General features: G+C 41.1%; 10 protein-coding genes across 16 annotated transcripts; 2 read left to right on the forward strand and 8 right to left on the reverse strand.

Moving 5' to 3' along the window:
* Window positions 1-55,234: 55,234 nt before the first annotated feature.
* On the reverse strand, window positions 55,235-220,259 carry LOC128307076 (uncharacterized). The gene is made up of 6 exons (XM_053044796.1): window positions 220,124-220,259; window positions 218,700-218,901; window positions 85,340-85,469; window positions 70,742-70,856; window positions 58,759-58,919; window positions 55,235-58,691 (listed from the first exon to the last, which is right to left on the reverse strand). Exons 2-6 carry the CDS (start codon window positions 218,772-218,774, stop codon window positions 56,611-56,613), a joined length of 2,562 nt encoding a protein of 853 aa, XP_052900756.1. The 5' UTR covers window positions 218,775-218,901; window positions 220,124-220,259; the 3' UTR covers window positions 55,235-56,610.
* An 868-nt stretch (window positions 220,260-221,127) lies between these two features.
* LOC128306473 (heat shock protein beta-1) lies at window positions 221,128-226,460 on the reverse strand. Of its 3 annotated transcripts, XM_053044001.1 has the most exons (4): window positions 225,781-226,460; window positions 224,106-224,132; window positions 222,472-222,553; window positions 221,128-222,408 (listed from the first exon to the last, which is right to left on the reverse strand). In XM_053044001.1, exons 1-4 carry the CDS (start codon window positions 225,963-225,965, stop codon window positions 222,112-222,114), a joined length of 591 nt encoding a protein of 196 aa, XP_052899961.1. In that variant the 5' UTR covers window positions 225,966-226,460; the 3' UTR covers window positions 221,128-222,111. The 3 variants fall into 3 exon arrangements, with proteins under 3 accessions (XP_052899961.1, XP_052899960.1, XP_052899963.1); XM_053044000.1 differs by lacking the exon at window positions 224,106-224,132 and having other exon boundaries at window positions 225,781-226,456; XM_053044003.1 differs by lacking the exon at window positions 224,106-224,132 and having other exon boundaries at window positions 222,472-222,660; window positions 225,781-225,899.
* Window positions 226,461-226,974: 514 nt separating this feature from the next.
* On the forward strand, window positions 226,975-228,563 carry LOC128306905 (mitochondrial coenzyme A diphosphatase NUDT8). The gene is made up of 3 exons (XM_053044562.1): window positions 226,975-227,077; window positions 227,745-228,000; window positions 228,061-228,563. The coding sequence occupies exons 2-3, from the start codon at window positions 227,766-227,768 to the stop codon at window positions 228,495-228,497; spliced, it is 672 nt and encodes a 223-aa protein (XP_052900522.1). The 5' UTR covers window positions 226,975-227,077; window positions 227,745-227,765; the 3' UTR covers window positions 228,498-228,563.
* Window positions 228,564-228,832: 269 nt separating this feature from the next.
* LOC128306904 (chloride intracellular channel exc-4) lies at window positions 228,833-239,875 on the reverse strand. 3 transcript variants are annotated; one of them, XM_053044561.1, is made up of 8 exons: window positions 239,733-239,875; window positions 238,301-238,506; window positions 233,778-233,879; window positions 231,407-231,571; window positions 231,088-231,330; window positions 230,881-230,991; window positions 230,406-230,423; window positions 228,833-229,795 (listed from the first exon to the last, which is right to left on the reverse strand). In XM_053044561.1, the coding sequence occupies exons 2-8, from the start codon at window positions 238,370-238,372 to the stop codon at window positions 229,715-229,717; spliced, it is 792 nt and encodes a 263-aa protein (XP_052900521.1). In that variant the 5' UTR covers window positions 238,373-238,506; window positions 239,733-239,875; the 3' UTR covers window positions 228,833-229,714. The 3 variants fall into 3 exon arrangements, with proteins under 3 accessions (XP_052900521.1, XP_052900519.1, XP_052900520.1); XM_053044559.1 differs by having other exon boundaries at window positions 239,834-239,869; XM_053044560.1 differs by lacking the exon at window positions 230,406-230,423 and having other exon boundaries at window positions 239,834-239,869.
* Window positions 239,876-240,799: 924 nt separating this feature from the next.
* LOC128307113 (2-(3-amino-3-carboxypropyl)histidine synthase subunit 2) lies at window positions 240,800-242,492 on the reverse strand. The gene is made up of 2 exons (XM_053044842.1): window positions 242,303-242,492; window positions 240,800-242,223 (listed from the first exon to the last, which is right to left on the reverse strand). Exons 1-2 carry the CDS (start codon window positions 242,447-242,449, stop codon window positions 240,919-240,921), a joined length of 1,452 nt encoding a protein of 483 aa, XP_052900802.1. The 5' UTR covers window positions 242,450-242,492; the 3' UTR covers window positions 240,800-240,918.
* A 445-nt stretch (window positions 242,493-242,937) lies between these two features.
* LOC128307150 (ubiquitin-like-conjugating enzyme ATG10) lies at window positions 242,938-244,568 on the reverse strand. 2 transcript variants are annotated; one of them, XM_053044886.1, is made up of 3 exons: window positions 244,430-244,568; window positions 243,674-244,174; window positions 242,938-243,616 (listed from the first exon to the last, which is right to left on the reverse strand). In XM_053044886.1, the coding sequence occupies exons 2-3, from the start codon at window positions 243,993-243,995 to the stop codon at window positions 243,321-243,323; spliced, it is 618 nt and encodes a 205-aa protein (XP_052900846.1). In that variant the 5' UTR covers window positions 243,996-244,174; window positions 244,430-244,568; the 3' UTR covers window positions 242,938-243,320. The 2 variants fall into 2 exon arrangements, with proteins under 2 accessions (XP_052900846.1, XP_052900847.1); XM_053044887.1 differs by having other exon boundaries at window positions 244,268-244,510.
* A 2,682-nt stretch (window positions 244,569-247,250) lies between these two features.
* On the forward strand, window positions 247,251-319,184 carry LOC128306354 (guanine nucleotide-releasing factor 2-like). 2 transcript variants are annotated; one of them, XM_053043830.1, is made up of 14 exons: window positions 247,251-247,447; window positions 305,160-305,496; window positions 308,258-308,505; window positions 308,607-310,182; window positions 310,250-310,419; window positions 312,024-312,177; window positions 312,241-313,141; window positions 313,988-314,156; window positions 316,373-316,541; window positions 316,613-316,975; window positions 317,052-317,204; window positions 317,275-317,400; window positions 317,493-317,624; window positions 317,696-319,184. In XM_053043830.1, the coding sequence occupies exons 1-14, from the start codon at window positions 247,393-247,395 to the stop codon at window positions 317,829-317,831; spliced, it is 4,689 nt and encodes a 1,562-aa protein (XP_052899790.1). In that variant the 5' UTR covers window positions 247,251-247,392; the 3' UTR covers window positions 317,832-319,184. The 2 variants fall into 2 exon arrangements, with proteins under 2 accessions (XP_052899790.1, XP_052899791.1); XM_053043831.1 differs by having other exon boundaries at window positions 312,241-312,571.
* Window positions 319,185-376,227: 57,043 nt separating this feature from the next.
* LOC128306682 (uncharacterized protein K02A2.6-like) lies at window positions 376,228-377,385 on the reverse strand. Its single transcript, XM_053044267.1, has one exon. The coding sequence runs from the start codon at window positions 377,383-377,385 to the stop codon at window positions 376,228-376,230; it is 1,158 nt and encodes a 385-aa protein (XP_052900227.1).
* Window positions 377,386-377,561: 176 nt separating this feature from the next.
* LOC128306683 (uncharacterized) lies at window positions 377,562-378,581 on the reverse strand. The gene has a single exon (XM_053044268.1). It carries the CDS (start codon window positions 378,579-378,581, stop codon window positions 377,562-377,564), a length of 1,020 nt encoding a protein of 339 aa, XP_052900228.1.
* Window positions 378,582-490,814: 112,233 nt separating this feature from the next.
* On the reverse strand, window positions 490,815-494,640 carry LOC128306688 (uncharacterized). Its single transcript, XM_053044275.1, has 2 exons — window positions 491,773-494,640; window positions 490,815-490,865 (listed from the first exon to the last, which is right to left on the reverse strand). Exons 1-2 carry the CDS (start codon window positions 494,638-494,640, stop codon window positions 490,815-490,817), a joined length of 2,919 nt encoding a protein of 972 aa, XP_052900235.1.
* Window positions 494,641-576,716: the final 82,076 nt, after the last annotated feature.

Here is a 576,716-nt window from a genome sequence, read left to right on the forward strand (position 1 = left end):
AAATGCAGGCGTTATGCAGCAAGAAGGAAATTTCAAACAAAAGCAGCATTCGATCGTTGATGCCGTTCATCGACGAATTTGGAGTATTAAGATCACTAGGACGGTTAGAAAATGCAACGCAACTGCCATCTAATGCACGAACACCAATTTTATTACCACAAAAGGTACGCATCGTGAAATTACTCGTTCGAAGTTATCACGAGAAATACTTACACCAAGGAGATAATGCAGTCATCGCAGTGCTAAGACAAACGTTTTGGATCGTAAATTTGCGAAATGTATTACGAAACATCAAAAGCTGCTGCCAAAAATGCATTCTGAATACAGCAGCTCCGAAAGCACCATTAATGGCACCTTTACCTTCCTTTCGTACTCATCCGTATAATCCACCATTCATGCATACGGGAGTAGATTATTTCGGACCAATTGATGTCACTGTGAAGAGATCAACTGAGAAACGCTGGGGAGCGATATTTACATGTATGAACACGAGAGCGGTACATTTAGAATTGGCAGAGAAATTGGATACTGATAGCTTTATGGTATGTTTAAAGAATTTTCTTCATCGGCGCGGAAAGATTACGCATTTATATAGTGACAATGGAACAAATTTCGTGGGAGCCGAAAAAGAATTGAAGAAAATTGTTCAAGATATAGACCAGCGAATGGGGCGCGAAGCAGCAATACATTACAACATTGAATGGAAGTTTAACCCGCCAGCTTCACCGCACTTCGGAGGTTCCTGGGAGCGTCTAATTCAAATAATTAAAAAAGCACTAAGACATATGGTAGCAGAATGGAAATTACGAAACCCAACGCCAGAAACGCTCAGGTCAACGCTCATTCAAATAGAATCCTTAATCAATTCGCGACCTTTAACACATATACCATTAACTTCAGAAGATAAAGAAATACTAACACCATTCCATTTCCTTATCGGAAGAGGTGTAAATTGTTTGCCGTCCCCGGAAGATTCCTCACCTATTTCCCGTCAGCAATATAAATTAATCGAACACAACGCCAAAGTATTCTGGGATCGATGGAAAAAAGAATATCTGCCTACATTATTAAAAAGAAACAAATGGACTTGCAAAATAGAACCAATCAAGATCGGCGATATCGTGGTGGTCAGTAATGACAATGCTCCACCTGGAAAATGGTTAAAGGGGAAGGTAGTGGAAACAGCAATAGCCCCGGATGGACAGGTACGATCGGTTATTGTAAAAACTATACAAGGATTGATAAAAAGACCAGCTACAAAGGTTGCAGTCATAGATGTCACGCCGAAAGAGCATCTTCTAGTAGTGAACAAATTTTCGAAGAAACCTGGCAAAAGAGATCAATCGGATAATGCGAGCAGCCCAATGAAGAAGAAATACAAGATCGAATCGCGCAATTAAGAATCAAGGAAATTGAAACAAAATCACAACGCTGAAGATATTATATTGCATAATTCACCGGGTTGAATTATGGAGGGGAGAATGTTGCGATTTGGAATTTTTTGGATCGAAGTAACCATAGGAAAAAGTAATATTGTAAGCCGCATGAAAAATAGTTTAAGGAAGCTATGATTTTTTGTTAAAATGGGTATATAAGCGGGAGCAATTGTTGAATAAAGCAGTTTTCGTTAATCGGTTGAAGTAGAAACAGCGAAGAGTGAAGGTTTCTTTTATCAGAGCTCTGGTTTTCGGCACCTTACCCCCTTCTGTCTGAATAGGCTCCCCAAGCATTGGATAAGGAGCAACTAGCGGGAAGGTCTGGTAAGCGGGACGAATAATCACCTCTGCTTCACCGGGAAAACTCCGTTACCGTCGTACTGAGTCTTCAGCAAAAGGATCAGTCCTTCGCGTGGTCTGCCGAAGAAGCTCGGCGTGTAACAATTACAGAAAGTTTATACCAAACTTTGCAAAGATAGCAAAACCATTAAATGATTTATTAAAGAAAGGTACATTATTTGAATGGAATAAGGAGCAAGAAAAAGCATTTGATTCATTAAAGGAGCATTTGTTATCTCCAACAATTCTTAAGTACCCAGATTTCAGTAAAGAGTTTATAATTACAACAGACGCATCAAATTTTGCGAGCGGAGCAGTAATCTCCCAAATCACAAATGGACAAGATTTCCCAATAGCTTTCGCCAGTAAAACTTTCACTAAGGGCGAAAAAAATAAAAGTAGAAAAGGAATTAACAGCTATACAATGGGCAGTAAACCATTTCAAACCATACGTTTATGGTCGAAAATTTATAATCAGAACGGACCATAGACCACTAGTTTATCTTTTTGGAATGAAAAATCCAACGTCAAAATTAACAAGAATAAGGTTAGATTTTGAAGAATTCGATTTTGCAATACAATTCGTAGCAGGAAAAAGCAATGTTGCAGCAGATGCATTATCAAGAGTAATTTACAATTCAGATGAATTAAAGGAGTTAATCCCTAAAGTTAAAGATGAGGACATCAAAAATATAAAGAAGAAATCAATTTTGGCAGTGAATACTAGATCAATGAAAAAGGTTCAAAACAAGACGATAGATAAAGCATTAAATGAAAGTAAGGAGAAGGAAAGTAAACAAATATTTTGGAAAACAGATAGACCGTCAGAAGTCAATAAGATTTTGAAGATAAAATCAGAGGTTAATAATCAAAGAATTGAAATCAAAATATGTAGTCACAACTATAACAAACAACTTGGTAAAAGGATTATCCCGCTTAACAATTCTAAAGGTAACAATGGAAGTCAAGAAATAGAAATTGCTCTTCTAGAAATATGCCAAATTGCTAAGAAATTTAATCGAGACAAGTTAGCGATATCAGTTGATGACGTACTATTCAACTATTATTCTCAGTCAACCATAAAGGAAATAGCAGACACCGCAATTTTCGGTTTTGAGATTATTATGTTTGATACACCAAAATGGATTACAAGTGAAAAGGAAAAATTAAAGATTTTGGAAGAATATCATGCCATACCCACAGGAGGTCATATAGGGCAATACAGATTATATTTAAAGATTCGAGAAAGATTTAAATGGAATAATATGAAGGAAGATATTAAAACATACGTACAGAAGTGTGAGATATGCAAAATCAGTAAAGTAAATCGACATACAAAAGGGAAGTCAATAATAACATCTACACCAGCCAAACCATTTACAATAATATCAATTGACACAGTTGGACCATTACCCAAAACAGTTAATAACAACAGATATGCAGTTACAATACAATGCGACCTATCAAAATACGTAGTAATCATACCAATTAAAAACAAAGAAGCAAACACAATTGCAAAAGCATTAGTTGAAAATTTCATCTTAACATACGGAAGCTTTTTAGAGCTTAGGTCAGATCAAGGTTTGGAATACAATAATGAAGTTTTTAGTAAAATAGCCGAAATTTTGAAAATTAAACAAACATTGGCAACACCATATCATCCACAAACAATTGGAGCTCTAGAACGAAATCATAGAAGCTTAAATGAATACTTAAGAGCATTTACTAATGAACATCATGATAATTGGGATGATTGGATAAAATTTTATGAATTTGTATACAATACAACTCCACATACGGATACAAAATATACTCCTTTTGAATTAGTTTTTGGTAGAACAGCAAACCTACCACAAGAGATTTATAAACATAAAATAGATCCGATATATAACATAGAACAATATTATAACGAAATGAAATTTAAACTACAAAAATCCAATGAAGTTGCACGTAAAAACTTAATAAAAGAAAAAGAAAAGAGACAAATAGAATTAAATCAGCATATAAATCCCATAGACATAAGCATAGGAGATTTAGTTTACTTGAAAAATGAAAACAGAAAGAAGTTAGATCCTTTATACATAGGACCATTTATAGTTACAGAGATAGAAGATCCAAACTGTACGATCAGAAATAAGCAAACGCAGAAAAAAACAACAGTACACAAGAACAGATTAATTAAGAAATAATTGAATAACGCAATTCTTTCATTCACATACATTCACTCAATCTTTACGTTATTCACAAAAACGGGGGAGGTGTAACATGCAGGTTTGACACCTTTGACTAATAACGCAAAAACAATTTAAAGTAGCTAAGACACAATGATTAGTAAACGTCTTACGCAATAAAGCCACATGAATTTTAGATCATCCTAGACACAAACCGCTTAGGATCAAAGTGAATTAAAGCAGTCAGAAATTAGAACAAGATAGCTAATGAGATAGCATGAGAAGTGGCGTCCTCAATACATACACATGAAGATATTTTTCTGTCAATTAAAACTAAGATCAAAAGTGATTATAACATTGAATACCTCCAAAAGTAGCATAGGAATTTTAGTCATAACAGGGTAATATTTTTATAGCACATGCGATAAGGTAAACTATGTAAATTAGAGCGAGTTCATCCAATTGCATCCAATGTAAAACGCACCTGTGAAAAATCACGTACGCATAATGCACGCGTTACAAAGAGAAAGTTAAATATGTTCTCGCATTACAGAGCTAGAGGGCTAAATACGCCCATAAGAACAATATAATTATTTTATATAAAAGGGAGGCTGGCGCGGAGCCAAAAGCAGTCGCAAATCAGTTAGTCAGACGAAATCATTTTTTACGCATCTGTTCTATCCGCAGTAGTAACGCGCATTTATACTAAATCGAAAGTAAATAAAATAAAAGGTGAAACCAACAAAGTAAATAAAGTAAAGAGGTGCAAGTAAACTTATAATTGGGATGACCACGGAGGCTACGGAGTTACACCCTTATTACTATCAAAAAATGGTACCGATTCTAAAACAGAATAGCCAAATAGATCTTTATATGTTGCAAAACGATAAATAATAATAGGTTAAGATTAGCTAGGATTAGAACTATGAATAGGATTAGACTTAGGCTTTGTTTTTGTTTCTGTTCAGGATTCAAAAAAAATGTGAAATTATAAAGCGCCATCTAGGTGTCAGCGTTGGCACCTCGGTAACATTTGTAAGTTCTAAATGTACTAGTAAGTACCTTTCAGGTAGTTTTACGGGAAAAATATTCAGTGTATCGCTATTAAAGTACCGCCATGGTCAGTGGGTAGACCATGGCGTGGAATAAAACATCAAGATAATAGAAGAGATTCGGAGATTGAATTTGTTATTAATTCTACATCCTTCAATCGCTTAGTGTGTAAATCTGCCAGAAGTCCGTAACTGGTAGCAACTTGCAGACACTTACGCACGTTCCCCGGCGTATTGAATTCGATTCTAGTCTTTGGTTCCTCCCTCCTCCCTCCTGCGGCTTGGTCAGTTCGGCTTGTCCAACGGCCAATCCATTTCCCTTCCCCTCCCCACGGTTTGGTTAGTTCGGCGCGTCCAACAACCACTCTCGTATCCCTTGTTCCCCTTCCCTCTTGCTGTGGTTCGGTCAGTTCGGCGTGTCCAACGGCCAACCTCAATCCCTTCCCAGGACGGTCAGTTCGGCGTGTCCAACGACCGTTCTTCTACCTTTCCTATCCTTTTCTCCCTATCCCTCCAAAACCAAAGACATCTTCGGAGTAGGCCGTACCCTACAGTTTCTTTATTATTATTTTTTTCCTTACATTTCCTTTAACCTAATGCGGGTTTTTACATTAAAATTTTTTCCCCGCACAACTCCCGTCACAACGCCTAAACAGGTAACTAAAATCAACAACGACAAGTTTAAAGATTTGTTACAAATAACGAGGAAAGACAGATTCGAACTCGTTACAAAATTATTAAATAATGTGTACACTACTGTACTTCAGCGCCTAAAGGGTAGCTGGACGGCGTGAGAACGGGATCCGGCAGTGTTGCAGAACATCGTAGCAGAGCTGTTTCCAGAGCATCCACCGGTGGAATGGCCGGAGCTAGGTCCAGATGAAGCTGATGCGCCGGTCCGTCCAGTGTCGAAGGAGGAGCTGAAGGTGATTGCCAGCAATTTGAACCCGCGCAAGGCTCCTGGGTTGGATGGTTTGCCTAACGCGGCTTTAACGGCAGCCATCAGGAAGTACCCAGAGACGTTCCAGGCGTTGTACCAGAAATGCTTGGATGATGGTTATTTCCCGCAAGAAAGGAAAAAACAGAAGCTTGTACTGTTGCCTAAACCGGGAAAGCCACCGGGCGACCCGTCGTCCTCTCGACCGGTATGCCTGATGAATAACCCCGGTAAGGCTTTTGAGAGATTGTTGCTGGACCGGCTTAATGAGACGCTGGAAGATCCTACATCTCCGCAACTTGCTCCGAATCAGTTCGGATTCCATAAGGGCCGGTCTTCCATCCAGGCGATTCAGATGGTGGTAAATGCAGGACGACAAGCCATGTCGTTCGGACGCACCAACTGTCGAGACAAGCGCTGCCTTCTGGTAGTTGCGTTGGACGTCCGCAACACATTTAACACCGCCAGCTGGCAGGCGATTGCGGAGGCGCTCAAGGATCGGGCCGTGCCGGTGAAACTTCAGCGAGTCCTGCAGGACTATTTCACTGACAGGGAGCTCGTGTACGAGACCAGCGACGGGCCGAAGACACGTCGCGTGAGTGCTGGCGTTCCACAGGGGTCAATTCTTGGCCCCACGTTATGGAACGTCATGTATGATGGCGTACTTCGTGTCCAGCTTCCTGAAGGTGCTAGCATCGTGGGGTTTGCTGATGATATTGCGGTGTTGGCCCAGGGCTGTAATCCCGAGGAAGCAGTTGCCGTAGCTGAACAAGCAGTGCAAGCGGTCGAAGAATGGCTGAGCACACATCATCTAACGCTCGCCGCTTACAAAACTGAGGCTGTCTTGATATCGAGTCTCCGCCGAGGACGATTGGAGATCCCGTTGCGTGTCGGAGACACCGTGTGCAAAACTATGCAGTCGATTCGCTATCTGGGGGTGCAGATTCACGACCACCTTTCGTGGAAACCGCACGTGGAAGCGGCAACGTCCAAGGCCCTCCGTGTGGTGGCAGTAGTAACTTCAGTGATGCAGAATCACAGTGGCCCCCAAGTGGCGAAACGAAGGCTGCTTGATGGAGTTGCAGAATCAGTGATCCGTTATGCTGCGCCGGTTTGGGTCGAAGCGACGAACTTCCAGTGGTATAGGCGGAAGTTAGCGCAGATGCAGAAGCCACTAGCCAAAGGGGTGACGTGCTGTTTTCGCTCCGTTGCGTATGAGGTGATAGTGGTGTTGGCGAAGATTCTGCCGCTTCGTCTGGTGATAGATGAGGATGCCCGATGTCATCAGAGGCTCCTAAATTCTTCTTCTGGCGAATCGAAGAAGGAAATCAGATGCTCAGAACGTTTTGCAACGATCCAGAGATGGCAGCAGTCATGGGATAGCGCAGCCTGGAGTCCGAGGGCCAGTCGGTATGTACGGTGGGCACACAGGATGATTCCCGACCTGCACCAATGGACGGGACGGAAACATGGGGAGGTGGACTTCCACCTCTCCCAAATACTCACGGGACACGGTTTTTTCCGTGAGTATCTGCATGTCTGCGGCTTCGCAACGTCCGCCGAGTGCCCACGGTGTCCAGGAACGGTTGAGTCGGTGGCCCACGTACTGGTAGCGATCCGATACACCCTGACAATCTCGGAGCGAAGATGTTGGAGAGTCCGGATTGGTGGCGGTCCATTCAACAAGCCACAAAGCAAATTACATCAGTTTTGCAGCAGCTCTGGCGAGAGGACCAGGTACTCCTGAACGCTCGAGCGAATCCTGCGTCGGTTGACGCAGTTGAGGAGGTGGCAGCTGATGCAGCGCATCTAGTGGAGCTATGCCGCGAGAACCAAGTGAGGGCGTCGATGAATCAGCGACGTCGTCGAAGGGCGGAAGCAAGAGCCAACGTGACGTTGGCGGCAGAGGTGGCAACAGCAGAAAGAGCTCGTGAGGAGGAAATCCTGCAGGCAGAAATCGAAGCTGAGGAGGTTGGAACGGTACCGCCTCATGTACCGTCTACCAGTAGAGGGCAACCGCCCTCTGAAGCGACTCTGCGGCTGCGGCATGAAAGGCGGCTCTATATGCAGAGGCTTTGGAGAAACCGCACGAGGGGAGGAACACTTCCACCAGCCCCTCCTGGCAGGGCACGTCACAGACGGGCTCCACCTTCGGAAGCGGAAGTTATTCGAAGACGTCGCAGACGCAGGGAGATGGAACGGTTACGGAGGTCTGCCGTACAGAACAGAAATGTCCCACGTGGGGAAATAGGTGGGTTGTCTCCAGAGGAGATGGCAGCGGCCACTCAGCAAGCAACGTCCGGACGTTAAATGAACGTTAAAACGTAAAAGGAGGGCAGAAAGGGCCAATCAGAGAGTGTTAGGAGTGTTTTCAGAGAGTGTTTTCGTTTAACAATAAAGAACATGAAAAAAAAGGAAGTGAGGGGAAGCACAGATAGAAAATATTGATGCAATACCCGTAAAAGCGGAGCGATTTTTTTTCAAATGTATGGGGATAATCCCTTGCGGGGAAGCCCAGGGAGGGCAGGGTTTCGGAAAATTCATGTAAAATTGAAATGAAGAAATAAAACCTGCAATTGGTAACAAAAAAAAAAAAAAAATGTGTACACTGTACTAATTAATGTTGCAATCAAATATATTATTCTACTACTACTGCTACTACTACAGGGGTCCAAGGGATTGCTATGGAGTGAAAATCTACAGGTTTAATTTTCCGCTGGATTGTGCTGTCCTGCATGTTTCGTTTGTACGGAAACACTATTGCTTTCATTTTTGATGCATTGACCTAGATATCCCAATCGTTTAGATTGACGCGCTTTCGGTGTGTTCACAATTAAAGTTCTTTATTCTCGGGTGTGTCACCTTAGCTCGCGATTAATGTCCGGCCTCGTTGGCGGTTGAAAAGCGTCTATTATTATCGTCCTGCCTCGATGGCAGTTCTAGAGCCTCTATTATTATCGTCCTGCCTCGATGGCAGTTCTAGAGCGTCTGGTTTTTTAACGAGCGGCGGTGGATCGCTCGACGATCGCGGTGCTTTCGATTTTCGATTTCGGTGGTATTGGTGCCTCGCGTTTCGGTAGTGATGGGCGAACCGGATCACTACAGGACTCCCCCCCAGTGACGGAGTCGCGAAATTTTCAAACGCGTTTAGTGGATGTACAGTGGATGTAGGACTAGGATTATATCGGCAGGATTATAATTTGAAACGAACGTGTCGACAAGGCTTCGGCTCTGGGGTCTCTGTTTCGTATGCCGGTTTAAGTCGGTCTATTGAAACCGATTCGTTTTTCCCTTTAATATTGACTACATAAAATTTCCTGCACCGTCGTATGATCTCGTACGGACCTTCATAAGGCGCTTGAAGTCCCGTTTTTACCCGGTCAATACGTACGAAAACTTTACTGCAATTTTCCAAAAGGTTTGGTACAAAAACGTTTTGGCTGCTTGTTGATCTTGTGGGAGTAGGTTTTACGGATTGGAACGCTTTCTTCAGTCTCACGATGAAGTCTTGTACATCCTCGGTGGGACTCTGAGAAGATGGTACGAATACTTCGGAAGGAAGTCGTAGGGTCTGACCGCAAACCATCTCTGCTGCGGAACCCTTAAGGTCACCCTTGAAGGCCACCCGAATACCCAAAAGAATTAGCGGTAGATATGACATCCAATGAGTCGGATTGTCGCATGCTTTGAGGGAACTTTTCAAATGGCGATGGAATCGTTCCACCATGCCATTTGCTTGCGGGTGGTAAGCAGTTGTCTTAATGTGGTGAGTCCCTAGCAGTTTTGTTAGTTCGGCAAAAAGTCTAGATTCGAACTGTCTACCTCTATCGGTGGTGATAACTAAGGGACAACCAAACCGCGAAATGTATTGGTTGACAAAGGTTTTCGCTATGGTGTCTGCAGAGATGTCTTTGATCGGAAAACATTCCGGCCAACGTGTGAATCGATCAACTACAGTGAGCAGGTAGGTATGGTTTTCAGAGGTTGGTAGCGGACCCACAATATCCATGTGAATATGGTCGAAACGACCCTGAGGAACCGGAATATTATGTATAAGAGAATGTGTATGATGGTATGAGAATGGTTGATTTTTGCTCGTTGGCATCCAAAGCAAGATCGTGTCCAATTTGCCACATCCTGGTTCATGGATGGCCAGAAAAATCTTTCCGATACTAGTTTTCGCGATGCACGAATTCCTGGGTGAGCTAGACTATGGACGTTTTCAAAAATTTGTTTTCTGAAACAAGGTGGAACGTATAGCCTGTTTGTACCGGTTGAAGATTCGAAGACTAAAATATTGTTATCTAATGTTAGACGTTCTAACTTTAATTTTGAATCAGGTTTGGTTGAATTATTCAAAAGTTGCTCTAACTGTTTGTCGGTATGTTGGTGTTTTGAAATGGTTTCTTATGAAAGATGCGTGATCGCTTCGGTTTCACCAATTCTCGATAAAGCGTCTGCTACTGTGTTACTGTCTCCTGCTATGTATTGGATATCTGATGTGAATTGTGAAATAAATTCAAGATGTCGGTTTTGGCGTGGAGACTTTTCTGCTTTCGAGGTAAGTGCAGCAGTTAGTGGCTTGTGATCGGTGAAAACGGTGAAGGATCTGCCTTCAAGGAAATGTCGGAAGTGCTTGATGCCGAGGACAATGGCAAGCAACTCCCGGTCGAAGGTGGAATACCTTTGTTCCGTTGGCGTCATTGTTTTTGAGAAAAACGCCAAAGGTTCCCAGCTTCCTTGATTATATTGTTGCAGAACGGCTCCTACTGCAAAACTGGATGCGTCTGTTGTCAATGAGTAGATCGCATTTGGTATAGGATGCGCCAGTATTGCGGCGTTGGAAAGTTGGTCTTTTACTTGTTTTAAGGTTTGCTCACACTTCTCAGACCAAATGAATTCCTTTTTAGTTTTTCTATTGCCGTGTTCTGCTATAAGTTCATACAATGGTTTAAGTAGGTTAGAGATTTGTGGTAAAAATCGATGGTAGTAATTAACCATGCCAACAATGCGTTGTAACTGTTTTACCGATGTTGGCGAAGGAAAATTTTTGATTGCTTCAACCTTATCAGCCTTTGGAATGATGCCTTTGGATGAAATGGTATGGCTCAGAAAATCAATGGTTGGTACACCAAATACACATTTCGATGGTTTTATTTTTACGTCGTGCTCAGTCAATCGTTTTAGAACTTCGTGCAAATGCTTGGAGTGTTGTTCCTTCGTCGAGCTTGCAATGAGTATGTCATCGATGTATACGAAAACGAAGCTAAGATCACGGAAAATGCTGTTCATGTATCTTTGGAATGTTTGACTGGCGTTTCTCAGGCCAAATGGCATCCTGAGAAATTCAAACAAACCAAAAGGTGTTGTGATCGCTGTCTTTGGAATATCTTCCTCAGCCATGGGAATAAGGTGGTAAGCACGAATGATGTCTAATTTAGAAAATATCGTGCACCCTTGTAAATTCAAGGTGAAGTCCTGAATATGCGGTACAGGATAGCGATCTGGCACCGTGGTTGCGTTGAGTCTCCTGTAGTCGCCACAAGGACGTCAATCCCGATCTGCTTTTTGAACCATATGTAATGGTGACGAAACTGGTGATGAGGACACGCGGCAGATTCCCAAGTCCAGCATGTGCTGGAATTCTGCCTGTGCAATTTTGTGTTTTCCGGGATCGAGTCGCCTTGGTTTGGAAAAAGGTAGTGGACCTTTGGTCTGTATGTAGTGGCGAATGGGATGACGAACAGGTGCATTGTAATTCGGCGGTTCCGTAAGGGAAGGAAATTGTTTGACAATGTCACCGAAAATGTTTTTCTCCATGACAAAATGTTTGGGTGTTGGCGTGTTTACAATCGCTATTGTAGCCTTTGAGGTTTGGTTGGTCACTGGGTCAATCAAGCGACGAGATTTTACATCGACTAATAATCCGTGTTTCTTGAGAAAGTCCGCGCCAATGATGGGGCGGTCAACGGAGGCTATATAAAAAGGATGTGTAAACACGCGTCTCAGACCAAGGCTAACCCTGAGCAGCTTTGTGCCATAAATGTGTATGACTGTACCGTTAGCTGCTGACAGCACTTGGTCAGTAGGTTGAGCAAATTTTCCGACTAATGAAGAAGGAATGACGGACACATCCGCTCCTGTATCAATGAGAAACAAAAATCGACTGATTTCATCGTCGATGAAAAGTCTAGGAGAGGAACTTATGATAGCTCGTTGGGCGTCCGCCGGGACCGCTGAGCATGTTAGTTTTTTTGTTGTGCGTCATTGTTCATGGAGAATTGAGGTCGATCAAACTGGCAAGGCTGAATGCATTTCCTTGCGTTGATTTCGTAACGTTGATGAAACCAACAAAACGATTGTTGTCGCCCAGATGATGGCGTACGGGAACGAGTATCCCTGTTGTAACGAGTTCGACTTCGTTGTCGCCCTCGGGAGTTTTCTTCAGCCTGCAACGCAAGTTTCTTAACCATTTGTTTTAATTCCCCGATTTCTTGTTTAAGTAATTCTGCGCTATCGGGGGAGTTCGCTTTTGCTGCTGTGGTGGTATTATATTCAAGCATAGTTACATGTCCTGCTTGAGTAACCTCCCACAATCTGTCCGCGATTTTGAGAAGTTCGTTTATGTCCCTTGTGCCTATTGCTATGAGGGAAACTTCGATTGTTTTGGGTAAACGGGATAGCCAGAGTTTACGTATGAGCTCAACAGACAGATTCTCAGAGTTGCCCGCTAAATGCACCATATGACGATAGAAATCAGATGGATTTCTATCACCCATGTCCACATGGTACAATAGCTGAGAAAGGCGTTGTTCTTCGCTTATCGAAAGTCGTTCCAATAGCTGAGTTTTTAAAAAGGAATATGGTTCATCGCGATGTGGCGTGGTGATGATGTCTATCACCTTTCGCAGAACTTCTTTTGGAAGGGAGCTAACGAGGTAAGAATAACGGGTTCGCTGTTTTGTTATTCCCGAAATTTCGAATTCCGCCTCCGCCGCGGCGAACCATGCGGCGGGTGAGTCTTCCCAGAACGACGGAAGCTTTATCGACACTTTTTCGATGGTAGAGGAAGGGACCGGAGGAATGGAGGATTGCATGGATTTTTCCGAGAAGGTAGTAGGAGGGTCCGTTTGACCCGACGCTCGGGTCTTGACACCGCTAGTAGCGGTGTTCTTACTTCCTTCGTCTTTCGACATTATTCCTACTGTCTTCTATTCGTTTTTACAGTGTAGGTTTACAAAAAAAAATTACAAAAAATGATGGAACGAGCTCACCGGTGCTGATGTTGCGTACGCGATGAAATGGTATGATGGTCCTCTCGATGCTCCACTGGATTCAGAGCGGGCTTAATCGTCCTTTTAGATGAGCCGCTGGAGGAAATGCGATGACCGGATACACGGCACGCACGGCTGCGTTAGCGGGAAGCGGGAGACCAATGCGTCTCGGCTGCGTAAGCGGGAAACAGGAGAAGAAAGCCGCACAACTGCGTAAGCAGGTCACCACCGCTGGATGGCTGCGTTAGCTGGACACGCTCTGAGTACGACTGCGTTAGCAGGATGCGTTTACTGCACGGCTGCGATAGCGAGGCAGCTTTACGATACGGCTGCGTTAACGAGCACTGTTACAGAAGCGGGTGTCGTTACGGAGGCGGGTGCCGTTCCAGGAACGGATACCGTTGTAGAACGGTATCACTGCACAACGATGCGGTGACAGCAGGAGAGGTGCTGTGATAACGGAAATATCGCGCTGTGTTAGCGCACGATAGTGCACGGTGCTGTATTAACGTGCGTTTCACTAGAATTCTCTGCGCACAATGAAGCGTTGTGAATGTTCACGTAATCGTACGGAGTTTAACGTTGACTTGCCAAACGTGTAGGTCTTTAAATCACTTAAACATTTGTATATTTGAAAATGTTTTTTTTAACTTAGCGATTTTCACACGTTTTTAACTTGCACGCACGATCACGCTATGATGCGCACACTGTCACGTTGGGACACACCTTATCACGTCGGGGTCACCAATTGACGCGCTTTCGGTGTGTTCACAATTAAAGTTCTTTATTCTCGGGTGGGTCACCTTAGCTCGCGATTAATGTCCGGCCTCGTTGGCGGTTGAAAAGCGTCTATTATTATCGTCCTGCCTCGATGGCAGTTCTAGAGCGTCTGGTTTTTTAACGAGCGGCGGTGGATCGCTCGACGATCGCGGTGCTTTCGATTTTCGATTTCGGTGGTATTGGTGCCTCGCGTTTCGGTAGTGATGGGCGAACCGGATCACTACAAGATGCTTGAAGTAAATCACCACCAGAAAGTTAATGATTTTGTCGTGCGGTATGCAGTACCGTGCTGTGTCATGTGCGTACAACGAGATGTGGGTGTTGTTTAGTGTTGGATAATTCAGATCCAGATTCATAAATCAGAATGAATCTTCGATCTGAATAAATGAATCTGAATCTCTATTCCGACGATTCTTGAATCCTCGAGCGTCATGAATCCTCGAGATTTATAAATCTCTTCAGGAAACATAATTGGCGTGTTTTTATGTTTTTCGCGACTTTATTAAGAATTATTTTACAGTTGTAGTTATTATTAGCACTGCTAGCATTCTTATAGCTAGATTGCTTAAACCCAATCGGGCTGAATTATATTCTAGTGATCGAACTCAAATACTTTGTGATATTAACACAACCAATTTCAACGCTATATTTTTTCCATTTGTTCACTTTAATGAAATTTAACGATCATTGTTTAAAACTATATTTTTTAAATACATTTTTCTAAAACGTACATCATTTCTTCAATACTGTTGGCTATTCGTACGCTCTACGAGTATTTTTGTAATACAACTATATATCTTAAAAAAACAATATCCTAATTTTATGTTACCAAACATGCGAATTCTAATTTATTAAACAAAGCTACAGATTTAGGATATTTTTCGTTAAAATATTTTTTCTTTCTTATTTTTGTATGAAATTTTTCTCTTCCAGATCCTTAGTGAAGTGTTCAAATTTTAAATGGAATTCTGTACGATTTTGTTGTACTACGAGTTTTGTATAGACCGTGGAATAGTATAGGGTTGCGTCGCGCGGTATTTTAACTGTAAATTTTATGGAACAAACGATTACATCGATACACGCAAAATAATCAGAGATTATATTTTAGCTGGTCGCGACTCTAGAATAGTTTTCTTTGGTTTACTGTTTTTGGAAATGTATAACACTCGGATTGTTGTGTTGTAAAGAAGAGTAACTTTTATTATTTAAGATCGTTGAATGGATTTTTAATTCATCATAATAATACGTATGATTACCCGTCCGTATATGTTACAATTAACAACACTTACATTTTATTCGAATTTACGTAACAAAAAGTTACTCATATAATAAAGTAAATATGCTGTTATTTGTCATAATTATACTGTATATACATAATTTTCTGCAGTCGCTTTGGTGCGAGTCTATTTCTTTTATCAGTATATATGTTCCCTGCTTTAGAGAATATCCGCTCGCACGGAACTGATGTGGCTGGTATGCCGAAACGTCGTTGAAATCATTTGAATAATTTTGGAAAATTACTTTCTTCTTTTTTCCACCAGTCAATTGGGTTTTCACTAAAGCGTAAGTTATTTGTTGAATTAGATATGAATCTAATTCTCGTTCTGCAGCTAACTTAGGGCTAAAACTTTCATCTTGTAGTTCATATTGGATACAAAATCATAAAAAAATCGAATTTGGAGTAACATTGTTGCTTTTCGGGTTATCATTTTCCGTTTGAATCTCAAACAAAGTCGTTAGTTCTTCAATTAAAGCTTCGCAAGATGATTTATAAATATCTAGCTCATTCTCTAGAGAGCTTTTTCTGGGAAGTCTGGAATCCAGTATCATGGACTGGGTGACATACAAATCTTTTCATAGTGGTTGGAATCTTGTGGACATACCATAGATTATTATCGAAAAATTGTAAATTTGCTACAGGTTGTACTATTATATCACAATCTTCATTTTTTATGTTGCAATCTAATTTTAATGACAATCTATTTTTAATACAAACTCCCAACGCAATTCTATTTTTATAATCTCTCCAACATAAGGTACGGCGAATTCCAAAGCGTAGGGACATTTTTTTTGTTTCGTTAGAACGGCCTGGCCCGTATCGACTAATTTTACCACGTAGCCGGATAGTCAGTCCTTGCTACGGGGGATTGGTCCGGATGGGAATTTGGTCCGGTCCGTTCGTGTGAAGACCGGCTCCGCTACCATCATGCCGCTCGTAGCGAAGCGTAGGGACATCTTGCTTTAATTTCAGATTCGCCATATTTAAATTGAGTTGAACTTCGGTTAGTTTTAGCGTAGCTACACTACTTTTTCTAAAATGCATTACAACTTTTTTATTTTTTCTACCGTATGACTTATACTCATGTTGATAGCCTTTTTAACTACTGAATGCAATGAATGTGCGAAGCACGGGAAATGTTTAAAATCTAAAATCGAAGCAGTCACTCGCATTGAAGAGCGTCCCGATATCACTCTAGAGCAAATATCGGCGGAATGCAACCGCATTGCTAACTTGAAACGTGAAAATGCTATGATCGCTGGTGCGACGGAAGAGCGTGTGCTTGCATTACAAGATGGCGGCCGAAACCATTTTAAGGGCTCGGATAAAGGATCGCGCTCGCATTGCACGTTTCGCGATAACCGATCAGGGAGTGAAAAACCGAGAAACGCTTGCTGGCTATGCGTTGGTTGAAATTGGGTGAAGGATTGTCCGAAATCGATCTAAAAGTGCAAAGAGTGCGGTGAATCAGGTCTTCGGGAGGAGCGTTGTCGCAAGCGGAAGCGTCACGCCGATCGCAGAAGCCACCGACCGCTACGGTCTGTTAGAACTGTTAGGGTGTGTAGTGTAAGAGCCAGCCGTAAATTTGTGCAGGTTTCCATCAATGGAACGAGTATCCGATTGCAGTTGGATACGGGCTCGGACATATCGGTCATAGGTCAGACCGCATGGGAAAAACTAGGGAAGCCATCATTGGTAAAGCCTACCGTTTGTGCAAAAACTGCTTCTAATGAAAAATTAAAGCTGCTAGGCGAGTTTGAAGCAAGGGTGACAATATGCAACGCCACCAAGCCGGCGATCATCCGTGTGGCTCAGGTCGATCTGCTCTTGCTGGGAGCAGATTTGGTGGATTCTTTTGCCCTTGGCTCCGTCCCAATGGACATGTTTTGTGCGAACATTTCAACGGATACGCACGTTCCAAAAGTGTTGCATGCAAGCTTTCCCGGAGTGTTTCGAGGTACAGGGCTTTGTACAAAGGCGCAGATCAAGCTGCAGCTAAGGGAAAATTGCAGTCCAGTTTTCCGTCCAAAGCGGCCCGTGGCTTATGCCATGCAAGCCACTGTTGAAAAAGAGCTTGACCGATTGGTAGAAATGAACGTGATCACTCCCATTGATTACTCTGAATGGGCAGCCCCAATCGTGGTCGTGCGTAAGAGCAACGGCAGTATTCGAATTTGCGGCGATTATTCCACTGGGCTGAATGCTGCGCTGCAGCCGCACGAGTATCCTTTGCCGTTGCCGGATGACATTTTTGCGAAGCTTGCTCACTGTAAGATCTTCCGCAAAATAGATTTGTCGGACGCATTTTTGCAAGTAGAGATCGAGGAGAGCTGCAGGACTCTTCTCGCGATAAACACGCATCGGTGTCTATACCTCAATAATCGTTTACCTCCAGGATTAAAGATAGCACCAGCCGCATTTCAGCAGATTATAGATGCGATGCTTGCCGGATTACATGACACATCTGGTTATATGGACGATGTTGTTGACGGAAAGAGAGCACGATGAGAACGTCAGAAACTGTTGGGATACAATGTCTGTAACCTTATTGTGAAACCCTGTATATTTTTACGTTGTCGTTGTCAGTTTGGCAACTCTGTTTTTGGTGGCATACGAAGTCATCTTATGTCAGTCGTTCTTGATCCTTCGACCAATAAACATTGTGAAGTCAGTTCTCGGAAGTCGTGTCCACTTTATTCCTTTAATTTATTAGATTATGGGCCCAGAACGTTTGTGTTGGGTACGTACGCAGCCAGGCACTCATGTGCGCTCTCCACGAGAAGTCTCTCGCTGGATGAGAAGCACGAGTGGCCCTTGAAGCACAAGGAGCAACTAGGACGATCGGGATCGTGGCCTCGATCCCGATCAAGCTGCGGAGGTCGGGTTTGAGCAGCGGGTCGATAAAGTCGAGAACTATGTGACACTGCACGTCTTTTAACCTTTAATATAGTATATGTGTTTACCCTGTAACCAAACAGTTCTTTTTATTGCGTTTGTGTTGTTTTTAAGTGTAAAATATCACCAATGTAAAAGTGGCGACGAGGATGGGATATTTATTTTAAACTGTTTGTTAAGTTTTAACGTGTGCAAGTGTAAGTGTCACAAACATTGTTCCACCGTGTCGTAAGCGTCGCAGGATGGAGCAAACCGACGCAAATAGTGTGGACTTCCTCGGGGACGCTGACCTGCGCCGATTATCTCAGAATCGTGCCTACCTCCCAGGCGTTCCCGTGCAAAATCTCGGGCATCGAGAAAGAGCGTCAGTTTTACCACCGACGCACATCCAGCCACCATCGCAGATTACTTCGACGCCATCGCTGCTCAACGCGTCTCCGGCCATGATTAGCAGCGCGGACAGTGCCACAATGCTACAAATGATGAATTTGCTTCAAGGGCAAATGGCGCATCAGCAGCAAATACTCAACGAGTTGCTACATTCGCGAGTTAACCATCATATGTGTGAGTCTGCATCACGCAGATCTTTTTATCTCATCTCTATCACCCATACATTTATAAGTTTAGATTATAGTTAGGCTAGGTATTGATAGAATAATAAATAGGAGAGTAGTCATAATACTGTACTCGAGGTGTCTACATCTACTTCGTTGTATCCGAAATATATTAACTCGCGCATCCAAAATCAAAGCGCAACACCCTCTACTTTCCAGTCTGAACAAATTATTGATTCTCTGTCTCATCATATTTCAGAGTTTCAATACGACAAAGAGGCTGGTATAACCTTCAAAAATTGGTTTTCACGATATCTCGACCTGTTCCAGAAGGACGCTGCTAGGATTGACGACGCCGCCAAAGTGCGATTGTTGCTTCGGAAGCTGGGACCATCCGAGCACGATCGCTATTTGAGTTTTATCATGCCGAGTCGACCGCCTGATTTTTCACTGGAGCAGACGGTGGAAAAGTTAACATGCCTGTTCGACACCCAGGAATCCCTGCTGAGCAAACGGTTCAAGTGTTTGCAAATCGTGAAAAGGCGGACAGAGGATCACCTGAGTTATGCATGCCGGATCAACAAGGCGAGTGTCGAGTTCGAACTCGGCAAGCTGAACGAGGAGGAGTTTAAGTGCTTGCTGTACGTGTGTGGTTTGAAGGACGAAATCGACGCAGACATCAGGACGCGGCTACTAGCCCGCATCGAGGACAAGGTCTGCGCAACCTTGGAACAGCTATCGTCAGAATGCCATCGCCTGATCAATTAGAAAAGAGATAGTGCATTGATCGAGGCACCAGCACCAGAGCGTGTGCTTACAGTAAACGCTAAGGCACATCGCGTACAACGACAGTTCCAGCCCAAACGTGAAGCTCCGAAAAGTCCGTGTTGGTCATGCGGAGAGCTTCACTGGAGCCGCGATTGCCCGTATCGAACGCATCGATGCGACACCTGTTTCAAAACAGGCCACAAAGAGGGCTTTTGCAAACGCATGAAGTCGCATAAGCCAGGCAAACGCCTCTGGTAGCAGCAAGGAACGCACTTGAAAATGGTGACAGTCATCGTCCGGAGCGTTCAGCAACGTCGCAGATTTGTTTCATTAACGATGAATGGTACACCAATTCGCCTGCAGTTGGACACAGCTTCCGATATTACCGATATCGATCATAAAACTTGGAAACTCATCGGAAGTCCGCGATTAGTGTCACCATCCGTGATCGCCAGAACCGCATCAGGTCAATGAACGTTGGGGCTACGTGCGGAAGTACCGTTTGTGCAGGACATGTTTGCGGAGACATCCCGGACGTTGTAACGTATCGTCATCATGCGGAGTAAACGGTTGTTCTTCGTACCACCATAGTTCGCTGCATGGCCAACCCTCTGCAAGCACATCGAACCCAATCGCCGTACTAAGTCATAGTGCCAAAAACCAGTCGTCCTTGTTACGATACGTGCCAGTGTCACTGTACGGAAATGTACGGAAATTCTTACCAAAGTAAGCACATTCGCACTGTTGGATGAAGGATCATCAGTAACCCTTATGGATCACGCCCTACTGAAAGAGCTGAAGCTAAAAGGAACGCCTGATCCAATCTGCCTTAGCAGGACCGGTGATCAACGGAGAGAAGAACATCATTCCCACTCGGTTGCAATCCAAATTTCAGGTATAGATGGTGCAACTAAAATGTATGTAATTCCAAAGGTGCATACTGTAGCTGATTTAGCGTTGCCTGCGCAAACGTTGCCACTGTCTCATCTCGTTAAAAAATACCACCACCTAGAAAACGCTAAGGCAATAAGTCAAGCGGTCCCTAGAATCTTGGTCGGGATTAATAACTTCCACCTTACTCGTCCCCTTAAGACAATAGAAGGAGCTGTAGGAGAACCAATAGCCACGAACACACGCCTAGGTTGGGTAATCTGCGGACCATACGTATCCTGTGGTACACCTACACTAAATCCGAGAGAAGTACACTTGTGTACCTGTAGCGATGTTGATGCGAAGTTAGATGAAATTCTACGAAAGTATTTCGCAGCCGATATTAATCCATACGGCGACCGCGCCAACATTCTCTCCAAGGAAGACGAACGATCCCTTCAAATGCTAGAATCGACAACCAGGCTCGTAGATAACCGTTTTGAAACCGGATTGTTATGGCGTACAGAGGAGGTTAGTCTACCAGACAATCGACGAATGGCTCTGAACAGGCTAGAATGTTTGGAGAAACGTCTACGGCGGGACGATGGCCTGATGGAGGTGGTTAACGCAAAACTGAAGGAATATCTTTCCAAGGGGTATGTACGAAAACTGTCGAACGAGGAACTAATCGCTACTAAAAATCATCGTAGGAAATGGTATTTGCCGATATTTCCCGTGACGAACCCTAACAAGCCGGGAAAAGTACGCTTGGTTTGGGATGCGGCGGCCGCTGTACGAGGAGTATCCTTGAACACAACCTTATTAGCAGGTCCGGATCTATTGACACCTGTTGCTGCGGGAACAAAGTTCGGACTGCTGGGTCCGCCGCCGTAGGTAGACCACGCGAAGATTGGCCTACCATGAAACTCTCGCGCCAGTTTCGGACCGTCGTAGCCAAATCGGACGTTAGGCTTGGCTCTGGAATTCTGGAGCTAGTTTCTAACGGTGGACCTTGCTAGTCGGAAAACCGTAGAAGTGAAGGCGCTCGGAATTGTTCGGGTCGGACAGTTAGGCTTTTGTTCTGATAAATCAGAATAAATTCCTAATGTGGACCTCCATACAACTCGATTGCCAACCCAGCGACTCGAAAAGCACCGGTTGAGGTTTAAAGTACAAGTCTCGTTTATTAACAATTTCTCCTGCTTATATACTAACAATCTGTCTTAGGACTTGAAAGAGAAAGCGAGATGAACGATAGAATCGTTCTCCTTACGTTAGCATATATTGTATTTGAAGGATCGAATTATTCTTCTTATGCTGGCAAATCTATTGGTGTCGGGTGTACACGCCCGTTGACAGTCGTATTGCGTCTGCTTATTTGCAATAATTGTCGTATAGTCGATTGTATTTGTTTACAGTATCAACGGTGAGGGCTCTTATTGTTTATACGCTTTTCGAACGAGTCTCCGGACGTTGTTTACTTATGACCTCACGTATCTTTCAATTGTTATGTTTTTGTTCCCCCTTTGAGCGCTGGCACGCTCATTCATGAATTTTGTTCGCTTATTTTGCCTTGCGACCGATTTCGCGGATTTCTTGATTGTTATGATTATTCCTCTTTTGGGTGCTAGCATGTTCCTTCATGAATTCTTTTCGCGTTCGTAACAACACCCCTGCCATCAGTCCTGTATCGTTTTCGCGAGTATCGATTCGCATTCGCAGCTGATATTCGTGAAATGTACCACCAGGTGATGATACGAAAGGAGGATCAGCATAGTCAACGCTTCCTTTGGAGATGGGGCAATTCAAATCGTGATCCAGAAGAATATGTAATGACGAGGATGACCTTCGGTGCCACATGTTGACCTAGTAGCGCGCAATACGTTAAAAATCTAAACGCCGATCGCTTTGCCGCACAATTCCCGCGAGCTACACGTTGCATAAAGGACCAGCATTACATCGATGATTTGCTGGCCAGCACTGAACGTGAAGAAGATGCCGTAAAGCTAGCTGAAGAGGTACGAAACATTCACGCACAAGGCGGTTTCCTGCTTCACAATTGGTTGTCAAATTCGAATCGGATTGGGGAAAATCTGCCAGGAAATGCAGAAGATCAGCGAGAATTCAACTCAGACACGGTAGTTTGTGCCCAAAAGATACTCGGAATGTGGTGGAACAGACAATCGGACACGTTTAGTTTCAAGCTAATACCCAAAAAAGACCACGACATTCTAGAAGGGCATTGTATACCAACCAAACGACAAATACTGCGCGTTCTTATGAGCATTTACGATCCCCTAGGACTGTTAGCCGGATTTCTCTTTTATTTGAAGGTAATTTTACAAGATGTTTGGCGCAACAATACTGGTTGGGACGAGCAAATACCTTATGAACTTGTGCAAAAATGGAAGCAATGGCTAGATGGTCTATCCCATGTGCAAAACATTACCATTCCTCGTTGTTACCGGCTACACATGAAGCTCGAAGGGGTCGAAACTCAACTACACGTGTTTGTTGACGCCGGTCGAAATGGATACGCAGCCGTGTCTTATCTTCGTTTCCAGTGTGGAGAGCACGTCGAAGTGTCTCTGGTTGGTGGCAAAGCAAAGGTGGCGCCCCTGAAGTACATCTCAATTCCGCGCATGGAACTACAAGCGGCGGTTATAGGATCACGGCTCGCAACGACCATCCAACAGACGCATGACCAACGAATAGACCAGCGCTTTCTGTGGACCGACTCCCGGGATGTTATGTGTTGGTTACGATCCAACCATAGAAAATACAGTATCTACGTCGGACACCGGGTAGGCGAAATTTTAAAATTCCACAATTAACGAATGGCGTTGGGTACCAACTAAATTAAACGTGACGGATGAAGCTACAACATGGATCAACCTACAACAACACTTGGATTCGAGTCGCTGGTTCACCGGACCGGAGTTTTTAAGGGAGTCAATGACAAATTGGCCACCCGTAGAGTTTCATGCCAAGGAAACGGAAGAAGAAGCTCGACAAACCGTGATGATACACCAAGAAGTTGTACCAATATTTTCCTTTGAGCGCTTTTTGAAATGGAGACGGCTGCTGCGTTCTGTTGGTTACATGTGGCGATTTGTCTACAATATGAGAAATCCGGGAAAGCATCTTGTAGGTGCACTAACGGCACAAGAACTACAAAAAGCCGAGAGATCGATTATACGAGAGGTTCAACAAAAAGCCTATCCCCTGGAATATTTCATTCTTAGTGAACAACCAGAAGGAAACATGAACCAGCTTATTCGAACTAAGCGAAGTAGCCCGTTGTACAAGCGCAGCCCGTACATGGATGCTGACGGAATCATAAGAGTGAAAGGTAGAATCGACGCTTGTGACTTGGTAGATCCAACCACCAAAAGGCCGATCATTCTTCCGAAATCCAGCGTGGTAACAGATCTACTAGTAGATGATTTTCATTGACGTTTCCGACACGCAAACCACGAAACGGTTATAAATGAAGTTAGGACAAAATACGACATTCCAGCCTTACGCAACGTTTGCCGACGCGTTCGAAAACATTGTACTTGTGGCGAAGACGTGTAAACTCCTCTTCATACGTCTTACGCACACACACATCGTACGCACGCACCGCGCGTGTTACAACAGCACTAACAGTTGTAAGCACTAACTACCACTAACGATTAATCGTAACGTAATAAAACAAGTCAGTATGCAAGTGACCATTAAGCGAACAACAGCTATCCTTCGACTCTGATATTCCAATACCGAAAAGAGACAAAGTAGTACCCCATAACTGGTGACCCCGACTGAACAAGCTCCCGACTGAACAAGCTCCCGACTGAACAATACGCAATACGCAAACAAAAATCGTGAAATTGTGATTTTACAGTGATCGCGTACCAAAAGCTTCTTGCTCAGCGAGAGAAAGTCCTATCACCGACCACGTGCGAAACAAAATGCCTACCGAAACCGCTGAAGAACAAAATGGTGCTACCGCCGTGAAATGCGAGGCAAGTGACGCTACAGTGATTGCCAAAATAAGCTACCCCGTTTTAGACCCAGACGATATTGAAACATGGTTTATGTGCCTCGAAGCCTCTTTTAGCGTGAACAGTTTCAAACTGGACAAAGTTAAATTCAACACAGTAATCGTCGCACTTGGCTCACGAGCGAAATACGTACATTCAGTTATTACACAGTGCCAAAATAGTAGCTACAGCAACAAGTACGAAACTCTTAAAGCCGCCGTTATCGCTCATTTCCAACCATCGGAAACACAGCGCCTGTCCAGTTTGCTGTCCGGAATGTCCTTGGGAGATCAGAAACCAAGCATTCTACTGTCCGAGATGCGCCGCTTAGGAGGAGCAGGTTGTACCGACAACGTACTGACGAACCTTTGGCTACGAGCCCTGCCCAACACAACACGTGCTATTATTGCTGCTATGCCGACCGCTACGTTGGATGACCAGGCAAAAGTCGCTGACAAAATCCTAGAAGCCCCACGTGAACAGATTGCATCAGTTCAACATCGCGAAGAAGCATCATCTATTAATTCGCTGGAACAACGTATCGAAGCCCTCACACAACGCTTGGAAGAAGCATTATCAGGTAACCCTCGCAGAAGACGTTTTAGTAATACACGCTCTCGTTCTTGCAGCCGACGGGATGGAACACCAGCCAGAAACAAGCGTGGCTGGATCTACTGGTTTCACTTCCGACATGGTGCTCAGGCTCGCAAGTGTGAGAAACAAAAGGCGGACAACCCAAACGTACCGTGTATTTTTTTCGACGGGAAGATCGAGACGTACTCTCGACCACGACCGATATAAACGCAGTCCCTCCGTCAGTGTACAACCATCCAGTTACCAGAAACCCTGCATCCGACACGGATAATAACAGCAGCAGCAATAATCATCTACAACGCATACACATTCACGACTCGAGAACATCGAATCGATTTCTAATCGACACCGGAGCGGACGTTTCTGTGGTACCACCAACCGTAAAGGAGCGTAACTCACCAAAACATGCACATCAACTTTTCGCCGCGAACGGTACTCCAATACGCACGTACGGTACCAAGCGTATCACTGTCGATCTCGGCCTACGACGATCTTTTGTGTGGTGTTTTATCATCGCCGATGTGAGTTCGCCCATCATAGGTGCCGATTTTCTGAAGCATTATGATCTCCTCGTCGACCTCCGCAGAAGCAAGCTCATCGACAACACGACACGTTTAGAAATCGACAACATTAACGCAGTAAACGAACCTGCAATTACAACTTTTGACGTAAACTCGCCGTTTTCTGCAATCCTTAACGAATACAAGGACATCACTGTTTTAAACATGAAGCACAAGCCAACCAAGACGAACACCGTCCACCAAATCATTACCAACGGGCCACCCGTATTTTGTCGACCTCGCCGATTGCCTATCGATAAGCTCAAAGAAGCGAAAGCTGAGTTCCAATTTTTGATGGAACAGGGAATTTGCAAACCCTCTAAAAGTAACTGGGCCAGCCCGTTACATCTAGTAAAGAAGTCAAATGGGAAGTGGCGACCTTGCGGAGACTATCGGAACCTAAATGCCATCACCGTTCCTGACCGATACCCTGTACCGCACATCCAAGATTTCTCAAACATTCTACACGGAAAAACAATATTCTCGAGCATAGACTTGCAAAGAGCTTACCATCAGATTCCTGTATCACCAGAAGATGTCCCAAAGACGGCCATAACCACGCCATTCGGACTCTTCGAATTCAATTACATGACATTCGGTTTGAGAAATGCAGGACAAACCCTTCAAAGGCATTTGCACGCCATCCTAGGCGACCTTGATTACGTATTTCCATATGTAGACGACCTATGCATAGCTTCTGAAAACATTGAGCTACATAAACAGCACCTCCGTGAAGTTTTCAAACGATTGAAGGAAAACAGTCTCGTCATCAACGCTGCAAAATGCCAAATTGGTCAAAAATCGGTTGATTTTCTAGGACACCAAGTCACAGCAGACGGAATACAACCGAAACCAAACAAGGTGCAAGCCATTCTAGATATGCCTAGACCAATAAATGCCAAGCAGATGAAGAGATTTTTGGGTGCCATCAATTTCTATCGTCGTTTCATCCCGCGCGCAGCAGAAAATCAGCGCATCCTTCAAGCTATGATCTCGGGCAACATAAAAAATGATATTACAGTCCTAGAGTGGAACGACACTACCAACGAAGCATTTCAAAGCTGCAAACAAGGTTTAGCTAATGCTACTATGCTTGCGCATCCTTCACCTGAAGGAACACTCTCCCTCGATGTGGATGCTTCAAACACATGTATTGGTGCCGTTCTTCACCAGATCACCATAAAAGGACCACAGCCACTCGCATTTTTTTCCCGCAAGCTGAATGAAAGCCAACAAAAACTGAGTACATACGATCGAGAACTAATCGCAATGTATGAAGCAGTTAAGCACTTCAAAGATACTTTACAAGCACGAGAATTCTGTATATACACAGACCACAGGCCTCTTACCACAGCTTTCCAACAGCGTCCAGAAAAAGCAACTCCAACACAGCAACGCAGACTTAGCTACATTAGCGAATTCACCACCGATATTCGACATGTAGCGGGCGAGGCGAATAAAGTGGCCGACATGCTTAGTCGTATCAACACCATCACCGATATCGAAACGATCGACTACAACCGCATGACTGAGTTACAGAAATCTGATTCCGATACATACACGTAGATACACGTAGATATCATAGGACCATTACCACCAGCGGATGGTAACGCAAATTGCCTTACGATCATCGATAAGTTTACCAGATGGCCTGAGGTTTATCCCTTACCAAACATAACTGCACACACCGTGGCACGCGCATTCATCAACGGCTGGATAGCGCGCTTTGGTGTACCAACGATCATTACCACCGATTGTGGCAGACAGTTCGAGTCAGAGCTGTTTCGCGCACTTACAAGCGTGCTTGGCATAACACACTTACGCACAACTCCGTACCATCCACAAGCCAATGGACAAATCGAGCGCGTACATCGTCAGCTTAAAGCAGCAATAATGTGCCACCAGAACTCCAAGTGGACAGAAGTTTTGCCTTTCGTCCTCTTAGGTATGCGGTCTTCTTTGAAAGAAGACGTCCAGGCCACAGCTGCTGAACTCATTTACGGCGTACCACTCCGACTACCTGGTGAATTCTTCGTGCAGACCGAAGATGGAAAAGCTACACCAGAATTCGCAACCCAGCTGAAACGAATGATGTCAACAGTGATACCGAAACCAACCAGCAACCACAACACTCGTGAATCTCCATTCACGCAAAAGGAACTGCATTCATGTACGCACGTTTTCGTTAGAGTTGGAGCCATTAAGCCACCTCTCACGCAACCGTATGATGGGCCATACCGAGTAGTCCGTCGGAAGAAAAAAGTTTTCATCGTAGAAGTTAAAGGCAAGAACATCCCAATTTCGGTCGATCGTCTTAAAGCAGCATTTACCCAAGAAGACACTACCGCAAATCACACACCCGAATCAACCGTTACCGACCCTCCATATAAAACGCGATCAGGAGGTAGAGTTATAATTCCTAATCGGTATTAAAATCTAAGGGGGAAGTACTGTGGCGAAGACGTGTAAACTCCTCTTCATACGTCTTACGCACACACACATCGTACGCACGCACCGCGCGTGTTACAACAGCACTAACAGTTGTAAGCACTAACTACCACTAACGATTAATCGTAACGTAATAAAACAAGTCAGTATGCAAGTGACCATTAAGCGAACAACAGCTATCCTTCGACTCTGATATTCCAATACCGAAAAGAGACAAAGTAGTACCCCATATACTTTCTGTAAAATCAGAGAGACCATACCACGTTCTCCGATTATGAGCCAGCTTCCCCCTTCCCGACTAGCTGCCTACCTTAAGCCGTTTTCGTTCACCGGGATCGACTATTTCGGTCCTATATCCGTTTCAATGGGTCGCGGAAGAGCAGAAAAACGATGGGGCGTGCTTTTCATCTGCATGACTGTTCGTGCGATTCACATAGAAGTCACATAGCCGCAAAAAACATCGATCCACAAAGGCTCATTGATGAAATCAACTGCCCTGACACGATTTGGACCTTTAATCCGCCAGCCGCACCTCACTTTGGTGGCTCCTGGGAAAGGATGATACGTACGGTGAAAAGAACGCTGGAAAGGATGCCATTCCGTCGTATTACGACCGATGCAGTGTTAAACTCTATGCTCATCGAAACGGAAAACATAATCAACTCACGACCTCTAACGCATGTGCCAGTAGATCGAGACGAAGATGGACCATTCACCCCTAATCATTTTCTTCAAGGATCGTCGTCCGGCGTAAAACCCCTGCTCCCATTCGACGACTCTTCAGCGACGCTACGAAACACATGGCAAACATCGCAGGTATACGCAAACATGCTTTGGAAGAAGTGGTTGAAGAGCTACCTGCCGACACTCACGAAGAGAACGAAGTGGTTCGAGCCGTCACGTCCAGTTATGAAAATCATCCTAGAAACTGTTGACCACGAGGCAGGGTAGTTGAAGCCATACCATCGCGAGATGGTACCGTGCGACGAGTAACCATTCAAACCGCAAAAGGAAAGCGATTAGAACGACCAGTAGTAAAGATAGTAGTATTAGATGTTGGACAAGAATAGTACAACAGCCACGGAGCCATTGCACGGGGCGGAGTGTCGACGGTAACGCCGTTACCGTCGATTGTTGTCCAATGATCGATGGTTCGCGTTGGGTGTGCGTGACGGTACCTTCGTTAAAAACCAGGAAACCCTTTATACTCTACACAGCGGCGAGAGAGAGAGTAGAGAAAGGACATAACCGTATCGTTGAGTGCGTCTGATACGACGCAGTCTAAGTCAGATAGAGCAAGGAACGGTACGGTTTTTTGAGCGAAGCTGGAGCCACCGTTAACACCTGGCTGTGTCTGTACAAATAAAAAAAAGATTGTACAAATAAAAATCCCGCCTGTTCGCGCAGCTGCGAACACCCTGTAACCAAACAGTTTTTATTTGCGTTGTGCTGTTTTTAGGTGTAAAATATCACCAACGTAAAAGTTTGTGATACAAAATGGATAAAGAACTGGAAATTGTTCGTGTGCCGTTGTTTGATGATTCCAATTTCGCATCTTGGAAGATCCGTATTCAAGTAGTGCTCGAAGAGCATGATTTGTGTGAATGCATTCAAAATGAGACGGAGGAAGTGGTGGAATTGCAAATTAAAACGGAGGACACAGACACTGTTCGCCAGGCGAAAGAAAAACTGAAAGAGAAACGTCGGAAGAAAGATCGGCGATGTAAATCGGTATTGGTTTCGCGGATCCATGATAGTATGCTGGAATACGTTTAGGATAAGGTGACGCCGAGAGCAATTTGGCTTGCTTTGGAAAAGGTGTTTGAAAGACACAGCATAGCAAACCGGCTTCATCTAAAGAAGAGCCTAATGTTGTTTAGCCATAAAGGGGGCAGCCTGCAGGATCATTTCTTAGAATTTGATCGGTTGGTGCGTCAAAATAAAGCTGCTGGAGCTTTGATGGACGACATAGATTTTGCATGTCAGCTGCTTTTGACCATGGGGCCAAAATATGCGACAGTAGTAACAGCAATAGAGACTATGTCCGCAGAAAATTTGACGCCCGAATTTGTAAAAGGTCGCCTTTTTGATGACGAAATCAAATGCATTGTGGAAGCTGTTTCTTCGAAATGTGTTTCGGCTGCTTTTGAAGGTGTACGCTTTCGCACTGAGGGCCGGTTCGGATCCGTTATAATCGCAACTCACTAACTCGACTTAGGTTCTTTTTGTGACCTGTTCAACTTCGAGCTTTATTCACACACTAATTGTAATTCGCTACTATTTCTGTAATTCTACCTCTCTAGGAGCGTGGAGCGTAACCGCGCTCACCAATACTCGTGTCGTACCGGTTCTTCCGACACTGTAGCGGGAATTGCCTATCGTAAGGCGCAACATTCCGGCCACCTAAAATGAATATTTTAAGTTCCTATTTGCCTCCTAACACCTAAGGGTTTTGTGTTACCTTTGGTAGTATGTATATCTTGGAAACTGGCCGCACAACATTTTTCGCATTCGCCGTTCGCAACGTTACCACCCTGACTACTCCGTCCTTTCCGGTATGGACTTCCAATACGCGACCCCTAGGCCATCGAGTTGGAGGGGTATTATCTTCTTTTACTAACACCATCGTTCCTGGTTCAATAGCTGTAGCTGGATTAGAGATGGGAAAATATGAACGAACCTGGTGGAACGGTTCCGCTCCATCACTGGAGTGAACGACACCAGGTTCAAAACATTTTGCTCCTCAGTTCCAAAATTCACTCCTTGGAACGGCTCAAAAATTCACTCCTTGGAACGGCTCCGAAATTTCACTCCTACGAACAGTTCCACAGTTCACTCCTACGAACAGTTCCATAGTTCACTCCTAGGAACGGCTCTAAATTTCACTCCTAGGAACGGAACCAAATTTCGCTCCTTGGAACGGAACCAAATTTCACTCCTATGAACGGCTCCAAAATTCACTCCTAGGAACGGATCGAAATTTCACTCCTAGGAAAGGATCGAAATTTCTCTCCTCGGAACGGCTTGAAATTTCACTCCAAGGAACGGTACCAAAATTCACTTCTAGGAACGGCTTGAAATTTCTCTCCTAGGAACGGTATCAAATTTTAATCCTAGGAACGGATCCAAATTTCAGTCGTTATCGTTTATAAGCTAGCCCGTGCATTTTGTTGTTGTGAAATTTATCACTCGTGGGTTTTGTTGTGAAATTTATCTTCGTGTTAATTTGTTAATTTGTTAGAACGTTGTATGAAGATTATGAATGCATACGAGTTTAATTGGTATGCATCCAATGTTAATGTTATGTTAAATAAATTTAATGCATCCAAGTAATGTTAAATTATTATAAATGTAAGATAAATGAAATGTATAAATATATGAATAATAGTGATATAATATTATGCACTTGTTTTGCGATTATCCCTTTTTCTAAGGTCCAACAACATTATCCTTTGTATTTTTTTCCAATTGCTGGATGGTCTGATTTGCGCAGTTCATGGGTCCTTTCCGTATCGGTGGTGTCATGCAAAATTTCGCAACATTTTTGTCTTACCTACTTCTTCCTTGAAAACTTTATAACAATTCGTATCAGTGGCGGATCTAATGGTGGGCGGAGTAGGCGGCCGCCAGGGGCCTCGTCGAATGGGGGGGGGGGGGGGGGGGGGGGGTGCTTTTTAGTAGAAAAAGGTGTATAGAATGTATGTCAGAAAGCGAAGAATAGAGGGGCCCCGAGGAGTACAACAAGGGACCCCGCGAAAAAAATTGTTCGCGACCACCCCCCCCCCCCCCCCCAGGCATTTTTAATTTGAGGCCCCGACTATCATTCCGCCTAGGGCCTCCAAGGGGATTGATCCGCCACTGATTCATATGCATTGTTTACCACGTTGAGCGGCACGTCGTTCACATGGGCCCGAGCCCGACAGAAAATCATTCTTTGTCACGCTTGCACTTCCACTTTGCGAAGTTCTAGGAACTGTTTTTGACTATGTCAATGCGGTTACGCCCAGGGGGAATGGTAGGGAGCTGCGCTAGGACAACACGATTTTAGGAAGTGTTCTCGGCTGCGCGGATGGATTGGCCGAGTTTTCTTTTGAAAGGATTTTTTTTATGTAGATCGAGCGTTCGAGCAACGAAATCAACACTTTGTTGACGGGGGACGGACATGTCCGTCCTCGCTCAGCCGAACATTGTTGACGGGTGACGGACATGTTCGTTCTCGCTTAGCCTAACGTGGTTGACGGGGAACGGACATGTCCGTCCTGAAGACCGGCGCATCGATGAAAGACACGCGCGCACATGCATGCACACGGGCTATTTCTGATTGTGTAGTTGTTTTCTGTGTTGTGTTCTTTTCTGGATTATTTTCTGGACGTTCTAAGCTAATGATGAAAGATTTCAGGTAATGAATGACATCGTGCGACGCTAAGCTCTCCAGCGCCTAAGACAACAAATGTTTGCGGCGATACCAGCACGTTCTGGCTAAAAATCGCCCGTCAACAAAGTGTTCAGAATTTATTTCGAAATGATTTTGTATGGTTGATTCTTTGCGAAAATTGGTGCGGTTAATGAATTACATATATACGTCGTCAAGCTGGTATGGCGATCAATTGCGATCTATCATCTGTCACGGCAACATCGTTCGATAGCTCTGTTGTTGCGAACGCGAACAAAACTCATGAATGAGCATGCTAGAATCCGAAGGGGGTTAATCATAACAATTGAGAAAACCGCGAAATCAGTCGAAATGTTAAGAACGCGAACAGAACTCATGAATGAGCATGCTAGCACCCAAGGTGAGGGCGTAAATCATAACAGTTGACATAAACGCGAGCTCGTAAGTAAACAACGTCCGGAGACCCGTTCGAAAAGCGCATAAACAATAAGAGCCCTCACCGTTGATACTGTAAACAAATACAATCGACTATACGACAATTATCGGAAATAAGCAGACGCAATGCGACCGTCAACGGGCGTGTACACCCGACACCAATAGATTTGCCAACATAAGAAGAATAATTCGATCCTCACAATGCAAGATATGCTAAAGTAAGAACAATGATTCGATCTTTCAACATAAGATTGCTAACGTAAGGAGAATGATTATATCGTTCATCTCGTTTTCACTTTCAAATCTCGAGACACATTGTTAGTATATAAGCAGGAGACATTGCCAATAAACTTCACTTGTACTTTAAACCCTAACACGGTGCTTTCAAGTCAATTCTACGGCCCTTTCAGTGAAAGTAAAGATCCACGTTAGAAACTCGCCCTGGGAATCCAGCTACAAAGCCTAACGTCTGATCCGAACTGATCTGAAAGGTGAACGAGACTTGCGCGAGAGTCTCAGGGTAGGCCAACCTTCGCGTGGTCAACCTACGGCGGCGGACCCAGCAGTCCGAACTTTGTTCCCGCAGCAACATCTGTCGTTGTTCAAGAAGTCATATTTAAGCGTGTTAAAAGTGGTGCAAATTGATGTGATGAAGTGATGTAATCTACTTTCTATTAATGTGGCGTAGATGAGACGAGCAACAGAAGACATTTGTTTGTCTTGAGTGCATAAGAGTTATGTGATAAAGCACAGAATTATTTTCAAATGAAAGATGAACGTGAATTGACACTTGCATTAATATAGTGCACGGACCCTTGCGCATCCAAATGTGATTTTCGTAAAACAAAAACACTATCAACAGTGCTAATTACATAAAAAGTACAAGTGGAATTCAGTATTGATGCAAAATTTTATCCTAAGTACAAGGGAGTGATAACTGATAAAGCGGACATTACGTTCAACTGAACGAGTATCGATCTATGTGGTGTGAACTGTCCCTTTGTCACGTGCTCATTTAATGACTAATTTCGTTGAACAAAAGCAGCATCATGGTTAAAACGTAGACGCAAATCTCAACGAACTACATTTGAAATTGCAAGTTTTTATAACAATTATTCTCATCATCATCCTCAACAAATATCAAAAAGGTAAGTGATTTTTTAATAATTTAGGTAGTGTTTTTAAAAGCGATTATATTTCACGAATATATATGAGCCCAAGACAGCAATACGGCCTGGCCGTTCCTGAGTAAATAAATGTGGCAGCGTAGCCTTTTTCGTGTACGTCACTGTACCGCGCTACACACTAAACCTACTAATCCGTATCCGTTAGTATGCGTATGTACTAACACGAGCGTGCGAACACGAGCACTAACGATAACGTCACAGCGAACGACTAACGATAAAATAAACCGAGAGATAGTTCTCATTCTAGTCATACATTTCGACCCAACCGCTTCTAATTACGTCCTACGGAAAGAAATATTACAACGCGCTAAAGTGGTGACCCCGACGTGATTGCTATAATCAGTCTTTAGCGTAACAGTTTTAAGTGCGTGATTTTCTTTCTTTTCGCGAATATAAGTGTACGCAGCAAGCATGGAGGAGGATAAAGTTGTAACTACCCAGCCCATTGTACCTGGCCCAATCGGGCCTAGCCCATTTGTACTCAGCGCAAATTTAACTAGCCCCGCGGCTCAACCGGCTGCCGTTGAAGCAATCCATGCGCCGCGTCTCAATCCACCAAGCATGGCGGATACCAATATAGAGACGTATTTCATGTCCCTTGAATTTTGGTTTGCTGCTTCGGGCATAGGCGCATTGCACGATACGCGAAAATACAACATTGTGATGGCACAGGTCCCGCCGAATAAACTCACCGAGCTAAGGGCAATCATCGACGGCACACCAGCGGTTGAAAAATATGCGTACATCAAAGCGAAGCTGATCGGTTATTTTGCCGATAGTCAGCAGAGGCGCTTGCAGCGCGTCTTGTCCGATATGCCGCTTGGTGACAGAAAACCGAGCCAGCTTCTTAACGAAATGAAGCGCGTCGCTGGCAACTCCCTTAGTGAACCTGTGCTGATCGATTTGTGGGCATCAAGGCTGCCACCACATGCGCAAGCTGCAGTGATCGCTTCTAGTGGTGACGCCGCGGATAAAACCACCATCGCTGACGCCATTGTTGAGTCAATGAGCCCTAGAAGCATTAACGCCGTTGAACGTAGCAACCCAGCGATGGCGTCTGGCCACGTGTCTGATGCCGCAATGTCAACGACCGCAAATCCAGCCAGTGATCCTATATCGGACCTTCGGAAAGAGATTGCCGAATTATCAAGGCGGCTCGAAAACGTGCTTCCTAACAAAAGTCGAGGACGATCGGTTTCCCGCAGCAGATTAACACGTAGACGCAGTTTAAGTCGCGGAAGCGATTTTTCGACCGGCCCCTGTTGGTACCACCGCAAATTCGGTAGCGAGGCTAGGAAATGCCGAAAACCATGCACCGGCCCAGGAACAACATCTGCACAATAGTGTCGCTCTGCAGATGCTGCGGTGGAGACTGGCGAACTCACCACTACAGCCGCAATCTTTCGTTTACGAATTGCTGATTCAACTACGTCAACGCAATTTTTAATCGACACCGGCGCCGATGTGTCTGTGGTTCCGAAAGATATGCTTACTGCGAGAGTAAAACCATCCCCGATAAAACTGTTCGCCGCGAACGGATCGCCTATTAATGTGTACGGTGAAGTATTGTTAAAGGTAAATCTCGGCCTTCGTCGTGAGTTCCTGTGGTCGTTCCTGATAGCCGACGTAAGTTCGGGTATAATTGGTGCGGATTTTTTAACCAATTTCGATTTGCTGGTAGATATGAAACGGAAGCGCCTCATCGATAATACCACCCATCTTGAGTCCGTTGGGTTACTAGCGAAGAGTGAGCAGTGTTCGGTTAAAACTTTTAGTACAGAGTCGCCTTACGCCGAGTTGTTAGCCGAGTTTCCGAATATCACTCGCCTGGCGCCACCGGGTACGATTAGCGATGCATCGATTCACCATAGAATCGAAACGACAGGGCAACCTGTTTACGCACGCCCACGACGTCTGTCCCCGGACAAGCTTCAAGCAGCGAAGACCGAATTTGAGCATCTAATGAAGCTTGGCATATGCCGACCATCCAGCAGCAGTTGGGCGAGCCCACTCCACATGGTTAAGAAAGCAGACGGTTCTTGGCGGCCGTGTGGAGACTACCGAGCACTCAACGCGCAAACCATCCCGGATCGCTACCCTATACCGTACCTGCAGGACTTCTCTACTATATTGCAAGGTAAAACTATATTTACTAAAATTGACTTGCAAAAAGCCTTCCATCAGGTACCGATCCATCCCGCTGATATTGCAAAAACTGCCATCACGACGCCGTTCGGACTGTTCGAGTTTTCGTTTATGACCTTTGGATTGCGGAACGCAGCGCAAACGTTTCAACGGCTTATCCACGAGGTCGTCCGAGGGTTGGATTTTGTATTTCCGTACATCGACGACCTATTCATCGCTTCATCATCACCCGAAGAACACCGAGAACATTTGCGGCAATTGTTTACAAGGCTGAAACAGCATAATTTGGCGATTAATATAGCCAAATGCGAATTCGGCCGCGACACACTCGATTTTCTAGGCCATTCTGTCTCTAGAGATAGTATCCGTCCCTTACCTGATCGCGTTCGAGCTATTGAGGAATACAAGCTTCCTGCTACAACGAAGGAGTTAAAAAGCTTTTTGGCAATGCTTAATTTCTATCGTAGGTTCTTGCCAAATGCGATCGAGCACCAGATTCCACTCCTTGCCATGATTCGTGGCAACAAACGCAATGATCGTTCCCCGCTGACATGGAGTAGTGCGACCACCGCGAGCTTCGAACGCTGTAAGCAACAACTCGCAAAAGCTACTCTGTTATCGCATCCCGCCAAAACAGCCGAGCTGTCCCTTTGGGTCGACGCATCTGACATCGCCGCAGGAGCAGTCCTTCATCAAATCGTTGATGGAAACCCCCAACCGCTCGGATTTTTCTCAAAAAAATTCGACAAGGCGCAACTGCGATACAGCACTTACGATCGCGAACTAACCGCAATCTATCTTGCGGTACGGCATTTTAAATATATGCTTGAAGGACGAAACTGCCACATCTATACAGACCACAAGCCCATAACTTTTGCCTTTCGCCAAAAGCTTGACAAAGCCTCGGACCGTCAAGCTCGCCAATTGGACGTGATTGGGCAAATAACAACGGACATCCGTCACGTTGTGGGAAAGGACAACATCGTAGCTGACTTGCTCTCCCGCATTAATGCTATACAATCAGCGTCATCACTGGATTATGAAGCACTTGCGGAAGACCAAAAAGACGACCAACAGCTCCAGGACATCGCACAAGGTAAAATAAAAAGTTCGCTCAATCTAAAGTATTTTACCATTCCAGGCAGTATCAAACAACTTTTATGTGACTGCACTGGAGATCGCATCCGCCCTTACATAACGAAACGGTTTCGGCACGCTGCGTTACAGGCAACGCACCAGCTGTCTCATCCTGGCACCCGTGCAACGGCCAAGTTAATGACAGAACGATTTGTTTGGCCAAGCATCCGCAAGGACAGCATTGCTTTCGCTAGGAACTGCCTACCGTGCCAACGTTCGAAGGTGCTGCGACACACACAATCACCTATATCTCGATATTCGGCACCGGACAGCCGGTTTTCTCATATCAACATTGACATCGTGGGGCCCTTCCCTCCAAGTAGGGGAAACCGCTATTGTTTAACGGTCATTGACAGGTTCACGCGTTGGCCTGAAGCGTTTCCAATGCCTGATATGACCGCGTTAACAGTTGCCGAAGCTCTTGTTTGCGGATGGATAGCCCGGTTTGGTGTTCCATTTTTCATCACGTCTGACCAAGGACGTCAATTCGAATCATCGCTTTTCGATGAACTTACTCGCTTGATCGGATCCAGCCACCTGCGTACGACTGCATACCACCCTCAGTCAAATGGCATTATCGAACGATGGCATAGGACCCTAAAAGCATCTATTCTGTGCCATGATCCCGAGCACTGGAGCGAGTACCTACCGATGATCCTACTCGGGCTGCGGGCAGCCTACAAGGAAGACCTTAAATCATCGCCTGCCGAGATGGTATATGGAACAACTCTCCGATTACCGTCTGAGTTTTTCACAAACAACTTAGACAACCCGAACGAAGCTGAATTTGTCGCCAAACTCCGTACAACTATGCGACAAATTCGCCCCCGAGAGACTGCCAGGCATGGAAATCACAGTGTTTTCATACACCAGGACTTAAAGACGTGTAAGAACGTCTTCGTGCGCAACGACTCGGTCCGACCCTCGCTATCGCCACCGTATGAAGGACCATTCAAGGTGATGAACCGAGCCGAAAAATTCTTCAAGTTGAACATACGAGGCCGCACAGTCAACGTTTCGGTCGATCGCCTGAAGCCAGCGTATTCACTAGAAGATCAGCAAACCACAAGTGACAAGGTACCTGCATGCACAACTGATCCTAATATTTTTCCGACTAGAGTCACTCGTTCCGGTCGACGAGTTGTAATCCCTTCGAGGTATCGGTAAAGGGAAATCTAGTCTAGGAGGGGAGTACTGTGGCAGCGTAGCCTTTTTCGTGTACGTCACTGTACCGCGCTACACACTAAACCTACTAATCCGTATCCGTTAGTATGCGTATGTACTAACACGAGCGTGCGAACACGAGCACTAACGATAACGTCACAGCGAACGACTAACGATAAAATAAACCGAGAGATAGTTCTCATTCTAGTCATACATTTCGACCCAACCGCTTCTAATTACGTCCTACGGAAAGAAATATTACAACGCGCTAAATAAATAAAAAAAAAATATGAGCCCAAGACATGAAACCAGAAAATAAACTTTAAAAAAATTGCACGGTTCTTGAATATGTTAATACAAATTCGTTCGTACAAAAAAACCTGTCTTGTTTTACAAAATATCTTTTATACATGAAATTCGTATTACTTCTTTAAATTAATTGAATAATTAGGATTAGGTGAATGTGAAAAAACTTTTACTATTTTACTTTTTTTTAACAAACGTAAATCACTATTATTCTCAGCGCTGTCAACAGATTTTTTTGGTTTGTTTATTACAGAAAAATGGCACAAAGAAATAATTTGAAATCAAACATTTGGCAACATTTTGAACGGCAGGAGAAGAGTTATGAAGCAAAATGTCGTTATTGCCACAAATTATTAACCTTCACTTCAGGATCATCATCCAACTTGAAAAGGCATCTATCTCGAAAACATCCTACGGTACCTCTTACAACAAGGACAACTGAAAACTTACAAGAATAGTTCTACACCTGCTTCTTCTTCAAATGTAACATCCATTACCCCAGGAACTTCAAGCGGCTCTTCTATGACTTCTGTACCAATTTCATTACCAAATACGTTAGATAGATATATAAAAAAACCTTTACCTGTAAATACGAAACGAGAAATAGATAAAAAATTAACCGCAATGATCTTTTCTGGATATCATCCCTTTTCAATAGTTGAAGAGCCAGGTTTTCAGGATTTTATCAAAACGTTAAACACAAGCTACGATTTGCCCGATAGAAAAACAGTTTCTCATGCTTTAATTCCTAGCATGAACTTAGAAACTTTAAGCAAAGTAAAATCTAAAATTTCTTCTGCAAAATCTGTTTCTTTAACTATGGACGGATGGACGAATATCAACAACACTAGCTTCTATGCTGTTACATCACATTTCATCGATGATGATGAACATTTATGTTCATTTCTATTAGAATGCTCGGAATTTTCGATTAGCCACACAGGTCAAAATATTGCACAATGGTTAGAAACCGTTCTGTCGAATTTTGGGATACAAGATAAAATTATTGCAATAGTAACAGACAATGCATCGAATATGAAATCAACAGCCGATTCTGCCAAAATTAGTCATATTCCTTGTTTTGCACATTGTCTCAATCTTATTGTGCAGGAAGGAATCGAAAAGTCAATAAAACCCAATGTTGACGAAGTCAAGTCCATTGTTAGACCTTTTAAAAAAAGTTCTAAGGCCCAAAAAAACTTGAGGAAATGCAGAAAAATCTCAAGTGTCAAGTTCTGAAACTAAAGCAAGATGTTCCAACTCGGTGGAATTCCACAAACGACATGCTTGCTAGATTTTTAAAAAATAAAGAACCATTACTTTCTTGTTTGGCAATATTAAATATTCATAGCAAGTTGCAAGAAAAAGATTGGGTTATTATGGAACAAGCAATTATGGTACTAGAGCTGTTTAATTTGGCAACTACTGAAGTATCTGCGGAGAAAACAGTTACTCTTTCAAAAATGGGTGTAATATGTCGAATTTTAATTGCAGAGTTAAGGAAAACACAAAATGACCCAAATTTAATTGAAGAAGTGCGAATTTTGGTTCAAACGTTGTTAAAAAAACCTTGGAGAGGCTAAGACATTTAAAAGATAATTATATTGTGGTGGAAGCGATATTTTTGGATCCTAGATATAAGCAGGAAGGTTTCATGGAAGATGCAGAATTATTTAAAAAAACGTACGAAAGAATAATACAAATAATCATTGACGACCAAACCCAAAACCAACCCCAATGCGTACAAATAAGTTCTGCAAACACTGCTGAACCTGGTCAAGAAAAAGTTAATCGCTTGTGGGCCAATTACGATTCAAAATTAGGCAATAGGGAAACAACGTTGCATCCTGAAGCCAGTGTAACCCGCGAGGTAGAAAATTTTATGAAAGATATTTATTTCACCAGAAATGCCGATCCTCTTAACTGGTGGAAGCAAAATAAAATATTTTATCCTAACTTACATAATCTCATGCTGAAACGGTTGTGTGTTCCAGCTACATCTGTTCCATGCGAGAGAATTTTCTCTAAAACAGGGCAAATTTCCACCGAGCGTAGAAATAGATTAAAGTCCAAAAAAATAGAAGAATTGATTTTTCTGATTTACAATTACGGTAGGTAAGAGTTTGGCAAAAAATCAAAAAGGAATTAAAAGTGATGTAATTTTTTTAATGTTACATGTAAAACAACTTAAACGGTATATTATATTATATTTCTTGACAACATGACGTCCGAAAGCAATATTGACCCCCCCCCCCCACCGGTCTGCAGGGCATACATCAGGCTCATACATTTTTTTTTGTAGGACCAGGTTCAAAAACCTGTTGGAGTGATTCCGCTCCTTTCCAGGAGTGAACGTTTTCAAACCGCTCCTTTTTTTTGGAACTTTTCCCATCACTAAGCTGGATCCAACCACTTTGCTCTGGCTTGTAGCTGTTGGAAATACTCCGTGTGCCAACGCTTCCAAAACTGCTGCATTAGTTGCTGAACACTGCGCCAATGACTGAGTCGATTTGCTGGTATTTCTTGCAAATCGATTGCCGGGATTTGATGCATGTGTGAACCAGTTAGAAAATGCCCGGGTGTCAGTACTTCCTGATCTAGTGGATCATCCGTCATGGGGGTGATAGGTCGTGAATTGAGACAAGACTCAATCTCGATCAGCAACGTTGCCAGATCCTCGAATGCCAACGACGACGTACCTAAAACTCTAAGCAAATGATGCTTTAGTGACTTTACGGCCGCCTCCCACAAACCATCGAAGTGAGGGGCGCGAGGTGGAATAAATTTCCATTGAATTCCTTGATTGGCAGTCCACAGCTGAACTGCCTCTTGATGGTTTTTCGACTTTAACAACTTGAATAATTCCTGCAGCTCATTTGAAGCACCTCTAAAATTTGTACCGTTATCTGAGTACATCTCCGCCACCAAACCTCGCCGTCCGACAAATCTCCTTAGTGCCGCTAAAAACGCTTCAGTGCTTAAATCTGACACTAACTCTACATGTACTGCACGCGTTACAAAACATACGAATATTGCAACATAGGTTTTCGTTGGAACTGCGCGACGGTGTTTGCCCTTTACATACACTGGACCACAATAATCGACTCCACATATGGCGAATGGTCTATCTTGGGTGACACGACTTGCTGGTAACTCTGCCATCGGCTGTACAACCGATGTTGGCTTACATCGGAAACAAGTGAAGCACTCATGGACTATCTGTCTTACTAGATTGCGGCCGCCAACAATCCAGTAATGTTGTCTGATCGTACTTAACACCTCAACTTGTGTAACACCGCATGTAACATCTGTTCATGGTAATACTTCACTATTATTCGAGCCAATGTGTGCTGTCCAGGGATGATGATTGGATGCTTCGCATTGTGTGGCTCTATCGAGTTCCCCAGTCTACCTCCAACACGAGTTAAACCATCTTCACTCAATATTGGTTTAAACCACTTCATCAGCGACTTCTGTGATACTTGCTGCTCATGCTTTAACGCCTTGAGTTCGTCGCTAAAACTATCTCTCTGTGCTATTCTGCACAACGCTCTATCCGCTGCACGTAAGTTTTCACTTGAAAGCCATTTACTGCTTGTGTCACCATCTCTCGTCAAAATACTAAAATATCGCATCCAAACTGCGATGATTCTTCTAAGTTTTGACCATGATGAATACCGAGAGAACAATTCGTGTTCTTCCTGTTGCTTCTCTGTCATGACAAGGACTACGGCCTTTTGTTCTGGTACATTCTCACACTTGCCAAAACAAACATCAACTGGCCAATTATCTTGACCTTTTCTCAACCATTCTCGCTGCATTTCTTCTGGAAGAACCATATCCCATCTCCAGACATTACCATCTGACGTCTTTAACGTCCATATTCTTTGCATGAAAATCCTTGCCTTCACTTTCACTGGGTCCAAGATGCCTAATGGGTCATAGATTCTCGCAATATCCGACAACACAGAACATTTCGTATACGGGTTACGCGAGCCAACTGATCGTACCTTTAACTGATCCAATATAGGATCCCAATACAATCCCAATGTACTGATCGGATTTAAACTATTTGCTAGTTCACAATCATTTGTTGTCGCTCGTGCCTCGTTCGGTAGTTCGCTTATCACCGTTAGTTTGTTTGATGCCCATTTTCTGAGGGTAAATCCTCCTTTCTTAAGCATGGATTCCAACTGACTTCTTGTTTCCCTCGCTGCTGCTTCAGTAGCTGCTCCCGAAATTAAATCATCGACGTAGAAGTCATGCTTGCATAACGCTGCCAAAGGATATTCTTCACTATAGTCTACACACGTTTGATTCAGCGTTCGAATCGCCAAATATGGTGCGGACGATGTACCATATGTTACCGTATTCAACTCATACGCTTGAAGCGGTTCATTAGGATTGGTTCTCCATAATATTCTTTGCCACTTGCGATCGTCTTGGTGTAAGTGAACTTGACGTTACATCTTTTCTATATCTCCTACAAGTGCCACTGCATATGTACGGAATCTCATCAATATAGAAATCAAATCATCCTGAATCGTAGGGCCTATTTTAAGAATATCATTCAGCGATGCACCTGACGATGTCTTACAAGATGCATCAAACACGACGCGACATTTTGTGGTCGTGCTTTCCAACTTCATAACAGGATGATGAGGAAGGTAATAAGCAAGTTCCTCATTCACTACATCTGCCTTGGTCATGTGACCTAAATCTTCATATTCTTTCAAGAAACTCACGTAAACTTCCTTCATCTGCGCATTCTGATTCATTCTCTTCTCAAGCGCCATGAATCGTCGCTTCGCTGGATCCAGAGAATTCCCAAGCGCATCAGCAGGCAACTTCTTAAAAGGAAACCGAACAACATAGTTCCCTTCCGAATCTCGAGTAGTCGTTTCACTGTAGAATTCTTCACATTCTTGTTCTTCCTTACTTAATAGTGGTTCTCCAGTTATTTCTTCAACCTTGAAGAAAGATTCCATTAACGACTTGATATTCTCGCTTTCATCTACTTGCACGGTTGTACATACGCTCTTCCCAGGTTAGGAGTAGCAAGCTCCGCTAAAAATCCAACCTAATTTCGTGTTTCTCAGGGTTAGACCTGTATGTGGCTGTACTGCATACGAGCCTTCTAAGAGCAAATCCAGAAACACCTCTGCTCCTATCAGGAAATCAATCCCTCCGACTTCGTTGAACTTGGGATCGGCTAGTTGAACATACGATGGAAGTCTCCACTTAGATACATCCACCGTTGCCGACGGTAGATCTATTGTTACCCTCTTTAGAATTAGAAAATCTAAAGACCATGTTGCATTAGAACTTGTCGACTGTATTGTTGCCTTCATACGATGACGTACTCTTGTGGCAGCTTCTCCAATGCCATGAATCGGTACATTAGCAGCGCTACGTCGTAATCCCAAATATTGCGCTAATCTCTCTGACATAAAATTCGCTTGAGATCCGCTATCTATCAACGCACGTGCAGGTATCAACTCTCCTCTTCGATCTACCACATTGATCATCGCTGTCGACAAAAACACCACCTTTGATTCTTGAATTCCAACTATGTCATTGAAACTACCTTCCTTAGCTGGATACGAGGCTGTTGTTGTAACTTCTGCTTGGCTATCAGCTCCTTTGCGCGATGAGTCACTCTCGTTGCACAACAATGAATGATGCCGTCTCTTACATACTCTACACGACACTTTCGAGTGACATGTAAATGCTCCGTGTCCAGGAGTTAAACAGTTGAAGCATAACCTATGCTTCATTGCCTGGTCTCTACGTTCTTGCACCGACATATTCTCTAGCACTGGACATGTGCGACACGTGTGATGGGCTCCGCAAATCAAACAAGAAATGGCTGACGTACCTGTGTTGCAAGTGGGCTTGCTTACGACTGTTGCTTGAGTTTTTGTCACCGGATTGATTCCTCTGCGACGTCCTGTTCCGGCCACCTTGGCTTTATCACCGGTCACCTTGACTGGAAACAGGCTGGACGATTTTAGGATCTGTATCCGCTCCTCTGCAAACAACATCAGCCGTTCATACGTGTATTTCTCATCTTGCGACGCGAACTTCTCCCATGCAAGACGTGTAGCTTCGTCAACCTTCAATAAAAAGAGATTTATCAACGGCGTATCCCACTTCTCTGTTGGCTCACCCAATCTTCTAAGACCCTTGACAAGCCGAACAACTCATCGACTAAACGGGATAGCTCCTCTACTCGTCCTGACTGCATCGATGCCAGATGGTGCAGCGCCATGTAGTAATCACGAACCAATTGCTTGGTATTGTCGTACCGCTTCAGCAGGGTGCTCCAGGTGATGGCATAATTATCAGCGGTTACCTCCGTGTGTTCAAATATAGCTGCAGCTTCTCCTTTCAACGAGGACAGCAGATACTGCAATTTCATCACTGCAGGAATTTCCGTAGATCCATGTATCATCGAATTGAATCGATCACGGAATGCCAACCAACGCGTCACGTCACCGTCGAAAGATGGTAGCTCCACCTTAGGTAAACGCAGATGCACACTGCCACCAAAACCACCACTGCATATGGTCGTAGCCAACGCTGAACTGTTCATCATAGGTGAATCATTGGACATCTGATGAAGCAAGAATCCTTTTAGCTTACAAAAACGTGCATAAAACTTAGTTTGCTCTTGCATGTGCTCCTCATTGTTCGTTTTCGTCTCATCTAGCTCCTCTATTTTTGCCATTATCTCATCAAAATCACTCTTGCACTGATCAAGCAACTGAATTCGTACCGGAATTTCTAATGTGTCAACGGACGCATTGAAAGAATCGCGAAAAGCTTCAACGTTAGACAACATATTTAATATAGATTGCCTTTTTCGCACGCATGCGGCGATTTTCTTGTCCGTGGTTGCCATTTCGGAACAAATCACTCAGTACAATGGCGATGCCTCGTGGTTTCACTAAACTTTGCAATGGCGGTACTACGTGGCGTCACTTAACTTCACGATGGAGGTCCCTTGTGGCGTCACTGAAGAGTTAGCAATGGCGATACCGCGTGGTGTCTCTCAATTTTTAGCGATGGCGGTACCTCGTGGTCACTAAAGTTCGCAATCTTTCACTAGCGTTATTTCGCAACTCACGCTATACTTTCTGCGATGCCTTTACGCGTCACGCACTGTACACACGATCCTTCACCAAACGGTAATCGTTATCACTCGCTTACGATCAATGTTCTATCACTCGTGCGTACATCAAACGCATGCACGCATACAATCCATACACACTTAAAGCGTCGTTCGCTTTACCAACGATAACTGTTACTCTCAACAACGATACCGATAATCTCAACAACGTTCAGGATAATTATTGAACTTTCAATAATTATTTCTACAAACGAATCCGCTATCCGGTTCGAAGGACCAAATGTACGCTTTCGCACTGAGGGCCGGTTCGGATCCGTTATAATCGCAACTCACTAACTCGACTTAGGTTCTTTTTGTAACCTGTTCAACTTCGAGCTTTATTCACACACTAATTGTAATTCCCTATTTCACAACTATTTCTGTAATTCTACCTCTCTTGGAGTGTGGAGCGTACCCGCACTCACCAATACTCGTGTCGTACCGGTTCTTCCGACACTGTAGCGGGAATTGCCTATCGTAAGGCGCAACAGTAACCATGCAGGTACGATCACGTATCTGTCTCGCGCTATGGTTTTTATAATAAATTGGAGTATAGGTTTTAAAATGTGAATAGTTTACGTCCTGTGTGTGCGAGTGTGAAAGCGTCCGAAACCGTTCCCCGCACGCGGATGTAACACCATTGAATCACTAAAATCATTTCCGATTCATTTCAGAGAAGTTGCTACAGCTACGAGAAACGATGCACTACTACGATAAGTGTACCGGTACGTCCTCAGGGCGTGGCTAACGCAGAGGATTTAGTCCGCTTTCAACACCGAAGAGATGCGCTGACATCCGTGGATGGATGCATTCTTTTCGAGGAGAGGGTGGTAGTACCCGCTGTTCTACAAAAAAGATGCCTAAACCAGCTTCATCGTGGACATCCAGGCATCCAGCGGATGAAGGCGATTGCACGCAGTTTCGTTTACTGGCCATCACTGGACAACGACATCGCCGATTGCGTCGCCACCTGTGGGCCGTGGCAGGCCGCAGCTAAATCCCCTCAAGCAGTGGCCCCATCATTATGGCCAAAACCATCCGGTCCTTGGCATCGCGTACACATCGACTACGCCGGTCCAGTGGAAGGAGAGTATGTCCTGGTCGTCGTAGATGCCTTCTCTAAGTTGCCTGAGATCGTACAAACGGCGAGTATTACGCATCCGCTACAATTTCCATCTTGCGACGTATATTTGCTAGGTTTGGACCACCGATAACATTGGTCAGCGATAATGGCACCCAATTCACCAGCGAAGTCTTCAGGGAGTTCTGCGAGTGGAACTGTTGAAATATATGCAAAGCATCACCTTAATTATATCAACCTTGAGCAAAGTTGTAATCGGTCACATAGGATGAAATAAAGCAGTTAGTTGTGTTACGACCATCTACGAGTACGGATCGGTGTTTTACTTTTGATATCACAACAGGTTATGGGCCCAGACACCCAACACTTTGAAAGTGTATAGAAGGACTCTTGTATTGTGAAATTCGCAGTAATTCGTTTTGAAACGTGTGCAGTTCGAATAGACTCAGAATGGAAGAAAAATATGGTGTTATAAAGCTCAACAATAATAATTGGCATGCATGGAAGGTCCGTGCTCAAATGGTGCTGATAAAGGAGGATCTATGGAGCACTGTAGAAGACAATATCCCTAAAGAAAAAGAAAAGACCCCAGAGCGGAAAAAGAATGATTGCAAAGCAAAGGCCACACTAATCCTACTAGTGGATGATGATCAATTACGTGTGATCAAAAATTGTCATCACGCCAAAGAGATATTTCATACGCTCAAAGCACACCACGAAAAGACAACACGATCGATGCGTGTGTCTTATCTAAAAAAGGTCTGTTCAACAAATTTTTCAAGTGGCGACATTAGTGAGCACATAAAGCATTTCGAAGAATACTTCGAAAAATTAGACGCTTCTGGCACCAAGCTGGACGAGGAGCTTAAAATCTGCATGATTCTTCGAAGTCTACCACAATCATTCGACGGATTGGTAACAGCTCTAGACAGTGTTCCAGAAAACTCAATTTCCTTGGAAACAGTTAAGACAAGAATTGTGGATGAGCACAATAGGCTCAAGGAGCGGGACGACACATCCAGTAATATGGACAGAGCGCTACAAACACAGACGTCCAATCTATTGCAACTATTGCAAGAAGCCCGGTCACATAAAGCGCAACTGTCGCTTGCTACAGGAACGAAATTCTAAGGAATCGGAAAGCAAAGCAAATGCAAATACTGTCGCGCTTGTTAGCTGCCAGAACAATGATGATTGGTTTATGGACAGTGGAGCTACAGATCACATGGTAAGAAATAAAAACCTTTTTATTTCACTTCAAGAAATGGTCAACCCGATAACAATTGGAACAGCCAAGTATGGTTCTAATTTGATGGCTAAGCAAAAAGGGACAATATTAGCATACAGTGGAAATAATAAGTTTGAGATTCATGATGTGTTATACGTTCCAGAACTTTCTATCAATTTAATGTCGTTGCAAAAATTGGACTTATCAGGGCTCGAAGTGATTTTTAGAAATGGTGAATTAAAAGTGTGTAACTAAAAAGGTGACATAGTGATGACCGGTAATAAAATCAACAAATTATACAAGATAGATTTAAAGGTACCATCAAATTGTGCGCAAGCGTCAACGGTTATAAAGGACTATGAGTTATGGCACTGTAGATATGGACATATTGGTCAGAAAAATTTACACGCGAAAAAGGGATTGACGCAATCTGCTTGGTGCGATCAGTCGGTGTGCGCGCGCGAGTCCGAGTCCTTAAGTAGTTTAAATATATGTAGCAACGTGACCTATATGTTATTCAAATGTTACTTTTAGAATAATATCACGACCATAGGACCTAAACATAAAAAAAACTCACGGGTTGCTTTCCTACCGTCCTACGAAGCACACATCCATTCCGAGGACATCCTACGAAGCAGGAAGAAGCCAGCCCTCCTAATTCCAACGCGTGGCACACAGGACAACGCCGGAGCCACATCGTGATCTGCCGAGTTAAACACCGCGTGAAGCAGCCATCGCCATCTTCGATGTGACAAACCACGTGAAGCAGCCATCGCGATCTTCAATTTGATAAACCACGTGGAGCAGCCATCGTGATTTTCTGTGCTATAAACAACGTGGAGCTATCGCGCACCAGCAATAGCGCGTGGCCGTGTGGTGTACAACGACGACATCATACCATCGTGGATGACGTGTGAAATTTTTCATCGGAGCAGCCATTACGGATGATGTCTTGTTTTTTTTTCGTCGGTAGCATCGTCTCAACTGCTTAAATTACAACGCCACAGCCGCCATCGAAAACAACGGGTTCAAAACCTCGTTGTAACCAGCTGATGCTGACGCAATATCGCTAAGCTCGTTCCTTTATTTTCTTATTTTGTTTCCTCGCAATTCAATATTATATTCCCGCACTCATATTACCTGCGTTACATTTTTATTTGCCTATCTCATATACATTCCTTTAAAATTGTTACGCTACACGTCGTAAACATTGAAATCAATTTAATTGTTATTATACACAGTCTTTTTTATTCAAAAAAAATAATGATAGTATGAAAGCATTGTAGAGATAAGTTAGTACAATTTTTTTTAGGAAGGTGAAAATTTGTGAACCCAAATATGTCAAAGAACGAAAGTGATGATAAGAACGCTAGTACCAGTGCAAAAGAAACAAAAGGCACAAAAGAAACCAGGATGATGGAACAAGAAAATTCTCGGTTAGTTATTGAAAAAATTACAACAAAGTTGCCTAGTTTTTGGGAAGACGCTCCAACCGCATGGTTTGTGGCAGCGGAAGCTGAGTTCGACGTTTCAAACGTTACAAGGGAACGCTCAAAATACTCACATGTTCTAAGCGTGCTCCCTAAAAACGTTTTGCCGAAAATAATGGACATAATAACGACGCCATTACCAAACAACCCGTACTCATATTTAAAGAACCAACTGCTAGAAAGGCTCAATGTTAGCGAAGAACAACGAATCACTCAGTTGTTGTATCATGTACAAATGGGTGATCGTAGTCCGTCTGATTTTTACAGACACATGGTTCAGCTGGCCGGTGATTCTGCAAACCTCACTGCCGAGCTTATTCGTAAGCTTTGGTTGTCAAAATTACCAAAAACAATAGAAGTAGCGCTCATTGCCGTCGGCAGCCGAGAAATCAATGAGCTGATTAGAATTGCAGACAGGGTTTGAGAAGCAACCCAAGCCGGGGCGGTATCATCAATCGTAGGCGTTTCTTCTAGTGAAAGCTCGGGAAGAAATCCCTTGAACGAAACGTCATTGTTAAGACAGGAAATTGCTGAACTGCGTAATACGCTAAGAAGTTTTTCCCTCAAAACAGGAAATAATAGAGGACGACAGCGAGAGAGGTCTCAAAGCTGAAATCGTGGTAGAACGCCATCACAAGTGCAAAAGCACCCCATGTGCTATTACCATTTTCGTGTTGGTGAATACGCGCGAAGGTGTCAAAAACCATGCAACTTTACACAACAAAAAACTAATTTGCTTAACGGCGACGGCGGGCAACCCGAGAGCATTATTAGGGCTCATTCAATTATTACGTTACGTAAAAATTTTCAATTTTTGACCACCTACCCCCCCCCCCCCCCACCCTACCCCCCCCCCCCCCACCCTTTTTTAACAAATCGTAACACTGGACGCAACCCCCGTCCATTAATTACGTAACATTTGGATGACCCCTCTCCCTCTTGTTTAAAAAAAATGAAAATATCTTAAGTTATCTATGTAATTCTATCGTATTTCGTGTAATGCAAAAAGAAACAAACATACTGCCTAATAAATTTACTACTCACGCCAGGCTGACTTGATCGGTGCTAATAATTTGAAGCGGTTTTAGAACCTTCTTTAATCTATACAGCTACGATTACTTCATAAACCATGACTTTGTCCAAAACTGACGAAACCCTCTTAGCCGCGTTTGAGAGGATGATGCTCAGAAGGTTTTTTGGCCCCGTATGCGTGGAAGGACAATGGAACCACTACAATGATGAGTTCTATGAGTTGTACGGCGAATTAGACCGGTGGGCTGGTCAGGTCATGAGAATGACACCGGACAACCCTGTCCAAAAAGCCATTTTAGGTCGTCCTCATGGGCAGAAGAGGCTTGGTAGGTCCAAATTAAATTAAAGGGATGCTGTTGATGCGTCCACCAGACAGACCGGGATTATGGATTGACTAACGACGGCGCTCGACCGTAGGTGGTTTAGAGGACTCTTGAAGTAGGCCAAGACCACGAAGCGCCGGAAAACTGAAACCCATTGTTGTCATTTAACACCCAATTGAACATCATTGATTTAGAAAGTCATGAGTTCAAACACGGCCATACAAACACCGAACACGATGTTGCACGTTCTAGTTGGCAAAAGTTATTTATTGTACCGTGAATGAGCTTCCTAGCACTAAATAATATTGAATAATTTACTGATGTATGGTTAATAATTTATGTATGATTGTATGAAGTTCTTTAAGATAGTAGATATGTTGGATGCATCTTTCTGAGTCTGTTTAGAGCTCTTCAAGCTCAATGTTTAGTCTTGAAGTTTTAGGAGTCGACGATGCTTGCTCTGTGACAATGGATGCAAACTGGATCCACTACAACACACAGGAATGCAAAATCACCATCTGACGCATGTACTAGATGCATGTAAAGGTCGTCTACCAGCAGAAGTTAAACAAATTATTCCTCAAAACAAAACGTTCCTAGAAGTCATTCTTGGAGGTCTAACCAGTCAGCTGCAACCACTGCCGTTAAAAGGTTTAATAAGAGACGAATAGAGTAAGTAGATTCTGACTCCTTCAGGAAGAATAAGAGAAACCCACCATTCCAGATATAGGTCAATGGGTCCTTACTGCATGGAGACGTGTCAGTGAAGCGATTGTCATTAAATCCTTTAAAAAATGCAGACTCAGTAGCAATCTTGATGGCACTGAGGATGATGCAATTTATGAAGATTGTGATGATGACAATAAAAATGTGTATGAAAACACCAGTGAGGAAGATATGAAAGAGTACTATAAGTCGTAATGTTCAAAATTAATTGTATCAATAAAATTGTTGCAATTGTTTAAAAAAAAAAGAAAATAATCTTTTTTCCATAAATCTTGGATAATTCAGCTGGGGGGTCGTTATACACGCTAAAATACGGTAGATAGATAACATGGAATTTGTATAAAAATCCCTTAAATAAGTTAATTTTTCATACATAGACTGTAAAGCGGGAATCAAAGTATAATCTTCTTTTATGTTACGTAACAAAAAGTTAAACTCCCCCTCCCCCCTCCCCTATCAACGTTACGTAATAATTGAATGAGCCCTTATGCTCCTATCGTTTTTCCAATGACGATGAAAAAACCAAATTCACCTTCCTTGTGGATACGAGAGCCGACGTGTCCGTCTTACCATTCAATATTTTTGGTTTAGTTACTAGACAAGTGGAAAATTTATTAGTAACAGCTAATGGTAGCCCTATTCCTACCTATGGAATCAAGCCTTGGTCTCAGACGAGTGTTTACGCACTGTTTCATACTTGCTGAGGTAAACCGCCCAATCATAGGGGCTGATTTTTTAGCGAAACACGATTTGTGGGTCGATTTAAAAAGAAAAAGGTTGATCGATTACTTTACAGGACAAGAAACGATCGCAACCATCGCTTTGGTGGATACACCAACCCCCAAAATCTGGATGATTGAATCAAGCGAATTTGGAGACATTTTCAAACAGTACCCAACATTAATGGATCCACCAGATTACAAAAAAACAGTTAAACATTCGATAGTACATCATATCGAAACCAAAGAAAGCTTACCATTTGCGAAACCACGCCGTCTGGATCCAATGAAGCTCAAGATTGCTCAAGCAGAATTTCAACACATGTTGGATCTGGGAATCTGCAGAGTATCCTCGTCACTAGCTTCGTCCCCGCTACACATGGTACCCAAACCTGATTCAGACTGGAGACCTTGTGGCGATTACAGACGTTTAAAAGCCATCGCAATACCTGATCGTTATCCTATCCCTTACGTGCAGGACTTTACGATGAATTTGGATGGTTGCAAATTCTTTTCTAAGTTGGATATCATACGGGCGTACCATATCATACCTGTTGCCGAGAAAGACATCCATAAAAGGGCGGTAACCACGCCATTCGGATGCCCTTCGGCCTTAAAAATGCAAGCCAATGTTTTCAACGACTCATGAATAATATTTTTCATGATTTAGATTTCGTATTTGTGTACATAGATGACATTCTGATAACTAGTTCATCGCGTAAATCCCATTTAGAACATTTGTATATTTTTCTAAAACGTTTAACGGATTACTACTTAAAACTCAAACCGTCAAAATGCATTCTTGGTGTGAATCAAATAGAATTCCTGAGCCATAACATTTCTGCAAAAGGAATAACAGCATCGCCGGAGAAAATACAGGCAATTCGAAACTTTCCTTCCCCATGTTCGGTGAAACAGCTTCAAAGAGTTTTGGGAATGGTGAATTATTATCATCGTTTCATTCCCAACATCTCGGATAAGCTAAGAGTGCCACACCAATTAGTAAAAGACCACAGCAAAAATAGAAAAAATAAATTTGAATGGTCCAATACTAGTGAGCAAGCATTAAACCAAATAAAAAACGAACTTTCAAACGCTACCATGCTCGTGCATCCTAAAAGTTTTTAGGATGTTTTTTAGGATCAAGTATTCCCCCCATTACTGTTTTCATTATTTATTAACGACGTTACTTCTGTGATCATTGACTCTAACTGCCTACTCTACGCTGACGATGTATGACTGTTTCTCCCTGTCCGGTGCTTGTCTGATTGTCTCTGTTTGCAAAAATCTATTAACTCTGCAACTGACTGGTGACCCTCTGCTTGCTGTTAATATTTGCGTGCCTATGTCCTTCTTCAGATCAGTTCGTCCTTTAGTCTTTAGCTACGCTATATTAGGGATGCCACTGCAACAGAGTGCCACTATCAGGGATCTACTAGTTATTGTTGATCGTAAGCTTAACTTTCATCAGCATTATTGTGATATCCCAGATAAGACAAACAAAATGTTACGATTTATTAGGAAGCAGTCGAGTGAATTCTCCGCTCCCACAGTTTAATCACCTTACAAAAATAGCAAGTGCATTCTGTACTTGAAAACAGTTCGGTTGCTTGGTGTCCATAGGCCGTTGTGTGGTGCAATAAGTTAATGGCTGTACAGACAAAGTATACAACTTGTCTTAGATTTACACTTGGGCGTAATGTAGCTTCTTATCCTTCATATTACACTCGTTGCTTGTTGTTTATTTTAGTTTAGTTGCAGTCCCTCGCTACCAGACGTGTTAATGTCCAATGTTGGTTTATGTGCAAACTGCATATTGGAGAGATAAACTCGTCGGAACAGTTAGCCCTTATAAATGCCACTGTGCCACCTAGAATGTTTCGAAACTACAGACTACTTAAAAATGATCAAACAAGACGAACATACAGCAAGAACGAACCTATGACTACGATGACATTTAAATTCAGTCTATGTTATGATGTTTTCCATTGACACCTTACGACGAATTTTTAACGCTCTAACTTGTGCCATTGTTACTTCTTATACTAATCTTGAAGTGATAAGACCATTATGCTAGGAAAATCACCATTAAAATAATTCAAATACAAAAACAGAATATAGCAAGATCACAAACCCTGCCATTTTTATAGAAATATTTAAAAAGATTTTGCTAAATAAAAGATAATAGAGTGGAGCAAAGTCCGACGAACCTAGACCGGTATAGGTGCGCTGCGTTCCAAAACTTCTCACATCTCACATCTCAACCTGTTATTTTTATATCACGGTCCAAGAATACTAAGTTCCAGTAATACTATTCGTTAAAAAAATAAATAGATAACAAGGAACTTACTGACCATTAAATTGTCCTGTTTTTATTAGCTTGTGCTCTTTTAAGTCGTCTAACCCGCTGGTCTATTTGCGTCTAACCCGAAAAGTGTTTGCCAAACAAAAGTTTGTTAAAGGTGTGCCATAACTGATATTGTGAACCACCATGTGTTTTTTGTGTTCCTACAGTTATTTTAGGATTGTTTTTTTAATTTTTTTTCATATAATAGTATTATTAGAATGCTCAACAATGTATTTTTGGATGCAGTGTTTAATGACCAGGCAAATACGTTAAACCAATAATGGTAACATATATGAAAGTGAATTTTAAAGGGCATGTGATGCAACAGACAAATACTTAACACAAATTTGAGTTTAAAACTTTATTTGTAATAAAAATTCCTTTGCCAGCTTAGTTCAAACTATCCGGAACTAGCTGCATTATTTTTATTTTTGTTTCTTAAAATGCGAGCTGTACGTTAGTGACGGTGTATTCGGATGCAGAACGCTATCAAGGTAAAGTAAACAGCTCTCGTAAGTGCTGATATGATCTGCTCTAGTTATAGTTAGTTTGGAAGGATCATTATCATCATTGTCCCGAGAATCAGATTTGTCTGTGAATTCACCTTCAAGAATGCAGCTAGCTTGTAGATTGTTTTTCAAACAAAATTCAGTGTCTTAGGTAACCCTCGTGATGTTGGCTAAGTAGGAATAGTTCTTATGATCCGGCTTATGAATGTTCACGAATAGCTTTCTGAATATATCGTATTTCTTTTTTATATTTAAAACAATGTAAGTTTTCTTACACTTAGTACAAACATTTAAAAGTAGCAATACATTTTCCTTTTAAACGAAGCAACGATGTTTAACATATTGACCACAAACCAGACGAGAGAGTGAAAGATTCTCTCATTTGGTTCCTGGCAAACTCTAATTTTGATGTTGCTTATGTTCAGCGACCGTAAGTTGGTTGAACCACGTCACTTAAGTTAATCCTAACTTTCAACTCCGTTCTGTTTTCATACTGTCTGAATCATTGTACACATTTTCGCACAAACTGCATCCGAACGATACCTTCAACTGCTCTTAAGACACCTAGTCGTAGCTGTCTATTTTCTTCGTGCTCTTGGTTTTACAAAACTTTTAGTTCAAATGTCCAAAAATGTTTAGTATAGTGCGTGTTGAAGTAAAGAATTTTTCCTAACAAAAGCTAAGGATCTGCATTTGGTGTGTTGTCTAATTAATAGAAATTACTGAACGAATTATTACCGTTGTCGTAATTTCGCGAATGATTGCTGACTATTCTTTGTGCTTTATAATTGTCGGTTGGTAAATATGTTGACGATCTCCTTCGGTACGATTTTAATCTAGTTATCGAACTACTACTACGTTATACTTGACATTTACCTTTTATTATCTTGTGTGATAGAGATGAAATAGTCAATGTAGAGCGTGAACTTAATGCAGGTATTATTGATAGTTAAGCTAATCTTTTCTCAAAAGGTAACTCATGAGAAATATTTGCCGCTGTAAAGTTCCATGTCACGGTCAATCGTTCTCTTTATAACTGAAATCCATTACTCCCAGCTACTTCTTTCTCTCGGTTGTTCATTTGCTTTCAAAACTATCCTTAGCAATATTTCAAATTGTTTTGAAAACCTTATTTGTTCTGTGCTCCCTTTATGTTAACGTCATTACCATAATGGGCGAAGAAGCCAGACTCAAGGGCTAACCTTTAAGATTCAACAAGACACAGAAACCCATCCTTAACCGAGGATTTTCTTAATGTATGCCCCATGGTTGTTTTGTACCTCTGATTTGGTAAGCAGGCGATGACGGTTCGGTTTGTAGGGCTGATAATTTTCTACGTTAGAAAAACTGTTGTGCAATTCAGAATGCTTTTGCTCGTCGTACTCTTCATGCTCTTCCTCAGCATGGATATCGTGGGTTTCTTCGAAGGTTTTATGTTCATTCGCGTTTATAGGCTTTTGATTCAATGAAGAATTTTCTGAATTTAAGCCGGTTTCTTCAGAAATTTCAATTTTCGTGTTGTTGGGCGACATTATAGTATGTTTATTGTGCGATGTATTCTGTTCCGTGGTCAATGTTGGTAAATTTGCACTTGTTTTACTGCTATCGTTTGCTTCAGTTTCCGAAGCGTTTGTAATATAGCCAACCTCCTCTATAATCGTAGTAATCGGGACACTAGTTGATACCTCAGGTGATTCAGATGAGTGCACGGTAGTATCTTGTTCCGGTGCTATGGTTGTTGTGATATAATCTGAATACTGTGTCAACTGGATAGCAGATACCAACGCAGCGGCTTGAAGTGGATTAATATTATAATATGGAAGTGCAAGATGCGTGGGCGTTGTCACAGCCGTCTGTAACGGTCGTGTGGTGGTGGCAAATGTTTCGGGATGCTCGGAATGTTCAGAATGATTTTGTTCGAAAACAACATGTTCTGCCTGATGGACATCCGTCGTGTTGGGAGCAATTGATGTCGCAGATAATACCTCATCCTGCAAAACATCGCTAACACCTTCGCTCAAAGTCGATTCTACAACCAATAATGGATCACTCTTTTCATGATCTCCCGATGGATTTGCTTCTGATGTTGAAGGTGCAGGTGCAGGAGAATCAGTTACGCCAGATTCCACTGGAATGTTAGTGGACGATGCCGTTGGAAGTAACGTGGTTGGTGTGGTTGGAGGCGACTCTGTTTGAGGACGAGCGGATATGAAGCGTGCCTTTACGAGTAACATCGGCGGTATGAAGTGATCCCCGGTAATAACTTCTTTTTTTGGTGTCGTTGGTAATATGTGACTAGACGCAGTTGTTCTTGTGGTTAACAGCAGCGTTTTGGGCGAAACAGTGGAGAGTATCGATGAAGTAGAAATCGTCGTCGTAAAAGTTGTTGTTTCTGTTATATCAGGCATAATGGTAATGGGTACTGGTTCTGTTGATTTAACAGTTGTTCTCTCATCTCTGTCCGAATCAGTTCCACGACGCAAGCGTGAATCCGGTGTAGTCACGATCTCCGTTGATTTCACATTGATATAGTCGTTGCCACACAATCCATCTTTATTACATTTCTCATTGACCATCTTCACTCCATTTCCTACACCAATTGGATCAGCATAATCTCCATCTGCCGTTGGTTTTACGGCTTGTTGAATTATATCAATCGGTTGGGTTTCGGTTTCGTCCTGCATTGGTTGATCACCCAGCATCGGTTCATCGTCTTCATCCTCTTCATCGCCACTATCGTTTCGATCCGATCTGTTGGAGTTCTTTTTCGTGTAGTGATTTTTCTTTACGTACAGCGGTGAATATTTCTTGATGTAAGCAGATTTACGTTGACTCTCCGTATTGTGCATCACACCGTCCAGTTCTTCGCTATGTACAGCTACATGCTCACTGCGCATTAGATCTTGTAGGTTGAACTTGTTGATGACGTTCTTTACAGTGTCTTCGATTTGATTTGGATTGACCTCGATCTTGTTGTTGCTCTCCTCAACGTTGCTGGATACAACTGTCAATATATCGTGTTCTAAAATTGACTGCTGTTGTGGTCGCCGAGTAGAGCTTGCTGATGCCACACTGTTAGCGCCAAGCATCAATTGATTGGTTTTATCTATGGTTAATACCGATGCCAAGTCCTCTTCGTCGCTGCACTGCAATTGCTCGATGATGCTGTCTCGGTCTTGTTTACCCTGGCAGGTAATATGCTTCGTGCCGGATTCTCCGCAATCCCGTGAGAGCTGCACAGTACCACTGTCCGACATATACTGTACCGTTAGTGATGGAATTGACGTGATGGTGCAATCTACCGCCCACGTTGGTACTAAAAAAGTAATGGTGATATGTTTTAAATAAAATACACACCGAAAAGCAATAAGCAGTAAACTTACCAGGAAGTTCGCATAGGAATGCGGCAGTTTCAGGGCCACCGCATCGAAAAGCATGCCAACGGAAATCTCTAACCGGATCTACTACGGCACATAGTGGTTGTTCCATTGCTGGAATAGTTTCTGCCCAATAACCACTTGCTGGATCCAGTGTCTTGGAGCTTCTGCATAAATAAATCAAGAATTTAATTTTAATTTAATTCATTAATCATATGTATCCTATATCCAATTTGACGAAAGGGTACAAGACATAAGGCGGTAGCAAATTTGGTTTTCGTATGATAGGGCTGTTAGAATTAAAGGAAGACACCAGCATTTGCTTCTATGGCTTGCCTTTTACGACTGCACAATTTCAGCGTGCCAGCCTTGCTTTTATTTGACATAAGCTTATTGATCGATGATTGAGGTTTACATATACAAGGTGGTGAATTGTCAAATTTCAAACACTCCTCCTCAATTTACACCTTGAGATATCTTTTGTGAACATCTTATCAGTTAATATTAAAGTTCAACGAAATAGCCATTACTCTATGCTTTGTTATTCCTAACGGCTTTGTTAATATATCCGCTTTCATGTTGTTGGTTGGACAATAGTTCAAAATAATCTCCTTGTTTATACATAAGTCTCGGATATAATTTTCTCTTGTATCTATGTGTTTTGAGCGTTTTGTCCTTTTACCTGTTTCCGAAAAATTAATGCAACTTTGATTGTCTTCATATACATGTGCTATTGTTTCTTTTTCATCGAGATCTTTTAGAAGACTTTTAAGCCATTTAATTTCCTGACATGTTTCGCTTAACGCAACGTATTCTGCTTCCATGGAAGAAAGAGTTACACAATGTTGCTGACGACTTATCCAATTGATGGCTCCTCCTGAATAGAATATTATTAAACCAGTTACAGATTTTCTGGTGTTTCTATCTTCAGCCCAATCAGCGTCTGAATATGCCTCTATTCCCTTCTTAGGTTCACCGCCTAATTTTAACTTAAATTCAATGGTACCTTTCAAATATCGTACTATTCTTTTTGTCGCTATCCATTCTTTCTGTGTAGGTGCATTGAATTTTCTTGCAAGAATAGCTACGCTTGCTGCAATATCCGGTCTTGCTGTATTCGCTATGTACATTAATGTTCCTATTGCGCTTCTATACATTGTGATATTTTCAAATATCTCAGTTTCAGTTGCATCTTTCATACAGGGTTTGGCAATAGATAGGATACGGCGTGCCCAACTTATGGAATCGCGCAAACGAATAAGATAAAGCGTACCATTGATAGGGAAACGCGAAACAGTTTAAGGTATCGCGTGATATAAATAGGGAATCGCGTGCACAATTTAGTGAATGCCAAATTTGCCGACCGGTATTAGAGCTGGGTATATATTACCCCGGTTGAAGAGTTGAAATTTAAAAACAAACATTTCAAATTAATTTTGCATGAAATATCGAATTTTGGAGGTACAAAAAAGGGATGTAAAATATTTTTTGATAACAATAGAGCATAAAATAATTGATTTTCACCGACAAGCAATAACATTTAATAACATATACAACTAAAGCATTCAAAAATTTGAATTGGATCTTTCAAACATTGTATGTATACACAGGATTTCAAAACACGGGCATATGCTGTCGTTAGGTAAATTCACGGGTATTGAAAATATTTAAAATTGGTCTAGCAAGCGAAGCGTCTAAAATTCTCCAGTTTAATCCAAGTGTGCAAAACAATAACTTGTATCCTGCGTTCAGTTTTCGATTTAACACAAATCGTGCGTTTAATTTTGGTGTCGGTTAACATAAAACACAAACATTCGTAAAGGTACGTATTTGCGCACAGCGATTAAAACGATGCGAAATTTTAAAACGCTCTTGCATTATTGTGTGTTTCAGGCGCTAGGGTACAACAGGTATCATTTCCTACTCGCTTAAATGTTGTGACTAGCAAACTGCAAGCGGATAAAGTAAGTTAAAATAGAGCTACAGACCGCAGCAACCGAACTCTGACTTACAAGTGCAAGTGCAAAATGCAGGCAATTCGATACAAACGCCCCGACGACGAAAAACCACGAAGATAGAGAGCGTGTGGTAAAGGCGTATGAGAACGGAGCAACGCTTGCAAATATTAGCTAAAAGCTAATCATAAAACTTCAGGCAGTACATGGGATAAACCAAAAGTACCAAACAACATAGCAGATCGACGCCAAGAAACGTGGTGGCAACAGGCAGAAAGTGTTGTCGCAAAAAGCTATAAGCGATGTTCGGAGCTGGATCAACGACGAATGTACGGTGACGCTGAAAACACTCGTCGAAAAAGTATTGGAAAACCACGGTGTGCAAGTTTTCACTACTTACTATTGCGAGGGAAATAAAAGGCTTCAACTACTCCTTGAAGATGGTTAAGCTGATCCTAGAACGGCGCAACACACTGCCAACAATCGAAGATCGGAAATTATATGCTACGCAGTTTTACGAAATAGCTCGGAAAGTTCCGGACAATGGCCTAATCTACCAGGATGAAGTGGGATTCAACGTCAGCATGCGCACGCTTAAAGGATGATCAGCGAGAGGAGCGGCGGCCACCATCACCGTCCCAAAGCAAAGGACTCGGAACATATCCATCATATGTGCCATGTTGTGAGTTGGTTCTTCAAAAATAATATTTATTTGTTGTGTTGTGCACACCTGAAGCCGAGCGCAGGGCACTCATCAATAACCCGCCGTTATCGGTAAATGAGTAGCCTCGGTTTGGCGATCATTCGGATGGCTACGCGAGGACACTCTCATTAATCACATTAATGATTAGGTAATATTATGGTTACCACCATAGGAAAGGAATCACCACGGTCAGGGAACTGCCCGATTCGCAGGACTAACAACTCCTCAAGCCTCAGAACCTATGCCTGATGGCCCGTTAGGACATTTACGTCAGCGAGGATATGTGCTGATGTTACAACAAGCCTAAAGCATAAAATCAACACATTTTGTCTCTTTAAAAGAGCCGTTAGTTTATTTACTAAATTATTTACACATTAAATCTAGCATCTTATTACCTAAACAATTGTCTAAAACTTAATCTAAAATTTCTTCTCTTCTCAAACACCGGGACATGTATTGCCACATGTTCGAGATGTAGCCTTCGCAATCCTGTGCGCTTATTAGGTTGGAGTCATTCCTGATCGCTTCCATCAATTGATCTTCATTTTCAGGACTTTTTCTTTTCACAAAGTTTTCCATTGACTGAAAAGATTTTCGATTGGGTTAAGAAAACGTGAGTAGGGTGGTAAATATAGAGGTTTGTCTTCATCATTTCCGATAGCGGTTCTTACGGTAGCTGTTTTATGGAAAGCCACGATATCCATCACCAGATAGGTTCTGTGGGTACCTTTCGAACGCAGTGTGTGCTTTAGTTTTTCAATGAACTGTACGAATAGGTCTCTATTCACGGACCGCGTTCGACGAGTGTTTTCAGCGTCACCGTACATTCGTCGTTGATCCAGCTCCGAACATCGCTTATGGCTTTTTGCGACAACACTTTCTGCATGTTGCCACCACGTTTCTTGGCGTCGATCTGCTATGTTGTTTGGTACTTTTGGTTTATCCCATGTACTGCCTGAAGTTTTATGATTAGCTTTTAGCTAATATTTGCAAGCGTTGCTCCGTTCTCATACGCCTTTACCACACGCTCTCTATCTTCGTGGTTTTTCGTCGTCGGGGCGTTTGTATCGAATTGCCTGCATTTTGCACTTGCACTTGTAAGTCAGAGTTCGGTTGCTGCGGTCTGTAGCTCTATTTTAACTTACTTTATCCGCTTGCAGTTTGCTAGTCACAACATTTAAGCGAGTAGGAAATGATACCTGTTGTACCCTAGCGCCTGAAACACACAATAATGCAAGAGCGTTTTAAAATTTCGCATCGTTTTAATCGCTGTGCGCAAATACGTACCTTTACGAATGTTTGTGTTTTATGTTAACCGACACCAAAATTAAACGCACGATTTGTGTTAAATCGAAAACTGAACGCAGGATACAAGTTATTGTTTTGCACACTTGGATTTAACTGGATAATTTTAGACGCTTCGCTTGCTAGACCAATTTTAAATATTTTCAATACCCGTGAATTTACCTAACGACAGCATATGCCCGTGTTTTGAAATCCTGTGTATACATACAATGTTTGAAAGATCCAATTCAAATTTTTGAATGCTTTAGTTGTATATGTTATTAAATGTTATTGCTTGTCGGTGAAAATCAATTATTTTATGCTCTATTGTTATCAAAAAATATTTTACATCCCTTTTTTGTACCTCCAAAATTCGATATTTCATGCAACATTAATTTGAAATGTTTGTTTTTAAATTTCAACTCTTCAACCGGGGTAATATATACCCAGCTCTAATACCGGTCGGCAAATTTGGCATTCACTAAATTGTGCACGCGATTCCCTATTTATATCACGCGATACCTTAAACTGTTTCGCGTTTCCCTATCAATGGTACGCTTTATCTTATTCGTTTGCGCGATTCCATAAGTTGGGCACGCCGTATCCTATCTATTGCCAAACCCTGTAAAGCCTTGATCCATAGGGCTTTTGGTCACGTTAGCTTGTTCAAGTCCTAACTTTGTTATTAAATTCTGAATATGCCCTTTGACGCTCATGTTATAGATTCCAGATGTATCCCTTTGTATTTCAATTCCTAAGAAATATTTTACATCTCCTAACCAATTTATAACAAAATGTCTTTTGAGTTCATCGTATACTTTTCTTATGTCTGTTTCCTTAGCGCCTGCAATCAATTCATCCGTACTACTTTTCCTGAAGCCAAGAGTTTTCAATACATTGGTTAATTTCAAATTCCAGCATCTTGCGGATTGCTTTAATCCATATATGCTTCTTTGCAAATGGCAAACTTTTCCTTCTTTTCCTGGAACTTCGTATCCTTTTGGTTGAGCCATGTAAATTTCTTCATCAATTTCACTATTTAAATACGCAGTTTTAACATCGAGATGTTTCAAAAACAAATTATCTCTCCCTGCTATTGTCATGAGTGTTCTAATGGTTGCATATCTAGTGACAGGAGCATATGTTTCATCAAAATCTATACCGGGTATTTGAGCATAACCCTGAGCAACTATACGTGCTTTGTATCTCTTGATTTCTCCAGTTTCGTCCTGCTTAACTTTAAACACCCACTTACATCCTATTGCTCGTTTACCAGCTGGTAAATACACAAGCTTCCATGTACCGATATCAATGTGAGCTTTAATTTCTTCGTCCATAGCCGCTCTCCATGATTCGCATTCCGGGGATTCAATAGCTTCTTGCATTGATGTAGGCTCATTTGCCACCATTACCGACGTGCCTAAAAAATAATCCAAAAATCGTTGTGGTTTAGTTTTATTTGATCTCACCGGTCTGGCACTAGTTTCTGGAGTAGTTGGAGTAGTTTCTTGGGGTTCATCTTCTAATTCTGATTCATCGTCCATCTCATGTGATGAACTGCTTTCCGAAGATTTTTCGTTGTTCATTTCAGTCTCTGAACTATGTTCCACTATTTCGTCTGATGTTTGTTCATTGCACGTTTCATCGTTCATATCATGTACCAAATAGTGTTTCTTGTACATTTCCCCTTTCTCGAGAAGCTTTATAGGTTGTGCACATTCTTTATCCTCAGTTTCATAGAATATGACGTCACGTGCAATCATCACTTTTATTCCATTCCAAACACGATATCCGTTTGTGGCATAACCGATGAATACATTTTCCACTGAAACTCTGTCCAACTTTTGCCTTTGTTGATGTGGTACTCTTACAAAACACTTTGCACCAAAAACTCATAAATTGTTTACGTTTGGCTTTTTGCCAGTCCACATTTCTATTGGTGTTTTATTTCCTTGTATTGCTACGGTTGGACTTCTATTCAGCAAGTATGCCGCCGTTTCAATCGCTTCCCCCCATAGTTTCTTTGGAACCGATTTTCCAAGAAGCATCGCTCTTGTCTTGTCCATTAGCGTTCTATTTAGGCGTTCGCTCACGCCGTTCTGTTGAGGCGTATATGCTACCGTGTATTCGATTTGAATACCCTTTTTGGCACAGAATTCACTGAATTTTTTGTTCTTATATTCTCCGCCATTATCACACCTAATTCTCGATATGGGTTTTTCAAAATGTGCCGTTGCCATCGCTTCGTATTGTTGAAAAAAACTTGTAACATCCGATTTATTACGCATTAAATAAATTTTTGTGACATGTGTAAAATCATCCGTAAAGGAGACAAAATATTTCATTCCGTTCCACGTTTCCGGTGAAATTGGTCCGCACACGTCAGAATGCACAAGTTCTAGTGGTCTGGACGATCTCATTTTCTTCACTTTGTCGAAAGGCTTACGTGTATGTTTGGCACTAACACATGTTTCACACAATTTGTCCATATGGTGTTTCACGTTAACCGATTCCATACCTTGAACCATATTGTTTTTAATCAATGTTTCTAGATATTCACTTCCAATGTGCCCGTATCGTTGATGCCAAAGATTTATGTCGTTCGATACATTAGCATACACCATGTTACTTGCAACCTGTAGATCTAGCCTGTAAAGCGCCCCGCACTTTCTGCCTGTTGCGATAACATTTCCAGAACACTCGCGGATCACAACCTTGTCATTTTTGAACAAAATTTCTTTTCCTGTGCTCATTATTTTTGATACGGATAACAGATTGATCAACAAATCTTCTACGAATAACACATCTGTTATTTCAACGCTTTTATTTTTCCAAAACGTTTTTATTGTTCCTATTTCGGTCGCACTTAAGGAAATTCCGTTTTTCGCCGTATGTATTTTCCTCGGTTCTTCTAAAAGTTTTAGCGTCGTAAATAAAGCTTTGTTGTTCGCTAAATGTTCAGTTGCACCGCTGTCCAGATAAAAATCACAGCTATTATGTGTCGTTCCTGCGAACGTCAATAATGTAGCATTAGTGTATGTCGATTTTTTGAGAAAACGGCACTCGGGCTTTTTGTGTCCTATTTTTCCACAATGGAAACACTTCACTTGCTTAAATTTCTTCTGCGACTTTCCAACAAACACGGCACTTTCTTTTACATCTTCATTAGAGGATTTTTGTTTTAATTCTTCGTCGAGCAACCGGCCTTTAACGAAAGGCATTGTTAGATGTTCTTCTGGTAAGGATTCCAAAGTAGTCACTATTGTTGCATACTGCGGTCCGATACTCAACAATAAACCATTTACCACGTCGATTTGTGCCAATTGTGCCCCTAATTGTTTGTACTCAAACACTAATTTATCATATTTGATAAAAAAATCGTGAAGGTTTTCTTTTCCTTGCTTGAGTGATTTCAGCTCTCTAGCCACATGCAAACGTTTTGCCACACTTTTTCTGTCGTACACTGATGCGAGTGTCGACCATATTTCATATGCCGTCTTGCAAAATTGCGTATTCTCAACTTGCTCGTCGGACATACTTTTAAGCAACAACGTTTTGCACTTTTTGTCCTTCTTCACTCTTGCCACTTTTAATTTGTCACCAGACTTCAGCACTGATTCTTCGAGACTGGTTTCCTCTTCATTTGGAGATTCTTCCGTGATGCACTCTATGAGATCTTGCTCATCCAAGATCGCCAACACACGAATCTTCCACGCAGCGTAATTTGTGCCATCAAACACCGGCACCAAAAAATTATTTTTTAATAATCCTGCCATTTTGTGGATTTGAAAATAACCACTGCTCTAGCTGGGTACTGGGCCCATAACCTGTTAGAATTAAAGGAAGACACCAGCATTTGCTTCTATGGCTTGCCTTTTACGACTGCACAATTTCAGCGTGCCAGCCTTGCTTTTATTTGACATAAGCTTATTGATCGATGATTGAGGTTTACATATACAAGGTGGTGAATTGTCAAATTTCAAACAAGGGCTAGCATAAAATTTCCTCCGATCGGTTCGCACGTACGCCAGGCTTACTATTCAGTAAAAGATAAATTGTGTTTTCGCTACACGAAAAAAACGTTCCATGACTACAGTAAAGGCAGACCAAAATCTCTTTTTTTTGTTTCGTTAGAACGGCCTGGCCCGTATCGACTTATTTTACCACGTAGCCGGATAGTCAAGTCCCTTCTACGGATTGCTCCGGATGGGATTTGGTCCGGTCCGTTCGTGTGAAGACCGGCTCCGCTACCATCATGCCACCGGGCCGCTCCAAACCAAAACCTCTTGAAGGGTGCCACAATAAAAGAAGAAACTACCCGCTCCTCCGCGAAAGATTTTCGCTTCATATAGTCTATGTATCAAAAATTAACTTATTAAAGGGATTTTCTTACAAATTATATGTTGTATATCTATCGACTAGTCGATTGTTTAAAGGTCAAGCTTCTTGCTATCTTATGATACCCATTGATAATTTCTGATGTCTACTCAGATTATGGTCCTTTAAATCTGTGTTTTATAAAAAAAATAGTCGAAAAGGCGAATGAATAATGAGAATTAAGAGAAAACAACTACGCAAAAGAAAGGTTGCTAGATAAATAAGAAAGGAATAGTACTGATAATACGTATGAATTAATTAATTAATACGTATAATACGTATGAATTAATTAACGTAATAATTTACGTATGAATTCTTTTTCGTAATAGATTACATCGATTCGTCAAGGTACTATGTAATGTAAACTGTAATGTAAACTCACAATCGAGCTTCTTTAGCTTTTTTAAGTGAACGCGAATGAATAATGGTCCTATGTTTGGGATCTGTGGTGCTTGAGGATTTGTATATGCAGCGTCTTCCGGAAATTAATATCTTAATAATATTGAACAAAATTTGTAAAAAGTGTTCCTAGGTCTAGGACCAAATAAACTGATCTTAACCGCACAAATCGTTTTTAAACTTTCTGAAAATAGCTGCCACAGTTTAATGCTACTAACAAACAGTTTAATATCTTTATCCAGCACCATTCCAGCCTTAGTTTAGATAACTTGGTACATTCCAATGATATCAATTACATTCATAAAAGATACGGACAACCTGAAAACAAACATTGTTTATGAAGTATCGTATGCAGAATCGTAGCTGTGTGGATTAAAGAAGGTTCTAAAACCACTTCAAATTATTAGCAGCGATTAAGCAAGTCAACCTGGAGTGAGTAGTAAATTTGCAATTTTGCATTTGTCGAAATACGTTGGTTAGTTAGTTAGTTAAAGTATATCTTTATTGTTTATAAATTCTATAGCGTATGCTTTTCTGCTTTTCTATAGCGTAACCGGTGTTGAATTTTTATACTGGTCGTTGGAGTTAATGATGTGAGAAAAATTATTTAAAAAAAAACTCACGTGTAGAACAAAAAAACTAACTATCTTACATCTAGAGAAACACCTAATCTACCTAAATTAAATTATCTACTAAATTACCTAGATCATCCAGCTAGTTGCTGTACAAATGAATTTGCACTCATTTGGCATTTGTTGTAATATTTTCGCGCAATCAGATCGATATAATATATTGTAATGAGATGGGAGTTTGTTCTTTTGTGCAGATCAATAGTGCGGTACCATGGTGGAACATTTTAGATGATTTTTAGTAATTTATTTTGACAAATTTGCAATTTCTTTAAGTTAGTTTTGGCGCAACTCTTCCATACAAGAGCAGCGTACTCCTGCCATAGAGGCCTGAGGCAAGCGTTGTAAAGATGCAATTTATTTTGTAGATTCAGTTTTGAATTCCTATTTACTAGAAAGTAAAGACATTTCAATGTTTTTTTCAGTTTTACTTACAGAATTTTCTAAATGTGATTTAAATGCGTTGATCCGAGGTAATTCCTGGGTATTTTACATGATTTTCCCATGGAATGTCTGTGTTATTTATTTTTAAACAACGTTGGGGAAGTTTTCGTTTACTGGTGTATTTAGTAAAGAAAATAGCTTCTTATTTATTTTCGTTTACTTTCAGTTTCCATTTGTTGCAAAATTTACTATACTTTTTTAACGCGTTGTTTAGCGATTTTATTATTGCTTTTGGTTGTTTTAATGACGATGTGATGGCAAAGTCGTCAGCGTATAGGTATTGTTTACAATTCTTCATAGGTGGTAGATCTGATATATAAATGTTGAATAGCATATAAATATGAATATAAATTTTGAAGATTTTATTATTTTTTTTAACCAAATATGAGGGGTAGTTATACGTAATAAGTTTGTATACCATACCTTGGTGTCATATGGTATCAAATGCTTTTTCCCCATCCAACAGTACAAGGCCGGTTGATTGTCAAATTCTTCGGTTATTTAGTATGGTATTTTTCTACTTACTACTTTATTACTTTTTCGCAATAATAATTTCGTAATAATTTTTCGTGGTAATCACTACTTTTTCGAGCCATTTGTGAATTTCACACAAATGTCAAGTTTTTTCGTTGCATCGATTTATAGAAAAGATGGTATATAAGAATGAAGATGGCCAGGAATATATATCGTAACAAAAATAAAGATGTAAAGATGTATGTAAGTATATTAGTGCGACAAGCGACTCGTAAGGTCGATCGTAATGCGTGTTGACCGCGAAGTGTTGACCCTGTTGACCGTGTCGACCAAAGGCCGCGCAAACGAACACTATACACTAAACATAATAAAGAAACACCCTAAGACACACCCTAAACAACGGTTTTTTGAAGGGTGTCGCATAGTTATGTTACATGGAGTGTTTCTCGACCTCACAAAAAATGTAATTGTTTGCAAATATGCGCGCCCCATAGAAAACCGTACTTTTTATTCTCTACTACTTTGCACAACATTGTTTGATACATCTCTTCAAGTTATGTTGTTATTCTCAAAGAACTAGTTGTTGTGTACTTTTGTTGTACGGGCTGTATGAATTGATGATGATGATGATTTAAGTCATCAGCCAAATAAGCACCGTCTTTTCTTGTAATCAATTTTACGAGCTTGGTTTGTGTTTTGTTCAAACAACACAACAAGCCATGACTTGAACACAAGTTAGATTGTGTAGATAAAAATAAACCATTGATGCAAAAAGTCGGGTTCCTATTTGTGGTGGGTCATACGATTCATTTTACGACCCGACCCGGAGTCGGGTGCGAGCCCATTGGAATCGATTCCGACCCGTGGGTGCAACGGGTTCACTAGGTCGGAGTTCGACCCGTGGGTGTAAGCAGCTAGAAGCGACTCCGATCCGTGGGTGCAGCGAGTTCGAGTCGGAATCGAGTCCAAGTAGGTTCAGTAGGTGCAACGATTCCGGTAGGTGCAAGCAAGCATAAGCGATTCCGACCCGAACTCGCTGCACCCACGGGTCGGAGTCGCTTATGGGCGCTTGCATCTACCGGAAGCGTTGCACCTACTTGTACCTACGGATCGACCCGAACGGGTTCGGGTCACTTTTGGAGCGCTCCGACCCGGTAGGTTCGGGTCGACCCGCACATCACTAGTTCCTATACAAAATGAATTTTCGAGTCGGCCACTTGGTTTAACGAGCTTTCTTTTTACCAAGCCTTTTTTATGGTCACGCATGAACTCGATTGCATTAACTTCGTAATTTTGATTTTGTACAGTTTGTTTTTTGTTCTCTCTTGGAACCTTCGAACATGCTACCTTCTATTAATTGCAACAACCCGCGGCTAGTCGCAAATATCCACTTATCAACTCTCTATGGTAACTTATCGGTGCCGTATAGAATCTTAATTTACTATGCTATTCTCCTTGTTTATAATATCTATTGTAAATTATTTTTGCCTAGACGATTCGATAGTGTATTTGGTACACAGGACCAGCACCGAGTAAATTTATAAAAAAAAAATCAGGCTTAGACCTCTTGAGATTGTTGTACGAGCAAGAAACAAAGAGAAGAAAAAAGTTTTTTTTTGTGGTAGCATGTGTAGTTATATTCTATGGTTATGGTAGCATGTGCAGCAGACTTCGCGAAAACGTATGCAACAGTAAAAAAGTTATATGCTATACATTCTACTTACGTCCAAATGAAGCGCGCAGAGTTTTCGGGACGCATCAGACCGATCCATACTGCGCTAGTTACGTCAAGCTCCTTGAGAAAGGCACGGGTCGCATCAAACTGCATTCCATTGTCAACTGTAGTGAGGCATCAAACAAGAGAAAAAATATATTCCACATCATATTTGCGTGATTGATTGATTGGTCAGCTATGCAGTGAAGTAAAGATATAAAGTAAAGACACCACCAAAAATTTCCAATGAAAAACAAAAACAAATACTTCATTTCACTACGACTCCAGCTTATTTCAACTTGACTTCCTAAACGCCAATTTAGTATTTTTTGGTTTTTTGAAGAGGTTTTTTTTTAGGTTCTATAAAGAGGTAAGTGGTTTGTGATCCGTTATCAAAGTGAATTTTTGTCCTTAGAGATAAGGATTGAACTTTTTAACAGCCCAAATTATTGCGAAGGCCTTCTTCTCAGTTGCAGGATAATTTTACCCAGTACTAGGTTCTACCAGCAAATGCAATAGGTCTTTCATAATTGTCTTGAATTTGTGACAAAACTGCTCTCAATGCAAAATTGCTAGCGTCAGTAGTCAATAGAAAGGGTAATTCAAAGGAGAAACAAGAACTTGATGAGAAGCAATTATTTGTTGAAGTTGTGTGAAGGCCTTCTCGTAATCATTATCTACCTGTAATATTTATTTGCTCCTTGTTTTAAGTATTTTGAAAGTGGTTTTGTTACTTCATAATCTTCAACAAATCTACGATAGTAGCCAGTTAGGCCGAGAAACCGTTTAATTTCTTTTTGATTTGAAGGCAATTTCCACTCAAGGGTTTTTTTTTTAATTTTTTCGTAATTAGGCTCAATACCATGCTGATTTGTTATATGCCCTAAGAATTCAGTTTCTCGTTTGAGGAATTCACACTTGGCTACTTGGATTTTTAGATTGAATACTGCTATTTTTTTTTTAAACTTTATCTAAATGATCCAAATGCGAAGTTAAGTTAGAACTAATTACAATTATATCATCCAAGTAGACAAAACAAATTGAACCGATGTATCCTACTTATACGTGGTTCATAGCACGTTGAAACGTTGCAAGCGCGTTTTTCAACACAAACGGCATTCTCGTGAACTAAAAGTGTCCTTGGGATGTCGAGAAGACCGTTTTTTCTGATTTATGGGATTCATTTTTATCTGGTGGAATCCAGATTTTAGATTAAGCGTCGTACAATTTTCAGATTTTCCCAAACAATCTAAGATTTCCTTTATTCGAGGAATAGGAAACTTAAAGTTGATAGTTTTCTCGTTTAATTTGCAATAATCGATCACAACAAGAATTTTTCGCAATTGTGACGCGTCAGATTTTTTCGGTACATCTGGCGTGCTATTAGTGTTTTGCTTGTTATAACTTGTGTATTTGCAAGTGTATTTGAATAAATTGGCAAATGCTCGACAATTTGATTTCGACAATTTTGGGTTTGATTTTTTCAATACATCCCAAAGGAGTATGGACTGTTGGAAGGTACAATTATACCATTATCGAGTAACTCCTTAATCTGTTCTTAAACGTCTTTTTTGAAATGGTACGGTATGAATGAAATTACGGTAGTTGTGAGAAATCTCACTTAATGTTGTATCCGCGCCCTGTATCTTTCGCAAAAAATGTTTCTATAACCGAACCCCTAAAAACGTTTCTTACAATCTCCGTGTTCTGTTTGCTACTGTGTATTCATTTGTATTTGTCATCCTTTTCTTATTCTAAAATTCATTATTTATCTAGGCAAGATTATCTAGGGCAATTATTCTTTCGTCAAGTGCGTGAAACCTTTCATTAAACCTTTCATGCAAAATAATTCCAACAGTAGTTGAAGAAAATTTTTCATTGTGTTTGAGAAGGACTTATTGTATCGAAATTGTTAACTTACAGATGAATGGTGTTGCGTCACGCAACAGGCTCTTTTCGGATTCTTTGCAAAAGTTCTACTTCCAAACACACACGTTGATTTAACACGTTATATTTCCACGAGTTAAAAAATTTACATGTGTTATACCTTGCGAAAAAGAGGCCCTAATGCGCGCTGACACGTGCTTATATCTACGGTCGTCAACCCAGCCTCTCCGGTCATCGCTCCAACGATGCTTCGTGCTACTTCGGGTTCTACAAGACGACGGCAGCGCCCTCTCTTTGCAAACGCCGTAATCACGACCAGTTTGTTATACACCTTGGTCGGACTGTTTACATTTGTCAACACTCCCCCCCAGTGTTTTCATCCGTGGAGACACTCCTTGTTTGTCCGACATCTATGACAGCTAATTTGACGACCGGCCGTTCCAGCACTTTTCCGGATGTTATTTGTACATGTGCTCGGCGTACTTCTCCGTCCTTCGACTTCACGGTGCTTATGACGCGACCCTTTGGCCAGTAACCGCGAGGCAGGTTTTCATCTATTAGTAGTACCAGGTCTCCATTACGTAGTGGCTTCGTTTGCTGGAACCATTTGGTGCGCTTGGTGAGAGTTGGTAAATATGTAGAAATCCATCGCCGCCAGAAAACGTCCGCATAGTGTTGGGAAGTTTTCCAGGAGTTTTGTAGTGCTCCTGTCGCGGCATCGAATTGGACCGTTGGTTTTGCTCCAGATGACGAGCCCAGCAGGAAATGGTTCGGCGTCAACGGAGCATCCTCCTCACGATCAACAGGTACGTCTGTCAACGGACGGCAGTTGAGAATATGTTCCACTTCGATCAACCAACTTTGAAAGATTGCGTCCGTGGGATACCTGGTGAAACGTACATAATCCAGAGATGATTTAATGGATCGTACTAACCTTTCCCATGCTCCTCCGAAGTGCGGCGCTGCGGGCGGGTTGAAGGTCCACTTCGTTCCGGTAAGGTTTACCTCTTCTATCACCTGGTTCATGTTCACTTCTTTTAGGGCTTCACGCAGCTCACGGCTCGCCCCGACGAAATTCGTTCCTTGATCGGATACTATCTCATTTGGTGTACCTCGACGTGCAATGAAGTTCCTTAGCGCTAACAGACACGATCCGGTGGTCATGGAATGAGCAACCTCGATATGCACAGCGCGTACTGTCAGGCAAGTAAATAGTACTCCCCACCGTTTTTCGGTCTTCCTACCGTTGACTACCACAAATGGACCGAAGTAATCGATCCCAGTGAATGTAAAGGGTCTTGTGAAGGCGGATAAGCGACATGCAGGGAGATCGCTCATTAATGGTAGGATCGGCTTTGCATTTTTTACTCGGCAGAGCTGGCATTTTTTTCTTATTCTGCTACAAGTGGCCCTCAGCGCGGGGATCTCGTACTTTTGTCGCACCTCGTTTATAACGATACTATGGTTCAGGTGCCGGTATCGACGATGGTAATCATCAACGATGAGGTCGGTGACTGTTGCTGATTTTGGAAGAATAATAGGCCTTTTCGTGCTATCTTCGACGAATGAGCACGCATCAATTCTACCTTTCACGCGCAGGAGGCCTTTTTCGTCCATGTATGGACTACGTTTAAAAAGCGCACTTTGCCGGTTGAGCTGCATAGTTTGGTTAGGGTTGTCTCGAGCCTCGCGTAGTATGCGATATTCTTCGTTGAATGATTGCTGCTGCAATTCGCGAAGGATGGTGGATTCTGCGTCTTGCAGCTCGGCTTGTGATAACGGCCCTTTTTGTCGTACGTTTGGCGTTCGAGCATTGGTAATGAAGCGCAATACATAAGCTATTGCCCTTTGCATCCTCGTCCATCGAGAAAATCGCGTGGGATCGAACAGCGGCGACTGCTTGCAATGAGCGTTGACACATTTTCGTTCCTCTTCGTGCGTTTCATTGTTTTCTAATTTTTCTGATGGCCACTCTGATGTAGGACGGCTGAGAAAATCTGGTCCTTCGAACCATCTGCTGGAGCTGAAGTGTCGGTGTAGTTGTGACCATTTTGTCCCTTCATCAGCAACATTAGACTTGGTCGATATCCACGACCATTCCTTAATCTCGGTAGTCTCCATGATTTCGCCCACTCGGTGTGCCACAAATGTGCTGTATCTTCGGTGGTCCGAGTTAATCCAGCAGATGACGTCTCTTGAATCGGTCCAGAAGTATCGTTGGTGTATTTGCTGTCGATGAGCGTTCGCTATTGCGGTGGCTAGTCTTGCACCTAAAACTGCACACTGAAGCTCGAGTCGTGGGACGGAGATGTATCTCAAAGGTGCTACTCGAGTTTTTGCTGACACTAAAGCTACCTCGATGGTTCCTTGTCTTTCATATCGGAAGTACGCAACCGCTGCAAAGCCGTCCTTACCAGCATCTACGAAAACGTGTAGCTGCAATACACACCCGTCTAAAGGCAACGATCGTCTGTAGCAACGTGGAATTGAGACCTTCTCCAGATGAGGCAATCCTGCTAACCATTGTTTCCATCTTAATTCTTGCTCGAACGGTATAGGATCGTCCCATCCGACACCACTTCTCCAAACCTCCTGCAGCAAGACCTTCAAATATAATAACAAACCAGCAATTAAACCTAGGGGGTCATATATTGTCATTAAAACCTGTAGCAGTTGGCGCTTAGTTGGTGTCACATCGTCTTGAAGTATCTCTTGCCTTCGTGTTGGTATTTTAAAGCGGAACGTATCGGTACTCGTTTCCCACCACATGCCTAGTACCTTTTGCGTCGATGGCGTGGAGGCAATGTTAAGATCCTTCTCGCCGAATGTCTCACCACCCACCTTGCGAAGCACTTCTTGCGAGTTGGAGAGCCAATTGTGTAGCAGAAATCCGCCTTCTGCGTGAATACGCGTAACATCACGAGCTATCTCAATCGTTTCTGCCGTAGTTTCGGTGCTGGTGAGCATATCATCGACGTAATGCTCGCTTTTTATGCAATCGACTGCGCGGGGATGTGTGTCGATAAACCTGTCGGCGTTCAGATTCTTAACAAACTGGGCGCAGCTGGGCGAACAGCATGCCCCAAATGTCATCCTCAGCATAACGTATTCATCAGGGTCACGTTGAGTATTGCTCCAGCGCCATAGAAACCGTTGACTGTTCTGATCCTCTTTGTTCATATGCACTTGATGATACATTTCGCGTATATCCGCGGAAACTGCCACTCGATATTCCCTAAATTTCTGTAACACATTCGGAAGAGGTGTTAACAGATCTGGCCCAGTTACTAGCATCGAGTTCAACGATACTCCTCGATATGATGCCGCCGCATCCCACACCATTCTAACCTTGCCTGGCTTGTTAGGGTTAACGACAGGAAAAACCGGAAGGTACCACGTTCTTGGATGTTCTATCGACCTTTCTTCTGCTGACAGCTCACGAATGTACCCTTTGCGAAGATATTCTTTTATTTTCTCGTTCATTATTTCCTGCAGTCGTGGCTCTTTCTTCATTCGACGATCTAGACACTCTAGCCTTTTCAACGCCATGGAGCGGTTGTTTGGCATACGTACTTCATCGTAACGCCACAATAATCTCGTTTCATACCTATCACCGATCTTGTGGGTATGATTTGTTAAAAGGTCGAGTGCGCGTTCGTTTTCTCTCGATTGGAAAGCCTTTGCGTTTGACGATCTTATATCTTCCAGGGCAAAGCTCCCTTTTAACGCTGCATCTATTCTATCTTCGATGTTTTGACATTCACATACGGTTATGCCATGGGTGAACACTCGTTCGTTGGCCCCGTGACCATCTGGGCGGCAGCAACCGGATACTACCCATCCGAGCCGAGTTTTGGTTGCAACTGGCTCGTTTAGCGTACCCTCTATGGTTTTGAGTGGTCGCGTAAGGTGGTAGTTGTCGATGCCAATTAATATACGCGGCACTGCTGACTTGAAGGAAAGAATCGGAAGCGCGTTTAGGTATCCGTACCTTTCTCCAAGCATCTTGGCGCTGACCGTCTGTGGTGGGAGCCCCAGGGATCGTACTGTACGCACTGCGGACATCTCGTACTGTTGATCACTATCTCGTGCGCCCGAAATGTAGATATTCGTCTGTACAGAATCGTTTTCTTCGCGTATCTGTCCACCGGTCCAGCTAAGACAGAGCGGCTTGGTAGAACCCTCCAGTCCTAATTCCTTCATCAATCGATGCTCCATTAGGGTGACCGTAGAGCCCTCATCGAGTAGCGCAACTGTGTATATCCTTTTGCCGCGTCCGTGCAGCGTAACAGGCACGTACCGCAATAGTACGTCCGGATGCGAACCTGAGAAATGCGAAAGATTAGCTTGATACTTGCTGTTTTCGGCCTCTGGCATCGCCGATTTGTCGTGCAGTAGGGGGTGATGCTTCCTTGCGCAGCCATTTTTTCCGCATGTCCTCTTGTCTCGACACTCGTCCCGGTGACGTCTCAAGCACGCACTGCAGAAATGGTTCTGACGCATGTGCTTCCAGCGGTCGTCAGCCTTCATCTGTAGGAACGCCTCACAGCAGTCCAGTTGTCGGCATCGGTCGTCGCAAGCGCAGGTCGTTGTCGAGGGTTGAATATTACGCACTGGGGTGTGAACGTTAACTTGCTTCACAATTTTCTTGTCGTCCCGTTTGGAAGAAGGAGGAATGACTAGTAAAGCAGCCTCCTTAATATTCCGCATCCACTTCCCGAAATCTGCCAAGGTTGCCGTCGGATTTTCTACACAATGCATTCCCCATTGCAGCTTTACCATTCCGGGGAGTCTGCTCACTAGCTCTTGCAGGAGCGGTCCATCGAAACGGTTTTCCGAACAGCTCATTCGGACTGTGGCACATATCTCTTCCACCTCTATGCTGTAGTCAACCAGGGACTCCAAATTTTCTGTTTTGGGCAGCGGTGTACGCCTGACCTGCTCCAGTAATGTGTTTATCACTATTTCGGGACGCCCAAATCTCGCTTTTAACGCCTCCATCACTTCTGGCAGGTTATCCGCATGACGTAAGCGGCACTGCACTTCTTTCAGTGCTTTCCCTTTTAGTGCAAGCTGAAGGCGCAGGATATTTTCACCGTCCGTGTACCCGCAGAGACGGGTTGTTGCTTCATAGCTTGCCATGAACATAGACCACTGACCAGGATCGCCAGAAAACTGTGGTAGCTTTCCGGTTACCGCTTGCCTCGCGGAGCGTTGGACCCTGGTCAATTCGTTGCCTTCTTCCGTCGATGTTTGACCCCACGCCGTCGAAGAACCAGGCGGTGCACCATACGAAGCACGTGGACTCGACGCCATTATGTTTTCCTCCATTTTCCGTTCCATGGCATTGAGCCTGGCTAAAACAGCGTTCATAGGGCTCTGCGTTTCCATCCTTTCTAATTTACAAAAGGCGCATAACCACTCGTTGCGTTCTGCCCCGGATTCGCGCATGGGCAGGCACATAACGTGCGTTTGTCTATTGCAATTTCTACAAGCGATCATCTCGTTCGTTTCGGTTCCGTTACATGCGTAGCAAATTCGCACGGAACGTGACGGTCCTGGCGCATCGCTTTTCTGATCGATGCACGCCTTTATTTCCTCAAAGAGGCGACTAATCTCCCGCATGGCTTCTCCCTGCTGGTTCTTCGGTGACGACGACCTTGGTTCGGTCGTTTTTGCGATACACGGCGGGCAAAACCATTCTCGATTAAGCACAGAATCATCTACGTTAACGCAATCAAAATGATACGGTGCCTGACACGCGTCACACAAAACGCACTTTTCACCTCCCGGTTGGGAGCACACGCCACACGACAGCTTTTCACTCTCAGCTCCCATAATTTGCGTTTGGTCGACCGACATTGCCCGATTTCCTCAGGGCTCGATGAACGTATATCCGATTTCCTCAGGATCACACTTCACGACACTATCCGGTTACCACTAACGCAATTCCGAATTACTCAGGATTAGTAATGTTCGAGTAAAACACGCGCGAATCCGACTTTCTCAGGATTAACCACTCGTATCGCGAATACACACACGAACCCGACTTTCTCAGGGTAAAACGCGCGCGATCCCGAGTACTGAATGTGCGATTTTTACACGAATTAAAGGAGAATGTAAATTTTTTAAAATGTTGCGTCACGCAACAGGCTCTTTTCGGATTCTTTGCAAAAGTTCTACTTCCAAACACACACGTTGATTTAACACGTTATATTTCCACGAGTTAAAAAATTTACATGTGTTATACCTTGCGAAAAAGAGGCCCTAATGCGCGCTGACACGTGCTTATATCTACGGTCGTCAACCCAGCCTCTCCGGTCATCGCTCCAACGATGCTTCGTGCTACTTCGGGTTCTACAAGACGACGGCAGCGCCCTCTCTTTGCAAACGCCGTAATCACGACCAGTTTGTTATACACCTTGGTCGGACTGTTTACATTTGTCAACAGAATGGTCTGTATTAATTTTGGACTGATTCGGGATTGGCTTAATTTATTGACCGTAGACTTATTTCCATTTGAATTGTAAAGCCCTGGTTCAATTATGATATTATCAAAAAGTTTTGAATAAGAAGGAATAAACCAATCACCATTTTCTAACGTGTTAATAGAGACAACCTGGTGAAAATATTTTGGAGTAGGAAAATATTTTACGAATAGAGCAATTCTATCTCCAAAGTAAATTATTTCGTTACCATAATCAATCAATGCTCTACATTTAACTAAATATTCAGATCGGATAATTCAATCAAAAACTTAATGGAATTTCAATTGGTAATAGAGCTGTTCAGGAAGATTTTATTCTAATCAAATTAATAATTCCTTTTTGAGTTACGTTATGGCTTACATCTAAATTTTTTAAAACAGTATTAGTTGGTTGCATTGAAGAAAGAATAAAGCTTCATAGAATATTTTTGTTAGCACCAGTGTCTATCAACAATTTAAATTGAATTCTGGTATCAGAATGCGTCCCTATTATGTATGGTAGTAAGCTTATGGTCCAATTGAATCGAAAGTTTCATTCGAATTGAACCCTTTTCTGTTCAATGTTAGTTTAGTTATGCTTAGCTCAGTTTCCAAAGGAACAGGATAATTAGAGGATAAAGGTGGCGTGCTATAAGTGTTTTGCTTGTTATAACTTGACCTCGGCGAATGGTTCATCTCTTTGCGAAGTGTATTTTCGAGTTTCTTGTCTGATACCTCATCACCTGATGATCTCGTCTCTGCATTCAACCTTGTTTTACGAACAAGTTACTAAAAGTGCTGTTCTTCGTTAGGTTCCTCGTCGTGGACCTTCATGGTTCAATCATCAGTTACGTGAATTGAAAAAGAAACAACGAATGTCTACCGCATTTTTAAAGGAACGAGAACACAAAATTCCAAAATGTATTTTGTTCTAGCTAACAACATATACCGAACTCACAACCGTTTTCTCAAATGGCGCTATACAAAGCAAATTCAAATGCAATTGAAAAAGAACCCATGATACTTCTAGGCGTAATTTCATCATCAGAAAAATGCGAACATCTGCGCTAGTTTGCTTTACTTGATGAGCTCCGTGATGCTGTTGATTTACAGATTACTGACATCTCTTCGTCGTTGGAAATCATTGAAACCGCGATAAATAAACTTAAATCTTCATACTCCCCTGGCCCGGATGGCATCCCGCCAGTGTTTAAATAGCGCTGAGGTCTTTTCAAAGACCCACTTTTGTATATTTTCAAAGCCTGCACATTTCCGGAAGAATCGATATCATCCGTTGTGTTTCCTTTATTTAAAAAGGGTGATAACTCGATTGTCTAAAACTACCGTGGCATTGCAACTATGTGTGTTGGAGCAAAAATATTTGAAATCACTGTGCAACTGGCTCTTGTATACAAATGCAGCTCTTATATATCACCGAACCAGCATGGTTTTGTAACACGTCGCACCATAACAATGAATCTGCTTTTGTATTGTATTGTATTGTACGTATTTATTGTCTGCTTTAAGCTGCACAATGTTGCTTAACCTAACTTAATTGCTAATAGGAGTTTAAGTGAGAGGAGTGGCTGACGATCGAAGACGATCACGGAAAGAAGCTAAGGAGATGGAGAAGTCGAACAGCTCTGCGGAAGAATTAAAACTTCGAATTGCCCTGAGCAGCGGGTCATTCGCGCCTACAACAGTTCGCCGTGTTGCAGTCGCCAGGGGAGGACGAGGGCGAAGACGATGGGAAGGAACATAAAAATTGATTGAGGAGAGCAGAGAAGGAACGTCGAGGTTGTTAAGAAGGAGGGAGGCAATGAAGGATGATTGGGCGCGTGTGCGACGAGTATCAAGAGTCTCCAGGCTCAGCAGCTGACAACGTGTAGGATACGGAGGCATTGCAGAGTCTGTGGTACCATAAACATTGTAGATGGCAAAGCGAGTGAAAACCCTCTGTACTCGTTCCACACGAGCGATCGCAGCATTACTGGTCGGAGACCAAATAATGGAGGCATACTCCAGCGTGGATCGCACCAGAGAACAGTATAGCATCCTCAAGCAGCCTAGCTCTCTGAATTCGGATGCCAAACGGCGCAGCATACCAAGGACTCTGCTGGCTCTCGACACCACATCATCAATTTGATTGACGAATGTGAGTCTCGAGTCCAGGAGAACACCTAGGTCTTTGACGCAAGATACCCGGGTCAACGGTAAGCCGCAAAGGTTTTAATTATAAAGTAAGGAGCTGCGGGATTTACAGAAAGAAATAATTTGACACTTATTTGGGGACAAAATGAGAGAGTTAGACGAGCACAAGTTAGAAAAAAACATGAAGATAGTTTTGGAGGGATATACAATCGGGAAGGGATTTAATCGGACGGAAGATCTTAATATCATCCGCATAGCAAAGGAATGCGTCCGAAGGAAGGACAGAGGCAACATCATTGACAAAGAGTACAAATAACAGTGGGCTAAGTACACTGCCTTGTGGGACACCAGTGGAGGGATCTGACAAATTTTGTCCCACTTTAACACGGTAGCATCGGTTTAGCAGGAAGGAGCTGAGCCAGACTAAAACAGATCTGCCCACGCCAGAGGATTCCAATTTTTTAAGAAGCAAACCGTGCGGTAGCCGATCGAATGCCGCTTTGAAATCAGTATAAATTGTGTCAACTTGATGACCAGCATCAAGCAAAGCGGAGACCCGAGACGTGAAACATAAAAGATTCGTTACTGTTGATCTCTTTGGTGTAAAACCGTGCTGTTCAGGGATAATGGAGTTAAGGGCACATGAAAGGATTGAACATTGAACAGTAGAGCACATAGCACTACACTTTGGTGAGAGCACATAGTATGGCAATACCTCGGTAGTTAGTAACATCGTTACGTGTACCTTTTTTGAAAATAGGTATTAACCATGACTGTTTCCAAAGTGAAGGGAACGAGGACGTACGTAAAGATAGACAAAACAGTTTGCACAAAATAGGAGCTAAGACATCGCTACAATTTTTAAGGATAGATGCGGGGATACCGTCTGGTCCGGGCGAGAAAGATAATTTTAGCTTGCGTAACGCAGCACAAACAATAGGTGTGCTCATCGGTATGCTATGGCAGTCGAAGGCATTCGCGTGAGAGCATGAGTCACCAGGAGCCGAAGCAACTAAGGCGCTCACAGGAGCATCGAACACACTGGAGAAATGCTTGGCGAAAAGGGCAACGACATCTGAAGGGGAGGAGGCAGTTAATGAATCCAGAGTCATAGAGGAGGGAATATTGTGAGAATTGCGGCGACTATTAACAAAGTTCCAAAACGACGAGGGATTAGAGCAGAAGCGCGATTGCAGCAAGGAGACATACGAATTGTAGCGTGCCCGGTTATATGTTCGGTAGGCATTAGCGGCGTACTTATAAATGCGTAAGTTGTGAAGAGTTGGTTGGCGTCGATACCTACGAAGTGACCTTTTGAAGTCACTCCTCATATTCCGCAGAGATCTGTTTGACCATGCCGGACGGGGAGAGGAACGAAGGAAAGGACAACATAGTGGAAAAGCGGATGTAAGGATAGAATTAAACCTAGCAACTGCAGTGTCGATGGAGGTTTCCCGATCAAGAAATGACCAGTCAGATATCTGTAATACCAGATTTTGATATCTTTAATACTGAAATTGCTACATATTGGATTCTCTCGAGATATAACAACCTGGATCAAGTCGTACTTATCTAATAGGCGATACAGAGTTAGGATTGAAAATAGTTCTTCTAAGAAGTTCGTTCCTGGTGTCCCACAAGGTAGTAATGTAGGACCGTTATTGTTAATTTTATTTGTTAATGATTTAATTTAGTACGTCCTGATACGTGTTTAATGTCCATCAACGTACTTCATAACTATTCTTACATGTAAAAATGTATGACGACTGCAATATGTTACAACAATTAATTGATAAGTGTTGGGAGCACCCTGTGCTGGGATAATTCTGGGCTAGGCGCAGACGTCAAGCACTTCCTTTTGACATTCGGCGTCAAAGGCAGAGATGCTAAACTCTCTCTTTTGCTCCCGACCGGCGTTAGGAACGGACGTGTGATCTGTTGAGTTTTTATCTGTTCAATTTTTAATTTGTATTGTATTGTTAATTTTAGATAATAAACCACCTCATTTGTTAACAACACAAAAATAAGTTTAGTTCTTGGTGTTCTGTGAACAATCTGAACGTTTCATAGACTTAAGAATTCTTCATATGTCCAGTACTCTTTGTCAGGCAATATGTTAGCTCGACGAGATGAATTCTGTGATCTTGGTGTGACCTTGGGTTTTGGTTTATTTAGACCATAGTTTAATTTACCGTTTGCATATTGACAATGTTATAAGTGAGACATTTAAGTTATTAGGATCTATTTATCGTAACACTCGTGAATGTGACGACCCTTTGTGTCTGAAATCGTGTTTTACGTGTCTTGTACGTTCCTGTATGGAGTATTGCTCGGTAATTTTGTTTCCATATTACGCGTTATTAACAAACAGGCTAGAAAAAGTTTAACGCAAATTTACTAAGCTCGAACAGGCAACAGACACTCTAACATAGATTTATAGCAAATCAGTGTAAATTCGTTACAAAAAAAGGAAATGATGTACTTGTTACATTACAAAAATTCAATATGTAGCTTCGTCACATCAATTTATCAAGTGGATTGACTTCTTTGATTTGTACTTCATGACTGAAGCGTTGAAAAGAAATTTTTTGCCTTTACTTGGGATTTTAACTTTGTGATACCAGACCGAACAGCGCTAGGAATTTAGTCCGGGTGATTAGCGTTTAGGATATAGATCATTTTGGCTTTTAGGCATAAGTTATTTTTGTCTCAGCCTTTTCTGCGCAGGACAATTACTGTAATGAATAAATAAATAAATAAATAAAAAGATAAATAAATAAATATAAACAACAACTGAACAAATAAATTTAAAAAAATCATCAAAGCCATATTATTGATCAAAATGTTGTATACATAACATACACATAATTCTATTTCCGTATAACCTAACAACAAATACGTCATAACTATAACTACAACATAACTTTTGTCGTTACTTCCTCGTTGTAGTTGCTCCTTATGGCCTTAAGACTTTCGATACCCTTGCGACTGATCGCTCTTTTGTCCTTCCTTGATGGTCGGATGAACTTCATACAATGGAACTGTAGAATTTTGTTGATAACACTTTTTCTTCTTTATCAGTACACCTACCTCAAGAGGTCTAGGACTTTCATTTCTGACTTTCTTTAACTGTATTTACCCAATCAGATAGTTAATCCTGCTTACGGATTAGCTCGGATGGGAATTTGGATCGGTCCGACCGTGTGAAAACAACCGGGCACCGCCCGCCACCTCAGTATATTAATCTTAAGTACAATTCACATTAGTTTGGAGATAATTCTTTCTCCGAACATTGAAGGGGCACTTTATCCCTGGTGTGCTTGGCCAATAGCCAGAAATAAAAATAGAAGAGAAATGAAAAATCTTAAAAGAGGATTTTAAACATTTTGTAGAGGTGGTGCCTGGGCCACTTTTGATGCTGTTAGATATTAACTCCCTTGAGAAGAATGGAGGGGTGGTAAGAAACATAGAAGTACAGTCATTTCCCGAGTTACGTAAATAATCGTAAGCTTAAGTCGAATTCCCTTTATTATATCGTTTATATTTAGTATTCAGAGATCAAATACTTCTTTTCACGTTACGAAGCAAATCCATGATTATTATTTCTACAATTATTTCAATAATTGAGCAAAATTTCACCAAAAGAAGTTTTAATAATAGTAAAATATAAAATGATATTTAAAAAAAATAAATTTGGTGAATAAAAAATTGAATTCCGCATACACATTTATACGAACTGTCAACATTTTTTTTTTAAAAACCGCGTATCTTGAATTCGCGTAATTCTAGTTTCACGTAACTCAGAAAATGACTATACAAGAATGTTATCTACACAGACAAATTGGATATCACCAGAACTCATTGTGATATAATGATATAATGGAGAATTTTTCTGTAGCCTTTCTAGGTTCCTCGGTATAGCCACTAAAACAAATACAGCTTTGAAAATCAAAACCTTTCTGCTTAACAAAATAGCATAAGGCTTTCCGTTTAATTCCGTTAGTTAAATCATAAGCTTAAATATTGGATGCTGTGGTTAGTCGTTGTCTTTTTATTTTTTTCATGAAGAATGACCAAACAAACAACGAGACTTTTGTTACTTACCGGTGACTAGATTAGCATGATGAAACTGACAAACGGCATCCGCCTCGAACCAGGAGATTTTATCGCGAAAGTAGCGGTAGAAAACAGAAAATCCCTCCTGAGGCAGCGTCCAAGTGTTGCTGATGTTTACCTGTTTGGACGAAACGTTAACGATATAAATAGTAAGACGCGATTGTTCCAGTCAGGTTTCTACATTTCAATTTTCGCAAGTGCAACAGTATTCTTATAAACTTAATTAATTAATAAGCTATTGGGTGTTGGTTGATCCACATTTTGAACAATTGTGAAACTAAGACAGTAAATGTTTAACGGTAATCGATAAGCCATGATTGTAATTGACATCGGCTGTAATACAGCTCAAAAAGCACTATAAAAAACCGAAGCCGTATGAGCATCCAAGAGCAAGAGACCAAAAATGTTTTTTTTTTTCGTTAGAACGGCCTGGCCGTATCGACTTATTTTACCACGTAGCCGGGAGCCGGATAGTCAGTCCTAGTTACGGGGGATTGGTCCGGATGAGATTTTGGACCGGTCCGTTCGTGTGAAGACCGGCTCCGCTACCATCATGCCACCGGGCCGCCCCTATCAACGTTATATTAATAAGATAGGGCATCTGTCTCAGACCGTGGTGGTCTCCCCATCATTTAACCTGAAACGTGTCAACTTTGAGCACCTGCTATCTCGACTGGAAGCCGTTGACTGGTCTTTTATTGACACTGCCTGCAATGTGAATGATGCTGTCAACATGTTCAATGAAATTCTGCTGAAACACATGTATGAATGCTGTCCTATTTCTAGAACACATACTGGCCCTCCGTGGGCAGATGCTCAATTGCAACGCCTAAAAAAGGCTAGAAACAAAGCACATCGCAAATTTCGCAAAAATCGCACACCGTTCCACAATCGAAGCTACCTAGTTGCAGTAATTGCATTCCGCAGACACAACTACTTATTATACAGAAGATATGTGCAGAAATCTCAAGCCAAATTAAAACGCGATCCCAAAGGATTTTGGAAGTACGTTAACAGTAAGCGAGGAAAGACGACCTCACTACCAACAACAATGACCTTCGATAGTTCTGTGTCATCGGATCACCAAGAAATTTGCGAACTTTTTGTTCAGTTTCTGGGACGCAAATTCAACTCACCTAATGATCCTGATGATGAGCAACTTAATGCTGCTCTTTACAATGTGCCCAGCGATGTGACGTCTGCAGCACTATCCGACGTCGACGTTTCGTGTGCATCAGTGGATAAAGCTATACTACGTCTGAAACCATCATACATCATACCGCCGATCGTGCTGAAAAAGTGTCATTCCGTCCTTGTCCCACCACTGTCTCGGCTGTTCTCTCAATATTGACAGCCACTTTTCCCGATGCATGGAAGTTTTCGTGGCTTACACCGGTCCACAAGGACAAATCTCGAAACTGCATCGAAAATTACCGTGGGATCACTTCGCTATGTGCTCCTGCTAAGGTTCTCGAAATGATAATATACAACATGATGCTATATCGATGCGGTTCGCTCATCACTCAACGTCAGCATGGATTTTTCCCTGGAAGGTCGGTCGCAACAAATCTGACGGAATTCGTGTCGCACTGCTCTCATGCAATGGACGACGGTTTACAAGCCGATGCAGTATATACGGATATTAAAGCGGCCTTTGATAAAGTGAATCACCGGTTACTCTTAACTAAACTGGGAAAATTAGGTCTCACATCTCTGGCTCAGGTCGTATATTTGCGGATGCAAGTATAGAGTTAAGCTGTGTCACTCGATTTCCTCAGTAATCCATAGTGAATCAGGCGTACCACAGGGTAGTAACCTTGGTCCTCTATTGTTTTCATTGTACCTTAATGACCTAAGCTATGTTCTCCCTGACGGCTCATATTTATTTTATGCTGACGACGTTAGAATATTTTCAACTATACGGAATAACGATGACTGCTATAAGCTGCAAAAGGTTCTAGATACTTTCTGTGAGTGGTGTTTGTACAATAATATGGAATTATCTTTAAATAAGTGTTGTATAATGTCGTTCCATCGTCTAAAGATACCACGTACATACAATTATAATCTTCGAGGAAACGTGTTGCAACGTAAAACGCTCATAAAAGACCTTGGTATCGAATTAGACGACAAGCTCACCTTCAGGACGCACATTGAGAGCATTATTGACAGAGCGAACAGGATGTTAGGTTTTATCACTCGACAATCTGTAGAATTCAGAAGTCCTCTATGTTTGAAATCTTTGTATGTCTGTTTAGTACGATCAATTCTCGAGTTTAGCTGTGTAGTGTGGTGTCCCCAAACTGCTGTGTGGTGTATGAAGCTTGAATCTGTTCAACGACGATTCACTAAGGTCGCGGTTCGGTGTCTCCCTTGGAGAGGGAACTTCAGCATGCTCGACTATCGCACACGATGTCTGTTGCTAGGCCTGCAATCACTCGAGCACCGGCGAAAAACCCTGCAAAGTGTGTTCATCGCTAAACTGCTTAGACATGAAATTGACGCACCTGAGTTGCTAAAAAATGTAAACGTATACGCACCAGCTAGAAATTACAGACAAAGAGCTTTTCTGCACAATGATTATAGAAGAACGGTAGCATCGTACAACGATCCTTTGTTGACAATGTGTAGGCAGTTTAACACACATTTTGAACTATTCGACTTCAACATAAGTACTCAGTGTTTTAAGGTTAGGATCTTAGATTCGTACGCCCTCGACAATAGAGAAAACTGAGCTTATACCTAATTTAAGTATACAAGGGTCAAGGTCCATGTCGTACCAGACCCATTAATTGTTAGTGAAAAATAATTATTACTTTATTTACCTAGTTGTAATATTTGGATTACCAGTAACACTGAAGGTAAGGGTAGCTTTATTGCCAGTGAGCAGTAGCAAAACATCTGCATCCCCACCACCACCGCTTAAAGATTTTTCTAACCCTTTTAAGAGAGTTTTGTGTGTTGTCGGACCGATGTCGGGAAAGGTTCGAAGGAAAAGGATAACATAAGAAGCGTTCCAATTTACACCCTAAAATCCTACGCGAATGAGACGCCGAGAGACGCGGATTCAATGTCTAAACCAACTTTCAATCACACAAACTGAAACACGCATCTACTACAAACTGGTGATAATTTTGAAACCCCCAAAAAAGCGTATAATAGTAATATCCATTATGAGAGTTGTTGTATCAGAAACTAAAAAAAATCTTAGAATTGCGCCTAGCGCACGGCTTACGGTAGCAAGCGCAACATCTTTGATACCAGAGCGTTAGATGCTGTCCGCGAGTGATCCGCTTGCACCCGAAAAGGGGGTGTAAAGAAGGGATCCTTCGCGTTTTATAGTCAGTTATTAGTGAACTCGTCATCATGTTAGACTTTGAAAAAGCTTTCGACAATTTCTGCTGCCAGCGACACCATATGATCACCATGTGTCTTCACATCCTACTCGTGCGCATCGTGCGCAGTTACCTGCTGCAGCGAACTTTCCGTGTTCATCTGGGAAAAATATCATCCGACGGTGTTAACATCCCGGCCGGTGTCCCTCAAGGTAGTATACTAGGCCCCCTGTTACTTACCATCTTCTTGGCAGACATACCATCCCTGCTTTGTGTCTGCGATCTCTTTCTTTTTGCTGATGATACAGCTATAGCTGTTAAAGGAAGAACGCCTATCGAAATCAGGAACAGGGCCCAGCAATGCTTAGATATAGTTTTCTCTTACATCAATGATTGAAAATTAAAGCTATATGAGAGTAAAACTCAGGTGATCATCTTCCTCCATAAAAGGAAAAAATCACTCCTTAACCCATCTGGCTTCGGAGTTAAGATAGGAACTACTACAGTTAACCGGTCAAAAACAGGTAAATACTTGGGAGTCATTTTCGATCAAAAACTTCTTTTCCGTGGCCAAATTAACTCGCTAGTACTTAAAAACATAGTTCTTATAAAAAGTCTCTACCCGCTTATTAATAGAAGATCTAAGCTCTCAATTAATAACCAAATAACGGTTTTTAAAGCCATTATCTTTCCTGCCATTACCTACGGAATAACCATCTGGTGGAACTGTGCATCGGTACATTGCAAAAAGTTACAAATTAGCATAAATCGTACCTTACGACTGATTTTAAATAAGCCTTGTGATACAAGAAGAGCGCATCTCTATAAGCTAGCGAAAACAATGTCACTCGATGACTATGCGTAAAAATGTGAAACGACACTGAAAAACAATTGCAATATCTCGAAAATATTGCTTATCCGCCAACTATTCATTGTATGAATATAAACCTTTGTAAATATGTAGTTTATGAATTGGAGGCATGAGCCAACATGTTTGCTGACGAGAAAAATGCAAAGAATACGAGTGCACCAGTCGTGGAATTGAGTGGTCGTTCATACCCCCAAGGAGCCCCCATTTTGGAGGAATTTGGTAAGTTGGAGTTAAACAAGTAAAACACCATCTTACACGAATTGTAGGAGGCCATCGATTAACATATGAGGAACTGAATACGACTCTTACACAGATGTGTATGTGCAGTGTTGAATTCGAGACCGTTAGTCCCGTGCTTTAATGATTCTTGTGACTTAACCGCCTTAACACCTGCACATTTCTTGATCGGTCGTGAAATACAAACCTTAGCTGAACCATCAAATTTAGATTTGAAATTTTCCGGACTATCTAGATGGCAGTTAGTGCAAACAATGGTACAACAATTTTGGAAGAGATGGACTAGCGAATACCTTCCAGAGCTTCAGAATAGAGTAAAATGGAACGAAAGGATTCGAATCAATGAAGGAGAAATAGTGTTGATTAAGGAACAGAACTGCCCTCCCTTCCAATGGCCTTTAGGTAGAATCGTACAAGTACATCCTGGGCAAGATGGACTGACCAGGGTGTGTTGAATGTAAGGAACAATGAATAAAGATCGAAATCAAATAAAAAAGGAGAGCAGGGCAGCGTGTATGAACAGACAGTCAGCTGACGTGGACATAAGAGAATATATTTTCAGATCATCAGCACATAGAAGAACGTACGTTTATGTACGAAGGGGAAAACGGATATGGTTATTTTAAAGCTAATACCAACATAATAAGTATTAAGGAGGTAAAATTATGCATATTGCATAATAAATGCTCATGAAACAGGTTAAGAAACATAAAAGTTTCGGAACAAAAAATTAACATAATTGGAAGAGTTGTCATTACAGTTGTTTTCATGTCCCCTGGCTTGTAAACACTTTGTCTTTATCCACTGCATTCTTCCACAACCTGTGTCGTCTACAAATAAACTCGTTTACAAACTAATTTTGAATTGTAAATAGGATTCCTGTTTGGAGAGCTGCCAGTGTCGATAGCTGAAATTAGGTCGAATGCAAAGTCCACAGATCGAAGTACCTAAAGATCGTCGGTCCGACTCCGATGAATCGATGGTTATCGAGTTGCAAAAACCATGATATGACAAATAGACATTCACTCAACACTGGCCTATGTTCATCTGAACATTTTGGGATTCTGTACAGCTCCGTATTGCTTAAGCATACAAAGTGTAATCAACGTCCGGTCGAGGATGGCGTTGCACAGTGTCGACTTGATTTACAATAAAACTAGCGAAGCGCAAGGTATGGTATAAATATTGACTATCCATTAAACTGATTGCACCACTGCTACATTGCAGCATCGCATCGTATTTTTTTCTCAATAGCTGCTGGTTAACGTGACTTCACTACAGTTTTCATCGATCGATGCAATCGATTAACAATTATTTGTTCGCTGCATAAGTAGTTTCGTAGTCTAGAAATCTTGGATAGCAATGATTTTATTGAAAATTGTGCCCCTCTATTATAGGTCTAACCTGTCTATGTTAGCGTTAATTCTGAATGATTCTGGCAACGAAGTGAATTCGTATGCGTTGATTAGTGAAAATGGCATTAGAATCATGTTTGCTGAGTTGGAGCAAGACACTATGCGATTTGACAGCCATATCGTTCAAATGCGGCTTATCAAAGTGTTCTTGCCTATTAAGGTCTTCTTACATATGAGTAAATTAAATTAAAGATTCTCAAATCAGATAATGTATAGAAGATATAACCATTCGGAAATTTTGTTTTTATTCCAAACTGAATGCGCAGGTCCCATCTATTCGGTAATTCTAAACTATTTATTACCTTTCGAAAACGCCTCAAAGAATTAACCTTATTTATTTAACTGGTTTTTTTTCTTAATCATAAGTTTAAGAATGATCTATGTATATTAAAATTACTCCAAGTATTTCGGTCATTCTGTAATGACAAATGTTTTAAATGTAATAATAGACATATAATATAGTAATATTATCAAAGGAAATGAAAAGTTTAGTAAAATCCTGTATAAAATCTGGAGTAAAGAAAGAATAAAGCAGTTTATGTAACTCTTACCTCATTCTGTTTTTCCAAGGCTTTCCAAGCAATCAATAAGGAGCAATTAATGCGAAAGTTTGGTAAGCGGATCAATTTCAAATACTCTGTTTCATCCAACGAGAAATGCTGTTACCGTCTTCAGAATGCAGACCAGTCTCGAGGAATCATGAATTTCTGAGGATTCGTGAATCTCAGTAATTAATAAATGTCTAGATTAATACATCTTTGGAGTAGAGATTCAGATTCATTCATTCAGTGCAAAGATTCATTCAGATTCATGAATCTGAATTAGCCAACACTAAATAATAAATCGATCAACACGGATTTTGTTTGACTTCGCCAAAGAGATCGGAATCACCCTATGATTCCCTCCAATTCCCCATCCTGTAGGTAATACGCACTATCCTTTGTTCCTTTTTGTTTAGTCCTTGTTGCAGATATTTGTTCCTCGTTTCTGTTTTCATTACTGTTATATGTTCTATTGCTGTTGTCGAGGATACATTGGGGAGGCTTTGACAGTCGCACCTATATAGGTTGGGACAGACGCTACCATGACGCAGTCTGGCACGCCAATAACAAATACAAGTAGTATTTATCTGGGACATCAGCCCACACGGACGTCAACGAATAAAAGTAAAGCCCACCGAATAAGGAGGACAAGAGGTACTCCAAAATGATGCAGCTACTCCTACTGAGTTCACCCGGGATAAGGTGCATCGCAATGGTGAGAGAAGGAAATGTTCCACCCCGTATTGGTGAGCTACTAGATATTAAGCGTAGTCTATAAGATATACGGCCTGGCCGTGCTAACGATAACTTAAAAAAAAATAATAATCATCAATCGAGGCGGCTTGGTGGCATGATGATAGCGAAGCCGGTCTTCACATGAACGGACCGGACCACAATCCCATCCGGACCAAACCCCCGTAGCAAAGACTGACTCTCCGGTTATGTGGTGAAATAAGTCGATACGGACCTGATCGTTCTATCGGAACAAAAAATTAATCAATAGGAATAGCAATATCGATAGGAATAGTAATATAACCGCTTACTGCTAATTAGATTAGACAATTATCGCCCTGCTCTACGGCATACGATCTCTTTGTCAAATCGTCTTCTCTCTTCTGCTAACAACAACGTGAGACGAGAAATTAGCTTTCGTAAGTTTTCAAGGAAGTTCAAGTTTTCGTAGTTCATTTTCAAGGAATCTAGCGTTTTGAATGCCTCTGATTGGTCTTTCTTAAACTCTTCTCTATCTATAAACGAGGCAACTAATCACTTTTCCAATATTATTAATGCGTCTATCCCTCTTTGTTGCCCTCTCTCTACTCCTCCTCGTTCACCCCCATGGACGGGTTCCGATCTTCGTTCCTTACAACAGAACTGTTCCCAAGCTCTACGATGATTACGGCGACTTGCATCACGTTGAAATCGTATCATATTCAAATCAGGGTAGATATTCCTTACCGCATATACAATCAGGGTAGATATTCCCGTTACATGTATATATTATTCAATCCCGTCTCCCATCACACCCTTGATACTTTTAAGCTTTCGTTAAACAACGGCGTAAGTCCTCCTCCATTCTTTCAGTTATTTCCCTCGGCAATTTCACGGCAGCTAATAATACTGAGATATATATAGTATTTCCCTGGCAATTTCTCTGTTCCGGCAAATGGTCAGCCTTCCCCTACTACAGTCAGCTTACACACTATGGAGAATTCGCACATTTATTTTATTTATTTCATCAATCCGCACATTTTCTCTTCCTCTCTAATTACTACCGATACATTTCGTCTTACAATCGATCGACCTTCCTTTGCTCCCGATGGTCATCCTGAAAACTGTAGCTATGTGTTTACCCCATTACTGCTGAAGTTGTTGAAACAAGCTAGGGTTATCCCTATCCTCAAGAAGGTAAATTCTTCTATTGCTTCAAACTAACATGATATCTCACGTTCATGTCACGTTTGCCAAGGTGTTTGAATATCTTGTTTATTCCGCCGTCCTAATTTTTTCCTCTAGACTCATTATTCCTCAACAACATGGTATTGTTCCTCTTTGTTATTTGTTGTGTGGTTCTTGTAAATGAACGGTTTTAGTAGTGTCATTTGCAAACCGTTGAGGAAACAGTCGTCTTTGAGGACAGCACCAAAGCCGCAAAAGTGAAGCAGCCTAGACAGGTTCGGTTTTGTCCAGTCTGTATCTATTTGTTGTCTGTTGTTGTCTGTTCTGGCCAGAGCCCGATCAACGATCGCGATCGAAATCAAATTGCCACCGGGAAGCAATGGGACTAGCAAGGAACACACCAATAAACATAACAATAGAACCAAATCCAAAAAGCCAAGTTAATGAAACACCGTCACGGACGATCCATAGCAAACAATAGAACATCTACAACATCTACACTTTCACCAACAATGACCGTCGACCGTCTGGTGTGCTCCTAGATTGTGTGTTTCTTCAAGGTATCCTCAATCGTTTTTCTTCTTGCTATGTTAATCACACACTCTCTGTCTCAATAAGTGCCAACAACATTAGTGCCAAATAACATAATTTACTCGTTCCATCATTCCTCTGTCCTATTCACATGTACCAGATCATGTCTTGGTTAATCGTGTTTCACTGGTCAAGGACTTAGATGTATGGCTTGATAGTGGCCTCACCTTAAAATCACATATAGACTATAATGTTCAGGGCTTGGAAAAATCTTGCTATTATATATACTGGTACTTCTCTGACGCAATGTGTTTTAAAGAGCTGTTCTGTTAGTTGGTCAGATCTTTGCTAGAGTATTGTTCAGTAATCTGGTTTTCTTCGGCTTGAGTCCTCCGCATCGAGCGAGCACATTCTCGAGTCGATTCCTTTTTATATGCTCAACCGTACCCTTTGATGCCCCTTTGATGACCCCCCGTCCTTTGATGCGTTTATGTTCATTTAATTCCTCTTCCCACTTGTTTGTTTTGTTTTTTTTTTTGCTTTCAGACTCTGTATTCCGTTCCTTCATACGATTCTCTCGTCATTTCCTAGGTCCGTCCAATAGTGTTTTCTTTTAGCTATTATCCTAATTTTAAATGGATTATAAATCTAAGTATAACATAAGTGCTTCATCATTTTATTTTTGGTTTACACTCGACACTCGAATTATGCGAATTCGAGATACACGAATCTTACAATTTTGAAAGTTCGTGTAATTTGGTATACGGAATTTAATTTTTCATTTATGAAATTTTAAATTTTCCCAAAAATACGTAATATTATAAGCATACATTTTGTCGATAAGGCTAGACCGTTCTAACGAAACAAAAAAAAAAGCATAACTTTTGGCAAAAATGTTCTCTAATTGTCGAAACATTCTTTAAAATATCTATTACCAATATGCTTCATAACGCGAAAAGAAGAAATCGGTCACTGAATATGAAATATAAACGATATTATCAAGGGAATTCGAATTACGCGAGTTTTTCTGGCACGCATGATTTGTGTAACTTTTTACTTTCGAAAAAAACCGTCCAATCTTCTTTACGAACGCAGATCGTTCAAATGAGATTCACGAGTCTGATTCTTTTGGCACAACTCTACTTATGACGTTACGAAGGATGGCTTACACGTATTCATTTCTTTTTAGTATAAATATTAAAGATATTCTAAAATTTCTTTCTTTCACGTAATAATATAATAAATACCTTAAATTTTTTTTTCTACAGTTTCATTTCATTCTTTGATCAGTGGACAATACAACGATTGGCATTGACATCGCTGCTAGCGATTCGCTGGGTAAGCAAGTTGTGTCAGAAAAGTCTCTCGTTTTTATCAAGAATGCAAATTGAGCCTTAGAAGTGGCGCAACAACTTCGACAGGTCTAGGCCTGCCATTTCTGGCTTCCTTTCACTTTATTTACCCGTGGCGATAGTGTTAGCAGTACATCAACAGCATATTTGCGCGCTTGGAATTGATGTGTTCGTACTGAACGAAACCCCACCCGAACACACTCACATAAAAATCAAATGCAATTCTAACAAATGGCAAACAAGAGAAGACCATAGCAAACACTTTTCAAACAAAAACATAAAAACGCCATTTCACCAGTACTGCTAACACCAGGAAAACACAGCAGATAAAAAAAGAATATTTATGTTTGCTTTTGTAAACGGCGAATCGTGCCGGTAGTCCGTTTGAAATTATTTGTGGAATAAGTTTTCATTTTTAGTGATTGAAAATAATCCATCGTTTCTGATAGAGGTCACGGCTTACAAACCCAGTTTTAGGGATTTATCCAAGTGTATGATATGAATTCATTTGAATTTGTATTTGTTTGTTTGTTTGTTTCCTTATAAATTGCTGTACTTGCTTTAGTTGCGGCAAGGGTTTGGATGCTTTGGTATAGCAGGCTAGTATACATATTCAAACTTTGTTAATTTTCATGTTTATTCGTTCGTTGGTCACGATGTTTCACTTTATTGGCTGGCTTTGCTCACTGTACTATCCATATTGGGTAGAATCGGAAGGCTGCTGGCGTGTTGCAACGTATGGAATTGAAAAAGAAATAAAATGTACCAATTTTTTTGTTATTATACGGCCACCAAACGTCCGTTCTACCTGAAGGCTAGCCATGAAAATTTGGAACTTCCATCAGTATGTTAATGGCATGAATGGCCACAAAAAGTGCAAGAACCTTGATCTATGGCTTATTCCAAACACCTGCTCCATCCGAGTATAAAACAATCCACCATCGTGGTCCACCTCATGTCGGACGGGTGCGGCCACGGAAACATATACAAAATTCTGAGACTTTAGAAGAAGGGGGAGTCCATTGTGTGCCTATTGGAATCACAGAAGCTAAAACGGTAGACGCGGAAGGCAATTCGGTCACTTCTTTCCGTGTGATGGTTCAGAAAGTCGGTGCAGCAAGCCAAAAGGTCAAGAAACATATGACCAAAATGAATATCCATATGAGGAAGATTTAGTCTAGGATGAGTTTGTTGGAGAACCAACCTGTAACCCAGAAATAAAAGCTCAAAGCTATTTTTCCCATAGTGGTCTCCGTGGTTCCAAACGAAAGTGGTGGCCATTATATATGACTATTTCCGAAGTTCGTTGTCAATTTAAAGTGGAAAATATGTATAAATAGATTCTTGGGGTATAGAATGATTGATTATTGATCTAAACATTAAGCTTCGGACCTTTTTTCGATACTGTGTCCCGACTATATGTCCCAGAGGCTGGATAGCTTTTGTTAAGTTAAATATTTCTGTACGAATTCTGTACTGCAATATATGTCATCTTATTCAGTGGCACTACAGCCCCAAGAGGTCTAGCTGTGTCTTTTGTTAGCCCTGTTTTTGTGGTAAAAATGACAATAAATATGTTGCCTTAGCTATGGCTTTGACAAAGGTTATGGCTTTGTATTTTTAAACAAAACAAACATATTCATTGTGTGGCATAACGAAATGTTTCATAATGCAATTTTTATTGACTGTTTTCGTATTTGCGAGTTATTTATTTCTTTGCATTACATATGAAAACATTGCAAACAACTGAATTGCATTATTATTGCATCGGAAATATCTAGGGATGGAGACGCCCGGTGAATCATATATGAATATGAATATGAGAAGTACAGGCAGTTCCCAAGATACGCGGTTCCTCTTATACGTGGATTCGGAGATACGCGATTTTTGAAAATTTGACAGATGAGCTAGTTTTTAGCACAAAATCTAAGCAAAAAGATGAAAATTGGTCGAAAATACCTTTTTTTGTCACATAAAACATTTCTTTCAACCTTATTTTAATATAATCTTTCTAAAAATCGCCTGATTCGGCGAATAAATTAAGTGCCGAGAAAAAAGTCGACTCTGTGACTTTGAAGTAAAAACGAAATTGCACCCGGATTCGACTTACGCGGAAATTCGAGTTACGCGGATTTTTCCCGGGTTATAGCGGTCCGCTATAATAGCGTATCTCGGGGACTGCCTGTATCAACTATGTGTTAAAATGTACTAATATTAACAATAGGAACCATAATTATTCCATTAAAATATTTTGTTTGTCGTATTGTGAATTAAAAGCTCTGAATACATTATTGGGAGGTCTTTTTGGTAATTTTTTGAGCTAGGTTATGTTGCGCATTATTGGTTTAGTGTATACATTATTATAACGAAGCCGGATGCCCCAAATAAGGACGCAGTCGGGAGGAGAATTGGTAGCGATCCTGTCGTGCCGTGAATAAACGACGCCGATACCATTAGCCCAACGGGACTAAACTCTACAGCCTCGCCTTCTTACTTCTAGAGACTATTTAACTAATCTAAAAATAGTTTCAATGTCCAATTTTTCGACAACCCCAAATATCTAAAGCTCCACAAATCCTATGTGGTGAAATAACATTTACAACGTTATTCGATAACGTTTAGCTGCTAAAAGTCGTAGACGAACGTTACAGCAAGCCTACCGGAAAGATAATACAATTTCCATCCCTACCTATTCTGAATACCGAGCAACATGCTAATGCTTTCGAAGGCAAACTGTTTACTCCTAAAAGCAATATCACCTTCATCGTATGTTTCCATGTACAATCCAAGGACATTTTCGACTGAAACGGGCGTGAACAGCGAATGGAGCAACATAAAACCTAAGCCCAAAAGTGCCCTGAGCAGTCTTGGGAAAGCACTTCGCCGCACTCGCCCAAAATGCCTCAATGAAACCTAATTTTGTCATGCTGACTCCCACACTATCGTTGAGCTCCGTTCATTATTATGTCGCAGCTGTGTGAGTTGTCAGCGATACTATATTTAAACAGAGAATGTTTGCTATCGCAATTACATAAATAGTATGCGAAATGATGGTACCGAAATGGTGTATAAGAAAGTTGAGAATTTCGGAGATGATAATGTTTGGCTGGGTTATGCACTGAGGGACTACAAACAAAATTCGGTTGAAAAAATTAGGACAAATTGCGGTTTAATTTGTTTTGCAATTTTATTCGAAAGAATGGTCAATAATACTAAAGTATTTACATAAGCTATTTATGTTAAATGCGGAGTTTTTTATGAAATATATCAATCAAATATATTACAAAAGCTTACTATTCTTCATAGCTAATTAATAGGCATTTTTAACCTGATTGCGTAGAGACATGATTTTTTTTTATTAGTTTTAAACATCCAGTTCATAGCGGCCTACTTTTACCACGAAGCCGGATGGTCAGTCCTGGCTACGGAGGTTTGATCCGAATGGGATTTTCCGGTTCCGGTCTTTACACCGGCGACGTTACCAATACATCACCAGACCGCGGCGCATGACACTATTTTCAGGCTGAAAACAAACGGCCCATCCCAATTTGAACCTACCTTGCCTCCTCTGTTTATGTGGAAACCCTGATCGATCCTGTATCATACCCATGACATGGACAGCCCACCACAAACTAGCGAGTCTTATTTGCTACTGTCGAACACTTTTGTATTAGACTCGCCAGGTTTTTGGTGGGCTGGCCATGTCATATCATAGTCATGACATGGCCAGTCCACCAGAGCCTGGCGAGTCTAATCTGCTGTATGGCAGTATATCATACAGATCGTAAAGCTGGTCATAGTGCCGGCTCCTCCATTGTCCTGCCATAAAAACGGGGCAAAAAATCCTTCAGTTTTGGTAAAAATCCATATATTAGACATGTATGTAGGTCCATAATTATATTATTTATATGTATATATTGTTTGCCGCATATCCGATTCCACGGTATCGCTGAGCAGAGCAAAACACCGCTTAGAAAATCCGTAGATACTGTTAAGAAACGCTTAGAAATTGATTTGTATAGCGATGTGTATATCACTAGTACTATTATGTGAGAGTAAATTTAGTATTTGTTGGCTGATTTTATTTAGTATCAATTAACTTTTGTGCACCAAAACAATAGCCCAGTATCCTCTCCAAAATCACCAAATGTCACATCGACATCATCAACACCCCCACCATCATCTCTACCATAAACGAGTCCCGCCATCATCATCGCCTCCACAACTAACAGGTGGGCTGATAATTGTTTGGCCTAACACATATATCGCGCTAGAAGATTTATATCCATATCATATTTCGATTGTACCAACCTTCAAACGAATTCTGTCCAAATTTTACAGCACTCGAGCCGTAACCTAATGAGCTAGAGTACTTTGTATGACGCAACTTTTGTGTTTTGAGTAATCATGGAAAAGAAGGAATTTCGCGTGATGATAAAATATTAGTTTTTGAAGGGGAAACATATAATTAAAGCCAAAAATTGGCTTGATGAAGAGTCTTTGGACACTGCTCTACCAAAATCAACCATCAGATATTGGTATGCTAAATTTAAAAGTGGTAAAACGAACACTGAGGACGGTGAACACAGTGGACGCCCAAAAGAGGTGGTTACTGAGGGAAACAATTAAAAAATCACAAAATTATTAAGAACACCCATAATGTGAAGCTGATCGAGAAAGCTGACACCCTAAAGATGTCTAAGGAACGTGTTGGACATATCGTTCACGAGTATTTGGATATGCGATAGCTTTGTGCAAAATGGCTGCCGCGCGAGCTCACATTTGAACAAAAACAACAACGATTTGACGATTCGGAGCAGTGTTTGGAGCTGTTTAAGCGAAATAAATCCGAGTTTTTGCGTCAATATGTTACCATGGATGAGTCTTGGCTTCTCCACTTCACTCCAAAGTCCAATAGACAGTCATCCGAGTGGACTGGACGCGATGAACTTGCTCCAAAGCGGGGGAAAACGCAACAATCAGCTGGCAAGGTTATGGCGTCAATTTTTTGGGATTCGCAAGGAATAATCTTCATCGATTATCTTGAGAAAGAAAAAACCATTAACAGCGACTATTACATCAAATTTTTGGAGCGATTGAAGGACGAAAACGCCAAAAAACGGCCGCATTTGAAGAAAAAAAAGTTTTGTTTCGTCAAGACAATGCACCGTGCAACAAATCAGTGAAAACAATGGCAAAAACTCATGAAATAGGCCACGAAATTCTTCGCCACCCACCGTATTTCGTAGATCTGGCTCTCAGTGACTAACTCCATTTCTCAGATCCCAAAAGGATGTCCTCTGAGAAGAAATTTTCGTCGGATAAAGAGGTGATCGCCGAAACAAAGATGTTTTTTGAGGCAAGGTGCAAATATTACTATAAAAATGGTATCGAAAAATTGAAAGACCGCTATAATTGGTGAATCATCCTTGAAGGGACGTATGTTGAATACAAAAAAAAAAATTTAGCCAAAAAATAGTGTTTTACTGTCATAGGCCAAACAATTATCAGCCCACCTGTTATTGCTTCAACCATCCACACCACCATCACACCACTACCTATCAAATTTTCTCTGCTCTGTTAGATCCATGCTCTATATTAAAGGATCCACATGAAATAACTGTAGTGATTCAGTAAATTCACGTGAGCCATGTACTGTTCTCATGTCCCCGAATCGCCCAAATACAGCACAAAATGTAACAGCGAAGTCGAACGCGGCTCACCATGGAGAACCTTGTGGCAGAGATGTGCGCCGACAAGGACACTTAGGACGCAGTACGCACGGCCGCCCGGGGTCATCTTCAAGACACTGCAACAGATGTGAAATGAAGTGACGGCACGACGAAGACAACGACAACGACGGCGATAACCTCGCAAAAAATTGTAGATGCTATTTGTCGATGCAGCTTCCAAACAACTCTTAATCTCTATTTTATTACCATTGAAGAAACAAACACATCGAAGCAGTAGCAGAAGCAGCGACGGTAGCAGCAAAAGATCGATGACGCATCTTAGCGCATCGGCAGGGTTGGATCAGGTCGAGGAGTGGTTAAGCGAGGTCGCGCCAGGACGCTAATTCCTTTCCCCCGGTTTTTTGAAGATTCCCTCCCCGTAACAAAAGGTCTAGGGCAATTGTGAATATTGAATATAGAGGGTGTTTCACGTAGAAGTAACCGAAATATTTACTTTAAATAATCCCTAATCAAATGAATCATCAGCTTGATTGTTTCTATTTTGCAATACATGTATGGAATATGATTTACTGTAAAGTTGTTGTGACGATAGGATGCTATTTGCACTTCGTTATGTGTTGTTAGTGAAATACTCTATCGAAAACTTGCTACGCAGTCTTGTGTTTGCTGGTTGACTTAATTCAATAAATATTAACTGAAGGATTGAACGGATTCATGTTAAATATCTGTTAAAATTCTACCTATTTTATGTTATTAAAAAAACCGCTGATTGTAATACCACCAATATTTTATAAATTATTTTGCATGCTACTGTTGCATTGAACTTAAAACTGCGTAGCAAATTTCCGATGGAGTATTTCAGTAACAACACATAACAAAGAGAATACCGTCCTACCCCATGGTAATTTTTATTCTAACAGTGCAATTCAAGGTTATACAAAGAATGAGAAGAGAAAACTCCGGAAACAAATGCTTTCCGTTTTTGTGTCCTCCTTCACCCATTTCTCACCCATCATCGTTATATCAGCATTCCGCATAACGGGTGGAAACAGTTTCCAGCATGAAACGCTATTACCATAGCTGTAAACGCTAATTAAAAAGGGATGCTTTCTTGTAATAACTCGTTTCCCGTCAAGGCAGCGAAGCATGGTGTTGATTATTTTCGCTTAATTTTGCTTTCCTCTGTTTAGCTGTTATGTGGCTCCCGCGTGGTCTTCCGCAGTATGTTTACCATGGTACCGCGCCCGTCGATGAGTACCTTTTCCAAATTATGCTTAAGGTTGTATTGCAAGGGTAGGAGAATTGGAGGTGGAGTGAGTGGTAAGCAAGGTCTAGAAGATAACAAGATGGCGCTCAAGAACGAGATTACTCTACCGTAATTAATTCATCAAATGTACTTTGCAGCACCGTCGCTGTTCCTCGCATCCATTAACTGAAAGTCTTGTACACTACCCACACCCGCACCATTGGCTCATTGTTTTTACATAAATTTAAATAGGACGGAAAGTGTTGAATACTTTTAGAAATGGACCCTCAACGGCACCAGCACCGTTATCATCATCATAGTCAGCGTTCGTCAGTGCGATATTGTTGTCGTTAATGACTAGCAAATGGTAATGTGCGAGAAAGGTGCAGTATGATAGCGTTAAACATGCCGGTAACCTTACAACTTACTCACAAAGTACGTTACCTAGCGAATTACACAAACCCTGGGAACGGAAACGAAAGTACCCACGATTTTGGTTTGCGGGTTGTTCCATCCGGCGGCATCTATCCTAAAACCAAACCAACACTGCGCGAAAATTCGTCTTATGCTTATTTTTGACGGTGTAATATTACTTTTGTTTACTTTCAATGTTTGTTGTTCGTTTCTCAAACAACATACTCGTCAACCAGACTAGATAAAGGATAGAATTACAAAGTTTTTTTCTGATCCAGCCTAGACCTTTTAAAAAAGCATTGGATATTGTTAAGGAACGAATTACAAGGCATAAACGTATCCTAATTTATAGCAAACCGCAAAGGGCAATGTATGCGTATGAAGATAAAATAAAGTGTCAGTCGCAATCAGAAATCCAAACGGTTTACACTATTTCTAACGCATTTTTCGTACAGATATTCTTCAATAATTTCACATATGCAAGCCTATAGCAAAATTTTCAATATTTTATCAATTTAAAACTGCAATATCCATAATGCTACAAAACGAAATAACCGAACCGAGAGGCACTTTCTATCATTTTTTCATATTATAGACTGACAGGACAATAAAAGCGTACCTTATATTATCAGAAATCAGGGTAATGACCTCGTTGACCTGCTTAAACTTAAAGAAGTCAAATAAGTAAAGAAAATATTAAATCATAGGATCTGTGAAGATGGTCAAGAGTGAAAGACCAAATAGGAATTTAAAGTTACCATCAAACCGGGTACATCCAGTTTCTGTCAGCTCGCAATTTCAAAATGTTATCCGAAAGTGTCAACAATCATTTTTTTAAGTAGTAAATTCAAGTAGTAAAAGAGAACCACCTGATTACATAATAATCTTATTTTCATCGACACATGCTAATTTTAGTCAGCTGTCTACTAAATATTCAAAGTGAGGCTATCATTGTGTTACATCATTTTTAAGTTTTTTTTTATTCCTACGGATTTTCAGCTATATTATGAAAAACGATGAAAAGGATTGCTTAAATCCATGCCGGATAGAAAACAAACAGGATGAGACCATTTTAGGATCAGTGTATAAGGGCACATTCAATTACAGGGTATCCTACAATTTTTTGACAGTTTCCCATGGTTTTTTGACTGCGTCCCAAATATTTTTGAATCCGTCCCGAGGTTTTTTGACTGTGTCCCATCAGTTTTTGAATGCGTCCCACAATCTTTCGACTGCGTCCCACCAATTTTTGAATTCGTCCCAAGGTTTCTTGACGGTTTCCCATATATTTTTGAATTCGTTCCAAGGTTTTTTGACGGTTTCCCAAATAGTTTTGAATTTGTTCCGAGATTTTTTGACGGTTTCCTGAATAGATTTGAATGCTACTTTATGGAGCGTACTTCTTACTAAGTCGATAATAAGGAATAATGTTCTATGAGTTTAGTTTCGAACATTGACGAGACCTTGATCTAGAAAGTGAATAAAGGTTTCAATAATAGGAACAATAGGTTCTTATAGCTAGTGTAGGTCCTACGGTTCGTGGTGGTGTTCATGTATGGTTTAAGGTGGTTTCTTAATCATGACGGCTTGGTGCGATGTCTCTTAATTGCCCCCTCGAAAAATGTGTTGGAGATGGGGCTTTTGTGGGTTGGTAATTTGATACGACGTTAATAATAATGTAATGATAGTATTTACTTTTTGGAACTATTTATCAGTACAGGCAGTCCCCGAGATTGGCTGCCTTCTTTCTGCGGAGGAGGAACCCTCTTACACACGGATTCATCTTTACAGTAAGTATCAAAATGCAAATACGTTTTTTTTAAATTAGGAACTCAGTAATACATCATAAAGTTTCCTCCTACTATCTTATTCATAACTATCACTTTTAATTCAATGGACTAATTTATGTAACGTACCGTCAAGTTTCTTGTTCCATTAGAAAGAAAAACGAAAACAGGCTAATGTGGGTCAGCACTGCTTAAGTGAGCTAAATATTTTAATTTAATTATTACGTTCAATTGCTTTGAAAATTATTTCACTAACAGTTTACTTAATTTTTTAGGTACGAGTAACATACTTTCAATAATTTTATGTATAATTTTGCATCTAACCCATAATATATCTTACTAACTAAACGTTACTAATTTGATAAATAATGAAAAATAATAACATTTTTTGCGTACAGCGTTACTTAGCTTATATTGAAGATAAAGATAAGATATAAGGTGAAAAAAAGAACAATTTTATCACTTAATTTATATAACTTATTTGACTAATAACACTGCTCTTGTATAATTTCTGAATTGACAGATCGCGATAAGTAACCAAAAATATTTCGAAAATAATTTTCGCAGTCGTTTTGCGAAATTAACGAACTGCCATTTTCTATAATTGCATTTAACAATTCTTCATTTATGGGATTTCCTCGTTTAACTACATTCTTCCACTTACTGAACATATTCTCTATAGGGTTTAAGAATGGAGAATATGGCGGCAAAAATAATATTTTGAAATTAGAATTTCTTTCGCACGAAATTAGCACTTTTGCTTTCACTGGCCTAGCGTGATGAAATCTTACATTATCCATTACCAATGTTCCCTCTATTATGTTTTTTTTTCGCGTAGATCATTAAATAGTTTTTCCAGAAAAGCTACAAATGATACCGTGTTATAAGGAAATCTTTGTGACGCATAGCTCAATATTTCATTTTTTATTTTCAAATTGAATTGAATTCAACTTGAAATTCAAATTGAAATATTTCTTCTCACTCTTGGTACTCTCATTATTGCGGGTGTGCCCATCAGGGAACGTCCGTATCCTGTTCGCATGGATACATTATACCCAACCTCGTCAATGAATATGATATTTGCTTCGGAATTTGATTCACTTAAGATATTCAAAAATTGTAAAGCATACTCTTTTCGTTTGTCTATAGTTGCCTGACAATTTCGGCTTTCTGGCACAACTGATGTTCTCTTGAAACTAAAATTAAACCCCTTGATGGCCCTATCTACGGTGGATTTTCCAACGTCTAACGAAAATTCAGTACTGATTCTATGTTTAATTTGCATTAATGTTAAACTACACTCTTCGCCTAGCCATTCGTGTATTTTTTCGCACATTTCAGGAGTTATTTTTGAACGGCCGAGGAGGTCCGATTTTTTTCTTAAAAATTCGGCCATAAGCTTCATAAAGTTTAACTATTTGGTGAATAGTAGTGCGCTTTATGCCCATGATATCGGATATTTCTTTTTGTGATTTCCCACTATCTAACAAAGAGCACACACGTTGACGATCCTGATTTGTCGTCGTTAAATTTTTCCTGCGCTCCATAATGTTCTTGTTGTTTTTAGGTGTCTACGACATGTAGCTTACTGATTAGAAACAAAATAGAATAAAGATCATGTAAATCACAACGGGACAATTAAAAACACATATTTTGTTTAAACTCACCTGCGATAACCTGAGTATTCTTGTCTAAAAAAGCACAGTCTCAAATGCTATCGCCAAACAGTTTTATCGTCGCACACAATATTTAACTTAAAAAAATAACAAAGCTACGTTAATTACAACAACGCAATTCAAAAAAAATAATTTCCTTAAACTCACCTGCTAATTATTTCAGTCCCAAACCCTAAGCTCAAATTCTTTTAGCACTATGCGCACAAAACGAATAACTTAAAAAAGTTATACAGGAAATGCGTCTTCAGTTCTTTCCTAATCGTACTATCACTACGTAAACCACAGAGTACTTTACCCTTAGAAAGTCCAAGCTCAAATGCCGGCAATCGATTCTGTTTGTGGGCTATTAATTACACACTAAATAAATTCACTAACATTGCACTACAGATGCATATTCCAATCTAAATCTTATGGTATTTAAAAAATACTTATGTCAGTAAAAAAAGTTCAATGCCATTAGAACAAATGCGTATCTCTTTTATTCTGAAAACCACAAGTGTACTACTACATTCCATGGTCCAGTACTCACTTACACTTTTGCCGTTCTCATCGCAAAAAATGAGCCAGCTCAAGAAGACTGATAATAAATTGTAATACCAGCACACTTAACATTTAATACTTAAAAAATATTTGTAATGGTTACACCTGGAGCTACCGTTGCAATCAAACTACACACACCGTTGCCATCTGGTTCAATCTGCCCACTCCCCCTGTCCTTCCTCCTCCTTCTTCCTTCTCAACCAAATACCTCTCTTCTCCTTATTATCACACTAATTGGGTAGCACCTAGCCAGCTATTTAACATGCGTACTGACGCTTGTGTAAGACGTTTCTGGCGAGCTTAACCCATATATGTGTACATTTTCTCTTCGTGGTGTATGTCTAACAGTCTAGGACTTTGCGCACAAAATTGCTACTCTATGTCTTTTGCACACAAACTACTATGCACTACCCAACTTAACCATACAACGAATGCCTCTTATAAAAGACTTCGGTGTTCGACTTGATGAATCATTGACTTTTAAGGAGCATATAAATATTGTTGTGACACAAGCTCGTAAAGTTCTGGGACTTATTTGTCCCTTATGTGATGTATGTCTTTCAACGGATGTTCGAGACCCTCTCTGTCTAAATGCACTGTATTGCTGGGTGGGTTAGATCTTCAATAGTATATTCCCATGTGATCTGGAATCTGGCAGCTGTCACCGCACTCCAACGAATAGTTAACATTGAAAAATAATTCACTCAGGATGCCTCTGCTGCTCAGGATGGATGCCTCAGGATGAGACAGGATGCCTCCTTACTCTATCCGTTGTAGAACACATAGAGTTGTAGATATTAAATCACATCTCTCGTATGCACAAGTTATTTTCATCGCTAAGATTCTTCTCAACAATGTTTTTTTTTGGTAATTACATATCGTTAGAATTTACTAAACTGCCTTCTTTAAATTGCCACAAGAGCAAAAATCGCAGCAAGTGAACGTGGCGGTCGTAATTAATTTCATTAACTATCTCGCAACAATTTGTCGTACGCTGCCGCCAAACGCAAATGACACCTAGGAGCGTCATTGCCCGTGAACTCGATTTACATTTCACTGTCGGTAAATCCGGTTTTTTTTTATTGGAGCGGTCCACTGATGTATAGGTATTGGCGCCGGTCTTCACACGACAGGACCAGTCCAAAATCCCATCCTGATCCATTTTCTGTACACAGGACAGATTATCCGGCTACGGATAAATAGAGACAAAGAAAGCCAGAAATAATAGGCCTAAGCCTCTTGAGGTTGTTGTGCCGATACACAAGAAAAAAAGATGTTGAAGGTAGATCAAGCATTGGTGATGAGCTTGACGGTAAAATCTCTGTGGATAGTTAGCACGTTAACCAAACAGCTCATCCGCAACGGTCGATTTTCTCTAAACTTTTTTCACCTCAAAGATGACATACGGAGGCCAACAGTTTTCTTTGAATGCATCTGAACCTGTGACCTTCTCTCCCTTATCTGTGGTTCAATACAATTGCAGGAAACCGTGGTTAAGCGAAAGACAATTTATTTAAAGTAGCATTCAAAACTATTTGGGAAACCGTCAAAAAACCTTGGAACGAATTCAAAAATATATGGGAAACCGTCAAAAAACCTCGGGACGCATTCAAAAATTGGTGGGACGCAGTCAAAAAATTGTGTTGTTCAGCTGCGCAGTATGAGCCAAAGTGTCAATCTCAGGCCAATTTTATTTTTGTTGATGGAATCGCCAACAACGGGCCTTTTCAGCTTAGCGGTGTAAAAAACCATTTGGGGACTTAATTTTTCCTAACTTGACAGATACTTTGGCAACCACGACTGTAATACGTTCCGAACCAGCAATCCTCTCATCTGACTGTCACCATCCGGCCCTTGAATAGTTAATTTCATTTAAAACGCATGAATCACCTACTGTAATTGACACTGCACCGCGATTGAATTTTGCTAAGGCTAATTCCGATGAGATTGAAACCCGTATCACGGTTTTGCCGTCGAATTTGACTGCTTAAATTATTGCTCGATTGATGACGCAGTCTGTGTATTTATTGATTTACTGCTCCATCAGTGTACGGCGTTCGCGATCTAAGAGGACTCCCATTTGGGGGGATAAACATCTCAGGAAGCTGAAAATAACTAGATTAGTGATGCTTCGTATTCATCGACGAGCAAGAACTACATGTACAAGGGTCTGTTTTGATTTTGCATCGCATATGTATCGTCGATACAATCGCATATACTACGCTGCATATACAGCTTCGATCGAACGCAATATTTCGTCCAATCCTCTCAGTTTTTGGAAGTTTATCAAAACTAAAACCAAAACTAATTCGATCCCCCAATGTGGTATCTCTTGATGCGACCGACGGAACTTCCCCTGATTCTATCAATGGTATATTTGCACGCAGGTTTGAAAGCCAATACGTCAGTTTACCATCAGATCCCACCAATTTAAAATCACCTTTGTTTAACAATCTATTTTCGATTATGGTATTTTTCATCGGTATATCTGATGGGTAGTACTGTGAGAAGGTTGAACACCAAACTGTGACTCGGAAATAACATTGTTATTATCAACATGCAATCGAATTCTGGTGGCAATTAGTTTTTCCAGAAGTTTACCCTTTTTACCAGCCAGCTATTTTTTAGCATCTTTATGGGGAGAATCCGATAATGTATTTGGTATCGGCGCTGGCATACGATAGGATCGGTACAAAATGCCATATTGACCGTTTTTCTGAAACAAGAACTTCCAAGGATTCGGTTTGGTGGTAAAATAAGCCTGAATAATATACTAAAAGATGTACGTAGCTAGTTAAATTTAAAACAAGAATAAGTTATGCTATCTTTAAAAATAAAATGCTAGACGTTTATCAAAATAATAGTTACAAAAATAATAATATAAATAAATTATATTAACCTCGGCCTGCGTCCAGTGTGGCAACGGTGGACTCATGCAAAAGTTTACTCGATATTGTTGTGATGTAAGGTTTAAAAAACCACAGCACTTGCAAATTTCTAACGATAAACCAGTATAAGCCGGTTTATAGTAAACTCTCGGGTGTGATTAAAATTAATGTTTAATGAGCAAGGCGTAGGCGTGTTCACGCCTACGGACAAGACCGAGTAGTCGAAACAACGTTTAATCTGCACAAAATTCTGACATCAAACGGGCCTTGGAACGGAAATTTACACATACATCCATACACACATTACAGTTCATTCATACTGGCCATCTGTAGCTTGAATGTAGCGCACTAAGATATTAACACACCAGGTTTACCAAAACTGGCACGCTATGATTCCGGTATAAACACTGAAATATGTATCATCGTTGAGGGTATGGGAAGAAAGAAGTTGTCGACATCTTTCGACAAAATATCGACCATTATATGATTATGTTGCATCAAAATGCAAATAAGTAATAAGTAATAAATAAACCACTGCATCGCATCACCAGCCATTTGCGTTGGTAACTCATTAATTTATTTAACTATATCACGAATTGATTATTGTTGTTACAATATATTATAAATTACTTCTTTTCACAATTCATTTTATTCTTTAAGTAAAACAATTATTTTTAACCGTAATAATCTAAAGTTCAACTAATAACATTGAAATTACTTAACTATTTGATAAGTTAATATTAAGTAACAAAACACATCTAGCATTATTTTTTTTTTAATTTAACGAAAGGACGGCCGGGCCTTACCTCTCACACTTCTTTTTAAAATTCGCATCCGCAAAGAGCATTCGGATGTGGTATGTCTGCTAAAAAATCGTAAACAAATCAAAATCTGTTACTGATGTATTTCATCCTACGCTTCCTTATTGCGCAGTTAGAACTAAGATTGCAATAACCAGGTAACGCATATAGCATAAATCAAAATTCAGACCAACAAAGGCATCCGATATCGGAAAACTCGGAAAGTAGAATCCTGGAATTTACCAATAAGTATTATTAGCACCATCTATTCCCAGAATTTAATTCCAGTATGCTCTTGACTGTCAAGTCGGGTTTTTTTATCACCAAGAGTACGTATTATACGGGAAAAAACTTTCAAACTGCTAAACCACGCTAGAGTACGTATTATAGCGAAAAACAAAACCAAACTATGGCGACATCGAGAGTTAGGCGCATAAGGGAAAAAACATTCAAACTGCTTAACGAGGGAATAACGAAACGGCCTTCCCTAGTGGAGATGATTGATTTTTCAGTGGACACACTGAAAGCCGGCGAGATAGTTACGCATGTACAAATGTGCATGTCAACAGCCGTGGTGTACGTCGAAACGAAGACACTTGAGCAGGCACAAAAAACTGGTGCAGGATCACCAAAGCAAAAGCACTCCATGCAGATTAACGAGACAGCCTACTCGTTGCCGATTATTCTGGATGACGGTGAATCGGAGATGCGTTTGCACGAGCCGTCCCCGTATGTCACCGAAGCCGAAATTTGAACATCGCTGGCATGTTTTGGCGAAGTGATATCGGTAACGGAGGCCCGAAAGCAATGTGTCGGGAACAAAGACGGGTATTTACCTTGTCAAAATCATTCACGTGGCACCAACACTGCAAATCGAACCAACTATTACAGTGGCAAATGAGCGCACCACCGTTACAACAACGCCACAACAACAGCAGCAGTACCAACATCAGTAAAGCTTTGCACTGAATTCGTGCGCACTCTCTGCGCACGCTTTCAAGGTTCCTTGTGTTCCTTCTCCCACCTTAACTTCCTTAAGCCTGACCCTGACCACAAAGGTAAGCGAAAAAACGAGGACAAAACAGATAGCGCTGCGTCAACCGTGTCGATCGGAGGAACAGTTAGGCGCAAGTCTGGCCGTCCGCTGAAAAATCCGAAGATATTTGCAATAACACACACAGACATAATTTTCTTACAAGAAGTTTACGACAGGAACATTTCACATCCTGGATACAATATGATAACGAATGTGAATAATGATAAACAAGAAAGAGCGATACGAGAACGCCTAAAATTGTCTCAAGCCCAGCATAGTTCAGACTAGAGATGTGCATGCTGAATAAGAGTGAGTGATTTAAAACCTTCGAAAGAGCGAATGAGTATAAATCAGCACGAAGAGTTTTTATGACTCCTTTAACCACTCTTTTGCGCCTATACTCACTCTCACTCTCTGTGCCGACTAGAAACTCACACAGGAGTGAGTATAACTGTTTTATCACTCTTTGGATTACAATCACTCTGCAAGAGTGAGTAAAAGAGCATTATCACTCTTTTGAGATTGTTAACACTGATGATGAGTGAGCAAACGTGTTTTGTCACACTCACCGTTCCGTTAGATCCACATGCTGTTTGTCCGCTATCTGAATCCTCTTATCACCAGAAGGTCAGAAGGTATTTGTTGCGATCAGGACGACCTGATCAACGTTTATGCTGACGACATTACCGACTGCCCAAAATGGAGCAAGTGAAAGCAGCAATTGAAGCGTTTTGCAGATCCACTGGGCTAGGCTGAACGTGGAAAAACAATAGCTCTGGACACTGGACATTAAACATCAGACACCCGCGCAGATGTTCCATGGCTCCGAACTGCAGAGCGTCTGAGGCTGCTCGGTATATTGTTCACCAATAATATACGGGAGGCAATGGGGCCCAACTAGGAAAATGAATTCAACTTATTCGTCACCTGATCCGGTTACATCGTGTTAGAGACCTTAACCTAGTGCAACAGGTGATTCTTCTAAATAACTTTCTTCTGCCTTAGCTATGGGTTTGTTGCGTCGGTTTGTGGCGCCTGGTCTATAGACATAGCCTTAGTCTCTAGCACCATACGATCATTCCTATTCGACGGTTCTGGAGGATTCCGAATTCTGTTGCAACAACTGGTGTTACGAAGAAATCGTGGTCGACTAAACTTGCACATTCCCGCCATTAACACGGTGGCACTTTTGGTAAATCGGTACGTTGCAAAACATGTCTAAGGATCGGAACGGAACACATTTTTTGTGCTGGTAACCGTCCGAACATACCTACCTACTAGCTACTTGCCTGAACAACTGGCAACAACTGGCTTCGCATACCAACATTAGCACCAAAACCCTTCGACGATTCATGGTTGACAGACTTCCAGATGCGAAGGTAGCCGTGAAGTCACCTGCCGTAAATTGGCGATGGATTTGGAAAAATGTTAGCTACCACCAACTATCATTGGCCAAAAGGTTCACATTGTACTTGTTGGTGAAAAACAAAATTCACACGGCGTACTGATGCAGAGGATGAATCAGGCATCCTCGGCCTGATCTCCTAGATAGACCGTGAAGCATAAATTCACAACGTGCTCTAGCGTATCATTTGCTTGGAGTATACTGTTGCTGGAAATAGCAGTTATTGTTCCTGAACATTCCCTAAACTTCCTTTCCCTCTTCTCACCTGTACTAACTAACGTTAGAACAAGTAAGAGGATTCCAATCCTACGTTTGATTGCAAATTATAACATCCACATTGTTGAAAAAAAAAAAATGCTGTGATTAATGTAACAGTCCTTAAATGTACTTTGTAATCTCTGTAGAACAATCTTGCATGTGTGCCATGCAATTAGTAAACTAGTCTGTAAGTTGTGTTCTCAATAAACAGTTTTATAAAAAAAATACCAATAAATATTTATCGTGCTATACACCATTCCATAGTCCATAGTACACCAATATGATACACACCATATCATTATACGACCATTGATACGACCAAACCGAAAGATATACATGCACACTCGAAATCTGGAGTTCACACAGGCAAATTCGTCTCCTATTTCTTTCAAGAGCATCGAGAGTCTCCCTACCCAAGGTAAGGCCTCCATGTCTCCGATGAATAACTAAATATAATATAAGTTGATGGCCAGTTAGTGTGCAGTGACGATATTCGGAACTAGTACGAATCTTTGGTTCCTGATTTGAACTCCAACGAGAATAAAAAGTAGTGAACGAAACATTTTGTTACACCCCATCCGGACCGTTTCCCCGTGCCTTGGTAAGATAAATCATACTATCGAAAAAAATAAACTCGATAAGCTTACGAAAATTATGTCATGGGACGAAGAAACTTAATTTGGTTGCTTTAAAAATGTTTACGAATTTGGAATTGTTTACCACTCTAATAAGAAACATTATAATTAGTGGATAAAATAAGATTTCGAACGTTTGCTTAGTTTCTTAGCGCAGTGCACGTAATACGCAATCTCGAAAAGCAGTTACGAAAAGTGACATCATTGGATATAAACTCTCATCACTCTTGGCTGTGCTCTATTGTCTGCGCACAACCGACGATAAAAGAAACACGCTTAGCCATAATAAAACCGTACGAAATTCACTGCTAAAAGCAGATATCCTTGTATGCGAACTATTCTAACGGAAGCCCAAAACATGGTGTAACATGAATAAATCAATTCAATTTCTACTCTCAGAGAATCTTAACGATACCCGTTCCTATAGCATAAAAAATCCTAACGATGTCAATTTTCCTGCCATTTTGCCAATGACAAACATTTCATGACATATTTTCTCCTCGGCATCCGTTTCTTACTCCTACACCCGTAGCACAGTAAAGGTGGAAATGGATAGTTACATTTTCGTTCTCGGTGGATTACCCAGACATAAGTTGCCTCATCAGCGCTAGTCTCTAGGAGTGAGAACTTCCGCTGGTGATGGAATTGTTCACGCTTCCGGGTTTTTTACGTTCTTTCTTACCTGATGCGGTACGATACCCCTTAGGGTGAACCGTGGAAAACCACAGAATGTTAAAACATGTCTCTTTATCTCTTTTTCATTACCTGCAGCATTGCGGAATACAGACAGAGAAAGAGAAAGAGAGAGAGAAAGAAAAAAAAGAGAAAATAAGAGAGAAAGAGAGAGAGAGAGAGAAAGTGGAAAATATCGCAATTCTTGTACCAGGCACGTTTAGCTAGATCTGCTTGTTTATAGCAGATTTATAAAAGATTGAAACCAAAGCACCCGTCCAGAATTCAACTCACTTTATGTCTCGAACAAACTATTCATGTGATTTGTGCGAGAGGAGTCTAAAAAATCTTCAGGTTGTAAACCCTTACCTTTTATTTAAGAAAAAAAATATAACATTGAAATTACTCATTATGTATCAATTAATTTACAATTGCACTTTTGTATAGGACTCCTAAGTGTTTACTCTATGTTTAGTTTGTATGTTATTTTTGTTTAATTTTTTGTTGTGAAATACTTGAAAGCTTTTTCCCGGAGGAGTTTACCATACGGGAGGTTAGCTTCTTATAAAGGAACCCTGTAATGATTTTGTAATGAACCCTGTAAGCGGCGCTGCCATTGTGATATCATGTGCTTGCATTGAATTATGCCTGCTAGGGTTGTGGTGTCTAGTAATGCCGTTGAAATGTCATGTGCTGCGCTCATGGTGATAGGTGATTGCGTTGTTTATCATCTCAAAACCCCTGTGTGAGCTTCGTAGTTTAGAATACGCAGTTGAGCAAACCGAGATCTTTCTAACGTAAAGGTTTCATATTTTTGACTTTTAGCTGGCAATTATTATGTCATGTGCATGTCCCTGTACAAATGATGTTTAGCCGGACGGTAGAAAACTCTATTTGGCACCAAAATGGTGGAGCCCTTTCAAACGCTGTTCGCTAAAGCTAAATGCACTGCAGGACGCAGATTGCAGTGCTGCTGCAGCAGCAATCCGATTTCCTGCAGGAATCCGCAACTTGCATTCGGTTGTGTGAGGAGAAAACCAATTCAGGTCACGGTCGGAAGTGAAACGGTCGAAAATCGATTTTCCGTGGGTTTGTTCCATGCGTTATTGGTTCTTGTTCATAGCTGGATGGTTATTTTCAATGATGCTGCAAAGTGGTTTGACAAATAATTTGAAAGATGTATAAACGTAACTTTTTTCATGTCGTCCGCTCTTCGTTAGTTGAAAAAAATGTAGTTGATTACTGATAAACGTATAATATATTCCGTCTTTCTTCACAATGTTCTAATTCTACAATTTATGTTTTTTTTATTTTTTCAAGCAAATATTGCATCATTAAACTTTCGTTTATATTGTAAAAATAAATGTGTTTTGTGTAATGAGATAAATCATATAGACAGGTTGAGTTATCCTTTCCTTTTTAACATCAAGTAATCAACATCATAAATTGCAATAATTTTAGGAACGACGGTTACTCTATTATTAAAGTAGTGACAAATACGACGGCCCCTTATCTTATAATTCTAACGACTAAGGACGACTTCTTCTAGCGACTACTTCTTAAACGAATGAATTAATATTCCAGTAAAATCGCAAAAAAAAAACACTTTGTGTACAGCACAAAAAGTCCTACCAAAAAATCTCCATTTACTTTGATTATCAGCCACAGTTCCCTCTCCTCTCCTTAAAATTTCTTCATGAAGGCCAACACCCAGAAAATGATGCAAAATAAATAACGTTCAGGATAAGATTCGTATCCACACAGAGACGATAAAAAGCAGCTATCTTTTTCCAGTTTCCTCTACGCCGTCCAGTAGTGTCCAGCGTTTTTTTACGTAGGACTGTGACAAATGGAAAATTTGGCCGTCGAATTTTCGCCATCTTCAAATCTCATTCGCATCACAGAGTTGCACAAACCTATAAGCAATGTGACAAATGAAACGAACGTACAAAACACTCTCTTTAGTCGATTATAAGGCGGAAAAATCTCTCTGACATACTCAGGGCAATAAAAACATAGCAAAACTCTCATCATCATGCGGCGTGTTCTTTCGGTAAAATGTACCTCTTCATTTTCTCCCATACTAAGCACGATGCTGTTTATCTTTCTACAATGCTTTTTTATAGCTCAACCTCTCGGTAGCTTATGACTCATTATGATCAATAGTCAACTAGGACAGAAACAGGACATTCCTTGATAGTTAAAATCATGACTACATGGAAAATAAATCATCTTCATTTCCATGAGACCAAACAAATTCGTCGTTTTCTAAAGCGGAAACAAAGCGTTTAAAACGAAAGAGACAATACTGACGTGTTGCAGTGCTGATTTATTAATTCCCTTATGCTATTGTTTGATAACAATTCAAAATTTATTTGTTCTGCCTTTCATCAAATTGAAGGCAATATAACCTCCGACTTCGCGCGCTGTTAGCGCTTCGAGCAGAAAACAATGCTTATCTCGTAAATAAATAAAGTAACAATGAAAAAACAATCCTCCCGGCCATTCAAAATACCTATCTCAAACAGAAAAAAAGAACAGAAGCCTAGCGAAATTTAATTGTGTTGAAGCCTGGGCCATCATCATTACCATCGTTGCAAGCATGGATCGCTATTCATGTTTTTGACCATTGCTAGCAGCGCTCTGACGGCAAAATATTGTTGAAAAAGAAAATGAGATGGATAATTTTCGACCTTACCGCAAACATTAAAATATCAAACTTCAAAGAGATGATTTCTGATCGCGATACTGGCGATGATGAAATGGATAATAGTCGTTGTTATAACTCCAAGCGTTTGCCTTTTAATATCTTGTTTGGAAAAAACAACCACGAGCGGTCGAAACATCAGCATCAGAATCAAAAGGAACATCAAAATGGACCAATTTTCACCCCATGAACCCGGTTCTCGGTAAATAAAACTTTATTAAACTGCCCAATGATCAATTTGAAGCTTCATAAATGATCAAAAGAGTGATACCTAACGTGCATGCTTATGAAATGATGTTGAAGTTTCCGTAGAATTAATCAAAGGCAAGAAAACTTGTGAGTGTAGAAGTGTGCGTGTTATAAATACATGAAAGATTATGTTTTTTTTATTTTGAAGAGACGGCCAGCCTGTATTGCTTAATACTAGTGGAAACTTTTAACTTGAGGCTTGATCTAATGTACAATTCACATAGGTTTGAAGGCATTTCCTCCTCCAAACAGTGAATTTTCTGCTTATCCTGGGTGAACTCGGCTGTGTTGCTGCGTAATGTTTGAAAGATTATGTATTGTAGTGTAAAAAATATATAACTCAAAGCGCCAAACACCATCTATGTGAAGGTAGGTTTTTTGAAATATTTTAAGTTTTAATTGACGTAATTCAAGATTCATTATTATTATTATTATCATAATCACAAAATTACGGTTCCTCTTTTCTTTCGTTGTGTTACATTGTTCAATTGCGTAGAAAGTTGCTACCCATACATTTTTTTTAATATTAGCTTGCAAAGCAGCAGTAAAATAGCAAACTAACTCAGGTCAAATTAATTTTTTGATATTTGTCTTGCTCGGTTTCCGTAAAGAGAAATAATGTTTATTCTTTCACTTCATTGGCCATTGCTATTATTCAACTGAAATAAAAATAAACATCAACAATGATTGAATTAAATAATTAAAAACAGTTAAATATTACATTTCTTACATACAAGCTTACCAGCCGACAAAACAATCATCTTGCCAAACAATGCTGCAAAATTAGAATACGGCAACAAACAAGAAAATGGCGCGGTCCAGTGGTGTATTGGTATTGGCGCCGGTCTTCACACAACAGGACCAAGGAAAAATCCCAACCGGACCTTTGTATGCAGAACTGACTATCCGGCTACGGGTAAATAAAATAGAAAAAGCTAGAAATGGTGTAGGCGCCAAGACCTTTTGAGCTTGTTGTGCGCAATAAAGAAGAAGAAGCCTTTTAGAGTTCTTTTTATTCACTTATTTTACTAAATATATTAACAATCCTCGTTTAAGTCAAATTTGTGCATCATAAATTATTAACGAGGAACCGTCTAATGCTTGAGCTTATATTTCTCGCGAGCCTCATAACCTACCCAGTATCGAACTAAAGGAAAAAATGACGCCGAGCGCCTTTTAAACTAAAACTTTAACAGGAATTAAAAACAGATAAAATAGGGGGGTATTGTATTGTATTGTGTTGTACTGTATTGTATTTTATTGTATTGAGTTGTATATTGTTCAACGGATTTAAATCTAATTGAACATATTATGTTTTTACTATTCAAAAGCTGTTCAAAATTATGAAAACAAGGCCTTTTGATCCAAGGCCTCTCTCCGCAAGAACTATCTCATAGAACTTCATCACTTAATACCGTTTAGTGCTCGGACGCTCATTGTCGGAAAAATCATCGATTTTCAGCAACTAGAATGTGCGTCATCATGATCGGTGCTTGTATGACCGTGTTTGAAGTCAGCATTCCAGCATTACAATTACAATTATTAAACAATGTGTCTGATACAAAATATTAACCCCAAGGGCAAAGTGACTTCATTGTTCATTCATTGTCATGGGGATCGGTGTAACCGACGAAATGGAGAACCTTATACAAGTAGCTATATGGTGGCCATTGTCATCAACCAAATTTCAGCAGTAGACAGTACACCAAAAGAATGGCTGCAAGTGCTGATAAATAAATTCATATACGCACGAAAACTTGTTTTTAATGGATGACAACGATTTTCATGGGTGTTATGAAGAGTGACCTTCTTTTGCGTTTGACGATGAACCAAAGAGAAATATTCCTACGTTTGGGTTATGCAGAAATTGGGAACATGGATGCAAAGTGTCTTCCGGAAGATGACACTTCAAGAACCTGAAATAGATTTAGTCAACCTGGTGCATGCCTAATATGCCAAATTCTAGATGCATAAACAGAAAAGGTTCGATTTTTACGGAAAAAAATACTATTTCCGGGAAAACATTATTTATTTAGTTAATATTCGTTTGTTTCTATACATTTCTTCCATCTTTCAGGTATTTTATGAATCCCATTCCAAAAAAAACTGTTTAGGCTGTGATGAAAACCATTCACACACCCTATTACGTCCGGTTTCAAAGGTCTCTTCAAGCATCTACTTTTTACACTAAACCGAAACCGAATAGTTTCTTTTAATGTTTATTTATTCGTCTTTTCATTTTGATAGAGACAGAACGGATCTTGGCGGATCTATCTGAGCGGATCTATCTTGGGGGAGGGGGGTGGGGGGGGGTGGGGGGTGGGGGTGGGGCGGACGAAGTTTTGACCATCGTTTCCTCAAATCATACGCTTCATTTCAAATTTGATTACGAACTTTGATTTCGATGCCGTAAAACCATTTTTGAAATTCGCCAAATGAGTTTTAATATTTCCCGTTGAGTGCATTGATTGAAAATATATATTAAATGCGCTGCGCTTTCACCACCTACTAAACCCATGACATTTTACATCTTCTACATACTAACAAACACTATTTCATAACCCAAATCAAATTTTAAGTTTTCTCATGGCTTTGACGATGTTGCTATTTCCATGACCTTAAGTCTTATTTTGAGACATGTTCTCGTAGCCACTAATAAAACCATAATAAAGCACTGTTAAGACTAAAAGGATACCCATCTACGGAACTTTGTTAAGACCATTTCTTAATTATATTAAAAATAAAGGCTAACATATTTTTTCAAAAACATTTTACCACTATTTAGACGCCCTAAAATCGATAAAAAAGAATTTTGTATGCGTGCACTATATTTCCCATAATTAAAAATAGTTTCTTTAATTTCAAAATCATCAATTTCGCATGCTCAAACATTAAATAGTTAATTAAAAAACAGTGTGTAACCAAATACAAAATATGCCGAAAACGATGGATTCCATTAAATAAGGCGCAAAATATCTTCATTGCAGACACCTGTAGAATTTTTGGTCTTAAAAGAATATTATTACAACCAGATTAAAACTGCAAAAACTTTACAAACGCTAAACTAATTCCTCATAATACCAAAATAGTCTAAAAACGCAGCGTTTGATACTAAAGTTAAGGCAATAAAGGCTCTTATCACGACCAATAGCTCTTAAGCAAATATCCACTTCACGAACTACCAAAAATGTAAACAAATACTGTTTTGTTTAAATATCGGTAATACAAAGTCTGTAGCGTTACATGATCCAAGCGTGTGTCAAGCGCTCGACACATCATAAGTCGAGATCATAAGACACGATGATTCCAACTGATTCTTTCTATAACTTTTCGGGCGCACTTAACAATGATTTAAAACTTGCTTTAAAGATAACTGGGAAATAGTTTTAATGGTCAGATTTATAATTACATTAAAGTGGTTTTATAGACGATTAAAATGCTAATACTAATTAGCACAATAAAACGTCACCATAAAACGAATTTGATTTGGTACACCCATGATGACACTTTTCTTAAACTTGTCTAAGACTTGTAAACTTGTCTAAGACTAAATAAAAAAACGGGGCGGCCCGGTGGCATGATGGTAGCGGAGCCGATCTTCACACGAACGGACCGGACCAAATTCCCATCCGGACCAATCCCCCGTAGCAAGGACTGACTATCCGGCACTGACCAGGCCGTTCTAACGAAACAAAAAAAAAGACTAAAATGCATTGGAAATGTTCCTTGGGAATGCTTTGAAGAAATGAGAAGAATGACGTAGATGGGAAACTATTCCCCAGTTTGTTGTATGAATTGCTGCTGATTAGATAGATGTGTGTGTACTTTTTACGACCGTCTACTGACTGATTGGATCGTCCCTAATTCTATCGTACCGGGTTTAAGCAAACCGTTGCTAACATCAGACCCTTGTTTCGACATCTTCATATTTGATGGGGTATGATAGAATCTAAAAGTTGAGTTTTTTTTATTGTCTTCTCTACAAATAAATCCTTGTATGCCAGGGAATTGTCTTGTTGCAGCCATTTTTCCAAAACTTAGGTTCCATTCCAGTACTTTTTCCATCAACGCAGAATGTAAATCAACCATTTATTGCAATATTCACCGTTTAACCCGATTTTAATAGTTTGTAGTACACCACCACCCTCTTGGTCCACATCCTACGGCCAAAATTGAGATGCAATGGTTCTGGTTATTCTACAGTCCGACAGTTTTTTTCAAACTCAAAACATCGTCTAATCTAGTGGTGCATGTAGTATCGACCTCGGTTTTAAACGACAGGACCTTTACCCATCCGGTACTGTTCCCCCGTAACATTGACTATCTGAATTCGTGGTAAAAATAAGTCGAATACGTCAGATATACCAGGTAGGTCGTTATGCAAAAAATGAGAAAGATACATTTCTCACTACTGTTCAAACTGGAATAATGTAAAGATCCCAATCAATGCTCACATACATCTCCGAGACGAGACCGACGCTGTCATAAATCACTTGGTTGCCTTTAAAAAATAAACTAAAAATGGTATATGGAGGTATGAACAGGTGCGAATCGCCAAAATAATGAATTAGGTGGCGGAGGCGCTCGACCGTGATTAAATTAAAGAACTTGTGAAGCATATCTAGATTGCAGTACGTGATAAATAAATCGGTATACAGTTATGCGCTGAATGTTGCTCCAACTGAGTTGCATCCGACACACTGATCCTGTGTTGCACAACTTGGCTCCGTACGATGCTCTAGGCATTTCAACATGCAAAATGATACGGTGGGATAGGCAGCAGGCGATCGGCCAACAGTCTTCTCGCGCAGTTCAGTCGCAGTGGATCAATTTGAAACATAATTTGATATATTATAATATCTGCTAAGTACCATTTGCCCAAATATTATTTTGTTTCTTGATATGAATTGATTTTGATCACAAGATTAGACATGTGTAGAAAAAACAGAAAATCAATCGATACCAATTTCATGAAAAATCATTTCTTCTAGTTGGCTTTAGTTGTCACTTTAATAAATAGCATCATCGTTTCCACGCCAAATAATTTAATAATGGGTTTCAAACACCATTCCTCCTGGTCTTTCTTTGTGGTTGGTGAAAAAATCACTACCACCCATATCACATACTATCGAACGTTGTCCTCCATTTACGATCTTCCAATAATGCTGGTTTTTTTAACATAACGCCTCGATACGTATGCCTCGTACGTAGCGGAGTTTTGAAAAAGGGTGTATGAGAAAACAAGGTTAAAACCCTACGAAGGTGTAAGGATATCAACACCCGCAAATGTTTAGTTCATCTACCTGTGATGGATGTATTGGATGTAAAAAAAAACTCCCAAGTATGCAATAAAAAGAAATCCTCTCGATTCTCCACCGCCATGCCAGACAAAGTAAAAATTCTTGAAGGAAGGCTCATAAAAGAATGGTTTGTATTACATTAATAATACACACGTAAGTACATCTCACGCCAATTTCTTGCTAAAGTTTCCCACATTGAAGTTTCCACATTCATTACGTGATCCAAAATCGCAAATAAAGTCATCAAAAATTGATTCCATGGTGGGTATGGTAGAGCAGCGTTGTTTTATTGAAATTTTCAAGGTAGTCAAACATTTAGATAACGCTACCCATCTATACTCGTATTACCGTAACCCGTATTTAAACATCAATTCTACACAAACTCTTCGGCAAACAAGCGGAAACGAAACGGAACAGTCCACGAAAGCATATCGGCATAACAACCTCAAGAGGTCTACTTTGACTGTATTTACTCGTAGCGGGGTCAGTCAGTCCTGCGTGCGGGATTTTAGTTTAGATGTTATTTTTGACCAGTCATGTTGTGTGAAGACCGGAACCACTACCAATACATCACCGGTCCGCCCCCAAGGTAACCAAAATATCAGCAGTAAAAACGTTCTACAATAATTTGCTATCTTCTTCTGTTTGGCTACTCCCAGCAAAGGATAGCGTAATTAAGGTGTGTAAAATCTTCAATCCAACTATTCAAATTTGTTGCTAGCTCAAATACTAGCTTGGCATTCAATATAGTAATACAATAATTGCCGCATGTCGATTTCTAGTGCAATATTCTTTGAACTTCAGGAGTCGACTTCCTTCTCTGCATTTTATTTTTAATTAGCCATTCTGGCGACATTTTGGAGGAAAATATAAACAACAGTTAAAAGCAAAGGTTCTATATGACAAGGCCAGTTTAAATCAATTTTCCACTTTTTGCTTAGATTTTGATCCATGAACTAAATCAACTGTCAAACAATTTAAAAACCGCGTAGCTTTTAATCCGCGTATATGAGGAACCGTGTATCGCGCGAACGCAATTCAATTGTCAACATGGAGATTCATTCACAGTGGCCACATTTATAATGCAAGCTACTGCAACGCACTACCTACGCGCTAAACAACATGGGTTTCGTAAACGAATATTGACTCTAAGTCTCTGGTTGATGCCATCTACACTGACCTGAAGACGGTTTTCGATTTGGTCTCCTATCCTATTCTGGTGGTTAAATTGCAGAAGTTAGGTTTTTCACACAGTATGGTAGAATGAATGAAATTCTACCACTCAGGTCGAACTTATCATACAAAGCTTGAGAGTAGTGTGTCACGAGTCATTACCATCCGCAAGATAGCAATGAGATGATATACTGATTTATGCGGATGGTGTCAAGCGGTTTGTGACCAAGACCAATGTGCTCGTCTTCACAATGCGATTGATATATTTGGTGTCATGGTGTCGACGAAATTCATTATTACTGTCCGTCGAAAGATGTCAGGTAATATCCTTTTCAGAATACAGCTCTCTTATCTCAATTGACTATAACGTTGACGAACGAATAGTGTATTTCTAAGTTCTGAGTATGTTAGAAACTGAGCGATCCTTTTTAACAAGCAATTCAATTTTAGACCTCACATGATAAATCTAATTAGCCGTGGTTATCAGATGTTCGGCATTATATTTCGAATAACACAGGAGTTTTTAGATCCCACTAACAAAAACCCCTGTTTTGTTCGTTAGTCCGGCCAATCTTAGCGTACGCAGACCATTTTTTTCAATTTTCAATTTTGGGATTTTTCGTAAATTCTCTGCTATTCTTTCACTCATTCCTGTGTCTAATTTTTCCGTAAAACCTAAGCCATCCCTTCACATATGGCTCATGAAACTCGTTCAAAGTGCAGTCCAAAGACTGCTTTGAGCAGTGCAGTCCAAAGGATATTTGACGTAGACCGCTTATTATAGAATCATTTTGTTTCCTGATAACCAGGTATGCTTTAAGATCTATGTATCACCCAAACGAAGTATTCATTACACAAAAATAGGCTCAAATGCATAGCTTTCGGCAACCTACACTGACCGAATAGACATTTTTTTATGCGTGTAGCATGGTCTGATAAAGATTTTAATGTAGACTGGGCAAGCCATTAAGAATAATATGTATGCACACTATGTGCGTATTACGTAGTTGTTTTGCATAACCACGAAACCTGTAACTGAGTACACATCTTTTTTCAGTTACCTCTCAGTTAAAATTAGGAGCCGATCAGTGTTAAAGTGATAAAATACGATTTTTGGAAACACTCAGGAGTTTGCGTAAAGCACGTTACTCTGTTATCCTCTGTACAGCCTTATAACCCGGGAGGTTATCTTATCAACTACAAAATTGGAAACCCAAACTTAAGAAAACTCCATACTGATGAGCAGGTTTAAGGATTGACTGGTATCCAAGATTATATTTGATAATAGAAAACCCTGATCAAATGGGATTTAAATTAATAGTGATAATAAATACGACTCATTTTACAGGCTTCGAAATTGAAAAAATATTCTATTCTAATGTTTATAACCGCAATAAGCTAAAGATTAAATTAACTCGATAGACCTTCTTGGCACCCTCGATTTTCTTCAGTTTTTTTCCTGTCGTTCATCGGATCTGTAACCGTTTGTAAACACAATCTGTCCAAAAATAAATCACCATGGAAACGTGTGAAACAGACAAACATTACCAAACATGCCCAATTTTAGTTCGTGAAACACAAGCCAAATTAGAAAGACAGCTTTAACGAAAGAGTCCGATTTCCCTCGAGCAAAAATTGGCATAACCAATGGAACGGCTGTCATCTACCCAATTTGCATGCTAGATACATTGCACCCGGGTCGTACACATCACGTCACCGGAAGTACGGCCAAGCCGGCCCGTTCTTTTCGACAAATCAGGTGACAGGCAATTTCGAGTGACTGCCGAATTCATGAATATGGAATGTCCGTAAAATGATTCGTTGCGTTGTATGAAATAGGAAACACCGGGAATACGTCCAAAGACGAAATTGTTTGCGTGTATGTGGCAGGGGTTCGGAGGGCTTAACGTTTTCTACGTTACGGTTTTGGTTCTATGGTGAAATGATTACATTCGCTGATTTTCTAAGATAGATTTCGTCTATCTAAAAAATTTACACATTTACTAAACTGGAAACCCCGAAATTTTGTAAAAATTATGAGAGAATTTGGTATTCCTGCATAAGATTGAAAATTTACACGAAAAGTCTATTGATTATCTATTCTTGTTGTCTTGTCATTGTAAACAAATTTACGTTAAACTCTTCATACATTGAACTACAATACACAAACGGTGGGATTTAAAGAGAAAAAAACGTACTAAGGGAGAAATAAACAAGATGAGAAGGCTCTCAAACTCTCAATATGTATACTATATCATTGCGCAGTGGATACAACTCACGTTTGTGTGAATTTTGCCACGCAATTGTATCCAATGATTCCTTTGTAGCCTCTGTTTGCGTAACTATTCGCCTATGGGTTTTACAAATCATAGATAGCCCCGTAACTTTTAGATAGCTTTTAAAAGACTTTTAAATAATTTCGATAATTTCTTTGTCAATTAATGTTTAAGTCTCTTGGAAAGGGAGCAAACCCTATGGAAAACGCTGAAATAAGAATAAATTAAGATTTAAGAAAAAAAACATTCAACCGAGACCGTATGCAAGTGGCCTGTGCAAATTTCCTCAACTTCACCACTGGAGACCTTGTCTGTGGTACGCTCATTTAGCACATTGCTCTCCATAAACTCAAAATCATTCAACTTAGTTTTACGAGCATGTTCTAAAATATTCAAATCATTCACTAAAATTATACCTCTGATGCTGGTTTCTGCCAACACTCGATAACGGTCCACCACGCAAGGCAACATTTAGCTTTGCACGAGTGTATAAAAAGGTGACAGAAACGGGTTGGGCACTGTTGAGTACAAGATTTCACCGGAAAACTTTGCCTTCTCTTATATCAACAAGACATCAGTGCTCTAGCACCGAGGGCATTTTACAACACCGAACACTAGCTTGTATGCGCAGAGCGCACGTTGAAGAATAATTGCAATGAGCACTCAAAGCGACCTACAGCTTTTCAAGATAACTACAGTTGAAATATTTGATGAGCAAAGTTTGAAATGTTGTACCGCATGCAGAAACAACACCGCTGGTATGCTCAATTAGCTCACTCCATATAGACATTGATTACTATCCCGAAGGAAAATGTTGTATTTATATCGCCCAAGCAGCCTGTTCGTCTACAATATTAATGTGGCAAAAATCGCCTAAAGACACTCAGACGGTATCCATTTTCGTTCCACAGAACAAGCTTTCAATATGATTTTTTTTATTCAACAAGTACTGCCAGGCCGTATACAAGATACAATTAGGTACAATTCACATTCGTTTGAAGACATTTCTTTCCCCAAACAGTGAAACGTCACCTTATCTCGGATGTACTCGATCGATTCCAAAGACCAAGATTTCAATATGAATTTCGGGAGATTACGAAACATAATGTATGCATATGAACATATCTACAAGAAAGTTCAAAATGACGCTTTCGAGGAACGTTTCGTAATTTAAATTGCTTAAACTGCGGTGTTGTAAACTGCTTAAACTGCTGTCGCTAATTAATGGTATTTAATGGAGGATCAAAGTTTAGTTCAAGGTAATTGCTCGGATTTACGATAATGAGGCTCGGATGTAGAATACAACCAGTTGAACCTTTAACTACATACCTTCAACAAACACCGTAATGCACCACAGTGAGAAATATTCTGACACTATCACCTTTTTTTGCACTCGCCCGGTCGTCTGTCAATCTTCTGATCCTGAACACATTCATTCTGATCGATTAACTGCCATGGTTCGTCACAGATTTTTTATTATTTTTATTTCTTGAATTTAATGGGCCTCATGCGGCTCCTTTGAAACGTTTTAAAATTAGTTTTACAATATTGCAAACAGAAAATTAATAACCAGGAAATTGACTGCACAACTTGTATATAATTTTTGAATGTATCTTAATGTATGTTCCGAATGATGAAATAAACAATTTCACAGAAAAATCATGTTGAAGAGAGATTTCTAACTTGATCTTGGAAATACACTTAATGAAAATTAACGAAGGAAACTTTATCAGGATCAGGATTATTCAGCATCAGGATAATTCAGCACTATGAAAATTTGCAAAAAATAATATAAAGTACCAGTGGAAACATTAAATTGGGATAATAGTAGCGATACATGGCCAAGCATAACGTTTCCACGGTAACATGATTTCCCACACTCATGAATCATTTTTTTCTGTAGAACATTTTTGATTTCACATGCCTTCTTTACACTCTTTTCTTTCAACGCCTTCGATGATCCCCTCGCCAACAATTTATTTTTCCATGTGATTTCCACTATGATTTTACCAAATGGAAGTATTTTACATGTACCATTATTACGTTCTACACTATTAATTATAGAACGAAGTTAACGTTCTACACTATTAAGTTATAGAACGAGTTATACAACGAAATCGAAAAACGTCCCTGATAAGTAAAGTCTATTAATATTATGTTAAGGTTAAATTAAGAAATCAGTATCAATGAAATTTATAATATGTATTCACAAATGTAAGTAATAAACAAACATTTAACTTACTAACTAACTATAGTTAACTAAATATAAGGAACAGAGACAACACCCGTTTGATCAATTCCGCGTAACATGTCTGTCTTGACACGGAGATTCTAAAGGGAGTTCAAGCACTGTCTTCCGCTATTAGCATACGGTATCTTACACCTTTGACCTCGATGACATATTTGTAAAACGACAGAGCACTTTCTCAAATATTGCTGTGAACAGAATAGAGTTTGTTAATGATTAAGTCAGAGAAGATAAATGTACACGAGGAGCAATGTGATAATGAGCACATCTCGAGACAGCCTGCGAAATATGACAAAACTTGTTACATACCTTCTGACTGGCAGAGGTGTGCTACATCAATTATCATTAAAACTAGTGAGAATGCATTTCACTTACGTCCAGGTCGTACATCACGTTGCGTGTTTTCGTCTGTTGCCCGTCGCATGATAAATAGTTGCTCCCGTTTTAACCATTATTCATCGTGAGCGTTATTGTAATATACACGATCTACTACGAAGGTCAAGAAAACAAGTTGCGACCATCAGAGTAAAGACTCCAAGAGTACCGATGGAAGGCTAGGAATAAAGCAAAACAAAAATCTTGAAGTTGAAATTTAGCTAAAAGCTCACGTTTTTGTTCCTTTTTAACAGCAACAAAAATTGTCAAACCCGGGAAAAGTAAACAAGAAGGACAAATGTGTGTTAATCCTTAGCTCCCTAGCTCATATTTATAACCTGCAATAAATGGAAGCGGCCTGTGTACCTGCCAAGCGAGCACGCTATTCCACAGTTTTAAGATCTCTCCACCTGCTTTTGCTGAAGTTGACATTTGTGCCACTGTGCACCTGCGAATGCCGTTCAAACTAGTTCAAACAGCGGCTCGAGTGTACTTACTCACAAAAGACCTCATTTATCCCTTCACTTACAAGGATTGCTGGATCTCCGGTGTAGTTTTTTTTATTTTCAGTGCGCCTCTCATCTTGTTATGGTGCTTCTAGATAAGCGTCTTCTCATTAACCTGAATCGACTAAGAGAGAGATACAATGCGCCAGAACGTGGTAGATCCATCCATTTCCTTTCAATTTTCTTTTTTCTATCTGGGGTTATGATACATTCTGTTTTCATTAGTTTTGTTGTTTAGTTGTGTTGTATATATATATATATATATATATATATATATATATATATATATATATATATATATATATATATATATATATATATATATATATATATATATATATATATATATATATATATATATATATATATATATATATATATATATATATACATATACATATATACATATTTATATTTTTTATAAAATATAATATATTATTTATTATATACTATATATAAAATTAGCATTATTTTAGATTAGATTTGATTTTAGAAACACGCGTTATGGATCGAACAACCCTCTAATGTCAACGAGGCAATGTCAGGGGAATTTAACGGACTGAAAGATGATTTGATTTCAATGAGGGTACACACATATTTATTATACGATACGATTCTCGGAATAATTACACTGTACAAAGTCTTAATGTAACTTAATATATAAGATTAATATTAAGACTAGTGAATCCTACATTAGGCGGACTATTATTGGTAATACAAATACAAATATATTCAAATAAACATATTTTTATTCTTTGTTTTAATTAACTTGCTCTAAGATACTGATAGATTTATAATACAAATAATTTAGTACGTTTTTAAGTTAGCATCCATAGCTTTAGGGCGTCCCAGTGGCAAAGACTGACTATCCGGCTACGTGGTAAAATAAGCCTACTAAGCCAGAAATGGCAAACATGACCTAGTTGGTCGTTACGCCAAAAAGAGAGAGAGAGCATAGTTTGGCCCACGATAAAGCAAAATATCGGATGAAACAAAAAGGTTAAAAATCGCTACCAAAAATCATTCAAGCTGTTTTATGAAAAATACATAAACTTGTAAAATTCCCACTAGAGCAGCGATTCAACGCTTCCGAAGTTACCCATCATGATGCTAAAGGATGTGGGCACCTTGCCATGGTATAAAAAGCAACGTAGGGGCATCACGAAATAGCAGCAGCCCTTGGCACTCGTTTTCGCAAAAACGAGAAAATGACGAAAAAAGTGGCAGAAAAAAACCACAACGTTAACATCCGAAACACAAAAGAATAGCAAGAAATCTGGCACGCCCCACACACACCCACACGGGCGGCTAAGAGTAGCTTAAAAAAAACTGTTCTTCCTTTGACGCCGCTTACAAAGCCGTCTGGCCGTATCCAATATTTTCTGCTTGTTCCGAAATGGCCACATCCCCTGCAGTAGATTTTTTTGTAGATACTCGGAATGGAAACTTGGTAGCTAAAAACACAGGATGATTTTTTGGGATTGTTCTCCTGCTACGTTGTCATCATCTGTGGCGACTTATAGTCTGCCGTTTGCTCGTGGACTTTACATGGGTTAACCTTGTGAAAAATATTAAGCAAACAGGCGCCGTGCCCTGCACCTACTTCCTATATCCATGTTATCGCTCACATGCCTACAAAAAGTTATTCTCTGATCCATAATCGAATCTTTCTCTCACGCGAACAAGGTCTATCTCTTCGCTTCTCTTCTGTTCTCTAACGAAATACGAAACGAAAAAGAACGAAATTTAACTACCTTTCACCTCTGATCCCCCAATCTACATGCAGAACCTTTTTTTGCGCACTCATCGCACTAGAATAACTGAATAACGCTCCTAAACCCAGCATCCTTTGACCGGAAGCGTAAAAATACAGTGCAACAACAGTTTGGGTGAAACATTAATTTGAATTAAACTGGGAAGTAACTTTCCCAGCGTTATTCCCGGCCTTTCGGGCTTTTGAACCATTTGAGAGAGATACTATTTTTTCTTTGTCCCTTAGCCTAACATTATGCTTTTTGGCCATTATACCTTTTCATTCCGGATCACGATCGTTAGCTCGTCCCATGGCTCCACTGACCATTGGGCCAATAGCATCCGGAAAAGAGATTGGTAAGAAAGTTGTCAGGCAAAATTACACCACACAATCATAACGTAAGATCATTGACTTTGCGAACGTATGCAGCTGTCCATATTACGAACATGAAAAGAACACTATTAAGGTAATTGAGTCCACAACATTTCGTCGTAGAAATTGGTCCAAGCGGCACTTTCATTGATGTTTTTAAATAAATTTTACTGCCAAGGGACCGTGTTGCTGAACGTGAAAAAGAATTTAAATAAAACCAAATTATTTGATTCGTAATTGTGCGGCATAGTTTATTCTCTTCGCTCCATACGGCGAATGGAAGAAATCTTTTCAAACAAGTTGGTGAAGCCAATCATGAAAGCGGGTTGAAAACAATTCTGCCCTAATTGTGGCATCAAAGGAGCTAAAAGGAGAAACAAGATAACACACAGCTGATGCGCCAAAAAGCAAAACCAGCTGTACATCGAAAAACTAACGATTGTTATTTCATTAAAAAAGCTAGCCTACTATTAGCAGTTTGTCTTGTTTCTTTTTTTCAACTTGTTCTACCGTAGTATTTTTGGTTTAGAAAATATTTCACAATGCCAGTCAGAATGATTATTTTGCTCTACTCTTTTCTTTAACGCGTTTTAAAGCCGGGTTTGCTGCAACTATTTGCATGGTGCCCAACGAAGCACGTACTCGATACGAACGTGTCATGAAGCACCCAGCTCGTTCAGTAATTATTCCGCATTGGTGGATTGGTGGAGGAGTTTTTATTAGTTTCTACAACACCGCCGTTCTACTCGAATAACAAAAGAAGGCAAACACAACCAAGCATTGGGCGTCTCCATTGGGGCCGCAGCAATGTGCTCTGAACATCCAACTCAAAACATGGAGTTTATTCGTGGTTTCAGTACAGCCTGTTGGTATGCTGTTTTATTATGTGAATCTATTTTGTTTTTCTCATGTTTCCTCTTGTTCTCTTTCTTCTTGTTTCATATTTTCCCACTGTCAGTTTTGACCATTTCCCTGAAGTACCATGCGCCTCCATTAAGCAGCTTGAAATGAATTCTACACAACTATAGAACAAACTGCATTCAAATGGCAGCTACAGAACAACGATAAAGCAACTGTTAATTTCCAGCGAAAAGGCAGCAGAAAGAGAAACAACCCTCATGTGTCCATCCAAGAGAGCTGCAAAAATAAGTTTCCTTTGCTTTGTGCATAACGGCGAAAGCCGCCCCTTACGAGTAGCTTGTTTTCTATGGGCAATTCTTTTGATTCTTAATACAGATCCGCTTGCCGTAAAATGTCAAGAGATGAAAAATGAACACAAGCCGTGCTCCATTAAGCTGCTACAACGCAGTAATGATGTTTTTCTTTCATTTTCTTGAACGCACAATACTCAGTTGAAAATGAATGTAGATGCATGTGGTGAGGGTGGTTGACTGAGGATCGTTTTACCTACATTTATTACATTTGTATCACATTAAAATCCAACTTCATTTAACCCTTTTCTTCATAGATTGTAATATCCTGCCCCATAAGCAACTAGCGTCCACAAGCACAAACGATTCCGAATCTAAATAGCCTACCTTCAAATGCATGCTTCTTTTTTTCCAAGCCGTTACTCGTATGGAGCTTCAAGGATTTTTGCATCGCTTATTCAGAGAACATGAAAATGAAAAGAAAATAACCTACTATCTTTGTGCTCCTTAATTGTGTTTAGCAGGGTGTTTAGCATGGTTTAGGGTACCCATGATGCTTTCGGACCCCAGCACCATGGGAAATCTCTATAATTATCTCACAAACAGAACAATAAACATCCCAAGGAACATTTCCTATGCTTTTTAGTCTTGAACAAATCTTAATAAAGTCATATCATGGTTGGATTATTCGTAATCATTTAGTTTTTTACTACCAATATTAAAACGAATCAGTATTTGTTTACATTTTTGGTAGTTCGTGAAGTGGATATTTGCTTAAGAGCTATTGGTCGTGATAAGAGCCTTTATAAAACTTTATTGCTTTAACTTTAGTATCAAACGCTGCGTTTTAAGACTATTTTGGTATTATGCAGTATTGGTTTGGTGTTTTTGTAAAGTTTTTGCAGTTTGAATATGTTTCTAATAATATTGTTTTAAGACCAAAAATGCTACAGGTGTCTGCAATGAAGATTTTTTGCACCTAATTTAATGGAATCCCCCATTGGTTATAAATTTCAATGAGTTAAGTCCCATAAGTTAGTCATTATAACAAATCTCGATAATTGTATGTGACTCAATACTAGTACTCAAACTCATGGTCAAGCACTCAAACGGTTCATCGTTATCCTTTCGTTATGGAATCGCTGAAATAATACTCAGGACGGGACCGAAGCTGAAAATACTGTAGAGACCCAATTCACAAAAGCGACCACGAACGCATACCCTTTGCGTGACCATACACACAGGCGCCAGTAGGTATTTGATTTAGTTTCCATCAAGGCGTTCAAGAGAAAATGCGTAATGTGAAAATTATAGCACCACTCACATTAACCATTCTAAGACGATGCAATCGCTCCACAAATCAAAGAATCGGATTTTCGGAATCGGAGATACGCAGTTTTTGGAAATTTGACAGCTGAGCAGGTTTATAGCACAAAATCTAAACAGAAAGGCGAAAGATTGTTGAAAATTTCGTTTTTTTTTGTCACATAAAACCAGAAGCAAATAGACACTGGCCGAGTACGGACGTATTTCCAGTCAGCTCCGCAACACTAAGTATTACTCTCACGTATAAAGAACTAGACCACACCTGATTATTGAATACTACGAGCCGTACTCTTCTCACACGATGGTGGGTAGGTGTAGACCAAAGGACAAAAGACCCAAATTAGAGACTTCAACCGATCGTAGAGGCGGCTTCGTCACGCGGCCGGATCCATCCGAAAACAGTTTCGCGTTGCTTTGCGACACTGAAGAGGATATCATATCCAAGCGACAGAAAGATGCCCCTAAAAAGTGCAAGCAATACGATTACTAGTACAACAAACATGCAAAACAATGACCACAGCAAAATACCACCAATAGTGGTTAAAAGTTCCTCAGTGGACTTTGTACATAAAGCAGTAATTGCCGCTGGTGTAGTAAAATACAACACCAAACCTACGAACCACGGTACTATCGTCCAGATAACCAACACCAATGACTTCCGCAAAGCGGTGAACCATTTTTAAACATTAGGTATACTTCCTTCGCAAGAAGACATTTTTTCATTCGTGGTGACTTAAACGCTCGCCACAAAATGTAGAACTGTTCTTCAGTAAATACAGCAGGAAAATTCATTTTTGATGAGTCACAAAAAGGTCAATTTTCGATATGCCACCCAAACAAACCAACCTACATTTCTGCAGATGCTTCCTTAATGCCTGATCTCATTCATTCATGTCTTGATCTTAACCCACAACAATTACAGCTCTTACTTCTGATCACCTACGAGCCTCCTTCACGATTCAAAACACAAGTGCAAATATAATTCCAGCTTTCAAAATATTAGATTACAGTAAAGCCAACTGGACAGAATTTAAAACCATGTTACAAAAATTAATCGATCGACAACTCGTTTTGACGACGGTTCTAGAGCAATTTGTGTTGAGAATTTCAGATTCAGATTCCTGAACTCAATGAATGAATATGAATCTCTATTCCTAAGATTCATGAATCCTCGAGATTTAAGAATCCTTAGATAGATTCATGAATGTGTTCGGAAACATAATTTTGGCGTGTTTTTATGATTTTCGCGACTACAATATTTTTTTTTATACAACTGAAGTTATTATTAGCACAATCTGGATGAGATTGTCAGCGCCATCAAGCAGCTTAAGAACAATAAGTCTGCTGGCAGCGATGGGCTGGCAGCCAACCTCTTCCGGAGAGGTTGGCCGTCGAAATGCACCTACTGATCGTCAGAATTTGGGAGCAACCGGTAGTTACCGGACGAGTGGAAACTGGGTGTCATTCACCCAGTCTACAAAAAGGGCGAAAGTTTACAGTAAATTTTCACTCTCCGGCAGATCCTTCAGAAGTGCCGAGAGCGCTAGTTCCCATCGCACCACCTGTTCATTAACTTCAAGGCAGCACGATACCATAGATCAGAAGGAACTATGGAACATCATGCAGCGTAACCACTTTCCTAGTAAGTTGACCCGGCTGTTAGAGGCCACCATGGATAGGGTGCAGTGCAAGGTAAGAGTATCGAATCTGTCGTCAGATTCGTTCGAATCTCACAGGGGTCTGAGGCAAGGGGACGGACTCTCTTGTCTATTGTTCAATATCGCCTTGGAAGGTGTAATACGAAGCGCGGGGCTAAATAACGACATCCGTGGCACGATATCTGGTCTCCGGTCTCTCTATCTTCTTGACTTCGCGGATGTCAATGATGTCAATGATGAAAAGACGGCAGTGAAGGTGTGTGAGGCTTACACCAGGCTGAAACACGAATCAGCTAGAATTGGATTGAGAATCAATGCGACGAAGACGAAATACTTGCTTGCTGGCGGTTCAGCCAATGATAGGGCCCAATTGGGAGGTAGCGTATCAGTCGACGGCGATAACTTCGAGGTAGTAGTGGAATTCTGCTATATTGGTACGGTCGTTACTTTGGACAACGACATCACCAGCGAAATCCGAAGACGCATTGTACAGGGGAATCGTGCTTACTACGGGGTTCACCATGTGCTCGATGTGCTTACTACGGGCTTCACTCGTACTAGATCCAGAAAACTTCGATACCGTACGAAATGTGAGATATATCGCACATTGATTCTCGGATGTCCTCTATGGACACGAGTCTTGGACTATCCAAACTAGAGATGTACACGCTGAGTAAGAGTGAGTGAGTGATTTGAAAGCTTCGAGAGAGTGAATGAGTATAAATCAGCACGAAGAGTTTTTATGACTCCTTTAACCACTCTTTTGTGCCTATACTCACTCTCACTCTCTGTGCCGACTAGAAACTCACACAGGAGTGAGTATAACTGTTTTATCACTCTTTGGATTATAATCACTCTGCAAGAGTGAGTAAAAGAGTATTAAAGTGAGTGAGAGAGTGAGTAAAAGAGAGTATCGTATAATAAAACACTGTCCCTCTCTTTTCCACTCTTCCTATTTTACTCAATGTTTACAATCCAACAAGAGAAACAACACATTTTACTCACTCTTACTAACCCGAAATCCCCTGGCGGGCATTAAAATCCAAAGAGAGTGACAAAACACGTTTGCTCACTCATCATCAGTGTTTACAATCTCAAAAGAGTGATAATGCTCTTTTACTCACTCTTGCAGAGTGATTATAATCCAAAGAGTGATAAAACAGTTATACTCACTCCTGTGTGAGTTTCTAGTCGGCACAGAGAGTGAGAGTGAGTATAGGCACAAAAGAGTGGTAAAAACATTAATGCAGTGTAATATTTTTAATGAATCTCAAAAGAGTGAGTAAAGGTTTCAAATCTTTAAACCCACTCTTTGACTCTGATTCAAATCCTTGAAAAGAATGATTATTCTCATCTCTATTCCAAACGGGGGATGCAAACGCTCTGGGCGTGTTTGAGCGACGCATTCTCGGGACCATCTTTGGCGGTGTGTTCGAGCGTGGAGGAAAAGGATGAACCACGAGCTTGTTGAGATGTTAAGCTGTAAAGAACCGGACAACCTGACGGTGGCAAGAGCCGGTAGGTTACAATAGCTGGGGCATGTTATAGGGATGCCGAACTCGTGCCTCACCAAGAAGGAGTTCGACAGCGATCCCAGTTCGGCACGAGGTGCAGAGAGGTACAGAAAGCTCGTTGGCTGGATCAGGTGAAGCAAAGGCTGTCGGAAATCGGAAGCCTCCATGGATGGGAAGCTGCAGCCCTGGCAGCAACCTGGAGAATAATTATTGACCGGGCCATATGACGATGACGTGCTCCATTGTGAGCAGACACACGAGAGAGTTTGAGAGAGAGAGAAAAAAAAGAGAGAGAGAAAGATTTTCAACCTTTTCAACGAATGGGACTAGGCATGCGCCCAAAGAATCAGAACCGTTCGATTCGTTCCTATCTTTATATTGAGTGAACGAGTTCCGCACAATATTATTGAGAATAGCGATTCTTCCGTACGCCATCCGTACGGCGACGTTAGTATCATTTGATATCCCATCATCGCTCTCTCGCTTCGGCAGGTTTGCTTGTGGATTGGTTAGAACAAGAGAGTATGACAATTTTGTTCCTGGGAATAATTTCGGGTGGCTTAGGGTTTGTTCTTTTCTGTGTGTGTCATTTTCTTCGCAGACAATTTCGTTTTACTAGTTTATAGAAGGTCCATTTTTCGGTTGTCGTGCGTTATTGATATTCAATATATCGTTGTTATAAATCTATACATATTTTATTTGAGTTTGCAACGCTATACGGTAAGTTTCACAGCAAAACTGTGTTATGACAGCGAATAACGATCAGATATCAACCGAATTTTTCGTTTCCTTAACTATATGCAGGCTTTTGTAATGAATTTGGCAAAAACAACTAGTGACATTTGGCATCATTTTGAAAAAAGAGCATGCAGGAAAGTGCCATTATTGCTCCAAAATCATTCAGATTACGAAAGGATCGACATCGAATTTGAAACGTCCTCTTATTACAAAACACAATCGCGTTTTACGAACATGCTAACCCTTCGGAAGAATCATTACCAGATCATCCAGGAGCTAATTCTGTGACTACTAGTGATGTACGATTTTGTATCGATGAAACCATTGTCTAGCGATGCAAAAGGAAAGTGGAATCTGAATCATTTAAAACGTTTTGTAATGCTATGAACCCGAACTACGAGATACCAAGCCGCAAAACTATTTCGGAGGCAAAGCTGAAACGACATTACAAAAAATTATGAACGTTTTGTCAGCCACAGCTCAAGTAGCTTTAACATCGGATGGATGAATAAGACAAGCAATATTACTCGACCCAAGAATAAAAGTACGCTGGTTTTATAATGAAAAAGATAGATACCAACAACATACGAAATAATATTAGAAACGATAACACCATACCACATAGATACTACTTCCACGAATCAAAATCAAACTATTTCAGATCCCCATCGGCAACACTGTTATAGTGATTATTTAAACGAAACATATGTGGTAGAAGAATCTATAAGCTAAGCATGCAAAGCTCAAATGGAACTAGATAAATACGTGAAAACTGCTTAAATAGGGTTATCTGAAGATCCACTAGCTTGGTGGTCTAAAAATCAAGCCCGGCTTCCTTCATTCAGTACAGGTCCCAATCGCATTCCAGCATCGGTGATAAATAATTGTAGTGTTGTCCTTCACACTATCCTGCTTAAGTAATTTCGCTGAATAATATTACGCCTCAACAACATGGTTTTTTCCCGAAACGCTCAACTCTGACAAATTTTCCTTACCTCCTTCATCATTTACATCTTTGATTAAGACTGTAAAGTAGATGTCATCTACGCTGATTTTAGGGTTGTATTTTATCGTAATCCCTATCGCATTGTCCTCGCTAAATTGTCTAAAATGGGACAAATGATCTAATTGTAATTGACACTCATGTTACTTGATTAGAATCTTTTATGCTTTAACTTACATTTCGGATTTATTTATGGATTAAAATCGATTCCCTCCTTTCTGAACCTTTTGTCTCTACCTCCAGGATACCACAGGGAAGTGTATTAAGGCCTCTTTCTCGTTATTTATTATAGTTATAGTTTTGGTCTTCAACAAGATTGCTTCCTCAGTTATGCTGATGACTTAAAATTTAACCTTTTCCCTGTTTTGTTTTCGTCTTATCAGTTTACTCTGTATTCGGAAAAATGCACGGTTATATCTACTGTATATGCATAAAAGCTAGAGGAGGTGGAATTTAATAGAAGGCAATCAGCAAAAGGTCTAGGCGTAAATTTTGATAATAGAGTGCCTCAGGCACATCGATGAAACAGTCAAAAACATCCGCAAAACGCTAGAACTACTCAAACGAATGACGAAAAGCATTAATGATCCCTTTTGTTTAAAAGTACTGTTTTGTTCACTCGTGAGACCAATACTTAAATACTGTTCTATTATTATTCTGTTGAGCTTCCAATGCTACCTCAACCAATGATCAAATTGAGAGAGTGCAACGATCATTCAACTGTTATGGAATCAGGAAAACATTGGGGAACATCAGTGAATGTATGGGGATTGTAAGTGTAAGACGACAGATAAATACATGATAATAAAAATTTCTGATTTTCTTTGACTTAATTTACACGCAGCTAGATAGTCATATCCGCGTGAGACGGATGCCTGTCGATGGTCCGGATGGTCGGATGGTCCTGTCGTGTACAGACCAGTGCCGTTACAAATAAATCACCCGGCCGCCACGGTCAAACCAAAAATGACTATGTAATATCATCTGTTTGCTCCTTTAAAAATGTCAAATGAAGAATCTGAGCTTGGACGCAAAATGCCACCACGCGTGCAAACTCCTATGCCATCGCTCGTGCCTATACCTATTCCACCCAGTACATCAGGATCGCTTAGATGTCAAGATTCAAACCCTCATATTTCAAGCAGTCCAAGCAATCAAAATTTATTAATGATCAATAGCATGTTCCATACTTTGCCTAAGCCACAAATGGGAGGATCGCAAAATCCCTCTGCGCATGAACAAAATCCTATCCCATGTCGGTACGAAGTGCAGCATCGCACAAGTCCTTCTCAATACTACAAACTATATCCCAAGCTGCATCTTGGCCTGCAAACACTATGCAAACCTATGCAACCGCACGTACAAACTCCTATGCCATCGCGCGTGGGAACTCCTATGCCGCCACCCAGTACATTAGGATCGCTTAGTGTTGAATTGTAACGTCCCATAGTCCAATCCTATCTACTTTGTATAAATCTTGTGCGCTGTCAAAGCTTTGCGTTTCTTTTGACAGCCGGAACCTCATTTAGGAAATAAGCTCACTCGCGTTGTAACTCTTACTGAATACACACTTATTATTGTGCATGCTGGAATCTAGTGTGTCGACTATTTATTCAACAAACTACAATAGGTTATGGACCCAGCATACGAACTATAAGGACTTCTCTATTTTATCAGTGAAATTATTATTGTGAGTGAAAATGGGACAAGACACGATAAATTTCGATAAATTGAATGGCCGATCGAATTATTCGACCTGCCCTGCCGGCCTGGTGTAAAGGCAGGGCTTTTAGAGCTGACGCCAACCCAAAGCCTACAAAATGGCGCAGAGAAGGCGTACTACAGTGGATCGCGCCCGCGTAAGGAAACACATGCGAAACCCGTTGAAACACGTCGAGACACGTCGTAGATGAAATGCTACGGTTGTGGTAGGATGGGCCATTTTAGATCAAAATGCCCAAATGGCGACAGCGGTGGTAGACGTAATTCTAATCGGCCAATCGGTCAAGATTCAAACCCTCATATTTCAAGCAGTCCAAGCAATCAAAATTTATTAATGATCAATAGCATGTTCCATACTTTGCCTAAGCCACAAATGGGAGGATCGCAAAATCCCTCTGCGCATGAACAAAATCCTATTCCCATGTCGGTACGAAGTGCAGCATCGCACAAGTCCTTCTCAATACTACAAACTATATCCCAAGCTCCATCTTGGCCTGCAAACACTATGCAAACCTATGCAACCGCACGTACAAACTCCTATGCCATCGCGCGTGGGAACTCCTATGCCGCCACCCAGTACATTAGGATCGCTTAGTGTTGAATTGTAACGTCCCATAGTCCAATCCTATCTACTTTGTATAAATCTTGTGCGCTGTCAAAGCTTTGCGTTTCTTTTGACAGCCGGAACCTCATTTAGGAAATAAGCTCACTCGCGTTGTAACTCTTACTGAATACACACTTATTATTGTGCATGCTGGAATCTCGTGTGTCGACTATTTATTCAACAAACTACAATAGGTTATGGACCCAGCATACGAACTATAAGGACTTCTCTATTTTATCAGTGAAATTATTATTGTGAGTGAAAATGGGACAAGACACGATAAATTTCGATAAATTGAATGGCCGATCGAATTATTCGACCTGCCCTGCCGGCCTGGTGTAAAGGCAGGGCTTTTAGAGCTGACGCCAACCCAAAGCCTACAAAATGGCGCAGAGAAGGCGTACTACAGTGGATCGCGCCCGCGTAAGGAAACACATGCGAAACCCGTTGAAACACGTCGAGACACGTCGTAGATGAAATGCTACGGTTGTGGTAGGATGGGCCATTTTAGATCAAAATGCCCAAATGGCGACAGCGGTGGTAGACGTAATTCTAATCGGCCAATCGGTCAAGATTCAAACCCTCATATTTCAAGCAGTCCAAGCAATCAAAATTTATTAATGATCAATAGCATGTTCCATACTTTGCCTAAGCCACAAATGGGAGGATCGCAAAATCCCTCTGCGCATGAACAAAATCCTATTCCCATGTCGGTACGAAGTGCAGCATCGCACAAGTCCTTCTCAATACTACAAACTATATCCCAAGCTGCATCTTGGCCTGCAAACACTATGCAAACCTATGCAACCGCACGTACAAACTCCTATGCCATCGCGCGTGGGAACTCCTATGCCGCCACCCAGTACATTAGGATCGCTTAGTGTTGAATTGTAACGTCCCATAGTCCAATCCTATCTACTTTGTATAAATCTTGTGCGCTGTCAAAGCTTTGCGTTTCTTTTGACAGCCGGAACCTCATTTAGGAAATAAGCTCACTCGCGTTGTAACTCTTACTGAATACACACTTATTATTGTGCATGCTGGAATCTCGTGTGTCGACTATTTATTCAACAAACTACAATAGGTTATGGACCCAGCATACGAACTATAAGGACTTCTCTATTTTATCAGTGAAATTATTATTGTGAGTGAAAATGGGACAAGACACGATAAATTTCGATAAATTGAATGGCCGATCGAATTATTCGACCTGCCCTGCCGGCCTGGTGTAAAGGCAGGGCTTTTAGAGCTGACGCCAACCCAAAGCCTACAAAATAGCGCAGAGAAGGCGTACTACAGTGGATCGCGCCCGCGTAAGGAAACACATGCGAAACCCGTTGAAACACGTCGAGACACGTCGTAGATGAAATGCTACGGTTGTGGTAGGATGGGCCATTTTAGATCAAAATGCCCAAATGGCGACAGCGGTGGTAGACGTAATTCTAATCGGCCAATCGGTCAAGATTCAAACCCTCATATTTCAAGCAGTCCAAGCAATCAAAATTTATTAATGATCAATAGCATGTTCCATACTTTGCCTAAGCCACAAATGGGAGGATCGCAAAATCCCTCTGCGCATGAACAAAATCCTATTCCCATGTCGGTACGAAGTGCAGCATCGCACAAGTCCTTCTCAATACTACAAACTATATCCCAAGCTCCATCTTGGCCTGCAAACACTATGCAAACCTATGCAACCGCACGTACAAACTCCTATGCCATCGCGCGTGGGAACTCCTATGCCGCCACCCAGTACATTAGGATCGCTTAGTGTTGAATTGTAACGTCCCATAGTCCAATCCTATCTACTTTGTATAAATCTTGTGCGCTGTCAAAGCTTTGCGTTTCTTTTGACAGCCGGAACCTCATTTAGGAAATAAGCTCACTCGCGTTGTAACTCTTACTGAATACACACTTATTATTGTGCATGCTGGAATCTCGTGTGTCGACTATTTATTCAACAAACTACAATAGGTTATGGACCCAGCATACGAACTATAAGGACTTCTCTATTTTATCAGTGAAATTATTATTGTGAGTGAAAATGGGACAAGACACGATAAATTTCGATAAATTGAATGGCCGATCGAATTATTCGACCTGCCCTGCCGGCCTGGTGTAAAGGCAGGGCTTTTAGAGCTGACGCCAACCCAAAGCCTACAAAATGGCGCAGAGAAGGCGTACTACAGTGGATCGCGCCCGCGTAAGGAAACACATGCGAAACCCGTTGAAACACGTCGAGACACGTCGTAGATGAAATGCTACGGTTGTGGTAGGATGGGCCATTTTAGATCAAAATGCCCAAATGGCGACAGCGGTGGTAGACGTAATTCTAATCGGCCAATCGGTCAAGATTCAAACCCTCATATTTCAAGCAGTCCAAGCAATCAAAATTTATTAATGATCAATAGCATGTTCCATACTTTGCCTAAGCCACAAATGGGAGGATCGCAAAATCCCTCTGCGCATGAACAAAATCCTATTCCCATGTCGGTACGAAGTGCAGCATCGCACAAGTCCTTCTCAATACTACAAACTATATCCCAAGCTCCATCTTGGCCTGCAAACACTATGCAAACCTATGCAACCGCACGTACAAACTCCTATGCCATCGCGCGTGGGAACTCCTATGCCGCCACCCAATACATTAGGATCGCTTAGTGTTGAATTGTAACGTCCCATAGTCCAATCCTATCTACTTTGTATAAATCTTGTGCGCTGTCAAAGCTTTGCGTTTCTTTTGACAGCCGGAACCTCATTTAGGAAATAAGCTCACTCGCGTTGTAACTCTTACTGAATACACACTTATTATTGTGCATGCTGGAATCTCGTGTGTCGATTATTTATTCAACAAACTACAATAGGTTATGGACCCAGCATACGAACTATAAGGACTTCTCTATTTTATCAGTGAAATTATTATTGTGAGTGAAAATGGGACAAGACACGATAAATTTCGATAAATTGAATGGCCGATCGAATTATTCGACCTGCCCTGCCGGCCTGGTGTAAAGGCAGGGCTTTTAGAGCTGACGCCAACCCAAAGCCTACAAAATGGCGCAGAGAAGGCGTACTACAGTGGATCGCGCCCGCGTAAGGAAACACATGCGAAACCCGTTGAAACACGTCGAGACACGTCGTAGATGAAATGCTACGGTTGTGGTAGGATGGGCCATTTTAGATCAAAATGCCCAAATGGCGACAGCGGTGGTAGACGTAATTCTAATCGGCCAATCGGTCAAGATTCAAACCCTCATATTTCAAGCAGTCCAAGCAATCAAAATTTATTAATGATCAATAGCATGTTCCATACTTTGCCTAAGCCACAAATGGGAGGATCGCAAAATCCCTCTGCGCATGAACAAAATCCTATTCCCATGTCGGTACGAAGTGCAGCATCGCATAAGTCCTTCTCAATACTACAAACTATATCCCAAGCTGCATCTTGGCCTGCAAACACTATGCAAACCTATGCAACCGCACGTACAAACTCCTATGCCATCGCGCGTGGGAACTCCTATGCCGCCACCCAGTACATTAGGATCGCTTAGTGTTGAATTGTAACGTCCCATAGTCCAATCCTATCTACTTTGTATAAATCTTGTGCGCTGTCAAAGCTTTGCGTTTCTTTTGACAGCCGGAACCTCATTTAGGAAATAAGCTCACTCGCGTTGTAACTCTTACTGAATACACACTTATTATTGTGCATGCTGGAATCTCGTGTGTCGACTATTTATTCAACAAACTACAATAGGTTATGGACCCAGCATACGAACTATAAGGACTTCTCTATTTTATCAGTGAAATTATTATTGTGAGTGAAAATGGGACAAGACACGATAAATTTCGATAAATTGAATGGCCGATCGAATTATTCGACCTGCCCTGCCGGCCTGGTGTAAAGGCAGGGCTTTTAGAGCTGACGCCAACCCAAAGCCTACAAAATGGCGCAGAGAAGGCGTACTACAGTGGATCGCGCCCGCGTAAGGAAACACATGCGAAACCCGTTGAAACACGTCGAGACACGTCGTAGATGAAATGCTACGGTTGTGGTAAGATGGGCCATTTTAGATCAAAATGCCCAAATGGCGACAGCGGTGGTAGACGTAATTCTAATCGGCCAATCGGTCAAGATTCAAACCCTCATATTTCAAGCAGTCCAAGCAATCAAAATTTATTAATGATCAATAGCATGTTCCATACTTTGCCTAAGCCACAAATGGGAGGATCGCAAAATCCCTCTGCGCATGAACAAAATCCTATTCCCATGTCGGTACGAAGTGCAGCATCGCACAAGTCCTTCTCAATACTACAAACTATATCCCAAGCTGCATCTTGGCCTGCAAACACTATGCAAACCTATGCAACCGCACGTACAAACTCCTATGCCATCGCGCGTGGGAACTCCTATGCCGCCACCCAGTACATTAGGATCGCTTAGTGTTGAATTGTAACGTCCCATAGTCCAATCCTATCTACTTTGTATAAATCTTGTGCGCTGTCAAAGCTTTGCGTTTCTTTTGACAGCCGGAACCTCATTTAGGAAATAAGCTCACTCGCGTTGTAACTCTTACTGAATACACACTTATTATTGTGCATGCTGGAATCTCGTGTGTCGACTATTTATTCAACAAACTACAATAGGTTATGGACCCAGCATACGAACTATAAGGACTTCTCTATTTTATCAGTGAAATTATTATTGTGAGTGAAAATGGGACAAGACACGATAAATTTCGATAAATTGAATGGCCGATCGAATTATTCGACCTGCCCTGCCGGCCTGGTGTAAAGGCAGGGCTTTTAGAGCTGACGCCAACCCAAAGCCTACAAAATGGCGCAGAGAAGGCGTACTACAGTGGATCGCGCCCGCGTAAGGAAACACATGCGAAACCCGTTGAAACACGTCGAGACACGTCGTAGATGAAATGCTACGGTTGTGGTAGGATGGGCCATTTTAGATCAAAATGCCCAAATGGCGACAGCGGTGGTAGACGTAATTCTAATCGGCCAATCGGTCAAGATTCAAACCCTCATATTTCAAGCAGTCCAAGCAATCAAAATTTATTAATGATCAATAGCATGTTCCATACTTTGCCTAAGCCACAAATGGGAGGATCGCAAAATCCCTCTGCGCATGAACAAAATCCTATTCCCATGTCGGTACGAAGTGCAGCATCGCACAAGTCCTTCTCAATACTACAAACTATATCCCAAGCTCCATCTTGGCCTGCAAACACTATGCAAACCTATGCAACCGCACGTACAAACTCCTATGCCATCGCGCGTGGGAACTCCTATGCCGCCACCCAGTACATTAGGATCGCTTAGTGTTGAATTGTAACGTCCCATAGTCCAATCCTATCTACTTTGTATAAATCTTGTGCGCTGTCAAAGCTTTGCGTTTCTTTTGACAGCCGGAACCTCATTTAGGAAATAAGCTCACTCGCGTTGTAACTCTTACTGAATACACACTTATTATTGTGCATGCTGGAATCTCGTGTGTCGACTATTTATTCAACAAACTACAATAGGTTATGGACCCAGCATACGAACTATAAGGACTTCTCTATTTTATCAGTGAAATTATTATTGTGAGTGAAAATGGGACAAGACACGATAAATTTCGATAAATTGAATGGCCGATCGAATTATTCGACCTGCCCTGCCGGCCTGGTGTAAAGGCAGGGCTTTTAGAACTGACGCCAACCCAAAGCCTACAAAATGGCGCAGAGAAGGCGTACTACAGTGGATCGCGCCCGCGTAAGGAAACACATGCGAAACCCGTTGAAACACGTCGAGACACGTCGTAGATGAAATGCTACGGTTGTGGTAGGATGGGCCATTTTAGATCAAAATGCCCAAATGGCGACAGCGGTGGTAGACGTAATTCTAATCGGCCAATCGGTCAAGATTCAAACCCTCATATTTCAAGCAGTCCAAGCAATCAAAATTTATTAATGATCAATAGCATGTTCCATACTTTGCCTAAGCCACAAATGGGAGGATCGCAAAATCCCTCTGCGCATGAACAAAATCCTATTCCCATGTCGGTACGAAGTGCAGCATCGCACAAGTCCTTCTCAATACTACAAACTATATCCCAAGCTCCATCTTGGCCTGCAAACACTATGCAAACCTATGCAACCGCACGTACAAACTCCTATGCCATCGCGCGTGGGAACTCCTATGCCGCCACCCAGTACATTAGGATCGCTTAGTGTTGAATTGTAACGTCCCATAGTCCAATCCTATCTACTTTGTATAAATCTTGTGCGCTGTCAAAGCTTTGCGTTTCTTTTGACAGCCGGAACCTCATTTAGGAAATAAGCTCACTCGCGTTGTAACTCTTACTGAATACACACTTATTATTGTGCATGCTGGAATCTCGTGTGTCGACTATTTATTCAACAAACTACAATAGGTTATGGACCCAGCATACGAACTATAAGGACTTCTCTATTTTATCAGTGAAATTATTATTGTGAGTGAAAATGGGACAAGACACGATAAATTTCGATAAATTGAATGGCCGATCGAATTATTCGACCTGCCCTGCCGGCCTGGTGTAAAGGCAGGGCTTTTAGAACTGACGCCAACCCAAAGCCTACAAAATGGCGCAGAGAAGGCGTACTACAGTGGATCGCGCCCGCGTAAGGAAACACATGCGAAACCCGTTGAAACACGTCGAGACACGTCGTAGATGAAATGCTACGGTTGTGGTAGGATGGGCCATTTTAGATCAAAATGCCCAAATGGCGACAGCGGTGGTAGACGTAATTCTAATCGGCCAATCGGTCAAGATTCAAACCCTCATATTTCAAGCAGTCCAAGCAATCAAAATTTATTAATGATCAATAGCATGTTCCATACTTTGCCTAAGCCACAAATGGGAGGATCGCAAAATCCCTCTGCGCATGAACAAAATCCTATTCCCATGTCGGTACGAAGTGCAGCATCGCACAAGTCCTTCTCAATACTACAAACTATATCCCAAGCTCCATCTTGGCCTGCAAACACTATGCAAACCTATGCAACCGCACGTACAAACTCCTATGCCATCGCGCGTGGGAACTCCTATGCCGCCACCCAGTACATTAGGATCGCTTAGTGTTGAATTGTAACGTCCCATAGTCCAATCCTATCTACTTTGTATAAATCTTGTGCGCTGTCAAAGCTTTGCGTTTCTTTTGACAGCCGGAACCTCATTTAGGAAATAAGCTCACTCGCGTTGTAACTCTTACTGAATACACACTTATTATTGTGCATGCTGGAATCTCGTGTGTCGACTATTTATTCAACAAACTACAATAGGTTATGGGCCCAGCATACGAACTATAAGGACTTCTCTATTTTATCAGTGAAATTATTATTGTGAGTGAAAATGGGACAAGACACGATAAATTTCGATAAATTGAATGACCGATCGAATTATTCGACCTGCCCTGCCGGCCTGGTGTAAAGGCAGGGCTTTTAGAGCTGACGCCAACCCAAAGCCTACAAAATGGCGCAGAGAAGGCGTACTACAGTGGATCGCGCCCGCGTAAGGAAACACATGCGAAACCCGTTGAAACACGTCGAGACACGTCGTAGATGAAATGCTACGGTTGTGGTAGGATGGGCCATTTTAGATCAAAATGCCCAAATGGCGACAGCGGTGGTAGACGTAATTCTAATCGGCCAATCGGTCAAGATTCAAACCCTCATATTTCAAGCAGTCCAAGCAATCAAAATTTATTAATGATCAATAGCATGTTCCATACTTTGCCTAAACCACAAATGGGAGGATCGCAAAATCCCTCTGCGCATGAACAAAATCCTATTCCATGTCGGTACGAAGTGCAGCATCGCACAAGTCCTTCTCAATACTACAAACTATATCCCAAGCTCCATCTTGGCCTGCAAACACTATGCAAACCTATGCAACCGCACGTACAAACTCCTATGCCATCGCGCGTGGGAACTCCTATGCCGCCACCTAGTACATTAGGATCGCTTAGTGTTGAATTGTAACGTCCCATAGTCCAACCCTATCTACTTTGTATAAATCTTGTGCGCTGTCAAAGCTTTGCGTTTCTTTTGACAGCCGGAACCTCATTTAGGAAATAAGCTCACTCGCGTTGTAACTCTTACTGAATACACACTTATTATTGTGCATGCTGGAATCTCGTGTGTCGACTATTTACTCAACAAACTACAATAGGTTATGGACCCAGCATACGAACTATAAGGACTTCTCTATTTTATCAGTGAAATTATTATTGTGAGTGAAAATGGGACAAGACACGATAAATTTCGGTAAATTGAATGGCCGATCGAATTATTCGACCTGCCCTGCCGGCCTGGTGTAAAGGCAGGGTTTTTAGAGCTGACGCCAACCCAAAGCCTACAAAATGGCGCAGAGAAGGCGTACTACAGTGGATCGCGCCCGCGTAAGGAAACACATGCGAAACCCGTTGAAACACGTCGAGACTCGTCGTAGATGAAATGCTACGGTTGTGGTAGGATGGGCCATTTTAGATCAAAATACCCAAATGGCGACAGCGGTGGTAGACGTAATTCTAATCGGCCAATCGGTCAAGATTCAAACCCTCATATTTCAAGCAGTCCAAGCAATCAAAATTTATTAATGATCAATAGCATGTTCCATACTTTGCCTAAACCACAAATGGGAGGATCGCAAAATCCCTCTGCGCATGAACAAAATCCTATTCCCATGTCGGTACGAAGTGCAGCATCGCACAAGTCCTTCTCATTACTACAAACTATATCCCAAGCTCCATCTTGGCCTGCAAACACTATGCAAACCTATGCAACCGCACGTACAAACTCCTATGCCATCGCGCGTGGGAACTCCTATGCCGCCACCCAGTACATTAGGATCGCTTAGTGTTGAATTGTAACGTCCCATAGTCCAATCCTATCTACTTTGTATAAATCTTGTGCGCTGTCAAAGCTTTGCGTTTCTTTTGACAGCCGGAACCTCATTTAGGAAATAAGCTCACTCGCGTTGTAACTCTTACTGAATACACACTTATTATTGTGCATGCTGGAATCTCGTGTGTCGACTATTTATTCAACAAACTACAATAGGTTACGGACCCAGCATACGAACTATAAGGACTTCTCTATTTTATCAGTGAAATTATTATTGTGAGTGAAAATGGGACAAGACACGATAAATTTCGATAAATTGAATGGCCGATCGAATTATTCGACCTGCCCTGCCGGCCTGGTGTAAAGGCAGGGCTTTTAGAGCTGACGCCAACCCAAAGCCTACAAAATGGCGCAGAGAAGGCGTACTACAGTGGATCGCGCCCGCGTAAGGAAACACATGCGAAACCCGTTGAAACACGTCGAGACACGTCGTAGATGAAATGCTACGGTTGTGGTAGGATGGGCCATTTTAGATCAAAATGCCCAAATGGCGACAGCGGTGGTAGACGTAATTCTAATCGGCCAATCGGTCAAGATTCAAACCCTCATATTTCAAGCAGTCCAAGCAATCAAAATTTATTAATGATCAATAGCATGTTCCATACTTTGCCTAAGCCACAAATGGGAGGATCGCAAAATCCCTCTGCGCATGAACAAAATCCTATTCCCATGTCGGTACGAAGTGCAGCATCGCACAAGTCCTTCTCAATACTACAAACTATATCCCAAGCTCCATCTTGGCCTGCAAACACTATGCAAACCTATGCAACCGCACGTACAAACTCCTATGCCATCGCGCGTGGGAACTCCTATGCCGCCACCCAGTACATTAGGATCGCTTAGTGTTGAATTGTAACGTCCCATAGTCCAATCCTATCTACTTTGTATAAATCTTGTGCGCTGTCAAAGCTTTGCGTTTCTTTTGACAGCCGGAACCTCATTTAGGAAATAAGCTCACTCGCGTTGTAACTCTTACTGAATACACACTTATTATTGTGCATGCTGGAATCTCGTGTGTCGACTATTTATTCAACAAACTACAATAGGTTATGGGCCCAGCATACGAACTATAAGGACTTCTCTATTTTATCAGTGAAATTATTATTGTGAGTGAAAATGGGACAAGACACGATAAATTTCGATAAATTGAATGGCCGATCGAATTATTCGACCTGCCCTGCCGGCCTGGTGTAAAGGCAGGGCTTTTAGAGCTGACGCCAACCCAAAGCCTACAAAATGGCGCAGAGAAGGCGTACTACAGTGGATCGCGCCCGCGTAAGGAAACACATGCGAAACCCGTTGAAACACGTCGAGACACGTCGTAGATGAAATGCTACGGTTGTGGTAGGATGGGCCATTTTAGATCAAAATGCCCAAATGGCGACAGCGGTGGTAGACGTAATTCTAATCGGCCAATCGGTCAAGATTCAAACCCTCATATTTCAAGCAGTCCAAGCAATCAAAATTTATTAATGATCAATAGCATGTTCCATACTTTGCCTAAGCCACAAATGGGAGGATTGCAAAATCCCTCTGCGCATGAACAAAATCCTATCCCATGTCGGTACGAAGTGCAGCATCGCACAAGTCCTTCTCAATACTACAAACTATATCCCAAGCTCCATCTTGGCCTGCAAACACTATGCAAACCTATGCAACCGCACGTACAAACTCCTATGCCATCGCGCGTGGGAACTCCTATGCCGCCACCCAGTACATTAGGATCGCTTAGTGTTGAATTGTAACGTCCCATAGTCCAATCCTATCTACTTTGTATAAATCTTGTGCGCTGTCAAAGCTTTGCGTTTCTTTTGACAGCCGGAACCTCATTTAGGAAATAAGCTCACTCGCGTTGTAACTCTTACTGAATACACACTTATTATTGTGCATGCTGGAATCTCGTGTGTCAACTATTTATTCAACAAACTACAATAGGTTACGGACCCAGCATACGAACTATAAGGACTTCTCTATTTTATCAGTGAAATTATTATTGTGAGTGAAAATGGGACAAGACACGATAAATTTCGATAAATTGAATGGCCGATCGAATTATTCGACCTGCCCTGCCGGCCTGGTGTAAAGGCAGGGCTTTTAGAGCTGACGCCAACCCAAAGCCTACAAAATGGCGCAGAGAAGGCGTACTACAGTGGATCGCGCCCGCGTAAGGAAACACATGCGAAACCCGTTGAAACACGTCGAGACACGTCGTAGATGAAATGCTACGGTTGTGGTAGGATGGGCCATTTTAGATCAAAATGCCCAAATGGCGACAGCGGTGGTAGACGTAATTCTAATCGGCCAATCGGTCAAGATTCAAACCCTCATATTTCAAGCAGTCCAAGCAATCAAAATTTATTAATGATCAATAGCATGTTCCATACTTTGCCTAAGCCACAAATGGGAGGATCGCAAAATCCCTCTGCGCATGAACAAAATCCTATTCCCATGTCGGTACGAAGTGCAGCATCGCACAAGTCCTTCTCAATACTACAAACTATATCCCAAGCTCCATCTTGGCCTGCAAACACTATGCAAACCTATGCAACCGCACGTACAAACTCCTATGCCATCGCGCGTGGGAACTCCTATGCCGCCACCCAGTACATTAGGATCGCTTAGTGTTGAATTGTAACGTCCCATAGTCCAACCCTATCTACTTTGTATAAATCTTGTGCGCTGTCAAAGCTTTGCGTTTCTTTTGACAGCCGGAACCTCATTTAGGAAATAAGCTCACTCGCGTTGTAACTCTTACTGAATACACACTTATTATTGTGCATGCTGGAATCTCGTGTGTCGACTATTTATTCAACAAACTACAATAGGTTATGGACCCAGCATACGAACTATAAGGACTTCTCTATTTTATCAGTGAAATTATTATTGTGAGTGAAAATGGGACAAGACACGATAAATTTCGATAAATTGAATGGCCGATCGAATTATTCGACCTGCCCTGCCGGCCTGGTGTAAAGGCAGGGCTTTTAGAGCTGACGCCAACCCAAAGCCTACAAAATGGCGCAGAGAAGGCGTACTACAGTGGATCGCGCCCGCGTAAGGAAACACATGCGAAACCCGTTGAAACACGTCGAGACACGTCGTAGATGAAATGCTACGGTTGTGGTAGGATGGGCCATTTTAGATCAAAATGCCCAAATGGCGACAGCGGTGGTAGACGTAATTCTAATCGGCCAATCGGTCAAGATTCAAACCCTCATATTTCAAGCAGTCCAAGCAATCAAAATTTATTAATGATCAATAGCATGTTCCATACTTTGCCTAAACCACAAATGGGAGGATCGCAAAATCCCTCTGCGCATGAACAAAATCCTATTCCATGTCGGTACGAAGTGCAGCATCGCACAAGTCCTTCTCAATACTACAAACTATATCCCAAGCTCCATCTTGGCCTGCAAACACTATGCAAACCTATGCAACCGCACGTACAAACTCCTATGCCATCGCGCGTGGGAACTCCTATGCCGCCACCCAGTACATTAGGATCGCTTAGTGTTGAATTGTAACGTCCCATAGTCCAACCCTATCTACTTTGTATAAATCTTGTGCGCTGTCAAAGCTTTGCGTTTCTTTTGACAGCCGGAACCTCATTTAGGAAATAAGCTCACTCGCGTTGTAACTCTTACTGAATACACACTTATTATTGTGCATGCTGGAATCTCGTGTGTCGACTATTTATTCAACAAACTACAATAGGTTATGGGCCCAGCATACGAACTATAAGGACTTCTCTATTTTATCAGTGAAATTATTATTGTGAGTGAAAATGGGACAAGACACGATAAATTTCGATAAATTGAATGGCCGATCGAATTATTCGACCTGCCCTGCCGGCCTGGTGTAAAGGCAGGGCTTTTAGAGCTGACGCCAACCCAAAGCCTACAAAATGGCGCAGAGAAGGCGTACTACAGTGGATCGCGCCCGCGTAAGGAAACACATGCGAAACATGCACATGCAAAATCCCTCTGCGCATGAACAAAATCCTATCCCATGTCGGTACGAAGTGCAGCATCGCACAAGTCCTTCTCAATACTACAAACTATATCCCAAGCTCCATCTTGGCCTGCAAACACTATGCAAACCTATGCAACCGCACGTACAAACTCCTATGCCATCGCGCGTGGGAACTCCTATGACGCCACCATTAGGATCGCTTAGTGTTGAATTGTAACGTCCCATAGTCCAATCCTATCTACTTTGTATAAATCTTGTGCGCTGTCAAAGCTTTGCGTTTCTTTTGACAGCCGGAACCTCATTTAGGAAATAAGCTCACTCGCGTTGTAACTCTTACTGAATACACACTTATTATTGTGCATGCTGGAATCTCGTGTGTCGACTATTTACTCAACAAACTACAATAGGTTATGGACCCAGCATACGAACTATAAGGACTTCTCTATTTTATCAGTGAAATTATTATTGTGAGTGAAAATGGGACAAGACACGATAAATTTCGGTAAATTGAATGGCCGATCGAATTATTCGACCTGCCCTGCCGGCCTGGTGTAAAGGCAGGGCTTTTAGAGCTGACGCCAACCCAAAGCCTACAAAATGGCGCAGAGAAGGCGTACTATAGTGGATCGCGCCCGCGTAAGGAAACACATGCGAAACCCGTTGAAACACGTCGAGACACGTCGTAGATGAAATGCTACGGTTGTGGTAGGATGGGCCATTTTAGATCAAAATGCCCAAATGGCGACAGCGGTGGTAGACGTAATTCTAATCGGCCAATCGGTCAAGATTCAAACCCTCATATTCCAAGCAGTCCAAGCAATCAAAATTTATTAATGATCAAAAGCATGTTCCATACTTTGCCTAAGCCACAAATGGGAGGATCGCAAAATCCCTCTGCGCATGAACAAAATCCTATTCCCATGTCGGTACGAAGTGCAGCATCGCACAAGTCCTTCTCAATACTACAAACTATATCCCAAGCTCCATCTTGGCCTGCAAACACTATGCAAACCTATGCAACCGCACGTACAAACTCCTATGCCATCGCGCGTGGGAACTCCTATGCCGCCACCCAGTACATTAGGATCGCTTAGTGTTGAATTGTAACGTCCCATAGTCCAATCCTATCTACTTTGTATAAATCTTGTGCGCTGTCAAAGCTTTGCGTTTCTTTTGACAGCCGGAACCTCATTTAGGAAATAAGCTCACTCGCGTTGTAACTCTTACTGAATACACACTTATTATTGTGCATGCTGGAATCTCGTGTGTCGACTATTTACTCAACAAACTACAATAGGTTATGGACCCAGCATACGAACTATAAGGACTTCTCTATTTTATCAGTGAAATTATTATTGTGAGTGAAAATGGGACAAGACACGATAAATTTCGGTAAATTGAATGGCCGATCGAATTATTCGACCTGCCCTGCCGGCCTGGTGTAAAGGCAGGGCTTTTAGAGCTGACGCCAACCCAAAGCCTACAAAATGGCGCAGAGAAGGCGTACTATAGTGGATCGCGCCCGCGTAAGGAAACACATGCGAAACCCGTTGAAACACGTCGAGACACGTCGTAGATGAAATGCTACGGTTGTGGTAGGATGGGCCATTTTAGATCAAAATGCCCAAATGGCGACAGCGGTGGTAGACGTAATTCTAATCGGCCAATCGGTCAAGATTCAAACCCTCATATTTCAAGCAGTCCAAGCAATCAAAATTTATTAATGATCAATAGCATGTTCCATACTTTGCCTAAGCCACAAATGGGAGGATCGCAAAATCCCTCTGCGCATGAACAAAATCCTATTCCCATGTCGGTACGAAGTGCAGCATCGCACAAGTCCTTCTCAATACTACAAACTATATCCCAAGCTCCATCTTGGCCTGCAAACACTATGCAAACCTATGCAACCGCACGTACAAACTCCTATGCCATCGCGCGTGGGAACTCCTTTGCCGCCACCCAGTACATTAGGATCGCTTAGTGTTGAATTGTAACGTCCCATAGTCCAATCCTATCTACTTTGTATAAATCTTGTGCGCTGTCAAAGCTTTGCGTTTCTTTTGACAGCCGGAATCTCATTTAGGAAATAAGCTCACTCGCGTTGTAACTCTTACTGAATACACACTTATTATTGTGCATGCTGGAATCTCGTGTGTCGACTATTTATTCAACAAACTACAATAGGTTATGGACCCAGCATACGAACTATAAGGACTTCTCTATTTTATCAGTGAAATTATTATTGTGAGTGAAAATGGGACAAGACACGATAAATTTCGATAAATTGAATGGCCGATCGAATTATTCGACCTGCCCTGCCGGCCTGGTGTAAAGGCAGGGCTTTTAGAGCTGACGCCAACCCAAAGCCTACAAAATGGCGCAGAGAAGGCGTACTACAGTGGATCGCGCCCGCGTAAGGAAACACATGCGAAACCCGTTGAAACACGTCGAGACACGTCGTAGATGAAATGCTACGGTTGTGGTAGGATGGGCCATTTTAGATCAAAATGCCCAAATGGCGACAGCGGTGGTAGACGTAATTCTAATCGGCCAATCGGTCAAGATTCAAACCCTCATATTTCAAGCAGTCCAAGCAATCAAAATTTATTAATGATCAATAGCATGTTCCATACTTTGCCTAAGCCACAAATGGGAGGATCGCAAAATCCCTCTGCGCATGAACAAAATCCTATTCCCATGTCGGTACGAAGTGCAGCATCGCACAAGTCCTTCTCAATACTACAAACTATATCCCAAGCTCCATCTTGGCCTGCAAACACTATGCAAACCTATGCAACCGCACGTACAAACTCCTATGCCATCGCGCGTGGGAACTCCTATGCCGCCACCCAGTACATTAGGATCGCTTAGTGTTGAATTGTAACGTCCCATAGTCCAATCCTATCTACTTTGTATAAATCTTGTGCGCTGTCAAAGCTTTGCGTTTCTTTTGACAGCCGGAACCTCATTTAGGAAATAAGCTCACTCGCGTTGTAACTCTTACTGAATACACACTTATTATTGTGCATGCTGGAATCTCGTGTGTCGACTATTTATTCAACAAACTACAATAGGTTACGGGCCCAGCATACGAACTATAAGGACTTCTCTATTTTATCAGTGAAATTATTATTGTGAGTGAAAATGGGACAAGACACGATAAATTTCGATAAATTGAATGGCCGATCGAATTATTCGACCTGCCCTGCCGGCCTGGTGTAAAGGCAGGGCTTTTAGAGCTGACGCCAACCCAAAGCCTACAAAATGGCGCAGAGAAGGCGTACTACAGTGGATCACGCCCGCGTAAGGAAATACATGCGAAACCCGTTGAAACACGTCGAGACACGTCGTAGATGAAATGCTACGGTTGTGGTAGGATGGGCCATTTTAGATCAAAATGCCCAAATGGCGACAGCGGTGGTAGACGTAATTCTAATCGGCCAATCGGTCAAGATTCAAACCCTCATATTTCAAGCAGTCCAAGCAATCAAAATTTATTAATGATCAATAGCATGTTCCATACTTTGCCTAAACCACAAATGGGAGGATCGCAAAATCCCTCTGCGCATGAACAAAATCCTATTCCCATGTCGGTACGAAGTGCAGCATCGCACAAGTCCTTCTCAATACTACAAACTATATCCCAAGCTCCATCTTGGCCTGCAAACACTATGCAAACCTATGCAACCGCACGTACAAACTCCTATGCCATCGCGCGTGGGAACTCCTATGCCGCCACCCAGTACATTAGGATCGCTTAGTGTTGAATTGTAACGTCCCATAGTCCAACCCTATCTACTTTGTATAAATCTTGTGCGCTGTCAAAGCTTTGCGTTTCTTTTGACAGCCGGAACCTCATTTAGGAAATAAGCTCACTCGCGTTGTAACTCTTACTGAATACACACTTATTATTGTGCATGCTGGAATCTCGTGTGTCGACTATTTATTCAACAAACTACAATAGGTTATGGGCCCAGCATACGAACTATAAGGACTTCTCTATTTTATCAGTGAAATTATTATTGTGAGTGAAAATGGGACAAGACACGATAAATTTCGATAAATTGAATGGCCGATCGAATTATTCGACCTGCCCTGCCGGCCTGGTGTAAAGGCAGGGCTTTTAGAGCTGACGCCAACCCAAAGCCTACAAAATGGCGCAGAGAAGGCGTACTACAGTGGATCGCGCCCGCGTAAGGAAACACATGCGAAACATGCACATTCAAAATTCCTCTGCGCATGAACAAAATCCTATCCCATGTCGGTACGAAGTGCAGCATCGCACAAGTCCTTCTCAATACTACAAACTATATCCCAAGCTCCATCTTGGCCTGCAAACACTATGCAAACCTATGCAACCGCACGTACAAACTCCTATGCCATCGCGCGTGGGAACTCCTATGCCGCCACCCAGTACATTAGGATCGCTTAGTGTTGAATTGTAACGTCCCATAGTCCAACCCTATCTACTTTGTATAAATCTTGTGCGCTGTCAAAGCTTTGCGTTTCTTTTGACAGCCGGAACCTCATTTAGGAAATAAGCTCACTCGCGTTGTAACTCTTACTGAATACACACTTATTATTGTGCATGCTGGAATCTCGTGTGTCGACTATTTACTCAACAAACTACAATAGGTTATGGACCCAGCATACGAACTATAAGGACTTCTCTATTTTATCAGTGAAATTATTATTGTGAGTGAAAATGGGACAAGACACGATAAATTTCGATAAATTGAATGGCCGATCGAATTATTCGACCTGCCCTGCCGGCCTGGTGTAAAGGCAGGGCTTTTAGAGCTGACGCCAACCCAAAGCCTACAAAATGGCGCAGAGAAGGCGTACTACAGTGGATCGCGCCCGCGTAAGGAAACACATGCGAAACCCGTTGAAACACGTCGAGACTCGTCGTAGATGAAATGCTACGGTTGTGGTAGGATGGGCCATTTTAGATCAAAATGCCCAAATGGCGACAGCGGTGGTAGACGTAATTCTAATCGGCCAATCGGTCAAGATTCAAACCCTCATATTCCAAGCAGTCCAAGCAATCAAAATTTATTAATGATCAATAGCATGTTCCATACTTTGCCTAAGCCACAAATGGGAGGATCGCAAAATCCCTCTGCGCATGAACAAAATCCTATTCCCATGTCGGTACGAAGTGCAGCATCGCACAAGTCCTTCTCATTACTACAAACTATATCCCAAGCTCCATCTTGGCCTGCAAACACTATGCAAACCTATGCAACCGCACGTACAAACTCCTATGCCATCGCGCGTGGGAACTCCTATGCCGCCACCCAGTACATTAGGATCGCTTAGTGTTGAATTGTAACGTCCCATAGTCCAATCCTATCTATTTTGTATAAATCTTGTGCGCGGTCAAAGCTTTGCGTTTCTTTTGACAGCCGGAACCTCATTTAGGAAATAAGCTCACTCGCGTTGTAACTCTTACTGAATACACACTTATTATTGTGCATGCTGGAATCTCGTGTGTCGACTATTTATTCAACAAACTACAATAGGTTACGGACCCAGCATACGAACTATAAGGACTTCTCTATTTTATCAGTGAAATTATTATTGTGAGTGAAAATGGGACAAGACACGATAAATTTCGATAAATTGAATGGCCGATCGAATTATTCGACCTGCCCTGCCGGCCTGGTGTAAAGGCAGGGCTTTTAGAGCTGACGCCAACCCAAAGCCTACAAAATGGCGCAGAGAAGGCGTACTACAGTGGATCGCGCCCGCGTAAGGAAACACATGCGAAACCCGTTGAAACACGTCGAGACTCGTCGTAGATGAAATGCTACGGTTGTGGTAGGATGGGCCATTTTAGATCAAAATGCCCAAATGGCGACAGCGGTGGTAGACGTAATTCTAATCGGCCAATCGGTCAAGATTCAAACCCTCATATTTCAAGCAGTCCAAGCAATCAAAATTTATTAATGATCAATAGCATGTTCCATACTTTGCCTAAGCCACAAATGGGAGGATCGCAAAATCCCTCTGCGCATGAACAAAATCCTATTCCCATGTCGGTACGAAGTGCAGCATCGCACAAGTCCTTCTCAATACTACAAACTATATCCCAAGCTCCATCTTGGCCTGCAAACACTATGCAAACCTATGCAACCGCACGTACAAACTCCTATGCCATCGCGCGTGGGAACTCCTATGCCGCCACCCAGTACATTAGGATCGCTTAGTGTTGAATTGTAACGTCCCATAGTCCAATCATATCTACTTTGTATAAATCTTGTGCGCTGTCAAAGCTTTGCGTTTCTTTTGACAGCCGGAACCTCATTTAGGAAATAAGCTCACTCGCGTTGTAACTCTTACTGAATACACACTTATTATTGTGCATGCTGGAATCTCGTGTGTCGACTATTTACTCAACAAACTACAATAGGTTATGGACCCAGCATACGAACTATAAGGACTTCTCTATTTTATCAGTGAAATTATTATTGTGAGTGAAAATGGGACAAGACACGATAAATTTCGATAAATTGAATGGCCAATCGAATTATTCGACCTGCCCTGCCGGCCTGGTGTAAAGGCAGGGCTTTTAGAGCTGACGCCAACCCAAAGCCTGTTAGAAATATTGGTGATGCGCGAATATCACTAATACATTGATATAGATATTGACAGTAATAAAAGTTAGTTAGTGAGAAACCGTCAACCGAGTAGGTTGTGTTTGTTCTTTCTTCTCCGAGATACCTCCAATCGACCAAGCCAACAGGTTATGGGCCCAGGCAGTAGCTTAAATAAAAATATCTTTTCTTAAAGCAAATAGATAAACTCTTAATACAGAGACTACTCGTTCAGAACGAACGAAAGAAGCTATACGATGGAGATGACCAAATTACCACTACAAAAACTTTCCAACTCAAACTACCAGACATGGAAGTTCAAAATGGAAATGTTTCTACAGCGGGAAGAAATTTGGCACGTAATCAACGATCCCGTGCCAGCAGATCTAAAACCAGCATGGACAAAGGCGGATTCGAAAGCGCGTGCCACCATCGGCCTATACGTCGAAGACGATCAAATTGGCCTCATACGTGATTGCAAAAGTGCAAAAGAATCATGGGATTCACTGCAGAAATATCACGATAAAGCATCCGACATTTACCTGCTAAAACGATTGACACGCCTCGAGCTAGCTGAAGGAGGAAGCATGGAACAACGCCTTAACACAAGACCGGATATATCAGCAGCTGTCGGAATACTAAGCAGACATGTTAAAGATCCGAACGCAACAGATTGGCAAGAAGCAAAGAGAACAGTTCGATACTTGATTTCAACAATCGACTATCAACTAAAGCTTGGTAATAACGGAACCAAACTAGACCTGGTTGGATACTGCGACGCCGACTGGGCAGGAGACACAGCAGATCGTAAATCTTGCAGTGGATACCTATACAGGATAGGAGGAGCCACTATATGCTGGACAAGTCGGAAACAAAGTTGTGTGGCAATGTCGACCATGGAAGCGGAATACATCGCATTATCAGAGGCAGCTCAAGAAGCTACATGGCTAAGAATACTCCTGGAGGAAATGGGAGAAAAACAACATAAATCAACCACCATATATGAAGACAATAGCAGTTGCATAGATTTTGTATCGTTGGATTACAAGAAGAAACGTTCAAAGCACATTGACACGCGATACCACTATGCAAAGGATATATGTCTCTCTGGAGCGATCAATATTACATATTGCCCAACAGAAGAAATGTTTGCAGACATCTTAACGAAACCACTTGGACCCACAAAAATGAAGATGATCGCCCAAAATATTGGATTAACATCATACTGAATTCGCGAGGAGGAGTGTTAGAAATATTGGTGATGCGCGAATGTCACTAATACATTGATATAGATATTGACAGTAATAAAAGTTAGTTAGTGAGAAACCGTCAACCGAGTAGGTTGTGTTTGTTCTTTCTTCTCCGAGATACCTCCAATCGACCAAGCCAACAAAGCCTACAAAATGGCGCAGAGAAGGCGTACTACAGTGGATCGCGCCCGCGTAAGGAAACACATGCGAAACCCGTTGAAACACGTCGAGACACGTCGTAGATGAAATGCTACGGTTGTGGTAGGATGGGCCATTTTAGATCAAAATGCCCAAATGGCGACAGCGGTGGTAGACGTAATTCTAATCGGCCAATCGGTCAAGATTCAAACCCTCATATTTCAAGCAGTCCAAGCAATCAAAATTTATTAATGATCAATAGCATGTTCCATACTTTGCCTAAGCCACAAATGGGAGGATCGCAAAATCCCTCTGCGCATGAACAAAATCCTATTCCCATGTCGGTACGAAGTGCAGCATCGCACAAGTCCTTCTCAATACTACAAACTATATCCCAAGCTCCATCTTGGCCTGCAAACACTATGCAAACCTATGCAACCGCACGTACAAACTCCTATGCCATCGCGCGTGGGAACTCCTATGCCGCCACCCAGTACATTAGGATCGCTTAGTGTTGAATTGTAACGTCCCATAGTCCAATCCTATCTACTTTGTATAAATCTTGTGCGCTGTCAAAGCTTTGCGTTTCTTTTGACAGCCGGAACCTCATTTAGGAAATAAGCTCACTCGCGTTGTAACTCTTACTGAATACACACTTATTATTGTGCATGCTGGAATCTCGTGTGTCGACTATTTATTCAACAAACTACAATAGGTTATGGACCCAGCATACGAACTATAAGGACTTCTCTATTTTATCAGTGAAATTATTATTGTGAGTGAAAATGGGACAAGACACGATAAATTTCGATAAATTGAATGGCCGATCGAATTATTCGACCTGCCCTGCCGGCCTGGTGTAAAGGCAGGGCTTTTAGAGCTGACGCCAACCCAAAGCCTACAAAATGGCGCAGAGAAGGCGTACTACAGTGGATCGCGCCCGCGTAAGGAAACACATGCGAAACCCGTTGAAACAAGTCGAGACTCGTCGTAGATGAAATGCTACGGTTGTGGTAGGATGGGCCATTTTAGATCAAAATGCCCAAATGGCGACAGCGGTGGTAGACGTAATTCTAATCGGCCAATCGGTCAAGATTCAAACCCTCATATTTCAAGCAGTCCAAGCAATCAAAATTTATTAATGATCAATAGCATGTTCCATACTTTGCCTAAACCACAAATGGGAGGATCGCAAAATCCCTCTGCGCATGAACAAAATCCTATTCCCATGTCGGTACGAAGTGCAGCATCGCACAAGTCCTTCGCATTACTACAAACTATATCCCAAGCTCCATCTTGGCCTGCAAACACTATGCAAACCTATGCAACCGCACGTACAAACTCCTATGCCATCGCGCGTGGGAACTCCTATGCCGCCACCCAGTACATTAGGATCGCTTAGTGTTGAATTGTAACGTCCCATAGTCCAACCCTATCTACTTTGTATAAATCTTGTGCGCTGTCAAAGCTTTGCGTTTCTTTTGACAGCCGGAACCTTATTTAGGAAATAAGCTCACTCGCGTTGTAACTCTTACTGAATACACACTTATTATTGTGCATGCTGGAATCTCGTGTGTCGACTATTTATTCAACAAACTACAATAGGTTATGGGCCCAGCATACGAACTATAAGGACTTCTCTATTTTATCAGTGAAATTATTATTGTGAGTGAAAATGGGACAAGACACGATAAATTTCGATAAATTGAATGGCCGATCGAATTATTCGACCTGCCCTGCCGGCCTGGTGTAAAGGCAGGGCTTTTAGAGCTGACGCCAACCCAAAGCCTACAAAATGGCGCAGAGAATGCGTACTACAGTGGATCGCGCCCGCGTAAGGAAACACATGCGAAACATGCACATGCAAAATTCCTCTGCGAATGAACAAAATCCTATCCCATGTCGGTACGAAGTGCAGCATCGCACAAGTCCTTCTCAATACTACAAACTATATCCCAAGCTCCATCTTGGCCTGCAAACACTATGCAAACCTATGCAACCGCACGTACAAACTCCTATGCCATCGTGCGTGGGAACTCCTATGACGCCGTCCAGTACATTAGGATCGCTTAGTGTTGATTTGTAACGTCCCATAGTCCAATCCTATCTATTTTGTATAAATCTTGTGCGCTGTCAAAGCTTTGCGTTTCTTTTGACAGCCGGAACCTCATTTAGGAAATAAGCTCACTCGCGTTGTAACTCTTACTGAATACACACTTATTATTGTGCATGCTGGAATCTCGTGTGTCGACTATTTATTCAACAAACTACAATAGGTTATGGGCCCAGCATACGAACTATAAGGACTTCTCTATTTTATCAGTGAAATTATTATTGTGAGTGAAAATGGGACAAGACACGATAAATTTCGATAAATTGAATGGCCGATCGAATTATTCGACCTGCCCTGCCGGCCTGGTGTAAAGGCAGGGCTTTTAGAGCTGACGCCAACCCAAAGCCTACAAAATGGCGCAGAGAAGGCGTACTACAGTGGATCGCGCCCGCGTAAGGAAACACATGCGAAACCCGTTGAAACAAGTCGAGACTCGTCGTAGATGAAATGCTACGGTTGTGGTAGGATGGGCCATTTTAGATCAAAATGCCCAAATGGCGACAGCGGTGGTAGACGTAATTCTAATCGGCCAATCGGTCAAGATTCAAACCCTCATATTTCAAGCAGTCCAAGCAATCAAAATTTATTAATGATCAATAGCATGTTCCATACTTTGCCTAAGCCACAAATGGGAGGATCGCAAAATCCCTCTGCGCATGAACAAAATCCTATTCCCATGTCGGTACGAAGTGCAGCATCGCACAAGTCCTTCTCAATACTACAAACTATATCCCAAGCTCCATCTTGGCCTGCAAACACTATGCAAACCTATGCAACCGCACGTACAAACTCCTATGCCATCGCGCGTGGGAACTCCTATGCCGCCACCCAGTACATTAGGATCGCTTAGTGTTGAATTGTAACGTCCCATAGTCCAATCCTATCTACTTTGTATAAATCTTGTGCGCTGTCAAAGCTTTGCGTTTCTTTTGACAGCCGGAACCTCATTTAGGAAATAAGCTCACTCGCGTTGTAACTCTTACTGAATACACACTTATTATTGTGCATGCTGGAATCTCGTGTGTCGACTATTTATTCAACAAACTACAATAGGTTATGGGCCCAGCATACGAACTATAAGGACTTCTCTATTTTATCAGTGAAATTATTATTGTGAGTGAAAATGGGACAAGACACGATAAATTTCGATAAATTGAATGGCCGATCGAATTATTCGACCTGCCCTGCCGGCCTGGTGTAAAGGCAGGGCTTTTAGAGCTGACGCCAACCCAAAGCCTACAAAATGGCGCAGAGAAGGCGTACTACAGTGGATCGCGCCCGCGTAAGGAAACACATGCGAAACCCGTTGAAACACGTCGAGACACGTCGTAGATGAAATGCTACGGTTGTGGTAGGATGGGCCATTTTAGATCAAAATGCCCAAATGGCGACAGCGGTGGTAGACGTAATTCTAATCGGCCAATCGGTCAAGATTCAAACCCTCATATTTCAAGCAGTCCAAGCAATCAAAATTTATTAATGATCAATAGCATGTTCCATACTTTGCCTAAGCCACAAATGGGAGGATCGCAAAATCCCTCTGCGCATGAACAAAATCCTATTCCCATGTCGGTACGAAGTGCAGCATCGCACAAGTCCTTCTCAATACTACAAACTATATCCCAAGCTCCATCTTGGCCTGCAAACACTATGCAAACCTATGCAACCGCACGTACAAACTCCTATGCCATCGCGCGTGGGAACTCCTATGCCGCCACCCAGTACATTAGGATCGCTTAGTGTTGAATTGTAACGTCCCATAGTCCAATCCTATCTACTTTGTATAAATCTTGTGCGCTGTCAAAGCTTTGCGTTTCTTTTGACAGCCGGAACCTCATTTAGGAAATAAGCTCACTCGCGTTGTAACTCTTACTGAATACACACTTATTATTGTGCATGCTGGAATCTCGTGTGTCGACTATTTATTCAACAAACTACAATAGGTTATGGGCCCAGCATACGAACTATAAGGACTTCTCTATTTTATCAGTGAAATTATTATTGTGAGTGAAAATGGGACAAGACACGATAAATTTCGATAAATTGAATGGCCGATCGAATTATTCGACCTGCCCTGCAGGCCTGGTGCAAAGGCAGGGCTTTTAGAGCTGACGCCAACCCAAAGCCTACAAAATGGCGCAGAGAAGGCGTACTACAGTGGATCGCGCCCGCGTAAGGAAACACATGCGAAACCCGTTGAAACACGTCGAGACACGTCGTAGATGAAATGCTACGGTTGTGGTAGGATGGGCCATTTTAGATCAAAATGCCCAAATGGCGACAGCGGTGGTAGACGTAATTCTAATCGGCCAATCGGTCAAGATTCAAACCCTCATATTTCAAGCAGTCCAAGCAATCAAAATTTATTAATGATCAATAGCATGTTCCATACTTTGCCTAAACCACAAATGGGAGGATCGCAAAATCCCTCTGCGCATGAACAAAATCCTATTCCATGTCGGTACGAAGTGCAGCATCGCACAAGTCCTTCTCAATACTACAAACTATATCCCAAGCTCCATCTTGGCCTGCAAACACTATGCAAACCTATGCAACCGCACGTACAAACTCCTATGCCATCGCGCGTGGGAACTCCTATGCCGCCACCCAGTACATTAGGATCGCTTAGTGTTGAATTGTAACGTCCCATAGTCCAACCCTATCTACTTTGTATAAATCTTGTGCGCTGTCAAAGCTTTGCGTTTCTTTTGACAGCCGGAACCTCATTTAGGAAATAAGCTCACTCGCGTTGTAACTCTTACTGAATACACACTTATTATTGTGCATGCTGGAATCTCGTGTGTCGACTATTTATTCAACAAACTACAATAGGTTATGGGCCCAGCATACGAACTATAAGGACTTCTCTATTTTATCAGTGAAATTATTATTGTGAGTGAAAATGGGACAAGACACGATAAATTTCGATAAATTGAATGGCCGATCGAATTATTCGACCTGCCCTGCCGGCCTGGTGTAAAGGCAGGGCTTTTAGAGCTGACGCCAACCCAAAGCCTACAAAATGGCGCAGAGAAGGCGTACTACAGTGGATCGCGCCCGCGTAAGGAAACACATGCGAAACATGCACATGCAAAATCCCTCTGCGCATGAACAAAATCCTATCCCATGTCGGTACGAAGTGCAGCATCGCACAAGTCCTTCTCAATACTACAAACTATATCCCAAGCTCCATCTTGGCCTGCAAACACTATGCAAACCTATGCAACCGCACGTACAAACTCCTATGCCATCGCGCGTGGGAACTCCTATGACGCCACCATTAGGATCGCTTAGTGTTGAATTGTAACGTCCCATAGTCCAATCCTATCTACTTTGTATAAATCTTGTGCGCTGTCAAAGCTTTGCGTTTCTTTTGACAGCCGGAACCTCATTTAGGAAATAAGCTCACTCGCGTTGTAACTCTTACTGAATACACACTTATTATTGTGCATGCTGGAATCTCGTGTGTCGACTATTTACTCAACAAACTACAATAGGTTATGGACCCAGCATACGAACTATAAGGACTTCTCTATTTTATCAGTGAAATTATTATTGTGAGTGAAAATGGGACAAGACACGATAAATTTCGGTAAATTGAATGGCCGATCGAATTATTCGACCTGCCCTGCCGGCCTGGTGTAAAGGCAGGGCTTTTAGAGCTGACGCCAACCCAAAGCCTACAAAATGGCGCAGAGAAGGCGTACTATAGTGGATCGCGCCCGCGTAAGGAAACACATGCGAAACCCGTTGAAACACGTCGAGACACGTCGTAGATGAAATGCTACGGTTGTGGTAGGATGGGCCATTTTAGATCAAAATGCCCAAATGGCGACAGCGGTGGTAGACGTAATTCTAATCGGCCAATCGGTCAAGATTCAAACCCTCATATTCCAAGCAGTCCAAGCAATCAAAATTTATTAATGATCAAAAGCATGTTCCATACTTTGCCTAAGCCACAAATGGGAGGATCGCAAAATCCCTCTGCGCATGAACAAAATCCTATTCCCATGTCGGTACGAAGTGCAGCATCGCACAAGTCCTTCTCAATACTACAAACTATATCCCAAGCTCCATCTTGGCCTGCAAACACTATGCAAACCTATGCAACCGCACGTACAAACTCCTATGCCATCGCGCGTGGGAACTCCTATGCCGCCACCCAGTACATTAGGATCGCTTAGTGTTGAATTGTAACGTCCCATAGTCCAATCCTATCTACTTTGTATAAATCTTGTGCGCTGTCAAAGCTTTGCGTTTCTTTTGACAGCCGGAACCTCATTTAGGAAATAAGCTCACTCGCGTTGTAACTCTTACTGAATACACACTTATTATTGTGCATGCTGGAATCTCGTGTGTCGACTATTTACTCAACAAACTACAATAGGTTATGGACCCAGCATACGAACTATAAGGACTTCTCTATTTTATCAGTGAAATTATTATTGTGAGTGAAAATGGGACAAGACACGATAAATTTCGGTAAATTGAATGGCCGATCGAATTATTCGACCTGCCCTGCCGGCCTGGTGTAAAGGCAGGGCTTTTAGAGCTGACGCCAACCCAAAGCCTACAAAATGGCGCAGAGAAGGCGTACTATAGTGGATCGCGCCCGCGTAAGGAAACACATGCGAAACCCGTTGAAACACGTCGAGACACGTCGTAGATGAAATGCTACGGTTGTGGTAGGATGGGCCATTTTAGATCAAAATGCCCAAATGGCGACAGCGGTGGTAGACGTAATTCTAATCGGCCAATCGGTCAAGATTCAAACCCTCATATTTCAAGCAGTCCAAGCAATCAAAATTTATTAATGATCAATAGCATGTTCCATACTTTGCCTAAGCCACAAATGGGAGGATCGCAAAATCCCTCTGCGCATGAACAAAATCCTATTCCCATGTCGGTACGAAGTGCAGCATCGCACAAGTCCTTCTCAATACTACAAACTATATCCCAAGCTCCATCTTGGCCTGCAAACACTATGCAAACCTATGCAACCGCACGTACAAACTCCTATGCCATCGCGCGTGGGAACTCCTTTGCCGCCACCCAGTACATTAGGATCGCTTAGTGTTGAATTGTAACGTCCCATAGTCCAATCCTATCTACTTTGTATAAATCTTGTGCGCTGTCAAAGCTTTGCGTTTCTTTTGACAGCCGGAACCTCATTTAGGAAATAAGCTCACTCGCGTTGTAACTCTTACTGAATACACACTTATTATTGTGCATGCTGGAATCTCGTGTGTCGACTATTTATTCAACAAACTACAATAGGTTATGGACCCAGCATACGAACTATAAGGACTTCTCTATTTTATCAGTGAAATTATTATTGTGAGTGAAAATGGGACAAGACACGATAAATTTCGATAAATTGAATGGCCGATCGAATTATTCGACCTGCCCTGCCGGCCTGGTGTAAAGGCAGGGCTTTTAGAGCTGACGCCAACCCAAAGCCTACAAAATGGCGCAGAGAAGGCGTACTACAGTGGATCGCGCCCGCGTAAGGAAACACATGCGAAACCCGTTGAAACACGTCGAGACACGTCGTAGATGAAATGCTACGGTTGTGGTAGGATGGGCCATTTTAGATCAAAATGCCCAAATGGCGACAGCGGTGGTAGACGTAATTCTAATCGGCCAATCGGTCAAGATTCAAACCCTCATATTTCAAGCAGTCCAAGCAATCAAAATTTATTAATGATCAATAGCATGTTCCATACTTTGCCTAAGCCACAAATGGGAGGATCGCAAAATCCCTCTGCGCATGAACAAAATCCTATTCCCATGTCGGTACGAAGTGCAGCATCGCACAAGTCCTTCTCAATACTACAAACTATATCCCAAGCTCCATCTTGGCCTGCAAACACTATGCAAACCTATGCAACCGCACGTACAAACTCCTATGCCATCGCGCGTGGGAACTCCTATGCCGCCACCCAGTACATTAGGATCGCTTAGTGTTGAATTGTAACGTCCCATAGTCCAATCCTATCTACTTTGTATAAATCTTGTGCGCTGTCAAAGCTTTGCGTTTCTTTTGACAGCCGGAACCTCATTTAGGAAATAAGCTCACTCGCGTTGTAACTCTTACTGAATACACACTTATTATTGTGCATGCTGGAATCTCGTGTGTCGACTATTTATTCAACAAACTACAATAGGTTACGGGCCCAGCATACGAACTATAAGGACTTCTCTATTTTATCAGTGAAATTATTATTGTGAGTGAAAATGGGACAAGACACGATAAATTTCGATAAATTGAATGGCCGATCGAATTATTCGACCTGCCCTGCCGGCCTGGTGTAAAGGCAGGGCTTTTAGAGCTGACGCCAACCCAAAGCCTACAAAATGGCGCAGAGAAGGCGTACTACAGTGGATCACGCCCGCGTAAGGAAATACATGCGAAACCCGTTGAAACACGTCGAGACACGTCGTAGATGAAATGCTACGGTTGTGGTAGGATGGGCCATTTTAGATCAAAATGCCCAAATGGCGACAGCGGTGGTAGACGTAATTCTAATCGGCCAATCGGTCAAGATTCAAACCCTCATATTTCAAGCAGTCCAAGCAATCAAAATTTATTAATGATCAATAGCATGTTCCATACTTTGCCTAAACCACAAATGGGAGGATCGCAAAATCCCTCTGCGCATGAACAAAATCCTATTCCCATGTCGGTACGAAGTGCAGCATCGCACAAGTCCTTCTCAATACTACAAACTATATCCCAAGCTCCATCTTGGCCTGCAAACACTATGCAAACCTATGCAACCGCACGTACAAACTCCTATGCCATCGCGCGTGGGAACTCCTATGCCGCCACCCAGTACATTAGGATCGCTTAGTGTTGAATTGTAACGTCCCATAGTCCAACCCTATCTACTTTGTATAAATCTTGTGCGCTGTCAAAGCTTTGCGTTTCTTTTGACAGCCGGAACCTCATTTAGGAAATAAGCTCACTCGCGTTGTAACTCTTACTGAATACACACTTATTATTGTGCATGCTGGAATCTCGTGTGTCGACTATTTATTCAACAAACTACAATAGGTTATGGGCCCAGCATACGAACTATAAGGACTTCTCTATTTTATCAGTGAAATTATTATTGTGAGTGAAAATGGGACAAGACACGATAAATTTCGATAAATTGAATGGCCGATCGAATTATTCGACCTGCCCTGCCGGCCTGGTGTAAAGGCAGGGCTTTTAGAGCTGACGCCAACCCAAAGCCTACAAAATGGCGCAGAGAAGGCGTACTACAGTGGATCGCGCCCGCGTAAGGAAACACATGCGAAACATGCACATTCAAAATTCCTCTGCGCATGAACAAAATCCTATCCCATGTCGGTACGAAGTGCAGCATCGCACAAGTCCTTCTCAATACTACAAACTATATCCCAAGCTCCATCTTGGCCTGCAAACACTATGCAAACCTATGCAACCGCACGTACAAACTCCTATGCCATCGCGCGTGGGAACTCCTATGCCGCCACCCAGTACATTAGGATCGCTTAGTGTTGAATTGTAACGTCCCATAGTCCAACCCTATCTACTTTGTATAAATCTTGTGCGCTGTCAAAGCTTTGCGTTTCTTTTGACAGCCGGAACCTCATTTAGGAAATAAGCTCACTCGCGTTGTAACTCTTACTGAATACACACTTATTATTGTGCATGCTGGAATCTCGTGTGTCGACTATTTATTCAACAAACTACAATAGGTTATGGACCCAGCATACGAACTATAAGGACTTCTCTATTTTATCAGTGAAATTATTATTGTGAGTGAAAATGGGACAAGACACGATAAATTTCGATAAATTGAATGGCCGATCGAATTATTCGACCTGCCCTGCCGGCCTGGTGTAAAGGCAGGGCTTTTAGAGCTGACGCCAACCCAAAGCCTACAAAATGGCGCAGAGAAGGCGTACTACAGTGGATCGCGCCCGCGTAAGGAAACACATGCGAAACCCGTTGAAACACGTCGAGACTCGTCGTAGATGAAATGCTACGGTTGTGGTAGGATGGGCCATTTTAGATCAAAATGCCCAAATGGCGACAGCGGTGGTAGACGTAATTCTAATCGGCCAATCGGTCAAGATTCAAACCCTCATATTCCAAGCAGTCCAAGCAATCAAAATTTATTAATGATCAATAGCATGTTCCATACTTTGCCTAAGCCACAAATGGGAGGATCGCAAAATCCCTCTGCGCATGAACAAAATCCTATTCCCATGTCGGTACGAAGTGCAGCATCGCACAAGTCCTTCTCATTACTACAAACTATATCCCAAGCTCCATCTTGGCCTGCAAACACTATGCAAACCTATGCAACCGCACGTACAAACTCCTATGCCATCGCGCGTGGGAACTCCTATGCCGCCACCCAGTACATTAGGATCGCTTAGTGTTGAATTGTAACGTCCCATAGTCCAATCCTATCTATTTTGTATAAATCTTGTGCGCTGTCAAAGCTTTGCGTTTCTTTTGACAGCCGGAACCTCATTTAGGAAATAAGCTCACTCGCGTTGTAACTCTTACTGAATACACACTTATTATTGTGCATGCTGGAATCTCGTGTGTCGACTATTTATTCAACAAACTACAATAGGTTACGGACCCAGCATACGAACTATAAGGACTTCTCTATTTTATCAGTGAAATTATTATTGTGAGTGAAAATGGGACAAGACACGATAAATTTCGATAAATTGAATGGCCGATCGAATTATTCGACCTGCCCTGCCGGCCTGGTGTAAAGGCAGGGCTTTTAGAGCTGACGCCAACCCAAAGCCTACAAAATGGCGCAGAGAAGGCGTACTACAGTGGATCGCGCCCGCGTAAGGAAACACATGCGAAACCCGTTGAAACACGTCGAGACTCGTCGTAGATGAAATGCTACGGTTGTGGTAGGATGGGCCATTTTAGATCAAAATGCCCAAATGGCGACAGCGGTGGTAGACGTAATTCTAATCGGCCAATCGGTCAAGATTCAAACCCTCATATTTCAAGCAGTCCAAGCAATCAAAATTTATTAATGATCAATAGCATGTTCCATACTTTGCCTAAGCCACAAATGGGAGGATCGCAAAATCCCTCTGCGCATGAACAAAATCCTATTCCCATGTCGGTACGAAGTGCAGCATCGCACAAGTCCTTCTCAATACTACAAACTATATCCCAAGCTCCATCTTGGCCTGCAAACACTATGCAAACCTATGCAACCGCACGTACAAACTCCTATGCCATCGCGCGTGGGAACTCTTATGCCGCCACCCAGTACATTAGGATCGCTTAGTGTTGAATTGTAACGTCCCATAGTCCAATCATATCTACTTTGTATAAATCTTGTGCGCTGTCAAAGCTTTGCGTTTCTTTTGACAGCCGGAACCTCATTTAGGAAATAAGCTCACTCGCGTTGTAACTCTTACTGAATACACACTTATTATTGTGCATGCTGGAATCTCGTGTGTCGACTATTTATTCAACAAACTACAATAGGTTATGGACCCAGCATACGAACTATAAGGACTTCTCTATTTTATCAGTGAAATTATTATTGTGAGTGAAAATGGGACAAGACACGATAAATTTCGATAAATTGAATGGCCAATCGAATTATTCGACCTGCCCTGCCGGCCTGGTGTAAAGGCAGGGCTTTTAGAGCTGACGCCAACCCAAAGCCTGTTAGAAATATTGGTGATGCGCGAATATCACTAATACATTGATATAGATATTGACAGTAATAAAAGTTAGTTAGTGAGAAACCGTCAACCGAGTAGGTTGTGTTTGTTCTTTCTTCTCCGAGATACCTCCAATCGACCAAGCCAACAGGTTATGGGCCCAGGCAGTAGCTTAAATAAAAATATCTTTTCTTAAAGCAAATAGATAAACTCTTAATACAGAGACTACTCGTTCAGAACGAACGAAAGAAGCTATACGATGGAGATGACCAAATTACCACTACAAAAACTTTCCAACTCAAACTACCAGACATGGAAGTTCAAAATGGAAATGTTTCTACAGCGGGAAGAAATTTGGCACGTAATCAACGATCCCGTGCCAGCAGATCTAAAACCAGCATGGACAAAGGCGGATTCGAAAGCGCGTGCCACCATCGGCCTATACGTCGAAGACGATCAAATTGGCCTCATACGTGATTGCAAAAGTGCAAAAGAATCATGGGATTCACTGCAGAAATATCACGATAAAGCATCCGACATTTACCTGCTAAAACGATTGACACGCCTCGAGCTAGCTGAAGGAGGAAGCATGGAACAACGCCTTAACACAAGACCGGATATATCAGCAGCTGTCGGAATACTAAGCAGACATGTTAAAGATCCGAACGCAACAGATTGGCAAGAAGCAAAGAGAACAGTTCGATACTTGATTTCAACAATCGACTATCAACTAAAGCTTGGTAATAACGGAACCAAACTAGACCTGGTTGGATACTGCGACGCCGACTGGGCAGGAGACACAGCAGATCGTAAATCTTGCAGTGGATACCTATACAGGATAGGAGGAGCCACTATATGCTGGACAAGTCGGAAACAAAGTTGTGTGGCAATGTCGACCATGGAAGCGGAATACATCGCATTATCAGAGGCAGCTCAAGAAGCTACATGGCTAAGAATACTCCTGGAGGAAATGGGAGAAAAACAACATAAATCAACCACCATATATGAAGACAATAGCAGTTGCATAGATTTTGTATCGTTGGATTACAAGAAGAAACGTTCAAAGCACATTGACACGCGATACCACTATGCAAAGGATATATGTCTCTCTGGAGCGATCAATATTACATATTGCCCAACAGAAGAAATGTTTGCAGACATCTTAACGAAACCACTTGGACCCACAAAAATGAAGATGATCGCCCAAAATATTGGATTAACATCATACTGAATTCGCGAGGAGGAGTGTTAGAAATATTGGTGATGCGCGAATGTCACTAATACATTGATATAGATATTGACAGTAATAAAAGTTAGTTAGTGAGAAACCGTCAACCGAGTAGGTTGTGTTTGTTCTTTCTTCTCCGAGATACCTCCAATCGACCAAGCCAACAAAGCCTACAAAATGGCGCAGAGAAGGCGTACTACAGTGGATCGCGCCCGCGTAAGGAAACACATGCGAAACCCGTTGAAACACGTCGAGACACGTCGTAGATGAAATGCTACGGTTGTGGTAGGATGGGCCATTTTAGATCAAAATGCCCAAATGGCGACAGCGGTGGTAGACGTAATTCTAATCGGCCAATCGGTCAAGATTCAAACCCTCATATTTCAAGCAGTCCAAGCAATCAAAATTTATTAATGATCAATAGCATGTTCCATACTTTGCCTAAGCCACAAATGGGAGGATCGCAAAATCCCTCTGCGCATGAACAAAATCCTATTCCCATGTCGGTACGAAGTGCAGCATCGCACAAGTCCTTCTCAATACTACAAACTATATCCCAAGCTCCATCTTGGCCTGCAAACACTATGCAAACCTATGCAACCGCACGTACAAACTCCTATGCCATCGCGCGTGGGAACTCCTATGCCGCCACCCAGTACATTAGGATCGCTTAGTGTTGAATTGTAACGTCCCATAGTCCAATCCTATCTACTTTGTATAAATCTTGTGCGCTGTCAAAGCTTTGCGTTTCTTTTGACAGCCGGAACCTCATTTAGGAAATAAGCTCACTCGCGTTGTAACTCTTACTGAATACACACTTATTATTGTGCATGCTGGAATCTCGTGTGTCGACTATTTATTCAACAAACTACAATAGGTTATGGACCCAGCATACGAACTATAAGGACTTCTCTATTTTATCAGTGAAATTATTATTGTGAGTGAAAATGGGACAAGACACGATAAATTTCGATAAATTGAATGGCCGATCGAATTATTCGACCTGCCCTGCCGGCCTGGTGTAAAGGCAGGGCTTTTAGAGCTGACGCCAACCCAAAGCCTACAAAATGGCGCAGAGAAGGCGTACTACAGTGGATCGCGCCCGCGTAAGGAAACACATGCGAAACCCGTTGAAACACGTCGAGACACGTCGTAGATGAAATGCTACGGTTGTGGTAGGATGGGCCATTTTAGATCAAAATGCCCAAATGGCGACAGCGGTGGTAGACGTAATTCTAATCGGCCAATCGGTCAAGATTCAAACCCTCATATTTCAAGCAGTCCAAGCAATCAAAATTTATTAATGATCAATAGCATGTTCCATACTTTGCCTAAACCACAAATGGGAGGATCGCAAAATCCCTCTGCGCATGAACAAAATCCTATTCCCATGTCGGTACGAAGTGCAGCATCGCACAAGTCCTTCGCATTACTACAAACTATATCCCAAGCTCCATCTTGGCCTGCAAACACTATGCAAACCTATGCAACCGCACGTACAAACTCCTATGCCATCGCGCGTGGGAACTCCTATGCCGCCACCCAGTACATTAGGATCGCTTAGTGTTGAATTGTAACGTCCCATAGTCCAACCCTATCTACTTTGTATAAATCTTGTGCGCTGTCAAAGCTTTGCGTTTCTTTTGACAGCCGGAACCTCATTTAGGAAATAAGCTCACTCGCGTTGTAACTCTTACTGAATACACACTTATTATTGTGCATGCTGGAATCTCGTGTGTCGACTATTTATTCAACAAACTACAATAGGTTATGGGCCCAGCATACGAACTATAAGGACTTCTCTATTTTATCAGTGAAATTATTATTGTGAGTGAAAATGGGACAAGACACGATAAATTTCGATAAATTGAATGGCCGATCGAATTATTCGACCTGCCCTGCCGGCCTGGTGTAAAGGCAGGGCTTTTAGAGCTGACGCCAACCCAAAGCCTACAAAATGGCGCAGAGAATGCGTACTACAGTGGATCGCGCCCGCGTAAGGAAACACATGCGAAACATGCACATGCAAAATTCCTCTGCGAATGAACAAAATCCTATCCCATGTCGGTACGAAGTGCAGCATCGCACAAGTCCTTCTCAATACTACAAACTATATCCCAAGCTCCATCTTGGCCTGCAAACACTATGCAAACCTATGCAACCGCACGTACAAACTCCTATGCCATCGTGCGTGGGAACTCCTATGACGCCGTCCAGTACATTAGGATCGCTTAGTGTTGATTTGTAACGTCCCATAGTCCAATCCTATCTATTTTGTATAAATCTTGTGCGCTGTCAAAGCTTTGCGTTTCTTTTGACAGCCGGAACCTCATTTAGGAAATAAGCTCACTCGCGTTGTAACTCTTACTGAATACACACTTATTATTGTGCATGCTGGAATCTAGTGTGTCGACTATTTATTCAACAAACTACAATAGGTTATGGACCCAGCATACGAACTATAAGGACTTCTCTATTTTATCAGTGAAATTATTATTGTGAGTGAAAATGGGACAAGACACGATAAATTTCGATAAATTGAATGGCCGATCGAATTATTCGACCTGCCCTGCCGGCCTGGTGTAAAGGCAGGGCTTTTAGAGCTGACGCCAACCCAAAGCCTACAAAATGGCGCAGAGAAGGCGTACTACAGTGGATCGCGCCCGCGTAAGGAAACACATGCGAAACCCGTTGAAACAAGTCGAGACTCGTCGTAGATGAAATGCTACGGTTGTGGTAGGATGGGCCATTTTAGATCAAAATGCCCAAATGGCGACAGCGGTGGTAGACGTAATTCTAATCGGCCAATCGGTCAAGATTCAAACCCTCATATTTCAAGCAGTCCAAGCAATCAAAATTTATTAATGATCAATAGCATGTTCCATACTTTGCCTAAGCCACAAATGGGAGGATCGCAAAATCCCTCTGCGCATGAACAAAATCCTATTCCCATGTCGGTACGAAGTGCAGCATCGCACAAGTCCTTCTCAATACTACAAACTATATCCCAAGCTCCATCTTGGCCTGCAAACACTATGCAAACCTATGCAACCGCACGTACAAACTCCTATGCCATCGTGCGTGGGAACTCCTATGACGCCGTCCAGTACATTAGGATCGCTTAGTGTTGAATTGTAACGTCCCATAGTCCAATCCTATCTATTTTGTATAAATCTTGTGCGCTGTCAAAGCTTTGCGTTTCTTTTGACAGCCGGAACCTCATTTAGGAAATAAGCTCACTCGCGTTGTAACTCTTACTGAATACACACTTATTATTGTGCATGCTGGAATCTAGTGTGTCGACTATTTATTCAACAAACTACAATAGGTTATGGACCCAGCATACGAACTATAAGGACTTCTCTATTTTATCAGTGAAATTATTATTGTGAGTGAAAATGGGACAAGACACGATAAATTTCGATAAATGGAATGGCCGATCGAATTATTCGACCTGCCCTGCCGGCCTGGTGTAAAGGCAGGGCTTTTAGAGCTGACGCCAACCCAAAGTCTACAAAATACCGCAGAGAAGGCGTACTACAGTGGATCGCGCCCGCGTAAGGAAACACATGCGAAACCCGTTGAAACACGTCGAGACACGTCGTAGATGAAATGCTACGGTTGTGGTAGGATGGGCCATTTTAGATCAAAATGCCCAAATGGCGACAGCGGTGGTAGACGTAATTCTAATCGGCCAATCGGTCAAGATTCAAACCCTCATATTTCAAGCAGTCCAAGCAATCAAAATTTATTAATGATCAAAAGCATGTTCCATACTTTGCCTAAACCACAAATGGGAGGATCGCAAAATCCCTCTGCGCATGAACAAAATCCTATCCCATGTCGGTACGAAGTGCAGCATCGCACTCCATCGCCAAGCTCCATCTTGGCCTGCAAACACTATGCAAACCTATGCAACCGCACGTACAAACTCCTATGCCATCGCGCGTGGGAACTCCTATGCCGCCACCCAGTACATTAGGATCGCTTAGTGTTGAATTGTAACGTCCCATAGTCCAATCCTATCTATTTTGTATAAATCTTGTGCGCTGTCAAAGCTTTGCGTTTCTTTTGACAGCCGGAACCTCATTTAGGAAATAAGCTCACTCGCGTTGTAACTCTTACTGAATACACACTTATTATTGTGCATGCTGGAATCTCGTGTGTCGACTATTTACTCAACAAACTACAATAGGTTATGGACCCAGCATACGAACTATAAGGACTTCTCTATTTTATCAGTGAAATTATTACTGTGAGTGAAAATGGGACAAGACACGATAAATTTCGATAAATGGAATGGCCGATCGAATTATTCGACCTGCCCTGCCGGCCTGGTGTAAAGGCAGGGCTTTTAGAGCTGACGCCAACCCAAAGCCTACAAAATGGCGCAGAGAAGGCGTACTACAGTGGATCGCGCCCGCGTAAGGAAACACATGCGAAACCCGTTGAAACACGTCGAGACACGTCGTAGATGAAATGCTACGGTTGTGGTAGGATGGGCCATTTTAGATCAAAATGCCCAAATGGCGACAGCGGTGGTAGACGTAATTCTAATCGGCCAATCGGTCAAGATTCAAACCCTCATATTTCAAGCAGTCCAAGCAATCAAAATTTATTAATGATCAATAGCATGTTCCATACTTTGCCTAAGCCACAAATGGGAGGATCGCAAAATCCCTCTGCGCATGAACAAAATCCTATCCCATGTCGGTACGAAGTGCAGCATCGCACAAGTCCTTCTCAATACTACAAACTATATCCCAAGCTCCATCTTGGCCTGCAAACACTATGCAAACCTATGCAACCGCACGTACAAACTCCTATGCCATCGCGCGTGGGAACTCCTATGCCGCCACCCAGTACATTAGGATCGCTTAGTGTTGAATTGTAACGTCCCATAGTCCAATCCTATCTACTTTGTATAAATCATGTGCGCTGTCAAAGCTTTGCGTTTCTTTTGACAGCCGGAACCTCATTTAGGAAATAAGCTCACTCGCGTTGTAACTCTTACTGAATACACACTTATTATTGTGCATGCTGGAATCTCGTGTGTCGACTATTTATTCAACAAACTACAATAGGTTATGGGCCCAGCATACGAACTATAAGGACTTCTCTATTTTATCAGTGAAATTATTATTGTGAGTGAAAATGGGACAAGACACGATAAATTTCGATAAATGGAATGGCCGATCGAATTATTCGACCTGCCCTGCCGGCCTGGTGTAAAGGCAGGGCTTTTAGAGCTGACGCCAACCCAAGGCCTACAAAATACCGCAGAGAAGGCGTACTACAGTGGATCGCGCCCGCGTAAGGAAACACATGCGAAACCCGTTGAAACACGTCGAGACACGTCGTAGATGAAATGCTACGGTTGTGGTAGGATGGGCCATTTTAGATCAAAATGCCCAAATGGCGACAGCGGTGGTAGACGTGTTAGTGCTGGAAATGGCGGCAGCAGTGGTAATAGTATTGGTGCCAGTGGAACACAAACGAAAAGGGCACCCGATGCAAAGTATGCAAGCGCATTGTCTGCCAGTTGCGAGGAAGTTGCAAATGATTGGTTTTTAGACAGCGGTGCATCGTGTCACATGACATTAAGGAGAGAAATTCTGAGTAACTTTTGTGCTTCGAACAAAAGCTACATAACAGTGGCGGATGATAGAAAATTGAAGGTGGATGGGTGCGGTTCTGCGGTGGTGATAATTGGCGGTAATCAATTACAGGGTTTTACACTTTACTTCAGACTGGCAGCACACATTTTTTGATACGCCGCACTCGATTTCTTGTCGCGAGCGCACATTTTTGAATGCAAGCACCGGATTTTTGATCGGGAGCATTTAATTTCAACAGCCAGACGCTTGAAAGCTTTTCGGCCGCATGTTTATAACCCCCCTTGTGAAAGATTGGTTTGAGTTTGTAGCATTTGTTTATATGCAATATTGTTTGTTTTTTTAGTTACTTGATAAGTTTTGGTGCAAAATATGTTTAAAAAATTGTGAAAAGGTTTAAAAAACATGTATTGGATAACGTATTTGAAGAATTATGCCCGAATCGCTCTAATTCTATGTATGCAACAGATTTATTTAAATGTGCAGCAGTGGATCCTTGAAAATAAACCTATGTCCATAGGATTGGTTCAAAATTGTGCTAACCGACAGAATGGCGGCAGATTTCTAATCTTCTCTTGAGCTATTCACGGACATCGGTGTAATCATTTTGCGTAAACCTCATATATTCCCACGAAATACTGCTGCTGCTAACAATAGTGTTGTGTGTCATTAGACAGGTACGTAATTGTTCGTCCGAAATTCTCTAGCTCACCCACGATCTTGTTTACAGGTATCACACAGGTATCACAACGTGTTACACATTAGGAACACATTTAGAGCTACGCAAACAAATTAATTGGAAGCACACAGTGAACCTAAAGAAAATTAATACGATTTCAAGCGATGCATTTCTTAATATTTAATGGTGTTATAAGCTCAATAAACTTTATTAAATCCTCGATTGATGTTTAGCATTTCTGCAATATCTTTGCCGGATGCACCATTTTCGTACGCTGTAACAACACGGTTTCGATCTTCGTCAGATGTAGTTTTGTTACGGCGTCGAGGTACAGCCTCCGATGTATCCAAGTTTGCTGTAGGATTATCATGAACAGAATTATCTCCTTGTTGTATTGCAAGGATAAAATACACTGTACCTCTTTGAAATGCGTAGCTCTAAATGTGTTCCTAATGTGTAACACGTTGTGATACCTGTGTGATACCTGTAAACAAGATCGTGGGTGAGCTAGAGAATTTCGGACGAACAATTACGTACCTGTCTAATGACACACAACACTATTGTTAGCAGCAGCAGTATTTCGTGGGAATATATGAGGTTTACGCAAAATGATTACACCGATGTCCGTGAATAGCTCAAGAGAAGATTAAAAATCTGCCGCCATTCTGTCGGTTAGCACAATTTTGAACCAATCCTATGGACATAGGTTTATTTTCAAGGATCCACTGCTGCACATTTAAATAAATCTGTTGCATACATAGAATTAGAGCGATTCGGGCATAATTCTTCAAATACGTTATCCAATACATGTTTTTTAAACCTTTTCACAATTTTTTAAACATATTTTGCACCAAAACTTATCAAGTAACTAAAAAACAAACAATATTGCATATAAACAAATGCTACAAACTCAAACCAATCTTTCACAAGGGGGGTTATAAACATGCGGCCGAAAAGCTTTCAAGCGTCTGGCTGTTGAAATTAAATGCTCCCGATCAAAAATCCGGTGCTTGCAATCAAAAATGTGCGCTCGCGACAAGAAATCGCGTGCGTCGTGTCAAAAAATGTGTGCTGCCAGTCTGAAGTAAAGTGTAAAACCCTGTATTACTGAGAAACGTCCTCTGTTCCGTTCCCATCCGGAACGAAAGGAACCCAAATGACAGTTCGTCATTTACACATCCCTATGCGGTGTGCTAGAAGGATGTGAGAGAAGGATGTGAGAGAGCGAAGTGGGAGAACGAATTGAGACAAGAGAAGAGAAGTAGATTGATCGCCAAAGGGAACGGACGTATCTTGAAATTGTTAAAGTTAAAGTACCGGACACCCTATAGAGATAGAAAACGGCATCTGAACGATGATCAAGAAACATTGTGGTAGTGTGTTGATTAAAATTCCATCCAATGGAGGAATTTTCAAGAAAGACTCTAGCCACATCGAATGTTTGCTGTCTAAGGACGACGGATTGATCGAGTGGCATAAAAAAATGTGCCACATGTGTTACAGCGGTTTGAATAACCTGAAGAAAATGAACAGTGACGTTCATTTTGAGGGCAACCAAGAAGATATCCGTGGTTGCATCAGCTGTGCCGAGGGGAAGCAGACGCGAGCCCCGTTTCGGAAGAAGGAGGTCAACATAAAGACATCGAGGATCTTGGATCTGGTACACACTGACGTCTGCGGTCCTATGAGTACATCGTTGGGAGGATCCAGGTATTTCATTGTTTTTATTGACGATTTTTCACGAAAAGTGTTTGTTTTCTTCTTGAAGGAAAAATTTAACGTCGTAAGAGGGTTTCGAAAATTTAAAGCTGAGGTCGAAAATCAAACCGGCATAACCGTAAAACGTATACGATCAGCCAATGGCACCGAATTCGTTAATAACGAAATGATGAGAATTTGCGATGCATCCGGAATCGTTCATGAGAAGGCACCGCCATACAACCCGTGAACCTAACGGCGTATCAGAAAGGATGAATAGGACTCTGATGGAGCGTGCGCGCTGCATGATTTCGGATGCACATCTGGATAGAGCATTATGTGCTGAGGCCGTGCAACATGCAGCATTCATCATTAATCGATCCGTGAACCGCTCTCTGGGGAACCGTTGATCAGAAGAAATTTGAACAGGAAAGATGGCGAGTCTTACGTCGTCGAAGATCTTTGGAAATCCTGCTATGGTGCTTTTACCAAAAATTGCTCGTAAAAAATGGGACCCAAAGGCTGTAGAAATGCAGTTCATCGCATATTCAGATAAAATGTTTCGCTTCTATTGGCCAAGAGCAAAACGCGTATTTACAAGTAGATATGCACAGTTTCTTCCTCACAGACCGATGAAGACTGGTTCCTTGTTTAATGTCGATGACGACGATGATGTCGGAAGTATAATAACTTCAGTTGGAGTATCAAGTCGTGGTAAAATGGAAACAAAGACGATACAATCATTAAGGCCGAAGATGAAAGTCAGCTTGATTCTCCTTGTGAGGAAGAATATGAAGATACAGAAAGCAATAAAGATGAAGATTGCAATAACGATGATAACGAGCAACCTATCCTGAGGCGATCGCAACGAAAATCTCGTCCTATCACTCATCATGATTTTATGACTTACTTCACTAGGGATTGCAGCCCAGAAGATTCAAAGGATCGTGAAGACGCGTTGAAGACGTATGATGCAAGACTCTGGGAGAATGCAATGAAAGATGAACTATCTTCATTTAAGAGCAATAACACATGGACATTAGTTGATCTACCACCAGGCCGTCAAGCCATAAGAACAAAATGGGTATACAAGAGAAAACGTGCAGAAGATGGTACGGTCGTCCGACATAAAGCGCGTCTTGTTGCCAAAGGTTTCAGTCAAAAATATGGTGTTGATTATGCTGAAACCTTTTCACCGGTAGTACGTTATGGTTCGCTACGACTGTTAATCGCTATGGCTGCCAAAAGGGGTATGAATATAGATCAGATGGACGCAGTTACAGCGTACCTGCAAGGTAAAATCAATGAAGAGATCTACGTCATGCAACCCGAAGGATTTGAAGATAACACGGGCAGAGTTTGTAAGCTGAACAAGGACATGTATGGCCTGAAACAAAGCGGACGTTGCTGGAACAAGTGTCTTGATGAAGCATTACTATCATTCGTCCTCAAAAGATCAGAAGAAGACCCTTGCGTCTATTACAATAACAACAGCAGATTAATAGTTGCTATATATGTCGACGACAAATTGATATTTTGGTCCGACGCACAGATACGCAATAAGCTCATGCTGTTGTGCCGTCGCCTATTTAAAGGTGAACGCTACCCATGGTGCAGACGTCTGTGATCTAAACGACTTCAACTCAGATTGCGAGCGTTATTATTATTATTATTATTGTTATTATTTATTAATTCATCGGACATGCACGTGTCTTAATGAATACTTAATTGGTAATGTGACAAAGAGACAACGGACCTAACAAGACGAGTTAGACATTGATGGACAGAAACGAAGACGTTCGCGAAATGCCGGTTGGGAAATACCAAAGTCATACACATTGTAATTAGCGTTAAAAACTGTACACATTACATTTACGGGATCTGTTTGACCGAAAGTGGTTCTATATCGCGAAGTTTTGATTATTTCCCGTTGTCTAAGTCTCCTGGATGGGGCTAAAAAGTTAATGGAGCTAAGAAGGGCCGGTGCATCAATGTCGTTACCGATGAGGCCAGCAACAAACATACATTGAGCCATTGTCCGTCGTACCGCCAATGGCTGAAGTCCCAAGAGCAGGCATCGTGCTGTGTAGTCTGGGCGTGTGTCGTTGGCTCTCCAGGGAAGAAGCCTAATGGCAAACCGGGTTGCCTTCCGTTGGATCGCTTCGATGCGTTGGCTCCAGGCATGTATTGAGGGACACCAAACTACACTCGCGTATTCTAGGATTGGTCGGACCAACGAAAAAAATAGGATTTTTACGCACATGGGATCACGGAAATCTTTAGTCACACGAAACATTAAGCCTAGCGTCTGATTACCACGGTTAATTAGATTTGTCATATGGGGTCTAAAACTAAGTTGCTTGTCAAGAACGACACCTAAGTCTCTAACACTATCCGCACGTTGCAATAACCTATTCTCAATGTTGTAGTCAAAGAGAATGACAGATCTGCATCTTGAGAAGGACATTACTTGACATTTATCGATGGCCTCTTGACCGTCCCCACTGATATAGCGGATTACCTAGCAGTGACGTCCCGACTTCGTCGACGTATCTTGGAGTCGGGAGATAGACTTATAGCAATCAATAGCGCAGCATTGTGGACCAATTCACGATTCCGATTGATTTACAGAGCGATTTTTTTCGCAAATAATCAAAGGTTATGCTTGATGAACAACCCGGATAACATTTTGTGTTCTTTGTCTTGTTCTTGTGAGAGAACGGAGATGCTACCATCTATGCCACCTGCTAGCCGCCCTAGCTACAACACAATATCAAATTAGTGTTTCTTGGCGAAGCAGCTTCGTAAAATAGCCGTTGGGGGGGTTTATCAATAATTGGGAATTATTGATACATTTTACACCGCTCTAATTGGATACGGCTTTCTCGGCAAAATTAAACAAAATCTTTGCCCAAAGTAACAAACTCACGGAATGTTTCGATCTGTCATTTTATGTAGTTGTCCACATACACAACACAAATGTAACTTTACTTGCATAAAACATATAGTATTTCCTTAATCTTGCTATTGTTCAACCTCGCGAAGTATCTAAACCTTACTGTTCAAACACCATATAAATCAGACTGACTATTCAGTTACGTGGTAAATTAAATCTAGTAAGCCAGAAATGACCTAGAAGGTCGTTACGCCAAGAAGAGAGAGATAGTTTCAGTACTCACAAACGCCTCTGAGACATTTGCCAAAAATCAGACGAGTCAAAGGAGCATGCCAAAAATGATGAAACTCTTTTAACCACGTTCTAGAGGAAGATGCTCAGAAAGATATTTGGCCCCGTATGTGAGGAAGGACAATGGAAAAACCGCTATAATGACCATGAGAATGATACCGGACGACCCATCCCGCAAAGTCCTTTTAGATCATCCACATAGACAAAGGAAGCGTGGTAGGCACTAATTGAGATGGAGTGATGCCGTTAATGCGTGCTCATGAATGGTCGGAACTATAGATTGGCAGACCACAGCGCCCGATCGTGAACAATTTAAAGGACTCCTTCAGCAGGCCATGATCGCGAAGCAGTTATAGTGAGTAAGTAAGTGAGTGAATTATTCACATTTTTATTTAAAGTCTTCTTGTGTGCACATAAGACAAGCAGAACGTGGTTTAATTAACAACATGTTTCTTTGTTTAATAAAATCTTTACGACGGTTTTTTATTCACAAGGAACTGACCGTTCCTTTGCGGGACATATTGCTAATTTTACAATGGTTAATTTTATGAGTAATAATGGCACGTCTTACCGTCTTAGCTTGTGACCCCGTGTATCGTAAAACACACATGCCTTCGTAAAATAGCCGTATCCGATACTTTAATGAACAACCGGGTTAAAGCTACGGTGGTCTGATATTGATTAGACACCTTTATGAAAGAAATTATCATGCTTTCATGTAGTGATAGGATTTTCGTTCCGATCCGACTAGGTATAAAAATTCATAGAAACATTTCCTACGCTTTTTAGTCTTGAACAAGTTTTAATAAAGTTTTATCATGGTTGTACTAAATCAAATTAGTTTTATAGTGACTTTTAATTATCTTAAAACCCTCTTTGACCCTCTTTAACCCTCTTTAAACTACAAAACTGACCATTAGGGACTGACTAATGTGCGCGTGCATCCGAATTCGATTTGAAATACTTTAAATATAGTTACGTACCTTGGAATAACGTGATTGTAGGATATGATTAGTAGCAACCAATAATAGAACAAAAGGTAACTTAATCTAGTGTACAATTTGTTGAAGATAGGCAATTCTTACACCTCAAAAGATCCTAGTTTGACAGATAGGTATGACACTTGTGGTCCAGGGAGGCAACCACGTTGGGGCTTTGCATAGAGGATAACCAAGTCAATCTGATAAAAGACATGCCTTCGGCAAAAAAAATGGAAAAATTTACGTGCGTTTCACGAGAAGACGACTGCAACGTCGCGAGTGTCGGTTCTAGGCAAAATATGTGACATGAAGCTGATCGAGGGTGGCGACATGGAAAACCATTTAATGGAACTCGAGAATTTACTCGACAAATTCACAATAGCGGGTCTGGTGCTTCAGCCAGAGCTACGAGTTGCAATGAAGGCACCGGAGCTTGCCGGAGTCATATGGTGGGCTGGTGTCTGCATTGGAGAGTCGTCCGGATTCCGAGTTAACGGTGGAAGTCGTTAAGTCGAAGTTGCTCGACAAAAGCGAGCGAAGAAAAGATCAGTCAGGCAACACTAGCGAACCAAAGGCTATGCAAGGTTACGTGAAACAAAGCCACAGAACAGTGTGTTATAAGGGCAGTAAGCTGGGTCATTTGAAACGAAACTGCCATTTCAAGGAACTGAAACAAAATGGCTCCTGCGCTGAGTGTAAAGGAGCGTCCAGACTGTAAGCGTAACATACGCTCGAATGGTTTTCGAGCAGAAAATCGGCCTTTATGGCAACCAAATTGACATAAAATTGCATTTTAGGATGAATTGGCAACACTGAACGGACCGTAACAAGTGTGGACGCAAAATCTCCCGCGTAACGTAACAAGAATCTATTTTATTGCTGAAATACATTATTTTCGCACAAAGACCATGGGAAAAGGTTTAGTTCAGTGCTTAGATCAACCGTCAATGTTTAAATATTGTTTCCGGCGCAAAACAACTCGAACTTGCTAAATTCGAGCATATGTTACGGTACGGATTCGACATTTCGCTATTCTGGTTTTGTTACGCGTAACAAGTATAACATAACAAAATTTTGTTACGTATAACTGTTATGGTCTACAGTCTGGACGCTCCTTAAAAGTATATGTTTCTTGTCTGGATCATATCAGACAAATGGGTGGCTGATCGACAGTGGTGCCAGTTGCCACATGACCAGAGATAGGAAATTCTTCGAAAAGCTTGTTAACACGTTGACTGCCACGGTACATGTTCACTGAGCTGCCCCGTCAGGCCACCGAATAACGCGTAGAAACAATTGCATTTGCATTCGGTTTTTTCTTCTTCTCTTTTAAATTACATTCACCAATTCTATTTGTGGTCTCAGTCGCTCCAAAATGTTGTTTGTGCTAATTTATTGGAACATTTTTGGAACATCTCCCTTCCTCTAACAAAAGTCGATGAAATTCCGACTCCAACTCTGCTAGCAAGGGAATCGGATTTATCAGACTCTGACAATATCACTTCTATGAATTCCTCCGTTTTACCTATAATCAATTTTTCTACTGAGTGCTTGAGCTTTTTGAATACTTTAGTTGTACTTCGTATCTTTTAGCGTAAGGTTCATCCCAAGATATTTCGCAGCAAAGATGCCATATCGGACCAAATGGCCACAACAATGAGCAAAGGCGTCAAATGGTACCGAAAGCTAGGAATCGAGCTTTATTTGGGAACCTCTGTAGTAAACGCCTAAGTGGTTTTTAAAACTGCATCAAAGAAAAATATCGACATAAGAGAATTTAGAGAGATGATTGCTTCTGAATTGTTACAAATACCCGACAAAAATACAACTAATTTCAGTCTGCAACAAGAACATCATGTTTTAGCCATCCGTCAGGAGTCTCATGGGAAAAAATTTCAACGCGCATGCAAACAATGGTACAACAATAAGAGACAAAATATGGGCCGCTTAAAGGCACGCGAAACTGTTAAAAGATCGTTTACATATCGTTCAAGCAGTCCCGATCAACTTCAACTTTGTGCTGAGTGTTTTAACATTGTTCATCGAAAATAAACGATGAATTAATGAGAATTTGTAACATAATAGAAACTCTCTTTTTTACTTAGAAAGAATAACCACGACAAAAAAGCACTGTGAAAGCAAAAGAATCAAATATGTGCAAATTTATCGCGTGTAAATCGTCTGTTTCAACGTGAAATGTGTCAGCCACTATATGGCTGACGTGGTCCGATCGAAAAAAAAACCCGTCAGCCACATATAGTGACTGACATGGCGGTCAACGTGTTATACAAAATGAACCTAACGTCGCTTTGGCCGACGGAAACATTTCCGAAGCAAGTGGTATTGGTTATGGAACGGTGCGTTGTGTTGGTGTAAATGGTGGCCTCATGAACATTACGTTGAAAGAATATGTTACGTCGTTGGCAACAGAACTCATTTAAGTGGACAAAATGGTTGCCAATGGATATACAGTGGTGTTCAAATCTAATAGATGTGAAATCAGTGATAAGAATAATAAGCCAATGCTCAGATGTGAGCGTACAGATTGCTTGTATGCGCTGAGACTAGTTGAAGTGTTCGTTCTTAATCATCTTGATTCTGGTGCTCAAGTGGACACGATTTTCAACAGAGGAAAATTTGATAGTTAGGCAAGAAAGTTGCTTGTTATTAGATATTCTGAAGAGCACAAAGGATATCGTTTCGTGGACACAGAAACGAATAAGATCGCAAGTTAGCCGGGACTCAACATTCCTGGAGGGTGATGGTGCTATGATCAACAAGAAATTTAAAAAAACTCCTGTAAAATCAGTAAAAGTGAATAGTCGAGGTGATTCTCTTTTGGATAGTATTGTGGAATACTATATTACGTCGAACCCAAGAAATGAAACCATAGAGAAAGAAGCTGCTGATGCGAGCGCAGATAGTTTGTTTTTCGATACGACTGACGTTAATGAAGCCGAGGATCTATTGTTTTCATTGGAAACGGACAACACCGATCAACTAGGAGAATGTGATGTGACATCGTTAAGGCGTTCCAGCCATGGAAATCGCGGTATGCTGCCGAGTAAGTTGACTGACATCGTAGTAGGTGTTGCAGCGCACACGGCAGAGAAGCCAACATGCTACAAACAAGCTATTTCGAGTGAAAATCGTAATTGGTGGAAGCAGGCGATGGACAGCGAGATCCAATCGCACAAGCAGAATCAAACTTGGGAATTAGTTCATCTTCCCGAAGGAAAAGGAGCATTTGACAGTGTAGAGTATTGGCTCACATAACGTAAACACCACATGGTAACTGTCAAAAGAAACTCGACTCTGGGAGAATGAAATGTAAACTGGGAACTCCAGGATACCTAGAATTAATGGGCAGTTCAATTGTAACCGTCGAACGATACTGAATAAATAGGCACCTTGGACGTGCGTACAAGGGGTTAACGCAACAGCCATTTTGGTGTGTAACAATCATCGCAATCGGGCAGAACTCTACAATTTGGCGCAGCCGGTACGATCCACGGTGAATGTGAGTAAAACATTTTAGTTATGTCGCAAATTATATGGAAGTCACAACATGAAAAGCTTCTTTTAATAATACCTTTTTTTTTCTTCTAAAATACCAATAGTCCCTCAAGAAATACCGGAGTATGACAACGCCGTCAAACGCCTTCATGAGTTCTTTGTTGTAAGCGGAACGAGCGAGTGGAATTGGAGATCTTCCGTTCGCTGACTCAAAAACAAGGAGAATCAGTTGTAGCATGGGTCAATCAAAACACCAATAAGAAAACACCATCACGACGGAATTACTCCCCTCAACGGTTCATCCGTGCATCTCAAGGAAGCAGTCGTTGTGGCTCAGGAAGACACCCGAACGATTTTAAAAACTGTCCTGCACGTAATTTTACATGTAACAGATACGGAAAAGTGGGTCGTTGTGCGAGAAAGTGTACAGACGAGCGTTATAATTCGATAACAAATCGATTCTCTTAAAAACGACGACGATGACGGGGATGTGACAAAACAAGAGAATCTGTCGTGGGGACATGAAAAAGAGGACGCATCACCAAGGCAGGCACAAACTATTGTAATGGAATGATCGTGTGGTGTATTGACCAACTAGCAGTGGAATTTCTGATTGATTCAGGGGCAATGATCAACACAATTACGGAACAAGTGTGGTTTAGCTCATTAGAGACCAACGCTCTACAACAACTTAATTTATCCATCGACCCTAAAGTACTACCTAAGAAATTAGCATACCTGCGCATTCCGTACGCAATGGAGGAGTAGGTTGATCGGAAACTACAAGAAATGCTGGATAAGGATATCATTGAACCAATTATTGGTCCGGCAAGCTGGATATCACCAATGAAAGTGGCTCCAAAAGGGACTGACGATATCCGGATATGTATCAATATGCGTCAGCCGAATAAAGAGATTCAACGTGAGCACTATCCACTTCCTATAATCGATACACTACTTAACAAACTGAAAGGAGCAGTGATATTCTCCAAGTTGGACTTAACATCAGCCTATTATCACGTCGAACTGCATCCGGATTCAGGGAAATTTACCACGTTCATGACTAGGAAAGGTTTGATGCTGTTTTAAAGACTTATATTTGGTATCAATTGCGCACCAGAGATCTTTCAACCAATCATGTGTGAGATGTTTGCCGATGTAGATGGAGTACTAATTTATGTAGATGACATTTTGGTATGGGGAGCACCGACCTTGGAACACAACCGACGCCTTAAGAAAGTGCTAACCATATTAAAGGAAAATAATGCATTACTCAACACCGAGAAATGCGTACTCAACGTTACAGAGATTAAAATACTTAGATTTAAGATCAATGCAAAAGGCATCTGTCCTACAGAAAATAAAGTTTTAACAATACAAAACTTCAGGCTGCCCGAGACGAAAGAGGAAGTTCGGAGTTTCCTAGGACTAGTCAACTTTGTTGGCCCGTTAATTCCACAGCTGTCAGATAAAACAGAAGGATTGCGACGCTTTATAAGAGAAGAAGCTGGAACGTTTGGGATGGATCAACAGAAACCATTAAACGATTGCCGCAAGGAGTTAGCAAGCACCGTTCACCGACTAGGTTTATTTGACCCGAAGGATGAGACAGGACTGTATGTAGACGCATCACCCGTTGGTCTCGGAGCGGTATTAGCCAAAAAGAATATTCAACATCAAGCTAGAATCATCAGCTTTGCTTCAAAAGGGTCTTACATAAACAGAGAGAGTTTATCCCCAGACAAAGCGGGGAGCTCTGGCAGTAGTATGGGCCGTAGAAAAGTTCTATTACTATCTTTTCGGAACACGCTTCACGGTAGTTACTGACCACAAGACTTTAGAGTATATCTTTGGTGGCAAACATCAGGAAGGAAAGCGAGCTTGCTCAAGAGCAGTAGGATGGGCATTACGATTACAGGTACATGTTCCAGGATACACCAATATTTCAGACATTCTTTCAAGATTGTGTCCACCTAGTAATACGTCATTTGACGAGGCTTCCGAACATTACGTATGCGATATTAACATGAAAGTGCTAGCCATTACATTGGAAGATATCAAACAAGAAACGGTTCGTGATAAGACATTGGGAGCGGTATCTAAGGCTATCAAGACCAAAATGTGGCCTGCAAATTTGTTGAGCTACCAAGCATTCGCCAGAGAGCTAGGTATAGTTAATGGTGTAATTGTAAGGAATGATCGCATAATTTTGCCAGAGACTTTACGCCACCGAGCATTAGAGATCTCACATCGAGGCCATGTGAGGGGAGAGGCGCAGAGGTTGCGATGAAGAGAAACTTTCGAGATAAAATCTGGTGGCCATATGGATCCAGAAGTGCAGAATTGGATACAATAATGCGCAGGCTGAAAGGTGTTGAGTCAACAGAATCCTCCAGAACCCATGCAGCGTAAAGAAATGTCAGAAAGAGCATGGCAAGAACTAACAATAGACTTCTTCTCGGCGAAAGAGTGTGCCACATTCCTGGTCATTGTCGATTATTACACCCGTTTTCTTTCTGTCACTGAAATAAAAACCACCATCGCAATTAAAACAATCGAAGCTCTTGAAAGCATTTTTGCCATCACACGTATCCGGAAACAATAAGAGCTGACAACGACCCATTACAAGTGACAAGTGACGAATTTACAAGTTATTGTAATGGTAAAAATATCCGTCTAGTGCGTATAATCCCATATTATATGTGTCGTCGCTAGAGCAATCCAATTAAAAAAAAATTATATATATATATATATATATATATATATATATATATATATATTATATATATATATATATATATATATATATATATATATATATATAAATATTAAGTTGGAAATTAAGTCTAAATAAATAAATAAGAATGAATAAACCTAATACGAGTAGAATGCTCCCTACGCTTCCATACGGAAGCCGCGGGAGCGAGAGGCACTGCAAGCGTAGTCGCTGCTGGGCCGAGTAGGGATACTAATGTCAAACATCGCTAGTGGAGCCCGTCGTCGGCGAACGACGCGGTAAAGAAAAATGTGAAATAAATGTCTCCTTTCTCTCACACGTTAAAAACGTCGAATAATTTGTTTATTTGTGGAAAGAAAGGGCCCAACTCCCGTAAGCAGCTGCGCTCGCTTTAAAAGGACTTGGCGAGATTTGGGATTATTGCCCGGACTTGTCCACAGATGAATGGACTAGTAGAACGTCAAAACCAAGTAATACTACGTGCACTAAGAATTACCAAAGCAATGAAAGAAGATTGGAAGAAGGCAATTGAGGAATATGTTTACGCCTATAATACCACGCCACACTCGGGCACCGGGAAAACTCCGATGGAGCAGCTGACCGGAAGAATTTTCAATTCTTACCCCTCAACAGATCCTATTTGGACAGATAGGTATGACACTTGTGGTCCAGGGAGGCAAACATTGCACAACCTTATGGACTATATTGTTACATGTTTTTTGTCCGCCAATAGACGTACAGGAAAGTGCACGTGTGCACTCTTTATCATACATTCAATCCGAATTTCCAGCAACACTTTATGTGTAATACTGCGTAACCCTCAACACAATTCACATTCGTTTGAAGACATTTCCTTCTCCAAACAGTGAAAGGTCACCATATCCCGGGTGTACTCGGCCACATTTCATCGACAAAATTTTCATGGCATGAAAAATACGCACGTTTCTGCACATACGCAAGCAATTTAATTGCTCGCAAAGCAAAACTCAGATCAGCAGCAAGAAGGAGTGAATAGAATCAAAAATAAATATTATTGAGAAATACAATGACAGTAAAATATGAGGCCTAGCCGCCTCACCAGAGGAGAGCTCTCTACGTAGAGTAAAATTTATCTCGCTAGAACGTAAGCTCTAGAGAAGGTTTTAAGAAACCTTAAGGTTTTTTTAAACCTTTTTTTAAGGTTTAACAACGTTCTGTTAATGGGTATCCTTTTGGTCTTAACAGTGCTTTATTATGGTTTTATTAGGAGCTACGAGAACTGCATGTCTCAAAATAAAACTTAAGTTCGTGGAAATATCAACATTTTGTCCGATAAACTTACATAATTTATATATAACTTGCAGTTTATGGTAAGATCTTTGTAGGTATTATGAGGTATAGGGAGAAGAAGAGAGGGAGTTATAAAAAAAGACAATAACGAATATATAGATCAGCGGAATAGGAAAAAAAGATATGAAGACAAATAAACGAGTCAGTTGAGTTAGAACTGTCAGCTGGAATATATATACTCTGATTGTGTAGCGTTTTAATGTAATCCGAAAAGTATATTCCCTCCTCAAGTCACTACAATAGCGCAGTTCGGAGGGATACAAGCCAGTATTGTAGAAGACATATGTATTAACAAAGGGAGTAAGATGATTTACTGATTTTCGTGCGTCGTGGAGACGATGTCGGTGAAAGTAACGGTAACGCACATTATTGCATGGGATGGATGCAAGTATAAAGAACTAGTTGAACCAAGTATACACAAACTAATAAGCATGTTTGGCTACGCAGATCAACACCGAGCTTTCGAGGACGGGGTTATTTTCCGCGGAATCGAGGAGGATTTCATCGTACAAATGTCCTAGTTTTTCTACGATTAACCCTTGTTGGCGTTGCAGTAGTACGGGTTATCGTCCAGACAACTGCTTCGCTATCGACAAATTCTGTCAACGCTGTCGAACAAAAAGCCGAAATCAAAGGGCAATTCGAAGGGCATGCACATCTCATTATATGAAGCGTGAAAGCATTGAAGAAAAAGAGACGACTCCGTTGCCAGCACTGACTGAGAGCACTGAAAAATTGCAGCACTGACGACTGAATTGGACGAGCAAATTAGCAGTCTCATCTGGAACGTCGAAGAGAAAAGTTCAGCATCCAGCGCTAGCTAGCACGTGTTATCTCCCGTCCGTTCGCTCCAGTATAAAACCTTCTCTTTTATCTAATATCTATTATTTGAAGTGCATGATAGTGTTACCTTCATGGGTAAACGTAAAAAGAGAGAGGTACTTCGTCCCTCTCTCTCAAACCCATCGGAGCTCGCTCAAAAAAAAACCTAAAGAAACACCTGCGGGAAAAAATAACAATGTTCCTGATGATGCTGATCAGGAGGATGACTTTGTAACGGTGAACTACAGGAGAAGAGTTCACAGTGTAAAGGTAAATGCTGCTTCAACCGATGAACATTCGGTTACCTGCAGCAGCGGCCAAAAAGATACGACCACCACCTGTAGTGGTAAAACAACCCAGTGAACAATTCGACTCCGCCTGTCCATTTTTTATTCGGATCTCTCGTTCTGGCCTACATGCGACGCGAGATAAAAAATCGAACACACACGTGATACACACGCAAAATCACGGTACGCGATTCACGCCCTCCATCGCGCGTATACGGATATCGCAACGCACAAACACATTCAAAGCGACCGACCGACAACGCGTGTGTCGACAGGTACCTGTGTACTGTGCTCGCGTCTGCCGAATTAAAGTCGCTGTTTGTCCGTACTGCGTACGCGCCTATATACACATAGGCGAACACATTCAAAGCGACCGACCGACAACGCGTGTGTCGACAGGTACCTGTGTACTGTGCTCGCGACTGCCGAACTAGAGCCGGTGTTTGTTCAAAGCGTCCAACTGACCGGCGTGTGTGGATTTCGAAGGTTCTAAAGAAGAGGCCTAAACCCATACCTCCTTTAGCTGTCAGGTGTAATATTTTGGTCACCCCTGAAGAAAAGTGTAATGCCCTTGCTGCACAATTTGCAAGTGCCCATCTTCTAGGCGATAATATTGTTAGCCCTCTTAAGGGTAATGTCACATCCAGCTTGTCACGAGTAAGAGTAGCTAGCGTCTCGATGCCTGCATATGGCCGTGTGACTATTGATAAAGTCCGACTAGCGCTAAATCGGATGAGGAACATGAAAGCTCCTGGCTTAGATGGATTATTCAACATTATCCTTAAGAAATTACATGTGAAGGCACTGAACTTGTTGACCAACATCTTCGATAAATGCTTGAAACTGGGCTACTTTCCTGGTGCTTGGAAGAGTGCTAAAGTGGTGCCCATCCTGAAACCTGGAAAAGATCCTACGGAGAGCTACCGCCCAATCAGTTTGCTAAGTGCCTTAGGTAAACTTTTTGAGAGGATAGTCCTAGATCATCTCCAAGATTGGATGGCTAAACTAGAGCTCATCCCTTCTGCACAGTTTGGTTTTCGTTTGGTCCATTCCACTACACATCAGTTACTCAGGCTTAAGGGGGCCATAGAAAACAACAAGAGAGCAACAAAGTCCACTACTGTTGCTTTTCTAGACATCGAAAAGGCTTTCGATAATGTTTGGCATGGTGGATTAATTCGTAAGCTAGCTGAATTTGGCCTTCCTATGTACTTAGTGAAGACCATAAACAGTTACTTGAATGACAGAACGTTTAGAGTAGCCTTGAGCTTTACGATATCTGATCCCTTACCCATTCCTGCAGGTGTACCACAAGGCAGTTTGCTTGGTCCGTTATTGTACGTTCTGTACACAGCAGATGTGCCGTTTCTGCCCTGTGATGGACAGCTGTTCGCAGATAACACTGCCATCGCAGTTAAGGGTACAAACATGGTTTAGTCGAGGAGCGGGGCTCAGCGCTGCCTTGCTAAATACCTCAAATATGCATCAAATTGGAAAATTAAAACCAAGATAACCAAAACACAAGCTATGGTGCTTCCACATCGTTATAAGGCCAAACTCCTAAATCCTCTTCCGACGAGCAGAGTGAATGTGGGGGGTGAATCTATCGAATGGTCCAAGGTCATAAAATACTTGGGCCTGCTGATTGATCAGCAGAGATTGAGATGCTCTTTCGTGAGCATGTGCATAGCATCTTGAACTAAGGTCACATCCTTATCAAAAACCTGTAACCTTTGATCAATCGTAGGTCCAAGCTTTCGCTCCAGAATAGGCTGAAACATTTTAAACAAATTTTTGTACCAATGGTGATGTATGCGGTGTCCGTTTGGGGGTGTTGTGCACAAACTCACAGAAGGAGTGTCCAGATCATGCACAACAACGTGCTGCGCATGATTTTGAACGTAAGCAGATACACAAGTTGTGTCCATATGTATGACAAATCTGGCGTCGTGCCTTTAAATGCATTAATAAGAAATATTAAGAGTATATTATATATTAGTATAATATTAAAAATATATAATTATAATATTATAATAATATTAATTATAATTATAATATTATATATATATTACATATATAAATATAAAAATTAGTATAATAGTAAAAATAAATGTTTGCATTCTTAAATAGTTCAACTATACAACAGCGTCTCTACAACTTGTTCAACAACTTTACACACTTCACAACTTAATCACGATGATGTACTTGAATCAAATCACTTCCCAGACGAGCCCCCATGTAATAAAAAGATAAGAAATAACCACGATCAGAATCACAACGGATTTGTTTTTGACACTTTATTCGCGAAGTTCCTGTAAGCGACTCCCTCTTCGAAGCGCTATCCTCTCTTTTTATAGATTTCACATTTTCTCTTTCTGTTTTCTTTCTCTTTTCGTCCACCTCGTCACTCACACCACATGAATCCTCAGAGATCCCTGAACCCTCAGTGATCCCTGAACCCTGAGAGATTTATGAATGCTCACAGATTCTCTCGGATTCATTACTTCATCTGTATAAAAAAAATATTTACAACGCGAGAAAATTCTGTTTCCGAAGAGATTCATGAATCTATGAGGATTCATGAATCTCGAGGATTCATGAATCTCTGAGAATTCGTGAATTTGGAAGATTCATTAATCTTCGCAATTGTTAGCAAATTGTTCTGGCACGGCGCAATTACTTTGATGATATTCTCATATTTGGAAAAACGAAAGAAGAACATGACCGAAATTTTGATGAAGTTTTGTCTCGTTTAAGACGGCATAATGTCTTGTTAAACCCGGCTAAATGTGTTTTTAGTAAACAATCCGTTAAATTTTTAGGCTTCCTCCTCTCTCACGATGGCTGGAGTGTCAAAGAAGATGAAAAGAAGCTATAACAGGATTCTGCATACCATAAACTATTGAATAGGTGAAAAGCTTTTTGGGTCTTATAAATTTTATAGAAAGATTTACTCCCGGTATAGCTGACAAGACGGAAAAGTTAGGAGCAGTAGCGAATTCGGATACGTTTTATTGGAGGATGAAGAGTTTGAGTTCGAGGCGATAAAAAAATAGCCTTAAACGCAATCGTTAAACTAGGATACTTTGACCACAAAGATAGGACCGAGTTATTTGTGGATGCCTCACCATTTGGTTTAGGAGCGATGCTGGTTCAGTTCAATGAAGTTGAAAAACCTCCAATAATAGCTTGTATCTCAAAGTCATTAACTAAAGTAGAAAAACGTTACCCTCACAATCAGAAGGAGACGTTGGCCATAGTATGGGCAGTCGAAAGATTTAGTTACTACCTTGAAAATATCAGCTTCTGTATTTGGACTGATTCGAAAGCCAACAAATTTATCTTTGGCAGCAAATATAGGTCGGGGAAAAGATCAGATACTCGCGCAGAAACATGGGCCCTTCGTCTTTTACCGTTTAATTTCCAAATCAAGTGTATTCCCGGATATCAGAACATTGCAGATGTTTTGTCTCGTCTGATACATGAATCTCAAGTAGATGAGCCGTTCGAAGACGATAACGAAAGGCATATGTTATACGCTCTCGACACGTTAAATATGAGTATGTCATGGGCAGATATCCAGCTAGCATCAGAAAAGACGAAGAGTTAGCAGAGGTACGGTTTTGGTTGGAATCAGGTAAATGGCCTCAACATCTGGGTCGTTATGAATGTTTGGCAAATCAGCTGAGAACTCATGATGCCTTACCCGCTAGTCTATGAAAAGTGTTTGCCAAACAAAAGTTTGTCAAAGGAGTGTCAATTTGTTGGCCAAACATTTTTTCGGCAAACAAATGATTTTGTTTGCCGCAGTTTGCCAAACATAATTTTGACAGTTTCTCCATACGATTGACATTGTTATGTTTGGCAAACACTTTTCAAAGACCAGCGGGTTAGTGTTCAAAGACGATCTAGTTGTTCTACTCAAATCGTTAAGAGAAAGGGCTTTATCGACAGCACACGAAGGTCATGTTGGCAGCGTGGCCACCAAAAGAATTTTACGGGACCATTTCTGGTGGCCTAATATGTCCAAACAGGCCCAGAATTACGTTACTAACTGCATGACCTGTCTAGCAATTTCCCAAAGAAATCCACCAGTTTCTCTAATAAGCCGTAACCTTTCGGAAGACCCATGGGAGATACTGCAAATTGATTTTCTTTCAGTACAAGGGTATCAGGGTTCAGAACATTGGTTTGCGTAGATACCTATTCTCGTTTTTTATACGTTATTGAAGTGAAACTTATCGATACAAGTTCAACTAATGCAGCACTGTGTAAGATTTTCAAGACATGGGGTTTACCACTTGCTATTCAAAGTGATAATGACCCCCCCCCCCCCCCCCCCTTCAAAAGTAAGGAGTTTGTAGAATTTTTGGACAATAAGGGAGTAAAGGTGCGTAAATCCATTCCTTTAAGTGCTCAATCTAACGGAGCTGTTGAACGGCAGAATCAAGGAATCATCAAAGCCATAACAGCAGCTAAAATCGACAAACGAAACTGGCGTGTAGCTCTCGAGGACCTTGATAGAGCAGTTGTGCGGGAAGACGATTCTCATGCTAAGCTGGTTACTAAGAATAACGCGATATGAACGTCGGGGCGCTAAAGAAAGCTCCATTAAGGTAGGCGACAAGGTTGTAGTCTATATACCACAGAAAACAAAGACAGATCCTTCATTCTCTAAATAATTATTCACGTTACTAGCGAGAGAGAATGCAAAAGTAGTGATTCGTGGTGAAAATGGGACTCAATTCCCAAGAAATTTGCGAGATGTGAAATTAATACATAGCAATGCACAAAGGCATGACTTAAGAACAGATAAAAATACCCAAAATAACGAAGAGGTAATAGATCTATCGCCTATTCCATGTTCAAGTAATAGGATAGGGATGGAGAGGCCACAACGCCAGTCGCGTTAACCAGTCAGGTTAGACGACATGGAGTTATATTGTATTCCTGTAATGTTTTGTTCCAAAATCGAGGATTCTTCGACTTTTTTTTCTTCTTTTATATTTTGATAGTATTTTTTTACGTGGTATTAGTAACGAATTATGCAGTACTGAAGAGTAGAGGAAGTAGTTTGTAGGGATTATGAGGTATAGGAGAAGAAGAGAGGGAGTTATAAAAAAATATTAAAACGAATATATGGATCAGCGGGATAGGAAAAAAAAGATATGAAGACAAATAAACGAGTCAGTTGAGTTAGAACTGTCAGCTGGAATATATATGCTATGATTGTGTAGCGTTATAATTAGTGTCGGGTAATTCAGATTCAGATTCATGAATTTGAATGAATCTTTGAACTGAATGAATGAATCTGAATCTCTGTACCGAAGATTCATGAATTTTCGATATTCACAAATTCTCAGAGATTCGTGAATCCTCGAGATTCATGAATCCTCGTCCGGGAAGTGATTTGGTTCTAGTACATCATCGTGATTAAGTTGTAAAGTGTGTAAAGTTGTTGAACAAGTTGTAGAGACGTTGTTGTATAGTTGAACTATTTCACAAATCGTTGTAAAGTTGTGAAACAGCGGTTGCGGAATTTCGGCGAAAGTGTTGCGTAGTTTTGTTTGGCTAGATTGTTGCCAGTTGTACGCAGTGGTGGAACATTAGGGACACATCATGGATCCTACAAAAAAGATCGCGGAATTGGTGAGTGACTTTACTCGCACAGGGCTCGTAAAACAATGCGAATCGCGTGGATTGTCTACGACCGGTACCAAAGAGGAACTGGCCAAGAGCATTGTTGAGCACGGCGCCAAAGAGGAAGCAAACGTGACAGTGTTTGAGGACACGGAAAGCGATGATAAAATCAAGATGACGATCATGAAAGCGGAACTGTGCGTGGAAACGAGAGATGATAAGCGCGTATACTCGTTTCGTGATGTTGAAGAAGCTATAGATGCGTATGAGGACGATGTAAAGAAGGACGTGAAATTATGGATTCGCGAGTTCGAGGACATAGCGAAAATTGTGAAGTGGACAGATGATCAGAAATTCGTCATGTGTCGAAAAAAACTAACGGGACCGCGCGCAGCTTTATTCAAACGCAGTGTGGAATAACGTCTTATACCATGTTGCGCGATGCGCTGATTCGGGAATTTGAAAAGATAGTGCGTGCAATTGACGTGCACAGAGAATTAGCGGCCAGACGAAAGAAGGAAAAGGAAACAATGCTAGAATATACATACGCAATGCAGCGAATCGCTCAGGTCGTGAAGTTGAACGAAGTGAGTCTTTGTGAGTAAAATGCGGACGGAGCGACCGCAGACGCAAGGGAACGCGCATCATTATACGTAGCAAAAGATCTCGAGACGTTGAAAAGCAAGCTGTATTACATGGAAAGAGCCAACAAAAAGGCAGACGATAGGAAGAAACAATCGAATAAGTCTTATAAAGCATCAGAAAAGCATCATTGTTTCAATTGTGGTAGTATCGAACACAAGCTGGCCGAGTGTCTAACCAAGGACAAAGGACCGAAATGCTTCCAATGTGGTATTGTGGGGCATCGAGCGTCTGAGTGTAAGGACAAAAGAAATACGGAGAAGAGGGGTCTGAAATGTTTCGTGTGCAACACGTTCGGACACTTAGCGAAAGAGTGTGTGAAGCGAAATGTAAAGAACGAAAACTCGAACGTTAATCTAGAAGGTGCGCAAAAAGATAGCAGTATTGTTGTCGCTATCGAGAATATAGAATTCTATGCTTCGTTCAACAGCGGTTGTCTTCCAAATCTACTGTCAGTCCAGGTGTTCGATCCCGATTAATCAGACGTTTGGGCAAGCGTCTGACGTGGTAAAGTTAATTGGGTCATGAGCAAACGTGACATTGGAAGTGCCCAGTGAGATCCCCAAAAACACATGTAAATAAAAATGAGATCCTCGCCAGAGGATATGAAACGAGTCTAACTTTGTGGCTCAACAGTTCAACAGTTCAAGAGCTTTTTTGTTCTTACACATCTTGGTCTGCAGACAAGACAACCCCATTTGTGAACCCCATTTATAAACCCCAACGGCTCTTTTCAGAGCCCAGAATATTGTGAAAGATATATACATCGACAAACTCCAAAACACAACGTAGGACATCCCCCGGACGGAACACCAAGCGTATCTCAGAATTGGGTCTCCAAAACTCTCGCCAACCACGATGGTTCTTACCGGCTTCGGAGGAATGACAACAAAAGCATATGGAACAGTAATCGTCAACATGACGATCGATGATGTTTTGTGTGAGGGTCTAGCGATTCATGTCGTCCCAGATCAGACCATGCCGTATGAAGCAATTTTGGGAAAAGTGTCGCTGGAACATTTCGGTGCTATAGTGACCAGAAGAACGTGAAGATAGTACCAAAAGAAGAAAACAATGTAATGGCAATTGGTTCCACGGAAGGTGGTTCCGTGAAAAGTCTAATCGATGAATACGAACCAGTAACCCGCTGGTCTATGAAAAATGTTTGCCAAACAAAAGTTTGTCAAAGGAGTGTCAATTTGTTGGCCAAACATTTTTTCGGCAAACAAATGATTTTTTTTGCCGCAGTTTGCCAAACATAATTTTGACAGTTTCTCCATACGATTGACATTTTATGTTTGGCAAACACTTTTCATAGACCAGCGGGTAAAGGACGTAACCAGTGTAGTAGAAATGAAGATTATTGCGGAGGATGATACTCCGATCCGTAGGACTCCTCGCCGGTACGCTCCGAAAGAAAAAGAAATGGTTGAAGGGAAACATCATACAAGAAAGTGATAGTGACTATGCAAGTCGTTCTGGCTCGCAAGAAAGATGGTTCTATGAGAGTTTGTGTGGACTACCGAGAATTAAACCGAAAAGTTAGAAAGGATTGTTTCCCAATGCGCAACATGGAAGATCAGATCGACAAACTTCAAGCGGCGAAAGTGTTCACAACGCTGAATCTGAAAAACTCGTTTTTCCACGAGCCGATTGAACAGTAGAGTCGAAAGTATACCGCGTTTGTAACACACATGGGTCAGTACGAGTTTCTGAGGGCACCGTTTGGCTGTTTTCGGTAGGTTCGTAGCGAACGCGTTCCAGAAACTAATCAAGGGTTACAGAATAATGGTGTATGTGGATGATGTGATCATCGCTAGTAGCGACGCAAAGGAAAACATAGAAACGTTGAAGAAGTGTAGCAAAACGCAGCGGAATTGTGTTTAATTGGACTAAATCACAATTCCTGAAAGGTAAAGTGGAATATTATGTGATTCAATGGTTATGTGATTCAAAACGGTGTTTATCGCATATCACCTAGCAAAATAAAATCGGTGAAGTTCTTTTCGATACCTAAAAATGCGAAAGAACTTCAACGATTCTTAGGTTAGTTTCGTAAATTCATTGAAGGATATGCCTTGATCTCGAAACCACTAACGGACCTACTGCGTAAGAGCTTTGATTATGAATTCCGTGAAAAACATCGTGCATGTTTTGAACAATTGAAGATATATTTGGTTTCAAGTCCGGTGTTGAGCATTTGCAATCAGAACGCAAAAACGGAATTACGTTCAAAATCATGACTGATTGTTCGGCGTTCCAACACAAATTACATGCGAAGGAACGGTCGGATGGCCGTTGATACTGGAGGAATATGAGTACACCATAGTGCATCGGCCAGGTCGCAACGAGACACGTCGATGCATTAAGCAGAGCGCCGGTGATGGTAGTGACCAGTGACCCGCTCATCGAGATGATGATTACCGCGCAGCAGAGAGATGACCGCATTCGAGCTATCCGTGAATTGGTGAAGACGCAATCGTATGACGACTATTGTATGAACGGGGAGTTACTGATGAAATTTGTTAACGGATGAGAGGTGATCGTGGTACCTACCGATATGCAGGGCGAAATAATCAGGAAAGCTCATGAGAATGGTCATTTCGGTGTAACAAAATTAGAGGATGTTGTTGAGTGAATTATTGCGCTATAGAGCAAGAGAGAGAATAGAGTGAATTATCGCGCTATATAGCAACTGGTATAAACGCTATCGAACTCGTCGACCAGCGAACTTAAACAGTCATAGTATTATTTGTTAGAAATAAAAGGGAACAGTTGTCATCGTTATACGAACCAGAAAACACGCGGTTTTGGCTGTTCTAATTAAAATTGAGAAAACTCGTGTTTTACCCTACATTTTTGGTCCTTTCAACCGGATGGTGATGACAATGAAGACGCTGCTACTAAAGAGAGTGTTATTAGACGAGCGGGTGCAGAACTTAAAGGATATAACACACCTGTTAGTAGCATCCGAATACGACGGAGTGAGAGTTAACGTGAACTTACAAAAGGCTGATGATCTCTGGAATCGATACGAGCAGCTGCAGAGGCAAATCATCGAAAAGTGTGCCACAGAAGACGAACGCAGTGATTTAATTCCGCACCAGGCGAAATTCGAAGAGAGTATTGCTGACATAAAAACGGCTTTATTAACAATGACCGATCGTTTTCGCTTGCTACCGCATGGTGCACCAAACGTCGTACAAAATGGTGCAGACGCCATCCAGTTGTTAGCTGAACAGCAAGCAGAATTCTATGCGTGATGTCGCACACATTTCATGCACATGCAGAGTAAACTACCATCAGCAGCAATTATCCCCGTAGTGATTTAAAGCTGCCTCGCATGAGCCTGCCGATTTATTCGACAGTGCGATTCATCGAAACACTTCATTGCAAGACAGCCAAAAATTATATTTTTTGAAGACAAATTTATCAGGAGAAGCTGCTGCACTGATATCGTACCTGAAGATAGAAGACGGTAATTACGAGCCAGCGATGGAGAAATTGAAACAACGTTACGATGAACCATTGGAAGCTGCTGCCAAACATATAGATCGTTTCCTGAATCAGACACCAATGACCAAACCATCCGCTGACGGCTTACGGCTGTTGCACCATGTATCGGATGAAGTGGTACGCGCATTGGGTGCAATGCAATTAGACAGTCGAGATATTTGGCTAGTTGATATACTGGTGAACAAACTTGATTCAGAAACGAAGCAACTTTGGTGCCAAAAGCGAGCAGAATGCAGAGACGGTGAATTAACGCTAGCGATATTTTTTAAATTAATCGATGATCAAAGCTCAGCTTTATTGATGGCACAAGCAATCCATTCGAATTCAAGAACCCAAACTGTGACAAGTTTAGATCGATGAACGTATCAGACCGAATTAACGTGGTGAAGTCTTCAGGGTTGTGTTTCAATTGCCTGCTTAAAGGACATCGTTCGACCGACTGTAAGTCAATCTACAATTGCCGATCATGTCGGAAGAGACATCACTCACTGTTACACCAACTAAATGTTGAAAGAATAGTAACACCGATAAATGAAACGCAACACCAAACACAGGCAGAAATTTAACCTCCCAATGAAGCCAAATTCACCAGTGGCAATGTTCAGGAGAAAGTTACACTTCATGCTACACAAACACTAACTGACGCCAGGAAGCAAGTAGTATTACCTACTGCAATAGTCAAGGTTTGCGACAAAAAGGGTAACTCGTACCTGTGCAGTGCGCTGTTAGATTCGGGATCGCAGATGAATTTTATAATTACACGTTTGGCAATCACGTACACGTGTACACGGCATCTACCTGAGGGCCGGCATCAATAGTCCTGTGGCAGAGGCTAACGAACTGCAAGAGGTTGGTGGTGGAAGAGCGTTTGGGGACAAATCCATTTTGAGCCTCACTAATGCAGTTCGAGGCACCAGCGAGAAGCGAGTTCATACATTAGAAGCTCAAATACCTTAGCGCAGGCGCAAACCGATGTAATGCCACGATAATAGGATGCGTTGGATTTATCACCCTTTTTGTAAATAGGGACCAACCACGAGCTTTGCCAGCAGGCAGGATAATCGCCTAGTCGCAACGATTCACAAATTATCGCAACCAAAATGGGTGCGACAGTGGTGGCGCAGCGTTTCAAAATAGATGGCGGGATCCCGTCAGGTCCAGGAGTATAGGAAGGTTTAAGCGGATCAATCGTCCTCAAGACCAACGACACATCAATCGACGGAAGATTGGGGACCATTGCATCCATTGGGATGTTAGACATGGCGTCTGCAGTCTGCTTCTGGTCCGCGGCATCAGGATGGAAGGAAGCAGTAAAGCGCGTGGCGAAAATGTGACAAACTTCAGAGCAAATGTGAAGAGGCCGATTGATTAAAGCCCCAAACAGCAGAATGCTTCCCAGAATGAGTCACCAGGACAAATCACCGCACATCGTGAAGCAATCGTGAAGCGTTGATGCATTTGCGGCAAACCGAGGGGAGGTATATAAACCGCAACAATAAAAAGACGTATTTCATTTGGACGAAAATTCGAAAGGAAGTATTTCGTTTGGAAGCGTGCCTACCGATTCTGCATTTGGCAGTCAGTGGTCAGTGCCCTTAAGTGCGATTGCGTACTTATCGTGTTTTTCGTTGTGGCTGTAGCGTGCTAATCGGTGTCCCCGTTTGTCTCTGATATTCGTTCGGTAGACGTGTGTGTTGTGAGAGTAGCGATCGAATTGCGATAAGCGTCCTCAGCGTAGCAACGCTTTCGCAACGATCAACGTTTGTTATCTGTGTAGTGCGTGTGTGCATTCGTCGATCGTGCGTAAATATCAAACCGGTATTTATAATCCTTCTGCCCTCTATGGTCCGTTGTCTCAGACTCTACCATGGGGGTAGAGGAAGAGCTGTCCGATTCGGACAGGGAAATTGAACAGTGCGCCAAAGGGAAGCCGGGACGCCTGAGGTCCGGCCCAGCTTCCAAGAAAGTGGCATCGGACAATAGACCGTCTTCATCGGGAGCCGTGCAAAGTGGTGTGAGTGGGCCGAGTGACAACGGCCTACACAGAGTACGCGCTTATCCACCATCATGGCAGGGATTGGCAATTGTTTATTTTATGCCGCGCGTAAAACAGCTCGATGTGCGCTCAATAGCCGCATCGCTGTTTAAGAAGTACCAGGGAGTGACCGATGTTTTTCGGCTGCGCCCTAACAAGATTAAGGTCACCGCAAAAGACCGGGCACAAGCCAACGTCATTGCGGCGGACCCAGAATATACGGAGCACTACCGGGTTTACATCCCCGGTAGTCTGGTAGAGGTTACCGACGAAATCGAAGATTTTGATTACCCGGAGGAAGATCTGGTGAAGCTTGGGCAAGGGACATTTGCTTCCCCCGATACGCCCAAAATGAAAATTCTTGAGGCAAAAAAGCTCTATAGAGCTGCCAATGATGAGAAAAATGAAAAAACTTTTGTCCCGACTTCCTCTATTCGGGTTACGTTTGAGGGAACGGTACTTCCGCAGGCAATCATCCTTGAGGGCCTCCGGATACCCATCGACCGGCCATACATACCGAAGGTGGCCACTTGTTCGAAGTGCAACCGCATTGGTCACATGGAACCATATTGCACACGTAAAACGTGCTGTGGAAAATGTAGAGGGACACATGCTACCGAGGATTGCAAAGCGTTGATCCATAAATGCTCGCATTGTCGGGACAAACGGCATGAGGTAGTTTCGTGCCCCGCGTATCGGAAGATACAAAAAGAGCAGACTAAAACAATAGCCGAGCGGGCACGCGGCTCTTACAGTGATGCTCTTAAAAACGCAAATATCCCTTTTGCGGTGCTGACCAATGTAGATGTAGCTAATGCATCTAGTCCGGTTGCACTGAGTCAAGGTACGGTCATGGGATCGAATAAAGGACCGAGAATATTGTACAAATAGGTACAAAAAAAGGTCCTCAACAAAATGAAGAAACCCTTGGCACCACAGCGTCACGTGACCAGTAAACTTTTTAACCCCTCCCCTGTGAATCCAACACGGAACGCTGATCCTTCTTTTCCTGATCCACTACTTCCTAGGAAACAGCCCAAGAAAAAGCGATCTCCTCGGACTAAGGTTCCTGAAGAGAACTTGGTTTTCTCTAAGGAGCCTAAAAGCTTCCCGAGGATACCTACCCCATCCTTAACCGAGATCCTCCAGTCCCTCCTCATGGCCTTAATCTCCCGCAACCCTTGCAACTGATCGCTACTTGGACCCTTCCTTACCTGAAGGAGATGATGAAACAGTGGCTGGCGCAATGGCCTAAGTATGATGGTCTGCCTGGACGTCTAGTTTTCCAATGGCTACCATCATGCAATGGAACCGCAGAAGTCTGTTGGGAAAAATAGACTCTTTTAAAGCACTGGTAGGCGAACACAATTGCGATGTGTTCGCCCTCTGTGAAACTTGGCTATCGGAAGACATAAATCTAACCTTCCCGGGGTATAACATAATCCGTGAAGACCGAATCTCCAGGGGTGGGGGGGTATTGATCGGTATAGGAAAGAGTCACAGCTTTTCCAGAATACCAACCCCAAATCAACAATATATTGAAACTGTCGCAATAAAGGCAAAACTTGGGGGTCTTCACGTGACAATTGCATCTGTTTATATCCCCCCGATAGCCAATAATGAAAAAGACAAAATTGAAAAGCTCAAAGAGGATCTTGGAAATTTAGCAGCAGTCTTGCCTGGACCACTTTTAATCCTGGGAGATTTTAACTCCCATGGAATTGAATGGGGGAGCTATAAGGATGATTTCCGCGCTCCCATCATTCGTGAGTTCTGCGACAGGTTTGCGTTTTCTATCCTAAACTCAGGAGAGGCAACTAGGATGCCGACGCCGAAAAGTAGAGCAAGTGCACTGGATCTGTCTCTATGTCCTTTAGCTATGGCCCTGGATTTTAGTTGGAAGGTCATCCAGGATCCTATCGGAAGTGATCACTTACCGATAGAAATTTCCTATGTCAAGGGAGGATGTCCAGTTAATGCAAACCCCGTCAAATGTGACTTGACGAGGAACATTGACTGGACAAGATACGGTGAATTAGTAGCCGCTTCGCTTTCTCTTGTAGGAGAAAATTTGCTCCCTGCAATGAAAGTATGAAAATCTTGTTTCAATAATAAACAAGTGCGCCCTTGAAGCTCAAACAAGGGGCACCCACCAAGCAAGGAAATTCAAAAGACCTCCCACTCCTTGCTGGGACAAGGACTGCCAAGCGGCTTTTAAAAAGAAGCGGAAGGCATTTAAAGCCTTCAGAGACACAGGTTCCAGGCCATTATATGACAAATATAAAGGACTGGAGAGATTGTGCAAAAACCTCCTGAAGGCGAAGAAAAAGGGGTTATTGGCGCCAATACGTCAATAATCTTGATCCTTCCACTTCTCTAAATTCGCTTTGAAAAATGGCTAGAAAGATGCGAAACAGCAACAACACCAACGAGAACGAATGTTTTTCTGGCGAATGGCTTAACGAGTTTGCTCACAAGTTTTGCCCCGATTTCGTTCCAGCGCAAAACTTCTTCCAAGATGCGCCTGGTAGTGATCCAATGTTGGACTCACCATTCACCATGATGGAGCTATCTCTGGCTCTTCTTTCATGCAAAAATTCGACCCCAGGTCTGGACCAGGTTAGTAGCAAACTGCTTCAAAACCTACCAGACGTGGGCAAGAAACAACTGTTGAGAATCTTCAACAATATGTTGGAACTCAACATCGTCCCGCAGGAATGGAGAGAAGTGAAAGTTGTCACTATTTTGAAGCCTGGCAAACCGCCATCAAGACACGACTCATATCGTCCGATATCTTTGTTGTCGTGTCTGAGGAAACTCCTAGAAAGAATGATTCTTTTCCGATTAGAAGAATGGTTGGAATCCCACAACCTTCTTTCAAATACCCAGTTTGGTTTCCGTAAAGCTAAGGGTACTAATGACTGTTTAGCGCTTCTGGTAACAGAAATTGAACTTGCTCGTGCTCGCAAGCAAAACATGGGGTCTATTTTTCTAGATATACAGGGGGCGTTTGATTCAGTTTCTCCGCACAAACTGAGCCAAAAATTGCAAACTGCAGGGCTGGGACCAAAATTGAATAATTTCCGATTCAATCTTTTGTCGTAAAAAGCTATGAATTTTAACAATGGTCACGTTCAATTAAAACGAACCAGCTACCATGGACTGGCACAAGGGTCCTGTTTGAGCCCCCTGCTATATAATTTTTACGTGAGTGAAATAGATTCTTGTCTAGCACCCAACTGCAGTATTAGACAATTGGCAGACGACGGCGTCATTTCAGTCGCTAGCAGGGACGCTGTCGAAATACAACAGGCTTTACAAACCACTCTGGACAATCTTGCCGAGTGGTCCGATAACCTTGGTATCAAGTTTTCTACAACGAAAACTGAAATGGCAGTCTTTTCTCCTTTTAGCGACACCGAAAAAAATAGGGAGAAAAGACTATATAAACCAAACATTGATGTCTTTTTATACGGGGAAAAGATATCAAACATCGACAATTTTCGATACCTTGGTGTTTGGTTCAACTCCAGGCTCAACTGGAGCATGCACATCACCCAGCTGATAAAAAAATGCACGAAAAGAATCAACTTTCTAAGGACAGTCACAGGATTTTGGTGGGGCGCACACCCATCAGAAGTCCTGCGACTGTATAAGACTACGGTACTCTCCGTATTGGAATATGGAAGCATATGCTTCCACTGGGCATCCAATACGCAGCTTCTTGCATTGGAGAGATCACAGTATCGTAGTCTTAGACTCGCACTAGGGAGCATGAAATCTACGCACAACATGTCCCTAGAAGTGATGACCGGAGTGATGCCGCTGAGATTACGTTTTGAAATGCTGTCGCTTCGCCTTCTAGTTCGTTCTTCAGTATCAAATCCCTTGATCATAGAAAATTTTAAAGCGCTTATAGAGACAGGTTCTAAGAGCAAAATCATTAATATCTATAATGATTTTGTTACTCTACAAGTCAATCGTAGCGCCCCACAAGCAGTAAACCGTGCTGCCCTTCCTGAGTGCTACAGTTCTATTGTTAGTACGGACTCCTCGTTGCGTGAGGAGATCAAGATCACTCCTCATGATCTTGGCCCGAGGGTTGTGCCGGGCATTTTTGTGAACAGGTACGGCCATATTGACAAAATGAACTAGTATTACACTGATGGGTCATCCTCTGAGGAGGGCACTGGCTTCGGTGTTTTTAGAGAGAACACAAAAGCATTCTTCAAATTGAGGCAGCCATGTTCCGTGTTCACGGCTGAGCTTGCCGCAATTTTTTTACGCACTTGTCACTAGCAGCGATTCCCCCGGATCAGTACTTCATATTTGCAGATAGCCTTAGTGTTATTGAAGCACTGAAAACTCCAAGGGCTGTAAAGAGCCAAGACTATTTTGTTGTTAAAATTGTTGAACTGCTCGGCTCGGGTCCCTTCTCGTTCTGGAATTCCTGGTAACGAGAAAGCTGACTCACTGGCCAAAACAGGCGCCACAGAAGGCGTTTTTAACGACAGGCCTATCTCAACCCAAGAATTCCTCCGTTTACCTCAGCAACTTTTCCTGTCAAGATGGCAGAGCATGTGGGAGGCGGATGAACTCGGTCGCTTCCTTTTCTCGGTCTCTCCGCAAGTGTCCCTGCGGCCTTGGTTCGGTGGCCTCCCTGTAGATCGTTTCGCTTTGGATAGACATCTACAGCGTATTAATCTGACAACGTCAAAGGTATGTGGCTGCGGTGTAGGATTTCACGATGTGGACCACCTTCTGTGGTCCTGCGTGGAGTTTGAAACCGCCAGATCTTCCATATTGGATGGGGCCGGGATAATCGGAAGGCTCTCGGGTACTCCAATACGCGACATTTTGGGGTGTAGGGACCTCAAGTTTATGAGGCTCATTTACTGCTTTGCGCGAGATAACGGACTTATCATTTGCTTCCTATGCTTAATTTCCATTGTTCCCATATCCCTTAATAATCCATCTTTTGTTTTTTTGTTGTCTTTGTGGATAATTGTTTTATGTAGTGCCACTGTAAGCCGATCAGGAAACAGTCGCCTTCAAGGACAACGCCAAAACCACTAAAAGGGAGGCAGACTTATAGGTGTATACTTGTAGTCCGTCTAATCCATTTGTTGTCTGTTTTGTTCCAGTTCCGTTAAGGGTCAGCCAATGTTGAGCATAGAAGGTTGTTCCAGTGAAGAGCGACGCAATTGCCCATCAGCCACACCAGAAACAATAGCTTCAACACAGAAACTACTATGCATCAGAACAACTATAACAATAGCACCGGATCAATACCATCACAAAAAACAATAGGACAACAGACATAAGAAATACAACAACGATAGACAAACGACAAACAACATCGAAATACGCCAACTACCAATACAACCGAGCATGTCCGGGATAAGGTAAATCGCAAGGAGGAAATGCCTTGTGCCATTTGTTATTTTCTCTCAACACAAGCGGTGTTGAAAATACGGCATTGCTGTCATAATCGAGCAGCTTTCGATAGCATACCACATAAACTGTTAACGTCAAAACTAGCCAAACTTGGATTTGAAGATCCTATGCTAAGGTGGATCTCATCCTTTCTATCTAATCGTAAATATAGTGTTCGCGTTGGTAGCTCTCTGTCCTGTGAATTTACTGGTCTGTCTGGTGTACCCCAAGGAAGCGTCCTTAGTCCTCTGTTATTTATCTTATTTATAAATGACTGTATTAATGTTTTACCCCATAACGGACACTTGCTGTATGCCGACGATATTAAAATACTTCTTCCTGTGTCTTCGACAAATGATGTATGTCTGCTTCAATCCTACCTTGACTCTTTCTGTTCATGGTGTGTGGCTAATGGACTTGAACTTTGCGCGCAAAAATGCTATTCTGTATCCTTTGGACGTCACAACGCTAGGAAAACAATCACAAACTATTCACTTCTCAACTCTACCATAAAACGAGTGTCTCTTGTAAAAGACCTCGGCGTATGGCTTGATGAGTCATTGTCCTTTAAGGTACATATAGACAGTGTAGTGGCTAAAGCTCGCAAAGTTCTGGGGCTTGTATGTCGGCTCTCAACGGATATTCGTGACCTTCTCTGTCTAAAGGCGCTGTATTGCTGCTGGATTAGATCTACTATTATATATGCTTGTGAGATCTGGACTCCTGCCAGTGTCACCGCTCTTCAAAGAATAGTTAACATAGAAAAAAAGTTTACTAGAATTGCAATCGGATCATTGATTCGACACTCCAATGTTCCGATGCCTTCCTACCCCGTTCGTTGCAGAATGCTGGGAATTGTAAATCTAAAATCACTCCTCTCACATACGCAAGCCATTTTCATCGCTAAGATTCTCCTCAATAATATTGATGCCCCATCCTTACTATCCAAGCTTAACCTATATGTTCCTTGTCGTCGTCTCCGTTCCCGTCCTCCTTTATTCATCCCGGCGCGCCTTACCGCTTACGGCCAAAATGATCCTTTTCTGCAAGCTATGAAATCTTTTAACTGCGTTTTTTATCATTTCTCATTTTTTTATCATTTTTTTATCATATCTCGGTATCTACTTTTCGAACCCGACTAATTAATGACTCCATGTAATCCTGTATGTTTAGTTTGTTTCCTCCTCCTCCTCTGACGTGTTATTAGATTTAAGATTAGACTATGAGATTACTTTTGTTAAGCCTTATGGGCGGACAAATTATTTTTCCGTAAATGAATAATAAATAATAATAATAGAAATTAAATAAATAAAATAAATAATTACCGCACTACATAACAACACATGTAAGATCGAGCGATGAATGCTCGGTACGGAATTCCTGTGACGAGACGTTACGTTTTTGTATTTCAGAAACTGCGATATGCAGCTGTTGATTTGTATAAGTAGATGTAAAGAAAGGTAAGGTGCTAATATAAGTGTAATTTGTATGTGGAAGTTCATAAATTTATTATTAAATTATCCCGGTCGCCAAGCACACCATGGATACAAAAGGACCTTTTTTATCACCTATCCGACTTTAACATCCCTGTATTCCTGTTCGAATGCTTTGTCCAATTTAAAAAAAAAAAAACCTAATTTGTTGGCACAACCAGTGCCGGGTTATCGGTAGAGAAATTAAGCTGTTGTTGGGGCGTTCAAGTTGAATGGGCATCCAAGACGATGAGGCCCAGAGTTAAGACTTAACTTTCTCCAGGAAGCGAGCAAAGCCAACGTGTGAGTGTGTACATCGTGATTGATAAACCTGAATTTGGACCACATTATTGGGATCTGGGAGTAAGGATCTGTTCTACAATGCAGGAGTCTCTCAACTGTTCAGGCTGTGGGCCGCATTGGTTAAAACTACAGTAACTGGTAGCGGCTTAAGACATGAACAAGTATATTTTAATGTTAACTTAAAAATGATTGATTTTAACGATTCTTCATAAAAGTTCACTGCTGCCTTGTACACAACTGTGTTAATACATATTAACAAACAGTCCAATCGAATCTGGCAACACGGTTATCACGGTGAATGGCGTTGTCGTCGTCGTCGAGTTAAAGCGAGTTTCGATCGGACTAAAATTGGGATCTTTTAGAGAACAAGAACTAGAAAAAAAATAAAAGGGACCGGCAAAAGGAAAGTAAGCGCAAATTTGAAAAACACGCGAAAATGGTGATTTTTTTAATCTGCTCTGCTTGATAATAAAGGTTTAAAAAACCTGTCGTCACAGCAAAAACAGCGTCTCTGTTGCAAAAACGTTTGCAAACACCATCATAGTTTCATTTTTTATCGCTATTTTTTTATTTATTCAGGAACGGCGAGGCCGTATTGCTATTTATAGCTATTATATTATGAAAACAAACTACTTTCAAAGCTTGGTTCGTACTGCAGGCGAGAAGAAGTTTTACATGGTTCGGCAGTCCGGATTCTTCAGATATAGCTAATGCTGAGTTCGAAACAGTAATCAAAATCTGGTTACCCAACAACAAACGTATCTGATTCCTCTCCATTATCTCTACTGCTCCCAACTATAAGGACTTCCAATTAGCTAAACCCGCCACCGGACAAAACCAATTTTTTTTTTTTATTTATAATGTTAGTCCTATTTTTTGTCATACACATTGGTCACGAAATATCTCAGGTACAACATTTTTTTTGTTACATATAAACCCAGCATCCTTATAATAGGGTAATATACAAGAGATTTTTAAACTATTGCATTAGTTATAAGGATAGTAAAAATGTTTTAGTTTTAAGGATATTTTAGATATTGATTGACCTTACAACTGTCGACAGACTCGTTATCCAAAGCAGGTACAGTCTTAAGGTTTGTGCACTTTAAAAATGTTGCTATTAACAATGTACATTCACTTAGATAGACAGGGTTTGTGTACTTCAATTATTGCTCTGTGTTATTACCGGTTTTCATTTAGAGCACAATGGAAAACATGTTACAGTGGATGTTACCATAGCGTATTTTTAAATAGCTGCAAGAACTTCTACTTAGTTATTTTATAGATAAAAATTAAAAATTTATTTTATAGATAAAAAATTAACCGGGAAGTAATATTCGTACACATGCATAGACCTTTCTGCCAAGCTTAGCTACATCAAATTGCCAGGAATTCTTTGTGAGTTATAGATGTACAATTTTATGAATAATGTCTCCTCACGTTGTCCATCAGGGTACACTTCGTAGGTCTGGCTCGACATTATTTTTAAACCTCTCTTTATTTTTTATATTTGTTGATGATCTTCATGATGATTTGCCAAAGATATCCTATAGAGAAATTCGATCAAAGCGCTTAGCAATTATTGAAGTCAATTGAAGTATAAATACGAGAGAGTGTGTTACACTGACAATACAATTCATCGGCGCAATGCGTGTGAAACCCTCTTATGGCTCAATTTTACAGTTTGTGAAACAACGAGCTCGAATTACACCGGGTGTAATTCACAGTATGATACGGTAGAAGCATTTGTATCCACTTGAAATCGTAGCGTCAACAGAGCAGGTTGCTCTTGTCCAAAGTATTCAAACTAAAGTTATGGATCAAAGGTTAGGGTATTATTGTCCCTATGTCAGTTTTTCCTGTCGCGAAAGATGCCTGTGCTAACCTGAGCAATGAAACTAAATAAAATATTGATAAACAAACCAAATTTAGATTTTTTTGCTTCTTCGTTTTCGCACATGATCGAACCAAAACAAAGCTGGCAAAAAGGTGAGACAACTCATTGTCCCTTGTTTAAAAACATTTGTTCGTGCTTAGACGGTTGCTGTGTGCTTGGGAAGGTGGAATTGGTAATCCTTACGATGCTAAAATATAAATTGTTTATTGCCCTAAAGGATACCATACGACCCCACTAACTTCATAATCTAACACACACACTGAAAAAAGATCGATCTGCGTCGATTCCTAACTCGACCGAAACGAGTGCAAGAGCGAAAGGGAGCATTTAAAAAGCTGTCAGAAACCACGAATCGCTACAGTGTATCTGTATATGGATGTGTACGTGAGTAGCATAAAGAAACATTTGTTGGGGAAAAGATCCCTCCGTGTTATGTTTCAGCACCCAACCACGGTGGTTCAACAGAGCATCTTACCGAAGGTCGTAAATACCGTTCGGCTCTGTTTTAATCTTTCCAATCTTTTACGGCCTCGGGTCGGAAACTTCCCAGCGAAAGATATGGCGAAAGGCGTGAAAGAACAACCTTCATCTACTGCTTCGTAGAACGTTAGTTAGCCAAACAAACCCCTAAACTCCTCTCGAACTAGCCTTAGCATCGATCGACTCCAATGGCGATTACTTGCTTGGATTTTTTTTATCTTCTTTACCACGGCAATCATAAAAAAATCCTACTTCTACTATTGATGTTGCCAACCTATCGGTTGGGGAAAATGACACAAGGATACCATCCCGAAGTAACTCTCTTATGGTGGTGCGAATCTTTACACCTGCGACCTTTTTATGTACATGTTTAAGCATGGCGATCTCATGAAGAATTGTTCATCAAAGTAAAGATAGTCGAAATAGAAACTAGAACATCTGTTTGTTTTATATCCAATTCTGGTAAACACGATGATGGTTTATGGGCGGTTATTCCAAACAGGCAAAAGTGGTTAGTGTCGAACAAACATAACTAAGACCAGAATGAAATTTTCGATCATATTTTAGCAACAACGAGAATGAATTGAAGTACATCGATTACCATCGATGTGTGGTGGTGGTCTAAGCGTAATAATCGATTAGCAGAATATCATACGAATGAATCGAAATGAGGTGGCATTCATTTATTCTAGTTCAATAATCCTATTTTAGCGCAATATTCTATTTCTGTTCCGCTATTAGTAGAATTGTATCTCTAGAATTAAAGTAGAAACAAATCTAAAATAATCCCAAAAATACGGTACATTTTTATACAAATTCCTCTTCATAAAATATTTGCTGTGATTTTCAAAATTACGGTGGAAATATAAACCCCTAAATACGACAAATAAACGATGTTTCATACGAAACTCGAGTTACGCGGATACTCGAGAAGAACGGATTTCTCTGGAACGCATTTCCACGTATCTTATGTAATGATTGTAAAATTAGATTTTAAAATTCTAATGACATAATACAGATGAACGGACTGGCCGTTTTACTTGAATGAAACAATAGTTGATATGAAAATCAATATAGCGACAAATTCATTCCATATAAAGTTGACTTTGTATGGCCAACCATTAACAAAATGCCCAGTAAAAGACCAGTCTTCAAAATAGTCCATCAAAATACACATATACAAATGTTGCAGCACATGAGTACATTATAAAATATAATCTATTTAATTTCGTCTACTTACCGCACGAGACTCAGCCACATCGATGCAGCCAATGATGACGATCGCGAAAATGAGACCACACAGCATCTTCTTCATGATGATTATGTACCGCAGAACAGCACCAAACGTCTTTGACACAACAATTTGTTACTTGCACGTTGTATCCAATTTGCGGTTATTCCACCAAAACAATCAGAGAGGTTTTATCTGAACTATATCTTATCTGAAAAAATATCTTATTTATTTTTTATCTGAACTATGTAAAGTAAAAATTATGCTTAACTTTAACATAAGCATCAGACAGACGTGATAAATGGAAAAGAAACAAAAGTTTGGTAGCATACAACCAAGAAGTTATTTCATTAAAGACTTCTTCGCTAACGTTACTTAAAAAATAGGTTCGCTTTCAAGCATGGCACCAAGTAGCATGCCTTCCATTTCCCAGACAAACCGTGGCTATAGCACTGGAAAACATTCCTTTGACCTTTTTGTTATCTACAATCAGTCTGTTTTTTTATCTTGCACAAAGACACAAAAGCACTACACCTAAACCATGTAATGAATGATATCTGTTCCGGTGAGGAAGCAGAACAAAAAAGTAATCTTGGAACCAGTACCTCGAACAGGAAGTACGACAGGCTTACAATGAAATGGTTCTTCGAATCAACCACATTCTGCTTGCTCCGCTTCATCCATGCATTGGACTACCTCACAAAAAAGGATGAAACCTGAAAAAACGAAAAGCACAAACAACCACATGCACGGAATAGGCAAAGGAACAAGAAGGCCAACTCCGATGTGCTAGTGGTGACAGAGAAAAAGTAAACATAAGAGCACACGTATGAGGCAATGGTAATATTGACCAACCATCTAACATTCCTACTGGATGGTTATCCGAAACGATAGCCAAGTACAATCTCTATATTCCAGCAATAAATAGAATTGAGTACCGTAACATAAAGCATCACATTACAACAGCCATGAACAATAAATAAGATGTTCCTTTCTTTTCAAGCAACACCTTCCTCGCTGAAGTGACATTTTGACATGACAACAGTTCCACTGAGGAACTGAGGAACGATTATCACTTCAAACTTCAATAAAGTGTTTGAGTATTCTTCTCAGCACAATTAAAATGAGTAACGAAGCTCAACAGCACGTTTTATTTAGGAAATGTTCCATGTGTTGAAGAAAAGCAATGCTGACACACTGCTGCAGGAGATATGCATACTCGTTCTTTTGATTTGCTTATATGAACAGCCCCAATTAAAGTATTGCCGCCTTCAAATGGTTGATTGGTGTTTTGAATTGAAGAGCCTGCCCATAGTTATCTATGCTAGGCATAATATGCGAAATGACACATGCCGGAACCACCGAAAACACCGGTTTGAGACATTGCAATATATATGAACAATGTTTTTCGCAAACCATGGTTTATTACACACCATCACTAAAACGATACTAACACACACTAACGCACTCAATTGTTTGACACTGTCAGCACACCACCGTGACTTTGGGTTTGTACTGGTACTGTGAAAATTCCGCAGGAGTGGAAAGTTCTGTACCGTACCGAATGCGCTAACCGAGTGATGTCCTGTCCGACGTAACCGTGCTGACGTCCTTTTCCCATGCGCTACCACACAGCGAAGTTATTCCTACAATGCCGGAGCGTGTTCGGGTCCGACACGACACGAACACTGCTAGCCGAAGCTTGAGCATAAGGGTTTGGTATTTGTTGCACCGCTACTGACGTATTAGACGATGTGAGTGTGAGCACAACAGCTCTCTGTCCTTGTAGAAAAAAAACGCGGATGTTTAACTGTTTGCCCTAGAACGACCAACATTGCTGTCCAACAGCAATACATCGTAATTCTAGAACAGAAGCAAAAGATCAATTAGCAGAGTAATTACAGCTGCCGTCTAAATGTTTTTCATATTTTGGATCAATAGTTTTAACGTTTAACGTTTAAGTTATTGTCTAGGCATAATTCAAATAAAAGTTCAAGGTTTCCATCATGTCACAAACGCGTGACAACAGGTACAATAGGTGTGACTAAGTAATTAATTTCATCTGGCTCGAGGACATTTTTTTTTTTCAATGTATAATTTTTCAGCAATGCACTTATTGCTAGGCTAATATTTATTTACTGTTTAAAATTCATCTCTATATTCAATTGTCCAAAAACACGATTGTTCTAAAAACATAAAAAATTACTTAACTTTCGTAAAATACGAAAGCGAACGTGGGAGAATATCGTGCTTCGTTGGGATACCGACCGCAACTGATCTATATCATAAATCTAACGACAATGTGGGAATGAATAATTCAGCGCATCGCACAGATATTTACAATTTTGAAATAAAGATTAATGAAACAAAAATATATTTTTTTCAGATGTTATGTGAACTCGAGTATGGTATTTAATATTTAAAACAATTTGGTGTAAAACAGACTTTATATTCATACATAAATTAAGTGAAGATTAATGTGAACATTTATAATTGTAATCTAACAACAACTGTAGTTGATGTGACACACTAAAGTTATTTTTATTATCATCATCCAAGAGAAAAGAATCATAGTCAAAGGGCAAAATATATTGTGATGTGTTAATAGCGATTCGCATGTTTATTTAAGCGAAATATCTTTGCAATTACAGGAATATAATAGAAAAAACTTCAAAACCAAACAACTACTGCTGTAGCCAAAATGTTGCTGCAAAAGAAATGTTTAACATAGATTTAAAAGCTGTAATTTGACATTTAAATAATGATTTGGAATGTTGCGTATAGCAACATTCATTGATTTCAAGCACGGAACACGTAAACCGGTCGTCTTTCGACTGTTTAGCAGTGCGAATAGCACTACCTCGTCATTAATATCGTACAAATATTAATCGCTGTATTGGTGAATGCAAAATATGCCGTATAGATTACGGTAAATGAAAAAAAAGCCACACACGACAGGCACATGATGACCTCCTAAGTAGAAAAGTCACAAAGAAAAGGAATAGCTTCACGCTTTCATAGACATTCGCTAACTTTGAGTGTTGTGCTATTCCCTAGAATTATTGGTTTCAAAGCCTCGCGACACACATTTGGGTAATGCGTCGGAAAAAATGAACAAAAATTTGGGTTGCATTTATCTCTACCACCAGCACCGTTTGTAATATCATATCATGGGAACGGTATGTTCGATTGATAAGTCCTGTTCACAATAAGGTGTATAGGTTAGACAATGAATTTATACAGGAAACAGGCGATAATTAAATTAAATGGCTTTAGCAAAATGCTGTGTATGCGTCAAAAGCAAAACGCGAAAAATTATCGCCCCACACCTGTTACCATGTCGTTTCGCGTCCATGCTTCGACTAGGTTGTGTGCACACAAGGGCATCGGTTAGTCACGATAACGATCGCCGTTTAGACGATTAGTTGTGCGCGATCGGCACCATAGTTTCGCCAGCGAGCAAGGCTTCGGGTTGGATCGGTGCGTCTACCGTCAGCACACCGTCTTTGCTGAGCGAGGACTTGATGTTCTCCGGTAGGCATCCTTTCGGTAGCATAAATTCACGGTTATATTCCCGGTACACGGATTTGGTGTCTGACTTCTCCACGTGCTCGGCATGCACCAGCAGCTTGTTGTCGACAGTTTTAACAACAATTTCTTCCGGCGCATACTGACTTACGTCGAAACGCAGCTTCAGCACCTTACCATCGCCATCGTCCTACGGAGAAAGTAAAGAATTAATAATAAATATCATTCATTCCTGCTGGTGTATGATTTTTACCTGAATCAGAGGAGAGCAAATGTCAGAACCGCTCTGAGATTGTGGGAGCTTCATTGAGGTAGCAGCGTTTGATGTGGTCGAGCTAGAAGTGAAGTTGGAACGAATTCGAATAATTGATTTTGTGATAAATACACCGGAAAGCATGCAGAATCCTGATGGGTTATCCATTTCGAAAATGAGACAGCATCACTAGAAACAAATATGCACGAAATGTGAAAGTTTAGCTAACATGACAGAACGATACACGCATGCTAAACAACCTACAAAGGAAACTAACCACATCACCCACGCGTAACCTCTCGCATTATAGCATGAGCGTATATCTGAATGAACATAAAAATAGAATAAGAACAAAATGGAAGACAGAGTCTGCTTGTAACACTCACCGAAAAAGAGACTACCTTGTCATGATTGCGTGTTATTACTGTGGCTTACTATTATTCAGATAATATTCATGCAATTACACAGAGCTCATCGTCACTACAGTTATTACAGTACAATCCATAATATTAAAGCTAATCCTTTGTGAGATGCATATGAATAACTCAAACCATACGCGCACCAATGGCGTGAAATATTTGACCGTATTGTTTGAGTGTTTTCTCAACTGTGGTCTGTGTTTTTCGACCTACGGTGAGTCAATATTTAATCAAACTGATGTTGGCAATACACCGACAATACAAGTGCTCAACATGGACAAATTCGTATAAAAGCAGTAGGTAAATCGGTCGTTGGTTAGTGGGCGTACCACTGCGTGGCTCAAGATGATGTCGATTTTATGACATCACTCCGAAGTCGTCACAAGCTACCTTTATGTGATCTATTCGACCTATTTCAATCTTTAGTCAGATGAATTGCCGTATAAGGGATGAAAACAGAAATGCAAAGCAATCAAGCAACACGAGTAACGCAACAAAACCGTAGGTATGCAAACAAGTATAAAGTCCTAGGCACGATGAACACATAAGGTGATAAAACCGGCAGTCGTAGTAGTTTCATTCGCCCACGGTAGATCGAGAGCTTGAGCATTTGATTTCTCAGTAAAGTGTGACATCATCAGTATTACCCGTAAAGTGTTCTTAATTGCTTGATGGTGTGCATGTGTTTGAAAAACATTACACCCGGACGAACTGCTCGCTGCAGTTACATAATACATAGTTTTCTCCGTTTGAAGTATACATGCTTAAATTGTCAAAATAGGATACCTTTACAGGTCCTAGCTATTCCTGATACGTGGGAAAATAGGTTTATTAGGCGAGACATGGCAGACATGATGAAATCTAGAGAAGTAGGTGAATCTACCCTAACATAATAGATAATTCGTAATAGGTTGAATAAATACACAACTATAACGTACGTGTAATAATGATGCGTTATTGGCAAGCTATACAACAATTTGATTTTAACGTAAAGTGGCAGGGAATTTATATATTAAGAAGAAAAAACTTACTTATGCATCACTTTAACATGCATTGTGCATTAATTTAAAAATAGAACTAAAATAAACCATGCATTTTGCTAGCTAATCGTTGCTATTAGTTACGGGAGCTTAAGAACCATTTCCCACTGCTTACGGTGGTACCCGAGCACCCTTCTTATTATGGTAAGTTGGTTTTAGTCTTAAATACCTGGACGATGTGGCAACCTTTTTGGAGGAGAAGCTACACACGGTGGCATTTGATCGTGGCATCCAAAAACAAACAAAACAAAAAAAACGGATGCCAACGAACAGTTAGAGTAGTATTCGAAGTAAAGGAGACCGTGAGCCGTGGTTTAATGTTGCGTTGCGTTAAAAGGAAAAGAGAGAGAGAGAAAAAACGGCGGTAAAAGGGATAAAAGCGGGATAAAAGAATGGTCAGTTTTGTTAAATAGGGATTTTATTTGCAGTAGTTTTATCGCTCATGGCATATTTGTTGATGCAGCTCAATGTAACGAAGGTGTTATCCATGATCCTGATATTGTGTTACTTAAGTGCTATCGCGCAGAAATCACAAATACCACAGATGTCTATCCCTGAATTAAAGGCCAAAGCAAAAGAATGGAGGGACAGCAAATTACTAAAGTAAATTAATTATTGTTAATCAAAATGTTAATGTAATGTTATTCAAAACGATATTTTCTTTTTTACATAAAAGTTAAACACCATTTCATTTATGAGTGACGTAAAATTTCCCATTTGATTTTTTTTTTGAAATTATGGTTTGTTGTTTTTACACACATTTATTTTCTTGGCCATAATAAAGCATGCAATGTATTATGTTGCCTGTTGCTGTTGCGTTGTACTTATATCGTAGTATTTGTTTATTTATATATTTTTGGTATATATTATACTGGATTTACATATTATACTGTATACGAACTACAGTTTGATACATCTGATCTGGCTAAAATAATATTCGTATTTTTTCTCCCTTCTCCCTATTTTCTTATGTCTGGCCTGAAATACCACCCGACACTGAATGTTATTTCGGGTTTTGATTTCGACGAGAACGTTCCTTTGACATGGAGTCGCCTTAACGACTCGACTCTTCCGTGCACCATATCCATATTTATTTCAGCCTGCACCTCATCATCTATTAATATCCTCCTCCGCTGGTAGAGTCGGCGGGTGCCAAGAGGCAACCTCGAGATGTTGCTCGATAGCCGAGTTCAAGCATGTGTGTGCCAGTTTATGTGAGTGGTTGAGTATGACGATACCCTTCCCTTTTCATTTGCGCTGCGATACAAATGAAAACCTTGACGGCGGAAACTGTGGTCACCCTTGGATATCCAAAGAAGGAAGAAAGGCCTTACTATGAACGGATCTGACTCATGACTCATCAACACTGCCAACGCACGCCACACAATGGACAGATGTTGGCGATCCATCGTTGATTTTGGTCGTGTTTAACCTTCAAATATTGTGCTTTCCCCTACGATATGGTATCGGTAGATCGACGGAAAATCGTACATACCACACATACACTCTCTTTCTCGCAATCTATATAAATATATATTTATACATGTATACGCTCATGCTGTAGAATCGCTCTGCTCCTGTTTAAAAAACCGACCAGAAAAGAAGAAGGTTTCCCGGCTGGTGGCCATATGCAATAAGAAAGACCAATGCAGACAAAACATCCATCGTGCAGGCGAACGATAGAAAGACCTTTGGAATGGGTGCCAAATTGTCGGCGCCAATCGACATTCTCCGCACGTCTGCACCTCGTCTCTTCCTTTTGCTGAGCGTTGGTATAAACCAGTAAACAATCTTTGCATGTATCAACTGCTGGACAAAATGCACCCAAAAGCAAAATTCCCCACACATACCTGGATGTCGTCTCGAAGAAATTTGGTTCGCGGTTCATTAAATCCGAGCGGAATCGAGCCATCTCCTCCTCCATCTTCTTCATTTCCGAGTCAAAACGTTCGCGAATGCTAGAAAACTCCGTGTCGATCACGCTGAAGTCGCCGAGTTTGATAGGGATGTTGCGTTTGTTTACGTTATCGGCCATGGTGATGTCCGGTGGTATTATTTTGTGATATAGCGGGGCAAAAAGTGCCGAAATTAGCAGGTGATTCAACAGTTGGACAGAAGCACCGACGATGTGGTGGATAGTGATTGACTCTAGTTGCAACAAATCGACTCGGAAAACACGTTCACACACGGTATATAAAAACTAGATAAACACACTACTGCAGGGATATCGTTAGGTTTGTTCGTAGACGTTGTAAGTACGCAACTGCTACGGTAGTATTAACACACAAGGGAGCGAAATAATGCTTATTCTACGCCTCGCGGCTGCGTCGTCTTGCACGAAACGAAAATACTGTGGAACTGACGTTCTTTGCCGGAATTATGTCAGTATTTATTGTGGTTACGACAGCTCGTTCTGCTGCCTTGTTTGTTAATCGCTCAACGCCATCTGGGCGTAGGAGCGGCCAAAAATGCCATTATTCGTGTCTATTTGGGATTAGAATGGTCTACAGCTTCTGTTTCCACCGTTATAAAACAAATATATAACTGAATATTAGGAAAATTGTAGTCGAAATCTAATAAAATCGTTATTTTCTAGACGCATCGGCTTGTAATGACGTTTAGCCCACGAGCTTACCAGCTGCTGTCAGATTTAAAAGCACTTGTTGTAATCGATGCATTTTTAAACGGAGTGTAATTAAAATTTGGTAAATGGTAAGATGGTTTAATTCAATTGAACTTACAAAGTAAAATACAATATTATTCACAAAGTAGAAATTCGCCAGTCTCGCTAGGAATACGGTCACCGATCATTCCTCTCAAAATAACAGAAAGCAGAAAACGTTATCTCCACTCATTTTCATGTCGAACGGAAAATCATTAAATATGTACATAACGCAATTTTGTTCAGTAGATATCTTTCTAGTCGATATTATTGTTGTAAAGATTTTTCAAGTGTTTAATCAAGCTTCTTTATGCTATATCATTTCCCCGTACTGCAGTGTACAGTATAAACACCAGTTATGCAATAACTGTCAAACTGTCATAACAAAATGTAAATATTACATGCTCTGCCGACGGAACCGAATAGTTGTTCAGAATGTTTTTATTTGGCCAGTGTGTTAATAGTTTTAGCTAGCTCAAATTACTGTAAATAACACGTGAACATTTTACTAAACCCTATGCACAATTTTGCAGTTGATCTCTTTTTTCATTATTAGTTAATATTTATCATATGACCGGTAAAAAGAAAACGTGTAAACGTGTAACCATTGGTGTCCGTATACGATAATCCGAAATTAACATGGATTTAAGTACAAATAAGTGCAGTTTTGATAATAATCTGGCAGGGCTATAAATATAATGCATCTGCTTATAAAATCCCTGTATGAAAATAGAACTCTTCTACCCTTAGGATTAGGGATTCTACCCTTAGCACCCTACCCTTCTCCTTTCTACCCGTATAAACATTGAATTTATTATAGGGAATGTTCCTAAAAGTTATCTAACTGTTTTTGTATCTAATAATTCATTGGGTCACTACCATTTCGGAGGATTGAACTTCAATTTCTGATGTTATACGAATTTTATTTACCCAACACGTTTAACCCTTCCATCGTTGTGTCAATATCGTTCAAGGTGATTTTCATAAAGTATCATCCAAATTTGGATGATGCGACGCTGAACGTGTTAATACAATAATGTTCAATTATTTCAACAACTATTAAATGGATCAATTGCAAAATTTGCTAATTTCAATTAAATACTTCAGACACCTGATTTACTTGATTGTTTATCCGTTTTATAACACAATCAGATACTCATCCAGTTTTATAAGATGTTGAAGAAGACTTCAGAATTGTTACTTCCCGAACTGCTAGCAAATGTTGTTCGACAAGGAGAAATAGTAACTCGTTTTCAAGCTCTTCCAAATCTACGATTAAACAAGGAACCGGTGAAAAAAGAGGCAGCTATACTGATTCCATTGTGTCTTGTAGATAACAGAATCAACATACTATACACTCTACGATCAAGCAAATTGCGTAACCATCGCGGACAAGTTTCTTTTCCAGGCAAGAACATACATGTATGTTTAAGACATTAAATAGTACAATGTTTAATTTTTATTCTAGGTGGCATGAAGGATTCAAGAGATCTTAGCTACGAAAGCTGCGCGGTACGAGAATTCGAAGAAGAAACTGGTATTTCGAAAAATTTCGTCAAAGTTTGGGGTCGCGGAAACCCCGTAATTCCATACTTTGGGCCGTCTATTACTCCGATCGTGGGTCACATTGTTGATTTTTCTATGGACAAACTAAGGCCAAGCTGTGATGAGGTAGCCAAAGTATTCACGGTGCCTATCGAGACGATTGCGTGCAACCAGAATCGAAAACACACCCAATTTCGGTCCAATTACACTATGCCTGTTTTCCAAAATGGAGATGATACAGTGTGGGGAATTACGGCAATTATTACCCATCTGTTTCTTGTCGCTTTGTTGCCAGCAGCGTATAATGCTAGATTACCATTTATAAAGAGATATGAAGCAAAACTAACGAAAAAACGGTGATATGAATTAAACCCAAATACAATTGAATAAAGAATTCTTTCATTTTATCATTTAACATTGATGAAATAAGAATATGTTCTTGTTAAACGTATACATAAAATCAAATTTATAATAGTTGCATTGTACCTGTGTTGTAACTCAGAGTTTCTACCAAATATTTTAAAATATTTACCATTTCATTTACCAAAAATTTTAACATTTCGAGTGTATGCTGATTTTTTTATTTCTTTTATATATTTTTATGTGCCAATAAACATAAAGTTAATGTATCGTTAAAATAAAGAAAACAAAAAGTCGCCGTAGGCACTGTATGTTCACGCACCAATACCGCCGAAACATTACTAAAAATTTGTGGCAACATTCTTCCTGCTACTCGACTACACTAATAATTGAAACAATGCACTCTTCTAGGTAGGCTAGAGCTGCATATAGGACACATATTCAACAGGGCGCGTGTTTATTTCAAACTTACCGACCAATGATAAAAATAAAAAAAGACAACTAAAATGCCTTTTACACAAAGTGGGTTGAAAGTAAAACTTAACATGCAACCTAATAAAGATGTGAAGCCTACCACAATTCAATCAATATACACAGCTTTCTCCAATTATGCTGATGCTATACTGCTTCGTTTTTTTGTTGACGTGTAGAAAACTGGTCGTTTCGTTGTTGGCTTGTTTACTCCATTTTGTTTAAATTTGCTTTGTCCATTCTACATGCTGGGTCAATCGCAACTATATTTATATAATTAATCATTACGGTGCTGAACACAGTGCAAATAATTTGCTAACACCGTTTGCGATTACTAACTTATACATTTTGCATGAGTGCAAATGTGTAAGCGGTTTTAAATTCAGAATTCAATTTTACTTTTGATTACATGAAACACTGGAAGTGCTATTAAGGCAAACCATTGATATAAAAAGGCAGAAACGTGCTTATTTCTATCCTGTTTACAACTCTCCAACGCAAGGCATGGTATGTATTAAACGTAAAGGTAAAAAAGAAGAAGACAGCACAAAATGAATAGTACGGACAGTTCGTTTGCGATGTTATGGTTCACATTGGTCCAAACAAGCATTACTGTAGATCTTAGACTTTGGAATTAATCGTCTAAAACTATTCATAATGCCTAACTCACTCTCTCTCTATTTCCATACTGCACAAGATGTAGATATTTTCTAGATATCTTTTTTTACTGCTAGTTATTGTCTCCCTTATTGCTCATTCAAATCAACGGGGATTGACGTGGTGAATGTTGGCGTCTCCAATTCTTCGTGTTTTTTCATTTTCAACATCTGGAACAAACGGACAGAAAGTATGTTAATAATCAATTAACAAATTCAATGTATGCTCTTACATACACAGCGCGAGGTTCATCTAGTGTTCTACATCTACCGTGTTAGTATATTATGCCATACAGCATTGATAATGCCTTATAGCATGTGAGGTTGATTGATACTACGCATATATCAATTACCAACACCTGATACAAGAGTTTATTTTGTATACTATTTGGTGTTGCATTGAAAATAAATGCTACAATTTGCGAACAGCTTAATGTGTGCGACCATAATCTATGTGCAATAACCGTAAAAATCCCAAAAGTGTGAAACATTATTTTATTACAGAAAATAAGCGAAAGCTGATCACCTACTATATGAAAACGTATACAAGAACCCTGATGCAGTTGAAGAAAAAGTATAATATAACTACTATTATATTTAGACAGAACAAAAGAACACATTATTAACACAGACAAAAAAACAGATGAACAACAAACAGTAAGCTCCCAGTAAACATCCAGGTACGCAGGTGCACGTGAGGTAAAACGAAATATCAATTGTACATAATAATCATAAATAGATATACAGTACATGACATGTTATAATATCATACAAAACGTACCTTAATGTCACCTTTTGCCTACAATAGATAGGCACGATGGGAATACAATGGGCGTTATTAATCACATCAAAAGTAGTTATGTTTCTCCCCGACGAGAATAGGAGAACGAAGGAATGTCACGCATCGTATACAAGAGTATTATCGAACGATAAAGATAGTATATGCGTGAACGGTAAGCGGGAGCGACATCCACAACATAATCAAAATGTTTTGGTAAGATAATGGAAAAGTAAGATAGATAAATTTGAATTATTCATCTTTGAAACGATTCTTTTTGTACGGCGCAAATGTGCTCTCGCCTCATAGATACGACTGAATTTAAGCTGATGATACTACACATGAAGATGTTAAGTTGTTGATTTGTTTATATTCAATGGTAGTTACGGCGTTACAAAAATGAGTAGATTACAGTAATGTAAAGGCGTAGAATAATTTTAATTAAAGAGGACATAATGCATTTTTCTAAACCACATACCTGTTGCAATTTGTAATGATTTATAATATCCTGATCGGCGGGGCAAGACTGCGTGAATGCATCTAACTGATACATATGGTACATGTACCGCCATAACGCAGTTAAATGTTTCTGAAAAAAAAGCATATACGATGTATTCACTGACCTTGGTACGCTAGGTCCTGTTGGACGTTTATACAAGGTTATTGGAAAAATAATATCTCTTACTGGTATATCGAAATCGACAAAATATTTCCCAGCCACTCTGATATGCTGCAGCCGCGGCATCAGCTCACAATCGAAACAGCACATCGTGTCGCCAGTAAGGAAGCGAGTGCCTCTGGCTGCCAAGTGATCATTAATCTTTCTCAAGTGAACCAACAGCGAGTTATTCTTATTCTCGTCTTTTTTCACCAGCATCAGCTTTAGCTTAGAATACAAATTTTCTATCAATGTGGCTACCTCTTTGTCCTGAAAAAAGAGAGAACAATGAATTCAATGTGATAAATGTCAATGATATGAAAAAAATAAAATTGATTAACTTTACCTGAACAAAAAGATTATATCCACCTGGCACCGATTTCATAATATGCCGCTCAATCTTCTCATTCTCAAGTATGGCTAACCCATTGTCTATGAGAATCGGAGGATGTGTGGCCTCGAAGTTAGTGCGAAAGTCTGGTGGAGGTTTCTGCATACACACTGTCGTCACCTGATAATGAGTTGGATTGAAACAAAATTTATATTTAACTATTTCGCAAGTCATTATATAACTATTTCGTAATAAAAATTATTATCCGACTATCCAACTATCCGTAGTCCGTAGTGTTTAACGCTATAGTCATATACATTATCAGAAACTACACTAAATATCCGGCACATTTTATCGGTTAGACAAAAAATAATATATTTGATCGTGGTGTTATTCGTGATAGTGGAGTGTACAATGCTTCATGGGCATGCTTAGTAGAGAGCAATATCCATGGTAATGAGGTTCATATGCTTAGAACATGGGCATACAATTCTTTGCAAACAGAGCTCACGAACCAAGGCGTCCAAGACTGACGTCCTCAAATGTGAAAAAATATTTACTTCTTAAAGGAATTCAAATGTACAATAGAACAACAGAAAGCAACCGTTTCTTTATTCTTCAAATGACAGCATAAATATCGAAAAGCACTTATTGAAAGATTCTTAATATATTTTAGCAAATTCCATGATTTCGGTCACTTTAAGTCTTTTATTAGATCAATTTAAAGACAATCGGAATATGGTATATATAATATGAGTAAACTCATTGTTTGTGCTTAATTGTTATCAGGGAAATATTTTTATTTTAACAACGACGGATTGTCACCATTCGAAATATCTGATATAACACTTTGTTACCTAATAATCAACTCGTCAACTAACATGTCAAATTACTCAATAATGCTTATCCGAACTCGAACTTATAAATTTAATCAATATTTTAATTGTTTTAACGGTAGTTTATAACAACAATATGAACCAAAGCAAACGTGAAACGCATTGCGCATTTCGGTACCGGGAGATGATTTTATTAACATGTTGAGTCAGTATATATAACTGAATTTCAGCACCACCATTTATAACGCACCAAAAAAGAAAACACATGCCCGCCCATAAAGCAATCCGATAAAACATTGGCATGGAAAATGAAAACAACAAGACCTTCAGACATACGGATCCGCTACTGTGAGTATGAAAATGAAATGTGAACTGTGCGTGCAAGCGTTTTTATTTTTCGTTTTTTTTCCGATGTGTTATGATCTTTTTTCCCTGATACTTTTTTTTATTTTATACATGTGTTAAGCCATACTTGTGATCGCTCAAATGATCATTGGCCTTACCGCCCGCAGATATCACGCTAGTGTGCAGTCTTCTAAGTTTGTTCGAATTTATTTATTTATTATTGAACGGATTTGTTGATTCTGTCAATTCAACAACAGAAGGTCGAACTGTTGTTTACATTTCCGCCTGTTTTCGCCTTCTCTCAAAAGAAAGGCAAAAACGCAACGAACTGTTCGATGCTAACGGGGTATCGCATAATGTAGTTGGCTATTTGGCGATGTCCACGATTACATCATTACCCGTTCCATTAAGGGTGGTGTGCAATTGCTACCCGTTTCTCCATGCTTCCCCCAGCAAAACCTGCGAGCACGCATGCGTATTTTCAATGCGTCAATGTCAGCACGCTCATCAACAAAGTAAAACATGTTTATTTCAGTAATAAGACTAATAAATAAGAGTATTAAAGCTCAATTGTCTCTAACACATTTAGGGCCGCATCACCCAAATTCGGAGTTTGACAGCAGCCCCACGGTAACGATTTTTGACATCGAACGTTTTAAACTTTCGCGATTACTACCACCATAGTCCGCAGTGGGATGGACTGCAAATGGATGATATCATACGATTGCATACATGTGCAACAAGTATTAAAATTGCTATTCCGTGACAGGTAACAGAAAACGCGTAAGTTCGCGATTATCGTATTACTGGAGCAATGTGTTTTGTTTTGCGTGGAAAACAGAACTGACGAAACTCAATATATTCGTTAAATGCAGCACTGCAAACATATTATGACGGTTTCATAGGGTAACAATTATCTTCCATTTTAATCGAATCTAAAATTAAAACAACAGACCCTCTCAATTGTTCCGATGTATGGAGGAAAAACAAAGCTATAATAATGGATTCACTATGTAATCACTAGAAACTTCCTTTTTCATTCAGTGCATTTTGTTTTTTTCATTATCCTACCCTTTTAGTATTACGTTGTCAATTTCCAATTTCCAATTGATTAGATTTGGTCGAAATATAAAATTGCGTTTGGTATCCGTTATGTATAAGTCATTGCAATTGCAACACAGATTGCTTTAGATTGTATATTTTACCTTCAGGCTGATCGTCTTTAACTCCGCCAGCAGATAGAGATCCATAAAGTACTCTTGGCAGAATAGGCATGCTCCCTTCCTTCTGCCATCAATTGTTGATGCCTGAAAAAAAACATTACAATGAAAGTTAGTTTTTAGAATACTTAGCAAATAAAATTCTTTAATATTGCGCATCCAGTTCAAATTTTATCTGAGATTTCGACTGATTCAATTATTGCCATCATAAACATCTCTCAGTAAAATTCAGCGTAGAAATTATTTGTATTTGTGTTATTTGTAAAGGGGAAAGCAATAAAACAAACAAAACTGACCGGATATGCAATATTTAGTTGATTTCTCGGAATAATTTAGTGATTTTTTTTTACATTGAAATTTAAAAATACATTGTTGCTATTAGTCTACGTTCATTCTTTCGTACATGTGTGCGTGTTCCCTTTAAGTCATTGAAAAAGCGACAAGACCAACTGACGATTATCCGGCATGTAATCTGGGAGAATAATTGGTGATTAGAACGTTTGGAACGTCCCACCATGCTCCCATGTACACTAATCGCCGCCCCATCGAAAATGTACTAAATGCGACTTAAAAATACATAGGGCCCCACAGCCAACGATAACAGCTTTGACCAATGTGCGAGAACTTAAGATGTGCACGTGTAAATTGGCACATTAGATGAAGGCCTTCCATGTAATAGTCAGTTCCCATCATTGAAAAAACACTACATTACTGAGAGATAGAGAGAGCAATACAGAGCCAGTGTAACTCTGGAAGAAAAAAGGCACATCCGCCAACGTTCATCCTTTAGTTTGACGTGTCCGACCTCTTGGATCGATGGTGCTGCTGCTGGAGTAGGACCAGGTGGGCACGCGTGAGCAAGAGAAACAGATTGTTGCTGGTCACGTACATTCGAAAGGCTGATGGAAAGGTGAAATAGGTAACTATTTCTGAGGGAGGCGAGTGACGTGTGAGTGTAAATAAGAAAGGGAAATAATGCCATTCGGAAAAAAGTCCGACAGGGTAGATGACATCATCAGTCACTACGGTCTATTATTTTCTTTCGTTATTCGTTTTTTTTTGCCACCACTCTACCCCCTTTCGACCCTCACAGGGTATCGCTAATGTGTATAACGCCACCCACCTCCGACACTCTTGCAATGGACGGTTAGTAACCTTGGACTGATCAGTTTCTGCTCCACCGTGCACAGCAACAGACAGCGATGACCGCTAGGTTGGGTAAGGGGGTAATTGGGACGTAAAGGTAGGGAGACCCCGTGGTGAGGTGTAGCGGAGTAGGTTGTTTGAAGAAGGAAATATCTTGTATTTGAGCAATTCCCAGAGTGTAAGTGCGTAAGAATGTGCGCCCATATACCTGTAGGCACTTTTGGCGCGGTACCTGCCAATGTGGCTAGTTGACAATTGATTCATGCCACGTTAGTTAGGACTTGGTGTTGTTAGGCTTGTTACGTCCAGCTCGTTGACTACCATGGGTATCATGTTTGATAGCCACAAGATTTGTAATTCAATGTAAATCACATAGAACAACCGAGTACACTCGGGATAAGGTGACCTTTCACTGTTTGAAGAAGGAACACACAGCAATTCTTGAACATTCTTAATAGCTGATGTCATAAATATTGAGATTTTTTAAAGAAAAAATACAGAATACAATATGGAGAAGCAATCATCATACGAGGCATTTCTTAGACGCTAATATTGCCAAAAACATTTAAAGGTAATATTTAAGAGACAACATTTACGGATGCAGGCAAAAACAAAATGGTCAAGTAATGGCTGTCTAAGCATTACTTAATAGAATCTGCTTTGTGCGATGATGCAGGTTCTTCGCACGCTTTTCTACAGACGTTTAGTCATCTTTAAACTCACACGTGTCATCATACGCCACCCGATAAGAAAAGAGGGTGCATACTGTACTGTACATGGGCGACACCGATCCGAAACCAAATATTGTGGTAACTTTATCAAGTTTGCAAGCAGGTTGTACGCTTGTCTCCGCTTTCAAATATCATCGTCGTTAATATCGTAGAAGCATGTTTAAACAGGGCCGTTTATGAACTTATTGAGAACACAAGTAGAGGGCGTGAGATAAGATAACGCGTAAACATCATAATGCTTTGGCCACGTCAGACTAACACCGTTGTTCCTTGCTCGGAGGGTTCACAGCAATAACAATTATAACCCCCAAAAAGAAGGGAAAAATGTGCACAAAAATTTTAAAAGCGTTTTTAATTGGAGTAGTTTTTTACGTCGTCGAGAGTGAAGCAACTGATCAAGTGAAGCATCGCGTTTCCACTACTGGAATGGTAGGCATGGAATGGTAGGGTTATAATGGAGAGATTATTTACTAAAAGTACTATACTCATTCTAGAATTGTTGTCTCGTATTACAAATAAATGAATAAATATCAATTTTAAATGGGCTTCGTAACGTGTAAATAAGTATTCGACCCCTACGACACAAGACATATAAACGATGTTTTAGAGAAAACTCGAGATACGAGGATTTCTCTGGAACGCATTATCCGCGTATCTCGGTTATCTACTGTACATATTTTAAACATAGTAATCAAATTACATAATATATCTAAGGCGTACAACACAGGAACGTGTAAAAAGTACGTTAATGGATTATCATGTACCACGGTTACATTTTTGATTCGCTACACGTATGGTGGTTCCAAAAGCCTTACCACGACTACATGGCAACATAGGCAATAATGGTGTAGACATGAAGTGCCTAAATCACATAACCGCACGTACCAGCAAGAAACAATACCACACAATGTGTGTAAAATGAACCTTTTCGTAATTAGTACGGCACGAGGAACGTTAAAGATGACACATAGCACCCAACACTGCTCGACCAACAGAGACATGGATTGCATGAAACGTCGTTTACAAATATATAAAATATGATGATAGATACCCTGGGAACAATATTTTTAACGGAGTAACGTTCGGTAAGATTTGGAAGCGACATAAAGCATTTGTAATGTAATGGATTTGGCGTAACTGATAGTCATAATTGTGTTGTTTTTATTTTTATAGATACTTTGAGTTGGGCAGCTTTATTCGCCTCTCTCATAGTCATAGTGTTGGTGAGCAAATATGACTGCCCGATGGTTAAACGTTTCAACATTCCTATCTTTTAAGTGTCTACAAACAGTGCTTGTAGCCTATCAATTGATAACGATAAAGCAAGCTTTAACCTACCATCTAGTGAAAGGCGAATTGATGTATGCCCAGACGATATGTGGAGTAATTTGTTTGCTTATTTGCAGATAAAACCAGTAAACTGCCAAGAAAGTTTCCGGCGTAAAGTCATAAATCGTTTGAAATGACACTACTATTGGTGCGCCGCAGTGCCTTGTAACCTGGTTGTAATTGTATATTGTACTAGGGGGATCGAATATAATGTTAGGTCATAATTATTTGAACATATAGGTTTGATTACTCTGCAATTATCACGCTGGAAAATCATTGGGCAAGATATAAATCAATATTAAGCATATCAAGAAAGTACAAAAAAAAAAACCAAAAAGATCCCACAAAAACACAAGCAAGGAGGAAGCTAAAGCGATACCACTCTTAAATGCTAGAGGTGGCATCAGAAGGGTGTCATATACTTCCGAGAATTTGAAGGAATAACAGCCATAATATTAGACTATGTTTACCAAAACGACAATACTTGATCGAATGCAACGGCTTTGATAAAAAATATCATTTGAAGAATAGGGGATGGAAAATTGTACCGTACTTGCCTCGTAGTTCAGACTTGGGATACTCGATAGCCATTTGTTTCGATCGTTTCAGAACGCTGTTACGCTTTTTTTAATTAACCGAATGATCTTGATTTGCCCGTAAGACAACGCCAAATTATACGGTTCAGAATGCAAAATTCCGTATGTTGGAAGTATGAAAGTATGTGTGTTGGAGCATGATGGACAACAGTGGTATTACCTGTTGGACACTCCAATGAATAAAAAGTATGTAGCAATTGTTCACACTAATGCGTACAATTTTGTATAAATAATACGCTGGAAACTTATTGAATGTACCCCCAATATGATAATAGAAAGACAAGGAGACAACGAAACAAAGGAATTTCAATTATTTGTTTTTAATTTCTTCAACGATCCTAACTTCTACTTAGAAAAGTTTTTGCGCATTACTAGGATTACTACGATTGTCTTAACAAACAGCTAAGACAAAGCGCGAATGAAAATGAAATACAGATATCCAAAGCTTGGATCCACTTGCGTAGCAAAACTATTTTATGACTAAACACAACATGATGTTACCCGGGTCTGTTATCTACCACGTTTTAATTCTTTATGTATCTCTTCAAAACCCACATATGAAAACGAATAGCCCTCAAAGATAACATTCATGGTGGATTTCTCTAACAATTTAAGCAAAGCTCACCTGATTTGGTCGGGACTGTGCGATCTTGTAAGATTCTGTAATTAGTAATAATGCAATGTCACCAAAAAAACTACGATTTACCTTAATGATCAGTTCTATTTCGGGCACCGAACCATTCCGGTTGGCTCCATTATCTTGGCCTTCGTCGGACATCGCAGTTGTTTGTATTTTTGCCGCTGTTGGTGCTTCCTTCGCTATTGCGGTATTGAGATACTGTGTGAAATGTGTTTTCTGGTCGTAAAAACTTTCTCGTACTGCTGCTGGATACCGATGGGTGTTGTATTGGGCTGAACGGAGAATGTTTGATAAAATTAGATGTTGATTGATTGAAGTTTACTTTGAATGCACCGTTCAATGTGCTGTGCACACGGGCGTGGGTACAGTGTTATTTTTTTCCACCACACTTTCTCCTCTAAAGACCGTTTTTCGCTTTCACCGCGCTAGATCGGGTAAGTTTGAAAAGGCTGGGCGGTGGGAGAGTGAACGATTCGGATCAAAATTGTTTAAGGATGAAGAAAGCAGATGAAGGGCGATGTGGTACGAAATGTGCCTTTTAGTACAACTGCTTGTCGATATGCAGATACCGAATACCGTTCACTATATATTTGGCGAGCAATTCGAACAAAATCAAACACGCATTTACAACTTCACAAAATGCAATATTGATGCATGCAGAAAATCGGCATGTCTAGTTCCATCTATTCTATCGTTCAATCTTTCTGCTGTATCCTGTCAAACAACAACAAAAAGAAAATAATCTTAGTCCTACGTTGTAAGAACATTAACGAAATACAAGTGACTAGTGACACTATTTTTTTCTTTGTGGAACCTGCGTTGCTTCGTAAAGCCAACAGCAGAAAAAAAACATCTGTACACAACACACCAACATCCCAGTGCGCTTGGGTGCTGTTGCCGTCACTCGGATTCTATTGCAAAACAACCATCCTGGGGGCCTCTCATTCCCGCCCGTTCAATATTGGATTGGATGTTTTCCAGTTCAACGAGTCCAAAATGCACTTTAGCCAACAGCGTACACTTTCCGCTTGCGTGATCAATTTCTTCACTTCACTTCGAAAGGCACCGACTCACACACAAACACACTCGCGCCGTGCGCAATAGCAAGGATGACCAAAAGCCAGACGCGGAATGATGACTATGGAGTTGCGACGGGTCGTGATTGTTCCACCACAATCGTCTGATGGTGTGTTGGGTGGCCAAAAATTGCCGCCCTATTGCGACTCTGGCGATATTCTGGAAATCAACTATGGCGGTACGCGACCCCAACACAAAGACACCACCAACCGAAGCACTAATTTATAAAAAAAAATCCCGACGCCGTCCAGACACGCTGGTGTGGACGCGGTTCCTACCAACAGCAACATGTTTTAAATAAAGCGGAACGAGTTATAAATGGATGCTGGCGAGGAACTGCAATGGAAGGAATGCAACTGCGACTCGCTTTATCAAAACTCTACCACTCAAATCAGATAAAACAAACACAAAAATCACTCACTGAAAGCAGTCGAACCAGCAAATGATATCGCAACCTTTTGTGCTTCAAGTGCCGTACGCAATTAATGGTGCGCTGCTGGCGCAAATACACAATACGCTCACCCTTCAGCGGAGCTAGAGGCGGAGTCATGCATTGACAGTTCCGGAACCTTCTGAACAAGCAGCTTTCAACGGATAGAAAAAAATGCCCATGACAGAACGATGCAAACTATGGAAATGGTTTGCAGGGGCGCTCGGATTTTAAGCTTATTGATTCCAAATTGTATGTGGCATCAAAATTCACCACACCATATTATTCGGTGAATGGAGATTAAAGAAAACAAAATCCGTATTAACACGTTATACCACCCAAATTTGAGTAATGCCAATTGATACCGCCTAGCCGTATCAACGAAAAATGGATAATATGCTATACAAAAAGCCAAGTAAGCTTTAAACACTTGTGTATGAGCCGTGGAGACAGGCGCTGATAGCGAATGAATAGGGACTCTATATTTTCTTCAATTATTTTTACTTTTTTGAAGATTATCCCAGTTTGGGTATTTAGACAATTTGAAGGAAAACCCACTTCTTGCCTCGTTGTTGATACGTCCATGTGAAGACATGTTTTTTATTAGGAAGACAAATTAGGAATAAAACCCCTGCATTGCTAAAGGATCGTTGGTGTATTTTTGAGTGCTGTCAAAACAGCTGGCGATCTGTGACGGATCAGCACCTGACGTTTCTATGCGCTGGAATGTTCCAAAAGAACGCTTAGCGCTCGTACACATGGGTCAAACTTGACAGTTCGAGCGTTCGACGAACTTTATCAAATGCAGATTTATGCATGAAATTTTGATAGCTCGCTGTGTTCGCGAACTGGTGAACTGTCAAGTTTGTCCCGTGTGTAAGCACAGTAAGCACTGAAAGCAATCAAAATTTGCTTTGAGCTTGACAAATTTGCAAATTTGCTTTGAGCTTTTTGAAAAGCATATTCGATGATTATTTTCCATATGTACCTTAATCAATAGATAATAGTCATTAAATGTTAACGAAGCCCTGATTTAGATTTTCTTTAATTGTTTCATTTATTAGCTAAAAATGTACAATGTGTTCATTATATCATAGTACGATTATTTTAGCCAGAACAAAAAAATCTGTAAAGTTTTCGACAAATATCAAGCTTTCTCGCAAACTGCAGGAAATCATTATTGTTGGTTATTACTGGGCGGGGGGTTTCGTTCGTTTTCATACATGATTGGAACCCCAGAACGTCCCATTTGAACAAGTGCAGGAGCATCCTGACCAAGGTTTTGCTCGAGCCCCTGCCAGGATCTGCTGGTAAATTGATCCGCCGAACTGATTTGTGCAAGCTCATTCCTCCGTTTTGATGCCACATCCGTACATGTTCCATTTGCCTTCGATTCCGTATCGGCAACGTTAGGATGTGAAAAATTTCTCGCTTTGCCTGTGATCAAGCTGACATCCGCCGGTTCATTTGCACCGTTAATTTCTAGCGACATATCATCAATATCTGAGTAAAGCCGACCATTGGGCAGCAGATCGGGAAAGTTGGTTGTGTAACAAGTAAGCAATTTTTCTTTCCACGACTTATTGAGTGCCATCTCGGCCTCAAATACAGAAAGCAGCGGTCGGAAAAAATCACGCGATGTAAAGATGTCGTTTTCTGGGCATCCAACCAACACAAAACAATCAATGTCGATAAAATTAGCCAGCTTTTCGGGATTCACCTTCCCTATTGATATAAGGTAGGTGCGAACACCGCGCGATTTTGCCAAACGCTGTACTCTAGACACGATGTCGAGATAACCCTTTGTGGACAGCGTTGCCACAACGATCCCGATCGAACCGGCGTCCATGCAACGCTCGATAGCGTAGTATCTCCGACGTAACCATTTGGCCTGAAAGGCATCCGTTCGTTCCAACTTTGGATCAGTTTTTGTGGGATCGTACAAATAGCATTGTGACGCTTCAAGAGTTACTGCAGTATTGAAGAAGCTTAAATTGTCACGGCCAATATATAATACCAAACCGTTTGACTCGTGCGGTGTATGTAATTTCCAATACATTATGTCGGCCTTTTGATCAGCTTTTGCTAAACTAGCTATCACCATGTTCGGAAACCGATCCAATAGCGTGTCTCGTATCTTAGCCATTGCGCCAGTGTAACAAACCTCGTAGAAACATGTCACATGGACATTCCAGGTGACAAATTCTCTCGATAGTGTGGCGAGCAATTGTGCTTCGTCCAGCTTGAATTCGAAAAACACGTACAGCACCGGAATTCGGGAAACCTTGCTTAGGCAAGCATGTCCGAAATGAACTACACCGTCTGCATTCGCATGCGCCGCTGCAATCTCATCTACGCAGCAACTACCGTAAGATGTATCGGCGAGGACAAAAATGCTCAATTCATCGATTATTGCTGATTGTAAGTCATTAACGATCTGCACACTGTGGGTTAAAATGGTATCCGGAAATTGTAAGGCAACCTGTAAAGATGGGAACGGTCAAATAATATAACCAGAATGCTAAATGCGTTGTACTAGATTCGTTCGGTTCGGTAATTACTCGTTTCAAGTTGTGTTCCTTTATCCACCTGAGACAGCGTTGTTTTTGTTCACTATTCCATATTTCATGTAATAGCACATGGTCCACAACTGTGACCGGGGACTGATTTTGTATTATACTATCACCGGAACTAAATGCTGAACTCATTATTACGCAAAGTACATTGATAACAAACTAATCGGTACTGGTAATAACCTAGACTGTTTTGATTTACAATTTCATGACATGTGCGCCAGATGTCATTCTGCCCACAAACGGTACCCAATTAACAACACGAGTTATTGGCTGAATATAGCATTCCGAATCAGACTGCGCCCAATATTGAACATTATTACGCTGATTTTCCCTTTATTTACCTTTTAATTACGTGTAGAGCAAATGTTGCGAAATGTTAGCAGTTAAAAATCCTGAATAGCATAAAAATACTGGTCATAATACTGGTTCCATACACCAGAATCACCAGGGTCACCAGAATCCATTCTAGGTTTATATCCAGTCGCAGCCACATGTCAAGCATATCAACAATAATTCCCCCTGTAATATTAACATTCATTCTATTTAAAGACGAAAATGTGAATTCGAAGACGAAATACCGAACTCCATATGGTAAACAATAAATAGTTTTTTTTGGTCATTAGCATATTTTATTTAAAAAAATCGTGTTTGTCCTTTTTTACATTACAATCCGAACAAAATTGTGTAACTCGTTCATCCAATTCCACGGCCACGGAAAACTGAACCGCCATTTCTTGCTCTATCATTATGTTTCTAACCCGACACATGCAATAAAGCCACATACGATAATCGAAACTAAATGACTAGTGTTTTACTTCCTTAATCGAGACTAAGCTCCTTTTTTGCTTCAATTGCCTACTGCGCACGGGAATACGAAGATTGGCATGGTAACTTATGGTGACTTAGGAGAAATATCCATCTTGCCAACGAAAGACGATATGGAAAAAAGTTTCCAAATAAGATTCGTGGATGCAAGAAAATAGCATACCCAATGAAATGCAAATCATTTCATATTCGTATGTTGCTTCAAATATACACTGGAATGTAGACTGAAAACTAATTCATCTTGTTCTAGATTCACAAAAGGCCCATAACTTGTTAGAAAAGAGAGTATAGGATTCATACTATCTGGCAATGAGTTCATCATTTCAGATGCTTTACAGGGGTGTAAATTTAGATAAGGCCGGAATAATATTGGATGATGCACCATAGTAATAGCTTGGTACATTTCATTCAAAGGGACTACCTCACTAATACGTAGAAAATGCCAGGCTTCCTCAATGTTGAACTTTCCGCCGCCTGCAATAGAAAAAATGATAATAAATGTAGGCGTTTCTGTTAGTGTTATGTATTTACCTTCCTCGTATATGTTGAAAAGCAATGAGGGAACTTCATAACTCTCATTGTATAGAATGTGGTATTCGAAAGACAAAATTCTACCGGTATCCTCAATCGCAGCACAGGCAGGGTCTTTTTCAATCTCCTTTTCAGAAAAATCAATCATCGTACCGCCTTCAGTGCGCTTTTGTAGATGTAGGAATGTATCCTGAACATGTTGCTTCTTCTCCAAGCGAATATAAGAACGCCCACCCTCATTCACCCATCTCCACTGACTTCTACAGTTTCGAGAACCAACGACCAACTGGTCGCAGTAAAAGGTAAAATCACGTTCATGCATATCTTTTATACACTCTTTCCAATTTTACGATCGTGTCCGTGGTTGTTCAACATATAGCCAGATGGATAGCAGATTAGAAAGCAACTTATTTGGTGTTTGTCTTTGGAAATCCTTCGACGTGAAAGCATTGAATACATGAATCTTACGATTCCAACTCACAGGATGGATGTGTAGCTATCCTATAATAAAAAAGTAACATTTATTAGCTCACTAGCACCCGTCGAACATACTTTTTGACAGCCTCTAAAACAATAGCCACATTCATAACTTACGGAAAACATTTTTTTGTGAAAAGTTACTGCAATCTTAATTTCATATTTTCTCGCAATGATTTCTTCCTTCTTTTGTTGTTGGGGGAGGATGGTTGCAATTGAATATTCCGGTGAAAGAGCGATAATGTTTCGATTGCGATATTAATATTGTTCAATACCCACCTCAACATACTTTCTTACACACACATCCAAGAATTTGGTTTAGTGATGCGCTAGAAGCGATTGGAACATTTAAAATGCCCAGTCTTCCTAAATTCTTTTCACTCGTACTTTTACACGCAAATAAAGTCCTATAACATTTCTATTATGTTACAAAAATGCAATAAAAAATCAACAACAAAACCCAGTTTTCTCGATCTAAAATGTACAACAAAACATTTAGAGCAGACCTTCGATTATCCGGGGCCCGATTAACCGAGTGGTGGTTTATCCGTGAAACTAAAAATGACATATACAGAACTGTTTTGAGCTTTCAAGTAAAAGAATGTGTTATTCGAAAGACAAAATATTAAATGTATCCTCAATCGCAGCATCGGCAGGATCTTTCTACAATCTCCTTTTCGGGAAAGTCAATCAGAATAGGTGAATAAGGTTGGTTGTAGTAATATAGCACCAAATAAAACTTTCCTCATAGCTTAATAGCATAACGCTTACTTGAAAACATTCAAGTATTTTCATAAAGATTTATATCAAACACAAAAACATCATCTAACTGTTTTTTGTGATGATAATTCATTTCCAATTTAAAATATTGAACTCTGCAGTTTCCCGGTTTATCGATGCTATCATATTTGACAGATGGTTTGCATTCAGCTGTCGATCTTTGTTTTCTTTCGTGTGTCGTCAGCTACAATTTCACCACTATTTTACCACCGGCATGAGGTGAATACACCAGAGGAACGACCGAGGTTTTGCAGCGTATGTGCTATAGAAAAACAGCTAAAATTCTTCGCTGTTTCGTGCGTCTGTCACAATTCGGACGCGTCGAGCGTATCGATGCAGCGTATCGAATATGGTGCGTGTAGAAGTGTGTGTGTGTTTCGGTGTATCCACAACAGACTGAATGTAGCATTTTGTGTGCAGCAGAAATATATGAGAAAAAGTAATAAAGCATGCATGACAATAGTGACAGAATGTGTGACTCACAAAATCACACTGCTGGTAGTTTGTGATGAAGGCAAGAGTGCAAAAGTGGTTCCCTAGATACCTGCTTTCTTACTATGGCGAGTGTTGCGAGAGCGACTAGCGTGGCTATCTATAGGATATAAGCAATATGTGCTGCAGTGTCGTGTGTCTTAGAAAGAAATTGTGCATATGTGAATATATATATTTTTATTCTACATGCGAAACCTAAATAATTTCCATGATAGTTAGTGGAATTATTTTTCACAAACATCGCTTGGACGCAAACAATGGGCACAGTATCAAGAAGTAGAAGAAATCAAAGCATTAAAACAAATCTTATTTCCACAAGCGTATTCAACGTGCAAGTGAGAATGGGAGGGGGCGTTTGCTACTGTCGAAATAAGACGTATAGAGTGTAAAAGAGAGGCAGAATTCCTCTAAAGATTGTTTTTAAAGATTGTTAGAGGAAAGCGTGTATTTGGCTTTGCGAATTAATAGCAGTGTACAAGAAAGGCAACAATCAAAAATCTCTTCTCCTGGAAGAGAGAATCTCACCCAAAAGTTTCATTATATGCAAACCCTAACCTTCAGGCAAGAGCAATCCGTTTGCAAACAGTAAAATTTGATTGAAAAGTCAAGTGGATGAATCGCATGGCATGAAATGAAATACCTTTTACTTGGTTTGGTACGTTGGTTGGCTTTTATTATACCAAAACGCAATATCTTTGTACATCTTTCTTATGTTGTATTTTGCTATGGTTTATTCTCACCTGGATACAAGATGTGACCTTTCTCCGGAACCACGCATACGATATACTCTATTACGAGAGCGTCCTAAGTTTGACAAGTAAAGTATATACTTTCTCATTCGCTCGCAAGTGCCCGGAGGTTTGCTGCTCTTTTAGCTCGAATCTCAAGCAAGCGCGCACATTTCGCCAACTCCAAGATGGTAGAACGATGAAATAGCCGGGATTATTACGAATCTACCGCGAATGTACCATACTTTTTCATAACCTTCAGCTTCTTGCATCTGTCGCGCCTTGCTGCTAGATGACATTTGGCTGGGTTGAGGGTGACTGGGTTCGGATGCATCGCTGCACCTGTTGCAAATATAATCAACCAAAATGTGCATTCCGTGCCCCAGTAGGAAATGGTTGCGAGGACAGTGCAGTGAATGCATTCGTACGAACGCCACATATATCACCGTGCACAACACCTACATCCATGTTACTATCAACCGTCCAGGCGTGTGTAGGATTTACGAACCTGCAGAAAACTGCCAATTTTTCACGACAGTGATATTTTCCCGGTAGACAGCATGTACACCATGTGTGTTTGAGTAAAGTTGTGAATGACGATTATTCCGGATGTCGGATTTTTACGAGCGTAAAGATGGAAGTACGTGTTGAACGATTTTTCAACTGTTCTCGTTGCAACTGTTGGGCAAAGTCAAAAGGCATGTGTTGTGCAGCTTTGTAAAGCCGAACCACGAGTATAAACATTCACCATCGTTTCTGTTGATACAACAGCAAGAACAGCCGAAACAAATACCTTCTCCTGATCGATCGAAACCAAGTTTTTGTGTGCATGTGTATACAGACGAATGAGATAAAATGCATTTCTCCGTTAGTGCTACACGCTTTATTGCGGTTTGCATCGGTATGGTCCATCGCGAACAACCTGCGGCAACCAGTGCAGTATCATCCCGCAATTATTAATATCTTGTCGCCGCTGTATGTCTGTGCGCGAGTGTGTTTACGTTGCCGTTAAAATTGCTTGCTAACAGCAGCCTGCCCTACATCTGTATATCGCATATCACCTACGGTTTTATTTAAGCCTGCAATCAAACCAGAACCCACCATCAGCAGAGCAAAATCCTTGTAAAACGGACAAAACAATTAACTGTTCGGTCGATACATCTTCACCACTCGTAATCAGCGTAACCAAATATTGTTTCCTGTCGGATTTGTGTGGAAAGGCAACAGGCCAAGGACTCGGCTATGGCGACTCCAAAGGACGAACGAACAAGCAATGCGGCAGCCGTGCCCATTAATGGTAAGTGGAACATTTGAATCATGTATTTTTTTTTTCTTATTATTTTGGTACTTACTCTGAGAAATGCTCCAACTGTTGTGAGTAAATTGGTCTAACATTACAAGCAAGGAACATGGAAGCAAAATCGACATGTATAAATGATTTTTCTTGAACTAGTTTGAAAAGTATTTGTTTTACTCAACACATTCACATTCGCAGTGGTTAAACATGGGAAACATATAAACACGTGTATCGTTATTGTTAGATACTTAAAATCTGACCATTAAATCTGATCTTATTTATCTGAAAATGAAAAGTACGACGAAAGAATAAATTAAATTAAGCACGTAACCTTGGTGCATTACACTTTGCCGCAAAACTGATGAGCAAAACACACTTTGGGTTTGCTATCATTTCGTCTAATTAAGGGAGACGTAACCGTTCTAACATGTTTGCCGTACCTACAAATTGCCTCCGCTGTAGTGAACATGGGGAGGTGATAGAAAAAAAATTCCTAAATTGTTTCCTCTAGTGGTCTTGCTGAAATGGGGTGCATTTGTTGGTACGATGTTTACATAAGCTGTCGCTACTAATACACTTTCCGAGATGGCACATCGGATCCCTGCATTCTCATTCTGCTTCATGCTAAACACTCATTGGCACTGACCGTGGTATGATCTAAAGGGGAAAAAAACGAAGAACACATCGCTAAAAAAAGATTGCTAGTGCTCCAAACAGCGTGAAGTATGTGTGTATGTGCAGTTGGCGTAAAATAAGAGAAATGATGGTAATGCAATTTATCGACTTCAAATCGAAGTTAAATTAACGGTTCCAACTTTTCGACGTTCCTTATTTATTGCATGTATGTGTAAATATATTCGTTGTTATTGTGTTAGTTTGCTTTTTCAGTATAAACCCCTATGGGGTAGCCAACCCCCATCGGGGGGTACTCTGATCTTTCTCATTTAAACACTCAGACCAATCAACCAAAGTAGCAGAAGCGTTGCATGCAACGTTGTTTGCCAACATGTCGATGACAAATTTTCTTCGAATGAACATTATTCACCAATCAAAACGTCGATCAAACGCGTCAAGGGTATAACAAAGAAATCGTACGTGTTTATATAGAACCACAATACAGTGAGTGTATGGTAAGCATATTGTTTTGCTTCTCATAGGTATATTATCCCTGTGCTCCATGTTCTTCGTCCCACTAATGTCCATTCCCATTTCCGGATATGTTACTGACTCATCACACTTGCTGGCCTTACAACTTTAAACTTTTCAAATATCGTCCGTTCTTCCACTTTATTGGTATGTGCATATTTTAGCTAGAGATTAGTCTCATGTTTGCAACTATCTCTTCTCAGTGTTATGACCTATTGGGTCACACCTGTCACTTCCTGGCTTATTAGATTTATTTGACCACGTAGCCGATTCTGGTTAAAAGGTCCGGTGAAGGGAACGGTACAAATATGCAGGTTTCGCTGCATCTCGGGGAATTAAAAAAGTATTATCGTAGAAAGTAGAGTAAGAAAATAGCGATGAGAATGTAGCTGGAAACAATATAAGCGAATTTTGATTAATCTTTTTATAATGGAAGTCGAATCCGTACGAAAGTACGTACGTAAAACATGTAACATCAGCAAACCGTCGAAAGAGACATTGATAATGCCCGTCAACCTACCAGTCTAAAGATGCAATTAACCCTCCCGCGCTCCTTGCTGCTGTTAACAAATTCGTACCACATACGTTTTGCAAGACCAAGTTTACTTTACCGTGCTAAACGAACCAGGATCAGTTTCGGACAATGTTTTCCATTATAGCTCGTATGTCATGAATGAAATATTGTTCTGGCTTGAGTGATTTTAATATTCTCTCATCTGTGTTTAAGCCTACGGATACGGATATAATATATTTGTACAATCTATGGCAATAAGAAATCGTAATAAAATGCTACGACGTCCCTTGAGATTTTTGTAACTTAGTAAGACTTAGAAAGTCACTTTGTGTGTCAACAGATAACTAATAGATACATGCTGGACAAAACAAATCAACCTGTCAAGTCTGCTTCCTTTTGCGGCAGTCCTCGAATGCGCCTATTTCTTCCACGGCTTTAAAATGGAGCTACAAATAATATTCATTGTAAAGCACACGAGAACAAACACAAAAAAAAACAATTGTTAAAGAGGTAAGGAAAGAGGAGAAGATAGGGATGGAATAGATCGTTTTCCCTAGCGAAGCGGAAGATAAGCCTAATGTATGTCAGGTCCGTGCAAACCAAAACTTCTCGTACCCATTGTCGTATCCGGTAGTCTGTCGATACTCTTGACTGCACTTATCAAGGAGGGTCTGTCGGTTTCAAATACCACGCAGGACTATAAAAGATGATCCACATCGTGAAATCCAATCCCACAGTCACTCACTTTTGTCTCCTGTTAGATTGATACGCTGCAAATATGCATCCATTGCGAAATGATTCGGGACGCACATTTAATGGGAGCTTACTCAACTAACCCAGCGGTCTACGGGAACTGAACATTGAACAAATGTTTAATGAGCAAACCTGGATCTTTTCTACGCGCTAATTGAACTACGAGCATGGCTCAGCTGTCAAACTGATTTGTGTTACTGTCAAATTTAAACAATTTGATATTTAAAGTATATTTCAATTTATATTTATTCAAAACTAGTCACAAAATTATGATGATTTCATCACTGGAGTTGTTTACTGTACATCCTTGCTTGCTGAACATTTTGACAGTTCAAAATCATCTTCGATATGTTCAAAGAGCAGTTCGAACATGGACAAACTGGTTTGTTTTTCATGGAGCAAAAATGTTCAGCAAACATATTTTCCATACGATTTGATGTTTCTTGTTCAATGTTCAGTGCCTGTAAACCTCCGGTCGAACTTGAGACAGTTGCAGAGAAACCGAGAAAATGGAACCGCCCGAGTTCATCCGCAACCCACATGCTCTGCCATCGAGACAGGAATAGTTGCAGTGGATTGCGTAGTACTTCTTGGTAAGAGATGGGTCGGCCGTAAAAAGGCCTTCTCTGACGTCTGTTTTGGCCAGTGAATCTTCCTTCTCATTGCCGGGGATTCCACAATGCGAAGGGACCCAGATTAGCGATATTCTAAACGTCTTGTTGAACATTGTCAATTGCGAAGCAAATCAACAAATTTGACTAAAAAATAGTCTTGGCTCTTAACAGCCCTTGAATTCTTCAGTGTCCCTATAGCGCTAAGACTATCTGTAAATATGAAGTACTGATCAGGGGAGCTCGCTGCTATTAACAATAGTGCTTCAGAAATTACGGCAAGCTCAGCCGTGAACACGGAACCTGGTTGTAATGGAATACTGGTTCATTTTGTCAATATGGCCGTACTTGTTCACGTACTTGTTCAAAATGCCCGGTTCGGCTCTCGTGCAAAGATCGTGAGGAATGATCATGACCTCGTCACGCAACGAGGAGTCTGTACTAATAATGGAATTGTAGCAATCAGGAAGGGTAGTGCGGTTTATTGCTTGTGAGGTGCTAGGATTGATTTGCTGAGCGACACACTTCTGTTTGCTGATCATCCTGTAGGAACTCGTGTCGTAGGTTCACCAAGCCTTATGATTCTGTTGAGACGGATGCTGTACCGATGTTCGATGTTGATTATGATTCCAAGTAATAAGCAGGACATCAAGAGGAACTGGATTCCCCACCTGATCGGTAACTGCGATGCCGTCGAATCTTTTTCGTAGTTGATTACTATCAGCCGCACATGATGCAATGCAATGCATTCGAAAACTTCTTCTTCGATTCTACACCAAGAGTGCACTTGCGCGTACACCTTATCGCCCGCCTGTGATTATGCATATTAAGCTAAGATGGTATGTATGTACGGTATACCAATACCAAATATGTTCGTATTGGTCGTCCAAGCATGATTTCTGCTGGTGACATTTCGATATGGTGTAGATCTGTAGCATGTTAGGAAAAGTTCTATTGCTTCGTCTAGTTTCTCTCCTCCTGATCGAAGATTACCCATACTATTTTCTATACATCTTTGTGAGTTCTTAAGCTTTGGAGTGTGAAAGGAATTATTTATGTGTTTACGCTCAAAAATAGTTTAGTTTTATAAAAATAACAATAGTTTTGATAAAAAATCCTGCTTTCAGAAATCCTATCAAATTAAAACACATACCTTCGTATCACAACCATAATTCTCGTTATGGGGTTTACGGCTAATATGTACACTGCTTAACAAGGTTATTGTATAAACAACCACCAACAAATTTTTCACGAATAGGCCAAATACAATTTTCAATATTTCTATCAAATATTTTGATATTTGAGTACACTGTTGGTATGTGCTGAAATAAAAATCCTTTAAAAAAAATAAAATCAAAATGTATAATAATACTTTTGAAAGCACGTCTTACAACTTCTACTTTGGGCCACCTTAATATCGGAGCCCCCCACGACCGCTCAGTCCGTTAGGAAGTTCCTCTTTGGGCGGCATCGCTCCGGCGGCACCATTTCTAGGGACTACGATGCTGTAATCTCCCCAATTTTAGGAGCTATGTATTGGATGCTTAATGGAAGCATTTGCTTCCGTATTCCAATACGTAGAGTACCGTAGTCTTATAGACTGGTCGCGCACGGGACGTCCATGTCCTGCCCACGTCCATATCGATCTTCGTGCAAAATCGAGCATAAACGCATATCCTTTATCGTGCGTACAAGCGAGACAACGTGTGTCGTACGATCAGTCCGTATACTCCGTACGCATCTTTCTAATAGATGCGTAGCGTTCAGAGAGGATCTGGGATCGTTCGCGCTAGTTCCTTTCATAACATTTTTTTTTCGTATTTAGATATACGAATACGTTTGTATGCTGACGTTAGATAAAAAGTGTTGTACAAATCGGTAAGTATTATTCTGTGGAACTAAAGGTGGAAATGGTTTATGATAATAAGATAATATGAAACTTTAATTTCTGCCGGAAAATAAAGCCACGAGTGTGCTCTCAACGTAAAAAAACAATAATAGAGAGCAATATCGTGTGCTTTTTTTGTGTAATTTATAACTGTTTCAAAAAATTATATTGTTTTATTTAGTTTTTGATGTAGTGATGTTTTTTTATGCAGTTCATGTGTTAAAGGGTGTCCCCGAAAGTATAAGTACGATTTCTAAATGACGTATCTAGGATGACGTAAAACAGCTGATATGCTTGATATGCTTGATTGTTTACATTCAGAGCTACTAGCTAGTGCATTAAAACTATTTTTTTCAATAGCGTCTGTTGAAATGCGAGGCATTTCCGTCGAAAAGCGCAAAAGCATTCTGCACAAATGGTGCTCGTCACCTAACATTTCGCTAAGTCAATTAGCGAAATCGGAAGGTGTGCGTATCGGAGCCGTACGAACCGCCATCCAAAAGTTTCGGGAGGAGTCCAGCTTCGAGAATATGCCGAAAGTGGCCGAAATCCTGGCCCTGTCGATCAGCAGTTGGACCGGGACATAGCAAAAGCGTTCAAGCAAAGAAAAGAAATTTCCATTCGCGATGTGGCTCAAAAACTGGGTACATCAAAAAGTAACATCCAACGTGCCAAGGCAATATTGAATTTAAAAACGTATAAGAAACAAAAAAACCGAAACGGAGTACAAAACAGGCCGCATGCGTTAAATATTGGGCTCGGAAGCTGTACGACAAGGTGCTGTGTCGCCAATCCTCATGCATCGTGATGGACTCTTCCGGGTAGTCAATATTACACCGTACCTGAAAGCCAAGACATCGAAGAAGCCGACAAATCTATATTCCCCGAAAAATTCGTAAAAAAGGCGATGTTGTGGCAAGCCATTTGCGAATGCGGGATGATGTCCGAAACGTTTGTGACAACGAAAACGATAAGGACGGAACCCGACATCCGGGAGTGTTTGAATCGACGTTAATCGACCCATAATCTAAAATCATGTTGGTCCAGTGTTGTGTTGGCAAGTTTGGCCTCTGTCCACTATACCAAAGACACGATCGCGTGGTATGAAGAACATGAGGTACGGTACGTGCCGAAGGAAATGAATCCCCCGAACTGTCCTGAAGCCAGACCGATTGAGTTATTTTGGGCGCAAACCAAGGCACACTTGAGAATGCATTTTAGGAGGACATTTTTTTTCAAAAAGACAGGAAGAAAGTGTCGAAAATCGTTCGGGACAAGTCTGTGCTGAGCCTGATGGAAGGCGTCAGATCAAAAGTGCGATCATTGGCATACGATTATTATTTTTTTTTTTTTGGGGGAAATAGTACAGAACACTCCACAAATTCTATTTATTAAAGAAACATTCAGTTTCTGGAACAGGTTTTATTTTTGTCTATCTTTGAAATCGTGCTAATACTTTCGGGAGCACCTTTTATGTATGTCATTAAAAATATTGATTTGATAAAAAAAATTCCTTATTATCGGAAACCACTTCGCTATTTGTTTGTGGCGTTTAAACATGCTACCGCTGCTGTTTTTTACCGTTATGCCTTCTTCCTAGTTCTTAAAACGGTTCGATCATAATCCTTCTGTTTGCAATCCATCCTTTTTACTCCACAACAGCAATGCTGCTTAAGTGGGTGAGTACTAGTTATAAGCGGGTCGGAGCCATCTGTAAGCGACCCGAGTCGACCCGTAGGTACAATTAGGTTCAGTAGGTGCAACAATTCCTTCGGGTTGGAGTAGATTCAGTAAGTCCAGTGAGTGTAACGATTCCGGTAGGTGTGTGCTACCATAATGGGGTAGCCTGAAAATTTAAGCAGCAAAAAATTAAATAAAATGGATGAACAAATAACTTTTCAGTTGTTTGGGAGATGCTCGAAAATGTTCGGTTGCATAAGCTAGGCCAGCAATGTACCCAAAATAGAACAATTGAGTGATCCCGTCGGAAATCGTGCTGGATCTATGGGCTCGAGTAAGTGGTTTCATACCAAACCGGAAACGGAATCGACGGCACCTCCAGCGCTGACCAAATCCGCCACATGTGACACCTCATCGAGGTTGAGTTGACACCTCGACTATTGTTGTCATCGTCAACACCGACACCTACACCTTATCCTTAACTGCCCTGGCAAGGATTGGAGCAACGGCTCTGGTCAATTCTCCACGTTTCAACGTAAAGAACAGGCCGTTTTGAGCACGGCAGATCTTACTTACTTGCTCCTGAACTTCTGTAAGATTTACATTTGATCTAAGGTCTTTGAGAATTTCAGCATATAAGGCGGGTTCCTCAGACTTTAATAGGACCGCCTCTGGCGTTTGTCTTCTGCGTTTGGCCTTCGGCTGGGAGGCTTTGATGAAGGGACTGCCGCCTTATACGGCTCCGCCTTCTTGGTCTTGAACTTTGTTTGAAACTTCTGAGTCGTCAAGTTTGAATAGGACGGCGACTCTCCATTAGTCCTAACAGCCATTTCAAGGGAGTTTTATCCCTCTTTACTACAGGGCAGGACTGGTCTGCCAGCACCAGGACATCCAAAATAGGCGTATCTCCATCTCTAGGCCGAAAACAAACATTGCCATTCCACTTGGTATGCAAATTAATATGACGGTCTAGCTGCATTCCACCCGGGACCACAATGAGGTGGGTGTCGGATTTTTCCCGGCACGGCAGTGCACTTTACTACAACTCCAGGTAGTATGGTATAAGTATATGGTATAAGTGAAGTACGATCCGACGAGTATAATCGTGTCCTAGGGTGAATTTTTACAGCCAGGCGGCAATTGTAAGAAACATTTCATTTTCTTTGGATCGGACACATCTTTTTTTATATATAGCATATTTAATGCAATGAATTCAGTAAATATTTCTTCGTTTCAAACCAATCATCACGCTTGGTTGTCAAAATCCTTCCCAGGGCTCGTTAATGTTCGTGGACACGCTCATATGCCGTTGTGTTGTCTTCTAAGGCTGTTTTAATGTCATGCGGCTGCGATTGTTGTCGTAAGTGCTCGCGCTGTATTAGAAGCACAATTTGAAATATTGTGTTCCTAAGGATAATTCATAATTTAATATCTTGTTCGAATTTATGCATTATACCGGGATCAATTAGAGTTTTTTTTTGTTTTACTTTTTTTTTTTGCAGCATTGTCGAAAGATGCCGCATGTACGAATGACGGGAGATATGAGATTTTTACTCAACCCCCAAGTGTTTTTTCGAAGGACACCGCATGTACGAATATCGGTTTTGATATGAGTTTTTCATCCAGTAAACAACTTTCTTGGACCTTATACCCATCCCCATGGCTTCACCATGCGGTATGCTTCGTGAGGAAGTCTATGCATTAGCATCACATCTACGCTACTGCATCATGTACCAAGTTCGTGAGATAGAGTGACAGATCACGAAACAAAGATCTTCTTACAATTCTTGACCACATACGATTGACGACCGCTATTACGTGCAGCAGCGGAATAGCAGCTTCTTTGCTATAGACCTCATAGCTTTTCAACGATGTCCCACTCAACGTTCTTCTTCATAAACCCAATGAGGTTTGCTTTGCTGAACGTTGCTCCGCATTTGGTAAACACTTCCCACCTTTCTTTGATGAATCAGGTGCGGTGAAACAGCACGTATTCTGCTGTCTACTCAACGCTTATGTGCGCGAGGCTTTGTGAAGAATTCGCGTAGCAGTACTTGTACAAGTAATTTAGAAAACACTCCTGGTCAGAACAGAAATGCGTAATGAAGAAGATGACTTCTATGTTTTCTTCCCGTTTATGCAGGTACATCTGGAATCATTGTGTGGGTCCATCTATCCTTGGTTGAGCAATTCCAATCCCAATTCCAGCAATTCTAATCCTTAGAAGTCTATACACACTGTCGACCTTACACTGTTTGTCATATACCACCTTAACGTGTGCCCAAAACGCGACATTTTCGCAGCTCAATCTGCAAGGAGATGTCTACTACTGCTTTTAGAGCCTCCAAGGTTGAACAGCATTGCCATTAGCGTATTTGACAACTGATTGTTTTTGTTGTTGCTGCCGTACAAGAGATGCCGCCGAGATGTTTTGGCAGTCATAGATGATCACTCCTAGATACTAGAGATGACAGACAGATTTAATACAATCTGAATCCACACGCGTATGCCGACTACTTTTTTGTGGCTGGTCGACCACAAGGTCGGAAGCAAGGAGTTGGACCTTCTCAATAAAGTCGCCGTGAGAGCAATGTCATGCTAAAACGTATCAGTTCAGCTGCTGGGGGTAATTCTAACGTCAGAACTCCGTCATACATTATGTTCCTAAGCGTTGGACCCGATACTGATCATTGAGGAACACTATTATTTTTATTATATTTATGAACATGAGGAACACTAATACGGATAACGTTTTATGAGCACTCAATTATAGCCATTGTTTTATTTTACCAAAGCAAGATCGCATTTCATAATAGAAATCATCATTGTTAACTTTTCATCACTTCGCTTTCTGTTGTAAATATGATACTAGTACATTTAACTTAACTGGCACGAAGAGGATGAATTCTTACAAAATTGAATGTAACAGATCACTATGACAGGAAAAAAAGAAACATAATTAGCGTTTCAAGCGACATATAGAAAGGAAAATAAAGGGGAAAAAGGTTACACGAATCTCGGTAGGTGGATTGGCACGAACCTCAAAAGGACAATTTGAAGCGTTCGCCATAGCGTTCACCAACCATTGTTGCGGGTTCCGAGAATAACGGAGGTTTAGGAGGAGAAACGGAAAAATGCACTCAATCAATTTCCCACTCATTGACAAACACTTTCCATTTTCCTTCGGCATCTCTCAACGCTTCCTTCGTGTTTCCGTTTACCATATTTTCATCAGTGTGACGCAGCCTGCAGCCCTGATTGCTGTATTCGACCGGTAAAGAAAACTGTGCCACTATAGACCATCTGAACCATTTATGCTTCCTTCCTCTCCACGCTTTGCTTTACTGTACTAGCTAACATCAGTTCTTCTTCCCATGCTAGCGTACACACGGCTAGCAAAGACCGAGCAATACAAGACCTGGGCGCGCGTTACGTTCATATTCCATAAAAACATTAATCTACGCTTTTCATTGTTCAGCACGTTCAGTACCTCGTTCCAATCGGAATTGGTTTTCTTAATTGTTTAAATTTTATTACCCGGTTTGTCGCTCGCGTTTCAGATGCGAGCAGTATACTAAAGATCTATTAGTAGTTGTTTTGTTCGATCGGGCAAAGTATTTCAGCCACGGTGCATTTAATCGAACACGCGTCTCTTTTTCCCAATTCAACTAGTATAAACGTTTTCATCCGTTATTCATCCGTTTTCACGTTATTTTCACGTTATTTTCATCCGATTTCAAAGAGGTACCTCATTCTCAAATGCTCACTCACGCACGCAAATGAGCAGAGTGAGTGAGGCTGCTCATTGCCCAACATTACACGCAATGTTTTTTGCTATGAGACACACTTTTAATACATGCCTTTGAAAGTTTTAGGTACTTTGGGTGGGAAACGCTCTTGCACGATATCCTATTTATGTCATTTAAGATCAGCCTTCCTAGCTCACGACGAAGTTCTGCACTTTCACCAACTACATAGCCCCGCAGTGTCGACTTCGCTGAGTCCGAGTTTCGGAATAATCGTCCTGATGCTTTTACGATCGAGACCCCATATCAATCTCCAGTATAGCAAACTCTATGAGCTCTCTCTGGTTGCCGAAAACCTTTCGGCCACTCATTCCGGTTCCATTCATACATTCACGCACTCCGCGATATCTCTGAGGTAACTTGCGAACTAGTACCAAAATGAGCGTGGGCTGTGTACTAAGACAACAGATATCTTAACAGTAAGCTATGATTCTGATTACGACATCATAATTCTGACTGAATCTTGGCTCGATGAGTCTATCGCTTCGTCGATGCTATTTGATAATGATCGCTTTGCAGTATATCAAACTGATCGCTCCGCTGATAATAGTACTAAGTTCAGTGGTGGGGGAGTTCTAATTGCCGTATCTACGAAACACACCTCGGCTACTTGCACTCCTCTCTGTACCAACGCACCAATTTACCGTTTAATTAGGTGGTAAATAAACGGAAAATCTGCATGTCACAAGGACTATATGGTGTATAGCTCTAATAGCAATCGTTTTAGCTTTGGAAGTTATATAAAATTCTGAAATAATTATTTTTTTACGAAAAAGAATCATGTCAATTCTGAAAAGTTATAAAATTAAAATGACCTTGAGTTGAAGCTAACATTTGATCAATTGAGCAGTGTAAACTATAAGTGTTGAATTAAGTTTGATCGCAACATGGCATCGATATTGGGTAACGTTTTCATAAGTTATAAGCATGCAAATTTCCTGGCTACCCGGGTAACCGGTTGCCTGGAATTGGGTAGAGCTTTAGCGTTGAACGGTTTAATTGGCAAAAAAGGAAGTACAACCTAAAGATTGTCTTTGTCAATACCATACACTTATATAAAAAATCGCAAACATAAAATAAAAATCGGATGATTCGACCGTATGCTATTGAAAAATAACATTTCGCCGTTTAAGAATGATGTCAGTCAGAAAATGCTCTTGACTGGCGCTAACGAAAACACACAACAAAACCAGTGCCTTTCCCAATCAGTCAATATCGATCCCAAATCGGATCTCAATAGGATCCCAAAAAGCAAAACAACACGGTTTCTCACTCTGTCTTCAAACAATCAATCCTGTCATAGCGAGAAAGCACATTGGTTGAGGTCTATCTCCAACAAAATCCCTATAAAATCCTATTCGGATCCAATCTCTATAGAATCCCAATCGGATCCTATCCCCATAGAATCTCAATCGGATCGAATCCTTTCAGGATCCCTATCGGATCGAACTCTTTTAGGATCCTAATCGGATCGAAACTTTTTAGAATCAAAATCGAGTCGAATTCTTTTAGAATCCGTCATTTGCATTCCGAGCCGATCGAATCCTTCAAGGGATCGGATCTTGGAATCTTCCGAATCGCAATCTTCCCAGCACTGGCCGGAAGCATAATCTCATCTATTTTTTTGTTGTATGCGTTTGACGTTTCCAGGCTTATGCGCTTAAAGTTCCCTGAATATATAGAAGCCTTATAGAAAAGATAAGCCAAGTTAAGCCTAGGAAAAGACCATTAGATTGTATGAAGCTAACCTAATGAAAGGTTCGGTCAGCTGCTCAACAAATGTCAAAACAAAGCAATTTGGCAGCTGGTCTGAACCAGGTTAGGCCATGTTTGCCGTATGCCACAAATGCGAAAAAAAATTTTTTTTTATGAAAACACTAAAAAAGGATTATTGAATCAGGTTTTTTAATATTGTTTGTTGTATTCGTTGTGTTTGTTGTGTGTTAGAATCAAATGTCAAGCAAGATGCCGTAACACTAGAACCGCCGGACTTTGCAACCTTACTAGAACCGCCATATGGGACAATTTTGTCCCATTCGTTATGTATACATTTTTAGACATGTTTATTATTACCTAAGGGTTTCTTGTGCTAAAATAATTAATAAACATCATAATTAGGATTAATAAAGCTTTATTAGCAACTTAATTAAAATTGAATTGAGATCATATCAATCGCATACCAAGGATATCAAGGCCAGGTTTTTTACATTAATATAATCTTTTAGGACTTTTAGTGATAAACGCTTTTAGTTATTCCTTATAGGGTTGTACGACAGTGAATCGAGGCTTATAGCTATTAATTTTTTATACAATCAAGTGATAACTAGGGTTTTTATGATCATAAAACAAGTCTTTTGTTCTAAATTGTTTGGGTTTACGCGGGCGTATGTGACTCCCTTTAGAAACATTACAAAAATTCGATGTCAATATAGCTCTAAATGACCAAAAGAAGAGGACAAAGCTTTTCTTGAAAGCAAAAGCAATACCTAGATTAATTATTTTAAGCATCTATAACACATCTTGTGGTTTCTTGGTATCAGGACATTATATTAAATTGCTTCATCAGAACCTGGCTCACATGAAACGCATACGTACGAAGCTCTTTGAGTACATTTTTTATATACTGGTCTATTGCGTGTAAAGCATTCGTTAGCACTTTTGCCCTCGGGACAAGACATTTGAACCTGGCAACGCCGACGAACACAAGTTCTGGAACACAATCTTCAAGCTGATTGTCGGATGATTCACCAGATGAGCATACCAATGGATCAAATAAATCGCAGTCAAAGGTATCGGCCAGAGGATCCCCTTCTGATTGATGATTGGAAATGTCATTCAGGGCAGCGATAATATTTTCGGGTCGTAAACCACGCTGGTGCACCGTATTTAGATACTCTTGAAAGCGCACAAATAAAAATTTCACCTTGCAAACACTTGCAATGTCCTAAGTACACCAGGCAAACTGGTTACGCGGGTGTTGGGAGAGCATACACAGCGACCAAGACCAACAGGCAAATCGAAACGTGAAGGCTACTTGTTTGCAGCTGCAAGTATTGTGCTGGGGATCCCTATACGCAATAACCAGCAGTTGATGCTTTGTGTGGAGAGCTGGGGATCAGGCACTCAGACGAACCAGTGCTTCCAATAAAATTGCGGTAGAGTGGTGGTGTTTACTGTTGGTGGTGTTTACAAAAATGGTGTTTACTTTTATTAGCCGATTGATAATAGCGCAAAAATAAACACGTAGTAAGCAAATGTAAAAGCAGGTATGCAGATGAATACTTTCGCGCGCTTTTATTGTTGTATTCGTATTCACATACCTTGTCACGAAAACGCATACGCGTTAGTGCTGCCAGACTTGCAGAACCACATCCATCACTCGCTGACAGCAGGAATATCAGCCATCATAACGTATTTTGCCTATGGGACAAAAATGTCCCATTTGGCGGTTCTAGGTTGGAAATGATTTTTTTAAAGTACCATATACCATATACACAATTTTTGATCGGCGCATTCGAAAGATCGTTAAAAATAAATAAAAGTCACAAAAATTCAATGAGTTGACACGACGGCAAGCGGAACAACACATTTTTTCGAGTGCGATGGGACAAAAAAGTCCCATCGGCGGTTCTAGTGTTAATAGAGGCGACACTGCCCAGCTCAAAGTCTCTATAAAAACAACAAACAACAACTTGAAGAACTAAAGTAGATATTTCAAAACTACTCGAAAAGTTAAAAAAGTTAGTAGTAAAAGTTAAGGATTGTTAATTTTCCTTTAATTTACTCAGTTGCTAGTAAGGCGTGTATTACATAAATTGGATATCGTGCAAGTGTGTATTAAAAGTGTGTCTCATACCAAAAACGTTGTGTGTATTGTTGGGTAATGAGCAGCGACACTCACTCTGCTCATTTGCGTGCGTGAGTGAGGATGGAAGAATGGAATTAATAAACTGCCTGAAAGATGGGAAAATATTATAGCTTCTGACGGGCAATACTTTGAATAAAATATATTGTAAAAAAAATATATATTGCATAAAATTTCGCTTAAAAATTCCGGTTTTTAAGTTGTACACCCAATAGAAGTAGTAGTAGTAGTAGTTTTATCAGGATATTATATATTATTGTTGTTTATTGAACGTCCGCCGAAAACACGTTAATGAGGCATGATTTATGTATAATATTTACATGAGGAATGTACAAGACGTAACAGGAACTTATTAAGGTGTTAACGGAAAGCGAAACATTTGTTTATACGAGGGCAGAGACATGTTAACACTTTGTTGACGGGCGATTTTTAGCCAGAACGTGCTGGTATCGCCGCAAACATTTGTTGTCTTAGGCGCTTATTCATTTCCTGAAATCTTTCATCATTAGCTTAGAACGTCCAGAAAATAATCCAGAAAAGAACACAACACAGAAAACAACTACACAATCAGAAATAGCCCGTGTGCATGTATGTGCGCGCGCGTCTTTCATCGATGCGCCGGTCTTCAGGACGGACATGTCCGTTCCCCGTCAACAACGTTCGGCTGAGCGAGGACGGACATGTCCGTCCCCCGTCAACAAAGTGTTAAAATCAAATTTGTCAGAATGATCGTTAAAACGGCGGATAATGGACTTGAACGGAACGTTATGGCCGTGTTGTGTGCGTGAACGTGAAAAATGTAGTGTTCGATGGTGCCGTGCGGATTGTCTCGGTGTTGTCATGCGAAGTTCACCTAATAAATACGTCGATATTCCCTAAAATTAGTCCTACTATAAATTATGTATTATAAATGAGGCCTAAGAATTGACAACGCACATTATAGACGGTAACGACGAGCTGTCAGATCGAAGCTCGAAGCTCGAAGCTTGCGGATCGCGTACCGAGTGAACTTTCGTTGAACAGCTTCAAGCCGTGTTATCCACTCGCTTGTATGTGGACAGCATACCTTTGAACAATATTCGAATAACGATCAAACAAGCCCAGCGGTCAAGCTTTTACTCGTTTCTCTGCGTTTCACCCACTTCCAACCCTCGTTGGCCTATACTTTTACGCATCGACACATGCTATCTCCGTTTTTTTGTTCGTCAAGCATGTTCTTGTCTCGCTCTTTCCGAACTTTACGAAAGTTTCGCACCGTCCGCGATGTGTATGTACACGTTGAGCTTATGGAATTATCCATGTGTGTGTAAAAATCATTTTGACAGGACCGACTTTCCGTAGTAGCCATAGTTTGTTTTGCTTCGACGTGGAAAGGTGTCTTGTGAGAATAGAAGAAAAATGGTGTATAAAACCATTAAAAACGATTAAAAATGGCATCCAATCGAAAGAACCAAATACCTCCCAGTGACTGGAAAGGGAAACCACGGAAATCGGAAAGAGAACATTGAGAAAAGTGGTGGAAAGTTGACCAACGCGACAAGACAAGTTGACGCTGAAAATATATTATGGCTACCGCGGGATTTTGGTAAGCAATGAAATTCAATACATTTGGACTAATTCATCTAATTTACATCTTGCTTTTATTGGTGTAGTTATTTTTTTGTTATTGTAAAGTGATTGGCACGAAGGACAAGACCATGAACACTGTCCAAGAAGAATGAAGCGGAAAGGACAAAAAATGAAGCATGGTAAGTGTGTACTTTTGTATGCTTTATACAAAATTTAAAGATCTATTAATTAATTGAATCTTTGTTTTATGTCCAGACCTACGCATAACACCATATCTATAATCAAGATAAGTGCTAGTCAGCTGATAAAAAAAATGCTCGAAAACAATCAACTTTCTAAGGACATTCACAGGATTTTGGTGGGGCGCACACCCATCAGATGTCCTGCGACTGTATAAGACTACGGTACTCTCCGTATTGGAATATGGTTGCATATGCTTCCATTGGGCGTATTGGATAATACGCAGTTTCTTAAATTGGAGAGATTACAGTATCGTAGTCTTAGACTCGCACTAGGGAGCATGAAATCTACGCACAACATGTCCCTAGAAGTGATGACCGGAGTGATGCCGCTGAGATTACGTTTTGAGATGCTGTCGCTTCGCCTTCTAGTTCGTTCTTCAGTATCAAATCCCTTGATCATAGAAAATTTTAAAGCGCTTATAGAGACAGGTTCGAAGAGCAAAATTATTAATATCTATAATGATTTTGTTACTCTACAAAACAATACTAGCGCCCCACAAGCAGTAAACCGTGCTGCCCTTCCTGAGTGCTACAGTTCTATTGTTAGTACGGACTCCTCGTTGCGTGAGGAGATCAAGATCATTCTTCATGATCTTCGCCCGAGGGTTGTGCCGGGCATTTTTGTGAACAAATACGGCCATATTGACAAAATGAACCAGTATTACACTGATGGATCATCCTCCGAGGAGGGCACTGGCTTCGGTGTTTTTAGCGAGACCACCGAAGCATTCTTCAAATTGAGGCAGCCATGTTCCGTGTTCACGGCTGAGCTTGCCGCAATTTTTTACGCACTATTGTTAATAGCAGCGAGTCCCCCGGATCAGTACTTCATATTTACAGATAGCCTCAGTGCTATTGAAGCACTGAAAACTCCAAGGGCTGTTAAGAGCCAAGACCATTTTGTAGTTAAAATTGTGGAATTGCTCGGCTCTGTGTTTAACAAGGCGTTCAGAATATCGCTAATATTCTTATTGTGGAATTCCCGGCAATGAGAAAGCAGACTCACTGGCCAAAACAGGCGCCACAGAAGGCGTTTTTTACGACCAATCCATCACCTACCAAGAGTTCTTACGCACCCCACAGCAACTTTTCCTGTCTCGATGGCAGAGCATGCGGGAGGCGGATGAACTTGGTCGCTTCCTTTTCTCTGTCTCTTCGCAAGTGTCCCTGCGGCCTTGGTTCGGTGGGCTCCCTGTAGATCGTGCTTTCATTCGAATGATGTCCCGACTCATGTCGAATCATTTCGCATTGGATGCACATCTACAGCGTATCAATCTGGCTGTGTCAAAAGTGTGTGGCTGTGGGATCGGATTCCATGATGTGGACCATCTTCTATGGCACTGCGTGGAGTTCGAAACCGCCAGACCCTCCTTGAAGAGTGCAGTCGTGGACATCGGTGGAATCCCGGATACACCGATACGAGATGTTTTGGCTGGCAGGGACCTGAGATACATGAGGCTTATCTTCCGCTTCGCCAGGGACAATGGTCTTCTCCTTTGAATCCCATCCTTATTTCCACGTGAATCCTTTCATCCCCCATCCTTCGTTATTCGTTGTGTGGTCCTTGTAAATAAATGTTTTTCGTTGTGCCATTTTCAAGCCATTGAGGAAACAGTCGCCTTTGAGGACAGCACCAAAGCCGCAAAAGGGGGGCAGACTTATAGGTGTATGCTTGTAGTCCGTGTTAACCATTTGTTGTCTGTTTTGTTTCAGTTCCGTCAAGGCTCTGTCAATGTCCAACACATGTGTGTCGAGCCTCCATGTGGTTGCCAAACCACACGAACAGGCATCACAACCACAATTTCATCTACAACAATAGCACCGGACCAAAATCAACACACAAAACAATAGAACAGACATAACGATTACAACAACGATAGACAAACCGACAAACAACACAGACATACATCCAATACAACCGAGTATGCCCGGGATAAGGCAAACTGCAAGGAGGAAATGCCTTGTAAAATTGTATACCACTCGACACTACGGTGTCGATAATACGGCGAGAGCCGTCATCATGGAATAAATAAATAAATAAATAAAAATAAGTGCTAGTGGAAAATATTTTAATAAAAGCAATAATAAATTATTAAAAAAAAATACTTTTTGTCCTACGATATGATGACATAATCCCAATATGCAAGAAAATAACGCACCCATACCTAAGCGGATACCGCGTTGCACATTAATACATGCACAAAAAAGCTCTTCGTTAAGCGGGCTTCACAGAGGCTTCACTCGGACCAACTGAAGCCTCTGTGAAGCCCGCTTAACGAAGATTTTGACCGTTGGGAGAGAGCACCCCACGGACAAATTCTTCGTTAAGCGGGCTTCACAAGGGCTTCACTCGGTCCTAGTGAAGCCCCTGTGAAGCCCGCCTAACGAAGAGCTTTTTTGTGCATGTGGTGCAGCGCGGTAACCGCAAAGTTATGGGTGCGTTATTTGCTTGCATATTGGGATTATGTCATCATATCATAGGACGGAAAGTCATTTTTTAACAATTTATTATTGCTTTTATTAAAATATTTTCCACTTGCACTTATCTTGTATATGGTGTTATGCGTAGGTCTGGAAATAAAATAAAGTTTCAATTATAAATAAATCGTTAAATTTCGTATAGAACATACAAAAGTACACTTACCATGCTTCGTTTTTTGTCCTCTTCGTTTTATTCTTCGCGAGCAGTGTTAATGGTCTTGTCCTTCGTGCCAATCACTTTTCAATAACAAAAAATTAACCTACACCGATAAAAGCAAGATGTAAATTAAAGAGTTAGTCAATAAATATTGAATTCAGTTACTTACCAAAATCCCGCAGTAGCCATAATATATTTTCATCATCAACTTGTCTCGACGACGCGATGGTCAACTATCCACCACTTATCTCAATGCTCGCTTTCCGATTTCCGTGGCTTAACCTTTCAGTCACTTGGAGGTTGTTTTTAATGGTTTAAAACGGTGTATAACCCCATTTTTTCTTCTATTCAATCAATAAACCTTTCCGCGCCGAAACAAAACTAACTATGGTTACTTCGGAAAGCCGGTCCTGTCAAAATGATTTTTTACACACACATAGATATTCCATAAGCTTAATGTGTACATACACATCGCGGATGGTGCGAAACTTTCGTAAACTTCGAATAAAGCGAGACAAGTACATGCTTGACGAACAAAAAAACATAGATAGCATGTGTCGATATGCAAAAGTATAGGCCAACGAGGATTGGAAGTGGGTGGAACGCAGAGAAACGAATGAAAGCTTGACCGCTGGGTAATACAAAGCTTTTAAATACGCAAGGTCGTTAAAGCCTCGAGTCCAGTTTAATATTAATTCTAACGTTCTGATGGCGCGGTTGATAAGGTTGTCATAGTGAAGTCCAATAGTCAATTTTTGGTCAAGTAGAACACCTAAGTCACGCATTAAGGTCGTTCTGGATATACAAAAAACGTTTACAATATAGTTCAGAAATCGCAGGAGATCTCGTACGTGTAAAAGACATAACAAAGTACTTTTCGGTACACAGTGCCAAGCAGTTGAGAACACACCAATCGTTGAATACTAACAGCACGTTGAACGTAGAACAATCATCGAACGTTGAGACTGGTATGAATAGTTTGACGTTGTCAACATGCAGTAAGTAAAAACTATCGGGCAGCAGATAGCATACGTCTTTGATGTACAAAAGAAACAGCAAAGGTCCCAAGTTGCTGCCCTGAGATTACCAAACTTTTCACTGTATGTACGGTTTCGGAGATAGGAGTTAAGCCATGGTGTGATTGAGTCAGAAAAATTGGAGTTTTGGCAATAGTATATCATGTGATATACTATCGAAGGCAGCTTTAAGGTCGGTGTAGATACAATGCACTTGGTCCATGGAGTTGACACACTCTGAGACAAATCGCACTAAATTTGTTGAGGTTGAACGCTTGGGCATGAAATCGTGCTGCTTGCTCTTAATGTAGTTTGTTGACGCTCTTAGCATATTCTCGTAGACGGATATTTCAATAGGTGTCACAAAAGCGCAGAACGATGTGATATCTCTGTAGCTGGTTGCAAGGACCCTTTGTTACCCTTTTTGTGCAAGGGGATCCATCCATGAAGATTTCCAAATGGTTGGGATCTTGCCTAGAAGCGTAATGACGTAATGCGTTAAACCACTGCCGGGACTCCGTCAGGGCCAGGGTTATACGATGTTTTGAGCTTTATTAAGGCAGACTTCACAGTGTCTTCGTCGATGATAATTTGTTGCAAATTGACACAATCCTATGGTACGTTGTTGATCGCGCAAGTTATCCAGTTGGGGTCAAGGACATGTGGAGAGAAATTGTCTGCGAATCTCCATGCGAACGCTTCGTATATGTCGTTAAGGGTATTTGCCTGGAAAACATTGTAATGTAACGTGGACGGCTTACGAATGATTTGGATTTTACGAATGACCAGAAGCCAGTAGGGCGCATTTTAAGGCCATGTTGGATGCGACTGATGTAACCGTCATATAGAAGTCTGTTGTAGGCCCGATAGCAGCGTAGTGCGAGACGGGCTGCTTGCTGGTTTTGAGCGCTGGGATATCGTTGCTATGTCTTAGCTGCTTTTCGCCTACGTCTTTTCAGTTCCTCCAATGTGCTATTTGACCACGGGGGATTACCCGGAGCTTCGTATCGAAGGACATTGTCGTTCGAGGCAAATTTGGAGTGTTTTGGCATGGAAAGTTTCTACGACTTCGTCGATAGAGATGTCAGTTTGGACAGAAAATCCCAAACGGTGCAAGAGATACCCTCGTTTATGTGATATTTGCACGCCTGAAGTTTAACTGTTCAGCCGGGTGAGCAAGTGTGCGTGTGTTGGTTAGACACGAGGAACGAACGGTAACTCGAGTTGCTGGGTAATGCATGTCAACTGGCAGCATGTGTTCTTCAGATGCTATGTGATGTGCATTGTAGGTGATGATCTGTCCATGTGATGGATGGCTGATTCAAATCGCCAAGCATGTTTAGTTTGTCATCAGGCTTCATTAGCTCCGAAATCTTTTCGATCGACGATGATACGCAAAATAGAGTGTGTGAATCTGCGTTTTTATTCGCCGGTAAGTAGAAGTTAGCGAGAAAGAGAGCCCCTTGGTATAGGATAACTTTAACCCAAACACATTTCAAGGAATCAATCTGTGTAAAGCATTTACGTGACTTTAGCTTAGATGAAACGGCATTCAGAACGACGCTTCGGTGTGTATGAGTGCGTTGCGATCAGTGCGGTAAACAGTGTAGTTGTTGTCAAATAATAATCCAGATGGTATGGAAGTGTCTAACCAAGTTTCGGAGAGCGCAATTACATCGTAGTTCAAAATAGAGGATGCAAACATTTTGGTAGTAGATATCGATAGTCTGTAGATCATGTGAATCTGTCGGATGCTCGACGATCATGCGGTTGTTGGTTGTAGTAGCGATAACATTTAGCCGTGTACCAGGATCGTAATATATCGTTATCGGTTGAGAAAAAACGATCTAACTCAGGCTGATTTGTTTTTGGTAACGTACCAGTTTTAGTAGCCGGGTTTGGGTTCAATGTTGGTGTGTGAGTGCATGGTTCAGCTGATTGTATAATTTTCTGGGCTGTATGCGAGTAATGGATGTTGCGCGAGTAATCTCAGTTATTATTGAATGGAACCTTTCCTCCTGACCACTAACCTATGATTTATTACTTGGGCTTTTCGAATATCTGCTATTTGTCTACATTTTATAGGTATTATTCATCCAAATTTCGAAAATTTGTCTATACTTTAGAGGAAACTTTTCCTGTTAATGAGGTACATGTTTACGTAGAGTATTTCGAAGGGGTGTTTCGGTATTGGCGTCTCTTGTAGAAGTATTTTTAATGGGCGCCGATCTTATGTGCATGTATTACATGCGTCGATTGTTTTCAGTTTCTAATCTAATCTTTCCGCTTAAATTCGGAAAATCATAATTCCTTAATATCTGTCTCTTGTCCTCATCAATGCCTCGATAGGCTCTTTCGTGTTCGTTTTTTTATATTCTTGTTCTTCGACGTCCCTAACATAGTTTAGACTATTCTGTGTGACCCTGAACCTTACACAAAACCGTCAATTTGTTTGTAACAAAGAATTGATTGAAAATACTATATAGGGCTTGCTTTGAACGAATGCTTTTTTATAGTCGGGAAAAGGATTTGAAAGAAACAGTATCTTCATTATCATCTGTCTCAATAACAATTTGTAATTTGAAGAGAGCAGTTTCATTGCCTTCAGGGTTACCATCATATTCCGGTAATATTTTTCGAATATTAGGTACTTTGCCCATTTCTATTCAGGATTCAGTTGGATTTCCAGGATACTGTGATAGTCGATTTTTCGGACATCGGTCTTCCGAAGAGAAATCAGCGCACCTAGCCGCGCTACAGCATCGCAATTCAACGGCTCGTTCGATGATAGCTCTTGAGCTGGATACTGTATTCTCAGAAAAGAGACAGCTAAAGGCTTCGCTTTATACAGCGATCTGCTTCGCTTCGCTTTATACAGTTACTAATTAATCTTCTTGATTCGAGCGCCAGTTATCGAGTCGAACTTCCATACGCAAGATTTAAATACAAAACTTTCGGTTCGCGAAAACTTTAATTGAGGAACTAAAGGAACCTGGATCGAGGAAAAGCGTAATAAGAGATCGTCATCAGGAGGATCTTTACGAATAGACGAATAGCTCATAGTTCATGGCAGGCGCGTTCATAGTTCATGGTTAATGCGAGAAGGCACATATGTTAATTCACGTAACTGGTTTCCAACGGTTGACTTCGGGGTACACATTCCACTTTCACTTTGATTTTCATTGTATTTATGTATGTATCTTACAGGGTGTAATCTTTTTCGCCGAATAATGTACATTATAATGATCTTTTTTCCTATCTAGCATATTCCCGTGCTGTCAAAGGTTTAGTAAATGAATTATATGGATTCTGAATGAAACTAACTAAAATAGTTCTTTGATCATGACGACAAAAATCTAATCCAAAAAACTATAGGATTAGCATATTCCAGTGCAGTAGTTGCATCGGTTAACATTAGTGTTGTGCTTAATGAATCTTTTGCGAAGAGTAATTCATATGAATCTTGAACGAGGAGTCATTCAAATCATGAGTCGATTCTCAAAAGATTCATGAATCTCTTTGAAAATAAGTTTTGGAGTGTTTTTATATGATTTTCGCACCTAGCATATGAAGTTTTATACAGATTAAGTTATTATTAGCACTGCTAGCAAACACTCCAAATCTGTTGCTTTGTTAATTAGATTAGAATTCGTGTTTTTGTTAATATAAGATTAGGAGATTGTTATTTTTTAATAATATATGTGGTTGTATTACAAAAATACTCGTAGACCAATACGTATAACCAACAGTATTGAAGGAATCTTGTATGTTCTAGAAAAATATATTTAAAAAAATATAGTTTTAAACAATCATCGTTAAATTCCATTACTCTGAATAATTGGAAAAAATATAGCTTTGAAATTGGTTGTTCTAATATCATTGGAAATTTGAGTTCTACAGATTGATTTATGTCGTACATAGTTATGTTCATTCTTTAAATTATCCAAATATTTGTAGTTTCATAAAAAGCACTAACACCTTGAGATTACTCTAAGGGCAACGTAAAGTTATGATCTCTAGAATAAAATTCAGCCGGTTGGGTATAAGCAATCTAGCTTTAAGAATGCTGGCAGTGCTAATAATAAATTTATCTGTATTCAACTTCTTATTTTAGATGCGAAAATCATAAAAAACACTCCAAAACTATGTTTCCGAAGAGATTCGGAATCTATCTAAGAATTGAGAATTATGAATCTATCTAAGGATTCATAAATCTCGAGGATTCATGAATCTTCGGAATAGAGATTCAGATTCATTCATTCAGTTCAAAGATTCTTGAATCTGAATTATCCAACACTAGTTAACATCGGTATGAAATGCTTTTTTTTCGGTTCCACGTGTCTGAAATAATCGGTTACGTTTGCATACCTCCAACAATACTGTATAAAATGAGAAAATAATAATACAACTCATTCCAGGAGGGGTCGTTTTAAAAAAGAAAGATCAGAAAAAAGAAGATCGACCGTGTGATGACTTGTGCGAGGGGGTGTCACGTATTGTTCGAAAATGGACATCATGGACACACAACAACTCCACATTAAAACAAAACAAGCTTCTTCCTTCTTTCTTCTTCCAAAAACATGCTTACAGATACCTACCATATAAGAGATGGATGAAGGTGGAGGATAAAATAAATCTACCAACAAATATTACCAAGAATCGTTTTGCGTCGACTAAGAAGACAATCGGCAATTTATTATGTCGCTCTGATCATCATCATCATCATTTCCAAAACTAGAGTGTAAAACTAAAAAAAAACACAACACAGCAAAGAAAACAGAACCACGACAAATCAAAGAAGTTCTCAACCTTTGCGCAAATCAGAAAACAATAGAAATATCTTTCGGCACAGATTAAGCATGGCTAAATCGGCCAAACCCCTTAATGCATGCCCCATCTTCGTGATATAGGGAATCATATTTTTGTTATGTTAGCTCGCAATACCAGTTAGACAGTGTTTTTTTATATTTTTTTTCTTTTCTGGTTAATATACGCTACCTCACACCAGCAATGAAAAGACCCTTTTGCTACAGCTTCTGCATCGTATGTTTCAATTCAAACATGAATTGTTTGTAAATAAATTTCATTACGAACTGCCAAGACGTATTGCTGTTACACCATTATCTAATATGCTGAAATTATTCGAAAATATTTTTCTAAACGGGTTTTTTTTATATACAGCTTGATACCAACCGTGCTCCTTCGCAATGGGTGTTGCAACTATTCCGAATGTGGCCCGTATTGGTTGAAATTGTTCTAGTTGGGAGCTATACCTTTAAGGTTATTTTAGAATATTAGAATTGGAAATATATTATGAATATCATAATATTAATAAACAATAATTCTAAACTTAGTGGCGGTTATTATTTTGGAGCAACAGAATTTTTCACCATGAATATTTTTACATTTTCTTAATTTACCGTGAATCTGCGTATTGCTACATTTAAAACAGTCCATTTGGTAAAAATATTGGGAAAACTTATTTTAAGACAGTATCTTGTTATTTGTGGAGGCTCCCTGTGCAACATAGACACCTCCTTCTTTGGAAATTAAAATTAACGATCAGTTTAAGTGCAAACATACGCAATTTGGTTAAGTTTCGAAGCGGTGGCAAGTATATAAACCATTAATTATCAATTACTGTTTTTACATAACATTGACTTACCATTCAACACTGCACAGCAGTGTAAACATGATTTTTTTTTATTTCTTCAAGAACGGCCAGGCCGTGTTACTTAGAACTAAAGGTAACTTAATCTATTGTACAATTCACATTCGATGGCGATAGGTCACCTTATCCCGGGTGTACTCGGTTATAAACATGATAATATTCATAATAAAGTTGTATCCGTCCAAAATATAGCAAGCATAACTGCAATATTGAAAAGGAAATTTTATTTTTACGTGTTCAATGCCGCTGATGCTTTATGGAAATCGTTTTGGATGATTTTGACACGACACTGAATGTCTGAACTGCCAATCTTGTGTTCAAGACGTTTGGTTGTGTCATTCAAATCAAACATTGCGCTGAAAAAGGAAAGGGTTTTATTCTGCATTGTAATACTTCACTGAATCGACAGCTGCGTCCTAATGGTATGGTTTTCCTCTCCATAAGTAAATATTCGTTAAAAAAAATCGCAGCAGAGAGCGATTGGCACAATGGAACCTGCAGTGGACTTGTGTTTGGTAAAATCCAGGTTTTTCGAAGTCGGATTATTCTTCGGAATTTATCATCGGCTCCGGATTCAACTTCGGATTTTTTTCTGGAGTTAAATCCGACTTATCGCAGTCGGAGTTGGAGTGGATTCATGAATGCACTCCAAAGTTCTTAACAGTACGGGTGACATTTGTTTATTTAAATAAATTTTATGCAAAGGAAATGTTCTGCACCGATCAGATTGGACCGCCAGCCCGTTTGATATAAAGTATGTATACACAATGATTAACATAATTGATCTCGTCAGGAAATTTCCACCGTAGTAAACACCTTCCGGACATGAGTTAAACCGAAGGAGATCTAGCCGTTCTTACGAAAAAATATGAATATTTATTCGATCCATGAATCTCTACCCACAGTGCGACGAGTATGTAGAGCGCAAGCGAGAGTACTGATCCAATCGGTTAAGCAAGCAGTGCGTGGTTTACGGCTGATCGTTGGAAAACAGAGATGGCCATATTAGCAGCCAATCTGCCGGTTTCGCTCTGCTGACTTCTGTTTTACGATTAGGTCATTTGGCATTTCGGCGTCCAGTCGAGACGTCGTAAGTTTCGTGGTCAAGAGTTTAAACGCGTTTTCTCTTGTAGCGAGTTTGTAGATGAAATAGTGATTGGTGCATTAGTGTTATGTGCGGAGGCATCTCGCTGGTTCATTACTTCAATCATTAGTTTCCATCCCGAAATATCCACCTGGATTCTACAATCAACTTTTGTGTGATATTTTAGAGTGTCAGAATGGAAACGTTGCGTGTTCAAACCAATCGAAACGCATCGGTTATACCCAATTAGTGGATTTCAAATATTCAGTGCACGATCGTGGGTTGGGTGTTCCACTATGCGCATTCCAAAGTAGAAGAAAGTGTATAACTACAGTGACCAGTAGTGCTCGCGGAAAAGAAAGCATTACAATCAAATGTGTGTGTGTATTTTATATATTTTTTTACAAACATTACCAATCCTACTGTGTAAGGTGCTGGTATTTTGAGACAATTTGAATGATGGTGATGGGAAGGTATGGGTTATGGGATAATTTCATACTGCTAGAGGTTCATTCGCTCAGTCCGTTAAATTTATATCATTGCTCATCTTTTAATACAACAAAAACGTGTTCGACGTTATTTTTGGCAGTTGATTTGTTTATTGTGTTAAGAAAAGCATCATATCGCATTCATAATCATTATTTAGGGATGAAAGATTCTAAATTAGATCGCTTATGTCACCGACACCTCAACAATATTTAGTAAACACCAAGATCCAAGAGTGGAGGCTAACTAGACGATTTTGATCAGTAACTATAATGATGGGTTGTGTTAAGTTGTGCAGTACCAATCGAGGGGTAGATATTTTTTTACTTTACAAACTTTAAAACAAGCAATCGCAAAGCGAGAGAAATGGTATATTTTTTGAAACGATCGAGCAAGGTATCGTGCCAGTAGCAAACGCCTGCTTGCACTCAGACGTTTCAAATTCAATGCATTTAAAATTGCTGCAGAAATAATTGATTACGCGAAAGGAAATAAAGAATGCTTTAACTAACGAACGAAACAAAGTGGGATTAAAATTAATAAAAGAATAGAAAATTAGAGGGAATCTATGTTAGAGCTATTAATGACCGCGGACGAATCTTTTTTAACTTCATTTGTTGCTTTTGATTTCGTACAAAGCAAATATGTATATCTTTTTGTTTAATATTCAACTGCAGATACAAGTACAACGATTCGTGGATTGGTGCGACAGTGCAGATATTCTTTCTATTTTAAAATGTTTCTTCTTTTCCAATTAAAATAAATATTTTAGACAATGTGGCCAGTAGTTACAAAGCTTAATAAATTCATGTTTTATTTTAAAATTTTCACCATTTATTCCATTACTGTATACATTGCAACATAATTGGTAAAAAGTGTAATTTGGTATAAAACTACATTAACACATTAGTGCAAACCCCAGGGTCGAACACATTTGTCATACTGATAGCGTCATCGTGTTTCAGGCTAAAAATTCAGTACTACTTTCTTTGTTGTTTGCTGAATGGAAATATAGATTTATTTATTTCTCCATGATGACGGCATTTGCGGTATTGCCCATGGAAACGTAGATATACGTTAAAATTTTAGCATTATAAAAAACAGTGTATAATTCACAAACGTAAAGAATTGTTTATTTACTGCTTGCAAATACCAGTACTCGATTCGCCCTAATTCCTAATGATTCACCGCATTTGTTACATTCGCTCAACTCGATGCGTACATGCTTCCCGACGTTCGTTTCGATAAATCAATTTTTTTTCTACATCCCCTCTGCCTATTTTGTTACACTCTGGTTATTTGAGATATGTTTTAATTATGTTTATTATGTTGTGTCATAACACGATACACACCACGATAGGTTTCGATTTTACGGTAGGATGATAGCATTGGTTGTACGAGCCATTATTCGGATGTCGTTAGGATGTCGTGAAAATTTAAGATTTTGTGTTTGTGGATAAAATATGTGCCAACAAAAGTCTGTCTGTGCATATTGCGCATTCCGCTTAAACTTATTTGATATATGTCCTTTGGTGAACAGTGCGTAATGAAATATTTGTTTATGTATTGTTCGCAGTTCTCAGTCACATTCTATGCTCACTTTCGAAAGTGAAAATTTGTCGAAGATTATTTGCGTCACCAATAGAACACAGAAAGAAACGGTTTACCGAGATCGTTAATTTGTCTTCGGTACGATCTTCAACTGTTTGCATTATCCGAAGAAAGCAAGTGAGAAATGTAAGCGTAAATCCTCTGACACTGCGATCTATTTATACGTAGCAAACGTCAGACATGATTCGTGCGTTTCAATCAAATACATTTCCTTTTTTTTTTATTTTCACTTTTTAGTGAAATCTGTTTACTGACCGTATGCAAATACAGTTGATCGTTTCCTTTTCCCTTAAAATGGTGTTAGTCCTGTGTTATTCTTTTCCCACAACACTATGTTTGTTTTGTGTAATGGGCTTCCAATTTGATTTCATTGTCACACCTTTTCGTTTAGGCAAAAAAAACTGTTTCGAGACAATTCATAAGCAATAATAAGAATAATACATTCTATTCATCATTTATCGTAACGAATGTCCAATTTTTGTACGTTTGTTACATTCGTAGTGCATTGACAGAATGTAGCAATAGCTCTCTATCCGGCCGTGTGATTCAGGCAGTTCCTGTGAAATTATTCTTATCATGTTTAACATTCTTATCATATTATATCTTCATGTGAAATTATTGCTTACTAATCAAGCGTTTTAACCGATTCGCAGTCTTGGCTGCAGGAATCCTCTAACCCGCCCACTGTCCAACGTTGTCGGACTGTGTCAATCAATTATCCCGGTCTTTCTGGTGGACGCTTCACCGTCATCACTCCATCTCGGAAAATTATTCTAAGATACAATTTTAGTGATGTTTAACATTTAAAGGTGTTTTCTAAATTACATTCTAATATCCACTCTTATTAACTATTAGCAATCCTTTCTGTTTACATTATTTATTTTTTAGTTTGCACTTTATTTTGTTCATCTTATTCTGTAAAAGTTACGGACAGTAAGAATAATTTAAATGTTAGTCCATCGACCTCAAAAAAAAAATAAAAAATTTAAGCTGGAATTAAAACCACAGGTTAGAGAAACGAGAGAAAGGCATGAGTATGGAATGAATACATTTTACGCCACCGATATCATTGGCTGGCACTAACCAGCGGAGCGTCAAACACCGGTGGGCGATATTTCACCTCTTCAGAAGTAGAATGCCCATTTCAGTGCTTTTGAGCGTATTGAGAAAAGTTAGCGTTGGTTCTGGTCAGTTGCTTGATGAACTTTGGTCAAGAAGTTCGGCAGTGGAGGAGTGTTCCTTACATGAGGTGCACATAATGCTGGACTCTACGCCAGAATCAACCATCTCAATGTTCTTGGTAGACACTGGTAGTTGCCAACTTGGATCGAACTGAACCGTGGAAATAGTACCCAACTCCAGACGGTTAATCTGTTTTTCTTCTTTTACGTTTCAATCACTTACCGGAACGAACCGTTGAATAAATGCGATGCTACTGCTCAAGAACATCATGGTGATTTACGATCCTTTGCCTTTAGCCATGGGAAGAAGCGGAACAGGTAGAGTTTGAATTTTTAATATGGTTTTTCATGGGGATTTCTCGATGCGGGAGATTTTGACCTCAAGGTTGTCGTTTTAGCAAAATTTTCTTCTTTTGCTGTAACAAGCGGTGTGATGGCTTTCCTTTGGACTATGGTACAGTTCGTGGTTGCACTTATTGAAACAAAAAGAATGAAAAACGAGGCAAATGATATCACCACATGCTAAAAATCATATTATATGATGGAAACCAATCGGACTTGGCTGGTGTTATTTGAACTGATGATTGTTTCTTATGGTTTAACCGAGCTTTCTATTCAAAAGGATGTTTCCGGAAGTTTATGGCGATATCACGTATTTTGCCTATTTGCCTTTGATGGCATCTTGATCATTGGAACTTCCACAAAATTCTGCGTCTCGAGACACTCGGTTGCCCTGGTATGGGGTACTATTTTATAGTATTTATAATACAATATAAACGCAGAAGAAAACGTCCCGTGGTAACCCGTAAAAGACGGCTACTGAAAAAATCACACAAATACATATCGGAAAATGTATGGCAGATAACGGTTGTAAATTAGCTGCGAATTTAGCAGTAAAACTGCTGTTTAAACCACTTTCGAAAACAAATGAAAGATTTGAAATATTTTTCTACATAGCTACCTTTGTGGTTGCACCGAGTTGCGAGCTGCTGGTTCACTCAGGTGAAAACGCCCTCTAGCGCAAAGGGTTAAGGGTGTTGATACACATCTTACGTAGATTTGGGAGGAGATTTACTAAGGGGAGACGTAGGATTGTTGTGTCTTTATTATTGCTATTACCAATGCGGCCGGATACAAAAAGATATCGAAACAAAAACGAACGCTCGAGCGAACGAGGATCCTTAAATACTGCAGTCTTTTTGTCCTAACTGTCAGGTGTTCAAGTAACCAATAATTTCCTGAGTTCATTTTTGGGACCCTAACACGTTGGTTATCTAGTTCTTTTTGCAGTTTACCTATGGTTTACATCATGTCTTCCATTTTAGCTGCTACTCTCTTTAGTGATTTTCATGTTTTTGTTAGTTAAATGATCATTTGATCTTTAGTTGTATTTTGCAATCTGCAATCTTTTTTTTTTATTTCGTTAGAACGGCCTGGCCGTTTCGACATGCGATCTGCAATCTGTTGTTGAATGATGATGTACGGCGCGGTGGTTTTCACCTGTGCATATGAAATGTTGTTATCTATTTTTATTTTGATAATTGTTTGTTAGTTGTATAGGATGGACAAGATTTGTTCAGATAAACCCATTTACCGAGACAATTTTGACATTTGGTAGGATATGAACATTCTCCGTTCATCTCTCTCCACAGTTGAAGCATCAGCTTCTTTGTTCATCTGTTTTTGGTGTGTCCAATGCTAAGCTGCATGATTTGTGTGAATCATTGGTCGAGGATAGTAAGTGCGAATATTTACAATTAAATATTCATCACGTATCTACTAGGACTTGGTACTAGGACAGAGTCGATCAAAGAAAAGAGGTAGGTTGGATAGATATCTCCATTCTCTTTACGGAAAAAAAAACACTGAGACAACTTTCTGTTCATCGGCAAAATTTCATCGGCAGAGAGGTCGTCTAGGTTTTTACACTGCTACTGCTACACTGAAAAAGTTAGCGCGCGACATCACCGATCCGGTCTGGCGCTCTATTGTTCTTTAGTACAGTTTATTGTTACTGTGGTGTGGTGGCCTACGACAGCGCGTCCTCTGGCCCGTCTGGAGTCCATCCAGTGCAAGGATACAGTGCGGTTTGCTCTGCGCTCCTGGAGCGTCCAAGTTGACTACAACGGACGCTGCGCGTTATTGGGCCTGGAGTCGCTGAAACAGCGAAACTGTAACGCGCAGAGATTATTTGTCGCAGGGTTACTTGACCATCGGATTACCTCGCCGGCACTGCTATCCGGCCTCAACATCTACGTTCCGGCGAGAACGCTCCGTGCCAGGCTCCAACTTGACGTAGAGGAACGTCGTAGTCGTTTTGGTTTCTCTGATCCGTTTGGTCCATGTGACGAGAGTTCAACGGTGTTTGTGATCGCCTTGAACCTGGCTTGACCAACTACGTGTTAAATGTATAGGCATATCCAAGCTTCAAAGAAACTATATGAGGCTCATTGAATAAATAAAAATTAACAATTACAGTGAACACTATTGTTGGGTTTGGAACGCTGCTCACTTCTGTTTCGTTAATCAATTTTTTTAAGCTTTTCAATTTATCGAAATGCGTCCGATTTCTGGTTTTGATAAGAAGTTTTGCGACATTGTCTATCGGTATGCAAGGCTCTATACTACCTTCGTGGTCACGTAGGCTTATTCGAATATAAAAGGGTTTGTTGGTAGAACAAAACCCACAAATTTATTTGAGCTCACGATTAGAATAAGCTGTTCGTCCCTGGAGCCATTAACCGACATTTTTATGAGACATGAAATATAGCTTAATCTGGTTCAGACCTGTTAGTAAAAGGTTTTGCGACGACTAACGATGAGCAGCTGACCGAAGCTTTGATTAGAAGAATATTCTAACCGTCTTTCACCATTAATTCATTCATCCAACCCTCGGGGTATAATCATCTGGTTGTCAGTTTGTATGGAAAGCTGGCAACGAATATGTCTGAAAACGCCAAAACGTATATAGAAAAACTAATTAACAGTTCGATATGCCCCGTTGATTATAATTTATCTTCCATACACCGGTACATTGTAAGCTAGATGAAGAACAAGATACCCAAATTGTTTTAACATTTATCTTATTGCACGTGTTACAATAGTTCACTTTTAATGGTCGTTAAGAAGTTTTATGTTATTATTTTTATAATCAGGATTAAATTGGACTGGACATCATGTAGCGAACCTGAGGCGGTATGAAACTTTGTTTCTAACATCGTTTTTTTTTATCTAACATCCGTGAAATGAGCATTTCCATTTTATTACATTCTAACCGCTTAGGAAAATTTCAAAACTTTGAGTGTTTAGACAAATATTCCCACGTTCTTTTAGTCAAATCTTATCGAGTTAATGTGTGTCAGTGTTGTGCTTTTATAAACAGTGGTAACAAAAGTTCTTGTTCTGTGCGTTTGGAAGACAATAACATTCTGTTCGCAAATCTATCCTCTTTTAAACTCAAAAGTGAAGGCACCATAATGCCTGAATTCGACGATTCGTTTCTTTTTGATTGTGCATTGTTCGAGCGTAAGAAATGGAAGACACATAATCTGCGCTATCAACCAACCGGCGTAGTTCTCAAGAGTGCTAGCAGCCTCGAGCCATTTTTGGACGACCATCCAAAGCGTTTTCAATCAGATGACAGTGCAGGGTCACTCAAAAGAAACTTTTCCGGATACGCAATCGACGGCATGATCCCGTCGGAAGCATTTTCCGGAAATAACGCGCGACAAAGGAAGGGCTCATTAGAGTCATCGGGTTTAAGGCGTGAACAGCCAGCTACCAAAATGAAACTCTTCTGCAGCTCCAACTCGTCTACCTACGATGTGTTCCAAAGAGAGCAGGTAACCCTGCGAACATCCACAATGCCGGGTGGTCAACAGTTCCAGTATAAGAATCAGATGGATTTCCTATTGAATGAAGGTGACAGTTCAAGTAAGCTTGATTATAAAGTTTTACTGTAGCATAAACTTGCACATTTTCTAAGTAGTTTGCGAGTGCAGCTAATGCAGCTTATTTTAACGAACGACAGGAAAGAATAATCTTTTTACCATCTATTGATTCAACCTCGAAACTATTAATTTAGCTATGGAGCTAAATGCGATGTCAAACGATCTATACTAATATCCCTTATTGTCTTTATCATCCAATACGCTTTTCCATTTTTATCATATCCGGCCATGTTTTTTACTTGATCTCATCTCCCTTTCTCTTTCTCCCTTTCCCTTTTTCTCACACATATTACTCTTTCGAGCAAATAAAAATAAGAAAATAAGAGCAAATAAAAATAGAAAAGCTCTGTTTGTTATGTGTTTCCGTCATCTGAACTTTAATGGAGCTCAAGCGGTACTGAACGCGTAGTTTAAGGTTACAACTAGATTTCCATACTCAGCTTATCACTAATACATAAGTACTTACTATAATCACCTAATTACTATAATTACCTATACTACATGCTCAATCGTTTGTCAATTCTACGATGTAACCTACGTCTAGTGTTGGGTCGTGGACGGAATAGTTAGTTCAATCGTTCAGCTCAACTAAATTAGTGAGATTCAGAGTGTTCAGTGCAGAAATAGGTAGCTCAAAGCTCAAACAAGGGCGATGAACGCATTGAGTGCCTGAGAATATAATACATAATGAAATATTTGAGGTTTGTTCTCCCTCAGTTTTAAATTTTCACAATTTGATCAGCTGCATAAGGGATATCCTCCTCAGTTTTCATCGAGTGTGCATACAGGGATTCTGAAATGACATAACAACACAAGCGCCTATCACCAAAAGCACAGCACATTTCAACGTCCACAAGATATCTCAATCGCAGCGCTGCTTAGCACAACATCAGTACCACGGTATGAGTCAAGTATGATCCCTACTACCGCTTAGACTGTATAATCCTCAAAATGTCTAGGATCTATAGAACTTCGTCTATGTGTCTTCCGCTGGCTCGTATGAAGCAGCATCCAAAGCATCTTGAGGTAACTGGTGTCGAGATCTTTCAAAACGAACGAAGTTCGTACATTTCCCATTTTTGATTTTAAACATCTGTACTCCTTTTTAGTTCTATCTGCCTATTTGATTGATAGGATGGTGTAGTTTATATTTTTCCTCTAATAGCTCTTTAAAATAGATTTGCGCTGTAGAAGAAGTATATCCTGATTGAAGATCTATTTTCATTGACCAGTATATTGCGGGACAGTATCGGTTCTAGGAATATTCTTCAATTCGTGGTTGGTTGACGATCGGTGATATATGACGATTTTTATTAAAGCAAAGCATTAAGCATTTGCTCTTTCGATGACAGTTTTGGTGTCGATGTTTTTCCCCATGAATCGTCGTTCGGCTGACACTAATCTGTGGGTAACGAGATACGAAAATATACGGGGCAGTAGTAAACGCATGCAGTAAAGGCACCTGTGAAGTATAGATGGGTTATTCCGATCGTTTGCCGGTTCGGATCAATCCGGTATGTTTCGGGGCCGGAGCGTGCTACAGATTTTACTTTTAGGCTTAAATATTTTGCGCACTGTTACATATATATTAAAGTTTTTACTATCTTAAGGAGTCATAATCGATTGTCTTGAATTAAATTCATGCCAACACATGATGCCAGAAAAATACAATCATGTCAACATAATACTGAAAGAAGTAATTGTCAATAAACTTAACATGGTTAACATGGTTAGCAAAACCATGCAATGCAATTAGTAATGTAACCTAAAACTTTATGAATATGTATGATATCTAATGTGAAATCTATTGTAAAAATTGTATTAGGAGCATTTGTGTGATTATTGAACATGTTAACGGTCAATGGATTTTGTTCGGTAGCGTTTGTTTGTTTGTCTATTATACAGATGATGATAGACCGGTATTTTACAATATAACTATCCTTGAATTGGTTTAAATTTTTTAACAAAAGCAAGAATGTGTCGCACATCCATTGAATATGTTTTTGATCAACTTGTTGCAGAAATACACCCCATTGCGCATAATCAACGTGATAAGTATTCATAAAAAGGAGAAAGTGTGCAGTAGTGATGGGTTCTGTGGAGCGAATCACGGTTCCAATCTAGTTCCGACTAGTGTGACTGCGATTTCGATTCCGAAAAAAGAACGGCCAATTACGCTCGGAACCCGCTTGACCCATAGACTGGGCACCCACGGACGTCCACTGGCGTGAACTGATGGCATAGCACTAATTTGTATTGACCAACCGAATTTTATGTGCTATATCATACTGGACTTGGTACTGACTGATTAACTCTCCGCACAACTTGTTCGCCACACTACCGGCAAAACAACAGGTTTTGTTTACATTTTGAAGAGCTGACTGGGCGGACCTGTCAAATAAAGTTTTTAAATTTTTTGAGACTTCTGTAGTTAAGCCAGGTTTACCGCAACACTCAATTCACACAAGAGTGACTGAGGTTTCGAGTCTTATTGTATTTCGTAAGTCGTAAATTAGAAAAATATTAGCTGTATAGCCATGTATAGTGTTATTGTTTTATTTATTTATTTTATTTATGTTACTAGTAACCATGTTACTGTTGTCATTCTTTATGTACTGTACTATAGCACTATATACAATAGAACTATAGCGCAAAAAGCGTATTAGTAATTGAAATTTGAAAGTGTTTTTCGACAATTTTCATCAAAATTTATAATTATAATATAAACTTATAACGTGTTTTTGGGAAAAATTTAAAATTGGCAAATAATAAATTCAATTCCGGTCACGTAACTCGGGAAATTGCTGTACACCGATATATAGTTATTACCGATATATAGGAAGCAGTTATTTAAAAAAATAATAACTCAAATATTTTTTTTATTTTTTTTAAAGCTTTTGGATGATCTGTAGGCTTTCGTTTTTTCATGTAGATAAGCATGATCTGTAGATAAGCATGTTGAAATGCCGTTTTCTCACAAAGATACGTTGCTTAACGAAAGTATTATATTAACAAGTAATTTAGGAAGATGGTGTTTTAATTTTTTTAACCATGAACTAAACCTTTTTTTCTACTGAACGTTCACTGTGGAATTTAAGAAAATATTTTCCAAATTTATTGCTCATTCATTAATAAGCCATTTTATTAATTTTTGAGATGTTACCAAAAAGAAAGAGGCTGGCAATAATTGTGAAAAAGTTGTTGTTTTCAACGAATACTCATCTAATCTGAGGACCGGATACTAAATATGATACTTTTTAGCAATGTACTACTGTGTCCGAAAAATAAAGTGACTTTCCGTTTTTTTTCTAAATGGTTTTTTTATTAAGCCAAATTAAGGTCATTCCATTCGAAGTAATCCCCTTCCGATGCAATGCACCTCTTCCACCTCTGCTGCCACTCCTCGAAGCTGGTGGAAAACGCGGATGCAGGGATGGTCTTTAGTTCCGCCGTCGCTGCGGCTTCTATCTCGTCGATAGTGTCAAAACGGTGTCCCCGAAGCGGCCGTTTTAGCTTGTTGGAAAGCCAGAAGTCGGCTGGTGCCAAATCTGGTGAAAACGGCGGTTTCGGAACAATATAAGTGCCAATTGTTGTGAAAAACTCCCTCAAAATGATGGCCGTATGGGAGGGCGCATTATCATGGTGCAAAAACCAACTGTTGTTTTTCCACAAATCCGGCCGCTTTCCGCCGGCCGGAAATCCCAACACTTTCCGAAAGGTCTCGTATCGTCAACCGACGATTGTTGACCACCAAATCCTTGATTTGGACGACGTGGGCATCGTCGGTCGAGGTGGATGGTCTTCCCGGACGGTCCTCGTCTTCGACCTTCTCACGGCCATTCTTGAAATCACTGTACCATTTGTACACATTTTTCTTCGACATAGAATCTTCCCAAAAGGCTTTTTGTAACATCCGCAATGTTTCCGCAGCGTTTATTTCATTGCGCAAACAAAATTTGATACAGGTGCGCTGTTCCACAAACTTAACAACTTGGTCATTATGGACAAAAACACATGGCGCAGCTCCGAAAACAAATTGTCACTACTAGCCGGGTTGATGTTGTGACTTGAAACTTGGCAGATCTGTCAAAAACATACATATTGACAAACGAAAAATAAAAACAAGGGGCTTCTTTAGGTGCACGAAATTTGACATCTAGTGTCACCTTACTTTTCGGACACAGTAGTATATTCTAAGCCGTCACCGTCTTGTTCAGGCATATCAAATTCGTTACTACTCACGCACATTTCTACTGTTCTTCAAAGATGGCACATTTTCCTGATTTACGGCAAAACTGTAGTAGCTTTAGCTCTCGTTAGTATTATGCTTGAAATAATATTATTACTGCATTCTCCTCTATCGCAAATGCCAGGAGATTTGTTGTATTGTTCGGTTTTGGGATGAAATAAATGCATCATGGGATGGATGGTAGTTGTTGCGGCCCCGCCGCACTCGTTTCTTTCGCATTGGAAAACAAAGGAAACAAGAACAATTAATTTAAACTATTAATTGTCTGATTTACTGTCTTTCAATATAGTCGCTTTTCTCGCTGTGGTAGCTATGGTTCCAAAGAGGACCTTTCTCCCCTTCCGCTCCTTTATATACCCTTCTACCGGGGTTTAATGAAACCTTACAACAGTTGAAACGTCGTAGCGTTTTACTTGTGTCCTGTCTATATGTTCATATTTATATCATCGCGGTCCCAACAGTAGTGAATAATGCATATTTGCGGCAGAAGGTCCTACATTCGTTTTTTTTTGCAAAGTGTTGGGCGCTTTACCTAATATCAGGATCTGCTAAGATGCTAGCCTTTTCGTTATAAGGATAGTAATGCCTTAAACCTACTGCTATTGTTCGAGATAACAGTTTTGCTACTGTTCTGACGTTTTGTTTTTGACGACGAGTCATTATTAAATGGCAACTATAAGGAAAAGAAAATCTGTTGTTCTTGTGTTGTTGAGTAACACTTATACTCACTCCTTTTCATCGATTTCATTCCAAAACGTATAATAAAACACTGTCCCTCTCGTTTATACTCTTCCTATTTTACTCAATGTATACAATCCAACAAGAGAAACAACACATTTTACTCACTCTTACTAATCCGAAATCCCCTGGCGGGCTTTAAAATCCAAAGAGAGTGACAAAACACGTTTGTTCACTCATCATCAGTGTTTACAATCTCAAAAGAGTGATAATGCTCTTTTACTCACTCTTGCAGAGTGATTATAATCCAAAGAGTGATAAAACAGCTATACTCACTCCTGTGTGAGTTTCTAGTCGGCACAGAGAGTGAGAGTGAGTATAGGCACAAAAGAGTGGTAAAAACATTAATGCAGTGTAATACTTTTAATGAATCTCAAAAGAGTGAGTAAACGTTTCAAATCTTTAAACCCACTCTTTGACTCTGATTCAAATCCTTGAAAAGAGTGATTATTCTCATCTCTAGTTCATAGCTTTCTCGCAGAAAATATGAGCATCAACTGAACGAATAAATGATACGTTGCAACGAAGCAGTTATCTTAGTTGTTTTGGCGAACGCATTTATGTTTATAAATGCGATAATTAATTTCGTGAAAATTGTATCATCCATTTGACTCAACCACGTTTGACTCTAAAGCTTAATCCGTCTCTATTCGCGTGTGTATCGGCGGGCGGCCATTCTTACGTCTGATCGTACCTCCAACTGACGCGTCGCTATGTCAAATGTCTCGGATTTATCCGGTTGTTTGGTCCTTCTCCTATCTGCAGAGGCTTTCTAAAGCAGATTTGATGCTGCATGGAAGCTGGAAGGGCGGATTAGAGGCATTTTGAAGCTAGTTGATTTCTCTGCAGATGTAATGCCTACAATCTTCAGATCGTTCTACGCGGTCGTTGGTTGTGGTTGTACACTCGATACCGGGCTGGGTAAAGGCGTCGGGGGTGCGAGGTGATTCACACCTTTAACATGTGCTGACGACTTCATCGCCGGCTTTGCTAAGCTTGGGCCAAATGATGTTCAAGGCAACTTTCTGGGAAGGCTTTTTGGGTATTTGTGAAAAGTCCATCCGGAACGATCGTTACCGACAATTTTTTTGGAATTGTTACCGTATGCACTTGTTGTTCGTTCAAAGATTGGAATTCAATTAAAAATAAAAATATAGTTCCCAATGGGAGTCTGCCTCCTGCTCCCATAGCGAGAGGACGCATTTCGTTCGGAAGCTATCCTACGTAGAATTTTCATTTGACAGTCAATAGTCATTATTTCGAAATACGTTTGTGTGCTCATCGTGTTTATTCGTTTTGGCTGTGCCGTGCTAATCGGTTTTTTTTGACAAGGAGTTTAAAATCTTCTTAGACACCCTTTCGGGGACATGGGATTCTTACCCAGCAAAAAAATCTCCTTGGACCCTACATGCACCCCCCCACGGGATCACCTCGCGGTATAACTTCGTGGGAGGGGCAGTGCTGTGGCACTCAGTCTGTACTTAATAGCGTGCTAGCAACTTAAAACACTGACACTAACGAACACTTATTGACGTACACTGGCAAGTATAACAGCACAAAACACTAGACACTCAAGAACGACCATTCAACTGGTCGTCTCTCCACTGCCGCTGCAGCTGCATCGGGATCAACCGCATCCATGTTGATATAGCATCCCAAAAGATAACACTCTCAAGCATCAACTGCATAAGGCTTGCTCGACAATCAGGCGAACCACATTTTACGCTCATCTGATGACGGACCTCGGCGAATCTAGGACAGTGGAACATAACGTGTTCTGCCGTCTCGTCAACGTCTACGCAGGCTGGGCACCGAGGTGAGGAGGCATGTCGAAACCTGTATAGGTAGCTCCTAAAACAGCCGTGGCCAGAAAGGAACTGAGTTACGTAGAAATCCATCTCACCGTGTTTCCTCTCCAGCCATGTTGTCAAATCGGGGATCAGCACATGAGTCCAGCGTCCTTTGGGTGAATGATTCCATTCAGACTGCCATTTCCTCATGGAAGTCGCTCTTGCCGTGGACTGGATAGATAGTCCCTGACTGGATTCCCCCGCACTTCTAGCGCACACCCTGTCTTCGTCGAGCGTGATGCAAAGCGGTATCATACTAGCAATCACCCATACCGCAGTGTAAGAGATGGTGCAGTAAGCACAGACCACTCTCATAGCTAGTAGCCGATGCATTCTGTTGACTACACGTTGATTCATCTTAACAACCAACACGTGAGCCCAAATCGCGGCATTATACCGGAGACGTGATTTGGCCGCCTCGGCAAGGATACGCCTACTGCTGCTTTTTGGCCCACCTATGTTGGGCATGATGGCTACCAACGAGTTTGCTGCTTTGGTGGCGTTATTAAAAGCGTATTGCAGGTGCTTCTTGAAGTAGAGGCGATCATCGATGATGACGCCCAGGTACTTTAACTCGCGTACGGAGTCAATGCGTTCCGTGCCCACACGTATGCTACCCTTCTGCACTGCTTTGTGGCTGCTGATGATCAGGAACTCCGTTTTGTTGTGAGCTATCTCTAGTTTTACGCTCTGCATCCACGATTCTATCCTGCTAACTGCCTCGGTGGAAAGGAGTTCGATCTCCTCGAGAGACTCGCCAAGCACTGTAATAGCGATGTCGTCGGCGAAACCAATCAGCTCAGCTCCGGGAGCTGAGCAACCCAACTTCCAGAATGCCATTATACATCACATTCCAGAGCGTGGGACCCAGGATCGAACCCTGCGGAACCCCGGCTGTGATGCACTTGGACTTGATGCCCTGGTCCGTGTCATACATTAGGACCCAATCCTCCAGATAGCTCCTCAGCAGCCTACACAGGTATGGAGGGACCATCATTTTGTTGAGCGCCACCGCTATAGCCTCCCAATTTGCACTGTTGAACGCGTTTTTTACGTCAATTGTCAATTGACCGCGCAGTATCGTTTTCCCGTCCTCTTTTTGATGAAGGCGCTTCTTCCCTTTTCGATAACGGCAGATATAGCGTCCCCAGTTGAACGTCTTTTCCTAAACCCGAATTGCCTGTCAGAGAGTCCTTGGGGGCTCTCAGTAAAGACAACTAACCGGTTTAGTGTCAGAATTTCTAAAGCTTTAGCCATATTATCGATTACTCCTAAAGGCCTAAGCTGAAGGATCACCGGGAAACTTCCCTGGCTTCGGGAGAAGGACAAGCATCTGTCTTTTCCAGATCGATGGAAAGTGGCCAGTGTCGAAGCAGTGCTGAAAGACGGCTTGAAATGTCTCCGGAGATAGCTTGATGGCTACTTTTAGAGCTTCCGTGTGGATGCCATCCGGACCGGGGGCTTTTCCCACTTTCAGACTGTCCGCGACCTTCATCAACTCTTCGATGGTTACCGGAACGGGAGCCACTTCGGGAGAGCAGAAATGATCACTAAGAACCGGCTTCTCGTGCGTCGGAAAAAGCTGATCAATTATGCCCCGTAGCTTTATGGGGCATCTTTCCTTGGGGAGGTTTCGTCTGGACATTTTACCCATAAGGCGACGGTATGCACCGAAGGGGTCGCAAGAGGCCTCATCGCATAATGCTAGGAAGCAACGCCTCTTGCTTTCCTTAATCTCCCTTTTGAGATTCGACCGGGCTGAGATGTACGTTGCTTTCAACTCCACTTTGTGTGCCGATGAAATACTGGCCCGTTGTAGGCACCTTCTCGCTTCGATGCACAAGGAACGTAAACTGGCAATGGAGTTTGTCCACCAATACGCTGGCCGTCGTCGGCAGGGCCCCGGTTTCATTTTTGGCATTGTTGCGTCGCAGGCTTTGGAGACCGACGATACTAGTGTTGCCGCAGAGGAAGATATCGCGAAGTCACCAAAAAGAAGCGCTTCTCTGAAGAGGTCACTGAGAGTGAAAACGTCGCTTACTCTCCAGTTTATATTGTCGACAAGACCAGGGCTGCAGAACGTTATGTCAATCACTGACGATTTGCCATTTCGTTCAAATGTGGGGGTTGAGCTAGCGTTAACTAGCACTAAGTTTAGCCTCGCAAAACACTCGAGTACTGCATCACCTCTGTGGTTTGTTCTTTTGCTTCCCCATTCTGTGGCCCAAGCATTAAAATCACCAGCTACGACCACGGTGTTTAGACCGATGAGGTTATCGGCAAGTTTATGCAGCATTTGACAGAATTTTTCTATGTCCCAGCTCGGTGGTGCGTAGCAGCTGCAGAAAGTGATGTTGTTTATCACCGCAATCACAAAACCATCTTCGTCATTCGAGACAACCTGCTGAATTGGGAAAGAAGCAGTTGCCCAAATTGCAGAGGAGCATGCTGCATCCGTGACCCAATTACTACTATTTGTCGGAATACGATATGGTTCCGATAATAATGCCACGTCCCCTTTTTCATCTACTAATACTTGGCTCAACAGGTCCTGAGCGGCCTCGCAGTGATTTAAATTTAACTGCACTATCTCCATGACACGGATGGTTTATTTACTACCAGGCAGTGAGAACTTCCCGTCTGATGCGTATTTACACCAGGAGGACACAGAACACACTTCGGGGGTTTAGTGCAAGTTCTTGCAAAATGACCCTTCTCTCCACAGCGCAGGCAATTCTCTGTTCTGTCCGGGCCCTTACAGTTGCGGGACTGGTGACCAATGTCCCAACAGCGGAAACACTTGTTGTTCGGAGGAACGATCCCTACCGGACAAACGGACCAGCCGATTTTGACGCGTTCGGCTTTAACAATATCTGCTGCCAGTTTGGATGGTAGCTTTATTCTAGCTGTCTGCATCCCATTGAATGAGGACTTCAGGTTCACATCGAGCTTGCTACCTTCGCAGGTCCCGCAGATCCCGTTCGACTTTCTCCGCGTTCACTTCCTCATCAATGTACCGACACTCGATCATGCTTAGTTGTTTCAACACTTTCACTTGTCCTGCCGAACCCACTGTCTTCTGCAGTTGCTCCTCGAAGATCACTCCTTTTCCGTCTTCGCCTTCTTTAAGCTCGAACAAAATGCTCCCAGTCTGTGTGCGGCGAACTCTGGTAACGTTCTCGCCTAAAGATTTTAGAGCCGGATCAGCCTTGACCTTCCGCAAGATCTCAGCATGGGAGTTAGCATCGTTAACCGTAACAACGATCGCACCAGGCCTGGCTCTCTTCGTGGTTGCCTTTCCTTGGATGCCTCGGTTTGCTTCTTCGACTCCTGGCTGCGCCTTCTGGCTGCCTTTCTTCAGGACAACACTCCATAGCTCGTTTTGTACCCCTCTAACTGCCATGGGAATAGCGTTTTCCCTAGCCTGGCTGATGGCAATATCGCTTTTCGCACGTTTCAGCCCTTCTTCGACGTGCTCTGGCGATCGTACTTTGCGTCCTCTCTTGGATGATAAAGGCGTGTGCAGCGTGGGAGCGCTTTTTACTCCTTCTCTAAGGGCTTTCTCTGCTCGCTCTGCCCGCAGCTTCAGCGTAACGATCTCACGTTCAACGTTAGCTAGGGCTGTAAGGAGCCTAACCGTCATCTTTTTAATCGGGGCATGAACGTTGTGTCTATCCTTCGTGAAGAGATGTAACTCTCTGGCCATGGATAGAACTTCCTGGTACGCGAATTTCTCTGGAACGCATTATCCGCGTAAATCGAGTATCGACTATATACGAATACGTTTATTTGCTGACGTTAGATAAAAAAGGGTTGTACAAATCGGTAAATATTCTTCTGTGAACTAGGAATAAAAGCATAGCTTTTTTGCGATAGAATGTTTAAACACCAAAATCATATTGCAAAGTAGTTTCCGATAACAAGATTTTTCATATCAATTCAATATTTTTAATGCTAATACATAAACACACATCACTACATCAAAAGCTACATAAAAAATATTTTATGTTTTAATATAAATTTTATGAAATAGTTTTAAACTATTTCATACGATAATGCTCGCTAATACTGTTTTTTACGTTGAGAGCACACCGTGGTTTCATTTCCCGGCAGAAAGTGAAGTTTCAAAATATCTTATTATTATAAACTATTTCCAAATCAACCTTTAGTTTCACAGAGTAATATTTACCGATTTGTACAACCCTTTTTTTTATCTAAAGTCAGCATACAAACGCATTTGTATTGTTAAAAACGCAAAAAAAAATGTTATGAAAGGAACTAGGACGTACGATCCGAGAAAGGTGCGTTCGAAACATACGGACTGATCGTACGACACACGTTGTCTCGCTTATACGCACGGTAAAGGAAATGCGTTTATGTTTGATTTTGCACTAAGGTCGATACGGACGAGGACAGCCATACAGTCGAGCAGCAGGAGACAATCTCGCTTATCATTTTTCATTTTTTCGCACGAACCTGTCGACGGCATATAACGTTACTTTTATTTTTCCTCGCTATTAATATAGCTTTGTAATACCTGTCAAAAATTGAAAAGAAAGGGTTGAGACTAAGATTTTAAATTAATAACACTTTATTTCGTGTCAATCAATCTAATTTAGTCAGGAAGCGCGCGTCGTTTTTCCCCCGATACACTCTCTCGACATACCTTTCTTCTTATCCCTATCATGGATTTCGAAACAGGGTTACTCAAGTCATTTTCGAAATCGCATTACTTTCCAAGTTATGCAAGTGAAATATCAAATAACTTCGTCACGGTCGCTATGTGGCACTATAATCGCTATGGCTATGGCATGGTTTCCGGCGAACGCGTATATACTTTCTGGGTGCGTCACTAAACCTTTACGTTGTGTGAATCATCCAGGTGATCGTTACAAACCTTGTTTTTTTTACTGGAACCGTTGGACACATTGAGGCCTTACCTTGGACAAGAAGACACTCGAAGCTCTGGTACTGAGAAGACGAAAGGTTTGGTTGAAGAAGTATCTAACTCGGACGATACAAACAGTTCTGTTAGGTGTAACTGTCTAGACGATTAATTTTGTTCCATTAAATTATCGTCGTTATAATAAGTTTGTTATAGTCAAAGATGTTTATAATTGTTTGTTCTTGATATTGCTAACCAAAGCAATAGTTTTGATTTCTCAATTATTTTACATGCATAAAATGTGTCACTTGTTGTCGCGGTGCGATTAATTGCTGCGCTTGCTTAACACGTTTATTAAATAATAATAAATTAGTGAAAATTGGACTAACCAAAGTGTCAAACTGTGTCAAAAGTAGCAACTATTCGTTGAACTATTGGAGATTTGTTGTAAAACTTATAAATGCGAAGAGAGATATTATTAACAGAGCAGGAAAAGTGCCAAATTGAGGCACACCGTGACAATAGCAAGTCCGTTATGAAATTAGCGTCATTCTAAAGAGATCCCCGAAGGTTATCAACAATTACGATAAAGATCCAAACACATACGGGACTCGGAAGTCCCAAAAAAACTTTCGCCAGGAGATGAGCAAAAGATCTAACTTTTTTAGCTAACTTTCTAGCAGCTTAGCTTAGCGCACTCAACAAACGGTTGGCGTCAGATTAAAAAAGATTTGAGATTGAATGTAGGCAAATCAACCGTATGGCAGACATTACAATTTTCTCCTTATACAAAGATGTATGTATGTTATCCTAGAGAAAGCATGACGAAAATTCCATTCGTCAAACCGCATCACAACATTCCTAGATTAAGCTTTTCAACATAACACAGGACTTGGAATAATGCGTGGAACAACGGAAGTCATCTGTATGTGGGTTAATGTTCAAAACTTACAAAATTATAAATGTATGTTAGGTGACATGGAGTGGTGAAAAGTAGTTCTTGATCTTGATGAAAAGAGAATCTTGGTGGTGTAGATACTTTTGAAACAAAAATGTAAACCTTGATAAACATCCATCGATAAAATGTAAAGAAAATAGAGAAGGTGATCGTTAACAGACGAAAGAACAGTGCTTTGTTAAAGAAATAAAAGAGATTTACAATGGTAAAGATGGTTTTACTCACTATTTACGAGATTTGCGACGTAAACCACGATATTTCTCTCGACGTAATTTTGGAGCTGGTTCTGTCATGATATGGGGAGCGTTTAGTAGTCATGGTAAATCTGATGAGCTGGCCATTGCTCCAACATGTATGAACAGCAAAATTTACTTACACTTTTCGGAAAATAATTTGCAACCATAGATGAACCGTCATTAGCATGAGAAGTTTATTTTCCGATAGGACAATGCTTCTGTTCCTGCCAGCAGGATGACAAGTTCCTTTTTTAAAATATTAGGAATCAATGCTCTGGCCAGCCGTTTCATCAGACCTAAATCCCATTGAAAATGTTTGACGAATACTACATCCAAAGATCTATGAAAATGGTAAAAAGTTCGAGACTATAAGGCGAACCTCTACCCCTTGAGACCTAGAAAACTTTGTCTGAAAGTATGTTAAAACTGATTTTCCGGGTACTAAATCAAAATGGTGGACACACGGATGACCAAATAATTCGAGTTTTTATTGATTCGTATTATTGCTTTTTTTTTCTTTTTTTTATTCTTACGGTTATTGTTGCATTATTTCCTACTTTTTTAAATGAAAAATATTGCTTTTATGTCGATACGGCCAGGCCGTTCTAACGAAACAAAAAAAAAAAAAAATATTGCTTTTATGCTGAAGAATTTATGTTATATTATTGAAAAATATCCGATGCTTGGTCTGGGCCTTAGATCGAAAAAAATTGAGTGAGGCTATTATTTTGATACTCAGTGTAGCAAGTATGCTGCAGAAGTTGCACTTGTCTTCCCTATACGTTAATGAATAAGATTTTTTTCACCTTTACGCTGATCTGGCTTGTATACTGCGGATTATGTAGGACGTAAACAAACGCAAGATCTTTCTTCATAGTTTTGTGTGTGTGTTAATAATAATTAACTATTTGTCATTTGCAAATCGACGCCGCAGGGATTGATATTTTAATTAATCGCTTACATATTACATGTTACGACACTTTTCGTCACCTCGCGGTTCACCCTGCTGATGGTGGACTTTCGCTCTTTATAACCTCCGAGATATTCATGGTGACGCGAGGTGGCAGTCGATATGATTCGCTTTAAATGCTCAGAAGATATTTTAGGAACGATTGGGAGGGGGAGGAGGAGAATGCTTATGTGTATTTATATGTTCACAGCACCAACTTTGCAACAGGCCAAATAAAGGCGCAATTCCGCTTTGTCTAAGCCAATGTTGCAGTATAGAACAGCGTTGCTTTGTGTAAGTGCTGAGCGTTTTGATGGAGCCCTTTATCTAGCTACTTTCATTCCCCCTTCATACGCCATGATATGGAACGACTCATTCTTTAGACGGACGAACTCGAACTCGTTGATGCTGCTAGTGTTATTGCAGTTTCGTTCCTATCTTTAATACTTGAGCGCGGCAGATGAGATAGAATGTCCCGAGTTTTGCAGATGTACGTTTATGGGTACAAACATTTTACGATTTACGGGTACAGAAAATGTTAGTTTTTTCCGTTTGTATATATTTTTATTTGTAAACACGCAAAAATTATCCAAAATAATCTAAGTGTATCTTATGTTTCTATAATGCTGTTACAGCAGGTAGTATCTTAATGTTTTGTTGCTTTCGATTCATTTTTTGATGACGAATGTGAATAAAAAAACAATAAATATCTATGCATTTATTTCGATATGCTCTTTTCACAGCTTATTCAGATTGCTTTTGCATCAACCCAATTCGATCCATTGTAGAGCATCTGTGTGGGTCTGTTCGCTCAAAAATATCCAGTGTGTATTCGCGTTAACTGCGTACAGTATGGACGCATGACTGCGACTCACGAGCACAGACGCATTCGAGCCGAACAGTATGGCTATGACCGTCCATCCGTTTGGAACTTCAACCGATCACGCGTGCTCACACGTTCTCCATCATCACTTCTTTGCATGCTTGGAGAGCTAGGTTAAGGTTCTCGCTCGTTCTTGTTGGTTTTGTAGATAAATTGTCAAATGCCACTTTAAGCCAAATGCAGAGTGAAGCTTATGTGCAAACGTTTGTTGTAAGAGTGTATGGATACTCCTGTTTATGGTTTACTCGTGATAAATCCACCCCATTTGCTCTGTTGAAAGAGTTGTTTATGGAGTTAGTGCTGGTGAAGGATTTGGTTATAATGTACAATATCTCAATTCTTCCAGTGGTGTAAAACTCGAATCAAACAACAAAGCTGTATCGATCGAGAAGTTTAAGCATCGTACATCTTCGAACAGGTTTATTTGAACATACCCCAGCGTCGGTTGTGTGTGACAGTGCTTCGTTTGTGCATCGTGTTTTCTAAAAAAGGCAAGTCATTATTGGAGAGCTATTCTTACTATTCAAATCAAACTCCGTGTCAAAACCAACGGTTCAACTCACCATCCATCGCAAGACTGTACATTCGTCAGCCAATCGTCTGTTTACTACGTCCATAACGATCAGTTGCATTCTCTACACTTCCTCTGTTTCTCTTCATTCCAAGATTTGTGCTGGAGCGTCTTAGCGCTAGAAGACCATTAATCTAGAGAGGGGGGTAGTCGGGAATAAATTTTGTAAAAAAAACTACTCTTCTTAGATTTGTTGGTTCACGCCAAGTGTGTACCATTGGTGAGCTGAATAAACTGTGGCAGATTGAAGTTATTTTTAACGACGACTTCTTCAAAAATTGGAAACCAGCAGTTCAATTCACATTACCATGTCGAATGCCATGCATGCACTGAGAAGACCTCGATACATTTAAGTCAAACATTTTCTGAAAGCGTTACTGGGAAAACAAAAAAAAAATTATTGAAACACATGGAAAAACTGCACACGGTAAAAAGTGGGATGATGTAAAACAGGGATCGGCACACCTTTTACGAATAGCAGGGTGGCCACTCAACCGGGAAAACTGAGAATCAGCCGGGAATTTTGCACAATCGGAAAAAAACGGAAAAACTGGAAATTTCTTCAAAACACTGGGAAAATTGTATTTTGTGTAATATCTTTTTTATGATCACAGTGCACAATTTGCATTTTCAATCACCATGACGTTTTGCTTATTATTCCTTACCAACTACCAAACACCTTTGGTTGGTCGAAAAAAAAAACAACAACCAACCACCACATCATGTCAACAACATATCGTATTATTCCGTTGGAGCAATTTTTACGCTCGCCGATATCGGCTCTCCTGCTAATTTTTGGTATAGTGTGCCAACACGTTCTGCCTAGCACCCGTCTTTTCTTCTTCCTCTCCCCTTACGTTTGTGTCCCAAAAATGATGTACGTACGTTGAGCTACCTTCGCTTCGCAGTGCATTACAATGGATTTACGAATTTATAAATCTAAACTTAACAATTAATCTAAAAGCGCATACATAAGTACATGGAAAAAAAACAAAATGAGGAAAAATAAACAGCACTTTGAATAATGAACACGAAGACTATAACGGAAAGCAGGAACAGATGAACAATCATAAAAAAATGGCAATGCATTAAAACATTAAATATTCTATGTCCAATTTCTTCAGTAAAATCGATTCTAACAGTGATTTTGGACTAGCACAGCAATTGGTGCATCGGAGAGGTTTAGAAAAATTTCTATTACCTTGGTGATAAATGGTGAAATAACAAAATCTAAAAAGGAAAAAAAAATCTTGTGTTTATAAGAAATAACATTGTGTGAGATTTGTATGTTTCCCAAAAAACAAATTGCTGCCAAGCTCGAGATGCACAAAACTTTCTTAGCTCATAACGTACGGTTTGGCACCTTATTACAAAAACGAAATCAACTGCAATGCAACTCGATGCATGTTCAGAGCTTATAATTGGTTTCAATTGAACATTAAACAAAGTATCACAGCGCCAACAGATGGGTGTCAGTGTGAGATATTGGAATGGCAACATCAAATAGGTGGAAAACCGATACCTCGAGTAAGCGTTTCTGGATTCTGGGTTCTAGTGATCTAATTAATGAATTGAAACAGTGTACAGAAAGAAAACCATTTTCCAATAACGTAATCCAACTCAGCATGGACGGACCAAACGTCAATTGGCATTTAATGAAGGATTTCAGTAAAGAATTACGGAATCTGCGTGGGGTCGTTTCTCGCCGTTAAAAGCCCTTAAAATGGCCTTCTTCATTTTATCAGCTGCTTTGGTGGAACCTCTTTTGCGAGAGTTCAAATACGATGGTCCTATGACTCCTTTCCTGTTCGAGGAGTTGGTTGCACTTACCATATTTATGTAAATTTAAGTTTCGGGAGCGTACAAAAAGCGTGCTGTAACAACGAGAGTCCAGGATACGACTGATTCCTTTATTACTCCTTTGGGTTTAAGTTATGTTTGAGTACCTCGGTCCCTCACGACACTAACCAGGGGTGATAAACTTTTTTTTCGGTTTTTACATTCGACCCTCCTGACTCATAATCGGTCCCTGATTATCCTCTTCGTCTTCTTCTTCCATGGTTGACGCAAAGGTCCATAGTTTCATATTATCTTCGCTTGAGCTTGTTTCACGAGGCCCTTCCCCATCTCCTATTCTTCTTACGCGATATCGTCCGTAACGGTTTACCTGTACCACCTCGTAAGGGCCCAAATATTCACTAGCTAATTTTCTTCCAGCCACAAATTGAGTTCTCTTGATCGCTACAAGCTCTCCCATTTTGAAACCTATCGCTGGTTTACGTTTTTTTTATCAAACTGTTCCTTATAGCGCCGCTGCGCTTGCTCTATAGCCGTTCGTGCCTCTTTCCTCAATTCCTGTTTGGAACGACTAAATTCATCGTACCATTCTCTTTCTATTATGTTGCTCAACTGATCATCACTCGCATTTTTCATCTTCACCCCAAACATCTACTCAAACGGTGACCTGCCTGTTGTTGAGTGATAATACGTATTAATCGCTCGCTGCACCCGACTTATTGCTTTGCACCATTTTGAAGGATCTTCGGTTGATAGTTTGCTTAGCATCTCCAGGGCAGTTCGGTTAACACGCTCCGCCTGTCCATTTCCACGTGGGGCACCCCCGTGGTGCAGACAATATGCTCGATACCTCGACTCTGAACGTACTCGGCGAATGTATTGGCGGTGAAGGCTGATCCTCTATCAGTAATTATACGGGTCGGGTTCCCAAAAACAGTTGACCAACATTCTAGTTTCCGCAGGACTTCATCGCAGGAATCCAAAATTTCTGTCTTATACCGTGCATCATTTTCTGCACTCCAATATGACCGGCATTATGAGCATCCGCTATTAGCTGCTTTTCCATCGAACGTGGGACCACCAACAAATCTTGTCTTTCCACAGTTCGGTGCAGTAGCCCACTTTTCATTCTTTATGCATCATTCGTCCCTTTCTCTAGAACCGCCATAATTGCTTTAACCAGTTCATCTTTCTGTTCATTTTCCCTAATCCGCACTGACACAATCGGTACTATAGTCATTATATTCGGTGGGTACCGACTAAGACAATCAACATGTGGTAGCCTTTTTCCTGGTCGATGTTCGGTTTCAAACGTAAAGTCTTGCAAGTACATTACCCATGGTAGAACTTCACTAGGCACCTCAGCCATTTTTAACGTTTGTTTGAATGCAATGCAGTCTGTAATGAGTTTATATGGAACACCCAAAAGATACCTACGAAATTTTTTGGTTGCCAAATAGACACACTTTGCTTCCAAGATATAGCTATGTTTTCTCGACTCAGAATCACTTGATTTCTTGCTCCAATACCACACTGGGTGAAGCTTGCCGTCAAACCACTGCATAAATCCGTCTTTTGATGCATCGGTATGCAGTTCTGTTTTTGCACCTTGTTCATACAATCTCAGCACTGATTCTTTTATTAGCTCTCTTTTCAGTCGTTGAAACGCAACTAACTCCTGATCACCCATTTTGAACGGAACATCGTTTTTCAGTAAGTCCGTTAGTGGGCGGGCTATATGAGAATAATCCTGAACAAACTTACGGAAGAACCCTGTCAATCCTAAAAATGATTGTACAGCCTTCAAATTTGTAGTTACACGGAAGTTTTCCACGACACTAATTTTCTCAGCTCCTCATTCCCTTTTCATTATCTATCATTGCATTATATCATATCATATCATTGATATCATTCCCTTTTCTACGTGATGCCCAAGGAAATTAATAGACTGTTGCAAGAAATAACACTTTTTCCACTTTACACACAATCCATGTTCTGCCGCAGTTTCCGAAAACTTTCGTAGTTTTCTCAAAACACTCATTGTCAGTCTTTCCATGGATCACAATGTCATCCATATAGAGATCAAGTGTATTATCCGCTATCAACTCGTGGAACACATAATTAACGTAACGAATAAACACAGCGGGTGAGTTACAGAACCCGAAGGGTGGTCGATTAAATTCAAATAGTCCTCTTTGAGTAGCAAATGCCGTATACTTTTTCGATTCCGCTTTTATTGGAACATGGAAGAATCCGTTCTCCAAATCCATAATAGTGAACCATCTGGCTCCTTGTAACTTTTCGAGTACTTCTTCAATTCCTTTCCGTCATATTTGTCGTTTGTAAACTCACACATTTTGAGTGCACAAAGCAACTGTTCATCAGTGCAATTGATTTGTTGCAAACCAATAATCTTTAGCATCCGCTCTTCCTCAATCTTGGTAAAACCTTCCAATTTAAAAAACATATTTCATTAAATCGTACATCGGATTGATAACGGACAGACAGTTTAACCGAAGTGTCGCCGCTAGTAGGTATAATGTATACTCCTATTCCATACAAGGATATCGAGTCCCGTGACGTGAGGGTCAATTTAAAACAGTTTTCAGGAACGTGAGAAGAACGCGATCTATTAACCAAAACATACATTTTATGGGAAAAGTATTTACGTTTTGTTCCACTTACAAGCTTCTTTTGTTCCCGATGTAGGAAGTTTCTGCTCTTCGCATTTTTAAACCAGGCCAGTTCGAGTGAACGTTTCGGTCAATTCCGCTATTTTGTCTGACACCTTCATTGTTATGGATTAATCGCACTTTCGTAAAAGTTGTTTTTCCTACACGCTACACAAAGCACCAATAAAACGCACACAGCGCTTACCAGGAATCACAGTGTCCCACGTGCTCAGCTGTCTTCGTGCGCACAGCACAGCCTCGCGCACACAGCGCTTACAGGAAATAGCAATATCCCAACTCTCCCAGCTATCTTTTCTTTCACAGCATAGGAACGCGCACACAGCGCATATTAGGAATCGCAATATCCCACTTCTGACACCAAATGTAAATTTAAGTTTCGGGAGCGTACAAAAAGCGTGCTGTAACAACGAGAGTCCAGGATACGACTGATTCCTTTATTACTCCTTTGGGTTTAAGTTATGTTTGAGTACCTCGGTCCCTCACGACACTCACCAGGGGTGATAAACTTTTTTTTTCGGTTTTTACATTTATTATGGGCAAGGTTCTAAAACAGGAATGTTTAAATGTAAAAGCAAAAGCGATCACCGATATCGAGTTTACAGACTGCAATATTCTACCGATATCGCAGGTTGATATCGGTTTCGGTGTCAAAGCGATAATAAAAGCGGCAACGTCCCCAAGAGATTAAAATTTGTTTTTGTCGATAAATTTGCTAAAAAAATATGATTTGGCAAGGAATATACTTATGTGGCAAGCAGACCAACGTGTTTGTTACAAATAAGCACATGAAATCAGATTTGTTTAAGAATGAAATGTCTTAAAAAACGTATTTTGCCGTTTATTAGGTCTCATCATGGTCCAGTAATATTTTGGTCTGATAGCTAGCTGCTATTATAGCAAGGACGTGGTACAATGATACAACGATAATGGTGTGAAATTTATGCTAAAAACGCTGAAAACACCAAATTGCCCCCAGTTCCGTCCAATAGAGCGATATTGGGCAAAAATGAAACAAACACTAAAGAAAAGGGTGCATGAACTAAGGACATAATACAAATCAAGAATTGGTGAAATTTACTAGCCAGGACAGTGACTGAAGCAGCTGTGCGGCGGTTGATGGGCGGGTCCATAACAGAAAAGTCCGAAAATTTCTTCGTAAAAGCGAAGTGTAATTTTTATTTGTAATTTTTTTAAATATATTATATCGTAACCTATGATTAATTCATACAAAGTTGTTCAATTGGATTAATGGTATAAAAGATACTCGCTGTGCAAAGGGCCACATTTCTAAATGAACCAAGCCTTGTGCTAGCTTGTCTACTCTTCAACCTAGCACTATCTTCTTGGCGCAAACCTTTGGTGGTAGCTGTAGTGATCAGAGGGGGGAATTTGCACTTCGGATTATTTGGAGAAACTGCACGCTGATGGATACTGTGTCTCAACCAACAGTTCTAACTGAACTGAATTTGTTTGCTTTCTTCAACAATACGCCTTTCAACACTACTCTCGTTTTCTTAGCCTCTATTTGTTGTTCTCTTTCTTCCCTCTCTTATTGCTACAATCCACCTCTATTTTCTCAATTATTGAGACAAATCTTGAGGCTTAACCTAATACAGGTCCAAGTGATCTGACAGGCCTATGCGATTGACGTTGAGGTCTTTCTTTGTCATTACTACGACAGGATCAGGTAAAAGACTCGTCATCTCGTTGCTAGTTTCGCTATTGTTTTTGTTATTCTAAAGGGACGATCAGTATTGCTTAATACTAGGAGAAGCTTATAACTGGAGGCTTAATATAATACAATTCTCATTCATTTGAAAACATTTCCTTCTCCAAACAGTCACCTTATCCCGGGTGTACTTGGCTATTTTGCTGCGTAATATTCCGTCATCCAATAGAGTGGTCCTTTTTCTTGCGAGGATCTGTATCTTGATTTGGGTTGTGCCGTCTTTCTTCTTCCATGTTGTCGTCTTTAATCAGAATTTGGTGGATCTGCAGAGGTCGACTTGCTTACAGGGTTTATCAGGTCAGTTAACGTTGTGAGAAATAAAATTCTTTGTTTGAGATATGCATTTCCGTTTCTGTCCAGCATTTTAATTCCGTTGAAATTTAGTTCCGTTCCTTTTACATGATTTTCAACACATCATGTCATTCGGACTGCGTGGACGTTCCTCAAGTGTGCAATGCGAGCGTGCTCCAATCGGACTTTGTTTGGCAACTGGGGCCTTGTTTGGACGCCAAGGGCTGATTAATCGTCTGAACGATTTTATACTCCTTATCTGTGGATTTACGTGAATCCGCTATGCAGACATAAGCTCACCGTAGTTAGCCTAATCGATGTTCCTCGTTAAGTCACATTTAACGGATACTTCATCGGCTGAACGACTCCTATTGATAATGGAGGTCTCTATTGGCAGGAGATCACCGCCAAATTGGTCTTGGATAACCTTCCATTTTTAATCCAACCCTAACGATGACGTGCAGAGAGCCAGATCTATTGCGCTATCTTGTACCATAGGTGATCCCACCCTAGTGGCTTCAACAGAGTTCCAGATTGCCAAACTAAAAGTGTCGTAGAAATCCCTAATGATTGGTGCACAATTATCATCATGTGTGCAGCCCCAATCTTGTCCGTGAGCATCAAAATCGCCCAGGATAAAAAACGGTTTTGGTAAAATCACTATCAGGGATTCAAGATCATTTTGATATGCTCAGGGTCCAAGTTAGCACATTGGACGCAATGGAAACGTCAATATCAGCTGTCTTTGACAGGATTGCGACATGTTTCATTGAGAAGGGGGTGGAGAGCGGTATTTTGATGAAACTGTGACTACTTCGAATATCAATTAATACTCCCACTACAATACTATCAATATCTGGTTCAAATCGATCTGGTTGTATGATAATATATCCCGGGAAGGTTAAATGTTTTTCGGGTGAGAGCCAAGTTTCACTTAGAGATAAATAATAATAAACCCTAATAGAACTTTAATTTCGTCATTTTTTCTAACAAAATTTTCGCAGTTCCACTGAAGTATGATAGCCATTGGAAGACATTAATCTTCCAGGCGTATCACCATACTAAGTCCTGGTCATTGATTTAGCCACTCTCTGAGCATTCAACAACAGACATGAAACAACTGCTCCTGAAACACTCTCGCAATTCTGCTAGCAAAATGAATGAATCTGTTTGCATGGGTGTGGGAAATAATGTTACCAAGGAAACGTTATGCGTTGCTATCAACTAAAATATATTTTCTTAATTTATCATAATTTTCAAAAACTGCATTGTTTTTTACTATTAGAATAACAGAAACAAAAGTTTAAACAAACCCCATAAAATTTTCATTTTTCCATTGTATGGCCAATTCAAGCCCATAGTGCAATAGATATGCCCAGGGTAGCTTCAAACCCTATGGGAGGGACTACAAAAATCTTTTACCGACACTCGGATCTTATTAGGGTCGAAGCAGTTGAAGCACGCCCAGAACTCATTAATATTTTCAAAAAATCGATGCAGTAATCGATCTTGCATCCAGGGGTTTATTTCTGGGCATGAAGTAAACATCATGCACCCCTTTGAAAGAAGCAGGATACACCCTGATTCTTGGTTTCGGGTCTGCTGAGGTCATCGGCTCACGCCAGGAAGAAACCTGTCGTATTAACAGGGATTTCTTCTTTCCAAGATCCCCAGCATCAGAACTTTTGCGCTTCACTTAATGAAGAAGCACTCATCAGATCCGTTCATCAGCTCCATAGAGGGATCCATGGCGGAGCTCGAACGAGTGGTTTGTCCAATAATACAGAAAGGGAGGGCACGATGGAAAGCAACAAGTTACCGAGAAAAGACAGGATGTACGGGAGTGAGAAAGCGCACAGAGCATAGAGCGTAGGCACGTTACTGTGCAGGCGCTCAGTTTACCTACATACACAACACTTGACGATACGACTAAGCTGCCACAATTACGTATCTACGCACAGTTGGCGTCTATAGCTTTTTGTTTTTGCAATTTTCGTAAATTTCGTCAGCACGGAGCGTTTAACGATACGTGCTTTTCGCTTCGTGGTTGGAGACGGAATGAAAAATAAAATGCTTTTTATGAAAAGAAAAAAATAAAATTAATTTAAAATCTGAGAAAGAAAGTCGCCATCAACACAGTAACAGTTCATTCTTTTTCTCAATCACGAACAGGACTCGAAAGTGCTGGTAACTGCACGAGTACAAATAACAGCAACAATATCGGCCTCACGTCCACACCCGTTTCGAGCGGGCGTAACGCTAACGGTAATAGCAAAGCTGGCAGTAGCGGATCAGCTACCAACACTCCAACTATTGGTGGATGCATCGATCAGAACAGCAGCTACAGTAGCAGTGCAACAAATACGTCCGTTACACCTGGTGTACCAGGATCGTCTGGCCATAAAGGCAGCATCCGAGGCAATAAACTGGCTCGTCGAGCACGTTCCTTCAAGGACGATTTTTTGGAGAAGATATCTCAGATCCGCACTCCGACCAATACGATGGCAAGGTAGGTCCTAGTAAAATACTAAATAATCAAAATCATAATTCTAAACGATGTAGGTGAACCGTGAATTTCCTTTTATAGTAATCTTCAGTTTCGATAAAATCCACAAAACAATTAGAATATGTCATCCTCTAATCTCACAATATCAGTAATGAATCAGCAAAACGATTTAATTATCTCTGTTCCGATATTTTGATTAATTCCGATTACACGGAAATATTTGTTATTAGCTATTAGTTCGGAATACACTGTTTCCCACCCTCTAACGTCGTTCGACCAAGCATTACTGTTATTGTCAGCATCCAATATCGTCATCTTGACACCAAGTATCGTCATTAGTTCTGCAATATCGTCATCATGACAAACCTCGAACGTCATTGTTACAGTCAAGCTCGTTGCGGCTAATTCCGTAAGTTCTAATTTCCGTAAGGTTTGTAGTTTTAAAAATATTTGTCTTTTTAGACAAGGATAATTATTTTATTACGTAAGTAATTACAAGAATTAGTTAGCCACAATGAAAATCTTCATGCAATAATAATTAATAATTTTGTTTTCTTCAGATTTTTTACCAAAATCAAAAGAAGAACGAAAAAGATTAATGATTAGTTTTTCATTTCTGTTCCAAGTTTAGTTACATATATGTGAAAGATATGAAAGTACTGCAGAGTTGTATAATATCTAAAGTTGATATAATATCTATTTTAAGATCATAATTCAGCTGGTCGTAACTAAACCATCGTGGTTGTTCCCAGCACAGCCGGGTGATAAACTCGTGTTGAGCTCTCAGACTGGAGTACAAAACTACGACCGAGGGTGAGAATAGGTAGCTGCTATACGAGCCACGCTGCAGTCAACCGAAATAAAATGGCTTTTAGTTCCGGTTGTGAGAAGCTTTCTTGATTTCCGCGTTATTTCGCCTTAGCCCCCTTTTTTCCGTATTTCGCTAGCTATACACAAGTATGTTACGAATTTTACAAATTGTCGTCGTATTTTAGCGTGTGTAACGATCCCCCAGATGAATTATCCAAGATTTTAGGGAACAAAGATTTTTTTTTAACAATTGGAACAATTTTATTGTTGCAATTAATTTTTAGCAATACAATTCATAATTCTCTTCCATATCGTTCTCGCTTGAAACACATTTTCATTGTCATCACCCCCGTCATAAATTGTATCATCCCCAATGCCATCAAGATTGTTACTGATTACGCATGTTTGAAAGGATTTGACGCTTCATAGACACCTCTCCATACAGTAAGGATTCGTTGGCATATCTCTGGAATGCTGTTTTTTCATTCTTCCTGAAGAAGTCAGATTCGACTCGACCCCTTATATCCCCTTTCTCCATTCTTCTCTTGTCAAACCCTTAAACGGTGTGTTGAGGGTGTAGTCCAGCGGTTGCAGCTGACTGGTTAGACCTTCAGGAATGACTGCCAGAATTGTTTTGCTTTGAGCAGCAATTTGTTCAATTGCTGCTGTCAGATGACCTCTAAATGTATCCAGTACAAGCATTGCTGGTTTTTTCAAAAGAGCTCCAGATCTCTTGTTCCAAACATATTGAAACCACATATTCATCCCAGACATACCCATTCAAACTTTTCCTTGAACAAGGACGAAAATTCCGCAACCTTTCTTTGTGCAACCTTTCTTGTCTCTATTAACGTCGTAACGTTCTCTATTTCTCCATCCACGCAATTTTGGATCGTGGAAAGCGGGCTATCAAAGAACATAATTTCCGTCAACGACAGTGGTATTTATGACCAAATATGTCGATAGTATAACGAGCAAAAACGATGTACAACTCTTCTCTATTTTCTCTCTACTCTTGTGCTCTTTTTCTATATTTATTAAACTTATATTTTACATTTGTTTAATCTGAAATGCTTAAGAAATTATGGAATATTTAAACATTTTTATTTCACGCAGATTTTTTTATGACTTCCATAATTCTTGAAAATACTTATTAAATAAAGTAAAGATAAATGTTTGGAAATATTTAACCAAGATAAACTACAAAACTGCTGAAGATTAGACAGCTGCGTCGCATTTGACTGTCACAATGACGTTCGATTTTGTCATGGTGACAATATTGCAGAACCAACGACGATACTTGGTGTCAAGATGACGATATTAGTTGCAACAATAACGGTAATGCTTGGGCGAACGACGTTATAGGGCACTACACACTGTATTATTCATTTAAATATAAGTTTTCTCTGTGCTGAGTCTGTCCTAAAACAAAATGCCTAAATGTGAAACAACAACTAGAATAGCCCGAGTTGCAGGAAGCCGAAATGGTTACACAGTACCCAATAATATCCCGCATCCGCATGCTCCGCTGCATAATATTTCAGCGAGTCGTGTCTTGGACTGGACCCTAGTTATCAGTGCTGGCATATTGTTTGCTTATCTTCGATAACAAGAAAAGATAGAGTGATAGAAGTTAGCGACGGTGCATGGCATGTTTGTCGACAGAGTATGTCGTACATTGAAACGTCGTAAACAACGGTGAATAACACGTACACAGATTCTCTTGCATAAATTCACTGCAATACAGAGAGGTTCATTAGTGCTTTGATTCGCATTAGTGCTTTGATCGTGACGCAACCTGGGTTCTAGCTCGGGGAATAGCGGGAGCCTGAATTTTTCACAAACATCTGGCAAACAAAACAAAACAATTCGCCTTGTCTTGCGTGATTTCTAGTTATTTATTTTGTGATATGCTTTTCTCGATAACCGCACGAAAATCTGGCAAATTTCGTAGGTCTCACTCACCAAATAGTCCCCGTGGTGGTAGTGGAATTGGAAGTGGTAGTGGCAACTCAGGCAGTTATGGCATCCGGAAAAGTACCACAGACGAACCATCGAAGCCGATACAAGATCTTAACTATCATGTGCGACAGGTGAAAAATGCCCTGACACATTTCAAGGACGTCATACTGAAGAACAAGCTTGAGATGTTACCGGGCAATGGCACGGTTGTTCTGGAATCTATTGCTAACGTGCATACGGGTAAGTAAATGGATAAGTTGTAACAGCGCCGAAAGTGTTGTTATGCCCTATTTGGATAAGATCGATGATTATACAAATTATCTCTTTTTTATTACTTCCAGCCCTCCAATCCTATACACTAAACGAGCAAAGTACGGCATTTATTAACGCCACCAACCACGTTCACGTGTCACTGGGCAATCTGCTAAAATTGTGTGACGAAGTGTTGCTGACCAAGGAGGGTGATGACTGTCCATCACTTAGCAAGGAAAATGTAAAGGAGGTAGTTGAATTGGTGGAGAATGCCGTGAATAATCTAGTTAATTTGGCAAACGAAAAGCTATCCGATCGGAAATCGACCGTATCCGTAGGAAACGTTGCTGGAGATGGTTCAAAGTCGAGTACACCTGGCACAAGCTCCAACACATTACAAAGACCAACAGTGGACGTGGTCAGCCAACGAACTTCTCTGCCAGACATTCCACTAACACCACGCGAGCGCGATATTCTTGAACAAACTTCCTTGAAGACGGTGCGTGCGTCACATAGTACCGAAAGCATCTTACGTGATTCGAGTCCACCACCTCCTCCCAAACCACCATTACCCGATCGTTCGCAGGAACCACCACCTCCATTGCCACCAAAACGAAAGAGTCAACATGCTAAAAACCATTCCTTCCATGATACAACATCATCCGACTGCAATTCCACTGATTCCACCATTTTTCACGCGGATGGAGGAAGCAGTGTGGGTATTGGTAGTAGAGGAACCGGTGGCACAAGTGGAAATATTGGTCTTGACCGAATGTCGCTACGTTCTCGTTCTCCTGAAGATAACTGCAGTCTCTTGAGCGCCAGTGCCGGTTCGCTGGATTCAGCTCTTAATCACTCGCGCGAGGAAGATGAATTGAGGGCACTCACTAGTTGTTCTTCACATGCTAGTGCTCCGGCCGCTAGTTTAGGTGGGTTAGTAATGCTCGGAACGTCATCCGGCACTCATGCCTGGGAAGAACCTGCAGATTTGGTTGGTTTACCGCAGAACAGTAACAGCAGTCTAAATCGCAACTCGAATGAGTCTGGGTTCGAGTCAATGTATTCGCTGCGAGTAAGTCGGGATCAGCAACAACAGCAACAACAAATGATGCATTATCAGAGTACGGCTGCCTCCGTCACGACTCATCATCATCAGAAAAGTGCCAGTTCGTCGTCCTCATCAGCTTCTTACGTGCACAAATCAGAATCTATTGTGGACGGTATAACCACACTCGTGGTGACTTCCGACAAGAGTTCCTTGCAACGACAACAGCAACTACACCTACAACAGCATCACCAAACACAAGTGCTTCATCATCATCATCATCATCATCATCATCAGGAACAGCAACACTTTCACCAGAAAATCGACACTATTATCACGCAGGCAAGTGATGAAGGTACGGGCGATTCGAAAGCTATCGAACAGCTTGCCTGTTCGGCTTCACTGAATTCGACTACTTCTGGTAGCAGTAGTATATCGAAACTGCTCGAGCAAGATTCTAGTATAGATGAGATTGGAAGTGATGACGTATTTCCACGACCGAGTGGTTCCTCATCCGACAGGCCACCAGCACTTCCTGTCAAGACACGATCACACAGTATTAAACGAGAACGCCATCCATCACAGTACGATAATGTGGACGAGGTCGATTTAGAGCGAAGGTGAGTTAACCATATTTGATGAAGAATTTCAAACGAAAATATTTCATAACATTCACGATATTTACAGTGCTCAAGATTCATTTGGCCACTTTCCGTTGCCTAACTCGCCATCATATTTATACAGTCGACAACAGATGTTTCATAATCTACCGAGCAAGCATATTAGCTTGATCGAACCTAGACACATGACCCGTTTCCAAGAAGAACCACCACCGCTCCCAATTAAGAAGAAGCATAGTGAGTATTCATTTTGAGTGCTTGTAGCAAACCTAATCAAGTAGACTAGTAAGTAATTAAAATTCAAATCAAAGATAAGAAAATTACTTATGGAACATAAAATACTGATTTATTTTTGTTATAATTGTTGTTTGATTGATGTGGTAATTGAGACTACGTGATCCAAAATCATAATCATTTGGTACAACAGTTATAGAAGCCATAAAAGGAGTTTGTGAAAAACATTCAATCATGAACAAAGTGAATACCTTCAAATCTTCAAATGAATGTGTCACATTTATTTTCATTCTTTAAGTCCATCCACTTTACCATACAAAAAAACCTATCGTCCTTAAACTGTATCCTGTTTTCTTTTTAACAATAATCAATAATAATCAATCGTTCATGGGGGGATGTGTGTTGAACTCATATGCAACTTAGTATCAATATTAGTATTTATTAACAGTCTTCGTTCAAACGATCAATTTCTAATTCAATTTTATGTTGTGATGCGCGCACTTTAGTGTTTCAAAGTGTTGCATATTCAGGTAAGTTGGTCTTCTTCCCCTTAACAATTGTACAAATTATTAAAAGTTGTTAACTCCCTTCTTTGAAAGCAAAAAAAAAATAAGTAAATTAAAACCACCAGCCTTATTTTTTAAGCTTTTCAGACCACGAAACGAAACGAAAAATTGTTTGAACTCCGCATAATGCAAATATCACTTACACATATACATGATACTTTATTACATTTATACATGAACTTCTTTAAAACACATACATTCGGAAAAATACGCACACACACGCATACCTACACACAACATCCTCACTCATGACCGCAAGGTAGCAATATAGCAGAAGGCAGAATGAGATTTATTTCATCGTTGGCACCTTTGTATCAACACCTTTATATCAGCACGTGAGCATAAAGTTAATACAGTCCGTTAGTAACGATTTACAATCTAAGCGATCGACAAAAACACGATCTCCATAACGCTCGCGAGCTTAACTGACGCAAAAGGATATAAATCGCCTGTACAAATAAATTATGTCACGTGTATTTGTATGCGGGATACATATTTTGCGCCCGATAAACTGGCGATTGCCACGGGGCAGTTACGTCGTATCGCTTCACTGCCTAGAAGACTAGGTCAAAGAGTAATATCAACAATAATTTTAAAATTCGTATTTGTAAACCAAAAAAAAATCCACGGTTGGTTATAAAATTAACTACACTGATAAACTACACAATAGCTATTGACAAACATCCATATTCGCAAATAACCACAAAGGCGACGAAAACCCAACCAAGCATTACGCAATATTCCTTCTATTGTTCTATTTTATAATGTATGTCTAGTGTCTATTGTTCCTCGGAAAAAAATATTTCGATTTCCTCATTGCTTTGTCTTTGCTGCCTCCTTTTTCGTTTGTGGTTGAATGAGTTGCATCCTTTCTATCGCTCTCTCATTTAATGTAGAGATAATATTTTATTTATTTTGGTTTCATTGCACTAGGCGTTAAAACAAATATGAGTTTTGCGTAGATCTTGTGATCACAATTGATTCGATTACCGTACTGGTTCGTTTTTGCCTAACTTTTTATGATTGTATTTCATTTTTCAGTAATGGCCTACATGGAAATATTTGGCAGTGCCACACAGAACCAGTCCGAATTTATGCGTCACTCTGTTCACACGTACAATCTTGCACAGTCCGAACAGGTATCTTCTAGTATTAACACGAGTAATCACAATATTTCTCCCAGTCAAACAATAAGGTAAGATGGTAGGATCAGTCTGCTTCGGAATACGAATGAGTTTTAATGTTTACATCATTTCAGTCTTTCGCCATCGTGTATTGCTCCGGCTACGGTGTCACCACCTAATTCACCAAACGTTAACATGAAACCACCCGCTCTGCCACCAAAGCGTCAACGTATAAACAGCAAAACGCCAAGCATTGCATCAACACCTCCTGCCAGTCCTAAAATTTTTCAAGATCAGCATCATTACATACATGGCGTTCATTGTCATCAGCATCCACAGAAAAATTCGAATACAATCAATACATCACCCTCACCATCAACGACATCCCTCGTATCGGCGCAATCTGGAGTTGGACTAACGCCAACGACTACCTGTACTCAAACGCTGGACGTGAAAACATCGAAGGTATCGCAAGCTACCCAATCTCCTGATTTAGAAGCATCTTCAACATCTAGCAATTGTAATGCTGGCTCGGATAATACTACTTCTATTACTACCACTTCTGCAACTATCTCTTCCGCTGGTGATATTGTGGTTGATGCCAAAGAGCAAATCATTTGTAGTAGTAATTCCTCTAACAGAACACTAAATGCTGGACACACCAAAATTGAGGACGATTATCTGCATTTGTGCGATGCCACCACAAAAGGTCCAACTACGGGAAGGGAAGATAATATATTATCTCCTGCTTCTAATACGAATCTCGTTACTAGTCGCAGCAGTGGCTGCGTTGCCAATCATAGTCGCAGTCATAACAATATTGGCAGTAGTAGTAATAACGTTGAATCTAGTAGTTATTTTAACGATATCCATAACAAGGGTAAAACTAGCAGTAGTAGCGGAGGTCTGTCGGTATTACCATCCAGCGATATGATGTACGCATCGTCCACTACACCACCTGTAGGCGACACCATAGACGATCGCAACAGCAAATCCGGGGATGAGGTTGAGGTCATACTTAGACGGAACAATAAGGTGCTCTTACTACTGTTTTTTTCTTCTATTGATTTGACTTGAACTTTAAAGTAGTCTTTCGCTGTTGAATTTTCCTAATCATAAAGCCATTGTAGTCATATTAACCTCGTATGCATGTTATATTTTCCTAGTTACGCGGTTAATGCGTGCCAGAAGAATCTTAGTCGAATTTCCTCTAAAACATCATTTTGTATTAGGGGATCGAATACTTATTTTCATTCGACGAAGCACATTCAAAGTAATAATATTTCTACGTTTATCTCAACCATGAGAGTAACGTTTTACTATTATAAAAAGTACTTTTGGTTAAAATGTAACAGGTTTTTGTGAATATCTAAAATTAAATGCCACATAACAAATATGCAATACGACAAATTTTAAACACACGCAATTCATACACGCAACACAATTTGCATCTGCGTATCTCGGGTAAGGATTGTACATTTTAGTATTATCTGGCGCGCATTACAATTTATTAAGTTTTATTTCGAGCATTAAAATGTATTAAGTTTTAAAACACTTTAATAACATAGTTAACACTCATGTTAAGGTTTATTCCTGTATAGATCTTTTCGGATCTATACAGTATATATTAATTATCATCACTTATTTCTTTATCATTACTAGGCGTAAATTATCCTTGTTTATTCATTTTTGTTTGAATGCAAGAAAATAATCCTAAATATTGCATTTCTGACCAATCAAAATGTAGCGATATTCTTCGTCAACTGTAATTTTTTTGTTGATTTTGTTGTTGTTTTTGTAATGTATGTAACTGTCATTTTAATCACAGCGATCGACATTTTTAGTAGTTACCAAGGATACAATATATTTTTGCTTTTACAGAACGGCATAACTATCTTGGAACAACAGCATCCCCTGAACTTAATGGAGGAGCTAGACGTGAGCAATTATCTAGTGTTTAAAAAAGAAAACGAAGATGGTCCAGATGTTAAGGGTGGTCAACCGGATGCATTAATTATACATGCCACCAGGGTGCAGAAAAATTCAGACGGTAAGCATATAACAAACGCTTTACAAGAATCGATACATCGATACCGTTCAGAGTGGTATTTCATTAATTTTAGCTGTGTATACCTCTCAGAACGCTATTTTACAACGAAATCCAAGCCTTAACCTACACAGCGAGTAATTGTAATTTTATTCAAATCACACCCTTCTTTAATGTGTCGTGTATGCTATGTTTATTTTTTTTTCTCCTCTTTGTGGTCCCCCTTTCTCGTTAACTTTTCTTTGTTGTATCATCACAAAGGATGTGTTGTAAAAAAAATCAATATTGATTCTATTGCACATTTGAATCTCGCTACTTCTGGTTTCGGCCTTGTTTCCAAATGTCACAATTGATCTTCGTAATTAACATGTGTATTATATTACTTCATTTTTGTAATAAATTTTTCGATAATTACTGACAGACGATTGCTTAGAGGATGGTAAGCGGTTTCATCTTACAAATGCAACCAAAACCAATTACATATTTTTTCTCAATTAAGTGTGCTGAGTGCATGAAAGCTTGAAGTTTTGCCGGTAGTTTATCTTATTTCATAGATGTTTTGTCGCTGTTTGATGTATTTGAAGACTGGTTTATTAGAAGAAAAAGATAAAATATTTAGAGCAATCGATGGTGATTCTTTAGTTAGACTGGAATGAATGGTCATTCATAGGAAATATTGATTTCAATTTGATTGATCAACTTGCGTATTCATATAGCTTATTGAAATAGCAATAACCACACCCTTGAAATATTTGGGACTTTCGATTTCAAGCAAGAAAGTAGACCATATCTGGGTCTCTTCCATATGAAGTAGAAATTGTAATTAATGATATATAATAATAATGATATTTTATATTATATTATTATATTAAGGTAGAAATTAATGTTAAATGTTTTATTTTTTCTTGATTCTGTCCCAAATTGAATATATTTACCGATATATGGCTTTGAAAATACAAAACAAAGTTTTTTAAAATACTTTCCTGTCCTAATCTTCCGTTTTTCGCTTTTAAAGCTTGTATGCGTTGAGAAAACTATACAAAGAATTGAATTCACTTTGCATAATCTCGGGAAGAGGGAATAGGTATCACTTTTTATTATTATTATGTTCAATAATATGTATTTCATTGAAGTTGTGTGAACTTCTAAATATCGATTGATAAATTGGTTAACCATAATATACAAAATTGTACATTGATTTTAAATACAGAAATGCCTTACACAAAATCGTTCAGTTCGTTACATTCTTCAATATTTTTACACATCGCCGTCAATATGCGAAACATCCATGATATTGCTTTGATTTTGTTCCTTTCAGTACATGAATGTTTAAAAAATTGGTTGATACTTTACCATTTCATGACCATTTCATCCAAAACTTGCATGTATAGCACAGTACATGGCACCTATGTCGTGCTATATTTCTCAAACATACATAGGTAGACATGTTTTGTGATGTTGTTAAAAGTTTAAGTTTTTAGGTTTCAATTAAAGTATGGTTGTCTATGGTGTGAAAACATTTCGGCAAGTAAAAGGATTTTTCATAGAAATAACACGTATTTTACAATCTTGCCGTCGTGTTTCTTGCTACTATGGACGATTTTGATTGTATTCTTATAGAATAACCGCGATGCGTGTATGGGTACTTATTAATTTCAATATAAGCTTACAGTGTAATAATATCCATATTTGAGGGTTTTCGTGCTCTAGTGAATTGTTTATAAGTTGATTTGGAATGTGTTGAAATAGATGAGAATGCAATGTGGTAGATGAGACTCCAGATTTTGTTCAAAATGCACATTTTCTTTTAATTTATTAATCCTGTCGTTAAACTTTGCAAGCGTGTGATTTAGGAAAGAATCAGATTGACTTTAGTAGCGTCATTCAACTATTTATCTAGTTTTACGTAATCCAGCTCAGTTTCAAAAAGGAATCTAGCAATGGTATCAAACTTTGCTGTTCAAATTCGAAAACCCTGTATATATGAAACGCCACAATAATTTGTAAAACAATTAGCATTAGCACTCCTTTCAAACAAAGTAAAACATTATAAACAGTAATATTGATAAAAAAGCAGAACAAATCTAGAGAACACTTGAATACACTATCTGCTTAGTTGAAATATATAATTTACGATGGCGCAAGGATACAAACGTGTTTCTATGACATTTTATTGCATTTCTGCTATATGAAAATTTTGATATCTACATAACCTACAGCTTACGGTGAAGCATTCATCACTACGTTCCGCACATTTATCTCGCCGCTGGAACTAATCCAAAAGCTGTCCCATCGCTATACTGTCTACCACTGTCAGATGAATGATGCCAAACAGAAAGCCGCCAAAGAATCGTTTTCCCTACTAGTACGAGTGGTGAATGATCTTACGTACGTACATTTTACTCCAAACATTGCTTGTCCTAATGTTGAAAATGTTCTTTTTTTGTCTTGCTTAATAGCACGCCGGATTTAAGCGAACGCTTGCTGGTGATTTTGATGAACTTTGATTATCAGTTGGTGAGTGCTGGGCATCTCACGATGGCCAAGTTGCTGCGTGTGAAGTTGATCGAGAAAGCGTTGATCTATAAGCAAAAGGCGTCATTGACCGTCCAAACGCTATCGTCTAGAGCACTTGTTGCCCAGCCACCGACTCTTCTCGATCTTAAGTCGGCTGAAATAGCGGAACAAATGACACTTCTCGATGCTGAGCTTTTCCAAAAAATCGAAATACCGGAAGTATTAATATGGGCACAGGAGCAGTGCGAGGAACGGTCCCCAAATTTGACGCGTTTCACTGAACACTTTAATAAGATGTCTTATTGGTATGTAAAATAATGTTGTAAACGTGATAATTATGACGGATATTCCTACTTATTGCTGAATGTACATTATTTTTAGGGCTCGTACTCAAATACTTTCGCAAAACGATGCCAAAGATAGGGAGAAACACGTGATCAAATTTATAAAAATAATGAAACATTTACGAAAAATCAATAACTACAATTCGTATCTAGCACTGCTGTCGGCACTGGATTCTGCTCCAATACGCAGGTATGTCTTACCATATATTAATAGTATCAAAGGTATTCTAATGTAGAGTTTTATTTTCCATCGCTTTCAGGTTGGAATGGCACAAAACGATAACTGAAGGCTTAAAGGAGTACTGTGCATTGATCGATTCCAGTTCCAGCTTTCGGGCCTATCGCCAAGCACTGGCCGAAACGATACCCCCCTGTATTCCATACATGTGAGAGCATCTTTGATTTTGAAAAAAAAAAATATAATTAATTAACCACATAAACAATTATTATAACGACAATTACTTTTTTTTCTTAATAGTGGACTCGTGCTACAAGATCTTACATTTGTTCACATTGGCAACCCGGATCATTTACCGGACGGTTCGATAAACTTTTCGAAACGTTGGCAACAGTATCATATCGTGGTGAACATGAAGCGTTTTAAGAAAGGGTTTGTATCGTCGTAGAATAATTATCTTATAATAGTCCTTTGCTAACATATTTTTTGTTGCTACCTTGTAGGACTTATCCATTTAAAAAAAATGAACGCATCATTGGTTTCTTTGATAACTTCGAGTACTATTTGGACGAGGATGCTATGTGGCAAATTTCAGAAACGATCAAACCTCGAGGATCGCGCAAGAATAACGTCAATTAGTACAGGTTGAATTGTTTGCGAGGGAGTAGGGAAGAGCAGCAGGAACGTAAAGCTACAAAACCGTGTGAAGATGATGGAAGATGCAACCAGAAATCGATTCATCGATATCGCTAGAATGATTGAACGCCATATTGTTTTTCGCTATGTAAAAAAAAGATGACAAAAACGACTGATCTGATTAGGTTGGAAAGATTTCATTCTATAGATATAACGACCTGTCGGGTATATCAGCAGAAGCAGCGTCAAATCCCTAGCAAACCGAAATCCAACCTGGAACGCTTTAAACGAGATCGGTTAGAAAATAACGCATTTATCTTAGCTATCCATATCGTTATGAAGCAAAGCAAATTTTATTATATCCTGAAAAAAATTAAAAAATAAACGTCGAGAATAAGCATAGTAGCGGTCATAATAGCAGTTTGTTCATTTGTTATTCGTTCTTACTGTTGCTTCCTGCATTTTCCTTCATTCCTGTGTTTTGAAAGTAAGCACTCTTTTTCGACCGTATAAAAGAAGGTTTACATATAGTGCGCTTTTAAACGGGGTACAACTTATAAATCATTTGAATTGTCTAAATACCCCACACGTGATTTAATTGCTTTATATCTCTCGCATGGAATGGTACTTTACAAAAAGTATTGTTTTATTATTATTTAAGGTAACAATACAGTTTTAAGAAGCATAAACTGCGAACATAACTGGCAATCGAATGTATTTAATATATGCACGCCTCAATATCTTTACCAAGCAAGAATTTTAATATAAGATTAACGCTATAATAGATCACTTGACGGTCTGTGCGGTTTGATCAAGCTGTATCGCAAGTCAGGATTTCAGTTCGGTTCGAAAAGTTGTTTGTATTTACCAGCTATTTACATCAGTTCCTGTGGTCTGAAATTGATAAAAAGTCAGTTTTACGTACAAGCTAAATGACTATCATTTTCTGGATGCAATAACATTCAAGTCTAGTATGCATAGGAAAATTTTTAGGGCAATATCTGAGTAAGTAAGTAGAATGACTGAAAGTAAATTCGACTGCAGTAAATACAACTAGGCACCGAAATCATAATGATACTTCATTCAATCAAATTAAAAAGAATGTAAAACAAATGAAGAAATAACTAAATATAGCATGCCCAGCGTATTACATAGACATTCAAGGTGAGCACTTGCTTAAACGACGAAAATCCATTCGACGCACAACAACCTAATCAGCATGTTATCTCACTCTTCCTAACTAAGAAAAACAAGATAATAGGGGCTTCTGCTTTTGAGCGTCGAATGGATTTTCGTCGTTCGAAACAGATACTCGCCTCTGATTTGAGTGATAGTGGAAGAGCAAACCGATGGAAAACAAAGTCAAAGATGATGAAAGTTTGACTTCTTTTACGATATTTGCATTGTAAAATATAACTATTTTTCATTTTAATATTTTATTTTTACTTTTGTAGTGTGTTTATGTATGGTTTGGTTAGTATATGTATGCTTAATAAAGCAAGCATGGATATGTGTAACTGTAGTCAAGAATTTAAGTAATATTTAGTGGTATACTGAATTTTCTCCGCAGCTGCGCGAACAATCGTACCTTTCTTTCGTTTATTTCGATATTTATCCTCTATTTCTTTACCTCGGCCTATTTTTGTTTTTCAGAAACTGCCTTTATTTTATCATTTATAAAGTTCTAATTTACATTATAACATAATTTCTACGGAACAAATTTCTATACAATAAATTTTATATTTCGTACCGTGTCTTCGATCCGATCATTTCCTCAAATGAAATACCTGAAAATTGTTCTTTGTTGGATGTAATATTCCATAAGCAGTTGATTTTATTGGCAAAACTAACCGTACACAACAATATAAAATCATCAAAATCCATGACCAAAAACCTTACGGATAGCTTTAGTATAGCACGGATAATACAACTCATTTTCTAAATTTGATTAACCTTGAACGGGACGAATCTTGGAATAAACAAAACTATAAAAAAAATTAAGCAACCGCAACAATCATTCTACCCACGATTGAAATTTAGTACACCACTTAAAATGTCAACCTCGTTAGTGTTCCATCTATCCTTTTTATCAAATATTATCTTATTATAACTAATTACTTATAACTTAACCTGCTATAGTTAAGTTTATTGCTTATTGTTCTTTATTTTAATCATTATTCATCGCATGGATTTCATTTTCATTCTCCCATAAACTTTGTTACTTCTGTGCGAAAGTTAGTTAATTTATTTTATCCATTAGAACTGCCAGGCTATACAACTTTTTTACCACTTAGCCGGCAATCTGTCCTTGCTACAGGGGAACAGTCTGGATAAAATTTCGTACACACGTTTCTGGTCTTAACGTGTAGGACCGGCACTGATACCAAATACACCACTGGGTCGCACCTGAAAGTTAGTTATACAACGAAAAGAAATGCAATAGTTTGGTAAAATAACAAGTATCAAACTAAGAAAAAGCTCTTGTAGGCACATTTACTGAACATACAACCATGTCGTCATCGCTTGATGGAGTATCGGGAAACAATTTGTACGTGTATATAAAATTCGACAAAAGTGAAGTAATACCAACACTTTTCATGAAATTGCGGTGGTACAAAGAAAATAAAAAATTGTGCGGATGCATATTGTTTAAGATACACTTGTAGGAAGCGGTGTGTGTTAAGCTGTTTGCTACAAACAAAAAAAATAATTTTATGAACAAAATAACGCTTGGTAGCCTGAATCGAAACAGTCAGCTTCTATTATTCATCGAAAACTTGAATGTTTTATTAGTTTTCCCCCGGACTAGCTGACAGTGAATTCTCATTTTTTAGTACACTACTTAACATAACTATATGGACAACAGGTTTTCGAAATTTACTTATAATTTTTGAGAGATTGATAAACACTTTAAATATTTGGAAAGTCGTAAAATTTAATTTTTAAAAATGTTATTTTTAAAATGTTATTGAATTATCGCAACAAAATGGAATTATTATCCCTTAACATAAGTTTATTGGCACCTATAAACCTAACACGTTTCTCTCTTAAAATTTAAAGAGTTCTTTAAAGAGTTTAAAAACAGAAGAAAATATCAAACGTTTATTCACTGAAACTATTTGTATGACAATTTTAAAAACTATTTAAGTCTACTTAATTGTAATACATTGTGTTATGAGAAAATTTATCATATTTTAATGTTTTGTTGTTTTTAAAAAGTGTTAAAATGATCCGACTTATTATTTATATTCATTTTGAAAATACCAATGAAATGATCTGTATATGTCGTGAGCAAATATGTTAAAGAGAGTAACGATGCCCCATAAACATTCAAAACCAGCGATGTAAAAGTGAAGTGTACATTTATATAACTCGAAACTTAGCAAATTCATCAAAAAAAATATAATACCAACTATACCGTTCGCTTATTTTGAGTTGTGAACTAACTTGTTCATGCAATACGGAAAAATATGGAAAGACGTGAAAATGAAGTTAAGAAAAGTTATTCTAACATTATGTTCATCTATTTCTTAAGAAAAACTTGAATGAGTATTAAACACCAGGTATCCGTATAGTTATGTTAAGCAATGTATTTACATAGGGTAAGAAGTACGCAAACCTTCTAATGTTTAACAAAACCTTAAATTATGACTCTGCGCTAAATTTCAACCCGTGGTTTTAGTTCGAATGCTGAATGAGGGGGTTTAAAAAATCATTATGTATGCTAACTGTGTGTGCATGTGAGTTTTATTAGCTAGCCCCTTCCGCTAGCCGTAAATTAAGTTTTCGTGAGGTTTGTGCTTATTTGTGGTTCGAATTTACTATTGGAGTATAAATGCATTAATGTTTAAGCAGAAAGCGTATCATAATCGGTATTCAACCATATTTAATACAAGCAGAGGTAGCAAGCAACTGAAAATATCTATTATAAAACATTTTTACATGTTTTAGAGCACAAGCAATTTCCTGCAAGATAATAGAAAAGTTAATCCACATAAACTAAAAATTGCTCGCACTAATCGAAATGTAAGAAATTTAGAACAAGAATGCGATGCACTATAAATAATGATTTCATCCCGAAATCAAATAGAGAGATAACCAATGCTGCTACAATAACCCCAAAGAGTAGATGCCATACATCCATTATACGACTGCAGTGTTTTCTTGTCTGTTCATGAACATCGATATGATTGGACCAAACTAAAAGAAACAATAATTTCTGTGCATGTGCGCTAATGCAACGGAAGTGTTTGCACTACAAATGCGGCAGTAGTTCAGCTTTACTTCACTGCGGACTTCCTGTTTCCGTTGTACGACAGAAAGCACATATCAAACTAATGGACTAGAAGATCCTGCTACTATTAGAGGATTAATTTCTTCCTTAACAGAATTAGCGTAAGGAAGATGAGAAAATTAATTGTATCCATCTTGCATCTTCGTGTCTAGTGGATCGACTGACTATATGACTGAGCCCGATCGATCGTCATATTTTTTTAAATATAGAATTATTACTAGAAAAAGTTGGTAACATTATGCAACTGTAAGTTAATCAATTACTCTAAGTAGAGCAATTGATAGGAAGGATTAATCTGAATCGAATTCGAAGTAAATTAATCAATTCGTGCTACAGATGCAAAAGTTCTCCATAATAGTAAAACTTTTGACAAAAATACAGCCTCGATGTTTCTTCTAAATGTATAAGTGTGTCGTATGTGTCTCTAAATTATCAACCAAAAGCCGTTTGAGGCATACGTCGTTCATGGAGCAAGTTGACAATGCATCAGAATAGTCGAGATGCGGCGAATGAGGAATGTTAATTCAAATGCGAAACGTAAAGAGCCAGGGAGATAGAGGTAGCGAGAGACAGACAAGACGTAACAGATATGTTATAGAAATCAGTGAGAATTAATGCTATTTTACATGATAATTATACAAATGGTCATGGACGAGCATGTGATTCATTTACACACGCATATGTTTTAGCAAATATTAATGAATATGTACTACACATAGGCATATATTTATTAGCCACGAATTCGAACACTACAATACATAAGAATCATACACAGGCACTCCTAGAAACGTAATTACAGTTATACTTAAGCAATGAATGAAAACGAATGCAACTTTTTTTTTATTCGCTTTCTGTGCTGCATCTTCATTTTGTATTGTGAATGATGTTGGATTGTGGGAGTTGCGCTAGATGGTGAGATGCTGAATAACCAGCAGTAGGAGCACTGTAATTGATTATTGTAATGAACGTCAGCTCATCGATGCAATCGTTCATCTAAAATCATTCAGAAAAAGCTATGGCAAACCAAATTGATATGCCGCACATAACAATATTAAAAATTGACAGATAAAGAAAGAAATAAACTTGATGTGATACATATAAAAGGAATTAGAAATAAAACAAAATAGAAAACATACCACAGTGTACTTTTAGTACCCAACAAATGCGATTGATGTATTCCAGAGAAACAGGCGTACTTCAAAATTTCGCGTAACTGAAATTTCCTTCAAAACATCGTTATTGAACGGGACGAACACCGGTTATTACGTTACGAACCGCATTCAAAACTAATATTTCTACATTTCAAGAATTACAGTAACATTTTATGAAATGAATTTGTTGTAATAATAAAATGTAACGTGTTTTTGAGCTTCATTGCAAATTGCAAGCTAGATATACGGCCGGCCTGGCCGTTCGTCCGTGAATAAACAAAGAAATTTGTATACTAAAGTTGAATTTCACATACAAAACTACACGAAATGTCTAATTTATAATATCCACTCATCTCTGAAACAGCGGAATTCAGGTGAAGATTGTTTTGTAAAATAAATGTTCAAGCAGAATCAATTGAACGTTTGAACTAACACAAAATAACTCAACTGCAGAAATTGGCACCATGAGGTACATCCAAATTTTTTTCGCTCTAATGAACGTGTAAGCATTTGATTGATAATGAGATGTCAGCGTTTATACAACTTCCATTTTATTCTTCACACTTCATCGCAAACCAACTGGTGTTCCCTGCAATGCAAGGGTCGATCGAGAACGATAAACTGTTCGCAGTTGTTCATGGCTATGCAATACATTTGTATGAATGACGATTAATAACTGTAATGCAAAATGATAGCTTTAAACATCTCCAAACTTTGTTGCTTTGGTAATAAAATCCCTTTTGCGACGATGTCGGTAACTATGGGTGAAAGTAGGAAGCGTGGAAAATTGAAGACGCCATCTATGTGTAAGATTGAAAAGCTCTTTTAGATACAGTGTCATCTATGTGTAAGAATGAAAGGCTCTTTTCCATACAGTGTCACCTATGTGTAGGGTTAAACAGCCTTCGAGCTTTCATTATATGGAAGCTGCACGCAAAAGTTGAAACTCTACCCCATCTATCGGCTATCTTGGACAGCGAGTGTTGCACAAAGCGCATTGAATACACACAGGGGCATTTTAGTTTCCACATGAAAACGGATGTGGAGCATGGAAATGCCCCGATTTTGAACAAGGTCCTAGAGTTTAAAAATTCCATCATTTCCCGAGTTACGCGAATAATGCGTGCCAGAAAGATTCGCGTAACTCTAATTTCCGCATAAGTCGTATTCCCCTGTATTTTTTTTTTTTTTTTTTTTTTATTTATTCATGGACGGCCAGGCCGTATTCCCCTGATAAAATTGTTTGAATTTAGTATTCAGGGATCGAATACTTTTTTACTCATTACAACCCTAGCAACAATCATAACCATAAATTCATCCCGACTCCATACAAATAAACGCCGATGACCGTCCTCTATCGTAAAATGACAGCGCCAGGCGAAAAAAATCATGACTTCTATTACGATATTTGCATTGTAAAATATAACTATTTTTCATTTTAATATTTTATTTTTACTTTTGTAGTGCGTTTATGTATGCTTAGTAAAGCAAGCATGGATATGTGTAACTGTAGTCAAGAATTTAAGTAATATTTAGTGGTATACTGAATTTTCTCCGCAGCTGCGCGAACAATCGTACCTTTCTTTCGTTTATTTCGATATTTATCCTCTATTTCTTTACCTCGGCCTATTTTTGTTTTTCAGAAACTGCCATTATTTTATCATTTATAAAGTTCTAATTTACATTACAACATAATTTCTACGGAACAAATTTCTATACAATAAATTTTATATTTCGTACCGTGTCTTCGATCCGATCATTTCCTCAAATGAAATACCTGAAAATTGTTCTTTGTTGGATGTAATATTCCATAAGCAGTTGATTTTATTGGCAAAACTAACCGTACACAACAATATAAAATCATCAAAATCCATGACCAAAAACCTTACGGATAGCTTTAGTATAGCACGGATAATACAACTCATTTTCTAAATTTGATTAACCTTGAACGGGACGAATCTTGGAATAAACAAAACTATAAAAAAAATTAAGCAACCGCAACAATCATTCTACCCACGATTGAAATTTAGTACACCACTTAAAATGTCAACCTCGTTAGTGTTCCATCTATCCTTTTTATCAAATATTATCTTATTATAACTAATTACTTATAACTTAACCTGCTATAGTTAAGTTTATTGCTTATTGTTCTTTATTTTAATCATTATTCATCGCATGGATTTCATTTTCATTCTCCCATAAACTTTGTTACTTCTGTGCGAAAGTTAGTTAATTTATTTTATTCATTAGAACTGCCAGGCTATACAACTTTTTTACCACTTAGCCGGCAATCTGTCCTTGCTACAGGGGAACAGTCTGGATAAAATTTCGTACACACGTTTCTGGTCTTAACGTGTAGGACCGGCACTGATACCAAATACACCACTGGGTCGCACCTGAAAGTTAGTTATACAACGAAAAGAAATGCAATAGTTTGGTAAAATAACAAGTATCAAACTAAGAAAAAGCTCTTGTAGGCACATTTACTGAACATACAACCATGTCGTCATCGCTTGATGGAGTATCGGGAAAAAATTTGTACGTGTATATAAAATTCGACAAAAGTGAAGTAATACCAACACTTTTCATGAAATTGCGGTGGTACAAAGAAAATAAAAAATTGTGCGGATGCATATTGTTTAAGATACACTTGTAGGAAGCGGTGTGTGTTAAGCTGTTTGCTACAAACAAAAAAAATAATTTTATGAACAAAATAACGCTTGGTAGCCTGAATCGAAACAGTCAGCTTCTATTATTCATCGAAAACTTGAATGTTTTATTAGTTTTCCCCCGGACTAGCTGACAGTGAATTCTCATTTTTTAGTACACTACTTAACATAACTATATGGACAACAGGTTTTCGAAATTTACTTATAATTTTTGAGAGATTGATAAACACTTTAAATATTTGGAAAGTCGTAAAATTTAATTTTTAAAAATGTTATTTTTAAAATGTTATTGAATTATCGCAACAAAATGGAATTATTATCCCTTAACATAAGTTTATTGGCACCTATAAACCTAACACGTTTCTCTCTTAAAATTTAAAGAGTTCTTTAAAGAGTTTAAAAACAGAAGAAAATATCAAACGTTTATTCACTGAAACTATTTGTATGACAATTTTAAAACCTATTTAAGTCTACTTAATTGTAATACATTGTGTTATGAGAAAATTTATCATATTTTAATGTTTTGTTGTTTTTAAAAAGTGTTAAAATGATCCGACTTATTATTTATATTCATTTTGAAAATACCAATGAAATGATCTGTATATGTCGTGAGCAAATATGTTAAAGAGAGTAACGATGCCCCATAAACATTCAAAACCAGCGATGTAAAAGTGAAGTGTACATTTATATAACTCGAAACTTAGCAAATTCATCAAAAAAAATATAATACCAACTATACCGTTCGCTTATTTTGAGTTGTGAACTAACTTGTTCATGCAATACGGAAAAATATGGAAAGACGTGAAAATGAAGTTAAGAAAAGTTATTCTAACATTATGTTCATTTATTTCTTAAGAAAAACTTGAATGAGTATTAAACACCAGGTATCCGTATAGTTATGTTAAGCAATGTATTTACATAGGGTAAGAAGTACGCAAACCTTCTAATGTTTAACAAAACCTTAAATAATGACTCTGCGCTAAATTTCAACCCGTGGTTTTAGTTCGAATGCTGAATGAGGGGGTTTAAAAAATCATTATGTATGCTAACTGTGTGTGCATGTGAGTTTTATTAGCTAGCCCCTTCCGCTAGCCGTAAATTAAGTTTTCGTGAGGTTTGTGCTTATTTGTGGTTCGAATTTACTATTGGAGTATAAATGCATTAATGTTTAAGCAGAAAGCGTATCATAATCGGTATTCAACCATATTTAATACAAGCAGAGGTAGCAAGCAACTGAAAATATCTATTATAAAACATTTTTACATGTTTTAGAGCACAAGCAATTTCCTGCAAGATAATAGAAAAGTTAATCCACATAAACTAAAAATTGCTCGCACTAATCGAAATGTAAGAAATTTAGAACAAGAATGCGATGCACTATAAATAATGATTTCATCCCGAAATCAAATAGAGAGATAACCAATGCTGCTACAATAACCCCAAAGAGTAGATGCCATACATCCATTATACGACTGCAGTGTTTTCTTGTCTGTTCATGAACATCGATATGATTGGACCAAACTAAAAGAAACAATAATTTCTGTGCATGTGCGCTAATGCAACGGAAGTGTTTGCACTACAAATGCGGCAGTAGTTCAGCTTTACTTCACTGCGGACTTCCTGTTTCCGTTGTACGACAGAAAGCACATATCAAACTAATGGACTAGAAGATCCTGCTACTATTAGAGGATTAATTTCTTCCTTAACAGAATTAGCGTAAGGAAGATGAGAAAATTAATTGTATCCATCTTGCATCTTCGTGTCTAGTGGATCGACTGACTATATGACTGAGCCCGATCGATCGTCATATTTTTTTAAATATAGAATTATTACTAGAAAAAGTTGGTAACATTATGCAACTGTAAGTTAATCAATTACTCTAAGTAGAGCAATTGATAGGAAGGATTAATCTGAATCGAATTCGAAGTAAATTAATCAATTCGTGCTACAGATGCAAAAGTTCTCCATAATAGTAAAACTTTTGACAAAAATACAGCCTCGATGTTTCTTCTAAATGTATAAGTGTGTCGTATGTGTCTCTAAATTATCAACCAAAAGCCGTTTGAGGCATACGTCGTTCATGGAGCAAGTTGACAATGCATCAGAATAGTCGAGATGCGGCGAATGAGGAATGTTAATTCAAATGCGAAACGTAAAGAGCCAGGGAGATAGAGGTAGCGAGAGACAGACAAGACGTAACAGATATGTTATAGAAATCAGTGAGAATTAATGCTATTTTACATGATAATTATACAAATGGTCATGGACGAGCATGTGATTCATTTACACACGCATATGTTTTAGCAAATATTAATGAATATGTACTACACATAGGCATATATTTATTAGCCACGAATTCGAACACTACAATACATAAGAATCATACACAGGCACTCCTAGAAACGTAATTACAGTTATACTTAAGCAATGAATGAAAACGAATGCAACTTTTTTTTTATTCGCTTTCTGTGCTGCATCTTCATTTTGTATTGTGAATGATGTTGGATTGTGGGAGTTGCGCTAGATGGTGAGATGCTGAATAACCAGCAGTAGGAGCACTGTAATTGATTATTGTAATGAACGTCAGCTCATCGATGCAATCGTTCTTCTAAAATCATTCAGAAAAAGCTATGGCAAACCAAATTGATATGCCGCACATAACAATATTAAAAATTGACAGATAAAGAAAGAAATAAACTTGATGTGATACATATAAAAGGAATTAGAAATAAAACAAAATAGAAAACATACCACAGTGTACTTTTAGTACCCAACAAATGCGATTGATGTATTCCAGAGAAACAGGCGTACTTCAAAATTTCGCGTAACTGAAATTTCCTTCAAAACATCGTTATTGAACGGGACGAACACCGGTTATTACGTTACGAACCGCATTCAAAACTAATATTTCTACATTTCAAGAATTACAGTAACATTTTATGAAATGAATTTGTTGTAATAATAAAATGTAACGTGTTTTTGAGCTTCATTGCAAATTGCAAGCTAGATATACGGCCGGCCTGGCCGTTCGTCCGTGAATAAACAAAGAAATTTGTATACTAAAGTTGAATTTCACATACAAAACTACACGAAATGTCTAATTTATAATATCCACTCATCTCTGAAACAGCGGAATTCAGGTGAAGATTGTTTTGTAAAATAAATGTTCAAGCAGAATCAATTGAACGTTTGAACTAACACAAAATAACTCAACTGCAGAAATTGGCACCATGAGGTACATCCAAATTTTTTTCGCTCTAATGAACGTGTAAGCATTTGATTGATAATGAGATGTCAGCGTTTATACAACTTCCATTTTATTCTTCACACTTCATCGCAAACCAACTGGTGTTCCCTGCAATGCAAGGGTCGATCGAGAACGATAAACTGTTCGCAGTTGTTCATGGCTATGCAATACATTTGTATGAATGACGATTAATAACTGTAATGCAAAATGATAGCTTTAAACATCTCCAAACTTTGTTGCTTTGGTAATAAAATCCCTTTTGCGACGATGTCGGTAACTATGGGTGAAAGTAGGAAGCGTGGAAAATTGAAGACGCCATCTATGTGTAAGATTGAAAAGCTCTTTTAGATACAGTGTCATCTATGTGTAAGAATGAAAGGCTCTTTTCCATACAGTGTCACCTATGTGTAGGGTTAAACAGCCTTCGAACTTTCATTATATGGAAGCTGCACGCAAAAGTTGAAACTCTACCCCATCTATCGGCTATCTTGGACAGCGAGTGTTGCACAAAGCGCATTGAATACACACAGGGGCATTTTAGTTTCCACATGAAAACGGATGTGGAGCATGGAAATGCCCCGATTTTGAACAAGGTCCTAGAGTTTAAAAATTCCATCATTTCCCGAGTTACGCGAATAATGCGTGCCAGAAAGATTCGCGTAACTCTAATTTCCGCATAAGTCGTATTCCCCTGTATTTTTTTTTTTTTTTTTTTTTTTATTTATTTATTCATGGACGGCCAGGCCGTATTCCCCTGATAAAATTGTTTGAATTTAGTATTCAGGGATCGAATACTTTTTTACTCATTACAACCCTAGCAACAATCATAACCATAAATTCATCCCGACTCCATACAAATAAACGCCGATGACCGTCCTCTATCGTAAAATGACAGCGCCAGGCGAAAAAAATCATGACTTCTATTACGATATTTGCATTGTAAAATATAACTATTTTTCATTTTAATATTTTATTTTTACTTTTGTAGTGCGTTTATGTATGCTTAGTAAAGCAAGCATGGATATGTGTAACTGTAGTCAAGAATTTAAGTAATATTTAGTGGTATACTGAATTTTCTCCGCAGCTGCGCGAACAATCGTACCTTTCTTTCGTTTATTTCGATATTTATCCTCTATTTCTTTACCTCGGCCTATTTTTGTTTTTCAGAAACTGCCATTATTTTATCATTTATAAAGTTCTAATTTACATTACAACATAATTTCTACGGAACAAATTTCTATACAATAAATTTTATATTTCGTACCGTGTCTTCGATCCGATCATTTCCTCAAATGAAATACCTGAAAATTGTTCTTTGTTGGATGTAATATTCCATAAGCAGTTGATTTTATTGGCAAAACTAACCGTACACAACAATATAAAATCATCAAAATCCATGACCAAAAACCTTACGGATAGCTTTAGTATAGCACGGATAATACAACTCATTTTCTAAATTTGATTAACCTTGAACGGGACGAATCTTGGAATAAACAAAACTATAAAAAAAATTAAGCAACCGCAACAATCATTCTACCCACGATTGAAATTTAGTACACCACTTAAAATGTCAACCTCGTTAGTGTTCCATCTATCCTTTTTATCAAATATTATCTTATTATAACTAATTACTTATAACTTAACCTGCTATAGTTAAGTTTATTGCTTATTGTTCTTTATTTTAATCATTATTCATCGCATGGATTTCATTTTCATTCTCCCATAAACTTTGTTACTTCTGTGCGAAAGTTAGTTAATTTATTTTATTCATTAGAACTGCCAGGCTATACAACTTTTTTACCACTTAGCCGGCAATCTGTCCTTGCTACAGGGGAACAGTCTGGATAAAATTTCGTACACACGTTTCTGGTCTTAACGTGTAGGACCGGCACTGATACCAAATACACCACTGGGTCGCACCTGAAAGTTAGTTATACAACGAAAAGAAATGCAATAGTTTGGTAAAATAACAAGTATCAAACTAAGAAAAAGCTCTTGTAGGCACATTTACTGAACATACAACCATGTCGTCATCGCTTGATGGAGTATCGGGAAAAAATTTGTACGTGTATATAAAATTCGACAAAAGTGAAGTAATACCAACACTTTTCATGAAATTGCGGTGGTACAAAGAAAATAAAAAATTGTGCGGATGCATATTGTTTAAGATACACTTGTAGGAAGCGGTGTGTGTTAAGCTGTTTGCTACAAACAAACAAAAAAAAATTTTATGAACAAAATAACGCTTGGTAGCCTGAATCGAAACAGTCAGCTTCTATTATTCATCGAAAACTTGAATGTTTTATTAGTTTTCCCCCGGACTAGCTGACAGTGAATTCTCATTTTTTAGTACACTACTTAACATAACTATATGGACAACAGGTTTTCGAAATTTACTTATAATTTTTGAGAGATTGATAAACACTTTAAATATTTGGAAAGTCGTAAAATTTAATTTTTAAAAATGTTATTTTTAAAATGTTATTGAATTATCGCAACAAAATGGAATTATTATCCCTTAACATAAGTTTATTGGCACCTATAAACCTAACACGTTTCTCTCTTAAAATTTAAAGAGTTCTTTAAAGAGTTTAAAAACAGAAGAAAATATCAAACGTTTATTCACTGAAACTATTTGTATGACAATTTTAAAACCTATTTAAGTCTACTTAATTGTAATACATTGTGTTATGAGAAAATTTATCATATTTTAATGTTTTGTTGTTTTTAAAAAGTGTTAAAATGATCCGACTTATTATTTATATTCATTTTGAAAATACCAATGAAATGATCTGTATATGTCGTGAGCAAATATGTTAAAGAGAGTAACGATGCCCCATAAACATTCAAAACCAGCGATGTAAAAGTGAAGTGTACATTTATATAACTCGAAACTTAGCAAATTCATCAAAAAAAATATAATACCAACTATACCGTTCGCTTATTTTGAGTTGTGAACTAACTTGTTCATGCAATACGGAAAAATATGGAAAGACGTGAAAATGAAGTTAAGAAAAGTTATTCTAACATTATGTTCATCTATTTCTTAAGAAAAACTTGAATGAGTATTAAACACCAGGTATCCGTATAGTTATGTTAAGCAATGTATTTACATAGGGTAAGAAGTACGCAAACCTTCTAATGTTTAACAAAACCTTAAATAATGACTCTGCGCTAAATTTCAACCCGTGGTTTTAGTTCGAATGCTGAATGAGGGGGTTTAAAAAATCATTATGTATGCTAACTGTGTGTGCATGTGAGTTTTATTAGCTAGCCCCTTCCGCTAGCCGTAAATTAAGTTTTCGTGAGGTTTGTGCTTATTTGTGGTTCGAATTTACTATTGGAGTATAAATGCATTAATGTTTAAGCAGAAAGCGTATCATAATCGGTATTCAACCATATTTAATACAAGCAGAGGTAGCAAGCAACTGAAAATATCTATTATAAAACATTTTTACATGTTTTAGAGCACAAGCAATTTCCTGCAAGATAATAGAAAAGTTAATCCACATAAACTAAAAATTGCTCGCACTAATCGAAATGTAAGAAATTTAGAACAAGAATGCGATGCACTATAAATAATGATTTCATCCCGAAATCAAATAGAGAGATAACCAATGCTGCTACAATAACCCCAAAGAGTAGATGCCATACATCCATTATACGACTGCAGTGTTTTCTTGTCTGTTCATGAACATCGATATGATTGGACCAAACTAAAAGAAACAATAATTTCTGTGCATGTGCGCTAATGCAACGGAAGTGTTTGCACTACAAATGCGGCAGTAGTTCAGCTTTACTTCACTGCGGACTTCCTGTTTCCGTTGTACGACAGAAAGCACATATCAAACTAATGGACTAGAAGATCCTGCTACTATTAGAGGATTAATTTCTTCCTTAACAGAATTAGCGTAAGGAAGATGAGAAAATTAATTGTATCCATCTTGCATCTTCGTGTCTAGTGGATCGACTGACTATATGACTGAGCCCGATCGATCGTCATATTTTTTTAAATATAGAATTATTACTAGAAAAAGTTGGTAACATTATGCAACTGTAAGTTAATCAATTACTCTAAGTAGAGCAATTGATAGGAAGGATTAATCTGAATCGAATTCGAAGTAAATTAATCAATTCGTGCTACAGATGCAAAAGTTCTCCATAATAGTAAAACTTTTGACAAAAATACAGCCTCGATGTTTCTTCTAAATGTATAAGTGTGTCGTATGTGTCTCTAAATTATCAACCAAAAGCCGTTTGAGGCATACGTCGTTCATGGAGCAAGTTGACAATGCATCAGAATAGTCGAGATGCGGCGAATGAGGAATGTTAATTCAAATGCGAAACGTAAAGAGCCAGGGAGATAGAGGTAGCGAGAGACAGACAAGACGTAACAGATATGTTATAGAAATCAGTGAGAATTAATGCTATTTTACATGATAATTATACAAATGGTCATGGACGAGCATGTGATTCATTTACACACGCATATGTTTTAGCAAATATTAATGAATATGTACTACACATAGGCATATATTTATTAGCCACGAATTCGAACACTACAATACATAAGAATCATACACAGGCACTCCTAGAAACGTAATTACAGTTATACTTAAGCAATGAATGAAAACGAATGCAACTTTTTTTTTATTCGCTTTCTGTGCTGCATCTTCATTTTGTATTGTGAATGATGTTGGATTGTGGGAGTTGCGCTAGATGGTGAGATGCTGAATAACCAGCAGTAGGAGCACTGTAATTGATTATTGTAATGAACGTCAGCTCATCGATGCAATCGTTCTTCTAAAATCATTCAGAAAAAGCTATGGCAAACCAAATTGATATGCCGCACATAACAATATTAAAAATTGACAGATAAAGAAAGAAATAAACTTGATGTGATACATATAAAAGGAATTAGAAATAAAACAAAATAGAAAACATACCACAGTGTACTTTTAGTACCCAACAAATGCGATTGATGTATTCCAGAGAAACAGGCGTACTTCAAAATTTCGCGTAACTGAAATTTCCTTCAAAACATCGTTATTGAACGGGACGAACACCGGTTATTACGTTACGAACCGCATTCAAAACTAATATTTCTACATTTATTTCAAGAATTACAGTAACATTTTATGAAATGAATTTGTTGTAATAATAAAATGTAACGTGTTTTTGAGCTTCATTGCAAATTGCAAGCTAGATATACGGCCGGCCTGGCCGTTCGTCCGTGAATAAACAAAGAAATTTGTATACTAAAGTTGAATTTCACATACAAAACTACACGAAATGTCTAATTTATAATATCCACTCATCTCTGAAACAGCGGAATTCAGGTGAAGATTGTTTTGTAAAATAAATGTTCAAGCAGAATCAATTGAACGTTTGAACTAACACAAAATAACTCAACTGCAGAAATTGGCACCATGAGGTACATCCAAATTTTTTTCGCTCTAATGAACGTGTAAGCATTTGATTGATAATGAGATGTCAGCGTTTATACAACTTCCATTTTATTCTTCACACTTCATCGCAAACCAACTGGTGTTCCCTGCAATGCAAGGGTCGATCGAGAACGATAAACTGTTCGCAGTTGTTCATGGCTATGCAATACATTTGTATGAATGACGATTAATAACTGTAATGCAAAATGATAGCTTTAAACATCTCCAAACTTTGTTGCTTTGGTAATAAAATCCCTTTTGCGACGATGTCGGTAACTATGGGTGAAAGTAGGAAGCGTGGAAAATTGAAGACGCCATCTATGTGTAAGATTGAAAAGCTCTTTTAGATACAGTGTCATCTATGTGTAAGAATGAAAGGCTCTTTTCCATACAGTGTCACCTATGTGTAGGGTTAAACAGCCTTCGAGCTTTCATTATATGGAAGCTGCACGCAAAAGTTGAAACTCTACCCCATCTATCGGCTATCTTGGACAGCGAGTGTTGCACAAAGCGCATTGAATACACACAGGGGCATTTTAGTTTCCACATGAAAACGGATGTGGAGCATGGAAATGCCCCGATTTTGAACAAGGTCCTAGAGTTTAAAAATTCCATCATTTCCCGAGTTACGCGAATAATGCGTGCCAGAAAGATTCGCGTAACTCTAATTTCCGCATAAGTCGTATTCCCCTGATAAAATTGTTTGAATTTAGTATTCAGGGATCGAATACTTTTTTACTCATTACAACCCTAGCAACAATCATAACCATAAATTCATCCCGACTCCATACAAATAAACGCCGATGACCGTCCTCTATCGTAAAATGACAGCGCCAGGCGAAAAAAATCATGACTTCTATTACGATATTTGCATTGTAAAATATAACTATTTTTCATTTTAATATTTTATTTTTACTTTTGTAGTGCGTTTATGTATGCTTAGTAAAGCAAGCATGGATATGTGTAACTGTAGTCAAGAATTTAAGTAATATTTAGTGGTATACTGAATTTTCTCCGCAGCTGCGCGAACAATCGTACCTTTCTTTCGTTTATTTCGATATTTATCCTCTATTTCTTTACCTCGGCCTATTTTTGTTTTTCAGAAACTGCCATTATTTTATCATTTATAAAGTTCTAATTTACATTACAACATAATTTCTACGGAACAAATTTCTATACAATAAATTTTATATTTCGTACCGTGTCTTCGATCCGATCATTTCCTCAAATGAAATACCTGAAAATTGTTCTTTGTTGGATGTAATATTCCATAAGCAGTTGATTTTATTGGCAAAACTAACCGTACACAACAATATAAAATCATCAAAATCCATGACCAAAAACCTTACGGATAGCTTTAGTATAGCACGGATAATACAACTCATTTTCTAAATTTGATTAACCTTGAACGGGACGAATCTTGGAATAAACAAAACTATAAAAAAAATTAAGCAACCGCAACAATCATTCTACCCACGATTGAAATTTAGTACACCACTTAAAATGTCAACCTCGTTAGTGTTCCATCTATCCTTTTTATCAAATATTATCTTATTATAACTAATTACTTATAACTTAACCTGCTATAGTTAAGTTTATTGCTTATTGTTCTTTATTTTAATCATTATTCATCGCATGGATTTCATTTTCATTCTCCCATAAACTTTGTTACTTCTGTGCGAAAGTTAGTTAATTTATTTTATTCATTAGAACTGCCAGGCTATACAACTTTTTTACCACTTAGCCGGCAATCTGTCCTTGCTACAGGGGAACAGTCTGGATAAAATTTCGTACACACGTTTCTGGTCTTAACGTGTAGGACCGGCACTGATACCAAATACACCACTGGGTCGCACCTGAAAGTTAGTTATACAACGAAAAGAAATGCAATAGTTTGGTAAAATAACAAGTATCAAACTAAGAAAAAGCTCTTGTAGGCACATTTACTGAACATACAACCATGTCGTCATCGCTTGATGGAGTATCGGGAAAAAATTTGTACGTGTATATAAAATTCGACAAAAGTGAAGTAATACCAACACTTTTCATGAAATTGCGGTGGTACAAAGAAAATAAAAAATTGTGCGGATGCATATTGTTTAAGATACACTTGTAGGAAGCGGTGTGTGTTAAGCTGTTTGCTACAAACAAACAAAAAAAATAATTTTATGAACAAAATAACGCTTGGTAGCCTGAATCGAAACAGTCAGCTTCTATTATTCATCGAAAACTTGAATGTTTTATTAGTTTTCCCCCGGACTAGCTGACAGTGAATTCTCATTTTTTAGTACACTACTTAACATAACTATATGGACAACAGGTTTTCGAAATTTACTTATAATTTTTGAGAGATTGATAAACACTTTAAATATTTGGAAAGTCGTAAAATTTAATTTTTAAAAATGTTATTTTTAAAATGTTATTGAATTATCGCAACAAAATGGAATTATTATCCCTTAACATAAGTTTATTGGCACCTATAAACCTAACACGTTTCTCTCTTAAAATTTAAAGAGTTCTTTAAAGAGTTTAAAAACAGAAGAAAATATCAAACGTTTATTCACTGAAACTATTTGTATGACAATTTTAAAACCTATTTAAGTCTACTTAATTGTAATACATTGTGTTATGAGAAAATTTATCATATTTTAATGTTTTGTTGTTTTTAAAAAGTGTTAAAATGATCCGACTTATTATTTATATTCATTTTGAAAATACCAATGAAATGATCTGTATATGTCGTGAGCAAATATGTTAAAGAGAGTAACGATGCCCCATAAACATTCAAAACCAGCGATGTAAAAGTGAAGTGTACATTTATATAACTCGAAACTTAGCAAATTCATCAAAAAAAATATAATACCAACTATACCGTTCGCTTATTTTGAGTTGTGAACTAACTTGTTCATGCAATACGGAAAAATATGGAAAGACGTGAAAATGAAGTTAAGAAAAGTTATTCTAACATTATGTTCATCTATTTCTTAAGAAAAACTTGAATGAGTATTAAACACCAGGTATCCGTATAGTTATGTTAAGCAATGTATTTACATAGGGTAAGAAGTACGCAAACCTTCTAATGTTTAACAAAACCTTAAATTATGACTCTGCGCTAAATTTCAACCCGTGGTTTTAGTTCGAATGCTGAATGAGGGGGTTTAAAAAATCATTATGTATGCTAACTGTGTGTGCATGTGAGTTTTATTAGCTAGCCCCTTCCGCTAGCCGTAAATTAAGTCTCGTGAGGTTTGTGCTTATTTGTGGTTCGAATTTACTATTGGAGTATAAATGCATTAATGTTTAAGCAGAAAGCGTATCATAATCGGTATTCAACCATATTTAATACAAGCAGAGGTAGCAAGCAACTGAAAATATCTATTATAAAACATTTTTACATGTTTTAGAGCACAAGCAATTTCCTGCAAGATAATAGAAAAGTTAATCCACATAAACTAAAAATTGCTCGCACTAATCGAAATGTAAGAAATTTAGAACAAGAATGCGATGCACTATAAATAATGATTTCATCCCGAAATCAAATAGAGAGATAACCAATGCTGCTACAATAACCCCAAAGAGTAGATGCCATACATCCATTATACGACTGCAGTGTTTTCTTGTCTGTTCATGAACATCGATATGATTGGACCAAACTAAAAGAAACAATAATTTCTGTGCATGTGCGCTAATGCAACGGAAGTGTTTGCACTACAAATGCGGCAGTAGTTCAGCTTTACTTCACTGCGGACTTCCTGTTTCCGTTGTACGACAGAAAGCACATATCAAACTAATGGACTAGAAGATCCTGCTACTATTAGAGGATTAATTTCTTCCTTAACAGAATTAGCGTAAGGAAGATGAGAAAATTAATTGTATCCATCTTGCATCTTCGTGTCTAGTGGATCGACTGACTATATGACTGAGCCCGATCGATCGTCATATTTTTTTAAATATAGAATTATTACTAGAAAAAGTTGGTAACATTATGCAACTGTAAGTTAATCAATTACTCTAAGTAGAGCAATTGATAGGAAGGATTAATCTGAATCGAATTCGAAGTAAATTAATCAATTCGTGCTACAGATGCAAAAGTTCTCCATAATAGTAAAACTTTTGACAAAAATACAGCCTCGATGTTTCTTCTAAATGTATAAGTGTGTCGTATGTGTCTCTAAATTATCAACCAAAAGCCGTTTGAGGCATACGTCGTTCATGGAGCAAGTTGACAATGCATCAGAATAGTCGAGATGCGGCGAATGAGGAATGTTAATTCAAATGCGAAACGTAAAGAGCCAGGGAGATAGAGGTAGCGAGAGACAGACAAGACGTAACAGATATGTTATAGAAATCAGTGAGAATTAATGCTATTTTACATGATAATTATACAAATGGTCATGGACGAGCATGTGATTCATTTACACACGCATATGTTTTAGCAAATATTAATGAATATGTACTACACATAGGCATATATTTATTAGCCACGAATTCGAACACTACAATACATAAGAATCATACACAGGCACTCCTAGAAACGTAATTACAGTTATACTTAAGCAATGAATGAAAACGAATGCAACTTTTTTTTTATTCGCTTTCTGTGCTGCATCTTCATTTTGTATTGTGAATGATGTTGGATTGTGGGAGTTGCGCTAGATGGTGAGATGCTGAATAACCAGCAGTAGGAGCACTGTAATTGATTATTGTAATGAACGTCAGCTCATCGATGCAATCGTTCTTCTAAAATCATTCAGAAAAAGCTATGGCAAACCAAATTGATATGCCGCACATAACAATATTAAAAATTGACAGATAAAGAAAGAAATAAACTTGATGTGATACATATAAAAGGAATTAGAAATAAAACAAAATAGAAAACATACCACAGTGTACTTTTAGTACCCAACAAATGCGATTGATGTATTCCAGAGAAACAGGCGTACTTCAAAATTTCGCGTAACTGAAATTTCCTTCAAAACATCGTTATTGAACGGGACGAACACCGGTTATTACGTTACGAACCGCATTCAAAACTAATATTTCTACATTTATTTCAAGAATTACAGTAACATTTTATGAAATGAATTTGTTGTAATAATAAAATGTAACGTGTTTTTGAGCTTCATTGCAAATTGCAAGCTAGATATACGGCCGGCCTGGCCGTTCGTCCGTGAATAAACAAAGAAATTTGTATACTAAAGTTGAATTTCACATACAAAACTACACGAAATGTCTAATTTATAATATCCACTCATCTCTGAAACAGCGGAATTCAGGTGAAGATTGTTTTGTAAAATAAATGTTCAAGCAGAATCAATTGAACGTTTGAACTAACACAAAATAACTCAACTGCAGAAATTGGCACCATGAGGTACATCCAAATTTTTTTCGCTCTAATGAACGTGTAAGCATTTGATTGATAATGAGATGTCAGCGTTTATACAACTTCCATTTTATTCTTCACACTTCATCGCAAACCAACTGGTGTTCCCTGCAATGCAAGGGTCGATCGAGAACGATAAACTGTTCGCAGTTGTTCATGGCTATGCAATACATTTGTATGAATGACGATTAATAACTGTAATGCAAAATGATAGCTTTAAACATCTCCAAACTTTGTTGCTTTGGTAATAAAATCCCTTTTGCGACGATGTCGGTAACTATGGGTGAAAGTAGGAAGCGTGGAAAATTGAAGACGCCATCTATGTGTAAGATTGAAAAGCTCTTTTAGATACAGTGTCATCTATGTGTAAGAATGAAAGGCTCTTTTCCATACAGTGTCACCTATGTGTAGGGTTAAACAGCCTTCGAGCTTTCATTATATGGAAGCTGCACGCAAAAGTTGAAACTCTACCCCATCTATCGGCTATCTTGGACAGCGAGTGTTGCACAAAGCGCATTGAATACACACAGGGGCATTTTAGTTTCCACATGAAAACGGATGTGGAGCATGGAAATGCCCCGATTTTGAACAAGGTCCTAGAGTTTAAAAATTCCATCATTTCCCGAGTTACGCGAATAATGCGTGCCAGAAAGATTCGCGTAACTCTAATTTCCGCATAAGTCGTATTCCCCTGATAAAATTGTTTGAATTTAGTATTCAGGGATCGAATACTTTTTTACTCATTACAACCCTAGCAACAATCATAACCATAAATTCATCCCGACTCCATACAAATAAACGCCGATGACCGTCCTCTATCGTAAAATGACAGCGCCAGGCGAAAAAAATCATGACTTCTATTACGATATTTGCATTGTAAAATATAACTATTTTTCATTTTAATATTTTATTTTTACTTTTGTAGTGCGTTTATGTATGCTTAGTAAAGCAAGCATGGATATGTGTAACTGTAGTCAAGAATTTAAGTAATATTTAGTGGTATACTGAATTTTCTCCGCAGCTGCGCGAACAATCGTACCTTTCTTTCGTTTATTTCGATATTTATCCTCTATTTCTTTACCTCGGCCTATTTTTGTTTTTCAGAAACTGCCATTATTTTATCATTTATAAAGTTCTAATTTACATTACAACATAATTTCTACGGAACAAATTTCTATACAATAAATTTTATATTTCGTACCGTGTCTTCGATCCGATCATTTCCTCAAATGAAATACCTGAAAATTGTTCTTTGTTGGATGTAATATTCCATAAGCAGTTGATTTTATTGGCAAAACTAACCGTACACAACAATATAAAATCATCAAAATCCATGACCAAAAACCTTACGGATAGCTTTAGTATAGCACGGATAATACAACTCATTTTCTAAATTTGATTAACCTTGAACGGGACGAATCTTGGAATAAACAAAACTATAAAAAAAATTAAGCAACCGCAACAATCATTCTACCCACGATTGAAATTTAGTACACCACTTAAAATGTCAACCTCGTTAGTGTTCCATCTATCCTTTTTATCAAATATTATCTTATTATAACTAATTACTTATAACTTAACCTGCTATAGTTAAGTTTATTGCTTATTGTTCTTTATTTTAATCATTATTCATCGCATGGATTTCATTTTCATTCTCCCATAAACTTTGTTACTTCTGTGCGAAAGTTAGTTAATTTATTTTATTCATTAGAACTGCCAGGCTATACAACTTTTTTACCACTTAGCCGGCAATCTGTCCTTGCTACAGGGGAACAGTCTGGATAAAATTTCGTACACACGTTTCTGGTCTTAACGTGTAGGACCGGCACTGATACCAAATACACCACTGGGTCGCACCTGAAAGTTAGTTATACAACGAAAAGAAATGCAATAGTTTGGTAAAATAACAAGTATCAAACTAAGAAAAAGCTCTTGTAGGCACATTTACTGAACATACAACCATGTCGTCATCGCTTGATGGAGTATCGGGAAACAATTTGTACGTGTATATAAAATTCGACAAAAGTGAAGTAATACCAACACTTTTCATGAAATTGCGGTGGTACAAAGAAAATAAAAAATTGTGCGGATGCATATTGTTTAAGATACACTTGTAGGAAGCGGTGTGTGTTAAGCTGTTTGCTACAAACAAAAAAAATAATTTTATGAACAAAATAACGCTTGGTAGCCTGAATCGAAACAGTCAGCTTCTATTATTCATCGAAAACTTGAATGTTTTATTAGTTTTCCCCCGGACTAGCTGACAGTGAATTCTCATTTTTTAGTACACTACTTAACATAACTATATGGACAACAGATTTTCGAAATTTACTTATAATTTTTGAGAGATTGATAAACACTTTAAATATTTGGAAAGTCGTAAAATTTAATTTTTAAAAATGTTATTTTTAAAATGTTATTGAATTATCGCAACAAAATGGAATTATTATCCCTTAACATAAGTTTATTGGCACCTATAAACCTAACACGTTTCTCTCTTAAAATTTAAAGAGTTCTTTAAAGAGTTTAAAAACAGAAGAAAATATCAAACGTTTATTCACTGAAACTATTTGTATGACAATTTTAAAACCTATTTAAGTCTACTTAATTGTAATACATTGTGTTATGAGAAAATTTATCATATTTTAATGTTTTGTTTGTTTTAAAAAAGTGTTAAAATGATCCGACTTATTATTTATATTCATTTTGAAAATACCAATGAAATGATCTGTATATGTCGTGAGCAAATATGTTAAAGAGAGTAACGATGCCCCATAAACATTCAAAACCAGCGATGTAAAAGTGAAGTGTACATTTATATAACTCGAAACTTAGCAAATTCATCAAAAAAAATATAATACCAACTATACCGTTCGCTTATTTTGAGTTGTGAACTAACTTGTTCATGCAATACGGAAAAATATGGAAAGACGTGAAAATGAAGTTAAGAAAAGTTATTCTAACATTATGTTCATCTATTTCTTAAGAAAAACTTGAATGAGTATTAAACACCAGGTATCCGTATAGTTATGTTAAGCAATGTATTTACATAGGGTAAGAAGTACGCAAACCTTCTAATGTTTAACAAAACCTTAAATTATGACTCTGCGCTAAATTTCAACCCGTGGTTTTAGTTCGAATGCTGAATGAGGGGGTTTAAAAAATCATTATGTATGCTAACTGTGTGTGCATGTGAGTTTTATTAGCTAGCCCCTTCCGCTAGCCGTAAATTAAGTTTTCGTGAGGTTTGTGCTTATTTGTGGTTCGAATTTACTATTGGAGTATAAATGCATTAATGTTTAAGCAGAAAGCGTATCATAATCGGTATTCAACCATATTTAATACAAGCAGAGGTAGCAAGCAACTGAAAATATCTATTATAAAACATTTTTACATGTTTTAGAGCACAAGCAATTTCCTGCAAGATAATAGAAAAGTTAATCCACATAAACTAAAAATTGCTCGCACTAATCGAAATGTAAGAAATTTAGAACAAGAATGCGATGCACTATAAATAATGATTTCATCCCGAAATCAAATAGAGAGATAACCAATGCTGCTACAATAACCCCAAAGAGTAGATGCCATACATCCATTATACGACTGCAGTGTTTTCTTGTCTGTTCATGAACATCGATATGATTGGACCAAACTAAAAGAAACAATAATTTCTGTGCATGTGCGCTAATGCAACGGAAGTGTTTGCACTACAAATGCGGCAGTAGTTCAGCTTTACTTCACTGCGGACTTCCTGTTTCCGTTGTACGACAGAAAGCACATATCAAACTAATGGACTAGAAGATCCTGCTACTATTAGAGGATTAATTTCTTCCTTAACAGAATTAGCGTAAGGAAGATGAGAAAATTAATTGTATCCATCTTGCATCTTCGTGTCTAGTGGATCGACTGACTATATGACTGAGCCCGATCGATCGTCATATTTTTTTAAATATAGAATTATTACTAGAAAAAGTTGGTAACATTATGCAACTGTAAGTTAATCAATTACTCTAAGTAGAGCAATTGATAGGAAGGATTAATCTGAATCGAATTCGAAGTAAATTAATCAATTCGTGCTACAGATGCAAAAGTTCTCCATAATAGTAAAACTTTTGACAAAAATACAGCCTCGATGTTTCTTCTAAATGTATAAGTGTGTCGTATGTGTCTCTAAATTATCAACCAAAAGCCGTTTGAGGCATACGTCGTTCATGGAGCAAGTTGACAATGCATCAGAATAGTCGAGATGCGGCGAATGAGGAATGTTAATTCAAATGCGAAACGTAAAGAGCCAGGGAGATAGAGGTAGCGAGAGACAGACAAGACGTAACAGATATGTTATAGAAATCAGTGAGAATTAATGCTATTTTACATGATAATTATACAAATGGTCATGGACGAGCATGTGATTCATTTACACACGCATATGTTTTAGCAAATATTAATGAATATGTACTACATATAGGCATATATTTATTAGCCACGAATTCGAACACTACAATACATAAGAATCATACACAGGCACTCCTAGAAACGTAATTACAGTTATACTTAAGCAATGAATGAAAACGAATGCAACTTTTTTTTATTCGCTTTCTGTGCTGCATCTTCATTTTGTATTGTGAATGATGTTGGATTGTGGGAGTTGCGCTAGATGGTGAGATGCTGAATAACCAGCAGTAGGAGCACTGTAATTGATTATTGTAATGAACGTCAGCTCATCGATGCAATCGTTCATCTAAAATCATTCAGAAAAAGCTATGGCAAACCAAATTGATATGCCGCACATAACAATATTAAAAATTGACAGATAAAGAAAGAAATAAACTTGATGTGATACATATAAAAGGAATTAGAAATAAAACAAAATAGAAAACATACCACAGTGTACTTTTAGTACCCAACAAATGCGATTGATGTATTCCAGAGAAACAGGCGTACTTCAAAATTTCGCGTAACTGAAATTTCCTTCAAAACATCGTTATTGAACGGGACGAACACCGGTTATTACGTTACGAACCGCATTCAAAACTAATATTTCTACATTTCAAGAATTACAGTAACATTTTATGAAATGAATTTGTTGTAATAATAAAATGTAACGTGTTTTTGAGCTTCATTGCAAATTGCAAGCTAGATATACGGCCGGCCTGGCCGTTCGTCCGTGAATAAACAAAGAAATTTGTATACTAAAGTTGAATTTCACATACAAAACTACACGAAATGTCTAATTTATAATATCCACTCATCTCTGAAACAGCGGAATTCAGGTGAAGATTGTTTTGTAAAATAAATGTTCAAGCAGAATCAATTGAACGTTTGAACTAACACAAAATAACTCAACTGCAGAAATTGGCACCATGAGGTACATCCAAATTTTTTTCGCTCTAATGAACGTGTAAGCATTTGATTGATAATGAGATGTCAGCGTTTATACAACTTCCATTTTATTCTTCACACTTCATCGCAAACCAACTGGTGTTCCCTGCAATGCAAGGGTCGATCGAGAACGGCTAGCTAGAGGATTAGACGGCTTTAGTGGTAGAACGATAAACTGTTCGCAGTTGTTCATGGCTATGCAATACGTTTGTATGAATGACGATTAATAACTGTAATGCAAAATGATAGCTTTAAACATCTCCAAACTTTGTTGCTTTGGTAATAAAATCCCTTTTGCGACGATGTCGGTAACTATGGGTGAAAGTAGGAAGCGTGGAAAATTGAAGACGCCATCTATGTGTAAGATTGAAAAGCTCTTTTAGATACAGTGTCATCTATGTGTAAGAATGAAAGGCTCTTTTCCATACAGTGTCACCTATGTGTAGGGTTAAACAGCCTTCGAGCTTTCATTATATGGAAGCTGCACGCAAAAGTTGAAACTCTACCCCATCTATCGGCTATCTTGGACAGCGAGTGTTGCACAAAGCGCATTGAATACACACAGGGGCATTTTAGTTTCCACATGAAAACGGATGTGGAGCATGGAAATGCCCCGATTTTGAACAAGGTCCTAGAGTTTAAAAATTCCATCATTTCCCGAGTTACGCGAATAATGCGTGCCAGAAAGATTCGCGTAACTCTAATTTCCGCATAAGTCGTATTCCCCTGATAAAATTGTTTGAATTTAGTATTCAGGGATCGAATACTTTTTTACTCATTACAACCCTAGCAACAATCATAACCATAAATTCATCCCGACTCCATACAAATAAACGCCGATGACCGTCCTCTATCGTAAAATGACAGCGCCAGGCGAAAAAAATCATGACTTCTATTACGATATTTGCATTGTAAAATATAACTATTTTTCATTTTAATATTTTATTTTTACTTTTGTAGTGCGTTTATGTATGCTTAGTAAAGCAAGCATGGATATGTGTAACTGTAGTCAAGAATTTAAGTAATATTTAGTGGTATACTGAATTTTCTCCGCAGCTGCGCGAACAATCGTACCTTTCTTTCGTTTATTTCGATATTTATCCTCTATTTCTTTACCTCGGCCTATTTTTGTTTTTCAGAAACTGCCATTATTTTATCATTTATAAAGTTCTAATTTACATTACAACATAATTTCTACGGAACAAATTTCTATACAATAAATTTTATATTTCGTACCGTGTCTTCGATCCGATCATTTCCTCAAATGAAATACCTGAAAATTGTTCTTTGTTGGATGTAATATTCCATAAGCAGTTGATTTTATTGGCAAAACTAACCGTACACAACAATATAAAATCATCAAAATCCATGACCAAAAACCTTACGGATAGCTTTAGTATAGCACGGATAATACAACTCATTTTCTAAATTTGATTAACCTTGAACGGGACGAATCTTGGAATAAACAAAACTATAAAAAAAATTAAGCAACCGCAACAATCATTCTACCCACGATTGAAATTTAGTACACCACTTAAAATGTCAACCTCGTTAGTGTTCCATCTATCCTTTTTATCAAATATTATCTTATTATAACTAATTACTTATAACTTAACCTGCTATAGTTAAGTTTATTGCTTATTGTTCTTTATTTTAATCATTATTCATCGCATGGATTTCATTTTCATTCTCCCATAAACTTTGTTACTTCTGTGCGAAAGTTAGTTAATTTATTTTATTCATTAGAACTGCCAGGCTATACAACTTTTTTACCACTTAGCCGGCAATCTGTCCTTGCTACAGGGGAACAGTCTGGATAAAATTTCGTACACACGTTTCTGGTCTTAACGTGTAGGACCGGCACTGATACCAAATACACCACTGGGTCGCACCTGAAAGTTAGTTATACAACGAAAAGAAATGCAATAGTTTGGTAAAATAACAAGTATCAAACTAAGAAAAAGCTCTTGTAGGCACATTTACTGAACATACAACCATGTCGTCATCGCTTGATGGAGTATCGGGAAAAAATTTGTACGTGTATATAAAATTCGACAAAAGTGAAGTAATACCAACACTTTTCATGAAATTGCGGTGGTACAAAGAAAATAAAAAATTGTGCGGATGCATATTGTTTAAGATACACTTGTAGGAAGCGGTGTGTGTTAAGCTGTTTGCTACAAACAAAAAAAATAATTTTATGAACAAAATAACGCTTGGTAGCCTGAATCGAAACAGTCAGCTTCTATTATTCATCGAAAACTTGAATGTTTTATTAGTTTTCCCCCGGACTAGCTGACAGTGAATTCTCATTTTTTAGTACACTACTTAACATAACTATATGGACAACAGGTTTTCGAAATTTACTTATAATTTTTGAGAGATTGATAAACACTTTAAATATTTGGAAAGTCGTAAAATTTAATTTTTAAAAATGTTATTTTTAAAATGTTATTGAATTATCGCAACAAAATGGAATTATTATCCCTTAACATAAGTTTATTGGCACCTATAAACCTAACACGTTTCTCTCTTAAAATTTAAAGAGTTCTTTAAAGAGTTTAAAAACAGAAGAAAATATCAAACGTTTATTCACTGAAACTATTTGTATGACAATTTTAAAACCTATTTAAGTCTACTTAATTGTAATACATTGTGTTATGAGAAAATTTATCATATTTTAATGTTTTGTAGTTTTTAAAAAGTGGTAAAATGATCCGACTTATTATTTATATTCATTTTGAAAATACCAATGAAATGATCTATATATGTCGTGAGCAAATATGTTAAAGAGAGTAACGATGCCCCATAAACATTCAAAACCAGCGATGTAAAAGTGAAGTGTACATTTATATAACTCGAAACTTAGCAAATTCATCAAAAAAAATATAATACCAACTATACCGTTCGCTTATTTTGAGTTGTGAACTAACTTGTTCATGCAATACGGAAAAATATGGAAAGACGTGAAAATGAAGTTAAGAAAAGTTATTCTAACATTATGTTCATCTATTTCTTAAGAAAAACTTGAATGAGTATTAAACACCAGGTATCCGTATAGTTATGTTAAGCAATGTATTTACATAGGGTAAGAAGTACGCAAACCTTCTAATGTTTAACAAAACCTTAAATTATGACTCTGCGCTAAATTTCAACCCGTGGTTTTAGTTCGAATGCTGAATGAGGGGGTTTAAAAAATCATTATGTATGCTAACTGTGTGTGCATGTGAGTTTTATTAGCTAGCCCCTTCCGCTAGCCGTAAATTAAGTCTCGTGAGGTTTGTGCTTATTTGTGGTTCGAATTTACTATTGGAGTATAAATGCATTAATGTTTAAGCAGAAAGCGTATCATAATCGGTATTCAACCATATTTAATACAAGCAGAGGTAGCAAGCAACTGAAAATATCTATTATAAAACATTTTTACATGTTTTAGAGCACAAGCAATTTCCTGCAAGATAATAGAAAAGTTAATCCACATAAACTAAAAATTGCTCGCACTAATCGAAATGTAAGAAATTTAGAACAAGAATGCGATGCACTATAAATAATGATTTCATCCCGAAATCAAATAGAGAGATAACCAATGCTGCTACAATAACCCCAAAGAGTAGATGCCATACATCCATTATACGACTGCAGTGTTTTCTTGTCTGTTCATGAACATCGATATGATTGGACCAAACTAAAAGAAACAATAATTTCTGTGCATGTGCGCTAATGCAACGGAAGTGTTTGCACTACAAATGCGGCAGTAGTTCAGCTTTACTTCACTGCGGACTTCCTGTTTCCGTTGTACGACAGAAAGCACATATCAAACTAATGGACTAGAAGATCCTGCTACTATTTTTTTTTTTTTTTTTTTTTTTTTTTTTTTTTTTTTTTTTTTTTTTTTTTTTTTTTTTTGCCGAGGAGAGAATGCGATGCACTATAAATAATGATTTCATCCCGAAATCAAATAGAGAGATAACCAATGCTGCTACAATAACCCCAAAGAGTAGATGCCATACATCCATTATACGACTGCAGTGTTTTCTTGTCTGTTCATGAACATCGGTATGATTGGACCAAACTAAAAGAAACAATAATTTCTGTGCATGTGCGCTAATGCAACGGAAGTGTTTGCACTACAAATGCGGCAGTAGTTCAGCTTTACTTCACTGCGGACTTCCTGTTTCCGTTGTACGACAGAAAGCACATATCAAACTAATGGACTAGAAGATCCTGCTACTATTTTTTTTTTTTTTTTTTTTTTTTTTTTTTTTTTTTTTTTTTTTTTTTTTTTTTTTTGCCGAGGAGAGAACCTTCATAGGGACCCACCTTCCAGAAGGGAAGACCAGCAACGCTGGAAGCACCACACTCAGGGTACTGTCCGATTTGCCTAAGCACCTGCGGACTAAACTCTCCTCGTACCTCAGAACCTACTATCGGATCACCCGCAAGGGCATAACACTTCAATAGTAGGCCTTTCGGGTACGTCCAAAGACCCCCCACGGCCCGCGCTATGAACACTTGGTTAGAGTGTCAGGCGTTGTGTCTTCACGACACTACATCAAACAGTTCTTCGGGCTAATAAGACCCTCGCAACTGTTAGTGTTGGTCCAACGACAGTTTGAGCCGATCCCTAAGATGAGGATGGGCCGTTTAATTCAGCTGTTGACGAACGGAGACGACGCTGTTGTTCGTCGCGTATGGCGCGTTGTTGAAGCCGAGTCATGATGTCTCTGCTAGCTTCGTTCACAATGGACCACACCTCTTTGCTGTTGCACATTGCCTCCACAACGTTGGAAGGGCTGACCGGCACACCAGCTGCTCTTTCGATGCGTGCACGAAATCTTGCGGTGTCCTCACAACTAAACAATGTATGTTCTGCTGATTCTACAGCCGTAATGCATGTTGGACACATGGCGGATTCGGTGAACTGCATACGGTGGCGAAACTCGTTGAAGAAACCGTGGCCGGTAAACATCTGGGTAGTAAAGAAGTTTACTTCGCCAAATTTACGCGAAATCCAGGACTTGATGTCTGGAATCAACTGCCTAGTCCACGTGCCGTGCTTTGCAGAAGTCCATTCTCTCTGCCATATGTTGAGTGATGTCTCTCTTTCTATCAAACGCGCTGTTTTACCGTCTGTGCCTGTCGTTCGTCGTCGCTGGTATGTACGAGCATCTTCGTCAATCAGTATGTGCAGCGGGATCATACCTGCCACTACACACGCTGCGTCATGAGAAGCAGTTTGAAAGGCGCTGATGACACGATGCGCCAAGATGCGGTAACATCTTCTCAACCATTGACGACGACACTCGAATCGTAGGGCATTTGCCCATATGGGGGCTCCATATCTGATTCCTGCCGTGACCGTCGAAGCTACTACCCGTCGACGGCTACTCCTGGGACCGAACCGGTTGGGCATCATGCCCGAGAGGCGTGTAGCCACCCGCGTTGCCCTCTCGATCACATGTTTAATGTGCGGTGTGTATTCCAGTCGGTCATCTAAGATTAGGCCTAAGTACTTCACACTGCGCGTTGACTGGATGATAGTTCCACCAACTCTTATGCTAGACAGCTGAGCACTGCGATGTGAGCTTATTAGCATGTACTCCGTTTTATGATGAGCAAGTTGTAGCCTTACGCTCTGCATCCAATCCTCTATCACACTAATGCTTTGCTCGATGATGCGTTCGAGCTCTGGGATTTTACTCCCCACAACCACTACGACAATGTCATCAGCGTACCCGATTATATTGGCGCTACCAGGTAAAGGCAAAGAGAGGACGCTGTTGTACATTAAATTCCACAAGGTCGGTCCAAGGACCGAGCCCTGTGGTACTCCTGCGGTTATGGCGCGCTCCACACTGCCCTCAGTCGTATCATATATCAATACTCGGTCGCGGAAGTAATCCCCAATAATATTGTAGAGGTACTCGGGCACATTTATCTTTTGGAGAGCATTTGCTATTGCTGGCCAGCTTGCATTGTTAAATGCGTTTCGTACATCCAATGTTACTATGGCACAATACCGATTACACCCACAATGTCTTGCTCTAGCTGGCGCAGCCAATTCAAGCACCTTCTCAATTGCATCCATGGTGGAGAAGCCTTTACGAAAGCCAAACTGGTTGTTTGACAGCGCATTCGTGTCCTCAATGTGCCTGTTGAGTCGACTTAGAGTAAGCATTTCGAGCCCCTTACTAGGACCATCAATTAGGCAAATGGGCCGACTAGAGCCGGGATCCCCAGGTGGTTTTCCGGGCTTTGGAATCAGTACCAGACGCTGCCTTTTCCAAGCCTTTGGGAAACATCCCTCATCAAAACATCTCTGGTACACCTTCTGGAAAATCTCGGGCTTTAACTGCATAGCCAATGATAGAGCTATATTTGGGATGCAGTCTGGGCCAGGGGCCTTCCTAGCCTGAAGTCGACCACCTATATTCCGGATTTCCTCTACTTCGACCGTTGTAGTAGTGGCTGTAGCGTTTATCCCTTGTTGATAATTGGGCCAAACTGTGGCGGGGTGTAGTGGAAAGAGTTCGTCTACAATCGCACGCAACCTAGTAGGGTCGCTTTCTCTAGGTGTTCTGTTTCCCGCTATCATCCGCTTTAGGATTTGATATACGGCCCCAAAAGGTGAACGATCTGCCATCTCTATCAGTTCGGCCCAAAGCCTTTTCTTTGTTCGCTTGATCTCCCTCTTAAGTGCACTTCTTGCCAGTTTAAACTCACTCAGTCGTTGAATGTACAGACTGGTGCCAAAAGAACGATGTGCTCTGCGATATGCACTTTTACAGGAAGCTCGCCTACTGGCTATTTCTGGTGTCCACCAGAAAGTCTGCCTACGTTTCGCGGATGTCGAGCTGTACCTTGGCATGGTAGTATCGCAAGCCGATGACAATACTTGCACCAGACTTTCTGCGTCGTTCACATTGGTCCGTTCTAATTGTTGTTCCAACGCCACGGAGAACAAATCTCGATCGAAACTGCCAGTTTTCCACCCCTGTCTGTTGTTGAACTGTAGTTGACTAGATGAATGCCCGAATGCAGATGTATCTATGCTGAACTCTATAGCCCGATGGTCCGAGAACATGAAATCGGACAACACACACCAACCTTTGTTTAGAGCTATGGTTCGGCTCACAAATGTCAGGTCTATTGTTGATGACCGGTCTGGCCTTACGAATGTTGGTGATGTCCGGTCATTCAGAATAACCAAGTCGAGACATGCAAAGGCAGTGAGTATTTCTATACCCCGCCTCTTCTGTGCTTCTCCGCGGTTGCCGACTCTATTCGCCCAGCTTGTAGACCAAGCATTAAAATCACCTGCGACAATTACTTTGGAAGCTCCTGAGACAGTCAAAACAATATTATCCAAAAGTTGACCGAACTGGCTAACGGACCAACTTGGAGGAGCATATACACTGCAGATGGTAATGTCGTTGATCACCACTGCCACCAATCCTGGCATTGATGTGGATATAATGTTCTGCATTGGTAAATCGCCTGATGTTACGATGGCCGCCAACCGATCATTGCTGTACAAAAAGTTGCGGTTATGTTCGGCATTGCTGGCAGGATCTGCCAAAAGAACCACATCGATATCTCTCTCCTTAACAGCTTGCCACATCAACTGTTGTGATGCGACACAATGGTTTTGGTTGTGTTGTAGGAACTTAACCATGTTAAGATCTTAAAATAACGTGGCGTTTCGGACACAGGTAGCTACCTGTGGCATGTCCTGTCGCCGCGTTCCCCTCACAATCCAAGCAAGCCATTGGATTATGGCACTCCTTCCGTTGGTGGCCTTCTTGGCCGCAGTTCAAACACAGCTTACTGCGGTCATCTCCCTTACAGGCGTAGCTTATATGCCCCACTTTCCAACATTTGAAGCACTTTTGGATCTCCTTTACTTCACGGAGATGACAAATGCTCCAGCCTACTCGAAGCTTCTCATGGTTCACCAACCGCTGAGCATCTGTTCGCGTCACCTTGAGAATGGCCTTCTGGGTGCCCTTCTCCTTTCCAGGTTTAACGCGGATCTCGCTTGTTTGCAGGACCAATCCTAATTGTTCCTGGAGGGCTTCCGCCACGTCGTCCGGTTTTAAAACCTCATCTAGGTTGCGGACTTCTACTAGTGTTGTTGCTGCTAGGCAACGAACCGACGCTCTCCCTTCCAGAGCCTTTGCAAGGGTTGAAGCAACAGCAGAAGCCGCATTTCCCTTTTTCAGCAGAATGAGCAACTTTCCATCCTGCGCTCTGCGAATTTTTGTGACTTGCTCACCAATATCATGCAGAGACTCGTCTGATTTCATACCAGTGAGAATTTCAGCATAGGTATGTTCCCCAACACTGGTCAAAAGAAGTGCGTCTGGCTTTTTGCGCTTGTTATGACCGATGGTAGACTTCTTAGTAGGTCCGCTTTTTGTTGAACCTGTCTTAGGTGGCTGCTGCTGTGACTGCAGCCTGTTCTGGCTCTGTTGTTGTTGCTTCTTATTTGAAGCGGCTGCTGCCTGCGATTGACGCTTGGGCTTCCGACGTTCCACCTTCGTCCATGAGCCCTCGTCCAAGGCTTCCGTAACAGTTGCCAATGATGCTGACGGAAGCACCTGAGATTCCGCTGGTCGCTGGGTGGAACAACTTCCACCGCTTACTGAGAGTGCCTTATGTGCCGCACTTTCCTGGCCCACATGGCTGGCCAACGCTTTTTCGAGCAAAGCAGTCAAACGGGTGTTATCAGCACGCGCCGCTGCCAACTGGGCGCGTAGTTCATCCCGATCTCGTCTTGCTTGCTCGTCTTGTCGCGACGGACTTCCTCGCGCTCCAACAACCGCTCCTTGCCGGCTTGCTTCAACTGCTCTTGAAGCGCCACCAATTGACGATTCACTCCTTCAACCAATTCCTGCAGTCGCAGTTTTTCCTCCACTAAGGACTGCAGCTGCATCTTCTCTGGGGTGCAATTCGTCGCCAACGGCTTCAAAGCTGGCTTCGAATCAGCGACTCCACTCCGCGTGGTTCTCGTACAGGAATTCAACGGCATGGTCGCAATTGGTTGGCCATTGATGAGGTATAATCCACTTTCTTCCTTTTCCCACTACTAGCAAGCAGTAACGCTCAATTTGAAAACGTGCTTCGACAGATTTTCGAAACAATTTCGAAAATAGAATGCACACGCACACAACCGCACTGACTGTCAATAAAAGTACTCAACACAACAACGCACGCTATTTTCGCGCACTATTTTCAGCTAGAAACTTTTGCAAATCTCACTGAACTACACTGAATTTACCCGAACCTGGCAACAATCTATCAATTAGACACAACCCCAGTCGGATTTCAACGCTTTGACTATTCTTTTTTAAACGCGCAACGCGGAGCTCACAGATTTTTAGTTGTCACTTCTGTTTTGACAGTCGAAAATCTAAGATCCTGCTACTATTAGAGGATTAATTTCTTCCTTAACAGAATTAGCGTAAGGAAGATGAGAAAATTAATTGTATCCATCTTGCATCTTCGTGTCTAGTGGATCGACTGACTATATGACTGAGCCCGATCGATCGTCATATTTTTTTAAATATAGAATTATTACTAGAAAAAGTTGGTAACATTATGCAACTGTAAGTTAATCAATTGCTCTAAGTAGAGCAATTGATAGGAAGGATTAATCTGAATCGAATTCGAAGTAAATTAATCAATTCGTGCTACAGATGCAAAAGTTCTCCATAATAGTAAAACTTTTGACAAAAATACAGCCTCGATGTTTCTTCTAAATGTATAAGTGTGTCGTATGTGTCTCTAAATTATCAACCAAAAGCCGTTTGAGGCATACGTCGTTCATGGAGCAAGTTGACAATGCATCAGAATAGTCGAGATGCGGCGAATGAGGAATGTTAATTCAAATGCGAAACGTAAAGAGCCAGGGAGATAGAGGTAGCGAGAGACAGACAAGACGTAACAGATATGTTATAGAAATCAGTGAGAATTAATGCTATTTTACATGATAATTATACAAATGGTCATGGACGAGCATGTGATTCATTTACACACGCATATGTTTTAGCAAATATTAATGAATATGTACTACACATAGGCATATATTTATTAGCCACGAATTCGAACACTACAATACATAAGAATCATACACAGGCACTCCTAGAAACGTAATTACAGTTATACTTAAGCAATGAATGAAAACGAATGCAACTTTTTTTTATTCGCTTTCTGTGCTGCATCTTCATTTTGTATTGTGAATGATGTTGGATTGTGGGAGTTGCGCTAGATGGTGAGATGCTGAATAACCAGCAGTAGGAGCACTGTAATTGATTATTGTAATGAACGTCAGCTCATCGATGCAATCGTTCATCTAAAATCATTCAGAAAAAGCTATGGCAAACCAAATTGATATGCCGCACATAACAATATTAAAAATTGACAGATAAAGAAAGAAATAAACTTGATGTGATACATATAAAAGGAATTAGAAATAAAACAAAATAGAAAACATACCACAGTGTACTTTTAGTACCCAACAAATGCGATTGATGTATTCCAGAGAAACAGGCGTACTTCAAAATTTCGCGTAACTGAAATTTCCTTCAAAACATCGTTATTGAACGGGACGAACACCGGTTATTACGTTACGAACCGCATTCAAAACTAATATTTCTACATTTATTTCAAGAATTACAGTAACATTTTATGAAATGAATTTGTTGTAATAATAAAATGTAACGTGTTTTTGAGCTTCATTGCAAATTGCAAGCTAGATATACGGCCGGCCTGGCCGTTCGTCCGTGAATAAACAAAGAAATTTGTATACTAAAGTTGAATTTCACATACAAAACTACACGAAATGTCTAATTTATAATATCCACTCATCTCTGAAACAGCGGAATTCAGGTGAAGATTGTTTTGTAAAATAAATGTTCAAGCAGAATCAATTGAACGTTTGAACTAACACAAAATAACTCAACTGCAGAAATTGGCACCATGAGGTACATCCAAATTTTTTTCGCTCTAATGAACGTGTAAGCATTTGATTGATAATGAGATGTCAGCGTTTATACAACTTCCATTTTATTCTTCACACTTCATCGCAAACCAACTGGTGTTCCCTGCAATGCAAGGGTCGATCGAGAACGGCTAGCTAGAGGATTAGACGGCTATAGTGGTAGAACGATAAACTGTTCGCAGTTGTTCATGGCTATGCAATACGTTTGTATGAATGACGATTAATAACTGTAATGCAAAATGATCGCTTTAAACATCTCCAAACTTTGTTGCTTTGGTAATAAAATCCCTTTTGCGACGATGTCGGTAACTATGGGTGAAAGTAGGAAGCGTGGAAAGTTGAAGACGCCATCTATGTGTAAGATTGAAAAGCTCTTTTAGATACAGTGTCATCTATTTGTAAGAATGAAAGGCTCTTTTCCATACAGTGTCACCTATGTGTAGGGTTAAACAGCCTTCGAGCTTTCATTATATGGAAGCTGCACGCAAAAGTTGAAACTCTACCCCATCTATCGGCTATCTTGGACAGCGAGTGTTGCACAAAGCGCATTGAATACACACAGGGGCATTTTAGTTTCCACATGAAAACGGATGTGGAGCATGGAAATGCCCCGATTTTGAACAAGGTCCTAGAGTTTAAAAATTCCATCATTTCCCGAGTTACGCGAATAATGCGTGCCAGAAAGATTCGCGTAACTCGAATTTCCGCATAAGTCGTATTCCCCTGATAAAATTGTTTGAATTTAGTATTCAGGGATCGAATACTTTTTTACTCATTACAACCCTAGCAACAATCATAACCATAAATTCATCCCGACTCCATACAAATAAACGCCGATGACCGTCCTCTATCGTAAAATGACAGCGCCAGGCGAAAAAAATCATGACTTCTATTACGATATTTGCATTGTAAAATATATCTATTTTTCATTTTAATATTTTATTTTTACTTTTGTAGTGCGTTTATGTATGCTTAGTAAAGCAAGCATGGATATGTGTAACTGTAGTCAAGAATTTAAGTAATATTTAGTGGTATACTGAATTTTCTTCGCAGCTGCGCGAAAAATCGTACCTTTCTTTCGTTTATTTCGATATTTATCCTCTATTTCTTTACCTCGGCCTATTTTTGTTTTTCAGAAACTGCCATTATTTTATCATTTATAAAGTTCTAATTTACATTACAACATAATTTCTACGGAACAAATTTCTATACAATAAATTTTATATTTCGTACCGTGTCTTCGATCCGATCATTTCCTCAAATGAAATACCTGAAAATTGTTCTTTGTTGGATGTAATATTCCATAAGCAGTTGATTTTATTGACAAAACTAACCGTACACAACAATATAAAATCATCAAAATCCATGACCAAAAACCTTACTGATAGCTTTAGTATAGCACGGAAAACACAACTCATTTTCTAAATTTGATTAACCTTGAACGGGACGAATCTTGGAATAAACAAAACTATAAAAAAAATTAAGCAACCGCAACAATCATTCTACCCACGATTGAAATTTAGTACACCACTTAAAATGTCAACCTCGTTAGTGTTCCATCTATCCTTTTTATCAAATATTATCTTATTATAACTAATTACTTATAACTTAACCTGCTATAGTTAAGTTTATTGCTTATTGTTCTTTATTTTAATCATTATTCATCGCATGGATTTCATTTTCATTCTCCCATAAACTTTGTTACTTCTGTGCGAAAGTTAGTTAATTTATTTTATTCATTAGAACTGCCAGGCTATACAACTTTTTTACCACTTAGCCGGCAATCTGTCCTTGCTACAGGGGAACAGTCTGGATAGAATTTCGTACACACGTTTCTGGTCTTAACGTGTAGGACCGGCACTGATACCAAATACACCACTGGGTCGCACCTGAAAGTTAGTTATACAACGAAAAGAAATGCAATAGTTTGGTAAAATAACATGTATCAAACTAAGAAAAAGCTCTTGTAGGCACATTTACTGAACATACAACCATGTCGTCATCGCTTGATGGAGTATCGGGAAACAATTTGTACGTGTATATAAAATTCGACAAAAGTGAAGTAATACCAACACTTTTCATGAAATTGCGGTGGTACAAAGAAAATAAAAAATTGTGCGGATGCATATTGTTTAAGATACACTTGTAGGAAGCGGTGTGTGTTAAGCTGTTTGCTACAAACAAAAAAAAATAATTTTATGAACAAAATAACGCTTGGTAGCCTGAATCGAAACAGTCAGCTTCTATTATTCATCGAAAACTTGAATGTTTTATTAGTTTTCCCCCGGACTAGCTGACAGTGAATTCTCATTTTTTAGTACACTACTTAACATAACTATATGGACAACAGGTTTTCGAAATTTACTTATAATTTTTGAGAGATTGATAAACACTTTAAATATTTGGAAAGTCGTAAAATTTAATTTTTAAAAATGTTATTTTTAAAATGTTATTGAATTATCGCAACAAAATGGAATTATTATCCCTTAACATAAGTTTATTGGCACCTATAAACCTAACACGTTTCTCTCTTAAAATTTAAAGAGTTCTTTAAAGAGTTTAAAAACAGAAGAAAATATCAAACGTTCATTCACTGAAACTATTTGTATGACAATTTTAAAACCTATTTAAGTCTACTTAATTGTAATACATTGTGTTATGAGAAAATTTATCATATTTTAATGTTTTGTTGTTTTTAAAAAATGTTAAAATGATCCGACTTATTATTTATATTCATTTTGAAAATACCAATGAAATGATCTGTATATGTCGTGAGCAAATATGTTAAAGAGAGTAACGATGCCCCATAAACATTCAAAACCAGCGATGTAAAAGTGAAGTGTACATTTATATAACTCGAAACTTAGCAAATTCATAAAAAAAAATATAATACCAACTATACCGTTCGCTTATTTTGAGTTGTGAACTAACTTGTTCATGCAATACGGAAAAATATGGAAAGACGTGAAAATGAAGTTAAGAAAAGTTATTCTAACATTATGTTCATCTATTTCTTAAGAAAAACTTGAATGAGTATTAAACACCAGGTATCCGTATAGTTATGTTGAGCAATGTATTTACATAGGATAAGAAGTACGCAAACCTTCTAATGTTTAACAAAACCTTAAATTATGACTCTGCGCTAAATTTCAACCCGTGGTTTAAGTTCGAATGCTGAATGAGGGGGTTTAAAAAATCATTATGTATGCTAACTGTGTGTGCATGTGAGTTTTATTAGCTAGCCCCTTCCGCTAGCCGTAAATTAAGTTTTCGTGAGGTTTGTGCTTATTTGTGGTTCGAATTTACTATTGGAGTATAAATGCATTAATGTTTAAACAGAAAGCGTATCATAATCGGTATTCAACCATATTAAAAAAAAGAAGAGGTAGCAAGCAACTGAAAATATCTATTATAAAACATTTTTACATGTTTTAGAGCACAAGCAATTTCCTGCAAGATAATAGAAAAGTTAATCCACATAAAATAAAAATTGCTCGCTCTAATCGAAATGTAAGAAATTTAGAACATGAATGCGATGCACTATAAATAATGATTTCATCCCGAAATCAAATAGAGAGATAACCAATGCTGCTACAATAACCCCAAAGAGTAGATGCCATACATCCATTATACGACTGCAGTGTTTTCTTGTCTGTTCATGAACATCGATATGATTGGACCAAACTAAAAGAAACAATAATTTCTGTGCATGTGCGCTAATGCAACGGAAGTGTTTGCACTACAAATGCGGCAGTAGTTCAGCTTTACTTCACTGCGGACTTCCTGTTTCCGTTGTACGACAGAAAGCACATATCAAACTAATGGACTAGAAGATCCTGCTACTATTAGAGGATTAATTTCTTCCTTAACAGAATTAGCGTAAGGAAGATGAGAAAATTAATTGTATCCATCTTGCATCTTCGTGTCTAGTGGATCGACTGACTATATGACTGAGCCCGATCGATCGTCATATTTTTTTAAATATAGAATTATTACTAGAAAAAGTTGGTAACATTATGCAACTGTAAGTTAATCAATTACTCTAAGTAGAGCAATTGATAGGAAGGATTAATCTGAATCGAATTCGAAGTAAATTAATCAATTCGTGCTACAGATGCAAAAGTTCTCCATAATAGTAAAACTTTTGACAAAAATACAGCCTCGATGTTTCTTCTAAATGTATAAGTGTGTCGTATGTGTCTCTAAATTATCAACCAAAAGCCGTTTGAGGCATACGTCGTTCATGGAGCAAGTTGACAATGCATCAGAATAGTCGAGATGCAGCGAATGAGGAATGTTAATTCAAATGCGAAACGTAAAGAGCCAGGGAGATAGAGGTAGCGAGAGACAGACAAGACGTAACAGATATGTTATAGAAATCAGTGAGAATTAATGCTATTTTACATGATAATTATACAAATGGTCATGGACGAGCATGTGATTCATTTACACACGCATATGTTTTAGCAAATATTAATGAATATGTACTACACATAGGCATATATTTATTAGCCACGAATTCGAACACTACAATACATAAGAATCATACACAGGCACTCCTAGAAACGTAATTACAGTTATACTTAAGCAATGAATGAAAACGAATGCAACTTTTTTTTATTCGCTTTCTGTGCTGCATCTTCATTTTGTATTGTGAATGATGTTGGATTGTGGGAGTTGCGCTAGATGGTGAGATGCTGAATAACCAGCAGTAGGAGCACTGTAATTGATTATTGTAATGAACGTCAGCTCATCGATGCAATCGTTCATCTAAAATCATTCAGAAAAAGCTATGGCAAACCAAATTGATATGCCGCACATAACAATATTAAAAATTGACAGATAAAGAAAGAAATAAACTTGATGTGATACATATAAAAGGAATTAGAAATAAAACAAAATAGAAAACATACCACAGTGTACTTTTAGTACCCAACAAATGCGATTGATGTATTCCAGAGAAACAGGCGTACTTCAAAATTTCGCGTAACTGAAATTTCCTTCAAAACATCGTTATTGAACGGGACGAACACCGGTTATTACGTTACGAACCGCATTCAAAACTAATATTTCTACATTTATTTCAAGAATTACAGTAACATTTTATGAAATGAATTTGTTGTAATAATAAAATGTAACGTGTTTTTGAGCTTCATTGCAAATTGCAAACTAGATATACGGCCGGCCTGGCCGTTCGTCCGTGAATAAACAAAGAAATTTGTATACTAGAAATTGAATTTCACATACAAAACTACACGAAATGTCTAATTTATAATATCCACTCATCTCTGAAACAGCGGAATTCAGGTGAAGACTTTTTTTTAAAATAAATGTTCAAGCAGAATCAATTGAACGTTTGAACTAACACAAAATAACTCAACTGCAGAAATTGGCACCATGAGGTACATCCAAATTTTTTTCGCTCTAATGAACGTATAAGCATCTGATCGATAGTGAGTTTGTCAGCGTTTATACAACTTCCATTTTATTCTTCACACTTCATCGCAAACCAACTGGTGTTCCCTGCAATGCAAGGGTCGATCGAGAACGGCTAGCTAGAGGATTAGACGGCTATAGTGGTAGAACGATAAACTGTTCGCAGTTGTTCATGGCTATGCAATACGTTTGTATGAATGACGATTAATAACTGTAATGCAAAATGATCGCTTTAAACATCTCCAAACTTTGTTGCTTTGGTAATAAAATCCCTTTTGCGACGATGTCGGTAACTATGGGTGAAAGTAGGAAGCGTGGAAAGTTGAAGACGCCATCTATGTGTAAGATTGAAAAGCTCTTTTAGATACAGTGTCATCTATTTGTAAGAATGAAAGGCTCTTTTCCATACAGTGTCACCTATGTGTAGGGTTAAACAGCCTTCGAGCTTTCATTATATGGAAGCTGCACGCAAAAGTTGAAACTCTACCCCATCTATCGGCTATCTTGGACAGCGAGTGTTGCACAAAGCGCATTGAATACACACAGGGGCATTTTAGTTTCCACATGAAAACGGATGTGGAGCATGGAAATGCCCCGATTTTGAACAAGGTCCTAGAGTTTAAAAATTCCATCATTTCCCGAGTTACGCGAATAATGCGTGCCAGAAAGATTCGCGTAACTCGAATTTCCGCATAAGTCATGTGTCATGTGCTTTGATGGAAGCTGGACGTTCTGCGTCAATCGTGTGCGATTTGTTTATTATTTACCGTCATTGTTTGCTGAAACTATTAAGTGAAGAATAGACTGTCTGGCGTATTTCTCAGCCATTCAACGATCCCAAATCAGCTGTTGCCACAACTACTATCATCCATCACATCATGTCATCAACGGCCAACGTGTGTCCTGCTTGCAGCACCGATATAGCTAATGCGGAATACTATGTGTGTGATGGTGTGTGTAATAGTGCCTATCACAGTAGCTGCTTGGGTATTAACAATACGTGCATAAAAGAGCTGAAACGTACCGCAACACCCATTTCTTGGTTCTGCTGCAAGTGCAAGCAACTTCGATTGAATGCAAAAACCGAAACGGATGTCATACTGAATGCTGCTTTGACCGAATTTAAAAAGGATCTTCTATCGCATCTAGACACTCATAACAAGGATGTGCTAGTTTCGATGCAACGCCTTATCGCTGAGTCACATAAAACACAACCGCATACAGTCGAAACTCCTCATCATGCCATACCACTATTACAATCAGCCGTAGATCCTCTCTCGCGAACCCCATACACTGAACAAGACACTGTTGACACGAGCACATACCAATTTCAACCATCGAACGCACCGAAATCATCCACCCACCTTGATCGTTCACCACGTAACCGCAACTACCGTGCTGCTCTTCTCTATGGTACCGCACAGCCATCTTCTGCACTTAGGACGGTCGCAGTACCCCCTAATGAGCAAAGAGCTTGGATCTTCGTCTCTCGTCTTTCTCCTGATACCACTATCGATGAGATGACGTCATACGTTGCACAACAACTGGACACAAATGACATCAATATCTTCAAACTGCTCGCAAGAGACAGAGATATAAACTCCGTCTCATACATCTCATTCAAGATCGGTATACCCTGGTCCCTTCGCGATCGTGCATTATCACCCGCAATTTGGCCAAAGAACGTAATTTTTCGTGAATTCGAAAGATGTACTGAGCGTTTCCAAAATTTTTGGCGCCCGCAATTTTCAACCTGCCAACCCATAATGCAGCGGGAGACACAACAGGATCCACTTCAGGAAACGCAAGCCACAACAACCGAACACCTCGACAACCCGGATCACAACAATCACGCACTCATTCCACAATGCCCGAACACGCCTGCTTAACATATCCAACCGACAATATAACCGCATTGCCCCTCGATAATTTCATCACTATTTACTATCAAAATGTGCGCGGACTGCGTACAAAAACGAACAACTTTCTCCTGGCTCTTACAGAGAACGAATTTGATATTTTGGCTTTAACCGAAACGTGGCTCGACGATATGATTCCTACTAGCCTTTTGTTCGATAACGACTATAATGTGTACCGTTTGGATCGTAGCAGCAGTAACAGCACTCGCTCCCGTGGTGGAGGTGTATTGATCGCTATCCGTTCTGCATTTGTTACACGTGAGTGCAGAGTACCTGTAGGATCACTCGAAATCGTATGGGTGAGAGTTCAACTGGATGCTAGCACTCTTTTTATTGGCTGCATATACATTTTTCCATACCTGAGTTCTGATTATGTGACTATGCGAAATATTTATATTTATATAAATATTTCAATATGTATCGACGTAATCAGCGATATTATGAAATCAAATGATCAACTGATTCTGCTTGGTGATCTTAACCAAACACACCTGGAATGGAACATTAATGGCCCCCTAAGCACGGTGGGAAGCAAGGCATTTGTTGATATGATTGAACTATACATGTTAAAACAAATGAATTTGTTCAGAAATGACACGGGAAGAATATTGGATCTCGTCTTAGTCAATGAAAACGCTGCAAATCAAGTGCGAATGACTAAACCGGAACCCACGGAAAATATGCTGCCACCTGACCGTTACCACCCTCCTTTAGTTATCCATTTACACGCATTGTCCACCGTAACAGCTTTTACCGACCAGACAATTAGGCAACCAAACGAACATTTCAAATTTGATTTTAACCATGCTGACTACGATCGACTAGACGCCATATTATGCAGAACTAACTGGGAAGTTCTATTCACTGACGAAATATCCATTGATGACGCTGTTGGCCACTTCAACCAGAAAATGTCCGAGATTTTTCTTACCGCTGTGCCTCGTGTCCGTAAACGCATCAAACCTCCATGGTCTAATCGAACACTTGATCGAATGAAAAAAAATAAGCAAGCAGCGCTGAGACGTCTTCAACGGAGAAACAACGTAATGAACCGCCTAACATATCAAACGATGTCTCGGGAATATCGTGCTTACAATAGAGTGCGGCACAGAGACTATCTCCACCGTGTACAACGCAGTCTTCGGCGGAATCCGAAATATTTCTGGAAGTATGCTAGCTCGAAACGCTCACAAAAAAAGAAAATTACGTTTACATCACATAACGGCCAAATAACTAAAAATGATACCGAGACTTGCGAACTATTTGCAACCCGCTTCCGAGATATATTCAGCCCTCGAGTGATTGATCAAGAAAGCATAGAAATGGCAACAGCAAATACCCCGATGAACGCCCTCAATCTTCTTAATCAACTGTGATACCGTGAAGCTCGCACTTCAAAAGCTCAAAATGAATTTTAACCCCGGTCCAGACGAAATCCCATCTGTTGTCCTCAAACGGTGTGCCAGTTCTCTAGCGCCCTGTCTAGTTCGATTATTTCAATTATCGCTAGCATCAGGAGCTGTGCCTGATATATGGAAGGTCTCATGGATGACACCGATTTTTAAAAAAGGAGACCCTCACCTTGCTTCAAGCTACAGAGGGATAACGTCGCTCTGTTCCCTGGTGAAAGTTTTGGAGTTAATACTGCATGGACAACTAATGAGAGCTTCTACAGCCTACATATCTACCGCGCAGCACGGATTCATGCCACAACGCTCTACTGCCATAAATTTAGTAGAATTTGTTTCGGTTTGTATGAGCAGCATGGATATGGGACATCAAGTAGACTGCATATACACTGACATTAAAGCTGCTTTCGACACTTTTTCCCATGATATACTGTTAGAGAAGCTACTCAAGCTAGGATTAAGTGTAAATGCAGTAAATTGGTTTCGATCATATCTAACCGATCGTGTTTATAGAGTTAAAATTGGCAACGCGACATCGAAACCATTTAGCAGCACTTCAGGCGTTCCACAAGGCAGCAATCTCGGACCACTGTTATTTATTCTGTACGTTAATGATGTGTCATATGTGTTACCAGACCATAAGTTTTTGATGTATGCAGACGACGTAAAAATTTTTACTACTATCCGTGACCATTGTGATTCGTCGGACCTACAGAATGTCATCAACGTGTTCAGTAAATGGTGTAATTGTAATAAGTTAACCTTATGCGTCCAGAAGTGTTTTGTTGTATCGTTCTCTCGCGCTCGCGTATCTGTGAAATTTAATTACACGCTTAATGACGACACCATTCAGAGAAAGGACGAAGTTCGAGATTTAGGAGTTATACTCGACTCGAAGCTTAATTTTGCCCGGCACCATGACAGTATTATTTCCCGAGCAAATAGAACATTAGGCATGATATTTAAAATCACCAGAGACTTCGATGACCCAACATGCATAAAAGCTCTGTACTGCGCGTTAGTGAGATCGATTCTAGAATATGGTTCAGTAGTGACGTGTCCCTACACGGATCAGTGGAAACATAGAATTGAAAGCATACAAAGAAAATTGACTCGTTACGCTATTCGTAAACTGCACTGGAACAGCCCACTTCCACCATACAGTTCCCGTTGCTTATTGCTAGGCATTGAACCGTAGACGTGTTTTCACCCCGCTCTCGACTTGGTTAGGAGTTCTACGAAGCTTTTTCTACCCTCGGCCTGCCGTCGGTAGAAATTAGTGAAGTGCTCTAAGCAGTGTAAATCATCGACCTGGAAGTGAAGTCAGTGCTTGTGTGTGATCGTGCGTACAACAGTGAAAAGTGCCGAACCGTTTTCATCAATTGTGTATGTGAATGAGCCGGTGCGTGAAGTGTTGTGCGTAGTGATCCAAGTGAGCGTTTATTCTGCCGACTGTGACTGTGATATTGCCTTCTGCATTACGGTGTTTTGCGTGCGCCTTCCGTGTCACGCCGCCGATTTTAATTGCCCTTAAAAAGCCGATTGTCTTAAGTTGCCTTCTGCGACGTTCTGCCGACGGCTTTTCATAAATTTTGCTGTAGCTTTCTTCCGTCGGCATATCCTTTTCCGCTCTTGGCTAAATAATAAGTAATAATTAAAATTTGCCGTTTTGTTGTTTCTCCTTCTTTCGGCGGCATTCTAATCGCCTTCTGCGAATAACGGCTAAGCTTCTTAAAACCCAGCGGCAGAATACAGTGATTTTGTTCAGTGCAGTGCAGTGCAAGTGGGAGGTGTCCGCGTTTGTCGATCGCCATTGATTTATTGTCTTCTACAATTAAATACTGGATAATCGACGGACGGCGTAGACACCATAAATTGGTACGGCCTTTTGCTAAACCAGTCCCATTTTAGTGCGTGCTAGTGCCGTGTTTTTGTGTGCGTGTGTGTGCTGCGGAGAGCTGTTTTATACGATCGCGAGAAGATTAATTCATCAAAGCGACGAAGCATCCTCCCAACGCCAACACCTCACCAAACGGCAAACATTTAGATAATAAGAAGTAGAAAATAGCATTAGCTTTCCCACATCCCAAAAAACCCACAGCCCCTTTGTACGCTACCTCCCATTCTTGACAATATTGTCCCGCTACCGCACAAAACACCCTAAAATAATTACGCCCACCACACCCTCGCTATTTGTTTTAACATACAATTCCATCACAAAAAGGTACATAGAATCCCCACACACCATTCACAAAATTGCGGGCACCCCCCGGGATATTCCCCGCAACCACACAACACACATCGCACAACGTACCTGGCTATCTGCCATTTCCCCTCCATTCACACCTGCACGCACGCAGTACCCGCTACCTGTCGGGATATTCCATACCAACAATAAAGCATTTTCCACTCTTCTACCCCGACCGCTAACGCTTGCGCGATCATAATTCTCCGTTCATACCCACCGGGATATTCCCGCATCCACACACATCCCTAATAATAAACCACACATTTTCCCGCCTTACCCGGCCCCTGATCACACTTTTCATTCATAATAATTTTTTCCATACCTATCGAGATATTCCCCGCTAAAACACACACCCGGCACACTGTAACAAAACGCACCTGTACATTGGTACCACCTTTACTTACCCCCGTATTAACTATCTTCTCCGTACCCATTGGGATATTCCCCGACACCAGACACAATAGTTACCACACAATCGTTATTGTGTGCCTCGCCACTTACCCTCCTCATTCTGTAAAAGTCATACTTCGAGCTTATCCTTCCGTCGGCAACTCAACCCCTTCTTCACCAAATCAACACCTACCTTACTTTCTTCTACTTCCTTTTCCTTATCCGCTATACTTGGCTACTTCTCCTTCTTGTTGGCCAAACTTCATCCCTCCTTCTATCTCTCCACACTATTTACTGCTTCTTCCTTACTTCTTCCAAACCCTAACAAACTAACTAGGCCATGCGCACTCCCCTATTAAGAACCTAGCTTTCTTCCTCCGGAACTCGTTATCTACACCTTCTTCTACTTATTCCATCCTTATCTATTTCCTTCTCAAATATCACCTAAGTACGGAACACTGCTCCCTCGCAGATCTCGTTACTACAATTCCCACTCCCCTCAGGCTCTAATACTTCCTCCCGTTCTCTATCTACCAAATCTCTCCCCTTTCCACAATCAATTTGATACTACACTCTCCTCTCGTTTCGGATTTTAGTTCTCGTTCTTTTCTCCAATCTTCTCCCTTCTATCAAGCTTCAGTTCTCCCTTTCTCCAAACTTCTCCCCTTCCCCCAATCAATCCGGTACTACACTCTCCTTTCGTTTCAGGTTTTAATTCTTTTTCTGTTCTTTCTCTCCAAATTTCTCCTTTTCTTTTCAGGATTTAGTTCTTCCTTTCGTACTATTCTCCAAATTTTTCCCCCTCCTCCCTCATCAACTCGATACTACACTCCCCTTTCATTCCAGGTTTTAGTTTTTTCTCACGTTCCTTTTCTCCAATTTTCTCTTCTTAAGGTTCTAGTTCTCTCTTCCGTCATTTCTCCATAAATCCTCACCTTTCTCCCTCCTCAACTCGATACTACACCCTCCTCTCGTTTCAGATTTTAGTTCTCGTTATTTTCCCCAATTTTCTCCCTTTTATCAAGCTGCAGTTCTCCCTTTCTCCAAACTTCTCCCCTTCCCCCAATCAATCCGGTACTACACTCTCCTTTCGTTTCAGGTTTTAGTTCTTTTTCAGTTCTTTCTCTCCAAATTCTCTCCTTTTCTTTTCAGGATTTAGTTCTTCCTTTCGTTCTCTTCTCCAGATTTTTCCCCCTCCTCCCGCATCAATTCGATACTACACTCCCCTTTCATTCCAGGTTTTAGTTTTTTCTCACGTTCCTTTTCTCCAATTTTCTCTTCTTAAGGTTCTAGTTCTCTCTTCCGTCATTTCTCCATAAATCCTCACCTTTCTCCCTCCTCAACTCGATACTACACCCTCCTCTCGTTTCGGATTTTAGTTCTCGTTCTTTTCTCCAATCTTCTCCCTTCTATCAAGCTTCAGTTCTCCCTTTCTCCAAACTTCTCCCCTTCCCCCAATCAATCCGGTACTACACTCTCCTTTCGTTTCAGGTTTTAATTCTTTTTCTGTTCTTTCTCTCCAAATTTCTCCTTTTCTTTTCAGGATTTAGTTCTTCCTTTCGTACTATTCTCCAAATTTTTCCCCCTCCTCCCTCATCAACTCGATACTACACTCCCCTTTCATTCCAGGTTTTAGTTTTTTCTCACGTTCCTTTTCTCCAATTTTCTCTTCTTAAGGTTCTAGTTCTCTCTTCCGTCATTTCTCCATAAATCCTCACCTTTCTCCCTCCTCAACTCGATACTACACCCTCCTCTCGTTTCAGATTTTAGTTCTCGTTATTTTCCCCAATTTTCTCCCTTTTATCAAGCTGCAGTTCTCCCTTTCTCCAAACTTCTCCCCTTCCCCCAATCAATCCGGTACTACACTCTCCTTTCGTTTCAGGTTTTAGTTCTTTTTCAGTTCTTTCTCTCCAAATTCTCTCCTTTTCTTTTCAGGATTTAGTTCTTCCTTTCGTTCTCTTCTCCAGATTTTTCCCCCTCCTCCCGCATCAATTCGATACTACACTCCCCTTTCATTCCAGGTTTTAGTTTTTTTAGTTTTTTTTCCCACGTTCCTTTTCTCCAATTTTTTCTTCTTAAGGTTCTAGTTCTCTCTTCCGTTATTTTTCTATAAATCCTCATCCTTCTCCCTCCCCAATTCGATACTACACTCTCCTTTCTTTTCAGGCTTTAGTTCTCCGTCTTCTTTCTTTTCTCTAAACAGAATATCCTTCAACCTCCTACAATGCCGACTACGACTAGAAGCACAACCAAGTCCCGACTTACACTGACCACGACCCCGGAAAAAACACTGAACCGGAGAACCATTCCGCGCCTTTCAGCTCCCCCGAAGATGACAGCCAGGCAAGAGACCCTGTTCACTCGGCGAATGACACGAGGCTCTTCGTCGACCGCCAACGCCCTTCCAGTAGCGGATTCCACCGCACCTATGGAGAAATCTCCGAAGGTTGGAATGGGCCCAGCTAAGCGGTTGACGATGCAGCCGGTCATCGAAGAGTGCGCGGGCCCGTCGGCTACATCGTCGGTCGAGAGCAACGGAGGAGCCTCTTCGGGCCTGTGCCAGAACGACAATAGACCAGCGGATCCGGTACAAAGGGCAAGCTCGCTGCTAACTGGCCTTGTCCGCACCATACAGGACGACCAGAAGGCTAAGGGCTTTGCCACCCTGCCGCGAGACTGGGAGACTGTCTTGGGCTCGGCCATTAAGGCGCTCCAAGAGTTTCAGCATCGACCGGAAAAACGGAATGTGACAGCGCAGACGGAATTTGCCGAGGAAACACCAACGGGGGCAGAACGCGAACCGGACCTCGCTGCGGCGCTGGTAGTGCGGGGGCGCGAGGGAAACGGTGGGGAGGAGACCGAGTCTACCTACATGGAAGCCCGGTCGCCTTCCGAGCCTCTCACGACGCTTCCACTCCCCAGCGCCACAGTGGAGACGACGGCGAGCGAACTGCAGTTGGCTACCATCCTCATCCAAGCAAACATGGAAATCCTGTCGAAGCTGAAAATCTTCAAACAGGTTCAAAAACAACGGAATACGGACGTCCCTAACGACATCACTACCGCCACAACAACAGCAACATCCAATGCTGGAACGGACGCCCCGACCAGCACACCAGACCACCAACACAACACCACAACCGCAATAGTCGAAAACGAACAAACAAACACAAACGAAACCAACAAACGGCGACGGACCAGGAACAAAAATAAGGCAAACGAGAACGGACAACAGGAGGACCATCCAAAAGAACCGGAATCCGGATGGACGAAGGTCCTCAGCAAACAAGCTAAACGACGGATGAGGAAGAAGCAGCGGAAGCAGCAGGCAGCGGCAGAAGTTGGCCAACAACATCAGCAGCAGCCGGAGCACCAGCAGCCACCGACGCAGCCCAAGAAACGCGCATATCGAGTCCCGGACGCCCTGGAGTTGGAGGCGATTAACGACACCACGCCGGACGAGATATTGCGCGTAGTAAAGGAGAAGCTTGGCGACGACAGGAAGGTAGTGGAGCGAGTGCGGACCAACTTCCAAGGGAATCTTCTCTTGGAATTGTCCTGCAAGACCCACACCGAAACTCTGGACATGTGGAGAAAGGTGTCCGCGGCGCTCGACGGCAAGGCGAAAGCCCGTCCGCGGACCCCCACTGTTCGGCTCACCTGCACAAACATCCCGCCCAGCTGCTCTAAAGAGGACATCGCCACGGACCTTAGCATCGCCTTGGGAGTAACCATCTACGCGGATCAGGTCACGACCGTAAAGTCGAACTACGGTACGTTGGTCGCGTTCTTCGGTTGCCCAGAGGTGGCCGCGACGGAGGAGGTGCTGCAGACGCAGCACGTCATCGGGCTAAGTCGGTGCTGCAGACTCCGGAAGGTGGAGACGAAGCGCCAGTGCTACCGATGCTATGAGTTTGGCCACATCGCCACCAACTGCCGCGGCAAGGATCGGTCCAGCAGATGCCATCGATGTGCTGAGCCTAAGCACTCTGGACCGTGCACTAAGGAGCGGAAATGTCTCGTCTGCAAGGGCCCGGACGCAATCGGACACTCGTTCGGCCAGCGCAACTGCCGCCAAGTAGGAGGAGGGGTCACCAGCCGGCCCTGCAATGGTTAAGGTACTCCAGCAGAACCTCAACCACAGCCAGCTGGCCCAGGACATGCTGCTGCAAACGGCCCGATCGGAAGGCTGCGACATAGTGCTGATCTCGGACCCATACCGGATCCCCGAGAACAACGGCAACTGGGTTGCGGATCCGACGGGCAACGTGGCAGCAGTATCGACAGGAAGGTACCCCATCCAACGCATTATCGAGAATCGACGGGATCGCTTCGTCGTGGTCGAGATGCGTGGCATCGTTTTCTGCTCCGTGTACCTACCACCAGTGGGTCCCGATTCGACTGTAGAGGATTTCCAGCGCAAATGGACAGAGATTGCGTCGGTGATACCGCGGAACCGGGACACCGTGATTGGCGGCGACGTCAACGCCTGGTCAAGAGCGTGGGGCATGGAACGCAGAAGCAACGATGGAGAGCGGGTGCACAGGGGCGCGGTGGTGATGGACGCAGCGGCGTCGCTGGGACTGGTCCTGTTGAATCGGGGCAACCATCCAACATGGAGCGGTCACAGTGGTCGCAGCTCCATCGTCGACGTATCCTTCTGCAGCCCGTCGCTCATGGGAGACAACGACTGGCGCGTCTGTGACGAAAATCCGAGCGACCACAACACCATCAAGTTCACGGTCGAGCGGACGACGGCACAACAGAACCTGGGACAGAGGGAGCAGCAAACGGCGGAGTGTAGGTGGGCGACCCGATTCTTCAACAAGGACCTCTTCGTTGAAGTCATGGGCTCGCTGGACATCCACAACCACACCCTCTTGGCGGACGAGCTGACGCAGGCCATGACAACCGCCTGCGACGCGACGATGCCGAGATTGCCTGCGGCCCGAGGAAGACGACGATCGGTGTACTGGTGGAACGAGGAGATTGCCCAGCTACGCCGCAACTACATCGGGATGCGGAGACGGCTCAGGAGAGCACGGACGGACGACCAGCGAGAGGAACGACGGCCGGCCTGTACAGCAGCCAGAGCAGCATTGGAGCAAGCGGTCAAGCGAAGCAAGAGGGAATACGGCGAACAGCTACCTGAACAGCTAGGGCCCCACGGATTCGGGCCGGGTTACAAGATCAGGAAGCAGCAGTGGACTGGAGCGCGCGTACCGATGGAACGAGACCCAGCGAAGCTCCAGCACATCGTCGGCGAACTTTTTCCGGAGCGACCGCCCATGGAGTGGCCCACAGCGGCCAGATTGTCGGAAGAGGACATCGACCGGGATCCCGTCACCGAGGAGGAGCTGTTGAGCATTGCAAAATCGCTCAACCCGCAGCGAGCCCCGGGCGACGACAATATCCCGAACGTGGCCCTGATAGCGGCGATGACGGCCTTTCCCGGTGTCTTCAGGAGAACGTTCCAGCACTACATCCGGACAGGCTACTTCCCGGACGAATGGAAGAGGCAACGGTTAGTGCTGTTCTCCAAGACGGGGAAACCACCCGGGGAACCGTCGTCGTACCGGCCAATCTGCCTACTGAGCGTCCTCGGGAAAGTACTGGAGCGACTCATTCAGCGCAGACTCACGGAGCATCTTGATGCGACGGGTGGTCTGTCTGACGCCCAGTACGGATTTCGAAAGGGACGCTCTACGATGGACGCCATCAACAGGGTGCTCGCCAACGGAAAGATCGCGCTCGACAAGAAGGGCAAGGGCGACCGACTGTGTGCGACGGTGACAATCGACGTGAAGAACGCCTTCAACACGGCCAACTGGACAGCGATCGGAGAGGCTCTGCAGCGAAGGAACACGCCACCGTACCTCCTGGCGATGCTGCGGAACTACTTCGAGAATCGCACGCTCCACTACGAGACGGACGAAGGATTGGTCTCGCTACCAGTGTCGGCGGGCGTGCCTCAGGGTTCGGTTTTAGGGCCAACACTGTGGAACGTCATGTACGACGACCTTCTCCGTCTGGAGCTGTTCGGGAAGCGTGCGGACATCATCGGGTTTGCTGACGACGTGACGTTCACCCTCGTTGGACGGGACACGCAGGACATTAGCGCCCTTGCTACGAGGAACCTGGAGACGATCGAGCGTTGGATGGGAGGAGTGGGATTGCAGCTGGCCCATCACAAGACCGGCTACATGATCTTCTGCACCCATCACACCCCGCAGATAGGCCAACTACGAGCGGGGACACACACGATCGAATCCACGGAGACGCTCAAGTATCTCGGGGTTGAGCTCTGCCGCAAACAGCACCACGGTCGACATCTAGAGGAGGTTTGCAACAAGGCGACTCGTATCACGAACGTTTTGACCGCCCTGATGCCGAACAAGTGTGGCCCAAAAAGCAGCAGAAGGAGACCCCTGGTGAACGTCGGGAATAGCATTGTCCGCTACGCTGCGCCAGCGTGGGGACGGAAGCTTCTACAGAGGAACACTCACCGCACCACAGTCCAGAGGTCGCATCGCACCGGAGTGCTTCGAGTGGCCAGCGCATTCCAAACGGTTTCATACGACGCCGCCTGCGTGGTTGCAAGCACCATCCCGTTAGTTCTCCTCCTAGAGGAGGACATCCGCTGCCACGACGAAAAGGCAGCGAGGGGAGGTCCAGCACCAGACATACGGAAGCGGCAGCGAGAAGAGACCATGGAGCGCTGGCAACGCCAGTGGACAGCCGGCGCAGAGCAGCAGAGTTCGCCAGGTTTGAAGACAAGAAGGCTGATCCCGAACATCAGTTCATGGGTTGGCCGCAAGCACGGGGAAATAGATTTCTATCTTACCCAAGTCCTAACGGGACACGGGTTCCTGCGGAGCTACTTCGTCAACAAAGGTATCCTGGAGGGCTCGCCTAACTGTCCGGTGTGTGAGCATGACGTGGAAGATGTCGACCACGTGATGTTCCATTGTCCACGGTTCGCCCGAGCACAACACGAGATGCAGCAACAGAGCCACACCCGCTTGACGATGGACAACCTTGCCACGGAAATGTGTGCCAGCCGCAGTACATGGGAAGCAGTCCGGACGGCCGCACGGACAATCTTCAAAAGCCTCCAAGTGAGGTGGAATGAGGAGAGTCCGCCGACGGCCAGAAGACGACGGCAGCAGCGACGAAGGAACGCGGATCAACGGAGGCAGCAATAGCGGCTCCCCGCCACCAACAACACCAGGACAACGGAAAACAGAAGCAGCAGCGGTAGCGACGAGTAACCAGAGCAGCAGCAGGAGCTAGGACCCACCCGAGAGTGGCGGCCACGGACGGGTGGATTCTGAACAACAGCAGCAGCAGCAGACGGAAGACACGAAGCGGCAGCAGCAGCGAGGACAACCAGGAAGGACGACGCAGCAGTGCGCAACAGCAAGGGTGCTACGCACACACGACCCCGCAGGGAGTACTACGCACATCAGCGCATCGGCAGGGTTCGGATCAGGTCGAGGAGTGGTTTAGTGCGGTCGCATCGGTTGCTTGACTCGCTTCACGGGTCAAGCTTCATGATGAATCCCACATAACCCATCTCGAGGGGCGGTGTCTAGCCGCGATATGCCCCTCTAGGTGGGTACCTTTTGAAGGTTCCCTCCCCGTTAACAAAAAAAAAAAAAAAAGGCATTGAACCGTTAGAGAACCGTAGAAAAAATGCGCAAGCGCTTTTTGTCGCAGGAATTTTAAAAGGAACCATTAACGCCCCAAATATACTGAACAAATTAACGATATGGATTCATAGATGGACCTCCAGATCCCGCCCGTTTCTAAGGTTAGGTTTTAAAAATACCCAATACGGTGCAAACGATCCTATTGAGGCTATGTCACGCGAATTTAACGGCGCTTACAACATGTTCGATTTTCATGAACCGGTATCATCCTTTAGGGAAAGACTGCGTTACCGCGGTGTAGGTCCAAATTGATCTTAGTAAATAAGCGAACACATTTTGTAACACTTTTTGTTTAGCCAATGTATGGCGGACAAGTTTATATTAAATAAATAAATAAATAAATAAGTCGTATTCCCCTGATAATTTAGTATTCAGGGATCGAATACTTTTTTACACATTACAAATCTAGCAACAATCATTTTGTGTTTAAAAGTCACTTTCGTTTTACTTTAATAAAAACCGAGACGGTCGAATTTAAAACACTTAATACAACACACTTTATTTTAAGACTTAACACAAATATAACAATAAGGCGGGACGCTACAGAACACGTCCCTTCGCTTGGACGGTTGCGTTGGAAGAGAACAAGACGATGGCCACGCGCACAGCCGACGATAGCCGAACAACGTACGTCGATCGCTGTCGCACGACGACAGGATCGAGCAAAGCCGTAACGCTTCACGACCGAGGTGTATACACAACACCTCCCCCTTTTAAGTCAGCCTGTACGGGCTGAACGTACGTGGCAATCTTCTAATCCTAGAAGAACGTCGTGGTAGCCGCGTCTGCTGTGTGTTGCTCCTGCTATTAGCCGGGGGTCCTTGCTGCTCTTCCAAATGTGCCGGTGCTGTTGGCGATGATGCTAATGCTCGCTGCGCCTCTACCTGCGCAGGCGGTGCTGATGATGATGTAGGATGCGATGCGGGCGACGGCACGGGTAACGCTGGCTGATGAGATGAAGGATGCGGCAAATCCCATTCATCCAACAGGATAAATATGGGTAGTTGATGCTCCGTTCGCTCGTTCCGTTCAGCCGGGCCAGCAACACGACGTCGGAGCTGATTCACGTGACGCCGATGCTTTTGCTGGTCCTGGGTAACCACCTCGTAAATGACATTACCCACTCTGCGAACTATCCTTCCAGATGCCCAGCTCCAAGAGTTTGCCTTGTATACTTTAGCATACACCAAATCACCCGGCTGCCATTCTCGAATATCGCTCCTAGTGATGGTCTCTGATGACGCTGGCGGCCGCAACAGATGATGAACTGTTCTGGTTGCTCTTCCGATCATCACCTCGGCTGGGGTACGTTGCGCCAAAACAGGATTTGGTGTGGAGCGATAGGTTTGAAGAAACAGATCCAATGCTTCTTCCAGCGACGTACTTCCCACCTGTATTTTCCTCAACGCCCGCTTGAACGTGTCTACGAACCGCTCGGCTTGGCCGTTCGATTGTGGATGAAAAGGTGGAGTTCGAATATGCTCGATGCCGTTCCGCTCGCAGAACTCGCTGAAGACTTCGCTGGTGAATTGGGGGCCATTGTCGCTGACCAATGTTATCGGTGGTCCAAACCTAGCAAATATGCCTCGCAAGATGGTAATTGTAGCGGATGAGGTAATACTCGCCGTTTTCACGATCTCAGGCCACTTAGAGAAGGCATCTACGACGACCAGGAAATACACTCCATCCACTGGACCGGCGTAGTCGATGTGAACACGATGCCAAGGACCGGATGGTTTTGGCCATAATGATGGGGCCACTGCTTGAGGGGATTTGGCTGCGGCCTGACACGGCCCACAGGTAGCGACGCAATCGGTGATGTCGTTGTCCAGTGATGGCCAGTAAACGAAACTGCGCGCAATCGCCTTCATCCGCTGGATGCCTGGGTGTCCACGATGTAGCTGGTTTAGGCACCTTTTTTGTAGAGCAGCGGGTACCACTACCCTCTCCCCGAAAAGAATGCAGCCATCCACGGTTGTCAGCGCATCTCTTCGGTGATGAAAGCGGACTAAATCCTCTGCGTAAGCCACGCCCCGAGGCCAACCCTCTAGGACGTACCAGTGATCATTGCATTTTCACGCTTCAGGTTAGCAATGCGGTTGCATTCCGCCGATATTTGCTCTAGAGTGATATCGGGGCGCTCTTCAATGCGAGTGAGCAGCTTCACTCTAAAATCCTTGTCCGTTTCCTCCTTCAGTCCGCAGACAAAAACTAAGCACTTGAGCTGTTCCTCGCTCATTCCATTTAGCTCGAAATCCACGCACGCCCGATTAACGCGACATGCGTACACCAAAAAATCCTCACTCTTGCTCTTTACTAACTGCATGCATTTGTAACGCTTAGTTAGCAAGGATTCTGTTTTTCCAAAAATGGATTTTAGTTTGGCAATGGTTGCCTCGAGCGTAAAATCACGGGGTTTTTGGGGAAGAATATAGTTCACATACCTTTCGTGCTCTAACGGACCCAGCTTCCTCAGGAGTAAGCGCACTTTGGCCGCATCGTCAATCCTGGCTGCATCTCTGACGAACAAATCCTCGTAACGCGAATAACATTTCTCGAACGTTACGCCTGCGTCAGCATCGAAACGGAATTCCGTGATGTTCCTGGCCAACGAATCAAGGATTTGCTCAGGATTGAAGGGAAACTGGTGATGCTGCTGCTGCGGCTGTGATGCTGACTGCGGTTGTGATACCGATTGCTGCTGCTGCTGTGGCTGTGATGCTGACTGCGGTTGTGATACCGATTGCTGCTGCTCCAACTTGGTCATTACTTGCTGCATGAGCTGGATCAATTGCAACATTGTGGGCTCACCGCTTTGATACAAATTCGTCTGTGATGACGGCATTGGGAGCGATGGGGGATGCTGGCTTGATGACGCCGTGAAAAGCGATGGCGGATGCTGGCTTGATGACGCCGTGATATGGGATGGCGGATGCTGGGTGGGCGATCCTGCTTGATGATCCAACGTTGCACCGTTCGGCTGGAACGGCGGTCCAAACCCGGGTTGTAGATGCGCGGTACCCGGAACATCGAATTGCTGCGAGAGACGACGTTGATCCTCTTCCATACTATTGTCTCTCAGGTCCGTGTTCTTGCGACGCCGCTTGCGTGGGAGCGGAATGATTGCACTTCGCGGTATGCTTTTTTTTCACTAAACTTTAGTCCTCGTCGCCACTTTTGTGTTTAAAAGTCACTTTCGTTTTACTTTAATAAAAACCGAGACGGTCGAATTTAAAACACTTAATACAACACACTTTATTTTAAGACTTAACACAAATATAACAATAAGGCGGGACGCTACAGAACACGTCCCTTCGCTTGGACGGTTGCGTTGGAAGAGAACAAGACGATGGCCACGCGCACAGCCGACGATAGCCGAACAACGTACGTCGATCGCTGTCGCACGACGACAGGATCGAGCAAAGCCGTAACGCTTCACGACCGAGGTGTATACACAACAAATCATAACCATAAATTCATCCCGACTCCATACAAATAAACGCTGACCGTCCTCTATCGTAAAATGACAGCGCCAGGCGAAAAAAATCATGACTTCTATTACGATATTTGCATTGTAAAATATAACTATTTTTCATTTTAATATTTTGTTTTTACTTTTGTAGTGCGTTTATGTATGCTTAGTAAAGCAAGCATGGATATGTGTAACTGTAGTCAAGAATTTAAGTAATATTTAGTGGTATACTGAATTTTCTCCGCAGCTGCGCGAACAATCGTACCTTTCTTTCGTTTATTTCGATATTTGTACTTTGTTTCTTTACCTCGGCCTATTTTTGTTTTTCAGAAACTGCCATTATTTTATCATTTATAAAGTTCTAATTTACATTACAACATAATTTCTGCGGAACAAATTTCTATACAATAAATTTTATATTTCGTACCGTGTCTTCGATCCGATCATTTCCTCAAATGAAATACCTGAAAATTGTTCTTTGTTGGATGTAATATTCCATAAGCAGTTGATTTTATTGACAAAACTAACCGTACACAACAATATAAAATCATCAAAATCCATGACCAAAAACCTTACGGATAGCTTTAGTATAGCACGGATAATACAACTCATTTTCTAAATTTGATTAACCTTGAACGGGACGAATCTTGGAATAAACAAAACAATAAAAAAAATTAAGCAACCGCAACAATCATTCTACCCACGATTGAAATTTAGTACACCACTTAAAATGTCAACCTCGTTAGTGTTCCATCTATCCTTTTTATCAAATATTATCTTATTATAACTAATTACTTATAACTTAACCTGCTATAGTTAAGTTTATTGCTTATTGTTCTTTATTTTAATCATTATTCATCGCATGGATTTCATTTTCATTCTCCCATAAACTTTGTTACTTCTGTGCGAAAGTTAGTTAATTTATTTTATTCATTAGAACTGCCAGGCTATACAACTTTTTTACCACTTAGCCGGCAATCTGTCCTTGCTACAGGGGAACAGTCTGGATAGAATTTCGTACACACGTTTCTGGTCTTAACGTGTAGGACCGGCACTGATACCAAATACACCACTGGGTCGCACCTGAAAGTTAGTTATACAACGAAAAGAAATGCAATAGTTTGGTAAAATAACATGTATCAAACTAAGAAAAAGCTCTTGTAGGCACATTTACTGTACATACAACCATGTCGTCATCGCTTGATGGAGTATCGGGAAACAATTTGTACGTGTATATAAAATTCGACAAAAGTGAAGTAATACCAACACTTTTCATGAAATTGCGGTGGTACAAAGAAAATAAATATTGTGTGGATGCATATTGTTTAAGATACACTTGTAGGAAGCGGTGTGTGTTAAGCTGTTTGCTACAAACAAACAAAATAATTTTATGAACAAAATAACGCTTGGTAGCCTGAATCGAAACAGTCAGCTTCTATTATTCATCGAAAACTTGAATGTTTTATTAGTTTTCCCCCGGACTAGCTGACAGTGAATTCTCATTTTTTAGTACACTACTTAACATAAATATATGGACAACAGGTTTTCGAAATTTACTTATAATTTTTTAGAGATTGATAAACACTTTAAATATTTGGAAAGTCGTAAAATTTAATTTTTAAAATGTTATTTTTGAAATGTTATTGAATTATCGCAACAAAATGGAATTATTATCCCTTAACATAAGTTTATTGGCACTGTTAGAAAACCGATGGTTTGCTAACGATTTAGCGAATAACACTAAAGAATAAGACTTTTTTTGCCTGTCACGGTTCAATCGTGGGTGCCAAAAAATTGGTCTTTATTCCTTACCAGTTGTTTTAAAAAGAGGTCGCAGGCGCATCCTGCGATCGGTTTTATCCCTTTTGATTTCTTCCTCCTCTACGTAGTTTTTAATTTTCCCTGGCGCTCTCTGACAGGTGGTTGGGAACGTTCCACCCACTGTTGTAGAGTTCCCAACATTGTCCCTCCAAGTATTACACAGTTGATTGTTATTCTAACTAAACTGCTGTATTACTTCTGTTTCACCTGTCAGTTCCTTATCTGTCTATGAAGTGGTATACACTGCAAGTGATACAACCTCTCCTACGCTTAATGCAACTTCCTTTTGTCATCCGTCAAGTGACACCGCGTGTTATTGTTATTAACTGTTCGTAGTGATGCACAGCTTTCGAATTAAATTGCCTGTTACTAATTTCGCGTTAACAATAAACTCGAGCGCCGATTCGATATTCGCGGGTAAGTATCTTGCACTTCGTTTACTAGCCTGCGCGCATGTCTAACTTTCTTTCGTTTCACAGTAGCTTGCCTAATCGTCAACAATTTATCATCAACCGATACTTCCGATACGCAGCGTCTTTTCGGCCCGCAGTGTTTTCGATGGTTACTATCTAGCACTCGGTACGTTCTTCTCTCGAGCCTCCGTACCTGTTTGAACCGACCAATCCATTTGATAAGTATGGATCGATACGCACTAACCCATTTTTGCTTGGCCAAATCTGTTGCGCTTTGTTTCTCCTTCCAGGTCGATGCTCTCATCACAGGACAAAGACAAATCGGTATCGGAGTGGCAGGATCGGGCCTCTTGTCGTCCGGCGGCAGGTCGTTATGCTGCACCATCTGGTCGAGGACCTTGTTCGTGGAACGTACCAAACGCTCGCAGTAATCGCCGTGGTTGTGTGTCTCAGGCACAACTATTAGTTTCTTTCGCGGTCCGCGACACTTCGTTTGCGCCGCTATGCGCTTAGTTTCCTGTATCGTTACCCACGTTGTCTTTGCTAAAATGGGAGATGCTTGTTCGGAGTGTTTAGTGATAACTACATACCGTTTCTTCGCTACCACTGCCTTGCCGGGAAGACGATTTTCCGCAGGAGCGTCTGATGTCATGGAACATCTGTCGTAAACGTCACATCTTGGCGGGGTATTCGAAGCGGCTGGTGTGTCCGATTTGCTGCCCCTAGTCTCCATCGATTGACTAAGATGGAAGTTATCTACGCCGAGCGGAATGCGGGGTACAGCACGGACACAAGATGCCAATGCAAGCCCTCTCAGGTAAGTATAGTTGCGATGCAGTCGATCCAGCTCTACTGCCTGCACTGGTAACACAAGCGTCTTCGCGTTGTGCACATCCGATAACTCGTGCGTTGTAAGCGCTCCGCTGCATTCTGCTATACGCACATTCACACATTCGTCTGATCCTGAGTTGGTCCTTACGTTGTTAACGATGGAGTTGTCCGGGGGCTGCTCTTCCGAACGAAGCAGTCGATGACGCCGCGCTCCACATCCATCCCAATCACACAATGTCGTCACAATGCAGCTACCGCCGCAGTATGTCAGACACTCCCAACAAATCTTTCGCTCATTAACAAATTTTCTCCTTGCAGCAACCGCAGCTACCTGAAACTTTTCACACCGATCTAAAGACCTGCAGTCTTTACCGCAAAAGACGCATGTCGACGCCGCGATCGTAATGTCGTTCACCGGAGCCGAAACGTCGCCCCCGGGAACCAGCACGCCATCCGCTGCAGCTGAAATACGGGCACTTGCCTTACGAAGCGTCTCGTTGAAGCCCGAGTAATGAATACGCTTCATATAAATGGGTTGCTCTTCGTGCGGACGTGCAAATTGCAATCGATGGATTTGAAACCGTTGGCGTCGAGGCCGTTGTGCCTGTAAACGTGGTCCCGGTGTTCGGTCATCTATTACATCGAAGCCGCTTATAGGTGTCTTATCGAAGACACCGCTAAAATCGTCTGTCAGATCACCAATCCAACTTTCAGACTCAATCAAGGTCACCTCCGGTAACGTATTCCTCGTTCTCGTCCAATCAATTTGTGTAGTGGACAGCAGTTCACAGACCAACTCCTTTCGGTCCCTTTGGCTTTGGTTAAGAAAAGTGCTGTGAAGTGAACAAGGCTGTGTAGTGTGATTAGAGTGCAATGCGTTGTTTCTCGAGTGCATCACGTTTTCCTGTCGTGTCGCATGATCTAAGTAGCACGATGGCGTCGCGTGTGTCGTGTATCCCGGATACGTCGCGTGAGTTTCGTATCCAGGACGTGTTGCGTATCCTGGATGCGTGTATGCGTGACGTGTTACATACGTCGGATGTGTTGCGCTCACTGCGTGTGTTGCGCGTTCAGTGCGTGTAGCACGTAGCGATGTGTGCGTGTCACGTGGTTCATGACCGATAGCGCTAGGATGTTGACCTCTAGTGCCCTCATCTCGCCTTACGTGGCGCATGGAATCCTCCATGTTGCACGCCCACTCGTCGAACTCCGGCTCACGTGTAGGATGCGTGCCACGTTCTATGGCCGCCATACGGTGGTGCCGGTCTATTTCGTCGATCTCCATCATTTCGCGCTCGAGTTCGCGTCTTCTACGACGACGTTCTTCGTACGCCGTGCACGCAATCTGCATCTCAAGCCACGCATCATCTTGTCTCCATCTGCGACCATACAACTCACCCGTCTTACTCTGACCCGGTTCGCGACCTGTTGCGATTCCTGCTTGTAGATCGCTACTCCCGGTGTCTTCTTCCGACGGATTATTGTCGTAGTGATGCGTGTGTCCCGCCTTACTTTGTTGCACCCGCGCGTATGGTACCCCTTCTCCTGGTGTAGGGTTGTACCTCGAGGTGAGTCCTTCCGACGGGTTGGCAGCTTCGTGTAATGTGCCCGGGGTAGATGCTCCACTGGGGCCGCTGGCAATGTTATCACGCTGCACATCCTGGCTTGTCCCTGGAGTAACTTCTACCGCCCATGGCATACGATGGGTACTCTGATCCATCACTGTCTCACTTTCACTTTTCACTCGCGCGATTTACTCACTTCGATCCGCGAAAACGGAAACTATCCGTGTGAAAGTTTCGACGCACGAAACTTAGCGAACGCGATAACACGGTACTAAATTGGTAACGAGCCAATTTTGTTGTAATATATCCAATTTTATGGAATATATCCAATTTTTTGGAATGTTAGAAAACCGATGGTTTGCTAACGATTTAGCGAATAACACTAAAGAATAAGACTTTTTTTGCCTGTCACGGTTCAATCGTGGGTGCCAAAAAATTGGTCTTTATTCCTTACCAGTTGTTTTAAAAAGAGGTCGCAGGCGCATCCTGCGATCGGTTTTATCCCTTTTGATTTCTTCCTCCTCTACGTAGTTTTTAATTTTCCCTGGCGCTCTCTGACAGGTGGTTGGGAACGTTCCACCCACTGTTGTAGAGTTCCCAACATTGTCCCTCCAAGTATTACACAGTTGATTGTTATTCTAACTAAACTGCTGTATTACTTCTGTTTCACCTGTCAGTTCCTTATCTGTCTATGAAGTGGTATACACTGCAAGTGATACAACCTCTCCTACGCTTAATGCAACTTCCTTTTGTCATCCGTCAAGTGACACCGCGTGTTATTGTTATTAACTGTTCGTAGTGATGCACAGCTTTCGAATTAAATTGCCTGTTACTAATTTCGCGTTAACAATAAACTCGAGCGCCGATTCGATATTCGCGGGTAAGTATCTTGCACTTCGTTTACTAGCCTGCGCGCATGTCTAACTTTCTTTCGTTTCACAGTAGCTTGCCTAATCGTCAACAATTTATCATCAACCGATACTTCCGATACGCAGCGTCTTTTCGGCCCGCAGTGTTTTCGATGGTTACTATCTAGCACTCGGTACGTTCTTCTCTCGAGCCTCCGTACCTGTTTGAACCGACCAATCCATTTGATAAGTATGGATCGATACGCACTAACCCATTTTTGCTTGGCCAAATCTGTTGCGCTTTGTTTCTCCTTCCAGGTCGATGCTCTCATCACAGGACAAAGACAAATCGGTATCGGAGTGGCAGGATCGGGCCTCTTGTCGTCCGGCGGCAGGTCGTTATGCTGCACCATCTGGTCGAGGACCTTGTTCGTGGAACGTACCAAACGCTCGCAGTAATCGCCGTGGTTGTGTGTCTCAGGCACAACTATTAGTTTCTTTCGCGGTCCGCGACACTTCGTTTGCGCCGCTATGCGCTTAGTTTCCTGTATCGTTACCCACGTTGTCTTTGCTAAAATGGGAGATGCTTGTTCGGAGTGTTTAGTGATAACTACATACCGTTTCTTCGCTACCACTGCCTTGCCGGGAAGACGATTTTCCGCAGGAGCGTCTGATGTCATGGAACATCTGTCGTAAACGTCACATCTTGGCGGGGTATTCGAAGCGGCTGGTGTGTCCGATTTGCTGCCCCTAGTCTCCATCGATTGACTAAGATGGAAGTTATCTACGCCGAGCGGAATGCGGGGTACAGCACGGACACAAGATGCCAATGCAAGCCCTCTCAGGTAAGTATAGTTGCGATGCAGTCGATCCAGCTCTACTGCCTGCACTGGTAACACAAGCGTCTTCGCGTTGTGCACATCCGATAACTCGTGCGTTGTAAGCGCTCCGCTGCATTCTGCTATACGCACATTCACACATTCGTCTGATCCTGAGTTGGTCCTTACGTTGTTAACGATGGAGTTGTCCGGGGGCTGCTCTTCCGAACGAAGCAGTCGATGACGCCGCGCTCCACATCCATCCCAATCACACAATGTCGTCACAATGCAGCTACCGCCGCAGTATGTCAGACACTCCCAACAAATCTTTCGCTCATTAACAAATTTTCTCCTTGCAGCAACCGCAGCTACCTGAAACTTTTCACACCGATCTAAAGACCTGCAGTCTTTACCGCAAAAGACGCATGTCGACGCCGCGATCGTAATGTCGTTCACCGGAGCCGAAACGTCGCCCCCGGGAACCAGCACGCCATCCGCTGCAGCTGAAATACGGGCACTTGCCTTACGAAGCGTCTCGTTGAAGCCCGAGTAATGAATACGCTTCATATAAATGGGTTGCTCTTCGTGCGGACGTGCAAATTGCAATCGATGGATTTGAAACCGTTGGCGTCGAGGCCGTTGTGCCTGTAAACGTGGTCCCGGTGTTCGGTCATCTATTACATCGAAGCCGCTTATAGGTGTCTTATCGAAGACACCGCTAAAATCGTCTGTCAGATCACCAATCCAACTTTCAGACTCAATCAAGGTCACCTCCGGTAACGTATTCCTCGTTCTCGTCCAATCAATTTGTGTAGTGGACAGCAGTTCACAGACCAACTCCTTTCGGTCCCTTTGGCTTTGGTTAAGAAAAGTGCTGTGAAGTGAACAAGGCTGTGTAGTGTGATTAGAGTGCAATGCGTTGTTTCTCGAGTGCATCACGTTTTCCTGTCGTGTCGCATGATCTAAGTAGCACGATGGCGTCGCGTGTGTCGTGTATCCCGGATACGTCGCGTGAGTTTCGTATCCAGGACGTGTTGCGTATCCTGGATGCGTGTATGCGTGACGTGTTACATACGTCGGATGTGTTGCGCTCACTGCGTGTGTTGCGCGTTCAGTGCGTGTAGCACGTAGCGATGTGTGCGTGTCACGTGGTTCATGACCGATAGCGCTAGGATGTTGACCTCTAGTGCCCTCATCTCGCCTTACGTGGCGCATGGAATCCTCCATGTTGCACGCCCACTCGTCGAACTCCGGCTCACGTGTAGGATGCGTGCCACGTTCTATGGCCGCCATACGGTGGTGCCGGTCTATTTCGTCGATCTCCATCATTTCGCGCTCGAGTTCGCGTCTTCTACGACGACGTTCTTCGTACGCCGTGCACGCAATCTGCATCTCAAGCCACGCATCATCTTGTCTCCATCTGCGACCATACAACTCACCCGTCTTACTCTGACCCGGTTCGCGACCTGTTGCGATTCCTGCTTGTAGATCGCTACTCCCGGTGTCTTCTTCCGACGGATTATTGTCGTAGTGATGCGTGTGTCCCGCCTTACTTTGTTGCACCCGCGCGTATGGTACCCCTTCTCCTGGTGTAGGGTTGTACCTCGAGGTGAGTCCTTCCGACGGGTTGGCAGCTTCGTGTAATGTGCCCGGGGTAGATGCTCCACTGGGGCCGCTGGCAATGTTATCACGCTGCACATCCTGGCTTGTCCCTGGAGTAACTTCTACCGCCCATGGCATACGATGGGTACTCTGATCCATCACTGTCTCACTTTCACTTTTCACTCGCGCGATTTACTCACTTCGATCCGCGAAAACGGAAACTATCCGTGTGAAAGTTTCGACGCACGAAACTTAGCGAACGCGATAACACGGTACTAAATTGGTAACGAGCCAATTTTGTTGTAATATATCCAATTTTATGGAATATATCCAATTTTTTGGAATGTTAGAAAACCGATGGTTTGCTAACGATTTAGCGAATAACACTAAAGAATAAGACTTTTTTTGCCTGTCACGGTTCAATCGTGGGTGCCAAAAAATTGGTCTTTATTCCTTACCAGTTGTTTTAAAAAGAGGTCGCAGGCGCATCCTGCGATCGGTTTTATCCCTTTTGATTTCTTCCTCCTCTACGTAGTTTTTAATTTTCCCTGGCGCTCTCTGACAGGTGGTTGGGAACGTTCCACCCACTGTTGTAGAGTTCCCAACAGGCACCTATAAACCTAACACGTTTCTCTCTTTAAATTTAAAGAGTTCTTTAAAGAGTTTAAAAATAGAAGAAAATATCAAAAGTTCATTCACTGAAACTATTTGTATGACAATTTTAAAACCTATTTAAGTCTACTTAATTGTAATACATTGTGTTAGGAGAAAATTTATCACATTTTAATTTTTTATTGTTTTTAAAAAGTGTTAAAATGATCTGACTTATTATTTATGTTCATTTTGAAAATACCAATGAAATGATCTGTATATGTCGTGAGCAAATATGTTAAAGAGAGTAACGATGCCCCATAAACATTCAAAACCAGCGATGTAAAAGTGATGTGTACATTTATATCATTAGAAACTAAGCAAATTCATAAAAAAATATAATATCAACTATACCGTTCGCTTATTTTGAGTTGTGAACTAACTTGTTCATGCAATACGGAAAAATATGGAATGACGTGAAAATGAAGATTAGAAATGCTATTCTAACATTATGTTCATCTATTTCTTTAAAAAAAAACTTGAATGAGTATTAAACACCAGGTATCCGTATAGTTATGTTGAGCAATGTATTTACATAGGGTAAGAAGTACGCAAACCTTCTAATGTTTAACAAAACCTTAAATTATGACTCTGCGCTAAATTTCAACCCGTGGTTTTAGTTCGAATGCTGAATGAGGGGGTTTAAAAAATCATTATGTATGCTAACTGTGTGTGCATGTGAGTTTTATTAGCTAGCCCCTTCCGCTAGCCGTATATTAAGTTTTAAGTTTCGTTTGTGCTTATTTGTGGTTCGAATTTACTATTGGAGTATAAATGCATTAATGTTTAAACAGAAAGCGTATCATAATCGGTATTCAACCATATTTAATACAAGCAGAGGTAGCAAGCAACTGAAAATATCTATTATAAAACATTTTTACATGTTTTAGAGCACAAGCAATTTCCTGCAAGATAATAGAAAAGTTAATCCACATAAACTAAAAATTGCTCGCACTAATCGAAATGTAAGAAATTTAGAACAAGAATGCGATGCACTATAAATAATGATTTCATCCCGAAATCAAATAGAGAGATAACCAATGCTGCTACAATAACCCCAAAGAGTAGATGCCATACATCCATTATACGACTGCAGTGTTTTCTTGTCTGTTCATGAACATCGATATGATTGGACCAAACTAAAAGAAACAATAATTTCTGTGCATGTGCGCTAATGCAACGGAAGTGTTTGCACTACAAATGCGGCAGTAGTTCAGCTTTACTTCACTGCGGACTTCCTGTTTCCGTTGTACGACAGAAAGCACATATCAAACTAATGGACTAGAAGATCCTGCTACTATTAGAGGATTAATTTCTTCCTTAACAGAATTAGCGTAAGGAAGATGAGAAAATTAATTGTATCCATCTTGCATCTTCGTGTCTAGTGGATCGACTGACTATATGACTGAGCCCGATCGATCGTCATATTTTTTTAAATATAGAATTATTACTAGAAAAAGTTGGTAACATTATGCAACTGTAAGTTAATCAATTACTCTAAGTAGAGCAATTGATAGGAAGGATTAATCTGAATCGAATTCGAAGTAAATTAATCAATTCGTGCTACAGATGCAAAAGTTCTCCATAATAGTAAAACTTTTGACAAAAATACAGCCTCGATGTTTCTTCTAAATGTATAAGTGTGTCGTATGTGTCTCTAAATTATCAACCAAAAGCCGTTTGAGGCATACGTCGTTCATGGAGCAAGTTGACAATGCATCAGAATAGTCGAGATGCAGCGAATGAGGAATGTTAATTCAAATGCGAAACGTAAAGAGCCAGGGAGATAGAGGTAGCGAGAGACAGACAAGACGTAACAGATATGTTATAGAAATCAGTGAGAATTAATGCTATTTTACATGATAATTATACAAATGGTCATGGACGAGCATGTGATTCATTTACACACGCATATGTTTTAGCAAATATTAATGAATATGTACTACACATAGGCATATATTTATTAGCCACGAATTCGAACACTACAATACATAAGAATCATACACAGGCACTCCTAGAAACGTAATTACAGTTATACTTAAGCAATGAATGAAAACGAATGCAACTTTTTTTTTATTCGCTTTCTGTGCTGCATCTTCATTTTGTATTGTGAATGATGTTGGATTGTGGGAGTTGCGCTAGATGGTAAGATGCTGAATAACCAGCAGTAGGAGCACTGTAATTGATTATTGTAATGAACGTCAGCTCATCGATGCAATCGTTCATCTAAAATCATTCAGAAAAAGCTATGGCAAACCAAATTGATATGCCGCACATAACAATATTAAAAATTGACAGATAAAGAAATAAATAAACTTGATGTGATACATATAAAAGGAATTAGAAATAAAACAAAATAGAAAACATACCACAGTGTACTTTTAGTACCCAAGATATGCGGTTGATGTATTCCAGAGAAACAGGCGTACTTCAAAATTTCGCGTAACTGAAATTTCCTTCAAAACATCGTTATTGAATGGGACGAACACCGGTTATTACGTTACGAACCGCATTCAAAACTAATATTTCTACATTTATTTCAAGAATTGCAGTAACATTTTATGAAATGAATTTGTTGTAATAATAAAATGTAACGTGTTTTTGAGCTTCATTGCAAATTGCAAACTAGATATACGGCCGGCCTGGCCGTTCGTCCGTGAATAAACAAAGAAATTTGTATACTAAAGTTGATTTTCACATACAAAACTACACGAAATGTCTAATTTATGATATCCACTCATCTCTGAAACAGCGGAATTCAGGTGAAGACTGTTTTGTAAAATAAATATTCAAGCAGAATCAATTGAACGTTTGAACTAACACAAAATAACTCAACTGCAGAAATTGGCACCATTGAGGTACATCCAAATTTTTTTCGCTCTAATGAACGTATAAGCATCTGATTGATAGTGAGTTTGTCAGCGTTTATACAACTTCCATTTTATTCTTCACACTTCATCGCAAACCAACTGGTGTTCCCTGCAATGCAAGGGTCGATCGAGAACGGCTAGCTAGAGGATTAGACGGCTTTAGTGGTAGAACGATAAACTGTTCGCAGTTGTTCATGGCTATGCAATACGTTTGTATGAATGGCGATTAATAACTGTAATGCAAAATGATCGCTTTAAACATCTCCAAACTTTGTTGCTTTGGTAATAAAATCCCTTTTGCGACGATGTCGGTAACTATGGGTGAAAGTAGGAAGCGTGGAAAGTTAAAGACGCCATCTATGTGTAAGATTGAAAAGCTCTTTTAGATACAGTGTCATCTATGTGTAAGAATGAAAGGCTCTTTTCCATATAGTGTCACCTATGTGTAGGGTTAAACAGCCTTCGAGCTTTCATTATACGGAAGCTGCACGCAAAAGTTGAAACTCTACCCCATCTATCGGCTATCTTGGACAGCGAGTGTTGCACAAAGCGCATTGAATACACACAGGGGCATTTTAGTTTCCACATGAAAACGGATGTCCCAAAAGGTCGCGCGACCCAAAACTTGGAACTAATCGCGACCGTTTTTAGACGTCGCGTTTCGGTCTTGATTATGTGCCAAAGGAAGCAGGTTTGACCTCAGCTCGGTCGCGTTTTGAGGTGTGTGGCTTGGCTAAAGCGCTTTTTTTTAGCTTTTGCAAAATTTAACGAACGGAAATTTAGCGAAAGGCAAAAAAATAAATTAAGGTGGTGGAGGTGGTACACGTGTCTATCAGTACTATTTGTCTCTTTTCCACTACTCTTCGCCCTAGTGTTTATTCTTTGGCTTGGAATGTGCTGTTCTGTCGTCCTGCTACTGCTACCACATATCAGCTGTGTGTGGGGAAAGTGAGGGGAAGACATTATTGTGATATTTGCCAACCTGCTCAGGTCTGTATTTCTGTAAGGAAACCATCGAAGAGAAAGCGGAATTGAACGGATTCTTACCATGAGTGTTTGCGGCACTCGTCTGAAGATGATGCTACGGCGATATCGTGTCAGAGAGTTGATAACGACTGCGTTTTATTCTACGCGCAGCGCGTGAAACTTTAATCTTAATCTGCTGCGTTGAAGTCATGGTTTTGGTTCGAGGATGCATCAAAACGTTGCGTAATGGGTGTGCGCAATAATATGTTTTTTTAGTTAGTCAAATGATATTCTTTTGGTGTCGATATGGCAAACAAAACTGTTTTTGTCAACGGCGTCCCGTGGATTATTGTGGAAGATGGATCGTTTCTAGAAGAACCATATTAAAAGAGACGCTGCTAGGCAAAGACAGGCGATTGAGGAATTTGCAGCAGCAACCCGGCCAGATGAAGGGTCTCTTCCTCGGTCGGAGTTTGAATCCGCACCGGTTGAAACTAAGGAACAGCTAGAGGATTTAGATCAAGGCCTACAAGTAGATTCGGATTTCAAGCCACAAGTAGAGACATTTTTTGCGCTGGTAAATTAATCGCGCATACTTAATAATCCTTGGAAGGTATAATACGAAGCGCGAGGCTACATAACGACATCTATGACACGATATTCTACCGATCTGCATCAGGTGGTCGATTTGCTGTTCAGGAAACCATTTTTCAGAAAACAACACATAACTGAACTCTGTCGTTTATTTCTTATACTCCAGCTATGGGAACTTGAGCAAAAACAATTTTGTAGTTGTTGTGGTTTAAGATAAAACAATCTTAGAAATAGTTTTATTATGTTCTACATATCACAATGTAGCGACAGATGAATGATGCGCCCAAGAAATTAGTGCTGCGCTCTGTAGGTAATGTAAATGTGTACATATTTGTGCGCAAAGTAACATGACATGTTTGACCAGAAAATACATAAGATGTTAATGTCGTTTCCGCCACTACCAGACCGCCAACTACCAGACTTAGGACGTCGCTCCAGTCGTACCAAAAGGTGTGTAACAGTGACTCAAAAATCAACTGGTCAAACACAGAAGATCAGCACCATTCGACAGGTCACGGGTGTATCCTTTGCTCGATATACAATAATTGTGTAGTGTTAAGAGGACATAATTTGTTGAGACAAATACGGAAAATAATTTGTCTGCCCATAAGGCTTAACAAAAGGAATCTTATAGTCTAATCTTAAATCTAATAACGCATCAAAGGAGGAGGAGGAAACAAACTAAACATACAGGATTATAAGGAGTCATTAATTAGTCGGGCCCGAAAAGCAGATATCGAGATATTATAATCGAAATGATAAAATGCAGTTAACTGATTTCATAGCTCGCAGAAAATGATCATTTTGGCCGTAAGAGGTAAGGCCCACCGGAATGAATATAGATAGTAAGGATGGGGCATCAATATTGTTGAGGAGAATCTTAGTGATGAAAAAAGCTTGCGTATGTGAGAGGGGTAATTTTAGATCTGCAACTCCCAGCATACTGCAACGAATGGAGTAGAGAGGCATCGGATATGTACGGATATGTACGGAGCATATTGCTCGAGTCCAAAGGACCTAGCATTTTCTGGCCCAGTTTACGTCCTCTCACGTAGACTTTATCTGTATTAACATCCGTGCAGGAAACCATTCGTCCCTCACGTTCGTCTGCAAAGTGAACCGTAAAGGTAAAGTGAACCGTAAGGTAAAAACTTTAGAGATGATTTTTTTCTGCTGGGAGGGATAAGTTATGTTCTGCTAAGGTGGCTTTGGCATGCAAAGGTATTAAACGCAGAAGCAGTATGCAGAAGTTCAACGTGCACATGCATCAAATTGTGATGCGTTTCGTTGTTAGATAGCGCTCAGTAACGGATGCCTTCGTTGATCGACATGGACCGAAATCCACCAATCCAGCATTACCACCCAACAGTTGAACTTGCTCCCGACTAGGGCCCACCTGCTGGTCAGATTCTTCGGCTGCGTCCACCTTTAGGAATTTAGCCACCTGTTTGCACTGGTACGGCGTTCGCGCACTGGTACGGCGTTCGCGGTTCAAATCACTCATGTTGTTAAAATAAAAATGTTTCAACACTTGCGATGTAATCACTGAAGTTGGTTACTTGTGTAGTGTCTTGTTTTTTCGGATGATGCAAAATACAGATCCTTCAATTTAACCGATCCTTTTGTGATATACCTGCCGGTACCGTTCGTTGCCATAATGACCTCTTTGTAATAAGGGCACCGTTTAGTGTGTCACGCATAAATGTTTGGAATAGTAAAATTATACATTAAACCATGCTTCTACATATCGTGCCATATAACTTATGGCTGGATTTTCATCCAAAACATCAGCGCCCTTGCAAACTCATCCAGTTCCACATATCAAAAACCGGTGCAAAAATGTACTGCTTCACACGGCAAATTTGACGAAGAAAATGCACATGTGTGTGCGCAATATGAAATAATGAGCACGAGCGAGGCCGCATGACGCCTAAGAAGCGAACAGCATGAGAATATCGTTCAGTCATCGAGCGAGCTTTTGATTCGGCGAGAGAGCAAGCAGGAGAGCAACAGCGGTTAGAAAGAGCACTCTTTAATTTTGGCCGTTGAAAGTCTAATTGTTCTCTTTGGGTGTGGAGCATGGAAATGCCCCGATTTTGAACAAGGTCCTAGAGTTTAAAAATTCCATCATTTCCCGAGTTACGCGAATAATGCGTGCCAGAAAGATTCGCGTAACTCGAATTTCCGCATAAGTCATGTGTCATGTGCTTTGATGGAAGCTGGACGTTCTGCGTCAATCGTGTGCGATTTGTTTATTATTTACCGTCATTGTTTGCTGAAACTATTAAGTGAAGAATAGACTGTCTGGCGTATTTCTCAGCCATTCAACGATCCCAAATCAGCTGTTGCCACAACTACTATCATCCATCACATCATGTCATCAACGGCCAACGTGTGTCCTGCTTGCAGCACCGATATAGCTAATGCGGAATACTATGTGTGTGATGGTGTGTGTAATAGTGCCTATCACAGTAGCTGCTTGGGTATTAACAATACGTGCATAAAAGAGCTGAAACGTACCGCAACACCCATTTCTTGGTTCTGCTGCAAGTGCAAGCAACTTCGATTGAATGCAAAAACCGAAACGGATGTCATACTGAATGCTGCTTTGACCGAATTTTAAAAGGATCTTCTATCGCATCTAGACACTCATAACAAGGATGTGCTAGTTTCGATGCAACGCCTTATCGCTGAGTCACATAAAACACAACCGCATACAGTCGAAACTCCTCATCATGCCATACCACTATTACAATCAGCCGTAGATCCTCTCTCGCGAACCCCATACACTGAACAAGACACTGTTGACACGAGCACATACCAATTTCAACCATCGAACGCACCGAAATCATCCACCCACCTTGATCGTTCACCACGTAACCGCAACTACCGTGCTGCTCTTCTCTATGGTACCGCACAGCCATCTTCTGCACTTAGGACGGTCGCAGTACCCCCTAATGAGCAAAGAGCTTGGATCTTCGTCTCTCGTCTTTCTCCTGATACCACTATCGATGAGATGACGTCATACGTTGCACAACAACTGGACACAAATGACATCAATATCTTCAAACTGCTCGCAAGAGACAGAGATATAAACTCCGTCTCATACATCTCATTCAAGATCGGTCTACCATGGTCCCTTCGCGATCGTGCATTATCACCCGCAATTTGGCCAAAGAACGTAATTTTTCGTGAATTCGAAAGATGTACTGAGCGTTTCCAAAATTTTTGGCGCCCGCAATTTTCAACCTGCCAACCCATAATGCAGCGGGAGACACAACAGGATCCACTTCAGGAAACGCAAGCCACAACAACCGAACACCTCGACAACCCGGATCACAACAATCACGCACTCATTCCACAATGCCCGAACACGCCTGCTTAACATATCCAACCGACAATATAACCGCATTGCCCCTCGATAATTTCATCACTATTTACTATCAAAATGTGCGCGGACTGCTTACAAAAACGAACAACTTTCACCTGGCTCTTACAGAGAACGAATTTGATATTCTGGCTTTAACCGAAACGTGGCTCGACGATATGATTCCTACTAGCCTTTTGTTCGATAACGACTATAATGTGTACCGTTTGGATCGTAGCAGCAGTAACAGCACTCGCTCCCGTGGTGGAGGTGTATTGATCGCTATCCGTTCTGCATTTGTTACACGTGAGTGCAGAGTACCTGTAGGATCACTCGAAATCGTATGGGTGAGAGTTCAACTGGATGCTAGCACTCTTTTTATTGGCTGCATATACATTTTTCCATACCTGAGTTCTGATTATGTGACTATGCGAAATATTTATATTTATATAAATATTTCAATATGTATCGACGTAATCAGCGATATTATGAAAACAAATGATCAACTGATTCTGCTTGGTGATTTTAACCAAACACACCTGGAATGGAACATTAATGGCCCCCTAAGCACGGTGGGAAGCAAGGCATTTGTTGATATGATTGAACTATACATGTTAAAACAAATGAATTTGTTCAGAAATGACACGGGAAGAATATTGGATCTCGTCTTAGTCAATGAAAACGCTGCAAATCAAGTGCGAATGACTAAACCGGAACCCACGGAAAATATGCTGCCACCTGACCGTTACCACCCTCCTTTAGTTATCCATTTACACGCATTGTCCACCGTAACAGCTTTTACCGACCAGACAATTAGGCAACCAAACGAACATTTCAAATTTGATTTTAACCATGCTGACTACGATCGACTAGACGCCATATTATGCAGAACTAACTGGGAAGTTCTATTCACTGACGAAATATCCATTGATGACGCTGTTGGCCACTTCAACCAGAAAATGTCCGAGATTTTTCTTACCGCTGTGCCTCGTGTCCGTAAACGCATCAAACCTCCATGGTCTAATCGAACACTTGATCGAATGAAAAAAAATAAGCAAGCAGCGCTGAGACGTCTTCCACGAAGAAACAACGTAATGAACCGCCTAACATATCAAACGATGTCTCGGGAATATCGTGCTTACAATAGAGTGCGGCACAGAGACTATCTCCACCGTGTACAACGCAGTCTTCGGCGGAATCCGAAATATTTCTGGAAGTATGCTAGCTCGAAACGCTCACAAAAAAAGAAAATTACGTTTACATCACATAACGGCCAAATAACTAAAAATGATACCGAGATTTGCGAACTATTTGCAACCCGCTTCCGAGATATATTCAGCCCTCGAGTGATTGATCAAGAAAGCATAGAAATGGCAACAGCAAACACTCCGATGATCGCCCTCAATCTCTCTGACTTCTTAATCAACTGTGATACCGTGAAGCTCGCACTTCAAAAGCTCAAAATGAATTTTAACCCCGGTCCAGACGGAATCCCATCTGTTGTCCTCAAACGGTGTGCCAGTTCTCTAGCGCCCTGTCTAGTTCGATTATTTCAATTATCGCTAGCATCAGGAGCTGTGCCTGATATATGGAAGGTCTCATGGATGACACCGATTTTTAAAAAAGGAGACCCTCACCTTGCTTCAAGCTACAGAGGGATAACGTCGCTCTGTTCCCTGGTGAAAGTTTTGGAGTTAATACTGCATGGACAACTAATGAGAGCTTCTACAGCCTACATATCTACCGCGCAGCACGGATTCATGCCACAACGCTCTACTGCCATAAATTTAGTAGAATTTGTTTCGGTTTGTATGAGCAGCATGGATATGGGACATCAAGTAGACTGCATATACACTGATATTAAAGCTGCTTTCGACACTTTTTCTCATGATATACTGTTAGAGAAGCTACTCAAGCTAGGATTAAGTGTAAATGCAGTAAATTGGTTTCGATCATATCTAACCGATCGTGTTTATAGAGTTAAAATTGGCAACGCGACATCGAAACCATTTAGAAGCATTTCAGGCGTTCAACAAGGCAGCAATCTCGGACCACTGTTATTTATTCTGTACGTTAATGATGTGTCATATGTGTTACCAGACCATAAGTTTTTGATGTATGCAGACGACGTAAAAATTTTTACTACTATCCGTGTCCATTGTGATTCGTCGGACCTACAGAATGTCATCAACGTGTTCAGTAAATGGTGTAATTGTAATAAGTTAACCTTATGCGTCCAGAAGTGTTTTGTTGTATCGTTCTCTCGCGCTCGCGTATCTGTGAAATTTAATTACACGCTTAATGACGACACCATTCAGAGAAAGGACGAAGTTCGAGATTTAGGAGTTATACTCGACTCGAAGCTTAATTTTGCCCGGCACCATGACAGTATTATTTCCCGAGCAAATAGAACATTAGGCATGATATTTAAAATCACCAGAGACTTCGAAGACCCAACATGCATAAAAGCTCTGCACTGCGCGTTAGTGAGATCGATTCTAGAATATGGTTCAGTAGTGACGTGTCCCTACACGGATCAGTGGAAACATAGAATTGAAAGCATACAAAGAAAATTGACTCGTTACGCTATTCGTAAACTGCACTGGAACAGCCCACTTCCACCATACAGTTCCCGTTGCTTATTGCTAGGCATTGAACCGTTAGAGAACCGTAGAAAAAATGCGCAAGCGCTTTTTGTCGCAGGAATTTTAAAAGGAACCATTAACGCCCCAAATATACTAAACAAATTAACGATATGGATTCATAGATGGACCTCCAGATCCCGCCCGTTTCTAAGGTTAGGTTTTAAAAATACCCAATACGGTGCAAACGATCCTATTGAGGCTATGTCACGCGAATTTAACGGCGCTTACAACATGTTCGATTTTCATGAACCGGTATCATCCTTTAGGGAAAGACTGCGTTACCGCGGTGTAGGTCCAAATTGATCTTAGTAAATAAGCGAACACATTTTGTAACACTTTTTGTTTAGCCAATGTATGGCGGACAAGTTTATATTAAATAAATAAATAAATAAATAAGTCGTATTCCCCTGATAATTTAGTATTCAGGGATCGAATACTTTTTTACACATTACAACTCTAGCAACAATCATAACCATAAATTCATCCCGACTCCATACAAATAAACGCCGACCGTCCTCTATCGTAAAATGACAGCGCCAGGCGAAAAAAATCATGACTTCTATTACGATATTTGCATTGTAAAATATAACTATTTTTCATTTTAATATTTTATTTTTACTTTTGTAGTGCGTTTATGTATGCTTAGTAAAGCAAGTATGGATATGTGTAACTGTAGTCAAGAATTTAAGTAATATTTAGTGGTATACTGAATTTTCTCCGCAGCTGCGCGAACAATCGTACCTTTCTTTCGTTTATTTCGATATTTGTACTTTGTTTCTTTACCTCGGCCTATTTTTGTTTTTCAGAAACTGCCATTATTTTATCATTTATAAAGTTCTAATTTACATTACAACATAATTTCTACGGAACAAATTTCTATACAATAAATTTTATATTTCATACCGTGTCTTCGATCCGATCATTTCCTCAAATGAAATACCTGAAAATTGTTCTTTGTTGGATGTAATATTCCATAAGCAGTTGATTTTATTGACAAAACTAACCGTACACAACAATATAAAATCATCAAAATCCATGACCAAAAACCTTACGGATAGCTTTAGTATAGCACGGATAATACAACTCATTTTCTAAATTTGATTAACCTTGAACGGGACGAATCTTGGAATAAACAAAACTATAAAAAAAATTAAGCAACCGCAACAATCATTCTACCCACGATTGAAATTTAGTACACCACTTAAAATGTCAACCTCGTTAGTGTTCCATCTATCCTTTTTATCAAATATTATCTTATTATAACTAATTACTTATAACTTAACCTGCTATAGTTAAGTTTATTGCTTATTGTTCTTTATTTTAATCATTATTCATCGCATGGATTTCATTTTCATTCTCCCATAAACTTTGTTACTTCTGTGCGAAAGTTAGTTAATTTATTTTATTCATTAGAACTGCCAGGCTATACAACTTTTTTACCACTTAGCCGGCAATCTGTCCTTGCTACAGGGGAACAGTCTGGATAGAATTTCGTACACACGTTTCTGGTCTTAACGTGTAGGACCGGCACTGATACCAAATACACCACTGGGTCGCACCTGAAAGTTAGTTATACAACGAAAAGAAATGCAATAGTTTGGTAAAATAACATGTATCAAACTAAGAAAAAGCTCTTGTAGGCACATTTACTGAACATACAACCATGTCGTCATCGCTTGATGGAGTATCGGGAAACAATTTGTACGTGTATATAAAATTCGACAAAAGTGAAGTAATACCAACACTTTTCATGAAATTGCGGTGGTACAAAGAAAATAAAAAATTGTGCGGATGCATATTGTTTAAGATACACTTGTAGGAAGCGGTGTGTGTTAAGCTGTTTGCTACAAACAAACAAAAAAAAATTTTATGAACAAAATAACGCTTGGTAGCCTGAATCGAAACAGTCAGCTTCTATTATTCATCGAAAACTTGAATGTTTTATTAGTTTTCCCCCGGACTAGCTGACAGTGAATTCTCATTTTTTAGTACACTACTTAACATAAATATATGGACAACAGGTTTTCGAAATTTACTTACAATTGTTGAAAGATGATAAACACTTTAAATATTTGGAAAGTCGTAAAATTTAATTTTTAAAATTTATTTATTTTATTTATTTAATTTATATTATGACGGCAATGCCGTATTTTCAACACCGCTTGTGTTGAGCGATAATAACAATTGTCACAAGGCATTTCCTCCTTGCGATTTGCCTTATCCCGGGCATACTCGGTTGTATTGGATGTTGGAGTATGTCTGTGTTGTTTGTCGGTTTGTCTATCGTTGTTGCAATCGTTATGTTTGTTCTATTGTTTTGTGTGTTGATTTTGGTCCGGTGCTATTGTTGTAGATGAGATTGTGGTTGTGATGGCTGTTAGTGTGGTTTGGCAACCACATGGAGGCTCGGGGCGTGGCTGGCAGGTGACTGCGTCGCTTTTCACATACACAACATTCGGTGTTGGACATTGGCAAAGCCTTGACGGAACTGAAACAAAACAGACAACAAATGATTAAGACGGATTACAAGCATACACCTATAAGTCTGCCCCCTTTTTGCGGCTTTGGTGCTGTCCTCAAAGGCGACTGTTTCCTCAACGGCTTGAAAATGGCACAACAAAAAACATTTATTTACAAGGACGACACAACGAATAACGAAGGATGGGGGATGAAAGGATTCACGTGGAAATAAGGATGGGATTCAAAGGAGAAGACCGTTGTCCCTGGCGAAGCGGAAGATAAGCCTCATGTATTTCAGGTCCCTGCCAGCCAAAACATCTCGTATCGGTGTATCCGGGATTCCACCGATGTCCACGACTGCACTCTTCAAGGAGGGTCTGGCGGTTTCGAACTCCACGCAGTGCCATAGAAGATGGTCCACATCATGGAATCCGACCCCACAGCCACACACTTTTGACTCAGCCAGATTGATACGCTGTAGATGTGCATCCAATGCGAAATGATTCGACATGAGTCGGGACATCATTCGAATGAAAGCACGATCTACAGGGAGCCCACCGAACCAAGGCCGCAGGGACACTTGCGGAGAGACCGAGAAAAGGAAGCGACCGAGTTCATCCGCCTCCCACATGCTCTGCCATCGAGACAGGAAAAGTTGCTGTGGGGTGCGTAAGAACTCTTGGTAGGAGATGGATCGGTCGTAAAAAACGCCTTCTGTGGCGCCTGTTTTGGCCAGTGAGTCTGCTTTCTCATTGCCGGGAATTCCACAATGAGAAGGGACCCAAATTAGCGATATTCTAAACGCCTTGTTAAACACAGAGCCGAGCAATTCCACAATTTTAACTACAAAATGGTCTTGGCTCTTAACAGCCCTTGGAGTTTTCAGTGCTTCAATAGCACTGAGGCTATCTGTAAATATGAAGTACTGATCCGGGGGACTCGCTGTTATTAACAATAGTGCGTAAAAAATTGCGGCAAGCTCAGCCGTGAACACGGAACATGGCTGCCTCAATTTGAAGAATGCTTCGGTGGTCTCGCTAAAAACACCGAAGCCAGTGCCCTCCTCAGAGGATGACCCATCAGTGTAATACTGGTTCATTTTGTCAATATGGCCGTACTTGTTCACAAAAATGCCCGGCACAACCCTCGGGCGAAGATCATGAGGAATGATCTTGATCTCCTCACGCAACGAGGAGTCCGTACTAACAATAGAACTGTAGCACTCAGGAAGGGCAGCACGGTTTACTGCTTGTGGGGCGCTAGGATTGACTTGTAGAGTAACAAAATCATTATAGATATTAATAATTTTTAAAATGTTATTATTAAAATGTTATTGAATTATCGCAACAAAATGGAATTATTATCCCTTAACATAAGTTTATTGGCACCTATAAACCTAACACGTTTCTCTCTTTAAATTTAAAGAGTTCTTTAAAGAGTTTAAAAACAGAAGAAAATATCAAACGTTTATTCACTGAAACTATTTGTATGACAATTTTAAAACCTATTTAAGTCTACTTAATTGTAATACATTGTGTTATGAGAAAATTTATCACATTTTAATATTTTATTGTTTTTAAAAAGTGTTAAAATGATCCGACTTATTATTTATATTCATTTTGAAAATACCATTGAAATGATCTGTATATGTCGTGAGCAGATATGTTAAAGAGAGTAACGATGCCCCATAAACATTCAAAACCAGCGATGTAAAAGTGATGTGTACATTTATATAATTAGCAACTAAGCAAATTCATCAAAAAAAAAATATAATATCAACTATACCGTTCGCTTATTTTGAGTTGTGAACTAACTAGTTCATGCAATACGGAAAAATATGGAAAGACGTGAAAATGAAGATTAGAAATGCTATTCTAACATTATGTTCATCTATTTCTTAAAAAAAAACTTGAATGAGTATTAAACACCAGGTATCCGTATAGTTATGTTAAGCAATGTATTTACATAGGGTAAGAAGTACGCAAACCTTCTAATGTTTAACAAAACCTTAAATTATGACTCTGCGCTAAATTTCAATCCGTGGTTTTAGTTCGAATGCTGAATGAGGGGGTTAAAAAAATCATTATGTATGTAATACAAATACAAGAAACACCACGATCAGGATCACACAGAGCGGATCTGTTTCAACCTCTTTATTCGCCAAGCTCCTGTAAGCGACTCTCTCTTCGAACCGCTCTCCCCTCTATTTATACGTTTACATCCGCTCTCTTTTCTCTTTTCGTCCTCGACACTCACACCACACGGCTTCTCCTGACTACCACTTTCGTCCCGAAAGAGCTCACTTTTCCTCGTTGTCTAACTGGTAGATTTTCATGCGACTAGCCGCAGTAGTTGTTGTATTGGGCCCTTCACCTGTTATTTTCTGCACCCTATAACGATCATTAGACATACTATCTAAAACCTTATATGGACCTATGAACTTGGTGGCACATTTTTGCCCTGGGTTGAACTGTGTTCTTTGTATTAGTACGATATCTCCGTTTCGATATTTACGTGCCCTTCTTGCTCTCAAATCATAAGACCTTTTTTGTTCTACCTGAGCCTTTTCAATGCCTGCTCTTGCTTCTGCTCTAATAGCATTACGTTCTTCATTAAACCGTGCCAAGCGAATTTCTTCCATTAGCTCTAATATTTGTAAATCATGTGTGTTTCGCATTTTGACTCCAAACATAGCCTCAAATGGCGTTATTTTTGTGCTTTGATGCATGTTACCGTTGATCCATTTTTGTACAGTGCCAATATGCTTATACCACTTCCGAGGGTCATTCACACTAATCTTCGTCAACATTGTCAAAATTACCTGATTCGTTCTCTCTACCTGTCCGTTCCCACGCGGGATACCTGTTACAATCTCGACATGCTCAATATTTTCATCTTGACAGTATTGCTTGAAACTATTTGAGGTGAAAGCACTTCCCTTGTCACTAACTATTCTCCTCGGATTCCCAAAGAACTCACTTTGATTTCTTAGACGCTGAATCACCTCTTGAGCTGCTGTAGTCTTCGTTGGATAGATCCAAACATACTTAGCAAATGCGTCAACCACAACAAATAAATATTTGTATAGTTTATCTGTTGCCTCTATTGGTCCAACATGATCAACATGGTAGGTATCGAAAGGTACGTCTCCTTTTGCTATCGGATTTAATAATCCATCGCGCTTGCCTCGTTTTCGTTCTGCTAACAAACAAGTTACACAACATTCTACTTTTTTCTTGATTTTCTCAGTTAGGTTTGGGATGTAATAGTTCTGACTAATAACATCCTCTAATTTCCTTACACCAAAATGACCATTTTCATGAGCTTTCCTGATGATTTCGCCCTGCATATCGGTAGGTACCACGATCACCTCTCGTCCGTTAACCAATTTCATCAATAACTCTCCGTTCATCCAATAGTCGTCATACGATTGCGTCTTCACCAATTCACGAATAGCTCGAATGCGGTCATCTCTCTGCTGCGCGGTAATCATCATCTCGATAAGCGGGTCACTGGTCACTACCATCACCGGTGCTCTGCTTAATGCATCGACGTGTCTCATTGCCGTACCTGGCCGATGCACTATGGTGTAATCGTATTCCTCGATTAGACTTTTCACGGTATTGTAATAGCGAGGTGGTACATCAACATCACCTTCCGTGGAACCAATTGTCATTACAATGTTTTCTTCTTTTGGAACTATCTTCACACCTTTTGTGGTCATCATAACACCAAAATGTTCCAGCGACGCTCTTCCCAAAACTGCTTCATAAGGCATGGTCTGATCTGGGACGACATGAAACGTTAGACCCTCACACCCAACACCATCGATCGTCATGTTGACGATCACTGTTCCATATGCTTTTGTTGTCATTCCCCCGAAGCCGGTAAGAACCATCGTGGTTGGCAAGAGTTTTGGAGACCCAATTCTTAGATACGCCTGGATCGACAGTAGATTTGGAAGACAACCGCTGTCGAACAGAGCATTGAATTCAATATTCTCGATAGCGATAACAATAGTGCTATCTTTCTGCGCACCCTCTAGATTAACGTTCGAGTTTTCGTTTCTTACATTTCGCTTCCCACACTCTTTCGCTAAGTGCCCGAACGTGCCGCACACGAAACATTTCAGACCCCTTTTCTCCGTATTTCTTTTGTCCTTACATTCAGACGCCCGATGCCCCACAATACCGCATTGGAAGCATTTCGGTCCTTTGTCTTTGGTTGGGCACTCGGCCAGCTTGTGTTCGATACTACCACAATTGAAACAATGATGCTTTTCTGTTGCTCTAAAAGACTTATGCGATTGTTTCTTCCTATCGTCTGCTTTTTTGTTGGCTCTTTCCATGTAATCCAGCTTGCTTTTCAACGTGTCCAGATCCTTTGCTTCGTATAATGACGCGCGTTCCCTTGCGTCTGCGGTCGCTCCGTCCGCAATATACTCACACAAACTCACTTCGTCCAACTTCACGGCCTGAGCAATTCGCTGCATTGCGTATGTATATTCAAGCATAGTTTCCTTTTCCTTCTTTCGTCTGGCCGCTAACTCTCTGTGCACGTCACTTGCACGCACTATCTTTCCAAATTCTCGAATCAGCGCATCGCGCAACATGGTATAAGACTTTATTTCAAACTGCGTTTGAATAAAGCTGCGCGCGGTCCCCGTTAATTTTTTTTCGACACATGACGAATTTCTGATCATCTATCCACTTGACCATTTTCGCTATGTCCTCAAACTCGCGAATCCATAACTTCACGTCCTTCTTTACATCGTCCCCATACGCATCTATAGCTTCCTCAACATCACGAAACGAGTATACGCGCTTATCATCTCTCGTTTCCACGCACTGTTCCACTTTCATGATCGGTATGTTGATTTTATCATCGCTTTCCGTGTCCTCAAACACTGTCACGTTTGCTTCCTCTTTGGCGTCGTGCTCAACAATGCTCTTGGCCAGTTCCTCTTTAGTACCGGTCGTAGACAATCCACGCGATTCGCATTGTTTAACGAGCCCGGTGCGAGTAAAGTCACTCACCAATTCCGCGATCTTTTCTGTCGGATCCATGATGTGTTTCTAATGTTCCACTACTGCGTACAACTGGCCACAATCTAGCCAAGCAAAACTACGCCACACTTTCGCCGAAATTCCGAAACTGCTGTTTCACAACTTTACAACAATTCCACAACAATTTGTGAAATAGTTCAACTACACAACAACGTCTCTACAACTTGTTCAACAACTTAACACACTTTGCAACTTAACCACGATGATGTACTTGAACCAAATCACATCCAAATCATATCCCAATCACTTCCAAATCATATCCAAATCATTTCCAAATCATATCCAAATCATTTCCAAATCATATCCAAATCATTTCCCGGACGAGCCCCCATGTAATAAAAATACAAGAAACACCACGATCAGGATCACACAGAGCGGATCTGTTTCAACCTCTTTATTCGCCAAGCTCCTGTAAGCGACTCTCTCTTCGAACCGCTCTCCCCTCTATTTATACGTTTACATCCGCTCTCTTTTCTCTTTTCGTCCTCGACACTCACACCACATGTATGCTAACTGTGTGTGCATGTGAGTTTTATTAGCTAGCCCCTTCCGTTAGCCGTAAATTAAGTTTTCGTGAGGTTTGTGCTTATTTGTGGTTCGAATTTACTATTGGAGTATAAATGCATTAATGTTTAAACAGAAAGCGTATCATAATCGGTATTCAACCATATTTAATACAAACAGAGGTAGCAAGCAACTGAAAATATCTATTATAAAACATTTTTACATGTTTTAGAGCACAAGCAATTTCCTGCAAGATAATAGAAAAGTTAATCCACATAAACTATAAATTGCTCGCACTAATCGAAATGTAAGAAATTTAGAACAAGAATGCGATGCACTATAAATAATGATTTCATCCCGAAATCAAATAGAGAGATAACCAATGCTGCTACAATAACCCCAAAGAGTAGATGCCATACATCCATTATACGACTGCAGTGTTTTCTTGTCTGTTCATGAACATCGATATGATTGGACCAAACTAAAAGAAACAATAATTTCTGTGCATGTGCGCTAATGCAACGGAAGTGTTTGCACTACAAATGCGGCAGTAGTTCAGCTTTACTTCACTGCGGACTTCCTGTTTCCGTTGTACGACAGAAAGCACATATCAAACTAATGGACTAGAAGATCCTGCTACTATTAGAGGATTAATTTCTTCCTTAACAGAATTAGCGTAAGGAAGATGAGAAAATTAATTGTATCCATCTTGCATCTTCGTGTCTAGTGGATCGACTGACTATATGACTGAGCCCGATCGATCGTCATATTTTTTTAAATATAGAATTATTACTAGAAAAAGTTGGTAACATTATGCAACTGTAAGTTAATCAATTACTCTAAGTAGAGCAATTGATAGGAAGGATTAATCTGAATCGAATTCGAAGTAAATTAATCAATTCGTGCTACAGATGCAAAAGTTCTCCATAATAGTAAAACTTTTGACAAAAATACAGCCTCGATGTTTCTTCTAAATGTATAAGTGTGTCGTATGTGTCTCTAAATTATCAACCAAAAGCCGTTTGAGGCATACGTCGTTCATGGAGCAAGTTGACAATGCATCAGAATAGTCGAGATGCAGCGAATGAGGAATGTTAATTCAAATGCGAAACGTAAAGAGCCAGGGAGATAGAGGTAGAGAGAGACAGACAAGACGTACCAGATATGTTATAGAAATCAGTGAGAATTAATGCTATTTTACATGATAATTATACAAATGGTCATGGACGAGCATGTGATTCATTTATACACGCATATGTTTTAGCAAATATTAATGAATATGTACTACACATAGGCATATATTTATTAGCCACGAATTCGAACACTACAATACATAAGAATCATACACAGGCACTCCTAGAAACGTAATTACAGTTATACTTAAGCAATGAATGAAAACGAATGCAACTTTTTTTTATTCGCTTTCTGTGCTGCATCTTCATTTTGTATTGTGAATGATGTTGGATTGTGGGAGTTGCGCTAGATGGTGAGATGCTGAATAACCAGCAGTAGGAGCACTGTAATTGATTATTGTAATGAACGTCAGCTCATCGATGCAATCGTTCATCTAAAATCATTCAGAAAAAGCTATGGCAAACCAAATTGATATGCCGCACATAACAATATTAAAAATTGACAGATAAAGAAAGAAATAAACTTGATGTGATACATATAAAAGGAATTAGAAATAAAACAAAATAGAAAACATACCACAGTGTACTTTTAGTACCCAACATATGCGATTGATGTATTCCAGAGAAACAGGCGTACTTCAAAATTTCGCGTAACTGTAATTTCCTTCAAAACATCGTTATTGAACGGGACGAACGCCGGTTATTACGTTACGAACCGCATTCAAAACTAATATTTCTACATTTATTTCAAGAATTACAGTAACATTTTATGAAATGAATTTGTTGTAATAATAAAATGTAACGTGTTTTTGAGCTTCATTGCAAATTGCAAGCTAGATATACGGCCGGCCTGGCCGTTCGTCCGTGAATAAACAAAGAAATTTGTATACTAAAGTTGAATTTCACATACAAAACTACACGAAATGTCTAATTTATAATATCTACTCATCTCTGAAACAGCGGAATTCAGGTGAAGACTGTTTTGTAAAATAAATATTCAAGCAGAATCAATTGAACGTTTGAACGAACTCAAAATAACTCAACTGCAGAAATTGGCACCATGAGGTACATCCAATTTTTTTTCGCTCTAATGAACGTATAAGCATCTGATTGATAATGAGATGTCAGCGTTTATACAACTTCCATTTTATTCTTCACACTTCATCGCAAACCAACTGGTGTTCCCTGCAATGCAAGGGTCGATCGAGAACGGCTAGCTAGAGGATTAGACGGCTATAGTGGTAGAACGATAAACTGTTCGCAGTTGTTCATGGCTATGCAATACGTTTGTATGAATGACGATTAATAACTGTAATGCAAAATGATCGCTTTAAACATCTCTAAACTTTGTTGCTTTGGTAATAAAATCCCTTTTGCGACGATGTCGGTAACTATGGGTGAAAGTAGGAAGCGTGGAAAGTTGAAGACGCCATCTGTGTGTAAGATTGAAAAGCTCTTTTAGATACAGTGTCATCTATGTGTAAGAATGAAAGGCTCTTTTCCATACAGTGTCACCTATGTGTAGGGTTAAACAGCCTTCGAGCTTTCATTATATGGAAGCTGCACGCAAAAGTTGAAACTCTACCCCATCTATCGGCTATCTTGGACAGCGAGTGTTGCACAAAGCGCATTGAATACACACAGGGGCATTTTAGTTTCCATATGAAAACGGATGTGGAGCATGGAAATGCCCCGATTTTGAACAAGGTCCTAGAGTTTAAAAATTCCATCATTTCCCGAGTTACGCGAATAATGCGTGCCAGAAAGATTCGCGTAACTCGAATTTCCGCATAAGTCATGTGTCATGTGCTTTGATGGAAGCTGGACGTTCTGCGTCAATCGTGTGCGATTTGTTTATTATTTACCGTCATTGTTTGCTGAAACTATTAAGTGAAGAATAGACTGTCTAGCGTATTTCTCAGCCATTCAACGATCCCAAATCAGCTGTTGCCACAACTACTATCATCCATCACATCATGTCATCAACGGCCAACGTGTGTCCTGCTTGCAGCACCGATATAGCTAATGCGGAATACTATGTGTGTGATGGTGTGTGTAATAGTGCCTATCACAGTAGCTGCTTGGGTATTAACAATACGTGCATAAAAGAGCTGAAACGTACCGCAACACCCATTTCTTGGTTCTGCTGCAAGTGCAAGCAACTTCGATTGAATGCAAAAACCGAAACGGATGTCATACTGAATGCTGCTTTGACCGAATTTTAAAAGGATCTTCTATCGCATCTGGACGCTCATAACAAGGATGTGCTAGTTTCGATGCAACGCCTTATCGCTGAGTCACATAAAACAGAACCGCATACAGTCGAAACTCCTCATCATGCCATACCACTATTACAATCAGCCGCAGATCCTCTCTCGCGAACCCCATACACTGAACAAGACACTGTTGACACGAGCACATACCAATTTCAACCATCGAACGCACCGAAATCATCCACCCACCTTGATCGTTCACCACGTAACCGCAACTACCGTGCTGCTCTTCTCTATGGTACCGCACAGCCATCTTCTGCACTTAGGACGGTCGCAGTACCCCCTAATGAGCAAAGAGCTTGGATCTTCGTCTCTCGTCTTTCTCCTGATACCACTATCGATGAGATGACGTCATACGTTGCACAACAACTGGACACAAATGACATCAATATCTTCAAACTGCTCGCAAGAGACAGAGATATAAACTCCGTCTCATACATCTCATTCAAGATCGGTATACCCTGGTCCCTTCGCGATCGTGCATTATCACCCGCAATTTGGCCAAAGAACGTAATTTTTCGTGAATTCGAAAGATGTACTGAGCGTTTCCAAAATTTTTGGCGCCCGCAATTTTCAACCTGCCAACCCATAATGCAGCGGGAGACATAACAGGATCCACTTCAGGAAACGCAAGCCACAACAACCGAACACCTCGACAACCCGGATCACAACAATCACGCACTCATTCCACAATGCCCGAACACGCCTGCTTAACATATCCAACCGACAATATAACCGCATTGCCCCTCGATAATTTCATCACTATTTACTATCAAAATGTGCGCGGACTGCGTACAAAAACGAACAACTTTCTCCTGGCTCTTACAGAGAACGAATTTGATATTTTGGCTTTAACCGAAACGTGGCTCGACGATATGATTCCTACTAGCCTTTTGTTCGATAACGACTATAATGTGTACCGTTTGGATCGTAGCAGCAGTAACAGCACTCGCTCCCGTGGTGGAGGTGTATTGATCGCTATCCGTTCTGCATTTGTTACACGTGAGTGCAGAGTACCTGTAGGATCACTCGAAATCGTATGGGTGAGAGTTCAACTGGATGCTAGCACTCTTTTTTTTGGCTGCATATACATTTTTCCATACCTGAGTTCTGATTATGTGACTATGCGAAATATTTCAATATGTATCGACGTAATCAGCGATATTATGAAAACAAATGATCAACTGATTCTGCTTGGTGATTTTAACCAAACACACCTGGAATGGAACATTAATGGCCCCCTAAGCACGGTGGGAAGCAAGGCATTTGTTGATATGATTGAACTATACATGTTAAAACAAATGAATTTGTTCAGAAATGACACGGGAAGAATATTGGATCTCGTCTTAGTCAATGAAAACGCTGCAAATCAAGTGCGAATGACTAAACCGGAACCCACGGAAAATATGCTGCCACCTGACCGTTACCACCCTCCTTTAGTTATCCATTTACACGCATTGTCCACCGTAACAGCTTTTACCGACCAGACAATTAGGCAACCAAACGAACATTTCAAATTTGATTTTAACCATGCTGACTACGATCGACTAGACGCCATATTATGCAGAACTAACTGGGAAGTTCTATTCACTGACGAAATATCCATTGATGACGCTGTTGGCCACTTCAACCAGAAAATGTCCGAGATTTTTCTTACCGCTGTGCCTCGTGTCCGTAAACGCATCAAACCTCCATGGTCTAATCGAACACTTGATCGAATGAAAAAAAATAAGCAAGCAGCGCTGAGACGTCTTCAACGGAGAAACAACGTAATGAACCGCCTAACATATCAAACGATGTCTCGGGAATATCGTGCTTACAATAGAGTGCGGCACAGAGACTATCTCCACCGTGTACAACGCAGTCTTCGGCGGAATCCGAAATATTTCTGGAAGTATGCTAGCTCGAAACGCTCACAAAAAAAGAAAATTACGTTTACATCACATAACGGCCAAATAACTAAAAATGATACCGAGACTTGCGAACTATTTGCAACCCGCTTCCGAGATATATTCAGCCCTCGAGTGATTGATCAAGAAAGCATAGAAATGGCAACAGCAAACACTCCGATGATCGCCCTCAATCTCTCTGACTTCTTAATCAACTGTGATACCGTGAAGCTCGCACTTCAAAAGCTCAAAATGAATTTTAACCCCGGTCCAGACGGAATCCCATCTGTTGTCCTCAAACGGTGTGCCAGTTCTCTAGCGCCCTGTCTAGTTCGATTATTTCAATTATCGCTAGCATCAGGAGCTGTGCCTGATATATGGAAGGTCTCATGGATGACACCGATTTTTAAAAAAGGAGACCCTCACCTTGCTTCAAGCTACAGAGGGATAACGTCGCTCTGTTCCCTGGTGAAAGTTTTGGAGTTAATACTGCATGGACAACTAATGAGAGCTTCTACAGCCTACATATCTACCGCGCAGCACGGATTCATGCCACAACGCTCTACTGCCATAAATTTAGTAGAATTTGTTTCGGTTTGTATGAGCAGCATGGATATGGGACATCAAGTAGACTGCATATACACTGATATTAAAGCTGCTTTCGACACTTTTTCTCATGATATACTGTTAGAGAAGCTACTCAAGCTAGGATTAAGTGTAAATGCAGTAAATTGGTTTCGATCATATCTAACCGATCGTGTTTATAGAGTTAAAATTGGCAACGCGACATCGAAACCATTTAGAAGCATTTCAGGCGTTCAACAAGGCAGCAATCTCGGACCACTGTTATTTATTCTGTACGTTAATGATGTGTCATATGTGTTACCAGACCATAAGTTTTTGATGTATGCAGACGACGTAAAAATTTTTACTACAATCCGTGACCATTGTGATTCGTCGGACCTACAGAATGTCATCAACGTGTTCAGTAAATGGTGTAATTGTAATAAGTTAACCTTATGCGTCCAGAAGTGTTTTGTTGTATCGTTCTCTCGCGCTCGCGTATCTGTGAAATTTAATTACACGCTTAATGACGACACCATTCAGAGAAAGGACGAAGTTCGAGATTTAGGAGTTATACTCGACTCGAAGCTTAATTTTGCCCGGCACCATGACAGTATTATTTCCCGAGCAAATAGAACATTAGGCATGATATTTAAAATCACCAGAGACTTCGAAGACCCAACATGCATAAAAGCTCTGCACTGCGCGTTAGTGAGATCGATTCTAGAATATGGTTCAGTAGTGACGTGTCCCTACACGGATCAGTGGAAACATAGAATTGAAAGCATACAAAGAAAATTGACTCGTTACGCTATTCGTAAACTGCACTGGAACAGCCCACTTCCACCATACAGTTCCCGTTGCTTATTGCTAGGCATTGAACCGTTAGAGAACCGTAGAAAAAATGCGCAAGCGCTTTTTGTCGCAGGAATTTTAAAAGGAACCATTAACGCCCCAAATATACTAAACAAATTAACGATATGGATTCATAGATGGACCTCCAGATCCCGCCCGTTTCTAAGGTTAGGTTTTAAAAATACCCAATACGGTGCAAACGATCCTATTGAGGCTATGTCACGCGAATTTAACGGCGCTTACAACATGTTCGATTTTCATGAACCGGTATCATCCTTTAGGGAAAGACTGCGTTACCGCGGTGTAGGTCCAAATTGATCTTAGTAAATAAGCGAACACATTTTGTAACACTTTTTGTTTAGCCAATGTATGGCGGACAAGTTTATATTAAATAAATAAATAAATAAATAAGTCGTATTCCCCTGATAATTTAGTATTCAGGGATCGAATACTTTTTTACACATTACAACTCTAGCAACAATCATAACCATAAATTCATCCCGACTCCATACAAATAAACGCCGACCGTCCTCTATCGTAAAATGACAGCGCCAGGCGAAAAAAATCATGACTTCTATTACGATATTTGCATTGTAAAATATAACTATTTTTCATTTTAATATTTTATTTTTACTTTTGTAGTGCGTTTATGTATGCTTAGTAAAGCAAGTATGGATATGTGTAACTGTAGTCAAGAATTTAAGTAATATTTAGTGGTATACTGAATTTTCTCCGCAGCTGCGCGAACAATCGTACCTTTCTTTCGTTTATTTCGATATTTGTACTTTGTTTCTTTACCTCGGCCTATTTTTGTTTTTCAGAAACTGCCATTATTTTATCATTTATAAAGTTCTAATTTACATTACAACATAATTTCTACGGAACAAATTTCTATACAATAAATTTTATATTTCATACCGTGTCTTCGATCCGATCATTTCCTCAAATGAAATACCTGAAAATTGTTCTTTGTTGGATGTAATATTCCATAAGCAGTTGATTTTATTGACAAAACTAACCGTACACAACAATATAAAATCATCAAAATCCATGACCAAAAACCTTACGGATAGCTTTAGTATAGCACGGATAATACAACTCATTTTCTAAATTTGATTAACCTTGAACGGGACGAATCTTGGAATAAACAAAACTATAAAAAAAATTAAGCAACCGCAACAATCATTCTACCCACGATTGAAATTTAGTACACCACTTAAAATGTCAACCTCGTTAGTGTTCCATCTATCCTTTTTATCAAATATTATCTTATTATAACTAATTACTTATAACTTAACCTGCTATAGTTAAGTTTATTGCTTATTGTTCTTTATTTTAATCATTATTCATCGCATGGATTTCATTTTCATTCTCCCATAAACTTTGTTACTTCTGTGCGAAAGTTAGTTAATTTATTTTATTCATTAGAACTGCCAGGCTATACAACTTTTTTACCACTTAGCCGGCAATCTGTCCTTGCTACAGGGGAACAGTCTGGATAGAATTTCGTACACACGTTTCTGGTCTTAACGTGTAGGACCGGCACTGATACCAAATACACCACTGGGTCGCACCTGAAAGTTAGTTATACAACGAAAAGAAATGCAATAGTTTGGTAAAATAACATGTATCAAACTAAGAAAAAGCTCTTGTAGGCACATTTACTGAACATACAACCATGTCGTCATCGCTTGATGGAGTATCGGGAAACAATTTGTACGTGTATATAAAATTCGACAAAAGTGAAGTAATACCAACACTTTTCATGAAATTGCGGTGGTACAAAGAAAATAAAAAATTGTGCGGATGCATATTGTTTAAGATACACTTGTAGGAAGCGGTGTGTGTTAAGCTGTTTGCTACAAACAAACAAAAAAAAATTTTATGAACAAAATAACGCTTGGTAGCCTGAATCGAAACAGTCAGCTTCTATTATTCATCGAAAACTTGAATGTTTTATTAGTTTTCCCCCGGACTAGCTGACAGTGAATTCTCATTTTTTAGTACACTACTTAACATAAATATATGGACAACAGGTTTTCGAAATTTACTTACAATTGTTGAAAGATGATAAACACTTTAAATATTTGGAAAGTCGTAAAATTTAATTTTTAAAATTTATTTATTTTATTTATTTAATTTATATTATGACGGCAATGCCGTATTTTCAACACCGCTTGTGTTGAGCGATAATAACAATTGTCACAAGGCATTTCCTCCTTGCGATTTGCCTTATCCCGGGCATACTCGGTTGTATTGGATGTTGGAGTATGTCTGTGTTGTTTGTCGGTTTGTCTATTGTTGCTGCGGGAACAAAGTCGGACTGCTGGGTCCGCCGCCGTAGGTTGACCACGCGAAGGTTGGCCTACCCTGAGACTCTCGCGCAAGTCTCGTTCACCTTTCAGATCAGCTCGGATCAGACGTTAGGCTTCGTAGCTGGATTCCCAGGGCGAGTTTCTAACGTGGATCTTTACTTTCACTGAAAGGGCCGTAGAAGTGAAGGCGCTCGGAATTGTTCGGGTCGGACAGTTAGGCTTTTGTTCTGATAAATCAGAATAAGTTCCTAATGTGGACCTCCGTTCAATTCGATTGCCAACCCAGCGACTCGAAAAGCACCGTGGTTAAGGTTTAAAATACGAGTGAAGTTTATTGGCAATGTCTCCTGCTTATATACTAACAATGTGTCTGAGGTTTGAAAGAGAAAACGAGATGAACGATAGAATCATTCTCCTTACGTTAGCAATCTTATGTTGAAAGATCAGATCATCGTTCTTACTTTAGCATATCTTGCATTGTGAGGTTATAATTATTCTTCTTATGTTGGCAAATCTATTGGTGTCGGGTGTACACGCCCGTTGACGGTCGCATTGCGTCTGCTTATTTGCGATAATTGTCGTATAGTCGATTGTATTTGTTTACAGTATCAACGGTGAGGGCTCTTATTGTTTATGCGCTTTTCGAACGGGTCTCCGGACGTTGTTTACTTACGAGCTCGCGTTTCTGTCAACTGTTATGATTTACGCCCTCACCTTGGGTGCTGGTCATTGCTATGCTATGCTATGCTATGGGTGCTATGCTGGCTCATTCATAAGTTTTGTTTGCTTACTTTGCATTTCGACCGATTTCGCGGATTTCTCAATTGTTATGATTAACCCCCTTCGGATTCTAGCATGCTCATTCATGAGTTTTGTTCGCGTTCGCAACATTCTTCCCCTGGTAAAACTAAAGGTTTTACAAATTAACGCGATAACTATTAATCCATTCAATTATTTCACTCTCATTTGATTTCTTAAATTACTCGTTTACCACCGGCATTATTGATCTGAAGAATGGGCTGATGCTTGTAGAACCTTATGATCCGAAGTCATTACGCTGAACCTGAAGACTAACCATTTCTTCGCGTAAGTCGGGATACTGCTTGGTTTTGGTGTTTGGAAGACGATGTGAACGTACTTCGACGTCCTGATGATCAAGCTCGGGAGCTGTTGTCGGTGGAACGTGTGTATGCTGAGCCCTCTTCATGTGGTTGCGATGCGACAGCAAATTTGTTAGCGAGTCCCAAAACGAAGCCAAAAGCTGCCATCCAATGCCGTAAATATCGTACAGAATTCTGCCGTGTATTATGGTGTCGACGATGAATTTAAGAGCTCGGGTTAACATGTAGATACCGATCGCTGTAGACGTTATGTTGCCCAACCAGGTTGACCATGATAGTAGTTTTGTCCAATACTTATGAAAGGCGTTATGAATGATGTTTTCGGAGACGAGCAGCTCGAAAGAGAAGCCTTGTAGATTTGGATGCTGGCCGGATATCATCTTGTGTACGACTGATGAAGCGATTCGTTTGTCACTCTGTTCGTACACCATGTCCTTCATTCGCTGCAGATTCTCGTAATCATACACGCCACTTTCCATTAGACTTGGTAAAGGAGTGTATGACCAGCTTGTCACGACGTCCGTCGTTAACTCTTGCGGCGGCGTTGTTTCCCGTAGTCTTTGATCCGTCGTATACCATCGGCCACCGATATTGAATTTAGCAGGCAGCAGTGGAGTGCAGTCAATTTGGGTACCACGTAGTTGCAGCATTCTTGTAACCGGTGCCATGAACATCGACCGATTGTTATACTGTACCGGTACCTCTTGATAGCATTCATCTTTCCTCTCATAGGTGACGAAAACTGGCTTGCATTCAAGGATGTACAGCACTTCTGCGGCGACTACTGCTGTGTGCCCCGGTCGTCGTATCAAATTGGAGACAAATTCGGTTGGATTGATACGGGCTAACGTCAGTTTTGTTTCCATCAGTGCCTTATCGACCTTGCATATTTCTGTCATTACCGCGGTGTACACATCATTCAGTTTCTGCCCGAGGTAACTTTCAACCAACGTTATCTTGGAGTTGAAATAGGTAAAGAGATCCAGGTTTCTCCCATTTACCGCCTTGCGCTTAAACGGCGATTGATAACCGTTTGACTCAAGGATAAAGATCCTCGGGTGATCTGTATCGAAACTGTCAAAACCGCAGATCTGTTTTACATCACGCGCTCTTATTGAAAACATCTGTTCGTGTGTGATCAAGGTGTACACGGCGTTTATGCGATCGCCCTTGTTGCTGTTAAACGTTTTATTGACCGTGCCTTCGTAGATGATCTCGAAGTCGGTCCTTTCACAGAGCTTTTGGTGATCTAAATCCCAGGTGAGATAGCCGTATTCCGTGTCCAAACACCAACCAACACTGTACGGGCACACGATACCACTTCGAAGTGTCACTTGGTCTTCCTCGATGTTCGCTGTCGTCACGTAGTCGTACATGCTGATCTCGTACTCGTAGTATACCAGCGCCTTCGTCCACGTATAAGATGGTGTTGAGTAGACACCTCCCTCGCACGATGAGCCCGTGACGCTGCCGATGATCAATGCCTGCCCTCTGGTGGTGTGATTGCGACGTAATTCCCTAATCTTATAATTATCAGAGAGTGAAATTTCGCCTACCACTTGAGCGTGCCTACATTCATCCGGAGTAAATTCCTTTACTATATACGCGAAACCTCGTTCATATTCAGAGGTATGAGACCAAGCCCCGCAGTGTTTGATCGAGCGTTTAATTATTACCTTACATTGGCGAACGTGGGTTAATGTTTTCGGACTACGTTGCAATACCTGAATCTTGGTTTCGACTGTAGTTATGTTTTCTGTTTGAGGTATGCAAGATGCTACGTTCATCAATGAGTAACTCGTTATGTTGATGTTATCGTTTGCACAATCGTATGCGATTAACCCATTAATCGTTTTTCCAAAGGCTTGAGCTGCAAATAGAAGAAGTATGATTAATAGCGCATTCCATATATTTGGTTTGAACCTTGCTTTGTTCGTACGCTTCCCTGATACGTATTCATCTTTGTGTATTGTTGCATCAACATTTGTCGTGCTTGTCTGAAGCTTTTTCGAATACCGCGTGCAAGGTATTGTCTTCTTCCGTTTTGCCCTTTTCTTGGGCGGTGCTTCAACGTTTTCCCTTATGCAGCATTTATTAATCTTTCCTTTGATAGCATTTTTCCGTGTTTTCGGGAAGTTTTCAATTGATTCATCATTGTTTCGTGCTTTGTCCTTTGATTCGGGAAGCTGAGTGACTGGTTTTGCACCAGAATTCTCTCTTGATAAATAATTTGGCCTTATTTGACGGAGACTTCCTTCGTCTTCTTTTATTATCATGGAATGATTAATTCCTTGATCATGGGCTGCCTTGCCATAAATCAACCACCCCAATCTTGTTTTCATTGCGATTGGATCACCTAATTTTCCATATCTATGGGATATTCCCATTAAAAGGTGATTGTGTTTAATGCCAATTATGATTGTTGGTTGAACGTTATTATAGGCATTTATGGGTAAGTCCTTCAGGTAAGGATATTCATCGCACAATTCGTCGTAATTCAAAGATTGAATTGGCAACTTAAGATTGTTAATTGTCCTTACGTCTTTTAGTACAAATCCCTTTCTTGTGGCACCCTTGATTCTTACTTCCACGCTTTGACTTTTAACGTGGTCGGCCATTTTGCCTTGTGTCCAAAGTAATTGAAGAGGTATTTCTTTCCCTGTAAGCTCAAGTTTCTTTGCGACTTTGGCTTCCAAAAGTGTTAAGGACGATCCGGGATCTAGGAAAGCATATGTATCTATCTTTTTATCTTCGTTTATTAATGTTACCGGTAATACCTGGTAATGTGTTGATGATGCATTTTCTTCATAATGGCTATTTACACCTTCTTTTTCAACTATGGGAGGCGTAACCTTTACATGAAGCATCTTATGGTGCTTACTTTCGCATCCATTTATTCCGCAAGTTTGTGCGGACCTGCAATCGTTTATCGAATGATTGTTTGTTTTTAAACAACCTTGACACAAACGTTTGTTTCGAGCAATTTTTATTCGCTCAGAAGGTACTTCCCTGATCAATGCATAGCATGTGATCGTAGCATGAGGTTTATTGCATATTAAGCATTTCATTACCCCGTTTGACCACTTGTAGGAATTTGTTTCCTTTTTTGTAGGCTGTAGTTCAGCCTTAGCAGTTGATTTTTGATCATGGAAAAGACTGTTTCCCTTCTGTGTATGAACTGCGATCGTGTTCATCATTTCCGACGTTTTGGCATAGGGTTTGAGCCATCGACATAATTCCTCTAGATTTTGAACATCTAATGATGATGATGCGGCCGCCATATGTTCCGCTCTTTTCACTTGAATGTGATGCGGTAACTTAGCCGTTAAATCCATCACTAGCCTGTGATCGTTCAAATACGTCGGTCTCCCCATAAGTTTTACGTTCGTCACGATGTTTTCGAGTGCGTTAGCCATATCCGAGATCACGTTTTTTGATTCCTTTCGTAACTTTTGGAGATCATTCAACAACTCCAAATAAACCATATCAGGTCTCCCGAAAGTTTCGTCTAAACGTTTTATTATCTCCGGGACGTTTTCCGCCTCCATCATCAATTGTTGAACAGTCTTGTAGGCTGTTCCGTGTAAAACTTGCTTTAGACGATTTAAGTTTTCTATATTAGAAAACTCCCCTTCGCGGGTTGTGTCTTCAAACGTTCTTTTGAAATTGGTCCATTGTTTTGCACTACCATCGAACCTAGGCAACTGCATTAGGGCTTGTCTTTTGACCAAGATCCCTATTTGAGTGGATTCACCACCATTGTTCGCCATTAACTTTGCGAACTCTTTCATTTGCTGTTGCTGGCTTACCAGCAACCTTGAAACCATTTCCTCGAGTGTTTGTTCTCGAGTGGAACTTCCTTCCCCGAAGTCCATTTGGCCTTCTTTAAAGGCCTTGAGCTCCGCTCTATTTTTTGCGTCTCTTTCCGCGAGAGCCTTGAGCTCATCTCTTTGCCTATTAAGCTCATACTTAATTTGTTGGCATTTGTAGCATAGCCAGGCTTCCTCTGGCTTTGGTTTCCGTATTAATTTGGCACATACCAAATGGAACCATCGATCGCATTCTGTACATGCGATCATACTCTCTTCAGCGGTATCTTCCGCTGTACAGAGTCGACAACTACCTGTGTTATTTTCGGTAAACTTGTAAGGCATTTTGGACGAATCAAAGATTTCCTTGCCGTGCTTATAATAGAATGTTTTAACCTACCCCTTTCGGATTTATGTTAACTTCCTTTGATGCACTGGCTGGATCTCTGATGATTGTGACGATTAAGGACGACTGCGATGGAAGAGGTGCGCAACTTGAATCACTGTTGTTCGTGGTTAATATTGTTCACTTTCTCGTCCGTAGAAGTTTTAGAACATCACTTTAGTCCGTAGCCTTTTGAAAAGTTCTGCACTTGCACTTGATTCGATATTCACGACGCTTAATCACTTTTGTTATGTTTTAACCGTCTTCGCGAATCATTTAATACACAGAACTGTTTTGCTGTTCTTATGGCGACAGCACACCATGAACGTAAGTTCGTTCTAAAGAGATTACAATGCGCGCGCGAGTTACTGTAATTTCCTCTCTGGAGCCACCATTTGTTGCTGCGGGAACAAAGTTCGGACTGCTGGGTCCGCCGCCGTAGGTTGACCACGCGAAGGTTGGCCTACCCTGAGACTCTCGCGCAAGTCTCGTTCACCTTTCAGATCAGTTCGGATCAGACGTTAGGCTTTGTAGCTGGATTCCCAGGGCGAGTTTCTAACGTGGATCTTTACTTTCACTGAAAGGGCCGTAGAAGTGAAGGCGCTCGGAATTGTTCGGGTCGGACACTAGCCTGTTGTTCTGAATAATCAGAGTAAGTATCTAGTGTGGACCTCCGTTCAATTCGATTGCCAACCCAGCGACTTGAAGATACCGTGTTAGGGTTTAAAGTACAAGTGAAGTTTATTGGCAATGTCTCCTGCTTATATACTAACAATGTGTCTGAGGTTTGAAAGAGAAAACGAGATGAACGATAGAATCATTCTCCTTACGTTAGCAATCTTATGTTGAAAGATCAGATCATCGTTCTTACTTTAGCATATCTTGCATTGTGAGGTTATAATTATTCTTCTTATGTTGGCAAATCTATTGGTGTCGGGTGTACACGCCCGTTGACGGTCGCATTGCGTCTGCTTATTTGCGATAATTGTCGTATAGTCGATTGTATTTGTTTACAGTATCAACGGTGAGGGCTCTTATTGTTTATGCGCTTTTCGAACGGGTCTCCGGACGTTGTTTACTTACGAGCTCGCGTTTCTGTCAACTGTTATGATTTACGCCCTCACCTTGGGTGCTGGTCATTGCTATGCTATGCTATGCTATGGGTGCTATGCTGGCTCATTCATAAGTTTTGTTTGCTTACTTTGCATTTCGACCGATTTCGCGGATTTCTCAATTGTTATGATTAACCCCCTTCGGATTCTAGCATGCTCATTCATGAGTTTTGTTCGCGTTCGCAACATCTATCGTTGTTGTAATCGCTATGTCTGTTCTATTGTTTTGTGTGTTGATTTTGGTCCGGTGCTATTGTTGTAGATGAGATTGTGGTTGTGATGGCTGTTAGTGTGGTTTGGCAACCACATGGAGGCTCGGGGCGTGGCTGGCAGGTGACTGCGTCGCTTTTCACATACACAACATTCGGTGTTGGACATTGGCAAAGCCTTGACGGAACTGAAACAAAACAGACAACAAATGATTAAGACGGATTACAAGCATACACCTATAAGTCTGCCCCCTTTTTGCGGCTTTGGTGCTGTCCTCAAAGGCGACTGTTTCCTCAACGGCTTGAAAATGGCACAACAAAAAACATTTATTTACAAGGACGACACAACGAATAACGAAGGATGGGGGATGAAAGGATTCACGTGGAAATAAGGATGGGATTCAAAGGAGAAGACCGTTGTCCCTGGCGAAGCGGAAGATAAGCCTCATGTATTTCAGGTCCCTGCCAGCCAAAACATCTCGTATCGGTGTATCCGGGATTCCACCGATGTCCACGACTGCACTCTTCAAGGAGGGTCTGGCGGTTTCGAACTCCACGCAGTGCCATAGAAGATGGTCCACATCATGGAATCCGACCCCACAGCCACACACTTTTGACTCAGCCAGATTGATACGCTGTAGATGTGCATCCAATGCGAAATGATTCGACATGAGTCGGGACATCATTCGAATGAAAGCACGATCTACAGGGAGCCCACCGAACCAAGGCCGCAGGGACACTTGCGGAGAGACCGAGAAAAGGAAGCGACCGAGTTCATCCGCCTCCCACATGCTCTGCCATCGAGACAGGAAAAGTTGCTGTGGGGTGCGTAAGAACTCTTGGTAGGAGATGGATCGGTCGTAAAAAACGCCTTCTGTGGCGCCTGTTTTGGCCAGTGAGTCTGCTTTCTCATTGCCGGGAATTCCACAATGAGAAGGGACCCAAATTAGCGATATTCTAAACGCCTTGTTAAACACAGAGCCGAGCAATTCCACAATTTTAACTACAAAATGGTCTTGGCTCTTAACAGCCCTTGGAGTTTTCAGTGCTTCAATAGCACTGAGGCTATCTGTAAATATGAAGTACTGATCCGGGGGACTCGCTGTTATTAACAATAGTGCGTAAAAAATTGCGGCAAGCTCAGCCGTGAACACGGAACATGGCTGCCTCAATTTGAAGAATGCTTCGGTGGTCTCGCTAAAAACACCGAAGCCAGTGCCCTCCTCAGAGGATGACCCATCAGTGTAATACTGGTTCATTTTGTCAATATGGCCGTACTTGTTCACAAAAATGCCAGGCACAACCCTCGGGCGAGGATCATGAGGAATGATCTTGATCTCCTCACGCAACGAGGAGTCCGTACTAACAATAGAACTGTAGCACTCAGGAAGGGCAGCACGGTTTACTGCTTGTGGGGCGCTAGGATTGACTTGTAGAGTAACAAAATCATTATAGATATTAATAATTTTTAAAATGTTATTATTAAAATGTTATTGAATTATCGCAACAAAATGGAATTATTATCCCTTAACATAAGTTTATTGGCACCTATAAACCTAACACGTTTCTCTCTTTAAATTTAAAGAGTTCTTTAAAGAGTTTAAAAACAGAAGAAAATATCAAACGTTTATTCACTGAAACTATTTGTATGACAATTTTAAAACCTATTTAAGTCTACTTAATTGTAATACATTGTGTTATGAGAAAATTTATCACATTTTAATATTTTATTGTTTTTAAAAAGTGTTAAAATGATCCGACTTATTATTTATATTCATTTTGAAAATACCAATGAAATGATCTGTATATGTCGTGAGCAGATATGTTAAAGAGAGTAACGATGCCCCATAAACATTCAAAACCAGCGATGTAAAAGTGATGTGTACATTTATATAATTAGCAACTAAGCAAATTCATCAAAAAAAAATATAATATCAACTATACCGTTCGCTTATTTTGAGTTGTGAACTAACTAGTTCATGCAATACGGAAAAATATGGAAAGACGTGAAAATGAAGATTAGAAATGCTATTCTAACATTATGTTCATCTATTTCTTAAAAAAAACTTGAATGAGTATTAAACACCAGGTATCCGTATAGTTATGTTAAGCAATGTATTTACATAGGGTAAGAAGTACGCAAACCTTCTAATGTTTAACAAAACCTTAAATTATGACTCTGCGCTAAATTTCAACCCGTGGTTTTAGTTCGAATGCTGAATGAGGGGGTTTAAAAAATCATTATGTATGCTAACTGTGTGTGCATGTGAGTTTTATTAGCTAGCCCCTTCCGTTAGCCGTAAATTAAGTTTTCGTGAGGTTTGTGCTTATTTGTGGTTCGAATTTACTATTGGAGTATAAATGCATTAATGTTTAAACAGAAAGCGTATCATAATCGGTATTCAACCATATTTAATACAAGCAGAGGTAGCAAGCAACTGAAAATATCTATTATAAAACATTTTTACATGTTTTAGAGCACAAGCAATTTCCTGCAAGATAATAGAAAAGTTAATCCACATAAACTAAAAATTGCTCGCACTAATCGAAATGTAAGAAATTTAGAACAAGAATGCGATGCACTATAAATAATGATTTCATCCCGAAATCAAATAGAGAGATAACCAATGCTGCTACAATAACCCCAAAGAGTAGATGCCATACATCCATTATACGACTGCAGTGTTTTCTTGTCTGTTCATGAACATCGATATGATTGGACCAAACTAAAAGAAACAATAATTTCTGTGCATGTGCGCTAATGCAACGGAAGTGTTTGCACTACAAATGCGGCAGTAGTTCAGCTTTACTTCACTGCGGACTTCCTGTTTCCGTTGTACGACAGAAAGCACATATCAAACTAATGGACTAGAAGATCCTGCTACTATTAGAGGATTAATTTCTTCCTTAACAGAATTAGCGTAAGGAAGATGAGAAAATTAATTGTATCCATCTTGCATCTTCGTGTCTAGTGGATCGACTGACTATATGACTGAGCCCGATCGATCGTCATATTTTTTTAAATTTAGAATTATTACTAGAAAAAGTTGGTAACATTATGCAACTGTAAGTTAATCAATTACTCTAAGTAGAGCAATTGATAGGAAGGATTAATCTGAATCGAATTCGAAGTAAATTAATCAATTCGTGCTACAGATGCAAAAGTTCTCCATAATAGTAAAACTTTTGACAAAAATACAGCCTCGATGTTTCTTCTAAATGTATAAGTGTGTCGTATGTGTCTCTAAATTATCAACCAAAAGCCGTTTGAGGCATACGTCGTTCATGGAGCAAGTTGACAATGCATCAGAATAGTCGAGATGCGGCGAATGAGGAATGTTAATTCAAATGCGAAACGTAAAGAGCCAGGGAGATAGAGGTAGCGAGAGACAGACAAGACGTAACAGATATGTTATAGAAATCAGTGAGAATTAATGCTATTTTACATGATAATTATACAAATGGTCATGGACGAGCATGTGATTCATTTACACACGCATATGTTTTAGCAAATATTAATGAATATGTACTACACATAGGCATATATTTATTAGCCACGAATTCGAACACTACAATACATAAGAATCATACACAGGCACTCCTAGAAACGTAATTACAGTTATACTTAAGCAATGAATGAAAACGAATGCAACTTTTTTTTTATTCGCTTTCTGTGCTGCATCTTCATTTTGTATTGTGAATGATGTTGGATTGTGGGAGTTGCGCTAGATGGTGAGATGCTGAATAACCAGCAGTAGGAGCACTGTAATTGATTATTGTAATGAACGTCAGCTCATCGATGCAATCGTTCATCTAAAATCATTCAGAAAAAGCTATGGCAAACCAAATTGATATGCCGCACATAACAATATTAAAAATTGACAGATAAAGAAAGAAATAAACTTGATGTGATACATATAAAAGGAATTAGAAATAAAACAAAATAGAAAACATACCACAGTGTACTTTTAGTACCCAATATATGCGATTGATGTATTCCAGAGAAACAGGCGTACTTCAAAATTTCGCGTAACTGAAATTTCCTTCAAAACATCGTTATTGAACGGGACGAACGCCGGTTATTACGTTACGAACCGCATTCAAAACTAATATTTCTACATTTATTTCAAGAATTACAGTAACATTTTATGAAATGAATTTGTTGTAATAATAAAATGTAACGTGTTTTTGAGCTTCATTGCAAATTGCAAGCTAGATATACGGCCGGCCTGGCCGTTCGTCCGTGAATAAACAAAGAAATTTGTATACTAGAAATTGAATTTCACATACAAAACTACATGAAATGTCTAATTTATGATATTCACTCATCTCTGAAACAGCGGAATTCAGGTGAAGACTGTTTTGTAAAATAAATATTCAAGCAGAATCAATTGAACGTTTGAACGAACTCAAAATAACTCAACTGCAGAAATTGGCACCATGAGGTACATCCAATTTTTTTTCGCTCTAATGAACGTATAAGCATCTGATTGATAATGAGATGTCAGCGTTTATACAACTTCCATTTTATTCTTCACACTTCATCGCAAACCAACTGGTGTTCCCTGCAATGCAAGGGTCGATCGAGAACGGCTAGCTAGAGGATTAGACGGCTATAGTGGTAGAACGATAAACTGTTCGCAGTTGTTCATGGCTATGCAATACGTTTGTATGAATGACGATTAATAACTGTAATGCAAAATGATCGCTTTAAACATCTCTAAACTTTGTTGCTTTGGTAATAAAATCCCTTTTGCGACGATGTCGGTAACTATGGGTGAAAGTAGGAAGCGTGGAAAGTTGAAGACGCCATCTGTGTGTAAGATTGAAAAGCTCTTTTAGATACAGTGTCATCTATGTGTAAGAATGAAAGGCTCTTTTCCATACAGTGTCACCTATGTGTAGGGTTAAACAGCCTTCGAGCTTTCATTATATGGAAGCTGCACGCAAAAGTTGAAACTCTACCCCATCTATCGGCTATCTTGGACAGCGAGTGTTGCACAAAGCGCATTGAATACACACAGGGGCATTTTAGTTTCCATATGAAAACGGATGTGGAGCATGGAAATGCTCAGATTTTGAACAAGGTCCTAGAGTTTAAAAATTCCATCATTTCCCGAGTTACGCGAATAATGCGTGCCAGAAAGATTCGCGTAACTCGAATTTCCGCATAAGTCATGTGTCATGTGCTTTGATGGAAGCTGGACGTTCTGCGTCAATCGTGTGCGATTTGTTTATTATTTACCGTCATTGTTTGCTGAAACTATTAAGTGAAGAATAGACTGTCTGGCGTATTTCTCAGCCATTCAACGATCCCAAATCAGCTGTTGCCACAACTACTATCATCCATCACATCATGTCATCAACGGCCAACGTGTGTCCTGCTTGCAGCACCGATATAGCTAATGCGGAATACTATGTGTGTGATGGTGTGTGTAATAGTGCCTATCACAGTAGCTGCTTGGGTATTAACAATACGTGCATAAAAGAGCTGAAACGTACCGCAACACCCATTTCTTGGTTCTGCTGCAAGTGCAAGCAACTTCGATTGAATGCAAAAACCGAAACGGATGTCATACTGAATGCTGCTTTGACCGAATTTAAAAAGGATCTTCTATCGCATCTGGACGCTCATAACAAGGATGTGTTAGTTTCGATGCAACGCCTTATCGCTGAGTCACATAAAACAGAACCGCATACAGTCGAAACTCCTCATCATGCCATACCACTATTACAATCAGCCGTAGATCCTCTCTCGCGAACCCCATACACCGAACAAGACACTGTTGACACGAGCACATACCAATTTCAACCATCGAACGCACCGAAATCATCCACCCACCTTGATCGTTCACCACGTAACCGCAACTACCGTGCTGCTCTTCTCTATGGTACCGCACAGCCATCTTCTGCACTTAGGACGGTCGCAGTACCCCCTAATGAGCAAAGAGCTTGGATCTTCGTCTCTCGTCTTTCTCCTGATACCACTATCGATGAGATGACGTCATACGTTGCACAACAACTGGACACAAATGACATCAATATCTTCAAACTGCTCGCAAGAGACAGAGATATAAACTCCGTCTCATACATCTCATTCAAGATCGGTATACCATGGTCCCTTCGCGATCGTGCATTATCACCCGCAATTTGGCCAAAAAACGTAATTTTTCGTGAATTCGAAAGATGTACTGAGCGTTTCCAAAATTTTTGGCGCCCGCAATTTTCAACCTGCCAACCCATAATGCAGCGGGAGACACAACAGGATCCACTTCAGGAAACGCAAGCCACAACAACCGAACACCTCGACAACCCGGATCACAACAATCACGCACTCATTCCACAATGCCCGAACACGCCTGCTTAACATATCCAACCGACAATATAACCGCATTGCCCCTCGATAATTTCATCACTATTTACTATCAAAATGTGCGCGGACTGCGTACAAAAACGAACAACTTTCTCCTGGCTCTTACAGAGAACGAATTTGATATTTTGGCTTTAACCGAAACGTGGCTCGACGATATGATTCCTACTAGCCTTTTGTTCGATAACGACTATAATGTGTACCGTTTGGATCGTAGCAGCAGTAACAGCACTCGCTCCCGTGGTGGAGGTGTATTGATCGCTATCCGTTCTGCATTTGTTACACGTGAGTGCAGAGTACCTGTAGGATCACTCGAAATCGTATGGGTGAGAGTTCAACTGGATGCTAGCACTCTTTTTATTGGCTGTGTTGCGTACACAACGGCTAGGTTTGTGAAAAATTGTAACTTATCATCTGGTATCGACCTCGCTGGCTAAAATAAAGAAAATATTTGAGAAAGGCCCGAGGCAAGAAACCAGAGATAAGCGTAGATCATAAAACTTTGAAAATAAACAGAACCACAGTGCGATTAAGAAAAAAATAGACTTCAAATGGAAAACCATGCGCAAGCGGCATTATTTGAGAGTCATAAGCGAGTACCGTTGTCCTGCGCAATAAAACACATTTTACGAGGTATTGGGATCTAAGATGCACATGTGTCAACAAAGATGCATTGAGCATAGGGCTCATAGGGACCACAAGCCGACACTGAAGGAAACGGAATAACCGACGATTCAAGCGCTTGTTTGGAAAGGACCAACGCACAGATAACCAACTTATCCCACGCACAGAACATTCACCAACACATGTAAACACGTCGTCGTGTCGCAATTCTTACCAATACATTGAAACATTATTAGTATATAAGCAACACAAAATTGTTTAATAAAGTTAGATTTAACTCAGAACCGTAACGGAGAACGTCTCGACTTTCGAATGAATTTTCTTGATCTCTCCTAGGATTTGTTTGGAATCTCATCCGGGTCTTCTGCCCTCATCCGAACTGTTAAAGTTTCAATGATACACTTTTGCTGATAGGTTCCTACGCACCGAGAACACTAGCGGGAAAGTTTAACTATCATTTGAATACGATAACACCATTTCGGGCAGAAACCCAATTCTTATTTGTTTGCGGTAAAGCTAGGGACTTTAAGGTCATCCCTTCGCGTGACCTTCCGGAGTTTTGCCGTCAACAGGCTGCATATACATTTTTCCATACCTGAGTTCTGATTATGTGACTATGCGAAATATTTCAATATGTATTGACGTAATCAGTGATATTATGAAAACAAATGATCAACTGATTCTGCTTGGTGATTTTAACCAAACACACCTGGAATGGAACATTAATGGCCCCCTAAGCACGGTGGGAAGCAAGGCATTTGTTGATATGATTGAACTATACATGTTAAAACAAATGAATTTGTTCAGAAATGACACGGGAAGAATATTGGATCTCGTCTTAGTCAATGAAAACGCTGCAAATCAAGTGCGAATGACTAAACCGGAACCCACGGAAAATATGCTGCCACCTGACCGTTACCACCCTCCTTTAGTTATCCATTTACACGCATTGTCCACCGTAACAGCTTTTACCGACCAGACAATTAGGCAACCAAACGAACATTTCAAATTTGATTTTAACCATGCTGACTACGATCGACTAGACGCCATATTATGCAGAACTAACTGGGAAGTTCTATTCACTGACGAAATATCCATTGATGACGCTGTTGGCCACTTCAACCAGAAAATGTCCGAGATTTTTCTTACCGCTGTGCCTCGTGTCCGTAAACGCATCAAACCTCCATGGTCTAATCGAACACTTGATCGAATGAAAAAAAATAAGCAAGCAGCGCTGAGACGTCTTCAACGGAGAAACAACGTAATGAACCGCCTAACATATCAAACGATGTCTCGGGAATATCGTGCTTACAATAGAGTGCGGCACAGAGACTATCTCCACCGTGTACAACGCAGTCTTCGGCGGAATCCGAAATATTTCTGGAAGTATGCTAGCTCGAAACGCTCACAAAAAAAGAAAATTACGTTTACATCACATAACGGCCAAATAACTAAAAATGATACCGAGACTTGCGAACTATTTGCAACCCGCTTCCGAGATATATTCAGCCCTCGAGTGATTGATCAAGAAAGCATAGAAATGGCAACAGCAAACACCCCGATGAACGCCCTCAATCTGTCTGACTTCTTAATCAACTGTGATACCGTGAAGCTCGCACTTCAAAAGCTCAAAATGAATTTTAACCCCGGTCCAGACGAAATCCCATCTGTTGTCCTCAAACGGTGTGCCAGTTCTCTAGCGCCCTGTCTAGTTCGATTATTTCAATTATCGCTAGCATCAGGAGCTGTGCCTGATATATGGAAGGTCTCATGGATGACACCGATTTTTAAAAAAGGAGACCCTCACCTTGCTTCAAGCTACAGAGGGATAACGTCGCTCTGTTCCCTGGTGAAAGTTTTGGAGTTAATACTGCATGGACAACTAATGAGAGCTTCTACAGCCTACATATCTACCGCGCAGCACGGATTCATGCCACAACGCTCTACTGCCATAAATTTAGTAGAATTTGTTTCGGTTTGTATGAGCAGCATGGATATGGGACATCAAGTAGACTGCATATACACTGACATTAAAGCTGCTTTCGACACTTTTTCCCATGATATACTGTTAGAGAAGCTACTCAAGCTAGGATTAAGTGTAAATGCAGTAAATTGGTTTCGATCATATCTAACCGATCGTGTTTATAGAGTTAAAATTGGCAACGCGACATCGAAACCATTTAGCAGCACTTCAGGCGTTCCACAAGGCAGCAATCTCGGACCACTGTTATTTATTCTGTACGTTAATGATGTGTCATATGTGTTACCAGACCATAAGTTTTTGATGTATGCAGACGACGTAAAAATTTTTACTACTATCCGTGACCATTGTGATTCGTCGGACCTACAGAATGTCATCAACGTGTTCAGTAAATGGTGTAATTGTAATAAGTTAACCTTATGCGTCCAGAAGTGTTTTGTTGTATCGTTCTCTCGCGCTCGCGTATCTGTGAAATTTAATTACACGCTTAATGACGACACCATTCAGAGAAAGGACGAAGTTCGAGATTTAGGAGTTATACTCGACTCGAAGCTTAATTTTGCCCGGCACCATGACAGTATTATTTCCCGAGCAAATAGAACATTAGGCATGATATTTAAAATCACCAGAGACTTCGAAGACCCAACATGCATAAAAGCTCTGCACTGCGCGTTAGTGAGATCGATTCTAGAATATGGTTCAGTAGTGACGTGTCCCTACACGGATCAGTGGAAACATAGAATTGAAAGCATACAAAGAAAATTGACTCGTTACGCTATTCGTAAACTGCACTGGAACAGCCCACTTCCACCATACAGTTCCCGTTGCTTATTGCTAGGCATTGAACCGTTAGAGAACCGTAGAAAAAATGCGCAAGCGCTTTTTGTCGCAGGAATTTCAAAAGGAACCATTAACGCCCCAAATATACTGAACAAATTAACGATATGGATTCATAGATGGACCTCGAGATCCCGCCCGTTTCTAAGGTTAGGTTTTAAAAATACCCAATACGGTGCAACAGGTGCATTCGTCGATCGTGCGTAATGATCAAACCGGTAATTATAGTCCTTCTGTTGACGCTGCTAGCAAGATCGAACATTGACAGGTCCTAAGTATCGAAGAAGTCCGTATAAACGGAAGCGAAAGCTAGGACCACGGCTGAACGCGAAGACAGCAGGAGGAGAGCACATGAGAAGCGAAGACGAGAAGACGCGTTCGGTCATTATTTTGAGTATTTGTTTCTTTGTAACAATAAAAAGCATTAAACTACAAAAAAGGCCAGTCGTTTGTTGCGTTAGCAACACCTTCTTTCCCCCCTGGTCTGTTGTCTCAGACTGCCATAGGGGTAGAGAAAGAGTTTTCCGATTTGGACAGGGATATTGAACAGTGCGTCAAAAGGAAGCCAGGACGCCCGAGGTCCGGCCCAGCTTCCAAGAAAGTGGCAATGGACAATAGACCGTCAACATCGGGAGCCGTGCAAAGTTGTATGAGTGGGCCGAGTGACAACAGCCTACGCAGAGCACGCGCTTACCCACCATTATGGCAGGGTTTGCCAACTGTTTATTTTATGCCGCGCGTAAAACAGCTCAATGTGCGCTCAATAGCCGCATCGCGGTTTAAGAAGTTTTAGGGAGTGACTGATGTTTTTCGGCTGCGCCCTAAGGGCTCATTCAATTATTACGTAACGCTATTTGGAGGGGGGGGGGGGGGGGCAGTACCAGCGTTACGATTTGTTACATAGGGGGGACTGGGGGTGTAACTTTTTGTTACGTAACATATAATAAGCTTATACTTAGATATGTATAGAGATATGTATGAAAAATTTACTTATTTAAGGGATTTTTATACAAATTCCATATTATTTATCTACTTGTTGATTGTTTAAAGGTCAAGTCTCTAAAGGTTCTGGCGTCTACTCAGATGATGATTTTGCAGTTCTGTGTGTAGTAGTGGATCCAGTTTGCATCCATTGTCATATAACAAGCATTGTCGACTCGTAAAACAAGTATTGAGCTAGAAGAGCTCTAAGTAGTCAAAGAATCCTCTTGCGTTTAAGCAAATGCAGCAAAAATTTTTTTTTGTCTGGTGTACGCATCAATGGCATCCCTCTAACTTAATTTGGGCCTACCAAGCCTTCTCTATCCATGAGGACGACCTAAAACGGTTTTTTGGACAGGGTCGTCCGATGTCATTCTCATGACGTGACCAGCCCATCGGGGCCCAGGCTGGTCTAATCCGCTGTACGACGCGGTACAATTCATAGAGCTCATCATTGTAGCGGCTCCATTGTCCTTCCACACATACGGGGCCAAAAAACCTTCTGAGCATCTTCCTCGCGAACGCGGCTAAGAGAGTTTAGTCAGTTTTGGACATAGACCATGTCTCACAGGCGTATGTAAGTACTAGAGCTATATAAGTTCTATATACTCCCAGCTTCGTTCAACTGAAAATTTTTCACTAAATCTACTTTACCAACAAATGTATTTATACTGCCTCCATTTTTTTAGATCCTTTAAATCTGTGTTTAATAAAAAAAAAGTTTGTCAAAATGGTGAATGAATAGTGAGAATTTACAGAAGACAACTACGCAAATAAAAGGTTTCTAGATAAATAAGAAAGGAATAGTACTGATAAATAATTTACGTACGAATTATTTATCTTAATAGATTACATCGATTCGCCATAGTACTATGTAATGTAAACTATCAAACGAGCTTCTTAAGCTTTTTTGAATGGACGATTAGCGAATGAATCCTTCGTTTGGGATCTGTGGTGTTGAAGACTTGTGTACAAAGCGTCTTCCGGAAATTAATATCTTTATCCAGAACCTATCCAACCTTGGTTTAGTTAACTTGGTACATGTCAATGATGCCAATTATATTGATGAAAGATACTGGCAGCCTGAAAACAAACATGGTTAATGAAGTATCGTATGCAGAATCGTAGCTGGTTAGATGGAAGTAGGTTCTAAAACCGCTTCAAATTATTAGCAGCGATCAAGCAAGTCAGCCTGGCGTGAGTAGTAAATTTATTGGACAGTATGTGTGCTTTTTTTTTTTTCAGTCTGCCTCCAGCTTCCGTAGCGAGAGGACGTATTTTGTTTGAAAGCGTACCTACGGAGATTTTGCATACGGCAGCCAATGGTCATTACCCCGAAGTGCGATTGCGTACTCAGCGTATCTACTCGTTTTGGCTGTAGCGTGCTAATCGGTGTCTCCGTCTGTCTCCGATCTTCGCTCGGTAGACAATTGTGTTGTGAGTGTTATCGATCAACAGCGATAAGCAAGCGTACGCATACGTTGCGGAGCGACGCTTGCGTTTCGATCGAGGTTTGTCGAGTGTGGTGTAGTGCGTGTATCTGTTCTGTAACTGTCTATCGTGTGTAACGGTAAGTTTGTCCTCCCGTTCCTTCCTTGACCGTTACCTCCGGCTCTACCATGGCGGCAGAGCAAGAGAGTTCGGACTCCGAAAAGGAGATCGAAACCAGCGCGAAGCGTAAACCGGGACGGCCTAAAACCGCTCCTGGCTCTAAAAAGGTGGCGCTTGATGTTCGTCCTTCAACTTCGAAGGACAAACAAATAGAAACCACGCTTGAAACACAGCATAGAGCACGAGCTTACCCTTCCTCCTGGGAAGGTAAGCCGCTCGTGTATTTCATGCCGCGGACCAAACAGCTCGACGTTAGATCGATCGCATCATCGATCTTTAAAAAGTATCCGGGTGTTACCGATGTGTTTCGGATACGCCCGAACAAGATAAGCGTAACCGCAAAGGACCGGGCTCAAGCCAACGTTATTGCGGCTGACCCAGATTATACGGAGCACTATCGTGTTTATATCCCCGGTAGTTTGGTTGAGGTCACTGGCGTTATCGAGGATTTTAACTATCCCGAGGAGGATGTTGTTAGAATGGGCTTGGGCGTATTTTCATCCCCTGATTCGCCCAAAGTGAAAGTGCTGGAAGCGAAAAAGCTTTATAAGCTTGACGCTTCAGCAACAGAAAAAAGTTTTGTTCCTACCTCGTCAATCCGAGTTACGTTTGAGGGAACAGTACTTCCGCAGGTCCTCGTTATCGAAGGTCTCCGGATACCCATTGACCGACCATACGTACCAAAGGAGGCCACCTGTTCGAAGTGCAGCCGCATTGGTCATGCCGAAGCGTTTTGCACCCGCAAAACGTACTGTGGAAAGTGCAAAGGGGCGCACGCCACTGAGGAGTGCAAAGCTGCGTCTCAGAAATGTTCGCATTGCCGAGACGAGTGGCATGAGGTTGCGCAGTGCCCCGTGTACCGGAAGCTACAAAGGGAGCAAGTTAAGACGGTAGCCGAGAGGGCACGCGGCTCATACAGCGATGCCCTAAAAGGGGCAAATGTCGCTAATCCCTTTGCGGCGTTGTCCAGCTCGGATGCAAACGATGCATCAACACCGGTTGTCCTGACACAGGTGGCCATGAGACCGATTAAGAACCGGAGGGTACTTTATAAAAAAGTGCAGCGAAAAGTCTTAAAGGCAAAAAAGAAACCTTTGGCACCACAGCGTTCCATAACAAAAAAAAAATCCATCTCCCAACATTCCGACACGGGACGCTGCTCCTTCTACCCCTGATCCTAATCCCAGGAAACCCAAGTCTAAGCGATCCCCTCGGACCGAGGTTCCTTTGGAAAGCCTGGCTTTCTCAAAAGAGTCAAGTAGCTTCCCGAGAATCCCTGCCCCTTCCCTTTCCGAAATCCTGGAGTCCCTCCTCATGACCCTAAACCTCCCGCAACCTTTGCAACTGATCGCTACTTGGGCCCTTCCTTACCTGAAGGGGATGATTAAACAGTGGCTGGCGCAATGGCCGTGCCTAAGTATGATGGTGCGCCTGGACGACTAGTCTTCCAATGGCTACCATCATACAATGGAACTGTAGAAGCTTGTTGGGAAAATTAGACTCTTTTAAAGTACTAGTAGGCGAACATAATTGTGATGTGTTCGCCCTCTGTGAAACTTGGCTATCGGAAGACATAAATCTAACCTTCCCGGGGTATAACATACTCCGTGAAGATCGAATCTCCAGGGGTGGGGGGGTATTGATCGGTATAGGAAAGAGTCACAGCTTTTCCAGAATACCAACCCCAAATCAACAATATATTGAAACTGTCGCAATAAAGGCAAAACTTGGGGGTCTTCACGTGACAATTGCATCTGTTTATATCCCCCCGATAGCCAATAATGAAAAAGACAAAATTGAAAAGTTCAAAGAGGATCTTGGAAATTTAGCAACGGACTTGCCTGGACCGCTTTTGATCCTGGGAGATTTTAACTCCCATGGAATTGAATGGGGGAGCTATAAGGATGATTTCCGCGCTCCCATCATTCGTGAGTTCTGCGACAGGTTTGCGTTTTCTATCCTAAACTCAGGAGAGGCAACTAGGATGCCGACGCCGAAAAGTAGAGCAAGTGCACTGGATCTGTCTCTATGTCCTTTAGCTATGGCCCTGGATTTTAGTTGGAAGGTCATCCAGGACCCTATCGGAAGTGATCACTTACCGATAGAAATTTCCTATGTCAAGGGATGTCCAGTTAATGCAAATCCCGTCAAATGTAACTTGACGAGGAACATTGACTGGACAAGATACGGTGAATTAGTAGCCGCTTCGCTTTCTCTTGTAGGAGAAAATTTGCTCCCTGTAAAGGAGTATGAAAATCTTGTATTAATAATAAACAAGTGCGCCCTTGAAGCTCAAACAAGGGGCACCCACCAAGCAAGGAAATTCAAAAGACCTCCCACTCCTTGGTGGGACAAGGACTGCCAAGCGGCTTTTAACAAGAAGCGGAAGGCATTTAAAGCCTTCAGAGACACAGGTTCCAGGTCATTATATGACAAATATAAAGAACTGGAGAGATTGTGCAAAAACCTCCTGAAGGCGAAGAAAAAGGGTTATTGGCGCCAATACGTCAATAATCTTGATCCTTCCACTTCTCTAAATTCGCTTTGGAAAATGGCTAGAAGGATGCGAAACAGCAACAACACCAACGAGAACGAATGTTTTTCTGGCGAATGGCTTAACGAGTTTGCTCACAAGTTTTGCCCCGATTTCGTTCCAGCGCAAAACTTCTTCCAAGATGCGCCTGGTAGTGACCCAATGTTGGACTCACCATTCACCATGATGGAGCTATCTCTGGCTCTTCTATCATGCAAAAATTCGACCCCAGGTCTGGACCAGGTTAGTAGCAAACTGCTTCAAAACCTACCAGACGTGGGCAAGAAACGACTGTTGAGAGTCTTCAACAATATGTTGGAACTCAACATCGTCCCGCAGGAATGGAGAGAAGTGAAAGTTGTCACTATTTTGAAGCCTGGCAAACCGCCATCAAGACACGACTCATATCGTCCGATATCTTTGTTGTCGTGTCTGAGGAAACTCCTAGAAAGAATGATTCTTTTCCGATTAGAAGAATGGTTGGAATCCCACAACCTTCTTTCAAATACCCAGTTTGGTTTCCGTAAAGCTAAGGGTACTAATGACTGTTTAGCGCTTCTGGTAACAGAAATTGAACTTGCTCGTGCTCGCAAGCAAAACATGGGGTCTATTTTTCTAGATATACAGGGGGCGTTTGACTCAGTTTCTCCGCACAAACTGAGCCAAAAACTGCAAACTGCCGGGCTGGGACCAAAATTGAATAATTTCCTATTCAATCTTTTGTCGGAAAAAGCTATGAATTTTAACAATGGTCACGTTCAATTAAAACGAACCAGCTACCACGGACTGGCACAAGGGTCCTGTCTGAGCCCCCTGCTATATAATTTTTATGTGAGTAAAATAGATTCTTGTCTAGCTCCCAACTGCAGTATTAGACAATTGGCAGACGACGGCGTCATTTCAGTCGCTAGCAGGGACGCTGTCGAAATACAGCAGGCTTTACAAAGCACTCTGGACAATCTTGCCGAGTGGTCCGATAACCTTGGTATCAAGTTCTCTACAACGAAAACTGAAATGGTAGTCTTTTCTCCTTTTAGCGACACCGAAAAAAATAGGGAGAAAAGACTATATGAACCAAACATTGATGTCTTTTTATACGGGGAAAAGATATCAATCACCGACAATTTTCGATACCTTGGTGTTTGGTTCAACTCCAGGCTCAACTGGAGCGTGCACATCACCCAGCTGATAAAAAAATGCTCGAAAAGAATCAACTTTCTAAGGACAGTCACAGGATTTTGGTGGGGCGCACATCCATCAGATGTCCTGCGACTGTATAAGACTACGGTACTCTCCGTATTGGAATATGGAAGCATATGCTTCCACTGGGCATCCAATACGCAGTTCATTGGGCATCCAATCGTAGTCTTAGACTCGCACTAGGGAGCATGAAATCTACGCACACCATGTCCCTAGAAGTGATGGCCGGAGTGATGCCGCTGAGATTACGTTTTGAAATGCTGTCGCTTCGCCTTCTGGTTCGTTCTTCAGTATCAAATCCCTTGATCATAGAAAATTTTAAAGCGCTTATAGAGACAGGTTCTAAGAGCAAAATTATTAATATCTATAATGATTTTGTTACTCTACAAGTCAATCCTAGCGCCCCACAAGCAGTAAACCGTGCTGCCCTTCCTGAGTGCTACAGTTCTATTGTTAGTACGGACTCCTCGTTGCGTGAGGAGATCAAGATCATTCCTCATGATCTTCGCCCGAGGGTTGTGCCGGGCATTTTTGTGAACAAGTACGGCCATATTGACAAAATGAACCAGTATTACACTGATGGGTCATCCTCTGAGGAGGGCACTGGCTTCGGTGTTTTTAGCGAGACCACCGAAGCATTCTTCAAATTGAGGCAGCCATGTTCCGTGTTCACGGCTGAGCTTGTCGCAATTTTTTACGCACTATTGTTAATAGCAGCGAGTCCCCCGGATCAGTACTTCATATTTACAGATAGCCTCAGTGCTATCCAAGGGCTGTTAAGAGCCAAGACCATTTTGTAGTTAAAATTGTGGAATTGCTCGGCTCTGTGTTTAACAAGGCGTTTAGAATATCGCTAATTTGGGTCCCTTCTCATTGTGGAATTCCCGGCAATGAGAAAGCAGACTCATTGGCCAAAACAGGCGCCACAGAAGGCGTTTTTTACGACCGATCCATCTCCTACCAAGAGTTCTTACGCACCCCACAGCAACTTTTCCTGTCTCGATGGCAGAGCATGTGGGAGGCGGATGAACTCGGTCGCTTCCTTTTCTCGGTCTCTCCGCAAGTGTCCCTGCGGCCTTGGTTCGGTGGGCTCCCTGTAGATCGTGCATTCATTCGGATGATGTCCCGACTCATGTCGAATCATTTCGCATTGGATGCACATCTACAGCGTATCAATCTGGCTGAGTCAAAAGTGTGTGGCTGTGGGGTCGGATTCCATGATGTGGACCATCTTCTATGGCACTGCGTGGAGTTCGAAACCGCCAGACCCTCCTTGAAGAGTGCAGTCGTGGACATCGGTGGAATCCCGGATACACCGATACGAGATGTTTTGGCTGGCAGGGACCTGAAATACATGAGGCTTATCTTCCGCTTCGCCAGGGACAACGGTCTTCTCCTTTGAATCCCATCCTTATTTCCACGTGAATCCTTTCATCCCCCATCCTTCGTTATTCGTTGTGTGGTCCTTGTAAATAAATGTTTTTTGTTGTGCCATTTTCAAGCCGTTGAGGAAACAGTCGCCTTTGAGGACAGCACCAAAGCCGCAAAAAGGGGGCAGACTTATAGGTGTATGCTTGTAGTCCGTCTTAATCATTTGTTGTCTGTTTTGTTTCAGTTCCGTCAAGGCTTTGCCAATGTCCAACACCGAATGTTGTGTATGTGAAAAGCGACGCAGTCACCTGCCAGCCACGCCCCGAGCCTCCATGTGGTTGCCAAACAACACTAACAGCCATCACAACCACAATTTCATCTACAACAATAGCACCGGACCAAAATCAACACACAAAACAATAGAACAAACATAACGATTGCAACAACGATAGACAAACCGACAAACAACACAGACATACTCCAACATCCAATACAACCGAGTATGCCCGGGATAAGGCAAATCGCAAGGAGGAAATGCCTTGTGACAATTGTTATTATCGCTCAACACAAGCGGTGTTGAAAATACGGCATTGCCGTCATAATTTAAATTAAATAAATAAAATAAAATGTGTGCTTTTTTTGCATTACTCTAAATACGATGGAATTACATGGATTACTTAAGAAAATTTCATTTTTTTCAAACAAGGGGAGGGGGGGGGGGGTCATCCAAATGTTACGTAATTAATGGAGGGGGGTTGCGTCCAGTGTTACGTTTTGTTACAATAGGGGGGGAGGGGGTCGAAAATTGACAATTTTTGCGTTACGTAATAATTGAATGAGCCCTTATTGCAAGCATTGTTCGGTTTAGAATGTAAGATCGAGAATTGTTAGTTGGGTGGTTTACGCATGCGATTTGGCAACGGGTCAAATTGATAAGTCCAGCAACAACGTAGCAGACAACCAAAGCGACACCACGTAAAATAAAAGAGCTAACCACCGCGACCAACACGAGAGAAACAACCATCCGAACATTGGTGACTGTGATCAGGATTGTATTCATGTGTTAGTGCGGATACTGTGCAGCGTAGTGTGCAGTCGGAGATAACAAAGTGCGTGTTTAAAAGTACGTGGAGTGGGTTCAACGGACAGTAGTGTGCCCTGAAAGAAGTGATCCCGTACAAAGCAGAATTTACAAAACATTACTCCTTTATTGCGTAGTGGGTAGTAGTGTTAGAGTAACGCGTACGCACTATGAAAAAGGATAGTGAGTGTTAGATGGGAACGAGACCAACGGTTACCGGAAAGACAGCACCAGTGACAAAATTAGTAACGGTAAGCCCATATAGCCATTCTACGACCGTCGGTCGTATTAAGTCATATAAATGAGATTTTGTATGGAAATGGTCTTTGTATATAAGACTGGTTTTTGGCCATGCTATGTAACGCCAAGGAGGCACAGAAAAAAGTCTGGACAACAACTATAATTGAAAACAGGTTTATGATCCAACTGAAATGTGTCTGAAACATGTTATATTTCACCGAACTATCGAAACATTTCATCTATTTCGGTTGTAGTTTCAAATCTGTTTCGATAAATGTCATACAGCTTATCGAAGATAGCGATATATTTCGTTTTTTCCTATCTGTCATGTCAGAACAATTGTCAACACTTCTGTTACGGCCAACTGAAAATTTAAAATTGACAGGAGGTGTTGGGAGTGACAGTTGGTGTTTGGTTAGTTGGGTCCTCTGGAAAGGTCAACGGGAGAGTCTAGGAGAGTTAGTTGCGAACAGTCAGAGCAGGGAAGCGGTAGCAAGCCAGGACTGGACTAATTTTTGAATTCTATTAATTTTCTATTAAATTTCTATTAAAGTTCTACTAAAGTCTTTATGACATCATTGTACTCTATTTCTGAAAAACAATAAATTACAAGAACATCCAAATCCGTGGTGCAACAAAATCTTCAAAAATTAACTCAAAGTTGAACGATTAAGTCGGAACAAGCGTGTTGCAAAATGGCGCAGGCTAATTCGGGACAGAACGAGGCCTCGGCGAAATGCGTTATTTGCGCCGAGAGTGCTAGTGATCCGGATTGGGTGTGTTGTGATAAGTGCAACCGGTGGGCGCATTTTTCCTGTGCTGGTGTAGACCAGAGTATCAAAGAGCGCTGCTGGTTTTGTGCAGTTTGTGTGTCCCATGGTTCCCTGTGCGAAGCCGGAAAGCTTCCTTCCGCGGAAGGCGGATTTGAGGCGCAAGAAACTTTGCTGGAAGAGCAATTGCGCATCAAAAAGGAGCAACTGGTTCGTCAGGCTCAGTTAGAGCAAAGGAGGATGGAGGTCGAGTTCGAACTGCAAAAGCTGGAGCTTGATATAAAGCAAGAATTGCGTCGCAAAAAAATCCGGCTTGACAAAGAGCTTGAAGAACGGTGTGCCGCTTCCGAGAATGCGTTTCTGTTTTCGACCGCAACTCAAGACAACAAAAGAGGCGTTTCGACTGGAATGGAAGATTCCAGAGAAAGCGAAGCGTTGTCATCAAAAACGCGATCTAACATGTTCGGCGTGTTAGAAAAACAAGACATTGTTTCCGAGAAAAGCCTTCCATCTAACGACCATGCTTCGGCGCGATGTGTGTGTGAGAGTGGAAAGAAGAACAATGAGCTCTTGTGTGAGACGAATCCTAGTGTGAGTGTCAACGTTAGTGATCCTGAGAGGATAAAGGACTGTGTGAGTTACAAACTAACACAAGAACAGATAGCTACGAGAAAAATAGTGAAGAGTGGTTTGCCGAAATTCAATGGAGAAGCTGAAGTCTGGCCATTTTTTATCAAAAGTTTCGAACAAACAACTGCTGCTTGCGGATTTTCAAATCTTGAGAATCTTGAACGACTACGTGATTGTTTGTCGGGTGAAGCGCTGGAAGCCGTGAGAGGTGTGTTGTTGCTGCCTGAGTCCGTACCACGTGTTATCGAAGATTTGCGGAACCTGTTTGGACAACCGGAAAGGCTGTTGGGTGCGTTGCTAGCCAAGATTCGCCGAACTCCGGCGCCGACAACAGCGGATCTTTCATTATTTGTCACCTTTAGTGTTCGAGTGAAACAACTAGCCGATCATCTCGAAGCAAGCGGGTTAAGTGAACATCTTGGAAATCCTATCCTGGTACAGGAACTGGCAGATAAGTTACCACACGATTACTTGATGGAATGGGTAGAGTACAAAGATAACAATCAAGGATATGCACTAACCAAATTTGCGGCATTCATTTCAGTAATAGGAAGAAAAGCATCCAAAGCCGTGGCTAGTAAGTCGCTTCAGCAAACAGCACGGAAACCAAACGCAACCACCAAGACATATACGATGGTTCATGATGTAGCCAAACCCACGTATGGTTTAATAAAGAGACTCTGTTTTGCGTGTGGTAAGCCTGGTCATTACGTAAAGGCGTGCCGGAAATTTCAAGAGATGAAATTGCCAGACCGTGTGAGTCTAGCTAAGGAAAAGCAGCTTTGCCATCGATGTCTAATACCTCACGGAACCAAGTTGTGCGTTAACAAGAAACCGTGTAATATCGACGGATGCGTTGAAATGCATAACTCGTTGCTTCACAATCCGAAAAAGGCGATCGATACATCGACAGCTCGCATCCACAGTCACAATGATGAATCTCTAAACTCAATCCTGTTCCGCATGATTCCAGTACAGATTAAAGGGAAATTTGGCGACCTTAACACCCTGGCTCTCATAGATGAGGGATCGTCCGTTACGCTAGTTGATCAACATGTGACTGATCTACTGGGTATAGTAGGAGATCCAGAACCGCTAGTTCTATCATGGACACAAGATGTTAGCCGTTCCGAAAACCTGTCGCAGAGAGTCGAACTGCAAATGACAACGGACGGTCATCAAAGATTCTGCTTAGAGAACGTTCGAACGGTGTCGGAACTCTTGTTACCGAACCAACAACTAAAAGTTGCAGAACTACTGGCAAAATATCCGTATCTGAAAGGGATACCTTTGAAGGATTACTGCGGTATGAAAGCAACCGTATTGATTGGTCTAGATAACGTCGACTTAATAGCTCCAATTGAATCTCGTGTTGGATCGAAGAACGAACCTATAGGAGTGCGTTCGAAAATAGGTTGGACAGTATATGGGCCTCAAAAACCGAAGACCAACATTCATGCTTACCTAAACCTCCACAATAGTGAGCCGAGTAATCAAGAAATCCATGAAATGATAAAGAGACTATATGTAGAAGAAGAACACGGAAACACTCGGTATTCGGCTCCCGAATCAGATGAAATTAAACGAGCCAAGATGATACTCGAAAACACGACTAGGCGTGTAAATGGTCGATTCGAGACAGGGCTATTGTGGAGAAGAGATGTGTGCACACTACCGGATAGTCATGACATGGCCACAAAGCGAATGCATTCACTAACTCGGAAACTGGAAAAGAATGATGTTCTCAGAGAAAAAACGTCTCAACTAGTTGAACATTATGTCAAGAAAGGTTATGCTCATGCGTTAACAGAAAGCGATGAGGCAGTACTTCATAATGTGTGGTATCTTCCCTTGGGAGTAGTGACTAATCCAAGAAAACCAGGGAAACTGCGACTTGTTTGGGATGCCGCAGCAAAGGTAAACGGCATCTCGCTAAACACAGAACTCCTAAAAGGCCCTGATATGTTAGTCCCGTTGATTAAGATCATCTGCTTGTTTCGAGAACGTCCAGTGGCCTTCGGAGGGGACATTGAAGAAATGTATCACCAGATACAAATTCGCGCAGAGGACAAGCAGGCTCAAAGGTTTCTGTTCAGAAGCAAATCTAGTGAGGCAATCCAAACCTATGTCATGGATGTTGCCACCTTCGGAGCTACCTGCTCGCCCACATCAGCGCAGTACGTGAAAAATATGAATGCAAAGGAATTTGCAAATGAGTATCCAGAAGCATCTGCAGCAATAATCGAGAAGCATTATGTAGACGATTATTTTGACAGTACGGATACAGTAGCAGAAGCTATAAAACGTGCAAAAGAGGTGCGTCGTATACACTCTATGGGCGGCTTCAACATTAGAGGTTGGGTTTCAAACTCTCCAGAGTTCATGAAAGCACTGAATCCAGAGAAGGTTATCGAATCGGGAACTGTTAACTTCAGCAACATAGAAGAAGCAGAATTTGAACGCGTTTTGGGCGTCTCATGGCAGCCTGATAAAGACTGGTTAGTGTTTACAACATCAAAGATGGATCTTTTGCGGAGTCTAGGAAACGAACACCGACCAACTAAAAGAATGGTTCTCCCAAGCAGCCTAAAGCAGCATGAGGCGCTGCATTATAGCTATATTTGCTTCACATGCTACTTTTAACGCTAAAGTTTCGCAGAGCGCTATTTTAGCGATATTGTAGCGATTTTCGCTGCTGTAAAAGTTATGCTGCAAGAAACCTCTCATGCAGCGCTCTTATAGCCAATTGTAAGCCAATGTCGTGAAGTCAAACAGTTTCGCTGCAAACAACCTCTCCTGCAGCGGTTTTGCAGCGATTCACGTTGACTGAAAAAATTTCGCTGCAAGCAACCTCTCCTGCAGCGGTTTTGCAGCGATTCACGTTGACTGAAAAAGTTTCGCTGCAAGCAACCTCTTTTGCAGCGGTTTTGCAGCGATTTTGCGGCAAATCGCCATAATGTAAACATTTTCTGCTCACAGTATAAGTTTAAATATAGGTGTGTGTATGTCATTTGCAATCTATATTTTGGTACGTGAGGTTTGTTTTTGGAGAATTTAGTTGTGATAAAGCAAACATAGTGAAATGAATGCAAAAAGGTTGCGGAAGTCTGGTGTGTTATACCGAAAAAGTGATGTGTATATGAAAAAAAGGACCTCAAACGAGGAGGCACCACAAATTCCAACTGTAAGCATCGAGGAGCCCGGAAACAGAACCTTGGCAGAAACAAAACCATATCGAAATAGTGAAGCAAATTGTCACGTTCCTAATGAAATACCAGCAAACGAATCAGGAAGTGATGAGGAGGAAAGCAGCATGTCAACGGAACATCCAAATTTTAAGGACATGGACATAAAAACATGTTTAAGGTACTGGGCAAAACCTTTGCAAAACCATGCCATGCAGAAATATCAGGAACAATCCTGTCAAACAGGCTCATTGCCGATATAAACTAACACACATACACACATTCTTCAGTCAACTGATTCACTTACACAAATAAAAATGCTAACTGCACGCACACATTTAAACTATCCAAGCAACCTAAAGCAACATGCAGCGCTACTTAGCGATAAAAAGAGCGCTTCAATACATGCGCTGCATATTGCCGAAATGTAGCGCTCTTGCAGCTAATCTGTAAAGCTTTACGATAGCTGCCGCTGTTTCCCGGATTGGCTGCATGAGCGCTACATTTCGGCAACGAGGCAGCGCTGCATTTCGACTGTTTCGCTTCGCTCTCGAACATCGTATTGAAGCGCTCTTTTTATCGCTAATGTTGCTTTAGGTTGCTTGGGCTCAGCTTCACGATGGCACAGTTTGACCCAGCTGGTTACCTGTCTCCGATAACTATAAAAGGAAAAATGTTGCTTCAGGACATTTGGAGATCGGGTTGCAATTGGGATGATGAGATCAATGACGAATGCTTCGAGAAATGGCTGCAATGGACAAAAATGATGCAGAATGTTGGATCCTTCAAATTGGAACGAAGTTACTTCGGTACCGCACCAAGTTATGAGATTGAGGACATTCAATTACATGTGTTCTCCGATGCGGGAGAAAACGCGTACGGAAGTGTAGCGTATTTCCGAGCGAAAGTGCGAGGCAAAGTAAAATGCTCGCTAATAATGAGCCGAACAAAGGTGGCACCGCTGAAGCTGCTATCAATTCCGAGAATGGAGTTGTCTGCAGCAGTGCTAGGCGCAAGGCTAGCGAAGACCGTACAAGAAATGCACAGCTTCACCATTAGTCAGACTTACTTTTGGATTGACTCCAATGTAGTACTATCGTGGCTTCAGTCTGACCAACGAAAATTTAAACAGTTTGTTGGATTTCGAATCGGAGAAATTCTGGAGCTAGCAAAAAACAGTGTATGGAACTGGGTCCCATCTGGTATGAACATTGCTGATTGTCTTACTAAATGGGGTAAGGATCCTGAGTTACATCCTTCCAGTACTTGGATACGTGGACCTGATTTTCTGTACCAAGAGGAAATAATGTGGCCAAAGAAGAAGTTGCCTCCGGCAAATACAGTGGAAGAACTCAGAGGCCATCTATTGCTACATCACGTAAAGACTATACAACCGGTGATCGACTGCACGCGTGTATCGAAGTGGAAAATTCTCATTAGAACCATAGCAACGGTACTTCGTTTCGTTTCGAATTGCAAGCGCAAGGCCAACGGTTTGGCCATAGAACCGCTTAGGACTAAGCGTGGTAATATGCAGCGTGTACCGTTGACTCAAGAAGAATACGAAAAAGCTTAACGCATCCTGATTAAACAAGCGCAAACGGAAATGTTTGGCGAAGAGCTAAAGGTACTAAAGAGAAATGTAGATCTTCCTGTAGATGAATGGAAAGCCATTGAGAAGTGCAGTCCACTGTATAGAACAGTACCACTTCTTGACGAAGATAACATCATCAGAATGGAGGGACGGTTGACGAATGCTGAATTTCTTGCCTTCAACGTGCGCTTCCCGATCGTTTTGCCAAACAATCATCGTATTACGTGGATGATCGTTCAGTATTATCATGAAAAATGTGGACATAGATATCGGCAAACGGTCAAGAACGAATTGCGACAGCAATTTTACATTCCCCATGCAGATGCAGTTGTTAGAAAGGTGGCAGCATCCTGTATGTGGTGCAAGGTTAACAAGTGTAGGCCGCGAAATCCACGAATGGCGCCATTACCCATCCAACGCTTGACTCCATATATACGACCCTTTTCGTTCGTAGGTGTCGACTACTTGGGACCACTCAGTGTAACAGTCGGACGTAGAACTGAGAAAAGGTGGATCGCGGTATTCACGTGTTTGGTTGTTCGGGCCATCCATTTGGAGGTGACACATGGTCTACCCAAGCAACCTAAAGCAACATGCAGCGCTACTTAGCGATAAAAAGAGCGCTTCAATACGATGTACGAGAGCGAAGCGAAACAGTCGAAATGCAGCGCTGCCTCGTTGCCGAAATGTAGCGCTCATGCAGCCAATCCGTGAAACAGCGGCAGCTATCGTAAAGCTTTACAGATTAGCTGCAAGAGCGCTACATTTCGGCAATATGCAGCGCATGTATTGAAGCGCTCTTTTTATCGCTAAGTAGCGCTGCATGTTGCTTTAGGTTGCTTGGATAGTTTAAATGTGTGCGTGCAGTTAGCATTTTTATTTGTGTAAGTGAATCAGTTGACTGAAGAATGTGTGTATGTGTGTTAGTTTATATCGGCAATGAGCCTGTTTGACAGGATTGTTCCTGATATTTCTGCATGGCATGGTTTTGCAAAGGTATACTGTTGTGGAGCATTTGTTTTAATTGCCCAGTACCTTAAACATGTTTTTATGTCCATGTCCTTAAAATTTGGATGTTCCGTTGACATGCTGCTTTCCTCCTCATCACTTCCTGATTCGTTTGCTGGTATTTCATTAGCAAAGTGACAATTTGCTTCACTATTTCGATATGGTTTTGTTTCTGCCAAGGTTCTGTTTCCGGGCTCCTCGATGCTTACAGTTGGAATTTGTGGTGCCTCCTCGTTTGAGGTCCTTTTTTTCATATACACATCTCTTTTTCGGTATAACACACCAGACTTCCGCAACCTTTTTGCATTCATTTTACTATGTTTGCTTTATCACAACTAAATTCTCCAAGAACAAACCTCACGTACCAAAATATAGATTGCAAATGACATACACACACCTATATTTAAACTTATACTGTGAGCAGAAAATGTTTCCATTAAGGCGATTTGCCGCAAAATCGCTGCAAAACCGCTGCAAAAGAGGTTGCTTGCAGCGAAACTTTTTCAGTCAACGTGAATCGCTGCAAAACCGCTGCAGGAGAGGTTGTTTGCAGCGAAACTGTTTGATTTCACGACATTGGCTTACAATTGGCTATAAGAGCGCTGCATGAGAGGTTTCTTGCAGCATAACTTTTACAGCAGCGAAAATCGCTACAATATCGCTAAAATAGCGCTCTGCGAAACTTTAGCGTTAAAAGTAGCATGTGAAGCAAATATAGCTATAATGCAGCGCCTCATGCTGCTTTAGGCTGCTTGGGTAACCACTCAATCCTGCCTAATGGCCATTCATCGCTTCGTCGGACGTCGAGGTTGGCCTCTTGAATTTTTTTCTGACAATGGAACTAATTTCCGAGGCGCCAGCGAGGAAGTAATAAGGACCATGAGAGAAATTGGAAACGACTGTGCAGATCAACTAACCGATGTTACAACAAAGTGGAACTTTAACCCACCTGGTACACCCCATATGGGCGGTGTTTGGGAACGACTAGTTCGTTCTGTGAAGGAAGCTCTTTCGGTAATCAACGATGGGAAACGTCTAACTGACGAGATACTTCAGACATCGATAGTCGAAGCGGAAGATATGATAAACTCTAGACCGCTCACCAGTGTATCATCAGACGTAGATGAAGCCGAAGCACTCACTCCAAACAGCTTTCTCAGAGGGGAGTCACTCAATCAACCGACCAGACCGGCGTATCCTACCGACGAAAAGGCAGCCCTACGAGACACCTTTCAGCGATCTCAACAGATATGTGACAGGATGTGGCAACGCTGGATCAAAGAATACGTGCCGTTATTGAATTCACGTACAAAGTGGCACGAAGACACGCGAGCTCTTCAAGCTGGGGACTTGGTATATATAGTGGACGGAAAAAATAGGAAGGGTTGGATCCGAGGCGTCGTAGAAGAGCCAATTGTTTCGCCAGACGGGCGCGTGCGTAGTGCGTGGGTTAGAACCAAGTATAAAACGTATAAACGAGCAGTAGTTAATTTGGCCGTCTTAGAGATTGATTAGTAACCTAACGTATAAACCGAGATAGGTTACGGGCCGGGGTATGTTACGGCCAACTGAAAATTTAAAATTGACAGGAGGTGTTGGGAGTGACAGTTGGTGTTTGGTTAGTTGGGTCCTCTGGAAAGGTCAACGGGAGAGTCTAGGAGAGTTAGTTGCGAACAGTCAGAGCAGGGAAGCGGTAGCAAGCCAGGACTGGACTAATTTTTGAATTCTATTAATTTTCTATTAAATTTCTATTAAAGTTCTACTAAAGTCTTTATGACATCATTGTACTCTATTTCTGAAAAACAATAAATTACAAGAACATCCAAATCCGTGGTGCAACAACTTCCTTTGATATAAACCGTGTGTTTCTGTGTTTCAGGCAATCAATAGTGTTTTTGAGGCTAATATTAGCTATCTTTTAGCTATTTGAAACGTAAGTAGCCGTAAATATTGTTAAGCGAGTATAATCTGATTATGATTCCTTCGATTTTCAGTGATAGGAATGGATTACGCTGCAAAAATAAGGAGAACCGGTATGCTGTACAGGCGTCGTACTAGAGTGGAGAAAAGCTTTCAGTACAAGAAGGGAGAACGAACCTTTGCGAACATCGATCTGGCAACAGGTAAGATTACTTTGCACTTTCCAACGGGAAAATACTGTAAAACTAGGATCTTTTTACTTTAGAAATACACACTAATGCAATATGTTTTCACTTAATTTCCTTTTTTGAGGTGCAGCTCTTTGATTTATTCTTCGCTGTATGGTTATTCCGGCACCAAAGGATGGACAAAGCAACAATTTCTGCGAATCTTTGCACTTGTATGTTCAACCAAAATATTATCTCCGAACCAATCCATGCAACAGAAAGAGAATGCAAATCCTGTTGCCTCTTTCTCTCACTCGAGCAGAACGAAGAATAAAATTAAAACGAACAGTATTTAACGAGTCTGAAATGTTTCATTTATTTATGAGAAATATTTCACAAGAACCTAAATATCGTTTCGGAAATATTTCAGACGTTACTGAAACGGTTTCAAAGCGTAACGCATTTAATTTTCACGTAACGCTTCCTCAAATTTTCGTAACGAGTCTTATAATTGCTGCTGCTTGTCCTCATTTATGTAATCAATTACGACTCCTTATATCGGTCTTTCAATGGTCGTATTTCAGTTTTTGGCTATGTGGGAGAAAACCAAGTGCGCGAGTTAACGCACGTCGCCACAACCTTTCCACCGGATGTACCCTTTCCTATGATATCTACCCGAGGAATACATTATGCTACAGATACATAAACATCCGTTCAGCTGCAAGACATGAACATCATCCAGGTATCAACATTCTACACTCTCACTCCAGGTCCTTCACGCCCACATCCATGCCAGCATACCGTTGTAAAACAATTTACCAACCATCGCCATGCACCTTTACCTGGTCATCTGTACCCTGGCTATTCGGACATATACATCCCTAGACCCGTATTGGAATTCCCTGATAAACCGTCGTACATCAGGTACTCTAACCCACCATCAAGCAAGCAACAACGAATCCTTAACCCTTCCATCCTGCTTCCTCAAATTGTGAAATAGAAATAGTTTATTAGATTTAAGGACGAAATTTAGAAATATATTCTCAGCCTAAGCGCCTTAAAAGAAAGAAAGCTTTCGTTTCTCTTAAACTTCTTTACGATCCGAAGTGATAGTTTCGCTAACTCGCGTCATTCTGAACTCCCAACTTCGGACCAGTGTGCGCATGGTCCATCAAATAAACTGGCACCAATAAAAGGAGTCTCAATGTGCAGGCAGCGAAGAAAGGAAACAATAGAAATGTATCCTGGTGTACATTCAACAACTAACGACACTTGATTAAAATTTTGACTTTGATAGTTAACTGAGAGAAATCGTCAACAACGGCATTTAGAATTTACAACAGAGCTCAACACGGATCGTTCATCATCCGACTTCAGTCCCGTTTCACTAGATATCCGTTATCCTTTTGGTCCTAATTAGTCGCCTCGTTCCATCACTCCCAAATAACATTTTAAGTTTTATCATGATTTTGACGATGTTGCTATTTTCATGTCCTTAAGTCTTATTTTGAGACATGCAATTCTTGTAGCCCCTAATAAAACCATATCAAAGCACTGTTAAGACAAAAAGATCCATCCACACAACGTTGTTAATACCATTTCTTAAAACCTTCTCTAGGGAGAGAAATTTTATTCTACGTAGGGAGAACTCTGCTCTCATTTTTTCTTGGGAGACGGTTTGGCCTCATATTTACCTCTCATTTTATTTCTCAATAATATTCATCTTTGATCTTTGATAATATTCATGTTACTGCGGGAACAAAAGTTCGGATTGATGGATCCGCCGCCGTAGGTTGACCACGCGAAGATTGGCCTACCCTGAAACTCTCGTGCAAGTCTTGTTCACCTTTCAGATCAGCTCGGATCGGACGTTAGGCTTCGTAACTGAGTTTCCCAGGGTGAGTTTCTAACGGTGGACCACTGCCTTCACTACCAGAAGTGAAGGCGCTCGGAATTGGTCGGGTCGGACACTAGCCTGTTGTTCTGAATAATCAGAGTAAGTATCTAGTGTGGACCTCCATTCAATTCGATTGCCAACCCAGCGACTTGAAGATACCGTGGTTAGGTTTGATTTCTCGTGCTTATATATTAACAATGTGTCTTGAGATTTGAAAGCGAAAGCGAGATGTTGCGAACGCGAACAAAACTCATGAATGAGCATGCTAGAATCCGAAGGGGGTTAATCATAACAATTGAGAAAACCGCGAAATCAGTCGAAATGTTAAGAACGCGAACAGAACTCATGAATGAGCATGCCAGCGCTCAAAGGGGGAACAAAAACATAACAATTGAAAGATACGTGAGGTCATAAGTAAACAACGTCCGGAGACCCGTTCGAAAAGCGTATAAACAATAAGAGCCCTCACCGTTGATACTGTAAACAAATACAATCGACTATACGACAATTATCGCAAATAAGCAGACGCAATACGACCGTCGACGGGCGTGTATACCCTCACAAAGCAAGATATGCTAAAGTAAGAAGAATGATTCGATCTTTCAACATAAGATTGCTAACGTAAGGAGAATGATTCTATCGTTCATCTCGTTTTCGCCTTCAAATCCCAAGACACATTATTAGTATATAAGCAGGAGAAATTGCCAATAAACTTGACTTGCACTTTAAACCTCAACCGGTGCTTTTCGAGTCGCTGGGTTGGCAATCGAATTGAATGGAGGTCCACATTAAGAACTTATTCTGATTTATCAGAACAAAAGCCTAACTGTCCGACCCGAACAATTCCGAGCGCCTTCACTTCTACGGTTTTCCGTCTAGCAAGGTCCACCATTAGAAACTAGCTCCGGAATTCCAGAGCCAAGCCTAACGTCCGATTTGGCTACGACGGTCCGAAACTAGCGCGAGAGTTTCATGGTAGGCCAATCTTCGCGTGGTCTACCTACGGCGGCGGACCAAGCAGTCCGAACTTTGTTCCCGCAGCAACACGAGATGAACGATAGAATCATTCTCCTTACGTTGGCAAATCTTATGTTGAAAGATCGAATAATTCTTCTTTCGTTAGCATATCTTGCATTGTGAGAGTGTATTGTCTTATGGTATCAGCTTTTTTGCAATAATTATTTCTTAACCGTATCGTTGATCGTATTTGTTTATCATATCAAACCGGGATGTCTCTTATTGTTTATGCGCCTTTCGAACGGGTCTCCGGACGTTGTTTACTTATGAGCTCGCGGTTTTGTCAACTGTTATGATTTACACCCTCACCTTGGTTGCTAGCATGCTCATGAGTTCTGTTCGCGTTTTTATCATTTCGACCGATTTCGCGGTTTTCTCAATTGTTATGATTAACCACCCTTTGGGTGCTAGCTCGTTCATGCTCATTCATGAATTCTTTTCGCGTTCGTAACAATTCATCTTAATATTCATCGGTTCTTGCCGGTGGCTGGCCGGGCCACTAATCTCAGTTTTGGTTTGCGAGCAATTAAATCGTTTGCATGTGTGCAGAAACTGATGTTATGAAAATTTTATCGATGAAATGTGGCATGATACCTTTTTTTTGTTTTATTTATTTATTTTTTTTTAACGGGGAGGGAATCTTCAAAAGACGAACACGTAAGAGGAGGGTGGATACGGTTGCCATAAGCGTTTGTAAACCACCGTCCATCCGATAAACAGTGCGGGATTCACCAGGTCCGCTAATTCCGGGGGAAGGAATTAGCGTCCTGGCGCGACCTCGCTAAACCACTCCTCGACCTGATCCAACCCTGCCGATGCGCTGAGATGCGTATTACTCCTTGCAGGGGCGTGTGTGCTATGCACCCTTGACGTCGATCCTCTGCTGCTGCCTTCGCTGCTTCTGCTGCTGCTTCGACGTCTTCTTGTTGGCTTTGCTGCTTCATCTAAAAGAAAGAATAATGGGAAGAAATAGACATAAAAAGTTCTTGGGATGCTGCATCGCCAAACAGCATCTACAATGTTTTGCGAGGTTATCGCCGTCGTTGTCGTCGCCTTCGCCGTGCCGTCGGTGGGCTCACTTCGTTCCACAACTGTTGCAGTGTCTTGAAGATTGCCCTGGCGGTTGTGCGTACTGCGTCCCAAGTTTCCTTGTCGGCGCACATCTCTGCCACAAGGTTCTTCATGGTGAGCGCTGGCAACACCAGTGGACAGCCGGCGCAGAGCAGCAGAGTTCGCCAGGTTTGAAGACAAGGAGGCTGATCCCGAACATCAGTTCATGGGTTGGCCGCAAGCACGGGGAAATAGATTTCTATCTTACCCAAGTCCTAACGGGACACGGCTTCCTGCGGAGCTACTTCGTCAACAAAGGTATCCTGGAGGGCTCGCCTAACTGTCCGGTATGTGAGCATGACGTGGAAGATGTCGACCACGTGATGTTCCATTGTCCACGGTTCGCCCGAGCACAACACGAGATGCAGCAACAGAGCCACACCCGCTTGACGATGGACAACCTTGCCACGGAAATGTGTGCCAGCCGCAGCACATGGGAAGCAGTCCGGACGGCCGCACGGACAATCTTCAAAAGCCTCCAAGTGAGGTGGAATGAGGAGAGTCCGCCGACGGCCAGAAGACGACGGCAGCAGCGACGGAGGAACGCGGATCAACGGGGGCAGCAATAGCGGCCCCCCGCCACCAACAACACCAGGACAACGGAAAACAGAAGCAGCAGCGGTAGCGACGAGTAACCAGAGCAGCAGCAGGAGCTAGGACCCACCCGAGAGTGGCGGCCACGGACGGGTGGATTCGGAACAACAGCAGCAGACGGAAGACACGAAGCGGCAGCAGCAGCGAGGACAACCAGGAAGGACGACGCAGCAGTGCGCAACAGCAAGGGTGCTACGCACACACGACCCCGCAGGGAGTACTACGCACATCAGCGCATCGGCAGGGTTCGGATCAGGTCGAGGAGTGGTTTAGTGCGGTCGCATCGGTTGCTTGACTCGCTTCACGGGTCAAGCTTCATGATGAATCCCACATAACCCACCTCGAGGGGCGGTGTCTAGCCGCGATATGCCCCTCTAGGTGGGTACCTTTTGAAGGTTCCCTCCCCGTTAACAAAAAAAAAAAAAAAAAGGTTCTTCATGGTGAGCCGGGTTCGACTACGCTGTTGCGTTTCTTGCTGTATTCGGGCGAATCGGGGACATGAGAATAGTACATGGCTCACGTCCTCCACGGCGTTGGTGCAAACTGGGCAGTTAGGTGACCCGTCCAGGATGGCTTTCTCGACGAAGTAGCTACGGAGAAATCCATGCCCCGTAAGGAGCTGGGTTAGTAAGAAGTCCACTTCCCCGTGCTTACGGCTTAGCCAGACGGAAATGTCCAGTGTCAGCCTCCTTCTCTTCATTCCTGGAGCTGTGGGTTGCGTCCCTGCCTCTGTCCATTGTTGCTGCCAACGCCTTAGCGTTTCCTCGTGTTGCCGTTTCCTGATGTTCGCAGACGTTCCACGCGTCGATTTGAATTCGCCGTGGCAGCGAATGTCCTCGTCTGTCAGGAGCACGAGCGGGATGGTGCCGGCGACAACACATGCCGCATCGTTTGAGACCTTCTGGAAAGCGCTAGCCACCCGGAGTACTCCCGTGCGATGCGTTTGTCGGATGATGCTATTGGCGACGTTCACCAGTGGTTTCCTTCTGCTGCTCCTAGGACCACGCTTGTTCGGCATCAGAGCGGTCAAGACGTTAGTGATCTGTGTCGCCTTGTTGCAGCCCGCTTCTAAATGCCGGCTGTGGTGCTGTTTACGGCAGAGCTCGACCCCCAGGTATTTCAGTGACTCCGTCGAGGTGATCGAGTGACCTCCCGTCTGTAGCTGTCCTGTGTCTGTAGCTGCGGGATGTGGTGGGTGCAGAAGATCATGAATCCAGTCTTTTGATGGGCTAGTTCCAATCCGACTCCTGTCATCCATCTCTCGATCCTCTCTAAGTTCGCTGTAGCCTGTGTACTGATCTGTTCCGTTGTCCTTCCCAGCAGGGTAAATGCCACGTCGTCCGCGAAACCAGATACTGTCCTCGACACTATTCCTTCATCGGTCTCGTAGTGCAGCGTCCGTCCTACGAAGTAGTGTCGCAGCATGGCCAATAAATACTTCGGGGTGTCCTTTCGATGCCACGCCGCGCCGATCGCCGTCCAGTTTGCCGTGTTGAAGGCATTTCTTACGTCGATCGTCACCATCGCACAGAGTCGGTCACCCTTCCGCTTCTTGTACAGCGCGACCTTCCCGTTGTTTAGCACCCTGGTGATTGCATCCATTGTTGAGCGCCCTTTGCGGAATCCGTACTGAGCATCAGCGAAGCCTCCCGTCGATTCCAAGTGGGCTGTTAATCTTCGCTGTATCAATCGCTCCAGTACCTTACCAAGGACACTCAACAAACAGATCGGCCGATAAGAATAGGGCTCACCAGGAGGCTTCCCGGCCTTAGAGAACAGCACCAATCGTTGCCTTTTCCATTCGTCTGGGAATATGCCGGCATCGAGGTAGTGTTGAAATGTTCTCTTGAAGACTGCTGGGAAGGCCGCCATTGCCGTGGACACTGCTACGTTCGTAATGTTGTCGTCGCCCGGCGCTCGTCCTGGGTTGAGCGATTTGGCTATCCCGACTAGTTCGTCGTCCGTCACTGGTTCCTGGTTCGTTGCGTCGTCTTGTTGTCCAACTTCCGGCCAGTCCATGAGTGGTCGGTCCGGGAAGAGGTGATCCTGGCCTTCGAGCCCTTCGAGGAAGTCCTGGCTTTCGAGCCAACACGAAGACCCTTTGTTCATTTTTTTAAAGATAATAAACACAACGTAGGGTGAAAAGTGAACAAGTGAACATAGTTATTTTTGGACAGAACACATGCCTTAGCTGAGAATTTACCCTTCCTGATTGCCGACATGCTCGTTGCCCGAAGGAGTGTCCGACTGCGTCGGAACCCTTGCAGACAAGGCATTTCCGTTCTTTGGTGCATGGCCCCTGGTGCGCATCGATGACACTTTGCCGATCGGTCCTTGCCCCGACACGTTATCGCGATGTGGCCGTATTCATAGCACCTGAAGCACTGACGTCTCCGCTCCACCATTCAAATGTGGCATGATACCTTCAAATATGAAAAGCGCCCTAATAATATTGCAAATAAATGTCGACATTTTCTTTTGGAAATTATTTAGCACTCTTTATACGCCCTAAAATCGTTCCAAAACCATTATGTATGCGTGCACTGTATTTCCCATGATTAATAATAGTTTATTTAAATTGAAAATCATCAATTTCGCATGCCCATACATGAAATTGTTAATCAAAAATCAGTATGGCTCTAAATAAAACATGAAGATTATGCGAATAATGAAAGATTCCATTGATTTAAGTGCAAAAGTTCTTCATTATGGACACCTTCTTTGGATTAAAAAAATTATATTGTCACAACCTATTTAACCGCTAACAAATCGTAACTATTCAAAATATGGAATATATAGGAAATTCAATGTAATTTTCCATTAAAAGTATGTGAGGCATTTTTTTATCAGTACTTGCGTTGATACAACTTTACTAAAGGCACAAACACCTCAAAAAGCATACAAAGGGTGTTCATAGATGTAATTAGGAACCTAACAGGTGGGCTGATAATTGTTTGGCCTAACACATATATCGCGCTAAAAGATTTTTATCCATATCATATTTCGTTTGTACCAACCTTCAAACGAATTCTGTCCAAATTTGACAGCACTCGAGCCGTATCCTAATGTGCTAGAGTACTTTGTATGACGCAACTTTGGTGTTTTGAGTAATCATGGAAAAGAAGGAATTTCGCGTGATGATAAAATATTATTTTTTGAAGGGGAAACATATAGTTAAAACCAAAAATTGACTTAATGAAGAGTCTTTGGACACTGTTCCACTAAAATCAACCATAAAATATTGGTATAATAAATTTAAAAGTGGTGAAATGAGCACTGAAGATGGTGAACACAGTGGACGCCCAAAAGAGGTGGTTACTGACGAAAACATTAAAACAATTCACAAAATTATTAAAAGCAACCGTAATGTGAAGTTGATCCAGATAGCTGACACCTTAAAGATGTCTAAGGAACGTGTTGGACATATCGTTCACGAGTATTTGGATATGAGAAAGCTTTGTGCAAAATGGCTGCCGCGCGAACTCACATTTGACCACAAACAACAACCCCTTTGATGGTTCGGAGCAGTGTTTGGAGCTGTTTGAGTGAAATAAATCCGAGTTTTTGCGTCAATATGTGTCCATGGATGAGTCTTGGCTTCTCCACTTCACTCCAAAGTGCAATAGACAGTCATCCGAGTGGACTAGACGCGATGCACTTGCTCCAAAGCAGGGAAAACGCAACAATCAGCTGGCAAGGTTATGGCCCCAGTTTTTTTGGGATTCGCAAGGAATAATCTTCATCGACTATCTCGAGAAAGTAAAGACCATTAACAGCGACTACTAAATCAAGTAATTAGAGTGTTTGAAGGACGCAATCGCCAAAAAACGGCCACATTTGAAGAAAAAAAAAATTGTTTCATAAAAACAACGCACCGTGCCACAAATCAGTAAAAACAATGACAAAAATTCATGAATTAGGCCACGAGATGCTCCGTCACCCACCGTATTTCGTATATCTGGCTCCCACTGACTAACTCCATTTCACAGATCCCAAAAGGATGTCCTCTGAGAAGAAATTTTCGTTGGATAAAGAGGTTGTAGAGTTCACTTCTTTATTCCGTTTTAGTCCGTCGCTCAAGCGCGTCTGCCTTTCGATTCCAAACCCAGTCCTGAGCCATCCTGTCACTCACAAGTTCTCATCGTGCTTAACCGCACCGCTCTCTCTCAGGTTCTCACAACTCTCATCCCTACATCCCTTTTCTCGTCCAAATAAAAAAATAGAAAAAAAAATCATCTACTGGTACCTCGCAGGAAGTTTACATATTCGTTTTGGTCTGATTTTGTTTCCATTATCTGAAACAGCTACCGTTCCTTTTCTTTTACTATTTTGTACAATTGTTTTTGCTTGTATCTTCTTAATGTGTGCAACCGGTCGACGGTATTGCACTCCTTGGTCATTGATTACTATTGTATCATTTCCTTCCTTTTTTACTACTTCATAGAACTCCCTCGACCACCTTGGTTCCAACTTTCCCAGTTCATAATTCCGTATTCTTACTTTATCTCCTACTAGAATTTCAGAAACTTTCGACCCACGTCTCTTATCGGCGTAAATTTTCCCTTTCATTTTATGTATTGCATCCGTATATTTAGTACTTTCATCTATAATCCAGCTAGGATCTGTCTTTAGTGAGGGGAGAAGGTCCTTTACTGGTCTTCCAGTCAGTAATTCTAATGGGGCTTTTCCAGTTGTCGTATGTGGTGTTAAGTTGTACATGTGCTCATGCTCCTTGATTGCCACTCTCCAGTCTGATTTTATGGCTTTGGCTATGCGTAATGCTCGCAGAATTCCCTGATTGTTCCTTTCTACTAACCCATTCATTTGGGGCCAATAGGGAATGGTATGTATCAATCTCACATTCTTTCGACTACAGTATGTTTTAAACTCCTCACTCGAAAATGGTGGACCGTTGTCACTTCTAATTGTTTCCGGGTACGATTGTTCTTTAAACACTGATTCTAGTGCCTCGATTGTTTTTGTTGCCGATGTGTTACTCATTTCTATAATTCTCATATATTTACTGTAATAGTCAACTATCACCATAAACGTTGCGCATTCTTTTGCAGAAAAGAAATCAATAGCAATATCCTGCCAAGCCCGTTCCGGCATTGTTTTTCTGATCATGGGTTCTGCCGGTCCCGAAGGCGCAACTAATGAACACCCCTCACATTCCTGCACGTAATTTTCTACATCGCGATCCATATACGGCCACCATAATCTTTCTCTGAGATTCCTCTTCATACTCACCACACCGAGATGGCCTCTGTGTGCTATTTGTAATGCTTGTCGCCGTAAACTATCCGGAAGAACTATTCTATCATTTCTAACAACTATTCCATCTATTATTCCTCATTCCTTCGAAAAAGCTTGAAAATGTGCCAAACATGGATCCCATGACTGATTGTTAATAGCCGTCATGACTTTGTTTAACACTTCGTCTTGAGCTGTGTCTTTTTTAATTTGCGGTAGAGTAATTGCGATATGCTCCGTATTATCATTAAATGGCTTGTCTCCAGGTACGGGACACAGTCGCGACAATATGTCAGATACATTAGTAGGCCCAGGAATATGTTTCACTTTGTATCTGTACGGAAGCAAGCGAAGAGCCCACCCTTCGGCTCTTGAACAAGCTCTTTTACCAGTCTGATGTTTGCCCTCAAAAATATATTGTAGAGTTTTGTGGTCAGTGAAGATGGTAAAATCTGTTCCAAATAGATAATAATAAAATTTCTCCACTGCCCATACTATAGCCAAAGCCTCACGTTGCGTCTGTGGATATATCCTTTCGGTTTTCGTTAGTCCTTTAGACGCAAAACTAATTATACGAGCTTCCCCTGACTTTGTCCGTTGTGCTAGGACCGCTCCTAAACCCACCGGAGATGCATCCGTATACAATTCAGTCTCATCTTCAGGATCAAAGAACCCTAGTCGTCTTACTGTATTACACAGTTCCTTTCTTAGTTCATCAAAAGCTGATTCTTCATCCTTACCAAATGTTTTAGTGTCGCCTCGTATAAATTTCCGTAATGGTTCCGATTTTGTCGATAAATCTGGAATAAATTGTCCAACAAAATTGATTAATCCTAAGAAACTCCTAACTTCTTCTTTTGTCTCTGGTTTCCTGAAATTTTTGATAGTTGTTATTTTCTCTTCAGATGGAGCTATTCCTTTCGCGCTAATATTGTATCCAAGAATCTCTAAGTTTGATGTTCCAAAAATACATTTATCTTTGTTGAGTGTGGCATTATTTTTATCTAAGGTTTCTAATACTTCTTGCAGACGACGATCATGCTGCTCCTTTGATTCTCCAGCGACTACTATATCATCGATATATATCACCTCCCCTTCAATTCCTATTAGCATTTGGCTCATAGTTCTTTGAAATATTTCCGGAGCACAATTTATGCCAAACATCAGTCTTTTGAATCGCATTAGTCCTTTGTTTGTCATAAAAGTCGTGATGTTCCTAGAATCCGGGTGCAATTCTATGTGATGGTATGCGGATGTGATGTCTAGTTTCGAAAAAATGCAAGATCCTCTCAACTTGTTAAGTAAAGTGTCTATGACTGGTAACGGGTAATGTTCTCGCTGAATAGCTTGATTAGGTCCACGCATATCAATACATATGCGAATATCATCCTTCCCTTTTGGTACTACTACCATCGGAGAAATCCAATCTACTGGCCCTTTTACATGCTCGATTATATCTGTATCTAACATTTCTTGGATTTTATATTCGACTCGTCTTTCCAGTGCTATCGGCACTCTTAAGTATGAAATCTTTTTTGGTACTATTCCGTTGTCAACCGACAATTTCACCTGAATTCCTGGGAATTTCGGGAAAGGTTTCTTGTTTTGATCAACTTGAAATACTTCTAAACCAACTTTTAATACACGCAAGGATTCTGCTGTTCTTTTGCTTAATAAACACTTCTCGCTTCCTTCCACCACGAAAAATTGTGCGTACACTTTAGGCTTGGTTTCATTAACTTTTACCCATGCCTCAAATTTTCCTAAAAGTTTCAGCGGTTGTTTAGTTGCATACGCAGTTATCCGGAGCTCGTTGTCTACTTCCTGGTGAGCGATTTCAGCTTTGTTGTGTTTCAGTTGATTCCATATTTCAGGTGTTACCGTATTAATAGCCGCTCCCGAGTCAATTAAGAACTTTACCGGAAAACAATCAATGAAACAAGTTATGATTCCCTCGTTACTCTGCTTTTCCTGGACATAACTTTTGGCAAAATGACCAATTGTTCCGCATTTATTGCAACGTGATTGCCGTGCAGAGCACTAGATGCTAGATGTCGCATGCTAGATGTCGCCATGATCCACAACGCGAACAAGTGTTTGGCCGTGATATTGTCATTCCCTCTCTTCGTACATAAGCAATTTGGGACTCCCCTTCATTCTCCCAACATTCTTCCGCTTTTGTTTCATTAGTACTTCCCGATTTATGGCATAATTAATCAAATCATCTATTTTCATGGTATTCTCCATTCCTTTGTCACGCACCCTCTCATCTTTTGCTCCAATTGTAATTTGATGCAAAATCTCTCTGGCTGATCTTGTTTGGAAGTCGCATTTTGAAGCTTGGGTCCTGAGTCTAAGCACGAATTGGTTAAATGATTCCTCACCTTCTTGCTTCAACGATCTAAATATTTCGAGTTCAATTCTTTCGTTTCTTTTTCCCACAAAGAAATTATTTAATCGTTTCACTGCGTTGTCGTAAACTGGTATTTCCTTAGGTTTAAATGGTATTTTAACGATTCCGCCTTCTTCTTCTTCTTGGATTGGAGCTAAATTGAAAAATATTCTTTGCAAACCCCTTCCTCCTCGCGCCAACATATACGCTAGTTTTTATGCTGTGTTTTAATTGCTTTCAAGTTGATAATTAACTCCAGCGCACGATGCCACTCCTCCCACTCTCGTCTTAAATCTGCCGAGTTAGCAGCGTCGTTGAAAGGTTCCAGTGGCCACCGTTCTGTATTCATTTCTAAACAACGAAATAGGAATTTGGTATAATATAATTAAATATCCTTGCATACCATACCATGTAAACAATTATAGTTTATAAGACATTTAAAACAATTAACACGCCCCAACTTGTATTCCATTTTCTTTATACTTCTTTTCATTATCGTACCTAAACTTCATAACTATTTATCCGGCACTTCCAATTTCCACGAACCCGTTTATCTTAGCTCCACTTTTGGCACCCACGTTCTCTTCTTTGCTTCATTCTTTCGCCTTCCACAGAAAATGTCTCTTCTTAAAATAATTCTGCACACTTTCACGCATCTATTTCTAACAACCGCAAACGATTTAACGTAGCGTGCTGCAGGTTCTTGGCGGACTCACACTTTGTTACATTGTCCATCTGGCACACAGATTCCCCGAACTTGCTCTTTTGTGCTACGGCTTCTTGCCGGACTCACTCTTTCCATCTGACACTCGGATTTCTCCGGAATCGCCCTTTTTGTGCTACGGCTTCTTGCCGGACTCACACTTTTCCATCATGCACTGCGGAATTCTCCGGACTTGCCCTTTTTGTGCTACGACTTCTTGTCGGACTCACGCTTTCTTCTGTCTGGCACTTCAGATTTCTCCGGACTTGCCACTTGAACTGTATCCTAATATATGACTATATATACATATATATACGTTACGCAGACACCACAGCTTAGCAACAAACATGTACGATCGTGTATGACGCTAGCCACACGCATGCACCACACTCAACGGTCGACCACCAACCGCCATGCGAGCATGCACGGAAGTCAGACAGACAGGACACTCATGTTTCAAGCCTAGAACCCAACGGGAGGTCTCCACCACCGTACCAGCGTGTGACAACACCAGCCCCGGAACCGGAAGACAACCCTCAGGAACTGATGAACGAATCGTGGGACCACACCACTGGAATGCTGACGACTGATGAACGCATCGTGGGAACACCAACGACGGATGCACGACCAACCGCGATTGGCTGACCGAGAAATGCTGAAGTTGCGAAATAATAGAATAAAATAGGTCGAGCTAGGGCGAGCCAGCTTAGTCTTAAGTCGTAAGCCATGTGTTGAAGGTGTAGTTACAAATAAAAATTATTTTTTTGTTATGAATCGACCACGATCCGCATAACTGGCGCAGCCGTCCGGAATAAGTTGGAGTGAAAAAAGTTAGTGAGTGAACAAAAAGTGGACTTTACTGATTAAAAAAGGTAAAACAGTGGTTCCCGCTATACACGCATCCGTCAACCCGTACGAGATTTGAGGACCCCCCCGCTTGCTGACAAACACCGGGAGCACCCGCAACGTCCAACGAAGACCAACACGAACCGACAACTTAACCAAAATAACAGATGCAGCCTAAGACTCCGGGCATGAAGCACTTCAAAGTGATCATCCTGTAAGTAAAATCCTAATGAAAGGTAAAAATAATTCGTTAAGTGGTGAAAAGTGAATTCAATTTTCTTACATTCTGCGAATAAGAGGGTAAGAAAGGGAATTATCGAAACTACAAACGATAGCAAACAACGCGAATTTGTATTTATTTTCTTTTCCGTTCTGTGCATAAGAACACGAAAAGAAATTCAACAAAGCGAGAGTGCTTTGAGGCACAAAACGTATCAACCTAAAATAAACGTCCTTTTACTTTTTGATTCTGCGAATAAGAGTCAAGGAGAAGGTGTAATCAGGTGTACGTAATTGGAATAGCCACAGATCAAGATAACCTTCTCAAAACGAAGAGATCTAATAGGCAAAACATATTCCTAAAAAACAGAAACATTATGGCCGATGAAGAGTTAGTCGCTCACATCGCGCAGCTGACGCAAAATCAAAATGCACTCAGAGAAGAGATTGCAAGATTAACAGCAAGACCGGCAGTAGATCCATTTACCTACTACAAAACACCGGACCCCATTAAACATATCTCAAGTTTCAGTGGAAACAAAAGAGAAACATTAGCATGGATTCAGGAGGTGGAAGACTCTCTGAAACTGTTCGAAGGGTTCGAAAACGAGCCAATGTACCCACAATTAATAAGAACCGTGAAAAGTAAAATCATAGGAGAGGCGCGTGAAATCCTTATCGCGGCCGGAAATCCAAAAGAATGGCAGGAAATTAAAGATGTTTTACTGCATTCCTACGGAGATAAACGTGATTTAGCATCACATATACAGTCCTTATTCTATATAACGCTGGGAAAGAAATCAATCTCTGAATACTACAGTAAGATAAAAGAGATCGATACAGCAATCAAGAGTACGGCAAATGCAACCGAAGAATTAAAGGGTGCAACAAAGCAAATTAATGCCTTGGTGGAACTTATCTCTACCACCAGATACATTGACGGACTTGGGGAAAATCTTTCAATGCTTGTTAGAAGTCATAAACACGAATCATTGGAAGAAGCATACACTTATGCAATGCAATACTCCAATGCAGCATATCGTCAACGGTTGGAAAAACAAAGTTACAAACCAGACGTAAAGAAAAATTTCTCAGAGATCTTAAATAAACCCTCAACATCTGGCTACAGAAAACCAGAATATAAGACAAACAAAGAAGTCAAACCGGAATTCAAAAACGATTTCAAACCAGACTTCAAGAAGGATTTCAAAATGGAATCGGGAAAATTTAAACACCACCCGATAAGCGAAGATGTGTCAATGAAAACACACCGATCTAAAGGTCAAATAAACACTCACGAAAATGTGGATGAAGTCAGCCAAGAAACTGATGAAGAAACAGAAGAAGACGAATCATCTGTTTCAGATGAACTAAATTTTCAAATGGCTACTCCAAGAAAGGAAGGAACATAGACAACAATAATTTTATCCCTTTTTTAGAAATTCAAACCACAAAAGGAATACTGAAATTTTTAATAGATACAGGAGCTAACAAAAATTATATTTCACCCAATCACGTAAATTTGGAAAATTGCAAACAAGAGCAAGGAATTCACGTAACAAACACACAAGGAACACATAAGATACAAAAATCAGCAACATTCGATGTTTTCTGCATAAAGAAGAATGTGAAATTTTTTGTCTTTAAATTTCACAATTACTTTGATGGTCTGATTGGATATGAAACATTAAGAGACCTTAAAGCTAACCTCGACATCTCCAAAAACACACTGAAAATAGGAAGGAAATTATTCAAGCTCAATAAAAAATTTCCAGAAAAACAAACAATAAATTTACAAAACCAAGAATATCAATTCATCAATTTAAAAACAAATCATAATAATGAGTTTATTATAGATGAAGAACTAAATCTTCATTGCATCACTATTTTGCCTGGCTTATACCGAGCAAGAAACGGAATTGCAACAGTCGCCATACGTAAAAACACAAAAGAACTCGTATGCGAAATAAACTCTCAAGATATTTTATTTAAAGACGATTACAATATCATCTCTGATATGAACTACAAAAAACGTTCTCCTTCAAATTTTAACATTAGAAGTGAACATATGAATAGAGAAGAAAAAGAAGCCATCTCAAACATAATAGAAAAAAACAAATCCATTCTTTATGAGGAAAATTCAAAGCTATCTTTTACACATAAAATTAAACACAAAATTCGAACCGTGGATGACATTCCCATTCACACAAAATCATACAAATACCCACAAGTGTTCGAACAAGAAGTCCAAAAACAAGTAAAGAAAATGCTAAATGACGAAATTATAAAAGAATCTATCTCACCATACACTTCACCCGTTTGGATAGTTCCAAAAAAAATGGACGCATTAGGAAATAGAAAATTCAGATTGGTTATCGATTATAGAAAACTAAATGAGAAAACAGTAAACGATAAATACCCAATCCCTGATATTACCGATATTTTGGATAAACTTGGCAGAGCTCATTACTTCTCGACAATAGATTTGGTTTCCGGATTTCATCAAATTCAACTTGCAGATGAAGACTTCGAAAAAACAGCTTTCTCCATCAATGGCGGAAAACATGAATTCACAAGAATGCCTTTTGGTTTGAAAAATGCACCAGCAACTTTTCAAAGAGTAATGGATTGCATACTGAGAGAATACGTAGGAAAATGTTGTTTTGTTTATATGGACGACATAATTATTTTTTCTCCTTCATTGCAAGAACACGAAAAAGATTTGTCGAAAATATTCGAAAAACTTAAAGAAGCAAATCTGAAAATACAACTTGACAAATGTGAATTTTTCAGAAAGGAAGTTCAATTTCTAGGGCATACGGTTACCGAAACAGGGAGTTAAACCCAACCAAGACAAAATACAGGCAATTAAATCATGGCCATTACCCAAAACCGAAAAAGAGATTCGACAATTTCTCGGCATCCTAGGTTACTACAGACGTTTCATAAAAGACATTGCCAAAGTCGTGAAACCGTTAACCAACTTGCTACGAAAAGACGTGGAAATCGAAACTACAGCAGAAATAGAACAGTGTTTCGAAAAATGTAAACAAATTTTAACATTGGATCCTATTTTAATTTACCCAGATTTTTCAAAAGATTTTATCCTAACTACCGACGCAAGTGATTTTGCAATCGGAGCAGTTTTATCACAAGGACCAATTGGGAAAGACAGACCCATAGCATACGCTTCACGTACATTGAACAAAACAGAAGAGAAATACTCAACAACTGAGAAAGAACTACTTGCTATAGTATGGGCAGTGAAACACTTCCGACCTTACCTATACGGCAGAAAATTTAAATTATTTACTGACCATCAACCTCTTACATACAGTTTGACGAATGCTAACAACAAAATCATTCGATGGAGACTGGCACTTGAAGAATTCGATTACGAAATCATTTACAAACCAGGAAAACAAAACATGGTCGCAGATGCTCTTTCCAGGATAAAACCTGAAGAAGTTAATATTAACACACAATCTGACGATTCCAGCACAATGACAGCCCATTCAGCTGACACTAGCGATGATTATTTTATCCCATGCACAGAAAAACCGATTAATTCATTTAAGAATCAGATTTTTTTGAAAATCGGAAATATTGAAATGTCCGCGTACGAACAAATATTCCCAACGTACCACAGACACATCATCGTCCAAAAACATTACACGGAAGCAAATATTTTTGAAATACTCAAAACAAGAATTAATTTCAAAGGCGCTAACTGTCTAAAGGTTCCAATAGAACTAATACAACTGGTTCAGGAAACTTTTCGCAAATTTTTCACAACTAATCGAACTTTTAAAGTATTCATTTCAGAAAAATTCTTAGAAGACGTCCGATTGAGCGAAGAACAAGATGACCTCATACGGGAAACGCATAATTATGGACATCGGGGAACGAAAGAAAACAAAACACAAATTTTACAAAACTATTTCTTTCCAGAACTCGATCGAAAACTGAAAACTTTTTATAATCTTTGCAGTGTATGTAAAAAATCAAAATACAACAGAAAACCTGCCAAGCTTATAAGGAGAAGTACCTTTGGTGTAAAACCATTCGAACGAGTTCACATCGTTCTTATCGCTTCATCGTTTTTAAAAAGTCAAAAATGGCTCACCATAATAGATTCATTTTCAAAATTTGCAAATGCCATTCCTTTAAACACAAGAACTATAATTGATGTTAGAAATGCTTTAACTGAACACATACGGCAATTTGGAAGGCCAATAACCATTGTGAGTGATCAAGAACCAACTTTCCGATCAATAGATTTTGTTGGATTCCTTAACGACCTTGGCATAGAAATTCATTTTACTAGCAACTCAAGTTCCAATGGCATCGTAGAAAGATTTCATTCAACTTTGATAGAAATTTTTAGAACAACAAAAGAAAAATTTCGAAATCTCTCACTTACAGATCATGTAAACATAGTAATTGATATTTATAACAATACTTTTCACGAATCTACAAAGCATAAACCAAGAGATGTAATTTTTAACAATTCCACTACTACAAACACAGAAGAAATACAGGAAAAAGCTAGAAAGTTACAATCAGAAGTAGTTATGGAACTGAATAAAAGGAAGAAGAAATACGATGATAAAAACCGAGACAACGAAAAACCCTCTTCTTTACATCCTGGCGAAAATAAGTGTATCAAAATATCGCAAAGATTAACAAAAGATAAAGACCCATTCAAATTCTGCACGGTAGATTCAGACCAATTTTTAACGTTCAAAGATACAAATAATATTAAAATTCATAAAGGTCGATTTAAGCACTAAAACGTTTTAATTCAATTCCAGATTGTACATGATCGCCCAAGTAAAAGCCAACACGTATAAAGAAGTAACAGGCAACAATGGAATAATAGCTTTCAAAATCGGAACAGCAAGGATTCAGATAGGATACAATCGGATAATACACCACATCAATATGAAGCAAATCGAAAAGGAAATCAATAATGTAGAAAAACTTTCTAAATCATTTAATGTAACAGATCACATTAAGGACACTCTGACAGCAAAAATAGGAAAAGTCAAAGAAAAATTGAGTGCCTTAACAAGTAAAAGACAAAAACGAGCATTAATCAACATATTAGGAACAGCGATAAAATTCATTGCAGGAAATCCAGATAGCGAAGATCTTACAATGATTGAACAAAGTATAAAAACCATAGAGAACATGAATAACAATATAATTGAGAATCAAGAAAAGCAAATAAAAATCAACACAATTCTACAAGACAGGATTAACAATGCGTCTATGGCAATTAACAAAATTCAAAGACAAAGCAACGAGATACAAGAAGCAATTCAAGAACACAAGATAGATCTCGAAATCATTAACCTTATATTTGTAACCGATCAAATAATCGAGATAATTGAAGACATAGAAGAGAAGATAATTTTTGAAAAACAATCTTTTAAACAAAAACATTATCTCTAGCGAGGAGAAGATATTTATTTTCCAACAACTCAAGAAACAGAAAGTAGAAATCAGCTTTTTAGATTAGATATTCCAATACGTAAAAAGCAGCGTTTCGCTAGACGGAAACAACATCATCATCCTGATAAAACTTCCCATGTTAGCAGAAAATGTCTACGACCTGATCAACTTAGAGGCAGTCAATATGAACGGCTCAACAGTGGACATCCCTTTCAACCTGGTGACAAAATTCGGAGATGACATCTATGCACAAACATCCGTTTGCAGCATTTGTGACAGCAACCTACCAGTCACAGATGATTGTATTTTCAACATGCTAACGCACCGTACTCCCAAATGTCGAATCACACGACGAGGAAAAACTGTCCGTTTCAAAGAAATAATTAGAGGCATAGTCTTGATTGACACTAACGACAATGTTCTGATAACAGATTCTTGTGGACAAAATCGAACAGTAAGCTAACCAACAATCGTCCAGATAGAAGACTGTTCAATAACGATAATGAACACAACGTTCACGAAGAAACCACAACGATCATATGTCGGCGAATACCTAGCACCTATGTATGGAAAAGCAATGCACACGATTAAGCAATCCATAACGAACAACGAGTTCGATCGAATCGAGATTGACAACATGAAGAAGATACCGAAGCTGCAAGAAATAAGCAAATACTTACGTCACGAAAAATACGTAATGATCACCGGTGCAATCATCTTCCTATTGGGAACATGTTATGTATGCAGAATTTCCATACTGAAAAGGAAAATCCAAAGAAGGGTATTGCCACAGATCATAAGAATCGAAGAACGACCGATCGAGATGAGATCCACTACCGCAAGCAACACCACCTCGAAGAAGAAGACAGTACAACTTCCGAGATTCGCTATGCATACCAGTCAATCGAGGACGAATGACGAATCTTAGGGGGGAGGCGTTACGCAGACACCACAGCTTAGCAACAAACATGTACGATCGTGTATGACGCTAGCCACACGCATGCACCACACTCAACGGTCGACCACCAACCGCCATGCGAGCATGCACGGAAGTCAGACAGACAGGACACTCATGTTTCAAGCCTAGAACCCAACGGGAGGTCTCCACCACCGTACCAGCGTGTGACAACACCAGCCCCGGAACCGGAAGACAACCCTCAGGAACTGATGAACGAATCGTGGGACCACACCACTGGAATGCTGACGACTGATGAACGCATCGTGGGAACACCAACGACGGATGCACGACCAACCGCGATTGGCTGACCGAGAAATGCTGAAGTTGCGAAATAATAGAATAAAATAGGTCGAGCTAGGGCGAGCCAGCTTAGTCTTAAGTCGTAAGCCATGTGTTGAAGGTGTAGTTACAAATAAAAATTATTTTTTTGTTATGAATCGACCACGATCCGCATAACTTATATATACTGATACAAAACTACTTAAATACAATGGTATTATGGATTTCCACTATATATCCAGACTCCACTATCCTCATCCACTGTACAACACTTCCACGAATTCCCATCATCCATGCCCCATTTCGGGAAAATGTAACACTGTGCTTCATGCTAATATCCGTAATACACTTATCACGTTCTTTACTTTTCGCTATTTCTATGTTGTCCCCATTATACTTTCACTTTCCTTCCTTACTTACTTTTACAATTCTGTAGGTCCACCAATCGAAATCAATACCGGCTGCGCCAATTGTAGAGTTCACTTCTTTATTCCGTTTTAGTCCGTCGCTCAAGCGCGTCTGCCTTTCGATTCCAAACCCAGTCCTGAGCCATCCTGTCACTCACAAGTTCTCATCGTGCTTAACCGCACCGCTCTCTCTCAGGTTCTCACAACTCTCATCCCTACAGAGGTGTTCGCCGAAACTGAAGCCTTTTTTGGGGCAAAGGACAAATACGACTACAAAAAGGGTATCGAAAAATTTAAAGACCGCTAAAATCGGTGTATCGCCCTTGAAGGGACGTATGTTGAATACAAAAAAATAATTTGGCCAAAAAAAAGTGTTTTACTGTCATAGGCCAAACAATTATCAGCCCACCTGTTAAATAATGGATACTTACAGTTATCTCGTGTTGATTTTGATAATTTAGTGTTTTGAACATCAGTATCAAGAATAGATCACATTGTTTTTGGATACAAACAAACAAAAGCCGATCAACACAAAAAAATAACAAAAAAAAAGATATATGAAAATACGGCATTGCCGTCACAACATAAATTAAATAAAATAAAAAAATATATAACAAACATTAATTTTGTAATAAAATTGTTTTCATTATGTAAATAAATGCAAAAATATCAATTACTAATGTGTCTCATAACATGAAAAGAAAAAACCGAGGCTAGACTCTGAATAACGACCCTACTAGGCATGCGCGCAAAGAATCAGAACCGTTCGATTCGCTCCTATCTTTATACTGAGTGAACGAGTTCCGCACAATATTATTGAGAATAGCGATTCTTCCGCACGCTACCCGTGCGGCGACTCTTCCGTACGCATGCCGTACGATGATTCTTCCGTACGCCACCCGTACGGCGACGATTCAATGTGCGGCAATACATGCAAACCAAAAACTTCTGTGATTTTTGACAGACAATACATTCGACGATTCTTCCGTACGTTTTCCGTGCGGTGATTCTTCCGTACGCCACCCGTACGGAGACGATTCAATGTGCGGCAATACATGCAAACCAACACTTCTGTGATTTTTGACAGACAATACATTCGACGATTCTTCCGTACGTTTTCCGTGCGGTGATTCTTCCGTACGCCACCCGTACGGCGACGATTCAATGTGCCGACTACACGACTTCGGACGGCTTCGGGTTTGTTCTTTTCTGTGTGTGAGTCACTTTCCTTGCAGACAATTTCGTTTTACTAATTTATAGGTGGTAGTGAGCAGAAAACTAACGTTCATATGCGCAGATAACTTAAAGGACGTGTTCATGCATGTTTAATTGTTTTTTGAGAATCCTAATAAATTTGAAGAAAGGTTCACATTTTCCTGCAGTCAGTCCATTTTTCGGTTGTCGTGCGTTATTGATATTCAATATATCGTATAAAAAATAATATCGCTGTTATAAAAATTGAAACTCACTGAATTTGCGATTCGCATGTGTCAGTGGGCCACTGAATAGTCGCCACGTTGAACCGCACGTATGGCGTGCGGAAGAACTGCCGCACGCGTTCAGTTCACGACACTGAAGGAATTGGACCGCACTCAATCTTTGAAAAGAATCGTTTTGCCCATGTCTAGTCTATATATAATAATCGACGCAGCGTTACGTAAACGAGCACGAGCACTAAACATTTGCTTCCTTCTTTAGGCGCTTCACGGTCTTGACCTGGTGTAGGATTCCTCGTAGCCGCTTCCGACCAAGCGCCGTCGTCGTCTGCCAACCGGATACACTAAGCACTATGCCAAATAATAATCCTGTAGTCACTCTGTAGGCGCTGGTTCATTGATCGCCTGTTTGTGTCCGGAAAAGGGATTGGATCATGTGATCTGCAAGAGGTATAACTCAATCTTTAGTCGGGTACATTTTACTGTATCGAAATATTGAAACTTACACTATACTGATCGATGGTACGGCTGACTGTAGTTCCACTGTGGTATATTGGAAATGTTCCAATACATTACGGAAGAAATGATACAGCGTCGCAGAGCTGAAGAATGCCTGCTTGAAGTTTGTGTCCAAAATTAAGCAAACTGCCGGCCCAATGATTGCAGCTGTGACGCCCGCTGCCCTAGATACACTTTCAGATCAGATACAGGATTGCCGATTTAAGCTGCAACGCTAAAAAGAAGCATAAATACAGCCGGGTATAAAAGGACGAGTCGGGTTGTTGTGTTGTGGTCCGTACAAACATACCTTGTACCCAACGGGTTTGTAGACGTTTACTCACTGGCTCGCGATAAATGAATAAACGCTCGTATGGAGAAGAGTTGTGATCAGATGTACACTGAAACACTGGTCCGATTTTGGAATAGTTTCACTACTTGTAGAACTTCTTTTGATAATGGCAAGAAAATACATTACATTGGTAAGTTTGAAATGATTTGCTTTGATTTAGGCTGCATGCTGATATTGTTTTGATTCTGTTCGCAGCCTGAATAAAGAGGATAGCATGATGGAACTCACGAACCTCTCTTTTCGTCGGTGTGTCACTTTTTGAAACCGTTCATGAAAGCACCGTTAAACCTGCGCAATGTGCCATTTAATTGCGTTGCAATTTTGTAAAGTGTGTTTTTTAAGTTAAATATATAAGAGCAGCCTCGCAGGCTCGCGGTAAAATATTACAATAAATTATTCGAACCTAGTATTCACATCTGTTGCATGTGTATCGTTAATAATTATAATTATTGAGTAATTGATAATTGAATCCATAATTATTGCGAGCAACAAGACTGATTGTTCCGATACGACACCATAACTATCTGGCTAGTCGATCAATCCTTTATCTTCCTTCTATCTTAGAGTACGCAAGCATTGTTTGGTACCCTTCAACACATATCTGAAGCCAGGGCATCGAAACAATTCAACTTAAGGCTACGTGATTTGCCATCAGACTTCTTCCCTAGAGAGCCAACGATTCACGCCCAACTTATGCCCCACGATGCCTGCATTTGGGACTCCAGCCACTGGAAGTACGACGGCTCAGTGTATGTTTGTTGCTGGTCTGATCGGTAACGAAATTGACGCAATAAAGTTTTCTTAGTTCTATCAATGTTTTGCGCCCTAGACGACTAAGGCTAAGACAGCGGGAAATAATCCGGACTACTCGCTACAGGACTATTTTTGGTCAAGCTGATCCCATATAAGTAGTGTGCACTGTCTTCGACAAATATTATAACTTCGATACGAATTCGGTATGTCTTAATCTGCGTTTCGTTAGCGTCTACGTATGCGTCCATCAGTGTCCATCAGATAATTAGACTCTATTATGTATATATTCATTAACCGTAACGGTTGCTACCCATACGACATTGGTGTATTAGTTAAGATCGATCGAACGAAAATCATTTGATCTTTGGCTATATTTTCTCACGCTCATTATAATCCAAGCTGCCAAAAGTCCTGCTTCATTTGATCTAGCCTTTGGACATTACAAACCACGTGTGGCACGTGGGGCAGGCATCCTTCCTGATCATTCGCAGCCATTGAATGATATTCTTAAGGATTTATTTGTTTAAGCCGACCTCAGCAACTCATGCTCTGATATCACCGATAACACCTTCCTACAGAATAAACCTACAAGTTAAGTTTAATAATAAGGTATTGTTGCACCTAGTAGCTTCTGTAGACTGTCATTAGAAGCTTTTTTGAATCAATGCTTCTTGTATCGTTTGGTTTTACAATTGCAAGTAACCTCGCCCTTTACCAGTCTGCATCAATGTTAATGACAATGTTATTGATCAAGCTTTCGGTGCTTTATGTGCCTTAGCTTTAGCACATGTGTTTGTGTTTTTGAGGAAAGGAATGATTGAGATTTTATTTTAATTTTTTAAATGAACGATTAGATACTCTTCACTATGCAAAGCTTCGTGTTCAGAAGGATACACCAGCACGAAGCCAAAACCTGAGTTATTTTCATTCGTGTAATACGGTATAATTTTATTCTTTACTTTCTAAACCAAACCATTGTAAGCCTGATTTAATAAATTGTCCATAATGATTCCTACAAAGGAAACATAGTAGCAAGGAGCAAGCACTCTCCTTTTACGTGGCAAAATTAAGTCTAGTAAGTCAACCACATGCTTTACCCTGAAACGTGTTAGAACACTTGTTCGAAGAAAGAAACAGCCATGCACGAGCACCAAAACTCAAAACTTTTAAACAAAATTATCAAGAAATTGGTTGCACTTAAAAAAATGAAATTGTACTACAAGCTACCACGAGGAGTTAGAGATGCGCATAATGTAGCTGGATTTGGACGTACATGGGCTGTTTTTATATATCCCTTCTGTGTAATGTGTTCAAATGAGTAAAACATCATCATCAACAAGTTATCATCATTGATGATGAGGGGATGTAAGGAAGGAGAGGATAGACCTAACAGTCCTTAAGTCAGCGCGCGAGCAAGTGGACGTTACCAATAGTGTCGTGGCTATATAGTGCCGTGCATTTTTGTGAATCTTAATATTAGCTACCGTTAAAAATAATGTACGGACAATCCAGACATTAAACATAAAGGCAGCACAACGTAGACAATGAAGGACGTTGCCATTGCTAGGCAATGGTAAAACATCGTTAAAGCAGTAATCAATTCATCGGTAGATAGACTAAACGGTGGCGGGTGGCCTTGAGCAAAATCTTGACTTTCTCCACTAAGCGAGCTAACGAAACGTGGGAGTTTTTACGCTATGGATGTACATCATCATGGATTAGCCACAGAACTTTACATTTTAATGATTTTTCATTCCCAGAGCTCCCTGCTGCCTAGTGGACAATCCATCATAGCTTAGCCTTTCATAGCTATCATATTATGTACATTCAACATTAGACGACATCAGTCGAATTGTATCAGGTCCTTCGTAAACAGGCGGTCCAACTCAAAGGTTTTGCTCGAACGACAGGCATCTTACCGAAATGAAGAAGCTTCACATGGTTGGACATTTCGGATTCGTCAGATTAAGCTGACCAGGCATCTAGCTTATCTTTTTCCATCTAGTGTCAAACAGAAGCCTTGCACTGGTTACCCGGCAACAGTTGTGGCCGTAAATTGCAACAGAATTCAAAGATGAAGATCGAGGCCGTTTCGTTCTCCCTGTATGGTGAAGCAATGGTCCAAACAAGTAAGGAATAATTTTATAAAATATACTCTGAAATCCTTTACGTCGAACTAGCAGTATCATACCAGCATATTCAGGTGCACACATTCTTTTGGAATGAACACTCTGAACACTCTGAAGCGCAAGACAAAAAACCTTTAAGACAATTACCACGAACAACCACGCCACGAAATACTCCGCGTTCTCTTCTATTGCATAATGATTTTATGCATTCCATTATCTTCCATAGTAACCTTTCGCATCCCCAGGGCTTTTAAATCCGCACAGGACCTCCAACGAACTAAAGCTATGGTTGCGAACTATCGATACACTATCCCATCCAGACTCTTGTCCCCCAGAACAGCAGGAACAGACTATTCGACTACATGATACAATACAAGTAGAGAACATCCAAGTTGGATCGGTAGCGAGACAGCCACCCTCCCAAACCATATCGCGATACCGGACGAAGAATCAATGTGTAATCCTCCACTCCATTATGGACCTACATGTCATCGAAATGGTGATAAAGCCGGACGATAAATTACTGTTTAAACGATAAACTTTAAATAATTCATTAAACATGCCTGTGCAATATTATATGCACTACGTTAATCCACGGTAAGGCGGTTTTGAACGTAACTTACCTGATAGAATTCATGAAACCCATTAGGCAAACACATAAAAGAGAGAAAACAATCAGTGTCGCAAGTTAAAACGCTTGCAAACATACCTACATGGAATGTATTGACGGAATAATGGAAGAAAAATAATTTTTAAACCATCGTTTATGACGGCAAACATGCCAGAAATATATTTAAAATCAAACAAAAATGTTATTTTTACAGTGCGCAACTCTTTCCGGACTGTGTATTTAATGTTAATTAATAAAAAACAACGCACCCGCATCAGCATCGGTGCATGCGCAACGCGAAAAATAGTTTATTCAAATAATGCAATCCGAACCGTGCACCGATCGCTTGACCGCAACCGCCATTTCGAACGGGAATAAAAAAAAAGCAGAACGCAACCGCCTAAAATACGTACGCAGCCTCCGTGAATTATCCCCCGAAATTTGAGCAGAGAGAAGCTTCTCCCTAGGTCACTTAAACCGCACAAAGTGGGGGCTCGTGAGTGGGTAGGGTCGTTATTCAGACTCTAGCCTCCGATCCGATCGTATCCTTCAAAGGATCGGATCTTCCAAATCTCAATCTTCCCAACACTACCCAGGAGTAACCAGCGCCATCTAGCGATCGGTAGCACGACTCTTTATATATCGATTGCACAGCGAGATCGAATCGACCATCAGATGACAGCTGGTAAACAACAACAACCGCATGAGAATATTGGCACAATTATAACATCCGGTTGTTGTTTACCAGCTGTCCCCAGCAGCACCCCGTGAACACATCTGCCTGCACGAAACTGTTGTTCACTATCGATTTCGGGCATTATTTTGTAGTAGTGTTTCACGTTTATAGTTGATTGTCTAGCTCCGCTTTTATCACCGGGTAAGTTTCCTGCACTATCGCTCTTGGCCACTCTTTCCTGGCTCTCTTTGATTAATACTAAATCTTCTGGTTCTAACTGTTTGCTTCGAGCTAGCCACTTCGTACGTCGGTTAAGTATTGGAACGTATTCTTTCAACCAACGGCCCCACATTGTTTCTGCAAGAACCACTGTTCGTTGGTAGCTACTACGCAGGGTTACAGCGAATCCCGGTAACGATCGCAAATTATCTTTTCATTCACTCCATCCGAGTCGCCTAAAAGAAAATGATTCGAAGTTAATGCTTCCTTATCTGACGACGTTTGGGGCATATATGTTAGTGGGTGAGAGTTTATCAAGCTTTCTACTTCGATCAGAACCGTTTTCAATATCTCATTGTTCAACCTTCTGCCATCATATAACGCTTTCAATCCTTCTTTAACACTTCCCATGCTCCACCTATATGTGGCGCCGATGGAGGATTGAAAGACCACGTAGTGTAAGTATTTGTAAATGTAATTGCGTAGGCGAGATTGACATCTGCCATCTACTTTTTCAGCTCGTTGCTGGCCCCTTGGAAGTTCGTTCCCTGGTCTGAAAATATTTCAGCCGGTGGTCCTCTTCTACAAACGAATCTTCTGATGGCTATTATGCACAATTCCGTACACAGGGTGTGTGCAACCTCTAGATGAACCACTCGGGTCACTAAGCAGGTCAAGACAGCCACAAACCGCTTTTTATTTCGTCGTGCATTACTGATATCTATTGAACCGAGGTAATCCACTCATATGTTGCTGAATGGACGTGTAGAACGGTGTAAGTCGTTACGCTGGTAGTTGAGCTATTGGAGGACTTTGTGACTTACACTTTCGAAATTTGCAGCGTTAGCAGAATCGGATCACTTTATCGACAGCTGTTCGTAAACATGGTATTTGATATTTGATCATATTGATTGATTTGATATGATGATGATAAAAACAGTGACGGGCTTTGTTCACCACAATCTCCCGATTAGCATGTGCGTAACGTTCGTGGTAGTGACGTGGTATTAGTATCGTAATATGGTGTTGAGCGGGAAAGATTATTGAAAACCTTGCAAAAGGCTCGATCGTTCCACATTTGTTTTTGTGGCTAATCTATCTATCTATCTTCGTCGCTATTCATAAGAGCTTTTACATTTCTTTGGATATAGTCTTTTTGTGCCATTCAAAAATAGGATTGTTTCTGACCGCTGACATTCCTCTGACTCAATTGGAACAACCTTTGCTTGCACTTGTCCCTTGATAATAAGCTTTAATTACTTATCGGTAGCTGTGAGGGTTCGTACCGATTCTCCTTGCCTCTTCAGTCGACAGTTCGACGGGAATCTTTGGACTATAGCAACTGTCCTCAGTAGCATTATCAATCTAGAAAACCGAAATGTGTCTATACAAGGTACTTCGGGAGGATAGACTGTGTGAGCGAGAAGATGTATTTTCCTTTCTTTTTTTCTCATCCGCTGTGGATTTTACGAGTTTTTGTACTGGTTAAAACTCTTTCGGAAGGTAAAAAAAAAACTACCGGTTATGTAACCATTTTCCGTGCGCGTCGATTTCGGAATCTCTGTTCCATTTATACAGACAGTCAGCTGAATTTTCTTTTGTATTCACGTGTCTTCAATTACACGAATCTGTGAGAGTTCGAATTTCTCGAAATTCGATTTTTTTTAAATTACTAATGCGCATCAAACTTTGTCTCCAATTTCGAGTTGAAAGTACGCCATAAACCCTTATCTGCTCACTAGCATCTGTAAAAAGTGTAATTGAACAGCTTCTGGTGGTATTGGCCAAGCACCTTTGAAGTTCTTTATTTAATTATTTTTAAAGAGAAAATTTCAACATAGAAATTATTCGCTTTATTATCAATTCATATACAGTTGTATTAGTACATAGGTTTCCTATTTATCTAAGTGCTTACTCTGTATTTTGAATGTTGACCAATTCTATTTATTTATTCGTTGTAAAAAACATTAAGGTTTTTATTCCGGAGAAGCTTATTGTACCATACGGTGGGAGGGATGTGCTCCATATAAAGGAACTATCAACATGTTTAAGGGTGATGTTAAACAGGTTGTTATGACCCGGAGCCTTTAAACCAACACTCTATTTAATGAGACTGTGAACTTCGTTTGCGTGCACCTTTGAATTACCATCGTGTTGGAACCAAGTTGGAAAATGTTTGGGAACATAGCAATCCATTTTTTCCATTCAGCGTATTCATTATCACCGTATACCCATTGTGGGAAGAACTATTGCTCATTATTTTCTTTCTCATTATCATTATTAACTTTTCTCATTATTAACACTTTATTATAATCGTGATTTATAATTATGTTGCTGGTGGTGCTGGTGTTGCTGTTGTTGCTAATGATTAAAAAAATAGTCCTGCTCTTTCATTATGGTGTTCCATATGTTACTAACTCGCTACGCAACACATATCCTGCTTGCTTCGTTCTGTCTTAGCCTAGGATCACGTTTTTTGGAACTATCACCTTGTTTGGGCATCAAATCGATCCAGCCGATCCGATCGATAAACGAGCGTCGATCGATGAACCTTTTGCCGAACCTAATTTTGCTCCTAGCGCCACCTGGTGTGTGTTCCTCTAAACAAATTCGCTATATTCAGCAAAACTAGGTGACAACTGTTTCGCCCGACTGCTGACATGATGATGTTTACAGAAAATGACATCTTTGCTGCTTTTGTGTCGCGCGTGGTTAGCAAGTCTCCACCCCGTAAATTCTATAGTTCGCGAGAATTTGCTTACAACTAGCTTGGATAGTGTAGTTTGCTCTCTAGTATCGAGTTATTCCCCGTTGAACTGTTTCGATTTTCAGTACCGCAAACTCTAATACCGTTCTGTTCATAGTTTTACCCGTAGGTGTGCACACTGCAGCTTGACGTATACGTCGATCCCTTCCTTTGTGCACTTCTACTGTCGCTGTGATCCAATCGTTCCTATTGCCTTCCGGAACGAACACCAAATCCCCAACGCGGATTGAGGTCGTATCTTCATGCGTAGGTCGAGATGTAGGAAGTATTGTTTGAGCTATTTCGTAGTGCATCCGCCACATCTGGACAGGGTGCCAGAAGTGTTGTTCCTAAAAAACTTCCTGGAAAAAAGTGGTTTGGTGAGAGTTCTTCTTCGATTCCCGAGGTAAGTGACATATAACAAAATGGACGCAAATTGATCAAATTCTTAGCGTCTGCTAGAACCGTAAGCTCCGTCCGTAAACAAGCGCTCCCATGTGTGGTGCCGACGGTGGATTAAAGGCCCATGTGGTGCGGGCAACGTCGGCAACGTCGTGGGTCATGGCAGCGAATTCTCGTTTTAGCAAGTTGCTGGCTCCTACAAGGTTAGTGCCATTGTAAGAAAATATGTGAGTCGTTGAATCTCTCCGTGACATAAACTTTCTTACTGCCATAATGAAAGAATTGGTGGGCAGGTGATGCGCCACTTCCAAGTGAATTTCCCTGGTGACCAGACATGTGAATACTGTTACGTATATTTTCTCCTTTGGTCTACCATTCACTACATCCAGTGGACCTAGGTAATCTACGCCTACATGGCTAAACGGGTGAGTGTACGAGCTAAGACGTACTGCCGGTAGTGGTGCCATTCGAGTATAATATTACTTGCACTTATATACATTGCAGTGTTGGCATTCCCTCGTTGTTGCTGACGGGAACAAATCGGAACACGGATCCGCCATTGTAGGATGATCACGCGAAGTATGATCGTCCAGGAAACTTTCGCGTTAATTTCGTCGTTTTTCGGATTTAGCTAGGATCGGACGTTAGGCTTATGCTCTGGACTTCCAGAGCTAGTTTCTAACGGTGGACCTGTGCTAGTTTAGAAAATCGTTGAAGTGAAGGCGCACAAATCGTTCGGGTCGGGCAAGTAGGCTTTTGTTCTGATAAATCAGAATAAATTCCTAAAGCAGACCTCCGTTCAATTCGGTTGCCAACTATTTGGCTTTTTGGCTTTTTGGCCAATCGATAGCCAGCGATTGGATATTTTGGTTACCCTTGTAAAGGCGCGCTCGCTTAGCCCTATTTTCGTTTATTAGTTCAGGTGTTCATAATTACATGTGTCCGGGTATGTTAGCTGGACGATGGAACTTTGGGTTTTTCATGACATTACCCTATCTACGGTTTAATGTTTACATGTTTGTAATAAGGCGTGCTTGTAGCTTTTGTAGTGTTTCTTTGCCGAGACTTCGATTAGTAGTTCGTTTAGGATTTTTTCTATCTTTCATTTCCTTCATTACCCGTCCGTTAGGCGTGTTCCTTCTGTCCTTTATCTGTAATGTATACTTACGTATGTTTTTCCCCGCTTTACGCTCACGCGTTGGGCGTCGGACCTTTACCGTTTTATATATGTTATTGACTACGTGATCATCTTTTTCCTGTTTTCTAAGTTTCTTTACGTTTGCCTTCTTTGACGCAGGTACGCTCGCTCGATTTACGTTCGCGTTCGTAACACTCGTCCTTCTATCAACCAACGATCGTAGATAAGATATGAAGATCTCGTTCACGACGGTTTTACGGTCCAAACTTACAATGGTAGCTTTTTACAATAAGGTTTCTAGTAGTAGTGAAGGGATATATATTTAGACGATGAATAGTTTGATTTTACAATAGTAATTCACATGTAATACACAAAACGGGTTCGACCTATACGTCTTTCCTCGCAAATTAAATAACTTCACTCGCATTGCGATGTATAACGAATATTGCTTTACCTGTAAGGCGTACGGAAAACTATGAGTGGGAAAACTTGACAGACAAAAACCCAACAAGTTCGAGAGAAAAAAAAATTTTAGCTTATCATAACTAAGCTTATATCTAAAGTATTATCTATTCATTAACCTACCTAATCTAATTAAGTCATGTTGACTTGATTATAAACTTATATGGTGATTATTTTCGACCTCTGGTTTTGTTGAGGAAAATAACATTTCCTGACTTAGGGATAGGTCTGCATAGCGGATTTGTTTCGAATTTTTGTATGTAGGTGGTCTGAATATTTTTATGATGTTGGGTTATAAAAGGCATTTTACATTTTTCGTGTAATAAGGATGTACGGTACCAAGGAGGAACATTTAGTATAGGTTTTAGATATTTGTTTTGAATTCTTTGGAGTGTTTTTTTATGACAGTTAGCGCAATCTGCCCAGACTGGAGACGCATATGTAATTATTGGCCGTATTGCTGCTTTATAGAGAAGGACCTTATTTTTAAAGTTTAGTTTCGATTTCCTTTGCAGAAAACTGTATAGGATTTTAAACATTTTTTCACATTTTAGCAAGGTAGCTTCAGTGTTGTTCTTAAAGGTTAACCTTTTGTCCAGCAGTATACCTAAGTATTTGACCGAAGTTTCCAAGGAATTTCATTGTTTTTATATTTCACTATTCTGTTAGGTAATTTGTTTGTTTTTTTTTTAACCTGGTGAAAAATATTGCTTCTGATTTTAATCCGTTAATTTTGAGCTTCCATTTATCGCAATACGTAGCATATTTTTTAAGTCCATTGTTCAGTGAATTTACAATAAGGTTTGTAAATGCGGGTTCCGTAATGTCACTGGATACAGAGCGTCGTAACGGACATGGTCAGCGTTAACAGTTCGCTTAACAACTCGCAGCAGTCCGGTTTTATCTAGTAATGAGGACAATTTGTATAGTGAACTTCCCTTTTCTATACGTCTCTTAGTGTCGCCTTCGTTATACAAAATTTTTAGTTCGTACGCTTCTGTAGCGTTCTTCTTGGACCATACGAAGGAAACCTAATTCAGTCTTGCGATATTTCTCACTGTTCAGAGGGACTTGAGTCGAATTGATCGATCTTTTAATGAGTTTAACCTGCTTCTTGGTAGCCCTTAGCAGCGGCAATTGTTTGCAAATCGGTACAATGATGGGCTATTTTATTTTACGAGAACCGTACGATATTTAGTATTGGACTTTCGTCTAAACCGTGGTGTGTGTGATTGTTCTGCGTTCTTTCGATTCTTGTTTGATTGGTTTCTGTTTCGACCAGTGTCTGTCTTGAGGTGTCCGAGATTGTTGAATATTTAACGACACTATGACTTAAGACGCAAATGATACAAATAGTTTTATTATCATTCAATTGTAATACACACGCACTGCTCGCAGTACACCGAACGCTTAGCTCTTTCTCAGCCGAATTCCTCTCTTAACTTCTGACGATTGCGCGCTGAACCGCTCCTGCATTTAGCGCCCTCGGATACTCACTCACACATGACAACCAGCCGAGTGGCTGTCACCAAAAATCAGAGTGAGCTATAACAGAGAGGAAGATATAAAAAGCACGGACCCTTGTACGGTCCCTGGTAAACAGTCGGCAGGGGTTTCTTTCTTAGGGACGTAACTTTACGTTTCCGGTTCGCTCAAGGAAAGTATCTCGTCAACCCGACAGGCCACAAACTGCTTAAAGTCTCTTGGGGGCGACTTTTTCCAAGACAGCACTACTTCTGAATCGGTGTGGTTGAATGTCTGGTTTATCGGGATGGTGTGGCTGTCGCATACTGTGTTCATCAGTCTCACACCGAAAAGGGCTCCTCGTTATTTCATTTTCGGGGTGGTGAGATGTTTTAGTGGGGCAACTTTGCACCGTGCCATAGTTAAGCAACAATGCACGACTCCATTATGTACTATTCGTAAGTGCGCTGCGCATCCATACCCCAGTTCGCTTGCATCTGTAAACACGTGCAGTGGCGGATCAACATAATCCGGGCGGGTTACCATACGGGGCCCTTTGCCTTTGGTTTTTGACCAATAATAGTATTTTTTACAGACAATACGGTCGTTCACATTGACATAAAAATGTATTTCAAAAATAGTTACATAGTTGACGATCCTTATAAATTTGTGTCATTTGCTGTGCATTTATTTAAGTCTTTGTTCTTATGCCAGCATTCTTCTTCAAGTTCTATATGTATTTTACGCTTCGGTACAATGTTCGTGATGTTGGTTTCTACAAATAATATTCTAATATCACGTAAGTCACGTATGTAACTGTATTTAAAATAACCCTAATTGATTTAGGACGCGCGCGCACACCGACCGATCGCACCAATCAGAATTGCGCTATTCCCTTTTCTCGTGTGCTCCGGACCCATTGACCTGCCGAACGACACTGACGACATTGACCTGACGAACGGGGAGCAACTAGTCTAATCAGCTCGGCCAGATTGGATCACAACATGTATAAATTCTAAATGTAATTTTTTCGAGACTACTTCCTAGCGGATTCATTTATGATGTCGTATCAATATAATCTAAAAAATCCTGCTATTTGTACTATATTGCCAAACTATTTAAATTCATTTCTCCCCTAAAATTTCGTAAATAATGTTTTCCCATTCTTAAATGGGAAAAAATGAATGCCATGAATCGTTCCTGTATAAGTCCTTTACGTTAACTTATCTTATGAAAAGTAAGTTGATCCGTGTGAGCAATGTCTGGGGTGTGGAATCCACTGGAAATAATTTCCACTGGAGTGGAATTAGTTTCTGCAACTATTTTAGATCATACTTTAAAACTAATAATTTTTATAAATCCATCTCAAATATTCTTTGATCAATAATTAAAATTTCCGCGTCCCTAAAAAGCAGTTTTTAAACAATATTTAAACCTATATATTTTTTGTAGTTAGAATTCGGGGCCCTCTTGAAGCTCGGGACTCCACGCTGCCGCTTACCGTTAGAGCCGCTACTGAACACGTGCTCTGAAGTGCTCTTCGTTTTGTTGGTCGTTGGTGGTTTTCGAAAATGTACGGGACCAGATCGTCATGCCAGTTGGCCGTAGAATTGAATGCATCTTTCACTGGATCCCAGGCCATACCGAGTACTCGTTGTTGTTTTTCCATGTTGACACAGTCAACGATGGACGGTGGGTGATTGGACGTTATGCCTAGACTCTTTAAGACATTTCGGTTGTTGCTAACCCAATTGCGCAAGTTAAATCCGGCCGAGAGTGAATTGTCTTTTCTTCTTAGGCAAGTTCAATGGCCTCTTCTTCTGTGACACAGCTATCGAAATAATCATCCATATAAGTTTTATTTTGATTGGCTTTTGCTAAAAGTGGAAATTCCCGAAAGTTTTCTTGGGCATTACGATGCATTATATACTGTGCTGAGCAAGGCGAACAGGTTGCGCCAAACGTCGCGACATCCATTATATAGATCGGTGGTTGCCTGGTAGGGTCAGATCGGAATAAAAACCTTTGAACGTGGGTATGCTCTCTACGCATCCTTATTTGATGGAACATTTTCTCCACATCCCCTCCAACGGCGCTCGTCGTTCGCTAAACTTGCTAAGCACTCCAAGATGTGTTGCTAGTAAATGAGGTCCTTTCAAAGGTAGTGAATTTAGAAATACTCCTCCTACTTTAGCCGCTGCATCCCAGACTAAACGTTTCTGGTGAAACGAGGATGGAATACCACATTCTGGGGAAGGTACCAAGAGCGCAAAAGATCAGCTGTATTGAATTATTTTTGTGTTGCTTTGTGAGAGTAACCTATGTCCAGATACTCTTGTATCTATCGATGTACATTTTTGGCAAGGTTTGGATTTTTCCCTAGCTTACGTTCCAGATTTTGCAAACGCTTCACACCCTGGGATAGCTATTGGAAAACTACACCACGTCTGATCTCCATAACAACCCAGTCTCAAACCTTTCATCTCGGCGGACAGTGATGTTTAGAATGATTTGGCCCTAGCTATTTTTTTGCTTCCGGTAATGTGCTATTTGATATGGCAATTTCTTCTAGCGCGAAATGTCTTTTTAGTTATGTTCACTATCACTCTCCGCAGGTCGTTCAGGTTCAGTCAGGTTCAGGTCGTGATGCAGCGTAACGATGGTTGCGTTAACGGGACCATGCACAGCCCAGCCTACTTCCCACTGCCACTGGCTTGTTCGGCTTCTCTCTGCGAGTTTCCAGCGGTGTCATCAGGGTCTTATATTCCAGCCCGATCAACAGCTTTCAGAAACGACTGGAGCGGTAGAAAGCGTGTGGTTAGATTTTTAAAATTGAGTTTTTGAGACGGGAAACTTAGCTTTTCGACGGTATGAGCACCAGTAAGCTGGTAGCGTTTAGCGTTGCCTCTCGCTGAAATCTGGACGTTCACCAACTCCGAACCGTTCTCTATCCTGGTGACAACTGCGGTCCATCGTAGCCGTGTACACCAAGTTGTCGAGCAATATCAGCTACCATTAGTGTTATTGACGATCCCTCGTCTGGAAACGCAAGTGTTTCAAGACTGCTTGCTTCATGATGTACGGTGGCAGGAACGATGCGAAACAACACTTCCGGTTCTAGTGTGTCGTGGTTCAACCCGTTGTCCTGTTTTGTTGCATACGGCAAATGGCTTTTCAAGGTAACGGTTAGAGGGGGATTGTTCGTTTAATGCTATTGGCCCGTCATGGACATGATGTAAATGGTGCAGTATTTCCTGAGCGTTCTCTAAACGTTTCGCTTTCGGCTAGAATTAGCTCACCTTACAAGTCTTTTCCAGCAACTGCTCCATAAACTAGTTGAATTCCTTTAAGCCTGGGTCATCGAATCGCCCCATAACTTTTCCACTAACTCTTCGAGTAGTATAGGGGGTTTCAGTAGTATAGGGGGTTATCTAAGTCAGCAGAGACTAGGTTATCGCAGAAATGATATACCACGATCCCATACATAATAAGCGAATCGAGATCTTCAGATTTAGATGCTTCGGTACGCCTATCAACTCATTTAAAATGAGTGCTTGCCTTCTATACAAACGCTGAAGGGTCTTTATAATATATAATAATAAATCGTGGGGGTTCCTTTTACTAAACCAGCTCTGTATTCCTTTAAGATCAGATTCGGAGTATCTGTTTTAGTGCCTTGCGCGGCATATCCAACTGACATTGTTGTAACTGTCAGTTGGGCAAGGCTGTGTGGTTCGGGTATGATATTACATAAGCTTACATATAATGTAATTATACCACCTATAACTTCTCCGGGGGGTGTAGCTCGGACATCCTCGTTCGATTTGAGTTTATAATAAAAGGTAAGTTTTGTTTTCCAAACGTTATAAAATGTACAATTTAAGTTTCTTAAACTATCTACTTAAACAATTAAAAAAAATCATTCGCGAAACACCAACAAAAATTACAAATGAAAAACAAAAGAAAAACACTTCATTTCACTACGACTCCAGTTTATTTCAACTTGACTTCCTAAACGCCAATTTAGTATTTTTGGGTTCTTTAATGAGGATTTTATAAAGAGGTAAGTGGTTTGTGATCCGTTATCAAAGTGAATTTTTGACGGTAGAGATAAGGCTTGAACTTTTTAACAGCCCAAATTATTGCGAAGGCCTTTTTCTCAGTTGCAGGATAATTTGACCCAGTACTAGGTTCTACTAGCAAATGCAATAGGTCTTTCATAATTGTCTTGAATTTGTGACAAAACTGCTCTCAATGCAAAATTGCTAGCGTCAATAGTCAATAGAAAGGGTAATTCAAAGGAGAAACAAGCAATTATTTGTTGAAGTTGTGTGAAAGCCTTCTCGTAATCATTATCTACCTGTAATATTTATTTGCTCCTTGTTTTAAGTATTTTGAAAGTGGTCTTGTTACTTTCGCATAATCTTTAACAAATATACGATAGTAGCTAGTTAGGCTGAGAAACTGTTTAATTTCTTTTTGATTTGAAGGGAATTTCCACTAAAGGATTTGTTTTATTTTATTGGGATTAGGCTTAATACCATGCTGAGTTATTATATGCCCTAAGAATTCAGTTTCTCGTTTGAGGAATTCACACTTGTCTATTTGGATTTTTAGATTTTTTTAAAAACTGTATCTAAGTTATCCAAATGCCAAGTTAAATTAGAACCAATTACTAGAATATCATCCAAGTAGACAAAAAAATTGAACCAAGGAAGCCTGCTAATACGTGATTCATAGCACGTTGAAACGTTGCAGGCGCGTTTTTCAACCCAAACGGCATTCTCGTGAACTCAAATTGATGATCTTGGGCTGTCAAGAAGGCCGTTTTTTCGCGATGCATAGGATCCATTTCTATCTGGTGGAATCCAGATTTTAGATCAAACGTCGTAAAATATTCAGATTTTCCCTAAAAATGTTCAGTTCAGGTCAGTTTAGTTCAGTTCAGTTCAGTTCAGTTCAGTTCAGTTTTATTTACATATGTTAAGAATTACAAATTCAGTTTTAGATTTCAATATTGGTTTGGGCTTTTCTAGTTCTTTACACAATATATTGGTTTTAACTAACTATACTTCATGACATGTCATGTACCAGCTTTACGCTTATCTTTAGAATTTCAAGACCGCAGGGGAAACTCAGAAAAAAACCCTGGTCACATTGACTAGCTTATAACTAAACCTTATTATAATTTGTTATGAGGAAGGAATGTAACCTAAAGGCCTAATACTAAACTTAATTGTAGGGCGCTTAACTTATTCTATTTACATTTGTACAGGTTATTTACTACTCGGCGTCGGCTAGTCGCGCAATTTGATTTCTATTTATCCAATAGAAATTCTGCGTGTATTATAATTCTCATCATATTAGTTCTTTTGTGTATGTCATTAGTGCTATGCCAGAAGGGTAAGTTTAGTATTTGTTTTATTAAATTGTTTTGAAACACTTGTAACCTTTTCAAATGCGAAATTAAATGATATTAGTTTGAACAACAACCCCTCATGCCAGACTGTGTCGAATGCTTTTTCCAGGTCTAGTAAAACTAGTCCAGTTGACTTTTTCATTTCTCTCTGCCTTTTAATTGTGTTAACAAGTCTATTTAGTTGGTGGGTAGTTGACAGCCCAGTTTGGAACCCGAATTGATAGTTTGGTAGAATATTGTGGATTCATGTGATTTTTTATATGTTCATGAATCAGGGAATCATGTGATTTTTTATATCTTCTGCAATATTTTTTTCAAATAGATTACCTAAACAACTTAGTAGACTTATTGGTCTATAGTTTTTTGGGTCGTTTGCATCTTTGATAGGTTTAGGGATTGGTATTATTTTAGCTTTAGCCCAATCCACTGGAAAATATTTAAGTTTAATACATGCATTTAAAATAAATGAAACATAAACTATTGCCTATATAGGTAATTTTTTTAAGCATATGTTATTAATGTTATCAATACCCACTGATTTCCTTGATTTGAGTTTTTTAACAAGTTTGATGAGTCGTTTCGGTTTGATAAGCTTTACATCTAGGTTACTTGACTGTGAATGAAAGTTGTAAAATTTATCGACTGTTTCCCTTACAATAGATTCTTTGGGACTTTTTGATGTTAACGTGGTTTTGTTTGCATTTTCAAAGTGATTTTTCAGAGCATTGCATTTTTCACGATTGGTTAGCAGTGACACTCCATTTAGTTTTAATGGGGGTATACTTCTCCGATCACCTTTCATTAATTTAACAAATCTCCATAACCATATATTGTCTGGTGATTTGTTTATATTTTCGAGGTTATTCGACCATGCGTTGTTTCTGGCTAACGATATTTCTTGTTTTATTTCTCTTGTCAGCTTGTTATACCTTATTTTTAATAGCGTATTCCATCTCCGTATTTCTTTGCCATTGCCATTTCTTTCCGTATTTCTTTGCCATCTTTGTCTTAGTAGATTTCTCTGTTTGATTTTGTTAAGAGTATTAGCTGGTATAATAAGTTGATATTGGTCACGCTTAGTCAGTGGAATGAATTTGCTGTGAGCGATGCAAGTAGTTTTGAAAAGTACGCTATCATAATATTGATTTGATTTTCATTTGTTATTTTTGATAGGTCCAAGTTTTGCGCATAAATATTTTTGGAAATTTATTTTTGATAACCAGCTCAGTTGGCGAGGGAGTAGTTTGGGGTACCATTGTTACAATGAATATTTAGGTTAGATATGGAAATTTCAAAAATTACTGGTAGGTGATCGGTTGTGAATTCGGTTGTTATACAAGGCGTTGTTATTTGGTGCAAATTATTTGATAGGACAATATCGATAGTGGATGGTCTACGGTTATTGTCGCAGGGGTTTGTAGCTGTTTATGATATTAGCTAACAGTTAAATGTCTTCCTTAAAACTCTCGTGATCCTTGTTAGCTCCTGGGTTATATACCGCTATTGTTGCCACGGTTCATATACAATATCTAAAGGATATAAACAACAGGTTAGCAAATGTCAAAGTTGGTGACAGCAGGACGATCGATCGTGGCGGGTACTGCTAACCACCGCTAGGTGGCAGCCGCACAGGTTCGGGTCTTGGGGCGATGACCTGGAGTTTGAGAAAGATATAAGATTGCGACATCGCGAAATGCAGGGAGTTATAGTCAAACCAGCAGCGAGGCGAGACAGTTTTTTAAAAGGTGTGTGAAAAGGTGCAATAAAGGCGAACGTTTGAAACGAGTCGATCCGCGAGTTTTTTAAAACGTGTCAATATTGCGAGAAAAGTACTCACTCCTCTTTAAAGGTTTTGGACCTCGTCAAGCGAGTGGTTAGGCGAGTGCAATTAATGTTAACAAGCTTTTAAAGCCGTTCTAACGCCACACGTTGCGCTGACGACGAACACCGTTCGTACTTAGATGAAGGAGCTTTTCCCTGAGCCCGGGATGAGCATGGCTCGTCGTGGGGGATAAGAAGCTTATCCTCGCGTTTTTCATCCGCTGCTTCTTCCATCGTGGCGAGATTTACGCGTTGGCCAATCTTAGCCTTGGCTGCCATTATTCGCTCACTCCTAGGGCGACGACCCTGGGCTACATCCGCGGTTGCGGTTCCGCTACCCGTTTCATGTGGCGCGTTCACGGCGTTTTCACGATCACCTGCCGCACAATCTATTTTCTGCGCTTCTTGCGACATTCCGAGTCCCAATCCAAACCTACACGCCACAGGTCTTGCATAATCATGCGGCCGTGAATCAAGAGGGGAGCTAGTAGACCCAACGGATCGAACAAGCTCATGATAACTCTAAGTGCTATTCTCTTCGTAGGGCGTTTTCCTTCGACAGCATAGGGAACTAACTCGTCGTGCCAACATGAGGAGAACCGAAATACATCGACAACAGGGTCCCATACCATTCCAAGTACCCTAGTGTGGTTGTTGTTTTCCGTTAGCTTAATGACTACTGGGTTGGATTTCGCATCCTTTTCCTCCACACTCTTTAATACAGATGGGTCATTACTCACCCAGTTGCGCATGTTGAGGCCGGCTTGAGAGTGTATGAATTTCACTTGTCTTACTCGGTCGATAGCTTCTTCTCGCGTATCGCAGCTGTCGAAATAGTCGTCGACGTAGGTCGAACGTTTAATCGCGGCTGCAGCAATCGGATATGTCTTCGCATGCTCGTCGGCATTACGGTGCATGACATATTGGGCAGAGCAAGGGGAACACGTTGCTCCAAATGTAGCGACGTCCATCAGATATATGTCTGGATCTTTACTCTGGTCGAAGCGAAACAGGAAACGCTGACTGTGGGTGTCTTCTGGTCGAATGCGGATCTGATGGAACATCTTTTCTATGTCTCCTCCGAATGCAATCTTCCTCTGTCTAAACACACACAATACTCCGGGGAGCATTGCCAGCAAATCCGGTCCTTTCAGCAGGCACGAATTTAGTGAAACTCCTTGCACTTTTGCCGCCGCATCCCAAACAAGACGTTTTTTGTCTGGCTTATGAGGGTGTCCAACCACGTTTAGCGGGAGGTACCAGATACGTTTAGGATTAGCTGCTGCTAATTCCTCTTCGGTTGCTCGGTGTGCGTAGCCTCTATCGATGTACATGTGCATTTGTTCGTGCACTGTTTTCTTCAGCTGTGGGTCTTGCTCCAGCTTTCGCTCTAGTGCATGTAGTCGTTTCGTCGCCATCGCAAGGCTAGTAGGGAGGGTTACGTCATGTGATTTCCATAACAGTCCCGTTGTGAAGCGACCGTCCCTCTTCTCTGTTGTACTTTCAAGAAGTTGTTTGGCTCGCACTACGTCTTGTGGTTCTGGCAAGTATTCGCCGAAGCTAGTCACGACTGTTTCTTCCAACGTGAAGTACTGGCGGAGCATTTCGTTCAGTGTATCATTTTCCCTATTGGCTCGCTGTTCTACGTTGTGCACGCTGCATATTGCTGGTTGACGGGTAAGGTTGTTTGTCTCATGGGGACCGTAGATAGCCCAGCCCAGTACCGTTTTTACGGCGATTGGCTGTCCCGGCTGACCCGCCCGAGTATCCAACGGCTTCATCAGGTTCACGTTTTCCAGCCCGATGAGAATTTGTGGAACACCTTCCTCGCCTTGGTGGACTGGAAGATCCTGCAAGTAGTCATAAGAACTTATCAGTGTATTTATTTTAACGCTCTGAGAGGGGAGACTTAGCTGGTTCACGGTATGAGCGGCCGCTATGAGATAGCGCCGCTCGCCTCCCCGTGCTGAGATCTCTAGGCTGATCCGTTGGGAGGCATCTTCTATACGCTTTACGTTGGCTGTCCAATTCAGCTCCAGTGGCTCAGGTACTCCTTTGATCCCCAAACTCGCCGTTAGAGAGGCTTCTACCAAGGTCACCGATGATCCTTCATCTAGAAACGCGTGTGTGTCGACTCGCTTTTCCCCGTTGTGGATAGTTACGGGCACCACGCGAAACAGGGTTGTTTTCGCCACGTGTTGATGTGTCTGGCACTGTGCGGTTTTGGCTGACTTCGATATATCTTCCTTCTTCTGATGCAACAGGCTGTGATGCCGTTCTCCACATCCCGGAACGCCACAGGAGTATCGTGATCGGCATGGTTTAGTACCGTGGTCAGCCAGACAGTTAATGCAGACTTTCATCCGTGTCACAGCCTCTAACCGTTCGACGGGAGACATGCTCTTGAACGCTTCGCATTGTCTCACCTTGTGGTCTGGCTTCTTGCAATGGTGGCACGGCGTCGAATACGTTGTGGCTGGTGGTGTTTTCAGCTCTTGAACTGGCTTGTCATGTGTCACGGAAACGTCATTCAAGTGCGGACTAGAGTTGTGCACATTTGTACGATGTATCGTCTTTTCAATGACGGGCTTTTGTGGGTTGTACTTAGTCACCTCGCAAGACTCATCCACTAGTACGTCCATGAAAGCACCGAACTCTTTCATGGTAGGTAACTTGCACTTTCGACTGTATCGTACCCACTCCAATTGTCGCGATGCAGGTAATTTTTCCACCATTTCTTCCAACAGCTCGGAGTTGGTGAGATAATGCGCAAGGTCTTCGTTCTTTAAGTAGGAGCAGAGGTGTTGTACGGCCAGGCCAAAAGTAATCAGCTCATCGAGTCTTTCCGGCTTTGGTGCTGGTATTCCTCTGACCTTCGTTACCAAATCCTTAACGACAAGTGAAGGTCGCCCGTATAACCTCTTCAGTGTTTTGACTATGAGTGACACTGACGACGGGTTGTCAAGCCACCCTTCGACCGCTTCCCGCGCTGGTCCTTTGAGACACTCCTCCAATCTTGCTACATTTTCCGCCGGCGAGAGTTTGCACGCTTTTGTGGATTCCACAAAATAGCAATAAAACTTTGGCCACTCGCGCGGCTTGCCTGAGAACGCTGGTAACTTTTTAGGCCATACCTGTCTGGCTGCTATGTGGTCGGCGGTAGGTCTCCATTCCAAATCGTCGGTTTTTTGGTCACGTGGTGCTTCCGCATGCTGCTGAACGGGTTTGTTGCTGGAACATGCTTGCGGCTCAAAAAACTCGGATTGACGTTGCATCCACTCAGACGTTTTCGCGTAGCCACTAACGCTGGAACCTCCAAAATCACTCGCGTCTTCCAACTCATTTATTTGTGCCTCATGTTCGATTTCCAACGCGGCCAACTTACACTTTAGCTCAGCTTCCGCCATTGTCTTTTCCTTCTCGGCCATTAGGAGCTTAAGCTGTAAGCCTTGTCCCCTTACAAGCCGTTCTAACGCCACACGTTGCGCTGACGACGAACACCGTTCGTACTTAGATGAAGGAGCTTTTCCCTGAGCCCGGGATGAGCATGGCTCGTCGTGGGGGATAAGAAGCTTATCCTCGCGTTTTTCATCCGCTGCTTCTTCCATCGTGGCGAGATTTACGCGTTGGCCAATCTTAGCCTTTTTTTTTTTTTTTTTTTTTTTTTTTTTTGTTAACGGGGAGGGAACCTTCAAAAGGTACCCACCTAGAGGGGCATATCGCGGCTTGACACCGCCCCTCGAGATGGGTTATGTGGGATTCATCATGAAGCTTGACCCGTGAAGCGAGTCAAGCGACCGATGCGACCGCACTAAACCACTCCTCGACCTGATCCGAACCCTGCCGATGCGCTGATGTGCGTAGTACTCCATGCGGGGTCGTGTGTGCGTAGCACCCTTGCTGTTGCGCACTGCTGCGTCGTCCTTCCTGGTTGTCCTCGCTGCTGCTGCCGCTTCGTGTCTTCCGTCTGCTGCTGCTGCTGTTGTTCAGAATCCACCCGTCCGTGGCCGCCACTCTCGGGTGGGTCCTAGCTCCTGCTGCTGCTCTGGTTACTCGTCGCTACCGCTGCTGCTTCTGTTTTCCGTTGTCCTGGTGTTGTTGGTGGCGGGGGGCCGCTATTGCTGCCTCCGTTGATCCGCGTTCCTTCGTCGCTGCTGCCGTCGTCTTCTGGCCGTCGGCGGACTCTCCTCATTCCACCTCACTTGGAGGCTTTTGAAGATTGTCCGTGCGGCCGTTCGGACTGCTTCCCATGTACTGCGGCTGGCACACATTTCCGTGGCAAGGTTGTCCATCGTCAAGCGGGTGTGGCTCTGTTGCTGCATCTCGTGTTGTGCTCGGGCGAACCGTGGACAATGGAACATCACGTGGTCGACGTCTTCCACGTCATGCTCACACACCGGGCAGTTAGGCGAGCCCTCCAGGATACCTTTGTTGACGAAGTAGCTCCGCAGGAATCCGTGTCCCGTTAGGACTTGGTGGCCAATCTTAGCCTTGGCTGCCATTATTCGCTCACTCCTAGGGCGACGACCCTGGGCTACATCCGCGGTTGCGGTTCCGCTACCCGGTTCATGTGGCGCGTTCACGGCGTTTTCACGTTCACCTGTACAATCTATTCTCTGCGCTTCTTGCGACATTTCAATTTTCAAACACAATTTACGCGTACACGGATTTTAGCTCTAATTTAATAGTTTTATCGAAAGAGTTTTTTAAAGCTAAGTTTGGGAAAGATATAAGATTGCGCCATCGCGAAATGCAGGGAGTTATAGTCAAACCAGCAGCGAGGCGAGACAGTTTTTTAAAAGGTGTGTGAAAAGGTGCAATAAAGGCGAACGTTTGAAACGAGTCGATCCGCGAGTTTTTTAAAACGTGTCAATATTGCGAGAAAAGTACTCACTCCTCTTTAAAGGTTTTGGACCTCGTCAAGCGAGTGGTTAGGCGAGTGCAATTAATGTTAACAGCTATTATACTTATCTTTCCTCGACCAGTATTTATATTTATCCCTATAGCTTCTACTGCTTTTAGCCTGAAAGAAGGAAGTAGTTTATGACTAATGTTATTCTTCAATACTAGGGCTACTCCGCCTTTTGCTTTGGTTGTTTTGTCTAATCTATGCACCACATAATTGCAATGAGAGAACTTAATGTTATTTTTTAAGAACGTTTTATTAACAGCAGCTACATGGATTTGAATGGAATCCATAAAATTGAAAAATTCATTACTTTGGCTTGCAATGCCTGTGGCTACAATACTTTTACATTATCTTCAGTTGACACTTGAGAAGCAATATTTAGCTGTTATCTGCACGATGACAGATATCAAATCTTTTTTGTTGCGGCATTCACTTAATTGGGTGAATACGTCTTCTACTATCTGACCCATTTCGTTCCGATATATGGTTTAGGAGTGCTTTTATTGGAGTTAAACGCACTAATGTAGCTTAACGGGTGTCTTACCGGCTTAGGAGTGTTGGGTAAGGATGGGATTATTCTCATTCATTTTGAATTCTTTATCTTTCTTTATCGTCTGTTTAGCATTTACTATATTCATACGAGTTGGACAACCCTGGAAACTGGCAGTGTGGTGGTCTCCGCAGTTTGCACGTAACTTAGCTTGCGCTATTCTCCCATCTGGACTGGTGGCTGACTGGCTAAGCGGGCAATTTTTAGACGTGTGCGTCCCAGAACATTTTACACACACTGGTGATCGATAGCAATTGACATCACCGTGCCCGTAATGTTGGCAATTTTTACACTGCATCGGTCCGCTGGATGATTTGAAGTGTTCGAAATAAACACGATGATGATTCACTGCACGAATGTTTTTGAGTTCGTTGAAGGTTATAGAACCCTTTGCGAAATGTAGGAGATACAGCATCTGGTCGTCAAATTTCTTCTTTTTGATGTGAAGCTTTTTTATTGAAACAGGCTTCACTTTTACTTCTTTAAGTGCTGCTTTTATTTATTCCTCGGGATAGTCTGGCAGGCCAAAGAGCACTATTTTTGTCGTTTTTTCCTCTTCTAGTTGATGTGTGTAGAAGTGTGTATGTGTTTTTGTGAGCTCATTTACTATTTTACGGAAATCTATAGCGTTTGTTGAATTCACTACGATACCTTTTCTCGTAGCGTTAGTGGTGTAGTGTACTACACCAGCTGACGTTATTTTTCTGTGTACATCACCTACTGATGTATCGGTAACGACGATTGGTGTAATTCTTTCAGCTTTTGGTGCAGCTTGTCTTGTGGTGGTCGAGGAAAGCGGAAACTCATCGTTGTCGCTCAAGAGCTCATAAGTATTGCTAGTAGCAATCGACAGGTTACTGCTACTTAATTTTTTCAAGGCTTTTGGAGGCCTGCCTCGTCGTTTTTTTCCTCGGTCCATTTCGATGGACCGAGATGGAGAACGTTTCCGGATTCTAATCGTAGTGTGAACTTACAACTACTAGCAGACTACTAACACGTACACTTTCGTTTGCTGATATTTTTCTTCCATCTATAGCACAGAATAGTATGAACACGTCCGCACTGGGCAGTGGTCTGAGCGAGACTGTCCCAAACAATGTAAGCTTTCCTTTATTTGAGGAATAAGAATGTTATCATTGATGGTTTTCTCATTTAATTTGCGATAATCTATCCCAACACGAACTTTTCGCACTTGTGATGCGTCAGATTTTTTCGGAACAACCCAAATGGGTGACGAGTATGGACTGTTAGAATTAGAGATGGGCAAAGCGATTCTTTTGTATGAGCTGAGTGAATCGGTCCTTTTCCCACCATTAGAATGCACCTTATCCCAGGTGGACTCGGAAGGAATAGCTGCGTCATTTTGTGGTCCCTCTTGTCCTCCTTTTTCGGCGGGTATTACTTTCATACCATTCCGACATTCAGACAGGCCGTCTGCGGCGTCCTTTGGTCGGAAGTGGGTTTTATTGGTCTTATGACCAGCCTGCCAGTCCTTTGGCTTGGGGACCTTTATTCGTTGACGTCCGTGTGGGCTGATGTGTCTTACAAATACTATTTGTATTTGTTTTTTGGCCTACCAGACTTCGTCATGGTAGCGTCTGTCCCAACCTATATAGGTGGACAGTCAAGCCTCCCCAATGTGTCCTCAACAACAGCAATAGAACATATAACAGCAAGGACAACAGAAACGAGGGACAAACATCTGTAACAAAGACTAGACAAAAGGAAGAACATATATGAACAAACGATAGTGCGTACTACCTACAGGATGGGGAAGGGGAGGGAATCATAGGGTCGAACAGAATCCGTGCGTACACGTAGTCCTTCTGATCCAGAACGTCGCGAATTGGCACAGCAGCTGATCTTCCTGATGCCCGAACGACTGCTAGAAGACCGGGTCTTGCGGCGTCGAATTCACCACATGACCAGAGGATGTGGTCGATGTCATGGAATCCAACACTACAGCTACAAACCTTGTAGTCGGACATACCTATACGTTGAAGGTGCGCATTCATTGCATAATGGTTCGACATAAGTCTAGACATCATACGAATGAACGCACGATCTACCGGGAGCCTGTGAAACCAAGGACGCAGGGATACCTGTGGTGAGATTGAATACAAGAACCTCCCGAGCTCATCGTCATCCCACATGCTCTGCCAGCGAGCCATGCAAAGCTGTTGTGGGGTGCGAAGAAACTCGTGAGGGGGAATCGACCTCTCAAAAAAGTTGCTCTCAGAGGCACCTCGTTTGGCCAAAAGATCTGCCTTTTCATTTCCGGGGATACCGCAGTGAGCAGGCAACCAGATAAGCGATATTCGATTCGCTTTGTTGTACAGAGAGCTTAGTATATCCAAGATTTTTTTAATAAAATAATCAGAGCTCTTTATAGCCTCCACTGATTTCAGTGCTTCGACAGCGCTGAGGCTGTCTGTGAATATAAAATACTGATCCGGAGGACTCGCACTTATTAGTAATAGGGCGTAAAAAATAGCAGCCAGCTCAGCTACATAGATTGAGCATGGCTGTCTAAGTTTGCGGAAGATTTCGGTGCATGTGTTAAATACACCAAAACCCGTGCCCACCTCCGAAGAAGATCCATCAGTAAAATACTGGTTCTTATATGGTTGGCCATACTTATCCACAAAAATGCTGGGAATTGTCCTCCAGCGAAGTTCATTTGGAATGTTCTTCGTTTCCTCCCTCATCGAGGTGTCGATTACTAGAAGGGAGTTGTAGGACTCCGGTAAACTGGCGCAGTTAATTGCTCTTGTGGCGCTAGGGTTTGCCTGTAAAGATACAAAATCACGATATACATCCATGATTTTGCATTTAGAGCCTGCCTCTTGTAGCGATTTGAAATTATCAATCACTAGAGGGTTAGATACTGTGGAACGTAGTAAAAGGCGAACGATAGCTGCAAAAATCTCAGTTTCAGCGGCATCATTCCGGACATCACTTCTAAGGACATTGTATGAGTGGACTTCATACTGCCCAGCGCAATTCTAAGACAACGATATTGAATACGTTCTAGTTTTATGATATGCGACTTGGCTGCCTAATGGAAGCAGATGCATCCGTATTCCAAGACGGATAAGATCGTTGTCTTGTACAGCCGCAGGAGATCTAATGGGTGTGCACCCCAACAGAAGCCTGTGACTGTTCGGAGGAAGTTGATTCTTTTGGCACACTTAATTGCCAGTTGATCTACATGTGACCTCCACACATTTTTACTATCAAACCAAACACCTAGGTATCTAAAAGTTTGGGCATCGTGATTTTTTTTCCATATAAAAATATGTCAAAATTAGGTTTGTACACGTTGGCAAGCCTATTTTTCGTTGTGTCGTAATGGAACGAAAAAACAAGCATTTCAGTCTTCTCTGGAGAAAACTCGATACCTAGGTTATTTGCCCACACCTGTAAATTGTCAAGCGTGGTTTGCAAAGGGCTTTGGAGACCTACGATGCTGTTGCTAGCGACTGAGACAACACCGTCGTCTGCCAATTGCCTTAAGCTGCAATTTTGCTCCAGGCAAGAATCAATGTCATTGACATAAAAATTGTACAAAATGGGGCTCAAACAGGACCCTTGTGGGAGTCCGAAGAAACTGATTCGTCTTGTTTGAATCAGACCATTATCGAAATTCATTGCCTTTTTGGAAAGGAGGTTGCAAAGGACTTTGGACTTAACCCCGCGTTTTGAAGTTTTTGACCCAGTATATTTATAGATACTGAGTCAAAAGCCCCCTTGATATCTAGACATACAGAGGCCAACATCTCTTCACGAGTATGTGCCAACTCTATTTCTGTAACCAGAAGCGCCAAGCAATCGTTTGTACCCATACCTTTGCGAAAGCCAAACTGGGAACGGGACAACAGTCCGTTGGATTCTAACCAGTTGTCCAGACGAAAAAGAATCAACCTCTCGAGTAGCTTGCGCAAGCACGAAAGCAAAGATATAGGTCTGTATGACCCGTGCTCTGATGTCGGTTTGCCAGGCTTCAAAATTGCGACTACTTTCACTTCTCTCCATGCTTGCGGGACGACATTGAGTTCCAACATCTTGTTGAAGATGCTCAATAATCGTCTCTTCGCCAAGTCTGGCATGTTTTGAAGCAATTTGCTTGTAATATTGTCCAGTCCTGGGGAAGAATTTTTGCAAGAAAGTAGAGCTAGGGAGAGCTCGACCATACTGAAGGGCGAGTCCATGATAGGATCACTGCAAGGCGCATGTTGTTCAAATTTTTGCGCAGGAACGAAATCTGGCTCTATCAATTTGCAGATAGAGTATGTCCAATCTCCCGAAAATTTCTCGCTCTCGTTGGAGAATTTGCTATTTCGCATCCTTTTACCCATGTTCCACAACGAACGGAGCGAAGTGAAAGGCGGGAGGCTTTCGACGTATTTCCGCCATAAGCCCCTTTTTTGCTTTTAGCAGATTTCTGCATGTCCGTTCTAATGCTTTATACTGTTCGTATAGAACATTGGAACCATGGCGTCTTTATTGGCCAAATGCCTTCCTCTTCGCTACAAATGCAGCTTAACAGTCTCTGTCCCACCAAGGAGTAGGAGGTTTGTTAAAGGACCTTGCTTGGTGGGGTCCCCTTGTTTGGGCTGCAAGGGCACACTCGTTTATACGTTCCACGAGTTTTTTTTATATTCCACGAGTGGTTCAAAACTGGAGTTTATAGAAGCTGCCATTAGTTCGCTGTATCTTGTTCAGTTGATATTTCTTGTCAGGTCGCATTTGATAGGAGCATTATCAACCTGACGATTCCTACCAGTGAAGACCATTTCAATCGGTAAGTGATCGCTGCCATTGCGGTCCTGGATAACCTTCCACGAAGTATCCAGAGCAAGCGACACTGAACATAGAGACAGGTCTATTGCACTTTCACGCGTCAAAGGCCCTGAAATCCTAGTTTCAGGCCCCTAGGCCTAGCTTCACCGGAGTTTAATATTGTCAAGCTATGTTTGTCGCAAAAGTCCCTGATGACTGGAGCACGTAAGTCGTCTTTGGTGTATCCCCAGTCGTGTCCATGGGAGTTAAAATCTCCCAGGATAAAAATGGGCGTTTTTACAGTCGTTGCTATATTTTCAAGATCCCTTGTGATCTTCTCTATTTCAATCCCGGCTTCCGGAGGGATATAGACAGATGCAAAAGATAATTCAAGATTGCCTAGCTTTGCTTGTATTGCGACACATTCAACAACTTGTAGTAAGGGGAGGGGCATCGGGAAAAAGGGTAAATTTCTCCGGTCACCAATCAACACACCACCACCACGACTATCCCTACCTGTAGTAATTCGATCTTGACGGATGATGTTATATTCGTGGAAGGTTATACTTTTACCAGGGGTAAGCCTGGTTTCAGAGACGGCAAACACCTCTGTTTTGTGCTTGCCGACCAGGGTTTTAAAAAGATCTATTTTTCCAAGAAAACATCTACAATTCCATTGGAGTATGTTAGCCATTGGAACCCCTTAGTTGTCCAATTGAACTAACGTACTCAGTGCGGGTCATTGCCCAAGCCACTGCTTTAGGGCGCCTTGTATTAGAGGACGTGCCATGGTAATAATGCTTTTCAGTGACTCTGGGATGCCCAGTACTGAAATCAGCGAACCGATCAGACCTGACAATGGGACCGATTCTTGTAGGGCTTGACGATGAGCCCTCAGCTTTTGCTGTAGCTTAGGTCGGGAGTTGGGTGCTGGGGACAGGATTGGACTGGAAGGAAGCGTCTCGTCTTGCCGGGGTTTCACCGGGGAATGTTGACGAGGGGCACTTGCTAGACGAGGGGTTGCCGAGGAGGGAGAATTTTTCTTGCCTTTTGCAAAGGCAGATTTTTTCTCCGTGGGAGGTGTAGCCTTCTTTGGGGCTTTCCTGCGACGACGAGTCACTGTCCTCTTCACTCTCACAACCACCACCGAGACAGTTGGGCGCAGTGTCTCCGTACTGGAAGGGATTGTCTCCTCCTCCAGGAGACGGAAAGCGTTTTCGCTTGAAGGGCCACCCATCAGAACTGAAGCGAAGGAGCCACGTGCCAGCTGATATTGAGCTTTTTTAAGCTCAGCTTGTGTCCTCTTGTACACCGGGCACGATTTTAGTTCGTGCCAGTGCTGATTGCACTGAGCGCATTTGAATGGCGCTGCGGTGCATTCCGAGGACAAGTGCTGACCTTGGCACTTGACACACTTGACCCTGTTGCTGCAAAACTCTTTTGAGTGACCGATCTGGCTACATTTCTCGCAGGTGGGTACCTTGGAGACAAAGGGTCTTGCAATAGGGACGCGAAGCCCCTCATACACGATATAGCCCGGTAATACGGTTCCCTCGAAAGTGAAACGTTATGAGCGGGTCTCCTTATATGCTTTCTTACCATTTATGATGGAGGAAGTCTACAAAGGCTTGACCTCTGTCACTTTCACAGCTGGGGTGGCACACGAGCGAAAACCACCCATTCTGTATTTCCTGAGGTCCTCGACTGGAATGTCAAGATCTTCTATCACACCAGTTACTTCAACAATGCTACCGGGAATATACACCAGGTAGTTTTCCGTATAAGCAGGGTCCGCTGCAATGAAGTTCGCCTGCACTCGGTCGTTCACGACGACCCGGATTCTATTTGTGCGGACGCGAAGTACAGCCGTCACTGCCGATCACGGGCATCATGAACACCCGATATTCACCCCGATGCGAGATCCGGTAACTGCGGTGCCTCTGTGCACCATCAGGGGACGTCGAGATTACCGACGCAGCGGATTGTTGCGGCAAAATATCATCCTCTTGGATGGCCGACTTTCTTTTTTTATTGGCCAGCGGGGTGAACCCATCGTCGGAGGACATTTTTTCGACTGCCATCCTGGCCTTTATGGCCAAAGAGACCGGAACGAGTCTATTGATGTAATTATTATTAAAAAAAAAATAATAATAATTTTTAACGAAAAACAAAAAAAAGACGTAACTTTTCGACTTATCTACAAGTAAGCGAGACGGAACGGTACGGACAACAAAGGAGAAGGATAACACGCTTAACACTGGAACTACACAGCAGGTGCGCGTATCACGTACGCACCTCGTACGCACTATTATTTCTACTCACTAACACTACTACTATTGCCGATGGTAACACCTGGGTATTTTTAACAGTCGCTGACCTTTCCTCTTACGGGCTTGCCGGTAACTTGAGCGGAGCGTAGCAAACATGCATCCGATCCGAACGACGGTTGGAGACAGAATGCTTAATTTTTCTAATGGACCTAAAAATATAGTTTTAGAAAAATAGTTTATAAATTTTGCTGAACAAACAATATTTCCTTCAATTTTTTTGGCAACAATCTAGAGCGTTTCTGGTTATAAATTGACCTGCTTTAGAAAATAACCTTTCACACGGGACCGATGTGCCAGGTATGCATAAAATTTTACTTACTAACGAATAAAACGATGGGAATTTAACATGGTTTTGTTGCCACCATTGCAGCGGATCCTGAGACATAACAATATTGTTTAAATTGAGATACATTTCTAATTCATGTACCGCTAACTGTCTAGGAGTTTCGTTTTGCTGATTTGTGTTGATTGAAAATAATTTGTGTTGATTGAAAATAATTTCTTGTAAAATGTATCTGTATCTTTCTTTGGGTTTTGTACGTCAGAAGATGTGACATTAATGCTAGTAGCTTGCAATGGAATGAGATTAATATAATATTATCATAAGCTTCTTGGTAACTAGATAAATCATTTTGGAATCCCGTCTTTTTTATTCTGGGATCGAGTAGCATTGCTTTTGAAACTATTTTGCTATTGCGGTAAACATCAAGTCTCTCGTTTATGCCATTAAGGAGGGATTTTGTTAATTTGTGTGCTTCAGGAAGCATGTCTGAATTATTAGATAGATCTGTCATTTCCTCCAAAAGAATAGTACAAATCAGACTATGTTCTTTATACCACGCGATCGTGTCTTTGGTATAGTGGACAGAGGCCAAACTTGCCAACACAACACTGGACCAACATGATTTTAGATTATGGGTCGATTAACGTCAATTCAAACACTCCCGGATGTCGGGATCGGTCCTTATCGTCTCCGTTGTCACAAACGGTTCGGACATCATCCCGCATTCGCAAATGGCTTGCCACAACATCGCCTTTTTTACGAATATTTCGGGAAATATAGATTTGTCGGCTTCTTCGATGTCCTGGCTTTCAGGTACGGTGTAATATTGACTACCCGGAAGAGTCCATCACGATGCATGAGGATTGGCGACACAGCACCTTGTCGTACAGCTTCCGAGCCCGATATTTAATGCATGCGGCCTGTTTTGTACTCCGTTTCGTTTTTTTTGTTTCTTATACGTTTTTAAATTCAATATTGCCTTGGCACGTTGGATGTTACTTTTTGATTTACCCAGTTTTTGAGCCACATCGCGAATGGAACTTTCTTTTCTTTGCTTGAACGCTTTTGCTATGTCCCGGTCCAACCGCTGATCGACAGGTCCAGGATTTCGGCTACTTTCGGCGTATTCTCGAAGCTGGACTCCTCCCGAAACTTTTGGATGGCGGTTCGTACGGCTCCGATACGCACACCTTCCGATTTCGCTAATTGACTTAGCGAAATGTTAGGTGACGAGCACCATTTGTGCAGAATGCTTTTGCGCTTTTCGACGGAAATGCCTCGCATTTCAACAGACGCTATTGAAAAAAATAGTTTTAATTCACTAGCTAGTAGCTCTGAATGTAAACAATCAAGCATATCAAGCATATCAGCTGTTTTACGTCATCCGTTTACTAGATACGTCATTGAGAAATCGTGCTTATACTTTCTGGGACACCCTTTATTTGGCATTTTTCGGCATTTATGGCTAACCCATTTTCCCTCAACCTTTTGAACACTTATTCCAGATGTTTGTGTTCTTCTACATTGGCTGACGCGATGCACAGGTCATCTATGTATGGGAAAACAAATGGAAGGTCACCGAATATTGCGAGTACATACGGCTGCAATGTTTGCCCTGCGTTCCTTAAACCGAACGTCATGAAGCTGAATTCGTACAAACCAAAGGGAGTAGTTATCGCTGTTTTTGTCCTGCTTTGCCACGGGTATTTGATGATAAGCGCGCTGCAGATCAATAAATGAGAAAACGTGAGTGCCGTGTAGAATACTACTTACATCTTTTATGTGTGGATTGGGTACCGATCTGTCCCCGCAGGGTCTGCATTTGCCGTTTGGCTTTTTAACCATGTGCAGCGGGCTAGACCAGCTGCTTTTTGATGGTTGACATTGTAGAGTTCAGTTCATTTATTCTGTATCAGTCCACCGCTCAAGCGCGTCTATCTTTCGATTCCCAATTCAATCTTGAGCCATCCTGTCACTCACGAGTTCTCATCGTGCTTAACCACACCGCTCTCTCGGGCTCTCATAACTCTCATCCCTACAGACAAATACCTTACTCAACCATGTAACGGAATTAAGATTTTGCCTCTTGTAGTTTATCTAGGGGCAATCTTCGTGGTTGACAAAATAGAGGTGTACCGGAGGTAAGTATTTGGTGTTCGATTGCTTTCGTGGTTTGGTGCTTAGTTTTGAGTGTTTTGATGACTTTGTATCGCTCTACGATAGTGGCAAATGTTTTCGACACGCAGATTGTGGAAATTGTCGCTATGTTTTCCTTGTTTGTGTTCTGTATATTCAGCTTTATTGTGTTATCTATTAGTCTTTTCCTCTAAGAATCAACCAAAAGATCGTAGTGCTTCAGGAAATCTGCGCCGATAATAGTTGTGCTGACGTCAGCTAGGACGAACGACCATGTAAACTTTCGCTGCAAACCTAAATCCCCCTTAAGTGTTTTCTGGCCATATGTGTTGATTGGAGTGCTATTCGCAACTTATAGTTTCCATTAAGGCGAAGGGTTCGACCTTTCTTTTGTGCTTGGTGGTATAATGGATATTTCGACGCCATTATCGATTAAAAATCGGTGTTGCGATACGTTATCGGTGATGTGTTTGGAAGTGGTATTGGTGTTTTTATCGGCGGTGACGGTGCGTGTCGCTCTGGTTGTGTTCTCTGTTGCAGTGATGGGTGATGAGTTCGGTAATGAATCTAGTGTTATGGTGTGTTTGCGTAGTGGATCTGAGTGTTTCAGAGAGTGTTGAGTATTTCGGTACTTCTTCGAGAGAGAAACTGAGTGTTTCAGAGTACGATGGGTGAATGGATGCTGGATTGACCATGGGTGGCTGGAATGACCCTGGTGGGTAATACAAAACGACTACTTTTTTCGTTGTAGTGGTATCTGCTCGTCAAAAAAAAAATGCATTGAGTGTTGGGATCGCTCGAATGAATCTTCTCGCACCTCTCAGTTTTGTTGCCGTAGCGATAATGGAACCAGCATATCCATCGACGTGGCGATTTTGTGCGTGTTTGTGACGACGAGTACCTATTCCAGGACTCTCTCACTCTCGACCGTTGTCACGGTTGTCGATCATATGATCCGGGTCGATGCACTGCAAAAACTTCTTCGAGTCGTTGGGTCAACGCTTCCACCTTGCACTCTAATGCTGCAATTTGGGACGATTGCAAGGGAACATTTTCATTTCATTTCATTTATTTGTCTACCAGGTAGGGTTAAACAAAATGGTTGCTTAAATTCTAAAGTAAACCTAAGAAGTGGAAGCGGGTGAGGATTCTGGGAGAAAACGAGAGAATACAAGATTTGGGAAGGCATGGGATCGAAGACGAGCCCGGAATACAGTAAGGAAGGAATTGAAATCGAACAGACCGGCCACATCATTGAAGAGGAGTAAGCATTCACGAAAGGGATCACTGCTGCCAAACCGTATACGACATTTGGCAATAGATATAGGAGGACGATAACGTAAAGCACGGGACGGGACATACAAATTAATACAGGAAAGAAATTGAGGCACGTCAACTTCGTTAAGCAGGACAGAGGCAGTAAATGCTGCTTGAGCCTGGATTCGGCGAGACTCTAACGTGTCAAGCCCAAGGAGGTGTAAGCGGTTAGGATAAGGGGGGAGCTGAAAACCAGAGCCAAAGATTTTACGAAATGCAAAACGTATAAACGCTTTTTGCACTCTTTCAAATCTGAGGATGGAAGAGGAAGAGGAAGGTGACCACACTATGTTCGCAAACTCTAGTATTGGTCTAACTAGACTGCAGTACAGAGCCTTCAAACATATAGGGTCTGAAAAATCAGATCCAATGCGGCGGAGGAGACCAAGTGTACCATAGGCCTTACTTATGACTTTGTCATAATGGAGGGTAAAAGAGAGTCTGTCATCTAGCCATACACCTAAGTCTTTCACCGATGACACCCTTAGGATAGACGTATCACGACATGTATACATAAAACAGATAGGACGAGGAGAACGACAGAAGGAGATAACATAACATTTGGAAAGGGATAGCGAAAGACCATTGGACGAACACCAAGCCGAGAAACAATCAAGATGCCGTTGGAGTAACATACAGTCGGAGAAAGAGGAGACCGGTAGGAATAATTTTAGATCATCTGCGAACATGAGGAAACATTCATTGGGGAGGACAGAGCAGATGTCGTTGATAAAAAGGGTAAACAATAAAGGACTCAGGACACTGCCTTGGGGCACGGCAGAGGGGCAAGCGAAAGACATTTAAGTCGATGCTCCAATCTTTACTGAACAAAAACGCTCACAAAGGAAGGAGTTTAGCCAGGATAGGAGAGGATTTCCGAAACCAAGTTTACGGAGTTTGGCCAAAAGGTTAGAATGGGGAACATGATCGAATGCAGATTGGAGGACAGTGTAGACAGCATCTACTTGACGACCTTCATCAATCTGTTTGTACAAAAACGGAACAAAGCACATAAGGTTTGAAACAACAGACCTCATGGGCATGAAGCCACGTTGGTTCACAGATATATAGTTACGAACAAGGGGTAGGAGCTGGGCATGGATTACAGATTCGAGGATTTTGGAGGCTGAACATTGCTTCGATATGCCTCTATAGTTGGTTACGGAGGTCCGATCTCCTTTTTTGAAGATCGGAACTAGCCAACTAAATTTCCACAAAGCAGGAAAACACTCAGCACGGATGGACCATTGGAAAAGGATTAGTAGGTATGGAGCAATAATGGCATCACAACATTTTAAGACAGACAGGGGAATCCCATCGGGGCCAGGTGAATATGAAGACTTGAGGCGTTTAATGGCGGATAGTACATTGGCCTCACTAAATGATATGGAATTTATGTCAAATACATCAGAAGGAGTATAAGACAGTGCATCAGTAGAAGAAGAACTGGTGCTGATAGGATTTACAAAGACAGAGGAGAAATAGGTTGCAAAGAGGGGGGAAATATCCGAAGGACATGAAGCTGACGATTGACCTGAAGTCATGGAGGAAGGGATTGAGGAGGATTTACGACGGGCGTTGACAAAGTGCCATACAGAGGAAGGATATCTAGCAAAACGTGACTGCAGTCTGGCTACAAATGATCTGTATTGTGCGCGATTATAAATGCGGAATGCCATTGAAGCAAATTTGTATAAACGTTTGTTATGATCACAGCGATGTAATCGAAACAAACGGAACGCTCGTTTTTTGTCCCTCTTCAATGAGTGCCAGGTTCTGTTGGACCATTCAGGGCAACGTGGAGGTTTGAGGATAGAACAGTGTGGAAAGGCAAAGGAGATTATGGAATTAAAAGAGGATAATGCCATATCCAAGGAAGGTGCTTCATGGAAAGGGCTCCAGTCAGCAGAGGATAATGAGGTACGGAGTTTACAAACATCGATTTTCTTAAAGTTAAACTGAACAGAATTTTCGCACGAATAATCCCTAAATAGTGGTGCTGCAACGGGAACAAGTCGGACGGTGCATTCGAGAGCAGGATGATGGCTATCAAGCCGCAATACCGGTAATATGGAGTGATAAATTGTCGAAAACTTTTGCGTAGCAGACAGGATACCGATAACTAAATCGAGTTGACGATTTGAATCATTACGCACACCGCTTAATTGGAACAGTTCGTTTGCAGCAAGTCCGTCCAGGAAACATGTTGAAACCCCCGACGATGGGTTCGACACATAGTGTGTGAAGGATGTGGCTCCGAAGGGGGACGCATGGTGCTCAGGTACCCAAACGAGAGAGGGTAAGTTGGTATCGCCAAAAAGGATAAGCATGTCATTGTTTCTGCATCTAGCAGAGGCCTTATTAAACTCGTCACACAATAAAGTGCAAGAGTCTGCGTCGACACGATTTGGTGGTATGTACATGCAGCCAATGAAGAGTACTAAGTTGGAGAGCTTGATCGATATTAGAACAAACTCGAGAGAGGCGGCGACAGGCCACTGGTGAGTGGCTAAAGATGATTTACAAGCGATGAGTACTCCACCGCCACGAGAAAAGCTGCTGTTGTGTGGATTACGGTCACATCGGAATACAACGTAGTATCGTCGAACAATAGCGAAGACGGTATCGTGTCATCGAGCCAGGTTTCAGTGAAAATCAGAATATCGAAGGCATTGTCGGCTATTGGACTGATGTTCGAAGATCAGTGGTTTTTGTACGCAGGCCACGTGTGTTTTGATAATAAAACCTTAAGGTTTGAATATCGTTTGTGATAATCGGTTCGGGAACGGTGTGTGATCTTGTGACAGCGGCAGCGGTGACGATCGGGGCCGAAATGTGGTACAGGTTTTTTATGCGGTTAGGTAGTGCTCGTAGTGGTGTTTGTCGGTGCAAATAGGGCGGTGCTAATTGCGGCATCGGGCACTGGTAGTAATCGTGGGGTTGCTGGGGTTGCTGGGACAGTGAGCCCACTCGCAGGACGGACGGAGGGGGCCCGAAAGTTTGTTGCTGGAACGCGGTTATTGGTGAACTCCCTGTAGCCGATACCCACAGGCCACGTGGAAGGATTTAGTGCTTTGTCGCCTTACTTTGAGGCTTACCTTGAACGATATAAAGGAAGCCGTGCTCTGATCGCGATCCTTTGGAAGCAGCTTAAACATATGCACATCATCGGAACCTAGCTGCCGCCGGACAAAGGATTCGACCTCGCTGTCGGTAACCGACGGGGCGATCCTCGTAAGGTAGAGCCAAAAGCGTTGCTCATTTTCAGGAACCGTCTTTAGTGTTGGAATCAGTGGGACAGTTTTTATATAAACAGAACAGAACAGAATTTATTGAGCTTAGATTAATTTCAGCAGTACACTTCTACTACGCAGTTAGTTCAAACATCCACTGAACTCTAATTTGACAACTGTCGAGGGGTGCAACTGTAAGGGGTAGGAATATTGCATATACCAACATTTAGTGTGGCCGAAGGCGAGGATGGTGCAGCAGTGCCATGTAGAAGTGGTGGAGCAGGATTTGATGCGGGAGGAGTGCGATCCATTAGCCTACGTTTAGGCGTATTTCGGGTGATAGGATCTAACGTAGTGCGTACGTAAGCGTGCGGTGTAGACGGGAGATTAGTGGTAGTTGGTCGGATGAAACGCGTATCCGATGGCACAGTGTTGGTGACAGCGTTAGGGTTGCGCTTATCCGCCACTAATACTTCCTGCTTGAAGGAGGTAAACGCCGATGCAAGTCGCTGTTCCATTTCAGCTGATAGATCGCGCTTCAAAGCCTCTACAGTAGAGATGAGGAAATCGCGATGACTCCCCCATCCACTGCGATAGCAGTCGCGGCAATCGCCACACATCCACAGCACACGCGTTTCCGGTCGACACAGTTCCTTAACCACAGCGCTAGAAACACCCAAACAAGGGCCATGGTATAGGGCTTTACATGGACCTCCGCATGTGTAGGTGTTGTCACTTGCAGAAACGGGCAACGAACAGGAGCGGCACAGCTGATGCATTGTTCAGTGGTAACTCGTTTATCGGAAAATTACACTGATGTGATGTGATCACGCACTTGCGAAACTTTATGGAAGCACTTGAAGTTCCTGGTTATGGGAACAAAACCAAAAACTATCGACGAGTGCACGGTGAAAAACAGTTTAAATTACGGAGCGTAGCTTTTTATAGACCAAACACTTGCGCAGTTGACGTATTTTTTTTTTCCGTGCGAACTGCCGAGATTTCGCCATGGGGAACCTCCATGATCTTGTCAGCAATTCTTGCCTGTTCATCCAAAGTGACGGAAGGGACAACAGCAATAATCGACCTAACCGTGGGTGTAAGTGCCCGTAACCAAAGCATGATGCAAAGAACCGCATCTGAACAGCCTTCTCCACCCATTCGGCGTATTTGCGACAAGAGATGGCTAGGTTTTTGGTCGCCGAGCGATACACCGGATAGCAGGTTGGTTAGTCTCTGGTTCTCTGATAGCCGAAAATGCTCGATCACTGCTTTCTTCATCATGGGATACTTGTCACTTGATGCCGTCCGGTTGCACATCGCGATGGCGTAATAAAAGAGTTTGGCTTGAGAGCCCAGAGCCACAATGACCGCGTTAAACATCCGCTTGTCGCGAGGTTCGGATATGACATTATATCACATATAATGTAATTATACCACCTATAACACCTATGGATTCGTTGTAACAGCCAATGTAACACAGACCAATTTTTAGGTGAGCCGTGAAAGATGGGCAGCTTCTTAAGTGTTTCATTTTCTTTTCCAGCTCCTGCGTCCTAGCGAGCCATTCAAGCGTCATTCATCCGGATGTTTTCGATGAAGACGAAGTGACTTTGGTGTTGGGTGGCCTGTTGGCAGCCTGAAATCCAGCGCGCTCAGATCCTTTCACTTGAAGCTCACTTTTAGGGGGTACGACTTCGCTATTGATTACTTGGTGTTTAGTTTATTCGGCGTAGTTTTAAGCAGCCTTCCCATATATCACGAAGGCTTCTTTACCGAGCATTACTTGCACTTTATCACTTGTTTCATCCTTCACGACCTTTTTGAATCCACAGTTTCATTTCTTTTTCGCGATTTCTGCAGTGACGGCGACACACGTGTAATGATATCATTTATCGCACTCATCGCACTGTACCATATCATCCACAGTATTCGCTGTCGTCCTATCCTATATTTCATTCCCGAACATGTCTCATCCCGTACATATACGCCCATTTCTGCTCTGTATTGTGTTATTACTTCGCTCTTCACAAAAATTATCCGTGCGTAATTTCTGAAGACACTCTTTTTCGTTTGAATCGTCAATCGTTTTTGTTTGAACACCCTTTTTCAACTGTTTCCACAACATCATACATTAGCGTAACCTTCGCAACTTGGTTTGCATGCTAGTGGCATTTGTTCTTCCCCACTATTTAATACCTCATTGCATTTGTTCACTGCTTTTCGCTTAATATCGTTCACGTTTTTAGTTATCTTTACCCCCGAAGTGCTAATGATGACTACCTCCCTCACTGCTTAAGACTACATATTCCTCGCTACTAAATTTATGATACGTTTTTGATCTTCGTGGGATTGCCAGCGTACAGCTTACTTGACAGTTTCGCTACTGCATCGAGCTCGCGCACATCCACACAGTCCAAGTCTTGTTTTGCGTCCCACAGGCAGGAAAAAGTCCCTCTGTATCACCAATCTACAAGTAATACAAACGGGGTTATACCTAGCCTCGAATGGTACTTCTGAGTGTTATGTCATCCAATTGCTGTTTTCTTTTTTTGCTGCTGCCATTGCTTTGATAATGCTTTGATTTTGTCTCTCGACCGCTCCGTTTGACTGGGCACACAGTGAAATGGATTTGCGAATTTTTACTCCTTTTGCTTCCCAATAGTCAATATATTCTGAGCCCTGGAATGGTGGTCCATTATCACTTTGTACAATCAAGGGTAAGTCCCAATTTAGCAAAGGGCGACATTAGTAGTTTTCACATCAGTCGCGCGCATTTTGGAAACGTGCAGATTGCGTGAATAAGTGTCTACAGTTATCAGAAGTTCTCCCGATCTACATCCTGGTATTGACAAGAAGTCAATCTGTAGTATCTCCCAGGGTCCGTTTAGTAGCCTCCGGCTGGACAGTCGGATTGGTGAGTTCTTCCTCGCTAGAGTGATACATGTTTCGCAATTGCCCACATAGCTGACTGCTTCCTTCGCCATGTTAGGCCACTCAATATTAAAAAAAAACTCTCCATATTCTCTTAGTTGCCCCACATCCTATGTGACCTCGATGAGTCGTTTCAAGCTCAGTTTTTCGTAGCGAGCTTGGCACTACAATCAGATCGTCTTTGAACGCCCAGCGCTGTCAGCGGACAGTGGACCCAAAATTCTCAGATTCTTTGCCTCAGATTCAAAACGCTTAAAGTCTTAAGTCGGGCCATTGTTTTAGTTCTTCAACCCGGTCTGCTACTGCTTGAATGTCAGCACATGAGATAGTATCAGTTACATTTTATTGCCAGGGAACTCGTTCTATAGTGAACTGATATGGAACGAACCCTGAGAGATTCATGAATCCTCGATATTCATGAATCCTCGAGATTCATGAATCTCTGAGGATTCATGAATATCGAGGATTCATGAATCATCGAGATTCATTAATCCTCGAAATTCATGCATCCTCGAGACTCATGAATCCTCGAAATTCATGCATCCTCGAGATTGATAAATCCTCAGAGATGAATCTATGAGGATTCCGTGCTTTGGTTTTATTTCGATTTAAAGATAGGTTTTGTGTTTCCCTTACAAACACAAACGGGTGATGAAAGAAAGGGCATAGAAAACGGTGATCGCCCGGATGATCTTGTGTTGTTTTAGGGCTGTTGAAGAGATGCACAAACAGGTAGGGATGCTCGATAAACCGGATGACGATGCTATGTTGGTTTGGAACTGATACCATTGAACAGTTTTGATAACTGTATCTATGATTGATCTATGATGTGTTGTTCCGAAAACTCTCGCAAGCAACCTATTTGCCCAATCACAGGGAGCGACAAATCACTTCTTAACTGGAAGAAGCCCTCCTCTCGGCATCGGGAAGACTTCTGGAGCTCTCTTAGTAATCGCAGGGGGCAGAGACTTCACAATAAGCAGATGCTCCTTGGGAGCCACATCTACTACTGCTACTTTCCCCCCCGGACGCTTCAGGATCTCATTTGCGTCTTCACCGTGACGACGCGAACCTGTCCGTCTGGGGCCGGATGCGCCTCTAGTACCTTTCCTTTCATCCACTGGTCGGGATGAATGTTCTCGATCGTTATTACCACGATATCGCCTACCTTCACTGGTACCACTTTGGTGGTCCACTTGTTACGCTTGATGAGGGTTGGCATGTACTCTTTTTTCCAACGATCCCAAGAAACCTTGGCGTTGTGCTGTGCCAACTTGGACTGTTGCTTGGACACGTAAGAACAATCCAGGCTGGCCGATGGGAGAGCGTCAACTCCTCGCCCAATAAGGAAGTGGGACGGCGTCAGGATTTCGTCTTTCTCTTTGGTCAGCGGTATGAGGGTAAGCGGCCGCGAGGTGATCTTCGCCTCGATTTGAATTAAGGTCGGTCGTAACGTCTTCAGGCAGGGGTGTAGTGTCTTCTGTTCGTCTGCCATATGCCGTAATACCTTCTTAACCGTCTGTATTAGGCGTTCCCATGATACCCCTAAATGGGGAGCAGACGGCGGGTTGAATCTTCACCTGATCTGATGGTTGAGGGCGGTTTCCCTTCCCATCCTCTCATCGATGTTTTCCAGTAGCTTCTTGAGTAGTTTCTCGGCACCTACATGTAGGGATGAGAGTTATGAGAGCCCGTGAGAGCGGTGTGGTTAAGCACGATGAGAATCGAAAGACACACCCGCTTGAGCGGTGGACTTACACGGAATAAAAGAAGTGAATGCTACATTACAAAGTTGGTGCCGTTATCGCTGTATAAGTGTGTGATCTTGCCTCGTCGATTTAAAAAGTTCTTGAGACATACCAGGAAGCTAACGATATCCAATTTCTCCGTAAGCTCTATGTGCACAGCTCGTGTGCTCATGCAGGTGAATATGGCCCCCATCATTTCTCCATAGACCTCTTTACCCTTCTGATTGTGCCTTGCGTAGCAACGCGTATTTGGCCAACTCTACGTCTCCGCGGCCGATGGTTGTCGTGAACGTTTTCCGTTTTTTAATGAAGTAAACGAACTTTTTCAGGATTGTGTAATGCCGAAGCAAACGATCCCAAATCGAGTAGTTGTCCTCGGGAACCACTGCTTCATAATGATGAAGTACTGTTGTAACACGCTTTTCCTCATCCGTAGTTGATATGAGCTGCTGTTCGGGTCAATTACACTCACGTTCTAAAAGAAAATCTGGCCCACAGCGTTGCGGCGTCGGCAGGGTTCTCTTTAGAGGGAACCCACCTCCATTGGCTGGCGCTAGATGTGTCCAAAATTTTGACTTACTCGATGGGCAACAAACTGTTTGTACTTGCAATGCTCGCTGTTGATCCAGGATAACACTGTACTTGAATCGGTCCAGAACGTAGTACGATCGACATCTGGACCCTAAGACAGCAGCTTGCAGTTCCAGTTTGGAAATGGTGAAAGCATGGACAGGAGCAACTCGAGCTTTACCGGCGATAAGTCGGGAAACATAGCATCCCTTGAAGCAGCTTTTTGCATAGATACAAGCGGCAGATGCGTCTAGTGATGCGTCTACGAACGTATGAAGCTCAATCGGACTGCTACAGGACACAGTGATTGGCCTTGGAATAGCTAAATCTCCTGCTTCGTCTATCGTCTTCAGCCATTCGTGCCATCTTGCTGCGACAGTGTTGGGTATTTCCGAGTCCCACTCAATGTTAGCGAGATGCACAGCTTGCATCAATATTCTGCCTTGGATTGCGAGGTGACTGATGAGACCTAGAGAGTTTAATGGCTCATAACAAAGCTCAATACCTCGCGTTTTGTGAGCCATTTTTCATCAGTTTGCTCGTCTATGCGTTATATCTGTGCACACGATGAAGAACAAGTTGCGCCGAACGTCATGACCTGCATAATGTAAGTATCCGGTTTTCTTTCGCAGTTTCCATTGCGCTGTGTATCCGTGCACTCGGGCATGGATTTGACACAAGGGTTGTTTCGAAATGCAATGTTTTGGAAAAATGCAATACAAATAATGTAATGTGTTGGAATTTGTAATTCTATATAAAATTGGTTTCATTCGTGAAATAACGTGTCCGTGCATTAAAATTCGTGCATTAGTTGTTTGCATCTGTATACTTTTCCGCGTTTATATCTTTAAGTCAAATACTCTCCCGTGCTCTGCAAAACCAGTGTGAAATATCATCGGCTATAGATGCCATTTCATATTGTAACATTACAAAAAAACGTCATGGCCTACAAAGACATGGGTTTCCTTCCGATAGGGGTAACGGTCCAATAAGGTCCAGGAGGAGATGTCAGAATCTTTGCACGGGGACTGTAATATGTTCAGCTTTGGTGCAGTTATGCCTCGTTATTTTGTTCTTTTGGTATTCTAAACAGTATATCCTCAGAATCCTCAGAGATTCATGAATCCTCGAGATTCATGAATCCTCGAGATTCATGAATCCTCGAGATTCATGAATCCTCGAGATTCATGAATCCTCGAGATTAATGAATCCTCATAGATTCATGAATCCTCGAGATTCATGAATCCTCATAGATTCATGAATCCTCGAGATGCAAACTAAACACATGCACACACATACACATGCAAACTAAACTTAAAACTAGGTCTTAACCGATTGAGTTTCTAGAACTTCATCATATGAATGCCTAACTAGAACTGTTTTGCCTCTGCTTCGTTTTGCGTGGATGACGGTTGATCTTGGGAATGGATGTTTATGTTGAATGCGCGTTGTCAGCTCTCTTGGTGTCAACGCGATTATGCTCTTTGTTCCATGTAACGCTGCACGGGAATTTGTTTACGCTGTGGCGCAATCTGTTTACGAAACGCGTTTTGTTTATGAAGTGCGATCATAGTTGTAGGAATATACGTTGTGCTATGTTTTATGCTGAGTATGCGTTATGCTGACTTTGTGTTGAATATGCGTTGTGCTGACTGTTGTGTTAACTTGTCTAACCCACGCGGATTTTACCGGAATTCATCAGCGGAGCGGCCGAGGAGAGCGGGACACGGAAACGAGCATTTTGTGTTCCCAATGAGAATCCTTTCCTCACCTTGATGGCGGTAGGGCAGATTGCGAGTGCAAACTGCTCCTTACGCGATTCACTAACCTCTTCCGACGTTGAGGTATTGAGGTATTTGCACTCAAACATTACAGTAGGTGCCAACGCCTTCCCCGTTCTTTTATAGCCAAGAGACTCGCCTTTCAAACCGATATGCTCGCTAGCCTTGCGGCCAGGAGCCAGTTCGATTATTAGCGCACCCTTTAGCGTCCGCCGGATGCGCTTGACGTTTATGCCGAATTCCTTCAGGGACTCCGCACTTCGGAGACCCTTTACAATGTCGGCGTACGTCTGCCCTTCAGAACCCGCATTGATCAGAATAGCTTCTGATCGGGCTTTCGGGGTGCGCTTGGGCTGCTGAGTCTTTTGAGCGCGTTCAATGCTCGGTTGACCCTTTTGCGAAACCCTGGGTATGCGAACCCCTGTTCCGCAGACTGCGTCGTGCTTGCTAGGCCTGCTGGTTTGCGGGTGAAAGCTGTCACTCCAGCAGACGGCGTAGTACTTTTACTCTGTCGAGCGCCTGCGTTACTTGCCTTGCTTGTTGTTGTTAGCTGGGCAACAGCTTTTTCCCCAACAAGTGGCTTTCGGACCTTCTGAGGTGCCGCAGCGAACGGTCCTCGAGTCATCTTCTGAGACGCGGTCGGTGAGATCGGGGCCGTTTGTGTGCCGACGCACACGGCTCCGGTCCGTTTATCGACCGCCTCGACGTAACCGCTTGAAGACTGGCTTCCCGCTTCTGTCTGGGTCTCCTCTGAGACCAGCGCAGTGGGTCGCCTTAGAGGTCGACCTAGTGCAGGGTTTCTCGTAGGTACTCGTTGTGCAATTAAATTTCGTTATGTGCATCTCTTTCGTAAGGGACCTAACACCTACAACCGCCAGGGGGTTAACCCGGCAGCAAGAACGGAGCGCTGCTGGAGATTTTCCAAGTTTTAATAGGACGGAGGTGGTTATCCCATTAGCTGAAAAACCCCAAGTCCAGGACTGAAGGTTGATATTTGAATTTTGGTTTTCAATATTCTCTTGTTCTCCGCTCCATTTGGTATGCAAACTGGCACGATAGTCCAGCTACAGTCCACCCGGGGCCACGTGGAGGCGAGAGTCGGATTTTCCCGTGCACCGTTACCTAGCACTATATGACTTAGTCTGACGTGAGCACTCATCGATGCGCTCCTGTCTTTTGTCTACTTTCTTCTTTCTCCCTTGCTCTTTCTCGCCGCTGCGTAGAGTGCCTGTTACAATCTTCGAAAGTATTATCACGCATACCTAACGTAAACCACCCCGTATTGGACAAAATCAACTCAGTTTTGAGCATGGCTAAATCCAAATTGACCGTACGTTTAGACACGATTAATTTTGAGAATAATTTTAATCTTTGATTCATATTTCTGTCAAAAGAGGAATCGTATTAATCTCTCTGAGAGCACGATTGCGCTCTACGCACGATCCTAACCCAAAATATTGTTTTATTTTTCCGAAAAAAAATCTCCACCAAATCCTGCAAAGTATCTACCGTTGATCTGCCGGTTCGGAAATCGTATTGCCGATCGTATAGTGCTTTGTTGCGTTCAAGATGCTCATTGAGGTCGGCAACGATGACTCTCTCAAGGCCTTTGACGGGGTCGTCGATCAAACAGAATGGTCTGTGTTAACCCGGGTCTTCTGAGGGTTTCTCAGGTTTCTGGATTTGTACAAGCTGCTGGCGTTTCCAGTCATCGGGAAAAACTTCCTCGTCCAGACATTTTTGGTAGACCGACTGAAAGATCTCTGGGTGGTGCTACATCGTTGCCGCAAGGGCAAAGTTCCCATTTTTTCACCGGTAATCCTTGACAATTTTACATTAGCGCAATTTAAGGGGGGAAGATTGTCTTCCTTCAATAAGATCATAGCTTCCCCCCGGAAGTTCCCCCCGGGGTTGTCCCGTTTCGTCGACCATTTAGTACGAGGCTGTAAACCGTATAGGTACTCCGTACTCCTGCTTTTCCAGGTACGGCGCACGTACTCCTGCGTCTGCTGATATCGATCGAGACGATTGGCGGGTATCCCGTCGTAGGATGGCTCTGGTAACGAAGGCAACGTACGATGGATCAAAAATTGGTCAGGGGTGATGATCTCCAAATATTCAGAATCCTCTGTCAGTTGAGTCAAGGGTCGAGAGTTTAGGCATGCTTCTGACTGAACTAGTAGTTTTTTGAAGTCGTCCCGTCGTAACACTGCAGTCCCGATGGTTATCTTCAGATGCCGCTTCAGTGACTGAACAGTCCCTCAAGTCACCGAAGTCATCATAAGTCACCGAAATGCGCGGAACGGGGAGGAATAAATTGAAAGGATATTCCTTCAACAGCACAGTAGGATGGGACGGCATGTTGTAGCTGTTGTATCTCGAACAGCTGCTGCAACTTCTTTAGCACTCGGTCTGCATCTCTAAAATGTGTCGCATTATCACACTCGATTGTGCTCAGCTTTCCATGACGTGGAACATATCATTTCAGGGTAGCGATGAAGGACGGGGTCGACAGGCTATCGATCAACTCGACATGTACCACCTTTGTTGAGTAGTAGTAGTAGTTTTCTTTATTGAATAGAGATATCAGTATACATTGAAATTAGTTGATAAGTTTACAATGGGTTCGCCAACGCTTTCCTCATTATATTGGAATTTTGTATTCTACTAAGCTTTGCTGAACAGATTTTATGTTTTCCTTTAGAGGAGACTGGAATTCGGGTGGGAAAATATTGCAAAAACCCACCTCAGGACAAGAAAAAAAAAATTATATATATTATTATTTTTAGAAAGATAAACGCTTACAAAGAAAGAAGAGAAATAAAAAAGATTGAAACCTAGACCTAATCTTAATAATCTATACAGTGATAAAGGTGGGCTTTGGGATATGATAGAAGTTTGTGGGTAGGGTGGGAGAATGTTGGAGAATTAGTAATATCAGAAGAACATATGGGTTGAGGATGTCAAAAATGTGGTTTTTGGGTTGTTATTGGTTTTTGAAATGTATTTGGAGTTCAATTTCAATATAAATGTTTCTAGGACTTCAATATTACAAATTTTATGTATCAGAGTAGTTCTACTCCAGGGTGGGTGGTTTAAAAAAGCTTTTAAGAATTTATTTTGGATTCTTTGCACTTTTATTTTGTGAGATTTAGCACACGAGCTCCAAACTGGTGATCCATAGGTTATTACGGGTCGGATTAGGGAAGTATATAAAAGAAGTTTATTTTTTAGGTTTAATTTTGAATTTCTATTTAAAAAACAGTAGAGGCTTCGGTATAGTTTTTCACATCTTATTATAAGGTTTTCAATATGTGGCTTGAAGGTGAGTCTTTTGTCTATGGTCATACCTAAGTACTTGACTTCGGTGCGCCAGGGTATGTTTATTCCATTTAATTGAAGATTTTTATTGGGTAATTTACGATTACTAGTACAACGAGTGAAAAATATTGCTTTAGACTTGTTTGGGTTGATTTTTAATTTCCATTTGTTGCAATATTTCTGGTAGATAAGTAAGGAATTATTTAATGAGTTAACTATTGTTTTCGATATTTTGCTACAAGTGCCGATTGCTAAGTCATCTGCATACTGATATTGTGTACATTTTGTCATTTTGGGTATGTCAGATGTGAAAATGTTGAATAGTAAGGGAGAAAGTACACTGCCCTGTGGTACACCAGCCATAGGTGTGTAATTATTGGATATGGAGTTAGTGATGTGTACGGCATTAGTTCTATTTGTTCGGAAACTTTTAATTAAATGGACTATGTAGTTTGGATATCCGTGTTTAATTAATTTGTAGGTTAAAGCGTCGTGCCAAATGGTGTCAAAGGCTTTTTCCATGTCTAGTAGTATTAACCCAGTTGTTTTTTTGGATCTCGATTGTGTGTTATATCGTTTTTGAGTCGGTGTAGTTGGTGTGTTGTGGAGAGACCGGGTTGGAAACCAAACTGTGAATTTGGAATGATTTTATGCATTTCTGAGTGTGTTCTTAGTCTCAACGCAATTATTTTTTCAAATATTTTGCTGAGGCAATTTAGCAGGCTAATAGGTCTATAGTTGCAAGCTTGACTCAAATCTTTACCAGATTTTGGAATGGGTACAACCTTAGCGTGTTTCCAGTTTTTTGGAAAATATCCTAGTTTCAAACATGCGTTGAAAATTATGGAGATGTAGACAATAACGGTTCGTGGAAGCTGCTTTATGGTTCTGTAATTTATATTATCTGGTCCTGAAGAGGATTTGTTTTTAGTTGACTTTATAATTTTAATTATGTCTTTAGGTTTAATTAAATCGGTGGGAATTATTCTCGGAGTGGGGTTAGATTGGAAAAACTTTAAAACAGTTGAGTTTATTTTATTTTCTATAGGACTTGTACTATTTGATGTGGTGTTGTGCGCTTCTTGAAAATGTGTTTTAATTGCTTCGCTTTTTTCTTTAGGGGTCAAAAGCGTGTTGTTATTATGTTTCAGAACTGGAATACTTTTGGGTTGTTTTTTTATTATTTTCACGAACTTCCATAACTTACTGTTGTTGTTGTGTTGAGGGTTAATAGATTCAAGATTTTTAGACCATGCGGAATTTCTCAGTAAACACAGTCTGGCTTCAATTTCTCGCTTCAGGGAATAGTAGGTGTTTTTATAATTGTTATTTAGTCTGTGTCTTTGCCATTTTTTCCTGTATATATTTCTTTGTTTAATTAAGGAAATAATTGATTGCGGTATGAAAATATTATAATCACCCGGAGTGGAACGAGGAACGGCTATATCATGAGCTTGTGTTAAATTAGCTGTTAGTGTGTTTATCATGGTATCAATTGTAGATGGATGTGTGATCAGATTAAAGTCAATTCCATTGTGATTTATACTGTTTTTAAGTTGAGATCTGAACAGAGGCCAGTTTGCATTTTTGTAGTCAAAGATTTGTTTTTTCGGAATTTTAGTCAAGTGCGTGTCGTTGATGGTAAACAAGACTGGTAGATGATCTGAGGTTAGATCGGTCTTAGTCTTTGGTTGGGAGAAGTCTTGGTTATTTGTAAGGATCAGATCTAATGTGGAGGGATTATTGTTGGGATTAGATGGAATATAGGTTGGTGAATCAGGATGGTTTATAGAAAATTGACCTATTTGCAATAGATCAAATAGGATTTTTCCTGCTTGGTTATTAGAAGCGCAATTCCACAGTCTATGACGAGCATTAAAGTCTCCACATATGAAGAATTTGTGCTTAAGGTTGGTTAAGGTTTTTATATCGGCTCTGAATTTAGACATATTTTTATTTGCACCTGGATGATAAGCTGCCACAAATGAAATTGGGGACCGACTGGTGTGAATTTTGATTCCAATAGCCTCTACGGTTTTGAGGTTAAATGATGGTAGTAATGAATGTTTGAGATTTTTTTTAATTAGTATTAAAATACCACCTTTCGGACCAGATGTTCTGTCAAGACGGTATGAGAAATAGTTTGCAATATTGAAGCTTTGATCACTTTTGAGGAAAGTTTCTGTCACTGCGGCAACGTCAATAGAATGAAGGTTTAGAAATCTGGCTAATTCTATTTTTTTTATTGGTAATGCTATTTGCATTCCAGTAGGCGACTTTGATATTATTTAATTGCACCATTTACGTGTAGCAATATTTTTGAACAATTGTAAAGACTACCTTGATTTGGTCCTCTTTACTTTTACATCCACGAAGACTGTGGAATGTGTCAGATATGATTTGCACTAGTTCTTCCGTGTTAAAAAGTTCATTAGTATTAGTAACGTCTGCAAATGATCGGTTTGACTGACCGTTCACTCGGGATGGAATAGTGGGCGCATTTGGGAAGGAGTTTTGGTAACGGGGGGGAAGTGGAGGGAAATCACTGCTAGATAAATGTACCTGGCTTTGCTGTGCTGAGAACATTTGCCCGTTTTGACTTTTTGGTTTTGTCTTCACTAATCGTTTAGGACAACCGCTATAGTTGGCCGTATGATTTCCGTCACAGTTTGCACATTTCAATTTGTGCGTCGGGATCTTTTCCTCACCTGCCGATGCAGTTAATGGGCACGCTGAAGACTTGTGCCCCAAGGAACATTTTATACAAACTGGTGCTCTAAAACAATTTTCTGCACCGTGTCCAAACCGTTGGCAATTTTTTGCATTGCATTGGGCCAGGCTGCCCAGAGAAATAGCGCCATGTGACCATTTGATGGTTAAGGTCTTTGATTGATTTTAGTACATTTATGTCGATTGTACCTTTGGTGAAGTGTAGTAGGTACACCGCCTGCTGATCAAACCGTTTCTGTTTGATAGGCAATTTTTTTATTGCCACTGGATTGATTTTCTCCTGTTGTAGAAGTTCCTGTAGTTCAGCCGTGGGCATATCGGTTAATCCATTTAAAACGATTTTGGTCGTTTTGTCCTCGTGCAATTGGTAGGAGTGGAACTCTGTGTTCGTAGATTTCAGCTGCTGACAAACAGCCTTAAAATCTGCTGTGGTTGTAGTGCGGACTACAATGCCTTTGAACGTAGCTGCTGTCGTGTAACGCATGACTCCAGATGCCATAACCTTTTTGTGGATGTCCAGAACGTTAGAACTGGCGACCGTTATTGGTGGTGGTGCGTGCTCCGGCTTAACATTGCCGGACGGTTTGGGAGCTGTATGCGTGATATCGATCTCGTTGTCCGCTATCGATAGCAAAGGTGCGAATGGGTTAGCTGCACACGCTTGCACTAGGTTAGGCACAATTCTGCGTTTTGGTTTGCTTCCCGTTGCCATGGGGAACGGCCGCTTCGTGGTTTTTTTGGAGCGTTGACCCATCTTGGGTACGCTCGATGTTGTATGTATTCACTATCTGTGTACGCACTTACTAAGCTTCGATTTTTACGTCTGTACTCTACGGAGGTCAGATAGTGCTGGCCACCTTTGTTGAAAAACAGACGAAGATGGCACCGAAGCATTTAATCGGAATGGATTTACGAATTCCATTTCGGTAATAGAAGAGTACGCACAGGTCAACTCCTGTTTTCTCAAAAAAGCAACACAGGAGTCACCCTTTCTGAAGGCAAGTCACCCATAAGCTGCTCTTGGTTGGACGGTTTTTGTCGAAAGCGTTCACGGATCATTGCAATCATAATTTGTTGGCCCGCGTGAAGCAACATGTTATAATAGTGTCGCACTATCATGAGGGTCAATGGATGTGATGCATGTAAGATGATTGGATGCTTCCGATCAAAGAAAACCAGTACGTGTCTAAAGCGGCCACAGTCTCGCAGTATACCATCGTGCAATACAGGACACAGTGTCCTCAGCTTAGATGATAGTTTTACTTGTCCGGAAGCCTTGACATCGCGAATCTCTTCATGTACATGTACATGTACTCAAACGCATTACTGTCATTAAGAATAGGCACTACTTTTTATTACGAATCTTAGTCAAATGTATTTCTCACGATGAACTAACCGCACCAGCGCGCTCCGCAGGACGACACGAGAACGAACGAATGGTTAAGCCAAACCGGAACCGCCTCCGCCTTACAGTTGGTGTCTTGGCACAACGGTCGTGTGATGGTCATCAGCGTGACAGCTACTGTCATCACGGTCGCTGCTAGTTCATCGTTAGAAACACATTTGTCTAAGATTCTTAATAAAATATAGTGCCTCTTAAATGTATACGGTGCTAAAGTTCTATATAGCGTAGTGTGTACAACAATCTTACCAAATTTTTCTCCCTTGTCGATCCTGCCTCGATGATGTATCGTAGCAACTGTAATACTCTGATTATGGATGCTTGCACTTTTTTGCTCTTAACGTTTAGTACGTGTTGTTCTGCTTTCTCTAACAGTGTATTGGTTAAAACGCTGGACATTTTTTAAAAATATTTTATCAAAGTGTTATAAAGTGTCATCGATACAATTAGATGTATAACCCACGACGTACGAATAGCGAGAAAGCGCGCCCAGTAATTGCCAATTATGTTATAACCTAACTGAGTGCTTAGGCACTCACTACCTCAGTATTTACTATAATCTAAAGCATGCGTTACACTACTGAAATCTACATCCATAATAAAAGCTTATTTTCACACATTTGTGGATAATTGATATTAGACAGTACCTTATATTGTCATAACAGCATAACCTGTTTTTGGTGGCCTACCAAGTTTCCTATCACCATATTTTGCGCATCCCAGAATGCCCACTGTAGTATTTCGTCCTCCAAATCTTCTTGTGGCGAAATCTTCGATGTCTTCGATATCATGGTCGCCATGTAGCGGATTCGTCTCCAATGTCATCTCTTGGGAAAATACAATGCAGAATGTTGGCGTTGTTTTGATTGCATCGTAATATTTTCACCTTATTTTGCAACCCTCCGTCAGGGGTACCAACCAGGGTTGGTTCTAATTTTTATTTCTGCTTCCTGCTTACCAGTCCACTTTTTTAATTGCCCTACCACGCAATAACTTTCCAGGTAAAAGTATACTGACACGCCGGTGAGAACTTCCTCGTCGGAGGTCAAAGGATAATTAATTTTGGTATCGACATGTTACCGTTTATATATCGTTTTTTGGATGTGTCACCATCTGTCGATCTCCCATTTTTAATGTAACTCTGTTTTCCCTGAATTCCTGATCATATTTCCCGGATTGTTATAAAGTTTTCTCTTCGGGTCTATCTACCTCAAGGACCTCATTGTTCTCGTTAGTACTCACAAATTCCCCTATATGGCGTGATTTGTGTCCTAGCTAACAGGCGCTTTGGTCACCACAGTACTCCTCTCCTAGATTGGTGTTACCGGTATCGCAGAGGGATTATGACTCTGCGTTGTGATCTCGTAACGGCGGTCGATATGTTGTCGTCGTTCTTCCGTCGTAAGATCGGCGGAGGTGGGGTACGGCTGGTGGTCGGATCAGCTATCTGCGGTGATGCTGGACTGGACGTCGGGTCTTGGGTTAGAAATGTCTACTTACTCGATGGCGGATATAAAACACGTAAGATTGGACGTAGTTGAACGTTTTGGCATTAAACTATTTTGATGTTGAGATATAATTGACGAAACACAAGGTTGTATTGAGGAGTAGACAATAGACTCGAATACTTTAGCACATGCACTTTGGATAGAAATTCCTCTGTGGTTAGATATGTCAGATCGATTGCCTTTTTCAAATATTGGTATAAGAAATGCTGTCTTCCACAGTTAAGGAAAATATCCTTGGGTGAGCGATTTGTTCAAAAGTACTGCTAGGATAGGAGAGAACATGGAACAACAATTTTTGATGACACAGGATGGTATACCATCAGGCCCGGGAGAAAAGGACAATTTTAGTTTAGACAAGACAGACATAATAGAAGTATCAGACGCAAGTGGCACATTACAATGGAGAACTTTCTCTGGGGTGTAGGATAGACCATCAGCCTAAGGTACAATAAGACTTGCCGGATTTAAAAAAACGCTAGCAAAGTGCTTGGCGAAGAGATCACATATGCATTGTTGGGTGCAAGCATTCTCACTGCTAAGAAACATAGAGGATGGGAGATTTTGTTGACCACGACGCGTATTTACGAAGCGCCAGAATGATCTTGGTTGATACAGTAGCCGAGCTTGCATACGGAAAATATACGAGCGGTATCTATTACGGTTATAATTACGGTGTCTGCATATTTATAAATTTGAAAATGGAATGCAGAACGTGTTCTACGGTAGTCTTTTAACGAGCGGTTTTTATCTTTCCGTAATACACGTAGATACCGATCCGACCAAGGAGGACCAAGGGAGAGCGGGAGGAATGGACAACATAAAGGGAACAGGCATCGAACCTTATCAGTAAAAAGCTGTATAATATTGTCGAGATTGTCGTCAGAAAGTAAAAAACTAAAATCCCTAAATATCCTATCTAAAAGCCCTAATAATAAACATTCAAATTTACGATAGTCAAATTTCCTAAAATTTAATATGCGTGGACGCTTAACATTAAGTTGGCTGTGTTTTGTCAAGTTTGGTACAGGTAGTGATAATTCAAATGCTGGGTGATGGCTGTCTATATTGCCAAGGGCTATCGGCGCATTTAATACTTCAGAGCAAATAGCAGCTGCTTGAGAATTAGCAAATACAAGATCAAGTTGACGATCATTCGCATTTTTGATAACTGACAGTTTGATAAGGTCGTTCTCATTAATAATATCAACAAAGGGGCAACTTGATGCCGAAGTAGAAAAAGGAATGTAATGTACGAAGGGCTGTGCAAACCTGTGACTGTTCAATTGTGGCCCTGACGTAGATTGCCAAGAAAGAGAAGGCAAGTTGAAATCGCCGATAGCTAGGACAAAATCGGGGGGTTTTACGGACGCTAATAATTCGCTGATACTATCACCAAGTGTGTTTACGGTCGATGTGTTGCAGCTGACAGACGGTGGGATGTAAACAGTGCCGATGAACAATGATGCATGTGGTAGTGTTACCCGAATCCACACTTGTTCGAGAGAAGTTGCCGATAACAGAATTTCACGGGATACTATGGATGAAGCACATGCGATCAGCACACCACCACCACGACGACAGTTGCTAGACAGATAGCTACGATCGCATCGGTACACGGTGAAACTATCGTCGAAGATCAACGCCGATGGGATGGTATCATCTAGCCAGGTCTCCGTGAGAATATAGATGTCGAAATCCAAGGAGTCGATACAGGAGCGAAGCGTTGCTAGTTTGGTCCGAAGCCCACGCACATTTTGATAATAGATGTGAAAGTTTGACGAGGATGTTGGCGTCTTCAATGTGTGCGTGACAGCAGGATAAGTTGATCTGAGCGGTGCTTTACATTTACATTGTGGCGATTGCGTGTGAAACGTAGCATCAGGAAAAATGTGGTCTGGTTTGGCGATCCTCACTATTACGTGGCATAGATGAGACGATCGAGCGATGCAGTGTGTCCACATTATTTAGTGACGTTGCGGAAACAATTGTGTGGTCAGACACGCTAGACACAAGTTATGGGCGATACAGCGATGGCACACGTATGTTATGGCTATAGAGCAGCAAATACACGCTTCAGAACACAAAAACCAACTAAATTTACTTTGGAAATTGAGACGGAACACGGAGCGATACTCAGAGCAACCATACAGGTCAAGCAGCAAACGTCAAACCGTGTTGTTGGTCTACGGGTAGGATCGGGTGCATCTTTAGTCGTATAAGGCGATCAGGCGATCGATAGTATAAGCGAGGTTTTCCAATTTACCAGTCTGTAAAGACTTCTGGCTTCGCTGAATACCATGTGTGTTATGCTGTCTGCCGAGTTACCAACACACTCCTTTTGGGTAATGATGCACAACCTCGTTTATTCACGTTCCAATCCTAACTGACGCTCTTCTCTCACTCATCCAACACTCATACCCCATGCTCACACATCTCCAAGATCCCGATTCGCCGGAGCGCCTACGGACTAACAACTCCTCAAGCCTCAGAACCTATGCCGGATGGCCCGTTAGGACATTTACGTCAGCGAAAAGCCTTCTGGGTACACTTATCCACATTATGCTTCCAAGTCTCCCACAGCACCGCGCGATGAACATTGGTTAGATGTCAGGCGTAAGAGATGATCACGTCCATAGCAACTTTAATTGACCGCTAGCTTAAGGCTAGTTGCCGATTAATGAAGTATGATTAATGAAGTATTAATGAAGTAACTCACCCGCAACGACGGCTCGCCCCCAGGGTCTCAGTCGCATTTGTCTGAGGTGGCCCAGGTACCGCAAACCGGCACGACGGTATAACACTGTATGGCGACCCAAGGGCCCTCCATATAGCGAACGACTTCAAACCGGGAATGCCGGACATTACTGCCGTTGTCCACGCCGTCGGTCAACTCTGATACTGCGCTGTTGGGGTCGAGTCATGATGACTCGTATAGCGTTGTGTACCGCACTCCAGATGGTACGGTTGGAACTCATAAGGGCGATGATGTTATCAGGTGAAACCCGAGTTCCCAACGCTATCTCCAAACGTGCACGCATATCAGTAAACTGCGTACATTCAAAGAGTAGATGCTCCGGACTTTCAACGCGGCCGCAGGTGACACAGTCACTTGAGTCCGCGAATCCCATCCGCCCGAAATACTCATTGAAAACCCCATGCCCAGTCAGGAATTGTGTCAGGAAGAAGTCGGTTTCACCGTGCGTCCTCCGTAGCCAAAAACCAATGTCCGGGATGAGTTTCCGAGTCCACGCTCCGTGCTGCGAGGTATTCCATTCCTGTTGCCAGGCCCGGATCGAAGCCTCTCGCTCGACTGCTCGCGCAGTGCTGATGAGCTCAGGGTGTTCTTTCCTTTTCAGGAATACTCGCGCCTCTTCATCGACGAGTATGTGCAACGGCATCATCCCTGATACCACACACGCTGCGTCGTGAGAGGTTGTACGAAACGCGCGTATCACTCAGTGCACCACAGCTCTATGCAGGCGTCTTAGCCACTGCTTCCGACATTCAAAACGTAGGGCGGAGACCTACACCGGGGCTCCGTAGCGAACTATAGAGGACACTACTGCTGCCACTACGCGTCGTCTGCTGCACCGCGGTCCAGCCCTGTTCGGCATCATGCGCATGAGCGCGGTCATAACCCTGGTGGCCTTCTCCACCACATAATTGATATGGTGGGTGTACTCGAGACGATCATCGAAGATGACGCCCAAGTACTTTAAAGTCCGCCGGGAGTGTATGACCTGATTACCGACAGTGATACTGGATCGCTGTTCCTTTTGATGGGAACTGACCACTATGTATTCGGTCTTGTGCATGGCTAACTCCAACTTGACGCTCCGCATCCAGAGTTCGATAGTCGAAATCGACTCCATTACTGACTCCTCAACTTCCGTGATGGTATTCCCCTCGGCCATCAGTACGATATCGTCTGCAAAACCTACCAGTGAACATCCAGTGGGCAGTCGTAACGACAGCACGCTGTCGTACATAAGGTTCCACAATGTTGGCCCGTGAACGGAGCCTTGTGGAACGCCTGCGGTCACCTTCCATTCAACTGGACCGTCTGCAGTGTTGTACAATAACACACGGTTACGGAAGTAGTCGCCAATAATGTTATACAGGTACTCGGGAACCTTGGCTCTCTGTAGCGATTCGGCGATGGCCACCCAGCTTGCGCTGTTGAAGGCATTTCTGACATCAAGCGAGACCATTGCATAAAACCGACGATTACCGCGGAACCTTCGTTGAGCAAGAAATGCAATCTCCACCACATCTTGCAAAGCATCTACCGTGGATCTACCGGTTCGGAAACCGTATTGTCGATCTGATAGTGCTCTAGTACGTTCAATATGATCATTGAGATCGTCAAACCCTGGATTCGGACCTCCCAACGTAACGTCAACTATGAAACCCTTTCCTGGACGAACGAAGGTAACCGAATTACCGACGTTTTTAGGTGTTAAATTGAGCCCAGCGAACGCTGTGAGGAGTTGATCCCCTCTGCGCTTCTGAGGCTCACCCCGTTTGCTCATGTCACTACCCCAGCTAAAAGACCATGCATTGAAGTCGCCTCTAATGACGACTTTTCTTTTGTTTAAGATAGTGACGACCAAAAGGTAGAGACAACTTTCGAATCCCGAAGGATAGCAACAGCCGAATACGATGTCGTTGATGACCACGGCCACGAATCCACGAATGTTCGTGGAAAGTACCTTCTAGATTGAGAACCGACCCGTCGGCACTATGGTTACGGTCTTGTCATCGTTGTACAGGTAATTACCATTCCCGGAAGTTCCGTGGTATGGATCAGAAACAAGTACAACATCGGACTGTTGCTCTGCAGACAGCTGCCATAGTAATTGCCTTGCCATGGCACAATGGTTCTGATTTAACTGCAGAACCTTAAGCATTCGAAATCCCACGAGCGGTCTTCACACGCCTGTTGGGACACAGATGTGACCCGGTCGCATGTCGTGACACATTTGGACCTTTACAGTCCAAACACTTTGCCGGATTAGGGCACGCACTGCGTTTGTGCCCTTCGCTGCCCGCAGTTGCTGCACAGTTTGCTCCGATCGGGGCCTGTGCAGTACTTCGCCACGAGACCGACGCGTAAGCAGCGGAAACACGACGAAGTAGCCTCCACCATTTGACAGTCCAACCAACGCGGATCTTGTCGGAATTCACCAAAGGTGCGGCCGAGGAAAGCGGGACACGAAAACGAGCGTTTTGTGTACCCGGAGAGAATCCCTTTCTCACCTTAATGGTGGAAGGGCAGATTGCGAGCGCAAACTGCTCCTTAAGGGACTCACTAACCTCTTCGGGCGTTGATACCTCATCGAGGTATTGGCATTCAAACATCACTGTCGGTGCCAACGCCTTCGCCGTACCCTTAGTGCCAAGGGACTCGCCAATCAAGCCGATATGCTCGCTAGCCTTGCGGCCAGGAGCCAACTCGATTATGAGCGCACCCTTTAGCGTCCGCCGGATGCGCTTGACGTTTTTACCGAAATCTTTCAGAGACTCCGCATTACGGAGCCCCTTCAGAACATCGGCGTACGTTTGCCCCTCCGAGCCCGCATTGATCAGACTCGCTTCTGATCGGGACTTCGGGGTGCGCTTAGGCTGCTGAGTCTTCGGAGCCACTTAAATGCCCTTCCGACTCGTTGGCCCAGCAACACGAGGTTGCCTCGGCGGCGCCTTAACCGAAGAACCGTCCTTTTTCGCCACCTTAGCGGTAGTTTTCGGTTTGGTCTTCGGCTCCGGCCCTTTCGAGTTTGGCACACGAACCCCTGTTCGGCGGAATGCACCGTGCTGGCTGGGCCTGCTGTTTTCTGGGTGAAAGCTGTCACCCCAGCAGACGGCGTAGCACGCTTGCTCGATCGAGCGCTAGCCTTAGTCACCACGCCTGTTGTTGGTTGGGCAACAGCTTTTGCCCCAACAGGTGGCTTTCGGGCTTTCCGGGATACCGTGGCGGACGCTCCAAGTTTCGTCTTCAGAGACGCGGTCTCCGGGATCGGGGTCGTTTGTGTGCTGACGCACACGGCTCCGGTCCGTTTATCGACCGCCTCAACATAATCCTTCGAAGACCAGCTTCCCGCTTCTGTCTGGGTCTCCTCTGAGACCAGCGCAGTAGGTTTATCCGATTGCCGCTTGAGGAGTTTGATCTCCTCGAACAGCGCCTCCATTACGCCGAGAGTCTCTTTCAAAAACTCGGCGTTCGCCACCGCGAGGGTGTCGTCCACGAGGGACTCCACGTAAACCCGAAACAGGTCGAGGTAGGACGGCGTCCGATCCTCTGCCCCAACTTCGAGTTTTACCTCGCGTGCCAATCGCTCCATTTCCTGTGTTTTCGTTTTATCCGATGCACCCTCCACCGGAGTGGAGGGGGAAACCGCTGCACTCTGCGTCACCTTAGAGGCCGACCGGGTGCAGGGTTTTTCATATGCGTTCAAGTCATCGTTATGGATACTACTCATTCCAATTGGGTCCAAACTCCAGTCCGCTATCCGAACCTGCGGCTGTAGTCCCTTATACGACCCCGTGGTTATCTTTGCAAGCAGGGAGGCCACGCAAGGGTTGACGACTGTCCTCATGTGACAGCCGTTCAGAGCCAGGTCAGGATAAAGCAGGGCCGGAGCTCACCTGCACCTACAACTACCGGGGGTTAACCCGGCAGCAGGCCCGGAGCGCTACTGGAGACTTGCCAAGTTTTAGCAGGACGAAGGTAGAGTTTCCAATTAGCCCGCCAGCCATTTCGATGGGTTTCACCCCAAGTTACTAAGGTAGCGATGGGTCATCCACCAGCACCGGAATTGGACATGCCAACATGTTTTGCATCCTATGTTTTAGTTATGCATCCTATGTACTCGTTATGTTTACTGTGTTTTCGTCAGGAATAAGGATGGTTCGCCGAAAAGTCAGATCGCCAGGACCCAGGCAGTTCGTTGAACTTAAGCATTCAAGATTCCCTGTTCCACCGCTCTACTTGGTATGCAACTGGCGACGGACCAGCTACATTCCACCCGGAAACACCCGAGGAAGCGAGAGTCGAATTTTCCCGGGCGGGTGGCTATTTCCTTTGATGAGTTGCCATTCCGGCCAGCTTCTAACGAAAATGTCAACCTCACGATCCATATTGGGCCACCATAGTCCTTGCCTCAGAAAGTTCTTCATTGTTGACATTCCTGGGTGATTTCGATGCGCCACACTTAACGTCCTCTTACGTAGAGCTGAAGGCAATACCAACTTTTCCTGCTTCATTAATGCTCCATCCTGGACGTACATGTCGCGTTGGAAAAGTTGAAACTTAACAATTTCGTCTGGCCATCTCTGTTCCTTAGCTAGCCACTGTATCACAGCCTGCAGTTCCTTGTCCTTTAACTGCTCCTCCTGCACCTGTTTCGCGGTTTCCGCTAATAAATCCTCACTAATACTATTAATCTCGGTTTCCACCATACACAACTCATGTGACTCCCTTACACTCCCAAACTGCGAATCATCTCGCTTTCCGCCTATCCGGGACGCCTCGTCCGCAATATTTTCCTTCCCTGCTACGTGTTAAAACGTATAATCAAAATGATTCATCCTTAAGAACCATCCTTCAACTCTCGACATAATCCTTTTACCCATGTCCTTCCGATGTTTCCCTTTGATCATAAACATTAAAGCCTCGCTGTCCGATCGCAAAATAAATTTCCTGCCCAACAGGTAATATGCAAACCTCTCCATGGCCCATACTATTGCCAACGCCTCTCGATGCAATTGCGGATATCTGCACTCCACGTCAGTCAGACTATTCGAAGCAAATGCTATAAGTCTCCTTTCCCCCTGATACTTTTCTTGTGTCAACACTGCTCCTAACCCCCATGGTGACGCATCCGTATACAGAATAGTTTTATCGTTTACATCAAAATACCCTCTTTTTATAACATCGTTTTCCGCTGCCATCTTCAGCGCTGATGAAAGTAATCATGCTTAAAAAACTTCGTAGTTCCGATACATCCTTTGGCCTTCCGAACATTTAATTATCCGATATCTTGTCTTTTGTGGGTAGTATTCCTCAATTACAAATCCCAAAAACCCTATCTTTTCTTGGTCGTATAGTGATTTTCCTTCATTGATCGTTAAGTCATTCTGCCTAATCACCGTTTTCCCCTCCTTTACTAGTTCTCTTAACTCCTCTAGCGATCGCGCATAAACGAGAACATCATCTATGTATACCACCAAATTTCTACATCTTGCAAACAAATTTTCCATGTCGCTCTGAAACAGTTCCGGCGCACAGGATAGTCCAAAAGGCAATCTCCTAAACCGCATCAACCCGTTGGCAGTCATGAACGTTGTTAGATGCCGCATTTCTTCATGAAGTTCTACATGAAAATACGCATCCTTTTGTCCAACTTAGTGAAAAATAACTTGCCACCATTACTTGGTATGTCCACCCATATCCTCTCAAGGGATGGCATTGGATAAGGCTCACGAATAATTGCCTTATTAATCTCACGGTAATCGATGACCATCCGAAAATCTTTTGGACCTTTTGGAACCAATACTATGGGCGATACAAACGTTATTCTGTCATTTATGTTGTCGGCCTTTTCAATAATATTCTTTCTCTCCATTTCCGCGAGTCTTTGATTTACCGCCCTTTCGAATGCTATCGGAACATTGTATCTGATTATTCGCTTCGGCATTATTGAGTTATATAGCCTGAATTTTACCGGCTCTCCCCGGATCTTTGGGAATTCAGTACCTCGATTACATCAGCACAATTTATTTCTTGTCGTGGTTCATGTCCTACCCGAATGTAATGCATTTTTTCTATCATCTGCAAACCTAGTAGTGATAGTTCTGTACCGTCCACTACAAAAAACTTTACCAATTCCCTGACTTGCTTGCTGTCTCTCACTCCCACATGTTAAGATTGTGTGTGTGTGTGTAAGAAGGAAAGCGACTTTGGCGCTCGGTGGTTTTACTGCAACTGATCCTTTATTACCAACACCGCTTCTTATATATAGATGAACAATTCATTACAAATGAACGTTGAAATTCATTTCTCAATACCACATATACCTTAAATGACGTATTACGTCTAACGGCTGTTGAGCTGCATATCCCTTTAAAATTTCCTCGTGGTGGAGTACCACCTCCTGAATAACAGAACTACATTCTTCTTTAATCCTTTTCCATCCTTCGCTGGTAATCGTTTTCACTGAAGCTCCCGAATCTACTAAACATTTGAACTCTATGGATCCTATCTCACAGTTCACAAATATCGGATCACTAACAACGCCTTGTGGCGTTGAACTACCGGTGATCAGCTATAAATAAAATTTGGAAAAAAAAGAAAAGGAAACAAAAATTAGTTCAAAGTAATTTATTTGCCAACAACCAATAGCGTTAACGCTTCTTCCTCTTTATTCAAATTCAAAAGTAACGCACACACACAAAAAAAATAATAATAGCGACTTCTTCTTCACTTACAAACCTCCACCTCTACCTGATGTACTCTCCCGGCTTCTCGTTTCAACTCCGTCTTTGCTGATTTGGAATAACAGAATTCAGCAAAATGACCGCATGAAAAACATTTCACAAGAAAAGCCTTGCACTGCCCCCACGCGTGTGACCGTCCACACTTCGGGCAGTTTCGCGATGCTTCTTTCCTGTATTCGTTCCCACGTGATTGCATTCCGTTCCTCGACCACTACTCCATTTTTCTCCGAACGTTTTAAAATGGCGGGCTGGACGATTCACCGAACGGATAGCGTTAACGGATAGCGATCTCTAATTTCATATCCAGTTAGATTCTCATGATCACGTGTCCAATTATTTACTGCACATTCCCATCTCGTAATTGATTGACATACATGGCTTTGTTGAACAGATTATCTTCTGATCTGTCTTCTTCTTCCCACATTAGAACTGCTATTCTAGACAAAGCATTGGCATGGCTCCTTCTATCTCCACTGCGATGTATAATGTCATAATCGTACTGTTCCCACAACATAGATCATCTGGCTATCTTGGGGCTCTCACATCTAGCGTAATCTTCAACGAATTACAATCTGTTACTATGGTAAACTTTATACCAAATAAATACATTCTAAACCATTGGATGCTGTACACAACTGCCAACGTTTCGAGTTCAAAACTGTGCAACTTAGCTTCAACTGCTGTTGTTTTTCTACTGAAGAACATTACTGGGTGGAATTGATTGTCTATTGATTGTTTTTGCATCAAATTACCTCCATACCCACTACTGGACGCATCTGTGTGTAATTGGGTTTCAGCTGTATGAGAATATATAGACAACATTGGTTTTTGTATTAAGATTTGATTCTATGGCTTCTACGTGTTCGCTTTCCAAAGTGAATTCAGATGATCCTTTTAATGCGTCGTACAAAGGCGCTGCTATTTTGTTAAACTGATATATAAATTTGCGAAAATAGATAACAAGCCCTACCAATCGTTGTAAACTATGTCGCAAAATTGTTACTGGGATTTTTTTTATTGCCTCTACATGACTGTCTGATAGTTGAATTTGATTATGACTTATATCATATCCCAAATATTTTATGTTGGTTTTTAGATATTGGCACTTATTTATATTAAGATTGATAAAGTTCATTGATCGTTTTTTTATTTCTTCAAGAACGGCCAGGGCGTATTGCTCACAACTAAGGGTTACTTAATCTATTGTTCAATTAACATTCGTTTGAAGAAATTTCCTTCTCCAAACAGTGAAAGGTCTACTTATCCGGGTGTACTCGGTCGTTTTGCTGCGTATATTCCGTCATTCTAAAGAGTGGTCCTTTTTCTTGCGAGGGTCTGTATTGTGATTTGGGTTGTGTGATTTTTCTTCTTCAATGTTTTCGTCGGCATTGGCAAGTCGTTCTGGTGGTTCGGCAGCGGTCGACTTGCTTTATCGTACCCGCAACTTACACGCAACTAAACACAAACATAAGGAAGACAGGGTCACACAGACAAACCATTAGCTCGGCAAAAATCAAAAATAACCTTGAGGTAAGCTACATCCGAGCCCCCCAGCAGATCTCGAATTGGGGTATCAGGGACTCTTCCTATACTTCGGACTGCGTCCAACAAGGAGGGTGTTGCAGCCTCGTATTCCACGCAGGACCATAAAAGATGATCCACATCATGGAATCCGACTCCGCAGCCACATACTTTGGAGTCGACCTGTCCTATACTCTGGAGATGTGCGCCCAATGCGAAATGGTTAGACCTAAGTCTAGACATCATTCGAATGAACGCTCGATCTCCAGAGATGCCAGAGAACCAAGGCTTCAAGGAAACACAAGGAGTGATGGAATACAAAAACCTCCCGAGCTCATCCATGTCCCACATACTCTGCCAACGTGCCTTGCAGAGCGACTGTGGGGCACAAAGGTGTTCGTGAGGTAGGATGAGCCTATCAAAAAGAGCACCTTCCGAAGCGCCCCTTTTGGCCAATTGGTCTGCTTTTTCATTCCCTAGTATGCTGCAATGAGAAGGCAGCCAAACGAGTGAAATACGAAATGATTTTTCAAACAAGGAGCCTAAGACTTTCAGTATTTCTTTCACAAAGTAGTCTGGGCTCGTAATAGCCTTCACGGATTTCAGTGCTTCGATAGCACTTAAACTATCAGAAAAAATAAAATATTCGTCCGGAGGGCTAGCACTTATTATTAGTAAGGCGTAAAAGATTGCGGCGAGCTCCGCTACGTACACCGAGCATGGTTGGCGTAATTTGAAGTATGCTTCGGATAGTATGTTGTATACGCCAAAACCAATGTCGTGCTCTGATGAGGATCCGTTAGTATAAAGACGATATTGTAGTCAGATATTGTATGGGTCGATTACATACAACACAATGCGGTTCTCAAGCAACGATACTCGACAACCATACAATGATACGATACTACGAAATCGGTCGATACGAGTCTTGCTTTGATGCTGGTTTGCCAGGTTTCAAGAGGGCAATAACCTTCACCTCTCTCCACTCCGACGGGACGGTGTTGAGATCCAACATAATGTTGAATAACCTCAACAGGCTTTTCTTCGCCAGGTCTGGTAGGTTATGGAGCAATTTGTTCCTTATCTGATCCAAACCTGGAGATGAATTGTTGCTGGAGTAGAGAGCAAGAGAAAGCTCGACCATAGTGAAAGGTGAATCCATGAAGGATTCACTACCAGATGCACTTTGGATGAAAGGAAGTGCTTGAGCGAAGTCTGGACAGACTTTTTGTGCAAAGGGTTCAAGCCATTCTCCGGACACTCGTTCGCTCTCGTATGGGCGATGCTTCACCGTGACTACTCGGTGCCCTTTTGCACCACGGCCTACTCCGGAGATTCCTTTGGTTATGGGAGAGGATAGGACAGGTAAGAAGAACGGTCGTTGGACACGCCGAACTGACCGAACCACAGGAAGAGGGAAGCAGAAGAAGGGATACGAGAGTGGTTGTTGGACGCGCCGAACTAACCAAACCGTGGGGAGGGGAAGGGAAAATGGATTGGTCGTTGGACAAACCAATCTGACCAAGCCGCAGGAGGAAGGAAGGAGGAACCAAAAACTAGAAGAGATTTCAAATACACCGGGGAACGTGTGTGAGTGTCTGCAAGTCGCTACCCGCTACGGACTCCTTACAGATTTACACACTGATTGTTTTGAAGGATGTAGAATATCGTAAAAAAACTCAAGCTCCGAATCTCTTGCTATTATCTTACTGTTTATTCCACGCCATGGTCTTCCCACTGATCATGGCGGTACTTCGATAGCGATACATAGGATTTAGTTCTCTTAACTCACTAGCAATTCCCTGTTTTAGAACTGACAATGTTTTGTCGAGGTGCCGACGCTGACACCTAGATGGCGATTATACTATTACAATTTTTGAATCCTGAACAGACTGTGCAAAGTGTAGTTTGCCACCTTTGTTACAAAAGGTCGACGAATTGGCATGTGAAGTCCCTCAAAATAGTGGGAATTCGGTAGAGCCGTACCTTTGAAGGTGATACGGAGCGACATAGTCTCACAATACACCTTCTTTACGTCGACCAAGCTTGAAGCGTAGAGTTTTTTCACCTGGAGGAACTTGACTCGAGGAATTGATTGGTGCAAAAATGCCCCCTCTCCGTATTTTAGGATGTTCTCTAGAGGGCATTCGAAGTCATCTACAACACCGATGACTTCTACCAATCCACCGAGTATATAAACCCGATAATCCTCCGTATAGGCCGGATCAGCCGCAATGGCATTAGTTTGCATCCGGTCCTTCGCGGAAACCCTAATCTTATTAGGACGTAGCCGAAGTACGTCCAGAACTCCTGAATATTTCTTAAAAATCGTTGCCGTGATCGATCTTGCATCCAGGGGTTTATTTCTGGGAATGAAGAAAACATCATGCACCCCTTTGAAAGAAGCAGGATACGCCCTGCTTCTTGGCTTCGCATCTACTGGGCTTATCGGCTTGCGCGAAGAGGAAGCCTGTTCCGCCAATAGGGATTTCTTCTTCGCAAGAATCCCTGGATCAGAACTTTTGCGCTTCACTGTAATGAAGAAGCACTCATCAGATCCGTCCATCGGCTCCACCTCCATGGCGGAGCTTGACCGCGTGGTTTGTCCAATCAGACAGAAAGGGAGAGCATGATGTAAAGGAATAACTTACCGGATCAGGATAGGTGTAGGGAAGTGAGAGAGCGCTCAGAGCACAGAGCGTACGCACTTTACTGAGCGGGCGCTCAGCTTACCTACACTTACAACACTAGACGATACAACTAAGCTACTACAGTTACGCACAGATCGCTTCGCTATCGTTCTAAACACTTTCACAATACGCGCTGCGTGTAGCTGGGGTCGATGCCTTTTGGTATTCTTAATTGGTATGGATTTCGTCAGACGGAGCGGTTAACGATACGTCCTTCACGCTTCGTGGTTAGAGACGGAATGTTTATTGATCGTTATTGTTACCAACAAAATATCATCTACAAATACAATTATTTTTCCGTTCTTAATCATTGGTTCAAGAACCTTGCTGATAAACTATACAAAAATAGAAGAAGAATTTGCATATCCAAATGGCAGCCTAATAAATTCGTTATGACCATCTGCAGTTACAAATGATGTGTATCTTTTTGAACTTTCCGTCAGCTCTACGAGCAAAATCCATTCTTCAGATCCAATGATGAAAAGTAATTCTTGCCCTGCAGTTTCATAATCTGATCTTCTATTACAGGCATAGGGAAATCAACCAGCTTGTTTAAAGGTTTATAGTTTACACACATGCGGTAACTACCGTTCTTCTTTCGAGTCAGAAACACTCTACTTGTATTGGGAGAATCACTTTCATGAATTATACCATCCTTTTTAAGAACGCTTATCAGTTTGTTTAATTCATCCCTCTCAGTGTAACTTAATCGTGCTGGGTTTGTTGTAAAATATTTATCCTCTTTAAGTTTTATCTCACAGCTCGAGATAACTCGATCCTGACACTCATTTTTGTACATCGTTTTCACAGTATTCTTTTAATTTCATTTCTTTTCATCTAAATCAATTTCCTCATTAGTTACTAATACTTCTTCAACATTGTCAACTAGTTCACTGAACTTCTGTCTTAATAAATCCGTATATTTTTGCTCTAGGTGTTTCGGATTTTCTCCTATCATACGTGTTTTGTACCGCGATTATCTAGGTGGATCCTACGTTGTGATATCTTTTTTATTAATTATGTAAATTTGCTTTATGGTTTGTGCGGCGTGTGACTATGTCCGTTTATTACGACGATTACAGAACGACTGACTGACACATCGGTCAAAAGTGTCAAAAAGACATTGTCCCAAACAACAAATCTCGCTTCTTGCATGCAATACAAAACCAAACAATACGAATGTTTACAATATTAGTCATTCTCAAAAAATGACGACCAAGGATGACATCCTACCATATCGTTTTTTCTGGAACTATGATGAAACACGCCGAATATTCTCGCCCTTGGGTGGAATGTGTTGTTACCAATGTTCCCACCTTTTCGATGACGGATTGGTTAACGCCTACCACCTCGGTTGTTACATGTACTGGTTGCCATTCCACACCTTTAGGCAAGATGGTCGCTGTTATTAAGGTCCCTGCGCTTCCCGAGTCGACCAAAGCGTTCGCCGTTATTAACTTCTCTCCCAGTTTCACATTCACCATCGTCATTGGTCGTTGTTGTATCTTTCGGATGCTAAGTAAAAGCCGACCAGTCCGTTGCACGGTATGTACGCGAGTGTCCGCCTTTATTCTCTTTTCTCCTTTCCCGGCTGTCAATATCAGTACGTGTGTTTATACCCCGTCGCTTAGTTCTACACAAGGTGTATATATATCACAACTCTCCCCTTGCATATTGAAAATACATTCCGTTCATTCCGATATGAAAATTATCTTTGCTGCAATCGACTTGTTGCTCGATTGCGATTTGTTGCTGGGTGGTATGGTGCTCCCATCTTATGGACAATTCCATTCTTCTTCAGGAATCGCTCAAACAAGTCGGATGTAAATTGTCTTCCATGATCGCTCACTAAGTCTGCAGGTATCCCGTGGCTACTGAATATATCGCGACACATGTGCACCGTTTGTTCTACAGTAATCGATTTGCACATTTGTATTTCTGGCCATTTACTGTAGACATCTACCAGTATAAAGAAATACGTATCCATGAAGGGGCCAGCGAAATCTGCGTGCACTCTTTGGAATGGTGCGGTGGATGTCTCCCAACAGTGTAAGGGAGTTTCGATGGTTCAGGTCTTGTAGATTGGCATTCTGCACAATTTTTAATCATTGTATCGATCGTGTTATCGATACCTGGCCACCAGTAATAACCTCTCGCTAGAGATTTTGTTTTTGTTACACCAAAATGAGTAGAGTGCAGCTCTTCAAGCACTTGTTTTCTCAATTTGGCAGGAACGTAAACTCTTACACCGCGTATTAAGCAACCTTGTTGTAAAGTGAAATCTTGTTGATCGATCCCAAATCGGTTTTCGCTTGGTACTTGGTTCCCATATCTGATACCTTGTATAAGAGTGTTCACTGTATGGTCGTCTGCTGTAGCTTGGCTCAACTCCTTCACTGTTAGTGGAAGGGTTTCAATCTGATTCATTTCTACGACATCAGGCTCATCGAACGATTCGGTAGTCTTTGTCGAATCTAAGGGCAGGCGTGAAAGTGTATCGACATTGGCATTATCGGAAGCTTTTCTGAATCGTATTTTGTAATCGAACGCTTGTAAGTAAGTTGCGTAGTGTTGCATTCGTAGAGCTGACATTACTGGGATACCTTTATGCTCTCCCAGAATTTTAGTAATTGCTTGGTTATCTGTAACCAAAGTAAATTGCCGTCCGTATAAGTATTGGAAAAATTTCTTCACTCCGAACATTATAGCATAAGCTTCCTTGTCAACTTGCATGTATTTTTGTTGTACCTTGTTCAGTGTTTGTGGTGCAAACTGAATAGGCCTTTCTGTACCGTCTGGGTATACATGACTCAAAACGGCACCAACTCCATATGGAGAAGCATCAGTAGCTAACAAGAGCGAAAGTTCTTGTGAATAGTGCACTAAGCATTCTTTAGACTGGATATTCTTTTTTACTTTCTTAAATGCTTCCTCTTGATCTTTATTCCATTTGAATGGGACATCGTTCTTTAGTAAATTATTCAAAGGGTATAGGATAGTACTTAACTCACGCATAAACGCACTTTATAAACGCGTTCACGAAGGAACGCACTTCTTTATTTTTAGGTCGCCGCATATTGACGATCGCTTCCATTTTATCTTGTGAATGCCATTTTCGTCTATGGTATAACCGCAGTAATCAATTTGCTTCGCAAAAAATTGGCACTTTTCTTTGTTCAAGCGTATGTTCTTGTCATGCAAAATTTTCAAGACTTCTTCTAGTCTTTGTAAATGAATCTGTTCGTTGGGACCAGTGATTTTAATATCATCCAGAAAAACACTTACCCCTGGAATTCCTTGTAGTATCAATTCCATCTGGCGTTGCCAAATCGCCGGGGCTGATGCAACTCCGTACTTCAATCGTTTAGGACGCAAGAGTCCTCTGTGAGTGTTGAGCGTTAACATCTCACGATCTTCTGGAGTTACTTCCATTTGCAGGTAAGCATGGACAAAGTCAATCTTCGTGAATCTTTTACCACCAGCTAGAGACGCAAACAATTCTTCAATAGATAGTAATGGATGTTTCAATAGATGGTAATGGATGGACCACGGATTCGTACTTTACCTTCGGATTTTCCTACTGGAACAATAGGTGTTGCCCATTTGCTATTCGGTACTTCTTCTAACACATCCTTAGCGATAAGCTTTTCAAGCTCTCGATCTACTGCATCGATTAAGTTAAATGGAACCCGTCGTGCCTTCATGTACATTGGTTGAGCGTTTTCCTTCAATGTCAGATGCGCTTGTACGCCAGATATTTTTCCCATCGTTTGGTTGAAAACTTCGGCAAACTTCTGTAAAATAGAATCAAGACTGTTTGCTTTTAGGTCCATTTCATTCACCTCACCCGTTTGTAAGAGATGCTTCCAGTTCGGTATGACATTCAACCATTCCCTACCCAGTAAGGGTGGTTTAACAATATTTACTACGTACAGTGAAAGTGCCGTATTTTCCACATCCACTTTTAGTATGCCTATCACTTCGATGGTGTTATTCGTGTAACTTACTAGCTGCACGTTAAATTTTTGAAGAGGCTTATGATTGAAATATTTTTCTTAGTACGTTTTACCCATGATGGTAAACGGTGATCCTGTATCTACCTTAAACCACAAATTTATGTTGTCTACGATATGGTCGATCCACCATTTCGGAACGATGTTGTTCACTGTCATTACCGAACACACTTCATTCTGTTTTTTGCTTTTTCAGGCACACTTTTGCTAAATGGCCTTTCTTATGGCAAAACAAGTAAATAATAGTCGAATGTTTGCTTTTGGTTGCAATATGTTTAGCATCGCCGCAACGGTAACATGTTATTTTCTTAATCGGACTTTTAGATGCTTTCTCATCTTTGAGGTTATGTTCCTTGGGACGCTTCTGCATTGCATGTACTTCTTGTGAAGGACCGCCATTTTCTATCACGGCACTGCTTTTCTTGGAAAGTTCCATGCTTACCGCGATGTTTCTCGCTTCCTCCAACGTAAGGCTCCGCTTTTCTAACAAACGATTCCGAATATCGTTTCTTTTCAAACCAAATACCAATTGGTTGCGCAATGCGGTTGATAAGTACTGCCCGAAATTGCACGTTGTAGCAATTTTTCGCAATGCTACCAAGTATTCATCTACACTTTCTTCGGGAGATTTTTCATCTTTATCACCTTGACGTCTGCATTTGAACCTGAAATTTTCACTGATTTCCAAAGGTTCCGGGTGGAAGTAGCGATCACTTCTTTGTAGTTGCACTCGCGTGGCCGTTTTGGAGCTATTTTGTCGCACAGCACATCGTAAGCCTCACCACCCATGCGGTGAAAAAGTAGATTTCGCTCATACTATTACGGTACTCTTTTAGGGCCACGTTCCATAGTAGCGGCTGCTCCCGAATCGCGGCGATACGCAGTTCGTATTGCTGTTGTATTCCCCTTGTAACAAAAAATAGTTTAAAGTTACAACGCCACAACCGTTTTATACAATCATGAGTAAATAAAGAAAATGCACAAATTATTGCATTTCATACTTAACACGTTGACTGCCACATCACCCATTTCGTGGGTGATAGTAACATTTCCTACGGGGCCGCATCACCCAATTTTTGGGTGATGATAGAAGCGCTCAACGTACCGTGTACAAAAGACACTAATACCATGCCGTGCTTGCGAAAGACCCCTATGAGCAAAATCGCCATGCTGCCTCGCTCTATCTTTATTACAATCACACCTGTCAAAGCGCGAAAGCATGACGAATTTGATCGTGGGGACGGTCCAAAACCAATCGATTCTGAGAATTTTTGTTGTTGATTAGCTTCAGAACGGCCCGGCCGTTTATCTAAATTCTGAGAAAATACGGTAGTCGCCAATTACTTGCACCTTGATAACCATTTTCAGTTTCGTTTTGATCTTGTCGAAGTCACACGTAACTCTATTTTGTCTGAACATTTCACCGATCACCAAAAAACATGGAAAAATCATTCATTTGTGATTCAGAGAGTAGCGACGAAGATATTTTCCAAAGCATCGATAAAACCACAGATTCTAGTGAGGAAGACATCATACCGCAGAAAACAAAAGCGCGTGGCAATGTTATATCGTCAGATTCGGATTCAAATTGTGCTGAAGATCAGTGTCATGATGTCGAAGATATTTTCCGTGAGCTAGTGCTTGAAGAAGAAAGAATTCTGAACAGTATTGAGGGATCAAACATAGAAAGCATTGAATGGAAAGAATTTAGTGGTCGGCAGAAGTCATTTTCTTGTGAGCGTACGAATTGCCTCAATGTGCAGTTACCTGACGATCCAAGTCCATATGATGTTTTCTCATTGTTCGTAGATGACGATATCATCAATTTGGTTGTTCAAGAAACAAATCGATATGCACAACAAAAGTTAAGTTTATTGAAGCTTTCACCAAGCGCCCGTATGCATAATTGGAAAGAAACTAATCCACAAGAAATTAAAAGTTTTCTTGGATTACTGTTGTGGATGGGGTTAGTAAATGTAAGCCCTATGGCCAATTATTGGTCCAAAAATCATTTATACAATTTCAAGCTACCTTCCAGCATAATGTCACGCAACAGATTTGAATTATTGCTGAGCAATATTCATTTTGCTGATAATACAAGTATCACTCGAGAAGATCGACTTGGAAAAATACTGCCTTTATTCAACAAACTTCACGAAAAATATGAACAAAATTATACACCCGGTGCGGAAATAGTTATAGATGAATCGTTGATTCCTTGGCGTGGAAGACTCATCTTCAAACAGTACATACCCAACAAAGCTCACAAATACGGAATAAAAATGTTCAAACTTTGTTCGAACGACGGATACACATGGGGAATGAAAATATACTCAGGAAAATCGGCCGAAGGCATACGAGAAACTGGATTAGCGCATAATGTATGTTTGCAACTTGCTGATAAGCTCTTCGACCAGGGACGAACTCTGTACATTGACAACTTTTATACAAGTTATGAGTTAGCAAAATCATGCCTAAACCGTCAGACCCATGTTGTTGGTACGTTAAGGTATAATAAAAAACCCTTCCCCAAAGTCGTTATGGATGGTAAACTTAAAAAAGGAGAAATTGTTGCCAAAGAGGATAGTAATGGGATTGTTGTGTTGAAATGGAGGGATACTCGAGATGTTAGAATGCTATCCACAAAACACGCGCCTGTCATGGTTCAAATCAACAAAAAGATTGGTAGTGCTTCCTCAAGTGTTTCATCTGTTACAAAATTAAAACCATTGGCTGTTACGGAATATAACAAGGGAAAGTGTGGAATAGACTATTCCGATCAAATGGTATCTTATGCAACAGCTTTGAGGAAAGGAATCAAATGGTACCGGAAACTGGGAATACATTTGTTGCTAGGAATTTCTGTGGTTAATGCCTTAGTGATTTACAAAACAGCTACTAGCAAACAAATAAAAATTAGAAAATTTAAGGAAATCATAGCAGAACAACTACTAGGATTGCCTGCCAGCAATATTTGTAAATCTTCGGATAAAAATCATACCATCGCCATCCGGAAGAATGATTTGGGTAGACCGATGCGCCGTGCTTGTAAACGATGTTATTCCTTACGCAGAAATACAATGGACTACGCGAAGGCTCATGGTAATGTAAAAAAAACCGTAACATATTGTCCCCGTTGTCCGGACCAGCCACAAATGTGTGAGGATTGCTTCAAAATCCTACACCGCAAATAATATAATGAACTAAATTATGAATAAAAAAATTTAATTTTTCTCAAATACCAATAAAACTTGTTTTTTTCATCGTCCAACAAAACTTATAAGAACGATAACGACAAAACGGCTAGCCTGTTCTCTTCTGAACACAATACATTTCTCTTCCTTAGAACCATATTGCTGGAAATTTCCGATGCGCTGAGCACCAACACATACGCGTGAGCCGTGCGCGGTTTGTGTGGCCTCACGAAGAATTTCACTCAAAATTGCTTGGCAGTCAACGTGTTAAAGAATTCTCCATTTCCCCCCATCGAATGGGTCCGCGAGAAAACTCATCTGCTGGAACCAAGCTCCCCAACTATTGTGATATGTCTTGATGTTTTTACACACATACAATGATTGATTCAACATCATGAGTAATATTAAAAGTAAAATATGTTTAGTTTATGATCTTGCTGTTATCTGCTCCGGACGACATGCTGTCTTTCCGTGCGTTGTTATAATGCCGATGGGACGAACGAAGGCACTTCCACTTAAACTTAACGTCATTGACGGTGTAGCCAAGCTTGTTGGCTATTTTCGCCCAAGACTTGTCCCGCGTCATACTATTACGGTACTCTTTTAGAGCCACGTTCCATAGTAGCGGCTGCTCCCGAATCGCGGCGATACGCAGTTCGTCTTACTGTTGTATTCCCCTTGTAACAAAAAATAGTTTAAAGTTACAACGCCACAACCGTTTTATACAATCACGAGTAAATAAAGAAAATGCACAAATTATTGCATTTCATACTTAAAGAATTCTCCCCATCGAATGGGTCCGCGAGGAAACTCATCTGCTGGAACCAAGCTCCCCAACTATTGTGATATGTCTTGATGTTTTTACACACATACAATGATTGATTCAACATCATGAGTAATATTAAAAGTAAAATATGTTTAGTTTATGATCTTGCTGTTATCTGCTCCGGACGACATGCTGTCTTTCCGTGCGTTGTTATAATGCCGATGGGACGAACGAAGGCACTTCCACTTAAACTTAACGTCATTGACGGTGTAGCCAAGCTTGTTGGCTATTTTCGCCCAAGACTTGTCCCGCGTCATACTATTACGGTACTCTTTTAGAGCCACGTTCCATAGTAGCGGCTGCTCCCGAATCGCGGCGATACGCAGTTCGTATTGCTGTTGTATTCCCCTTGTAACAAAAAATAGTTTAAAGTTACAACGCCACAACCGTTTTATACAATCATGAGTAAATAAAGAAAATGCACAAATTATTGCATTTCGTAGTTACAGAATTCTCCCTTTTTTCCGCATCGAATGGGTCCGCGAGGAAACTCATCTGCTGGAACCAAGCTCCCCAACTATTGTGATATGTCTTGATGTTTTTACACACATACAATGATTGATTCAACATCATGAGTAATATTAAAAGTAAAATATGTTTAGTTTATGATCTTGCTGTTATCTGCTCCGGACGACATGCTGTCTTTCCGAGCGTTGTTATTATGCCGATGGGACGAACGAAGGCACTTCCACTTAAACTTAACGTCATTGACGGTGTAGCCAAGCTTGTTGGCTATTTTCGCTCAAGACTTGTCCCGCGTCATACTATTACGGTACTCTTAGAGCCACGTTCCATAGTAGCGGCTGTTCCCGAATCGCGGCGATACGCAGTTCGTATTGCTGTTGTATTCCCCTTGTAACAAAAAATAGTTTAAAGTTACAACGCCACAACCGTTTTATACAATCATGAGTAAATAAAGAAAATGCACAAATTATTGCATTTCATACTTAAAGAATTCTCCATTTCCCCCCATCGAATGGGTCCGCGAGGAAACTCATCTGCTGGAACCAAGCTCCCCAACTATTGTGATATGTCTTGATGTTTTTACACACATACAATGATTGATTCACATCATGAGTAATATTAAAAGTAAAATATGTTTAGTTTATGATCTTGCTGTTATCTGCTCCGGACGACATGCTGTCTTTCCGAGCGTTGTTATAATGCCGATGGGACGAACGAAGGCACTTCCACTTAAACTTAACGTCATTGACGGTGTAGCCAAGCTTGTTGGCTATTTTCGCTCAAGACTTGTCCCGCGTCATACTATTACGGTACTCTTTTAGAGCCACGTTCCATAGTAGCGGCTGCTCCCGAATCGCGGCGATACGCAGTTCGTATTGCTGTTGTATTCCCCTTGTAACAAAAAATAGTTTAAAGTTACAACGCCACAACCGTTTTATACAATCATGAGTAAATAAAGAAAATGCACAAATTATTGCATTTCATACTTAAAGAATTCTCCATTTCCCCCCATCGAATGGGTCCGCGAGGAAACTCATCTGCTGGAACCAAGCTCCCCAACTATTGTGATATGTCTTGATGTTTTTACACACATACAATGATTGATTCAACATCATGAGTAATATTAAAAGTAAAATATGTTTAGTTTATGATCTTGCTGTTATCTGCTCCGGACGACATGCTGTCTTTCCGTGCGTTGTTATAATGCCGATGCGACGAACGAAGGCACTTCCACTTAAACTTAACGTCATTGACGGTGTAGCCATGCTTGTTGGCTATTTTCGCCCAAGACTTGTCCCGCGTCATACTATTACGGTACTCTTTTAGAGCCACGTTCCATAGTAGCGGCTGCTCCCGAATCGCGGCGATACGCAGTTCGTATTGCTGTTGTATTCCCCTTGTAACAAAAAATAGTTTAAAGTTACAACGCCACAACCGTTTTATACAATCATGAGTAAATAAAGAAAATGCACAAATTATTGCATTTCATACTTAAAGAATTCTCCATTTCCCCCCATCGAATGGGTCCGCGAGGAAACTCATCTGCTGGAACCAAGCTCCCCAACTATTGTGATATGTCTTGATGTTTTTACACACATACAATGATTGATTCAACATCATGAGTAATATTAAAAGTAAAATATGTTTAGTTTATGATCTTGCTGTTATCTGCTCCGGACGACATGCTGTCTTTCCGTGCGTTGTTATAATGCCGATGCGACGAACGAAGGCACTTCCACTTAAACTTAACGTCATTGACGGTGTAGCCATGCTTGTTGGCTATTTTCGCCCAAGACTTGTCCCGCGTCATACTATTACGGTACTCTTTTAGAGCCACGTTCCATAGTAGCGGCTGCTCCCGAATCGCGGCGATACGCAGTTCGTATTGCTGTTGTATTCCCCTTGTAACAAAAAATAGTTTAAAGTTACAACGCCACAACCGTTTTATACAATCATGAGTAAATAAAGAAAATGCACAAATTATTGCATTTCATACTTAAAGAATTCTCCATTTCCCCCCATCGAATGGGTCCGCGAGGAATCTCATCTGCTGGAACCAAGCTCCCCAACTATTGTGATATGTCTTGATGTTTTTACACACATACAATGATTGATTCAACATCATGAGTAATATTAAAAGTAAAATATGTTTAGTTTATGATCTTGCTGTTATCTGCTCCGGACGACATGCTGTCTTTCCGAGCGTTGTTACAATGCCGATGGGACGAACGAAGGCACTTCCACTTAAACTTAACGTCATTGACGGTGTAGCCAAGCTTGTTGGCTATTTTCGCTCAAGACTTGTCCCGCGTCATACTATTACGGTACTCTTTTAGAGCCACGTTCCATAGTAGCGGCTGCTCCCGAATCGCGGCGATACGCAGTTCGTATTGCTGTTGTATTCCCCTTGTAACAAAAAATAGTTTAAAGTTACAACGCCACAACCGTTTTATACAATCATGAGTAAATAAAGAAAATGCACAAATTATTGCATTTCATACTTAAAGAATTCTCCATTTCCCCCCATCGAATGGGTCCGCGAGGAATCTCATCTGCTGGAACCAAGCTCCCCAACTATTGTGATATGTCTTGATGTTTTTACACACATACAATGATTGATTCAATATCATGAGTAATATTAAAAGTAAAATATGTTTAGTTTATGATCTTGCTGTTATCTGCTCCGGACGACATGCTGTCTTTCCGTGCGTTGTTAGAATGCCGATGGGACGAACGAAGGCACTTCCACTTAAACTTAACGTCATTGACGGTGTAGCCATGCTTGTTGGCTATTTTCGCCCAAGACTTGTCCCGCGTCATACTATTACGGTACTCTTTTAGAGCCACGTTCCATAGTAGCGGCTGCTCCCGAATCGCGGCGATACGCAGTTCGTATTGCTGTTGTATTCCCCTTGTAACAAAAAATAGTTTAAAGTTACAACGCCACAACCGTTTTATACAATCATGAGTAAATAAAGAAAATGTACAAATTATTGCATTTCATACTTAAAGAATTCTCCATTTCCCCCCATCGAATGGGTCCGCGAGGAAACTCATCTGCTGGAACCAAGCTCCCCAACTATTGTGATATGTCTTGATGTTTTTACACACATACAATGATTGATTCAACATCATGAGTAATATTAAAAGTAAAATATGTTTAGTTTATGATCTTGCTGTTATCTGCTCCGGACGACATGCTGTCTTTCCGTGCGTTGTTATAATGCCGATGCGACGAACGAAGGCACTTCCACTTAAACTTAACGTCATTGACGGTGTAGCCATGCTTGTTGGCTATTTTCGCCCAAGACTTGTCCCGCGTCATACTATTACGGTACTCTTTTAGGGCCACGTTCCATAGTAGCGGCTGCTCCCGAATCGCGGCGATACGCAGTTCGTATTGCTGTTGTATTCCCCTTGTAACAAAAAATAGTTTAAAGTTAAAACGCCACAATCGTTTTATACAATCATGAGTAAATAAAGAAAATGCACAAATTATTGCATTTCATACTTAAAGAATTCTCCATTTCCCCCCATCGAATGGGTCCGCGAGGAAACTCATCTGCTGGAACCAAGCTCCCCAACTATTGTGATATGTCTTGATGTTTTTACACACATACAATGATTGATTCAACATCATGAGTAATATTAAAAGTAAAATATGTTTAGTTTATGATCTTGCTGTTATCTGCTCCGGACGACATGCTGTCTTTCCGAGCGTTGTTATTATGCCGATGGGACGAACGAAGGCACTTCCACTTAAACTTAACGTCATTGACGGTGTAGCCAAGCTTGTTGGCTATTTTCGCTCAAGACTTGTCCCGCGTCATACTATTACGGTACTCTTTTAGAGCCACGTTCCATAGTAGCGGCTGTTCCCGAATCGCGGCGATACGCAGTTCGTATTGCTGTTGTATTCCCCTTGTAACAAAAAATAGTTTAAAGTTAAAACGCCACAACCGTTTTATACAATCATGAGTAAATAAAGAAAATGCACAAATTATTGCATTTCATACTTAAAGAATTCTCCATTTCCCCCCATCGAATGGGTCCGCGAGGAAACTCATCTGCTGGAACCAAGCTCCCCAACTATTGTGATATGTCTTGATGTTTTTACACACATACAATGATTGATTCAACATCATGAGTAATATTAAAAGTAAAATATGTTTAGTTTATGATCTTGCTGTTATCTGCTCCGGACGACATGCTGTCTTTCCGTGCGTTGTTATAATGCCGATGCGACGAACGAAGGCACTTCCACTTAAACTTAACGTCATTGACGGTGTAGCCATGCTTGTTGGCTATTTTCGCCCAAGACTTGTCCCGCGTCATACTATTACGGTACTCTTTTAGAGCCACGTTCCATAGTAGCGGCTGCTCCCGAATCGCGGCGATACGCAGTTCGTATTGCTGTTGTATTCCCCTTGTAACAAAAAATAGTTTAAAGTTACAACGCCACAACCGTTTTATACAATCATGAGTAAATAAAGAAAATGCACAAATTATTGCATTTCATACTTAAAGAATTCTCCATTTCCCCCCATCGAATGGGTCCGCGAGGAAACTCATCTGCTGGAACCAAGCTCCCCAACTATTGTGATATGTCTTGATGTTTTTACACACATACAATGATTGATTCACATCATGAGTAATATTAAAAGTAAAATATGTTTAGTTTATGATCTTGCTGTTATCTGCTCCGGACGACATGCTGTCTTTCCGAGCGTTGTTATAATGCCGATGGGACGAACGAAGGCACTTCCACTTAAACTTAACGTCATTGACGGTGTAGCCAAGCTTGTTGGCTATTTTCGCTCAAGACTTGTCCCGCGTCATACTATTACGGTACTCTTAGAGCCACGTTCCATAGTAGCGGCTGTTCCCGAATCGCGGCGATACGCAGTTCGTATTGCTGTTGTATTCCCCTTGTAACAAAAAATAGTTTAAAGTTACAACGCCACAACCGTTTTATACAATCATGAGTAAATAAAGAAAATGCACAAATTATTGCATTTCATACTTAAAGAATTCTCCATTTCCCCCCATCGAATGGGTCCGCGAGGAAACTCATCTGCTGGAACCAAGCTCCCCAACTATTGTGATATGTCTTGATGTTTTTACACACATACAATGATTGATTCACATCATGAGTAATATTAAAAGTAAAATATGTTTAGTTTATGATCTTGCTGTTATCTGCTCCGGACGACATGCTGTCTTTCCGAGCGTTGTTATAATGCCGATGGGACGAACGAAGGCACTTCCACTTAAACTTAACGTCATTGACGGTGTAGCCAAGCTTGTTGGCTATTTTCGCTCAAGACTTGTCCCGCGTCATACTATTACGGTACTCTTTTAGAGCCACGTTCCATAGTAGCGGCTGCTCCCGAATCGCGGCGATACGCAGTTCGTATTGCTGTTGTATTCCCCTTGTAACAAAAAATAGTTTAAAGTTACAACGCCACAACCGTTTTATACAATCATGAGTAAATAAAGAAAATGCACAAATTATTGCATTTCATACTTAAAGAATTCTCCATTTCCCCCCATCGAATGGGTCCGCGAGGAAACTCATCTGCTGGAACCAAGCTCCCCAACTATTGTGATATGTCTTGATGTTTTTACACACATACAATGATTGATTCAACATCATGAGTAATATTAAAAGTAAAATATGTTTAGTTTATGATCTTGCTGTTATCTGCTCCGGACGACATGCTGTCTTTCCGTGCGTTGTTATAATGCCGATGCGACGAACGAAGGCACTTCCACTTAAACTTAACGTCATTGACGGTGTAGCCATGCTTGTTGGCTATTTTCGCCCAAGACTTGTCCCGCGTCATACTATTACGGTACTCTTTTAGAGCCACGTTCCATAGTAGCGGCTGCTCCCGAATCGCGGCGATACGCAGTTCGTATTGCTGTTGTATTCCCCTTGTAACAAAAAATAGTTTAAAGTTACAACGCCACAACCGTTTTATACAATCATGAGTAAATAAAGAAAATGCACAAATTATTGCATTTCATACTTAAAGAATTCTCCATTTCCCCCCATCGAATGGGTCCGCGAGGAATCTCATCTGCTGGAACCAAGCTCCCCAACTATTGTGATATGTCTTGATGTTTTTACACACATACAATGATTGATTCAACATCATGAGTAATATTAAAAGTAAAATATGTTTAGTTTATGATCTTGCTGTTATCTGCTCCGGACGACATGCTGTCTTTCCGAGCGTTGTTACAATGCCGATGGGACGAACGAAGGCACTTCCACTTAAACTTAACGTCATTGACGGTGTAGCCAAGCTTGTTGGCTATTTTCGCTCAAGACTTGTCCCGCGTCATACTATTACGGTACTCTTTTAGAGCCACGTTCCATAGTAGCGGCTGCTCCCGAATCGCGGCGATACGCAGTTCGTATTGCTGTTGTATTCCCCTTGTAACAAAAAATAGTTTAAAGTTACAACGCCACAACCGTTTTATACAATCATGAGTAAATAAAGAAAATGCACAAATTATTGCATTTCATACTTAAAGAATTCTCCATTTCCCCCCATCGAATGGGTCCGCGAGGAATCTCATCTGCTGGAACCAAGCTCCCCAACTATTGTGATATGTCTTGATGTTTTTACACACATACAATGATTGATTCAATATCATGAGTAATATTAAAAGTAAAATATGTTTAGTTTATGATCTTGCTGTTATCTGCTCCGGACGACATGCTGTCTTTCCGTGCGTTGTTAGAATGCCGATGGGACGAACGAAGGCACTTCCACTTAAACTTAACGTCATTGACGGTGTAGCCATGCTTGTTGGCTATTTTCGCCCAAGACTTGTCCCGCGTCATACTATTACGGTACTCTTTTAGAGCCACGTTCCATAGTAGCGGCTGCTCCCGAATCGCGGCGATACGCAGTTCGTATTGCTGTTGTATTCCCCTTGTAACAAAAAATAGTTTAAAGTTACAACGCCACAACCGTTTTATACAATCATGAGTAAATAAAGAAAATGTACAAATTATTGCATTTCATACTTAAAGAATTCTCCATTTCCCCCCATCGAATGGGTCCGCGAGGAAACTCATCTGCTGGAACCAAGCTCCCCAACTATTGTGATATGTCTTGATGTTTTTACACACATACAATGATTGATTCAACATCATGAGTAATATTAAAAGTAAAATATGTTTAGTTTATGATCTTGCTGTTATCTGCTCCGGACGACATGCTGTCTTTCCGTGCGTTGTTATAATGCCGATGCGACGAACGAAGGCACTTCCACTTAAACTTAACGTCATTGACGGTGTAGCCATGCTTGTTGGCTATTTTCGCCCAAGACTTGTCCCGCGTCATACTATTACGGTACTCTTTTAGGGCCACGTTCCATAGTAGCGGCTGCTCCCGAATCGCGGCGATACGCAGTTCGTATTGCTGTTGTATTCCCCTTGTAACAAAAAATAGTTTAAAGTTAAAACGCCACAACCGTTTTATACAATCATGAGTAAATAAAGAAAATGCACAAATTATTGCATTTCATACTTAAAGAATTCTCCATTTCCCCCCATCGAATGGGTCCGCGAGGAAACTCATCTGCTGGAACCAAGCTCCCCAACTATTGTGATATGTCTTGATGTTTTTACACACATACAATGATTGATTCAACATCATGAGTAATATTAAAAGTAAAATATGTTTAGTTTATGATCTTGCTGTTATCTGCTCCGGACGACATGCTGTCTTTCCGTGCGTTGTTATAATGCCGATGCGACGAACGAAGGCACTTCCACTTAAACTTAACGTCATTGACGGTGTAGCCATGCTTGTTGGCTATTTTCGCCCAAGACTTGTCCCGCGTCATACTATTACGGTACTCTTTTAGGGCCACGTTCCATAGTAGCGGCTGCTCCCGAATCGCGGCGATACGCAGTTCGTATTGCTGTTGTATTCCCCTTGTAACAAAAAATAGTTTAAAGTTACAACGCCACAACCGTTTTATACAATCATGAGTAAATAAAGAAAATGCACAAATTATTGCATTTCATACTTAAAGAATTCTCCATTTCCCCCCATCGAATGGGTCCGCGAGGAATCTCATCTGCTGGAACCAAGCTCCCCAACTATTGTGATATGTCTTGATGTTTTTACACACATACAATGATTGATTCAATATCATGAGTAATATTAAAAGTAAAATATGTTTAGTTTATGATCTTGCTGTTATCTGCTCCGGACGACATGCTGTCTTTCCGTGCGTTGTTAGAATGCCGATGGGACGAACGAAGGCACTTCCACTTAAACTTAACGTCATTGACGGTGTAGCCATGCTTGTTGGCTATTTTCGCCCAAGACTTGTCCCGCGTCATACTATTACGGTACTCTTTTAGAGCCACGTTCCATAGTAGCGGCTGCTCCCGAATCGCGGCGATACGCAGTTCGTATTGCTGTTGTATTCCCCTTGTAACAAAAAATAGTTTAAAGTTACAACGCCACAACCGTTTTATACAATCATGAGTAAATAAAGAAAATGTACAAATTATTGCATTTCATACTTAAAGAATTCTCCATTTCCCCCCATCGAATGGGTCCGCGAGGAAACTCATCTGCTGGAACCAAGCTCCCCAACTATTGTGATATGTCTTGATGTTTTTACACACATACAATGATTGATTCAACATCATGAGTAATATTAAAAGTAAAATATGTTTAGTTTATGATCTTGCTGTTATCTGCTCCGGACGACATGCTGTCTTTCCGTGCGTTGTTATAATGCCGATGCGACGAACGAAGGCACTTCCACTTAAACTTAACGTCATTGACGGTGTAGCCATGCTTGTTGGCTATTTTCGCCCAAGACTTGTCCCGCGTCATACTATTACGGTACTCTTTTAGGGCCACGTTCCATAGTAGCGGCTGCTCCCGAATCGCGGCGATACGCAGTTCGTATTGCTGTTGTATTCCCCTTGTAACAAAAAATAGTTTAAAGTTAAAACGCCACAACCGTTTTATACAATCATGAGTAAATAAAGAAAATGCACAAATTATTGCATTTCATACTTAAAGAATTCTCCATTTCCCCCCATCGAATGGGTCCGCGAGGAAACTCATCTGCTGGAACCAAGCTCCCCAACTATTGTGATATGTCTTGATGTTTTTACACACATACAATGATTGATTCAACATCATGAGTAATATTAAAAGTAAAATATGTTTAGTTTATGATCTTGCTGTTATCTGCTCCGGACGACATGCTGTCTTTCCGTGCGTTGTTATAATGCCGATGCGACGAACGAAGGCACTTCCACTTAAACTTAACGTCATTGACGGTGTAGCCATGCTTGTTGGCTATTTTCGCCCAAGACTTGTCCCGCGTCATACTATTACGGTACTCTTTTAGGGCCACGTTCCATAGTAGCGGCTGCTCCCGAATCGCGGCGATACGCAGTTCGTATTGCTGTTGTATTCCCCTTGTAACAAAAAATAGTTTAAAGTTACAACGCCACAATCGTTTTATACAATCATGAGTAAATAAAGAAAATGCACAAATTATTGCATTTCATACTTAAAGAATTCTCCATTTCCCCCCATCGAATGGGTCCGCGAGGAAACTCATCTGCTGGAACCAAGCTCCCCAACTATTGTGATATGTCTTGATGTTTTTACACACATACAATGATTGATTCAACATCATGAGTAATATTAAAAGTAAAATATGTTTAGTTTATGATCTTGCTGTTATCTGCTCCGGACGACATGCTGTCTTTCCGTGCGTTGTTATAATGCCGATGCGACGAACGAAGGCACTTCCACTTAAACTTAACGTCATTGACGGTGTAGCCATGCTTGTTGGCTATTTTCGCCCAAGACTTGTCCCGCGTCATACTATTACGGTACTCTTTTAGGGCCACGTTCCATAGTAGCGGCTGCTCCCGAATCGCGGCGATACGCAGTTCGTATTGCTGTTGTATTCCCCTTGTAACAAAAAATAGTTTAAAGTTACAACGCCACAACCGTTTTATACAATCATGAGTAAATAAAGAAAATGCACAAATTATTGCATTTCATACTTAAAGAATTCTCCATTTCCCCCCATCGAATGGGTCCGCGAGGAAACTCATCTGCTGGAACCAAGCTCCCCAACTATTGTGATATGTCTTGATGTTTTTACACACATACAATGATTGATTCAACATCATGAGTAATATTAAAAGTAAAATATGTTTAGTTTATGATCTTGCTGTTATCTGCTCCGGACGACATGCTGTCTTTCCGTGCGTTGTTATAATGCCGATGCGACGAACGAAGGCACTTCCACTTAAACTTAACGTCATTGACGGTGTAGCCATGCTTGTTGGCTATTTTCGCCCAAGACTTGTCCCGCGTCATACTATTACGGTACTCTTTTAGGGCCACGTTCCATAGTAGCGGCTGCTCCCGAATCGCGGCGATACGCAGTTCGTATTGCTGTTGTATTCCCCTTGTAACAAAAAATAGTTTAAAGTTACAACGCCACAACCGTTTTATACAATCATGAGTAAATAAAGAAAATGCACAAATTATTGCATTTCATACTTAAAGAATTCTCCATTTCCCCCCATCGAATGGGTCCGCGAGGAAACTCATCTGCTGGAACCAAGCTCCCCAACTATTGTGATATGTCTTGATGTTTTTACACACATACAATGATTGATTCAACATCATGAGTAATATTAAAAGTAAAATATGTTTAGTTTATGATCTTGCTGTTATCTGCTCCGGACGACATGCTGTCTTTCCGTGCGTTGTTATAATGCCGATGCGACGAACGAAGGCACTTCCACTTAAACTTAACGTCATTGACGGTGTAGCCATGCTTGTTGGCTATTTTCGCCCAAGACTTGTCCCGCGTCATACTATTACGGTACTCTTTTAGGGCCACGTTCCATAGTAGCGGCTGCTCCCGAATCGCGGCGATACGCAGTTCGTATTGCTGTTGTATTCCCCTTGTAACAAAAAATAGTTTAAAGTTACAACGCCACAACCGTTTTATACAATCATGAGTAAATAAAGAAAATGCACAAATTATTGCATTTCATACTTAAAGAATTCTCCATTTCCCCCCATCGAATGGGTCCGCGAGGAAACTCATCTGCTGGAACCAAGCTCCCCAACTATTGTGATATGTCTTGATGTTTTTACACACATACAATGATTGATTCAACATCATGAGTAATATTAAAAGTAAAATATGTTTAGTTTATGATCTTGCTGTTATCTGCTCCGGACGACATGCTGTCTTTCCGTGCGTTGTTATAATGCCGATGCGACGAACGAAGGCACTTCCACTTAAACTTAACGTCATTGACGGTGTAGCCATGCTTGTTGGCTATTTTCGCCCAAGACTTGTCCCGCGTCATACTATTACGGTACTCTTTTAGGGCCACGTTCCATAGTAGCGGCTGCTCCCGAATCGCGGCGATACGCAGTTCGTATTGCTGTTGTATTCCCCTTGTAACAAAAAATAGTTTAAAGTTACAACGCCACAACCGTTTTATACAATCATGAGTAAATAAAGAAAATGCACAAATTATTGCATTTCATACTTAAAGAATTCTCCATTTCCCCCCATCGAATGGGTCCGCGAGGAAACTCATCTGCTGGAACCAAGCTCCCCAACTATTGTGATATGTCTTGATGTTTTTACACACATACAATGATTGATTCAACATCATGAGTAATATTAAAAGTAAAATATGTTTAGTTTATGATCTTGCTGTTATCTGCTCCGGACGACATGCTGTCTTTCCGTGCGTTGTTATAATGCCGATGCGACGAACGAAGGCACTTCCACTTAAACTTAACGTCATTGACGGTGTAGCCATGCTTGTTGGCTATTTTCGCCCAAGACTTGTCCCGCGTCATACTATTACGGTACTCTTTTAGGGCCACGTTCCATAGTAGCGGCTGCTCCCGAATCGCGGCGATACGCAGTTCGTATTGCTGTTGTATTCCCCTTGTAACAAAAAATAGTTTAAAGTTACAACGCCACAATCGTTTTATACAATCATGAGTAAATAAAGAAAATGCACAAATTATTGCATTTCATACTTAAAGAATTCTCCATTTCCCCCCATCGAATGGGTCCGCGAGGAAACTCATCTGCTGGAACCAAGCTCCCCAACTATTGTGATATGTCTTGATGTTTTTACACACATACAATGATTGATTCAACATCATGAGTAATATTAAAAGTAAAATATGTTTAGTTTATGATCTTGCTGTTATCTGCTCCGGACGACATGCTGTCTTTCCGTGCGTTGTTATAATGCCGATGCGACGAACGAAGGCACTTCCACTTAAACTTAACGTCATTGACGGTGTAGCCATGCTTGTTGGCTATTTTCGCCCAAGACTTGTCCCGCGTCATACTATTACGGTACTCTTTTAGGGCCACGTTCCATAGTAGCGGCTGCTCCCGAATCGCGGCGATACGCAGTTCGTATTGCTGTTGTATTCCCCTTGTAACAAAAAATAGTTTAAAGTTACAACGCTACAACCGTTTTATACAATCATGAGTAAATAAAGAAAATGCACAAATTATTGCATTTCGTAGTTACAGAATTCTCCCTTTTTTCCGCATCGAATGGGTCCGCGAGGAAACTCATCTGCTGGAACCAAGCTCCCCAACTATTGTGATATGTCTTGATGTTTTTACACACATACAATGATTGATTCAACATCATGAGTAATATTAAAAGTAAAATATGTTTAGTTTATGATCTTGCTGTTATCTGCTCCGGACGACATGCTGTCTTTCCGTGCGTTGTTATAATGCCGATGCGACGAACGAAGGCACTTCCACTTAAACTTAACGTCATTGACGGTGTAGCCATGCTTGTTGGCTATTTTCGCCCAAGACTTGTCCCGCGTCATACTATTACGGTACTCTTTTAGAGCCACGTTCCATAGTAGCGGCTGCTCCCGAATCGCGGCGATACGCAGTTCGTATTGCTGTTGTATTCCCCTTGTAACAAAAAATAGTTTAAAGTTACAACGCCACAACCGTTTTATACAATCATGAGTAAATAAAGAAAATGCACAAATTATTGCATTTCATACTTAAAGAATTCTCCATTTCCCCCCATCGAATGGGTCCGCGAGGAAACTCATCTGCTGGAACCAAGCTCCCCAACTATTGTGATATGTCTTGATGTTTTTACACACATACAATGATTGATTCAACATCATGAGTAATATTAAAAGTAAAATATGTTTAGTTTATGATCTTGCTGTTATCTGCTCCGGACGACATGCTGTCTTTCCGTGCGTTGTTATAATGCCGATGGGACGAACGAAGGCACTTCCACTTAAACTTAACGTCATTGACGGTGTAGCCAAGCTTGTTGGCTATTTTCGCCCAAGACTTGTCCCGCGTCATACTATTACGGTACTCTTTTAGGGCCACGTTCCATAGTAGCGGCTGCTCCCGAATCGCGGCGATACGCAGTTCGTATTGCTGTTGTATTCCCCTTGTAACAAAAAATAGTTTAAAGTTAAAACGCCACAACCGTTTTATACAATCATGAGTAAATAAAGAAAATGCACAAATTATTGCATTTCATACTTAAAGAATTCTCCATTTCCCCCCATCGAATGGGTCCGCGAGGAATCTCATCTGCTGGAACCAAGCTCCCCAACTATTGTGATATGTCTTGATGTTTTTACACACATACAATGATTGATTCAACATCATGAGTAATATTAAAAGTAAAATATGTTTAGTTTATGATCTTGCTGTTATCTGCTCCGGACGACATGCTGTCTTTCCGTGCGTTGTTATAATGCCGATGCGACGAACGAAGGCACTTCCACTTAAACTTAACGTCATTGACGGTGTAGCCATGCTTGTTGGCTATTTTCGCCCAAGACTTGTCCCGCGTCATACTATTACGGTACTCTTTTAGAGCCACGTTCCATAGTAGCGGCTGCTCCCGAATCGCGGCGATACGCAGTTCGTATTGCTGTTGTATTCCCCTTGTAACAAAAAATAGTTTAAAGTTACAACGCCACAACCGTTTTATACAATCATGAGTAAATAAAGAAAATGCACAAATTATTGCATTTCATACTTAAAGAATTCTCCATTTCCCCCCATCGAATGGGTCCGCGAGGAATCTCATCTGCTGGAACCAAGCTCCCCAACTATTGTGATATGTCTTGATGTTTTTACACACATACAATGATTGATTCAACATCATGAGTAATATTAAAAGTAAAATATGTTTAGTTTATGATCTTGCTGTTATCTGCTCCGGACGACATGCTGTCTTTCCGTGCGTTGTTATAATGCCGATGCGACGAACGAAGGCACTTCCACTTAAACTTAACGTCATTGACGGTGTAGCCAAGCTTGTTGGCTATTTTCGCCCAAGACTTGTCCCGCGTCATACTATTACGGTACTCTTTTAGAGCCACGTTCCATAGTAGCGGCTGCTCCCGAATCGCGGCGATACGCAGTTCGTATTGCTGTTGTATTCCCCTTGTAACAAAAAATAGTTTAAAGTTACAACGCCACAACCGTTTTATACAATCATGAGTAAATAAAGAAAATGCACAAATTATTGCATTTCGTAGTTACAGAATTCTCCCTTTTTTCCGCATCGAATGGGTCCGCGAGGAAACTCATCTGCTGGATCCAAGCTCCCCAACTATTGTGATATGTCTTGATGTTTTTACACACATACAATGATTGATTCAACATCATGAGTAATATTAAAAGTAAAATATGTTTAGTTTATGATCTTGCTGTTATCTGCTCCGGACGACATGCTGTCTTTCCGTGCGTTGTTATAATGCCGATGCGACGAACGAAGGCACTTCCACTTAAACTTAACGTCATTGACGGTGTAGCCATGCTTGTTGGCTATTTTTGCCCAAGACTTGTCCCGCGTCATACTATTACGGTACTCTTTTAGGGCCACGTTCCATAGTAGCGGCTGCTCCCGAATCGCGGCGATACGCAGTTCGTATTGCTGTTGTATTCCCTTTGTAACAAAAAATAGTTTAAAGTTACAACGCCACAACCGTTTTATACAATCATAAGTAAATAAAGAAAATGCACAAATTATTGCATTTCATACTTAAAGAATTCTCCATTTCCCCCCATCGAATGGGTCCGCGAGGAAACTCATCTGCTGGAACCAAGCTCCCCAACTATTGTGATATGTCTTGATGTTTTTACACACATACAATGATTGATTCAACATCATGAGTAATATTAAAAGTAAAATATGTTTAGTTTATGATCTTGCTGTTATCTGCTCCGGACGACATGCTGTCTTTCCGTGCGTTGTTATAATGCCGATGCGACGAACGAAGGCACTTCCACTTAAACTTAACGTCATTGACGGTGTAGCCAAGCTTGTTGGCTATTTTCGCCCAAGACTTGTCCCGCGTCATACTATTACGGTACTCTTTTAGGGCCACGTTCCATAGTAGCGGCTGCTCCCGAATCGCGGCGATACGCAGTTCGTATTGCTGTTGTATTCCCTTTGTAACAAAAAATAGTTTAAAGTTACAACGCCACAACCGTTTTATACAATCATGAGTAAATAAAGAAAATGCACAAATTATTGCATTTCATACTTAAAGAATTCTCCATTTCCCCCCATCGAATGGGTCCGCGAGGAATCTCATCTGCTGGAACCAAGCTCCCCAACTATTGTGATATGTCTTGATGTTTTTACACACATACAATGATTGATTCAACATCATGAGTAATATTAAAAGTAAAATATGTTTAGTTTATGATCTTGCTGTTATCTGCTCCGGACGACATGCTGTCTTTCCGTGCGTTGTTATAATGCCGATGCGACGAACGAAGGCACTTCCACTTAAACTTAACGTCATTGACGGTGTAGCCAAGCTTGTTGGCTATTTTCGCCCAAGACTTGTCCCGCGTCATACTATTACGGTACTCTTTTAGGGCCACGTTCCATAGTAGCGGCTGCTCCCGAATCGCGGCGATACGCAGTTCGTATTGCTGTTGTATTCCCTTTGTAACAAAAAATAGTTTAAAGTTACAACGCCACAACCGTTTTATACAATCATGAGTAAATAAAGAAAATGCACAAATTATTGCATTTCATACTTAAAGAATTCTCCATTTCCCCCCATCGAATGGGTCCGCGAGGAAACTCATCTGCTGGAACCAAGCTCCCCAACTATTGTGATATGTCTTGATGTTTTTACACACATACAATGATTGATTCAACATCATGAGTAATATTAAAAGTAAAATATGTTTAGTTTATGATCTTGCTGTTATCTGCTCCGGACGACATGCTGTCTTTCCGTGCGTTGTTATAATGCCGATGCGACGAACGAAGGCACTTCCACTTAAACTTAACGTCATTGACGGTGTAGCCAAGCTTGTTGGCTATTTTCGCCCAAGACTTGTCCCGCGTCATACTATTACGGTACTCTTTTAGGGCCACGTTCCATAGTAGCGGCTGCTCCCGAATCGCGGCGATACGCAGTTCGTATTGCTGTTGTATTCCCCTTGTAACAAAAAATAGTTTAAAGTTACAACGCCACAACCGTTTTATACAATCATGAGTAAATAAAGAAAATGCACAAATTATTGCATTTCGTAGTTACAGAATTCTCCCTTTTTTCCGCATCGAATGGGTCCGCGAGGAAACTCATCTGCTGGATCCAAGCTCCCCAACTATTGTGATATGTCTTGATGTTTTTACACACATACAATGATTGATTCAACATCATGAGTAATATTAAAAGTAAAATATGTTTAGTTTATGATCTTGCTGTTATCTGCTCCGGACGACATGCTGTCTTTCCGTGCGTTGTTATAATGCCGATGCGACGAACGAAGGCACTTCCACTTAAACTTAACGTCATTGACGGTGTAGCCAAGCTTGTTGGCTATTTTCGCCCAAGACTTGTCCCGCGTCATACTATTACGGTACTCTTTTAGGGCCACGTTCCATAGTAGCGGCTGCTCCCGAATCGCGGCGATACGCAGTTCGTATTGCTGTTGTATTCCCTTTGTAACAAAAAATAGTTTAAAGTTACAACGCCACAACCGTTTTATACAATCATGAGTAAATAAAGAAAATGCACAAATTATTGCATTTCATACTTAAAGAATTCTCCATTTCCCCCCATCGAATGGGTCCGCGAGGAATCTCATCTGCTGGAACCAAGCTCCCCAACTATTGTGATATGTCTTGATGTTTTTACACACATACAATGATTGATTCAACATCATGAGTAATATTAAAAGTAAAATATGTTTAGTTTATGATCTTGCTGTTATCTGCTCCGGACGACATGCTGTCTTTCCGTGCGTTGTTATAATGCCGATGCGACGAACGAAGGCACTTCCACTTAAACTTAACGTCATTGACGGTGTAGCCATGCTTGTTGGCTATTTTTGCCCAAGACTTGTCCCGCGTCATACTATTACGGTACTCTTTTAGGGCCACGTTCCATAGTAGCGGCTGCTCCCGAATCGCGGCGATACGCAGTTCGTATTGCTGTTGTATTCCCCTTGTAACAAAAAATAGTTTAAAGTTACAACGCCACAACCGTTTTATACAATCATGAGTAAATAAAGAAAATGCACAAATTATTGCATTTCGTAGTTACAGAATTCTCCCTTTTTTCCGCATCGAATGGGTCCGCGAGGAAACTCATCTGCTGGATCCAAGCTCCCCAACTATTGTGATATGTCTTGATGTTTTTACACACATACAATGATTGATTCAACATCATGAGTAATATTAAAAGTAAAATATGTTTAGTTTATGATCTTGCTGTTATCTGCTCCGGACGACATGCTGTCTTTCCGTGCGTTGTTATAATGCCGATGGGACGAACGAAGGCACTTCCACTTAAACTTAACGTCATTGACGGTGTAGCCAAGCTTGTTGGCTATTTTCGCCCAAGACTTGTCCCGCGTCATACTATTACGGTACTCTTTTAGAGCCACGTTCCATAGTAGCGGCTGCTCCCGAATCGCGGCGATACGCAGTTCGTATTGCTGTTGTATTCCCCTTGTAACAAAAAATAGTTTAAAGTTACAACGCCACAACCGTTTTATACAATCATGAGTAAATAAAGAAAATGCACAAATTATTGCATTTCATACTTAAAGAATTCTCCATTTCCCCCCATCGAATGGGTCCGCGAGGAAACTCATCTGCTGGAACCAAGCTCCCCAACTATTGTGATATGTCTTGATGTTTTTACACACATACAATGATTGATTCAACATCATGAGTAATATTAAAAGTAAAATATGTTTAGTTTATGATCTTGCTGTTATCTGCTCCGGACGACATGCTGTCTTTCCGTGCGTTGTTATAATGCCGATGGGACGAACGAAGGCACTTCCACTTAAACTTAACGTCATTGACGGTGTAGCCAAGCTTGTTGGCTATTTTCGCCCAAGACTTGTCCCGCGTCATACTATTACGGTACTCTTTTAGGGCCACGTTCCATAGTAGCGGCTGCTCCCGAATCGCGGCGATACGCAGTTCGTATTGCTGTTGTATTCCCCTTGTAACAAAAAATAGTTTAAAGTTAAAACGCCACAACCGTTTTATACAATCATGAGTAAATAAAGAAAATGCACAAATTATTGCATTTCATACTTAAAGAATTCTCCATTTCCCCCCATCGAATGGGTCCGCGAGGAAACTCATCTGCTGGAACCAAGCTCCCCAACTATTGTGATATGTCTTGATGTTTTTACACACATACAATGATTGATTCAACATCATGAGTAATATTAAAAGTAAAATATGTTTAGTTTATGATCTTGCTGTTATCTGCTCCGGACGACATGCTGTCTTTCCGTGCGTTGTTATAATGCCGATGCGACGAACGAAGGAACTTCCACTTAAACTTAACGTCATTGACGGTGTAGCCAAGCTTGTTGGCTATTTTCGCCCAAGACTTGTCCCGCGTCATACTATTACGGTACTCTTTTAGGGCCACGTTCCATAGTAGCGGCTGCTCCCGAATCGCGGCGATACGCAGTTCGTATTGCTGTTGTATTCCCCTTGTAACAAAAAATAGTTTAAAGTTAAAACGCCACAACCGTTTTATACAATCATGAGTAAATAAAGAAAATGCACAAATTATTGCATTTCATACTTAAAGAATTCTCCATTTCCCCCCATCGAATGGGTCCGCGAGGAATCTCATCTGCTGGAACCAAGCTCCCCAACTATTGTGATATGTCTTGATGTTTTTACACACATACAATGATTGATTCAACATCATGAGTAATATTAAAAGTAAAATATGTTTAGTTTATGATCTTGCTGTTATCTGCTCCGGACGACATGCTGTCTTTCCGTGCGTTGTTATAATGCCGATGGGACGAACGAAGGCACTTCCACTTAAACTTAACGTCATTGACGGTGTAGCCAAGCTTGTTGGCTATTTTCGCCCAAGACTTGTCCCGCGTCATACTATTACGGTACTCTTTTAGAGCCACGTTCCATAGTAGCGGCTGCTCCCGAATCGCGGCGATACGCAGTTCGTATTGCTGTTGTATTCCCCTTGTAACAAAAAATAGTTTAAAGTTACAACGCCACAACCGTTTTATACAATCATGAGTAAATAAAGAAAATGCACAAATTATTGCATTTCATACTTAAAGAATTCTCCATTTCCCCCCATCGAATGGGTCCGCGAGGAAACTCATCTGCTGGAACCAAGCTCCCCAACTATTGTGATATGTCTTGATGTTTTTACACACATACAATGATTGATTCAACATCATGAGTAATATTAAAAGTAAAATATGTTTAGTTTATGATCTTGCTGTTATCTGCTCCGGACGACATGCTGTCTTTCCGTGCGTTGTTATAATGCCGATGCGACGAACGAAGGCACTTCCACTTAAACTTAACGTCATTGACGGTGTAGCCAAGCTTGTTGGCTATTTTCGCCCAAGACTTGTCCCGCGTCATACTATTACGGTACTCTTTTAGAGCCACGTTCCATAGTAGCGGCTGCTCCCGAATCGCGGCGATACGCAGTTCGTATTGCTGTTGTATTCCCCTTGTAACAAAAAATAGTTTAAAGTTACAACGCCACAACCGTTTTATACAATCATGAGTAAATAAAGAAAATGCACAAATTATTGCATTTCATACTTAAAGAATTCTCCATTTCCCCCCATCGAATGGGTCCGCGAGGAAACTCATCTGCTGGAACCAAGCTCCCCAACTATTGTGATATGTCTTGATGTTTTTACACACATACAATGATTGATTCAACATCATGAGTAATATTAAAAGTAAAATATGTTTAGTTTATGATCTTGCTGTTATCTGCTCCGGACGACATGCTGTCTTTCCGTGCGTTGTTATAATGCCGATGGGACGAACGAAGGCACTTCCACTTAAACTTAACGTCATTGACGGTGTAGCCAAGCTTGTTGGCTATTTTCGCCCAAGACTTGTCCCGCGTCATACTATTACGGTACTCTTTTAGGGCCACGTTCCATAGTAGCGGCTGCTCCCGAATCGCGGCGATACGCAGTTCGTATTGCTGTTGTATTCCCCTTGTAACAAAAAATAGTTTAAAGTTAAAACGCCACAACCGTTTTATACAATCATGAGTAAATAAAGAAAATGCACAAATTATTGCATTTCATACTTAAAGAATTCTCCATTTCCCCCCATCGAATGGGTCCGCGAGGAATCTCATCTGCTGGAACCAAGCTCCCCAACTATTGTGATATGTCTTGATGTTTTTACACACATACAATGATTGATTCAACATCATGAGTAATATTAAAAGTAAAATATGTTTAGTTTATGATCTTGCTGTTATCTGCTCCGGACGACATGCTGTCTTTCCGTGCGTTGTTATAATGCCGATGCGACGAACGAAGGAACTTCCACTTAAACTTAACGTCATTGACGGTGTAGCCAAGCTTGTTGGCTATTTTCGCCCAAGACTTGTCCCGCGTCATACTATTACGGTACTCTTTTAGGGCCACGTTCCATAGTAGCGGCTGCTCCCGAATCGCGGCGATACGCAGTTCGTATTGCTGTTGTATTCCCCTTGTAACAAAAAATAGTTTAAAGTTACAACGCCACAACCGTTTTATACAATCATGAGCAAATAAAGAAAATGCACAAATTATTGCATTTCGTAGTTACAGAATTCTCCCTTTTTTCCGCATCGAATGGGTCCGCGAGGAAACTCATCTGCTGGATCCAAGCTCCCCAACTATTGTGATATGTCTTGATGTTTTTACACACATACAATGATTGATTCAACATCATGAGTAATATTAAAAGTAAAATATGTTTAGTTTATGATCTTGCTGTTATCTGCTCCGGACGACATGCTGTCTTTCCGTGCGTTGTTATAATGCCGATGGGACGAACGAAGGCACTTCCACTTAAACTTAACGTCATTGACGGTGTAGCCAAGCTTGTTGGCTATTTTCGCCCAAGACTTGTCCCGCGTCATACTATTACGGTACTCTTTTAGGGCCACGTTCCATAGTAGCGGCTGCTCCCGAATCGCGGCGATACGCAGTTCGTATTGCTGTTGTATTCCCCTTGTAACAAAAAATAGTTTAAAGTTAAAACGCCACAACCGTTTTATACAATCATGAGTAAATAAAGAAAATGCACAAATTATTGCATTTCATACTTAAAGAATTCTCCATTTCCCCCCATCGAATGGGTCCGCGAGGAATCTCATCTGCTGGAACCAAGCTCCCCAACTATTGTGATATGTCTTGATGTTTTTACACACATACAATGATTGATTCAACATCATGAGTAATATTAAAAGTAAAATATGTTTAGTTTATGATCTTGCTGTTATCTGCTCCGGACGACATGCTGTCTTTCCGTGCGTTGTTATAATGCCGATGCGACGAACGAAGGCACTTCCACTTAAACTTAACGTCATTGACGGTGTAGCCATGCTTGTTGGCTATTTTTGCCCAAGACTTGTCCCGCGTCATACTATTACGGTACTCTTTTAGGGCCACGTTCCATAGTAGCGGCTGCTCCCGAATCGCGGCGATACGCAGTTCGTATTGCTGTTGTATTCCCCTTGTAACAAAAAATAGTTTAAAGTTACAACGCCACAACCGTTTTATACAATCATGAGTAAATAAAGAAAATGCACAAATTATTGCATTTCATACTTAAAGAATTCTCCATTTCCCCCCATCGAATGGGTCCGCGAGGAAACTCATCTGCTGGAACCAAGCTCCCCAACTATTGTGATATGTCTTGATGTTTTTACACACATACAATGATTGATTCAACATCATGAGTAATATTAAAAGTAAAATATGTTTAGTTTATGATCTTGCTGTTATCTGCTCCGGACGACATGCTGTCTTTCCGTGCGTTGTTATAATGCCGATGCGACGAACGAAGGAACTTCCACTTAAACTTAACGTCATTGACGGTGTAGCCATGCTTGTTGGCTATTTTTGCCCAAGACTTGTCCCGCGTCATACTATTACGGTACTCTTTTAGGGCCACGTTCCATAGTAGCGGCTGCTCCCGAATCGCGGCGATACGCAGTTCGTATTGCTGTTGTATTCCCCTTGTAACAAAAAATAGTTTAAAGTTACAACGCCACAACCGTTTTATACAATCATGAGTAAATAAAGAAAATGCACAAATTATTGCATTTCATACTTAAAGAATTCTCCATTTCCCCCCATCGAATGGGTCCGCGAGGAAACTCATCTGCTGGAACCAAGCTCCCCAACTATTGTGATATGTCTTGATGTTTTTACACACATACAATGATTGATTCAACATCATGAGTAATATTAAAAGTAAAATATGTTTAGTTTATGATCTTGCTGTTATCTGCTCCGGACGACATGCTGTCTTTCCGTGCGTTGTTATAATGCCGATGCGACGAACGAAGGAACTTCCACTTAAACTTAACGTCATTGACGGTGTAGCCAAGCTTGTTGGCTATTTTCGCCCAAGACTTGTCCCGCGTCATACTATTACGGTACTCTTTTAGGGCCACGTTCCATAGTAGCGGCTGCTCCCGAATCGCGGCGATACGCAGTTCGTATTGCTGTTGTATTCCCCTTGTAACAAAAAATAGTTTAAAGTTACAACGCCACAACCGTTTTATACAATCATGAGTAAATAAAGAAAATGCACAAATTATTGCATTTCATACTTAAAGAATTCTCCATTTCCCCCCATCGAATGGGTCCGCGAGGAAACTCATCTGCTGGAACCAAGCTCCCCAACTATTGTGATATGTCTTGATGTTTTTACACACATACAATGATTGATTCAACATCATGAGTAATATTAAAAGTAAAATATGTTTAGTTTATGATCTTGCTGTTATCTGCTCCGGACGACATGCTGTCTTTCCGTGCGTTGTTATAATGCCGATGCGACGAACGAAGGAACTTCCACTTAAACTTAACGTCATTGACGGTGTAGCCAAGCTTGTTGGCTATTTTCGCCCAAGACTTGTCCCGCGTCATACTATTACGGTACTCTTTTAGGGCCACGTTCCATAGTAGCGGCTGCTCCCGAATCGCGGCGATACGCAGTTCGTATTGCTTGTATTCCCCTTGTAACAAAAAATAGTTTAAAGTTACAACGCCACAACCGTTTTATACAATCATGAGTAAATAAAGAAAATGCACAAATTATTGCATTTCATACTTAAAGAATTCTCCATTTCCCCCCATCGAATGGGTCCGCGAGGAAACTCATCTGCTGGAACCAAGCTCCCCAACTATTGTGATATGTCTTGATGTTTTTACACACATACAATGATTGATTCAACATCATGAGTAATATTAAAAGTAAAATATGTTTAGTTTATGATCTTGCTGTTATCTGCTCCGGACGACATGCTGTCTTTCCGTGCGTTGTTATAATGCCGATGCGACGAACGAAGGCACTTCCACTTAAACTTAACGTCATTGACGGTGTAGCCATGCTTGTTGGCTATTTTTGCCCAAGACTTGTCCCGCGTCATACTATTACGGTACTCTTTTAGGGCCACGTTCCATAGTAGCGGCTGCTCCCGAATCGCGGCGATACGCAGTTCGTATTGCTGTTGTATTCCCCTTGTAACAAAAAATAGTTTAAAGTTACAACGCCACAACCGTTTTATACAATCATGAGTAAATAAAGAAAATGCACAAATTATTGCATTTCATACTTAAAGAATTCTCCATTTCCCCCCATCGAATGGGTCCGCGAGGAATCTCATCTGCTGGAACCAAGCTCCCCAACTATTGTGATATGTCTTGATGTTTTTACACACATACAATGATTGATTCAACATCATGAGTAATATTAAAAGTAAAATATGTTTAGTTTATGATCTTGCTGTTATCTGCTCCGGACGACATGCTGTCTTTCCGTGCGTTGTTATAATGCCGATGCGACGAACGAAGGAACTTCCACTTAAACTTAACGTCATTGACGGTGTAGCCAAGCTTGTTGGCTATTTTCGCCCAAGACTTGTCCCGCGTCATACTATTACGGTACTCTTTTAGGGCCACGTTCCATAGTAGCGGCTGCTCCCGAATCGCGGCGATACGCAGTTCGTATTGCTGTTGTATTCCCCTTGTAACAAAAAATAGTTTAAAGTTACAACGCCACAACCGTTTTATACAATCATGAGTAAATAAAGAAAATGCACAAATTATTGCATTTCGTAGTTACAGAATTCTCCCTTTTTTCCGCATCGAATGGGTCCGCGAGGAAACTCATCTGCTGGATCCAAGCTCCCCAACTATTGTGATATGTCTTGATGTTTTTACACACATACAATGATTGATTCAACATCATGAGTAATATTAAAAGTAAAATATGTTTAGTTTATGATCTTGCTGTTATCTGCTCCGGACGACATGCTGTCTTTCCGTGCGTTGTTATAATGCCGATGGGACGAACGAAGGCACTTCCACTTAAACTTAACGTCATTGACGGTGTAGCCAAGCTTGTTGGCTATTTTCGCCCAAGACTTGTCCCGCGTCATACTATTACGGTACTCTTTTAGGGCCACGTTCCATAGTAGCGGCTGCTCCCGAATCGCGGCGATACGCAGTTCGTATTGCTGTTGTATTCCCCTTGTAACAAAAAATAGTTTAAAGTTAAAACGCCACAACCGTTTTATACAATCATGAGTAAATAAAGAAAATGCACAAATTATTGCATTTCATACTTAAAGAATTCTCCATTTCCCCCCATCGAATGGGTCCGCGAGGAATCTCATCTGCTGGAACCAAGCTCCCCAACTATTGTGATATGTCTTGATGTTTTTACACACATACAATGATTGATTCAACATCATGAGTAATATTAAAAGTAAAATATGTTTAGTTTATGATCTTGCTGTTATCTGCTCCGGACGACATGCTGTCTTTCCGTGCGTTGTTATAATGCCGATGCGACGAACGAAGGCACTTCCACTTAAACTTAACGTCATTGACGGTGTAGCCATGCTTGTTGGCTATTTTTGCCCAAGACTTGTCCCGCGTCATACTATTACGGTACTCTTTTAGGGCCACGTTCCATAGTAGCGGCTGCTCCCGAATCGCGGCGATACGCAGTTCGTATTGCTGTTGTATTCCCCTTGTAACAAAAAATAGTTTAAAGTTACAACGCCACAACCGTTTTATACAATCATGAGTAAATAAAGAAAATGCACAAATTATTGCATTTCATACTTAAAGAATTCTCCATTTCCCCCCATCGAATGGGTCCGCGAGGAAACTCATCTGCTGGAACCAAGCTCCCCAACTATTGTGATATGTCTTGATGTTTTTACACACATACAATGATTGATTCAACATCATGAGTAATATTAAAAGTAAAATATGTTTAGTTTATGATCTTGCTGTTATCTGCTCCGGACGACATGCTGTCTTTCCGTGCGTTGTTATAATGCCGATGCGACGAACGAAGGAACTTCCACTTAAACTTAACGTCATTGACGGTGTAGCCAAGCTTGTTGGCTATTTTCGCCCAAGACTTGTCCCGCGTCATACTATTACGGTACTCTTTTAGGGCCACGTTCCATAGTAGCGGCTGCTCCCGAATCGCGGCGATACGCAGTTCGTATTGCTGTTGTATTCCCCTTGTAACAAAAAATAGTTTAAAGTTACAACGCCACAACCGTTTTATACAATCATGAGTAAATAAAGAAAATGCACAAATTATTGCATTTCATACTTAAAGAATTCTCCATTTCCCCCCATCGAATGGGTCCGCGAGGAAACTCATCTGCTGGAACCAAGCTCCCCAACTATTGTGATATGTCTTGATGTTTTTACACACATACAATGATTGATTCAACATCATGAGTAATATTAAAAGTAAAATATGTTTAGTTTATGATCTTGCTGTTATCTGCTCCGGACGACATGCTGTCTTTCCGTGCGTTGTTATAATGCCGATGCGACGAACGAAGGAACTTCCACTTAAACTTAACGTCATTGACGGTGTAGCCAAGCTTGTTGGCTATTTTCGCCCAAGACTTGTCCCGCGTCATACTATTACGGTACTCTTTTAGGGCCACGTTCCATAGTAGCGGCTGCTCCCGAATCGCGGCGATACGCAGTTCGTATTGCTGTTGTATTCCCCTTGTAACAAAAAATAGTTTAAAGTTACAACGCCACAACCGTTTTATACAATCATGAGTAAATAAAGAAAATGCACAAATTATTGCATTTCATACTTAAAGAATTCTCCATTTCCCCCCATCGAATGGGTCCGCGAGGAAACTCATCTGCTGGAACCAAGCTCCCCAACTATTGTGATATGTCTTGATGTTTTTACACACATACAATGATTGATTCAACATCATGAGTAATATTAAAAGTAAAATATGTTTAGTTTATGATCTTGCTGTTATCTGCTCCGGACGACATGCTGTCTTTCCGTGCGTTGTTATAATGCCGATGCGACGAACGAAGGAACTTCCACTTAAACTTAACGTCATTGACGGTGTAGCCAAGCTTGTTGGCTATTTTCGCCCAAGACTTGTCCCGCGTCATACTATTACGGTACTCTTTTAGGGCCACGTTCCATAGTAGCGGCTGCTCCCGAATCGCGGCGATACGCAGTTCGTATTGCTGTTGTATTCCCCTTGTAACAAAAAATAGTTTAAAGTTACAACGCCACAACCGTTTTATACAATCATGAGTAAATAAAGAAAATGCACAAATTATTGCATTTCATACTTAAAGAATTCTCCATTTCCCCCCATCGAATGGGTCCGCGAGGAAACTCATCTGCTGGAACCAAGCTCCCCAACTATTGTGATATGTCTTGATGTTTTTACACACATACAATGATTGATTCAACATCATGAGTAATATTAAAAGTAAAATATGTTTAGTTTATGATCTTGCTGTTATCTGCTCCGGACGACATGCTGTCTTTCCGTGCGTTGTTATAATGCCGATGGGACGAACGAAGGCACTTCCACTTAAACTTAACGTCATTGACGGTGTAGCCAAGCTTGTTGGCTATTTTCGCCCAAGACTTGTCCCGCGTCATACTATTACGGTACTCTTTTAGGGCCACGTTCCATAGTAGCGGCTGCTCCCGAATCGCGGCGATACGCAGTTCGTATTGCTGTTGTATTCCCCTTGTAACAAAAAATAGTTTAAAGTTAAAACGCCACAACCGTTTTATACAATCATGAGTAAATAAAGAAAATGCACAAATTATTGCATTTCATACTTAAAGAATTCTCCATTTCCCCCCATCGAATGGGTCCGCGAGGAATCTCATCTGCTGGAACCAAGCTCCCCAACTATTGTGATATGTCTTGATGTTTTTACACACATACAATGATTGATTCAACATCATGAGTAATATTAAAAGTAAAATATGTTTAGTTTATGATCTTGCTGTTATCTGCTCCGGACGACATGC

The sequence above is a fragment of the Anopheles moucheti genome, chromosome X (genome assembly GCF_943734755.1).
Source record: "Anopheles moucheti chromosome X, idAnoMoucSN_F20_07, whole genome shotgun sequence".
Taxonomy (NCBI): domain Eukaryota; kingdom Metazoa; phylum Arthropoda; class Insecta; order Diptera; family Culicidae; genus Anopheles; species Anopheles moucheti.

What these genes read in the sequence shown, in the direction of transcription:
- LOC128307076 (XM_053044796.1), bottom strand. Translation starts at nt 218,774, where the DNA reads ATGAAGAAGATGCTGTGTGGTCTCATTTTCGCGATCGTCATCATTGGC. An exon ending in TCATGCTAATCTAGTCACCG is followed by an intron (nt 70,857 to 85,339) that starts GTAAGTAACAAA and finishes GCCTCACTACAG; the next exon opens with TTGACAATGGAATGCAGTTT. An exon ending in TCTGCGCGCTTCATTTGGAC is followed by an intron (nt 58,920 to 70,741) that starts GTAAGTAGAATG and finishes TTATTTATGCAG; the next exon opens with AAGCTCCAAGACACTGGATC.
- LOC128306473 (XM_053044001.1), bottom strand. Translation starts at nt 225,965, where the DNA reads ATGGCCGATAACGTAAACAAACGCAACATCCCTATCAAACTCGGCGAC. An exon ending in TTCTTCGAGACGACATCCAG is followed by an intron (nt 224,133 to 225,780) that starts GTATGTGTGGGG and finishes CACCGTGTGTAG; the next exon opens with CTTCTCCTCCAAAAAGGTTG. An exon ending in TCCAAAAAGGTTGCCACATC is followed by an intron (nt 222,554 to 224,105) that starts GTCCAGGTATTT and finishes CTTCACTTCTAG; the next exon opens with CTCGACCACATCAAACGCTG.
- LOC128306905 (XM_053044562.1), top strand. Translation starts at nt 227,766, where the DNA reads ATGTTGAAGAAGACTTCAGAATTGTTACTTCCCGAACTGCTAGCAAAT. An exon ending in CGGACAAGTTTCTTTTCCAG is followed by an intron (nt 228,001 to 228,060) that starts GCAAGAACATAC and finishes TTTTTATTCTAG; the next exon opens with GTGGCATGAAGGATTCAAGA.
- LOC128306904 (XM_053044559.1), bottom strand. Translation starts at nt 239,861, where the DNA reads ATGACTCCGCCTCTAGCTCCGCTGAAGG. An exon ending in TAAAGACGATCAGCCTGAAG is followed by an intron (nt 231,572 to 233,777) that starts GTAAAATATACA and finishes ACTCATTATCAG; the next exon opens with GTGACGACAGTGTGTATGCA. An exon ending in TTGTCGATTTCGATATACCA is followed by an intron (nt 230,992 to 231,087) that starts GTAAGAGATATT and finishes CTTTTTTTTCAG; the next exon opens with AAACATTTAACTGCGTTATG.
- LOC128307113 (XM_053044842.1), bottom strand. Translation starts at nt 242,449, where the DNA reads ATGAGTTCAGCATTTAGTTCCGGTGATAGTATAATACAAAATCAGTCC. An exon ending in AGGAACACAACTTGAAACGA is followed by an intron (nt 242,224 to 242,302) that starts GTAATTACCGAA and finishes CCATCTTTACAG; the next exon opens with GTTGCCTTACAATTTCCGGA.
- LOC128307150 (XM_053044886.1), bottom strand. Translation starts at nt 243,995, where the DNA reads ATGCATGAACGTGATTTTACCTTTTACTGCGACCAGTTGGTCGTTGGT. An exon ending in TTTCAACATATACGAGGAAG is followed by an intron (nt 243,617 to 243,673) that starts GTAAATACATAA and finishes TTTCTATTGCAG; the next exon opens with GCGGCGGAAAGTTCAACATT.
- LOC128306354 (XM_053043830.1), top strand. Translation starts at nt 247,393, where the DNA reads ATGGCGACTCCAAAGGACGAACGAACAAGCAATGCGGCAGCCGTGCCC. An exon ending in TCTCCCAGTCAAACAATAAG is followed by an intron (nt 312,178 to 312,240) that starts GTAAGATGGTAG and finishes ACATCATTTCAG; the next exon opens with TCTTTCGCCATCGTGTATTG. An exon ending in TTTAATAAGATGTCTTATTG is followed by an intron (nt 316,976 to 317,051) that starts GTATGTAAAATA and finishes CATTATTTTTAG; the next exon opens with GGCTCGTACTCAAATACTTT.
- LOC128306682 (XM_053044267.1), bottom strand. Translation starts at nt 377,385, where the DNA reads ATGAAGGCGATTGCGCGCAGTTTCGTTTACTGGCCATCACTGGACAAC.
- LOC128306683 (XM_053044268.1), bottom strand. Translation starts at nt 378,581, where the DNA reads ATGGAAGAGGATCAACGTCGTCTCTCGCAGCAATTCGATGTTCCGGGT.
- LOC128306688 (XM_053044275.1), bottom strand. Translation starts at nt 494,640, where the DNA reads ATGGAAGAAGCAGCGGATGAAAAACGCGAGGATAAGCTTCTTATCCCC. An exon ending in GCCTCAACATGCGCAACTGG is followed by an intron (nt 490,866 to 491,772) that starts GTGAGTAATGAC and finishes CTCAAACTCCAG; the next exon opens with GTCATCGCCCCAAGACCCGA.